The sequence below is a fragment of the Coenobita brevimanus genome, chromosome 108 (genome assembly GCF_032717465.1).
Source record: "Coenobita brevimanus isolate Jiangsu-jjx chromosome 108, ASM3271746v2, whole genome shotgun sequence".
Classification (NCBI taxonomy): domain Eukaryota; kingdom Metazoa; phylum Arthropoda; class Malacostraca; order Decapoda; family Coenobitidae; genus Coenobita; species Coenobita brevimanus.
The window spans coordinates 12,187,996-12,743,538 of record NC_137061.1 but is presented as its reverse complement, the minus strand read 5'-3'; the positions used below and the strand labels follow the sequence as shown (position 1 = coordinate 12,743,538).

General features: G+C 43.0%; 4 protein-coding genes, 1 non-coding gene and 1 pseudogene across 6 annotated transcripts; 4 read left to right on the top strand and 2 right to left on the bottom strand.

The window, feature by feature from the left end:
* Window positions 1–67,290: 67,290 nt before the first annotated feature.
* LOC145417082 (5S ribosomal RNA) lies at window positions 67,291–67,409 on the top strand. The gene has a single exon (XR_013900408.1). It is a non-coding gene; the product is annotated as a 5S ribosomal RNA (ribosomal RNA).
* Window positions 67,410–181,134: 113,725 nt separating this feature from the next.
* On the top strand, window positions 181,135–252,221 carry LOC145416990 (uncharacterized). Its single transcript, XM_080285834.1, has 4 exons — window positions 181,135–181,225; window positions 189,544–189,714; window positions 233,771–233,904; window positions 252,196–252,221. The coding sequence occupies exons 1-3, from the start codon at window positions 181,197–181,199 to the stop codon at window positions 233,883–233,885; spliced, it is 315 nt and encodes a 104-aa protein (XP_080141960.1). The 5' UTR covers window positions 181,135–181,196; the 3' UTR covers window positions 233,886–233,904; window positions 252,196–252,221.
* Window positions 252,222–274,453: 22,232 nt separating this feature from the next.
* Window positions 274,454–285,454, bottom strand: LOC145416989 (BAG family molecular chaperone regulator 1-like). The gene is made up of 5 exons (XM_080285833.1): window positions 285,391–285,454; window positions 279,401–279,527; window positions 276,611–276,787; window positions 275,685–275,876; window positions 274,454–274,660 (listed from the first exon to the last, which is right to left on the bottom strand). Exons 1-5 carry the CDS (start codon window positions 285,402–285,404, stop codon window positions 274,541–274,543), a joined length of 630 nt encoding a protein of 209 aa, XP_080141959.1. The 5' UTR covers window positions 285,405–285,454; the 3' UTR covers window positions 274,454–274,540.
* Window positions 285,455–286,244: 790 nt separating this feature from the next.
* On the top strand, window positions 286,245–356,859 carry mRpL15 (mitochondrial ribosomal protein L15). Of its 2 annotated transcripts, none has more exons than XM_080285832.1 (6): window positions 286,245–286,478; window positions 321,971–322,125; window positions 329,876–330,041; window positions 352,120–352,279; window positions 352,815–352,939; window positions 355,620–356,859. In XM_080285832.1, the coding sequence occupies exons 1-6, from the start codon at window positions 286,380–286,382 to the stop codon at window positions 355,794–355,796; spliced, it is 882 nt and encodes a 293-aa protein (XP_080141958.1). In that variant the 5' UTR covers window positions 286,245–286,379; the 3' UTR covers window positions 355,797–356,859. The 2 variants fall into 2 exon arrangements, with proteins under 2 accessions (XP_080141958.1, XP_080141957.1); XM_080285831.1 differs by having other exon boundaries at window positions 321,950–322,125.
* Window positions 356,860–388,238: 31,379 nt separating this feature from the next.
* Window positions 388,239–388,357, bottom strand: LOC145417061 (5S ribosomal RNA; annotated as a pseudogene).
* Window positions 388,358–392,124: 3,767 nt separating this feature from the next.
* On the top strand, window positions 392,125–544,082 carry LOC145416986 (transmembrane protein 87A). The gene is made up of 14 exons (XM_080285828.1): window positions 392,125–392,256; window positions 423,596–423,751; window positions 448,614–448,751; window positions 477,008–477,182; window positions 494,565–494,768; window positions 495,111–495,248; window positions 514,459–514,621; window positions 518,457–518,574; window positions 519,300–519,493; window positions 520,548–520,677; window positions 521,545–521,694; window positions 542,488–542,540; window positions 542,854–542,881; window positions 543,711–544,082. The coding sequence occupies exons 1-14, from the start codon at window positions 392,164–392,166 to the stop codon at window positions 543,750–543,752; spliced, it is 1,782 nt and encodes a 593-aa protein (XP_080141954.1). The 5' UTR covers window positions 392,125–392,163; the 3' UTR covers window positions 543,753–544,082.
* Window positions 544,083–555,543: the final 11,461 nt, after the last annotated feature.

The window sequence follows — 555,543 nt, the reverse complement described above, 5'->3', positions numbered from 1 at the left end:
CCTCACCGCACCACACCGCACAAGGGTCAACTGGGCAATGCAATCAGTGACATCCGCAGCAGGGCCCGACAGCAGAACTGGTTTACCCCTGCCACATCATAACAGACCCATCCCCTTACCCGCACCTGACTTGACTAGCTGATCAGACCAAATGCGGGAGAATATCCCCTCAGGGCTGCGTCATCACTTATTCATTCACAATTTCTCTCCATTTATTTCTGTCACGCACAGCCACTCTTCCTTGCTCAACAGACATCCCTCTCGCATCCAGCGCTCTCTTCACACTGTCCATCCATCCTATTCGTGGTCTTCCTCTCAGCCTTACACCTCTCACATCAGATCTAGTTATCTTTTTCACCAATCGCTCATTATCCATTCTCTCCATATGTCCAAATAATAATAAAATCCTAAAATATTTCAAACGAATAAATACATAAGGTCATAGACAAAATAAGTCGCCAAGGAAAAGGTGTTACGAAGCCTCTTATCTTTAGTTTCTAGCCAAGCGCCTTAATCCCGGTAACCTGGCCATAAAGGAATCGCCTCCATGTCAACCCTGCCCTTGGTTGTCAGGCTGCCCTTTCTCCAACTCACGCACCGCCTCCCACACAAACACTCTCTTACTCAGTATTTTGGTGCATCTTCTTCTCGATTAAAAAAAAAAAAAAAAAAAAGAGTAGGCTGTCTCATTCATATACCTCTCCACCCCATCCCTTCACCTCATCCTGGGTCTTCCCCTCCCCCTCCCCTCTCCATCTCACCCAAACACACTCTCCTGGTCAGTCTCTAACACCTCCACGTCATGTACCACCAATACCACCCCACTCTGTAAGTATCATACATCACCTTCGATCAGTCTGGCCACCGACCTATCAAGAAAAAATATAAACACAGAGTCAATAGCTCAGTCTGCTGGTGTGGGCATGGCAGCGGGAGTAGGGAATGAATAAATGATGGAGATAAACACCGATAACGCTAACTGGGCCGTCCTCGCAACACACGAGAATAAATACATCAAACTCGCCATATTCCCAGGTCGGAGAGAGACGCCTTCACGCGGTGGCCGTCCAGGAGCCACACTTACTGATGACCTTACGGGGAAAATTGGCGTCCCTAAAACTCCGTCCCGGCTGAGGTTTGGACCCGGGTTCATGTCGCGTCTGTCACTCAAAAATTATCCTGGAATAACCTACAGTGACTCAAATACCTCCCGGGACACAGGTAAAGGAATACACCGGTAGGAATAAACCAGTAAAACCAGTAGAGTAAAAAACCGGTACAGAAATAAACCGGTACAGAACGGGAAGCCTTTCACGCCACCTGGACCGATTTTCTCGTCAGCCTGGAGGGTTTTAATGGCTGGGTTTGTTTTCATCTGACGGAACTGGCCCACTGACACTAAATAATGGTTGCCTGAAATTCCATATGTCTTGGTTATGGGGTGGGAATGAGTCTCCTTGGTTACTAGTCAAATTCACACTGCAGTCTTACTATGCTTGGCGACCAACTTAGCTGAGAAGGATGTGTGGATCTATGTCTGTCTATCTATCTATTGCCAGACGCCTTAATCCCGTAAGGGGTGGCCACAAACAAATCGCCTCCATGTCGCCCTGTCCCCCGCCATTTCACTGTCCCGCTCCCAGCTCACCCCCCCCCTCTCTCAAATACCTATGTCAGGTGGAAATAAACAGACTACAGTGCATATTCTAATTTGGCAGACTCGTAAGCCCTCCTCCGTAGCGATTTATTTTTGGATATGGCTGGGTAGTATCCTTCTGTACATAGTTATGCAGAGGATGGCGAGATTCGAAGGATTTATATAAGACAGAAGAGGAAAACAAGGTGTGATAAACAAAATAAATCGCTTAGGAATAGATGTTAGGGAGTTTTCTCAGCCCACAAGAATACGGGTCTTAAAGGCTGGGTGGGTTAAGGAAGCTCCCAGACACCTCTTCCTAAGTGATTTATTTTGCTTATTACATCTTGCCGTCCTCTTCTGAGTTACTTAAAATATTCTGAAATCACCATACTCCGCCTAAATATCGTACAAAACGATATTAGCCAGCCATATCCAAAAATAAATCGGTAAGGAAGAGATGTTAGGGAGCTTCTTTAACCGACGAGAATATGATTAAGTGTTGCCACACTGGAGGGTTGCTCTGACTATACTCTTTTCACCCTAACTTGGCCTAAAATTTCCGTCTCTCCAACTTGAATGCCGACTTGTAACGCTAGATTAACACTACAATAGGATGCTAATCACGAGGAAGTGCTGTGAAAAGATAGCACTAGAATATGAAGCTAGTCACGAAGAAGTACTAAGAAAACTGTTGTGCCATAGCATTGCCTTCTGCCAGTGAGCTACGTGAAATAAGTTACGAAAGGACGAAAATTTGGGCCAGGTTAAGGTAAAAATAAAATAGTAACCAAGGAGACTGAGCCAGTTCCCTCAGACGATGAAAAATAAACCGTAACACCTCTTCCTTACCACTGCATTCTTGCACAATGTCAATATTCCTTGTGTCCGTATTATAAAGACGTAAGTAACACGGCAAGACGGTGTGATGTGATAGGCATGTGGCGTAGGTGGACTGACTCACATGAGGAGGGGAGGGAGCATTGTGCTGTTGATGTGGATGCGATTCGGCCAATATTATAAGTGGCATGAGGGCTCCGTAGCACCTCTTCCTTTGAACATAAGAACATAAGAAGAGAGGATAACTGCAGTAGGCCGGTTGGCCCCTGCTAGGCAGCTCCTAGAAGAGTAACTAAACAACTAGAATGAGATAAGGATAGCAAAGAAGAAGGCTCTCCCTCGCCCTCCAAACCCTCCAGCCGAAGCCGGCAGGAAAAAGTCAGAAAGAACACCACGCCGTATAGAAAAACTGGCGTGGACATTTTACAGGAAAGTGTGAAAGGAGAATAGAGACTATCATAGTGTAACCTGAAAGGGAAAAATTATGAATTAGTATTGGTTATAAGATTTTCTTTTTCTATATCCACCCCTTATTAGTCATATGCTTATCTAGCCTATGCTTGAAACTCTCAATGGAAGAGGCAGCAACTACTTTACTAGGTAGCTTATTCCATTCGTCTACTACTCTATTACCAAACCAATTTCTACCGATTTCCTTACTGAAACGGAATTTTTCTAGTTTGAAACCATTATTTCTAGTTCTATCCTGTATGCTCACTTTAAGTACCTTGCTAATATCTCCCTTATTTATACCCTTCATCCACTTAAACACCTCAATTAAGTCTCCCCTTACTCTACGCCTCTCTAGCGAATGCAAACTTAGTCTTTTCAGTCTGTCTTCATATGACAGGTTCCGGACGTCATGTATCATTTTAGTCATTCTTCTCTGTACATTTTCTAACGAATTAATATCCATTCTATAGTAAGGACACCAAAATTGTACTGCGTAGTCTAAATGTGGCCTTACTAATGCTAGATAAAGTTTGCAGTATTACTTTTGATGATCTATTGCTCACGCTTCTCGAAATAAATCCTAGGACCCTATTTGCTTTATTTCTCGCATTAATACACTGTTGCCTTGGTCTAAGGTCGTTACTAACCATAACTCCTAGATTCCTCTCGAATTCCGATTTGCAAAATTCTTTGTTATCTAAGCTGTATTTAGTGTCTCCAATGGTCTTGCCTGCGTTAAGTACTTTACATTTTTCAACGTTAAATTCCATTTGCTATTTATTGTGTACGTTACTGTACACTTCAATAACCGCTCATTTGTTACTAATGCATCCTATGTTGATATTAAAGTGACATAATAATATACAAGAGAATGCTGATGTGCAGCAGGGATAATAAATCGTTTATTTTAAAACCATAATCCATGGAGAGACTAGGGACTCTAGGGAAAGTCAGGTTAGTGGATAGGTGGGGGGCAGGAAATGGGAGGGTATGTGCGCCAGGTCACTGGGGAAGGTCAGGTCACAGGCGAGAGACAGGGTATACTGTAGGTGGGAGTGTAATTCAGGTGACGGAGATTAACTCAGGTCCAGTACCAAACATCCGTCCGGCCAGTGAGAAATATGAGTTAGTAAATATAATACACAAAGGCCAAGACAGATATATCTGTTTGAAACCGTTTAGAAAGAATAATTCAGAACCGAGATGGTTAAACAATAGATTAAAATCTCTTATGCCAATGGAAAGGAATATACTGGAAAATAATAAGGGGAGATGAATATTTACGTAACCTGTACGCGATTTTGAATAGTGAAGTAAAGAGAGAGATACGGAGAGCAAAGCGTGGTTATGAAATAAAGGTTGCTCAAGAACGAAGGAAAAACCCAAGGGTACCAAATGTACCGTACGATAAATGAAGGCAGGAAAGGACCTCTCAGAACAGAATCAGGTAACATTATCAGTGAAGATTAGGAAATGTGTGATCTTTCCTAACTACGGTAATTATTTAGTATCAGTATTTACCAAGGAAGATCTAGACCTGCTCCCTCAAGCAACTAATACTTACGATGATCATATGGACAACATCCTGAGTAAAATAACCATTAGTAAGAAGGAATGTTGAAAAAATTAATGTTAAAACCTTAACAATCGCCAGGTCCGGACGATATATACATCATGTGCAAAAATTATAAAGGACACCAAAGAGGAATTACGTCAGCCACTTTTAACGTTATTTGATTATTCTTTCAGTTCAGGAGAAGCTGCACAGGTGTGGAAGACCGCATACTTAGAGTCCATTTTTAAAAAGGGTGATGAAGCAGCTGCGTTGAGTTATCGTCCGATAAGTTTTATATCAATAGTAGGAAAAATGGAAGTCTATTTTGGCAAATACAATTAGAGAACACTTAGAAAGATTTAATCTCACAAATGAAAGTTAGCACGGATTCAGGCAAGGACGATCTTGCCTCACAAACTTGCCATTCTTCTCGAAGGTCTGTGAGGCAGTAGATAGCGATAAAGCTTACGATAATATTTATCTGGACTTTAGTAAAGCTTTTGATAGGCCCCACACGAAAGATTAGACAGGAAGATTCGAGCACACGGTATAGACGGCGATGTCTTAAAACGGATAGAATCCTGGCTGAAAGGACGAAAGCAGAAAGTGTTAATAAACTGTATTTAGTCAGACTGGGGATTAGTAACTAGCTCTGTACCACAGGGTTCAGTACTCTGTCCCCTGTTATTTAATATCTTGTATATATAAATGATCTAGACTTAGGAATCACTAGCAGTATTGGCAAATCTGCCGATGATACAAAAATTGGGCTTATCATTAACTCAACTGACGACTGTGTTAACCTACAAAAAGGCCTCGATATATTGTCCAAATGGTCTAAAGATTGACAAATGGAATTTAACGTTGAAAAATGTAAAGTACTCGTGGGCAAGACCATCGTAAATACTAGATACAACTTAAATAATAAAGGAATGAATAAATCAGAATGCCAGAGACATATAAGTCATGGTTATTAAGACCTCATACATACCAAGGCAACAGTGTATAGCCTAGATACGAGAAATAAAGCAAATATGGTTCTAGGATTTATTTCGCGCAGCGTGAGCAACAGGATAGCTAGAGAAATATTACAACATTGTCTTGCATTAGCAAAGCCGCACCTAGGCTATGCAGTGCAATTTTGGTATCCGTACCATAAAATGGTAACAGAGAAATTAGTTGGAGAAGAACAGGGAGGTTTTAGAAGGGGAAGAAGTTGTGTAGATCAGATTTTCATTCTCAGGTCTTTAGTGGAAAAGTTCCGAGAGAATGGAAAGAAGTTGTATGCGGCCTTCGTGGATTTGGAGACAGCATATGATAGAGTGGATACACGAGCAATGTGGAAAGTACTAAGAATATATGGAGTAAACGAGAAGTTGTTGAATGCTGTGAAGAGTATGTATGAGGGTGCTGAGGCTGCAGTGCTTGTGGATAGTGAACTGAGTGAAGTTTTCTATTTGAAGGTTGGATTGAAACAGGGATGTGTCATGTCTCCATGGTTGTTCAATCTGTACATGGATGGGGTTATAAAAGAGATACAGTACAAGGTAGGGCAGTGGATGTTGGTGCGGTCCTAATAAGAGAAAGGGCAATGTTTGGAAACTCCCTGTACAGTTGTTTGCAGATTATACTGTGTTGTTGAGTGAAGACGAAGGGGAGCTGCAAGGCTTGGTGGATGAGTTTGGGAGAGTGTGTAAGAAACGGAATCTAAAGGTGAATGTAGGGAAGAGTAAAGTGATGGTCTTTGAGAGAGGTGAAGTTAGTGAATGTACAGCGAGGTTGGATGATGAGGAAATGGAAAATGTGAGTACGTTTAAGTACTTGGGTAGTGTGATGAGTAAGGATGGAAGTTTGGAGAGTGAAGTGCTTGAAAGGGTTCAGCAGGGAAGAAAGGTTGCTGGTTCCTTGAAAGCAGTGATAAGAAACCAGGAAATGAGCATGGAAGTGAAAATGTTATTACATGACAGTATTGTGATACCAACTCTGACGTATGGAAGTGAAGCTTGGACGTTGTTGGAGGGACACAAGTCAAGAGTGAGAGCAGTGGAAATAAGTTATTTAAGAGGAGCATGTGGAGTCACATGGGGAGACAGACTGACGAATGAGGATGTGAAGGAGCGTTGTGGTGAGGATGTGGATGTGATAGGAAGCGTTAGGAGAAATACACTGAGGTGGTTTGGCCATATAGAGAGGATGGAGATCGAGAGACTGATGAGGACAGTGTATGTGCGTGTATGAAGGGGGGAGGGAGTGGGAGGTGGACGCCAAGGATTAGATGAAGGGATGGAGTGGAGAGGTATATGAAAGTGGGGGGTGTGAGCTGGGAGCAGGGCAGTGAAATGGCGGAGGACAGGACGACATGGAGGCGATTTGTTTGTAGCCACCTCTTATGGGATTAAGGCGTCTGGCAATAGATTGATAGACCATAGAATGGGTAAAAAATTTGTTAGAAAATGTACAGAGAAGAATGACAAAATTAATACATGATGCTTGGAATCTTTCACATTAAGACAGACTGAAAAATCTGCACTCATTAGAACGGCGTAGAGTAAGGCGAGACTTAACTGAGGTGTTTAAGTGGATGAAATGAATAAATATATAAGGGAGATATTAGGAAAGTACCGTACTTAAAGTAAGTGTACAGGATAAAACTAAAAGTAATGGTTTCAAACTAGATAAATTCCGCTTTAGTATGGAAACAGGTAGAAACTGGTCTGGAAACAGTAGTGGACGAATGGAATAAGCAGCCTAGTGAGGTAGTTGCTGCCCCTTCCACTGAGAGTTTCAAGCATATGTCAGGTAAGCCAATGGCAAGTAAAGGTTGGATATAAAAACATCTATTAACCAGTACTAATTCATTCTTTTTTCCTTTCCAGGTTTCATTACGGTAGTCTCTATTCTCCCTTCACACTTTCCTATAAACTGTCCACGCCAGTCTTTCTGTACTGCGTGGTGTTCCTTCTGACTCTTTCCTGCTGGCTTCAGGTGCAGGGTTTGGAGGGAGGGGGAGAGCCTCCTTCTTCACTATCCTTCTCTCATTCTGGTACATTTGGTCATATATGCTCGTAGGAGCTGCCTAGCATGAGTCAGCTGGCCTACTGCAACTATCCTCTTCTTATGTTCAAAATGAAAGGAGCGGAGAAACCTTCAGTACGACTAACAATACGGCCCATACCCTTGACAGGGTTTGGCCATGTGGAGAGGATGGTGAGAGAGACTGACTAGAAGAGTGTATGGCAGTGAGGTGGAGAGGGAGACCGAGGACGTGATGCAGAGATGGGGGAGAAATATAAGAGGGGACGTGAGTTGGGGAAAGGCCAGCCTGATGGCAAAGAAAAGGGCGACAAGTTGGCGATTTGTTTGTGGCTACCGCTTACAAGCCTAAGACGTCTGGCTGTAGCTGGACAGAATAAGCAGAATAAATCGCCATGGAAGAGATGCCACGAAATCTCCCATAGACTAGTATATTTGAATTCTCTTTTTGTTATATATATGTTCCGTAAATTATATATGTTGAAAATTGAAATACCATAAATAATAGAGAAAAATGTAATTAATCATACGGAAAATAAATCGCCAAAGAAGAGGTACTACGAAGCCTACGATCTGAGTACAGCATGTAAAAATTCTCTTGTATGCTATAATATGTAAACTGGTTCGATGTTAAAATAGCATAAATAACATGGAGTGAAAATTATTGTATCGTATGGACATTAAGTCGCTAAAGAAAAGGTGTTACGAAGTTGCCTAAGCCACCCAAAATAAAGCCCTCTGCCCCAGCCTCTCTCACCTGGCCCGTGGAAATTTGCGTGATACACTAAAGTCAACCTAAAAGGAATTGTATTACTCTATTATACACTTTAAAGCTATAATTTCCACCTTAAAATTTTCCTGTATATAACCGCTCCTAAAATATATGGATGGGGTAAAGAAGGAATATGTTATATACTCAAAGTCTTGATAGTTTTAAATAAAAACATGGAACAACACTCAGGCGTTTGATTACATAGCGAAAATTTGAGAAAACACTTGCGCCTGAGAGACAAGAGTAAGATATTGGGCTGCTCTCACCTTATATTTGGCTGTATGGGCCATAGTTTCTCCTCAAAATCGTCATCAGGATTTTTTTAATGTCCCAGTTACTGATACATTGTCCAAAATTCCAGGCAGACACCACAAGAATCGGTATTTCATGAATGAGCCACCACCACTGTTGTTATTGGACAGACTCGCGCCTGGGCAGAGAGGTTCAATCAATACTGCTAGGCACAAGTTGCTACCTCGCTGTTTTACTCTTGTTTTAATCTATTTTTCCCTATTTTTTACGGGTATCATTTATATTTATTAACTTGTACCGTTTTATTCAAGTACAGGGTTTGGTTAATCAGCTCTGATGTTCCCAAATGAATTACATTTCATTATAGTTCCTTAATGTGACGAGTAAGGTTGGTTTTCTGTGTTTTCTTAACGTTTTCTGTGATAATTTTCTTTGGATGACTAAAGTTTTAGACTTTGACGGAAACAAACAAACAAAAAAAAAAAAAGATAGGGAACATCTGCCCCCAAGCGGGAGATGGCGCCCCTCCAGGGTTACCAGGTCCTCTCACAGGACGCAAGGTTGGGACAGGAAGGCCTATTGCCAGGCAGGAGCTGCATCTGTTTCTCTCCGCCCAGAGCAACGGCGCCCCCTCTTAAAGGTTCCTCTCCAGCGCCTCCTCAAGTACCAGTTTAGATTTGGGTTAGGTGGAACCACATATGACACGTGTGCAATGCCTGTAGAATAGGTCCACACAATAGAACACACATAATGTAGATCTGCACAGCACATGCCAGACCTGCACACAGACACAATATAATAAACATAATGGAGCGCTGCACAGCACATGCCGCACCAAGCCGCAATTGTTGTGAAATATTTTCCCCACAGCTCTGGTGGGGAACGGGCAAACAAAAGAGCCCGTACCAAGCCACAAACACAACATAACACAAAAAATGGAGGACTGCACAGTACATGCCGCACCAAGACGCAAACACAGCAACAGTGTAAGGAACCTATGGATGAAACGACCCCTTACGAGCAGATGCTTTCCTGTGGTCAACGGGTCTGCTAACCCTCGTTATCCCTGTATATGAGGATAGTGTGTTGCATCGAAGGGACAACTTCATCCTGCATTTCACAGGGTTCACATTTAGCCTTGGGCTACAACTGCTATACTCTTTTTTTACGTTCTCTTGGCCTAAAACTGCCATCTTTTCGTCTTAAATGCTGAGTTGCAAAAATAGATTTAACAGTAATAGAATATGATGATAGTCACAAAGATGTGCAATTGGAAACGATGTATAGCCGTAGCATTGTCTTTCCTCTGCCACTGAGTTACGTGAAATAAGCTACAACAGGACAAAGTTCTGGGCCAAGATAAGATGAAACAACTGTAAACCACAACTCAGCTCCGTAGATTAAGATACTGAAATTCAGAAACACTATACCGCTTTTTTTCTAATGTGCCAAAAATCCCTTACTCCTTTTAGCTCAGTTGATGCCCAAGTGTAGTCAGACTTGAGAGCTGATCTGACTAGTAACCAAGGAGATTCATGCCTACCTCATAATTAAGACATCGAATTTTATGCAACCACGACTTAATATTCAAATTTTTCAGAATAGCCCAGTTCTCTCAGATGAAAACAGGCTGAAGGTTGGACACTAGTTAACAAGGGTGCAACGAAGTTCACTCTTAAGAAGCAAACGGAAGTTAAGACAACTAATGCATTCGACGCACTACGGGACGAATGTGAAGGGAAGGCAGAGAGGGAAGTAGAGGGGAAGGAAGGTGAGAGAACTTCCAGTACAGGTAAGTATAATCAGAACAAGAAAGGTAAGAAAAATGTTATTGTTGTTGGAGACTCCCAGGTGAGATATCTGAACAGGGCCATGTATACTCCACTCGCTAAACATGTGTGTCTTCCAGGGGCCAGGGTGGCTAATGTGGTAGAAAAATTTTCAAATATCGTAAAGGAAAGTGGTGACAAACCCACTGTGTGCCTCAGTGTAGGAGGCAATGATATTAGTAGCCGTAAGAGTGAGGTACTGTGGAAAAGGTACAAGTATTGATGTTAGAAAAGGTTAGGGAGAGGGGAGGAACCCCTGTAGTGCTTGGTGTTTTACCAAGATGGCGGGTTGGAAGGGAATGGTTGAGCAGGGCAATAAGGTTTAATTGCCGCCTTGAAAGGTATTGCAAAGATAATGCAATACCTTTCATAGACAGCTGGGACCAGTTTTATGGACGGAGTGCCTTGTATAGTTGGGATGGGACTCATCTTAGTAGGCAGGGAGTTACTGTTTTAGCTGGAATGATAGATAGGGAGTTGGAGGGATTTTTTCGAGATTGAGAAGTAGGTGTACAGGAAGATGCAGCAACTACACTCAGAAATCATTATTACCATGTTTGGATAGATGCATCAATACTTGCAAAATTAAGAACAAAAGTTCAACCAATAGTGTAGATACATCCACTCAGGCACCTCAAATTGAGCAGGCGATGATAGATGATAGAACAAGCGATGATAGAAGGGCGATAAGCGATAGTACAATAATTTTTTATATTAGTAAAGTAAAGAGTTTCCCAGTTAGTAATAAAATAAATAACAGCAAATGCCAAGGTAGAGGCATAACTACTCGTAATAATCTGAAAGTGTACTACACAAACAGCCGGAGTTTACGTAATAAAATGGATGAACTGAGGGCTTTAATTTGTACAGAGAAAATAGACATTGCCGTTATTAGTGAAACTTGGATGAGTACAGACACTCGAGAATTTTTAGCAGAATATCAGATAAAAGGCTATAATATTCTTGTGTCAAACCGTCAGGGAAGAAAGGGGGAGGGGTAGCTATTTATGTAAAGGATTCATTAAACTGTTACAATAAAGCAGACATTAAAGTAAATAGGGACACAGAAAGTGTCTGGGTTGAAATTAGTAACAATAGGGAGAAATTAGTCTTAGGAGCAATTTACAGATCTCCTAAATTAAGTAGAGCTGATAGTAAATACCTTTGGGAGGAAATTAGGAAAGCATCAGAGTCCAGCTTAGTAATAATTGTAGGGGACCTTAATCTGCCAAGGATAGATTGGAGAAATCAGACAGGGGATGCAGAGTCAGAGGAATTTCTAGAGGTAGTACAGGATAATTTCCTTTATCAGTATATCAGGGAGCCCACCAGAGGTAATAATATACTAGATTTGGTTTTAGCTAATAAAGAAAATATCATTACCGATAGAGAGGTTGGTGGACGACTTGGTAATAGCGATCATGAAGAAATTAAGTTCAGATTTATTTGGGATGTCTGTTCCACTGAAAATACCTCCACCGTTCCTAATTTTCGTCTAGGAGATTTCGATGGCTAAAGAGCTTATTTTCGAACGGTATTCCACAGGGAGATTAGCTATTTGAGGGAATGTCAGGTCAGTGGGGAAGCCCAGGTCATAAGTGTGGGGTAGGAAACACCTGGGGATGTCCGTCAGGTGTCTGTTAGGGGGGAGGTGGTAGATAGGAATGTAGTCCAGGTGACGGAAATTAACTCAGCTCCAGTACAAGCAGACGTTCGACCAGTGAGAAGTATAACGAGTTAATAAATATAATACACGGAGGCCAAGATAGATATATTCCTTCAAAACCGTTTAGAACTAATAATTCAGAACCTAGATGGTTAAACAACAGATTAAAATCTCTCATAGGCCAAAGGAAAGGAATATATAGAAAAATAAAACGTGGAGAGGAACACTTACGTTACCGATACACAATTTTAAATAGAGAAGTAAAGAGGGAGATAAGAAAAGCAAAGAGAAGTTATGAAATTAAGGTTGCCAGTGAATCAAAAGAAAACCCCAAGGGTTTTTATCAAATGTACCGTACGAAAAATAAAGATAGGAAAGAACCACTCAGAACAGAATCAGGTGACATTACCAGTGAAGATAAAGAAATGTGCTCCATCCTAAATAATTATTTCATATCAGTATTCACCAAGGAAAATCTAAGCCTGGTCCCTCAAGCAGCAAATATTTACCATGAGAATACGGAAAATATTCTTAGTAAAATAACCATTAGTAAGGAGGAAGTATTGAAAGAAACTAATAAGTTAAAACCTCAAAAATCGCCAGGTCCGGACGATATATATGCAAAAACTATAAAGGAAACCAAAGAAGAATTATGTCAGCCACTTTTAACGTTATTTAATGACTCTTTAAGTTCAGGAGAAGTTCCCGAGGCATGGAAGACCGCAAACGTAGTGCCCATCTTTAAAAAAGGGTGATAAATCAGTCCGATAAGTCTAACGTCAATAGTAGGAAAAATGTTAGAGTCAATTTTGGCAAATAAGATTAGAGAACACTTAAAAAAATTTAATCTTATTAACGAAAGTCAGCACGGATTCAGGCAAGGACGATCCTGCCTCACAAATTTGTTGTCATTCTACTCGGAGGTCTATGAGGCAGTAGATAGCGATAAAGCTTACGATGTTATTTATCTGCACTTTAGTAAAGCTTTTGATAGGGTCCCACACGAAGGGTTAGTTAGAAAGGTTCGAGCACACGGTATAGACGGCGATATCTTAAAATGGATAGAATCCTGGCTGAAAGGACGAAAGCAGAGAGTATTAATAAATGGAACTAGGTCGGACTGCGGATTAGTAACTAGCGGTGTACCACAGGGTTCAGTACTCGGTCCCTTATTTTTTATAATATATATAAATGATCTAGACTTACGAGTCAATAGCAGCATCAGCAAATTTGCCGACGATACAATAGGGCGTATCATTAACTCTACTGACGATTGCCATAACTTACAACAAGACCTCGATAAATTGTCCAAATGGTCTAAAACTTGGCAAATGGAATTTAACGTTGAAAAATGTAAAGTACTTAACGTGAGGCCAGTCAGCTCAGACGTGCTAGAGACCTGTGGTAGTGTTGTGCTAGTGTGCTTTAGTGATCTGTGATAGTGGTTGTGTTAGTGTGTTGTAGTGATCAGCGATAGTGCTGTGCTAGTGATCCGTGAGTGTGTGTGTTGTGGTGACCCGTAGTGACCCGTGATAGTGTGTGCTACCTTGTGTGAACTAGTGCGTAATGGCTTCCTCGGCAGAGAGCTGTGTCCCCACTGCAGGTACTGAAAAGGACTACCTTGAATTAAAGGAGGAACTTCTCGAACTGAAGCGGGAGGTACAAATTCTCAGGCAGGAGAAGGCACAAATGAGGGAATTGTTGGAGGAGATGTTGGAGGAGAAAGAGAAAAAGGCTGAAGGTTGGACACTTGTTAACAAGGGTGCAACGAAGTTCACTCTTAAAAAGCAAACGGAAATTAAGACAACTAATACATTCGACACACTACGGGACGAATGTGAAGGGAAGGCAGAGAGGGAAGTAGAGGAGAAGGACGATGAGAGAACTTCCAGTACAGGTAAGTATAAACAGAACAAGAAAGGTAAGAAAAATGTTGTTGTTGTTGGAGACTCCCAGGTGAGATATCTGAACAGGGCCATGTATACTCCACTCGCTAAACATGTGTGTCTTCCAGGGGCCAGGGTGGCTAATGTGGTAGATAAAATTTCAAATATCGTAAAGGAAAGTGGTGACAAACCCACTGTGTGCCTCAGTGTAGGAGGCAATGATATTAGTAGCCGTAAGAGTGAGGTACTGTGGAAAAGGTACAAGTTGATGTTAGAAAAGGTTAGGGAGAGGGGAGGAACCCCTGTAGTGCTTGGTGTTTTACCAAGGTGGCGGGTTGGAAGGGAATGGTTGAGCAGGGCAATAGGGTTTAATTGCCGCCTTGAAAGGTATTGCAAAGATAATGCAATACCTTTCATAGACAGCTGGGACCGGTTTTATGGACGAAGTGCCTTGTATAGTTGGGATGGGACTCATCTTAGCAGGCAAGGAGTTACTGTTTTAGCTGGAATGATAGATAGGGAGTTGGAGGGATTTTTTCGAGATTGAGAAGTAGGTGTACAGGAAGATGCAGCAACTACAGTCAGAAATCATTATTACCATGTTTGGATAGATGCATCGATACTTGCAAAATTAAGAACAAAAGTTCAACCAATAGTGTAGATACATCCACTCAGGCACCTCAAATTGAGCAGGCGATGATAGATGATAGAACAAGCGATGATAGAAGGGCGATAAGCGATAGTACAAAAAATTGTTATATTAGTAAAGTAAAGAGTTTCCCAGTTAGTAATAAAATAAATAACAGTAAATGCCAAGGTAAAGGCATAACTACTCGTAATAATCTGAAAGTGTACTACACAAACAGCCGGAGTTTACGTAATAAAATGGATGAACTGAGGGCTTTAATTTGTACAGAGAAAATAGACATTGCCGTTATTAGTGAAACTTGGATGAATACAGACACTCGAGAATTTTTAGCAGAATATCAGATAAAAGGCTATAATATTTTTGTGTCAAACCGTCAGGGAAGAAAGGGGGGAGGGGTAGCTATTTATGTAAAGGATTCATTAAACTGTTACAATAAAGCAGACATTAAAGTAAATAGGGACACAGAAAGTGTCTGGGTTGAAATTAGTAGTAATAGGGAGAAATTAGTCTTAGGAGCAATTTACAGATCTCCAAAATTAAGTAGAGCTGATAGTAAATACCTCTGGGAGGAAATTAGGAAAGCATCACAGTCCAGCTTATTAATAATTGTTGGGGACCTTAATCTGCCAAGGATAGATTGGAGAAATCAGACAGGAGATGCAGAGTCAGAGGAATTTCTAGAGGTAGTACAGGATAATTTCCTTTATCAGTATATCAGGGAGCCCACCAGAGGTAATAATATACTAGATTTGGTTTTAGCTAATAAAGAAAATATCATTAGCGATATAGAGGTTGGTGGACGACTTGGTAATAGCGATCATGAAGAAATTAAGTTCAAATTTATTTGGGATGTCTGTTCCACTGAAAATACCTCCACCGTTCCTAATTTTCGTCTAGGAGATTTCGATGGCTTAAGAGCTTATTTTCGAACGGTATTCCACAGGGAGATTAGCTATTTGAGGGAATGTCAGGTTAGTGGGGATCCCCAGGTCATAGGTCAGGCGCAGGAAGCACGTGGGGACGTCCGTCAGGTGTCTGTGAGGGGAGGTGGTAGATAGGAATGTAGTCCAGGTGACGGAAATTAACTCAGCTCCAGTACCAAACAGACGTTCGACCAGTGAGAAGTATAACGAGTTAATAAATATAATATACGGAGGCCAAGATAGATATATTCCTTCAAAACCGTTTAGAACTAACAATTCAGAACCAAGATGGTTAAACAACAGATTAAAATCTCTCATAGGCCAAAGGAAAGGAATATATAGAAAAATAAAACGTGGAGAGGAACACTTACGTAACCGGTACACAATTTTAAATAGAGAAGTAAAGAGGGAGATAAGAAAAGCAAAGAGAAGTTATGAAATTAAGGTTGCAAGTGAATCAAAAGTAAACCCCAAGGGTTTTTATCAAATGTACCGAACGAAAAATAAAGATAGGATAGGACCACTCAGAACAGAATCAGGTGACATTACCAGTGAAGATAAAGAAATGTGCTCCATCCTAAATAATTATTTCATATCAGTATTCACCAAGGAAAATCTAAGCCTGGTCCCTCAAGCAGCAAATATTTACCATGAGAATACGGAAAATATTCTTAGTAAAATAACCATTAGTAAGGAGGACGTATTGAAAGAAATTAACAAGTTAAAACCTCAAAAATCGCCAGGTCCGGACGATATATATGCAAAAATTATAAAAGAAACCAAAGAAGAATTATGTCAGCCACTTTTAACGTTATTTAATGACTCTTTAAGTTCAGGAGAAGTTCCAGAGGCGTGGAAAACCGCAAACGTAGTGCCCATCTTTAAAAAGGGTGATAAATCAGCTGCGTCGAATTATCGTCCGATAAGTCTAACGTCAATAGTAGGAAAAATGTTAGAGTCAATTTTGGCAAATAAGATTAGAGAACACTTAGAAAGATTTAATCTTATAAACGAAAGTCAGCACGGATTCAGGCAAGGACGATCCTGCCTCACAAATTTGTTGTCATTCTACTCGGAGGTCTATGAGGCAGTAGATAGCGATAAAGCTTACGATGTTATTTATCTGGACTTTAGTAAAGCTTTTGATAGAGTCCCACACGAAAGGTTAGTTAGAAAGGTTCGAGCACACGGTATAGACGGCGATATCTTAAAATGGATAGAATCCTGGCTGAAAGGACGAAAGCAGAGAGTATTAATAAATGGAACTAAGTCGGACTGGGGATTAGTAACTAGCGGTGTACCACAGGGTTCAGTACTCGGTCCCTTATTATTTATCATATATATAAATGATCTAGACTTAGGAGTCAATAGCAGAATCAGCAAATTTGCCGACGATACAAAAATAGGGCGTATCATTAACTCGACTGACGATTGCCATTACTTACAAAAAGACCTCGATACATTGTCCAAATGGTCTAAAACTTGGCAAATGGAATTTAACGTTGAAAAATGTAAAGTACTTAACGTAGGCAAGACCATTGGAGATACTAAATACAGCTTAGATAACAAAGAAATTAGCAAATCGGAATGCGAGAGAGATCTAGGAGTTATGATTAGTAACGACCTTAAACCTAGGCAACAGTGCATTAATGCGAGAAATAAAGCAAATAGGGTCCTAGGATTTATTTCGAGAAGCGTGAGCAATAGATCATCTAAAGTAATACTGAAACTTTATCTAGCATTAGTAAGGCCACATTTAGACTACGCAGTACAATTCTGGTGTCCTTACTATAGAATGGATATTAATTCGTTAGAAAATGTACAGAGAAGAATGACTAAAATGATACATGACGTCCGGAACCTGTCATATGAAGACAGACTGAAAAGACTAAATCTGCATTCGCTAGAGAGGCGTAGAGTAAGGGGAGACTTAATTGAGGTTTTTAAGTGGATGAATGGTATAAATAAGGGAGATATTAGCAAGGTACTTAAAGTGAGCATACAGGATAGAACTAGAAATAATGGTTTCAAACTAGAAAAATTCCGTTTCAGAAAGGAAATCGGTAGAAATTGGTTTGGTAATAGAGTAGTAGACGAATGGAATAAGCTACCTAGTAAAGTAGTTGCTGCCTCTTCCATTGAGAGTTTCAAGCATAGGCTAGATAAGCATATGACAAATAAGGGGTGGATATAGAATAAAGAAAATATTATAACCAATACTAATTCAAAAATAAATTTTCTTTTCAGGTTACACTATGATAGTCTCTATTCTCCTTTCACACTTTCCTGTAAAATGTCCACGCCAGTTTTTCTATACGGCGTGGTGTTCTTTCTGACTTTTTCCTGCCGGCTTCGGCTGGAGGGTTTGGAGGGCGGGGAGAGCCTTCTTCTTTGCTATCCTTATCTCATTCTAGTAGTTCAGTTACTCTTCTAGGAGCTGCCTAGCATGGGCCAACCGGCCTACTGCAGTTATCCTCTCTTCTTATGTTCTTATGTTCATTGGAGATACTAAATACAGCTTAGATAACAAAGAAATTAGCAAATCGGAATGCGAGAGAGATCTAGGAGTTATGATTAGTAACGACCTTAAACCAAGGCAACAGCGCATTAATGCGAGAAACAAAGCAAATAGGGTCCTAGGATTTATTTCGAGAAGCGTGAGCAATAGATCATCTAAAGTAAAACTAAAACTTTATCTAACATTAGTAAGGCCACATTTAGACTACGCAGTACAATTCTGGTGTCCTTACTATAGAATGGATATTAATTCGTTAGAAAATGTACAGAGAAGAATGACTAAAATGATACATGACGTCCGGAACCTGTCATATGAAGACAGACTGAAAAGACTAAATCTGCATTCGCTAGAGAGGCGTAGAGTAAGGGGAGACTTAATTGAGGTGTTTAAGTGGATGAATGGTATAAATAAGGGAGATATTAGCAAGGTACTTAAAGTGAGCATACAGGATAGAACTAGAAATAATGGTTTCAAACTAGAAAAATTCCGTTTCAGTAAGGAAATCGGTAGAAATTGGTTTGGTAATAGAGTAGTAGACGAATGGAATAAGCTACCTAGTAAAGTAGTTGCTGCCTCTTCCATTGAGAGTTTCAAGCATAGGCTAGATAAGCATATGACAAATAAGGGGTGGTTATAGAATAAAGAAAATCTTATAACCAATACTAATTCAAAAAAATTTTCTTTTCAGGTTACACTATGATAGTCTCTATTCTCCTTTCACACTTTCCTGTAAAATGTCCACGCCAGTTTTTCTATACGGCGTGGTGTTCTTTCTGACTTTTTCCTGCTGGCTTCGGCTGGAGGGTTTGGAGGGCGGGGGAGAGCCTTCTTCTTTGCTATCCTTATCTCATTCTTGTAGTTCAGTTACTCTTCTATGAGCTGCCTAGCATGGGCCAACCGGCCTACTGCAGTTATCCTCTCTTCTTATGTTCTTATGTTCTTTTCGCCTTAACTTGATCCTATTTTTCGTCCTTTTGCAGATTGTTTCACGAAGCTCAGTGGCAGACTAAGGCACTACTACGACTCTACATCCATGCCACAGCACTTCCTCGTGACCAGCATCGTATTCTAGCGTTAAATTCATTCTTACGACTCACCTATCAAGGGTTATAGCTCTACATCCATGCCATAGCACTTCTTCGTGACTAGCATCATATTCTAGTGTTAATCGCTTGTTAAAACTCAGCAGACAAGATGAAGAAATGGTAATTATAGGTCAGGTTGAATTAAAAAGAGTGTAGAGAATCACATTTACTTTCTACTTACAGGAAAATCAACCAAGAAATATTATATTGGGCAATGACTATCACAAACACCAAATGTGATTCCTGTGTATGTGTTTGTGTATGGCTGTGTGCCTGTGTGTTTGTTAGTATTTATGTATGTGTGTGTGAAAGTACGTTGATGTATGTGTATGTGTTAGTTTATGTGTGGGTGTGTGTTTGTGTTAACATATGTACGTTTGTAGCGTTTGTGTGTGTGTGTGTGTGTGTGTGTGTGTGTGTGTGTGTGTGTGTGTGTGCTTGTGTTTCGGTGTTTGTGTATGCTTATGAGCGAGTGTGTACTTGTGCGCTTGTTTGTATTTGCTCATGTATGCGTATGTGTGTGTGTGTGTGTGTGTGTGTGTGTGTGTGTGTGTGTGTAAGTATGAATGTTTGTGCATATGTGTTTGCAAGTGTTTATATGTGTATGTATATATGCATGTATGTATGTATGTATGTATGTATGTGTGTATGTGGATGCATTTATATATGTTTGAGTGTGTTTACGTCAAGGTGTGTGCTTGCTTGTTTGTGTTAGTATGTGTGTGCATGTATGTCTTTGTAATTACATATCACACTGTGTTATAGTACTGATGTCCCGCGCGCCAAGTCTAAAACTTGGCAAATGGAATTTAACGTTGAAAAATGTAAAGTACTTAACGTAGGCAAGACCATTGGAGATACTAAATACAGCTTAGATAACAAAGAAATTAGCAAATCGGTATGCGAGAGAGATCTAGGAGTTATGATTAGTAACGACCTTAAACCAAGGCAACAGTGCATTAATGCGAGAAACAAAGCAAATAGGGTCCTAGGATTTATTTCGAGAAGCGTGAGCAATAGATCATCTAAGGTAATACTAAAACTTTATCTAGCATTAGTAAGGCCACATTTAGACTACGCAGTACAATTCTGGTGTCCTTACTATAGAATGGATATTAATTCGTTAGAAAATGTACAGAGAAGAATGACTAAAATGATACATGACGTCCGGAACCTGTCATATGAAGACAGACTGAAAAGACTAAGTCTGCATTCGCTAGAGAGGCGTAGAGTAAGGGGAGACTTAATTGAGGTGTTTAAGTGGATGAATGGTATAAATAAGGGAGATATTAGCAAGGTACTTAAAGTGAGCATACAGGATAGAACTAGAAATAATGGTTTCAAACTAGAAAAATTCCGTTTCAGAAAGGAAATCGGTAGAAATTGGTTTGGTAATAGAGTAGTAGACGAATGGAATAAGCTACCTAGTAAAGTAGTTGCTGCCTCTTCCATTGAGAGTTTCAAGCATAGGCTAGATAAGCATATGACAAATAAGGGGTGGATATAGAATAAAGAAAATATTATAACCAATACTAATTCAAAAATAAATTTTCTTTTCAGGTTACACTATGATAGTCTCTATTCTCCTTTCACACTTTCCTGTAAAATGTCCACGCCAGTTTTTCTATACGGCGTGGTGTTCTTTCTGACTTTTTCCTGCCGGCTTCAGCTGGAGGGTTTGGAGGGCGGGGGAGAGCCTTCTTCTTTGCTATCCTTATCTCATTCTAGTAGTTCAGTTACTCTTCTAGGAGCTGCCTAGCATGGGCCAACCGGCCTACTGCAGTTATCCTCTCTTCTTATGTTCTTATGTTCATTGGAGATACTAAATACAGCTTAGATAACAAAGAAATTAGCAAATCGGAATGCGAGAGAGATCTAGGAGTTATGATTAGTAACGACCTTAAACCAAGGCAACAGCGCATTAATGCGAGAAACAAAGCAAATAGGGTCCTAGGATTTATTTCGAGAAGCGTGAGCAATAGATCATCTAAAGTAAAACTAAAACTTTATCTAGCATTAGTAAGGCCACATTTAGACTACGCAGTACAATTCTGGTGTCCTTACTATAGAATGGATATTAATTCGTTAGAAAATGTACAGAGAAGAATGACTAAAATGATACATGACGTCCGGAACCTGTCATATGAAGACAGACTGAAAAGACTAAATCTGCATTCGCTAGAGAGGCGTAGAGTAAGGGGAGACTTAATTGAGGTGTTTAAGTGGATGAATGGTATAAATAAGGGAGATATTAGCAAGGTATTTAAAGTGAGCATACAGGATAGAACTAGAAATAATGGTTTCAAACTAGAAAAATTCCGTTTCAGTAAGGAAATCGGTAGAAATTGGTTTGGTAATAGAGTAGTAGACGAATGGAATAAGCTACCTAGTAAAGTAGTTGCTGCCTCTTCCACTGAGAGTTTCAAGCATAGGCTAGATAAGCATATGACAAATAAGGGGTGGTTATAGAATAAAGAAAATCTTATAACCAATACTAATTCAAAAAAATTTTCTTTTCAGGTTACACTATGATAGTCTCTATTCTCCTTTCACACTTTCCTGTAAAATGTCCACGCCAGTTTTTCTATACGGCGTGGTGTTCTTTCTGACTTTTTCCTGCTGGCTTCGGCTGGAGGGTTTGGAGGGCGGGGGAGAGCCTTCTTCTTTGCTATCCTTATCTTATTCTTGTAGTTCAGTTACTCTTCTATGAGCTGCCTAGCATGGGCCAACCGGCCTACTGCAGTTATCCTCTCTTCTTATGTTCTTATGTTCTTTTCGCCTTAACTTGATCCTATTTTTCGTCCTTTTGCAGATTGTTTCACGAAGCTCAGTGGCAGACTAAGGCACTACTACGACTCTACATCCATGCCACAGCACTTCCTCGTGACCAGCATCGTATTCTAGCGTTAAATTCATTCTTACGACTCACCTATCAAGGGTTATAGCTCTACATCCATGCCATAGCACTTCTTCGTGACTAGCATCATATTCTAGTGTTAATCGCTTGTTAAAACTCAGCAGACAAGATGAAGAAATGGTAATTATAGGTCAGGTTGAATTAAAAAGAGTGTAGAGAATCACATTTACTTTCTACTTACAGGAAAATCAACCAAGAAATATTATATTGGGCAATGACTATCACAAACACCAAATGTGATTCCTGTGTATGTGTTTGTGTATGGCTGTGTGCCTGTGTGTTTGTTAGTATTTATGTATGTGTGTGTGAAAGTACGTTGATGTATGTGTATGTGTTAGTTTATGTGTGGGTGTGTGTTTGTGTTAACATATGTACGTTTGTAGCGTTTGTGTGTGTGTGTGTGTGTGTGTGTGCTTGTGTTTCGGTGTTTGTGTATGCTTATGAGCGAGTGTGTACTTGTGCGCTTGTTTGTATTTGCTCATGTATGCGTATGTGTGTGTGTGTGTGTGTGTGTGTGTGTGTGTGTGTGTAAGTATGAATGTTTGTGCATATGTGTTTGCAAGTGTTTATATGTGTATGTATATATGCATGTATGTATGTATGTATGTATGTATGTGTGTATGTGGATGCATTTATATATGTTTGAGTGTGTTTACGTCAAGGTGTGTGCTTGCTTGTTTGTGTTAGTATGTGTGTGCATGTATGTCTTTGTAATTACATATCACACTGTGTTATAGTACTGATGTCCCGCGCGCCAAGTCTAAAACTTGGCAAATGGAATTTAACGTTGAAAAATGTAAAGTACTTAACGTAGGCAAGACCATTGGAGATACTAAATACAGCTTAGATAACAAAGAAATTAGCAAATCGGTATGCGAGAGAGATCTAGGAGTTATGATTAGTAACGACCTTAAACCAAGGCAACAGTGCATTAATGCGAGAAACAAAGCAAATAGGGTCCTAGGATTTATTTCGAGAAGCGTGAGCAATAGATCATCTAAGGTAATACTAAAACTTTATCTAGCATTAGTAAGGCCACATTTAGACTACGCAGTACAATTCTGGTGTCCTTACTATAGAATGGATATTAATTCGTTAGAAAATGTACAGAGAAGAATGACTAAAATGATACATGACGTCCGGAACCTGTCATATGAAGACAGACTGAAAAGACTAAGTCTGCATTCGCTAGAGAGGCGTAGAGTAAGGGGAGACTTAATTGAGGTGTTTAAGTGGATGAATGGTATAAATAAGGGAGATATTAGCAAGGTACTTAAAGTGAGCATACAGGATAGAACTAGAAATAATGGTTTCAAACTAGAAAAATTCCGTTTCAATAAGGAAATCGGTAGAAATTGGTTTGGTAATAGAATAGTAGACAAATGGAATAAGCTACCTAGTAAAGTAGTTGCTGCCTCTTCCATTGAGAGTTTCAAGCATAGGCTAGATAAGCATATGACAAATAAGGGGTGGACATAGAAAAAAGAAAATAACTACTATACTCGGTTCCAGGGAGTCTGACGCACTGATTTTGCCAGCCGAGGACAGGTGGATCTGGTAACACTGCGCGACGTACTCGGGCGGTGATTGGTGGATTTCCGTTGTGTTTGAACCTGCACCAAATTGACTTTGTATTTCAACCAAGGCCCTTATTCATATGTAACATACCGGATTATACAGATACAGATTAAAGCAATGATATCTTTAATGATAAATTGTGCCCTTTAAATTACTAAAGATAAACCTGAACGACAATGATAACAAAAAGTAAGTAAAGTCGCGACTGGACGCATGCGGACAAGTCAGCGACTGTGGCGGGAATTCAGACGTTGATAGCGAGGTGGTTCCGAGGTCCTGTGAAGGCTGGAATGTTTTTCCCACCACTACTACAGTGTCACAGTCTACAGTGTACACCATGCCCTTCATTACCTCATCTACTAATATACAACCTGACCCTAGATACGCTTAGCTTAGCTTCTAATAATTATGATTTGTGTAAGCGCGCGCGCGCGCGCGCGCACACACACACACACACACACACACACACACACACACACACACACACACACACACACACACACACACACACACACACCTCACTGAGGCCAATACATGCTATTCTATTCTCAATACATATAGTGTACATACATGTTTTCATTACCTTCATAGGTAACAGTACCTTTAAAAATCTGCATTTGTTTGTATTTAGTCAGATTCAGTAGAGTTATTTCTTACATGAACAAGTTTGGTGTTTGATTTTTACTAACATTATCGTATCATAAGAGACAGACATACAGACGGACACCCTATCCCTGGTCACAGTGCATCCTCAAGCATGCATCTCTGCCCCCTCGACAAAGAGCCGGGAAAGTAATGGATTACATCATTGTAGATTGAACCGAATTTTTGTTAATGGTGGAAGAAAGGAAAGTAAGATAAAAGCAAACCCCATGAGAAAATAATAGTTGAAATATGCTGCTATAATAAAACCGCGTGCAGTGTGAACGAAATCAAACATAATGAAATGAATTTAAATCAGTCGCTGACTTGTCCGCATGCGTCCAGTCGCGACTTTACTTACTTTTTGTTATCATTGTCGTTCAGGTTTATCTTTAGTAATTTAAAGGGCACATATTTATCATTAAAGATATCATTGCTTTAATCTGTATCTGTATAATCCGGTATGTTACATATGAATAAGGGCCTTGGTTGAAATACAAAGTCAATTTGGTGCAGGTTCAAACACAACGGAAATCCACCAATCACCGCCCGAGTACGTCGCGCAGTGTTACCAGATCCACCTGTCCTCGGCTGGCAAAATCAGTGCGTCAGACTCCCTGGAACCGAGTATAGTAATAATCTGAAAGTGTACTACACAAACAGCCGGAGTTTACGTAATAAAATGGATGAACTGAGGGCTTTAATTTGTACAGAAAAAATAGACATTGCCGTTATTAGTGAAACTTGGATGAGTACAGACACTCGAGAATTTTTAGCAGAATATCAGATAAAAGGCTATAATATTTTTGTGTCAAACCGTCAGGGAAGAAAGGGGGAGGGGTAGCTATTTATGTAAAGGATTCATTAAACTGTTACAATAAAGCAGACATTAAAGTAAATAGGGACACAGAAAGTGTCTGGGTTGAAATTAGTAACAATAGGGAGAAATTAGTCTTAGGAGCAATTTACAGATCTCCTAAATTAAGTAGAGCTGATAGTAAATACCTTTGGGATGAAATTAAGAAAATATCACAGTCCAGCTTAGTAATAATTGTAGGGGACCTTAATCTACCAGGGATAGATTGGAGAAATCAGACAGGGGATGCAGTCAGAGGAATTTCTAGAGGTAGTACAAGATGATTTCCTTTATCAGTATATCAGGGAGCCCACCAGAGGTAATAATATACTAGATTTGGTTTTAGCTAATAAAGAAAATATCATTACCGATAGAGAGGTTGGTGGACGACTTGGTAATAGCGATCATGAAGAAATTAAGTTCAAATTTATTTGGGATGTCTGTTCCTCTGAAAATACCTCCACCGTTCCTAATTTTCGTCTAGGAGATTTCGATGGCTTAAGAGCTTATTTTCGAACGGTATTCCACAGGGACATTAGCTATTTGAGGGAATCCCAGGTCAGTGGGGAAGCCCAGGTCATAAGTGTGGGGCAGGAAACACCTGGGGATGTCCGTCAGGTGTCTGTGAGGGGGGAGGTGGTAGATAGGAATGTAGTCCAGGTGACGGAAATTAACTCAGCTCCAGTACCAAACAGACGTTCGACCAGTGAGAAGTATAACGAGTTAATAAATATAATATACGGAGGCCAAGATAGATATATTCCTTCAAAACCGTTTAGAACTAACAATTCAGAACCTAGATGGTTAAACAACAGATTAAAATCTCTCATAGGCCAAAGGAAAGGAATATATAGAAAAATAAAACGTGGAGAGGAACACTTACGTAACCGGTACACAATTTTAAATAGAGAAGTAAAGAGGGAGATAAGAAAAGCAAAGAGAAGTTATGAAATTAAGGTTGCAAGTGAATCAAAAGTAAACCCCAAGGGTTTTTATCAAATGTACCGTACGAAAAATAAAGATAGGAAAGAACCACTCAGAACAGAATCAGGTGACATTACCAGTGAAGATAAAGAAATGTGCTCCATCCTAAATAATTATTTCATATCAGTATTCACCAAGGAAAATCTAAGCCTGGTCCCTCAAGCAGCAAATATTTACCATGAGAATACGGAAAATATTCTTAGTAAAATAACCATTAGTAAGGAGGAAGTATTGAAAGAAATTAATAAGTTAAAACCTCAAAAATCGCCAGGTCCGGACGATATATATGCAAAAACTATAAAGGAAACCAAAGAAGAATTATGTCAGCCACTTTTAACGTTATTTAATGACTCTTTAAGTTCAGGAGAAGTTCCCGAGGCATGGAAGACCGCAAACGTAGTGCCCATCTTTAAAAAAGGTGATAAATCAGTCCGATAAGTCTAACGTCAATAGTAGGAAAAATGTTAGAGTCAATTTTGGCAAATAAGATTAGAGAACACTTAAAAAAATTTAATCTTATTAACGAAAGTCAGCACGGATTCAGGCAAGGACGATCCTGCCTCACAAATTTGTTGTCATTCTACTCGGAGGTCTATGAGGCAGTAGATAGCGTTAAAGCTTACGATGTTATTTATCTGGACTTTAGTAAAGCTTTTGATAGGGTCCCACACGAAGGGTTAGTTAGAAAGGTTCGAGCACACGGTATAGACGGCGATATCTTAAAATGGATAGAATCCTGGCTGAAAGGACGAAAGCAGAGAGTATTAATAAATGGAACTAGGTCGGACTGGGGATTAGTAACTAGCGGTGTACCACGGGGTTCAGTACTCGGTCCCTTATTTTTTATAATATATATAAATGATCTAGACTTACGAGTCAATAGCAGCATCAGCAAATTTGCCGACGATACAATAGGGCGTATCATTAACTCTACTGACGATTGCCATAACTTACAACAAGACCTCGATAAATTGTCCAAATGGTCTAAAACTTGGCAAATGGAATTTAACGTTGAAAAATGTAAAGTACTTAACGTGAGGCCAGTCAGCTCAGACGTGCTAGAGACCTGTGGTAGTGTTGTGCTAGTGTGCTTTAGTGATCTGTGATAGTGGTTGTGTTAGTGTGTTGTAGTGATCAGCGATAGTGCTGTGCTAGTGATCCGTGAGTGTGTGTGTTGTGGTGACCCGTAGTGACCCGTGATAGTGTGTGCTACCTTGTGTGAACTAGTGCGTAATGGCTTCCTCGGCAGAGAGCTGTGTCCCCACTGCAGGTACTGAAAAGGACTACCTTGAATTAAAGGAGGAACTTCTCGAACTGAAGCGGGAGGTACAAATTCTCAGGCAGGAGAAGGCACAAATGAGGGAATTGTTGGAGGAGATGTTGGAGGAGAAAGAGAAAAAGGCTGAAGGTTGGACACTTGTTAACAAGGGTGCAACGAAGTTCACTCTTAAAAAGCAAACGGAAATTAAGACAACTAATACATTCGACACACTACGGGACGAATGTGAAGGGAAGGCAGAGAGGGAAGTAGAGGAGAAGGACGATGAGAGAACTTCCAGTACAGGTAAGTATAAACAGAACAAGAAAGGTAAGAAAAATGTTGTTGTTGTTGGAGACTCCCAGGTGAGATATCTGAACAGGGCCATGTATACTCCACTCGCTAAACATGTGTGTCTTCCAGGGGCCAGGGTGGCTAATGTGGTAGATAAAATTTCAAATATCGTAAAGGAAAGTGGTGACAAACCCACTGTGTGCCTCAGTGTAGGAGGCAATGATATTAGTAGCCGTAAGAGTGAGGTACTGTGGAAAAGGTACAAGTTGATGTTAGAAAAGGTTAGGGAGAGGGGAGGAACCCCTGTAGTGCTTGGTGTTTTACCAAGGTGGCGGGTTGGAAGGGAATGGTTGAGCAGGGCAATAGGGTTTAATTGCCGCCTTGAAAGGTATTGCAAAGATAATGCAATACCTTTCATAGACAGCTGGGACCGGTTTTATGGACGAAGTGCCTTGTATAGTTGGGATGGGACTCATCTTAGCAGGCAAGGAGTTACTGTTTTAGCTGGAATGATAGATAGGGAGTTGGAGGGATTTTTTCGAGATTGAGAAGTAGGTGTACAGGAAGATGCAGCAACTACAGTCAGAAATCATTATTACCATGTTTGGATAGATGCATCGATACTTGCAAAATTAAGAAAAAAAGTTCAACCAATAGTGTAGATACATCCACTCAGGCACCTCAAATTGAGCAGGCGATGATAGATGATAGAACAAGCGATGATAGAAGGGCGATAAGCGATAGTACAAAAAATTGTTATATTAGTAAAGTAAAGAGTTTCCCAGTTAGTAATAAAATAAATAACAGTAAATGCCAAGGTAAAGGCATAACTACTCGTAATAATCTGAAAGTGTACTACACAAACAGCCGGAGTTTACGTAATAAAATGGATGAACTGAGGGCTTTAATTTGTACAGAGAAAATAGACATTGCCGTTATTAGTGAAACTTGGATGAATACAGACACTCGAGAATTTTTAGCAGAATATCAGATAAAAGGCTATAATATTTTTGTGTCAAACCGTCAGGGAAGAAAGGGGGGAGGGGTAGCTATTTATGTAAAGGATTCATTAAACTGTTACAATAAAGCAGACATTAAAGTAAATAGGGACACAGAAAGTGTCTGGGTTGAAATTAGTAGTAATAGGGAGAAATTAGTCTTAGGAGCAATTTACAGATCTCCAAAATTAAGTAGAGCTGATAGTAAATACCTCTGGGAGGAAATTAGGAAAGCATCACAGTCCAGCTTATTAATAATTGTTGGGGACCTTAATCTGCCAAGGATAGATTGGAGAAATCAGACAGGAGATGCAGAGTCAGAGGAATTTCTAGAGGTAGTACAGGATAATTTCCTTTATCAGTATATCAGGGAGCCCACCAGAGGTAATAATATACTAGATTTGGTTTTAGCTAATAAAGAAAATATCATTAGCGATATAGAGGTTGGTGGACGACTTGGTAATAGCGATCATGAAGAAATTAAGTTCAAATTTATTTGGGATGTCTGTTCCACTGAAAATACCTCCACCGTTCCTAATTTTCGTCTAGGAGATTTCGATGGCTTAAGAGCTTATTTTCGAACGGTATTCCACAGGGAGATTAGCTATTTGAGGGAATGTCAGGTTAGTGGGGATCCCCAGGTCATAGGTCAGGCGCAGGAAGCACGTGGGGACGTCCGTCAGGTGTCTGTGAGGGGGAGGTGGTAGATAGGAATGTAGTCCAGGTGACGGAAATTAACTCAGCTCCAGTACCAAACAGACGTTCGACCAGTGAGAAGTATAACGAGTTAATAAATATAATATACGGAGGCCAAGATAGATATATTCCTTCAAAACCGTTTAGAACTAACAATTCAGAACCAAGATGGTTAAACAACAGATTAAAATCTCTCATAGGCCAAAGGAAAGGAATATATAGAAAAATAAAACGTGGAGAGGAACACTTACGTAACCGGTACACAATTTTAAATAGAGAAGTAAAGAGGAGATAAGAAAAGCAAAGAGAAGTTATGAAATTAAGGTTGCAAGTGAATCAAAAGTAAACCCCAAGGGTTTTTATCAAATGTACCGAACGAAAAATAAAGATAGGATAGGACCACTCAGAACAGAATCAGGTGACATTACCAGTGAAGATAAAGAAATGTGCTCCATCCTAAATAATTATTTCATATCAGTATTCACCAAGGAAAATCTAAGCCTGGTCCCTCAAGCAGCAAATATTTACCATGAGAATACGGAAAATATTCTTAGTAAAATAACCATTAGTAAGGAGGACGTATTGAAAGAAATTAACAAGTTAAAACCTCAAAAATCGCCAGGTCCGGACGATATATATGCAAAAATTATAAAAGAAACCAAAGAAGAATTATGTCAGCCACTTTTAACGTTATTTAATGACTCTTTAAGTTCAGGAGAAGTTCCAGAGGCGTGGAAAACCGCAAACGTAGTGCCCATCTTTAAAAAGGGTGATAAATCAGCTGCGTCGAATTATCGTCCGATAAGTCTAACGTCAATAGTAGGAAAAATGTTAGAGTCAATTTTGGCAAATAAGATTAGAGAACACTTAGAAAGATTTAATCTTATAAACGAAAGTCAGCACGGATTCAGGCAAGGACGATCCTGCCTCACAAATTTGTTGTCATTCTACTCGGAGGTCTATGAGGCAGTAGATAGCGATAAAGCTTACGATGTTATTTATCTGGACTTTAGTAAAGCTTTTGATAGAGTCCCACACGAAAGGTTAGTTAGAAAGGTTCGAGCACACGGTATAGACGGCGATATCTTAAAATGGATAGAATCCTGGCTGAAAGGACGAAAGCAGAGAGTATTAATAAATGGAACTAAGTCGGACTGGGGATTAGTAACTAGCGGTGTACCACAGGGTTCAGTACTCGGTCCCTTATTATTTATCATATATATAAATGATCTAGACTTAGGAGTCAATAGCAGAATCAGCAAATTTGCCGACGATACAAAAATAGGGCGTATCATTAACTCGACTGACGATTGCCATTACTTACAAAAAGACCTCGATACATTGTCCAAATGGTCTAAAACTTGGCAAATGGAATTTAACGTTGAAAAATGTAAAGTACTTAACGTAGGCAAGACCATTGGAGATACTAAATACAGCTTAGATAACAAAGAAATTAGCAAATCGGAATGCGAGAGAGATCTAGGAGTTATGATTAGTAACGACCTTAAACCTAGGCAACAGTGCATTAATGCGAGAAATAAAGCAAATAGGGTCCTAGGATTTATTTCGAGAAGCGTGAGCAATAGATCATCTAAAGTAATACTGAAACTTTATCTAGCATTAGTAAGGCCACATTTAGACTACGCAGTACAATTTTGGTGTCCTTACTATAGAATGGATATTAATTCGTTAGAAAATGTACAGAGAAGAATGACTAAAATGATACATGACGTCCGGAACCTGTCATATGAAGACAGACTGAAAAGACTAAATCTGCATTCGCTAGAGAGGCGTAGAGTAAGGGGAGACTTAATTGAGGTTTTTAAGTGGATGAATGGTATAAATAAGGGAGATATTAGCAAGGTACTTAAAGTGAGCATACAGGATAGAACTAGAAATAATGGTTTCAAACTAGAAAAATTCCGTTTCAGAAAGGAAATCGGTAGAAATTGGTTTGGTAATAGAGTAGTAGACGAATGGAATAAGCTACCTAGTAAAGTAGTTGCTGCCTCTTCCATTGAGAGTTTCAAGCATAGGCTAGATAAGCATATGACAAATAAGGGGTGGATATAGAATAAAGAAAATATTATAACCAATACTAATTCAAAAATAAATTTTCTTTTCAGGTTACACTATGATAGTCTCTATTCTCCTTTCACACTTTCCTGTAAAATGTCCACGCCAGTTTTTCTATACGGCGTGGTGTTCTTTCTGACTTTTTCCTGCCGGCTTCGGCTGGAGGGTTTGGAGGGCGGGGGAGAGCCTTCTTCTTTGCTATCCTTATCTCATTCTAGTAGTTCAGTTACTCTTCTAGGAGCTGCCTAGCATGGGCCAACCGGCCTACTGCAGTTATCCTCTCTTCTTATGTTCTTATGTTCATTGGAGATACTAAATACAGCTTAGATAACAAAGAAATTAGCAAATCGGAATGCGAGAGAGATCTAGGAGTTATGATTAGTAACGACCTTAAACCAAGGCAACAGCGCATTAATGCGAGAAACAAAGCAAATAGGGTCCTAGGATTTATTTCGAGAAGCGTGAGCAATAGATCATCTAAAGTAAAACTAAAACTTTATCTAGCATTAGTAAGGCCACATTTAGACTACGCAGTACAATTCTGGTGTCCTTACTATAGAATGGATATTAATTCGTTAGAAAATGTACAGAGAAGAATGACTAAAATGATACATGACGTCCGGAACCTGTCATATGAAGACAGACTGAAAAGACTAAATCTGCATTCGCTAGAGAGGCGTAGAGTAAGGGGAGACTTAATTGAGGTGTTTAAGTGGATGAATGGTATAAATAAGGGAGATATTAGCAAGGTATTTAAAGTGAGCATACAGGATAGAACTAGAAATAATGGTTTCAAACTAGAAAAATTCCGTTTCAGTAAGGAAATCGGTAGAAATTGGTTTGGTAATAGAGTAGTAGACGAATGGAATAAGCTACCTAGTAAAGTAGTTGCTGCCTCTTCCACTGAGAGTTTCAAGCATAGGCTAGATAAGCATATGACAAATAAGGGGTGGTTATAGAATAAAGAAAATCTTATAACCAATACTAATTCAAAAAAATTTTCTTTTCAGGTTACACTATGATAGTCTCTATTCTCCTTTCACACTTTCCTGTAAAATGTCCACGCCAGTTTTTCTATACGGCGTGGTGTTCTTTCTGACTTTTTCCTGCTGGCTTCGGCTGGAGGGTTTGGAGGGCGGGGGAGAGCCTTCTTCTTTGCTATCCTTATCTTATTCTTGTAGTTCAGTTACTCTTCTATGAGCTGCCTAGCATGGGCCAACCGGCCTACTGCAGTTATCCTCTCTTCTTATGTTCTTATGTTCTTTTCGCCTTAACTTGATCCTATTTTTCGTCCTTTTGCAGATTGTTTCACGAAGCTCAGTGGCAGACTAAGGCACTACTACGACTCTACATCCATGCCACAGCACTTCCTCGTGACCAGCATCGTATTCTAGCGTTAAATTCATTCTTACGACTCACCTATCAAGGGTTATAGCTCTACATCCATGCCATAGCACTTCTTCGTGACTAGCATCATATTCTAGTGTTAATCGCTTGTTAAAACTCAGCAGACAAGATGAAGAAATGGTAATTATAGGTCAGGTTGAATTAAAAAGAGTGTAGAGAATCACATTTACTTTCTACTTACAGGAAAATCAACCAAGAAATATTATATTGGGCAATGACTATCACAAACACCAAATGTGATTCCTGTGTATGTGTTTGTGTATGGCTGTGTGCCTGTGTGTTTGTTAGTATTTATGTATGTGTGTGTGAAAGTACGTTGATGTATGTGTATGTGTTAGTTTATGTGTGGGTGTGTGTTTGTGTTAACATATGTACGTTTGTAGCGTTTGTGTGTGTGTGTGTGTGTGTGTGTGTGCTTGTGTTTCGGTGTTTGTGTATGCTTATGAGCGAGTGTGTACTTGTGCGCTTGTTTGTATTTGCTCATGTATGCGTATGTGTGTGTGTGTGTGTGTGTGTGTGTGTGTGTGTGTGTGTGTGTGTGTAAGTATGAATGTTTGTGCATATGTGTTTGCAAGTGTTTATATGTGTATGTATATATATGCATGTATGTATGTATGTATGTGTGTATGTGGATGCATTTATATATGTTTGAGTGTGTTTACGTCAAGGTGTGTGCTTGCTTGTTTGTGTTAGTATGTGTGTGCATGTATGTCTTTGTAATTACATATCACACTGTGTTATAGTACTGATGTCCCGCGCGCCAAGTCTAAAACTTGGCAAATGGAATTTAACGTTGAAAAATGTAAAGTACTTAACGTAGGCAAGACCATTGGAGATACTAAATACAGCTTAGATAACAAAGAAATTAGCAAATCGGTATGCGAGAGAGATCTAGGAGTTATGATTAGTAACGACCTTAAACCAAGGCAACAGTGCATTAATGCGAGAAACAAAGCAAATAGGGTCCTAGGATTTATTTCGAGAAGCGTGAGCAATAGATCATCTAAGGTAATACTAAAACTTTATCTAGCATTAGTAAGGCCACATTTAGACTACGCAGTACAATTCTGGTGTCCTTACTATAGAATGGATATTAATTCGTTAGAAAATGTACAGAGAAGAATGACTAAAATGATACATGACGTCCGGAACCTGTCATATGAAGACAGACTGAAAAGACTAAGTCTGCATTCGCTAGAGAGGCGTAGAGTAAGGGGAGACTTAATTGAGGTGTTTAAGTGGATGAATGGTATAAATAAGGGAGATATTAGCAAGGTACTTAAAGTGAGCATACAGGATAGAACTAGAAATAATGGTTTCAAACTAGAAAAATTCCGTTTCAATAAGGAAATCGGTAGAAATTGGTTTGGTAATAGAATAGTAGACAAATGGAATAAGCTACCTAGTAAAGTAGTTGCTGCCTCTTCCATTGAGAGTTTCAAGCATAGGCTAGATAAGCATATGACAAATAAGGGGTGGATATAGAAAAAAGAAAATAACTACTAGTAATAATCTGAAAGTGTACTACACAAACAGCCGGAGTTTACGTAATAAAATGGATGAACTGAGGGCTTTAATTTGTACAGAGAAAATAGACATTGCCGTTATTAGTGAAACTTGGATGAGTACAGACACTCGAGAATTTTTAGCAGAATATCAGATAAAAGGCTATAATATTCTTGTGTCAAACCGTCAGGGAAGAAAGGGGGAGGGGTAGCTATTTATGTAAAGGATTCATTAAACTGTTACAATAAAGCAGACATTAAAGTAAATAGGGACACAGAAAGTGTCTGGGTTGAAATTAGTAACAATAGGGAGAAATTAGTCTTAGGAGCAATTTACAGATCTGCTAAATTAAGTAGAGCTGATAGTAAATACCTTTGGGATGAAATTAAGAAAAAATCACAGTCCAGCTTAGTAATAATTGTAGGGGACCTTAATCTACCAGGGATAGATTGGAGAAATCAGACAGGGGATGCAGAGTCAGAGGAATTTCTAGAGGTAGTACAAGATGATTTCCTTTATCAGTATATCAGGGAGCCCACCAGAGGTAATAATATACTAGATTTGGTTTTAGCTAATAAAGAAAATATCATTACCGATAGAGAGGTTGGTGGACGACTTGGTAATAGCGATCATGAAGAAATTAAGTTCAAATTTATTTGGGATGTCTGTTCCTCTGAAAATACCTCCACCGTTCCTAATTTTCGTCTAGGAGATTTCGATGGCTTAAGAGCTTATTTTCGAACGGTATTCCACAGGGACATTAGCTATTTGAGGGAATGTCAGGTCAGTGGGGAAGCCCAGGTCATAAGTGTGGGGCAGGAAACACCTGGGGATGTCCGTCAGGTGTCTGTGAGGGGGGAGGTGGTAGATAGGAATGTAGTCCAGGTGACGGAAATTAACTCAGCTCCAGTACCAAACAGACGTTCGACCAGTGAGAAGTATAACGAGTTAATAAATATAATATACGGAGGCCAAGATAGATATATTCCTTCAAAACCGTTTAGAACTAACAATTCAGAACCAAGATGGTTAAACAACAGATTAAAATCTCTCATAGGCCAAAGGAAAGGAATATATAGAAAAATAAAACGTGGAGAGGAACACTTACGTAACCGGTACACAATTTTAAATAGAGAAGTAAAGAGGGAGATAAGAAAAGCAAAGAGAAGTTATGAAATTAAGGTTGCAAGTGAATCAAAAGTAAACCCCAAGGGTTTTTATCAAATGTACCGAACGAAAAATAAAGATAGGATAGGACCACTCAGAACAGAATCAGGTGACATTACCAGTGAAGATAAAGAAATGTGCTCCATCCTAAATAATTATTTCATATCAGTATTCACCAAGGAAAATCTAAGCCTGGTCCCTCAAGCAGCAAATATTTACCATGAGAATACGGAAAATATTCTTAGTAAAATAACCATTAGTAAGGAGGAAGTATTGAAAGAAATTAATAAGTTAAAACCTCAAAAATCGCCAGGTCCGGACGATATATATGCAAAAATTATAAAAGAAACCAAAAAAGAATTATGTCAGCCACTTTTAACATTATTTAATGACTCTTTAAGTTCAGGAGAAGTTCCAGAGGCGTGGAAAACCGCAAACGTAGTGCCCATCTTTAAAAAGGGTGATAAATCAGCTGCGTCGAATTATCGTCCGATAAGTCTAACGTCAATAGTAGGAAAAATGTTAGAGTCAATTTTGGCAAATAAGATTAGAGAACACTTAGAAAGATTTAATCTTAAAAATGAAAGTCAGCACGGATTCAGGCAAGGACGATCCTGCCTCACAAATTTGTTGTCATTCTACTCGGAGGTCTATGAGGCAGTAGATAGCGATAAAGCTTACGATGTTATTTATCTTGACTTTAGTAAAGCTTTTGATAGAGTCCCACACGAAAGGTTAGTTAGAAAGGTTCGAGCACACGGTATAGACGGCGATATCTTAAAATGGATAGAATCCTGGCTGAAAGGACGAAAGCAGAGACTATTAATAAATGGAATAAAGTCGGACTGGGGATTAGTAACTAGCGGTGTACCACAGGGTTCAGTACTCGGTCCCTTATTATTTATCATATATATAAATGATCTAGACTTAGGAGTCAATAGCAACATCAGCAAATTTGCCGACGATACAAAAATAGGGCGTATCATTAACTCGACTAACGGTTGCCATAACTTACAAAAAGACCTCGATACATTGTCCAAATGGTCTAAAACTTGGCAAATGGAATTTAACGTTGACAAATGTAAAGTACTTAACGTAGGCAAGACCATTGGAGATACTAAATACAGCTTAGATAACAAAGAAATTAGCAAATCGGAATGCGAGAGAGATCTAGGAGTTATGATTAGTAACGACCTTAAACCAAGACAACAATGTATAAATGCGAGAAATAAAGCAAATAGGGTCCTAGGATTTATTTCGAGAAGCGTGAGCAATAGATCATCTAAAGTAGGCTAATACTGAAACTTTATCTAGCATTAGGAAGGCCAGATTTAGACTACGCAGTACAATTTTGGTGTCCTTACTATAGAATGGATAGTAATTCGTTAGAAAATGTACGGAGAAGAATGACAAAAATGATACATGACGTCCGGAACCTGTCATATGAAGACAGACTGAAAAGACTAAGTCTGCATTCGCTAGAGAGGCGTAGAGTATGGGGAGACTTAATTGAGGTGTTTAAGTGGATGAATGGTATAAATAAGGGAGATATTAGCAAGGTACTTAAAGTGAGCATACAGGATAGAACTAGAAATAATGGTTTCAAACTAGAAAAATTCCGTTTCAGTAAGGAAATCGGTAGAAATTGGTTTGGTAATAGAGTAGTAGACGAATGGAATAAGCTACCTAGTAAAGTAGTTGCTGCCTCTTCCATTTTCAAGCATAGGCTAGATAAGCATATGACTAATAAGGGGTGGATATAGAAAAAAGAAAATCTTATAACCAATACTAATTCATAATTTTTTTCTTTCTCAGGTTACACTATGATAGTCTCTATTCTCCTTTCACACTTTCCTGTAAAATGTCCACGCCAGTTTTTCTATACTGCGTGGTGTTCTTTCTGACTTTTTCCTGCCGGCTTCGGCTGGAGGGTTTGGAGGGCGGGGGAGAGCCTTCTTCTTTGCTATGCTTATCTCTTTCTAGCAGTTCAGTTACTCTTCTAGGAGCTGCCTAGCATGGGCCAACCGGCCTACTGCAGTTATCCTCTCTTCTTATGTTCATCAACTCTAGTGACAAGATATTTCCTTCCTCCACGTTTTTCACGAATAACATCTCGTACACACTAAATTACGTAGTTCACGTACCGTCCTCAGTGACATCATTTCCACTGCTCTTCCTCTTGACTTCATGTTCTTGCTTTACCAAAATCTCACACGCAGACGTTAATATGGCTATGTAAACACACTTTCAGGCAGTCCTCTTCCAGCCTCCACACTCAGACCTCTGTTTAGCACCAAGGCCTTCAAAGCACTAGCCTCACAAGTCGACAGTGAGGTGGCGGAGAGGCTCATCCCACTCCCTTCCCACTGGAATGTCTGTGACTGGTGGATGGTGGGGTGGGAGGTGCTTGAGTGAGGTTAGGAGTCCTTTTGATCAGGACCCATATACATGTATATGTATATGGGTCCTGCTTTTGATGACCAGTACAGGTGTACCGTCTAATTTGGAAAGACATCTTCACCTGTCTGGTGCTACTTCCCCCCCCCCCTCTCTCTCTCTCTCTCTCTCTCTCTCTCTCTCTCTCTCTCTATGTACTGTATGTATGTGCGTTTTTCTTACATTTTGTTGTGGTGTTTCCATTACTTTTTCTAATCACTGTTTTCATGGCACTGAAATACAAAGGACAATATTGTATTTATCATGGTGTACTTATACCAATCAGTATCCCTTTATAAGGCTCATTAACTCGTCCGTAATTCATCGCCGTAGTTAATAACCCTCAATGTACTGCACCAGCCTCCCCCCTTCAACCCATCTCTCTCTCTCTCTCTCTCTCTCTTGAGCGAAAAAAGGAAACATAAGAAGGCTATTGATAAAGGATTTGATGTAGAGATAAGTTTCATAATACATAAGGAAGAGGGAAGTTAAAATGAAAGGCAGCCAAGAGTGTGTGTGACCTGAGGAGGGAGGCTAATTCATAAGGGACGATATAATCTGGTGTGTGTGTGTGTGTGTGTGTGTGTGTGTGTGTCCCTCTCTCTATCATACTCCAGGGCTCGTACACTTTGCACCACGTCAGTAGTCATTACCGGTATATGCAATCCCTCCACGTCCACTGTTCTTCTATCTCTCCATTTTTATTTTCCCTCGGCTTTTTTCTCCATTCAGTGTTTTTTAAACGTAGCGTACATACAGTGCCTCCTTGCTTTCGCCCTGTCCTCTCCCAGAATTCGCCCCTTTCTCTCTCTCTCTCTCTCCCTCGAGAGAGAGAGAGAGAGAGAGAAGAGAATAACCATTCCTGCCCCACACTTCGTTATGATGGTAACAGGTCAAGCCAACGAAATGCCTTTTGACGTATGACGTGTCAGGATGCTGGCTGTCCTCTGGTCAACCCAGGTCAAGGGCAATGCGTCGCCTCTCAGTGCCCCAACCCTAGTACAATAAGTTATACAATAAGCTGTACAATAAGTTGTACAATAAATTATACACTGTCCATGGGGCGTCGTGGGTCCCAGGCATCAGGCCAGACATAAGAACATAAGTACATAAGAAGAGAGGATAACTGCAGTAGGCCGGTTGGCCCATGCTAGGCAGCTCCTAGAAGAGTAACTGAACTACTAGAATGAGATAAGGATAGCAAAGAAGAAGGCTCTCCCCCGCCCTCCAAACCCTCCAGCCGAAGCCAGCAGGAAAAAGTCAGAAAGAACACCAAGCCGTATAGAAAAACTGGCGTGGACATTTTACAGGAAAGTGTGAAAGGAGAATAGAGACTATCACAGTGTAACCTGAGAAAGAAAAAAAATTATGAATTAGTATTGGTTATAAGATTTTCTTTATTCTATATCCACCCCTTATTTGTCATATGCTTATCTAGCCTATGCTTGAAACTCTCAATGGAAGAGGCAGCAGCTACTTTACTAGGTAGCTTATTCCATTCGTCTACTACTCTATTACTCGTACCAAACCAATTTCTACCGATTTCCTTATTGAAACGGAATTTTTCTAGTTTGAAACCATTATTTCTAGTTCTATCCTGTATGCTCACTTTAAGTACCTTGCTAATATCTCCCTTATTTATACCATTCATCCACTTAAACACCTCAATTAAGTCTCCCCTTACTCTACGCCTCTCTAGCGAATGCAGACTTAGTCTTTTCAGTCTGTCTTCATATGACAGGTTCCGGACGTCATGTATCATTTTAGTCATTCTTCTCTGTACATTTTCTAACGAATTAATATCCATTCTATAGTAAGGACACCAAAATTGTACTGCGTAGTCTAATTGTGGCCTTACTAATGCTAGATAAAGTTTTAGTATTACTTTAGATGATCTATTGCTCACGCTTCTCGAAAAAAATCCTAGAAACCTATTTGCTTTATTTCTCGCATTAATACACTGTTGCCTTGGTTTAAGGTCGTTACTAATCATAACTCCTAGATCTCTCTCGCATTCCGATTTGCTAATTTCTTTGTTATCTAAGCTGTATTTAGTATCTCCAATGGTCTTGCCTACGTTAAGTACTTTACATTTTTCAACATTAAATTCCATTTGCCAAGTTTTAGACCATTTGGCCAATGTATCGAGGTCTTTTTGTAAGTTATGGCAATCGTCAGTCGAGTTAATGATACGCCCTATTTTTGTATCGTCTGCAAATTTGCTGATGCTGCTATTGACTCCTAAGTCTAGATCATTTATATATATGATAAATAATAAGGGACCGAGTACTGAACCCTGTGGTACACCGCTAGTTACTAATCCCCAGTCCGACTTAGTTCCATTTATTAATACTCTCTGCTTTCGTCCTTTCATGGGCGACAGTGAAATTAATCCGAAAACAATGGCAGGCTCAGGGAATAACCTAGGCCCAGCTTAGTTTATCCCTGGAGGAAACACCTGGCTTCCTCTCTCTCTCCCTCCCTCCCTCCCTCCCTCTCTCTCTCTCTCTCTCTCTCTCTCTCTCTCTCTCTGTTCTTGACCTCCGCGACAGAGCGCTTCATCACACAGTAATTTAACAACTGAGTTGAATGATCTTGACCAAGCTATTCAATAAGATATGGGTGACGGGGTTACTACCATCAGTTTGGAAGAATGGTGTAATTGTTAAAGTTCCGAAGAAGGGAGACCTGAGTGAATGTGGTAATTGGAGGGGAATCTCTTTGTCACCGATAGCTTTGAAAGTTTTCAGTAGAGTGTTGTTAAATAGGTTGGAGCCAGTGGTTGAGGGTATTCTGAGGGATGAACAGGCTGGTTTTAGAAAGGGACGTGGTTGCAATGATCAGATCTTTATAGTTAGGCATTTGATGCAGCAAGTTAATGAAATGAGAGTGCCGTTCAGTCTTTGTTTTGTTGATTTTGAAAAGGCTTTTGATAGTGTTTCGAGAGAGACTATGGGGAAGATCATGAGACATTATGGAATACCAGAGGAGTTTGTGAGGGTCATTATGAACATGCATGAGGACACATTTTGTAAAGTGATGGTTGATGGTTGTCTGAGTGATTCGTTTGAAGTCAAGTCCGGAGTAATTCAAGGTGGTGTTCTGTCGCCTTTACTATTTATATTGGTCATTGATTACATTATGAAACGCGTTGGAACAGAAACCGGTGCAGGTATACTTTGGGGAGAGAACAGGAAACTTTTGGGTTTAGATTATGCAGATGATATAGTTTTGATTTGTGATGGGCCAGAAGAGATGCAGAGAGTGTTGGACTGTTTGGTGAGTGAAGGTCACAAGGTGGGTTTGGTTATTAATTGTGGAAAAACTGAAATAATCAATATGAATATGGAAAATGCGCAGGAATGTGTAATTGGAGGTATGGTTGTAAAGCAAGTTGATAGGTTTAAATATTTAGGTACTTATTTAGCCAAGGATGGTTCTTTGAACTTTGAATTCGAGGAAAGGTTAAAGAAGGCTAATCAGGCAATGGGAATGCTTAAAAATATTTGGAATAATAACAATTTCTCTGTGCATACAAAAATCAAACTTTATAAGGTAATGGTTAGGAGTATCTTAATTTATGGACACGAGTCTTGGCACAGCACAGTGACTATGGAAAATAAATTCTTGGTGTTTGAAAATAAAGCACTTAGAAGAATATTAGGAGTTAAGTGGTGGGAAAGGATACCAAATAGTAGAATTAGAGAAATAACGGGAGTGCAGCCGATCGATGAATATGTTAGATTCTCACGATGGAAGTGGCTAGGACATGTGTATAGGAGACAGGGAATAGTACGAGGTACACCAGGGTGGGTGGCACTTGGTAGGAGAGGTAGAGGAAGGCCAAAAGAGACGTGGGTGAGGACAATGAGACGGGAAGCTGGAGATGAGTATTGGGGAGATCTTGAGGAGTTAGCACAAGATAGGATGTGGTGGTGTGAGTTCATCGAGGCCCTATGCATCCCCGAGGGTGCCACAGGAAATGATTGATTGATTGATTGAGTTGAAACTGATCGGATGCACTACAAAACCGACGTCCCCTGACATGGCTAGTGCCATGGCCATGAACGAGGGAAGGGAGGCCCCCTTGGGTGACAACGAGGAAGAAATAGGTATGGATACCGGGTTTATGGAGGTTATCAGTAACTAGCGGTGTACCACAGGGTTCAGTACTCGGTCCCTTATTATTTATCATATATATAAATGATCTAGACTTAGGAGTCAGTAGCAGCATCAGCAAATTTGCCGACGATACAAAGATAGGGCGTATCATTAACTCTACTGACGATTGCCATAACTTACAAAAAGACCTCGATACATTGTCCAAATGGTCCAAAACTTGGCAAAAGGAATTTAACGTTGAAAAATGTAAAGTACTTAACGTAGGCAAGACCATTGGAGACACTAAATACAGCTTAGATAACAAAGAAATTAGCAAATCAGAATGCGAGAGAGATCTAGGAGTTATGATTAGTAACGACCTTAAACCAAGGCAACAGTGCATTAATGCGAGAAATAAAGCAAATAGGGTCCTAGGATTAATTTCGAGAAGCGTGAGCAATAGATCATCTAAAGTAATACTAAAACTTTATCTAGCATTAGTAAGGCCACATTTAGACTACGCAGTACAATTCTGGTGTCCTTACTATAGAATGGATATTAATTCGTTAGAAAATGTACAGAGAAGAATGACTAAAATGATACATGACGTCCGGAACCTGTCATATGAAGACAGACTGAAAAGACTAAGTCTGCATTCGCTAGAGAGGCGTAGAGTAAGGGGAGACTTAATTGAGGTGTTTAAGTGGATGAATGGTATAAATAAGGGAGATATTAGCAAGGTACTTAAAGTGAGCATACAGGATAGAACTAGAAATAATGGTTTCAAACTAGAAAAATTCCGTTTCAGTAAGGAAATCGGTAGAAATTGGTTTGGTACGAGTAATAGAGTAGTAGACGAATGGAATAAGCTACCTAGTAAAGTAGTTGCTGCCTCTTCCATTGAGAGTTTCAAGCATAGGCTAGATAAGCATATGACAAATAAGGGGTGGTTATAGAATAAAGAAAATCTTATAACCAATACTAATTCAAAAATATTTTCTTTTCAGGTTACACTATGATAGTCTCTATTCTCCTTTCACACTTTCCTGTAAAATGTCCACGCCAGTTTTTCTATACGGCTTGGTGTTCTTTCTGACTTTTTCCTGCCGGCTTCGGCTGGAGGGTCTGGAGGGCGGGGGAGAGCCTTCTTCTTTGCTATCCTTATCTCATTCTAGCAGTTCAGTTACTCTTCTAGGAGCTGCCTAGCATGGGCCAACCGGCCTACTGCAGTTATCCTCTCTTCTTATGTTCTTAAGAGAGAAGAGAAAGAGGATGATACGCGGCAGCGAGAGGTTAGCGAGTGATGAAGAAGAGGACAGAGACAACAGAAAGGTAAAGAATAAGTCGTGTGGGGTAGAGGTCAGTCAGTCGCTCTCGTGAGGTCAGTCAGTCGCTCTCGTGAGGTCAGTCAGTCGCTCTCGTGAGGTCAGTCTGTTCAGACGTGCTAGAGACCTGTGGTAGTGTTGTGCTAGTGTGTTTTAGTGATCTGTGTTAGTGTGTTGTAGTGATCAGCGATAGTGCTGTGCTAGTAATCCGTGAAAGTGTTGTGCTAGTGTGTTGTGGTGTCCCGTAGTGACCCGTGAGAGTGCTGTGCTACCTTGTGTGAACTAGTGCGTAATGGCTTCCTCGGCAGAGAGCTGTGTCCCCACTGCAGGTATTGAAAAGGACTACCTTGAATTAAAGGAGGAACTTCTCGAACTGAAGCGGGAGGTACAAATTCTCAGGCAGGAGAAGGTACAAATGAGGGAATTGTTGGAGGAGATGTTGGTGGAGAAAGAGAAAAAGGCTGAAGGTTGGACACTAGTTAACAAGGGTGCAACGAAGTTCACTCTTAAGAAGCAAACGGAAGTTAAGACCACTAATGCCTTCGACGCACTACGGGACGAATGTGAAGGGAAGGCAGAGAGGGAAGTAGAGGAGAAGGACGATGAGAGAACTTCCAGTACAGGTAAGTATAATCAGAACAAGAAAGGTAAGAAAAATGTTGTTGTTGTTGGAGACTCCCAAGTGAGATATCTGAACAGGGCTATGTATACTCCACTCGCTAAACATGTGTGTCTTCCAGGGGCCAGGGTGGCTAATGTGGTAGAAAAAATTTCAAATATCGTAAAGGAAGGTGGTGACAAACCCACTGTGTGCCTCAGTGTAGGAGGCAATGATATTAGTAGCCGTAAGAGTGAGGTACTGTGGAAAAGGTACAAGTTGATGTTAGAAAAGGTTAGGGAGAGGGGAGGAACCCCTGTAGTGCTTGGTGTTTTACCAAGGTGGCGGGTTGGAAGGGAATGGTTGAGCAGGGCAATAGGGTTTAATTGCCGCCTTGAAAGGTATTGCAAAGATAATGCAATACCTTTCATAGACAGCTGGGACCGGTTTTATGGACGGAGTGCCTTGTATAGTTGGGATGGGACTCATCTTAGTAGGCAGGGAGTTACTGTTTTAGCTGGAATGATAGATAGGGAGTTGGAGGGATTTTTTCGAGATTGAGAAGTAGGTGTACAGGAAGATGCAGCAACTACACTCAGAAATCATTATTACCATGTTTGGATAGATGCATCAATACTTGCAAAATTAAGAACAAAAGTTCAACCAATAGTGTAGATACATCCACTCAAGTACCTCAAATTGAGCAGGCGATGATAGATGATAGAACAAGCGATGATAGAAGGGCGATAAGCGATAGTACAAAATTTTTTTATATTAGTAAAGTAAAGAGTTTCCCAGTTAGTAATAAAATAAATAACAGCAAATGCCAAGGTAGAGGCATAACTACTCGTAATAATCTGAAAGTTTACTACACAAACAGCCGGAGTTTACGTAATAAAATGGATGAACTGAGGGCTTTAATTTGTACAGAGAAAATAGACATTGCCGTTATTAGTGAAACTTGGATGAATACAGACACTCGAGAATTTTTAGCAGAATATCAGATAAAAGGCTATAATATTCTTGTGTCAAACCGTCAGGGAAGAAAGGGGGGAGGGGTAGCTATTTATGTAAAGGATTCATTAAACTGTTACAATAAAGCAGACAGAAAGTGTCTGGGTTGAAATTAGTAACAATAGGGAGAAATTAGTCTTAGGAGCAATTTACAGATCTCCTAAATTAAGTAGAGCTGATAGTGAATACCTTTGGGAGAAAATTAGGAAAGCATCACAGTCCAGCTTAGTAATAATTGTAGGGGACCTTAATCTGCCAAGGATAGATTGGAGAAATCAGACAGGAGATGCAGAGTCAGAGGAATTTCTAGAGGTAGTACAGGATAATTTCCTTTATCAGTATATCAAGGAGCCCACCAGAGGTAATAATATACTAGATTTGGTTTTAGCTAATAAAGAATATATCATTAGCGATATAAAGGTTGGTGGACGACTTGGTAATAGCGATCATGAAGAAATTAAGTTCAAATTTATTTGGGATGTCTGTTCCTCTGAAAATACCTCCACCGTTCCTAATTTTCGTCTAGGAGATTTCGATGGCTTAAGAGCTTATTTTCGAACGGTATTCCACAGGGAGATTAGCTATTTGAGGGAATGTCAGGTCAGTGGGGAAGCCCAGGTCATAAGTGTGGGGCAGGAAACACCTGGGGATGTCCGTCAGGTGTCTGTGAGGGGGGAGGTGGTAGATAGGAATGTAGTCCAGGTGACGGAAATTAACTCAGCTCCAGTACCAAACAGACGTTCGACCAGTGAGAAGTATAACGAGTTAATAAATATAATACACGGAGGCCAAGATAGATATATTCCTTCAAAACCGTTTAGAACTAATAATTCAGAACCTAGATGGTTAAACAACAGATTAAAATCTCTCATAGGCCAAAGGAAAGGAATATATAGAAAAATAAAACGTGGAAAGGAACACTTACGTAACCGATACACAATTTTAAATAGAGAAGTAAAGAGGGAGATAAGAAAAGCAAAGAGAAGTTATGAAATTAAGGTTGCCAGTGAATCAAAAGAAAACCCCAAGGGTTTTTATCAAATGTACCGTACGAAAAATAAAGACAGGATAGGACCACTCAGAACAGAATCAGGTGACATTACCAGTGAAGATAAAGAAATGTGTTCCATCCTAAATAATTATTTCATATCAGTATTCACCAAGGAAAATCTAAGCCTGGTCCCTCAAGCAGCAAATATTTACCATGAGAATACGGAAAGTATTCTTAGTAAAATAACCATTAGTAAGGAGGAAGTATTGAAAGAAATTAATAAGTTAAAATCTCAAAAATCGCCAGGTCCGGACGATATATATGCAAAAATTATAAAGGAAACCAAAGAAGAATTATGTCAGCCACTTTTAACGTTATTTAATGACTCTTTAAGTTCAGGAGAAGTTCCAGAGGCGTGGAAAACCGCAAACGTAGTGCCCATCTTTAAAAAGGGTGATAAATCAGCTGCGTCGAATTATCGTCCGATAAGTCTAACGTCAATAGTAGGAAAAATGTTAAGAGTCAATTTTGGCAAATAAGATTAGAGAACACTTAGAAAGATTTAATCTTATAAATGAAAGTCAGCACGGATTCAGGCAAGGACGATCCTGCCTCACAAATTTGTTGTCATTCTACTCGAAGGTCTATGAGGCAGTAGATAGCGATAAAGCTTACGATGTTATTTATCTGGACTTTAGTAAAGCTTTTGATAGGGTCCCACACGAAGGGTTAGTTAGAAAGGTTCGAGCACACGGTATAGGCGGCGATATCTTAAAATGGATAGAATCCTGGCTGAAAGGACGAAAGCAGAGAGTATTAATAAATGGAACTAAGTCGGACTGGGGATTAGTAACTAGCGGTGTACCACAGGGTTCAGTACTCGGTCCCTTATTATTTATCATATCTTCCCTGGGGCAGGAGTTCGTTCCCCATTGGATGATCTTAACATGGGCTGGCCAGTCTTCATTCTCTGTCTCCTCTGTTCGGGCCCGGATTTGATTCATCAGGGTGAAGTGGCTCCTTTCACATATCCCGTTGCCCTGCGGCCAATACAGGGAGGAGTGAGATATATGGTAGCCAAATAGATTGGCTAGCTCCTTCCAGATGGCGCTGGTGAATTTGGGGGCATTGTCCGAGTCCCGGGCCTGCAGAATTCCAAAGTAGGGGATGACGTGGCGGACCAGGGCCTCGGCTACGGTGACGGCGTGGTGTTCTTTGGCTGGGCAGGCTATGAGGAACCTGGAGTAGGTGTCCACAAAGGTGATTATGTACCGATAGCCCACTTTGGGTGGTAGGGGCCCCACCACGTCCACGGATAGCAAATGCCATTACTTTTGGGCAGTGATGCTTCCTGAAGGGCCGGATGTGCTGGTGATGTCCTTGCCCAGGGCACATGCTCAGCAGGATTGGGTGGTCTGCTTGGCTAGCTGGGAGGGGATGGGGGTCCAACAGACGTTGTTGAATATCTGCAGGAGCCTTTTCATCCCGAGGTGGATCCTGTTGCTGGAATGAAGATGTTTCATGGCGTCCTGGGCGGCGTCAGGGGCAAGGACGATGTGCCCAGACAGAGTGAAAAGATGGTCGCCCTGTTGCTGCAGCTTGGTGAACAGATGAGGTGGGATCCATGGTGGCCAGTCCTTGCTATGCCATTGCACAAGGAAGTCCAATCCGAGCTGGAGTGCGTGGATGGGGGGACAGTAGAGGGCGTCAGCATTAGTGTGGAGTTTGCCAGGATGGTAGGAGATTCATAGTCGAATTCTTCTAGGGTTTCTCTCCATCTAGTGAGCTGGGCGTTATGCGTGTTTGATTGGCAGAGCCATTGGAGCACCTGGTGGTCAGTGATGATGGTGATGCAGGTGCCCGGAAGTGATCCAAGGACCAGATGACACCCAGGCACTCCCTCTTAGTGGCGGCGTAATTCTGCTCCGTCTGATTTAGGGTGCAGCTGGCACAGGCGATGATGTGTTCCTGCCATTCTTGCTCTTGGGCGAGGACGGCGCTGATGGCTATCAGGGAGACATCTGTGTACAGCCGGAAGGGTAGGGTATAGTCAGGGAAGGTGACAATCAGGGCGTTGGTGAGCTTGCACTTCGTGCCTGAAACGCTTCCTGTTGTTCAGTGGTCCAATTGAAGGGTTCCCCCTTCCAGGTCAAGTCATGGAGAGGCTTGGCGTTATCAGTGAAACCCTTCATGAATCGCTGGTAATAGGAAGCAAGACCCAGGAAGGCCTGAACTTCGTGGACGTCCCGGGGTGGGAATGTCGGCGTTAGTGCGCAACTTGTCTGGGTTTGGTGCAATCTCATCTTGTGAGATCACATACTCCATGAAAGAGACAGTCCGGGCTGCCAGGACGCATTTGGAGGGCTGAAGCTTCAGGCTGGCCTGCCGGATCTGCTGGAATACTCTTCTGAGGCGATGGAGGTGATCGGCCCATGTCTTGCTGAAGGTAATAACATCGTCCAGACATGCCAGATAAATTTCCCAGGTCAGGCCACTGAGGATGGACTCCATCAATCGGAAAAATGTTGCTGGGGCGTTGCAGAGGCCAAAGCGCAGGACACTGAATTCGTAGTGCTTTCCATTGATAGTGGAAAATGCCGTCTTCTGTCTGTCTTCGGGTTGCACAGGGACTTGCCAGTAACCCGATTGAAGGTGTAGTGTGGAGAACCAGGAGGCGCCGTACAGGGAGTCGAGGGAGACGTCTATCTTGGGAAGGGGGGTGGCATCTTTGGTGGTCATGTCGTTAAGGTGGCGGTAGTCGATGCAAAAGTGCATGGTACCGTCTTTCTTTTGGACAAGGACGATGGGGGAGGACCAAGGGCTGGTGGAGGGTGAGATCACGCCAGGATCGAGCATTTTCTGGCCCTGCTGGTCTTCCTCTGCCCGCTGTTTAGGGGTTTTCCGTCTGGATGGTTGGCGGATTGGTGGTCCTGTGGTGTATATTTGGTGCATCAGGTAGGTGGTGTGGCTGATGTCAGAGGGGTCTGACACAAAAAGGTCCTGAAAGTCCAGGAGGAGATGGCGAACTGTGTCGGCTTGGTGGGTAGAAAGGTGATTGGGTATGGGGGGTAAGGGGGTGGGGCGGAGGGGGGCACGGTGGAGCATGGCTCCGCTTCCTCCATCTCTCCCACAACAAGCCCCTTTGGTAGCGTGAGTGGGGTGGTGGAGATGTTTGCAATTCTCACTGCCACGATGTGTGGGGGTAGGAAGGTGGGGGGTAGGAGACAGGCCGAGAGTGTTCCTGGTGGCAGTCCGGGGAAGAAAAGGACGGCTGTTCCGGTGGGCCTGTTCAAGGGGAGCCAAGCTTCGTGATGGGGGGGAATTGTTGTGGTGGAGGCGATAGTAGCAGAAAAGGTGGGGAGGGGGTGGAGGTCGGGAGGTGTGTGGCATGGGGGGGGACAGGGGGGAACAAAGGGGGGGAATAGGGGCAGGGGCAGGGGGGAAAAGAGGGGGGTGGGGGCAGGGATATGGGTGTTGGGGGCAGGGGGCAGGTGCATACTGCTTTCAAGGGTTGGGGGCAGGGGCTGGAGTCTTGCTGAACTGAAGCTGCTGCTTGTGGCAGTCTATTGTGGTACACAATTTTTGCAGGAGATCCAGCCCCAGGTATCCGTCATAGTTGTGGCAGATGGAGTCAAAGATAATAAATTTGTATTGAGTGGAGGTGTGCTGGTGTGTCAGCTCATAGGGCCTGTGTTTCCCCACGGATAGGCAGGGGGCCATCCTCCCCGTCTATGAGTAGAGCAGACGTGGGAAAAAGTGGGCCGAAGGCAGACTTGTGACAGGAGTAGAAGTGGTGGTAGAGACAGGATCTGACCTCTCCCGTGTCGACCAGCAGCCTCGCTTTTACTCTGTTCAGTCTCATTTTTTCATAGACTGGGGGACGATATTTGCAAGAGGTGGCCCCCGCAACCATGGGGAGGTGCAGGGGCGATCCTAAAAATCCAGCTGTTGGAACGTGTCCTCTTCATCTGGCTCCAGTTCCTCTACATCAGTGTTTTCCATGGGTAGGGTGTCATCCCCAGGGTCCTCATCTCCCAGGGAGGATACTTTGCATCGGCCCAGGTTGTTCCTTTTCCGCCAGGCAGCGTTGAGCTGCTCCAGTATGTCATGGAGCAGGCATTGGTGGCTACATGCGGAGCATTCCCAGGGGTTCATCAGTATGAGGTTCTGGTTCTTCCTCTGGCTGGGGCGTTTGCTTGGAGGATAGGCCCTGGGTGGGGGGAGCACCAGTTTGGGGCTGATGTGGGTTGGTGAGGATCGGGGTTTTCCGTGTGGTGCTGGGTTGTTGGTTGGGAACTTGCTAACCACATTAATTTGTTGGAAGGTGGAGCTGGAGGTTAACAGCCATCGTATCAGCCGGACGTCCCTGGTTAGGTCCCCCATTGGGTCGTGATTGTGAAGTGCTCCTTGACCATGCTGGGAAGGACTTTAATCAAGGGATTGAAAGTATGTTGTTCCTGGGTCTCTGTGTTTGCTTCCAGGTATGCAGCAGTGACGAGCCGCCTTGCCTGGATCAGTGTATCGTCCAGGTTCCCGTCGTATGTTAGGTTATCCAATTGTGACAATGCTACGACTTTCCGAGAGAGGGTGTGACTGCTTCTGTCACTATAGTCGTGAAACTGGCCCAGGATAGGCCAGGGACGACTTTGGGGGCAATGCTGGCTGTTGGCTTGCCCAGCAGTGGTAATGTCACAGCAATTTTCTGTCTATCATCCTCAAACCCGATGTTGAGCAGCGGGTTGATGATCAATAAATGTGTGGATATTGTATTGCTTTTGCTCGAATTTGGGTAGCTGAATGTGTGGTTTGGTCGCCATTTTGGTATTTTCCCTGTTTTTATTCCTCCTTTAATCTAACTCAGCCCGGGTCAAGAACCACCAGTGTTATGCTAGGTGTTTTTAGGGCGGCTTCCCATCCTAAGAACGCCTGGCCTAGTATGGAGTTCATGACCATGGCTTTACCACATATGTAGGGGGAACAGGGCATAAAAACTCAAGGCAACACCTTACACGTATGTTCACTAATCTTACAAAAGGGGAATAGGATGTCTGACAATATTTCTGATTCGTCAAATCTTGGGCTGCTGAAAAGGGGTGAGCATATCTCACACGATACATGATAGTCACAGTTCACAATTCAGGGTGGTACAGTTCACAGTTCGGGGTGGTACAGTTCACAATATGAATCTAGTGCCTCGGGGTTATAATTTGTACACAGTCTCTAAGATTAATGGCCCCTGGTCACATGAGAGTTCTTATGTTCAACCTTGTTATGATCACTGGGGGGGGGGTGCACTGACTTGACCTTGTTGTTGGGAACAAAAAAGGGGGGGAGGGGAGAATCTAGGTTAACACAGGTGCAAGGGAAAGGGGGGGTGCTGAGCAATAATATCACCACTTCTGGTACGGGAGCCTTACTTCTATCACATAGCACTTTAAGTCACTGTCTGGACACAGTCACTTAATGAATCCACTTTTGTCACTCTACTATATGTCCACGTACTGATCCACACCTGAGTCGCCCATTCTCCAGGTAGGTTGATGTCGTCGCCCATGGGCGTGATGAAGGGCCCCGGGTGCTGGGGGCTGGAGGCAGAGGTCCAACTGGCGGGGTAGGGGCCAAACAACTCCTCCAGATGGCTTCTGAGCCGGTGGGTGGAGGATCCACGTTGCCTCGGCCGGGGGTGGGGTGGGTCTCGCCCTGGGGAGCTGGGGGTGCCGTCAGGGACCAAGGGGCTGCAGTCCACTCCGGGGTACTTTGCCGTCAGGAGGGGACTGCGGCGTCATTCTGGGGGGGGGTCCATCAGGGACAGGTCCTCCTCAGGGGCCGGCTGCAGGGAAAACAGCCCTGGGGACAGTAAAGGGCCCTGCCACCAGGCTGCCAGTGGTGGACTCCCTGGCTGGGGACTGGTACGATGGCAGGTGGACGCGGGAGGACGACATGTGGGTGTAGAGCGGCTGGAGGCCATCTCTTGTCTGCAGGCGTGGCAGGAGGCCATGGCCTGTGTCATGTCCTCAGGACTGCTACTGACCCTGCGGGTAGCCCAGGTGGAGCGGCTTGAGGCTGTCTCTTTTGGGGAGCGGCTTGAGGCCATCTCTTTTGGGGAGCGGCTTGAGGCCATCTCTTTTGGGAAGCAACTGGAGGCCGTCTGTTGTTGAGCGGCTGGAAGCCATCTCTGTTGTGGAGTGGCTGGAGGCCATCTCTAAACTGGAGCGGCTTGAGGTCATCTCCAAGGGGCTCTATGGAGCATTAGGTTCAGCTCCACCATGATCCTGATGCAGGCCGGGCTGGCAAGAAAGTAGTGTGCCCGGTCTAAGGTGTATGAGTCAGGTCGGTTCCGGGGAGCAGGGGTGCGCAGCTACCCGGGACTTGTGCCCATTGGAAAATGAAAAGGGGGTAGCTTGAAGATGACCCAAAGAAGATGACAGAGATGCTCAGGGCTCAATATGAAAGTGTATTTAGTGCACCCAAGCAAGAGAGTGTAATAGACAACCCAGATGACTTCTTTAACGTCAGCCAGTATGTACCACAACACCTCTTGGCAGATATACAGGTGAACATTGAGGACATCATCTCAGCTATAAATGACATACCACCGAATGCGACAGCTGGACCAGATGGTTTTATGCAAAGTTGTTGACGGAGTCCAAAACAGAACTGGCTGTGCCACTACAACTGCTGTGGAGCAAGTCACTCAGTTCAGGAATTGTCCCTTCAGCATTAAAGGTGGGAATTATATCCCCAATACACAAAGGAGGAAGTAAGGGTCTCACTAAAAACTAAGGACCAGTGACATTAACATCTCGCTTAATAAAAATTATGGAGAGAATTGTAAGGAGTAGACTAGTTGTGCACCTTGAAAAAATATCAGCATGGAACAAGGGTCAGCACGGATTTAGAAAAGGAAGAGCTTGTCTTTCACAGCTACTTCTGCATTATGAATCAAAATGCTGTATAGTATCACCGAGGGCAACCCAACACCCCCAGAAGGAGCCCACAGAGGAGCATATACAGCGCGACTGGACTCCGGGCTACAGGGACATTAGTCCACCTGGCCCACGTGCCCCTATGACCCGGAGCTTGCCTGCTGCCACCATAGCAGGAAAGCGAGACTACCTTCCGGGCGAGTCGATCACTGACAACCACGGCATGAAGCTATTACTCTAGCTCCAGTCAGCACCCATGAGACAGCCAGTAGCCACTCAACCCTCCTACAGGAGACGGCCTGCAGCCACTCTGGAGGTATCGAGATGGCTGGTAGCAATTCCTGCCTTCGTCAGGAGACGGCCAGAAGTTGCTCTGAAGGTGCCCTAGACAAGACAGCCGATAGCCACTGGACCCTCCTACAGGAGACAGCCTGCAGCCGCTCCCGCCTTCGTCAGGAGACGGCCGGTAGCCGCTCTGAAGGTGCCCCTCAAGACACAGCTGGTAGCTGCTCGACCCTCCTAAAGGAGACGGCCTGCAGCCGCTCCGGAGGTAATGAGGAGACAGCCAGTAAGGTCGTACCATTCTAAAGTGGCGGTTTGGGTGGGGCACCAACCTCTGTATAGTGTTGCCACGTTTTCCATACCCGCGATGCCTCTCTCCCTCTCTCTCTCTCTCTCTCTCTCTCTCTCTCTCTCTCTCTCTCTCTCTCTCTCTCTCTCTCCTGGGGATAGATGTGCATCACCCTAGGGAATTTTGTTTCTTTTATGTGTCTTATAAACTTGTGCTTTCATTTCTTTATTTTGTTTTTTATTATATTATTGTTTTACATATGGGGTCAGACGACCTCGGTGTTGAGGCGCCTTGATTTGTTTTCATTGAATCATTCTCGCCCTCCTTCCTTCCCTCCCTTCATCTTTCCCTCAGCTTGACAATGCACTCAACACTGCCCCTTGCCTGCCTTCTCTCTCTCTCTCTCTCTCTCTCTCTCTCTCTCTCTCTCTCTCCTGGGGGAGATGTGCGTCACCTTTGGGAATTTTGTTTCTTTTATGAGTGACTTATAAACTTGTGCTTTCATTTCTTTATTTTGTTTTTATTATATCTAATTATGTTTAAAAATATTATTGTTTTACATATGGCGCCAGATGACCTCGTTGTTGTGGCGCCATGATTTGTTTTCATTCAATCACTCTCTCCCTCCTTCGTTCCCTCCTTTCCTCCATCTCTCACTCAGCTGCACTCAACACTGCCCCTGGTCTGCCTCCCCCCCCCTCTCTCTCTCTCTCTCTCTCTCTCTCGTCTGTGGTATTTTAGGATACTTCTTGGTTATTTTCTTTTACGTTATAATGTACATATTGTAAATTAGACTTTATTTCCAAACCACCCAGGAGGTAAAAGTCTTGTAGATGCGAGTAGTGAGCTGGCTGAGCTGCCATCCTGTCTGAGTCAAGGACACAAAGGAAAGAGATAGAGGAAGCTTTGGCCAGGTCGGGCTGGGTGTGTGTGTGTTGCCGCTCACGAGGGTTTTAATATATATATATATATTTTTACTAAGCAATTGGCATATTTTTTCTTATATTCCTCCACCCCAGAAATACGGTAACAGCCAATAAAAGTGACTACTTTTTTTTAAGCAACACTGTTAAATAATTATGCCACGTTTCTGTATTGACGTGTTATGCTGGTGTTTTTAGGTCGACTTCTCGTCCCAAAAACACCAGCGACTGAAGCGGGGTCCTCTTTCCAGACCGGAAGTAAAGCACCCACAAAGGAACAGGACATAAAAACCAGGTAGTATACCTTAACACATCTCTTGCCTTAATTCTACACCGTTACAATAAAACACAGAGTGGTATTTGAGATACAGGAGACAGGGACACAGAGTTAACCTTCAACACCACAAGATACAGTCACGCTTAGTTCACAATACAATGCACATACATTGATGTCCTGAATTATATATGTTGATACCAGTATGTCACTTTTAGGCAGGATATACATTTAGTCGAAAACAAAGGGAATAAACAAGATTAAAAGTCCATGGGGGAAATACTACTATAAATAAGACAGGGTTCGGATCGCGACACTTGACACAGTCACTTAGTCGCGGCGACACTTACGCACAGGCTTTTGATTTGCCCGCGCACCCTAGTCTCTATTCAGTCACAGAAAGTTCTTTTACTGGGGGACTCATACAATTACGTTAATGTACATTCTCTGTCCTGCCGGGCACTGAGTTCTTTTGGACTAATAGTAACTGTCACTGGTTTTACACTGGTCTTCACTCGGTCACTGTTCACTGTTATTTCCCTTGGTTTGTTCTCGGCACAAGGGACGTCACTATTTACCTGTATCTCCTGGGTAATGTTCACTCCGTAGCAGGGGCGTGAGGGGAGAACCCTAGGGGGACCCGGCCTGCAGAGGGCAATATACTACCTGCAGGGGAGTCACTGCCCGGGTCCCACTCTTCGGTGAGGTGCAGGGAGGCCCTCCTGTCTGGGGGCCTCGGCCTGAGAGGTGGCCCTCGAGTCGGAGTCTCGTCGGTGGGGTGCAGGGAGGCCCTCCTGTCTGGGGCCCTCGACCTGAGAGGTGGCCCTCGGGACTGGGGCCGAACAGCTGGAGGAGTCGGGCCTGTCGTCTCTGGCTCCGTGGGGTGAGGGAGCCTGGGTTGCCCTTGTCAGGAGCCTGTGGGTCTGGCCTGGGGGTCCTGGGACCGCGGGCGCCTATGGGGAGAGGCGCCGACAGGGCTGGGCTGCGGCAACTTCTCCATCGGGTCTCGGGCAGGAATAAGGATCTCCCAGGCGTAGGAGGTAGGTCCGGCATCGGGCCTTGCCACCACTCTAGCGACACCTCCGGGGCAACACTCCCGGGTGGTGACGAAGGGCTCCCACAGGGGGAAGAGGCAGGAGAAGGATTCACGTAGCCCGTGTCCTCTCCAGTACGTCCTTAGGCTGGAGCCTTGGGTTGCCTTACCCTGGTACGTACTTTGGCTGTGGCCGTGAGCCTACCCGTTGTACAAGGAGCAACTGAAGGGCGTACAGTGGCCGCTCCTTCCCCGCCACGTATAGGGGCCGTCGGCGTGGTGTTGCTCCCGTAGTAGGGAAAAGCAGGAGTAGGGGACACAGGGGCCACATTCTCTCCGGTACGTACTGATGCTATCTTCAAGGGCCTCTCTACCCTGGTACGTGCTTTGGCCGTGGCCATAAACCTACCCGCCTTACAAGGAGCAACTGAAGGGCATACAGTGGCCGCTCCTTCCCCGCCATGTATAGGGGCCGTCGGAGCAGTGTTGCTCCCGTAGTAGGGAAAAGCTGGACGTACGATAGCCAAGGGCCTCTCTACCCTGGTACGTACTTTGGTCGTAGCCGGGAGCTGATCTTCCCAATGAGGAGCAACTGAAGGGCGTACAGTGGCCGCTCCTTCCCTGCCATGTACAGCAGCCGTCGGCGCGGTGTTGCTCCCGTAGGATAGAACAGCAGGAGAGGGATGCACAGGGGCAACTCTCTCTCCGGAGTGTACTAAGGCCGTAGCCGAGGGTCTCTCTACCCTGGTACACTCTTTAGGCCGTAGCCTTGGGCCTCCTGCCCTTGGGCCTCCTGCCCTTGAGGGTGTAACAATAGCCGTCAACACGGTGTTACCTGGGACTGAATCTTGTTCAGTCCCACCCCAATTCTGACGATGGTTGTCCTGCCCGCAAGGTAGTTGACTTTCTCCGCTCACCTGGTGTTGGGGCAGTTGCGGGGAACAGGGGCTCAGGACAGTAGTGTCCCGGTGACCCTCTTGACCTGGGTCACTAGCCCCACCGTTGTGTCCTCCTGGGGTGGTGGTGTGGTAGCGGCCCGGTGGTGGGGTGGGGGGTGGCGAGGTGGGAGGTCCGGCGGCGGGCATTTTGTGACGTATAAATATTTTACGCATAATAAGTTTATTGTTCTTTCATATATTTTAATACACACGTTACCATTATATTCTTATTTGTTTATCTTATTGTGATGCCTATTATATATATATATCAGAGCCGTTCAAATAGTGGGTATGGAATACGTGGCAACACTGTACAGAGGTTGGTGCCCCACCCAAACCGCCACTTTAGAATGGTACGACCATAGCCACTCCCGCCTTCATCAGGAGACGGCCAGTAGCAGCTCCGAAGGTGCCCTTGAGTCGGGCTGTAGCTGCTCCCTTCCCCAGGCCACAGCCAGTAGCCAGGCCTTAGCGATGGCCGGTAGCCACACCCCTAGTAGGCCACGGCCAGTACCTGGACCCTACAGCAGGAGACGGCCGGTAGCCACTCGTCTGTCAGGTGCTGACTCCTGCCCACCAACCTACGACCCAGAGGGAGACCCCAGCCCGGAGGAGCATTGGAGAGGCCCCGTTACTACCAACGGGCTCTTCTCACTACAGCTGGTTCCTGAGAGGACCTGCCTGATGGACCCCGATGGAGGCCGACGCCGCAGCCCACACCTGTCAGCGTCCCCAACCGCCAGAGACCGCAGCCCCCGGGACCTCTGGACCGCCCTCAGGACCCCAGGGCAGGACATCCCTTCACCCCGACACCAGAGATCTTTGTCCTCCGTCAGGCGCCTGAGTGAGAAGTTCAGGTAGCTGTTCGGCCCCAGGCCTAAGGGCCAGATTCCCATCCCAAGCCCTGAAAGCACGGGACCCTTCGCCACCAGCAGCCCCTGATGAGAGAGGACGCCCCTACGCGTGATCCCGTGGCCCCTGAATACAGAGGTCCCTGACGGAGCTCAGCCCCGTCAGTAGCGAGGCTGAGCCATTCCCGCCGCCCTTGTACCTGACCGCCAGTAGGCCCAGTACCGAAAATGAGTGAAAGTGAAAGCACAGTGTTTGTGACAGTGAAACAAGGGCAGAACAGTGAGTTATCAGTAGATGGAAAGTCAGTGAGAAAGCATCAGCAATAATATAAAAAAGAAGTGGAATAAGTAAGATAACAGTGAAACAGTGAACATGGCAAGGCAGTGAAATAAGGGTCTGTCTCAAGTGAACACGCTACCATATACAGTGACTCTGCCTCACATTAAGATCATACAGTACAGAGGTCCCAGTGCATCAGTAATAATTAAGGACACGACAGACAAACCAGTTAGCCTTCCAGCAGTGAAATTAACGCCACAAACTCCACCAGCATACAGAACCTAGACTTTCCCAAATATTAGTTGTAATGCTAGGTGTTTTAGGTTCGGCTTCCCGTCCCGTAAACGCCTAGCATATAGCGGGGCCCTCTTGCGAGACCAGGGCTTAGACAAATAAGAGAGAGGCAGGACACAAAAACTCCCGGCAACAACCTTACACGTGTATTGCTTAGTTGGACAGGGGAACGAGTAGATGTTACAGGCACAAGTACACTAGGCAATTACAAACACTTATGTCTAAACATGGTTAGCAGTATCTCACAGGATACTGTTTTGGGTCACAGTGAATAGCACTTGAGACAGAGTGTCCTTCATTAGGGAAGTCCAGGTTTTCTATATGTGTGGAGTTGTTAAGGTTATTTCTCACTGGGAAGTGTCGCTTAAGGCACTGGGGTCTGGTTATGGTCTTAGTTCTATGGGATATTTTCTGATGGTAGCATATTTACCTCGTTACCCTCGACTCGTATTTTGTGTTTAAACTGTTACTGTCACTCACTCCACCACTTTGTTGTTGTTATTTACTCTTATCACAGGGGTAGCTCACTGCTCCATCTCTTATACTCCTTGGTCACATAAACACTGTTCACTGTAGCTATTGTTCACTCCACCACTTTGGTATTATTACTGACTTCCATTAGAGGGTTAGTTCCCTATTCTGCCTTTGCACTATTTGATCACTGACACTACACAATTATTGTCACTCCGGCTGATTCTGGCGTCGTGGAGGTCAGGTGCACGGGTGGAGGGGTGGCACAGCTCTGCTACTGACGGGGCTGGGCACCACCGGGGGCCTCTGTGCCTAGAGGCCACAGGATCACGCGCAGGGGCATCCGTTCTCGTCCAGGGCTGTGGGTGGCAAAGGGTCCCGGGCTCTCAGGGCTGGGGACAGGAGTGCGGCCCTCAGGGCTGAGGCCGAACAATTGCCTGAATCGGTCGTTCAGGCTCCTGACGGAGGATGAGGACCTCCGCCATCGAGGTGTGGGGAGTTTCTGGCCGGGAGTTCTGAGGGAGGTCCAGGGTTCCCAAGGGCTGCGGTCCCTCGGACTGGGCGGCGCTGACAGGAAGGGGCTGCAGCACCAGTCTGTATCGGGGTCCGTCAGATGGGTCTCCTCCAGAGCCAGTTGTAGGGAGCAGAGGCTGGGGGAGACTATGGGGCCTCTCCAATACTCCTCTAGGCCCAAGACTTCCTCTGTGTCAGGGGTCAGGGAACAGGCGTCAGTTCCAGGCGGCGGAGCAGCTACAGGCCGTCTCCTGCCATAGGGCCTGGCTACTGGCCATGGCTTCCTGGGGGCATGGCTACTGGCCATCGCCTGGGAGAGTGGGTGGCTGCCAGCAGACCCAAAGGCACCTTCGGAGTGGCTACAGGCCATCTTTCTCAGGAGAGGTGTTGAGCGGCTACAGGCTGTCTCAGGGGGAACACCTTCAGAGCGGCTACAGGCCATCTCCTGACGAAGGCGGGAGAGACTACAGGCTGTCTCCTGACAAAGGCAGGAGCGGCTACAGGCCATCTCCCCTTTACCCTCAGAGTGGCTACAGGCCATCTCCTCGTTACCCTCAGAGCGGCTACAGGCCGTCTCGTTCAGGAGGGGTGAGCGGCTACAGGCCGTCTCAGGGGGAACACCTTCGGAGCGGCTACAGGCTGTCTCCTGATGAAGGCGGGAGCGGCTACAGGCTGTCTCCTTCAGGAGGGGTGTTGAGCAGCTACAGGCTGTCTCAGGGGGAACATCTTCGGAGCGGCTACAGGCCATCTCCTGACGAAGGCGGGAACAGTTACAGGCTGTCTCCTCATTACCCTAAGAGCGGCTACAGGCCATCTCAGGAAGAACACCTTCAAAGCGGCTATAGGCCATCTCCTGACGAAGGTGGGAGTGGCTACAGGCCATCTCCTGATTACCCTCAGAGTGGCTACAGGCTGTCTCCTTAGCGAGGGGCGAGTGACTACAGGCCGTCTCAAGGAAGACACCTTCAGAGCGACTACAGGCCATCTCCTGACAAATGCAGGAGTGGGTACAGGCCATCTCCTTGAAACCCTCAGAGCGGCTACAGGCCATCTCCTTGAAACCCTCAGAGTGGCTACAGGCCGTCTCCTTAGCGAGGGGTGAGCGGCTACAGGCCGTCTCTGGAGTGCTGGCAGGAGCTGGATAGACAGCTCCACCCCTTAGCTCTTTCTGATTATGATGGGTGAACTGGAACATGCGCAGGCCGCATCATTTGCAGATGACACACGAGTCAAAATGAAGACTGAGACCAAGGAGGATGTGGCCGTTCTGCAACATGATGTGAACAGCATGCTGCAGTGGGCAGACAAAAACATGGCCCTAGATGGGGAGAAGTTTGAAGTTATGCAGTATGGTCAACAGAACGATATCAAGCACTCGGAACTCTCTACCTAGTCCATCAAGGAATAATCACAGCAAAGGAACATGTACGTGACTTGGGAGTATGAGTGATGATGCGAACTTCTCCTATCACATCAACAAAGTTGCAGAGACAGTTAGGAAACTGGAGTGTCTGGGTGGATTCTAAGAACATTTCGCAACAGGGACAGGAGGTGTATGCTAACACAGTGGAATTCTCTTGTTCTACCCAGATTGGAGTACTGCTGTCAGCTATGGTCACCACATAAGACAGGTGACATAATGAAACTAGAATCCATCCAAAGGGCCTTCACAAAGAAAAGTGAAGGTGTTTCCCGCATGAATTACTGAGAGAGACTGCAGGAGTTGCAGCTGTACTCACTGCAGAGGAGGCGAGAGAGATACCTAATAATTTATGTGTGGAAAATTCTGGAGGGAATGGTGCCAAATGTGGGACTACAGGTCAACTTGCACCCAAGAGGAGGAAGATTGTGTTATGTGAGGGGCACAGAAGCCATAACACAACAACTAAAGACTCTTATATTACTGCTTCTCACAAAATGGGGTTCGTCTGTTCAACGCTATGCCAAAGGATATATATATATATATATATATATATATATATATATATATATATATATATATATATATATATATATATATATATATATATATATATATATATATATATATATATATATATATTTAGCCTGTGGAGTCACATGGAGAGACAGGCTGACGAATGAGGATATAAAGGAGCGTTGTGGTGTGGATGTGGATGTGATAGGAAGCGTTATGAGGAACACACTGAGGTGGTTTGGCCATGTGGAGAGCATGGAGGGTGAAAGACTGACGAAGAGAGTGTATGTGAGTGAGGTGGAGGGGGAAAGAGGGAGGGGGAGGCCGAGGATGAGATGGAGGGATGGGGTGGAGAGGTATATGAGAGAGGGGGGTGAGTTGGGAGCAAGGGAGTGAAATGGCGGGGGACAGGGCGACTTGGAGGCGATTTGTTTGTGGCCACCCCAAACGGGATTGAGGCGTCTGGCAATATATATATATATATATATATATATATATATATATATATAAATATATATGTTTATTTTTATTTATATATATATATATAAATGGTAGATTACTAGTGGAGAAGGGAGAAAAAGTGAGCAGATGGAGAGAACACTTTAAGGAATTGTTGAACGTAGAGGATGGAAGTAATGCGAGTATAAGTGACTGGGGAATGGCTGGGAGAAGGAGGGAGGTGAGAAGACAGGAAGAAATCAGTAGGATAGAAGTTGTGGAAGCAATGAAGAAAGTTAAATCGGGGAAAGCCCCAGGAATTGATGGAGTGTGTGGTGAAATGCTGAAGCATGGGAGAGATAGTAGTAGAATGGATGTGGAAGATGTGCAGATTGGCCTGGGAGGAAGGTAGAGTCCCGGAGGATTGGAAGTCAGGTATAATTATTCCCTTGTACAAAGGAAAAGGGGAAAAAGAAGTGTATGGTAATCATAGGGGCATTTGTCTTCTTAGTTCATTCATTCATTCATTGCCAGACGCCATGTATCCCAAACAGGGTGGCCAAGGGCTTAGGGTTAATTGTTTTACAGGGAGGGGCACTAATCCTCCACCAACCCCACTTGACACGTAGGGATGCCAACAGCATCTGGTGTTCCCAGGCGGTCACCCATCCAAGTACTAACCAGACCCAACGTCTTCTTAGTATAATAGGAAAAGTGTATGGTAGGATACTTATAGACAGAGTTAGAGAAAGAACAGAGAAATTAGTTGGAGAAGAACAGGGAGGCTTTAGGAAGGGAAGAGGTTGTGTAGATCAGATATTCATTTTTAGATCTTTGGTGGAAAAGTTTCTAGAGAAGGGAAAGAAGTTGTATGTCGCTTTCATGGATTTGGAGAAAGCATATGACAGGGTGGATAGACAAGGATTGTGGAAAGTGTTAAGAATATATGGAGTAGATGGGAAGTTGTTGAATGCTGTGAAGAGTATGTACGATGGTGCGAAGGCTGCAGTGCGTGTGGATGGTGAACTAAGTGAATTCTTCTCTTTGAAAGTTGGTTTGAAACAGGGATGTGTCATGTCTCCATGGTTGTTCAATCTGTACATGGATGGGGTAATAAAAGAGGTACAAGGTAGGGTTATGGATGTTGGAGTGGCCCTGGTGAGAGAGGATAGTGTTCGGAAACTCCCTGTACTGTTGTTTGCAGATGATACTGTGTTGTTGAGTGAAGACAAAGGAGCTGCAAGGCTTGGTGGATGAGTTTGAGAGAGTGTGTAAGAAACGGAATCTAAAGGTGAATGTAGGGAAGAGTAAAGTGATGGTCTTTGAGAAAGGTGAAGTTAGTGAATGTACAGCGAGGTTGGATGGTGAGGAATTGGAAAATGTGAGTACGTTTAAGTACTTGGGTAGTGTGATGAGTAAGGATGGAGGTTTGGAGGGTCAAGTGCTTGAAAGGGTACAGCAGGGAAGAAAGGTTGCTGGTTCTTTGAAAGCAGTGATAAGAAACAGGGAAGTGAGCATGGAAGTGAAAAAGTTACTACATGACAGTATTGTGATACCAACTCTAACGGACGTAAGTGAAGCTTGGACATTGTTGGAAGGACACAAGTCAAGAGTGAGAGCAGTGGAAATGAGTTATTTAAGAGGAGCCTGTGGAGTCACGTGGAGAGACAAGCTGACGAATGAGGATATAAAGGAGCGTTGTGGTGTGGATGTGGATGTGATAGGAAGCGTTATGGGGAACACACTGAGGTGGTTTGGCCATGTGGAGAGGATGGAGGGTGAAAGACTGACGAAGAGAGTGTATGTGAGTGAGGTGGAGGGGGGAAGAGGGAGGGGGAGGCCGAGGATGAGATGGAGGGATGGGGTGGAGAGGTATATGAGAGAGGGGGGTGTGAGTTGGGAGCAGGGCAGTGAAATGGCGGGGGACAGGGCGACTTGGAGGCGATTTGTTTGTGGCCACCCCAAACGGGATTGAGGGGTCTGGCAAAATATATATATATATATATATATATATATATATATATATATATATATATATATATATATATATATATATATATATATATATATATATATATAATGGTAGATTACTAGTGGAGAAGGGAGAAAAGTGAGCAGATGGAGAGAACACTTTAAGGAATTGTTGAACGTAGAGGATGGAAGTAATGCAGTATAAGTGACTGGGGAATGGCTGGGAGAAGGAGGGAGGTGAGAAGACAGGAAGAAATCAGTAGGATAGAAGTTGTGGAAGCAATGAAGAAAGTTAAATCGGGGAAAGCCCCAGGAATTGATGGAGTGTGTGGTGAAATGCTGAAGCATGGGGGAGAGATAGTAGTAGAATGGATGTGGAAGATGTGCAGATTGGCCTGGGAGGAAGGTAGAGTCCCGGAGGATTGGAAGTCAGGTATAATTATTCCCTTGTACAAAGGAAAAGGGGAAAAAGAAGTGTATGGTAATCATAGGGGCATTTGTCTTCTTAGTTCATTCATTCATTCATTGCCAGACGCCATGTATCCCAAACAGGGTGGCCAAGGGCTTAGGGTTAATTGTTTTACAGGGAGGGGCACTAATCCTCCACCAACCCCACTTGACACGTAGGGATGCCAACAGCATCTGGTGTTCCCAGGCGGTCACCCATCCAAGTACTAACCAGACCCAACGTCTTCTTAGTATAATAGGAAAAGTGTATGGTAGGATACTTATAGACAGAGTTAGAGAAAGAACAGAGAAATTAGTTGGAGAAGAACAGGGAGGCTTTAGGAAGGGAAGAGGTTGTGTAGATCAGATATTTATTTTTAGATCTTTGGTGGAAAAGTTTCTAGAGAAGGGAAAGAAGTTGTATGTCGCTTTCATGGATTTGGAGAAAGCATATGACAGGGTGGATAGACAAGGATTGTGGAAAGTGTTAAGAATATATGGAGTAGATGGGAAGTTGTTGAATGCTGTGAAGAGTATGTACGATGGTGCGAAGGCTGCAGTGCGTGTGGATGGTGAACTAAGTGAATTCTTCTCTTTGAAAGTTGGTTTGAAACAGGGATGTGTCATGTCTCCATGGTTGTTCAATCTGTACATGGATGGGGTAATAAAAGAGGTACAAGGTAGGGTTATGGATGTTGGAGTGGCCCTGGTGAGAGAGGATAGTGTTCGGAAACTCCCTGTACTGTTGTTTGCAGATGATACTGTGTTGTTGAGTGAAGACAAAGGGGAGCTGCAAGGCTTGGTGGATGAGTTTGAGAGAGTGTGTAAGAAACGGAATCTAAAGGTGAATGTAGGGAAGAGTAAAGTGATGGTCTTTGAGAAAGGTGAAGTTAGTGAATGTACAGCGAGGTTGGATGGTGAGGAATTGGAAAATGTGAGTACGTTTAAGTACTTGGGTAGTGTGATGAGTAAGGATGGAGGTTTGGAGGGTCAAGTGCTTGAAAGGGTACAGCAGGGAAGAAAGGTTGCTGGTTCTTTGAAAGCAGTGATAAGAAACAGGGAAGTGAGCATGGAAGTGAAAAAGTTACTACATGACAGTATTGTGATACCAACTCTAACGGACGTAAGTGAAGCTTGGACATTGTTGGAAGGACACAAGTCAAGAGTGAGAGCAGTGGAAATGAGTTATTTAAGAGGAGCCTGTGGAGTCACGTGGAGAGACAAGCTGACGAATGAGGATATAAAGGAGCGTTGTGGTGTGGATGTGGATGTGATAGGAAGCGTTATGAGGAACACACTGAGGTGGTTTGGCCATGTGGAGAGGATGGAGGGTGAAAGACTGACGAAGAGAGTGTATGTGAGTGAGGTGGAGGGGGGGAAGAGGGAGGGGGAGGCCGAGGATGAGATGGAGGGATGGGGTGGAGAGGTATATGAGAGAGCGGGGGGTGAGTTGGGAGCAGGGCAGTGAAATGGCGGGGGACAGGGCGACTTGGAGGCGATTTGTTTGTGGCCACCCCAAACGGGATTGAGGGGTCTGGCAAAATATATATATATATATATATATATATAGATATATATATATATATATATATATATATTTATTGGTAGGGGTAGAGGTTCCCTGGGATATTAAAAATTGTTTCAGGGCTCCTTCAAGGTGTAAAGGTTAGGAATCTCTGCAGTAGAGGATAATTAATGATGGGGAAAAGTCTGAAGGTGAAGAGTCCCTCTTTTGACAACAAACACTTGTCCCGTGTGGCGAACCATGGAGGAAGATATTGAATTTTGCATTAAATTTTGCCCCAGCCGAGTTCTTGGTTAATTATTCTCCTGGCTGTCTGTCAGTTATAGAGGATGGTGCTGGATACAGAGGGGTAAATAGACACTGGATATTGGTTTTGATAATATTCAGCAGAAAGCACAAAAAGAATTCGAATATTTTTAATTGTTTTCTGTATCTATCTCAGCTGCTATAACTTTTCTTCCCTAACACTTCTTACAAATGACCCTTAGGGTATTGATGACTTTTTCTGCATTTGAGTTACGTGGAAGTACCAGGAAAATAAGGTAAATCTGAACCAAGTTAAGGTGAAAAGAGTACCCGTACACCATACTTGACTGGTATTATTTTACAAGTGGACAATATGCAGTTTTGGAAATATAGCACCATTATCGTATAGTATAGTCCCTAAGGATCACAAATACCCCATTCGGAAATTGATTATTACTCCCCTAAGATAGGTTAGGTATGTTGGGTTTGGTTTGGTTAGTTTTATTGTGTTCAGTGAGGGGCATTTCCGACAAAAATAAAGGTCTGAAACATTCAAATTGCATCAAAAACTGCCAGAAAAATATATTGCACTACTTAGGGGGTGTATTGTCTACTAGTAAAAATTTACCACTTGACTAAACAGTGGTGATAGTCACATGACTGTTTCCCTTTTTACTGAAGTAATGGCTGAAGGATGCCAAGATGAGAATCAGACTGTTTTCTGCTTTTGGCGTCTATCAAAATTCTTTATGTAAAGTACTTATTTTTTTTACAGGTGCTTGCCCACAACCAAGGCACCCAGAAGTGCTGTCCCAAATCAGTAATCCTGAGATACATACCGTACTTCTTTCACCCTAACTTGGCCCAGATTTTCATCCTTTTTCATGTAGGCAGGTCACAGAAAGAGACAATATTTAAGCTCTACATCCTTTTTGCATCTGTTCTTTATTACTAATGGTACATCCCTACGTGTCAAGTGGGGTTGGTGGAGGATTAGTGCCCCTCCCTGTAAAACAATTAACTCTAAGCCCTTGGCCACCCCGTCTGGGATACATGGCGTCTGGCAATGAATGAATGAATGAATCAGGGTTCTGTTATCGTTTCAGCCCCTAACAGACTTAAGAGTTTTTTATCCATTTTTTTGGTATTTTAGAAAATTCTAAGACACTTCTTCTGGGACATTTTTGTCACAAATTGTTTTTACTTTACTCCTGAAGGTTAAGTTAGGTTAGGTTATCTTCAAGAGTAAAATAAAAATATTTACAACAAAAGTGTCATAGAAGGAAAGTGTCTTAGACATGTCTAAAATACCAAAAAAAAGGATCAAAACTTGCAGTTCTGTTAGGGGCTGAAACGATAATTTTACTGGTAATCAGTCGCTATAATTCAGCATTCTAAATGGAGAAATGATAGTTTTAGGCCAGGGTATAGTAAAAAAAACCATAGTTATGGTTAGGACTGAATTACACAGGTTAAGGTTAGGTTTATTTGGGTCTGGGAAGGATAATGCCAAAAGTGGATTGTAATACTGGGTATTTCACTCGTGTCCCTGGTTAGGCTTATTAAGATGGTCAGGGAAGTAGTGCCATAAAGTGCAGACTCTCAGATCCAAACCGATTGGTTCCAAAGACTTTTTGAAAAATGATATAGGCTACTGGTAGCTATTATGGAAAGTAGAATTGTCGTAATTATGAGAAATCATATATTATAAAGCCAACGGCCATACCACGTTGAGTACACCGCTTCCCGTCCGATCAGCGAAGTTAAGCAACGTTGGGTCTGGTTAGTACTTGGATGGGTGACTGCCTGGGAACACCAGATGCTGTTGGCATAACGTTCTCCCTACGTGTCAAGTGGGGTTGGTGGAGGATTAGTGCCCCTCTCTGTAAAACAATTAACTCTAAGCCTTGGCCACCCCGTTTGGGATACATAGCGTCTGGCAATGAATGATGAATGAATGAATATATTACAAAAAAAAATAGCCTACAGTACCTATCCCTCTCTCCATCTATTGCCAGACGCCACAATCCCATAAAGGGTGGCACTTGACTTTGAGTTATTTGTTTTACGGGGAGGGGCACTAACCCTCCACCAATCCACTTGTTGACATGCAGGGAGCACGTATGGTTTGGTTATATGGTTACCACCCAGCGTTGTAAATGGTTTCTTGGCTTACAGCAAACCATTTGGCTTGTCACTCAATGTAAAGCCACCTGTAAAGGAAAGAAAAGCAATAAGAAGTGACAGGAAAGATGGGAGAAATAGGAAGAGAGGAGGGCAGGCACAGAAAAAAAATAACAAAGGCTAAGGAAGAAGTAGGCAGCACTACATCAAGTGAGTGGCTGATGGTCACCACCACCTAACACCAAGGATGAATTAATGTAGACATGAACATTAAATGCTGTGAAGTACTGTGCCTCTGAAGACTGATGATATCAACACCTTCCTAGTGCGCAAAATAGTATTCTGGAAAATGGAGGCTGTTGGAAATCAGATTTACTTGTATCATAAAAATTATTTATCATCATCATCATCATCATGCGGATCTTCTTTCCCACCCTAGGGCAGGGTGAGGAGTAGCAATGTGCAGACAGCCCAAATTTGCCCCATCTAATAGGCCACATTTCCATTCACTCATCATTCAAGCCCCAGGAATCCTGGCCCTGTCTGATACACAAAAAACATTAACCATGTTCTGTAGCTGCATATAAACATATCCAGTAGAGTCAGTCCGGACACTGTCACATTAAAAAAGGGTGCCAGATCCCTGATCATGCACTTCTCCTCACAATATTCATCCAGCCAGGTCAATCTCTTGTCAGTTCCCTAATCTCACCAACTTACAAACCTCTCTTTCTCACACACTCATCCACCATATCCCTCCACCTTCTCCTTGGCCTACCTCGCCTCCTCCCGCCTTCAAATTCACTCAGGTATACCTTTTTCACCAGTCTGTTGTTATTTATTCTCTCCACATGACCATACTGTCTTAGTACAGTACACTTTCTTCGATTCTAGTGTCCACAGATTTCCTCACTCCACATCTTTCGTGAACCACATTATTTCATATCCTATCCACCCTCTGTACTCCACATACATTCCTTAGCAGTCCCATCTCCACTGCTCTCACTCTTGACTTTTCATTTTCATGCCACACCATAGTCTCACATCCATATGTTAAAGTTGGCACTAACACTCCTTCATGTAAGCCTCATGCAGCTGCAACACTCAAGCCTCTGTTTCTTATCAAGGCCTACATTGCACCAGATACTTTCCTTCCTTGTGTCACTCTACTTTCCACTTCTTTTGCACATTTTCCTCTCTTCTCTGTCACTGTACCCAGGTATTTGAACCCTCTCACCAATTCCAGTCTCTTTCCATAATCATCACTTTACTCTTTTCTACATTTACTCTCAAGGCACAACGCTCACAGACATCAGCAAAATTCTGCACTAGTCTACCAAATTCTTGTCAAGTATTTGCAAATAGTACTGTATCATCTGCACACAACAAATTTGAGATATTCCATCCACCATCATTCATTACCAACGCCATCCCTCTCTCCAATTTTCGTGTTTTTCTCTCATCACCCCATCCATATATATATTGAACAACCATGGGGAGTTCACACAACCTTGTCGCACACCCACACTGATCATGAACCATTCACTTAGACGCCTATTTACCCTTACACATGCTTCACTACCATCATTAAAAGTCTTGATGGCATCTAGCAACGTACCATCCGTACAAAATGCTCTCAACTCTCTAACTCGAACTCTTCCCGCTCCTTCTGGCACCTTGCCAAAAACCTTTCTAACAACTTTACCTCATCATCCTTCCCTCCTCTTTTCTACTCTGATGTCTTCTACTGATAAAGCAGATCTCTTCGCTCAGACTTTCTCCTCCAACTCCACCTTAGACGATTCTGGTGCTGCTCCTCCCTCACTTCCCCCCCTCTGACTTCCTCATGGCTAACATTAAAATTTCTTCAGCTGATGTATTTTCTGCCATTGCTGGCCTCAGTACTAATAAGGCATATGGGCCTGATGGAGTCCCTCCTGTTGTTCTCAAGAACTGTGCTTCTGTGCTTACTCCCTGCCTAGGCAAACTCTTTCGCTTTTGTCTGTCAACTTGTACCTCTACTTCTTGCTGGAAGTTTGCTCTCATTCAGCCAGTCCCAAAGAAGGGTGACCATTCCCAACCCTCTAACTATCGTCCAATTGCTTTAACATCCTGTATCTCAAAAGTTTTCGAGTCAATTCTTAATAGAAAAATTTTAAAGCATCTTTCCTATCACAACCTTCTTTCTGATTGTCAGTATGGGTTCCGTCAGGGACGCTCCACAGGCGATCTTCTCACCTACCTTTCAGACTCCTGGTCATCCTCCTTTCGGGACTTTGGCGAAAGCTTTACCATTGCACTTGACATCTCAAAGGCTTTCGATCGAGTCTGGCACAAATTTTTAATTTCCAAACTGCCCTCTTACGGTTTCTATCCTTCTATCTGTGCCTTCGTCTCTAGCTTCCTTTCTGGTCGTTCTGTAGCCGCTGTTGTAGACGGCTATCGTTCTTCTCCTAAATCCATTAACAGTGGTGTTCCTCAGGGCTCTGTCCTATCACCAACTCTCTTCCTTTTATTCATCAGTGACCTTCTAAGCTGTACATCTAACCCTATCCACTCATACGCTGATGACTCCACCCTTCACCTTTCCATTCGATTCCCACAACGTCCATCTCAACAGTTACTTCAACAGGCAAGGGATGAGGCTATGGCACACCTAATGTCTGACTTAGCTCGTGTCTCTGACTGGGGTAAAAATAATATGGTTGTTTTTAATGCATCAAAGACTCAGTTTTTGCACCTATCAACCCGACAAAATCTTCCACAGGTATACCCACTTATGTTTAATAATACTCAACTTAATCCTGCATCATCGTTGAACATGCTTGGGGTTTCATTTGCTCGGGACTTGTCTTGGAAAGATCATATTACATCTCTTGTAAAATCTGCTTCCAAACGATTGGGTGTGCTAAGCCGACTCCGTTCCTTCTTTACCCCTGCACAATTGTTGACTCTGTACAGGGGTTTTATCCGCCCCTGTGTGGAGTACAACTCTCATGTATGGGGGGGCTCCCCACATACAGCTCTTCTCAATAGGGTGGAGTCAAAGGCTTTTCGTCTCATTAACTCTCCCCCTCTTACTGACTCCCTTCAACCTCTGTCTTTTCTCTGCAGTGTTGCATCTTTATCTCTTTTCTATCGCTACTTCAATGGTCATTGTTCCTCTGAACTGTCTGCATGCATTCCTCCACTTCTACGACGGGCGCGTAGCACCCGTCTAGCAGCAAACTCTCACCCCTTTTCTGTCCAACTTTCTAATGCAAGAGTTAACCGTTACTCCCAGTCCTTCATTTATGCAACAGGTCAACAATGGAACTGTCTCCCTCTGTCTGTATTTCCTGCTTCCTATGATCTCCAGTCTTTCAAACGCAGTGTGTCCAGGCATCTCAAAATGAATGGATCTTGAATTTGGCTCTCTCTTGTATTTTGTTTTTCTCTTGGAGGGAACAGTATTGCAGGCTCATTGCCTTTGGTTCCTTCTTCCTCACATAAAAAAAAAAAAATAAATAAAATAAACCATACTTGTGCAAGACCTTCCACAATCCTTCTCTGTCTACTTTGTTGCATACTTTTTCCAGATCCATGAATGCCAGAAACTCCTTATAGTCCTTCTCACAAGCCTTCTCCATTATCTGTCTTACTGCAAACATTTGATCCACACATCCTCTGCCACTCTTAAAGCCACCCTGTTCATCACTCACTAGGACTTCTGATATCTCTTTTACATTGTCTATAATAACTCTTCCATATACCCTCCCTGCCACACTCAAACTTATGCCACAATAATCCTTACATTCACTTTGCTCACCTTTATTTTTGTACAGGAGTACAGTCACAGCCTTTTTCCACTCTGCTGGCACAGCTTCACTCACCCATGCCTTCTTACATATCTCCAACAAGCACTTCATTCCACTCTCTCCACTACACATAATCATCTCTGCATACTCCTCGTCAACCTCATCAGTCTGTGTTCTTCAACTGTGCGAGTGTATGTTTCATGGCACTGTATTCCTTCTCTGCACACCCCCAAAACCAATCATGTTTACAGTGGCTCTGCTGTCTCTATTCCCATTCATCAGGCTTTCAAAAAATTCTTTCCATCTGGGCCTTACTTCATCCTCATGGGCTAGTAATATACCACTCACATCCTTCACACTTTAACATTTCTTTCTGCTATCACTTTTACATTTCTGCACTTCTTTGCAGAATAACTTCCTATTTTCAGAGAAGTTTGCATTCATTTTTCTTCCTAGATCATCATTTACCTCCTTCTTTTTCATCTTCATTAGTCTCTTTATGTTCTTCTTGCTCTCAATATATTCAGTTCTTATTACAATTGAACCCCTGTCCCATAATCACTCTAGCCACTTTTTCTTTTCCTCCACCGCTGTCTTAACCTCTTCATCCCGCTTATTTCTTATGAAAATCAATAACATAATCAACTGAACCACACTGGAGCCTACCAGAAAGCCACAGAGTTCATGTCCAAAACCAGTATAGGCATCATGTAAAAATATACCAAGCACTTTGTCAACTCATTCCTCAGCCTGCAACAAAATCATTAAAATTTCTAGGAAATGAATTTATGATATGCTTCCTCACTCTTTGCAATTGATTTTGCATCTGAGGAATTAAGACTGAAATGATGATGATGACCATCATCATGATCATGATGAGCCTCATGCAGTAGGGGGAGAGGGTTCTGATGATGATGCTGAACCTCATGCATCAGTGGGACAGAGGGTTGAAATGGTGATGATGATGATGATGTGGAGGAGGAGGAGGTGGAGGAGGAGGTGGAGGAGGTTGACAATGGTAATGATGATGAACAATATTTGTGGAAAAGAGGATTGGACTAATAATGATGATGTACAAAAGCCATGAAACCCCCACTTTATGAGTGTGAATATGAATGAAGCATTGCACTGTTTGTGAAGAGCATGGAGAATGAGAGACTGATTAGAAGAGTGTGGGTGAGTAAGGTAGAGGGAGGTGGTGGAGGGGGAGATTGAGGATGAGATTGAGGGATGGGATGGAGGGATATATGAGAGAGGGGGGCTTGAGGTGGAGGGAGGACAGCCTAATAGCGAAGGACTGTGATATGGCTGTGACTCGTTTTTGGCACCCCCATTATGAGATTAAGGCATCTGTTGATAGACAGATGGCCTTTTCACTGTGCATGGCATTTAATACTTCTCCAAAACTTTCCTTGTACTGTAGTTATGAAAATTTACATCTTCCCATATGTTAGGTAGAACTTAGGGTTGGGATGATGATGATAACGATAATGATGATGGTGTAAAAGTGCTTGGTAACCCCCATTGTATGAAATTTAATATGAATCAGTCATTATACAGTATTATTTTTTTCCTTTCCTCCATGACAGAGAGAGCTTGCTGGAGGAGTACAGGCTGGCAGTAGAGAGGCAGGCTGCACTACTGAAGCGTCAGCAGGTATGGGTGATTTGTTTTCATCTGATAGAACTAGGCCATCCTCAGAAATCAGATACTAAGTTATGGTTTCGTGGAATTCGGTGAGCCTGAGCCAGTTCTCAGATACTTCATCGTTTCATGGAAGTCGATGAGTATTACTTATGAGGTAGAAATGAGTGTCCTTGATTCCTTCCTAGTCAGATCAGCCCATCCATCTAATTTACATATGATGATCAGCTGAGGTGAAAATGAGGTTAGGGATCTTTTTCAGATTAGAGTAACCTTCTGTAGCACCACAGGCTTATACAGTATCCTAAGAACCGTATTATTAAAACTAAAAGTGCGGAGGTATAGACAGGCCTTTACTTTTAACAATTATTTCTGACGCATGTGATAAGGAAAGAATCTGTCCGGTCTTTCCATATCACTGTTAACCACATTCTGTAATACAGTAGCCACTGGATGCAGGCTAATCACATGAACTAAATACTGGTGTTCAATGAATGGTCATCAGAAATTAGGGGGTTTCCTTACACCTTTGCACACTTGATTTTAATTATACAGCCATAAGTGGATTTGGCTTTGGAGATTTCATTATACATTTTTTATAACTGTTGTTTTGCTGCTTACTCCTTGATATGATATTGGAGAATGGTGCCCTCGTATGGAAGAACCAGTACAACTGAGCACATCTACTGCTTGTTCATGCAGACATCTCTCATTGCCCTCCCTGTCCCCCAAAAGTAGGAGGATGAACTGCAGGAATGGGATATCTTCAGCCTAAAGCCTACTGGGCTTATTTACAGATGAGGCTGAGGCCACAACAACAGTTGTTTGGTTGTACTCTCATTGGCAGTGTAGTCTTTGTAATACTGTAGCTCTTCCATAGCTGTTTTATGCTGCATATTATGATTCAGTATCCTTTTGTATGTTATTGTTGTAAACTGTATCACTGTTAAAGTTATATGAATACCAGGGTGGAAAAAAAAAATCAAAAACCAAAAGCCATTTTTTGTTTTTGTTTTAAATAAACTCCCCCAAAACATTTTTTTTTTGTGTTAATGGTTTCTTTGGTTTTAATGTTTCTTTTTTAATTAATTGCATTCATTTTGCATTATACATACAGTATATATACAATATATATATATATATATATATATATAGAGAGAGAGAGAGAGAGAGAGAGAGAGAGAGAGATTGAGATGGTTTGGACATGTGGAGAGAATGGGGGATGATAATTGGGTGAGGAAGGTGAGAAGTGTTAATATTAGGGGTGGGGTTATGAGGGGTAGACCGAGAAAGACATGGGACGAGGTCATTAAGTGTGACCTCAGGGTTAAGGGACTGAACAGGGAGGCTGCAATGGATCGTGCAGCGTGGAAAGCCGCCATTAGGTGACCAAGGCCAATGCATGCAAGCATGTTGGAACCTTTAAAAATTAAAACTAAATGATATATATATACAGTCGGCGCAATGGAAGTCTGGACCCTCTAATTTGCACCATATATTTGGTAGGGTCCAAGAAATCTATCTATCTATCTATTGCCAGACGCCTCAATCCCGTTTGGGGTGGCCACAAACAAATCGCCTCCAAGTCGCCCTGTCCCCCGCCATTTCACCACCCTGCTCCCAACTCACACCCCCCTCTCTCATATACCTCTCCACCCCATCCCTCCATCTCATCCTCGGTCTCCCCCTCCCTCTTCCACCCTCCACCTCACTCACATACACTCTCTTCGTCAGTCTTTCACCCTCCATCCTCTCCACATGGCCAAACCACCTCAGTGTGTTCCTCACAACGCTCCCTATCACATCCACATCAACACCACAACGCTCCTTTATATCCTCATTCGTCAGCCTGTCTCTCCACGTGACTCCACAAGCTCCTCTTAAATAACTCATTTCCACTGCTCTCACTCTTGACTTGTGTCCTTCCAACAACGTCCAAGCTTCACTTCCGTACGTTAGAGTTGGTATCACAATACTGTCATGTAGTAACTTTTTTACTTCCATGCTCACTTCCCTGTTTCTTATCACTGCTTTCAAGGAATATTGTAGGAAAATTCCTATAGTTGGTGGATTTTTTCTGGTGGCTTCTAGCAACTTTATAGGCTTACCACCACATGCTGTGAGATTATTAGCTACTCTCAGTGCCTGCCTGACTTTGGATGGGAAAGCACTTCAGATTTTCTTGTCCTGCCTGACCCTTGTTAATTTCAAAGCTCTCGTTTTCACACCCTCCTCTGCCCTAGTGAATCATTGGAGATGGGTCCCAAGCCATTAACTGATGTAGAAAAAGCCCGAATTTTAACTATGAGAGAGGAAAATGTAAAAGTTAAGGATATTTGTATTCGAACTGGGCGAGGAAAATCTACCGTTATGGCACTCCTCGCTGCTGCCCGCCACCTGCCAGAAAACACAATTCCCCAACATAAAGACAGGCTAGGACCTAAAAGGAAGACATCACCAACTACAGACAGGTTACTGAAGCAAGCTGTGATAAAAGACCCACGTTTGACTGCTAGACAATTGAAAGATATGTACCCAGAATTCCTGAAAGATGTATCTGAAGAACCATACAGCATTGACTTCAGAAAGACTTCAAGATCCCCAGCCATACTGCTGCACTGAAGCCTCTCTTTAACTTTTACATTTTCCTCTTTCATAGTTAAAATTCGGGCTTTTCCTACATCAGTTAGTGGCTTGGGACCCATCTCCAATGATTCACTAAGGCAAAGGAGGGCGTGAAAACGAGAGCTTTGAAATTAACAAGGGCCAGGCAGGACAAGAAAATCTGACGTGCTCTCCCACCCAAAGTCAGGCAGGCACTGAGCTAATAATCTCACAGCATGTGGTGGTAAGCCTGTAAAGTTGCTAGAAGCCACCAGAAAAAAATCCACCAACTACAGGAATTTTCCTACAATATTTCTTGGACCCTACCAAATATATGGTGCGAATTAGAGGGTCCAGACTTCCATTGCGCCGACTGTATATATATATATATATATATATATATATATATATATATATATATATATGTACACCCAACCCTCTGCTATTGCGAGTAATTGGTACCCTAGGCGACCCGCCATAGCCAAAATCGCGATAGCCATACTTAAGAACTAATGGGAAAAATTCTAATTGGTTCCCTGACCTCCAACTTGACCCCAACCTTACCCTATTTTCACATCTCCTTCACTAAAATACCTGGGATTACAAACCAATGCTGCAAAATAACAACAGTACAGTACATAAAGGTTATAAATAAAACAGAATTAACTGTAATAAGCCATTTTACTTAACGTTTTTGGAGAGGATGAGGGGGCTTGGGTGGGTTGAAGGGGTTCCGAGGCTGGGGTGGAGTATTACTGGCCACCCCTCCGACGTTCTATCTCGTCTAGGAATTGATCAGCTTCATCAGGAGTCTGGAAGGGACCCTCAAAACCTTCAAAGTCGTCAGCTCCATTATCAGAATCCACCTGAGGCTCACGGGATGGTCCTGGCTGTGGGTTGGGCTGAGCCTCGTTGCGACGGCATAGGAAGTCTGTTATCTGGCGTTGTTGTAGATTGTTGATATGGGCATGGTATTGTTGGTGGTAACCTTCCAGTGCCTTCATAATCGCCGAAGAATTTGCCTCACTGTTGGCGCTAACATCTTGCTCGATGAGATGACGTAGCCTTACACCCAAGTCGATGATTTCCTTTATGTTGGCTATGCTGACTCCCACACGACTCCCAGCATCACCACCGATGTTCTCCTCACCACTCTCACTCCTGTCCTCCTCTGCCACATTCTCCTCCTCTAGGATGTCGGCTGCAGTAACAGGGGGTGGCTGAATCATGTCGCGAATGTCGTCCTCCGTTGTGTCAGCAAAGCCAGTCCCAGGAATTTGCCGTGCCTCTTCCACTGCTGCCTGAATCTCCGACTGCACAGACTGTGGCTCACCTGCCACATTCCCACGTCGGTCCTCAGGTAGCCCCTCCAAAATATTTCGCCAAGCGTGATGAATTGTTTTCTGTGTCACATCATCCCAGCATTGCACCATTAAGTCCACAGCTTGCTTAATATTGTACTTTTTCCAGTAAAGAAACACTTTTCTGTCATGTTCACTATCACCTTGCACTTCGTCATCATCATCATCATCACCATCACTGTCCACTAGGTGCTGGATGAGCTGGGCATCCTTGGTAGCTTCCCTCATTATCCTGAATTGCCATCGCGAGTAGGCACACTTGACCACAGATATTACCTCCTGGTCCAGGGGCTGAATCAATGATGTCGTGTTGGGTGGCAAGAATTCAACTTTGACGTTAGGATCTGCATCCCGCAGTAGAGGTGAATGTCCTGGGGCATTATCCAGCAGCAACAGAATGTTGAAGCGGATGTTATTTTGGGCGCAATGCTTCTTGACCTGGGGAATGAACGCCTCCTTCATCCAATCTTGCGACAGCTTTGCCGACATGTACCCCTTCTTTGAAGACATCCAGTGCACATTCAGGTTGCTCATATCCTGTCGCTTGTAGGCCCGTGGACGTTTAGCACAATGAATAACTGTTGGTTAAGGCGGCATGTTCCTGACGCATTCATTGCAAACAAGAGGGTGAACCGTGCCTTCATGGCCTTCCTTCCTCGTACGTGGGCAGAGTTGGCTGTGATGAATGTCCGCCTGGGCATAGTTTTCCAAAAGAAGTTCGTCTCATCCATGTTGAATATTTGGTCAGGTGTATATTGGCCCTCCTCAATCACGTGCTTTAAAAAGTCGGGATACTCCTTAGCCACTGCCATGTCCGCACTTGCTGCCTCACCACTGATTTTCTTGTTCTTGATCCGTTGCCGTTTCATAAATTTATCCACCCATCCCTTGGAGGCCACAAACAATGGTGGTTGTGCAATAGCCAGCTTCCTTGCAACCCCAACATATATCTCCCTGGCTGTGTCCATGACCTCACGCGTCTCCACCGCCTGGTTCTTCCGTGCCTGCCGATCAAGATACCTGGCCAGCAACTGTTCTGTCTTAAGGAGCACCTGATTACGACTCCGCAAGGCGTTGCTGGCTCCCTCTGATGATGCCAATTCCATGTGCTTCCTTATGTGCTCTCGTTTCTGGTAGATTCCTCGGACCGTGGACTCGTTGATACCAAATTTCTTCCCCACGCTGCACTTGCTCTCACCACCGTCAATCAGCCGCACAATTTCCAGAGTCTGAGCATAAGGCAGGTTCTTCCTCTTCCTCACTTGCCGTCCTGGGTTAGCCGCGTTACGTGCACCAATGGTAGGAGGGTTGGATGGGGTATTGGTGGCCATTGTGGTTGAACAATAGGTCTTCACGGCTATAGCTGCTGTCGACTGGTAACGCTGACTCTCTCTGAACCTTGGCGGGAAGGATGGGTAGCTGTAACCATGTCTTGGGCCAATCAGCGCTCGGGTAGCCTGTGACGTCGCGCCAATCACGGCGCGAGTATACGCATGGGCAGAGCCCGCGCGATTTGAATGTTTCTGGCCGACCATCGTCCGCGATAGCAGTATTTGAGGTCGCGATAAAGGTAATCGTGTTGCATTTCACCTATCCGTGATAGCCATGAAACGCGATAGCAAAACCCGTGATAGCCGAGGGTTGACTGTATATATATACAGTGGGCTCGCACAGTGCGCGTCACCGCAGTGCGCAATTCGCCTTGTGCACGAGTTACCAAAAATCATAACCAAAAACCCTTTAATATGCGAGTTTACCACACAGAACGCGAGGCAGAGGCAAGGAGTGGCTCAAAAATGCCATTTTCTACTAGTGAGCGACCACCCCTCACAGAGCGCGTCACGTGTCGTCATGTTGATGCACCAAACAGAGTCAGGTTGAGCAGCCTAGCGTGATGGAAGGCAGGACTGAGCTGTGTATGTCAAACATTAGCAAGATCCTTGCTGCCGTGGATAAGCTCAAGGAAGAGGTGAAGGAACAGGAAGTGAGCAACCTAAGAATGGAGGAACTTCTGGTTGGTATCGACAAACTCTTCCGTTTCTACACAGACAGGCACAGGGAAGAAATAAAGAGGAGAAGACAGACGCTCATAACAAGCTACACACAGCGGTCTCAAGTTGGTGAAATAGCAGAACCATTGACATCGTCTGCTCCTGTTCCTGTTGAGGATGAAGAGGATGCAATGTCAGAAGTGTCAGCATTGGACTTTGAAGGGTTTATGGCCAAAGTGAGTGACTTTGATGCTCCTGGGGAAGGTGATCAAGAGAAGTCTGCGGAGGGAAGTGTTGGTGCGGTGGGGAGTGCGGCGCTGTAAGTGTTGCCGCGCCTCGGAACCCCTGTTATTTAAGGTCATCAGGCCTGTTGTCTACTGTTGTTAAGGTGACTACCCATATTTTTGTTATTGTAGCTATAGCTTTAGTACAATGTCTGAAACATATGACCTTTATTATGCCTCTAAGGGCCAAAAAATGTCCAGGTATGAGGGGGTACCACCCATATGTAATTATTCCCATAAGATTATGTATTCCTAGTACAGTACGCGAATTCCCAGTGCGCGAGCTCGTGCACCGCCCAATCTCTCGCGCACTGTGTGAGCCCACTGTATATATATATATATATATATATATATATATATTCAAACCTCGATGTAAGGGACTAAATGGGGAACCAACTTGTCCCTTAGTTGAAAATGCCCTTTACTTGAAAGTGTCCAATGTTTTACCACATATAAAGACAATCTTACTATGAAATGCAATGATTGTTTCACTTATCTTATTTATATGATTATGAATATTATTTTACAGATACTGTATAAGAAACATATTAATATGTATAGCCTGGACATTACGTATCATTTTTTAATAGTCCTGCCTGTTTGTCAGGTAGAATATGGGGTCCCGATAAATCCTAAATCCCTTAACCCTTTAACCGCGGGCATTGTTTTGCCTCGACTGGCCTCTCCCGCGGGGGTTCCAGCCAAAATGTAAACAAACTTTAAACCTTTATAACTCTGCACAGAATAAATCTAGAGCGAAAAATAAGGTACCATTAAAAAGTACTAACCTTCGGCTTTGCAGTGATGTAGGTTTCATGATTTCGTTGACTATCACTGGATGGGCAGTGCCATTAGAAGTGAGCGATCTAAAATCACTATTTTTTGCTCACACACCATTACCTTCACTCACACACCATTACCAAATGCCAACCTCATTCTGATAATAATACTATAAACATATATGAACACTGCACATACGATAAACACCCACTCTGTGTTCACTGAGGCAGGTAAAAGGCACTGTAATTGCCCGCACTTCACTGCCACATCAGCGGTGTTGTAATCACTATTTTTCGCTCATACACCATTACCAAATGCCAACCTCATTCTGATAATAATACTATAAACATATATGAACACTGCACATACGATAAACACCCACTCTGTGTTCACTGAGGCAGGTAAAAGGCACTGTAATTGCCCGCACTTCACTGCCACATCGGGGGTGTTGTAATCACTATTTTTCGCTCACACACCATTACCAAATGCCAACCTCATTCTGATAATAATACTGTAAACATATATGAACACTGCACATACGATAAACACCCACTCTGTGTTCACTGAGGCAGGTAAAAGGCACTGTAATTGCCCGCACTTCACTGCCACATCAGCAGTGTTGTACAGCTGGACAGATACTGATGCGTGTTTGGTCAGGGGTGGGGTGGGGGGCCCAGGGGGTGGGAGGTGGGGGCCCGGGGGGGGGAGGAGGGAGGTGGGGGTCGGCTGGAGTGAAAGAACTTAATAGCTACTCTCCCTTGAAACAATTAGCGCACGGAAAAAACGCGAGGTATTCAAAATATTCACAAACATTCGAGAATGACACCCGCGGTTTGGTCCAGTTTTTGCAATGTCATTCTGAGATGACACCCACGGTTAAAGGGTTAAATGGAGGTCCCAAAAATTGAGGTTTGAGTGTATATATGACGAGAACACTGAAGTAAAGTGATTGAGTCAATTAATTTTGGCAATGAATACTATTTTTTTAGCTTAATTTTTCGTTTTCGTTTTCGTTTTTAAAGGCTCTAACATGCTTGCATGTGTCGGCCTTGGTCACCTAATGGCGGCTCTCCACGCTGCACGATCCATTGCAGCCTCCCTGTTCAGTCCCTTAACCCTAAGGTCACACTTAATGACCTCGTCCCATGTCTTTCTCGGTCTACCCCTCATAACCCCACCCCCAATATCAACACTTCTCACCTTCCTCACCCAATTATCATCCCCCATCCTCTCCACATGTCCAAACCACCTCAATCTACCTCTCCTCATCACAACACCAATACACTCCAGTCCCATCCTACCTCTCAACTCTTCCATTGTAAACCCAGCCCCTCCAGGCCTTGGACGCAGGGACGCACTGCACATCCACCTAATCATTGTTATTTCTGTACGTCTGAGCCGGCGAATGTCTTCCTCCTTCACTGCCCAGGTCTCACTGCCATACAGCATTACACTCCTAACACACGCTGCATACAAAGACCCCTTAGCACGTAGGGAGAGCCCCCTCAATGTCAGGAGAGGCAAGAGCTCCCTGAACTTCTTCCAACCACTTCTCACCCTAGCCACAGAGCTAGCTCCAGCCCCACCTCCAGCACACAACATGTCTCCTAAATAACAAAACTCTTCCACACACTCAAGAGATTCACCAGCAAGTTCAATCCTTTCACGTCTGACGATCTCCACCTGCTCACCCCGGCACGCTGTACACATAAAATCAGCATTATCTCGCAGTCTACCTCTGATACCACTACATCTCTTATGCACCCATTTATCACACACACCGCACAAGATGGAATTACTTCCCACGCCCTTGTGGCAAACTGCACATGGCCACTCTCCCTCGTCTTTGACAGTACCGCCACCAACCCTAGATATCATCACTTTTGTTTTATCTGCATTTACCCTTAAACCCTTTTGCCCCATACCATCTCTCCACTTCCTAAACCTTTCCTCCGCCTCCCTTTCATTCTCTGTAATCAACACCAAATCATCAGCATACAACAACTCCCACGGGAGTCCGTTTCTAAAGTCACGTGAAAGGGCTTCAAGTACCATGATAAACAACAGGGGACTCAAGACTGACCCCTGATGCACACCAACATTCACGGAAAACTCATCACTCAAATCTCCATTCACTCTCACCTGGGTGTGAGCACCCACATACATGGCCATAACCACCCTAACCAGCCACTCCTCCAAGCCAAGCTTTCTCATTGCCCACTTCACCACCTCTCTAGGGACTCTGTCAAAGGCCTTTTCCAAATCAACAAAAACAAAATAAAGATCGCTTCTCCTACCAATATATTTTTCCTGAAGCTGTCTAACAATGAATGGAGACATATTAATATCAGAAAATGATTTTTGGCATTTTCAGTTAAGTTTGTAAGTTAAGGACTTTTACTGGTTCCACAACTATATGAGGCTTTACTGTTATAATGTGCAAGTAATTGGCAAAAATATTCTTGTTTTAAAGTTTGATGTTTTTCCCCAATTTTGAGATATTGTATCTCTTTTTTTCCATAATTAGATTATGAAGTACAGTAGTGGGTATCAATAGATACTGGTAAGTGACAAGCCAAATGGTTTCCTGTACACCCGACACCATTTACTACGCTGGTTGGTAACTATATAACCAAAGAATGGCACGTGGTGGTTTAGTGGGTAATTTAGGCACTCCAGTCAGATTGAACTGGAGCAGGTTTATATCAACGGGGTGGTTGGGGTTTTTTGCTCACATAATGCCACTCAGGGATGAGTGAGTCTGGTCCCTCTCATTTTAAATGTCTGGGCCAACTTGCCTAGCCCCGGGCTCCTATGCTGTTCATGGGGCAACACTGGATTATTAGATGATGAATGAATGAATGATAGTAATAAAATACAAAATACAGTAGTTATAAGAAAATCAGTTATCCAGCCATCAATCCATCATCCAATCCTATGCCGCCCCATGAGGAGCGTAGGAGCCCAGGGCTACAGTAGGCAAGTTGGTCCTGACATTTAAGACGAGAGTGACCAGCCTCACTCATCCCTAAGTGGCATTATGTGAGCAATAAGCCCCAACCACCCCTTGGATATAAACCTGCACAGGCTCAGTCCAATCGGAGCACCTTAATTACCCACTAAACAACCAGGCGCCATAATTTGGTTATATGGTTACCACTCACCATAGTAAATGGTTTCCTGGTGTATAGGAAACCATTTGGCTTGTCACTCAGTGTAGAGTCACCCATAGGCAGAAGGCAGAATGAAGGAAAGAAACACAGAGAAGGGAGTGTAAAGTCACCCGTAGGCAGAAGGAAGAGGAAAGAATGAAGGAAAGAAAGACAGAGGAGAAAGGAAGGAAGAGAGGACATGGTAGACACCCAAACCAGCACTACATCGAGTGAGTGGATGGTGAGCGCCCCTACCCACAGCCCTTTGCTAAAATGTTAACAAAACTTTCCTTTGTCTAACAGTTCTTGCAGAATTTCACACAATGAATATTATATAACAATAAATATGATGTTATATTACCCAGAAATTCCCTGAATCGTATTCAAAGTTTAAAAATTAAAGACAGGTGAAAAGAGTAAGACAGGGTGGCAGTGAAGTTAGCAGGGGAGTGAAAGATAAAAATGGTAGATTACTAGTGGAGAAGGGAGAAAAAGTGAGCAGATGGAGAGAACACTTTAAGGAATTGTTGAACATAGAGGATGGAAGTAATGCAAGTATAAGTGGCTGGGGAATGGCTGGGAGAAGGAGGGAGGTGAGAAAACAGGAAGAAATCAGTAGGATAGAAGTTGTGTAAGCAATGAAGAAAGTTAAATTGGGGAAAGCTCCAGGAATTGATGGAGTGTGTGGTGAAATGCTGAAGCATGGGGGAGAGATAGTAGTAGAATGGATGTGGAAGATGTGCAGATTGGCCTGGGAGGAAGGTAGAGTCCCGGATGATTGGAAGTCAGGTATAATTATTTCCTTGTACAAAGGAAAAGGGGAAAAAGAAGTGTGTGGTAATCATAGGGGCATTTGTCTTCTTAGTATAATAGGAAAAGTGTATGGTAGGATACTTATTGACAGAGTTAGAGAAATAACAGAGAAATTAGTTGGAGAAGAACAGGGAGGCTTTAGGAAGGGAAGAGGTTGTGTAGATCAGATATTCATTCTTAGATCTTTAGTGGAAAAGTTTCTAGAGAAGGGAAAGAAGTTGTATGCGGCTTTCATGGATTTGGAGAAAGCATATGACAGGGTGGATAGACAAGGATTGTGGAAAGTGTTAAGAATATATGGAGTAGATGGGAAGTTGTTGAATGCTGTGAAGAGTATGTACGATGGTGCGAAGGCTGCAGTGCGTGTGGATGGTGAACTAAGTGAATTTTTCTCTTTGAAAGTTGGGTTGAAACAGGGATGTGTCATGTCTCCATGGTTGTTCAATCTGTACATGGATGGGGTAATAAAAGAGGTACAAGGTAGGGTAGTGGATGTTGGAGTGGCCCTGGTGAGAGAGGATAGTGTTTGGAAACTCCCTGTACTGTTGTTTGCTGATGATACTGTGTTGTTGAGTGAAGACGAAGGGGAGCTGCAAGGCTTGGTGGATGAGTTTGGGAGAGTGTGTAAGAAATGGAATCTAAAGGTGAATGTAGGGAAGAGTAAAGTGATGGTCTTTGAGAGAGGTGAAGTCAGTGAATGTACAGCGAGGTTGGATGGTGAGGAATTGGAAAATGTGAGTACGTTTAAGTACTTGGGTAGTGTGATGAGTAAGGATGGAGGTTTGGAGGGTGAAGTGCTTGAAAGGGTACAGCAGGGAAGAAAGGTTGCTGGTTCTTTGAAAGCAGTGATAAGAAACAGAGAAATGAGCATGGAAGTGAAAAAGTTACTACATGACAGTATTGTGATACCAACTCTAACGTATGGAAGTGAAGCTTGGACGTTGTTGGAAGGACACAAGTCAAGAGTGAGAGCAGTGGAAATGAGTTATTTAACCCCTACACCGCGGGCTTGTTTACCAATGTTTTGCGTGTCCCGCGGGGTTATTCGGGCTCCGTCAGACTCTCAAAAAATATTTGCCAAAAATCAGTTATTAGTCCTAGAATAATAAAATTACATATGCTTGTGGCACATACCTTCAGCTTTCTCCTGGAATGTTTGTTGAGCCTTCGTCGGTTACCGTAGGACTTGTGGAGACCTCTGAAGTCTCCACTTTACACTTCCTGACAACCCGTAATATGATTACCACAGCCAGATACAAACACTATAAACACTATTCTATAATTTTCAAGTAGTTTGGGATCCATACTCCAAAAAAAAAACACTGTGAAAGCAATGGAAATTACGAGCGCGTCTGATTGTCGCACTTGCACTAGTTCACTCTAGGTACTCTGTCATTTATTATTCATAAAACCCCTCACACTTTATATTTCTATTACTATCTCACACTTATATATATATCTGGAGTCTTTCTCCATAAGTTTCCTTCAGTCGTATTAGTTTATTGTCACTGAAGTCATTCAATTTTTCATTCAGTAAAATACGTAGAGAGCCACGGATTCACTTTCACTGTTATAACATAAATTATTTGTACTCATATTCTTATATTACTAATTACTTACATTACTATTTACATTTTCTATTCTATTTTCAATATTTACCCTTCTATTTTACTTACACTATGTTATTCACTGTCACTTTCAGTAAGATAAAACTATAATACACTGTTCAATCATATGAACTGAACATCCATTGCTTTCACCTGCTATTTACACATTATTTACACATTATTTACACATCATTTCCAAATCATTCTGCTTCCACAGTTGCACTGTTAGAACTGCTTCTGGCTGTGGTAATCGAAGAAGCAGGTAACACAGAGGGGAACCTGGCACTCAGCGCACTGCCAAGAGGTGCGTTTATGCTCAGGTGTGCGGCGGGTGGTATGCGCACATACCTGACACCTGCGAATTGCAGCCTTCCTTTTCCCTGTGGCAGGCATAAGCTCAAGTCTGTGCCGATCCATATACGCCCTCTGCTCAAGTCGGTCGGGAAGTGTTACTGGATGGCGCCTTGGAGTTGCTGCTGCCACCCTACCATATCTTTCCAGCAGCTGCTGGACACAAGTCCTGGCGAACAACCTCAGGGAGAAGGACTTGGGTGGCTTGACCTTCATCTTGTACAGGATGAAGGCGTTCAGCATCGTCATATCTATGAGATGCAGAAAAACTTTCGTGTACCACCTAGTATTCTTCCTGAGGCAGTCGATCTCACCAATCTTCATGTCGGACTTGTCCACCAGCCGCATGTTGATATTATAGTCCAACACAGCATCAGGTTTCATCACAGGTTCGCCTGTCCTACGGTCGACCTTCCCACTGTCTCTAATCTCCCCCTTATGTATGGTGGTGAGCATGTGCACGACCCTCTTGTCATGCCACCATATTGCCAGCATCTTCTCAGACTTGCGTAGGTGCACGTCTCCTCGCTGCGAGGTTCCCGCCTCTGGGAATTTGGGGAAGTGGGCACGATTACTTTTCACAGTGCCTCAGGAGCCAATGCTGTGCTCAGAAAAGTATTTGGCAAGTTTCGGTGCTGTATAGTAGTTGTCTGTATACAGCACATGATTCCCACCAAAATACTTTTCTAGGAGCACTTTCACTACACAGCCTGAGAAGCCAAGGGAGTGTGTTTTATCCAGATCGACAGTGCTGGCTGAATATATGACGAAGTCAAGGATGTACCCCGTCTTACAGTCGCACAGTACAAAGAACTTAATTCCAAAGCGATGGCGTTTGCTTGGAATGTACTGAACAAACTGAAGACGTCCTCTGAACAAAACCAAGGATTCGTCAATGACGAATCTCCCGGATCTTCCAGAGTGGGTCGGTTTGGGAAGGTACATCGTTGTCGGCAAAGTGCAGGTTTCCCATGATGTTCCGGAAGCGATCTCTGGCCATGTACTTATTGAAGGTGGGTGAGGGTAGTAAGGGGTCCATGGACCAGTATTCTTGGAGTGTGGCATGAGAAGCATGAGGGCAAAGAACACATACAGCTCCTGCACTCCCAGCATGGACCACTGTTGCATCTTGGCTGCACCTGTACCACTTGCAGCACGTTGTGATTCATACCTGTTAGTCTCATCACATATGTGCTGCATGACTTCGTCATCTAGGAAGGCCAAAAGGTAGTCGACACACTCAGCATTTTCGTCCTTAGTGAAGGCAGGCTGAACTCCTGAGGAGCTCTCATCAAAAACTAGATTTTCTGGCACAAAATCTGACCCTTCCGTCCACGCGAAGGCGTCCAGGATTCCCTGTTGTGGCGGTGTAGGGCGGGTGGTGGTGGTGGTGGTGGAGGTTGGCTGTGAGGGAGGTTTATCTCGGTCAAGGTCACTCGCACTGACCCTAGGTTTCCGTACAGCACTAGCAGCCTTTACCCTACTAGCTACACTACTTTTCACTCTCCTTGATTTACCTCTACCTCTACGGCCTGCCTTCATTGTTGATGCTGGTGGTGACTCCGACGATGAAGACTCCGGAGATAACTCAGCCGACGATGATGAAGAAATGAGTGAAGTGGGGCTTGGGGAACGGGGAGGTGAATGCACTCGTGACTCATGGCGGGCTGGGTCACATGGGGGCATTGTTCTGGGGCTAACACGCCGCCTTTTCACTCCCTTCCCAAATTCCTGTCCTTGCTGCACTAAAGGCTCCTGTGCCTTGGAGCTAGACACTGATTCACACACTGTAGCACTCGTTGTTGCTGTTTCTGGCACAATAACCTCACCCGGCTCATCACAAGATTCACCCGAATCATCATAGTCACTGTCCATCATAATCATGGACAATTCTGCCAGTTCACGTGCCACTGCAGAGTCACTAAGGCCTTTCCTGCTTGCCTCACTACTTTTCTTAGGAGTAGAGGTCACGGGGCCCTTTGCAATGGGCGCAGAAGCGGCAGGAATGGCGGGGCGTGAGTGCGACATCGTTTCTCTACAGCGGAGGACAAGGAACTAAGTGCCGCGGCTTATCTGAGAAGGGAAGGGTTGACAATGACACTTTAGGCTGACTGCTGCTAACTTACAGGCTAATTTTTTATAGGTAGAAAATCTCGGCAATACATAAAGAAATAGGTAGTTCCAGGTGAATGTAAATGTCAATTAGGATTCTCCCTTCCTTTCTGATATATATTTTTATTACAGACATCGATTACAAGGCATAAATCAAAGGGGAAATTACCGTGGTAATGTAGCGAATGAATGCACGTGAGGTTTTGTCAGGTGATAATTAGCCAATTTCTGGTGTATAACACTATCACTTACCTGTTTTTTTTTTTGGTATATATTATTTTGTATAAGTATAGGGCATAGGGCTTATTTCAATGGATGAAATCTGTGGAAAAATCCGGGGGAAATTTGCATAGCGCAGCACGGCGTGGGAGGTGAGAGGACAAAGTAATGGAGGGCAGGTAGGGAAGGGAGTCACGAAGGGGGTAAAATCGCTAAATTGTCAACAGTGGATGGGAGTACAGATGAGATTTGGAGTGCTGACTAGTGTTGGACATTGGCAGTACTGATAGATGATACAAGCCACCACTTGAGAGCCCGGGATAATTCAAAATAACATAGAATCACAAAAGTGACGCCCCGCGGTATGATCCATTGTGGCCGAGCGTCACGAAAGTGACGCCCCGCGGTTAAGGGGTTAAGAGGAGCCTGTGGAGTCACATGGAGAGACAGGCTGACGAATGAGGATATAAAGGAGCGTTGTGGTGTGGATGTGGATGTGATAGGAAGCGTTATGAGGAACACACTAAGGTGGTTTGGCCATGTAGAGAGGACGGAGGGTGAAAGACTGACGAAAAGAGTGTATGTGAGTGAGGTTGAGGGGGGAAGAGGGAGGGGGAGGCCGAGGATGAGATAGAGGGATGGGGTGGAGAGGTATATGAGAGAGGGGGGTGTGAGTTGGGAGCAGGGCAGTGAAATGGCGGGGGACAGGGCGACTTGGAGGCGATTTGTTTGTGGCCACCCCAAACAGGATTGAGGCGTCTGGCAATAGATAGATAGATAGAAAAAATAGGTTTATTTAAAAACCAAACCAAAAAATCATGGTTTAAACCACTTGGTTTAAACCATTGGTTTAAACCAGTCCACCCTGATGAATATCACACAAGAGAATGTTAAAGTGTTACCATATACTGTATACAAAATAGGTATCTGAAGAAAAGGTTATATCTCTTATGCCATCTAGAAAGTAGGCCCTAGTCCTACCACCCAGTGTAAAGTTGCATCAGTAGCTCTTGTGCAGATAATCATCATCATCATCATCGTCATTCATACCTCTTACCTCACCCTATGATGAGGTGAAATTTGGTACAGACGTCTCACTTAAAAGTTGTTTCTTTGTTGAGCTCCTGATGAATTAATCCTCTTTTCTACTTTACTGTTCATCATACGGTTTTGGAAAATGTCCATGACTTATAATGAAGGATGACTATGCAGTATTACTGTACAGTACCACAGTGGTAGCCATCATCCACTCACTTCAGGTAGCACTGCCTACTTCTTGCTGCACCTGAATCATTCTTTTATTGTGGCTGCCCTCCTCTCTTCCTATTTCTCCCGTCCTTCCTGTCTCATTTTATTGCTGTACTCTTCTTTCCATTTCAGATCACTCTACACAGATTGACAAGCCTAACAGTTTCCTGTAACTCGGGAAGCCATTTACAATGCAGGGTAGAAACCATATAACCAAATAACAAGGTGATATGGAGGCTGCTTTGGTGCTCCTGTTAACTGGGTGGAGACGTAAATGCTGCTTCCATCCAGGAACCAGACCTCTACTGTACACTTTTCTCCGCAACTCGCTGCAATGAGATCTACTACAGGGGCAGCCCTGCAGGGGTGATTGCTTGCCATTGTTTTTTTTTTTTTTTTTTTTTTTTTTTTTTTTTCTGACTCTGGGCATAGGCTTCACAGCCTGCTATCAAGGCCCAGTAGTCCTCCTACATGCCATTCACCTCTTCTTGTCACCACTTTGGTGCTAACACCCACCGTCCATATTGAATACATGCTAGGGCTGTCTCATACAGGACTCGTGTATTGGTATTAGTGGGGGTATTTTTACGACATGTCGGCGGGTCTTCTGGTAGATCAATAAAGTCTGATTTTGTGAAATTCAAATCCTTAAACTGTTCCCTGCCCCAGCGGGGATTTGAACCTGGGTCTGGTAGGACTGCTGGCCACCTCTCTACCGATTGAGCCAATGCCATGATAGGTCTGCCTGGCCAGACAGACTGGGGTTACTCAGCAACAGCAATTGTAGTTCAGACATTCATACTCGTATTTGATGCTGGAGAAGGATGCCTTCACATGTTGGAACCAATATGACCACTTGGCTGGTTATATAAATATCATCAACTTCCTATTCTCTGAATGGAGGAGGATAGACTGCAGGAGAAGGGCATCTGCATCCTGCAGTCTATCATGGTTGTGTCTAAAAGAGCTTGAGGCCACAACAACAGCAGGGGTGCCAGTCATATGAAAGTGGTTGTGATATTTTGAAACACATCCCTGCCACACAGCTTGAAAATAATAAGTCGTCCCTTACTTTTCATAGATTTGTAATTGTCAGTTTCAGTTATTCTTGGCTTAGTAAGTCATTTCAGAGTAGTTACTGTATATTAGTTTAAGGTGTACTGTACTTGGGGATGAATTAACACTGTTGTTAAATCATATGAATGTTCACTTTTAAACCAGTACATTCCAATGTTTGGTTAAGTTTTAGGGCACTACAAAGGATATTTAGACAGTCACATGGTTATTTAATGGCTGTTAGAGTCCATTCAGTAAGATTTCATAATTCGTGAATATTTTCTATTTAGGAGTGATTGTGTTCTTTGACTCCCACAAATAATGAGAGATGACTATTTTATCCTTGATTCTTGCAAAGCTTTACCATGTCTTTGCAGGGAACAATTGACAGCCTACAGGATGAGTTGGTAAGACAGGAGGAAGAGAGTGTGGCCAGAAACAGACAACAGCAGACCAAAATGGAGTCCATTGTACAGCAGGCCAGAGCAGTGGCAGCAGAAGAGAGTGCTCATGAACTACATTTGTTGAAACAAGAGAAGGAAATGGCTTTAAAGGTATATACTCACTTAACACACATTCAAGTCCAGTAGTGCTGGGGTTTGAATCCTGGTGCAGGCAGCTGATGGCACTGAACTTAAGTGTGCATCCAGCCTTTGTGGGTTGGTAGGTAAAATCAATACCTAGGGTAACACCTAGGGGAGGTAACTGTGGTAACCTGGTTGAGGCACTGACCTTGTAGCCCAGGACAGTGGCTGAATTACCAGCAATTGGTTCAAAGACCTAAGTTACAAAGATGAGCACCGTGGCTCATTTTTTATATACAGGACTTCTGACTTACCATATGTTTATTACTATTATCATCATCATCAGCAGCAGCAGCAATCAGTTATTATGATCATCATCATCTTTATCGTTTTTTTACATCTTCCTTCCACCTATACTTCTCCATCTCCTCCTCTGCTGCCTCCTCCTCCTCCTCCTCCTCCTCATCATCATCATCATCATCATCATCATCATCAGTAGCAGCAGCAGCAGCCAATATATAATCTATCCCCATCTCTCACCCCCCACAGGAGAAAGAACTAAGCCAAGCTGAGGCACGTCGTCATGCCCAGGAGGTTCAACGACTGCAGACTGCGGCAGTGACAACACCATCAGTGCCTACTACACACCTAGACACCATGGTAGGCGTAACTGAGAGAGAAAGAGATAATGTAATCCAATTTCCTGTAATGTGCTGTAACCTAACGTACCCTAACCTGACTTAATGTAACAACTTGACCCAGCCTTGCCTAACCCACCACACCCACATATTGTGGCATATACTCAGTATCCTGTACTGTAGTTGATTTGTTTTTACCTAAAGAAACTGATCCACATCCACAGCATGAGTATAGAAACTGATCCACATCCACAGCATGAGTATAGAAACTGATCCACATCCACAGCATGAGTATAGAAATTCCTTACCATTAAGATCCTTTTTTGGCATTATGCTATTAAATTCATAGTAAATGCAAAAAATTGGCTATTACATCTTCACTGGTACCCTTAAAGCTGATTTCCCCCAATTTGTTGATACCAAAACCATATTTTTGCAAGAATCATAATTCACATTCAGTTTGGCCAGTTTTGACATCAGTCACAAAAACACTGTGGCCAGAACAGGAAATCAGCTGAATATGTTATTACAGTACCTGTTGTCACTTCATCCTATCACGCTGTGTTAACTCTACTATCCATATCATTTATATTAGACCACTATCCACTGAATTGTTTACTCCACCATAGGAAGTGGTGTGTGTGTTCTTACCTAATTGTTCTTACCTAATTGTATCTTTACAGGAATGAGTCAAGCTCGTACTGTCCCGTGTCTTAAACCATATTTATCGTACATATCCTTAAATTTGTGAATTGTTTTGGCACACACTATTTCATTCGATAGTGCATTCCATTGATCAATTGCTCTGTTTGGGAAACTGAATTTCCTTACGTCTTTATCACCTCTCTTCTTATGCAGTTTTTTGCAGTGTCCTCTTGCTGATGCTTCTCCATATGTTAAGTAATCATTTATGTCTATTTTCTCCTTTCCTGATATGCAGTTATATAGCATTATCATGTCACCTCTTTTCCTTCTCTCCTGTAGTGTTGGTAGATTCAGTTTATTTAGTCTTTCTTCGTAGCTTAGGTCCCTTAAGCTTGGTATCCATCTTGTAGCGGCCCTTTGAACTTTTTCAATCTTGTCTATATGTGTTTTGAGATGAGGACTCCAGACTACTGATGCATATTCCAGGGTTGGTCTAATGAATGATCTTATTATCCTTCTTAGCATGCCTTCATTTATGTATGTGAATGCTATTCTCATATTTGCAAGTAGTGTATACATGTTCCGTACCTTCTCGCTGATGTGGTCAGCCGGAGATAGTCTGTTATTGATAATCACACCTAGGTCTTTCTCTCTTTCTGATGTGTATAGGGTTTTATTTCCTAACTAATAATCCCAATCAGGTCTTTTTCCACTTTTACCAAACTTGATTACATGACACTTGTCCACATTGAATTCCATTTGCCATGTACTACTCCATTCATGAAGTTTATTTAATTCTTCTTGTAGCTCTTTACAAGAGTCTGTGCTAGTAATTCTCCTTTGTATTTTTGCATCATCTGCAAACATATTCAGATAGCTCTCATTTCCAGTGTTACTGTTTTTATCATTTATATACACTAAAAACATGATTGGTGCCAGCACCGAACCCTGTGGTACTCCACTAGTCACTTCTTTCCATGATGAGTAGTTTCCTCTTAGTACTGTCCTCATTTCTCTTTTTATGAGAAAGTCTTGCATCCAACAAAACAGTTTGCCTCAAATTCCTCCTTGATGGTACAGTTTCCATAAAAGTCTTTAGTGTGGTACTGTGTCAAAAGCTTTCCTGAAATCTAAATAGATACTGTCCACCCATCCTTCCCTTTCCTGTATTGTGTTTGTTACTCCGTCATAGTAGCTCAACAGATTAGTAACACATGATTTTCCTTTTCTGAAACCAAACTGTCTTTCTGTTATCATACTGTGTTCTTCTAGATGATTTACCCAAGCTTTTCTTTTAAGTTTTTCTAATACCTTGCTTACAACACTGGTCAGTGATACTGGTCGGTAGTTGAGAGGATTTTGTCTATTTCCTTTCTTGAATAAGGGGACAATATTTGCTTTTTTCCAAATATCAGGTAGTTTACCTTGACTCAAGGATTTCTTGAAAATTAAAAGTAATGGTTTACTTAACTCCTTTGCACATTCTCGTAATACCCAACATGAAATTTCATCAGGACCACTTGCTTTTCCTCTGTCTAATCTACTTAGCTCCTCCTGTATTACTTTTTCTGCTATTTGTATATCTGGTAGTATGTGTGGATATGCGTGTTCCACATAGTCCCTCTCAAAATTTTTTTCTTCTGTAAAAACTAATTGGAAATTCTTATTTAGTGCTTCACAAATATCTTTCTCTTGTGTATAAGTGATTCCCTCGACCGTAATGGATTGTATTATATCTTTTACTTTGGTTTTGCTTCTGATATAGCTGTAAAACAGCTTTGGTTGATCACTACTTTTATTTATTATATCCTCCTCAAACTGTTTTTGGGCTTCCCTCCTTATTCTTGTATAGTCGTTTCTTGCCTGTTTGTAATTATTATACGCCCTTTCACTATTGTGTCTTCTGTATCTATTCCACAACAAATCTCTTCTTTCTTTTGATTTTTTACATTCTGTATTGAACCATTTCTGTATTTTCTCATCTGCTTCTTTGTGCTGTGGGATGTACTTCTGGACTCCTGTTTCATAAAATTCACAAAATTTTTTATATACAGCATTTAAATCTTGTCCTCTAAGCTCATTTTCCCAATCAACTTCTAAGAAATACTTCTTTAGGTCTTGATAATTTCCCTTTTTATAGTTTAGGCTCTATTTGTAACTGTCATTGCTGTTTACTATGTCATATGCTATCCTGAAGTTATAATTTAGTACTGCATGATTGCTTTTGCCGAGTGGAGGGTGATATATTAAACTGTCAGTATCATTTTCTTGCCTAGTAAATATTAGATCTAGCACTGAAGGTACATCAAGTCCTCTTTTTCTGGTGGTTTCCCTCACATGTTGCATTAAGAAAAACTCTTGTACGAGATCCAGGAGCTTTTGGTCCCAACAGCTTTCTTGGCTATTTATATCTAGAGTATTCCAATTTATATTTGTATTGAAGTCCCCAGTTAGTATAATTCTTTCCGATTTCTCTTCCATTTTATGTAGCAATGATCTTATACTCTGAATTGTACTCTCTGCCAGGTCCTCATATTCGTCTCTTTCCCATGTGTTTGATCTGGGTGGCATGTACAAATTGGCTACAATTACTTTACCTTCAGATGTGTCGATCTCTACTGCAATCAGTTCTACTTGTGATGGTATATCTAGTTTTATTTCCTTGACTTTTAGATTTTTCTTAGTTAATATTATAATTCCTCCTCCTTTTTTTAAATTTCTGTCTCTTCTCCATATATTGTATTCCTCTAATTTTAGTATGTCATTGGATATCCTTGGTGTTAATTTTGTTTCAGTTAGGCATATTATTTGTGGTTCATTTTCTCTGACATAATCATTCATCTCTAGTACTTTAGATACCATTCCATCCACATTTGAGTACATCAACTTTATCATCTTGTTTATATACTTGTTATGACATGGTTCTACTACCTTCCTCCTTTTTCTTCCATCCCGTTTGTGTACCACTTTCGTACCTGCAATCCTATTACTTTGTAAAAAAAAATTCTTCTTCTCCTCTTCTGATCTTCCCTCATTTTTTGTTTTTGCTTCCTCCCTTTTCTCTTTCAGTAATTCCAGCTCCTCTTGTGTTAGGCATCTTTTTATCCATACATTTTTGAACTCCTCTTTTTCCATAAGATTCTTTCCATTTTTTAGTATCTCTTCCACAGTGTTTACACTCTGGAAAGTCACCTATAGAGGTCTTGTCTTGCTTTTCTCGTATTTCCCTAACCTTTTGTGTTCCTCTATGTCTTTACTACAGATTTCCTCTGATACTTCTTTCAGTAAGCTCATTACATTTACCATCTCCTTTTTGTCTCTTGTGATCTTGTTTTTAACTTCTTCCTCTTCTATACCAGTGATTACTATGGATTTGTTTATCTCTACTGAATCTCTGACTAATTTTGGATTGTTTTGGATTATTCTTTTCACTTCCTTTTTAATGCATTTTTCCTCCACCCTTGTTTCTAAGTCTTTCTTTACTTTCACCATTTCAGCATACGTGGTTTCTACATCATTTTTGTAGCTTTGCACAGCTTCATTCACCTGTGTTATCTTCTCCTCAATATCACTGCTCTGGTCCATAAGACTGCTTGCTTGCCTAATTGTCTCTGTGTCATTTTTGAACTCTTCCATAACACTCTCGTGATTGACTACTGTACTTGCCATTTCACTCACTCTCTTCCTAAGCGTACTCAATTCCACTGTTAGTTCACTGATGGTTGTGTCTTTCTTATTGGCCTCCCTTCCTAGTTTTTCTATCTCTTCCCTTTGCAAGTGCATTTGCTTCTTTATTTCATCAATTTCATTTTTGAAAGCCATTTCTAGTTTGTGTACACGTTCAACCAGTCTATTGTGAGTCTCCACTTCAACCAGTTCTTGGTAGAAATCATCATTTTGCTTTTTACTTTTATCCCTTTTCTTTTCCAAATTTGTTTTACTGAAGTATGTATCCATTTTGTAATACTAAATGAACAGAGTATGTACTTACAGAGTATGTACACTTTCCCCGTGTTGCTGTAGTCTAAACAAACCCAGCTGACTCAGCGCATTTTTTTTCCTCATGGTTCTTTGTTCTGTTTTAACCAGTCTTGTTTAAACTTATTATTTTTTTTCCCTTTTAATAATGAAAAATCATTTAGTCTAACCCAGTACAGAGCTTGACTCATTCAAAGATACTAATTTAGGTAATGCCACTGGCCGTGTTGGTTTGGTACAGAGCGCCGATGTCGGACGTCTACCTCTGATGACTCCCTCTGTGTTCTTACCTTACCTAATTGTTCTTACCTAATTGTTTCTTTACAGGAATGAGTCAAGCTCGTACTGTCCCGTGTCTTAAACCATATTTATCATACATATCCTTAAATTTGTGAATTGTTTTGGCACACACAATTTCGTTCGGTAGTGCATTCCATTGATCAATTGCTCTGTTTGGAAAACTGAATTTCCTTACGTCTTTATCACCTCTCTTCTTATGCAGTTTTTTGCAGTGTCCTCTTGCTGATGCTTCTCCATATGTTAAGTAATCATTTATGTCTATTTTCTCCTTTCCTGATATGCACTTATATAGCATTATCATGTCACCTCTTTTCCTTCTCTCCTGTAGTGTTGGTAGATTCAGTTTATTTAGTCTTTCTTCGTAGCTTAGGTCCCTTAAGCTTGGTATCCATCTTGTAGTGGCCCTTTGAACTTTTTCAATCTTGTCTATATGCTTTTTGAGATGAGGACTCTAGACTACTGATGCATATTCCAGGGTTGGTCTAATGAATGATGTTATTATCCTTCTTAGCATGTCTTCATTTATGTATGTGAATGCTATTCTCATATTTGCAATCAGTGTATACATGTTCCGTACCTTCTCGCTGATGTGGTCAGCCGGAGATAATCTGTTATTGATAATCACACCTAGGTCTTTCTCTCTTTCTGATGTGTATAAGGTTTTATTTCCTAACTTATAATCCCAATCAGGTCTTTTTCCACTTTTACCAAACTTGATTACATGACACTTGTCCACAATGAATTCCATTTGTCATGTACTACTCCATTCATGAAGTTTATTTAATTCTTCTTGTAGCTCCCTACAAGAGTCTGTGCTAGTAATTCTCTTTTGTATTTTTGCATCATCTGCAAACATATTCAGATAGCTCTCATTTCCAGTGTTACTGTTTATATCATTTATGTACACTAAAAACATGATTGGTGCCAGCACCGAACCCTGTGGTACTCCACTAGTCACTTCTTTCCATGATGAGTAGTTTCCTCTTAGTACTGTTCTCATTTCTCTTTTTATGAGAAAGTCTTGCATCCAACAAAACAGTTTGCCTCAAATTCCTCCTTGATGGTACAGTTTCCATAAAAGTCTTTGGTGTGGTACTGTGTCAAAAGCTTTCTTGAAATCTAAATAGATACTGTCCACCCATCCTTCCCTTTCCTGTATTGTGTTTGTTACTCTGTCATAGTAGCTCAACAGATTAGTAACACATGATTTTCCTTTTCTGAAACCAAACTGTCTTTCTGTTATCATACTGTGTTCTTCTAGATGCTTTACCCAAGCTTTTCTTATAAGTTTTTCTAATACCTTGCTTACAACACTGGTCAGTGATACTGGTCGGTAGTTGAGAGGATTTCCTTTCTTGAATAAGGGGACTATATTTGCTTTTTTCCAAATATCATGTAGTTTCCCTTGACTCAAGGATTTCTTGAAAATTAAAAATAATGGTTTACTTAACTCCTTTGCACATTCTCGTAATACCCAACATGAAATTTCATCAGGACCACTTGCTTTTCCTCTGTCTAATCTACTTAGCTCCTCCTGTATTACTTTTTCTGCTATTTGTATATCTGGTAGTATGTGTGGACATGCATGTTCCACATAGTCCCTCTCAAAATTTTTTTCTTCTGTAAAAACTAATTGGAAATTCTTATTTAGTGCTTCACAAATTTCTTTCTCTTGTGTATAAGTGATTCCTTCGTCCGTAATGGATTGTATTATATCTTTTACTTTGGTTTTGCTTCTGATATAGCTGTAAAACAGCTTTGGTTGATCACTACTTTTATTTATTATATCCTCCTCAAACTGTTTTTGGGCTTCCCTCCTTATTCTTGTATAGTCGTTTCTTGCCTGTTTGTAATTATTATACACCCTTTCACTATTGTGTCTTCTGTATCTGTTGCACAACAAATCTCTTCTTTCTTTTGATTTTTTACATTCTGTATTGAACCATTTCTGTATTTTCTTATCTGTTTCTTTGTGCTGTGGGATGTACTTCTGGACTCCTATTTCATAAAATTCACAAAATTTTTTATATACAGCATTTAAATCTTGTCCTCTAAGCTCATTTTCCCAATCAACTTCTAAGAAATACTTCTTTAGGTCTTGATAATTTCCCTTTTTATAGTTTAGGCTCTTTTTGTAACTGTCATTGCTGTTTACTATGTCATATGCTATCCTGAAGTTATAATTTAGTACTGCATGATCGCTTTTGCTGAGTGGAGGGTGATATATTAAACTGTCAATGTCATTTTCTTGCCTAGTAAATATTAGATCTAGCACTGAAGGTATATCAAGTCCCCTTTTTCTGGTGGTTTCCCTCACATGTTGCGTTAAGAAAAACTCTTGTACGAGATCCAGGAGCTTTTGGTCCCAACAGCTTTCTTGGCTATTTATATCTAGAGTATTCCAATTTATATTTGTATTGAAGTCCCCAGTTAGTATAATTCTTTCCGATTTCTCTTCCATTTTATGTAGCAATGATCTTATACTCTGAATTGTACTCTCTGCCAGGTCCTCATATTCGTCTCTTTCCCATGTGTTTGATCTGGGTGGCATGTATTTACCTATTTGTATTTACCTATTTGTAGTATACAGGAATTGAGCAATGCTCTTGTTGTCCTGTCTCCATATCCACATTTATCAAGTCTACCTTTACACACATGAATGTTTTTCTCATGCACCACCTCTTTGTCTAAGTCGTTCCAAATATTTAAGTATTTACCTAATATACCTAATTGTGATATACACGAAATGTACCATGCTCGTGGGTTTCCGTCGCTGTTTCTCAATAAGTCGAATTTAGCTTTAAACTCGTTTAAGTTTTTAGACTGGACGATCTCTTTGTCCAGGCTATTCCATAAGTCTATACTTCTGTAAGGAAAGTTATATTTCTTGATATCCTTCAAGCAGCTTGACTTTTTCAATTTCATTCCGTGTCCTCTTGTTGCTCTCTTATCCCATACAAACAGATCTTCTTTGTCAATTTTATCTACTCCCACCATGGTCCTGAACACCGTAATCATGTCTCCCCTCTTTCTCCTTTCCTTTAACGAAGGCAAATCCAGTTTTTCCAGCCTCTCTCTGTATGACAGGTCTGTCAGACCGGGGACCATCTTGTTTGCTGTTCTTTGTATTCTCTCAATCTTGTTTATATCTTTCTTTTTGTGTGGGGACCACACTACCGCTGCATATTCTAACCTGGGGCGGATCATAGCCACTATCAATTTTTTCATCATTTCCTCCTCCATATAATGAAATGCTACTCTTATGTTAGTCAAGAATTTATAAGTCTCGCCAACTATCTTTTTAATCTGCTTTTCTGGTGACAAACTATCTTGGACCAGCACTCCCAAATCTTTCTCTTCTCTCCTTTTTGTGATTAATTCATTACCCAAAAAATAATTCAGTGATGGTCTCCTGGTACTTTTACCCATTTCCAATATTTTACATTTCTTTACATTCAATTTCATTTCCCAAGTCCAGCTCCAATTGTGTATCCTATCCAAATCCTTCTGCAGTATTTTACAATCCTCCTCAACCTCTATCTTCCTCAAGATCTTTACATCATCAGCAAACAGACTTGCATAACTGTTCACTCCATCTACCATATCATTTACATAAATCAGGAACATTACTGGTGCCAACACTGAGCCTTGAGGGACTCCACTTGTTACTTCCCTCCATCCAGACATATTTTCCTTTATTACTGTCCTCATTTGTCTGTCTCTCAAAAAGTCTCTCATCCATTCCAGAAGTTTTCCCTTTAGTCCTCATATATATTCTAGTTTCCACATTAGTCTCTTATGAGGTACCTTGTCAAAGGCCTTCTCTAAGTCTAAGTACACACAATCCACCCAACCATCTCTCTCCTGTACCACATCAATCGCTCTTGAGTAAAAGCTCAACAGGCTAGAAACACATGACCTTCCACTTCTGAATCCAAACTGACATTCAGCCAAAATATTCATCTCTTCTGGATATTTTATCCATCTGTCTTTCAGGATTCTCTCACACAATTTTGCGACCATGCTGGTTAGAGACACTGGTCTATAATTCAGGGGTTCTTCCCTGTTTCCTCCCTTGTAAATTGGTACCACATTTGCCCTCTTCCATTCTTTTGGCACTTTCCTCTCTTCCAATGAGCATACGATTAAGCTGTGAATTTTATCCGAAAGTTGTTCTCTGCATTCCTTCAGTACCCAATTAGAAATTCCATCAGGTCCTGGGGCTTTCCTTACATCTTGAGTTTCCAGTAATTTATACACTTCCTGCACCTCCACTTTTATATCTTTCATCACCGGAACATTTCTAATCACTCCCTCCCCTTCCACAAGCTCCTTTTCTTTAGTGAAAACTGACTGGAAACGTTTGTTCATTATTTCTGCTTGCATTGCCGCATCCTTAAAGACCTCTCCATCTACTTTCAGCTTGGTGATTCCTTCCTTTTGTTTCAGTTTGCCATTAACAAATCTATAAAACAGTTTGGGTTCATCCTTGCATTTGTCAATTATACCTTTTTCAATATTCCTTTCTTCTTCTCTACGTATTCTTGTGTATTCATTTCTTGTTCTTTTATATTCTTCCTTTGTTCTGTTGTTACCTCTCTTTCTCCAATTGTTCCACGCCTTATCTCTCTCTTTTTTTGCTATCATACACCTTCTATTAAACCACTCCTTTTTCCTGTTTTCTTTCCCTCTTACTCTTGGTACAAATTTTTCCACTCCCAAATTATAGAGGTCTAGAAATATATCCCACTTCCTCTGTATCTCTCTTGTTTCTCTGAATTTTCTCCAATCTGCATTTTCAAAAAAGTTTCTCAATCCTGTAAAATTTGCTTTCCCAAAGTTGTATCTTCCCTGTCTATGAAGCTCGTCTCTTGGCTCAACGTTTCCTATTAACATCTGGAACTCAGTGACCACGTGATCACTTTTTCCCAAAGGACAGAGATATTCCAATGATTCTATTACATCGGGTTCTTTGGTGAACAGTAAATCTAACCTTGCTTGTGTGTCCTCACCTCAAAACCGTGTCTCTTCTTTGACCCATTGCGTCATCACATTATTCATTATTATATTTAATAACATAATGCCCCACGAATCCTCGCCGCCTCCCGAGTACCATTCCTCCCAGTTCACCTCTTTACAATTAAAGTCACACACCAAAATTATATTATTGCTTTTCTCAATTATTTTTTGCAAGTAGCTAGCCATATCTGACAACATCTCATGGTATTCGTCATCCTTCCATGCTCTCGTCTTTGGGGGAACATACTATCAATCTATCTATTGCCAGACGCCTCAATCCCGTTTGGGATGGCCACAAACAAATCGCCTCCAAGTCGCCCTGTTCCCCGCCATTTCACTGCCCTGCTCCCAACTCACACCCCCCTCTCTCATATACCTCTCCACCCCATCCCTCCATCTCATCCTCGGCCTCCCCCTCCCTCTTCCCCCCTCCACCTCACTCACATACACTCTCTTCGTCAGTCTTTCATCATCCATCCTCTCCACATGGCCAAACCACCTCAGTGTGTTCCTCATAACGCTTCCTATCACATCCACATCAACACCACAACGCTCCTTTATATCTGCATTCGTCAGCCGGTCTCTCCATGTGACTCCACAGGCTCCTCTTAAATAACTCATTTCCACTGCTCTCACTCTTGACTTGTGTCCTTCCAACAACGTCCAAGCTTCACTTCTGTACGTTAGAGTTGGTATCACAATACTGTCATGTAGTAACTTTTTCACTTCCATGCTCACTTCCCTGTTTCTTATCACTGCTTCCAAAGAACCAGCAACCTTTCTTCCCTGCTGTACCCTTTCAAGCACTTCACCCTCCAAACCTCCATCTTTACTCATCACACTACCCAAGTACTTAAACGTACTCACATTTTCCAATTCCTCACCATCCAACCTCGCTATACATTCACTGACTTCACCTCTCTCAAAGACCATCACTTTACTCTTCCCTACATTCACCTTTAGATTCCGTTTCTTACACACTCTCCCAAACTCATCCACCAAGCCTTGCAGCTCCCCTTCGTCTTCACTCAACAACACAGTATCATCTGCAAACAACAGTACAGGGAGTTTCCAAACACTATCCTCTCTCACCAGGGCCACTCCAACATCCACTACCCTACCTTGTACCTCTTTTATTACCCCATCCATGTACAGATTGAACAACCATGGAGACATGACACATCCCTGTTTCAAACCAACTTTCAAAGAGAAAAATTCACTTAGTTCACCATCCACACGCACTGCAGCCTTTGCACCATCGTACATACTCTTCACAGCATTCAACAACTTCCCATCTACTCCATATATTCTTAACACTTTCCACAATCCTAGTCTATCCACCCTGTCATATGCTTTCTCCAAATCCATGAAAGCCGCATACAACTTCTTTCCCTTCTCTAGAAACTTTTCCACTAAAGATCTAAGAATGAATATCTGATCTACACAACCTCTTCCCTTCCTAAAGCCTCCCTGTTCTTCTCCAACTAATTTCTCTGTTCTTTCTCTAACTCTGTCAATAAGTATCCTACCATACACTTTTCCTATTATACTAAGAAGACAAATGCCCCTATGATTACCACACACTTCTTTTTCCCCTTTTCCTTTTGTACAAGGGAATAATTATACCTGACTTCCAATCATCGGGGACTCTACCTTCCTCCCAGGCCAATCTGCACATCTTCCACATCCATTCTACTACTATCTCTCTCCCATGCTTCAGCATTTCACCACACACTCCATCAATTCCTGGGGCTTTCCCCGATTTAACTTTCTTCATTGCTTACACAACTTCTATCCTACTGATTTCTTCCTGTCTTCTCACCTCCCTCCTTCTCCCAGCCATTCCCCAACCACTTATACTCGCATTACTTCCATCCTCTACGTTCAACAATTCCTTAAAGTGTTCTCTCCATCTGCTCACTTTTTCTCCCTTCTCCACTAGTAATCTACCATTTTTATCTTTCACTTCCCTGCTAACTTCACTTCCACCCTGCCTTACTCTTTTCACCTCTTTCCAGAACATTTTCTTACAGTCCCTCCACTTTACACTCAAATTCCTTCCAAATTCCTCATCCACTCTCTTCTTACTCTCTCTGACTAAGCTTTTCACCTCTCTCTTTCTTTCTACATATAACTCTCTCTTCCGCCTCTCAACTTCTTCCACGCCCCTATTTCTCATCCATTCATTGTATGCTTTCTTCTTTTGTGCCACAGCCTGTTTCACCTTTTCAGTCCACCACGCTGTTCCTTGCACCCCCCTCCGTCTTCTCTTCCTTCCACACACCACATCACATGCTGCACATATTTCTTCTGTAAATATCCTTCACACACCTTCCACGTCTCCCATCTGCTCCAATTCATAATTGCCCAATCGTTCCTCCACTTCTCTCTTATACTCTGCCTTTTTCTCATCCTCTTGTAATCTTTCCACTCTCCTTGCAACTACTCCTTCCTCTCGTCTTTCCCTTCTTCTATTCCTCCATCTTACTTGAATTTTAATTCTGGCCACCACCAAGTAGTGGTCAGAAAGTCCACTCCCCCAGCCTCTATAAACTCTTGCATCCATTACACATCTTCGCATCCTTTCATCCACACACACATAATCAATCATTGCCTTCCTTTCATTCATACACTACCGCTATATCTCTCTTAACATTCTCTCCAGTTTCTAATTTCATATATATCACTTCAGCCCTGCCTTCTCCCATTTCCACAGTATCTGCATTTATGTTGTTCTTCACTGCTATCATCACTCCTCCTCCCTTTTTTTCTTTTCTGTCTTTTCTCCACAGTTTGTATTTACCATCTCCCAAATGAACATCAATATCTTCTCTTAATTTGGTCTCTACAAAGCACATGACATCAGGTTCATGTTCTCTCAAGAAATCGTTAATTTCGATCCTTGTCGATATGAAACCATCAACATTAGTATATATCACCTTCAAATTATTTTTGACATTTTTAATACCCTCTTCTCTCCTACTCTCTGTCCGTACCACTTCCTCAACTTCTGATCTTTCACAACCATCCCCCTTAGTTTCCTTCACTTCTATTTCCTTAAATACCATTTCCGTACTTTCATATCCAATACCCTCCAAAAAAAAGTATTACATTCTTCCTCTGTCCTCTTATCATTTTTTTCCTTTCTTCTTCCTTTAATGATTTTAAAACTTCTCTTTCTTCTTCATTCAGATCTTTTCTTATTATAATATTTTCCATCCCCGCCTCTTTGCTTAATTTCCAGGTCACTTTAAGTATCTCATTTATTACACTTTCTGATGTAAACTTGACTCTCATTGGTCTTGTTTCCCCTTTCTTGTAAGGCCCTATCCTCCTTACTTCCTCAATTTCTTTTACCCACTTGTCTCCTTCGGGGTCAATCTTGCCTAATATTCCACTCACATGGTTCGTGTCTCTCTCGAGTCTTACGAACCTAACCTTTTCTTCCTCTTCCCTGTTTCCAAATACTACCACACATCTGTTCCTTTCTACAGTTTCTCTCACAATTTTCTCTTTTTTCTTCAGTATTTTCACTACATTTTCTTCCATTTCTTTCTTGTTCATTTCCCTTTTTTCCTGGATGATCTCTCTTAAGCTGACCACTTCTTTCTGTTCTTCTTCTACGTGTGCCCACTTTGCCTTATGTTCTTCTAATACATTACTCACCTTCTCCATTTTATTAGTACTCTCTTCTAATTTCCTCCTCAGTTCAACATTTTCCCACTTCAAATTCCTAATCTCTTCATTGGCTGTTTCATTGGATTGGATCAGACTCTGTATGGTAGTTTCCGTATTTACTGACACATCCTTTATCACTAGATTCTCTACTTTCTTTTCGAGTTCACTAATCCTCATAATTAATGTTTTAACCAGGTCCATGACATTGGTATTAGCATCAAATCCTTGAAATTCTAGTCCCTCTTTGTTTATATTTTCGGCCATGTTTGATGTTGGTTAAATACCAAAACAGCTGTTGCCGAAAAAAAAACTACAAACATTCATGTACAATCTAGTCAATAAATCTTTACATTTTTGGTAGTCTATTAAGTTTCATTATTTTGAATTTAAGGCAAGACCTTAGGAGACAGGACAGACAAAATTCCTGAAACTACTTAAGGTTAGCAGCGATGGCTGGGACGTCTGCTCTCTCCGGCTGTTCGTGTGTGTGTGTGTGTGTGTGTGTGTGTGTGTGTGTGTGTGTGTGTGTGTTCTTACCTAATTGTTCTTGCCTAATTGTATCTTAACAGGAATGAGTCAAGCTCGTACTGTCTCGTGTATTAAATCACTTTTATCATACATATCCTTAAATTTATGAATTGTTTTGGCACACACTCTTTCATTCAGTAGTGCATTCCACTGATCAGTTGCCCTATTTGGGAAACTGAATTTCCTTATGTCTTTATTACCTCTCATTTTATGCAGTTTATTGCAGTGTCCTATTGCTGATACTTCCCCATAGGTTATATATTCATTTATGTCTATTTTCTCTTTCCCTGAGACACATTTATATAGTATAATCATGTCTTCTCTTTTCCTTCTCTCCTGTAATGTTGGCAGATTCAGTTTTTCTAGTCTTTCTTTGTAGCTTAGATCCCTTAAGCTTGGTACCCGTCTTGTAGTGGCCTTTTGAACATTTTCAATCTTATCTCTGTGTTTCTTGAGATGATCCCAGACTACTGATTCATACTAAAGGGTTGGTCTGATGAATGATGGTATTATCTTTCTCAGCATGTCTTCATTTATGTATGTGAATGCTATTCTCATATTAGCATGCAATGTATACATGTTCCTTACCTTCTCACTGATGTGGTCAGGTGGAGATAGTCTGTTATTGATAATCACTCCTAGGTCCTTCTGTCTTTCTGATATGTGTAAGGTTTTAATTCCTAACTTACGATCCCAACCTGGTCTTTTTCCACTTTTACCAAACTTAATTACATTTCACTTGTCCACATTGAATTCCATTTGCCATTTATCATTCCATTCATGAAGTTTATTTAATTTTTCTTGTAGCTCTCTACAAGACTCTGTGTATGTAATTCTCCTTTGTGTGTGTGTGTGTGTGTGTGTGTGTGTGTGTGTGTGTGTGTGTGTGTGTGTGTGTGTATTTACCTAATTGTGATTTATGGGAAAGGAACTATACTTATACTGTCCCATCTCCATAACTGCCAACGTCCAGCTTGGTTTTGAAATCATGAATATCCTTGGCAGTTATCACCTCTTTATCAATGCCATTCCATGCTTCAATAGTTCCATAAGGGAAGCTGTATATCTTGATGTCTCTCTTGCATGTGGTCTTTTTCAACTTTTTTCCTTGACTCCTCGTTTCTCTTTCATCCCACAAAAACAGGTCCTCCCTGCCAAACTTCTCTATTCCCTTGGATACTCTGTACACATAAATCAGATCTCCCCGTATCCTTCTTTTTTCAAGGGTTGGGAGGTTTAGTCTCAACAGTCTTTCCTTGTACAGTAATTCTCTCAAGCCTGGTACAGTACCATCTTTGTTGCTGCCCTTTGTATTCTCTCAATCCTTCTTATATCCTTCATTTTATGTGGTGACCAGACCACTGGTGCATATTCCAGTCTGGGGAGAATCATTGATACAATCAACTTTTTCATCATCTCTTCATCCAGATAAGTAAATGCAACTCTACATCCATCCATCATCCAATCCTATGTTGTCCCATGAGAAGAGTAGGAGCCCGGGGCTAGGCAGTTGGTCCTAACATTTAAGATGAGAGTGACCAGCCTGACTCATCCCTGAGTGGCATTACGTGAGCAATAAACCCCAACCATCCCTTGGATATAAACCTTCACCGGCTCAATCCGCGTGGAGCACAATAATTACCCACTAAACCGCCAGGCACCAGAATTTGGTTGTATGGTTACCACCCAGCATAGTAAATGGTTTCCTGGTGTACAGGAAACCATTTGGCTTGTCACTCAGTGTAGAGTCACCCACAGGCAGAAGGAAGAGGAAAGAATGAAGGAAAGAAAGATAGAAGAGGGAGTGTAAAGTTACCCATAGGCAGAAGGACAAGGAATGACTGAAGGAAAGAAAGACAGAAAAAGATGGAAGGAAAGATGGATGGAGAGGAGGAAAGGGCAGACACCTGAGAGCAGCACTACATTGAGTGAGTGGATGGTGAGTGCCACCACCTACCACCAAATGCAACTTTTATGTTTCTCAAAAGGTTATATTTATCTCTGGTGATCTTGGTTATGTGCTTTTCTGGCAAAAGATTGTCTGAAAATAGTACCCCTAAGTCTTTCTCTTCTTTAGTTTTACTGATCCATTTGTTCCCTATTCTGTATTTTCCTGTTTGTCTCTTTGAACTCTCCAAATTCCATTACTTCACATTTCTTTGCATTAAACTGCATTTCCCACCTTTGACTCCAGTCAGATATCTTATCAGGGTCCATTTGCAGCTGTTTACAGTCTTCCTTTTTTTTTCAGTTTCCATAATAGCTTAGCATCATCTGCGAATAGACTTATATAACTGTCTGTTCCTTCCACCATATTGTTTACATAAACCAGGAACATGACAGGTGCTAAAACTGACCCTTGAGGTACACCACTAATTACTTTACATCACTCCAACTGCTGGTCCTTTATGACCATTCTCATGTCCCTATCCTCCAAAATATCTTTCATCCACTTAAGTAAAGCTCCTATTAGACCTCCTGTGTGCTCAAGTTTCCACAGCAATCTCCTATGTCATACCTTTTCAAACACTTTCTTTGGGTCCAAAAAGACACAATCAGTCCATCCGTCCCTCTCTTGTGTACTGTCTATCACTCTTGAGTAAAAGCTTAGTAGGTTTGTAGTACATGACCTTACTTTTATGAAGCCAAACTGACTATCTGTTATTGTATTAGTTCCTTCCAGGTATTTGATTCATTGGTCTTTCACTATGATCTCACAAATTTTTGCAACAGCACTGGTTAGTGATACCAGCCCATAATTCAGTGGCTCTTCCTTGTTTTCTCCCTTGTATATGGGAACCACGTTTGCTCTTTTCCAATCCCGAGGGACTTCACTTTTCACTAGTGAGCTCATAATGATGTCATGTATCCTTCTTGCTAGTTCCTTTCTGTACTCTTTTATTATCCAGTTAGACACTCCATCTGGTCCCGATGCATTCCAAACATCTTGTATTTCTATTAATTTCATCATTTGTACTTGTATTTCATCCAGCACTATGTCCTTAGGTCAATCGTTATTTTCACTAAACTCTCTTGTAAAAATGGTTTGAAATCCTTAGGTCTATTGTTATTTTCACTAAACTCTCTCTTTCTTGTAAAAATAGTTTGAAAACATTTGTTCATCATTTCAGTCTGTGTGCCTGAATCCTTGTAAACGACTCCATCTACTTTCAGTCTGTACAGTAAATTCCTTCCTTGTTTTTTAATTTTCCATTTACATATCTGTAGAGGAGCCTTGGTTCATCTCTCCATTTGTCTACTACACTTTTCATAATTTCTTTTTTCTTCTATTCAAATCCCTACATATTCATTCCTTTCCAGTTTATATTTCTCCCATAGATTGTTTCCTCCCTTTCTTTTCCATCCACTCTAAGCCTTTTCCCTCTTCATTCTTGCTTCTTCACATGTCTTGTTAAGCCACTCCTTCTTGTTTCTCTCCTTGATCTTCATCTTAGGTACATATCTCTCAACTCTATCCTTGTATATCTGTAAAAACTCATCCCATTTTTCCTGAGTACCTCTTGCCTTGTTGAAATTTCTTCAGTCAGTTTCAGTGAAGTATTTTTTTTAGCTTGTCAACATCAGCTTTACCGTAAGTGTATCGTTCATTTCTGTATGATTCTGATCTTGCGACCTCTCATCTCGATGAGAACTGTATATCGCCTTATCAGTAATATCTGCCTTTTTTGTTTATAGTAGGTCCAGTTGAGAGGTTCTTCATTTCCTCTGAATCATGTACTCTCTCTAATCCGCTGTGTCATGATGTTACTCATTCCCATACTTAACATTTTGCTTCCCCACGACTCCTCTCCACCTTCTGTGTACCAATGTTCTCAGCAGACTTGCTTTCAGTTAAAATCTCCCATCACTACCATGTCACCACATCCACTTATGTATCTTTCCAAACATTCATTGGTGTCACTAAGCATTTCTTCACGTTCTCCCTTAGTCCAGGCTTTGGTCTTGGGTGAAACACAGGTCACTGCAAGGTCCCTTTTTCCACCATTACTTTTCTTGATCACTATTTTCAGCACCTCTGCCATACCCTCACCCTTTTCAACCTCGTCCACAACCATGTCTTTCCTCACCAGTATCATTGCTCCACCTCCCCTCATTCCAAGTCTGTTTCTATTCCATACATTGTAGTGTGCCACACCATTTCCTATGATGTCTTCTGTGTCATTCAATTTAGTCGCCACCAGTCCCATAATGTCTGGCTTAACCCTCAGGTGATCATTAATTTTCTCAAGTGAAGATATCAACCCATTAACATTTGTGAATGAAATTTTCCACCCTTTTACTTACTTCTTTTAAGCCGATTCTTCCTCCTGCCTGCATACCTGTACCACTTCCTCAGCTTTAGCTCCAAAACTCTCCAGTACAATTTCTTTTTCTTGTGCTCTATTCTCATTGTGTATGTATGTGTGTATTTACCTATTTGTATTTACCTATTTGTAGTATACAGGAATTGAGCGATGCTCGTGTTGTCCTGTCTCCATATCCACATTTATCTAGTCTACCTTTACACACATGAATGTTTTTCTCTTGCACCACCTTTTTATCTAAGTCGTTCCAAATACTTATGTATTTACCCAATATACCTAATTGTGATACACACAAAATATGCTATGCTCATGAGTTCTCATCGCTGTACCTCAGTAAGTCAAATTTAGCTTTAAACGCGTTTAAGTTTTTAGACTGGACGATCTCTTTGTCCAGGCTATTCCATAAGTCTATACTTCTGTGAGGAAAGCTATATTTCTTGATATCCTTCAAGCAGCTTGACTTTTTCAGTTTCATTCCGTGTCCTCATGTTGCTCTCTTATCCTATCAAACAGACCTTCTCGGTCAATTTTATCTACTCCCACCATGGTCCTGAACACTGCAATCATGTCTCCCCTCTTTCTCCCTTCCTCTAAGGAAGGCAAATCCAGCTTTTCCAGCCTCTCTCTGTATGACAGATCTGCCAGACTGGGGACCATCTTGTTTGCTGTTCTTTGTATTCTCTCAATCTTGTTTATATCTTTCTTTTTGTGTGGGGACCACACTACTGCTGCATATTCTGACCTTGGGCAGATCATGGCCACTATCAATTTTTTCATCATCTCCTCATCCATTTAACGAAATGCTACTCTTATGTTAGTCAATAGTTTATAAGTCTCTCTAACTATCTTGTTAATGTGCTTTTCAGGTGACAACCTATCTTGGACCAGCACTCCCAAATCTTTCTCTTCTCTCATTTTTGTGATTAATTCATTACCCAACAAGTAGTTCAGTGATGGCCTCCTGGTACTTTTACCCATTTCCAATATTTTACATTTCTTTACATTAAATTTCATTTTCCACGTCCGGCTCCAATCATGTATCCTATCCAGATCCTTCTGCAGCATTTTACAATCCTCCTCAACCTCTACCTTCCTCAAGATCTTTACATCATCAGCAAACAGACTTGCATAACTGTTCACTCCATCTACCATATCATTTACGTAAATCAGGAACATTACTGGCGCCAACACCGAGCCTTGAGGGACTCCACTTGTTACTACCCTTCATCCAGACATCCTATCCTTTATTACTGTCCTCATTTGTCTGTCTCTCAAGAAGTCTCTCATCCATTCCAGGAGTTTCCCCTTCAGTCCTCCTATATATTCTAGTTTCCACATTAGTCTCTTATGAGGTACCTTGTCAAAGGCCTTCTCTAAGTCTAAGTACACACAGTCCACCCAACCATCTCTCTCCTGTACCACGTCAATCATTCTTGAGTAAAAGCTCAACAAGTTAGAAATACATGACCTTCCACTTCTGAATCCAAACTGATATTCAGCCAAAATATTCATCTCTTCTGGATATTTTATCCATCTGTCTTTCAGGATTCTCCCGCACAATTTTGCGACCATGCTAGTTAGAGACACTGGCCTGTAATTCAGGGGTTCTTCCCTGTTTCCTCCCTTATAAATTGGTACCACATTTGCCCCCTTCCATTCTTGTGGCACTTCCCCTCTTCCAGAGAACACACGATTAAACTGTGAATTTTATCCGAAAGTTGTTCTCTGCATTCCTGCAGTACCCAATTAGAAATTCCATCAGGTCCTGGGGCTTTCCTTATTTCTTGGGTTTCCAGTAATTTATACACATCCTGTACCTCCACTTTTATATCTTTTATCACCGGTACATTTCTAAGTGTTGGATGCAAGGGTGTGGAGAGGGTGGGGGAATGGAGTCTCGGACCATCACTTAGTGATGGCCAAGGTAGAGCTGCAAAGAAAGTGGTTGAGGAGGCGAAGGGGAAGACAGGAGGAAGCAGCTCCTGTGAGAAGAGTGGAGAAATTGCAAGATAGTGAGAAGAGGACAGAGTATAAGAGCATAGTGGAAGAAAGATTGGGAAGGTATGAGCTAGAGCAGATGGAAGGGGTGGAAGACGTATGTAAGATATTCACGGAAGAGATAAGCACAGCGTGTGAGGCGGTTTGTGGAGTGAGGAGGAGATGCAAGGGTGTGCAAGGGACAGCATGGTGGAATGATGAGGTGAAGCGAGCTGTGGAACAAAGGAAGAAGGCATATGGTGAATGGTTGGCGAGTAGAGGTAGGGGAGAAGATGAGAGAGAGAGAAGAGGTATATGTGAGCAGGAGAAGGGAGGTTAAGAGACTGGTGAAGGAGAGTAAGAAGAAAGTGGATGAAGAGTTTGGGAGGAATCTGAGTGTGAAATGGAGGGAGAGTAAGAAATTGTTTTGGAAGGAGGTAAAGAAAATGAGAGCAGTGTGAAAGGGAAATAGTAGGGAGTGAAGATAGGGAATAATAGATTGTTGGTGGAGAAGAGAGAAATTGAGGGAGATGGAAGGAGCACTTTGAGGATTTGTTGAATGTAGTGAGTGAGAGCAGTGTGAGTATAAGTGGTTGGGGAATGGCTGGGAGAAGAAGAGATGAGAGGAGGAGGAAGAGATCAGTAGGTCGGAAGTAGTGGAAGCGATGAAGAAGATTAAGCTGGGAAAGGCCCCAGGAATTGATGGAGTGTGTGGTGAAATGCTTAGGTATGGGGTGAGATTGTTGTGGAGTGGATATGGAAGTTGTGTAGATTGGCTTGGGAAGAGGAAGGGTTCCAGAGGACTGGAAATCAGGTATAATTGTTCCTCTGTACAAAGGAAAAGGGAGAGAGAAGTATGTGGTAACCATAGGGGTATTTGCCTTCTTAGTGTGACTGGTAAAATATATGGTAGAATACTCATTGATAGGGTTAGGCATATGACAGAGGAGCTAGTTGGAGAAGAACAAGAGGGTTTAGGAAGGGAAAAGGGTGTGTAGATCAGATATTTGTTCTAAGATGTTTAGTGGAGAAGTATCTAGAGAAGGGAAGGAAAGTGTACGCTGCCTTCATGGACTTGGAGAAAGCTTATGACAGAATAGATAGGAAAGGTATGTGGAAGGTATTAAGAATATATGGAGTGGAGGGGAAATTGTTGAGTGCTGTGAAGAGTATGTACGAGGGAGCTAGGGCTACGGTGCGAGTTGATGGTGAGCTGAGTGAGTTCTTTGATCTCAATGTGGGACTGAAACAGGGGTGTGTAATGTCTCCTTGGCTGTTTAATATATATATGGATGGGGTCGTAAAGGAGGTACAAGGTAGGGCAGTGGATGTGGGGGTGGCCTTAATGAATGAGGGTGAGATTTGGAAGCTTCCGGTGTTGCTGTTTGCTGATGATACAGTATTGTTGAGTGAAGATGAATGGGAGTTGCAAGGTTTGGTGAATGAATTTGGGACAGTGTGTAGGAGGAGGAAGCTGAAAGTTAATGTAAACAAAAGTAAAGTTATGGTGTTTGGGAGGAATGAAGTCACAGAGTGTGCAGTGAGGTTGGATGGTGAGGATATGGAGAATGTGAGTGCATTCAAGTACTTGGGTAGTGTGATGAGTAAGGATGGAACTTTGGGGGATGAAGTACGTGAAAGGGTACAGCAGGGAAGGAAGGTTGTTGGCACACTGAAAGCAGTGATGAGAAATAGGGAGCTGAGTATGGAAGTTAAGAAGTCACTGCATGATGGTATTGTGATCCCTACCCTGACGTATGGAAGCGAGGCGTGGACCTTGCAGAACAAGTCAAGAGTGAGAGCAGTGGAAATGAGTTACTTGAGAGGAGCATGTGGAGTGACATGGAGGGACAGGTTGTGAATGAAGAAGTGAAGGAACGTTGTGGGGTAGATGTGGATGTGGTTGAAAAGATTAGGAGAAATACACTGAGGTGGTTTGGACATGTGGAGTGGATGGAGAATGAAAGACTGACTAAGAGGGTGTATGTAGGTGAGGTGGAGGGAGGGAGAGGGAGGGGTAGACCGAGGATGAGGTGGAGGGATGGAGCTGAGAGGTATATGAGGGAGGGGGGGGTGAGTTGGGGGGAGGGGAGTCAAATGGTGGGTGACAGAGTGACTTGGAGGCGTTTTGTCTGCGGCCACCCTTTGCGGGATTAGGGCGTCGGGCTATAGATAGATAGATAGATAGAGACATTTCTAATTGAGTTATTTAAGAGGAGCCTGTGGAGTCACATGGAGAGACAGGCTGACGAATGAGGATATAAAGGAACGTTGTGGTGTTGATGTGGATGTGATAGGAAGCGTTATGAGGAACACACTGAGGTGGTTTGGCCATATGGAGAGGACGGAGGGTGAAAGACTGACGAAGAGAGTGTATGTGAGTGAGGTGGAGGGGGAAAGAGGGAAGGGGAGGCCGAGGATGAGATGGAGGGATGGGGTGGAGAGGTATATGAGAGAGGGGGGTGTGAGTTGGGAGCAGGGGAGTGAAATGGCGGGGGACAGGGCGACTTGGAGGCGATTTGTTTGTGGCCACCCCAAATGGGATTGAGGCGTCTGGCAATAGATAGATAGATAGACATTTCTAATCACTCCCTCCCCTTCCACAAACTCTTTTTCATTAGTGAAAACCGATTGGAAACATGTATTCATTATTTCAGCTTGCATTGCTGCATCTTTATAGACCTCTCCTTTTACTTTCAATTTGGTGATTCCTTCCTTTTGTTTCAGATTGCTATTAACAAATCTATAAAACAGTTTGGGTTCATCCTTGCATTTGTCTATTATACCTTTTTCAAAATTCCTTTCTTCTTCTCTACGTATTCTTGTGTATTCATTTCTAGTTCTTTTATATTCTTCCTTTGTTCTGTTGTTACCTCTCTTTCTCCAGTTGTTCCACGCCTTATCTCTCTCTTTTTTTGCAGTCATACACCTTCTATTAAACCACTCCTTTTTCCTGTTTTCTTTCCCTCTTACTCTTGGTACAAATTTTTCCACTCTCAAATTATAGAGGTCTAGAAAAATATCCCACTTCCTTTGTATCTCTCTTGTTTCTCTGAATTTTCTCCAGTCCGCATTTTCAAAAAATTTTCTCAGTCCTGTGAAATTTGCTTTCCTAAAATTATATCTTGCCTGTCTATGAAGCTCGTGTCTTGGCTCGACTTTCCCTATTATCATCTGGAACACAGTGACCATATGATCACTTTTTCCTATAGGATAGAAATATTTCAGTGATTCTCTTACATCGGGTTCTTTGGTACACAGTAAATCTAACCTTGATGGTGTGTCCTCACCTCGGAACCGTGTCTTTTCTCTGACCCATTGTGTCATCTATCTATCTATCTATCTATAGCCCGACGCCCTAATCCCGCAAAGTGTGGCCGCAGACAAAACGCCTCCAAGTCACTCTGTCACCCACCAATTGACTACCCTCCCCCCAACTCACCCCCCCTCCCTCATATACCTCTCAACTCCATCCCTCCACCTCATCCTCGGTCTACCCCTCCCTCTCCCTCCCTCCACCTCACCTACATACACCCTCTTAGTCAGTCTTTCATTCTCCATTCTCTCCACATGTCCAAACCACCTCAGTGTATTTCTCCTAATCTTTTCAACCACATCCACATCTACCCCACAACGTTCCTTCACTTCTTCATTCGTCAACCTGTCCCTCCACGTCACTCCACATGCTCCTCTCAAGTAACTCATTGCCACTGCTCTCACTCTTGACTTGTTCCCCTCTTGCAAGGTCCACGCCTCGCTTCCATACGTCAGGGTAGGGATCACAATACCATCATGCAGTGACTTCTTAACTTCCATACTCACCTCCCTATTTCTCATCACGGCTTTCAGTGTACCAACGACCTTCCTTCCCTGCTGTACCCTTTCACGTACTCCATCCCCCAAAGTTCCATCCTTACTCATCACACTACCCAAGTACTTGAATGCACTCACATTCTCCATATCCTCACCATCCAATCTCACTGCACACTCTGTGACTTCATTCCTCTCAAACACCATAACTTTACTTTTGTTTACATTAACTTTCAGCTTCCTCCTCCTACACACTGTCCCAAATTCATTCACCAAACCTTGCAACTCCCATTCATCTTCACTCAACAATACTGTATCATCAGCAAACAGCAACACCGGAAGCTTCCAAATCTCACCCTCATTCATTAGGGCCAGCCCCACATCCACTGCCCTACCTTGCATCTCCTTTACAACCCCATCCATATATATATTAAACAGCCATGGAGACATCACACACCCCTGTTTCAGTCCCACATTGAGATCAAAGAACTCACTCAGCTCACCATCCACTCGCACCGTAGCCCTAGCTCCCTCGTACATACTCTTCACAGCACTCAACAATTTCCCCTCCACTCCATATATTCTTAATACCTTCCACATACCTTGCCTATCTATTTTGTCATAAGCTTTCTCCAAGTCCATGAAGGCAGCATACAGTTTCCTTCCCTTCTCTAGATACTTCTCCACTAAACATCTTAGAACAAATATCTGATCTACACACCCTTTTCCCTTCCTAAATCCCCCTTGTTCTTCTCCAACTAGCTCCTCTGTCATATGCCTAACCCTATCAGTGACTATTCTACCATATATTTTACCAGTCACACTAAGAAGGCAAATACCCCTATGGTTACCACATACTTCTCTCTCCCCTTTTCCTTTGTACAGAGGAACAATTATACCTGATTTCCAGTCCTCTGGAACCCTTCCCTCTTCCCAAGCCAATCTACACAACTTCCATATCCACTCCACAACAATCTCACCCCCATACCTCAGCATTTCACCACACACTCCATCAATTCCTGGGGCCTTTCCCAGCTTAATCTTCTTCATCGCTTCCTCTACTTCCGACCTACTGATCTCTTCCTCCCTCCTCTCATTTCTTCTTCTCCCAGCCATTCCCCAACCACTTATACTCGCACTGCTCTCACTCTCTACATTCAACAAATTCTCAAAGTGCTCCTTCCATCTCCTCAATTTCTCTCTCTTCTCCACCAACAATCTATTATTCCTATCTTTCACTCCCCTACTATTTCCTCTTTCACACTGCCTTACTTTCTTTACCTCCTTCCAAAACAATTTCTTACTCTCCCTCCATTTCACACTCAGATTCCTCCCAAACTCTTCATCCACTTTCTTCTTACTCTCCTTCACCAGTCTCTTAACCTCCCTTCTCCTGCTCACATATACCTCTCTCTTCTCTCTCTCATCTTCTCCCCTACCTCTACTCGCCAACCATTCACCATATGCTTTCTTCTTTTGTTCCACAGCTCGTTTCACCTCATCATTCCACCATGCTGTCCCTTGCACACCCTTGCATCTCCTCCTCACTCCACAAACCGCCTCACACGCTGCGCCTATCTCTTCCGTGAATATCATCACATTATTCATTATTATATTTAATAATACTGTATAGTGCCCCATGAATCCTCGCTGCCTCCTGAGTCCCATTCCTCCCAGTTCACCTCTTTACAGTTAGTCACCCACCAAAATTATATTGTTGCTTTTCTCAATTATTTTTTGTAAATAACTAGCCACATGTGACAACATCTGTTATTCGTCATCATTCCATGCTCTCGTCTTAGGGGGAACATGCATCACCGCCATATCACTCTTGACATTCTGTCCAGTATGTAATTTCATATCTATCACTTCAGCCCTGCCTTCTCCCATTTCCATGGTATCTACATTTATGTTGTTCTTCACTGCTGTCAACACTCCTCCTCCCATTTTTTCTTTTCTGTCTCTTCTCCACAATTTGTATTTACCATCTCCCAAATTAACATCAGTATCTTCTCTTAATTTGGTCTCTACAAGGCATATGACATCAGGTTCATGTTCTCTCAAGAAATCATTAATTTCAAGCTTTCCCGATATTAAACCATCAACATTAGTGTATATCGCCTTCAAATTAGTTTTGATGTTTTTTATACCCTCTTCTCTCCTTCTCTCTGTCAGTACCACTTCTTCAGTTTCTGATCTTTCATAGCTATCCCCCTTAGTTCCCTTCGCTTCTATTTCCGTACATACCACTTCCTTACTTTCATATCCATCACTCTCCAAAAAAAAGTATTACATTCTTCCTCTGTCCTCTTATCATTTTTTTCCCTTACTTGTTCCTTCAATGATTTTAACACTTCTCTTTCTTCTTCATTCAAGTCTTTTCTTATTCTAATATTTTCCATCCCTGCCTCTTTGCTTAATTTCCAGGTCACTTTAAGTATCTCATTTATTACACTTTCTGATGAAAATTTGACTCTCATTGGTCTTGTTTCCCCTTTCTTATAAGGCCCTATCCTCCTTACTTCCTCAATTTCTTTTACCCACTTGTCTCCTTCGGGGTCAGTCTTGCCTAATATTCTTCTCACCAGGTTCGTGTCTCTCTCGAGTCTCACAGATCTAACCTTTTCTTCCTCCTCCCTGTTTCCAAATATTACCACGCGTCTGTTCCTTTCTGCAGTTTCTCTCACTATTTTCTCTTTTTTCTTCAGTATTTTCACTACATTTTCTTCCATTTTTTTCTTGTTCATTTCCCTTTCATCCTGAATGATTTTTCTTAAGCTAACCACTTCATTCTGTTCTTTTTCTACGTGTGCCCACTTTGCCCTATGCTCTTCTAATACACTACTCACCTTCTCCATTTTATTAGTACTTTCTTCTAGTTTTCTCGTCAATTTGATATTATCCCGCTTCAAATTTCTAATCTCCTCATTCGCTGTCTCATTGGACTGGATCAGACTCTGTATAGTAATCTCCGTATTCTCAGACACATCCTTTAACACTAGATTCTCGACTTTCTTTTCAAGTTCACTAATCCTCATAATCAATGTTTTAACCAGATCCATGATATTAGCATTTCTATCAAATCTTGGAAATTCGAGTCCTTCAGTGTTTACATTTTCGGCCATATTTGAGGTTCGTTACACTACAGCATTACCTAAGATCATCAAAACACCTCAGGAAGAACAATGACTAACCTTCAAGACTGAATTTCAGTTTGAGTTTTGGTGCTTACAAAAGAAGGTATCGCCCTGATAACCAACATGCGGCATCAAGAATGGTAAAAACACAGTAATCCCTCAGTTATCTGACATAATAGAGCCAAAGGCATGTCCGGATACGGAGCATCTGAATAATCAAGTGATTACTGTAGCTTGACTTTCACTCTTAAAAGTGCAGCTCAGCTATGATATAAAAGCTGTGATATTTGAGAACATATCACTCACTTGTAGTGATGACTACTTGTACATGTATGGGACTGAACATAGCCATTTTTCCCATCCACTCACTTGGTGTAGGGCAACCTTCAGGTAACTTTACACTGAGTGACAAGCTAACCTTATAACCAACCAATACGTGTTCCCTACGTGACAGCAGGTGGGTTGGCGGAGGGTTAGTGCCCCTCCCCGGGAAAACTATCTATCTATCTATTGCCAGACGCCTCAATCCCGTTTGGGGTGGCCACAAACAAATCGCCTCCAAGTCGCCCTGTCCCCCGCCATTTCACTGCCCTGCTCCCAACTCACACCCCCCTCTCTCATATACCTCTCCACCCCATCCCTCCATCTCATCCTCGGTCTCCCCCTCCCTCTTCCACCCTCCACCTCACTCACATACACTCTCTTCGTCAATCTTTCACCCTCCATCCTCTCCACATGGCCAAACCACCTCAGTGTGTTCCTCACAACGCTTCCTATCACATCCACATCCACACCACAACGCTCCTTTATATCCTCATTCGTCAGCCTGTCTCTCCACGTGACTCCACAGGCTCCTCTTAAATAACTCATTTCCACTGCTCTCACTCTTGACTTGTGTCCTTCCAACAATGTCCAAGCTTCACTTCCGTACGTTAGAGTTGGTATCACAATACTGTCATGTAGTAACTTTTTTACTTCCATGCTCACTTCCCTGTTTCTTATCACTGCTTTTAAGGAACCAGCAACCTTTCTTCCCTGCTGTACCCTTTCAAGCACTTCACCCTCCAAACCTCCATCCTTACTCATCACACTACCCAAATACTTAAACGTACTCACATTTTCCAATTCCTCACCATCCAACCTCGCTGTACATTCACTGACTTCACCTCTCTCAAAGACCATCACTTTACTCTTCCCTACATTCACCTTTAGGTTCCGTTTCTTACACACTCTCTCAAACTCATCCACCAAGCCTTGCAGCTCCCCTTCGTCTTCACTCAACAACACAGTATCATCTGCAAACAACAGTACAGGGAGTTTCCAAACACTATCCTCTCTCACCAGGGCCACTCCAACATCCACTACCCTACCTTGTACCTCTTTTATTACCCCATCCATGTACAGATTGAACAACCATGGAGACATGACACATCCCTGTTTCAAACCAACTTTCACAGAGAAAAATTCGCTTAGTTCACCATCCACACGCACTGCAGCCTTTGCACCATCGTACATACTCTTCACAGCATTCAGCAACTTCCCATCTACTCCATATATTCTTAACACTTTCCACAATCCTTGTCTATCCACCCTGTCATATGCTTTCTCCAAATCCATGAAAGCCGCATACAACTTCTTTCCCTTCTCTAAAAACTTTTCCACTAAAGATCTAAGAATGAATATCTGATCTACACAACCTCTTCCCTTCCTAAAGCCTCCCTGTTCTTCTCCAACTAATTTCTCTGTTCTTTCTCTAACTCTGTCTATAAGTAACCTACCATACACTTTTCCTATTATACTAAGAAGACAAATGCCCCTATGATTACCACACACTTCTTTTTCCCCTTTTCATTTGTACAAGGGAATAATTATACCTGACTTCCAATCCTCCGGGACTCTACCTTCCTCCCAGGCCAATCTGCACATCTTCCACATCCATTCTACTACTATCTCTCCCCCATGCTTCAGCATTTCACCACACACTCCATCAATTCCTGGGGCTTTCCCCGATTTAACTTTCTTCATTGCTTCCACAACTTCCATCCTACTGATTTCTTCCTGTCTTCTCACCTCCCTCCTTCTCCCAGCCATTCCCCAGCCACTTATACTCGCATTACTTCCATCCTCCATGTTCAACAATTCCTTAAAGTGTTCTCTCCATCTGCTCACTTTTTCTCCCTTCTCCACTAGTAATCTACCATTTTTATCTTTCACTCCCCTGCTAACTTCACTTCCACCCTGTCTTACTCTTTTCACTTCTCTCCAGAACATTTTCTTACAGTCCCTCCACTTTACACTCAAATTCCTTCCAAATTCCTCATCCACTCTCTTCTTACTCTCTCTTACTAATCTTTTCACCTCTCTCTTCCTTTCCACATATAACTCTCTCTTCCGCCTCTCAACTTCTTCCACGCCCCTATTTCTCATCCATTCATTGTATGCTTTCTTCTTTTGTGCCACAGCCTGTTTCACCTCTTCAGTCCACCACGCTGTTCCTTGCACCCCCCTCCATCTTCTCTTCCTTCCACACACCACAGCTAACTAAAAATACGAACAAGAAGCCTCAGACCAGGACTGACCAAAGATGACGACTATGGACCGTACAAAGGACATGATACAGATGGCGACCTGGAATGAAAGGGGTGCAAATGATGAGGTGAAAGAGAGAGAGATTGTCCAGGTGCTTGAGGGTGCGAAAGTGGATGTATGTGGAGTAACTGAAAGAGTGTGAGAGAATGGGAGTATGGATGGGGGATATGTGCAGGAGTAAGTGAGAATGAGAGGACAAAAGAAGGAGTATGTATTGTTGTGAGTAACAAATGGAAGGAGAATATAAGAGAGTACGGATCAGTTGGCTCGAGGATTGTGTGGGTAAGACTGAAAGTTGGACTACAAATGTGGGTGATTGTGTGCGTGTATGTGCCAATGCAAGATCATGCAAGCAGAGTGAGAGACGAGTTCTGGACAAATGTTTAAGTGTGCATGGAAAAGTTTGAAAGAAATGAGAGAGTGTTTTTGATTGGTGATATGAATGGTAAAGTAGGGAATGTGAAGGTGGATGGAGTAGTTCGTGAGTGGGGTGTGCCTGCTGAGATAGATCAGAATGGCAGTGCTTTAGTGGACATTTGTGCTGGGAGGGGGTTGGTGATAGCCAATACCCTCTTCAGGTACAAAATGATCCACAGGTATATATGGCAAGTAATCAGAAGGGTGGATGGTGAATTGAATGAAAGGAAGGCAATGATTGATTATGTATGTGTGGATGAAAGGATGCAAAAATGCATAATGGATGCAAGAGCATACATAGGTTAGGGGAGTGGACTTTCTGACCACCACATGGTAGTGGTCAGAATCCAGGTCCAAGTAAAATGGAGAAATAGAAGAGGAGAAGGAGGGGAGGAAGGAGTAGATGTAAGGAGAGTGGAAAGGTTACAAGAGGATGAGAAAAAGCAGAATATAAGAGAGAAGTGGAGGAACGATTGGGTAAATATGAATTGGAGCAGATGGGGGATGTGGAAGGTGTGTGCAAGATATTCACAGAAGAAATATGTGCAGCATGTGAGGTGGTGTGTGGGGTGAGGAGAGATGAAAGGGGGTGCAAGGAACAGCATGGTGGAATGAAGAGGTGAGACAGGCTGTGGCACAAAACAAGAAAGCATAAAATGAATGGATGAGAAATAGGGGCGTGAAAGAAGTTGAAAGACGGAAGAGAGAGTTATATGTAGAAAGGGAGAGCGAGGTGAAAAGATTAGTAAGAGAGAGTAAGAAGAGAGTGGATGAGGAATATTGGTAGGAATTTGAGTGTAAAGTAGAGAGAATGTAAGAAAATGTACTGGAAAGAGGTAAAGAGAGTCAGACAGGGTGGCAATGAAGTTAATAGGGGAGTGAAAGATAGTAATGGTAGATTACTAGTTGAGAAGGGAGAAAACGTGAGCAGATGGAGAGTACACTTTAAGGAATTGTTGAACATAGAGAATGAAAGTAGTGCGAGTATAAGTGGCTGGGAGAAGGAGGGAGGTGACAAGACAGGAAGGAATCAGTAGGATGGAGGTTGTGGAAGCACTGCAGAATGTCAAAATGGGGAAAGCCCCAGGAATTGATGGAGTGTGTGGTGAAATGCTGAAGCATGGGGGAGAGATAATAGTAGAATGGATGTGGAAGATGTGCAGATTGGCATGGGAGGAAGGTAAAGACCCGGAGGATTAGAAGTCAGGTATAATTATTTCCTTGTACAAAGGGAAAGGGGAAAAAGAAGTGTGTGATAATCATAGGGGCATTTGTCTTCTTAGTGTAATAGGAAAAGTATACGGTAGGATACTTATTGACAGAGTTAGGGAAATAACAGAGGAATTAGTTGGAGAAGAACAGGGAGGCTTTAGGAAGGGAAGAGGTTGTGTAGATCAGATATTCATTCATAGATCTTAGTGGAAAAGTGTCTAGAGAAGGGAGGAAGTTGTATGCGGGCCTTCATGGATTAGGAAAAAGGATATAACAGGGTGGATAGACAAGGATTGTGGAAAGTGTTAAGAATATATAGAGTAGATGGGAAGTTGTTGAATGTTGTGAAGTGTATGTATGAGGGTGCTAAGGCTGCAGTGCGTGTGGATAGTGAACTGAGTGAGTTTTTCTATTTGAAGGTTGGGTTGAAACAGGAATGTGTCATGTCTCCATGGTTGTTCAGTCTGTATATGGATGGGGTTGTAAAAGAGATACAAGGTAGGGCAGTGGATGTTGGAGTGGCCCTAATGAGAGAGGGCAGTGTTTGGAAACTCCCTGTACTGTTGTTTGCAGATGATACTGTGTTGTTAAATGAAGATGAAGGGGAGCTGCAGGGCTTGGTGGAAGAGTTTGGGAGAGTGTGTAAGAAACAGAATTTAAAGGTGAATGTAGGGAAGAGAAAAGTTATGGTCTTTGAGAGAGGTGAAGTCAGTGAATGTACAGTGAGGTTGGATGATGAGGAATGGAAAATGTGAGTATGTTTAAGTACTTGGGAAGTGTGATGAGTAAGGATGGAAGTTTGGAGGGTGAAGTGTTTGAAAGGGTACAACAAGGAAGAAAGTTGCTGGTTCCTTGAAAGCAGTGATAAGAAACAGGGAAGTGAGCATGGAAGTGATAATGTTATTACATGACAATATTGTGATACCAACTTTCACTTATGGAAGTGAAGCTTGGACGTTGTTGGAGGGACACAAGTCAAGAATGAGAGCAGTGGAAATTAGTTATTTAAGAGGAGCCTGTGGAGTCACATGGAGAGACAGACTGAGAAATGAGGATGTGAAGGAGCATTGTGGTGTGGATGTGGATATGATAGAAAGCATTAGGAGAAACACACTAAGGTGGTTTGGCTATGTGGAGAGAATGGAGAGTGAGAGACTGATGAGGAGTGTGAATGTGAGTTAGGTGGAGAGGGAGAGAGGGAGGCGAAGGCCAAGGATGAGATGGAAGGATGGAGTGGAGAGGTATATGAGAGAAGGGAGTGTGAATTGGGAACAGGGCAGTGAAATGGCGGGGGACAGGGTAACGTGAAGGCGATTTGTTTGTGGCCACCCCATATAAGGGATTAAGGCAATAGATAGATAGATAGATAGATAGATAGACAAACTAAATGTTTTCCTGTAGTCCAGGAAATGATTTATTATGTTGGGTGGTAATCCTATGGTATAACCAGATGGATGCCAGTTGGTCTAGTGGGTTAAGATACTTCAACCAGATAAGGCATAAGGGCTACCATATTATCTTAGGGTAGTTAAATGGTAGATGGGGGTGCCCATCATCCACTTACTCGGTGTAGGGATGCCTTATGGTCACTACACTGAGTGACAAATCAAATGGTTTCCTGTATCCAGGAAACCATTTACTGCATTAGGTGGTAACCATATAACTGGGGTTTTTGGCCAGGTGTCCCCCAGATTCCCCTATCCAAAATCAGTTAATCATGGCAGACATTTTGGAGAGCCTCGGAGGGCCCAATACCTGCCCAGGGCCCCAACCAAATGGGCAGATTTGCATGGCCATGTGGAATGTGAGAGGTATGGGTGGAAGTGGTGAATGTGTTCAAGACTGCGAGATATGCCATGATGGCAATGTGTGAAACAAAGATGAAAGGGTGTGAAGTGGAGGAGCGAGAGGATGTGAAATGTGTAAGATCAGACATGAGTGGGAGAGAAGAATGCAAGGAAGGAGCTGCTTTGTTGATGAATGAGGTATCGCAGAGTACAATGAGAGATTACAAATGTGTCAGCTCGAGATGTGTGTATGTCAAGTTCAAGTTTGGGAAGGTGAAATTGAGTGATTGTAGCGTATGCAACGTGTGATGACAGGAGTGAGAAAGACAGGTTTTGGGATGAGCTGGATGAAGTAGAGAAATGCCCAGGAGCTATAAAGTGATCGAAATGGGCAATATGAATGGAAGAGCAGGCACTGGTCCTGAGGATGATATAATGGGTTGTAATGGAGTACCATGAGAAAGTAATACAGTAATGGGAAATGACTGAAGGATGTGTGTCAGGAAAGGAGGTTGTGCATTTGTAACATGTATTTCAAATACGAAGATGCACATAAATATACATGGTATACAGGGAACGGGGAATGTGTAGAAAGGAGCCTGATTGATTACATGCTCACAGAGAGGTCGATGCTGGGAATGGTTGCTGATACGAGGGCCATGAGAGGACGATGTGGAGGTCTGTCAGATCATATGATTGTGGTATGCATGCAAGATCAAGCTGAGAGAAGTGAGGCAAACTAGGAGAGAGAGGAGCAGTCAGTGAGAAAGACTGAAAGTTGAGAAGCTGAGGATCAAAGAAATGGTAGATGAATACAGGACCAAAGTATGGGAGGAGTTGGAATCAGTGAACTGGAATGCAGTGGATCTGGACAGCCTGTGGAATGCATATAGGGATTGCTTAGTTAGGAATGCTAAAGTGGTGTGTGGTGTGGCAAGAGTAGCAACAAAGAAGAAAGGTAGAGCATGGTGGGATGAAGAGGTTAAGAGAGCAGTGGAGGAAAAGAGGAAGAAGTGGCTAGAGTGGTTACAGAACAGAATTTCAATTGAAAAAAGAACTGAATATATTGAGAGCAAGAAGCATGTAAAGATACTAGTGAAGTGGGAAAAGAAGGAGGTAAATGATGATCCAGGAAGAAAAATGAATGCAAACTACTCTGAAAATAGGAAGTTATTCTGCAAAGAAGTGCAGAAATGTAGAAGTGACAGTGGAAAGAAATGTGAAAGTGTGAAGTATGTAAGTTGTAGAATATTGACCCATGGGGATGAAGTAAGGACCAGATGGAAAGCATATTTTGAAAGCCTGTTGAATGGGAATAGAGAGAGTAGAGTGGCTGTAAACATGATTGGTTTGGGGGATATGCAGAGAAGGAGTGCAGTGCCAGGAAACGTGACACTCACACAGGTGAAGAATGTTGTGGAGCGGCTGAAAAATGGGAAAGCAGCTGGGGTTGATGAGGTGTATGCAGAAATGATTAAGTGTAGTGGAGAGAGCTGAATGAAGTGCTTGTTGGAGATATGCAAGAAGGCGTGGATGAGTGAAACTGTGCCAGCAGAGTGGAGAAAGACTGTGATTGTACCCCTGTCCAAAAATAAAGGTAACCAAAGTTAGTGCAAGAATGATCATGGTATAAGTTTATTGAGTGTTGTAGGGGAGATATGGAAGAATTATTACAGAGAAAGTAAGAGAGATATCAGAAGTCCTAGTGAGTGATGAACAGGATGGCATTAGGAGTGGCAGAGGATGTGTGAACCAAATATTTGCAGTGGAACAGATAGTGGAGAAGGCTTGTGAGAAGGACTATAAGCTGTTTATGGCTCTTATGGATCTGGAGAAAGCATACGTCAGAGTAGACATAGAAGGATTGTGAGAGTTTTGTGCATGTACTGTGTAGTTGCTAAGCTGCTAGGTGCCATCAAGAGTTTTTATGAAGGTAATGAGGCATGTGTAAGGGTAAATGGACATCTAAGTGAATGGTTCACAGGTGGTGTGGGCATGCAACAAGGTTGTGTGATGTCCCCATGGTTGTTCAGTATGTACTGTATATGGATGGGATGATGAGAGAAGTCAAACACAAGTAATGGAGAGAGGGATGGCGTTGGTAATGAATGGTGGTGGATGGAATATCTCATATTTGTTGTATGCTGATAATGCAGTGCAACTTGCAAATACCGGACAAGAACTTGGTAGACTAGAGGAGAGTTTTCCTGATGTCTGTGACTGTCGTGCCTTGAGAGTAAATATAGAGAAGAGTAAAGGGATGGTAATTGAGAGAAAAGGTGACTCCCTGTGTGATGGTACAGTGAATGAAGAGAGACTGGAATTGGTGGGAGAGTTCAAATACCTGGGTACAGTGATAGAAGAGAGAGGAAAATGTGCAAAAGAAGTGGAAAGTAGAGTGATGCAAGGAAGGTAGGTAGCTGGTGCTCTAAAGGCCTTGATAAGAAACAGAGGCTTGATTATTCAAGCTGTGTGAGGTTTACATGAAGGAGTGTTAGTGCCAGCTTTAACATAAGGATGTGTATTGTGTGGCATGAAAATTAAAAGTGTATGGAAATGGGACTGCTTAGGAATGTACATTATGTGGAGTACAGAGAGTGGATAGGTTACGAAATAATATGATTCGTGAAAGATGTGGAGTGAGGAAGTCTGTGGACACCAGAATCGAAGAGAGTGTACCAAGATGGTATGGTCATATGGAGAGAATGGTTAACAATAGGGTGGTGAAAAAGGTATGTCTGAGCGAATTTGAAGGCGGGAGGAGGCGAGGGAGGCCAAGGAGAAGGTGGAACGATATGGTGGATGTGTGTGTGAGGAAGAAGTGCATGATCAGGGATTTGGCACCTCTTTTTAACGTGACAGCGTTTGGACTGACTCTGTTGGATATGCCTGTGTGAAGCTAATGAATGTGGTAAAGTTTTTGGCATATCAGATAGACCCAGGATTCTGGGGGCTTGAATGATGATTGAATGGAAGCGTGGCCCGTTGGAGTGGGCAAACTTGGACTGTCTGGACACTGCTTCTCCTCACCCTGCCCTACAGTAGGTTGGGAAAGGGGGTCCAGATGATGATGATGATGATGATGGTTAAATTCATTACTCACATAATGACACTTGACATCTCAAAGGCTTTTGATCGAGTCTGACATAAATCTTTAATTTCCAAACTGCCCCCTTACAGTTTCTATCCTTCTGTCTGTGCCTTCATCTATAGCTTCCTTTCTGGTCACTCTATAGCTGCTGTTGTAGACAGCCACCATTCTTCTCCTAGATCTATCAATAGTGATGTTCCTCAGGGCTCTGTCCTATCACCAACTCTCTTCCTTTTATTCATCAATGACCTTCTTAGCTGTACATCTGATCCTTTCCACCTTTCACCTTTCCATTTGGTTCCCGCAATACCCATCTCAGCAGTTACTTCAACAAACAAGGGATAAAGCTATGGCACACCTCATGTCTGCCTTGGCTCATATTTCTGACTGGCATAAAAATAGTCTTGTTGTTTTTAATGCACCAGAGACTCAGTTCTTAGACCTATTAACCCGACAAAATCTTCCACAGGAGTACCCACTAATGTTTAATAATATCCACCTCAATCCTGCATCATCTTTATACATACTTGGGGTTTCATTCTCTTGGAAAGATCATATTACATCTCTTGTAAAATCTGCTTCCTAAAGATTAGGTGTGCTAAGCCAACTCCGTATCTTCTTTACTCCTACTTAGTTGTTGACTTTATACACGGGTTTTATTCGCCCCTGTGCAGAGTTCAATGCTCATGTGTGGAGAGGCTCCCCACATACAGCTCTTCTCAATAGGGTGGAGTCAAAGGCTTTTTGTCTCATTAACTCTCCTCCTCTTACTGGCTCCTGTCAGCCTGTCTCTTTGCCACACTGTTGCATCTGTCTTTTTGCCACACTGCTGCAACTTTATCTCTTTTCTGTTACTGCTTCAATGGTCACTGCTCTTCTGAACTAACTGCTTGCATCCCTCCTCTATGATGGGCCGGTAGCACCCGTCTAGCAACAAACTTTCATCCCTTTTCTGTTCAGCTCTCTCATGCAAGAGTTAACCATTACTCCCAGTCCTTCATTTATGCAACAGGTCACCTCTATAAATGTCTCCCTCTGTCTGTATTTCCTACTTTCTATAATTTCCAGTCTTTGAAACGCAGTGTGCCCAGGCATCTCGAAATGAACGAATCTTGAATTTAGCTTTCTTTTGTATTGTTTTTGCTTTTTCTTGGAAAGAACGGTTTGCAGTCTCATGGCCTTTGGTTCCTTCTTCCTTGCATCAAAAAAAAAAAATGAGGCAAGGACCTGGTCACCCCCACCTTTCATGTCTAGAGTGAGCTGCTTAGCCCCAGGACTCTATGCTTCAATTGCGGTAGTAAAGGATTGAATAGTGGATAGACAGCTCAGGGTGAGAAGGATTGGGTAAAAGATAGAAAGATAGATAGGAGGCATCATAGCACCTGTCCTTAGGGGTTTATTTTGCATATTATACCTTAACAAACTCTTGTATGTTATTATATAATTTTACCATTGACATAGTTTGCATCAGTAACCAGTGAGGACATTGAGGTGTAATGAACAGAATAAATTGCCAAGAAAGATATGTTACAGAATCTCCAACACCAATTAGAATACGACCATTGATATCACCATTTTTTTTTTTTTTTTTTTTTAATCCAGGTAGAGGGTGAGTATCGTCGAGTGACCCAGGCCTTAGAGGAAGAAGCCAGTAGACTGCGTACTGAGGCAGACCAGGCTGAAGAGGAGAAGGTGGCCACTCTTAAGCTGAACGTACAGCTGAAACGAGAGGTTGGTGGTGACCCTTTCCATCCAGTGAGGCATTTTAACAACTGTGACACACTTTAATCTGACAAAGGTCCCTGACTCCTTTTAGCTCAGTTGATGGTCAAGCATAGCCAGATTGGAGGGTTTATTTGAGTAGTGACCGAGAAGACCCATTCGAACCTCATAACCAAGACTCATCAAAATTCGCACAACCACAGCTTAGTATTCAAGTTATAGCAGTGATCCAGTTCGGTCAGATAGAAATAAACTACCAGATGTAAGAATAAACCAGTGAAATACGTCATCTGATTCAAGGAGTTAAGGGCATAATTTTAAGATATTCCTGCTGTGTTCTGAGTCTGTTAACTTTGGAAAAACCATGTCATTACTGGATTGAAATATTTTTTATTTATTTTTTTTTTTATAATGAATGGAGGAAGGAAAAACAAAAGAAAAAAAAAAAAAGTCCATGTGAGTCCTCCATTCATAAAATACTTATAACAATTGGATTTAAAATTGAGAGGATAAATGTATGTGGGAAGCAACTCCCAGCAAGTGAATTCCAGAGAGTAGTAGTTCTGGGGATAAATGAATTTTGATAAGTAGAGGTTCTGCATTGTGGGGGAGACAGTGTGAGATCATGGTCACTCCCAGCTGCCCTAGTATTCCGGGAGAAAATGTGAAGGGGAGGCACAATTGAAGCCAGTTCGTTAGAGCACTTATGGTAAAAATATCGATAAAATAGTGCTAAAGAATCTACATCTCTACGTACTGATAATGGAGGAAGGTCCTACGTTATGGCAGGATTATTGATTAATCTAATGGCTTTATTTTGAATTTTGTCCAACTGCCTCAGTGCAACCGTTTCACATCCACTCCACAGTGTTGAACAGTATTCAATCTAAGAATGCACATGACTTTTGTATATTGTGGCCATCTGCTCGTCAGTGAAGAACTCACGACTCTGTACATAAGTCCCAGTTTTTTAGAAGCATTTTTAGCAAGGGATTTAACATAAGCTGTCCAGCTTAGGTTGCGGTTTAAAGTAACACCTAGGATATCAATTGTAGTGGATATGGGAATACTGACATCATTTAAAATTATGCGAGAGTCTGAGGGATTCTATCTATTGGAGAGATTAATGTATTTAGTTTTCTGAGCATTAAATGAGACCAGATTTTTTTTGTCCCCATTGATTAATTTTAGAAAGGTCCTGGTTCAGAGAAACTGCTGTGTTTATTTGGGAATTTATAATATCAAATTGTGTAAAGGAGGTGCTAAATGTGAAAGAACTATGAAGGGTCGAGTCATCAGCATAAGAGTGTATTGGGTTGTGCGTGACAGATAGGAGGTCATTTTTAAGTATGAGAAAGAGGGTTGACGCCAAAATTGATCCCTGAGGTACGCCAGCATTTATGGAATGAAACTGAGAATAAATTCCATCTACCATGACCCGTATTTTTCTACTATGAAGGTAAGAAGAAATTAGAGGAACCAGTGATGCAAGGCCATAGTGTGACATCTTAGACAATAGTGTCCATTAACCCCTTCACAACCTCCATTCTCTCTCTAAACTGTATAAAGCATTTGAGGGTATCAAGAATAAGATAATGGTATGCTACTGGACTGAAGAGATAGTGGTGGTGTGTGGGATAAGTTGTTATTGTTGTTGTTCAACCTCTGTCTGGCCGGTCCAGCAGAACCCATCAACTGCAGGCAAACAACTGTTCTTATGGGGTTGTCCCATAGGTCCCCAACACCAGTGATGTTGTGGTTGGGTGTTATTGTGGTATGTGCTGTGCTGCACTCCATTGTGTGTGTTATGTTGTGTCTGTGGTAATGTGGTATGTGCTGTGCTGTGCTCCATTGTGTGTGTTATTTGTGTCTGTGGTAATGTGGTATGTGCTGTGCTGTGGTCCATTATGTTTGTTAATTGTGTCTGTGTGTTGGTGTGGCATGTACTGTGCAGTGCTCTGTTATGGAGGTAATTAGTGTGGGCTATTTCTACACGCTGGGCATGGGTCATTTGTGATTCCACCCAACCCCAATCCAAGCTGGTCACTGAGGAGGTGCTGGGTAATGTTCTGCACTAAGCCTAACTGAGTGAACTCAATCATATCTATTTAAAGATACCTCTGATTTGGATTTTTGTTCTTTCTTTTAATGCAAGGAAGAAGTAACCAGAGGCCAGAAGCATAGAAGATTATTCCCTCCTAGAAAAAACAAGATAACAGAGAGCTAAATCAAGACCCATTCATTTCAAGATGCATGGACATACTGTGTATGAAAGACTGGAGGTCATAAGCAGGAGGAAATACAGACAGAGGAAGACCATGCCAGAGATGACCTGTTGCATATATGAAGGGCTGGGAGTAATGGTTAACTCTTGCATAGAGAGCTGGACAGAAAAGTGACGAGAGTTTGTTGATTATGGGTGCTACGCACTTGCCATAGTGGTGGGGGGATTCAGACATACAGTTCAGAGGATGTGACCATTGAAATAGTGCTAGAAAAGAGATAAAGATGCACAGTATGGCAAAGAGACAGGTTGAAGGGAGTCAGTAAGAGAAGGAGAGTTAATGAGAGGAAAAGCCTTTGACTCCACCTTGTTGAGAAGAACTGTAGGTGAGGAGCCTCCCCACACATGAAAGTTGTACTCTACACTGGGGCAAATAAAACCCGTGTATAAAGTCAGCAACCGTGCAGCTGTAAAGATGGTGCATAGTCAGCATAGCACACCGAATCTCTTGGAAGCAGATTATACAAGAGAGATAGTATGATCATTCCAAAATAAATCCTGAAAGAATGAAACCCCAAGTATGTTTAAAGATGATGCACAATTGAGTTGGATACTCCTGTGGAAGATTTTGTTGGGTTGAAAGATGTAAAAACTGAGTTTCTGATGCATCAAAAACAACAAGATTACTTTTACCCTAATTAGAGATATAAGCCAAGTCAGATATTAGGTGTGCCATAGCCTCATCCCTTGTTTGTCGAAGTTACTGCTGAGATGGACGCTGTTGGGCACGAATGGAAGGTGAAGTGTGGAGTCATCAGTGTATGAGTGGATAGGGTTAGATATACAGCTTAGAAGATCATTGATGAATACAAGGAAGAGGGTTGGTAATATGACAGAGCCCTGAGGAAGACCACTATTGATAGCTTTAGGAGAAGAATTGTGGCCATCTATAACAGCTGTTATAGAATGACCAGAATGGAAGCTCAAGATGAAGGCACAGACAGAAGGACAGAGACTGTAAGAGGGCAGTTTGGAAATTAAAGATTTATGTCAGACTCAACCAAAAGCCTTTGAGATGTCAGGTGCAATGGTAAAGCTTTGGCCAAAGTCCTGAAAGGAGGATGACCAGGAATCTGAAAGGTAGATGAGAAGATCGCCAGTGAAGCTTCCCTGACGGAACCCATACTGACCTGACGATCAGAAAGAAGGTTGTGATAGGAAAGATGCCTTAAAATTTTTTTGTTAAGAGTAGACTCAAAGACTTTTGAAATACAGGATGTTAAAGCTATTGGGCAATAGTTAGAGGGCTAGGAATGGTTACCCTTCTTTGGGACTGGCTAAATGAGAGCAAACTTCCAGCAAGAAGGAAAGGTGCAAGTTGACAGACAAAGGCGAGAGAGTTTCCCTAGGCAAGGTGTAAGAACAGAAGCACAGTTCTTGAGGACAACAGGAGGGACTCCATCCCTTACAGGATTAAGGCATCTGGCAATAGATAGATAGAAATTATTTTTAGCAGAGCGAAGAACAGACTTAACACGATTCCGGGCAGAAACATAAAAGACGTGAGATTCAGGGGTGGGTTGTCTCCAGTGCTTTGTGACCAAGTTTTTTTTTTTTTTTTTTTTTTTTTTTACCCCATTAGTCAGAGGATATGAGAAAGGAAGATATGCTTCCATGCCCAAGAGAATAACCTCCATAATCTGCAAGGCTTACTGAGATGGCTCTTGTCCAAGATAGCAGTAAACATTCCAGGGAGAATAATTGAAGTACTGCCTGAGGGATAAACATGAATTGTTAGCTAAACTCCTTGAAACTAGAGATTTTATTTTTATCGTCTGCCTTTAGCAAGGCAAGGCGATATAGTTTTTGTCTGGGTATGTCTGTGTGTATGTATGTATCTGTTGCCAAAATATCTTGAATTGTGTATGAAGTTTCATTAAACCTTCAGGAAGCGGCAACTATGTGGATGTGTAGAAACCTATTAGTTTTTGTTGAAGATTTGATCAGAGATGACAGAATGCCAACCACCATATATTTTTTTAATATGGACTGGCTTTTTGTGAGACATGGTGACTGCACTCCATAGAGTTTTACAATTTCTTTTCAAATTTGGTTTGAAGGTAGCTTGTACCTCGAATGCATTTGTTTCATATTGATTCATTATTTCACATGGTGTCCTAGAACCCCGCGCTGAGAGTGACACCCATGATGCAAGTGTGGGTTCAGTACCTAAGAGATGACTGTAGCAGTGTAGGTTGTCTAGTCATATAATAGCAAAGGAGAATGAAATTATCTAGTGGCAGGAATTAACAAATTATATATTTATATATATGGCCAGGAATCTTAAAGGTAGATGAGAAGATCGCCAGTGGAGCGTCCCTGGTGGAACCCACACTGACGATCAGAGAGAAGGTTGTGATAGGAAAGGTTCTTTGAAAGTTTTTTGGTAAGAATAGACTTAAAGACTTTTTGAAATACAGGATGTTAAAGCTATTGGGCAATAGTTAGAGGGTTGGGAATGGTTACTCTTCTTTGGGGCAGGCTGAATGAGAGCAAACCTTCAGCAAAAAGGAAAGGTACAAGTTGACAGACAAAGGTGAAAAGGTTTGTATAGGTAAGATGTAAAAACAGAAATACAGTTCTTGAGGACAGTACAGTACTATGTATATACGGTACATACATATATACATACAGTATATATATATATATATATATATATATGTAGTGGTAGGTGGTGGCGCCTGTCATCCACTCACTTGATGTAGTGCTGCCTACTTCTTCCTTAGCCTTTATCATTCTTTTTCTGGGCCTGCCCTCCTCTCTTCCTATTTCTCCCTTCTTTCCTGTTACTTCTTATTCCTTTTCTTTCCTTTACAGGTGGCTTTACATATAGTGACAAGCCAAATGGTTTCCTGTCAGCCAAGAAACCATTTACAGCACTGGATGGTAACCATATAACCAAACCATATGTTCTCCCTACGTGTCAGCAAGTGGGTTGGTGGAGGGTTAGTGCCCCTCCCCATAAAACAAATAACTCAAAGTCAAATGGCCACCCCTTACGGGATTATAGCGTCTGGCAATAGATAGATAGATAGATATACACGGTACAGTCACTATTTTCACGATATATACTCTCGCGAAATTTCGTTTCGCGATAGCAAGGGAATATTTTTTTCCTAGGAGTCTCGCGGTTTTCCTACGATTTTCGTGAGCCCCTGCATCTCCGCAGTCACTTGTTTTGAACCGACCATCGAGGATATGTTGGAAACAGACAAACGAGTCAATGACAACAAAGTTCAGGAACCCTTACCTGTCCCACCAGGTGAGCCAACATCTTGCCAAATCACAGACTTGCTGGCAACCACTGCTCATTTGAAAGAGCAAATTGAGGAATGTGGTGGGAGGCCAGAGATCAGGGACACCTTCCTCCCGATGGTGGATAGACTTCTGGCTAATTACAAGGACCTTTTCAACACCAGAGTTCATGCACATCATCAGACTCTGATAACATCATTCCTGTCCTCTCGCATTTAACAAGTCCAGGCTTTGGAGAACATACAGGCTGGGGGGGACGAGGGTGCTGTAGACGAGGACGTTGACGACACTGGGGAGCCTGATGAGCTCCCACTGGATTTTGAGGGCTCTGATGCTGAAGCATCGGGAAGTGGTGGTGTGAGGGACTCATCATTGGTGGCAGGGAGCAGTAAGGGGGCAGGTGGTAACTAACCACTGCTCTCAGCCTCGGAACTCATCTTCAAGCCCTATCAAGAAGTTCAGCCTAAGTGTCATTGTTAGGTAATTCTTTGTTCAGTATTATATTATATGTCTGATTAACTGTATGTGATTTATAGTAGGGGTATTGTGTCATTAATGGGTAGCTAAGGGGGAATGAGGTGGCTGACCCCGGAACCAATTACCACTTATAACGTGTAAAGTATACGCACGAATTTTGCGAGTTTAAGTTTCGCGCCTCAATTGCGGTACCAATTAGGCGCAAAAACAGTTACTGTACTGTATATATATATATATATACAGATCTCCCTCATTTTACGATTGGTATGCGTTCCTAGAAAGGCAATCGTAAACCGAAATATCATAAAGCAAAATTAAGGTTTAATGGGAAAAATAGGGACGCGTTCCTGGACTCGTGTATAGGGAACCCAAGACCCATACAAGTGATCTAATATGCAATAATAATGATGATGTTTTATGTATTGTGGAGTCGTGCTTGTCTCCCCAGCTTTCTTAATGTTGACAGCATGCTTTATAACAGTCGATACAGTCGACTGTGCAAGACTCATGGAACAAGCGATGGAGTTTGCCCCCTCACCTGCTTCATTCCGCTTCACAATATTAAGCTTAGACTCCAGGGTTAAGGACGTTCTTGCTTTCTTTGGCTTCATATCACCAGCACCAGATGTTGCAGGGCGTTTACAAGACATCATGGTGGTGGCACTAGGGGTGCAAAATATGAAGAACAGGAGAAATAGTAATATCATGGGCACTGATGCACAACAGATGCACACAGGTTGTATGTTGAACAAGCATGCGGGTGAGAATGGCTAAAGTGCGTGGAACTGTGTGGGTGGAGCGGGTATGCCACGCAACACTCAGCTGATCTGCCTGTGAGTATGGGATTTCCACATGCCCAGTCGTAAATGCGAGGGAGTTCAATCATAAAATGAACACTTGGTACTAAAGAAGAAGGATTGTAAATGCGAAATATCGTAAAACGATACGGCGTAAAACGAGGGAGACCTGTATATACACAGTATATATATATACAGTTAAGTCACCTAAGGTGCAGCTAGTTGGTTCTGGGCCAAGCCCTCACTATAGAAAACCATGCCATACAAGTAACTAAGCCTATGGGAAAAATGGAATTTGATTCTGGAGGTTCACCCAAAGTCCCCAACGTTTCCCCATTTTCCCCCACTTCACACAGGCACACAATCAAGCAATCAGTCAATGCATGTATTACACACAAAGTAAACACTAAACAATAAATAATAAAGGGCTATAAGGGCATGCAATACTGAACGTACCTAACTTCCTCGACGATAGTGCTAAAGTGGAAGGGGTAAGGTTGGGGGTTCCAAGGCAAGAGGCACGTGTCAAACCTTGCTGTGCCCCCACGCCATAGGTATTTTATGCACGTGGTTCTTTTTTTCTGGCTCTGGCACCTTGTCGTGTCACAGAAAACCGTGGCATAGAAGTCTGCACCATTGGCGACATGACTGTATATTTATTTATAAAACAAGCTAATTGGTTTCCTGTACACTAGGAAACCATTTACTATGCTGGGTGGTAACCATACTACCAAATTATTTCGCATGATGGTTTAATGGGCTGTTAAGGCGCTCCAATCGGATTGAGCTGGGGAAGGTTTAAATCCAAGGGATGGTTGGGGTTTATTGCTCATGTATTGCCACTCAGGGATGAGTGAGGCTGGTCACTCTCATCTTAAATATCAGGACCAAGTTGCGTAACCCTGGGCTTCTATGCTCCCTATGGGGCAACACTGGCTTAGATGATGAATGAATTAAATATATACAGTACAGTATATCACTGTAATGAAGAAGTTAGGTTGACCTCACACTTGATTCATTCTCCTCAGGTGTCATCACTTAAATCACATCTGGAGGAGGCAAGGCAGGAGGCGAAGGTATTGAGACAAAGAGCGGAAGAGGATGTAAAGGAGGTGAGGGAAGCACAAGCGACCACTGCCTCACTCACAATCAAACTGACGCGGCAGGAAGAGGATACGAAAATACTCCTTGCTCATGTGGAGAATTTAAAGAGGAGTAAGGTGGGTCAGGATTCCAGGAGTTTGAGTGGTGAGTGAATGAGTGTGTGCCCCATTTCACTGAGCATACAGTTTTGATCTAATTCTTTTGTGTGTGTGTGTGTGTAGTTACCTAGTTGTATTTACCTAGTTGTGATATACAGGAAATGAACTACACTTGTGGGGTCCTGTCTCTTTTTCTCGTTGTCATATTTTGCCTTGAACTCGTTTAAGTTTTCAGACTGGACGATCTCTTTGTCCAGGCTGTTCCACAGGTCTGTGCATTTATATGGAAAGCTATATTTCTTGATATCCTTCAAACAACTTGGCTTTTTCAGTTTCATTCTATGTCCTCTTGTTACTCTCCCATCCCATACAAACAGATCATTTTTATAAATTCTGTCTATTCCCATCATTGCCCCTCTCACTCCTTTCCTCTAAGGAAGGCAAAGCCAGCTTTTCCAGCCTCTCTCTGTACGACAGATCTGCCAGGCTGGGTACCATCTTGGTTGCTGTTCTTTGTATTCTCTCAATCTGGCAATAGATAGATAGATAGATTCTTTGTATTATCTCAATCTTGTTTATATCTTTCTTTTTGTGTGGGGACCACACTACTGCTGCAACCTGGGGAGGATCATGGCCACTAACAATTTTTCCATCATCTCCTCATCCATATAATGAAAAGCTACTCTTATGTTAGTCAGGAGTTTATACATCTCTCTAACTGTCTTGTTAATGTGTTTTTCAGGTGACAAACTATCCTGGACCAGCACTCCCAAATCTTTCTCTTCTCTCACTTTTTTGATTGGTTCATTACCCATCATATAATTCAGTGATGGCCTCTTGATACTCTTATCCATTTCCAATATCTTACATTTTTTTGCATTAAATTTCATTTCTCACATCTGGCTCCAACCTTGGATCCTATTCAGGTCTTCCTGCAACAGACTTCCTCGACTTCTACTCTCCTCAAGATCTTTGCATCATCAGCAAACAGACTAGCATAACTGTTCACTCCATCTACCATATCTATCTATCTATCTATAGCCCAACGCCCTAATCCCGCAAAGGGTGGCCGCAGACAAAACGCCTCCAAGTCACTCTGTCACCCACCATTTGACTACCCTCCCCCCAACTCACACCCCCCTCCCTCATATACCTCACAACTCCATCCCTCCACCTCATCCTCGATCTACCCCTCCCTCTCCCTCCCTCCACCTCACCTACATACACCCTCTTAGTCAGTCTTTCATTCTCCATTCTCTCCACATGGCCAAACCACCTCAGTGTATTTCTCCTAATCTTCTCAACCACATCCACGTCTACCCCACAACGTTCCTTCACTTCTTCATTCGTCAACCTGTCCCTCCACGTCACTCCACATGCTCCTCTCAAGTAACTCATTTCCACTGCTCTCACTCTTGACTTGTTCCCCTCTTGCAAGGTCCACGCCTCGCTTCCATACGTCAGGGTAGGGATCACAATACCATCATGCAGTGACTTCTTAACTTCCATACTCACCTCCCTATTTCTCATCACTGCTTTCAGTGTACCAACAACCTTCCTTCCCTGCTGTACCCTTTCACGTACTTCATCCCCCAGAGTTCCATCCTTACTCATCACACTACCCAAGTACAGTAACCCCTCCAATATCCGGATCAATAGAGCCATCGGTAGGTTCGGATATTGGTTTCGTCAGGATATTGGGCCCCAGCTTATGGACTTGTACTTACGGACCCTAACACAGAGAAACACCTATACAACTCCCTCCGGACATGCATAGCACCTATTTAACACCCAAATCACACAATAAGGCACATAAATGACTGAAATAAATGCAATAGAAACATAAAATGTGGGTTTAGAAGTATGTTCATACATTAATAAACATTCTGGTACTTATGGACTCTAACCGAACCTAACCTAACCGAACCTAACCGAACTCTGAAAAACACATTCCTACTGCACATGCATGAGGTAAGTTTAGTATGGAAAGAAGTACAGTATGACACTTTCTGGTAAGTATAGTATGGGAAAAAATACAATATGAAACATTCTGGTAAATATAGTATGGAAAATAGTACAACATGAAACATTCTGGCTACTTACAGCAAGTCCCTGGCCACCTCGATGAATAACCGCCTCCTCTCGGACTCTGACAGTAAGAACGATTTCCTGAAGCATTTGCACTACACTCTTCCTGAAGTCTTGCACTGAACTTAGTCACTAACACACAGAAGTCCGTTCTTTTCACAGTGTTCACTTTAGTCCAAATAATGTTCCATTAAATATCTCCTGTTTCTTCTCCAGAGTCAACACCACTCTCTTCCTTTTCTCAGGAGGCGGGGCCATCATCACACACACTAAGAGTAGGGCAGAGAGCAGCAGGAGGCCTTGCAGCAAGTACGGCACCACCACAAAAGCGAGCACGTGGGCAGCCATGGCGAACAGCGCAGGTCTTGTCGCGGTGAGAGACAGGCGGGAAGTGGGGAGGATGCAGCGGCGCTCTATCGGACGTCGGAGGAATGATGAACCAAAACAATGCTCTCACGCGGCGCGCGCGGCAAGTTCAAATTACGGACGGCAAAAAATCGATTTTTTTTTTCCAATTTTTTTGGATTTTCGGACCATTTTGGGAATGTTTGATCCCAGGACGATAAGGTTCGGTTAGTGGGGATGTTCGGTTATTGGGCGTCCGGATATTAGAGTGATTACTGTACTTGAATGCACTCACATTCTCCATATCCTCGCCATCCAACCTCACTGCACACTCTGTGACTTCATTCCTCTCAAGCACCATAACTTTACTTTTGTTTACTTTAACTTTCAGCTTCCTCCTCGTACACACTGTCCCAAATTCATTCACCAAACCTTGCAACTCCCATTCATCTTCACTCAACAATACTGTATCATCAGCAAACAGCAACACCGGAAGCTTCCAAATCTCACCCTCATTCATTAGGGCCAGCCCCACATCCACTGCCCTACCTTGCACCTCCTTTACAACCCCATCCATATATATATTAAACAGCCATGGAGACATCACACACCCCTGTTTCAGTCCCACATTGAGATCAAAGAACTCACTCAGCTCACCATCCACTCGCACCGTAGCCCTAGCTCCCTCGTACATACTCTTCACAGCACTCAACAATTTCCCCTCCACTCCATATATTCTTAATACCTTCCACATACCTTGCCTATTTATTCTGTCATAAGTTTTCTCCAAGTCCATGAAGGCAGCATACACTTTCCTTCCCTTCTCTAGATACTTCTCCACTAAACATCTTAGAACAAATATTTGATCTAAACACCCTTTTCCCTTCCTAAATCCCCCTTGTTCTTCTCCAAGTAGCTCCTCTGTCATATGCCTAACCCTATCAATGAGTATTCTACCATATATTTTACCAGTCACACTAAGAAGGCAAATACCCCTATGGTTACCACATACTTCTCTCTCTCCTTTTCCTTTGTACAGAGAAACAATTATACCTGATTTCCAGTCCTCTGGAACCCTTCCCTCTTCCCAAGCCAATCTACACAACTTCCATATCCACTCCACAACAATCTCACCCCCATACCTAAGCATTTCACCACACACTCCATCAATTCCTGGGGCCTTTCCCAGCTTAATCTTCTTCATCGCTTCCACTACTTCCGCCCTACTGATCTCTTCCTCCCTCCTCTCATCTCTTCTTCTCCCAGCCATTCCCCAACCACTTATACTCACACTGCTCTCACTCTCTACATTCAACAAATCCTCAAAGTGCTCCTTCCATCTCCTCAATTTCTCTCTCTTCTCCACCAACAATCTATTATTCCCATCTTTCACCCCCCCTATTATTTCCCCTTTCACACTGCCTTACTTTCTTTACCTCCTTCCAAAACAATTTCTTACTCTCCCTCCATTTCACACTCAGATTCCTCCCAAACTCTTCATCCACTTTCTTCTTACTCTCCTTCACCAGTCTCTTAACCTCCCTTCTCCTGCTCACATATACCTCTCTCTTCTCTCTCTCATTTTCTCCCCTACCTCTACTCGCCAACCATTCACTATATGCCTTCTTCTTTTGTTCCACAGCTCATTTCACCTCATCATTCCACCATGCTGTCCCTTGCACACCCTTGCATCTCCTCCTCACTCCACAAACCGCCTCACACGCTGCGCTTATCTCTTCCGTGAATATCTTACATACGTCTTCCACCCCTTCCATCTGCTCTAGCTCATACCTTCCCAATCTTTCTTCCACTATGCTCTTATACTCTGTCATTTTCTCACTATCTTGCAATTTCTCCACTCTTCTCACAGGAGCTGCTTCCTCCTCTCTTCCCCTTCGCCTCCTCAACCACTTTCTTTGCATCTTTACCTTGGCCATCACTAAGTGATGGTCTGAGACTCCATTCCCCCACCCTTTCCACACTCTTGCATCCAACACTTGTCTTCTCATTCGTTCATCCACACACACGTAGTCTATCATTGCCTTTCGTTCAACAAGTTCACCATCCATCCTCCTCATTACTCTCCATGTATACCGGTGGATCATCTTATGACGAAAGTAGGTGTTGGCTATTGCCAACCCCTTACAAGCACAGATGTCCACCAAAGCACAGATGTCCACCAAAGCACTACCATTCCCATCTACTTCAGCTGGCACACCCCACTGACCAACCACTCCATCCACTCGTACATTCCCAACTTTGCCATTCGTGTCTCCAATCAACAGCACTCTCTCGCTCCTCTCAAACTTGTCCATACATGCTTCTACTCTCGCCCAAAACTCATCTTTCACTCTTGCCACTCGATCCTCTGTTGGAGCATACACACATACAATCGCCCATGCTTGTATACCTACTTTCATCCTCACCCATACAATCCTTGCACCCACTGTTCAATACTCTCTTATATTCTCCTTCCACTTCTTGCTTATTATCAGACATACTCCCTCACTTGCCCTATCATTCTCACTGACTTCCGCACATATACCTACACCATATTCCCATTCTCTCACCCTTTCACCTTTCCATTTAGTTTCAGTCAATCCACATATATCCACTTTTGCATCCTCAAGCACCTGAACAATCTCTCTCTTTTTCACTTCATCATTCACTCCTCTCACATTCCATGTTCCCACCCTAAGAATGTCCTTTGTCCGTTCCTTAGTCGTCAACGTATGGTCCGTCCGGGTCCGAGGCGCTTTATTCGCATTTTTAGTTAGTTCTTTTTACGGGGTGGGGCACTAACCCACCACCAACCCTTTTAGTCGCCTCGTACGACAAGCAGGGATACTGGGGGAGTATTCTTGAAACCCCCCTACCCCCAGGGGAACTACCATATCTACCATATCTACCATATCATTTACGTAAATCAGGAACATTACTGGCGCTAACACCGAGCCCTGTGGGACTCCACTTGTTACTTCCCTCCATCCGGACATCTTGTCCTTTATTACTGTCCTCATTCGTCTGTCTCTCAAAAAGTCTCTCATCCACTCCAGGAGGTTTCTCTTTAGTCCTCCCATATGCTCCAGTTTCCACAATAGTCACTTATGGGGTACATTGTCAAAGGCCTTCTCCAAATCTAAATACACACAATCCACTAAACCATCTCTCTCCTGTACCACGTCAATTGCTCTTGAGTAAAAACTCAACAAGTTGGAAACACATGACCTTCTACTTCTGAATCCAAACTGACTTTCAGCCAAAATGTTCATCTCTTCCAGATATTTTTTCCATCTGTCTTTCAGGATTCTCTCACACAATTTTGTGACCATGGTGGTCAGGGACACTGGTCTATATAATTCAGGGTTTCTTCCTTATTTCTTCCCTTATAAATTGGTACCAAGTTTGCCCTCTTCCATTCCCGAGGTACTTTCTCCTCTTCCAGAGAGCACACAATTAAACTGTGAATCTTATCCGCCAGTTGTTCTCTGCATTCCTTCAGTACCCAGTTAGAGATTCCATCTGGTCCTGGGGCTTTCCTTACATCTTGAGTTTCCAATAATTTATACACTTCCTGTACTTCCACTTTTATATCTTTTATCACTACATTTCTGGTCACTCCCTCCCCCTTCACAAAATCCCTTTCATTAGTGAAAACCGATTGGAAACATTTGTATATTATTTCAGCTTGCATTGCTGCATCTTTATAGACCTCTCCTTGTACTTTCAGTTTGGTGATTCCTTCCTTTTGTTTCAGTTTGCCATTGATAGATCTAAAAAACAATTTGGGTTCTTCCTTACATTTGTCAATTATACCTTTTTCAAAGTTCCTTTCTTCCTCTCTACGTATTCTTGTACTGTATATTCATTTCTAGATCTTTTAAATTCTTCCTTATCACCTCTCTCTCTCTCTCTCCAGTTGTTCCACGCTTTTGCAATCGTACGTCTTCTATTAAACCACTCCTTTTTCCTGTTTTCTTTCCCACTTACTCTTGGCATATATTTTTCCACTCCTGAATTATAGAGGTCTAGAAAGATATCCCATTTCCTCTGTATCTCTCTTGTTTCTCTGAATTTTCTCCAATCTGCATTTTTGAAAAATTTTCTCAATCCTGTAAAGTTTGCTTTCCCAAAGTTGTATCTTCCCAGCCTGTAAAGCGCATCTCTTGGCACCATGTTCCCTGTTGTCATCTGGAACTCAATGACCACGTGATCACTTTTTCCTATAGGACACAGATATTTCAAAGTTTCATTTACATCAGGTTCTTTGGTTAGCAGTAAATCTAATCTTGCTGGTGTTTCATCACCTTGGAATTGTGTCTCTTCTTTGACCCACTGTGTCATTACATTATTCTGTCTATCTATCTATCTATTGCCAGACGCCTCAGTCCCGTTTGGGGTGGCCACAAACAAATTGCCTCCACGTCGTCCTGTCCCTCGCCATTTCATTGCCCTGCTCCCAACTCACACCCCCCTCTCTGATATACCTCTTCACTCCATCCCTCCATCTCAACCTCGGCCTCCCCCTCCCTCTTCCTCCCTCCACCTCACTCACATACACTCTCTTCGTCAGTCTTTCACCCTCCATCCTCTCCACATGACTAAACCACCTCAGTGTGTTCCTCATAACACTTCCTATCACATCCACATCCACACCACAATGCTCCTTCATATCCTCATTCGTCAGTCTGTCTCTCCATGTGACTCCACAGGTTCCTCTTAAATAACTCATTTCTACTGCTCTCACTCTTGACTTTGTGTCCTTCCAACAAAGTCCAAGTTTCACTTCCATACGTTAGAGTTGGTATCACAATACTGTCATGTAGTAACTTTTTCACTTCCATGCTCACTTCCCTGTTTCTTAACACTGCTTTCAAAGAACCAGCAACCTTTCTTCCCTGCTGTACCCTTTCAAGCACTTCACCCTCCAAACCTCCATCCTTACTCATCACACTACCCAAGTACTTAAATGTACTCACATTTTCCAATTCTTCACCATCCAACCTCGCTGTACATTCACTGACTTCACCTCTCTCAAAGACCATCACTTTACTCTTCCATACATTCACCTTTAAATTCCGTTTCTTACACACTCTCCCAAACTCATCCACCAAGCCTTGCAGCTCCCCTTCGTCTTCACTCAACAACACAGTATCATCTGCAAACAACAGTACAGGGAGTTTCCAAACACTACCCTCTCCCACCAGGGCCACTCCAACATCCACTACCCTACCTTGTACCTCTTTTATTACCCCATCCATGAACAGATTGAACAACCTTGGAGACATGACACATCCCTGTTTCAACCCAACCTCCAAAGAGAAAAATTCACTTAGTTCACCATCCACATTCACTGCAGCCTTAGCACCATCATACATACTCTTCACAGCATTCAACAACTTCCCATCTACTCCATATATTCTTAATACTTTCCACAATCCTTGTCTATCCACCCTGTCATATGCTTTCTCCAAATCCATGAAAGCCACATACAACTTCTTTCCCTTCTCTAGAAACTTTTCCACTAAAGATCTAAGAATGAATATCTGATCTACACACCCTCTTCCCTTCCTAAAGCCTCCCTCTTCTTTCTCTAACTCTGTCAATAAGTATCCTGCCATACACTTTTCCTATTATACTAAGGAGACAAATGCCCCTATGATTACCACACACTTCTTTTTCCCCTTTTCATTTGTACAAGGGAATAATTATACCTGACTTCCAATCCTCTGGGACTCTACCGTCCTCCCAGGCCAATCTGCACATCTTCCACATCCATTCTATTACCATCTCTCCCCCATGCTTCAGCATTTCACCACACACTTCATCAATTCCTGGGGCTTTCCCCAATTTAACTTTCTTCATTGCTTCCACAACTTCTATCCTACTGATTTCTTCCTGTTTTCTCACCTCCCTCCTTCTCCCAGCCATTCCCCAGCCACTTATACTCACATTACTTCCATCCTGTATGTTCAACAATTCCTTAAAGTGTTCTCTCCATCTGCTCACTTTTTCTCCCTTCTCCACTAGTAATCTACCATTTTTATCTTTCACTCCCCTGCTAACCTCACTTCCACCCTGTCTTACTCACTTCACTTCTTTCCAGAACATTTTCTTACAGTCCCTCCACTTTACACTCAAATTCCTTCCAAATTCCTCATCCACTCTCTTCTTACTCTCTCTTACTAATCTTTTCACCTCTCTCTTTCTTTCTACATATAACTCTCTCTTCCGCCTCTCAACTTCTTCCACGCCCCTATTTCTCATCCATTCATTGTATGCTTTCTTCTTTTGTGCCACAGCCTGTCTCACCTCTTCAGTCCACCACGCTGTTCCTTGCACCCCCCTCCATCTTCTCTTCCTTCCACACACCACATCACATGCTGCACATATTTCTTCTGTAAATATCCTGCACACACCTTCCACGTCCCCCATCTGCTCCAATTCATATTTGCCCAATCGTTCCTCCACTTCTCTCTTATACTCTGCCTTTTTCTCATCCTCTTGTAGCCTTTCAACTCTCCTTGCAGCAACTCCTTCCTCTCGTCTTTCCCTTCTTCTATTCCTCCATCTTACTTGTATCCTAATTCTGGCCACCACCAAGTAGTGGTCAGAAAGTCCACTCCCCCAACCTCTATAAGCTCTTGCATCCATTACACATCTTCGCATCCTTTCATCCACACACACATAATCAATCATTGCTTTCCTTTCATTCAGTTCACCACCCACCCTTCTCATCACTTGCCATGTATATCTGTGGATCATTTTATGCCTGAAGAGGGTATTGGCTATGACCAACCCCCTCCCAGCACAAAGTTGCATTATTCATTGCTATATTTAACATCACTCGTTGCTATATTTAACAGTACAGTGCCCCACAAATCATCGCTGCCTCCTGAGTCCCATTAATTAAAATCACTCATTAGAATTACATTGTTGCTTTTCTCAGTCACATTCTGTAGATAACAAACCATGTCTGACAACATCTCCTGGTATTCATTGTCATTCCATGTTCTTGTCTTGGGGGAACGTATACTACTGCCATATCTGTGTCTTGCCATTTTCTCCAGTTTCTAATTTCATATTTATCACTTCAGTCCTACCATCTCCCCTTTCCACAGTATCCACATTTATGTTGTTCTTGACTGCCATCATCACTCCTCCTCCCATTTTTTCTTTTCTGTCTTTTCTCCACAGTTTGTATTTGCCATCTCCCATATGGATATCAGTTAACTTGGTATCTACAAAGCACATAACATCTGGTTCATGTACTCTCAAGAAGTCGTTGATTTCTAACTGTGCCGATATTAAACACTCAACATTAGTATATGCCACTTTCAAACTTTTTTTGTTGGTTTTTTATACCCTCTTCTCTCCTCTCCATCAGTACCACTTCCTCAATTTCTGATCTATAACTCTCCAATAAAACACTGTCTTCTCTTCCTCCATTCTTTGTTTGTTTTTGCCTTTGCTTCCTTTACTAACTCCTTTATTTTAGCTTTTTCTTCCTCTCTCCGTATCCAGACATTTTTGAACCCCTCTTTGTCAGATAATTTCCATGTTCTGTTGATGATTTCTTTTACCATTACCTGGGACTTAAATTTACCTTAAGTGGCCTCGCCCCTCCTTCCTTGTTATTGCCTAACCTAAACACTTCAGTCTCTTCCTGAGCTTCATTATTACCCTCCATAACTACTGATATTATCTCTTTAACCTTATTTATTTCATCTCTTTCTGTTTCTGATCTTTCTGTCATATATTTTTCTTTTACTCCTGAAATTATTACACATTTTTTTCTTATCTGCTACATCCCTGACTAGAGATTCACTTCACAGTACCCTAACCACTTCCTTCTCCACCTTTTCCTTGCTTTGTTGTTCTATAATCTTTTTAAAATTTACATTTCCTTCCTCCTGAATTTTCTTCCACCCCTTGTGTTGCTCCTTGATTTCCTTAATCTGCTCATCTTGCATCCATGATATTGATTCATTCTCATTTAGTTTACTTTTCATCCTGTCCCTTTCTTCTTTCAATCTCTTATTTTCTGGACATTCCTCTCTGCTGTTTTCTCCACTCCTGCTACTCTTGTTTGGTTCAGCTTAGTACTTCCTTTTCCCATATCTTCGTCGGAAAAGCACAGAAATTCTTCTTCACCAGTTGTAAACAATGAACAGTCCCTTTCCGCCATGATGCAACCATATGGAAACTTTATATTTCCACTGTATCTTGTACTCTTTGTGACCGAACCCTGCGTTTTTTTTTTTTTTTTTTTTTAATGTTGCACGGGACCACCACTCATGCACTCATTCACATAATCACAATAGGCTGGTCTCCTTTTCGCCGCTGATTCAGTGATTATTTCCCCACGATCCAGAAAGAGCTCCGCCTCTTTCGGCAACCTGTGTGTGTGTGTGTGTGTGTGGGTGTGGGTGTGGGTGTGGGTGTGTGTGTTCACCTTACCCCCATCCATGGACGAAGAGGCTGTCATGATGATGATGATAATGATGGTTTTCTCTTGGGGTGCATATGTGGCAGCAAGAATAAAAGGCTGTAGCATGAACAGAAAATAAGAGATTGACTAGGAGAGTGTATATTTAGTGAGGCAGAGGGGGAGGTTGAGAATCAGGATAAGGCGAAGGGATGTGGTGGAGAGGTATATGAATGAGTTGGAGGGAGATAACCCTGATGGCAGAGGACAAGCTGTTGTGGAGGAAATATGTTTGTGTGCACCCATTCTAGGATTAAGATGTCAGGCTGTTGATAAATAAATAGGTAGATCGATATGTAGGTAAGTGGATACGTAGTTAGATAAATAGAGAGATGATTATGATGATTTATTTTTTCACTCAGGATCACCTGGTTGGAGTGCTCAGTGGTGTGAAGAGTAAACTACGTGAAGGACACGTACGAGTGGCTCAGAGTATACGCACCGCTGAAGACGCATTGAGGGAAAAAGATGCTGCACTGCTCAGAGAGAAGCATATAAGAGGTGAGAGGTATTCATTCAGGGACAAAAGTTCATCTACTTTTCTCATGACTTCTGCTTCTCACTTTCTTCTGCTGAGTAATATTCCTGAGGTATTCCTGAGCTGAGAAAGGTTTCTTACATTTTTCTGCCCATAGATAGAAAAGTTTGCATAATATTTCACCACTTGTGCTTCTCATGCTCCTCTGCTGGCTAATCTTACTAATCTTAGAGGGACAGGCTTGGGTAACTCAAACAGATTCACACTGCTGAAGATACACTCAGGGAAAAGGGCTGCTCAGAGAAAACCATCTTAAAGTCCAGTGAAAACAAACTCTCGGTTGAGAAATTGTCTGCTGTGTCATGCTTTGAATTTTGTCAAAGCAGACTTTACTACTCTTCCACAAGACCCAGTGTCATGCCATAAAAGTACCCATACTAATGCCATCACATCAGTCCTGAATGAGTCATCCCTAGCACATATTCACTATGGATGGTGGGTATTGCTACTCAAGAGGCCATGTGTCATAACACCCTCATTAATGCCATCACACCGGTCGTGAATGAGACACCCCTAGCATCTATTCAGTAGGTATTAGAGCCCAAGGTAGGTATTAGTGCCCAAGTGGTGGCATGTCACAAAAACATCCCTGCTAATATCATCACACCAGTCCTTGTATTTATTCAGTAAGGATCGTGGGTGTTAGTGCCTAGATGGTGACATGTGACCGCACTGCCTGTACTGTAGTGTATATGTAACTGATATCAACATTTCCTGGGCTGCACAGAGGAGGTGAGGCGTCTGGAGGCAACGGTGGGCAGTGTGGGTGATGAGGCAGGAAAGAAGGTGCAGGAGGAAGTAACCCGACTCAAGCAACACCACACGGCAGCCATCAGACAGCTCACGCAGGAAGTGGCACAGTTACAAATGGTACTGCATTCTTGACCAGTATTACAGAAGCTACTTCTGTCTTTCTATCTGTCTATTTATCATCCAGTCCTAGGTTGCCCCATGAGGAGCATAGGAGCCCGGGGCTAGGGAAGTTGGTCTTCACATTTATGATGAGAGTGACCAGCCTCACTCAACTCTCAGTGGCATTACCCGAGCAATAAGCCCAACCACCCCTTGGATATAAACTTTCACCGGCTCAGTCCGATTGGTGCGCCTTAATCACCCACTAATCCACCAGGCGCCATAATTTGGTTATATGGTTACCATCCATCCATCCATCATCCAATCCTACATTGCCCCATGAGGAGTGTAGGAGCCCGGGGCTAGGCAGTTGGTCCTGACATTTAAGATGAGAGTGACCAGCTTCACTCATCCCTGAGTGGCATTACATGAGCAATCAACCCCAACCACCCCTTGGATATAAACCTTCATCAGCTGAATCCGATTAGAGTGCAATAATTACCTACTAAGCCACCAGGCACCAAAATTTGATTATACGGTTACCACCCAGTGTAGTAAATGTTTTCCTGGTGTACAGGAAACCATTTGGCTTGTCACTCAGTGCAGAGTCACCCATAGGCAGAAGGAACAGGAAAGAAAGACAAAAGAGGGAGAGTAAAGGCACCTGTAGGCAGAAAGATGAGGAATGAAGTAAAGAATGACAGAAGAGCAAGGAAGGAAAGGAGGGAGGAGAGGGAAGGGCAAACACCCAAGAGCAGCACTATTCTAGATACAGTATTAAAGAAGTGATGTAGAGTCATGAGAGGAAACCAAATAAGTCTTGGAACAAGATCATAGCATGTGACCTTAGGGATAAGGGACTGACTAGAATGGCTGTTAGGGATCAAGCAGCATGGAGAGCCGCCATTAGGTGACCAGGGCCGATGCATGCAAGCATGTTAGAGCCACTATAAGTGAATGAATAAACAAATGCAAGCAGTAGGTTAAGATGATTTGGACATGTGGACTTGAAAGGGGAGGGTGAGTGGCTGAGGAGGGTCACTGTTGTAAATGTAAAGGGAAAAATGCCCAGAGGCACACTGAGAATGACTTAGAATATGGTGCAGTGTGGAGGTCTAGGAGATAGAGTAGGGAAATGGCTCAAGAATGCAACACAAGAGTAATAGTACTGTACTAGTAATAGTAGTATTGTTTGCTACATCAGGCTGAACAAACCCATTGGATAGCAGGCTTAAGTTACCCTTTTTCCACAACCTACTCTCCTTCTTCCTAGGGATATGGAAAGGATTTAGTTACATTAACAAAACTAGGCAGTGGAGATACCTGGTTATACTAGTGCCACCACATGAAGGCCTCTCTCCAGCACTGGCACAAGAACAGGTGCCATCTAGTGAAAAGTCCTACAATACTATGCTGTTTTCACCTTTTCATGGCCCAGATTTCAGTCCATTTTGCAGCTCATTTCATGTAGCTCAATGGGAGACTAAAGTAGTGCTGGCAGAATAAGGTAGTGCTGTGACTCTGCATCCTTTCAATAACAGTTATTCAGGACTAGTAGAGAGATGACAGTTTTTGGCCAGGTTAGAGTGAAAAGTGTATAACATGGTCAAAAGCAGCTGGAGTGTGTTTTCATAAGTGTGCCACTTACATACACTTTCCCATACACAGCTCACTTTAAATAGTCATCAAATTGCCATCTTTTCTTCTTGAGTGCTGAGTTATATGATGAGAGTAACAGGAAAATATGGTATTAGTTATGAAAAAGTGCCATGGAAAGTGTGCAGGGCTGTAGAATTTTTTTTATTCTGCCACTGAGCTGAGGGAAACAGACAACAAAAGGACAATAGTCTCTGCCAGGTTAAAGTGAGTGAACTATAGTCAGTCTTTCAGTCTTCCTGCAAAACAGCAGTTAATTAAGACTATCTATCTATCTATATACCTAGGCTGCTTCCCCCAAGGAAAGGGAGGTAGCCGAGACAGGACGACACACTCCCCATTTACTCATCCATTCAAACACATTCATTCGCATCTTAGCCCCAAAGGGGAGAACGGACAGATCCTCACCGCACCACACTGCACAAGGGTCAACTGCGCAATGCAATCAGTGACATCCGCAGCAGGGCCCAACAACAGAGCTGGTTTACCCCTGCCACATCATAACAGACCCATCCCCTTACCCGGAACTGGCCTGACTAGCTGATCAGACCAAGTGTGGGAGAATATCCCCTCAGGGCTGCGTCATCACTTATTCATTTACAGTTTCTCTCCATTTATTTCTGTCACGCACAGCCACTCTTCCTTGCTCAACAGACATCCCTCTCGCATCCAGCGCTCTCTTCACACTGTCCATCCATCCTATTCGTGGTCTTCCTCTCAGCCTTACACCTCTCACATCAGATCTAGTTATCTTTTTCACCAGTTGCTCATTATCCATTCTCTCCATATGCCCAAACCATCGCAACACCCTCTGCTCAACTCTACCAGCCATCTCCCGAACAACTCCAGTTCTCCTTCGCACTTCATCATTTCGCACTCGATCCATACGTGTCACTCCACACATACTCCTCAGACACCTCACCTCCATTACATTCAAACTTTTCCTCTCTGCTACACCCATATTCCATGTTTCAGCCCCATATAACGCAGTTGGTACCACAACACACTCATACATCCTTCTCTTTACGTCCATTCTAAGCGAACGACATCTAAACACTTTTTTCATTCCTCCCAGCACCTTTCCTACTTCATCCATTCTAAACTTCACTCCTGCATCTATTCTTCCATCCACCGCAACATGTGACCCTAGATATTTAAAACACTCTACCTCCTCAAGCAACTCGCCATTCAAAACTATATTCATCCCCCTACCATCTACTAACCTCGTACACTTCATCACTTTACTCTTATTCTCATTTACTTTCAATTTCCTCCTTTCACACACCCTTCCAAACTCCTCTGCCAACTGTCTCAATCTCTCCTCTGAATCAGCCACCAGTGCAGTATCATCTGCAAACAGCAGCTGCTTCAGATTCCACTCTCCACCATCAACATTCACCAGACTCAGACCTCCACCTAAAACTCTTGCATTCACCTCCCTTACAACACCATCCATGTAAATATTAAACAACCAAGGCAACATCACACATCCCTGTCGCTGCCCCACTCTCGCGGGAAACCAGTCACTCACAGCATTTCCCACTCTTACACACGCTCTACTATTTACATAAAAACTTTTCACCCCTTTTAGTAATCTACCATCAAGTCCATACAATCTTAAAACAGTCCACAAAGCCTCCCTATCAATTCTATCATACGCTTTCTCTAAATCCATGAATGCCCAAAACACATCCTTCCCTTTCACTAAATACTCTTCACACACTTGTCTCACAGCAAACACCTGATCCATGCATCCCCTCCCTATCCTAAAGCCACACTGCTCATCACCAATCACTTCCTCTGTACCCTCTCTGACTCTCATAATTAACACTCTTCCCTAAACCTTACCTACAACACTGAACAGACTTATACCCCTAAAGCTAGTACATTCGTACTTATCACTCTTGCCTTTATACAACGGGACCACACAACCACTTGCCCAGTCAATTGGCACCATACCTTTCACAAAGCACACATTCAACAATCTTACTAATCAGTCAACAATAGTCACTCCACCACCCTTCAGGCATTCCACAGCACACCCATCCATACCTGCAGCTTTCCCTGTTTTCATCTTCTTTACTGCCTTCTCCACTTCCTCCTTCATGATCAAAGAATCATTCAACTCTCCCAACACATCTATTCCTTGCACCCTTCCATCCTCCACAATCTCATCCACTCTTTCCTCCTCTACATTTAACAATCTTTCAAAATACTCTGCCCATCTCTTCCTTACTGCATCCATCTCAGTTAACATCCTTCCATCCTCTGCTTTTACCCGTTCTTCCTTCCGAGACTCTCCCTTTCGCACCCTTTTTACCTCCTTCCAGAACATTTTCTTATTCTGTTGAAAATTCTCCGTCAGTCGCCTACCCCACCTTTCATCTGCTGCCACTTCGGCATCACGCACAGCCCTTCTCGCCCTATTCCTCTTTTCCTTATACTGTTCATATGACATCTCATCCTTCCTCTGCAGCCACACTTCATATGCACGTCTCTTCTCAGCCACAGCCATACTTACTTCCTCGCACCACCATTCACTTCCTTTTCTTACACCACCACCCAAACGTCTCACACCACACACCTCTTTTGCATGCCCCACCACAGCACTCTTAAACAACTGCCATTCCTCCTCCACACTGCCATTTTCCTGATCTTTCACTGCGTTCCACTCATCTTTCAATTTCTCCTGATACTCTATCTTTTTCTCTCTTTTATCTAACTCACTCACTTTCAAAACCTCCCTGCCACATCTAACCCTCCTAGCTCTCACCCATCTCTTACCTACTCTTAACTTTCTCTCCACCAGGTAGTGGTCAGACATACCTCCACCCTCCCCTCTCAGAACTCTCACATCCAACAATCTTCCTATTACATTCCTAGACAACCACATAGTCCATCAAAGCTCTATCAACAACCCTTCCACCCTCCTGTCTCACCCATGTATACTTATAAATATCTTTCTTCTCAAACAGTGTATTGCCAATCACCATCTCTCGCTCAACACACATCGCTGTCATTCGTTCCCCATTTTCATTTCTTCCTGGCACACCATGCATACCAACTACACCTTCAACTGCTACATTTCCCACTCTAGCATTCAGATCTCCCATGATTACCACATTCACATTCGGTCCAAAACTCTGCAGACACTCATCAGCATCATTCCAGAAAGACTCCCTCTCTTCTTCATCCCTTTCACTACCAGGCCCATATGCACTCACAAACACCCACAACTCACGTTCAAATTTCGCTTTCACCCACATCAGTCTCGATGACACCTCCTTCCATTCAATCACACACTGCTGTACTTCCGGACTCACTAACAAGGCCACACCTTCTCTTGCCCTTCCTCTATCAACACCTGACAATCTTCCATTCACACTTCCAAACATAGACTCACCCTTTCCTTTCATCTTCATTTTACTTAAAGCTAACACATCCAACTTTCTTCTCATGAACATTCTCCCAGTCTCCTCCCTTTTAGCCTCAGTCGTACTACATCCATGCACATTCATAGACCCAGTCTTCAGGGTACGGGGATAACTCCATCCCCCATCCCTGTCTCTTTTTAGGAACTAAAAAACAGAGGAGGGGGTCCCTTGTCCCCTCACCCCGCCCCTTTTAGTCGCCTTTTACGACACGCAGGGAATACGGTGGCAGTATTCTTCCTAACACAACCTGGCCGCAGAGTAGTAGTACCACCCCATAGTGCGGCAAGATTGTGAACTGAAAATATTCAGGTAGTAGAATAATGGCTGCCAAGGACCCTGGGAGGTACTTCCATGAGGGTGAAGTGTGGCTACATGCTTGGTCACTAACCACACAGTCATCACTCTTATGCAGGAACTATTCAATCACGGCTACAGTCACTTGGTGCTATTTCTTCTGAGTGACTGCAGAAAGAGTCAAAAGTCCAAGCTGAGACTCTCTGTGTTACAGATCTTAGTACGTTTCATTTTTGTTTTCATATTTAACCCCTTAACCGCGGGGTGTCACTTTCGTGACGCTTGGGAGCAAGAGATCATACTGCGGTGCATCACTTTTGTGATTCTGTGTTAATTTGAATTCACCCGAGCTTCCAAGTGGGGGCTTGTATCATCTATCAGTACTGCCAATGTCCAACACTAGTCAGCACTCCTAATCTCATCTGTACTCCCATCCATTGTTGACAATTTAGCCATTTCTCCTCGTTCTTGACTCCCCTCCCCACCCCCCCCCTCCATTACCCTATCCTCTCGCCTGCCCGGCCGTTCTACGCTAAGTAAATCTTCCCTGGAATTTTTCACTGATTTCATCCATTGAAATAAGCCCTATGCCCTATTCTTATACCAAATAATATATACAAAAAAGAAATAAGGTAAGTGAGAGTGCCATACACCTGGAATTGGCTAATTATCACCTGACAACACCTCATGTGCACTCGTTCGCTGATTTTCGCTGTTTATTTCCTCTTGAAATATGCCGTATAATCTATTTTCGTAATAAATATACATGTAAGGAGGGAAGGGAGAAGCCTAAGTGATTATTACATTCACCTGGAACTACCTAATTTATAAAGTATTGTCTAGATTTCCTGCCAATCATTTCACTGCTATATTTAGCTGTGTCAAGAGGCTAATTTTGGCAGTAATGAATTTCCCTAGGTAGGCCACCACTCTCATCTTCCAAAGTGGAGGTACGTCTGTTCGCTCTTGCTAGCTTCAGGGACTTTTCACCCCCATGCAAAGGGCCCTGTGACCTTTACCCCCTACTAAACCTCGTGTGGAAAGGGGTAAAGGGCTGACAATTGATAAAAGAGTGACTACGATCTTTCTGTTGAGTAAAACAGTGCAAGTGGAATTGTAAATAATGTGTAAATAATGTGTAAACAGCAAGTGAAAGTAATGAATGTAAATATACATGAACAGTGGAGAATAGTTTTATAAGTTACTTCAAGTGACAGTGCATAACACAGTGTAAATAAAATAGAAATGTAAATAACGTAAATAAAATAGAGAACGTAAATAGAAATGTAAATGAGTAGTATTATAAGAATACAAGTATATACCCTAGGAGTAATGAAAGTGAAAGTTTCACTCAAGCATGTCTGAATACTTTGAGTTATGAGAGTGAAGGTGAAAGTGACATTCACTCTCAATGCTAGTATACAGGACGAGAAAGTGAATGCTACGCATTTTACTGAAAGAAATTGAATCCCTGCAGTGACAATAAACTAATACTACTGAAGGAAACTTATGGATAAAGACTGTAGATATATATAAGTATTATATAGTAATAGAAATATAAAGTGTGAGGGGTTTTATGAATAATAAATGACAGAGTACCAAGAGCGAACTAGTGCAAGTGCGACGGTCAGACGCGCTCGTAATTTTCATTGCTTTCACAGTGTTTTTCTTTTTGGAGTATGGATCCCAAACTACTTGAAAATCATAGAGTAGTGTTTATAGTGTTAATATCTGGCTGTGGTTATCATATTACGGGTTGTCGGGAAGTGTAAAGTGGAGACTTCGTTACCCAACTTCAGAGGTCTCCACAAGTCCTACGGTAACCGATGAAGGCTCAACAAACATTCCAGGAGAAAGCTGAAGGTATGTGCCATAAGCATATGTAATTTTAATATTCTAGGACTAATAACTGATTTTTGGCAAATATTTTTTTGAGAGTCTGTCGGAGCCCGAATAACCCCGCGGCACATGCAGAACGTTGGTAAACATGCCCGCGGTGTAGGGGTTAAAGGCTCCAACATGCTTGCATGCATCGGTCTTGGTCTCCTAATGGTGGCTTTCCATGCTGCTCTATCTCTGGCAGCTCCCCTATTTTGTCCCTTAACCTTGAGGTTATGCTCAGTGACCTCGTCCCAGGTCTTTTTCGGTCTACCTCTCACTGCCCTACCCCCAGCATTAACACTTCTCACTTTCTGCACCCAGTTATCATCTCCCATCCTCTCCACGTGCCCAGACCATCTCAGTCTACCTCTCCTCATCACAACACCAATACATTCCAGTCCCATCCTACCTCTCAATTCTTCCATCGTAAACCTAACCTACCCCCCCCACCAGACCTTGCACTCAAGGACGCACTGCACATCCACCTAATCATTGTCATTTCTGTGCGTCTGAGCCAGCGAATATCTGCTTCCTTTACTGCCTAGGCCTCACCACCATACAGCATTACACTCCTAACACATGACATATACAAAGATCTCTTCGCACGGACAGAAAGCCCTCCCAGTGTCAGGAGAGGCAACAGCTTCCTGAACCTCTTCCAACCACTCATCACTCTAGCCACAGGGCTAGCTCCTGCTCCACCTCCAGCACAGAACTTGTCCCCCAAATAACAAAACTCATCCACACACTCAAGAGGCTCACCATCAAGTTCAATCCTTTCACGCCTGGCAGTTTCCACATGCTCTTCCTGACACACTGCACACATGAAATCAGCATTATCTCACAGTCTGCCTCTAATACCACATAGCATATTTCATTTTTCCCAGCAGTTTGCAGCAACAAAAGGGATAAAACTGAGGATGAAGTGGATGGATGGTTGTGGCACTTAGTATAGCTTCCAGTCCAAAGAAAACATTTGCTGTACCAAGGCCAATTCCAGTATCAGAATTAAATAATTAAGAAGAAACATAGCATCATTTTTAGATTAGATTACAGTTGATCATGAATGTGACGTATCTTGCAGGATGTGAATCAGAAGCAGCTGGAGAGTGAACGAGCCATGAGCAACATAAGGCGAGCAGAGATGGAGGTGGAAAGACTGGAGGAGGAGGTGGAGAAAAGCAGTGAGGAGCGGAGGAAAGAGGCAGCCACAGCCCTTCACCGCACCACCACACTGGAGGCAAGAATACATCATCTGGAGGCACAGGTGGAGAGGTGGAGGAAGGAGGCACAGAAGAGTTTGGAGGAGTGAGTACAGTGAGATGTTTAGACTAGTGAGCAAGTACTGCAGTGTGGTAGTGTTTGTATACTTTTTTCATCATAACTTGACCCAAATTTTCATCCTATTTCAGCATATTTCACATAGGTCACTGACAGAAAAAGACAGTGCTGCAGCTCTACATCCTTTCCATAGCATCATATTCTAGTGTTAATCTATTGTTTTAACACAGCATTCAAGATAGAGTGTCTGGTAACTTTGGGCCAAGTAAGAATAAAAAGGGTATAGTATGATAGTGAGCAGAGCTGGGCACCGCAAACGAAAATTCACTTATACAAATGCAAATCCACAAACTCAAATTATTACCTCCCTCAACCGCAAATCCCTGAACTTCTTGAAATTTGCAGTTCCGCAAATGGAAGCGCAGACCATTTGTATCCCTTTTAGTACCACAGCATCAATTTCATGTATTCTGGGTACCATTAGAGGATATTATTAAATTTAGGATGATATTTTTCATAAGGTGTTAAAAATACAGTAATCTCTAGTTCCTCATCCACTACAGTTATACAGTATCTTTATTTACTCTGTTCTGACTAACAGTAGGTGACTTTATGAAGTTTGGAAATTATCTGTAGTACTGAATGGGATATATAAACTTATATTTATAGTAAAGCTAAACTATATATTTTAAATATTATTATATTAGTATATTAGACCATTTTTTACTAAAAAACAAGGGTAAATCATTCACTAATGTAGATAAATGAATTACATTATTACAGTTCACAGCTCAGACTTGACAAGTTGACCTCTAGTCCACCTCTGTTCCTTGGCTTCTACCTCCTCAGTGCTCATAGCTGTCACAGTCAGACTCCTCCAACAACTGAGACAATGCCATCATGAGCAGGTCCATGTTGCCCATCATAAAAAAAAAAAAATAAAATAAAATAAAAAAAAAACAGAGTTCCCAGAGGTTAGGCTGGTCGCAAAACCACAAATTTGCTTAAAATTTGTTGGAATCACAAATCTGCAAACAAAATCACACTTCCACAATTGCAGAATTTGCAGTTTGCAGAAGTGATTGCGGAAGTGCCCAGCTCTGACAGTGAGTATTGTGGTAGTGTGTAGTGTATGGGAGTGGGTACAGTACTAAGCTGTGGTAGTGTAAGTGTAATTGTGTTGGGGTGTACATTGTTAGTGGAGGAAGATAGCTAGCACAGTGGAGAGTGGGTGATAATTGTGCTGTGATGGTGTGTACTTTGTGTTAGTGTGTAATACTTTGTAGAAGCAGGAATCATGGAATTCTGAATGACGACTGTGCATGGTAGTGTGTGGCTTTGAATACTATTTTGCATGTTGTACAGTATTGTATGGTAGTGTGTAAGTAGCAAGTACCGTGCTGTGGTAGTGTAGTTAAGACCACAGCAACAGCACCAGGGACAGATTATGGCTTTGCATTAAGAAGGCACGGTGGTGATGATGATGATGGCAGTAATGATGATGGTGTGGTGGTGTTGGTGGTGGTGATGGTTGATTTACAGAAAGGATGAGACTGAGGATGAGGTGGAGGGATGAAGTGGAGAGATATAAGAATGAGGATGGTGTGAGTTGGAGGAAGGGCAGCTTGATGGTGGAGGACAAGTTCATTTCATTTATAAAGGCTTCAGCATGCTTTCATGCATCAGCCTTGGTCACCTAATGGCGGCTCTCCATGCTGCTTGATCTCTGGCAGCCTCCCTATTCAGTCCTTTATCCCTGAGGTCACACAGTATGACCTCATCCCAGTTCTTTTTCAGTCTTCTTGCAACCCTACCTGCAACATTCACATTCCTCGCTTCCTGCACCCAGTTGTTATCATTCATTTTGTCCACATGCCCAAACCATCTCAGTCTACCCCTCCTCATCACAAAACCAATACACTCCAGCCCCATCCTTCCTCAACTCTTTTGCAGAAACCTGTCCCCCGCCCCCCAGGTCTTGCATTCAAGGACACACCAGACATCCACCTATTCATTGTCATTTCTGAATGTCTGAGCCTATGGATATCCTCCTCCATAACTGCCCAGGTCTCACTACCATACAACATTATATTCCAAACACATGCCTCATACAAAGATCCCATAACACAGAGCGAGAGCCCTCCTGGTGTCAAAAGAAGCAACAGCTCCCTGAACCAATTCCAACCACTCATCATGCTAGCCACAGATCTAGTTCCAGCTCCTCCTCCAGCACATAACATTTCTCCCAAGTAATAAAACTCTTCCACATACTCAAGAGACTCACCAGCCAGATCAATTCTTTCATGCCCATCAATCTGTACATGCTCTCTGCTGCACACTGCACACATGATATCAGCATTATCTCACAGTCCACTTCCAATAACAGTACATCTCTTATGAACCCACTTATCACAGATACTGGGCACTTCTTACACCCTTGTGGCAAACTGGATATGCCACCTTCCCTCTTCTCTAGTAGTATCACCACCAGCCCCAGATATCATCACTTTTGTTTTATCTGCATTTACTCTCAGGTCCTTGTGTCCCATACTGTCTCTCCCTTTCCTAAATCTTTCCTCTGCCTCCCTTTCATTCTCTGCAGTCAACACCAAATCATCTGCATAGATCTTCCATGGGAGTCCATTTCAGAAGTCATTTGAGGGGGCTTCAAGCACCATGTTAATTTCCACTTGAGTGGAAACTCCCACATACACAGCCATAACCACTGTAACCAGACACTGCTTGATTCCAAGCTTTCTCATTGCCCACTTCACCACCTCCCAAGGGACTCTGTCAAAGGCATTCTCCAAATCAACAAAAACAAAGTACAGTTCCCTTTTCTTTCCCATATATTTTTCCTGAAGCTGTCAAGCAATGGCTATGGCATCAGTAATCCCTTTATCTGGCATAAGCCTAAACTGCATCTCATCAGTATTTGCTCTTTCCCTAATTATACCGTCTAGAACTCTCCATTACTTCCATAATCTGGTCCAAAAGTTTTATGCCTCAATAATTTCCTCTTTCCAGGGCATCATCCTTCCCCTTGTACACATTTGCAGTCACAGTTGTTTACCTGTCATATGGGACAGCACACTGATATATAATCATATTTATTAGATCAGTAGCTACCCCACTGCTATATCTCCTGAAGCCTTCAGCATTTCAGCACTCAACCCAGACACATCTGCTGCCTTCCCCACCTGCATCCTGCCTACAGTGCTTGTCAGAAGTATGGAGCGCCCTGCGTCCCTCCTGAGAAACAAACCTTTCAACATTGAAAAAACATATAAATAATGCATTTTATTTACCTTTAGTGCTTCGTAGGGTAGCCTTTACGTTTCTTCATGGACCTGAGACGTCTTGGAAGTGAAAGGGCGAGGCTCCTGAGGTGCTGGAGGGGTATTTTGTCCCAGGAGTCACGAATGACGGCTTCCAGCTTAGGCAGAGAGCTCACGTCCTTCCTTTGGAAACTCTTCTTTACGAGGTACCAGAGGTTTTCAATCGGGTTGAGGTCTGGGCTATTTCCTGGCCAGTCTGTCATGAATGATACCTCGCAGTCACGAAGCCAATTGGTGACCGATTTGGCCTTGTGAGCAGGTGCACCGTCCTGCTGAAACACTCGTGCACCTGTTAGCTCGAAGGAGTCTGGTAAATGATCACACAGAAGCTCCAGGTAAACATCCTGATTCACTCTGAGGTTCTTGGGAAGTACAACAAGCTTCCTCAAACCCTTCCCTGAGAAACAACCCCATACCATGAGTGAATCAGGATGTTTAACTGTGCTTTCTACATACTGTGGGTCAAGTGGGTCACTATCTTTGCGTGCTCCTCTGTTACAGGTAACACTAAATGTTGCCTCATCAGACCACAACACTGACAACCATTGCTCCTCACCCCAGTTTAGATATTTATTAGCAAAGGCAAGCCTACGAATTCTCTGGCTGCTAGAGAGAAGAGGCTTTTTCACAGGCCTGTGACTTGTGTAACCAAGCTCATGCACCCTACGAGACACTGTTCTCACTGACACCTCACCAAACACTTCCGGGTTGCTCTCCTTAATTTTCCTTGCACTCACACGAGGATTAAACTCAACTGCACGTTTTAAAACATTAACAGACCTTGGGGAAGTTTTCCTAGGCCTACCAGACCTCGGTTTCTTTGTGGGAACTTCACCACTGTTTTCCTCCTGAAACCGCGCACACCAATGACGCACTGTCGATCGTGCCACACCAACCAATTCACTAATTTCCTTTGTCTGGTGGCCTGCCTCCTTCAGAGCAATGATCTGGGATATGATTTCACTCGATAGTTCACGGGTAGGTGCCATAACAAAGCTTTAAAGGCCAAAACACTGCGGGACACTCGGTAAAAAATGGCGCAATTTGAGAGGGACACTCGGCGGAGTTCCTCTCTCTCAGGCAGCCCGTGGGCGACTGAGGCGGGAACCAACCAGCGTGTCGGAAGGCCTCAGGCTACCGTGACGTCATGCTCGGAGCTCAAACTTGTGGCTCAATTCTTACCCCCAAAAATGGGTGATTCTTTTTGGGCCATAAGTATTGCGCGCCCGGCGGACAACGCTGAATACTTCTGATGAGTACTGTATTGTCTTGCTCACAGTAGTAGCGTCAGTCAAAGGCCAAGGGCCAAACACTGGATCTGCAGACTCCAAACCTTCCCTGTTCCCGTCAAACTCCACATTCAGCAACCATTATAATACTGTCTCCAAACATCTTTAATATCCTCACTGTTCACCACTACCTTCCCTTCATCTTCAAGGTATCATGGAACTGGGATTTCAGTGTCTGGTTGTGGATTGACATAGGTAGATAGATTGATAGTTAATGATGGTAGTGATTATTTATTTATCCCACATAGTGTAATAACGATGGTAATGGTGATTTATTTATCCCACATAGTGTAATTCTCTGTGTTTGTGTGTGTGTGTGTGTGTGTGTTCTTATCTAATTGTTCTTACCTAATTGTATCTTTACAGGAATGAGTCAAGCTCATACTGTCCCGTGTCTTAAACCATATTTATCGTACATACCCTTAAATTTGTGAATTGTTTTGGCACACACTATTTCATTCGGTAGTGCATTCCATTGATCAATTGCTCTGTTTGGGAAACTAAATTTCCTTACGTCTTTATCACCTCTCTTCTTATGCAGTTTTTTCCAGTGTCCTCTTGCTGATGCTTCTCCATGTGTTAAGTAATCATTTATGTCTATTTTCTCCTTCCCTGATATGCACTTATATAGCATAATCATGTCACCTCTTTTCCTTCTCTCCTGTAGTGTTGGTAGATTCAGTTTATTTAGTCTTCCTTCGTAGCTTAGGTCCCTTAAGCTTGGTATCCATCTTGTAGCGGCCCTTTGAACTTTTTCAATCTTGTCTATGTGTGTTTTGAGATGAGGACTCCAGACTACTGATGCATATTCCAGGGTTGGTCTAATGAATGATGTTATTATCCTTCTTAGCATGTCTTCATTTATGTATGTGAATGCTATTCTCATATTTGCAAGCAGTGTATACATGTTCCGTACCTTCTCGCTGATGTGGTCAGCCGGAGATAGTCTGTTATTGATGATCACACCTAGGTCTTTCTCTCTTTCTGATGTGTATAGGGTTTTATTTCCTACCTTATAATCTCAATCAGGTCTTTTTCCACTTTTACCAAACTTGATTACATGACACTTGTCCACATTGAATTCCATTTGCCATGTACTACACCATTCATGAAGTTTATTTAATTCTTCTTGTAGCTCTTTACAAGAGTCTGTGTTAGTAATTCTAGTTTGTATTTTTGCATCATCTGCAAACATATTCAGATAGCTCTCATTTCCAGTGTTACTGTGTATATCATTTATATACACTAAAAACATGATTGGTGCCAGCACTGAACCCTGTGGTACCCCACTAGTCACTTCTTTCCATGATGAGTAGTTTCCTCTTAGTACTGTTCTCATTTCTCTTTTTATGAGAAAGTCTTGCATCCAACAAAACAGTTTGCCTCGAATTCCTCCTTGATGGTACAGTTTCCATAAAAGTCTTTGGTGTGGTACTGTGTCAAAAGCTTTCTTGAAATCTAAATAGATACTGTCCACCCATCCTTCCCTTTCCTGTATTGTGTTTGTTACTCTGTCATAGTAGCTCAACAGATTAGTAACACATGATTTTCCTTTTCTGAAACCAAACTGTCTTTCTGTTATCATACTGTGTTCTTCTACATGATTTACCCAAGATTTTCTTATAAGCTTTTCTAATATCTTGTTTACAACACTGGTCAGTGATGCTGGTCGGTAGTTGAGTGGATTTTGTCTATTTCCTTTCTTGAATAAGGGGACAATATTTGCTTTTTTCCAAATATCAGGTAGTTTACCTTGACTCAAGGATTTCTTGAAAATTAAAAATAATGGTTTACTTAACTCCTTTGCACATTCTCGTAGTACCCAACATGAAATTTCATCAGGACCACTTGCTTTTCCTCTGTCTAATCTACTTAACTCCACCTCTATTACTTTTTCTGCTATTTGTACATCTGGTAGTATGTGTGGACATGCATGTTCCACATAGTCCCTCTCAAAATTTTTTTCTTCTGTAAAAACTAATTGAAAATTCTTATTTAGTGCTTCACAAATATCCTTCTCTTGTGTATAAGTGATTCCCTCGTCCGTAATTGATTGTATTATATCTTTTACTTTGGTTTTGCTTCTGATATAGCTGTAAAACAGCTTTGGTTGATCACTACTTTTATTTATTATATCCTCCTCAAACTGTTTTTGGGCTTCCCTCCTTATTCTTGTATAATCGTTTCTTGCTCGTTTGTAATTATTATATGCCCTTTCACTATTATGTCTTCTGTATCTATTCCACAACAAATCTCTTCTTTCTTTTGATTTTTTACATTCTGTATTGAACCATTTCTGTATTTTCTTATCTGCTTCTTTGTGCTGTGGGATGTACTTCTGGACTCCTATTTCATAAAATTCACAAAATTTTTTATATCTATCTATCTATCTATCTATAGCCCGACGCCCTAATCCCGCAAAGGGTGGCCGCAGACAAAACGCCTCCAAGTCACTCTGTCACCCACCATTCGACTACCCTCCCCCCAACTCACCCCCCCCTCCCTCATATACCTCTCAACTCCATCCCTCCACCTCATCCTCGGTCTACCCCTCCCTCTCCCTCCCTCCACGTCACCTACATACACCCTCTTAGTCAGTCTTTCATTCTCCATTCTCTCCACATGTCCAAACCACCTCAGTGTATTTCTCCTAATCTTTTCAACCACATCCACATCTACCCCACAACGTTCCTTCACTTCTTCATTCATCAACCTGTCCCTCCACGTCACTCCACATGCTCCTCTCAAGTACCTCATTTCCACTGCTCTCACTCTTGACTTGTTCCCCTCTTGCAAGGTCCACGCCTCGCTTCCATACGTCAGGGTAGGGATCACAATACCATCATGCAGTGACTTTTTAACTTCCATACTCACCTCTCTGTTTCTCATCACTGCTTTCAGTGTACCAACAACCTTTCTTCCCTGCTGTACCCTTTCATGTACTTCATCCCCCAAAGTTCCATCCTTACTCATCACACTACCCAAGTACTTGAATGCACTCACATTCTCCATATCCTCACCATCCAACCTCACTGCACACTCTGTGACTTCATTCCTCTCAAACACCATAACTTTACTTTTGTTTACATTAACTTTCAGCTTCCTCCTCCTACACACTGTCCCAAATTCATTCACCAAACCTTGCAACTCCCATTCATCTTCACTCAACAATACTGTATCATCAGCAAACAGCATTTATATACAGCATTTAAATCTTGTCCTCTAAGCTCATTTTCCCAATCAACTTCTAAGAAATACTTCTTTAGGTCTTGATAATATCCCTTTTTATAGTTTAGGCTCTTTTTGTAACTGTCATTGCTGTTTACTATGTCATATGCTATCCTGAAGTTATAATTTAGTACTGCATGATCGCTTTTGCCGGGTGGAGGGTGATATATTAAACTGTCAATATCATTTGCTTGCCTAGTAAATATTAGATCTAGCACTGAAGGTACATCGTCCTCATTTTCTGGTGGTTTCCCTCACATGTTGCGTTAGGAAGAACTCTAGTACGAGATCCAGGAGCTTTTGGTCCCAACAGCTTTCTTGGCTAATTATATCTAGAGTATTCCAATTTATATTTGTATTGAAATCCCCAGTTAGTATAATTCTTTCTGATTTCTCTTCCATTTTATGTAGTAATGATCTTAAACTCTGAATTGTACTCTCTGCCAGGTCCTCATATTCATCTCTTTCCCATGTGTTTGATCTGGGTGGCATGTACAAATTGGCTACAATTACTTTACCTTCAGGTGTGTTGATCTCTACTGCAATCAGTTCTACTTGTGATGGTATATCTAGTTTTATTTCATTGACTTTTAGATTTTTCTTAGTTAATATTATAATTCCTCCTCCTTTTTTTAAATTTCTGTCTCTTCTCCATATATTGTATTCCTCTAAGTTTAGTATGTCATTGGATATCCTTGGTGTTAATTTTGTTTCAGTTAGGCATATTATTTGTGGTTCATTTTCTCTGACATAATCATTCATCTCTAGTACTTTAGATACCATTCCATCCACATTTGAGTACATCAACTTTATCATCTTGTTTATATACTTGTCATGACATGGTTCTACTACCTTCCTCCTTTTTCTTCCATCCTGTTTGTGTACCACTTTCGTACCTGCAATCCTATTACTTTGTAAAAAAATTTCTTCTTCTCCTCTTCTGATCTTCCCTCATTTTTTGTTTTTGCTTCCTCCCTTTTCTCTTTCAGTAATTCCAGTTCCTCTTGTGTTAGGCATCTTTTTATCCATACATTTTTGAACTCCTCTTTTTCCATAAGATTCTTTGCATTTTTTAATATCTCTTCCACAGTGTTTACACTCTGGAAAGTCACCTTTAGAGGTCTTGTCTTGCTTTTCTCATATTTCCCTAACCTTTTGTGTTCCTCTATGTCTTTACTACAGATTTCCTCTAATACTTCCTTCAGTAAGCTCATTACATTTGCCATCTCCTTTTTGTCTCTTGTGATCTTGTTTTTTACTTCTTCCTCTTCTATACCAGTGATTACTATAGATCTGTTTATATCTACTGAATCTTTGACTAACTTTGGATTGTTTTGGATTATTCTTTTCACTTCCTTTTTAATGCTTTTTTCCTCCACCCTTGTTTCTAAGTCTTTCCTTACTTTCACCATTTCAGCATATGTGGTTTCCACATCATTTTTGTAGCTTTACACAGCTTCATTCACCTGTGTTATCTTCTCCTCAATATCACTGTTCTGGTCAATAAGACTGCTTACTTGCCTAATTGTCTCTGTGTCAGTTTTGAACTCTTCCATAACACTCTCGTGATTGACTACTGTACTTGCCATTTCACTCATTTTCTTCCTAAGTGTACTCAGTTCCACTGTTAGTTCACTGATGGTTGTGTCTTTCTTATTGGCCTCCCTTCCTAGTTTTTCTATTTCTTCCTTTTGCAAGTGCATCTGCTTCTTTATTTCATCAATTTCATTTTTGAAAGCCATTTCTAGTTTGTGTACACATTCAACCAGTCTATTGTGAGTCTCCACTTCAACCAGTTCTTGGTAGAAATCATCATTTTGCTTTTTACTTTTATCCCTTTTCTTTTCCAGATTTGCTTTACTAAAGTATGTATCCATTTTGCAATACTAAAAGTGCAGAGTATGTACTTACAATCCCCGTGTTGTTGTAGTCTAAACAAACCTCAGATGACTCAGCATATTCTTTCGTCTTGTTTTTCTTTCCTGTTTGAACAAGTCTTGTTTAAACTTATTATTTTTTTCCTTTTAATAATGAAAAATCATTTAGTCTAACCTAGTACAAAGCTTGACTCATACAAAGATACTAATTTAGGTAATGCCACTGGCTGTGTTGATTCGGTATGGAGCGCCAATGTCGCATGCATGTGTGTGTGCATTCCTGTATGCGTGCGTGTGTCCTGCAGCCAAAACTAGAAAAAAAATTGTCAGTGAAACTTGGCAGGATGATTGGAATTGGGTCAAAGGTGGGCCTATTTTAATTTCATGTTCATTGAAATTTTCTAAATGGGTGTTTTGACCCCTAGCTGTTCACATTGTTTGAAGGAGCAAGCCATCAAGCTGCAGAGCACTTGCTGTTGCATCACATGATAAGTCATTGGTTTTGAGCAAAGCAAGTTGTGGTCCAGAAGTGGCTCTTATCTGAGCAAATGCTGAGCGACCCAGTTGGGCCATGAAGGGATTATTATTATTATTATTATTATTATTATTAATTGCAGGCAGTGGAAATGAGTTACTTGAGAGGAGCATGTGGAGTGACATGGAGGGACAGGTTGACGAATGAAGAAGTGAAGGAACGTTGTGGGGTAGATGTGGATGTGGTTGAAAAGATTAGGAGAAATACACTGAGGTGGTTTGGACATGTGGAGAGGATGGAGAGTGAAAGACTGACTAAGAGGGTGTATGTGGGTGAGGTGGAGGGAGGGAGAGGGAGGGGTAGACCGAGGATGAGGTGGAGGGATGGAGTTGAGAGGTATATGAGGGCGGGGGGTGAGTTGGGGGAGGGGAGTCAAAGGGTGGGTGACAGAGTGACTTGGAGGCGTTTTGTCTGCGGCCACCCTTTGCGGGATTAGGGCGTCGGGCTATAGATAGATAGATAGATAGATATTATTATTATTATTATTAATTGAAGGCATATTATTATTATTATTATTATTGTTATTATTATCATTAAGCAACGTTGGATCTGGTTAGTACTTGCATGGGTGACCGCCTGGGAACACCAGATGCTGTTGGCTTGTTCTCCCAACGTGTCAAGTGGGGTTGGTGGAGGATTAGTGCCCCTCCCTGTAAAACAATTAACTCTAAGCCCTTGGCCACCCCGTTTGGGATACATGGCGTCTGGCAATGAATGAATGAATGAAAAAATTATTATTACTGTACTATTATTTTCAGTGGTAGGTGAGGGTGCTCACCATTCACTCACTCGATGTAGTGCTGCTCTCAGGTACCTGCCCTTGCCTCTGTTCCTTCCTTCCCTCTTTCCATCCTTCCTCTTCTGTCCTTCTTTCCTTCATTCTTTCCTCTTCCTTCTGTCAACAGGTGATTCTGCACTGCGTGAGAATCCAAATGGTTTCCTGTACACCAGGAACCCATTTACTACGCTGGGTGGTAACCATATAACCAGATTATGGCGCCTGGTGGTTTAGAGGTTAATTAAGGTGTTCCAATCGGACTGAGCCTGTATATGTTTATATCCAAGGGATGGTTGGGGTTTATTGCTCACGTAATGCCACACAAGGATGAGTGAGAGACCAACTTGCCTGGCCCCGGGCTCCTCCACTCCTCTGTGGGACGACATAGGATTGGATGATGGATGGATTATAATATTATTATTATTATTACTGTTATTATTATTATTGATTACATTACAGAAGAGAAGGTGAGCGTGGTGAAGTTGACGCACGAGTACAGGAACTTGAAGCGCGTCTTTCATCTGCCCTAGAGGACTGTGCCATAGCCAAGACAGAGGCACGTCAGGCAAAGCAAACTGCCGATGACTATGCTTCAAAGTTGGTAAAGGCTGAGCAGAGGGCAGCGTCCTGTGAGGAATATTATAAAAGGCAGCTAAGGTGAGTTTGAGGGAGGGCAGCCTGATGGTGGAGGAGAGAGTGACATGGAGGCTATTTGTTTGTAGTCACCCCTCTGGGACTGTCTGGCTATAGATAGAAAGATTGGTAAAGGCAGATAGACAGAAAGGTCGGTAGGTAGGTAGGCAGATAGACAAATAGGTCAGTAGGTACCTAGGTAGGAGGATAGATATCTAAATAGATAGGTAGATAAATAGATAGGCAGGTAAATAGATAGACAGATAGGTAGCTAAGATAAGGCACACAATACTGCTCTACACTACACCACCTAAAAGTTGGTGGAATCAAAGCAAGAGTAAACATTTTGTAAGGAATATTACAAAAGGCAGATCTGGTTAGGCATACTTAACTACACAATTATGAGTTTATTTACACCTGACAGTGCTAGGCCACACCCAGAGCTTGAATACAGCATTGTGGTTGCATGAAAATTGATGAGTCTTAGTTATCAGGTAGATTTTTTTTTTTTTTTTTTTAGCTGCTCTAAGCTGCCTGCCCTTTCCTCTCTTCCTTCCTTCTTTCCTATTCTGTCCATCTTTCTTTCATTCTTTCCCTTTCCTTCTGTCCATGAGTCACTCCATGTGACAAGCCAAGTGGTTTCCTGTACACTAGGAAACCATTTACTGCACTGGGTAGTAACTATATAACCAAATTATGGTGCCTGGTGGTTTAATGGATAATTAAGGCGCTCCATTCAAATTGAGCCAGTGCAGGTTTATGTCCAAGGGTTGGTTGGGGTTTATTGCTCACGTAATGCCACTTAGGAATGAGTGAGGCTGGTCTCTCTCATCTTAAATGTCAGGACCAACTTGCCTAGCCCCGGGCTCCTTTGCTTCTCATGGGGCAATGTAGGATTGGATGATGGATGGATGGATGGATTGTGGTACCCTTGTCTCAGTCCCCTGCATCTCAATGAATGTGGCATGTAAATAGCAGTTAATCCGTGCAGTCCAGTAACATACAGTAAGCTCTTGTCCATTATGTCATTTGCCACAAGGGTTTGGGAAGTAATTCTATTTCGTGCAGTGTTTGTGATAAGTGAGTGCATAAGAGATGTAGTGGTAATAGAGGTAGACTGCAAGATAATGCTGATTTCATGAATGCGGCGTGTCAGGGAGGGCATGTGGAGATTGCCAGGCTTGAAAGGATTGATCTTGCTACTGAGTCTCTTGAGTGTGTGGAAGAGTTTTGTTATTTGGGAGACATGTTATGTGCTGGAAATAGAGCTGGAGCTAGGTCTGTGACAAGAGTGAGGAATGGCTGGAAGAAATTCAGGGAGCTGTTCCTTTTCCTGACGTTTAGAGGGCTCTCCCTCAGTGCTAAGTGATCTTTGTATGTGGCATGTGTTAGGAGTGTAATTCCGTATGGTAGTGAGACCTGGGCAGTAAAGGAAGAGGATATTTGCAGGCTCAGATGTACATAAATGGCAGTGATTAGGTGGATGTACAGTGTGTCCTTGAGTGTGAGGCCTGGAGGGGGCTAAGTTTATGATGGAATAGTTGAGAGATGGGATGAGACTGGAGTGTATTGGTGTTGTGATGAGGAGAGGTAGATAGAAATGGTTTGGACATATGGAGAGCATGGGGGATGAAAGTTGGGTACAGAAAATGAGGAATGTTAATGTTAGGGGTAGGGTTGCAAGAGATACTATACACTGAAAAAAATCTGGGATAAGGTCATAGAGTGTGACTTCAGGGATAAGGGACCAAATAGGGAGGCTGCCAGAGATCAAGCAGCATGGATACTCACCATTAGATGACTAATGTCAATGCATGCAATCATGATGGAGCCATTATAAATGAAACAGAATAAAATAAAAGAGAGATGTGGACGTTGATGAGGCTAGGGACCTGACTAGGGATCAAGCTGGGTGGATGGATCTTGTTTGGTGGAGTATATCACCAGGGTTTTCACCCCTTGTTAACCTGACAGTCTTATAAAGCTATATGTGAAATAAGTTTGGGCATGTCAGGTGGAGCCAGGATTCCAGGAGCTTAAATGGTGAATGAATGGATGCATGTCCCATTTCATTTGGCACGCTGTTGATTAGATTTCCCTTTGTTGTATGCATTTGTTTTCTTTGCTTTCTGTACCCTACCTCACCCCACCTGCAGGTAGGAAAAGAGGCAAGATGATGATGATAATGATCATGATTATGGTGAAAATGTGATGATAATGATTATGATGATGGTGGTGATGATTATGATGATGATAATGATGGTGATTATGATGTTTATGGTGATAATAATGATGATGATGGGTAAGCCATTACAAAATACACTAGTTTAAGGGTATTTTGGAATAATTTAGGACTTTGTCATTAAATTATCTGAAAATGCAATCAAAGTAAATACTGTGTATCGTAATGCGTGGTGATGTTTGAGGGCACTATAAAGAGGTGTGTGGTGTGAGACGAGTGGGTGGTGGTGTAAGAAAAGGAAGTGAATGGTGGTGCGAGGAAGTAAGTATGGCTGTGGCTGAGAAGAGACGTGCATATGAAGTGTGGCTGCAGAGGAAGGATGACATGTCATATGAGAGGTATAAGGAAAAGAGGAATAGGGTGAGAAGGGCTGTCCGTGATGCTAAAGTGGCAGCAGATGAGAGGTGGGGTAGGCGGTTGACTAAGAATTTTCAACAGAATAAGAAAATGTTTTGGAAGGAGGTGAAAAGGGTGCGAAAGGGAGAGTCTGGGAAGGAAGAGCAAGTAAAAGCAGAGGATGGAAGGATGTTAATTGAGATAGATGCAGTAAGGAAGAGGTGGGCAGAGTATTTTGAAAGATTGTTAAATGTAGAGGAGGAAAGGGAGGCTAAGATTGTGGCGGATGGAATGGTTTAAGGAATAAATGTGTTGGGAGAGTTGAATGATTCTTTGAGCACGAAGGAGGAAGTGCAGGACGTAGTAAAGGAGGTGAAAACAGGGAGAGCTGCAGGTATGGATGGGTGTGCTGTGGAATGCCTGAAGGGTGGTGGAGCGAATATTGTTGACTGGTTAGTAAGATTGTTGAATGTGTGCTTTGTGCAAAGAATGGTGCCAATTGACTGGGCAAGTGCATGTGTGGTCCCGTTGTATAAAGGCAAGAGTGATAAGTATGAATGTACGAGCTTTAGGGGTATAAGTCTGTTGAGTGTTTTAGATAAGGTGTATAGTAGAATGTTAATTAAGAGTTAGAGAGGGTACAGAGGGAGTGATTAGTGATGTGCAGTGTGGCTTTAGGAGAGCAAGGGGATGCGTGGATCAGATGTTTGCTATGAGACAAGTGTGTGAAAAGTATTTAGCAAAATCCAAGGATGTGTTTTGGGCGTTCATGGATTTAGAGAAAGCATGTGATAGAATTGATAGGGAAGCTTTGTGGACTGTTTTAAGATTGTATGGACTTGATGGTAGGTTACTAAAAGGGATGAAAAGTTTTGTAAATAGTAGAGCGTGTGTAAGAGTGGGAAATAGTGTGAGTGATTGGTTTTCCGTGAGAGTGGGGCTGCAACAGGGATGTGTGATGTCACCTTGGTTGTTGAATATTTATATGGATGATGTTGTAAGGGAGGTGAATGCAAGTGTGTTAGGTGGAGGTCTGAGTCTTGTGATTGATGATGGTAAAGAGTGGAATCTGAACCAGGTGCTGTTTGCAGTACTGCACTGGTGGCTGATTCAGAGGAGAGCTTGACACAGTTGGTAGAGGAGTTTGGAAGGTTGTGTGAAAGGAGGAAATTGAAAGTAAATGAGAATAAGAGTAAAGTGATGAAGTGTACGAGGATGGTAGATGGTAGGGGGATGAATATAGTTTTGAATGGTGAGTTTCTTGAGGAGGTTGAGTGTTTTAAATATTTAGGGTCACATGTTGCTGTGGATGGAAGAATAGATGCAGAAGTGAAGTTTAGAATGAATGAAGTAGGAAAGGTGCTGGGAGGAATGAAAAAGGTGTTTAGATATCGTTCACTTAGAATGGATGTAAAGAGAAGGCTATATGAGGGTGTTGTGGTACCGACTGCATTATATGGGACTGAAACATGGAATATGGGTGTAGTGGAGAGGAAAAGTTTGAATGTAATAGAGATGAGGTGTCTGAGAAGTATGTGTGGAGTGACATGTATGGATCGAGTGAGAACTGACGAAATGCGAAGGAGAACTGGAGTTCTTCGGGAGATGGCTGATCGAGTTGAGCAGAGGGTGTTGCGATGGTTTGGGCATATGGAGAGAATGGATAATGAGCAATTGGTGAAAAAGATAACTAGATCTGATGTGAAAGGTATAAGGCTGAGAGGAAGACCACGAATAGGATGGATGGAGAGCATGAAGAGAGCGTTGGATGCGAGAGGGATGTCTGTTGAGCAAGGAAAAGTGGTTGTGTGTGATAGAAATGAATGGAGAGAAATTGTGAATGAATAAATGATGACGTAGCCCTGAGGGGATATCATCTCCTTTCACTGATCCACCTGGTGAACAAGCCTACATCTTTTTTATCCATTAAACCTAGAGCAGCTTGTACAGCACCCTACCCGTATCCCTGACTGCCTTGGAGAGAGCTCCAACATACTTGACCCCTTCCTTACAACTAATCCTTCTGCTTACACTGTTAATCTTTTCTCTCCGTTGGGCTCCTCCGATCACAACCTTATCACCTTAACCTGTCCTGTCACTCCGGTACGGCCTGTGGACCCTGCAAAGAAATGTCATCTGTAGCACTTTGGAGCTGCAGATTGGGAGGCCCTCAAGCAGTACTTCTTTGATTTTCCATGGAATGATTATTGCTTCCATGGCCGTGAGGCATCTGAGTGTGCCTTGCACATTACGGAGGTTATTCTCTCGGGCATGGAAGCATACATTCCTTTCTCATATCCTCTGATTATTGCATGAAAGCCTTGGTTTAATCACGCTTGTTCTAATGCTATCCGCAACAAGGAGAGGGCCTATAAAAGGTACCAGAGCCAACCCATCCCCGAATCACATCTTTTATACTTTTCTGCCCGGAATCGTGCTAAGTCTGTTCTTTGCTCTGCTAAAAATAATTTCATCTGTACTAAATGCTCTCAACTCTCTAACTTGAAATCTTCCCGTTCCTTCTGGCACCTTGCCAAAAACCTTTCTAACAACTTTACCTCATCATCCTTCCCTCCACCTATCTATTCTGATGGCTCTGTAGCTATTTCTTCTACTGATAAAGCAGATCTCTTCACTCAGACTTTCTCCTCCAGTTCCACCTTAGATGATTTTGGTGCTGTTCCTCCATCACTTCCCCCCTCTGACTTCCTCATGGCTGACATTAAAATTTCTTCAGGTGATGTATTTTCTGCCATTACAGGCCTCAATACTCATAAGGCATATGGGCCTGATGGAGTCCCTCCTGTTGTTCTCAAGAACTGTGCTTCTGTGCTTACACCCTGCCAAGGTAAACTCTTTTGCCTTTGTCTATCAACTTGTACCTTTCCTTCTTGCTGGAAGTTTGCTCTCATTCAGCCAGTCCCAAAGAAGGGTGACCACTCCCAACCCTCTAACTATCGTCCAGTTGCTTTAACATCCTGTATCTCAAAAGTTTTTGAGTCAATTCTTAATAGAAAAATTTTAAAGTATCTTTCCTATCACAACCTTCTTTCTGATCATCAGTATGGGTTCAGTCAGGGACGCTCCGCTGGCGATCTTCTCACCTACCTTTCAGATTCCTGGTCATCCTCCTTTCAGGACTTTAGAGAAAGCTTTGCCATTGCACTTGACATCTCTAAGGCTTTCGATCAAGTCTGGCATAAATCTTTAATTTCCAAGCGGCCCTCTTATGGTTTCTATCCTTCTATCTGTGTTTCATCTCTAGTTTCCTTTCTGGTCGTTCTGTAGCTGCTGTTGTAGACGGCCATCGTTCTTCTCCTAGATCAGTCAACAGTGGTGTTCCTCAGGGCTCTGTCCTATCACCAGCTCTCTTCCTTTTATTCATCAATGATCTTCTAAGCTGTACATCTAACCCTATCCACTCATACGCTGATGACTCCACCCTTCACCTTTCCATTCGGTTCCCGCAACGCCCATCTCAGCAGTTACCTCAGCAAACAAGGGATGAAGCTATGGCACACCTAATGTCTGACTTGGCTCGTATCTCTGACTGGGGTAAAAATAATATGGTTGTTTTTAATGCATCTAAGACTCAGTTCTTACACCTATCAACCCATCAAAATCTTCCACAGGCATACCCACTAATGTTTAATAATATTCAGCTGAATCCTGCATCATCCTTGAACATGCTTGGGGTTTCATTTACTCGGGACTTATCTTGGAAAGATCATATTACATCTCTTGTAAAATCTGCTTCCAAGAATGGGTGTGCTAAGCCGACTCCGTTCTTTCTTTACCCCTGCACAATTGTTGACTCTATACAGGGGTTTCATCCGCCCCCGTGTGGAGTACAACTCTCATGTGTGGGAAGGCTCCCCACATACAGCTCTTCTCAATAGGGTGGAGTCAAAGGCTTTTCGTCTCATTAACTCTCCTCCTCTTACTGACTCCCTTCAACCTCTATCTCTTCGCCGCACTGTTGTATCTTTATCTCTTTTCTATCGCTTCTTTAATGGTCACTGCTCCTCTAAACTGTCTGCATGCATTCCTCCACCTCTACGATGGGCGCGTAGCACCCGTCTGGCAGCAAACTCTCATCCCTTTTCTGTCCAACTCTCTAATGCAAGAGTTAACTGTTACTCCCAGTCCTTCATTTATGCAACAGGTCATCTCTGGAACTGTTTCCCTCTGTCTGTATTTCCTGCTGCCTATGATCTCCAGTCTTTCAAACGCAGTGTGTCCAGGCTTCTCGAAATGAATGGATCTTGAATTTGGCTTTTTCTTGTATTTTGTTTTTCTCTTGTAGGGAACTGTTTATGCGGGCTCATGGCCTTTAGTTCCTTCTTCCTTGCATTAAGAAAAAAAAAAAAAAAAAAAAGATAGGCCAAGAAGAAGGTGGAGGGATATGGTGGATGAGTGTGTGAAGAAGAAAGATATGGAAGTTGGCAAGGCTAAGGGACTGACAAGAGATCAAGCATGCTGGATGAATTTCGTGTGGAGAAGCGCATGACCAGGGATTTGGCACCTCATTTTAGTGCATCAGCATTCGGATTGACTCAGTCGGATAAAATATGTGTAGATATGTTATTTGGTGAAGCCTTTTGGCCTCTCAGATGGAGCCAGGATTCTGTGGGCTTGAATGACGAGTGAATGAAAGCATGGCCCATTGAACTGGACAAACTTTGACTGTCTGGATGCTACTACTCCACACCCTGCCCTGTGGTGGGAAAGGAGGTCTGGATGATGATGATGATGATGATGATGATGATGATGATGATGATGATGATATGATGATGATGATGATGATGATGATGATGATGATGATGATGATGATGATGATCATCATCATCATCATCATCATCATCATCAATCATCATCATCATCATCATCATCATCATCATCATCATCATCATTTAATCATCCTTATCTAATCATCATCATCATCATCATCATTATTATTATTGTTGTTATTATCATCATCATCCGGACCTCCTTTCCCACCCTAGGGCAGGGTGAGGAATTATTATTATTATCCAAATAAGATGGAGAAATAGAAGAAGGGAAGGACAGGAAGATGGAGTATTTGCAAGGAGAGTGGAAAGGTTACAAGAGGATGAGAAAAAGGCAGAATATCAGAGAGAAGTGGAGGAACGATTGGGCAAATATGAATTGGAGCAGATGGGAGACGTGGAAGGTGTGTGTAGGATATTTACAGAAGAATAATTATGTGCAGCATGTGATGTGGTGTGTGGGATGAAGAGAAGACGGAATGGGGTCCAAGGAACAGCGTGGTGGAATGAAGAGGTGAGACAGGCTGTGGCACAAAAGAAGAAAGCATATAATGAATGGATGAGAAATAGGGGCGTGGAAGAAGTTGAGAGGCAGAAGAGAGAGTTATATGTAGAAAGAAAGAGAGAGGTGAAAAGATTAGTAAGAGAGAGTAAGAAGAGTGTGGCTGAGGAATTTGGAAGGAATTTGAGTGTAAAGTGGAGGGACTGTAAGAAAATGTTCTGGAAAGAGGTGAAGAGAGTAAGACAGGGTGGAAGTGAAGTTAGCTGGGGAGTGAAGTATAAAAATGGTAGATTACTAGTGGAGAAGGGAGAAAAAGTGAGCAGATGGAGAGAACACTTTAAGGAATTGTTGAACATAGAGGATGGAAGTAATGCGAGTATAAGTGGCTGGGGAATGGCTGGGAGAAGGAGGGAGGTGAGAAGACAGGAAGAAATCAGTAGGATAGAAATTGTGGAAGCAAAGAAGTAAGTTAAATTAGGGAAAGCCCCAGGAATTGATGGAGTGTGTGGTGAAATGCTGAAGCATGGGGGAGAGATAGTAGTAGAATGGATGTGGAAGATGTGCAGATTGGCCTGGAAGGATGGCAGAGTCCCAGTGGATTGGAAGTCAGGTATAATTATTCCCTTGTACAAAGGAAAAGGGGAAAAAGAAGTGTGTGGTAATCATAGGGGCAATTGTCTTCTTAGTATAATAGGAAAAGTGTATGGTAGGATACTTATTGACAGAGTTAGAGAAAGAACAGAGGAATTACTTCGAGAAGAATAGGGAGGCTTTAGGAAGGGAAGAGGTTGTGTAGATCAGATATTCATTCATAGATCTTTAGTGGAAAAGTTTCTAGAGAAGGGAAAGAAGTTGTATGTGGCCTTCATGGATTTGGAGAAAGCATATGACAGGGTGGATAGACAAGGATTGTGGAAAGTATTAAGAATATATAGAGTAGATGGTAAGTTGTTGAATGCTGTGAAGAGTATGTATGATGGTGCTAAGGCTTCAGTGCGTGTGGATGGTGAATTGAGTGAATTTTTCTCTTTGAAGGTTTGGTTGAAACAGGGATGTGTCATGTCTCCATGGTTGTTCAGTTGTACATGGATGGGGTAATAAAAGAGATACAAGGTAGGGTAGTGGATGTTGGAGTGGCCCTGGTGAGAGAGGGTAGTATTTGGAAACTCCCTGTACTATTGTTTGCAGATGATACTGTGTTGTTGAGTGAAGACTAAGGGGATCTGCAGGGCTTGGTGGATGAGTTTGGGAGAGTGTATAAGAAACGGAATCTAAAGGTGAATGTAGGGAAGAGTAAAGTGATGGTTTTTGAGAGAGGTGAAGTCAGTGAATGTACAGCGGGGTTGGATGGTGAGGAACTGGAAAATGTGAGTACGTTTAAGTACTTGGGAAGTGTGATGAGTAAGGATGGAGTTTTGGAGGGTGAAGTGCTTGAAAGGGTACAGCAGGGAAGAAAGGTTGCTGGTTCCTTGAAAGCAGTGATAAGAAACGGGGAAGTGAGCATGGAAGTGAAAAAGTTATTACATGACAGTATTGTGAAACCAACTCTAATGTATGGGAGTGAAGCTTGGACATTGTTGGAAGGACACAAGTCAAGAGTGAGAGCAGTGGAAATGAGTTATTTAAGAGGAGCCTGTGGTGTCACATGGAAAAACAGACTGACAAATGAGGATAAAAAGGAGCGTTGTGGTGTGGATGTGGATGTGATCGGAAGTGTTAGGAGGAATACACTGAGGTGGTTTGGCCATGTGGAGAGGAAGGAGGGTGAGAGACTGACGAAGAGAGTGTATGTGAGTGAGATGGAGGGGGAAAGAGGGAGAGGGGGGCTGAGGATGAGATGGAGGGATGGGGTGGAGAGGTATATGAGAGAGGGGGGTGTGAGTTGGGAGCAGGGCAGTGAAATGGCGAGGGACAGGGCGACATGGAGGTGGTTTGTTTGTGGTCACTGCGAATGGGATTGAGGCATCTGGCAATAGATAGATAGATAGATTATTATTATTATTATTATTATTATTATTATTATTATTATTACAGTAAAAGTCCAATTCCCCGGCAAATCTGACATTTCGGCAGTTTTGAGAAATAGTCCCATTTACGAAAATCTCTGATTGTTCAGCAGATTTTCCTATTTTTTTCGTCAGTCTTGAAATTCTCCATGAGGACCCTCTACTGCTGGGGACTTCTTCCAGCAGTAGCAGACTCCAATCAACCCCTTCTATTGTACATATGTAATTAAGGAACCTACTATAAGTTTAGGTAAGTGCATGTGAACTTGTAGGCCTACTGTACCATTACATTTATATACAGTATGTTCACTAATTTCTTTATTTTTCATATTCATGTATAGTACTGTATTCATTACAGTATTGTACAGTATCAAACAGTATACAGTACTCTCTCCAAACACATTTGTAATGATATGAGTGGTGATGATAGTGTACCGAAACATATAAGGTACTGAGTGGGTAGGGTTTTTGATAATTCGGCAATTTTGATATTTCGGCACTTGCCTGGTCCCATAGATGCCGAAAAATAGGACTTCTACTGTATTATCATTATAATTATTTACCATTAGAGTGAAGACAGAGGAGAGTGATGGCTGCATATCATCAGTTAAGGCAAGACTGGATGCTGCAGAGGCTGTACATAAAGATACACTGAAGCAGGTGTATCAGAATATGGCAGCACTACAGGACAGCCATGCCAGGTGAGGCAAATGGAGTATGAACTATTGTACACACTCTCAAATTTGAAGTGCTTGGTTCGTGAGGCTGTGGAAAATGGAATATTTTGGAATATCAAATCATGACAGGTGGTGGCAACTATAATCCATTCACCTGATGTAGTGCTGCCCACTTCTTCCTTCACTTTTATCATTCTTCTTTTGGGCCTGCCCTCCCCTCTTCCTATTCCTCCCATCTTTCCTGTCACTTTTTATTACTCTTCTTTCCTCGTCAAGTGGCTTTACATTGAGTGACACTCCTAATGGTTTCTTGTATGCCAGAAAACCATTTCCAACACTGGTTGGTAACCATATAACTAACCCAGATCTGTTCCCCACATGTCAATAAGTGGGTTGGCTGAGGGTTAGCGCCCCTCCCCACAAAACAATTAACTCATAGTCAAACGGGCACCCTTTACAAGATTATGGTGTCTGGCTATAGATAGATAGAATCACTCTGATAAATAATATCATGTAGTAAGTACCAGTAACCTAAATTTAATTTGTTTTATATTAACTGGTTTGTGGTAGGTGGGGGCCGCACCACCCACTCACTCGATGTAGTGCTGCTTTGGGTGTCTGCCCTTTCCTCTTGTTTTTCCTTCCCCTTCATTCTTTCCTCTTTCTTCTGCCTATGGGTGACTTTACACTCCCTCATCTGTCTTTCTTTCCTTCATTTTTTCACTCTTCCTTCTGCCTATGGGTGACTCTACACACTGATTGACAAGCCAAATGGTTTCCTGTACACCAGGAAACCATTTACTATGCTGGGTGGTGACCATATAACCAAATTATGGCGCCTGGTGGTTTAGTGAGTAATTAAGGCACTCCAGTCAGACTGAGCTAGTGCAGGTTCATATCCAAAGGGTGGTTGAGGTTTATTGCTCATGTAATGCCACTCGGGGATGAGCGAGGCTAGTCACTCTCATCTTAAACATCAGGACCAACTTGCCTAGCCCCGGGCTCCTATGCTCCTTATGAGGCAACGTAGGATTGGATGATGGATGGATTAATTGGTCTTAAACCTGTCCATAACAAAGCTTTGTCATCAAATATGCATTAATTGTATGAGGGCAGGTGATATCAGCATCCACCGTCGCGTGAAAAAACATTTTCGAAAGTGGAGGTTTGAAGAAATGGTATATTAAGGTTCGAGAAGGTGTACTGTATTTGTCTCTATCTATCTGTCTATTGCCAGATGCCTAAATCCCGCACGGGGTGGCCATAAACAAATCGCCTCCATGTCGCCTCATCCCCCACCATTTCACTGCCCTGCTCCCAGCTAACACCCCCCTCCCTCATATACCTCTCCACTCCATCCCTCCATCTCATCCTCGGCCTCCCCCTCCCTCTCCCCCCCTCCGCCTCACACACATACACTCTCCTCATCAGTGTCTCACCCTCCATCCTCTCCTCATGGCCAAACCACCTCAGTGTGTTCCTCCTGTCGCTTCCCATCACATCCACATCCACACCACATCGCTTTTCACATCCTCAATTGTCAGCCTGTCTCTCCATGTGACTCCACAGGCTCCTCTTAAACAACTCATTTCCACTGCTGTCACTCTTGACTTGTGTCCTTCCAACAACGTCCAAGCTTCACTTCCATACGTTAGAGTTGGTACCACAGTATTATCATGTAGTAACTTTTTCACTTCCATGCTCACTTCCCAATTTCTTATTACTGCCTTCAAGGAACCAGCAACTTTTCTTCCTTGTTGTACCCTTTCAAGCACTTCACCCTCCAAACTTCCATCCTTACTCAACACAGTACCCAATTACTGTACTTAAACGTACTCACATTTTCCGTTTCCTCACCACCAACCTCACTGTACTTTCACTGACTTCACCTCTCTCAAAGACCATCACTTTACTCTTCCCTACATTCACCTTTAGATTCCGTTTCTTACACACTCTCTCAAACTCATCCACCAAGACTTGCAGCTCCCCTTCGTCTTCACTTAACAACACAGTAACATCTGCAAATAACACTACAGGGAGTTCCAGGCACTACCCTCTCTCACAAGGGCCCCTCCAACATCCACTGCCCTACCTTGTATCTCTTTTATTACTCCATCCATGTAGAGATTGAACAACCATGGAGACATGACACATCCCTGTTTCAACCCAACATTCAAAGAAAAAAATTCACTCAGTTCACCATCCACACGCACTTCAGCCTTAGCATCATCATACATACTCTTCTCAGCATTCATCAACTTCCCATTTACTCCTTATATTCTTAATACTTTCCACAATCCTTGTGTATCCACCCTGTCATATGCTTTCTCCAAATCCATGAAGGCCGCATACAGCTTCTTTCCCTTCTCTAGAAATTTTTCCACTAAAGATCTAAGAATGAATATCTGCCCTACACAACCTCTTCCCTTCCTAAAGCCTCCCTGTTCTTCTCGAAGTAATTCCTCTGTTATTTCCCTAAGTCTGTCCATAAGTATCCTACCATACACTTTTCCTATTACACTAAGAAGACAAATACCCCTATGATTACCACACACTTCTTTTTCCCTTTTTCCTTTGTACACGGGAATAATTATACCTGACTTCCAATTCTCCAGGACTCTACCTTCCCCCAGACCAATCTGCACATCTTCCACATCCATTCTACTACTATCTCTCCCCCATGCTTCAGCATTTCACCACACACTCCATCAATTCCTGGGGCTTTCCCCAATTTGACTTTCTTCATTGCTTCCACAACTTCTATCCTACTGATTTCTTCCTGTCTTCTCACCTCCCTCCTTCTCCCAGCCATTCCCCAGCCACTTATACGCGCATTATTTCCATTCTCTATGTTTAACAATTCCTTAAAGTGTTCTCTCCATCTGCTCACTTTTTCTCCCTTCTCCACTAGTAATCTACCATTTTTATCTTTCACTCCCCTATTAACTTCACTTCCACCCTTTCTTACTCTCTTCACCGCTTTCCAGAACATTTTCTTACATTCCCTCCACTTTACACTCAAATTCCTTCCACATTCCTCATCCACTCTCTTTTTACTCTCTCTTACCAATCATTTCACCTCTTTCTTCCTTTCTACATATAACTCTCTCTTCTGCCTCTCAACTTCTTCCACGCCCCTATTTCTCATTCATTCAGTGTATGCTTTCTCCTTTTGTGCCACAGCCTGTGTCACCTCCTCATTCCACCATGCTATTCCTTGCACCCCATTCCGTCTTCTCTTCACCTCACACACCACATCACATGCTACACATATTTCTTCTGTGAATATCCTGCACACACCTTCCACATCCCCCATCTGCTCCAGTTCATATTTACCCAATGGTTCCTCTACTTCTCTCTTATATTCTGCCCTTTTTTTCATTCTCTTGTAACCTTTCCATTCTCCTTGCAACCACTCCGTCCTCCCGTTCTTCCCTTCTTCTATTTCTCCATCTTACTTGGATCTTGATTCTGGCCACCACCAAGTAGTGGTCAGAAAGTCCACTCACCCAGCCTCTAAAAGCTCATGCATCCATTACACATCTTCGCATCCTTTCATCCACACACACATAATCAATCATTGCCTTCCTTTCATTCAGTTCACCACCACCCTTCTCATCACTTGCCATGTATACCTGTGGATCATTTTTTGCCTGAAGAGGGTATTGGCTATCACCAACCCCCTCCCAGCACAAACATCCACTAAAGCACTGCCATTCTCATCTATCTCAGCAGGCACACCCCACTCACCAACTATTCCATCCACCTTCACATTCCCTACTTTACCATTCATATCACCAATCAGAAACACTCTCTTCCTTCCAGACTTTTCCATGCACACTTCCACATTTTTCCAGAACTCTTCTCTCACCCTGCTTGCACAATCTTGCATAGGCGCTTACACGCATACAGTCACCCACATTTGTATTCCAACTTTCAATCTTACCCACACAGTCCTTGAGCCAACTGATCCATACTCTCTTATTTTCTTCTTCCATCTTTTACCCTGAACAATACACACTCCTTCTTTTCCCTTCTCATTCTCACCTGCTCGTGCACATTATACCCCATCCATACTTCCCTTCTCTCACACTCTTTATCCCTTTAGTTTCAGTTAATCCACTTACATCCACTTTCACACCCTCAAGCACCTGGACAATCTCTTTTTCACCCCATCATTCGCACCCCTTACATTGCACATATTTGTAATGCAATATAATGATTGTCAAAGGAGTAGACTGTAGCACCAGTCGAGCAGGGCAGTACTCCCAAGGTGGATGGAAAGCTGATTACAGGGAGAGCTGCAGCTCCCGTTTTATCAGCCCTTGTGACTAGTTCGTGACCATCCCCCTTTGCTGAACTTTTTCAGTGTTTCAGTAACACAGAGAGTAGGCCAGCATGCTCTCCAGTACAAGTTTCTCTAACTGTCATCACGAATCTACATGCACAGTACACACTACACTTCCTTTTCAAAATTAAAAAAGAAAAATGGCAAACATTAACCATGCCTCGGAGTTCCCGGGGGGGGAGGGGGACCATAATTGCTCCCACCATCCGCCCCTCTCCCAGTGACGACTCAGCGAACTGCCTGGAACCACTGTCTGACTCACATCTTCTCCATTTCTGCAACATTAGCGGCCTTTCCTCTATCTTTCTCTATGTTGAACACCACCTCTTCCCCTCTAAACCTCACCTTCTCTTCTTAACTGAGACTCAGCTGTCTGAGGCAACTGATGGCAAACCCTTTTCTGTATCCTCCTACTTTCTTTATAGTCATTTCAAAGCCACAGGTGGCTGTTGTGTATAGATACATAACGACCTATCTTGCTCTCGTGTTCCTGAACTTGATTCTTCTGAATTTTCTACTCTCTGGCTTCGGCTTTCTTGTCATTCTCTGACTAAATATATCTGCACCGTTTACCTATCCCCTGATTTTACTGACTATAAAAGATTCTTCGACTGTCTTACTTCTACAATGGAACACATTCTATCCATTTCTCCTCTCTCTGAAATCTCCATTCTAGGGGATTTAAATGTTCATCACTGCCTTTGGCTCTCCTCTCCTTTCACTGGTCCACTTGGTGAACAAGCCTACATCTTTTCTATCCTTAATGACCTGGAGCAGCTTGTACAGCACCCTACCCATATCCCTGACCGCCTTGGAGAGAGCTCCAGCGTACTTAACCTCTTCCTTACAACTAATCCTTCTGCTTACACTGTTAATCTTTTCTCTCTGTTGGGCTCCTCTGATCACAGCATTATTACCTTAACCTGTCATATCGCTCTGGTGCGGCCTGTGGACCCTCCAAAGAAACGTCGTCTGTGGCACTTTTGAGCTGTGGATTGGGAGCCCCTCAGGCAGTACATCTTTGATTTTCCCTGGAATGATTATTGCTTCCATGGCCGGGAGCCATCTGGATGTGCCTTGCGCATTACAGAGGTTATTCTCTCGGGCATGGAAGCATACATTCCTTTCTCATATCCTTTGACTAACGCAAGAAACCCATGGTTTAATCATGTTTGTTCTAATGCTGTCCGCAACAAGGAGAGGGCCTATAAAAGGTACCAGTGCCAACACACCCTTGAATCACATCTTTTTTATGTATCTGCTCAGAATCATGCTAAGTCTGTGCTTTGCTCTGCTAACAATAATTTTCATCCGTACTAAATGCTCTCAACTCTCTAACTCGAATTCATTGTGCTCCTTCTGGCATCTTGCCAGAAACCTTTCTAACAACTTTACCTCTTCATCCTTCCCTCCTCTTTTCTACTCTGATGGCTCTGTAGCTGTTTCTTCTGCTGATAAAGCAGATCTCTTCACTCAGACTTTCTCCTCCAATTCCACCTTAGGCAATTCTGGTGCTGTTCCTCCATCGCTTCCCCCTCTCTGACTTCCTCATGACTGACATTAAAATTTCATCAGCTGATGTACTTTTCTGCCATCACTGGCCTCAATACTAACAAGGCATATGGGCCTGATGGAGTCCATCCTGTTGTTCTCAAGAACTGTGCTTCTTTGCTTACACCCTGCCTAGGTAAACTCTTTCGTCTTTGTCCTTAAACTTATACCTTTCCTTCTTGCTGGAAGTTTGCTCTCATTCAGCCAGTCCCATAGAAGGGTGACCGTTCCCAACCCTCTAACTATCATCCAATTGCTTTAACATCTCATGTCTCAAAAGTTTTTGAGTCTCTTCTTAACAGAAAAAGCATCTTTCCTATGATAACCTTCTTTCTGATCGTCAGTATGGGTTCCGTCAGGGACACTCCACTGGCGATCTTCTCACCTTCCTTTCAGACTCCTGGTCATCCTCTTTTTGGTACTTTGGCGAAAGCTTTGCCATTGCACTTTACATCTCAAAGGCTTTCGATCGAGTCTGGCATTAATCTTTAATTTCCAAACTGCCCTTCTACGGTTTCCGTTCTTCAGTTTGTGCCTTCATCTGTAAAGACTTTTCTTGTCATTCTGTAGCCGCTGTTGTAGATGGCCATTGTTCTTCTCCTAGATCTATCAACAGTGGTGTTCCTCAGGGCTCTGTCCTGTCACCAACTCTCTTCCTTTTATTGATTAATGTTCTGAGCTGTACATCTAACCCTACCCACTCATATGCCGATGATTCCACCCTTCACCTTTCCATTTGGTTCCCACAATGTCCATCTCAGCAGTTACTTCAACAAACAAGGGATGATACTATGGCACACCTAATGGCACGTATCTCTGACTGGGGTAAAAATATTCTTGTTGCTTTTAATGCATCAAAAACTCAGTTTTTCATCTATCAACCCGACAAAATCTTCCACAGGAGTACCCACTAATGTTTAATAATATCCAGCTCAATCCTGCATCATCCTTGAACATGCTTGGGGTTTCATTCACTCGGGATTTTTCATGGAAAAATCATATTGCATCTCTTGTAAAATCTGCTTCCAAGAGATTAGGTGTGCTAAGCTGTCTCTATACCTTCTTTACCCCTGCACAGTTGTTGACTTTATACACAGGTTTTATTCGCCCCCCTGTAGAGTACAACTCTCATGTGTGTGGAGGCTCCCCACATACTGCACTTCTCAATAGGGTGGAGTCAAAGGCTTTTTGTCTCATTAACTCTCCTACTCTTACTGGCTCCTGTCAGCCTCTGTCTCTTCGTTGCACTGTTGCCTCTTTATCTCTTTTCTCTCACTACTTCAATGGTCACTGCTCCTCTGAACTGTCTGCTTGCATCCCTGCACCTCTATGATGGGTGTGTAGCACCCGTCTAGCAACAAAGTCTCATCCCTTTTCTGTCCAGCTCTCCAATGCAAGAGTTAACCGTTACTCCCGGTCCTTCATTTATGCAACAGGTCAACTCTGGAACTGTCTCCCTCTGTCTGTATTTCCTACTTCCTATGATCTCCAGTCTTTCAAACATAGTGTGTCCAGGCATCTCAAAATGAATGGATCCTGAAGTTGGCTCTCTTTTGTTTTTTTTTTGTTTTTTTTTCTTGGAAGGAACAGTTTTACGGGCTCCTCGCCTTTGGTTCCTTCGTCCTCGCATTAAAAAAAAAAAAAAAAATTGTAAGAATGTTACAGGTAGCCATTTTAGTCTAAACATGTTACCACTGCATTCTTTAGTTGTGCAGACTAACCTGGCTTGCTGAACCATGGGTTGTCTATCAAACAACTAATATATCACATATGTATTAAGATACAAAAGCAGTAGTAGATTTAAACATTGTTTGAGATAAATGCTTAAGTGAGCTGTTTGAACTCTTACCTTTCACTTTATGTCTCAGGCACCAAATAATAAACAGTGGAGTGTTGGAGGAAAACTGTTCAGATATTGATGAGTAGCTTTATAGTGAAACATGCATAGTGAAAACATGTTAAATGAAGAATTTTTATATACATTTTTAATTGCTGTATATAGGCTACTATAGGACTGGCAGTTAATTTTTACATCTTATCTGAATTGCATTATGCTTTAGGCATCTGGTGGTCTAGTTCTGTATTTATAATGCTCCAGTCAGAGAGACAGCTTTCTGTAGTTTTGATCCCCAAGAGGTGGCCAGTGTTTTTTTTGATAATGTAATGGCATAGAGGGAAGTAGGATGGTCCTCTATTTTTTGTCATGGTCCAATATGCACTCGGGATGTGAACCTGGTTGAAAGTAGGCTGAAGCTGTCCTTCCCCTGCAGTCCACCATCCTCTCCTTGGAGGAAAGAGAGGGAGTTAAGGGGCTTTATATAAATCACTTGAAGGCTTCTTTGAAATATAGTGAACCAGAGTTATCAAGCCTCAGACCCCCATACCATGCAAGAGGTGAGTGGAACTGACTGTTGCCATCTTTATAACTTCCATCACATTTCAGAATGCAGGATCAGCTGACAGAAGAACGTCAGGAGTGGGAGATACGAGTGTCAGAACTGGTGCGTCAGGTTGAGGTTAGTCGACAGGAGGCACGACAGGCGGTACAGAGACAACGCCAGGCTGAAACTAAACTGCTGATGGCACAGGAGGAGGTTGCACAGTACACAGCCAGGTGTGTGTGTGTGTGTATGTGTGTGTATTTACCTAATTGTGATATACAGGAAATGAGCTATGCTTGTGGGGTCCCATCTCTGTTTCTCAGTAAGTCAAATTTAGCTTTAAACTCATTTAAGTTTTTAGACTGGACGATCTCTTTGTCCAGGCTATTCCACAGGTCTATACATCTATAAGGAAAACTATATTTCTTGATATCTGTCAAGCAACTTGGCTTCTTCAGTTTCATTCCATGTCCTCTTTTTACTCTCTTATCCCATACAAACAGATCTTCTTTGTCAATTTTATCTACTCCCATCATGGTCCTGAACACTGCAATCATGTCTCCTCTCTTTCTCTTGTCTTCTAGGGAAAGCAAATCCAGCTTTTCCAACCTCTCCCTATACGACAGATCTGCCAGACTGGAAACCATCTTGGTTGCTGTTCTTTGTATTATCTCAATCTTGTTTATATCTTTCTCTTTGTGTGGGGACCACACTGCTGCTGCATATTCCAACCTGGGGCGGATCATGGCCACTAACAATTTTTTCATCATCTCCTCATCCATATAATGAAAAGCTACTCTTATGTTAGTCAGGAGTTTATACGTCTCTCTAACTGCCTTGTTAATGTGTTTTTCAGGTGACAAACTGTCCTGGACCAGCACTGCCAAATCTTTCTCTTCTCTCGCTTTTGTAATTGGTTCATTACCCATCAAATAATTCAGTGATGGCCTCATGGTACTTTTACCCATTTCCAGTATTTTACATTTCTTTGCAGTGAATTTCATTTCCCACATCCGACTCCAATCGTGTATCCTATCCAGATCCTCCTGCAGCATTTTACAATCCTCGTCAACCTCTACCTTCCTCAAGATCTTTGCATCATCAGCAAACAGACTAGCATAACTGTTAACTCCATCTACCATATCATTTACGTAAATCAGGAACATTACTGGCGCCAACAATGGTCCCTGTGGGACTCCACTTGTTACTTCCCTCCATCCAGACATCCTGTCTTTTATCACTGTCCTCATTTGTCTGTCTCTCAAAAAGTCTTTCATCCATTCCAGGAGGTTCCCCTTCAGTCCTCTTATATGCTCTAGTTTCCACATTAGTCTCTTATGAGGTACCTTGTTGAAGGCCTTCTCCAAATCTAAATACACACAATCCACCCAACCTTCTCTCTCCTGTAGCACATCAATCGCTCTTGAGTAAAAACTCAACAAGTTAGAAATGCATGACTTCCACTTCTAAATCCAAACTGACTTTCAGCCAAAATATTAATCTCCTCCAGATATTTTATCCATCTATCTTTCAGTATTCTCTCACACAATTTTGCAACCATGCTGGTTAGGGACACTGGTCAGGGGTTCTTCCATGTTTCCTCCCTTATAAATTGGTACCACATTTGCCCTCTTCCATTCTTGAGGCACTTTCCCCTCTTCCAGAGAACACACAATTAAACCGTGAATCTTATCCGCCAGTTAATTTCTGCATTCCTTCAGTACCCAATTAGAGATTCCATCTGGTCCTGAGGCTTTCCTCACATCTCGAGTTTCCAGTAATTTATACACTTCCTGTACTTCCACTTTTATATCTTTTATCACTACATTTCTAGTCACTCCCTCCTTCCACAAACTCACTTTCATTAGTGAAAACTGACTGGAAACGTTTGTTCGTTATTTCTGCTTGCATTGCCGCATCTTTATAGACCTCTCCTTCTACTTTTAGTTTGGTGATTCCTTCCTTTTGTTTCAGTTTGCCATTGACAAATCTATAAAACAGTTTGAGTTCATCCTTACATTTGTCTATTATACCTTTTTCAAAATTCCTTTCTTCCTCTCTACATATTCTTGAATAATCATTTCTAGTTCTTTTATATTCTTCCTTTGTTCTGTTACTACCTCTCTTTCTCCAATTGTTCCATGCCGTGTCTTTCTTTTTTTGCTATCATACACCTTCTCTTAAACCACTCTTTTCTTCTGTATTCTTTCTCCCTTACTCCTGGCACATATTTTTCCACTCCCGAATTATAGAAGGCTAGAAAAAATCCCACTTCCTCTGTATCTCTCTTGTTTCTCTGAATTTCCTCCAGTCTGCATTTTCAAAAAATTTTCTCAATCCTGTAAAGTTTGCTTTCCCAAAGTTGTATCTTCCTTGCCTATAGAGCTCGTCTCTTGGCTCCACGTTCTCTGTTATCATCTGGAACTCAGTGACCACATGATCACTTTTTCCAATAGGACACAGATACTCCAAGGATTCTATTACATCAGGTTCTTTGGTAAACAGTAAGTCTTCTCGTGTGTGTGTGTGTGTGTTTGTGTGTGTGTGTGGGTGTATTTACATAATTGTTTTTATCTGCTCACTTGATGTAGTGCTGCCCTCAGATGACTGCCCTTTCCTGTCTTTCTTTCCATCTTTCCTTCCTTCCTCTTCTGTCTTTCTTTCCTTCTTTCCTTCCATCCTCTTCTGTCTTTCCTTCTTTCTTAATTTCTTTCTATAGGTGACTGTACTAGGGGGCCCTGAGAGGTGTGGGGGAATGTGTATGGTGCTTGAGTACACTTGTACTGACCACAGCCAGCCTTTAGGGAGTATCATACTGTCAAGAGTTACTGAAAACAGTGAAATTATGTGTAAATAGTGTGTAAATAATAGTGAATAAATAAATAGACATAAATTCATTAGAAAATAAGTATCATGCAAAACATAAAATAAGCCAATCGTTATTAGTTACTTTCTTGTGTTTTTTTGCTATTTTAATTGTAATATTGTGTCCATAAGGCATTGTGAATTAGGGAGAGAAACAAATACACACTCAACACTTAGTTTGGCACGAGGTAATCATCCCTCTTCCCTCCATCAATACCACCAACACACCACTGCGACCTTGAACATGCTCAGCCCAGCTGCCACACACCGGCTCCCTCACACCACACCACCACCTCCAAATTGCCAACAGAGAATAAGTACATGCTTTTTATGTATTTTTTGTCGTTTGTGATTGATTTGTAATGAAAAAAAAAATGTTGGGGGGAAAATTGATTTTCCTGAAAATAACCCGGTTCTGGGACATGGGTAAGTCTACCCATGCCCGGTGCCTAGGGGTCAAGGCACTCCAGTCAGATTGAACCGGTGCAGGTTTATATCCAAGGGGTGGTTATGGTTTATTGCTCATGTAATGCCACTCAGGGATGAGTGAGGCTGGTCTTTGTCATCATAAACGTCAGGACCAAATTTCCTAGCCCCGGGCTTCTATGCTCCTCGTGGGGCAACACAGGAGTAGATGATGATGTATTTACCTAATTTTATTATACAGGATTTGAGCTAAGCTCGTGTCGTCTTGTCTCTTTTCCACAAAGATTTATTATCCAATCTAGATTTAAACACATGGATGCTCTCTGCTCACACCACCTCTCCCTCTAAATTATTCCAGTTATCTATAGTTCTGATTGGAAAACTAAATTTCTTTACATCACTGAGGCATTGACTCTTCTTCATCTTGAATTTATGTCCTCTTGTTCTTCCATCATCTTTCGCAAAGAGGCCATCTCTGTCCACACATTCTATTCCTCATGCTCCTTTAAACATTGCAGTCAAATCTCCCCTCTCACTTCCCTCTCTCAGGGTTGGCAATTTCAGCTTTTCCAATCTCTCCTCCAGACAACTCCCTCAAGCTTGGTGTCAATTTTGTGGTTATCCTTTGTATTCATTCAAGTTTTCAAGTGTGATGTCAATATCACTTCTGCATGTTCCAGTCTCGGTCTTATCGTTGTCACTGTTAACTCTCTCAGCATCTCTTCATCCATATAATTAAATATCACTTTCATGTTAATCAGTAGCCCACAGGTTCCTCCAGTAATCCTTTTTATATGTTTCTCAGGCAGTAAGTTATCCTGTATAGTCACACCAAGGTCCTTTTCTTCTTTTGCCTTCCTTATTATTTCATCTCCCATCTTACACACATCCCTTGGTCTCTTACAGTGACTCCCATTTCCAATACATGACATTTATTAGTACTGAATTCCATTTTCCATGTTGACTCCACCTGTGGAGTTTGCCTTAGTATCTAGATCTTTTTGCCATTCCTTCAACAATTCACTTCTTTCTAATGTTTCATAATTTTTGCATCATCAGCAAATAAACATATATAAGTACTCAGCCCTTCAGGCATGTCATTTATATGTATCAAGAACATGACTGGGGCCAACACCAAACCGTGGGGCACTCCACTAGGTACCTTTTTCCACTGGAAAAGCATATCTCTAATTACGGTTCTCATTTGTCTTTCTGTCAAATAATTTTCCATCCATTTCAACAATTTCCCATGAACACCTCCATAGGTTTTCAATTTCCATAATAATCATCTGTGTGGCACTCTATCAAAAGCCTTCTCTAAATCCAGGTAAATACAGTCAACCCATCCTTCCCTTTCTTGAACAATATATATCACTCTTCTGTAGAAACTCAACAAGTTCGTAATACAAGACAACCCTTCTCTAAATCCATATTGCTTGGATGTTACCTTATGCCCATCAAGGAATTTTATCCATCTTTTTCTTATGACATTTTCACACAGTTTGCAGACTATTCTAGTGAGAGAGACCAGTCCGCAGTTAAGTGGTCACCACCTTTATAAACAGGAACTATACTGTATTTGCTCTTTCCATTAAGTAGGTAGCTCCTCATTTTCTGTGGAAAACCTTCTAATATCATAGATAGGCCTCACTAACTGGTCTGCACATTCTTTCAAGATCCAGCCAGCTACTTCATCCAGTCCCATTGCCTTTCTCACATCTGTATCCTTCATCAGCTGAAGTATCTCATTTCTCTCAGTTACTGTTGTTTTCAATTTCAGGGGTTGCATCTCTGTTACAGGTTCTAGGAATTCCACTTCTGTTACAAGGACCAGCCACCGTGTTGTGCAGACCTCTGGCACATCTCTGTCTAACACTGAAATTTGGCTCAGTTATGGAGGAAGATTTTGTGTTTTTCCGTCTTTTGCCACTTCAGGGACTTAGTCTCTGGTGCTGAGGAGAATTTTTTCTGTGTTTCACAGCTTTTTGCTGGGACTCTGTCTCCAAGACAGACGTCTGTCTGACTGTGTGTGCGTGTTTTTTTTGTTTTTTTCCCCGCCGTTAGTGTCTCTCACTGTAGTATGAAGCTGAACCCTGAAGGAGTGCCGTTAGGGCACTTCCATAAAGGGGGGCCATTAGGGCCTGGTTAACCCCTTAACCGCGAGGCGTCACTTTCGTCACGCTTGGGAGCAAGGGATCATACCGTGGGGGGTCACTTTTGTGATTCTGTGTTATTTTGACTTCTCCCGGGCTTTCAAGTAGTGGCTTGTATCATCTATCAGTACTGCCAATGTCCAACACTAGTCAGCACTCCTAATCTCATCTGTACTCCCATCCATTGTTGACAATTTAGCCATTTCTCCCCGTTCTTGACTCCCCTCCCTACCTCCCCTCCATTACCTTCTCCTCTCGCCTGCCCGGCCATGCTGCGCTAAGTAAATCTTTCCCGGCATTTTCCACTGATTTCATCCATTGAAATAAGCCCTATGCCCTATTCTTATACCAAATAATATATACAGAAAAGAAATAAGGTAAGTGATAGTGCCATACATCTGGAATTGGCTAATTATCACCTGACAACACCTCACGTGCACTCGTTCGCTAATTTTCGCTGTTTATTTCCTCTTGAAATATGCCGTATAATCTATTCTCATAATAAAAGTAATCCCTCTAATATCCAAATGCCCAATATCTGAACATCCCCACTAACCGGACATAATCGTTCCGGGATCCAATATTCCCAAAATTATCCGAAAACCGCAAAAAATTCGAAAAAAAAAAAAAAAATTCCCGCCCGTAATTTGAACTTGGCGCGCAGGGCGCGGGACAGCTTTGTTGTGGCACGTCATTCCTCCGATGTCCGATAGAGCGCCTCTGCATCCTCCCGACTTTCCGCCTGTCTCTCGCCTCTTATTAGTGTGTGTGTGATGATGGCCCCGCCGCCTGAGAAGAGGAAGAGAGTGGTGTTGACTCTGGAGAAGAAACGGGAGATATTGGAGAAAGTAGATGCGGGGTGGTCTTCTTCCCGCATCCTTCGCGAGTTCAACCTGGCCCGATCTACTTTGTTTGATATTAAGAGATCCCGAGACAATCTCATGCAGTACACGGATGACTTCTCGTCGAGAAGCAAACGCAACGTGGAGAGGAAGGTGGTGTTTACTCCCAAGTTTGCTGAAGTCGACCGCTCCATGTTGATTTGGTATCGACAACAACGTGCTGCTCGTGTGATGGTACGTGGTATGGAGCTGAAGGCTGCTGCTGAGAAGTTCGCCAGGCTTCACGACGCCCTAGACTTCAAGGCATCCGAGGGTTGGCTCTTCGCGTTCAAGTTACGGCATGGCCTTACCAACCGTAAAGCTCATGGTGAAGCTTTGGACGCTAACGAGGATGGAGTTGATGAGTTTCGGCACAAGGTGAAGGGCTTGATCAACAGGGAGGGCCTCACTCTCGGTCAAGTCTACAATGCTGACGAAACTGGTTTATTCTATTGCTCTTTGCCAACGAACACTCTAGCCGAGGAGACAGAGAAGCGTGTACCTGGCCACAAGCTCTCCAAGCAGTGGATATCTGCTTTGTGTTGTGCCAATGCTAACGGCATGCACCGGCTTAAGCCCGTTACTGTTGGCCGTGCAAAGCAGCCTCGGTGTCTTCGTGGGGTGATGGATGTCCTTCCTGTTGTCTGGTACCATTCTTTGAAGGCATGGTTTACAGCCCAGATCTTCAAAGACTGGTTCCACCACCACTTCGCCAAGGTCATACATTAACAGACGAAAACACTGGGAATCCCGCCCGACCAGGTAAAGGCCCTCCTTTTCCTCGACAATGCACCTGCCCACCCGTGCGACAAGGAGTTGGTGGCTGAGAATGGCCGGATTAGGTGCATGTTTCTGCCACCTAATACTACTGCTCTCATCCAACCAATGGACCAAGGAGTGATCGTGGCAACAAAGCGCCTATACCGAAGGATGTTCCTGGACGAGATGGTGATTGTTGACGAGGACGAGCGCAGGGAGGGACAGGACATGCGAGGCCAGCGGACTTTGGAAAACCTTCGCCGCTACAACATCAAGTCTGCAATCTACAACTGGGCCAGTGCATGGAAGGAAGTCCCTGTCAAGACTCTAGAAAATGGTTGGTCTTGTCTGCTTCTCGGAACGGATGTGGAGTACGATTTCCTAGGTTTTGACGTGGATGACTTCCATGCACGTCTACGTACGCATGGCGACGATGTTGATGTGGACGATGTGCGTGAGTGGTTGGATGACGATGAGGGCGATCCTGGGTATCAGACATTGTCTGATATCAAGATCGCACCTTCAGTTGCAGGTGTCAGTACCCAGCTTGAAGATTCCGACGAGGACGGCGACGATGATGCGGACTCCTCTCAGCATGACACTACTCCAGCCATCCCCAAGCTGAGCACACTCCGGGAACACGTAGAGTTCGTTCTTGACTACCTGGAACACCCGGAGTGCGACAGGGAGATGGGGCCCTTGGGACTTGTGGAGGAAGTGCGTGCTTTCAGGCAGCGCATCATCAATTGTCAGAATCGTCTTTCCTTGCGTCAATCAACGATTGACAGTTTTTTCAGGCCTGTGACCCCCACTGTGCCCAGCCCTGGCTCCACTCCGTTGCCTCCCCAAGATAGGCCCTCATGCTTCGAGCCACAGCCCAGCACATCAGCCACGGTGGAGTCACCGCTCGACGTGAGTTTGCGTCTATCTTCAGAGTCGTGTGCAGTGGGTACGCCATCACCACGACCCAGCGACGCACCCCAAGGTCACCTGCCAGTGATACTCTCGGACTCTGACAGTGATTAAACAGCAAGAACTTCTCCACTAGACCACACAGGAATTTACAGTGTTGTGCAGTGAAAAAACAGTGCGTTGTGTTAAGGATTTACAGTTGTGAGTGAAAAGACAATTTTTGAACTAAATTTAACGTAAATAGACTTGTTTGTTTTTGCTTTAGAAAATGATTAGAAGAGTAGGAAAAGTTAAAGTGCAGAGTGCAACACTTAGTAAATTACAATGGAGCATAAGTTAGACAAGAGTGCGCACTGTGAAGAGAACGGACTTCTGAGTGCGATTGACTAAGTTCAATGCAAGACTTCATGAACAGTGTACTGCAAGTGCTTCAGGAAATCCTTCTTACTGTCAGAGTCCGAGAGGAGGCGGTTATTCATTGAGATGGCCATGGACTTGCTGTAAGTAGGCAGAATGTTTCATGCTGTACTTTTTTCCATACTATACTTACCTCAAACACCTCATTTCACTCTTTAATGTCCTTTATTGGTGTGAATAGGGTGTTAGGAGCTATGCATGTGCAGTAGGAAGGTGTTTTTCTGAGTTAGGCTAGGTTAGGGTCCATAAGTACCAGTCCAGGAGCCAGGGCCTTGTAAGTACCCAGAATGTTGAATATTGTATGAACCTACCTCAAAAACCTCATTTTATGCTTCTTTTGCATTTATTTCAGTCTTTTATGTGCCTTATTGGTGTGATTTGGGTCTTAAATAGGTGCTATGCATGTCCAGAGGGAGTTGTGTAGGTGTTTCTCTGAGCTAGGGTCCATAAGTACAAGTCCATAAGCTGGGGCCCAATGTCCTGACATGACCACTATCCGCACCTGCCTATGGCTCCATTACTTCGGATATTGGAGGGATTGCTGTATATATAAGAAAGGAAGGGAGAAGCCTAAGTGATATTTACATTCACCTGGAACTACCTAATTTATTATGTATTGTCTAGAATTTCTGCCAATCATTTCATAGTGTATAAATTAGCAGCTGTCACCACGCTGACATTGGCAACCCTTCACTGCCCCTAGGCCACAGCATTAAGTTTACTGTTGTCTTTCAAGGTGAAACCACGTCGGATTCGCACCTGTCCAATTCCGCCGATTTTTAGCCCCATGCAAAGGGCCCTGTGACCTCTACTCCAGTACTAAACCTCATGTGGAAAGGGATAAAGGGCTAAGTGACTGCTGTGGAATGTGAACTGGCTAATTTATCAATGAAAATGATGGACAATGACTACGATCTTTCTGGTGACTAAAACAGTGCAAGTGGAAATGTAAATAATGTGTAAATAATGTGTAAACAGCAAGTGAAAGCATTGAATGTAAATATAAGTGAACAGTGGAAAATAGTTTTATAAGTTACTGCATGTGACACTGCATAACACAGCGTAAATAAAATAGAAATGCAAATAATGTAAATAATATAGAGAATATAAAAAAGATGGAAGAAGAGCATAAGACAGTATGGATCAGTTGGGTCAAGGATTGTGTGGGTAAAGTTGAAAGTTGGAATACAAATTTGGGCGATTGTGAGTGTGTATGCGCCAACTCAAGATCGTGCTAGAAGAGTGAGAGAAAAGTTCTGGACAAATGGAGAAGTGTGCATGGAAAAGTTTGGAAGGAATGAGAGAGTGTTTTTGATTGGGGATATGAATGGTAAAGTTGGGAATGTGAAGGTGGATGGAATAGTTGGTGAGTGGAGTGTGCCTGCTGAGATAGATGAGAATGGGAGTGCGTTAGTGGACATTTGTGCTGGGAGGGGGTTGGTGATAGCCAATACCCTCTTCAGGCATAAAATGATCCACAGGTATACATGGCGAGTGATGAGAAGGGTGGGTGGTGAACTGAATGAAAGGAAGGCAATGATTGATTATGTGTGTGTGGATGGATGAAAGGATGCGAAGATGTGTAATGGATGCAAGAGCTTAAAGAGGTTGGGGGAGTGGACTTTCTGACCACTACTTGGTGGTGGCCAGAATTAGGATTCAAGTAAGATGGAGGAATAGAAGAAGGGAAAGACGAGAGGAAGGAGTAGTTGCAAGGAGAGTGGAAAGGTTACAAGAGGATGAGAAAAAGGCAGAGTATAAGAGAGAAGTGGAGGAACGATTGTGCAAATATGAATTGGAGCAGATGGGAGACATGGAAGGTGTGTGTAGGGTATTTACAGAAGAAATATGTGCAGCATGTGATGTGGTGTGTGGAAGGAAGAGAAGACAGACGGGGGGTGCAAGGAACAGTTTGGTGAACTGAAGAGGTGACACAGGCTGTGGCACAAAAGAAGAAAGCATACAATGAATGGATGAGAAATAGGGGCGTGGAAGAAGTTGAGAGGCGGAAGAGAGAGTTATATGTAGAAAGAAAGTGAGAGGTGAAAAGATTAGTAAGAGAGAGTAAGAAGAGAGTGGATGAGGAATTTGGAAGGAATTTGAGTGTAAAGTGGAGGGACTGTAAGAAAATGTTCTGGAAAGAGGTGAAAAGAGTAAGACAGGGTGGAAGTGAAGTTAGCAGGGGAGTGAAAGATAAAAATGGTAGATTACTAGTGGAGAAGGAAGAAAAAGTGAGCAGATGGAGAGAACACTTTAAGGAATTGTTGAACATAGAGGATGGAAGTAATGCGAGTATAAATGGCTGGGAGAAGGAGGGAGGTGAGAAGACAGGAAGAAATCAGTGGGATAGAAGTTGTGGAAGCAATGAAGAAAGTTAAATCAGGGAAAGCCCCAGGAATTGATGGAGTGTGTGGTGAAATGCTGAAGCATGGGGGAGAGATAGTAGTAGAATGGATGTGGAAGACGTGCAGATTGGCCTGGGAGGAAGGTAGAGTCCCGGAGGATTGGAAGTCAGGTATAATTATTCCCTTGTACAAAGGAAAAGGGGAAAAAGAAGTGTGTGGTAATCATAGGGGCATTTGTCTTCTTAGTATAATAGGAAAAGTGTATGGTAGGATACTTATTGACAGAGTTAGAGAAAGAACAGAGAAATTAGTTGGAGAAGAACAGGGAGGCTTTAGGAAGGGAAGAGTTGTGTAGATCAGATATTCATTCTTAGATCTTTAGTGGAAAAGTTTCTAGAGAAGGGAAAGAAGTTGTATGCGGCTTTCATGGATTTGGAGAAAGCATATGACAGGGTGGATAGACAAGGATTGTGGAAAGTGTTAAGAATATATGGAGTAGATGGGACGTTGTTGAATTCTGTGAAGAGTATGTACGATGGTGCGAAGGCTGCAGTGCGTGTGGATGGTGAACTAAGTGAATTTTTCTCTTTGAAAGTTGGGTTGAAACAGGGATGTGTCATGTCTCCATGGTTGTTCAATCTGTACATGGATGGGGTAATAAAAGAGGTACAAGGTAGGGTAGTGGATGTTGGAGTGGCCCTGGTGAGAGAGGGTAGTGTTTGGAAACTCCCTGTCCTGTTGTTTGCAGATGATACTGTGTTGTTGAGTGAAGACGAAGGGGAGCTGCAAGGCTTGGTGGATGAGTTTGGGAGAGTGTGTAAGAAACGGAATCTAAAGGTGAATGAAGGGAAGGGTAAAGTGATGGTCTTTGAGAGAGGTGAAGTCAGTGAATGTACAGCGAGGTTGGATGGTGAGGAATTGGAAAATGTGAGTACGTTTAAGTACTTTGGTAGTGTGATAAGTAAGGATGGAGGTTTGGAAGGTGAAGTGCTTGAAAGGGTACAGCAGGGAAGAAAGGTTGCTGGTTCTTTGAAAGCAGTGATAAGAAACAGGGAAGTGAGCATGGAAGTGAAAAAGTTACTACATGACAGTATTGTGATACCAACTCTAACGTATGGAAGTGAAGCTTGGATGTTGTTGGAAGGACACAAGTCAAGAGTGAGAGCAGTGGAAATGAGTTATTTAAGAGGAGCCTGTGGAGTCACATGGAGAGACAGACTGACGAATGAGGATATAAAGGAGCGTTGTGATGTGGATGTGGATGTGATAGGAAGCGTTATGAGGAACACACTGAGGTGGTTTGGCCATGTGGAGAGGATGGAGGGTGAAAGACTGACGAAGAGAGTGTATGTGAGTGAGGTGGAGGGGGGAAGAGGGAGGGGGAGGCTGAGGATGAGATGGAGGGATGGGGTGGAGAGGTATATGAGAGAGGGGGGTGTGAGTTGGGAGCTGGGCAGTGAAATGGCGGGAGACAGGGCAACTTGGAGGCGATTTGTTTGTGGCCTCCCCAAACGGGATTGAGGTGTCTGGCAATAGAGAGATAGATGGAAAGAGAAATGTAAATGAGTAGTAATATAAGAATACGAGTATATATACTAGGAGTAATGAAAGTTTCACTCTAGCATGTATGAATGCTATGAGTTATGAGAGTGGAAGTGAAAGTGAAAGATTTGCTCTCAACGCTAGTATACAGGACGAGAAAGTGAATGCTACGTATTTTACTGAAAGAGAAATTGAATGCCTACAGTGACAATAAATTACTATTACTGGAGGAAACTTATGGATAAAGACTGCAGTTCAGATATATATAAGTGTTATATAGTAATAGAAATATAAAGTGTGAGTGTTTTTATGGATAATAAATGACAGAACACCAGCAGCGAACGAGCGCAAGTGGGAAGGTCATACGCGCTCGTAATTTTCATTGCTTTCACAGTGTTGTTGTTTTTTTTTGAGTATGGATTCCAAACTATTTGAAAATCATAGAATAGTGTTTATAGTGATAATATCAGGCTGTGGTAATCATATTACGGGTTGTCGGGAAGTGTAAAGTGGAGACTTCGTTACCCAACTTCAGAGGTCTCCACAAGTCCTATGGTACTCGACGAAGGCTCAACAAACATCCCAGGAGAAAGCTGATAGTATGTGCCACATGCATATTTAATTTTAATATTCTAGGACTAATAACTGATTTTTGGCAAATATTTTTAGAGAGTCTGTCGGAGAGCGAATATGCCCGCGGGACACGCAAGTCAAGCCAAAACAACCCCGCGGTTTAGGGGTTAAAGGAGGCAGTGAGGGCGGCTCTGTTAGATTAAGGAAGACCCTCACAGGGCAGTGGCGGGGCCTTCTACGTCGCCCTTTAGAGGGCGGGGAGCATAGGTTGCCTGTCACTGTAGGGACTTTGGCCACTTTTTTTGGTTTATTCTTTTGCTTTGGCTGAGTGTTTTGCGTGTGTGTAGTCTGTGTGTGTGTGTGTGTGTGTGTGTGTGTGTAGCGGGGAATGAAGGGATCCGGTATCCCTAGGCCAGTGGGGCCTGCCCACCCCCCTGCCTCTGCATTGAGGATCACCTCGCCGACACCTTTTGCAGGTGCGAAGCGAGAGCGGAGGCTTTCCTCCAGTAGCTCCCACTCGTCCACACCTGAGGATTCTACTGCTGCTCACCCTGCTCCTCAATCCAGCAGGGCTGTAGTCGGCGCCGCGCTGCTCCAGAGATTTCCTTCTCCTCAGCCCGTTCGGTCAAGGTTGCCCGCCTCCACGAGGCGATGGAGGAGGTGCCTCCTGCTTCCTTTGCTCTGTCCACCACCTCAGCCAACCCAGCCTCCTCTCGTTCTGTGTGTGGTCCTGCCGCCAATACAATGACGCCATGCAGCTCAGCATCGGCTCCCTCCATGACATCACCCTCATCAGCTCGTTCTGGCAAGATTCAGAGCGTTTGCGCTGCTGTGGCACCTCCAATCACTGCTCCTCCTTCCCAGGCTGCCGCTGCTGCAGCCCCTGCTGCCTCTCCTGAGGAAGACGCCTGGATCAGTGTCGCAAAAACACGGCAAGCAACGCAGGGAAACGATCCAGCACCGGTATCCCACCTGGCAGCTCCACTAAGGCCTCCACCTGCTCCACGCCCGTTGTTATCAGTCCAGATACCACCGCTGCACCACTCAGACTTTCCAGCCTTCCATGTCCCTGTACAGTCGGGCTTTGCCACGAGCTGCGATGCAGTTGCAGCCTTAGAAAACCATCTGCTAGGGCTTGCGGTCACAAACCGCTATGGGAGGGATGAGAGCTGTGTCCTCATCCCCTCCACCGAGGATGCTTATCTTCAGCTGAAGGCGGCGGCAGAGGATGAAGCTTCGCTCGTAAAAATCGTGCAGCTGCCTCGGGGTGGCCAGGTCACCCAGGCTGTCGTGATGGGCTACCTGGGATGCATGCCAGTGGGCATACTCCTGCAGCATCAGCTAGTGGAGGAGGCATCGTGATATCAAAATCGCAGAATGAAGGAGGAGACGCAGCAAGTTTGTGTCACCCTTCGTGGACCGCTTGTGCTGTCCCTAGACCTCGGCAACTGGGGTGTGTTCTGGCTGAGGCCTTACACACTGGAACCTCTTCGCTGCTACTGGTGCCAGAGGCTTGGCCACCAGCATGCCAACTGCAACCGCCCGGTAGTCTGCGGCATCTGCAGCGGTGCTCATGATACCGCACACTGCCTCGCCAAGTTCAAGGCGAAGGAGCGCATTACATCACGATGCCCCAGCTGCTCTGGATCACCCACGCATGGCACCCCAGGCGCCCTACGAGGGTAAAGAGGGTAACACAAGGCAGAGAGAGACAGGTTGCCTGGGTGAAGGAGCAGCAGTCCACCTATTCCACTCCAGCTCCTCCAGGCACTTTCGTCTGGGGGCAGAGATGCAGCCCTCCTGTGCCAAATCTGCCTCTTCTCAACGAAGCTGCCTTTCCCCCGCTACCTTCGGTTCTTGTCGAGGGTCAGACGACGGTCGAGGGGCACCACCCACCACAGCCATCACAGGGTCCAGTGACCAGCTCCACCTCCAGTCCTCCCCCCGCCTCCGCCCAGTCGCTTCCGCTCTTCGCTCTGGAGGAGTTGAAGACGTTGGGTACCCAGCTTGCAGTTGCCATGACGCAAGCTCTCACACAGGCCTTAGGGGTGCAGCTTGACACAGCACCCGTTGTCGCCACAGTCGATCAGGTCCTCGACCAGGCTGTGGAGCAGAAGAGGTGCCTCTGTGCCTCTCCTCTTCCTCGCAGGCCAGCTCACCCGACACAGAAGGCAAGGCCTTCTCCTCGCGGGACGGCTCCCCTGGTGCGGAAGGTCAGGCCTTGACACTCTACTGCATCAATTCCAGCCGCACAGGCAACTTGTCCTCCACTCGCCTCCCCACCACCCCAGCTAACACCAGCAGCAGCTTCATCTATGACCAAGGACCCGATTCCCCTGAAGGTCGGACCTTAGACGCCTCCACCTGTTGGCGACCTGATGCTAGCCACCTCAGAATAATTCAGTGGAACTGCTCAGGGGCCAGCAACAAGCTCCCACTGTTACAGGAGGTGGCTATGCGAGACCAGCCACACATCTTCCTGCTCCAGGAGACACTGCTGCCCAGCAATTCCAACTTCAGGCTCCTGGGATATGCCATCTATCTCCTCCCATATAACCGTGGCTCCACATGTGGCTGTGCCATTTTGGTGCAGGAGCACATCTGCTCCGTTTGCAACCCACCTCCTTTCTGTGGCCCTGATGTGGAGTTGCTAGGTGTGGTCCTTTATCTGGATACATCCCCACTTAAGATATACAACGTTTATAGGAACCATAGGGGAACTTTAGACGTGGGGGAAATTTTCTCCGAAGCTGCCACTGGCTTCGTTTTCATTGGGGGCGACTTTAATGCCCATCATGAGATCCTCTCGTCGCCCTCTCAGACCAATGAAGCGGGCCGCCATATCTCCTTCGTTTTGGAGGAGATAGGTGGTGTGTCCTTACTAAATGATACCACGGACCCCACCCACATCAGTGGGGGTCGCCTTGATCTTTCTTTTGTGTCCTCTCCCCTCCCAAGCTCAGCTTCGTGGTCCCTCCACCCGCACCTCAAGAGTGACCACTTTGCCCTGGTGGTTGGTCTCCCCTTAATGCCTCTTCCACCCCCCCCTCTCCCCCCGCCACAATGGGACCTCCACCGGACTGATTGGGCTGCCATTGCTCATGCTTTGGCCACAGGCTTTGAGGCCTCTCCTTCAGCTCCAGACCTCAAGGGTCAGGCAGATCAAGTGGCCCGGGTTTTTTCCCGGGCTGCGGCTCTCGCAAGGTGCTACAGGGACGGCTGGTACTATAGCGACAGGGTGAAGGAACTGAATCACCGGCTAAATGTGGCGCTCAAGCAGTACCGGTGGCGCCGTACATCTCTGCACCGCCGGTACCTTGTTGCTGTTACGTGACATGTCGCTTCTGAGAAACACCGCCTCCAGGAGGAGGCATGGATCAGTGGTGTTGTACCTTGGACTCTCACTCCGCTCTCAGAAAGATGTGGGGTCGACTCCGGTCCATCTCTGATCCACGTCCTCCTTGACCGCCTTTTCATCCTAACCCTGCTGCCGAAGCCAGCCGTCTTGCACAACACTTCGTGGACCATTCTGCGCCCCACAATCTCCCACCGCCCGCCAGAGCCTTGCAGGCACAGCTGTCTGAATCTCGTGTCGCAGCAATTCAGGCTGCCTGTCTTGAGCCTGATCCTGCTGATGGTCCCATCACCAGCCAGGAACTGCACCAAGCGCTGCGTCACAGAAAAGACACTGCGCCGGGGCTCGACGGGCTCACTTATTCCATCCTGTCCCACGCTGGATTTTGTGGTAGCGAGCACCTGCTTGATCAGCTCAACCTCTCGTTTTCTATGGGTCGTCTGCCAAGGTCATAGAAGACAGCTGTCATACACCCGATTGCAATGCCTCGTGATCCTGTCGCCATGCGCCCCATCTCCCTCCTCAGCTGCATCACTGAGAGGATCATTCATGCACTCCTCTCTTGGCGGCTGGGATCATTGCACCCAAGGATCTTTGTTTATCATCCAGGCTGGAGTGCCATTCATTGCCTCGCATCCTTCCTTGGGGTGCTCTGAGGTGGACGGGATATGGGTGTCTTCCTCGACCTTGAAAAAGCCTTTATACTGGCTAACCCAGTTGCTGTTCAGGCAGCCCTTGCAGCCCAGAGTGTGGGAGGTAGGCTTCTGTCGTGGGTCCGTGATTTTTTCACTGGGCGCACCACTGGGGTCAGATTCCAAGGACAACTTTCCCTCTATTATTGGCATCACAGTGGCACTGCCCAGGGTAGTGTCTTGAGTCTCCTGCTATTTAATATCCTGGTGGAGGGCTTACTCTCGGTTAACTATGGTCCTGGCACTATGCTTTGCTACGCCGATGATTTGGCACTTGTTTTTTCGAGAAGGAATTGTTTTGCCCGGGCCCCTGCTGCTCTTTCCTGGTTACATGCTAAATGTAATGAGTTGGGTCTTAAAATCAACTTTGCAAAGACCAAATGTCTGCCGTTTGGACTCCGTCCCACGGACTCCCCGCTGTTGCTTTTTTTTTTTTTTTTTTTTTTTTTTATGCGAGGAAGAAGGAACCAAAGGCCATTAGCCCGCAGTAACAGTTCCCTCCAAGAGAAAAACAATATACAATATAGAGCCAAATTCAAGATCCGATCATTTTGAGATGCCTGGACACACTGCGTTTGAAAGACTGGAGATCATAGGCAGCAGGAAATACAGACAGAGGGAGACAGTTCCAGAGCTGACCTGTTGCATAAATGAAAGACTGGGAGTAACGGTTAACTCTTGCATTAGAGAGTTGGACAGAAAAAGGATGAGAGTTTGCTGCCAGACGGGTGCTACGCGCCCGTCGTAGAGGTGGAGGAATGCAAGCAGACAGTTCAGAGGAGCAGTGACCATTAAAGTAGCGATAGAAAAGAGATAAAGATGCAACAGTGCGGCGAAGAGACAGAGGTTGAAGGGAGTCAGTAAGAGGAGGAGAGTTAATGAGACGAAAAGCCTTTGACTCCACCCTATTGAGAAGAGCTGTATGTGGGGAGCCACCCCACACATGAGAGTTGTACTCCACACAGGGGCGGATAAAACCCCTGTATAGAGTCAACAATTGCGCAGGGGTAAAGAAAGAGCGGAGTCGGCTTAGCACACCCAATCTCTTGGAAGCAGATTTTACAAGAGATGTAATATGATCTTTCCAAGATAAGTCCCGAGTAAATGAAACCCCAAGCAAGTTCAAGGATGATGCAGGATTAAGCTGAATATTATTAAACATTAGTGGGTATACCTGTGGAAGATTTTGTCGGGTTGATAGGTGTAAGAACTGAGTCTTAGATGCATTAAAGACAACCATATTATCTTTACCCCAGTCAGAGATACGAGCCAAGTCAGACATTAGTTGTGCCATAGCCTCATCCCTTGTTTGTTGAAGTAACTGTTGAGATGGGCGTTGCGGGAACCGAATGGAAAGGTGAAGGGTGGAGTCATCAGCGTATGAGTGGATATGGTTAGATGTACAGCTTAGAAGATCATTGATGAATAAAAGGAAGAGAGTTGGCCACCACCTCACCCTCATCACTCTACACCAATATCTGGGAGTTTGGCTTGACAGTGGGCTTACCTTCACCAGGCATATCAAATATTTACGAGAACAGGCTACCTACCGCACTGCTGCACTCAGATTTTTCTCAAAACGCAGCCTAGGTGCGTCCAATAATGTTCTTTGAATATTCTATACCCACGCCATACGCTTTCTGATTGATTATAGTGCTATCTGCCTCACTCGTCTGGCCTCACCATCCATCCGCTCTCTGGAGGTCATGCAGAATGATGCGCTACGCATTATGTTGGGTGCCCCCCGCTGGACCCATCTAGTCAATCTTCGGGCTGAGAGTGGTTTGCCTTCCCTGGAATATCGCATTGCACTGCGTGCTGCAGTTACCACTCTTACACTGCTGCACCGTCAACCTCACCTGCCTGTATCTACTTTGCTCAGGCATTTGTTAAGCAGGCCACTGGACCCCCAACCCCACCAAGATTGGGCTCACGCCACTGCTGCTGCTGTTCACCGTTTGGACGCTGCCCCTGCCATTTGTCGTGATCCTGACTTACCCTGTCCTGAATATTCTGCCCCACCACCATGGAGTCCTCCTTCTTTCACGATTCTCCATCCCTCGGAGGCAAAACCACATTTCTCCGTTCCCGCCATCCTTTGACAGGAGGGCCTCCGTTGAATATCTGCTCTGCACTTTCATGACTCGGCGACTTACTTTACCGATGGCTCTGTCTGCCCCAGTGGTTCTGTGGGCTCGTCTTTGCCTTCGGCATCTATATTGAATCATGGCGACTCTCCCCAGGTGCCTCTGCTTTTCAGGCAGAACTCGTTGCAATACTAGGTGCACTGCGCCACGCCCATCGCCATCAACACAAGCGTGTCGTTATCCATACTGACTCCCTTTCCTCGCCTCAGAGCCTGCAATCTTTCTCTCTCACTGGCAATACGTTTCTCCTAACTGCCATACACACTGTCGCATCTCTCATCACCAACAGTGGTGGCACCATCACACTTCTTTGGCTACCGGGCCACGTGGAATTGCTGGCAATGAGCTTGCCGATGCAGCTGCTCGCGCCACTTGCTCTTTCCCGGAAATCACATTCCACCTCTGCCCCAGTACCCTGCACATTATTCGCATAATGGCCAACACTATTGGTAGACTTTCGCATGACGACCATCAATTCTGCATCTCTGAGGGCTCCAGATCTGCTACCTGGTATGCCACGGCCATGTACTACACTCCACTTTCACCTCCCCCAGGTGTCCCTAATTACTTACTGGTGCGGGTCTGGAGGTTGCGTATGGGATTTCCTTGTTATAAGACGATTGCTGGCTTGGGGCCTGACCTGTGTTCCAATTGCCTCACGAGGTCTGATGAGCTGCTCTTACATTACATCCTTGATTGCCCGGCCACTACTCTGCTCAGGTCCCGGCCAAATTGGAGTTTTGTTCGTTCGGGGGACGATGCTGCGGATGCTGCTGCCGTTACTGGTGGTACACCCCTAAATATTCTTTTAAACACGGTCAGGGTTTACCCTCCCCCTCACCAAATATAGTATGCGTGTGCCCTGCGCAACTCTGACGGGCTCTTTGTTTGCCCGTGTCCCAGTCTAGTTTCGGGATAAATCTAACAACAACAACAACAGCAACATCTGTTACCAATACTAACTGCAATTTATCATTAATTATGTTACACATTTCCTCTTCTTTTTCATATATTACATCACCATCTCTCAGTCTCACTATGCTGTTCTTTGTTCTCATTTTACTATTAGCAGACCTGTAGAACAGCTTGGGTTCTTTCTTGCTTTTATTAACAATATCCTTCTTGTATTTTTGTTCCACCTCCCATCTTACTTTTATATATTCATATCTTACTTCTTTGTACTCTTTCCAAGCTTTTTGAGTATAGCTTTTCCTTACTTTATCCCATGCTCAATTCCTGTTTTCAAGTGCCTCCCTGCCTCTTTTATTAAACCATGTGTAAGGGTAAATGGGCATGTTAATGAGTGTTCACCATTAGTGTAGGCATGCAACAACGATGCATGATGTCTCCATTGTTGTTCAATATATATCTGTATGGATGGGGGAATGAGAGAAGTACTCGTAAAAACATGAGTAATGAAGAGAGGGATGGCATTGGTAATGAAAGGTGATGGATGGAATATCTCAAATTTATTGTGTAATGATGATGCAGTGCTACTTGCAAATGCTTGACAAGAGCTTGGTAGACTAGTGCAGAGTTTTGTAGATGTCTGTGAATGTCATGCCTTGAGAGTAAATGCAGAAAAGAGTAAAGTGATGGTTATTGAGAGAGAAGGTGACTCCCAATGTGATGTTACAGTGAATGGAGAGAGACTGGAATTGGTAAGGGTTCAAATACCTGGGTACAGTGATAAAAAAGAGACAAAAGTACAGAAAAGAAGTGGTAAGTAGAGCAACACAAGGAAGGAGAGTACCTGGTGCTATGAAGCCCTTGATAAGAAACAGAGGCTTGAGTGTTGCAGCTGCACAAGGCTTACATGAAAGAGTGTTAGTGCCAACTTTAACATATGGATGTGAGACTATGATGTGACATGAAAATGAAAAGTCAAGAGTAAGAGCAGTGGAGATGGGACTGCTGAGGAATGTATGTGGAGTACAGAGAGTGGATAGGATACAGAATAATGTGATTCGTGAAAGATGCGGAGTGAGGAAGTCTGAGGACACAGTGATCGAAGAGAGTGTTCTGAGATGGTTTGGTCATGTGGAGAGAATGGTTAACAATAGAGTGGTGAAAAAGGTATATCTGAGTGAATTTAAAGGAAGGAGGAGGTGAGGTAGGCCAAGAAAAAGGTGTAGGAATATGGTGGATGAGTGTGTGAGGAGGAGGTATGCAAGTTGGTAAGGCTAAGTGGCTGACAAAAGACCAAGCTGGATGGATGAATTTTGTGCTGAGAAGCTCATGACCAGGGATTTGGCACTCCTTTTTAACGTGACAGCATTTGGATTGGCTCTATCAGATCGGCGTAAGTGAAACTACAGAACATGGTGAAATTTTTTTGGCCTGTCTCATGGAGTCAGGATTTTGAGGGCTTGATTGATGAATGAATGGAAGTGTGGCCCATTGAATGGGGCCAACGTTGGCTGTCTGGACGTTGTTGCTCCTTGCCCTGCTTTAGGATAGGAAAGAAGGTCTGGATGATGCTGATGCTGATGCTCTTTCTTTCTGTCTTCCTTTTTTGCAGCCACTTTAGCAACATGGTGTCTCATTCCCCCCTCATATATTTTCATGAAGATATCATATTTCTCCTGGATAATATTCCTCCTCTCCATTTCACTCCAGTCCATAGTTCTGAAATATTGTCTTAAGGTGTCAAAATCTGCTCTCCCATAGTTATGTCTAGGAGTACCTAGAATGTTCAAGTAACAAGGAAGGTTATAAGAGGATTGGGGAGAGAATGGAGGAGTTTCAGTCAGTTTTACTTGAGGCCTTGTGAAGTTAGTGTAGCTCTGGAGTTGTGAAGCAGACAGTGTTATCATTTGGAAAATAAAGATAGTGAATATGAGAAGCCTGTGTTATGGGTAGATCTTGTGTACATTGAAAGGCTTACCCTATGTAGAATGATTCACTGGGCAACGTTCATCCTGTACTGAACTACTGCTATTTTTTTTTTTTTTTTCATGCGAGGAAGAAGAAACCAAAGGCCGCGAGCCAGCAATTATTGTTCCTTCCAAGAGAAAAACAAAATACAAGAGAGACCAAATTCAAGATCTGATCATTTCGAGATGCCTGGACACACTGCGTTTGAAAGACTGGAGATCATAGGAAGCAGGAAATACAGACAGAGGGAGACAGTTCCAGAGTTGACCTGTTGCATAAGTGAAGGACTGGAAGTAATGGTTAACTCTTGCATTAGAGAGTTGGACAGAAAAGGGATGAGAGTTTGCTGCTAGATGGGTGCTATGCGCCTGTCGTAGAGGTGGAGGAATGCATGCAGACGGTTCAGAGGAGCAGTGACCAGTATAATAGCGATAGAAAAGAGATAAAGATGCAACAGTGCGACGAAGAGACAGAGGTTGAAGGGAGTCAGTAAGAGGAGGAGAGTTAATGAGACGAAAAGCCTTTGACTCCACCCTATTGAGAAGAGATGTATGTGGGGAGCCTCCCCACACATGACAGTTGTACTCCACACAGGGGCGGATAAAACCCCTGTATAGAGTCAACAATTGTGCAGGGGTAAAGAAGAAATGGAGTCGGCTTAGCACACCTAACCTCTTGGAAGCAGATTTTACAAGAGATGTAATATGATCTTTCCAAGATATGTTCTGAGTAAATGAAACCCCAACCATGTTCAAGGATGATGCAGAATTAAGCTCAGTATTGTTAAACATTAGTGGGTATACCTGTGGAAGATTTTGTCAGGTTGATAGGTGTAAAAACTGAGTCTTTGATGCATTAACCCCTATCCGCCGGCTGATGTGTATGCACGACAGGATTCAGGGTGCGGAGGGCTGCCGGTTGACTTGATATACCGCAGTCACCTTCCCACCACTGTTTGAGCGCGGGACCATTTTCTGTGATACCTACGGGGTAGGTAGGACCCTCAGGTACCCCACTGTTGCGCGGTTCAGTTTATGCTCGGCAGTGGTAGCAAGGGAAGCCATGTCATCTTCCTTGACATCATCCGATTCCATCCCACCGCATGAAGGGCCGATTGCCTCGTCAACCCCCGCCATAATTCAGCCCTTAGTGCCATGTAAAGGGCTTAGTGATAGTGCCATAGGACGTGCCCTTGACGATACTGTCTCCTCTCGTACACTCAGCTAGAGTACATCCTCTGAGGAGAAAAAAAGCTATGACGTGGAGAGTGAGCTCTCTTGCCCTCCAACTCCTACTCGCCCTCCGACGCCAGAGAGGGCTCTCCGACTTCTCCAGGAGGAAGGGACAGTCCACAAGAGTGATGATTTCGGCAATGAGGAGGCGCAAGATGACCCAGGACATCGGGAAAGTGACACGGACCTGGTGGTCATCTGCGGAAAAAAACGCCGCAGAGCCATTTCCCCCACACTCTTGCCGCCTGCTTGCCGACATATCTTCCTCCAGCGCTCTCCCACACCTCAGCCTACCATTTGAAGGGCAGAATCTCCACAATCAGGCCCTTTGGGAGTGGTATGAGTACTGAGCAGGTGTGTGAGGAAGTGTAAATAGTGTACAGCAGTGCAGAAGTTTGTGTATTTTCATAAATGAGTGAAATGTGTGATAGTATAAGTGAATTATAGAAAGTGCTAAGATATAAGTCTTTTATAAGTTCTACAAGTGCAAATAAGTGATTTATAGTAAGTGCAATACAGGAGTTGATACTGTTTATTGGATATTGGTTAGAAAATTATTGGATATACCTTGAGTTTGCCTACCTGTTACTTGAAAGAAAACCACTTGTGAGCGGGCCACAATGAACAATACCTGCTTGGCTATACCTAAGTTATTTCACTCAATACTCAGGGGGACTGAACAGGGAGGCTGCAATGGATCGTGCAGCGTGGAGAGCCGCCATTAAGTGACCAAGGCCGACACATGCAAGCATGTTGGAGCCTTTAAAAACGAAAACGAAAAACGAAAACGATTGTGCCAAATATGAGCATCAGTGTATCTGTGATGTGAAGTACAAATAATGTTAGTTGTGTAAAACATTTATATGATTTTCACTATAACCCTGATTAGTACAAAGCAGTCTGATTTACAGTACAAATAATTACCTCATACTCTACGATCATGCGTGAAAGAGCAACAGCACTTACTTGTCAAAGTGCAATTACCCGTAATCGTGATGTAAAGTGCAGTTCTAAGTGTCTTAGTAAAGGAGAAATATGATTATTTACGGAAGAAGTGAGTACAGAAAAACGACGAGATATTTCCTTTCCCACACACCTACAAGGCATAGTGGCATGGTGGTGTGGGCGGTAAATCCTTGGGTGAGCCACATGAACCGGGTGATGACTCATTTTCACGACGGTGAGTAAGGAGGAGTAGAAAAAACAAGTGGAATATTTCGCATTCCAAGGACGCACGGGCAGTGTTACAATCACCACTCCAGTCAGTGCTGCCAACGCTAGCCGGCCAGGCCAAGGCCATTGCCAGTGGCGCACGCTCGTAGCCGTGCACCAAAACATGAAAAACCACTCGTCTTCAACTCATCCTTACTCATCAAGGGACCACCTAGAGACCACGGGATACCTTCATTGGAAAGAGGAAGAGTTGGTGAGTCTTATGAACTTTCATTGAATTCTCTAGCTATTATAGATTGTCAGATATAAGGGGTTGAAGTAAGGGTATTTTTTCCAAAATCTCAGAAATCGCCCATAGGGAGGAGTGTGCGACTGCCGGGAACCCCCCGGCGGCTAAGGGTTAAAAAAAAAACAGATTATTTTTACCCCAGTCAGAGATACGAGCCAAGTCAGACATTAGGTGTGCCATAGCCTCATCCCTTATTTGTTGAAGGAACTGCTGAGATGGACGTTGCGGGAACCGAATGGAAAGGTGAAGGGTGGAGCCATCAGCATAAGAGTGGATAGGGTTAGATGTACAGCTTAGAAGGTCATTGATGAATAAAAGGAAGAGAGTTGGTGATAGGACAGAGCCCTGAGGAACACCACTGTTGATAGATCTAGGAGAAAAATGATGGCCGTCTACAATAGCGGCTATAGAACGACCAGAAAGGAAGCCGTGGATGAAGGCACAGATAGAAGGATAGAAACCATATGAGAGCAGTTTGGAAATTAAAGATTTATGCCAGACTCGATCGAAAGCCTTTGAGATGTCAAGTACAATGGCAAAGCTTTCGTCAAAGTCCCGAAAGGAGGATGACCAGGAGTCTGAAAGGTAGGTGAGAAGATCGCCAGTGGAGCGTCCCTGACGGAACCCATACTGATGATCAGAAAGAAGGTTGTGACTGGAAAGATGCTTTAAAATTTTTCTATTAAGAATTGACTTAAAAACTTTTGAGGTACAGGATGTTAAAGCAATTGGATGATAGTTAGAGAGTTGGGAATGGTCACCCTTCTTTGGGACTGGCTGAATGAGAGCAAACTTCCAGCAAGAAGGAAAGGGACAAGTTGATAGACAAAGGCGAAAGAGCTTGCTTAGGCAGAGTGTAAGCACAGAAGCACAGATCTTGAAGACAACAGGAGGGACTACATCAGGCCCATATGCCTTATTAGTATTGAGGCCAGCAATGGCAGAAAACACATCAGCTGAAGAAATTTTGATGTCAGCCATGAGGAAGTCAGAGGGGGGAAGTGATGGAGGAACAGCACCGGAATCGTCTAAGGTGGAACTGGAGGAGAAAGTCTGAGTGAAGAGATCTGCTTTATCAGTAGAAGAAATAGCTACAGAGCCATCAGAATAGAAAGGCGGAGGGAAGGATGATGAGGTAAAGTTGTTAGAAAGGTTTTTGGCAAGGTGCCAGAAGGAGCGGGAAGATTTTGAGTTGGAAAGTTGAGAGCATTTAGTACGGATGAAATTATTTTTACCAGAGCGAAGAACAGACTTAGCACGATTCTGGGCAGAAATTTATAAAAGATGTGATTCAGGGGTGGGTTGGCTCCGGTACCTTTTATAGGCCCTCTTCTTGTTGCAGACAGCATTAGAACAAGCGTGATTAAACTAAGGCTTTCTTGCATTAGTCAGAGGATATGAGAAAAGAATGTATGATTCCATGCGCGAGAGAATAACCTCCATAATGCCCAAGGCACACACAGATAGCTTCCGGCTATGGAAGCAATAATCATTCCAGGGAAAATCAAAGAATTACTGCCTGATGGCCTCCCAATCCACAGCTCCAAAGTGCCACAGACGACGTTTCTTTGGAGGGTCCACAGGCCATACCGGAGCAATAAACAGATTAAGGTGATAAGGTTGTGATCGGAGGAGCCCAACGGAGAGAAAAGATTAACAGTGTAAGCAGAAGGATTAGTAGTAAGGAAGAGGTCAAGTATGTTGGAGCTCTCTCCAAGGTGGTCAGGGATAGAAAAGGTGCAGGCTAGTTCACCAGCCTGTGGCAGTATGGGACGAGGACATAACAAGTGGTGTCTGGAGTTGGGATAGAAAATTGCAGCAGTGAGCAAGATCTTCGACATGGAGCTGGAAGGTGTACAGACATTAAGCCAAACTAGGCAGGAGGAGGCATCTCTGGCTGCAGTCATTTAGCTTCTACAAGCACAAAGTGAAGGACAGAAAGAGTTCAAGAAAGAACTCAGTGAACAACTGCAAGCACAAAGTGAAGGACAGAAAGAACTCAGAGAAGAACTACAAGCACAGAGTGAACAACTATTGTACAAGCACAAAGTGAAGAACAGAAAGAATTATATGAATGGCTCTGAGACATTACAGGAGCAACAGAAGGAGTTGCAACTGAGGATGCAGGGCAGCTAGACACATTCATGGGGGAAATGAAGGAAGAACAACAGCAGTTGAAGGAGAAAGTATATGCTGAGTTACTGCAGCGAAGCATGAGGTGAGCAGTATTGTGATAGAGTGCAGACAGCATGTAGATGACCAGTTGAAGATAATTAGAGAGAGAATTGAGGCTGTAGAGAAGTCTTGCACTGCTGAGCCTCAGATTAGTGTACAGGGAGCATATGAAACAAACGAACAGTGTATGGTGAATCTTGAATCCCAAGCATCTAAAGGTAGCTTTACAGGGCTGAATAATCAGAGTGTAGAAGTTTTAAGGCCTGGACTTAGTTATGATGCCCCAGTTTTTATGCCCCAAACCAGTGAAGTGCTTGGCTATAGTGGGGGTTCAATTAACCCCTTAACCGCGGGGCGTCACTTTCGTGACGCTTGGGAGCAAGGGATCATACCGCGGGGCGTCGCTTTTGTGATTCTGTGTTATTTTGAATTCACCCGGGCTTCCAAGTGGGGGCTTGTATCATCTATCAGTACTGCCGATGTCCAACACTAGTCAGCACTCCTAATCTCATCTGTACTCCCATCCATTGTTGACAATTTAGCCATTTCTCCCCGTTCTTGACTCCCCTCCCTACCCCCCCTCCATTACCCTATCCTCTCGCCTGCCCGGCCATGCTACGCTAAGTAAATCTTCCCTGGAATTTTTCACTGATTTCATCCATTGAAATAAGCCCTATGTCGTATTCTTATATCAAATAATATATACAAGCAAGAAATAAGGTAAGTGAGAGTGCCATACACCTGGAATTGGCTAATTATCACCTGACAACACCTCACGTGCACTCGTTCGCTAATTTTCGCTGTTTTTTTCCCCTTGAAATATGCCGTATAATCTATTTTCGTAATAAATATACATGTAAGGAGGGAAGGGAGAAGCCTAAGTGATATTTACATTCACCTGGAACTACCTAATTTATAATGTATTGTCTAGATTTCCTGCCAATCATATCAGTGCTACACAAAGCTGTTTCAAGATTTAACATTGGTAGCTCTGATTCTATATCTCCTAAGTAGGCCTCTAATCTATTTTTGTAATAAATATACATGTAAGGAGGGAAGGGAGAAGCCTAAGTGATATTTACATTCACCTGGAACTACCAAATTTATAATGTATTGTCTAGATTTCCTGCCAATCATATCAGTGCTAGGCTTAGCTGTTTCAAGAGCTACGTTGGTAGTGCTGAATAACCCTCAAGTAGGCCTCTCAACCCGGGCCGGCCCTCCTAGCAGTTCTCTCTCAGATTCCAAAGAGGAGGTACGGCTCATCCTCTTGCTGACTTCAGGGCCTTTTTTCACCCCCATGCAAGGGCCCTGTGACCTTTACCCCCTACTAAACCTCGTGTGGAAAGAGGTAAAGGGCTGACAATTGATAAAAGAGTGACTACGATCTTTCTATTGAGTAAAACAGTGCAAGTGGAATTGTAAATAATGTGTAAATAATGTGTAAACAGCAAGTGAAAGTAATGAATGTAAATATATGTGAACAGTGGAAAATAGTTTTATAAGTTACTTCAAGTGACAGTGCATAACACAGTGTAAATAAAATAGAAATGTAAATAACGTAAATAAAATAGAGAACGTAAATAGAAATGTAAATGAGTAGTATTATAAGAATACGAGTATATACCCTAGGAGTAATGAAAGTGAAAGTTTCACTATAGCATGTCTGAATACTATGAGTTATGAGAGTGAAGATGAAAGTGACATTCACTCTCAATGCCAGTATACAGGACGAGAAAGTGAATGCTACGTATTTTACTGAAAGAAATGGAATCCCTACAGTGGCAATAAACTAATACTACTGAAGGAAACTTATGGATAAAGACTGTAGATATATATAAGTGTTATGTAGTTATAGAAATATAAAGTGTGAGGGGTTTTATGAATAATAAATGACAGAGTACCTAGAGCGAACTAGCGGAAGTGCGGCGGTCAGACGCGCTCATAATTTTCATTGCTTTTACAGTGGTTTTTTTTTTTGGAGTATGGATCCCAAACTACTTGAAAATCATAGAGTAGTATTTATAGTGTTTATATCTGGCTGTGGTAATCATATTACGGGTTGTCTGGAACTGTAAAGTGGAGACTTCGTTACCCAACTTCAGAGGTCTCCACAAGTCCTACGGTAACTGACGAAGGCTCAACAAACATTCCAGGAGAAAGCTGAAGGTATGTGGCATAAGCATATATAATTTTAATATTCTAGGACTAATAACTGATTTTTGGCAAATATTTTTTGAGAGTCTGTCGGAGCCTGAATAACCCCGCGGCACACGCAAAACATCGGTAAACATGCCCGCGGTGTAGGGGTTAAAAAGAAACCTCAGGAATTTAACGGTGGTGTCTTGAAGCTTGCTGTGTGCAGTTTGAGTTACATGTTGATTGGGATGATAGGCAGAGGGTAGTGCAGCTTGCTGCAGGCCTCAAGGATGCCACAGTGGAGATTCTTGGCCAGATGTCAGTGGAGGAGAGGAACAGTTAGCAGTCCCTAGTGGAAGTGCTGAAGCACAGATATGGGACCATGTACCAGACTGAGATTTACAGTGCAAGATTCCGGACCTTTGTACGGGCTCGAAGCGAATCCCTTCAGCAACTTGCTCGTAATCCTGAGAGTATGGCACACAAGGTGTACCCTGGAGCAGCACCTAACCTGTTGGCTATTTCTCTGAGGGACAAGTTCATTGATGCTCTTGATATTGCAGAGATGAAAGTGCAAATGAAACAGGCAGAACCAAGAAGCATGCAAGAAGCACTCACCAGGACTCTGGAATTTGACTCCTATGTCAGGTCCAGTACATCCAGTTTGCAGGCAGGACATAGTACAGGATTTTAGGCCAGAAAGGGACAGATACGTGAAGTGGAGAAATTTGAAGGAAGTTGCTGGTATTGTGAGAAGCCAGGGCATAGGAAAGAGGGTTGCTACAAGTGGAAGTGGGAACAGGAGAAGATTAGAGGAGGTTGCTGGTTCTGTGAGAAGCCAGAGCACAGAAAGGAATATTGTTACAAATGGAAGGAGCAAAAGCAGAACAGTGCAAGGAAATCTATGATTTCTACAAAAGGGTGTTTGACATGTGGTGAAGTGGGACACTTCAGTTCTGATTGTCCAAAGAACTGCAGAGGACAAGAAAAAAGTGGAAAACTAGTAACGGCTGGTGTTAAGGTGCAAGAACCAGCCAGTTTTTCCCAAGTAGCCCCACCATCAAGAAAATGCAAGAGAACTTCAATTGACAGTGTGTGTGTAGACAAAAGAATAGATGGCATGAAGTGTTCCCTGGTGATTGGGTTAGCCTCAGGGCAGACTTTTTTAGAGGTCTGGTGTGTTACATTATCGGTATCTGCTTGAGTCATCAAAACAATTGTGTGGCATAACTGAGCACCACGCAGAACTGACGGAACCCTTGGATGTATGCCTTGAAGTGGCAGGGCAAGAGGCCATGCTTGCAGTCTAGGTAGGTGAGATAGAGGATCCTTGCCTTCTTGGTCTGGACTATCTGCCATCCATGGGATGTGAGCTGGACTTCTGCTCCGTGAAGCTCAAGGTTCGAGGAAAGTCGGTTCCTGTCATGACACTGAGACAAACCAGTTCTGGTGGTGAGGTGTGGGTGTTGTGCACTACAGTGATACCCCCAAGATTAAAACAACTGCACCAGTGCAAGGTGAGTGGCTCTTTTGACAGCCGTCCAGGGGTGGTGGAGCCTGATGGACAGTGCAAATCAAAGGCTGGAGTGATGGTGGGGAGGACTTTGGTGGAAGCAGGTGCAGGAAGTGCCAGTTGTGGTAGCCAACTTCTCCCATGAGGCACAGAAGATCAGCATGGGAGAAATAATGGGACTGTGCTAGGCAGTGGACCCTGAATGACATGTGTGGAAGGCCTGTAAAAGGAGTGTAGTCAAAGAAAATGGGATTCAGTCAGACCACTTACAAGACCAGTTTTCAAGGAGTTGCCAGTGCCTGGGTGACTCACAAGTGCTGCAGTTAATGCAACTGTTAGTGAGGTTTGTTGATGTCTTTTCCACTGAAGACCTAGACCTGGGATGCACAGATCTGAAAGAACATTGTATCAACACCAGGGATCACCGCCCAATTAAACTGCCAGCTCGGAGGATGGCACTGGCTTAACAGCAAGAAATGGAGAGGGTGATGGAGAATCTCCAAAGTCAAGGGGTAATAGAAATATCCAGCATTCCTTGGGCATCAGCAGTTGTTCTGGCAAGGAAGAAGAATGGCTCAGTAAGGTGTTGTGTAGATTATCAAGCCCTAAATGAAGCGTCAGTGAAGGATGCGTACCCCTTGCCAAGAACTGATGACACACTGGAAGCTGTGTCAGGTGCCAAGAGGTACTTCACCCTAGACATGAAAGCAGGATCTCACCAGGTCAAAGTCACAGAAAATGACAAAGAGAAAACATCCTTTTCATACGGGTGGGGTTTATGGCAATTCAGAGTGATGCCATTTGGCCTATGTAACGCCCTGGCTACTTTTGATCGCCTCATGGATCAAGTACTGGAAGGCCTGCACTGGCAGACAGCTCTCGTCTATATTGATAATGTGATTGTGTTTAGATGGACTTTCAGCCAGGAATTGGAGAGGCTGTCAGAGGTGTTCAGCAGGATCCAAGCAGTGCACCTCAAGCTGAACCCCAAGAAGCACTACTTGATCCAGAAGGAAGTAAAGTACCTGGGACACATTGTAGGCGAGGGTGGCATCCACACTGATCCGAAGAAGGTGGCAGCTGTGAAAAACTAGCCGGTTCAAACTTGTGCGAAGGAGCTGCAGAGTTTGTGTACCTACTACTGGCGTTTTGCCAAGGACTTTGCGACGATATATATATATTTTTTTTTAATGCAAGGAAGAGCAACCAAAAGCCAGGAGCCCATAAATTTTTCCCTCCAAGAAAAAGAAAAATATAACAGTGAGGCAAATTTAAGATCTGTTCATTTTGACATGTCTAGACACACTGCATTTGAAAGACTGGAGATTATAGGCAGTAGGAAATACAAACAGAGGGAAACAGTTCCAGAGTTGACCTGTTGCGTAAATGAAGGACTGGAAGTAACAGTTAACTCTTGCATTAGAGAGCTGGACAGAAAAGGGATGAGAGTTTGTTGCTAGCTGGGTGCTATGTGCCTGCTCTAGTGGTGGAGGAATGCAAGCAGACAGTTCAGAGGAGCAGTGACCATTGAAGTGACAATGGAAAAGAGATAAAGATTCAGCAGTGCAGTGAAGAGACAGCAGTTGAAGGGAGCCAGTAAGAGGAGGAGAGTTAGAGATGAAAAGCCTTTGACTCCACCTTGTTGAGAAGAGCTTTATGTGGGGAGCCTCCCCACACATGAGAGTTGTACTCTACACAAGGGAAAATAAAACCTGTGTATAAAATCTACAACTGTGCAGGGGTAAAGAAGGCACAGTGTCGGCTTAGCACCCCTAATCTCTTGGAAATAGATTTTACGGGAGAGGCAATATGTTCTTCCCCAGATAAAACCAGAGAGAATGAAACCCCAAGTATGTTAAAGATGATGCAGGATTGAGCTGGATGTTGTTAAACCTTAGAGGGTACTCCTGCAAAAGATTTGGTTGGGTTGATAGATGTAAGAACTGAGTTTTTGATGCATTAAAAACAACAAGATTACTTTTACCCCAATCAGAGATATGAGCCAAGTCAGACATTCATTATTCCATAACTCATCCCTTGTTTGTTGAAGTAACCGCTGAGATGGATGCTGCAGGAAGCGAATGGAAAGGTGGTGGGAGGAGTCATCAGGGTATGAATCGACAGGGTTAGATGTACAGCTCAGAAGATTGTTGATGAATAGAAGGAAGAGAGTTGGTGATAGGGCAGAGCCCCTGAGGATCACCACTAATGATAGCTCTAGGAGAAGAACGGTCACCGTTTACGACAGCAGCTATAGAATGACCAGAAAGGAAGCTAGAGATGATGGCACAGATAGATGGATAGAAACCATAAGAGGGCAGTTTGGAAGTTAAAGATTGATGCCAGATTCAATCAAAAGTCTTTGAGATGTCAAGTGCAATGACAAAGCTTTCGCCAAAGTTGCAAAAGGAGGATGACCAGGAATCTGAAAGGTAGGTGAGAAGATCACCAGTGGAGCGTCCCTGACAAAACCCATACTGACGATCAGAAAGAAGGGTGTGATAGGAAAGATGCTGTAAAATTTTTTGTTAATAGACTCAAAGACTTTTGAAACTCAGGATGTTAATGCAATTGGGTGATAGTTAGAGGGATGGGAATCATCACCCCTCTTTTGGACAGGCTGAATGAAAGCAAATTTCCAACAAGAAGGAAAGGTACAAGTTGATAGACAAAGACTAAAGAGTTCACCTAGGCAGGGTGTAAGCACAGATGCACAGTTCTTGAGGCCAACAGGAGGGACCCTATCAGGCCCGAATGCCTTGTTAGTACTGAGGCCAGTGATGGCAGAAAATATGTAAATTGAAGAAATTTTTATGTCAGCCATGAGGAAGTCAGAGGGGGGAAGTGATAGAGGAATAGCACTGGTATTATCTAAGGTGGAATTGGAGGAGAAAGTCTGAGTGAAGAGATCTGCTTTGTCAGTAGAAGAAATAGCTACAGAGCCATCAGAGTGGAAATGAGGAGGGAATGATGATGAAGTAAAGTAGTTAGAAAGGTTTTTGGCAAGGTGCCAGAAGGAGCAGGGAGAATTTGAGTTGGAGAGTTGAGAGCATTTAGTATGAATGAAATTATTTTTAGCAGAGTGAAGAACAGACTTAGCACAATTCCGGGCAGAAACATAAAAGCAGTGGGAATCGGGTGGGTTGGCTCTGGTACCTTTTGTAGGCATTCTCCTTGTTGTGACATTAGAACAGGCGTGATTAAACCAGGGTTTTTTTTTGCATTAGTTGTACGATATAAGAAAGGAATGTATGCTTGCATGCCTGAGAAAACAACATCTGTAATGCACAAGGCCACACAGATGGCTCTCGGCCATGGAAGCAATAATCATTCCAGGGAAAATCAAAGAATTACTGGCTGAGGGCCTCCCAAGCTCCAAAGTGCTACAACCGATGCTTCTTTGGAGGGTCCACTGGCCTTACTGGAGCATTGGGACAGGTTAATGTGAAAAGGTTGTGATCGGAGGAGTCCTACAGAGAGGAAAGATTAACAGCGTAAGCAGAAGGATTAGTTGTAAGGAAAGGTCAAGTATGTTGGAGCTCTCTCCAAGGCCGTCAGGGATACAGGTAGGGTGCTGTACAAGCTGCTGTTGGTCATTAAGGATAGAAAAGATATAAGCTTGTTTACCAGGTGGATCAGTGAAAGGAGAGGAGAGCCAAAGGTAGTGGTAAACATTGAAATCTCCTAGAATGGAGATTTCAGAGAAAGGAGACATTGATAGGATGTGTTTCATTTTAGAAGTACTGTAAGTTAGTTGAAGAATTTTTCACAGTCAGTAGAATTAGGGGATAAATAAATGGCACAGATACATTTAGTCAGAGAATGACAGGAAAGCCAAAGCCAGAGAGTTGAGTATTCAGAAGATTAGTCCAGGAACACGAAAGCAAGATACGGTGTTGCGTACATGTACACAACAGCCATCTTTGGCTTTTAACTGAGTATAGAGAAAGTAGGAAGATACAGAGAAGGGTTTGCTATCAGTCGCCTCAGACAGGTGAGTCTCAGTGAGGAAGAGAAGGTAAGGTTGAGAGGAGGAGAGGTGATGTTTAACAAAGAGAAATTTAGAGGAAAGGCTATGAATGTTGCAGAAACGAAGAAGTGAGTCGGACAGTGGTTCCAGGCGTATCACTTGGTCCTCACCGGGAGAGGAGCAGATGGTGGAGGCTTTGATGGTCCCCCATCTCCCCCTGGGGATTCCGAGACTTGATTATGAGACGCCATTTTGAGGGGCTGCACCTCTACACAAGTTGTTGGGACAGAGATCAGAGTTTATGTGGACTGCAGTGACTCAGAAGGCCTTCAATGAGCTCAAGCATGCATTGGCAAGCTCTCCAGTGTTGCCATCCCCAAATCAGGGTCAACCATTCATCCTGGACTGTGATGCTAGTGACCATGGCATTGGTGGAGTCCTGTCGCAGAAGAAGGATGACAAAGAGAATGTGGTGGCGTAATACAGCAAGAAGCTGAGCCCACTGGAGCAGAACTACTGTGTGACCCATAAGGAGCTCTTGGCAGAGATGAAGGGCCCTGAGTTCTTCCATCCCTACTTGTATGGGTCCCACTTCATCATCAGGACATACCATGCAGCACTCAAGTGACTGAAGACATTGAAGAATCCAGAAGGACAACTGGCATTCTGGCTCAGGAAGCTGGACCAGCACACCTGAACACCATTCTGGGTGGGTATGTGGCAATTCTGACAGCTGGAGTTGTAGACCTTGTAACCAAGTTTGCAAGCAGTGTAGTAGGAATGAAGATCTTAGCAAGAAATGCAGTCATACTGCAGTGACAGGGCCAATGTCAGCTGAAGAAGACTGATGAGGATGCAGTTGGAGGATACAGATTTACTACCAGTGCCAGAGTGGATGCAGTGGAGTACAGTGCAACTAGCTTGGGAAGGGGTTTCCAGGTTCAGGCCTGCAACTAAGAGCTACTGGAGTCAGCGGGACCTTCCTTGTTTGAACAACAGACTACTGGAGTGTCAGTAGGGGACACTCGATGGCCTCAGCAAGCATTGGCAACTGGTGGTTCCTAAGAAAATAAGGCCTGAGGTTTTAGAAGTGTCTTATAACAGGATCACTAGTCTGCATCTGGGAGTGAAGAAAACTCTAAGTCAGCTGCAAGAGAGGTTCTAATGGATTTGCATGCTTCAGGATGTGGAAGAGTGGTGTTGGGCCTGTGATGTATGCTGTGACAAGACCCAAGAAACATGGTTGCCCCCTTCTTCAGCTGTACCAAGTGGGTGCACCTGTGGAAAGAGTTGCAGTGGACATTTCTGGGCCCCTGATACTTACTGAAAGAGGAAAGCAATATATATATATGTTGCCATGAACTGTTTCACAAAATGGCCAGAAGCCTATGCCATCCTTGATCAGGAGGTTGCAACTGTTGCTCAGGTATTGGTTGACCAATTCTTATGTTGTTTTGAGATCCCCCAAGAGCTGTATTCAGACCAAGGTAAAAACTTCGAGTCTGCTGTGTTCCATGAGTGCTGCAAGTTATTGGGGATCAAGTCCACTAAGGCCATAGTCAGATGGGATGGTGGAGAAATTCAACTGGACCCTGGGACAAGAACTGGCCAAGTACTGTGTAAAGGGACAAATGGAATCGTTTCATTTTTAACGGCTCCAACATGCTTGCATGTGTCAGCCTTGGTCACCTAATGGCGGCTCTCCATGCTGCATGATCCATTGCAGCCTCCCTGTTCAGTCCCTTAACCCTAAGGTCACACTTAATGACCTCGTCCCATGTCTTTCTCGTTCTACCCCTCATAATCCCACCCCCAATATTAACACTTCTCACCTTCCTCATGCAATTATCATCCCCCATTCTCTCCACATGTCCAAACCATCTCAATCTGCCCCTCCTCATCACAACACCAATACACTCCAGTCCCATCCTACCTCTCAACTCTTCCATCATAAACCCATCCCCCCCAGACCTTGCACGCAGGGACACACTACACATCCACCTTATCATTGTCATTTCTGTACGCCTGAGCCGGCGAATATCCTCCTCCTTCACTGCCCAGGTCTCACTACCATACAGCATTACACTCCTAACACATGCTGCTTACAAAGACCCTTTAGCACGTAGGGAGAGTCCCTTCAATGTCAGGAGAGGCAAGAGCTCTGTGCCAGAAATTACATGCGTTGCTGATGGCATATTGGTCTGCATCCCATGAGTCTACCGGCTGCACCCCTGTAAAACTGATGTTGGGCCACAAGTCACGATTGCCAGTTGATCTGTTTATGAGAAGACCACCTGGTGAAGAGCTGCCTACAGAACCTCCAGTTATGTGAAGCATCTTCATGAAAGACTGGCTGAGGTACATCATCAAGTTCGAGGAGCTCTGAAAATTTCAGGTGAAGTGATGTAGTGCAAGTATGATGCCAGGACAAGTGAGAAGAGCTTCAAAGATGGTCACAAAGTTTGGCTGTACAATCCTCAGCAGAAGAAGGGACAGTCACTGAAGCTGCAGTGCCTAGGGGGATGGGCCCTACAGTGTGATGGACCACCTATCAGATGTAACGTACCGGATTTGGGGAGGCAGGAAGTCTTACCCAAAGGTGGTACATGTGAATCATCTGTGGCAGTACCGTGGGCCAGGACAGTACAGCTGGAACGTCTTCGAGGAATCATGCACACCCACAGCTGATGAGGTTGAGGTGGACCAAGGAGCTGAAGCGCAAGAGGATGGTGACAGTTTCCATGGGGAAGAAGTGAATCAGGATGAGGACCAAGTCATTCCAGGAGGAGTGGACTGTGTGGAGGAACAAGGACGTCATCGGAAGCGGCATAGGAAAAGACATGATAAGTTGAAGGACTGTTTTGTGTATGATTAAATGTTTTCCAGTTCCTTCTGCCTGTGGGTGACTTTACACTTAGTGACAAGCTGAATGGTTTGCTGTACACCAGGAAACCATTTACTACATTGGGTGGTAACCATATAACCAAATTATGGTGCCTGGTGGTTCAGTGGGTAATTGCAGCACTCCAGTCGGATGTACGTTTATATTCAAGGAGTGGTTGGGGTTATTGCTCACGTAATGCCACTCATGGATGAGTGAGGCAGGTCACTCTCATCTTAAATATCAGGACCAATTTGCCTAGCCCTAGGCTTTTATGCTTCTCATGGGGCAACGTAGGGTTGGAAAATGGATGGATTAAATGTTTTGTTAGGATTAAGGATTATGTTTGTAAATACAGTATAGTGATCCCTCAATTATCCTAATGGCCACTGTCCAGACCATCCATTATCCACATGCTTTGAACTGGCTGTTCAAAACCAGTATTCATAAATTTTTCCAATTTATCCGGACAAAATGCTTGCATCCGGGTGGAAATTGTGGCCGGCGAACATTTTAACCCGGCTGGCCCCCCCCCCTTTTTTTTTTTATAGGGCCGTGGTGATTGCTCACCTGTGATTGATGGGTCTGGTTGACCATAATTATTGCTTGGCTGTGGTTTATAGGTCTGCTTGACCAGATAGAGTGGTGTGAAATACCAGGAATATGTGTTGTACAATGTACTGTAGTGGCCCTTTACAATGGCATTCAAAGTTGGGGTATGTACAGAGGGGGGGCAGGGGAGACGTCCACTATCTGAATATCCAGACAGAGCCACTACCTGGACAGAGCCACTATCCGGACATACCTTTGGCTCTATTGCATCGGATAATCGAGGGGTTACTTTATTGTGTAGTTTTGTCGGGACAACAAAAGGACTAGGGAAGGGGTAGTGTTAAGAAGCAGGAGAGCTAGTTGGGTGGTGCTGGAAAATTCCCAATGGTTTGTGCATTTTCACTGCCTAGTCAGAGTTGCCAGATAGCCTGCAGTTGTAAGCAGAGGTATTTTGTAAAGTTCTGCATTGATTTTTATTCTTTTTCTCTCTATAATGTTTTATTTGGATGATTGTTAACCTGTACAGTCCCGCCGTCGGCATGGTGCCAACAGTACAAAACATCTTGAGTAATCCCAGCGACGTGATGGTGCCGACAGCTTAATTCGAGCACTGTAGCACGTCTCTGACTGCTTCAATGTAGCTAATTTTTTGCTAAGGGGTAGCTTAATATATTGGCAACATTGTTAACAAGCACTTGTGGCACTGAGTTTGGTTCTGCATGGCTGGATAACATCAGTGTGCCACTGTCAACACAGCGTTAGAATGTCGCAGAAGTCACGCCATTTTTCCGTCTCATTGGGCTGGAGGAGGTGGTTGACACTGTCACATGGACCCTCTGTCCCTTCATTTAGCGATTCTATAGAAGAGGAAGACCTGGACGACTCTTCTGGGGAGGAATATAAGCCAGTGGAGAAGGATATTGAGAACGGGATATCCCCTATTCTCCTCCCCGGGTCTCTCTCATCCTGCCCAGCTGGGTGGGAAGACGTAGCTCACAGCTTGGGAAACTGGGCTAGAAACACGATGGATGGCCATCCTGGTCTTATTTCACCTATAAGGAGTACTTTTTTTTGCTTTTCCTTGATATATATATCCTTCTGGATTGTTTTATGCAATAAAAATTTTTCCGTTTTTGGTCCGGGATTGGGTGGGTATAAAATTGCAAAAATGCCTGGGACGGTACGGGTTAAATAATGTAATAATTTAGTGATAGGTGGGGGCGCTCGCCATCCACTCACTCGATGTAGTGCTGCTCTTGGATGACTGCCCTTTCCTCTCTTCTCTCTTTCTTTCCTTCCTTCCTCTTCTGTCTTTCATTCCTTCATTCTTTTCTTTTCCTTCTGCCTGTAGGTGACTTTACTCTGAGTGACAAGCGAAATGTTTTCTTGTACACCAGGAAACTATACAGTAACCAAATTATGGTGCCTGGTGGTTTAGTGGGTAATTAAGGCATTCCAATCAGATTGAGCCAGTGCAGGTTTATATCCAACGGGTGGTTGGCGTTTATAGCTGATGTAATGCCACTCAGGGATGAGTGAGGCTGGACACTCTAGTCTTAAATATCAGGACCATCTTGCCTAGCCCCGGGCTCCTACACTTCTCATGGGGCAACACAGGATCAGATTGAAGAGAGAACCTGTATTTTTTTTCACAGGAAGAATCATCAGAGAAATTACCAATATGCCTGGAAACGAACCCGGGACTCTCAGATGAGAGCCAGGCAGCATACCACTACACCACGACCAGGTAAAAGTTAACTCACGTTGTCACAATCTTGTAACCAACGTCCCTCCGCCCCCACTGTGGGCATCAAGAGGATGAGTTAACCCCCTGGCACTCGGGCAAGTAGATGCTTTTAATCTATCCCAAACATGATTCCCGGCATATTGGTAATTTCTCTGATGATTTTTCCTGTGAAAAAAATACAGGTTCTCTCTTCATTCTGACTTGCCGTAAGTGTTTGGGATAGATTAAAAGCATCTACTTGCCTGAGTGCCAGGGGGTTAACTCATCCTCTTCATGCCCACAGTGGGGGCAGAGGGACGTTGGTTACAAGATTGTGACAACGTGAGTTAACTTTTACCTGGTCGTGGTGTAGTGGTATGCTGCCTGGCTCTCATCTGAGAGTCCCTGGTTCGATTCCCGGCATATTGGTAATTTCTCTGACAGGATCAGATGATGAATGCACGAATGAATGTAATACTGTATTCAGATTTAATTTCAGTTTGTGCGCTAAAGCATTTAGTTCTACATAATGTAAGAAAGCTCTGGAATATTTTGGATGCCTTCAACTTGGAACTGTTACCACTAGGAGTACCTAGAATATTCAGGTAACAAGGAAGGTTATAAGAGGATTGGGGAGAGAATAAAGGAATTTCAGTCAGTTTTACTTGTGGCCTTGTGAAGTTAGTGTAGTTCTGGAGTTGTGAAGCAGACATTGTAATTACTTCGAAAATATAGACAACGATCGTGAGAAGCCTGAATTATTACGACACTTGAGTTGATCTTGTGTACATTGAAAGGCTGACCCTATGAAGAACGATTCACTTGGCAACGTCCCTCCTATACAGTACTGACCTACTGTTGTTGGAGCCTATGACAGTGTGGGACGAGGACATAACAGTACTCTTGAGGAGATGGGCCGATACTGTTTCTGGTCGTATTTCCAAACTGAGTCCAGTGGTATACTCCCATTTTTCATTTTCAGAGTGCAGTCACTTGAAATCCATGCCATTTCCTTCTCTTCATCTAATGTTGGAGTTAAACAATTAGAATTTGCAAAGGAATCTCTAATCCAGTCAAATTTTTCTGTAGACAACAATGGGAAGTACTGGTCAGTCTTTTCTACCAGTGTAGTAGTAGCAGTAGTTGTTCTCTAAGCAGTCTGGCTGAACAGCCACGCATCACTAAGGAAGGCCACGGCTGAGACTGGGCTTTCCCACGGAACTCTCAAGGAGTGTATGTTGTGTTGTTGGTGCAGGCGATTGTGTGCAATGCAGTCTTCCATAATGTGCTTAATAGTATGGGTTGCTGTGTTGCACCTTGGACAGGCATCAGCGACGGAGTCAGCCAGCCTCTTCTGATAACTCAAGAGGCCTGGATGATGCCCACGTCTCAGCCTGGACAGGTGAACCCTGTCCTTGAGGGAGGTAGGATTCAGAAGGGTGGGTATCAGGTTGCCATACATGCAGCTGTGTGTTGTCTTTCAAGTGACTGAATGAAGCGGCAAGTGATTTGAGTATGGATATGCTTCTGGAAGCTGGTTTGAAGCAGGTGAGGGGGAGAGATGACAGTATTTGTGTATGAAATCGTATGCTGGGTGTTGTTTTGATGTTCCTTGGTGTGTGTGAATGTGCTGCCATGTAGTGTAGTGGATGGTGTGGGTTTGTGGAGGCTGCAGCAAGAATATGTGTGCATCTCATGCCTACTGTAGATGATCCTTGACTTTAAGGTAGGGTTGCCAAGGTCGCAGTTTTCCCGCCAAATTGGGCTCGTTTTGAAGCTCTTCCGCGGGCAGATTTTACCGGTCGTGGGTTGCGGTTTTTTGGGCTGGTTTGAAAACTGTCGCGGTTTTTTGGGCTAGTATGGAGTTAAACCACATCACGACAATATACTGAGAGAGAGAGAGAGAGTGTTTAAACATATGGCGGAGAGAGACCCCCTAATACTCCCACAGGGACCAGTGGATGCAGCCAGTGCGGAGACTCCGGAGAGAGTTTTGTTTTATCCCAATTATCGTTGCCAGCAAGCACTGCTGCAGTAGAGAGGATTTTCTCTCAGTATAATTTAGTGAAAAGTAAATGAAGAAACAGACAGCAACATGAAACAGTTGAAAACACTCATGTTAGAGCAATATGCAGACATAAAATGTGTTGTAATGATTTCACAAACAAAATTATGTTAGCAAATTTCACATATGACGTACACAGCATCGAAACACAGTGATGATGATCATATAGATTTTTTAATAATATAAGTGTGATGGAAAGTTGACTCAGAGGGAGAGAAAATACCTTCACTTGCATGTTGTATTACCTAGTGTAATGATAAGTATATTTCAACAGAATCATTGTTGTTTTATGGGCAATAGTGTATTTATGGCAAATAGAGAAAGTTTAAGTGAATCAAGTGATCATTTCAGGCATTAATAGGGACCTATATATGAATTATTAATATAAAACACTAATTTCACATAATAAGAGGATTTTTAAAATAATTATTGGTGTTGGGCTACTTTTGGGCTGGTTTTCAGTTGGGTTTCCGCGGGCAGAGCAGGGTGCGACTTGGCAACCCTGCTTTGAGGACTCTACCAGTGTTGTAAGATGTTCTTGTAAGATGTCATACAATTCTTGCTCGTTTTAAAACTTTTTACTAGTAGGATTATTTTGAGGTTATGTTGCACTGTTCTGAGCCAGAGCTGAAGCTTTTTTTTTTTTTTTTTTTTTTTTTTTTTTAAAGTCATGAGGATATTGACATGCAAAATAACACACCATAATATTTAAGACTGCACCCAACACCAAGGGAGGTGGCACATTTTCACCATTTGATAAATAAATCACTAATCTTACGTTAATTTAATCACTATTTCACTGTACTAATCATAATGTTGTACTTGATACTACGTTAATTATCTTAAAACTCCTTATGTTTATCTATCTGTCTATAGCCCGACACCCTAATCCCACAAAAGGTGGCCACAGACAAAACACCTCCAAGTCACTCTGTCACCCACCCTTTGACTGCCCTCCCCACAGCTCACTCCCCCCTCCCTCAGCCTCACTTACATACTGTACACCCTCTTAGTCAGTCTTTCATTCTCCATTCTCTCCACATGTCCAAACTACCTCAGTGTATTTCTCCTAATTTTCTCAGTCACATCCACATCTACCCCACAACGTTCTCTCACTTCTTTCTTCGTCAACCTGTCCCTCCATGTCACTCCGCGTGCTCCTCTCAGGTAACTCATATCCACTGCTCTCACTCTTGACTTGTTCCCCTCTAGCAAGGTCCACGCCACGCTTCCTTATGTGCAGTATAATTTTAACATATTCATGAAATGTCTTGTGGTAGGTGGGGGCACTCACCATCCACTCACTCAGTGTTGTGCTGCTCTTGGGAGTCTGCCCTTTCCTCTCCTCCATCCTCCTCTGTCTTTCTTTCCTTCAGTCTTTCCTTGTCCTTCTGCCTACAGGTGACTTTACACTCCCTTTTCCATCTTTCTTTCCTTCATTCTTTCCTCATCCTTCTGCCTGTGGGTGATTCTACACTGAGTGACAAACCAAATGGTTTCCTGTACACCAGGAAACCATTTACTATGCTGGGTGGTAACCATATAACCAAATTTTGGCACCTGGTGGTTTAGTGGGTAATTGTTGCGCTCCAATCGGATTGAGCCGGTGAAGGTTTATATCCAAGGGGTGGTTGGGGTTTATTGCTCATGTAATGCCACTCAGGGATGAGTGAGGCTGGTCACTCTCATCTTAAATGTCAGGACCAACTGCCTAGCCCTGGGCTCCTACGCTCCTCATGGGGCAACGTAGGATTGCATGATGGATGGATGGATGGATGTAGATATTTTTATAAAAGATTGGTGAATTCCTTTTTTAAGTAGAAACACATTTTAAACAGTGTACTTATAATTTACATTATTTTTTTACTATTTAATATTAAGATTTATTTAATGATGTAGAAACTTCTGGAAACTTTATGGGTTTCTTTACATATATTTACCATATTGTAACACATGTGAGGAAATAAATTTAAAAAAAAGCATGGAAGGGAAAAAGTCACTACATGACAGTATTGTAATACCAACTCTAACGTATGGAAGTGAAGCTTGGACCTTGTTGGAGGGACGGAAGTCAAGAGTGAGAGCAGTGGCAATGAGTTATTTGAGAGGAGCATGTGGAGTCACATGGAGTGACAGATTGGCAACTGAGGAAGAGAAGGATCGTTGTGGTGTGGATGTGGATGTGATAGGAAGTGTTAGGAAAAACATATTGAGGTGGTTTGACCATGTGGAGAGGATGGAGAGTGAGAGACTAATGAGGAGAGTATATGTGAGTGAGGTGGAGGAGGGGAGAAGGAGGGGGAGGTCAAGGATGAGATGGAGGGATGGAGTGGAGAGGTATATGAGAGAGGGGGGTGTAAGCTGGGAGCAGAGCAGTGAAATGGCGGGGGACAGGGCGACATTGAGGTGATTTGTTTGTGGCCATCCCTTGTGGGATTAAGGCATCTGGCAATAGACAGATAGATAGACCGTCATATTTGTTTTTGACTCATGCATTACTTGAAAATGTCTCCAAATCTTTAATTTTCTTTGAATCCTCCTGCCACAGCTGTCATCCTTTTGCACTACACCAGTGTGGCACACCACACCATTTGAGAACACTAATTTAATCTTATCCACCCTTGTCACAGGACTGAAGAGGTGGAGGACCGATTAAGGGCGGCTGAAAGAAGATTTGCCTCAGCGCAGTTTGATGTGACTGTTAACCGAGGCATTGGCAGAAAGAACAGCACTGAAGAGAGATAGCATCACACCTGCCATAATGGTGACTATATTGAGTTTGTTCTGTCCTTATTATCATCACCATCATCAACACCTCTTTTTCCCACTCTTGCCTGGGGGTGAAGTAGGGGTCCAGAGAGAGAAGCTAGCCAAAGTCTGCTCAGTTGAATAGGCAACACACACATTCCCTCACCATTCAAGCCCCTGGAATCGTGCCTCCAACCCGCAGGCATAAACATCCACTCTTAAAGGCATCATACCAGAGTTTGTAACGTGATGAAGATTCATAACCCCTTTCAACTCAGCTGATGGCTAGTTATAGGCAGACTGGAGGGTCACTTGGATGAGAACCCAAGGACACTTATCTCTACCTTATAGCCAGGGTTCACCAAGTTTCATGTAGCCACAACTTAGTATTCAAGTTGTGGGAGTGACTTATACTCAGTTTTTTTTATCGAGGCAAAGATGCACTTGATAGGTTGGTGATGATTGGCTGAATCCAACATATATCGGAGGGAGAAATTTGAGTAAGTAAATAAGTTTCGATTCACATTCCCTGATATCTTGTTTGAAATACAGTGATGCTATTCGAACATGTTGCATTCAGCCGATCATCACCAACCTGTCAAGTGCATCTTCGCTTTGATAAAAGAAACTGAGTGTAATTTGTTTAGGTGTAGACAAACTAGCAAAAAGTGCAATGTTACATATTATGCTTCATTGTAGGTGGGGGCACTCACCATCTGCTCACTCAGTGTAGTGCTGCTTTGAGTGTCTGCCCTTTCCTCTCTTCCTTCCTTCCTCTTCTGTCATTCTTTCCTTCATTCTTTCCTCCTCCTTCTGCCTACGGGTGACTTTACACTCCCTCATCTGTCTTTCTTTCCTTCATTCTTTTCTCTTCCTTCTGCCTGTGGGTGACTACACAGAGTGACAAACCAAATGGTTTCCTGTACACCAGGAAACCATTTACCACACTGGGTGGTAACCATATAACCAAATGATGGTGCTTGGTGGTTTAGTGGGTAATTAAGGTGCACCAGTTGCATTGAACCAATGTATGTTTATATTCAAAGGGTGGTTGGGGTTTATTGCCCACATAGTGCCAGTCAGGGAAGAGTAAGGCAGGTCACTCTCATCTTAAATGTCAGGACCAACTTGCCTGGCCCTGGGCTCTTATACTCCTCATGGAGTGACAGAGGATTGGATGATGGATTGTCTTTATAAGAAGTGCATAAAGAGGCAGTGAAAATACAAGTATTAGCAGTTGTAACCCCAGGTTCATCTGAAACATGAACCCCGTGGATAGAGTTGGGCAGTATTTAAATACATTTGCATTTAAATACGTACTTAAATACATTTGTGTATACAGTATGTGGTAGGTGGGGGCACTCACCATCCACTCACTTGATGTAGTGCTGCTCTCGGGTGTCTGCCCTTTCCTTTCCTCCATCCTTCTTTCCTTCCACCCTCTTCTGTCATTCTTTTCTTCATTCATTCCTTGTCCTTCTGCCTACAGGTGACTTTACACTCCCTCTTCTGTCTTTCATTCTTTCATGCCCTTCATTGTTTCTTCTTCCTTCTGCTTGTGGGTGACTCTACCAAATGGTTTCCTGTACACCAGGAAACCATTTACTACCCTGGGTTGTAACCATATAACCAAATTTTGGTGGCTGGTGGCTTAGTGAGTAATTACAGCGCTCCAGTCAAATTGAGACGGTGAAGGTTTATATCCAAGGGGTGGTTGAAGTTTATTGCTCACATAATGCCATTCAGGGATGAGTGAGGCTGTTCCCTCTCATCTTAAATGTAAAGACCAACTTGCCTAGCCCCGGGCTCCTATACTCCTCATGGGGCAATGTAGAATTGGATGATGAATGAAATGAAATGAGAACTGTATTAATAATACATTGGTTTTCATGTATTTGAATATTTTAATGAGTATTTAAATACAATGTGTTTAAATTCTCAAAATATAAAAATGTAAATATTTTTTACCAATTAATTTGGCCATAAACCCATCCAATTATCTGGCAACCCCGGACAATGAACACGGTGTGAGTCAGGAGTTCAGTTCCATCAGACAGTGTTGCCAGGTCTGGCATAATTATGCCAATTTGGCTTATTTTGGGAGCAGTTGGCATGAAAATGTCTATTCCATGTGCCAGGTGCCAGCATATATATATATATATATATATATATATACAGTAAGTCCTTGTATTTGGATGCATTTTACTTCGACACCTTGTTTTTCACGCAAGAAAAAAGTTTCCGAGTTGTCTCACAGTTTGCGAATTTCCCCACTATTCAATGCTCCCAGCCGGCAGCCGACGACACATACCAATGCTCATTTGTTGGCAGCCATCTTGCGACCACCCTGCCCTCTGCCGATACAGCAGCGTTACTACAGACCCACACACCATTGCTTGTTTTTGTGCTGTGCTCACCTCGGGTTCGTGGCTTCCCAACCCACACCTGGACGAGTGCTCTTCGACGTTTGAGAAGGAGCGCGCCCATGAGGCACAGCGTGCAGAGCAACGAGCTGAGGGGGATGGTGCAAGGCCATCGCAGCGGCCTAAGGAAAAATGCATGTACAGGGTTGGCCAGAAACACCGCCGGTATTCAGCAGTCGACAAAGGAAGGATTTTGCAGCACCTTGAAGAGGGGTTGACAGCCCCTGAAATACGTTGCCTGACAAGGGCTCCTGAAAGCATTATAAGGACCCTCAGGAAGAACATGGAAACTCTAGAAAAGCAGATGAGTGCACATTAAATAATAATAAAGTAAATACTGTATGTCTGCATTGTTTTTGGTCAACTGTTATTTCTGCCACTATTTTTTACTGTACCAGTATTCCCCTAATAGGAAAGTTTTTAGAGGTAGCCAACATTAACCAACCAAGTCTTAGTTAGAACAGTTCAGGGACGGAATATACAGTCAGTCAATAAATCAGTCATTTCCTGTGGCACCCCCACACGATGCATAGAGCCTCAGTGAACTCTCTCCACCAATATTTGTCTCTTGCCATCTCCTTCAGGTCCCACCAACACTCAAAACAGATTTCAACATTCTAACAGCTTGCGAAACCTGTCTAAGCCTCTCCTCAGTTTCATTGTTTAATGATCCATTAGATGATACAATCGTTCCCAGATATTTATAATTTTCTACTTTCTTCACCTCATTAATCCCAATTACACAATCGATTTTGTTCACATTGACATTAATAATATACGGTACTGTACTATACTGTAATGGAAATAGTTAACATTGGTTACTGTACTTATAAAGTTACTGTACATTATACCCTTAAGGGTGTACTGTTTAAGTGTTGCCTCATAAAAAATTAAACATCAAATTATTTCTTCTGTCTACAGTTAATTTTTGGGTGCTGTTATGCATGTGTGTTTATACCAATAATTGTCCAAAAGTTACGATCCGGACCAAGTTCTTCCTGTCCAACAAGACAGTGATTGTGGGGTCGTCTGTGGTAAGAAGTGTCATGACCATAACAGAAGGATACCTTGTCCGCTGGGTCGACAGCCAGAGCCAGGCGGGTGTGAGCATCTCTACCAGGGCCATCAAGGATGAGGCACTAAGGATATACACCACAGTTTGCAGGAAGAAGAATATAAACCTGCCACCCACGTTCAGAGCTTCGTCAGGGTGGCTCTTGAGGTTTAAGAAAAGTTGTGAAGTGAGGTGCATCGCTTATCATGGTGAGGTGGCCTCTGCTGACCTAGGTGCGGCTGCTACCTTTCCAGAGGAGGCACGCAAGATAATTGAGGAGGGCGGGTATCAATGGGACCGGGTCTATAATTGTGATGAAACCGGCATCTGGAAGCGATCGGCAAGATACATGTACCTGACAAAGGGACAGATGCAGGCAGTCAGCACGAAGATGAATAAAGAGTGGCTGAGCGTCTTACTCACCTGCAACGCTTCTGGCTCACACAAGATGAAGCCACTAATTATCCACAAATTCCATAAACCTCTGCCCTACAGACACTGCAACATGAAAAATCTCAATGTTTACTGGGAGATCACACCGTGGGGCTACATGGTCGAGAGTCTGTTTCACAAGTGGTTTGACCGGTATTTCGTCCCTGACGCACATGATGACTGCAGGAAAATGAATCTGGCATTTAAGGTTGTCCTTTTTATGGATAATGCAAGAGCACATGCCAAATATCTTGTCGACCGTCACCCTGACGTCCACGTTGTATTCTTACCACCCAACACAACTTCAAAACTCCAACCCCTAGACCAAGAGATCATCGCCAATCTTAAGAACTTGTTCAACTCTACGGTGCATGACAGACTTAGGAAAGAGACATATGACAACACAATTCTGTGCCAGATTCAGGAACAAGAGGAAGATTCTGACGGCGGTGACGACCCACACAACACACCCGCAGCCACACCGGAGTCTCAGGAACCTTCCCAGCAGTCCACAGGCTACACCAGCAGCAATGTCTTTCAGGCCAGAACAGTCACAAACTAGTTCAGAGGAGTCCAGACCGGGCTCATCCTCAAGGCCAGACCGGGCTCCTAGCGCATCCACATCCCTGCCACGACCTGCCGAATCTCAACCTGCCAAGACAACAAGTTAGCTCTGGAAGGAATTCAACATAAAAAATGCAGTGGATACCATGGTTGACAGCTGGAACAAAATTACCCCAGTCACTATAGCACACAGGTGAAAGAAACTTTTCCCTCACCTGACTGAGGAAGGTGAGTGGCAGAGGGAAGAAGACACTTTGGCAGCCGCTGTGGAAGCTATCGGATACACAAGCCAAGATGCAGCAGCGGTGGACGAAACGGCTGTAAGACAACACTTGACACACTACAACCTGGACTCAGGTGTGATAGACATAACAGAAGAAGAGATGAACTCCAGTGAAGAGGAGAATGAAAGGCCAGAGCACACTGCAAAGGGCAAGATGAGCATGCAGAATTTTGTCCCACACCCTGCCCACCATAACCAGCATGGCAACCGCCTTCAATGCATACACCAGGACTATGCCTGAGGCTACCAACATCCTATCGACCTTGAGTGATCTGAAGTCTCAAGTGATGGCCGTCTACAACAGAAACGTGAAGGAGCAGAGACAAGCCCGGATCACACGATATTTTCATGAGAGACAGAATGTGTCTGCTATTCTGCAAGACTTGGACGTGCCAGCAGGGGTGGATGAAGGAGGAGAAGTGGACAGAGAGGAAATGGAGGTGCTGGAGCCTGAGTTCTACTTCGAGGGCTTTGACATAGGTGATGGGGCTTCCAAGAGAGGCCTATGTCACCTAGTACATAGCCCATCTACCCTCAACACACCTTCACCTGCCACTCAGCCAGTCTTCACTTTATTTGTGGTAAAGGAACTCTCATCTTAAATGTCGGGACCAACTGCCTAGCCCCGGGCTCCTATGCTCCTCATGGGGCAATGTAGGATTGGATGATGGATGATGATAGATGGATTTTTGGTGTTGCAGCTCTTTATAACAGCTTTAATGTCTTTTCAGGTACATGTTTTTTGTGTTCTGCTGTTTTAGCACTAGTAAACACTCTTCATTTAATTTTGGGTAGGGCCTGTTTGGTGTTATAGTACTTTCTGATAGGGTAGGTACATGTCCCACCAGAACACTCCTCTATTTTTCCCATTGATTCTTAACTTCACAATTTGACGTTTCACATTTTGCGCAGTTTTGGCAGAACATCCACGCCATAAAAAACAAGGATTTACTATATATATATATATATATATATATATATATATATATATATATATATATATATATATATAAGTAATCCCTCTAATATCCGAACGCCCAATATCTGAACATCCCCACTAACCAGACATAATCGTCCTGGGATCCAATATTCCCAAAATGGTCCGAAAACCGCAAAAAATTCGAAAAAAAGCAGAATTTTTCCCGCCCGTAATTTGAACTTGCCGCGCGCGGCGCGGGACAGCTTTGTTGTGGCGCGTCATTCCTCCGATGTCCGATAAAGTGCCCCTGCATCCTCCCCACTTTCTGCCTGTCTCTCGCCGCGAGTGCACACTCGTCGTCATGGCTGCCCACGTGCTCGCTTTTGTGGTGGTTCCTTACCTGCTGCAAGCACTCCTGCTGCTTTCGTGCCTCTTATTAGTGTGTGTGATGATGGCCCTGCCGCCTGAGAAGAGGAAGAGAGTGGTGTTGACTCTGGAGAAGAAATGGGAGATATTGGAGAAAGTAGATGCGGGGTGGTCTTCTTCCCGCATCCTCCGCAAGTTCAACCTGGCCCGATCTACTTTGTTCGATATCAGGAGATCCCAAGACAAACTCATGCAGTACCCGGCTGCCTTCTCATCGAGAAGCAAATGCAACGTGGAGAGGAAGGTGATGTTTACTCCCAAGTTTGCTGAAGTCGACTGCTCCATGTTGATTTGGTATCAACAGCAACGTGCTGCTCGTGTGATGGTACGTGGTATGGAGCTGAAGGCTGCTGCTGAGAAGTTCGCCAGGCTTCACGACGCCCTAGACTTCAAGGCATCCGAGGGTTGGCTCTTCGCGTTCAAGTTACTGCATGGCCTTACCAACCGAAAAGCTCATGGTGAAGCTTTGGACGCTAACGAGGATGGAGTTGACGAGTTTCCGCACAAGGTGAAGGGCTTGATCGACAGGGAGGGCCTCACTCTCGGTCAAGTCTACAATGCTGACGAAACTGGTTTATTCTATTGCTCTTTGTCAACGAACACTCTAGCCAAGGAGACGGAGAAGCGTGTACCTGGCTGCAAGCTCTCCAAGCAATGGATATCTGCTTTGTGTTGTGCCAATGCTAACGGCATGCATCGGCTCAAGCCCGTTATTGTTGGCCGTGCAAAGCAGCCTCGGTGCCTTTGTGGGGTGATGGATGTCCTTCCTGTCGTCTGGTACCGTTCTTTGAAGGCATGGTTTACAGCCCAGATCTTCAAAGACTGGTTCCACCATTACTTCGTCAAGGAGGTCATACATTACCAGATGAAAACACTGGGAATCCCGCCCGACCAGGTAAAAGCCCTCCTTCTCCTCGACAATGCACCTGCCCACCCGTGCAACAAGGAGTTGGTGGCTGAGAATGGCCGGATTAGATGCATGTTTCTGCCACCTAATACGACTGCTCTCATCCAACCAATGGACCAAGGAGTGATCGTGGCAACAAAGAGCCTATACCGAAGGAAGTTCCTGGACGAGGTGATGGTTGTTCTCGAGGACGAGGACGAGGACGAGCGCAGGGAGGGACAGAACATGCGAGGCCACCGGACTTTGGAAAACCTTCGCCGCTACATCAAGTCTGCAATCTACAACTGGGCCAGTGCATGGAAGGAAGTCCCTGTCAAGACTCTAGAAAATGGTTGGTCTCGTCTGCTTCTTGGAACGGATGTGGAGTACGATTTCCTAGGTTTTGACGTGGATGACTTCCATGCATGGCTACGTACGCATGGCGACGATGTTGATGTGGACGATGTGATGAGTGGTTGGATGATGACAAGGGCGATCCTGGGTATCAGACATTGTCTGATATCAAGATCGCATCTTCAGTTGCAGGTGTCAGTACCCAGCTTGAAGATTCCGACGAGGACGGCGACGATGATGCGGACTCCTCTCAGCATGACACTACTCCAGCCATCCCCAAGCTGAGCGCACTCTGGGAACACATAGAGTTCGTTCTTGACTACCTGGAACACCCGGAGTGCGACAGGGAGATGGGGCCCTTGGGACATGTGGAGGAAGTCCGTGCTTTCAGGCAGCGCATCATCAATCGTCAGAATCGTCGTTCCTTACGTCAATCAACGATTGACAGTTTTTTCAGGCCTGTGACCCCCGCTGTGCCCAGCCCTGGCTCCACTCCGTTGCCTCTCCAAGACAGGCCCTCATGCTCCGAGCCACAGCCCAGCACATCAGCCACGGTGGTCACCGTTCGACGTGAGTTTGTGTCTATCTTCAGAGTCGTCTGCAGTGGGTACGCCATCACCATGACCCAGCGACACACCCGTAGGTCACCTGCCACTGATACTCTCGGACTCTGACAGTGATTAAACAGCAAGAACTTCTCCACTAGACCACACAGGAATTTACAGTGTTGTGCTGTGAAAAAAACAGTGCGTTGTGTTTAGGATTTACAGTTGTGAGTGAGAAGACAATTTTTGAACTAAATTTAACGTAAATAGACTTGTTTGTTTTTGCTTTAGAAAATGGTTAGAAGAGTAGGAAAAGTTAAAGTGCAGAGTGCAACACTTAGTAAATTACAATGGAGCATAAGTTAGACAAGAGTGCGCACTGTGAAGAGAACGGACTTCTGAGTGCGATTGACTAAGTTCAGTGCAAGACTTCTTGAACAGTGTACTGCAAGTGCTTCAGGAAATCCTTCCTACTGTCAGAGTCTGAGAGGAGGCAGTTATTCATTGAGATGGCCATGGACTTGCTGTAAGTAGGCAGAATGTTTCATACTGTACTTTTTTCCATACTATACTTACCTCAAACACCTCATTTCACTCTTTAATGTCCTTTATTGGTGTGAATAGGGTGTTAGGAGCTATGCATGTGCAGTAGGAAGGTGTTTTTCTGAGTTAGGCTAGGTTAGGGTCCATAAGTACCAGTCCAGGAGCCAGTAACCAGAATGTTGAATATTGTATGAACCTTCCTCAAAACCTCATTTTATGCTTCTTTTGCATTTATTTCAGTCTTTTATGTGCCTTATTGGTGTGATTTGGGTCTTAAATAGGTGCTATGCATGTCCAGAGGGAGTTGTATTGGTGTTTTTCTGAGTTAGGGTCCATAAGTACAAGTCCATAAGCTGGGGCCCAATATCTGGACAGGACCACTATCCGGACCTGCCTATGGCTCTATTACGTCAGATATTGGAGGGATTACTGTATATATACAGTATATATATATATATATATATATATATATATATATACATACACAATATATATACACACCCACCGCAAATTGACTTAGGACCTACACACAGCACTGCTATGGGAGAGTTGTCTGTCTTTGCTCTGTGTTTCCACCTCTACAAAGTGAAGTTTTTGGGCAGGAAGTAACTAGCAATTCCTCTGGTGTTGGTGGGAGGTGGTGAAACATTCAGCACGTCAGTGCTTGCCCAGAAGCTAAAGGTGGGAGTATGTGTTCCTGTTGCTCTAATCCTGCACCTCCTTCTTTTTTCGTATGCATTACTGTTTGCTCTGTTATTTTCCTAGAGTTGAGTTGTCATGTCTGGAAAGTACTGCTCAAGGGATGTGAGGATCTGTATCATTGCATGGAGGCAGGATAATGTCCCTATCAACACGATTTGTGAACATACTGGACGCGCAAAGTCGACCGTCATGAAGATTCTTGCTGCAGCGTGCGGCCTGCCACCTGATGTCATACCAGAGCACAAGCATGGCAGTGGAAAGAAGAGGACGACCTCCAGAGGTACAGATATGCTTCTGAAGGGGGACGTAATCAAGAATCCTCGACTGACAGCAGCAGAATTGAAGAGAATGCATCCCCAGCTGTTACGTCTCAATTCGAACTATCCAACACCGCTTGCAGAAGGAGCTGGGTTTGTCAAGCCGCACCGCAGCCAAGAAACTGCTTCTCACTGACCGTGTGAAGAAGCAGCACATTCAGTTTGCCAAGAAGTATGCACACTGGACATTGGATGAGTGGAGAAAAGTTATGTTTTCCGATGAAAGCACATTTCAAGTGTTCCATGTGCATTCTGCCAAGGTTTGTCACCCTGCCTCCCTTAGTTAGATATGACCCTGCTTACATGGTGCCGACTGTTAAGCACCCACAATTAGTAATGGTATGGGGGTGTTTCTCAGGTGAAATGGGAAAGGGAGGCCTCTACTTTCTTCTTAAGAACTTGATGATGAATGGTGGCCGGTACATTCAAGTTCTGAAAGATCATTTGTTAAAACTTTTTTGCTATTCAGGGGTGCGACTTTTTCATGCATGATTCAGCTCCATGTCACAAGTCAAGAAAGGTGGCAAAATGGCCTCAGGATAATCGAATTGAGGTCCTCGACTGGCCTGGTAACAGTCCGGATCAAAATCCGATAGAAAACTGCTGGGCAAAGATGAGGAAAATCATGGCAGAGAAGAAGACACCCAATCTGGACAACCTCAAGACTGAACTGACAAATGTTTGGTGCAAAGAAATGTCCTTAGATTACTTTAGAGACCTAAGTGATTCCATGCCAAAATGCATCCAATTGGTCCTGAAAAACAAGGGAAACATGATTTCATATTAATGAATGGCATTTCATGAACAAACATTATGATATACTATGATTTCTGTGTTTTTTAATACCTTGTGGGGGGAGGTCCTAAGTCAATTTCTGGTAGCTGTATATACTGTATATATATACGGTATATATGTACTGTATATATATATATATATATATATTGATGCAGTAAAAGCTTGATTAACCGCAATGCATGGGGATTCTTCCATTCCGGATATAGAATTTTTTGGATAATCGAATGTTTCTCATAGAAATGTTCTGGGAAGTCAAACAAATGAAATAGTACGAAACTTGGGACTTTATTTCATAAAGTCCATTATTCAGTATTAGATACAGTACAGGTAAGATACAGTACAGGTACACTCACGCTCACTAATATCTGCCCAGGGGTGCCCCCTTCTTACCTCAGAATACCCAGGGAAGAGAGGTGGGGGGAACGAAACGAGCTCCACCCACCACTGCCCCAGCTCCCGACCATCCCCCATACCCCTACCCAGCCCCCCACCCCACCTGTCATTCATAACTTGCAGTTACATCTCAGGCTGATCTGATGCTTAACACTCTTGGTCCCACTACTAGTACAAACAAAGAACATTAGGATATGTTAAAATAAAATAACTATCAACATGTTGCAGCAAGAAATTAATGCATTATGACGTTGACAGTAAAACGGGAACGCTAACAACGGCCACCTCAGGCTTCCTGTGTTGGGTGCACTGCTTTGCAAACACACACACACACACACACACACACACACACACACACACACACACACACACAAACACACACACACACACACACACACACACACACACACACACACACTAAAAAACACAGACATAAACACACCCAAACACGCAGGCACAGACACGGACTCATGCAAACACCCAATGCATGAGGCCTGGGATGGCCGTTGTTAACGTTTTTGTTTTATTGTCAACGTTATAATGCACTAATTTCTTGCTGCAACATGTTCATAGTCATACTGTATATTTTTTACATATCCTAGTGTTTTATATTTGTGTATTAATAATGTGACTATGAGTGTAAAGTATGACGTTAGCTTGAGATGTAACTGCCAGTTAAGAATGACGAGTGGGGGGCTGGGAGGGGTAGGGGTATGGGGGAGGGTTGGAAGCTGGGGTAAAGGTGGGTGGAGCTCATTTCGTCCCCCCTCCCGTCTTCCCTGGGTATATGGGGGTACGAAGGGGGCACCGCTGAGCGGATATTAGTGATCCTGAGTATACACTACAATACGCACAAAAAGACAGCAAGAGAAGTTGTACAGGACTGAACACAAACCAGCAAACATTACCAAAAGTTATTTAAAGAAAAATTATTTAAAGAAAAATTTAGCGTAAGTTACAGGCCAAAATAATTTTGAAAACTTAGAAGCGTACACTACTTTATCCTGTACTGTACAGAACTAATCAAGAACTATAGGGGGACGACCGGTATGTGGAATATTTTAGACCCCATGCCGGATCAAATCTGCGTTCCAGTTATACGGATGTGCTGATGCATCGGATGCCGGTTAATCGAGCTTTTACTGTACAGGTAACTCGCACGGAACACGTGGGTTTTGTTCCTACCGTTCCGTGTTAGGTGCGAAATCGCGTATATTTAAACTACTCCGTATTTGGCTCCCTAGACCCCCCAAATGTGTTGTTTTGCTGTTATCTGTCACTGGTAATCACTAGAAAGCACTTTAAGTGGTTAGAAGGTTTATTTAATGTTATAACTCACAAATACAGTACTCCAGAGCAAAACATCAACACACAAATACTGTACGTAAACACAAGGAAACATTCTGACGCCGATCATTGGTAATCATATAAATCAGGTTAACTGGTACCAGTGCTTTAACTTACAAGTACATACCAGAACAGTACATATTTAACTTAGCAATGCAGTACTGTGATATCGAATGATTTCAGTGCATAATCTGTTAGGAATGGCTGGAAAACAAAAATGTTATGAATATATTTTCACCTTTTTGATATATGTTTATGGTAGTTTCGAGTTGTTTTTTACGTTATCGTTGTGCCCATGCTTGGAAAAGGGAGCGAAAGAGTTGAATTTTCAGTCCTAAATGAGAAAACTGCACGTCCTCCAAGGCTAGACTCGGCCACGGAAGAATAAAGTGGAGGGTCAGTCCGATTAGCAATAAGGAAGTTGTGTCACAACTTCCAGCTCCCACACCACGAGAATGGCTAAAAATAGAATCGTAATGCAGTTTCAGAACTAACAATTAGTCTAATTATTACGAATACAGATACAAAGCAGAAATAAATACGTTTACAGACAGGGAAAACGTACTTCTTCCGTCATAACATGTTCATCTTTCTCTATCATTTTACGTTCATCTTGATCATTTTACCTTGTTATTATCGCAATATATATTGCTGTCTCGTAAACAAGGTGGTTGTTTGTGTTTTGCAAGGGAGGAAAAAGATTGTATTTTTTGTCTGGGTCGAGATAATGGGTGTAACTATGTGTGGTTAGGCATGGCCACGAGCGAAAAAATCGTACATCCACTCATCACGATAGCAGGTGGTGAACTGACAGATGATACATGAGAGGGTGAAGTCAAGGTCAGTCTCATGTCCCAGATTTTCGTTCACTTCCCGACAGTTTTCACAGTTTTCTACAGTTGCAATGCATCAAATGATCCAAACCATTACAGCAAACCTGAGCAAATAGGTAAAGATACCAAGACAAAAATGTATTTTTCTCTTATTATAAGTCTTTAACGAACAAACAAAAAAGGCAATATTCCGATGCCGATCATGGGTAATCATATAAATCAGGTTAACTGGTTACAAGGCTTTATTTAATGCTTTAATTGCTTACAAGTACATACCAGAACAGTAAATATTTAACTTACAAATACAGTACTGTAGAAAAGCGGTACAGTAAGAGTTTAACGAACAAACAAAAAAGGCAATATTCCGACGCTGATCATGGGTAATCATATAATTCGGGTTAACTGGTTACAAGGCTTTATTTAATGATTTAACTTTATTTAAGTGCTTACAAGTACAGTACATACGAGAACAGTAAATATTTAACTTACAAATACTGTACAGTACTGTGGAAAAAACGAACAAATAAAAAAGGCAATATTCTGACGCCTATCATGTAAACTGGTTATAAGACTTTATTTCTTGCTTTAACGTTATTTAATAGTACTTTAAGTTGCACATAAACTTACCAGAACAGTACAGTACTGTAAATATTTAACTTACAAATACTGTGCTACTGTACTCAGGAATGTCTCACTCACTGAATAATTTCCCGCCTAGATCGTCACGTAATCAAAACAAACCGCGCACTGTGGTGACGTTCGAGGATTTGATCTTTTAAAGGCCTCTCCTGCGTTAATTTGTAGTTTTCATAATGGTTTTTTAATCTTACGTTGTCTTATATGCATCCCAGCCCTTACCGTGTATAATTGCGAGCGCGTTCCGTGAGATCGTGTTCCGTGCGAGTTACCTGTATATATATATATATATATATATATATATATATATATATATATATACAGTAAAACCTCAATATAATGGACTTCAGTAGACCGGAATTCGTTTTTATCAGACTCGAGGAACTACCGGACTAAATTCCTATATATCGGAAAAAGTCCGATAAAGCCAGAAGTAGTCTGGACTTCCTGACCACTTCAGCTGTGTTCACTACAATAAGGTAAGTAAAAGACATTTTCATCAGTATACAGTAGAGTATTATTATATAAATTATGCCATTTGATTAATGTAGTGAAGTTATAACACAGTACAGTACCATAATAATAGTCAAAACAGTTTAAAAACCGTTCGTGTGATTCGGACTAATGTCTGATATATTGGAAAAAGTCCTAGTTAACAGGAGAAAGTCTGAATGTTGCTTTTATTGGAATTTTGCATTTTTCAGAATGGCTTGAGCCCCAATTAGTCTGTTATAGTGAGGTCTTACTGTATATATGTATCCTGTATGTATATTCCATCATCCATCATCCAATCCTATGTTGCCTCATGAGCGGTGTAGGAGCCTGGGGCTAGTCAAGTTGGTCCTGACATTTAAGATGAGAGTGATCAGCCTCACTCATCCCTGAGTGGCATTATGTAAGCAATAAACTCCATCCACCCCTTGAATATAAACCTGCACAGGCTCAATCTGATTGGAGCACCTTGATTACCCACTAAACCACCAGGCGCCATAATTTGGTTATGCAGTTACCACCCAAGGCAGTAAATGGATTCCTGGTGTAGAGGAAACCATTTGGCTTGTCACTCAGTGTAGAGTCACCCATAGACAGAAGGAAGAGGAAAGAGTGAAGCAAAGAAAGACAGAAGAGGGAGTGTAAAGTCACCTGTAGGCAGAAGGAAGAGGAAGGAATGAAGGAAAGAAAGACAAAAGAGGAAGGAAGGAAGAGAGGAAAGGCCAGACACCCAAAGCGGCACTACATTGAGTGATTGGATGGCGAGAGCCCCCACCTGTAACACTACTACTTTGTAAAACAAATTTACTCCTTTTCTCCTCTGATCTTTCCTTATTTTTTTGTTTTTTCTTCTTCCCTCTTTTCCTTTAGTAATCCCATTCCTTCAGAATTAGTCATCTTTTTTTCCATGCTTCTTTTAATTCCTCTTTATCCATGAATTTGTTAGCATTTTTTAATATTTCCTCAACAGTGTTCACACTTTGAAAGGTTACTTTCAGGAGCATTGACATATTTCATATTTCCATAGCCTTTTGTTTTCCTCTGTATCTTTTATCACAAATATAACCTAATTTTCCTTCAGTAAGCGTGTGAGGTGGTTTGTGGAGTGAGGAGGAGATGCAAGGGTGTGCAAGGGACAGCATGGTGGAATGATGAGGTGAAACGAGCTGTGGAACAAAAGAAGAAGGCATATAGTGAATGGTTAGCGAGTAGAGGTAGGGGAGAAGATGAGAGAGAGAAGAGAGAGGTATATGTGAGCAGGAGAAGGGAGGTTAAGAGACTGGTGAAGGAGAGTAAAAAGAAAGTGGATGAAGAGTTTGGGAGGAATCTGAGTGTGAAATGGCGGGAGAGTAAGAAATTGTTTTGGAAGGAGGTAAAGAAAGTAAGGCAGTGTGAAAAGGGAAATAGTAGGGGAGTGAAAGATAGGAATAATAGATTGTTGGTGGAGAAGAGAGGGAAACTGAGGAGATGGAAGGAGCACTTTGAGGATTTGTTGAATGTAGAGAGTGAGAGCAGTGCGAGTATAAGTGGTTGGGGAATGGCTGGGAGAAGAAGAGATGAGAGGAGGGAGGAAGAGATCAGTAGGGCGGAAGTAGTGGAAGCGATGAAGAATATTAAGTTGGGAAAGGCCCCAGGAATTGATGGAGTGTGTGGTGAAATGCTGAGGTATGGGGGTGAGATTGTTGAGGAGTGGATATGGAAGTTGTGTAGATTGGCTTGGGAAGAGGGAAGGGTTCCAGAGGACTGGAAATCAGGTATAATTGTTCCTTTATACAAAGGAAAAGGAGAGAGAGAAGTATGTGGTAACCATAGGGGTATTTGCCTACTTAGTGTGACTGGTAAAATATATGGTAGAATACTCATTGATAGGGTTAGGCATATGACAGAGGAGCTAGTTGGAGAAGAACAATGGGGATTTAGGAAGGGAAAAGGGTGTGTAGATCAGATATTTGTTCTAAGATGTTTAGTGGAGAAGTATCTAGAGAAGGGAAGGAAAGTGTATGCTGCCTTCATGGACTTGGAGAAAGCTTATGACAGAATAGATAGGCAAGGTATGTGGAAGGTATTAAGAATATATGGAGTGGAGGGGAAATTGCTGAGTGCTGTGAAGAGTATGTACGAGGGAGCTAGGGCTACGGTGCGAGTGGATGGTGAGCTGAGTGAGTTCTTTGATCTCAATGTGGGACTGAAACAGGGTTGTGTGATGTCTCCATGGCTGTTTAATATATACATGGATGGGGTTGTAAAGGAGGTGCAGGGTAGGGCAGTGGATGTGGGGATGGCTCTAATGAATGAGGGTGAGATTTGGAAGCTTCCGGTGTTGCTGTTTGCTGATGATACACTACTGTTGAGTGAAGATGAATGGGAGTTGCAAGGTTTGGTGAATGAATTTGGGACAGTGTGTAGGAGGAGGAATCTGAAAGTTAATGTAAACAAAAGTAAAGTTATGGTGTTTGAGAGGAATGAAGTCACAGAGTGTGCAGTGAGGTTGGATGGTGAGGATATGGAGAATGTGAGTGCATTCAAGTACTTGGATAGTGTGATGAGTAAGGATGGAACTTTGGGGGATGAAGTGCATGAAAGGGTACAGCAGGGAAGGAAGGTTGTTGGTACACTGAAAGCAGTGATGAGAAATAGGGAGGTGAGTATGGAAGTTAAGATGTCACTGAATGATAGTATTGTGATACCTACCCTGACGTATGGAAGCGAGGCATGGACCTTGCAAGAGGGGAACAAGTCAAGAGTGAGAGCAGTGGAAATGAGTTACTTGAGAGGAGCATGTGGAGTGACGTGGAGGGACAGGTTGACAAATGAAGAAGTGAAGGAACGTTGTGGGGTGGATGTGGATGTGGTTGAGAAGATTAGGAGAAATACACTGAGGTGGTTTGGACATGTGAAGAGATTGGAGAATGAAAGACTGACTAAGAGGGTGTATGTAGGTGAGGTGGAGGGAGGGAGAGGGAGGGGTAGACCGAGGATGAGGTGGAGGGATGGAGTTGAGAGGTATATGAGGGAGGGGGAGATAAATTGGGGGGAGGGTAGTCAAATGGTGGGTGACAGAGCGACTTGGAGGCATTTTGTCTGCGGCCACCCTTTGTGGGATTAGGGCGTCGGGCTATAGATAGATAGATGTTTATTATATTTACCATCTCTTTTTTGTCTCTCGAGATTCTGTTTCTTATTTCTTCCTCATCTGTACTAGTGACTGTAGATTTATTAATCTCAGCTGATACCTTGACCAATTTTGGGCTGTTTTTTTATTATTTCTTTCAGTTCCTTTTTTATGCTTTTTTCTTTGACTTTTGTTTCTAAATCTTTCTTTACTTTCACCCTTTCAGCATATGTACTTTGTACTTCATCTTTGCAATTTCTCATCATTTCATTCACCTGGGCTATCTTCTCTCCAGTAGCACTGCTTTGGTCTGTCAAACTGCTTGCTTGCCTAATTGTCTCTGTATCATTTCTGGATTTCTCCTTAATTCTCCTATGTTTGACAACTGTACTCCCCATTTCACTAGTCTTCTTTCTCAGTGAATCTACCTTGACTGACAGCTCATCTATTGTTGTATTTTCTGTTTAATTCCTTTAATAATTCTTCATTTTGTTCCCTGTGCATGCATAGTTCCATTTTAATTTCCTCTATTTTTATTTGAAAATTTTTCTCCAGTTTATACACTTTGTGTGCTAATTTATTATAAGTTTCCATTTCAACCAGGTCTTTTAGAAATCATCATCCTGTTTTCTACTTTTATCCCTTCTCTTACCTTCTTCCATAGCCACTATCTCTATCTATCTATCTATTGCCAGACGCCTCAATCCCGTTTGGGGTGCCACAAACAAATCGCCTCCATGTCATCCATAGCCACTGTTCTAAGTAATTCATCTTGCAGAAAGATAACTTTTACTTACAAATAGGCATCTGTCTGCTACCAACCTGGTGATGTGACGATACCCCAGCTGATGTTTGCGTTGTATCAGCGAATTCCTTGAAGTTGATGTATTTTTTCACTTGAACAACACATTTTTGCATATACTGTATTTTCTCTGCTATATTAGAACATCACTTATTTTAGCCTAGTATCAAGTTTGACTCATATAAAGATACTGTTAGGTGTGGCCAGTAGTGTCCAGTAGCAGAGTGAAGCAATGAGTGTCAGTCTTCTCTCGCTGCTCTGTGTGTGTGGGGGGGGGGGGGAGAGGAGAAAGGCAGAGAGAGAAGAAAAAAAGAGATGAGAGGTTTACGATGTTTAAGGTGCAATAATAAATAACAATCATAGATGAAGATTTTTATTTGTTAACACCAAGCATCATTGCCATCTGTGCCTGTGTGCTCTTGTAAACATTGTTATGTTTTCTTTTTCAGATATTCAACAACAGTCAGTACAATATGAACATTCAGTAAATATAGAGTGTATAGTACTTTTAATATCCCTGACTGACACGAGGTTACTTGCACAAAAAAAAAAAAAAAAAAAAAAAAAAAAAAAACGTTAATCATAGTCTACAGTAAACTTACACAGTACAGTGTTTGTCACAAAATTGAATCAGCTTACTGCACCTCAGCTAAAATTAAACAAATGTTCACTCAGTCAAAAAAGTATCAGTGCAAAGTCCCTGTGAAATAATCTGACACTACAGATGATGGATACAGCAAAATGCTCATTGGTTCCATTTTGTTTAGCTCAACTTACTTTCACCAAGACACATTACACTATATCACTTACACAGTTGGTTTGTTTTCATCAAGTGAAAATCCCTAACCCCATTCAGCTCAGCTGATGGCTAAGGGTAATCAGGTTAGAGGACTGATTTGACTAGTAACCACAGAGACCCATTCCTGTCTCATAACTGAGGTTCATGGAATTACATGCGACCATAACTTTGTACTCAAGTAGTGAGAGTGGACCAGTTTCATCGGATGAAAACAAACCAGTTACAGTGACAGTTTCTGTTTTATTCACAGTAAGTGCTGTTATTTAACAATAATTCACAAGACAACTGATCAATCATCTTGGGACATCACAACCTTAACAGATCATTTAGTATATCACTGAATCCCTTATGCATGATACTTTTTTGCTGTGTGTAGCTATTATCAAATATTACAAGCTTGGCCAGTGTAAATCTGGTTAAGCCCAGCTAGGAGGAGTGTATAATACTATCAGTTTAGTGTACAAGCAAAACCCTTGTATAAAAAAAAAAAATATACAGTCTCACATAGCCTCTTGCAAGTGTTCAGTGGGTCAGTTACCACTACCACTTCACGACTCCTAATTATTAACAAGCACTCAATTTCAAGATCAGCGCTGATGTGCATTAATTCCCTTCCCAGTCTTCCTACATGATGCAAGATTATGGTGATGCAATGCCATAAGAGTTAACATATTATATTCCAAGCTGGTGTTACATAAGATGACTATTAACACACCTATAGTCTGTCTGTTTTCATCTGACAAAGAACTTTAATCCTTTTCTGCTCAGTTGATGGCCAAGTGCTGTCAGATTGGAGGGTAAATCTGATTAGTAACCAAGGAGACTCATTCTTGCCTCATAACTAAGACTTGATCAAATTATGTGCTCCCACAACTTAGTATTTGAGCTGTGGTGGTAGTCTAGTTCTATCAGGTGAAAACAAACTGACTCGTTATATTTATGACAGCATATGGTAACTTACTTGACTAGCATGGCATCAGCAATGTATCAAAAGCTTCATGTTACCTAAGATGTCTGAGTATACACTACAGTATCTTTATGAATGTAACCTATATATATAACAGATACTGTAAATTTGTATCATGTACAAGCAGTAGGGTTTATAGAAAAATAAATGAGCTATAGCAGAAAACCTCTCTTTATACATATATGTGAGCATAGACACATTTACCCAAACTTTTGTGATCATCAAGACGAAAGGAGGCAGAGGGTTTCATCCAAGGTTTATATAGTTCATTCAGATTTTATTTTTCCCTTTTGCAGCATTTTTCCTTTAGTTCAGCATCAGGATAAGATAATACTAAGACATTACATTCATTTCATAGCACTCCTTCATGACTAACAAAATATTCTGGGATTAATTTGTACAGTTGTTACAGCTCAGCACACAAGAGAGGAAGATGGCAATTTTATACCGAAGATGGCAATGTTATACCTGGTTAAAGTTCCAAGGAGAGTACTTGTACTGTACAGCAAGATCATCTCATACTTAATTTCATTTTGGTACAGCAACACCAACTCATACTTCATTTCATTTTGTTAATCACATGTTTTGGGCAAGTACGTCCATGCCTTTCAGTAGGTGGGTAGGAACAGAAACAGATTACGATGGTCATGGCACTAATATAGTACTTTGGTTTGGGTCAGCTGTGGCTATGACGGATTCAGAATCAGGCAGTCCTCGTTATAACAGCTGGTGGCTACTCTAAGTGGTACAGGAGGCTTGCACCTCTTCCTTAGCAAATTATTTTTCATATTACACCATAATATTTTTATGTATGTTATTTATCTCATTTTAATACTGATATACTATAGTACTGAGTTCTTAAGGACCATCTCTTGAGAGTTATCGATTCACTGTGTGGATACACAAGGGGCTTCACAAGACACAAGGTAACATGGTGGTGGGATTAGGGTGTAGCAGCTGCCGTTAAGGAGAAAAAAAGGTTTTCTGGAAATGGAAAAGGCATGGTAACAGAAAGGAATACTTAGCTACCAAGCACAGGACTAGAAAAGAGGTATACAGGGTAAAATCTGAGTCTCAGAGACTTTTATTGGATAATCTGAATAGCTGAAAGAAAGAATATGATATTTAAGGTGGAAAAAATGAGACAAAGAAGGAAAACAGGGATATAATAGGTGAGCAGTGTGTGAAGAATGATGAAGAAAATGCGATGGTGAACTGTGAGGACCTTAAAGACACCTGGAGAGAACATTATAACTGGCTGCTGGACAAGAAGTTTGACTGAAACAGGGAAGGTTTGGTGTCAGTGGATCTTGTGTTTGGCTCTTGGCCTTTGATTGACGCTCCTACTGTGAGCAGGGCAATAAGCAGGATGCAATTGGGGAAGGCAGCAGGTGAATCTGAGTTGACTGCTGAAGGCCTCAGGAGATACAGGAGTGGATTTAGTTACTGATTTGATATATATATGACTATATATGAGTGTGTTGTCCCAGATGATTGGAAGAGTGTGACTGTAAATGTGTACAAGGGGAAGGGTGTTTCTCTAGAAAGAGGAAATTCTATCTATCTATCTATTGCCAGACGCCTCAATCCTGTTTGGGGTGGCCACAAACAAATCGCCTCCACATCGCCCTGTCCCCTGCCATTTCACTGCCCTGCACCCAACTCTCACACCCCCTCTCTCATATACCTCTCCACTCCATCCCTCCATCTCATCCTCGGCCTCCCCCTCCCTCTCCCCCCCTCCACCTCACTCATATACAATCTGCACGTCAGTCTCTTACTCTCCATCCTCTCCACATGGCCAAACCACCTCAGTGTGTTCCTCCTAACGCTTCTTATCACATCCACATCCACACCACAACACTCTTTTATATCCTCATTTGTCAGTCTGTCTCTCCATGTGACTCCACAGGCTCCTCTTAAATAACTCATTTCCACTGCTCTCACTCTTGTGTCCTTCCAACAACGTCCAAGCTTCACTTCCATACGTTAGAGTTGGTATCACAATACTGTCATGTAGTAACTTTTTCACTTCCATGCTCACTTACCTGTTTCTTATCACTACTTTCAAGGAACCAGCAACCTTTCTTCCCTGTTGTACTCTTTCAAGCACTTCACCCTCCAAACCTCCATCCTTACTCATCACACTCCCCAAGTACTTAAACGCACTCACATATTCCATTTCCTCACCATCCAACCTCACTGTACATTCACTGACTTCACCTCTCTCAAAGACCATCACTTTACTCTTCCCTACATTCACCTTTAGATTCCGTTTCTTACACTCTCTCCCAAACTCATCCACCAAGCTTTGCAGCTCCCCTTCGTCTTCACTTAACAACACAGTATCATCTGCGAATAACACTACAGGGAGTTTCCAAACACTACCCTCTCTCACTAGGGTCACTACAACATCCACTGTCCTACCTTGTATCTCTTTTATTACCCCATCCATGTACAGACTGAACAACCATGGAGACATGACACATCCCTGTTTCAACCCAACCTTCAAAAAAATTCATTCAGTTCACCATCCACACGCACTGCAGCCTTAGCACCATCATACATACTCTTTGCAGCATTCAACAACTTCCCATCTACTCCATATGTTCTTAAGAGGAAATTACAGGGGCAAAAAGTTTTTGGACCAGATAATGAAGGTAATGATGGGAGTTCTAGATGGTATGATTAAAGAAAGAGCAAATATTGATGAGATGCAGTTTGGGTTTATACCAAGCAAAGGGATCGCTGATTCCATATTCATTGTTGAACAGCTGCAGAAAAATTATATGGGAAAGAAAAGAGCTCTGTCCTTTGTTTTTGTTGATTTGGAGAAGGCCTTTGACGGAGTCCCTTAGAGAGGTGGTGAAGTGGGCAATTAGAAAGCCTGGGATCAAGAAGTGACAGGTTAGAGTTGTTATGGCCATGTATGTGAGTGCTCAAACCCAGATGAGACTGAACTATTGAGTGATGAGTTTTCCATGAATGTTGGTGTGCATCAGGGGTCAGTCTTGAGCCCCTTGTTGTTTATCATGGTGCTTGAAGCCCTCTCACATGACTTCAGAAATAGACTCCCATGGGAGATGTTGTATGCCACTGATTTGGTATTTATTGCAGAGAATGAAAGGGTGGAGGAAATATTTAGGAAGTGGAAAGATGGTATGGGGCACGAGGGCTTGAAGGTGAATGCAGATAAAACAAAGGTGATGGTATCTAGGGTTGTTGACAGTACTGTCAAACAAGAGGGAGATGGTCATGTGTGGTTTGCCACAAGGACATGGGAAGTAATTCCATCTTGTCCAGTATTTGCAATAAGTGGGTGCACAAGAGATATAGTGGTATTTGAGGCAGACTGCGAGATAATGCTGATTTCACGTATGCGGTGTGTTGGGGAGAGCATGTGGAGATTGTCAGGCATGAAAGAGTTGATCTTACTGGTGAGTCTCTTGAGTGTGTGGAGGAGTTTTGTTACTTAGGAGACATGTTATGTGCTGGAGGTGGGGCTGGAGCAAGTAGCTGTGTGGCTAGAGTGAGGAGAGATCCGAAAAAGTTCAGGAAGCTGTTGCCTCTCCTGACATTGAGAGGGCTCTCCCTCCATGCTAAGGGATCTTTGTGTGCGGCATGTGTCAGGAGTGTAATGCTATATGATACTGAGACCTGGGCAGTAAAGGAAGAGGATATTCACAGGCTCAAATGTATATAAATGATGATAATTAGGTGGAAGTGCAGTGTGTCCTTGAATGTAAGGCCTGGGAGTGCTAGGCTTACGATGTAAGAATTGAGAGGAAGGATGGGACAGGAGTGTATTGGTGTGGTGATGAGGAGGGGTAGATTGAGATGGTTTGGGCATGTGGAGAGGATGGGGATTGACAAATGAATGCTGAAAGTGAGAAGTGTGTCAAATGAATGCATGCAAACGAAACAATAGTTTACAACAGTGACATACAAGAGGCCACTGAGGTGTTAAGGACAGCTTAAATCACCAAGAAATAAGTGTCACAGAATCTCACAAGCAAACTACATATAGTTAATTCACCCTCACTTGGCTGAGATATTCATCCATTTATAGCTTATTTCCCATTGTGTAATGACAAAATACAACTATACTATGACTCTACATCCATTCCATTGCACCTCCTCCTGATTAGTATTGTAACATATTGTAGTGCTAATCTCTTGCTTCAAGATGGATATACTGAAAATTTATGCCTAGTTAAATATGAACAGAGTAAATAAATATGGTTCTCAGATGCAAACAGTCATCACCGTAGGTTAAATATGTATTTTAAATTATCTCACCTTTTTTTCTTACAAATGGTTTTGTAACTTTGGGGCAATTTTATTGGTATAATCCTTTAATAATAACTTTTTCTAACACTGCCATCACTCCATCATCAAGGCTCAGTTGTAACAGCAGATAAACACTAGAAAATGATGTTTGTCACAAAGAAGTGCTATAGAAGAAATGTAAAGCCACAGATTTATCTTATTGTGCAATTGAGCTAAATGGAATATGCTGCAAGAGGATGAAAGCCTGGGCCAACTTAAGGTAAAAGAATTGCAGTATACTAATATAACTTGGTCAATTTTTCTATGATACAAGGAGTCCCAAGAAATGTGTCAGACACTCCAGAAGATTATTCTTGGGGAAATTTTTAATAAATAATGCTTTACCAGCATGGATCCAATTCTCAGCTGCTCCAGGACTACAGTCACTGTTGACCTTCTGGGTGAGTTATGAAGATCATTTTCATCCATAAAGTCATCAGTATTTGTAGCTCTGTAACAGCTGAGAATTAGACCCAGGTTGATGCAGCACTTGTTGCCCAAAATTTCCCTGTGAATAACCTCGTGAGTTTGGCACATTACTTGGCACAACCCGTATACAGTACTGCATACTTAACCCCTTCAGTATAATGATAACTTGTTCACTATAATCAGACTACCACCAGGTGTTTTTATTATTACTGGGAAGGACAATGTGGAGAGGACAGAGAAGAAAGAAACTGATCTGAAGAGTGTATTTGAGTGAGGTGGAGAGGGAGAAGTGGGGGAGACCAAGGATGAGATGGGGGGTAGGAGAGGAGAGATTTATGAAAGCGACGGGTGTGAGTTGGAGGAAGGGTAGATAAACAGCAGAGGACAGGGCAACATGGAGGGATCCATTTGTGGCCACCCCTTACATGATTAAGGTGTCTGGCAATAGATGGATATATAAATAAATATGACGTTAATAGTGGTTATATCCAACTCTTCCAGTTTGAGAAGTTGCTCCTGGGCTGAATCATATCACCTAGGTGTGGCACGGATATTACTGTATAAAGAAAACATTCTCGTTGTGATGGGGTTAACAAAAAACAAGACTGTCAAGAAAGGCAGCTTAAGGACCAGAAATTTCATATGGTATTCCAATGGGGTTAGGTGTCATGCGTTAACATCCTGAATCCCAGTGACATATTTTTTGCTTCATTCCTGCTATGTCCTGATCATTTTAAATAGCCTAGAATAGATATTCCAACCTGAGGGGTTAAATACAGCCTCCATTAACCCTCTGGCCAAATGCTTGCTGTCACAGGCAGGTGTTTTGTATGCTGTAGTAATAGTAGTAGTAGTAGTAGTTGCAACCCCAGGCTCATCTGGCTGTGAACCAAGTGAACTACAGGCTGAAGTTATCTTTCCTGTAGACCACCATCCTCCTGGAGAATAAGAAGAGAACTTAGGGCTATTTGTATAACCAGGCAGCAGCTCCACCTGGTTATACTGGTGTCACCACACAGTCATCCCTCTGCATCACTGTAACCCATACAAGCGGCCCCAGTGGACACAACCCACCATACCAGCCACCATCTGGTGTGGATGCCATCTTTCACTATGATGAGAATTTCCTAACCTGAATAAAACTGTCTAGAGGTTGCAAGAATAAATTTTAAAATACATCACTGGATTCCAGAAGTGGATATCCGTTAATAAATTATGCAAACCATGTCAGTGATCAAAAAGACAAATTACATGCAAGATAATAACAGGTGAAATATGCAACAATAAATCAGGCCTAACACATGTAGGATTGTGTTTTAAGTGAACCAGGAAGCTTCATTTTATTCCTTAGCAGTTATTTTGCATATTACACCCAACACTGTCTTGTATGCCATCATCATCATCATTATCACCACCATCATTATCATCATCATCATTATCACCACCATCATCATCATCATCATCCCACCTAATTTTTCCACCTATAAGTGGGGTGATGTGGGTTCAGAAAGCTAAAGAAAAAAAAAAAGAGATAGGAAAGGATAGGAAAGAAAAAATATATATATGGTAATGGAAGAAATGATCAAATTACAGTACACTCTCAATTATCTGGCATAATTTAGCCAACCCCTACACCAAAACATGTGAAACACCGGACACTGCATAGTATCCCGCATCAGCTCAATATCTGGCACAGGGCCGGATACAGCAATATTATCCATCTTGACCCTCTATCCTAAAAACTTTCCCATGAGTAAAAGATGAAAATTAGGCATTAAATGCAATAAAGTACAGTACTGTAATGATACAATACAGTAACACAACGCCCGCTATCTAACATTTACGAGCTGGTTGAGATGCCTCAACACCGGATATTGCATAGAATTGCCGCTTACGTCCCATTGCGGTGCCGGACATTGCATAATTTCACAGGATATTGCTTAAATAGAGCCGAGGCAGCAGCGCCGGATACTGCTTTAGGCCTGATATTGCAATGACGGATATGTGAAGATACAGAATGTGGTGAAATTTTTTTGGCCTATCTGACAGAGCCAGGATTCTGTGGGCTTGAATGATGAGTGAATGGAAGCATGGCCTACTGAACTGGGCAAACTTAACTTGTCTTGATGTTGCTACTCCTCACCCTGCCCTAGGGTGAGAAAGGAGGTCCATGATGATGACGATACTGTATATGACTACTTGAAGTACAGTATGTTATTTATATCATTTTAATATCAACATAGTATGTATCCATAACCTACAAATGGTATGCTGAGGTGCAATGTGCAAAATACATGGCTAGGGAAGAGGTGTTACAAAATCTTCAGTCATTTATAATCAGACCCTTACAATCAATGCTTTTTCACCATGCAATTCTAGTTTGATTTGTACAACAGAGTTCTTTGATTTCTGGAAAATATACTGTAATGTCATTCAAAACCAAAATTTATTATTATATTTAGGTCAGAGTTCAGTATAGTGACCCAATTCATTACCAATACAATTCCAGTTTGATTTGATATTGTGGATAATACATTAATACTGTACTGCAATAAATACAACTAGTAAACAGAATTGAGAATAATGATAACAGGAACTTGCAGTATTTTATCATGTAAATATATGTGAGGTACTGAAATATACAGATCAATAAATACATGTTCATCAATGTAGTATTACAACCAGATTACAAGAATCTCAAAAATTGTACAGGGATTACAGTTTAACAATAAATGCAATGGAAACATCAAATACAGTACAGAACAAGGTCTAACAATTGTTACTCTCTTTATATAGCATTTAGCTGCAAAAATTATCTTCTTAAGCCTATAGACCACAAATATATGGCAAGGGTTATTGTTGCCCCGGACTAATCTCCATATGAACCTAATGGACTGAAAGCTGAAGCTGGTCTTGCAGACCATCCATCCTCCTTTCAGGATATAAGGAGGGAGCTGAGGGATGTAAGCATTACACGACAGCAGAGTTGTCCAGATAAATTATATGATAAATTATATATATAAATTATATGTGCCACCGTAAGAAGGGGTCCCTCTCCAGCATGTACAGGAAGGGCAGGATCCAAAAATAGATGCAGGATACAATCAACAGAGTGCCCACTATAAAATTAATGAGACATACATTCATTCAAGCCTTTGAAACTGATAAGAAAATGGGTGCAGGGCACATATCACTGGACACAGTTGACAGTTCCCTTAATATTATAGTGCCATTATCATGATCCAAACTGCCCCACCTGTCAGAAGGAAAAGAGGTTAAGGTGATGAAAAGGATAAGTAGTACATATAATTAATGACTTAAAGGCCTGCATGTTTAAAGAAAGTACGGTGTGTCCACAAAATCCTGCTGCGTTTTCAAATATTTACTGCATGTACAGGTAAAATACTGTACATATATATATATATATATACATACAAGTATATATATATATTAATCCTGCTGCGTTTTCAAATATTTACTGCATGTACAGGTAAAATACTGTATACATACATATATATATATATATATATATATATATATATATATATATATATATATATATATATATATATATATATATATATATATATATATATATATATATATATATATATATACAGGTATATATATATTAATCCTGCTGCATTTTCAAATATTTACTGCATGTACAGGTAAATACTGTATAAATACATATATATATATATATATATATATATATATATATATATATATATATATATATACAGATAGAGTGTGGTAGGTGGGGGCGCTCGCCATCCACACACTCGATGAAGTGCTACTTTGGGTGTCTGCCCTTTCCTCTCTTCCTTCCTCTTGTCTTTCTTTCCTTCATTCTTTCCTCTTCCTTCTACCTACAGGTGACTTTACACTCCCACTTCTGATTTTCTTTCCTTCACTCTTTCCTCTTCCTTCTGCCTATGGGTGACTCTACACTCAGTGACATGCCAAATGTTTTCCTCTACACCAGGAACAATTTACTATGCTGGGTAGTAACCATTTAACCAGATTACGGCACCTGGTGGTTTAGCGAATAATGAAGGCAATCCTATTGGACTGAGCCTGTGTAGTGTATATCCAAGGGGTGGTTGGGGTTTATTAGTCAAGTAATGCCACTCAGGGATGAGTGCAGTTGGTCACTCTCATCTTAAATGACAGGATCAACTTGCCTAGCTCCAGACTCCTACACTCCTCACAGGGCGGCATAGGATTGGATGATGGATGGATGTATTACTGTATATAGATAGATAGATAGATACATAGATTTATACAGTCACTGCTCGCATAACACACGATCCCACAGCGCAAACCTCGCACAACACAGGAAGTGCCATTTTGTGTCCCAAAAATGTCACAATGCAGAAAAAAATAGGTATAATGGGGTTGGAGGAGGCTGCTCAGTTTTTACAGCACCTGACTACCCGGTGACAATGGACATAACACGGAGGGAGGCCCCAGTTTGTTTCAAAAGTCATAAAACGCAACCAATGATAGACAGAATGCAGCGAGAGGCATAAAATAATGGTTGGAAATCACACATTGCAGCAAGTGATAGAGCGCAGATTGCATCAGCCCATGATGTATTGCTATCACGTGTCTGCATGGGGTGGCATCAGAGTCCACTGAGCATTCCTGCCCCAGTTGAGCCTAACCTCTCCCCGTGCTGTGGCTGCACACGTGTTTTGAGTGATCTTTTTTTTTGGGGGGGGGGGGGCACCTGACCCAGCCCAACCATGCAGGAGGATGCAGTGAGAATGTGACAAACTGTTCCTGGTTGAGAAAAGGTACAAGAACAGGGTTTGGTGGAGGTAGTTGAGGATAAGGAAGATAGAGCAGAGGCACCAACCACCACACCAATTATGTTGATGGCTCATATCAACAACATCTTGGCTGCTGCAAGTGCCCGAGGTAGCCATCCTGGCATATGAAGTTGATGAGGTATGCAAGGCTGGAACCCTGGCCACTTGTGTTGCCCGCAATGCGAGCCTATGAAGACCTCCGGCAGAGAGAAAATTTGCCAACGCCATCAGACACTCCTCACCTGCTACTTTCCTCGTCGTCGGATTCCAGAGTAACAACAACCGGAGGAAGATGCTATGTCTGATGTTTCTGTTGACTCTGAGGGGTTTGAGCAGGAAGCACATGAGTGGCAGCAGAGGAATCAGGACATACAGGACTCATCTTCTTCCTCGAAAGAGGACCTTATGGAACCGGCACGGCGGGACGATTGTGCTGGGGACCAGTAGGAGTCCTGTCCTGCCTCGGAACCCCACGCCATCTCCCCCCCAGCAAGCCCACAACCTCTTCCATTCAAGGTGAGGAATTCTCCAGTATTTGTATGTAATGACATCATTATTAGGTAGGTAAATGTCCTGGGAAAAAAAAAAAAGAAAATTGCCCCAAAAGGTGAACTCAGGGCTGGCTTAGGTACAGTAAAACCTCGATTTAACGGCACCCTAGGGGGCCCTAAGCATGCCGAAAAAATGAAATTCCATGAGATTGGGGCTTACACCTATCAATACCCCTGGAACTCACGCTAACACATTTTAACACATTTTTAAGCATATAAACAGACATAAAAAAATCAATAAAAAATTTTATATTTAAAACAAAAGAAAGCAGGTAGGTGTGGTGTTGTATTGTAGTAAAGTACTGTTCAGTAATCCAGGTATGTACAGTACAGTAATCCAGTAAGTTAAAGGGGTATCACACGGTACCTCGTATCAGGAACGGCCGAGGAAGGTTTAAGTTGAACAAAACTTGGACGCTATCACACACGTTCCTCATATCCTCGGCAAAGGACATGTTTCTCACACTGTTGCCAGAGCCCCGTCTCGCAACTGTAGAAAGTGATCGCTGTCGCTGACTCAGTAGAGAATAAGAAGAAGCAACTTTGTTTACAAATAGGTACACATGCCGATGAGATGTATACAACACATCACATTATCCAGGAGTTGTTGTTGTGATGTTTTCAGGTGGCAACTGGTAGCAGTACGTCTAGCTGCAGTGGAGTCCTCAGTTGTAAACACATGATTATTTTATCTACATCACAGTTTCCTAGGTATAGGAAATATTAACTCTTTATAAGGGTTTCAAAATGACTGATATTTATTCTAAAATATTAATAAGTATTCAGTGTTAGGCTAAATGTTCAATGCTGTAGTATGATATATTCTCTGTCGAGTCGCCTGGGTTTTGGTCACACTGTTTTGCCCGTCGTATCCTCGGCAGGAATCCATCCAGATGAATTCCAAATGCCCGTGGTATCATTGACAATTTTACCACATTACCGTTCCGATTTACCATCGTATCCTCGGCAAACCTCGTATGAAGTGCCGTGTGATTTTTTTACTTTGGGGTCAGGCTAGGCGGGAGGAAGACTGGGTGAGCATATACATACCCAGTTGGCGGGAAACTGCAAACAGACGATCGAGATGCACACGGCGCCTGCCACATTTGAATTTCTTTCTAATTTTTACCCATTTGGGGGGAATTTTTTACATTTTTTTGCATAAATATTCCTCGGGAGATTTGTGCCGTTAGTTTGGGGTTGCCATTAGAATGAATGCCATTAAATCAAGGTTTTACTGTACCATGAAACCCTTAAACATGTAAACAAATGGCCCTATAACACGGAAATCTCATAAAGCAGGAGCTTCAGGGTACAATATTCCCGCATTATGTGAGTGGTCACACACACACACACACACACACACACACACACACATATATATATATATATATATATATATATATATACACACACACACACACACACACACATATATATATATATATATATATATATATATATATATGTATGTATATCCAGTAAAAGTCCATTAATCCAAACACGGATAATCCGAAAATCCCAATAATCTGAATTTTTGAAGATGGCTGACAAAAACTCCAAAAGTGAAAAAAAAATCAAAATTAAAAAATTCAAACTGGGCGCCAAATGCGCCGAAGTGCCAAGCGGTGTGGTCATGGATCAGGTAATGCATGGACTGGCAACTCCTCTTAAACAACCGACCACTTTTGGATCTGAGAAGATGAACTGAGTGATGATGACATAATGAAAAGTGTCATTAACCCAGACAAGCCAAAGGATAAAAAAGATGAGGAGGAGGAAGAAGTAGAAGAGGCAGTGAAAGTTTCATGGAAGGAAGCTTCTGTATACTTAGATAAACTGGTGCATTTCGTTGAACAAAATAATCATTACAATGGGGCTGAGGTGATCAATTTCCATATCTTGCGAAACGAGTTCTATAAGAAATGTGCGCAGGCTGTCAGGCAGGCTGATATCCATGACTGGCTGAAGTGCATAAGCAACCAGGCAGGTAAATCCACTGATGACGACCCAAGAACAGCTTCCCACACTCTAAAGAAGGCACCTCGAGGAACCCTAGAAGAAGCAAGTAGTCCTGAGCCAATGCTCAAGGACGATGAGTGAAAGTGACAAACAAAGTGAAATACAGTAAACTGTACCGTAGGTTTAAGGAATTTTCCACAGTAATACATATTAAGTTTTTGTGCTTTTACAATACGTGCATATTATTATTAACCCTGGACTTACTCTCTCTAATTGGATTTACCTGCCTACAACTGCTGTCTTCAACACTACGCATTACTGGTGAGTTAAACAACCCATAACATCTCTTAATTTACCGATTACAGTTCGTGTCTTCAGTAATACATTATTAAGTAAAAAATTTGTGTAATACATAAAGTAATGTTAATATGTGCCATACTGTTTTATGAATGAATGAAAAGTTATCCATTCAGTAAAATTTCAGTTTAAACCTGAAATTAAGTGTCTTAGGGGTCCCACCCCAAAATCCAAAAAATCTGATAATCCAAATGATTCTTGGTCCACTGCCATTTGGATTAATGGACTTTTACTGTATATTTATAAATATATATATATATACAGTAAGACCTCACTATAACGGACTAATTGGGGCCCAAACCATTCCAAAAAATGTGAAATTCCGATAAAAGCGACACCCAGACTTCCCTCTGCTAATCCGGACTTTTTCCAATATATCAGACATTAGTACGGATTGCATGAACAGTTTTTAAACTGTTTTGACCACCATTGTGGTACTGTACTGTTATAACTTCACTACGTTAATCAGATGGTATAATATATAATACTGTACTGTACACTGATAAACATGTCTTGTATTTACCTTATTGTGGTGAACATTGATGAAGTGGTCAGGCAGTCTGGACTGCTTCTGGCTTTATTGGACTTTTTCCGATATATAGGAATTTAGTCCGATAGTTCCTCATGTCCGATAAAAGCAAATTCCGGTCTACTGATGTCCGTTCTATCGAGGTTTTACTGTATATAACGTATATATGTACATACAGTTTATAAGGGAGGAAACAGGGAAGAACCCCTGAATTATAAACCAGTGTCCCTAACCAGCATGGTCGCAAAATTGTGCAAGAGAATTCTGAAAGACAGATGGATAAAATATCTGGAGGAGATGAATATTCTGGCTGATAGTCAGTTTGGATTCAGAAGTGGAAGGTCATGCATTTCTAACTTGTTGAATTTTTACTCAAGAGCGATTGATGTGCTACAGGAGAGAGATGGTTGGGTGGATTGTGTGTACAGTATTTAGATTTGGATAAGGCCTTCAACAAGGTGCCCCATAAGAGACTAATGTGGAAACTAGAACATATAGGAGGACTGAAGGGGAACCTCCTGGAATGGATGAAAGACTTTTTGAGAGACAGACAAATGAGGACAGTAATAAAAGATTGGATGTCTGGATGGAGGGAAGTAACAAGTGGAGTCCCACAGGGACCATTGTCGGCACCAGTAATGTTCCTGATTCACGTAAATGATATGGTAGATGGAGTTAACAGTTATGCTAGTCTGTTTGCTGATGATGCAAAGATCTTGAGGAAGGTAGAAGTTGACGAGGATTGTAAAATGCTGCAGGAGGCTCTGGATAGGACACACGATTGGAGTCGGATGTGGGAAATGAAATTCACTGCAAAGAAATGTAAAATATTGGAAATGGGTAAAAGTACCAAAAGACCATCACTGAATCATTTGATGGGTACTGAACCTATCACAAAAGCGAGAGAAGAGAAAGATTTGGGAGTGCTGGTCCAGGACAGTTTGTCACCTGAAAAACACATTAACAAGGCAGTTAGAAAGACGTATAAACTCCTGACTAACATAAGAGTAGCTTTTCATTATATGGATGAGGAGATGATGAAAAAATTGTTAGTGGCCATGATCCGCCCCAGGTTGGAATATGTAGCAGCAGTGTGGTCCCCACACAAAAAGAAAGATATAAACAAGATTGAGATAATACAAAGAACAGCAACCAAAATGGTCCCCAGTCTGACAGATCTGTCATACAGGGAGAGGCTGGAAAAACTGGATTTGCCTTCCTCAGAGGAAAGGAGAAAGAGAGGCGACACGACTGCAGTGTTCAGGACCATGATGGGAGTAGATAAAATTGGCAAAGAAGATCTGTTTGTACGGGATAAGAGAGTAACAAGAGGACACGGAATGAAACTGAAGAAGCCAAGTTGCTTGAAAGATATCAAGAAATATAGTTTGCCTTATAGATGTATAGACCTGTGGGACAGCCTAGACAAAGAGATCGTCCAGTTAAAAAACTTAACAAGTTAAAGCTAAATTTGACTTATTGAGAGAGACGGGACCCCACGAGCGTAGCTCATTTCCTGTATATCACAATTAGGTAAATACAATTAGGTAAATACAGTGTTTTAGGTATATCCCTTCAGTTTAACGATGTCTTCTTTATTTTAATCATGCTATTTCTAGGCATTTGTATTCAGCTTCAAAAAGCCCTCTCATACTGATGGGGAGCAAGAAAGCTAAATCTACCTCTTTCATTTAACAGTGTCTCCTGACCTGACAAACTATCCTATTTTTACTCTAACTTCGCCTAGATTTTTGTCCCTTTGCAGCTTGTTTCATGCATGACATTTGGAGAAAAAGACAGTATTTTGGCTCTACATTCTCTCCATAGCACTTCTTCATGACTGACCTTGTATTCTAATGTGGTGGCGCTCACCATCCACTCACTCAATGTGGTGCTACTCTCGGGTGTCTGCCATGTCCTCTCCTCCATCCTTCTTTCCTTCCATCTTCTTCTTTCTTTCTTTCCTTCATTCTTTCCTCCTGCAGGTGACTTTACACTCCCTCTTCTGTCTTTCATTCCTTCATTCTTTCCTCTTCCTTCTGCCCGTGGGTGACTCTACACTGAGTTCCAACCCAAATGGTTTCCTGTACACCAGGAAACCATTTACTACGCTAAGTGGTAACCATATAACCAAATTTTGGCGCCTGGTGGTTTAGTGGGTAATTATTGTGCTCCAATCGGATTGAGCCGGTGAAGGTTTATATCTAAGGGGTGGTTGGGGTTTATTGCTCACGTAATGCCACTCAGGGATGAGTGAGGCTGGTCACTCTCATCTTAAATGTCAGGACCAACTGCCTAGCCTCAGGATCCTACGCTCCTCACTGGGCAACATAGGATTGGATGATGGATGGATGGATATAACACAGCATTCAAGATAGAGAGATGGGAAATTTTAGACCAATTTAGAGTAAAAACAGTACAGTTGGGATGTAGCAAGAATAAAAGAAAATACGGCACTGCACTGAAAAGGTAAACTTAACATGTAATACTGTATCTCAGTGCCTAGCCATTTACATGCACTACAGTTTTGTACACCCACCAGGACCTTATGTACACCCTGTACAGCTGCCTCTATCACACCTCCATACTCCAAGTTTTGTTTGAGGATTATTTGTGATTGGCAAAACAATATTATTGTATACTTGTCCTAACTTGACAAAAATCTGTAACCTCTTTTAGTTCAGTTAATGACCAAGTGTAGTCAGATCAGAGGTTTTTGACTAGTAACTAAGGAGACTCATTCCTACCTTACTGCTAAGGCTCACTGAACTTCATGCACCCACCATTTAGTACTCATGTTCTTGCACCTTAACTTGGCCAAGACTGTTGTCCATTTTTCAGCTTATTTAGCATCTCAGTGAGAGAATAAGATCATGTTATGGCTCTACATCCTTTCCATAGCACATCTTTGTGACTAGCATCATATTCTAGTGCTAATCTACTGTTATAAGTGAGCAATGATGATGGACAGATGGCAGTTTTTGGCCAAATTAAAGTAAAAAAATTACAGACTACTAAACAACGTTATTAAGCTATGATTAGACATCCCCTGCTTTCAGGGGTTAACAATACAAAACTCTATCTCTACTTATTCTGGTAATGCATATGGCTGGAGAGTAATATCAGGCATGTGCTATACAGCTGCAGATAGAAATACTGATTCTCTTGACGGTAATAACTAGCAACACAGTGATGCAATCTTTGGTACTCAGTGTGTATGAGTTTCACAACTGTGTGGCTGTAAAGCAGACCAGTATTTTTGTCCACAACTTACAGCCACAGTTCAAAGAAACATTACCTCCCTGGGCCAGTGTCATAAACAGCTGCAGCAGTTAGTGAAGGCTAGAGCATAGAGTCATCAACGTTACCCTTCCATTAGTTTACCATCTTCCATTGGTTTGTGCTGGTGAGAGACAAATTCACTTGGTGGCACTGATATGACCAGGCAGTGGAGCTGCTTCGTTATACAAACATCCCTCAGTCCCCCATGAGGAGGATGGTGAAGTAAAAGTTTAGGACAACTTCAGCTTGCAGTCCACCAGGTTCACATTTGAGATCACACTGGGGCTGCCACTACTATTACTACTGTCGGCATGTGTACCATCACTTTTTTTTTTTTAAATGCTATTTATCTATCTAACTATAGTCAGATACCTTAATCCCATAAGAAGTGGCTACAAACAAAGTGCCTCAATGTCGCACTGTCCTCTGCCTGCCACCGGACTGTCTTTCCTCCGACACACACACCCAGCCCTCATACAGTATATCTCCCCATCCCAACCCTCCATCTCATCCTCAATCTCCTTCTATCCCCTTCCCCCAGTACTGCCAATGTGAATACTGTGGTACTGTAAAATGGGGTGCTTGAGAGGGACACCTTCACACAGTGGCATTAATATAGCCAGGATGCTCCACTGTCCTATGATACAGATGTCCCTGGGCCCCCTGTCCTTTGAATGTAGGGAGGTGGACTGCAAGAAACTTCAGCCTGCAATCCACTGGGTTCAGGTTTGGATGAGCCTGGGACCACCACAACAGGTACCATCTTTACCAACCCCTGTGGCAGTAACTACAGCACACCCTTATTATACAACTGCTTGGGATATGATCATTTGCTTATATAATTACTAAAACTTTAGAACCATTTTTCATTTTATGACATTTTTTTGCTCATCTGATCACTGCTCATTTCTTTGTATAAGATTTTCTCTCCCTTATATAATCACTACAATGCAAAGTTTATTATTGTATATGATTATTTTTCAAACATGCATCTCGGTCATAAAACGAGGGTGAGCTATATATGGCTGAATCCAGCCACAGATATTAATGCTCCTTTGGACTGTGACTGTACTGTACTGCACTGGGTTCTGATCCACCAAAACCCACTTATTCTTAAAGAGAAAAATCACAAAAGCACTTGTTACATACAGGCAGCCCTTACTTAATGCCTACCATGTGTGTTGGCAAAATAATACTTAAAGTGAAATGTTTTTGAACAGTAATCTTGCAGGCATAGCAGACTTTGCACCACTTTAACAGTTTATTTTGCTTATTATACCTTACTAATGTGTGTTATTCATATCTCTTAAAAATTGAAACAGTTTCCATTAGCAAGATATTAAAATGTTTGTTATATCTTCAAGCAAAAAATAGGGAGATTACCCATTATCAAATTAAACCACTTTAAACAAGGATGGACAGGATGGGACTTACAAACTTATAAGCAACTTTCTGACTCATTTATTTTCACAAGTGGTAGGTGGGGGCACTCATCATCCACTCACTCGATATAGTGTTGCTTTGGATGTCTGCCCTTTCTTCTCTTCCTTCCTTCCTCTTTTGGCTTTCTTTCCTTCATTCTTTCCTCTTCCTTCTGTGTATGAGCAACTCTACGATGAGTGACAAGCCAAATGGTTTCCTGTACACCAGGAAACCATTTACTATGCTGGGTGGTAACCATATAACCATGTTATGGCACCTGGTGGTTTAGCGAGTAATTAAGGTGCTCCAATCGGACTAAGCCGGTGCAGGTGTATATCCAAGGGATGGTTGGGGCTTACTGCTCATGTAATGCCACTCGGGGATGAGTGAGGCTGGTCACTCTCATCTTAAATGTCAGGACCAACTTGCCTAGCCCTGGGCTCCTATGCTCCTCATGGGACAACATAGGATTGGATGATAGATGGATGGAGAACATAAGATTTGGAAGGATTTAGCATCTCTGCCTTGTCCTTTCCATAAAACAAGATCTATCTATTTATCTAACTACAGCCAAACACCTTAACCACACAAGGGGTGGTCACAAACAAACTGCCTCCATATTGCTCTCTCCTCTACCATTTGGCTCATACCCTTTTCTCGTAAGCTGAGTACTATTTGTTTGGGGAAGATCAAGAGACAGATGGAGATTCCATACTCTCAATGACCTTCATGCCAAAAGAAATCTGAATAATGAGAAGCAATTGATCGAACATTTGTTTGAAAGTCCCAGCCCTGTACTGAAGATCACTTTGTCATACACGCTTCACTCACTGTACTGAAAAAGATCACTTTGCCATACACACCTGAATCAATGCAAAGATGACGTCTGTGTGTGACAATTGTACATTTAGATTTATTCTGAATTATATATGCACATTAACCCTTTCACTACAATGGTGCCTTGGTCTATTTTTCCTATCACCATACAATTCTATTCACCTTATGAGAAACAGGCTCATAATGAAGTTGCTGACATTTGTATTAATATTAAAATGTGTGACTTATGCTCCAAAAAGCATTATACATATGCACATCATAAGTTAGTTGCCTAGTATTTTGTCAGTTTCATTCCACACTGCACACATACACACATACACTCAGCTCTAATGATGCCATCTTTCCATTAAGGAATCCCCATATTGAGACTGGCCATGGTACAGCTGATATTATCTATGGACTGGAAGCTAAACCCAGTGCCAAAACCAGCTCATTATTTCCTATCAGTTGCCAGAAACTGTTGATTAAAAAAAGGAATATAAGATGTATAATAAAATCCACAGCAATAAGAGGGTCTCAGATTGGACAATGTGTACTTGTGGTTGAATGTTTGCTGCCTACATGCATGGCTGGTGTTGGAGAGGGACACCTTCACATGGTGACACCGACATAACATGTTTGTTCCACTGTCCAGTTATACAAGTGTCCCTCAATGCCCTCCCTATACCCCAAAGTGAGGCTGGTGGACTGGAGAAGGACAGCTTCTGGCTGCAGGCCGCTGAGTACACATTTCAGATGAACCTGGGGCTACAACTCTATTATCATTCACAGACAAAGAAAAAATTAACACGGCATCCATACGAGGGCTGTCTTCTAAGCGACTCTGGAGGTTTCACAACACCTCTTCCTTAACAATTTATTCTGCACATTACACCTTAGTATCTACCTATATATTACTGACGGACTCTATGCTGGTTTTAAAATAATACATATAGCATACATGACAATGCTGAGATGCAATATGCAAAATAAATCATAAAGACACAGGTGCCACAAAGTCTTCAGTGTCACTTAGGATATGGCAATAAGACTTAAATAAAAAGGCATTAGTTCATCACAGCAAAGGTGAAGAAGAGATGATTAATGTCTGCATTACAAAAAACGAGAGTGAAGTATGTGGCAAAACCACTAACGTTTTGCCAGTCAGTTGAGTAATGCCAGTAATTGTTAGATGTCATGGACAGGTGCTGAAGAGGGACACCTCCATGCAGTGGCACTGATTTATTTGGGCAGTGAAGCTGCTCAGTTACATACACGTCCTTCAGCTCCCCCGATCCCCGTAAAGGAGGATGGTGGATTGCAAGAGAAGGGCAACTTCAGCCTGCAGTTCACTGAGTTAACATTTCAGATGAACCTGAGGCTACTACTGCTACTACTAATATACTACTACTACAACTACTACATGTTATCAGCCTGCATCCCACATTACAAAGTGTTAGATGAGTTATATGACTGTACAAAACGTAGGGTTTATCTAAACTTTCATACATTGTTTTAAGAATACAGCAGGAAAAGAGCCATATTCTCATGAGCCTCAGAGATGCTCCAGCACCTCTTCCTCACTGAGTTAATGTATGGACAAGAGCAAAAATCAGTAAGTTATTCCCTTCAGCAAACAAAACCGCGGGCAAGAGCTGTCCGTCACCTTCCATGGTCTTTCAAAAGCTCTTTCATCTTAACTTGGCCAAATTTACATCCTTTTGCAGCTTATTTTATGTAGCTCAGTAGCTGAAAGACAATGCTATAGCTGTACATCCTTTCCATAGAATTATTTTGTGACTAGCCCCTTACTCTAGTGTTAATTTGCTGTTACAACACAGCAGTCACGAGTGAGATTGTAATTTTGTGCCAAGACAAGTAAAAGGAATATAATAATCTCACTGTGAACTCAACCTCAGTCTCACACACTCTAGACATTCCTGCCTTAAAGTGCATGTGGCATTCACTGGCCCTGGCTTTGTAAACTGGAGGGAATACCATTATGCTAAGTCTTCATTATGTCAGGGATGTTTGCCAAAAATAACAACTTTTTCATAAGACAACAACAGCAAATCAGGAAATTGGTAGTAGAAGTGGCAGCAGTAATAGCAACAGTAGAAGCTGTGACCCCAGGTTTATCAGAATGAAAACCTAGTAAACCACAGGCCAAAGTTACCCCTGTGCTGCAGTCCACCGTCCTCCTTCCAGGGAGGAACATTTCTATAGCCAGACAGCAGAGCTGCCTGGCAATATCACTGCTGCCACATGAACATACCCCTCTTCAACACCAGGTAAAATTAGCACATCATCTCAATGGATACCAATGAAACTTTAATGGCAAGTCATTTTCTAATCTGGGTAAAATGCAAAAAAGGACTTAAAAAAAGGCAACACATAATGACAGCTTACTGAATTGCTTTTAAATATACATACTTATTAGCTGACACCACATTAGCTCATTCTCTTTGTTCATTCTCTTCTAAGTTAATGCTACCTGCCTTATAAACACTTACTAATGACAGGACAAGGGTATACTAGGAATATCTGAGACTTAGTTGACTGATGTGCTCCTGAACTTGATCCGATTCTTCCATTAACATTTGAATTCTCTTCACCACTGATTTCCTCTTCTGTCGTGCCTGCAGCTGAGTCTCCTGTAATGGATAAGGACAAAAGGGATGTGAAGTCAGTGCTGATACCTGAGAATTTATTGCTCACATGATTCCCTCTTAGGTAATCAACTGGTCATATTCACCTTAAATGTCTGGACTGAGTTGCCTGGTCCCTGACTGCCATATGCTAAGTTGCTGCACACCACATTATTTAACCCTTAAACAACAGGCAGAACAAGGATTCCGGGGGACTTCAATGAAGAGTGAACTGGAGTGTGGCCCTTTTAACTGGGCAAATTTTGGTTAGTTTCTTATTCTATACATCATCATCATCATCATTGCCAGACGCCATATATCCCAGACAGGGTGGCCAATGGCTTAGAGTTAATTGTTTTACAGGGAGGGGCACTAATCCTCCACCAACCCCACCTGACACGTACAATTATATATATATTTTTCTAGCTCTCTGATTCCTACCTCAGCCCATCCCAGGGTAGGAATTGAGGTGTGGAGGATGGGTTCACTTTTTTTTTCTTCCCCACCCTACTGTTATTTCCATTTTCTTCAACCCATCAATATATGGCAGCTCTTCTGTTATTATGGCCAGTGTTGGTTGTACCAAAGAACACTATGGCTGGTTTGTTCTGTCTGTTAGGTATCAGAGACCCTCTGGTCCCCCTAAATCTACTACTCTTTGCCATAAAGTATCCTAAAAGTTAATATACAGTAGTGTAGTTTTATTGTTCCTCAGACTGCAGTCAATTCAGTTGTTCTATAAGCCTCATAAACTGTTTATTATGCCCCATGAGACTCTAGCACAGATGGCCCAAAGCTTCCCCCCACACTGCCTCCTGTTCACTGCCTTCAGCAATGCCTTTATTTTGAGCCATTTCCTTATTCAATCTCCTGACCCAGATGTTTCCACATGAGACATCATCCAAAGTTTTACTCAGTTAACCACTGGCCATTCTTCCCTCTACATTCATACTTGTGACCCTTCTTAACCAGTCACTCTCCCCCTCTTCTCAGCATGTCAAAACCAGCAGCTAGTGTGGGATTACTGTACCTCAAACTGCAGTCCATCCAGCTGTTCTAAAAGCCTCATAAATTGTTCATTAACCCCCAGTAGACTCTTTCGCAGACGGCCCAGAGCCTCCCCACACTGCCTCCCATCCACTGAGCCTCCCGCAATACTCTCAACCTCTGGCACAACTCCACGATGTAGTGTCTCTTCCACATGACTGACTGACTGGTCAATCTGTAGATGAGGTAAATTGGTAAACCAAATTTATCATCATCATAACATTTTCCCACACAAAGATGGGGTGAGTTAGCGTTCAGAAAGTGAGGAAAATGCAACAGAGGAAGAACTAGTCAATAGTATGTCAATAACACACACCCACACATCTGTAGTATAGCTATAATAAAGGTTTTCCATGAAATATATGCCATGTACTTTTTTGTACATTATTAATCCATATCTGAATCCCCTGTCAACTTCCTAGCCTCATCAGTTTTCACACCTTGCACTCTCACACATTCCTTCTGCTACCATATTCAGCAACAATCACACAATGCTGCACATACAGTTGTTGTGGACCCAGGTTCATGCTAAAGTTGCCCTTCTCCTACAGTCCACCATCCACCTTTCCAGGGAAAGGGATGGAGAGACATTTGTATAGCCAGTCACTGTAGCAGCCTTCCCATATACTGTTTATATCAGTACTGCCACCTGAAAATGTCCCTCTACAGCACCAACACATAAAGTGATTACCATCCTGACCTCTTTTTCCTACTTAAGGATGGGGTAAAATAAGAGTCCAAAAAAAAAAAAAAAATGTAAGTAGAGAACAAATCAACAGCATGCCCAACTAATTGGACCACAGACTCATTTACACACCATTCAAGCTCTCAGATTCTTCACTCTCACAAGGATAACCAACCATACTTATATGCCTCATATTACCTTTACATTATAAAAGTAAAACTCACCTTAGCCACAGCCTGGTATCCCGTGTCTTCCAGTGGGTCAAATTTTTTGCCCAAGATCATTAGCTTGGCACCACAGCCCACTGAGAGTGAGGACAGAGTTGCATCGCGATCCGTAAGGTTACGACCCTTGAACAGTATCTTCTGGCTGGTGTGTGGCACGTGTGTCACGCCCTCTACCTGTTGACACGAAACTGTTTATGTATGGTCTTCACCATAATCATTATCATAAACACCAACATAATGATCATCATCAACATCGCCATCATCATCAAAATCACGGTCATCATCATATCCTCATTATCATATTCAGTCAAGGCAGTTTTCACATACAGACTAGGCAAAAAATTAGTTACTGGTAAGTAGCACAAGTTTAAGTGATCAACATTCTTTTGGCTCATGACTGAGGGGTTGTAAGCCCAAAATGTTGCAGTAGAGGGATGCCTCTATACAGACATCCCAGGTTACACAGACATCCCTCAACTCACTCCCTATCCCCCAAGAGGATGATAGTGAAGTACTGGAGAAGAGAAGCCTGCACTTTTCTGGGTTCACATTAAGATGAACCTGTGGCTGCAACTGCTACTAGTGCTATCATGCAGGATCACCTCTGATAACAGTGACCTCATATGTGATTTATTTAGGTGTGTGTGTGTGTGTGTGTGTGTGTGTGTGTGTGTGTGTGTGTGTGTGTGTGTGTGTGTGTGTGTGTGTGTGTGTGTGTGTGTGTGTGTGTGTGTGTGTGTGTGTGTGTGTGTGTGTGTGTGTGTGTGTGTGTGTGTGTGTGTGTGTGTGTGTGTGTGTGTGTGTGTGTGTGTGTGTGTGTGTGTGTGTGTGTGTGTGTGTGTGTGTGGAGGTATATTCCTCAGGATACTGTGGGGGCACTCTCCATCCACTCACTTGATGTAGTGCTGCTCTCAGGTGACTGCCTTTTCCCCTCTTCCTTCCTTCTTTCCTTCCATCCTCTTCTGTCTTTCTTTCCTTCATTCTTTTCTCTTCCTTATGCCTATGGATGACTCTACACACCCTCTTCTGTCTGTTTTTCCTTCATTCTTTCCCCTCCCTTCTGCCCATGGGTGACCCTACACTGAATAACAAGTCAAATGGTTTCCTGTACACCAGGAAACCATTTACTACACTGGGTGATACCCATATACTGTAACTAGATTATGGCGTCCAGTGGTTTAGTGGGTAATAAAGGCACTCCTATCGGACTGAGCCTGTGCAAGTTTATGTCCAAGGGATGGTTGGGGTCTACTGCTCATGTAATGCCACTCAAGGATGAATGAGGCTGGTCACTCTCATCTTAAATGTCAGGACCAACTTGCCTGGCCTGGGGCTCCTATGCTTCTCACGGGGCATCACAGGACTAGATGATGATGATAATGATGATATTCCTTTACCACTGTGATGATGTCAGTGCACATATGACATAGTTGTGGTACTATGCAAGTGTATGAATGAATACATACTGTACACTACTGTATGGCTGTCTGCATGTTTCACACAGTGTGTGTTTGTGTATGTATTTATTCTAGAACTGTAATGATGCCACAGGTTCAGTCAAATACAAATGCCACTCCTGCCTCTTACTCACTACTGGACTTACAGATGCTTCAATGAAACATAGTGGACAAAGTGCATATTATCACTCAAAGAAATGGCACTGATTAGGTGGATGTGCAGTGTGTCCCTAAGGGCGAGGCATAGGGGGGGCTTGGTTTACAATGGAAGAGTTGAGAGGTAGGATGAGACTGGAGTGTATTGGTGTTGTGATGAGGAGAGGAAGATTGAGCTGGTCTGGGCATGTGGAGCAGGTGGGGGACGATAACTGGGTGCAGCAAATGAGAAATGATAATGTTGGGGGTAGGGAAGCTAGAGGGAGACTAAAAAAGACCTAGGACGAGGTCACTGCGTGTGACCTCAGGGATAAGGGACTAAATAGGGAAGCTGCCAGAGATTGAGCAGCATGGGAGAGCCACTATTAAATGACCAAGACCGACGCATGTGAGCATGTTGGAACCTTCACAAATAGACAAAACAAAGAAAAACAAAACGAAAGATGAATGAAAATACGTACCTCACGGCAATACATCAAACTCAAGTGTCTATGAATCCAGCAATGATAAAATAGCAGAAGAGCTGAACAGATTTTAGTACCAATTTTGACTACACAAACACTGTGGGAAGGAAAGGGATACTCTTGAGGCAAGTTTTTTTTTTTTTTTTTTTTTTTTTTTATAAATAACTGAACGGAGGAAGGAAAAACAAATGGGTAAAAAAAAATAATCCATACACCAGATTACTGGTGTCCTCTGTTCATAAAATATCTGTAACAGTTAGACTTGAACAGTTGTAGGTTGAAATATGGAGGAAAACAACTCTGGGGAAGCGAGTTCCAGAGAGATGCAGTTCGGAGAATGAAAGAATTCTGATAGGCAGAAGTTCTGCAATATGGTTGAGTGACATTCCGGTCATGAGCGCTACCAGATGCCCGTGTAGCACGAGGGAAGGCATGGAGAGGTGGCACCATGAACGCAACTTCGTCTGAGCATTTGCCAAAAAAATATCTGTAAAATAATGCAAGGGAGGCAACATTCCTTCTTACTTGCAGGGGAGGTAGTTTATATGTAATGGCAGGGTTGTTAATGATTCTAACAGCTTTATTCTGAATTTTGTCTAGTTGTCTTAATGCAACCTCTCCACAACCATTCCACAAGGGTGAGCAATATTCAAGCTGAGAGCACACATGACTCTTATAAATTATAGCTAACTGCAATATAAAGTACTAACCTTGACCATAAAATCATGTAAGGTCATCTCCGGCGACACAGTGACTTCATGCTTGGCTTGGCCGTGACACAGGATCACTGGGTATTCTCCATCACCCATCTTCCTGCTATTGGACCGGAACAGCCTCCTGATACAAACACACACGCACACCATTACAATACATCATTACAGAAAGGCCTATATCCTCGTTAAATAAGGAACCTCCGTAATACCTTCTCCTTAGTGATTTATTTTCCGCACTACATTTTACTGATCCCTTGTATGTTCTTCAAGTCTTTTGAGCACAAACATGGGATGCATAAATAAAACATAAAAGAATCTTAATAACATGTATACAAAAACAGACTAGTATGGATGAGGTTCTCCTTAACTACTGAAATACAATGAATGGTGCCATAATACCCATGACCAGGTGTCAGGACCCAGGCCTGGCCACCACCAGTATATATACCGGTTCCACAACAAACTGAATACAACTGTTTGCCAGCAGTATAAAATAAAAAGATGCCATAACACTAAAAGCATTCAAACTAATGCATTTAGTTCTCCAAACAAAGTACAGTATGGTATTGTACTCCTAGTTGGATGCAGTGACCCATGGCCAGGCCACAACAGTACAAATCAATTAAGCAGGGATGGTGGTTAACATCAGCTTATTCACAAATGGCATGTTATTAGTACCACTACATTACTCAGTAGAATCTGGTAGGCCTTGTGAACTCACACAGATGGCTAGTAAATATTATGGATATTTTTGTATTAAGAAAAAAGGAAAGAACAAGAAAAGAAAAAAAAGAAAGCTCATAATACCCCCTTCGGAACATAGAGGACCTGAGCCTGGGTTGCTGCCATCCAGAAGTTAATCCTTATATTACAGGTGAAATGCTGGTGTATACTGTATTCTCATGCTTGTACCACAGGTGGTTATGGGTGGAGTACATGTAACATTATTCTCTCTCTCTCTCTCTCTCTCTCCTAAATCTTGTGGTAAGTGAATATCTCCATATCAGATGTGCCTTTAAAACCTCCAAAACTGAGGAGTTAAGGATATGAAGCTGACCTACACCCAAACTACATTTTAAATGATAAAGAATCATTTGGCAACAACAATTATTCAAACTGAAATGCATAAATTATATCCCTTTCCAACTCAAGAGTTTTGCAATAGGAACTATCATCTGTCTATCTATAACCAGATGCCCTAATCCAATAAGGAATGGCCACAAACAAATCGCTTCCATGTCGCCCTGTCCTCTGCCATTCTGACGCTCTCCCTCCGACTTACACCCACCCCTCTCACATTCTTCCCCACTCCATCCCTCCATTTCATCCTCGATCTCCCCCTCCCTCCTCCCCCTCCACCTCACTAACATTCGCCTCGTTAGTCTCTCACTCTCCATCCTTTCCACATGCCCAAACCACCTCAGTGTACTTCTCCTAATGCTTTCTGTCACATCCACATCCATTTGTCAGACTGTCTCTCCACATAAGCTAACTCCACATTCTTCTCTCAAATAACTCATTTCCACTGCTCTCACTCTTGACTTGTGTCCTTCCAACAAGGTCCGAGCTTAGCTTCGATACATAAAGTTGGTATCACAATACTGTACTATCACGCAGTGATGTTTTTACTTCCATGCTCACTTTCCTATTTCTTATCACTGCTTTCAATGAACCAGTAGCCTTCCTTCCCTGTTGTATGGTACCCTTTCAAGCATTTTATCCTCCGAACTTCCATCCTTAAACACTACCCAAGTACAGTATTTAAATGCACTCACATTTTCCATTTCCTCAACATCCAGCCTCACTGTGCATTCAGTGACTTTATTTCTCTCAAAGACCACAACTGCACTCTTCCCTACAGTCACCTTTAGATTCTGTTTCTTGCTTACTCTCCCAAACTCATTCACCAAGCTTTGCAGTTTCCCTTCATCGTCACTTAACAATACAGTATCATCTGCAAACAACGGAACAGTAAGATTCCAAACACAGTCCTCTCTCATTAGGACCACTCCAACATCCACTGTCCTACCTTGTGTCTCTTATATAACTCCATCCACATACAAACTGAACAACCATGCAGAAATAATAATTTAGAAATGACATGATAATTTGGAAATAGTAATGTGGAGTGTCATGTGCATGAGGTGTGAATGGGGATGAGCAAGAGGAGAATGAGGATGAGAGGCATGGGGAGGAGGGATATACAAGAGGGGGGTGTGCACTGGAAGAAAGGCAGTTGTTTTTCAACTACCGGTACGCATTCTGTATATGCATCATTCCAAGTACTATATTATTTTTGTTTAATTTGCACATGAGAATTAAATAATGTTGCCATGGATGTGCTAGAAAGTATTAATGAGAAATACCCACTCTGAGAAGGCTTAGCCATGTGGAAAGAATGGAGACTGAGAGACTGACCAGGAGAATGTGAGTCAGGTGTTGGAGAGGGAGAGGGAGAGGGGGAGGGAGAGGAAGAGACAGAAGATGAGATGGAGAGGTACTGTACAGTAGCTATATGAGAAAGGGGAGTAAGTTGAAGAAAGGGGAGCCTGACAGCAGAGGACAGGGTAATATGAAGACCATTTATGGCCACCCCTTTGGGATTAAAGTACAGTATATGACAAGAGAAAAATCTTTCATTCATATTAGCTTTTTTAAAATAAAACAGAGGAATGGTATATACACTATGGTACTAGTTCCAATACTGGTATCTTACAAACTTTAACCTGTTACACCGGTAAAACTTCTAACTACAGGTACATAAAAGAGCGGTAAAGGCCAAATTCACGTAAAACACACACACACACACACACACACACACACACACACACACACACACACACACATACACACACACACGCATACACATATTCAAAGACTAGTCTGAATATTAACTGTTACATTTCCACAAGTGTTGGGTTAAGAAAAATTTTGGGGTGTGAGGCTTTCAAGCATTTCCTACTACATTAAAAAAAATTAACATCATTGCCCAGTTACATGGAGTATGCAGAAAGCAAAGATTAATGCATTATCATAAAAGAAATTGCCAGCAATTGTCCTAAAAGTTATGATTTTGAAAATATTTCCAAAAGCTAAGGCATTATTTTACTTTCATACAGCTATTAAATTCTGGGAATTAAGGATTGCTGTATAGATTCAATCACTCTAAGAAATCTTCCTTGTAGATACTTTCACTAAAAGAAGGGTGCAATGAAATACCGAATCAGTGGTCATTCACCGAATCAGCAATTTTAATTGGAAAATATCATTTTTTTCACCAAACAGTTGACGCACACCTGATTATTTGAAATCTGGTTAAAATTTTGTGTTTAATTTAACTGTTAATGAAATATCAGGAATCAGAACAAAAATTTGCTAAAAGTAGTGGAAGTGTTTTGCCTTTAGCTCAACAACTCGCCTTCGCAGACTTCTAGTTTGTATAAATATTGATTTCTATCTATCTATCTATCTATAGCCCGACGCCCTAATCCCGCAAAGGGTGGCCGCAGACAAAACGCCTCCAAGTCACTCTGTCACCCACCATTCGACTACCCTCCCCCCAACTAACCCCCCCCTCCCTCATATACCTCTCAACTCCATCCCTCCACCTCATCCTCGGTCTACCCCTCCCTCCACCTCACCTACATACACCCTGTTAGTCAGTCTTTCATTCTCCATTCTCTCCACATGTCCAAACCACCTCAGTGTGTTTCTCCTAATCTTTTCAACCACATCCACATCTACCCCACAACGTTCCTTCACTTCTTCATTCGTCAACCTGTCCCTCCACGTCACTCCACATGCTCCTCTCAAGTAACTCATTTCCACTGCCCTCACTCTTGACTTGTTCCCCTCTTGCAAGGTCCACGCCTCGCTTCCATAGGTCAGGGTAGGGATCACAATACCATCATGCAGTGACTTCTTAACTTCCATACTCACCTCCCAATTTCTCATCACTGCTTTCAGTGTACCAACAACCTTTCTTACCTGCTGTACCCTTTCACGTACTTCATCCCCCAAAGTTCCATCCTCACTCATCACACTACCCAAGTACTTGAATGCACTCACATTCTCCATATCCTCACCATCCAACCTCACTGCACACTCTGTGACTTCATTCCTCTCAAACACCATAACTTTACTTTTGTTTACATTAACTTTCAGATTCCTCCTCCTACACACTGTCCCAAATTCATTCACCAAACCTTGCAACTCCCATTCATCTTCACTCAACAATACTGTATCATCAGCAAACAGCAACACCGGAAGCTTCCAAATCTCACCCTCATTCATTAGGGCCACCCCCACATCCACCGCCCTACCTTGCACCTCCTTTACAACCCCATCCATATATATATTAAACAGCCATGGAGACATCACACACCCCTGTTTCAGTCCCACATTGAGATAAAAGAACTCACTCAGCTCACCATCCACTCGCACCGTAGCCCTAGCTCCCTTGTACATACTCTTCACAGCACTCAACAACTTCCCCTCCACTCCATATATTCTTAATACCTTCCACATACCTTGCCTATCTATTCTGTCATAAGCTTTCTCCAAGTCCATGAAGGCAGCATACACTTTCCTTCCCTTCTCTAGGTACTTCTCCACTAAACATCTTAGAACAAATATCTGATCTACACACCCTTTTCCCTTCCTAAATCCCCCTTGTTCTTCTCCAACTAGCTCCTCTGTCATATGCCTAACCCTATCAATGAGTATTCTACCATATATTTTACCAGTCACATTAAGAAGGCAAATACCCCTATGGTTATCACATACTTCTCTCTTCCCTTTTCCTTTATATAAAGGAACAATTATACCTGATTTCCAGTCCTCTGGAACCCTTCCCTCTTCCCAAACCAATCTACACAACTTCCATATCCACTCCATAACAATCTCACCCCCATACCTCAGCATTTCACCACACACTCCATCAATTCCTGGGGCCTTTCCCAACTTAATATTCTTCATTGCTTCCACTACTTCCGACCTACTGATCTCTTCCTCCCTCCTCTCATCTCTTCTTCTCCCAGCCATTCCCCAACCACTTATACTCACACTGCTCTCACTCTCTACATTCAACAAATCCTCAAAGTGCTCCTTCCATCTCCTTACAGGAAAATATATTTACCACACTTGCACTGTAAATCAATATTAACGCAAAATAGAAGTCTATCAAGGTGTATTGGCGATCTAAAGGGAAAATACCTGCTACCATTAGTATGTTTTCACTCTGAATCCTGATTTTTAATTAACAGTTATATTAAAAACATTTTTCTGACGATTTCTGATAATTAGGTGTGTATGAACCTGTACAATGATAGAAATTATAATGTTTTTCTATTAAAAGTGCCAATTCAGTGAATGACCCCCAATTCGATATTTTGTCGCACTGGTAAAAGAATACCATAAATTTCATCCACCTGTCACTTGTGCTGGTGGTCAGATTATATTTCACGCAATCACAAAGTGGTACTGTATGGTGTTTGAAGGTGTGTTCAGATCAATTTCACAATAGCTAGATCTGAAGACGGCCAGATTATGATGATTTAGTTAGAATGCTGTTAGATCAGTCTGGGTTGAAGTTATATTCTCTCAACTATATTTACTGCAGGTGGCATGACCCACCACCATTGGTCCTATATACACTCTCTATACTTTTACAATAAACATTTCAATCAGTCTGTCAGTATCTTTGTGTACTGTACTGAGCGATTTTGACTATAGTATCTGTAAGGCTTCTTGCAACACCGTGAGGGTATACTGCAAACTGTTTTATTTCTGACTGAAATGATGGTCGGGATGGCACAAGGCGTCTCTAAAACACTGGGGCAAATACTGTATATTGAGCCTCAAATGTTGTGGCTGTACGAAAGTAAAATTGTACCAAAGCTCTACCTTCCTCTAACACCACTGGAAACTGTGGCCACTGATACAGTTCACTCTCAAGTTGAAAGACGAAAGTAGAAAAGGCCATTTACCCAAACAACCACATACAGGAAGTTATTTTGTAATCCGCAGTTGCAAGACTTCAAGGAGCAGTCGAGGTTACTGGCAATGATGATCCTAGGCCAGGGCTTATCAAATTATCTTTAAAGAAACCCCAATCTTCTTTCAATGATGTAATCTTTCCTTGTGTAAATGAGATACTGTCAAGGTTTTATGCAAAGGAGTCACGTTGATTAGAAAGAGAGGAAGATATTGCACCTCTCATTATGGAAAGATTGTTCTTATTACATCATAACAGACGAAGGCTAATCTTGTCATCTCTCCGTAAAAAGATTCATAGTAAAAAATTAGATTTATTTTAGGTTTAGGTTAGAAAAAGTATTTAGCATCATTACTCATATAGTACCTATGTAATACTCAAGGATGTAATCAAAGGCAAGATATATCGAGGGAGCGAGATTGTACCTACCAGTGTATATGGTTAACAGTGATGCCAAGTTGCAGAAAACAGGACAATGTTGCCAATACTGAGAACATTAATGGAAATGTTTATTGGTGTAAACGGTACACAGTGCTAATACAACACGAGAAAGTGGTGGGTCTTGCCATACACCTTCTTCAGCCACAGTTCTTGGACATTCGCGGCTGTGGCCACACCAGGGTTTTTTTTGGCGTATTTTGGGAACATTGAAATAAATATTAATAAAAAATCAGTTTATTGATGATTTTGTACCCTTAGTGCAAAAGTAACTTCAGTGGTGTTTAGTAAATGCCATTGGTGGGCAGCGGCCTGGCCTGGCCTGGCCTGGCCTGGCAGTACCCTCAGGGCAGATATTTCCCGAACCCGCGGGGGGAGGTGGGGGGAACCCCGGGTGGTGTTTAGAATTGCTAATGTCCGGCGAGGAAGGGTACTACAGCTGAGTTCATTATATAGCAATATCTGCGTCAGCTTGTAATTACAAGCCATATAGTGTAAGGTCAAGAAGGAAAGCAGAAGGAAGTTTATGTTCTGTTGGTGTAAATGGCGTCAAGTGGTACAGAAAAGGCGTTATGCATGTTAAGGCGCCTACCACGAGTTTGTCTGAATAACCTGCAACCAAACCCTGGGGCCAAGAAACAGGTAATTTATTCCTTATATACAGATATGTGGTATTATTGTACAAGTTGCCAATATGCAGTTCAGGGATTCTACCACCATAAATGCATAGTATATCACCTAACAATGTTAATGAACCCCCATAACCCCATTTACAAATCGACATTTACAGGGATAATGGGCACTTTATTCGCTTTTTTAGTTGGTTCTTTTTACGGGGTGGGGCACTAACCCACCACCAACCCTTTTAGTCGCCTCGTATGACAAGTAGGGGTACTGGGGGAGTATTCTTGAAACCCCCCTACCCCCAGGGGGGACCATGAATTTCATTAAAATTTCCACAAAGAACATACTTTGGATCTTCATTTGGCCAGTTTGTGTAAAAAATGCGTGTTTTCGTACGTGTTTATCCTTTCGTTGACTGCACATGCGTCTGCTGGGTCTGTTTTAGCCACTCGTAGGCATCCTTTAAGTCACGGCATGGTATTCTACCAGTTTGAAGCGCAGTCTTTGATTCCTTCTGGGTGGAAAATTCAAATCCTTCTCGTTCTGCTTCCAACAAGGTAGGATATAATCTGAGCATCGAGGTAATATTAATTATTCCCGTGTTATTAAGTGTTTCCACTCGGAACTGGAGGAAGCCTCTGAGTTGTTGAGAAAACACGGTGTATTTTTTCTGGAGTTTTTGATGACTTTTGACTGATTTTGAGGTATTAACTTTATTGCCATTTTTTTTTAGTGGGCAATCTTACCATGCCTAGTGGATTTGTGCTGTCATATAGTGTATGCCTGTATGTGTTTTTTTTGTGTGCAAATGAATATTTCTGTTTTTTATGAATATTTTAAATTTCAGCTCTCACCCGACCGACATCACTCAGCCGCCCAATCACAGGGCAATATTTAATTTTAAAATTGTGCTTCAACTCCACAGCCACCACCAAGATGCCGTGTGCAGGCTGCTCATTTAATTACCAAGAAATTGGAAAAAATTCTTTTGAAAATAACAAGGCCAGCCTTAAATTTTTCCGAGACCATGGCATTCTACCCAGCAAAGTAAGAAGACAGGAAGAAATCAGTAGGATAGAAGTTGTGGAAGCAATGAAGAAAGTTAAATTGGGGAAAGCCCCAGGAATTGATGGAGTGTGTGGTGAAATGCTGAAGCATGGGGGAGAGATAGTAGTAGAATGGATGTGGAAGATGAGCAGATTGGTCTGGGAGGAAGGTAGAGTCCCAGAGGATTGGAAGTCAGGTATAACTATTCCCTTGTACAAAGGAAAAGGGGAAAAAGAAGTATGAGGCAATCATAGGGGCATTTGTCTTCATAGTATAATAGGGAAAGTGTATGGTAGGATACTTATTGACAGAGTTAGAGAAGGAACAGAGGAATTAGTTGGAGAAGAACAGGGAGGCTTTAGGAAAGGAAGAGGTTGTGTCGATTAGATATTCATTCTTAGATCTTTAGTAGAAAAGTTTCTAGAGAAGGGAAAAAAGTTGTGTGCGGCTTTCATGGATTTGGAGAAAGCATATGACAGGGTGGATAGACAAGGATTGTGGAAAGTATTAAGAATATATGGAGTAGACGGGAAGTTGTTGAATGCTGTGAAGAGTATGTACGATGGTGCTAAGGCTGCAGTGCGTGTGGATGGTGAACTAAGTGAATTTTTCTCTTTGGAGGTTGGGTTGAAACAGGGATGTGTTATGTCTCCATGGTTGTTCAATCTGTACATGAATGGGGTAATAAAAGAGGTACAAGGTAGGGTAGTGGATGTTGGAGTGGCCCTGGTGAGAGAGGGTAGTGTTTGGAAACTCCCTGTACTGTTGTTTGCAGATGATACTGTGCTGTTGAGTGAAGACGAAGGGGAGCTGCAAGGCTTGGTGGATGAGTTTGGGAGAGTGTGTAAGAAACGGAAGCTAAAGGTGAATGTAGGGAAGAGTAAAGTGATGGTCTTTGAGAGAGGTGAAGTCAGTGAATGTACAGCGAGGTTGGATGGTGAGGAATTGGAAAATGTGAGTGCGTTTAAGTACTTGGGTAGTGTGATGAGTAAGGATGGAGGTTTGGAGGGTGAAGTGCTTGAAAGGGTACAGCAGGGAAGAAAGGTTGCTGGTTCTTTGAAAGCAGCGATAAGAAACAGGGAAGTGAGCATGGAAGTGAAAAAGTTACTACATGACAGTATTTTGATAGCAACTCTAACGTATAGAAGTGAAGCTTGGACGTTGCTGGAAGGACACAAGTCAAGAGTGAGAGCAGTGGAAATGAGTTATTTAAGAGGAGCCTGTGGAGTCACATGGAGAGACAGGCTGACAAATGAGAATAAAAAGGAGCGTTGTGGTGTGGATGTGGATGTGATATGAAACGTTATGAGGAATACACTGAGGTGGTTTGGCCATGTGGAGAGGATGGAGGGTGAAAGGCTGATGAAGAGAGTGTATGTGAATGAGGTGGAGGGGGGAAGAGGGAGGGGGAGGCCGAGGATGAGATGAAGGGATGGGGTGGAGAGGTATATGAGAGAGGGGGGTGTGAGTTGGGAGTAGGGCAGTGAAATGGCGGGGGACAGAGCGACGTGGAGACAAATTGTTTGTGACCACCCCGAACGGGATTAAGGCGTCTGGCAATAGATAGATAGATAGATAGAAGTTGAGATAGCTTAGCTTAGCTTGTCAGGTGAGCCAAAAAGGACCATCAGCATAAATTAGGTTACTTTAGTTATTTTAGGTTAGTTTAGGTTAAATTAGGTTTGGTTAGATTAGCTTAGGTTAAGTTTAGTTAGGTTAGGGTGTTATGTTAGGTTTGGTTATTTTTGTAAGGTTAGGTTAGGTTTGGTTATTTTTGTTAGGTTAGGTTAGGTTAGGCGGCAATCAAGAGCTCCCGCAGGGTTAGGAGGTAACGAAGATTGTCATAGTCATATTATGGTTATTATTCATTTGTAAAACAAATGAGGCCTCAAAACACTCAAATGAACTAAGAAACTATCAAATTGAACAAAAAAAACACCAAAAAGAAGAAATGGTAATAAAGTAATTATTCACCGATTTTGACCCTCATTTTTATCGGAAATACAGTAATCCCTCCAGTATCCGACGTAATAAAGCCAAAGGCATGTCCAGATAGTGATCCTGTCTGGATATTGGGCCCCAGCCTCCTGGACTTGTACTTATGGACCCTAACTCAGAAAAACATCTATACAACTCCCTCTGGACATGCATTACACCTATTTAAGACCCAAATCACACCAATAAGGAACATAAAAGACTGAAATAAATGCAAAACAACCATAAAATGAGGTTTTAGAGGTGAGTTTATACAATATTAAACATTCTGGGTACTTACAAGTCCCTGGCTCCAGGACTGGTTTGAACCGCCAGTTTGCAGTCCACAGTTAATCTTCTGCACTCTTAATTCTAATTTCTTAACCCTGCACAACACTGCAAATTCCTGTGTGTTCTAGTGGCAAGGTATTGCAGTTTATTCACTGTTTATTCACAAAAAACAAGCACCTGTGGCTTGCACTGCTATGAGCATCTCTCGATCGGAGTTTGGCTGTGACTGTTGATGATGGCGGGGTAACAGAGTTGCCAGATCGCAATAGCCACATTACCAATCTCCTCAACTTTCATTACCAAATTTAACTTTTCATTACAAAATTCGTAAAGCTAGCATTTATTCTTCACTAATTATATATACAAGTGGAAATACATGTAATCACTCTTCTTATAATTAACACCGTGTTGATTATTTTCACGCTATGTAGGGTAGCAGATTAATCAGAGAGAGCAAACATCCACCATCTCCATCCTGTGTATCCTCAGTCATGTGAAAAATTCATTTGGTAATGCATTATTCTGAGTCATTACCAAACTAATTTTTCATTACCAAATTGGCCCACACTTGGTAATGAAAAATACCAAATGGCAACCCTGACAGGGGAGGGGGGAGGGGAAGGAAGGAAGGGGGTGAGGTACCATGCTGTAACAGCTGTTCGGCGCCACGTGGCAATTTCAAATTACGGGAGGGAAAAAAGTCAGATTTTTTTCGATTTTTTTGCGGTTTTTGGCCCATTTTGGGAATATTGGATCCCAGGACGATTATGTCCGGTTAGTGGGGATGTTCGGATATTAGAGGGATTACTTTCAGTTTGCCGCTTTCCAAATCATTAACTTTAGATGAGGAGGTGAAATGAATCATTTTCAACTGAAAATGAAGGCAAAAGTCACTGAAATCACATCAAAAACCACCAGAAAAATATGCTGCACAACATGAACCATCATGTCTCTAAGGTAAGCATTCCGCTGCAGCATGTTAGGTTAGGTTAGGTTTGGTTATTTTAGGTCTGTTTGGTTAGGTTAACCGATTGTGCAGTATATATTTCCGATGGTTTTTTATGTGATTTCAGTGATTTTCTCCTTCGTTTTCTGTCCGTTAGGTTAGTGTAGGTCTGTTTGGTTAGGTTAACTGTTTGTGCAGTATATTTTTCTGGTGGTTTTTGATGCTATCTATCTATCTATTGCCAGATGCCTCAATCCCGTTTGGGGTGGCCACAAACAAATTGCCTCCACGTCGCCCTGTCCCCCGCCATTTCACTGCCCTGCTCCCAATTCACCCCCCCATCTCTCATATACCTCTCCACCCCATCCCTCCATCTCATCCTCGGCCTCCCCCTCCCTCTTCCCCCCTCCACCTCACTCACATACACTCTCTTCGTCAGTCTTTCACCCTCCATCCTCTCCACATGGCCAAACCACCTCAGTGTGTTCCTCATAACGCTTCCTATCACATCCACATCCACACCACAACGCTCCTTTATATCCTCATTTGTCAGCCTGTCTCTCCATGTGACTCCACAGGCTCCTCTTAAATAACTCATTTCCACTGCTCTCACTCTTGATTTGTGTCCTTCCAGCAACGTCCAAGCTTCACTTCCATATGTTAGAGTTGGTATCACAATACTGTCATGCAGCAACTTTTTCACTTCCATGCTCACTTCCCTGCTTCTTATCACTGCTTTCAAAGAACCAGCAACCTTTCTTCCCTGCTGCACCCTTTCAAGCACTTCACCCTCCAAACCTCCATCCTTACTCATCACACTACCCAAGTACTTAAACGTACTCACATTTTCCAATTCTTCACCATCCAACCTCGCTATACATTCACTGATTTCACCTCTCTCAAAGACCATCACATTACTCTTCCCTACATTCACCTTTAGATTTCGTTTCTTACACACTCTCCCAAACTCATCCACCAAGCCTTGCAGCTCTCCTTCGTCTTCACTCAACAACACAGTATCATCTGCAAACAACAGTACAGGGAGTTTCCAAACACTGTCCTCTCTCACCAGGGCCACTCCAACATCCACTACCCTACCTTGTACCTCGTTTATTACCCCATCCATGTACATCTTGAACAACCATGGAGACATGACACACCCCTGTTTCAACCCAACCTCCAAAGAGAAAAATTCACTTAGTTCACCATCCACACGCACTGCAGCCTTAGCACCATCATACATACTCTTCACAGCATTCAACAACTTTCCATCTACTCCATATATTCTTAATACTTTCCACAATCCTTGTCTATCCACCCTGTCATATGCTTTCTCCAAATCCATGAATGCCGCATACAACTTCTTTCCCTTCTGTAGAAACTTTTCCAATAAAGATGTAAGAATGAATATCTGATCTACACAACCTCTTCCCTTCCTAAAGCCTCCCTGGAGTTATTTTGCTTTTGTTTTCTGTTGGTTAGGTTAGGTTAGGTCTGTTTGGATAGGTTAACTGGTTGTGCAGTATATTTTTCTGGTGATTTTTTATGCGATTTGAGTGATTTTTGCCTTTATTTTCTGTTGATAATGCTGCATTTCACCTCCTCATCCAGTCTCATGATTGGAAAAGAGGCAAAATGAAGCATTTCCGACAAATAGAAGGTCAAAATCACTCAGATCTCATCACAAACTACCAAAAAAAATACTGCACATCCTGGGGGGTGTATTGGCAACTTTTAAATATTTACCCAAGTATGCTACATTATTAATCTAATACTGTATTCTGCAGGCATGGATTTTGGGGCTTGGGGGTCTACCGCCCAGTTTTTTAGACTTATGACAATTTTTATTATTAATGACATTTACCAAAATGTATCATTACTCTCTTCCAAAAATTATTTAAATGTGGCAACAGCCATGCGGTATTTCCAAGTTTCCCATCAGAATGAGTTTTGAGAGGAACCTATGGTATTGGGGGGGGTAAATTTTCGGAATTACACGCAACTAGCTGAGACTGAAATTAATATGCTCATTGCTGAATTTAAGCAGTTCTAAGCACTTTCTCTTGTACTGTATACGGTATGCATCCATCACAAATGCCTTTTTTGTACATAAGAAAAGGAGAAGGGGAATGGGAGTTTCTAGCTCCCATCTCCATCTTTCATTGCATCAAACTTAACCTAACTTAACCAGATTTAATTTAGTCTGAACGTAGATTTGATAACAAATGGAGCTACGAGCTGAACAACCCTCACTCCCATTTCTTATCCACTTAGGCTATTACAGTGAAATTTCGAATTTTGATGGACATGCTCACTGAAAAATCGCATCAAAATTCAAATCATGGAAATTTAAATTGAACTTCTTATGGGAAAAATTAGTTTGGGTCCGGGGCCTCCGAACCTCGTTACATAAAATCATGATTTTTTGCCCATACCCCCTGTAAACTTTATGAACGATAATTGTGGTTAAGAAACTGTAGTTCTGTATTGCATTCCCATACTATAGTGCCGAATACAGATTTTTGCCTTGTCAGGAAGGGTATACTTGGTGTATTTCTGCCCCTTCCTGTATTCCCTTTTCTTCTTTGGCTGCGAAGATTTACAGGTGCCAGGCTGCTCTCGTCCAGTACCACTGTTAAATGAAAAACCACTCCTGCTTGCCACCTTGAAACAGGTAAGTTGCAACAAAAATACATACAATGAAATCGCAGCGAAATGCACGTCCACACGTGGAAGGTACGGGCTGAAATTGCGGTGTGTGGCAGTTGTTGTTGGCACCAACTCCCATCCGGGAGTTCTTGTCTTTAAACAAGATGGCTCTTTTTTTCTCTCTCTCTCTCTCAGTCTCTGTTGTTCATTTTTATGTTGTTCCTTATATTCCTAAACTCCCTACGTGTCAAGTGGGGTTGGTGGAGGATTAGTGCCCCTCCCTGTAAAACAATTAACTCTAATCCCTTGGCCACCCCGTTTGGGATACATGGCGTCTGGCAATGAATGAATGAATGAAACTTCTCTTTGTTTCAGTATTATATATCTATCTATCTATTGCCAGATGCCTCAATCCCGTTCGGGGTGGCCACAAACAAATCGCCTCCACGTCGCTCTGTCCCCCGCCATTGCACTGCCCCGCTCCCAACTCGCCGCCTTTCTCATATAGGCTACCTCTACACTGCATCCCTCCATCTCATCCTTGGCCTCCCCCTCCCTCTTCCCCCCTCCACCTCACTCACATACACTCTCTTCGTCAGTCTTTCACCCTCCATCCTCTCCACATGGCCAAACCACCTTAGTTTATTCCTCCTAACGTGTCCTATCACATCCACACCACAATGCTCCTTTATATCTTCATTTGTCAGCCTGTCTCCATGTGTCTCCACAGGCTCCTCTTAAATAACTCTTTTCCACTGCTCTCACTCTTGACTTGTGTCCTTCCAGCAGCATCCAAGCTTCACTTCCATTCATTAGAGTTGGTATCACAATACTGTCATGTAGTAACTTTTTGACTTCTATGCTCACTTCCCTGGTACTTATCACTGCTTTCAAAGAACCAGCAACCATTCTTCCCTGCTGTACCCTTTCAAGCACTTCACCCTCCAAACCTCCATCCTTACTCATCACACTACCCAAGTACTTAAACGTACTCACGTTTTCCAATTCCTCACCATCCAGTCTCGCTGTATATTCACTGACTTCACCTCTCTCAAAGACCATCACTTCACTCTTCCCTACATTCACCGTTAGATTCCGTTTCTTACACACTCTCCCAAACTCATCCACCAAGCCTTGCAGCTCTCCTTCGTCTTCACCCAACAACACAGTATCATCTGCCAAGAACAGTACAGGGAGTTGCCAAACACTACCCTCTCTCACAAGGGCCACTCCAACATCCACTACCCTACCTTGTACCTCTTTTATTACCCCATTCATGTACAGATTGAACAACCATGGAGACATGACACATCCCTGTTTCAACCCAACCTTCAAAGAGAAAAATTCACTCAGTTCACCATCCACACGCACTGCAGCCTTAGCACTATCATGCATACTCCTCACAGCATTCAACAGCTTCCCATCTACTCCATATATTCTTAATAATTTCCACAATCCTTGTCTATCCACCCTGTCATATGCTTTCTCCAAATCCATGAAGGCCGCATACAACTTCTTTCCCTTCTGTAGAAACTTTTCCACTAAAGATCTAAGAATGAATATCTGATCTACACAACCTCTTCCCTTCCTAAAGCCTCCCTGTTCTTCTCCAACTAATTTCTCCGTTCTTTCTCTAACTCTGTCAATAAGTATCCTACCATACACTTTTCCTATTATACTAAGAAAACAGATGACCCGATGATTACCACACACTTCTTTTTTCCCTTTTCTTTTGTACAAGGGAATAATTATACTTGACTTCCAATCGTCCGGGACTCTACCTTCCTCCCAGGCCAATCTGCACATCTTCCACATCCGTTCTACTACTATCTCTCCCCCATACTTCAGCATTTCACCACACATTCCATAAATTCCAAGGGCTTTCCCCAATATAACTTTCTTCATTGCTTCCACAACTTCTATCCTACTAATTTCCTCCTGTCTTCTCACCGCCCTCCTTCTCCCAGCCATTCCCCAGCCACATATACAGTACTCGCATTACTTCCATCCTCTATGTTCAACAATTCCTTAAAGTGTTCTCTCCATCTGGTCACTTTTTCTCTCTTCTCCACTAGTAATCTACCATTTTTATTTTTCACTCCCCAGCTAACTTCACTTCCATCTTGTCTTACTCTTTTCACCTCTTTCCAGAACTTTTTCTTACAGTTCAGTATTATGCCCACTGTATTTGCTGCCACCTGTAATTCATTTTGTTTCAATATTTCTGTTAGCCTATTGATTCTTTTCCCTTAATTTCTCTTGGTATATCTTCATATGCTTCTTATATGGATAAATGATGTTAATTTTCATTCTCTTCTTGACATGTCATGTATTAGGTTAGGCTCATAGGGTACTTTTTCTTATAATTTTCCTTCACTTCTAGCATTTCAGTTTGCATAAAAAATATTATCTGTGCACATTCAAACTCTCGTTTCTCTAAGTATCTCTGTAGGCCTATTTCTTGTTCCATTGATTCCTTTGTCTTACTCCCATTTCTCATGTCTTCACAAATTTCTTCTTTATTTTTTGTCATTATTTTTTCTTTTATTTCCCTTTTTGCTACTATGTAGAGGGCAGGACAGTCGCAAGATGGCTGCCGACAATAGAACATCGTCTTGTGCATGGCTTGTTTTGGCTGGAGTCGGGCCCTAGAGCATCGAAAAATGTGATTTTGGCATCGAGAAGTGAGCTAGGTGGACCACTCGAAAATGCATTGAAATTTGAATAATCGAAATCTAAACCATCGAAATTCAATATTTCACTGTACTGAAAAGTGCATTTGTGACAGATGTATATAGAAGAAACACTGATTAACCCCTCCATGGCTGTGGGTCTGGAATTTTACGTGCACCCCAGGCTGATGTGGGGGCCATTTTCTGAAGTTCAGAAATTGATTTTTCTTCCTTGCCATATTGAAGAGAGAGTTCAGACGCACCTAACAGTGCAAATCCCAGCTTCCTAGACCCATTCTGTGGCTTGCAGTGGAGCGCCAAAGTTGCAGTAATATCAGCTGCCAATATCTGACGCTCAGAGGTCCTGCCACAGTGCAATTTCACAGGTGCTTTTTTTTTTTCCCCCCAAAACAATGTGAATGGTGCTGAAATGTTGTGCATATATGAGATACGATGATATCAAATTATTTCAGTACATAATATGTTAGTAATGGCTGGAAAAAAAGTTATTATTATTTTTTCACCTTTTTGATATCAAATATGTTTGTGGTAGTCTTGAGTTATTTTTTATGGTATCATTCTGCCCATGCTTGGAAAAGGGAGTGAAAGGGTAAAATTTTCAGTCCTAAATGAGAAAATTGCCCATCCTCCGATGCTAGGCTCTCACACGGGGGATGAAAGTGGAGGGTCAGATCCGATTAGCAATATGGAAGATGAGTTGCAACTTCCAGCCCCCACATCACATGCATGGCTAAAAATAGAATCGTAGTGCAGTTTCAACCTTGTTATTTTCGCAGTATATGCTGCTGTCTCGTAAACAGGGTGGTTGTGTGTGTTTGGAAGGGAGAAAAAATATTATATTTTCTGTTTGGGTCGAGATAATGGGTGTAACTATGTGTGTTTAGGCACGGCCACGAGCATAAAAATCATACATCCAATTGTCATGGCAGCAGGTGGTGAACTGACAGATGATATGTGAGAGGGTGAAGTCAAGGTCAGTCTCATGTCCTAGATGTTCGTTCTCTTCCCGAAAGTTTTAAGTTTTCTACAAGTCGCACTGCATCAAATTATTCAAACCTGAGCAAAGAGGTAAAGATACCAAGACAAAAATGTATGTTTCACTTATTATCATGTCTTTTTTGTTTGTGCCTGTATTGATTCATAATCATAAACAGGTGGTTGTGTGTGTTTTGCAAGAAAGGACAAAGATGATATTTTCTGCCTGGGTCGAGATAATGGGTGTAGTTGTGCTTGTTTAGGCATGGCCAGGAACAAAAAAATAAATAATCCACGCATCACAGCAGCAGGCTCTGAGCTGCTTGATGGGTTGTCTGGGAATGTAGTGTAGGTCAGTCTGAAGGCGTTCAGAACATTCATATGACGCCTGCAGCCATTTATCGGCTAAACATCATTCGATGCCAGCTCCCACAGAGGGGTTAAAACTGCATAAACTAGATGATGAACACATTGCAGTAAGATCTCACTGTAACGGACAAATTTGGACCAAAGCCATTCTGAAAAAGTGACATGCCTATAAAAGCGACATCCGGACTTCCTCCTGCTAACCCAGACTCTTTCTGATATACAGTACATCAGACATTACTCTGGATCACACCAACGATTTTTAAACTGTTTTCACTCCCACTACAGCACTGTACTGTATTATACCTTCACTACAATAATCAAATGGTATAATATATATATTGTCAGACGAGGCTATTTTGGACTACCATGGCTATTTTGGACAGATGGCCAGTGGTCGCTATGTTTTCTTCTTTACTTCTATCTGTCTGTCTATTGCCAGACGCCATAATCCCATATGGGGTGGCCATTTGACTTTGAGTTATTTGTTTTTATGGGGAGGGGTGCTGACCTTCCACCAACCCTCTTGTTGACACGTAGGGAGCACGTATGGTTTGGTTATGTGGTTACCACCCAGAGTTGTAAATGGTTTCTTGTCTTACAGGAAACCATTTGGCTTGTCACTCAATGTAAAGCCACCTGTAAAGGAAAGAAAAGTAATAAGAAGTGACAGGAAAGATGGGAAAAATAGGAAGAGAGGAGGGCAGGCACAGGAAAAGAATAATAAGGATTAAGGAAAAAGTAGGCAGCACTACATCAAGTGAGTGGATGCTGGTTGCCTCACTTGATGTAGTGCTGCCTACTTCTTCCTTAGCCTTTGTCTTGAAAAATATTCACTCAGCTTATGTGTTCAATTTTTTTTTTTTTTTTTTTCCAGAGATGCTGTATGCTGTGTACTTTAATTCACTGGAGTTGTTATGTTTCTACTCTTTATTTTAGTCCTTCTTTTTTTTTTTTATGGCACTGCTTTTCCTGCAGAATAGGTGAGGAAATATTAAGGTGCAGATACCAGGCTTAACCCCTGGATTGCCAGCCACGGCTCAGGCTGGGAAGTGCTGCGTTGCCAGCCACGGCTCAGGCTGGGAAGTGCTGCGTTGCCAGCCACAGCTCAGGCTGGGAAGTGCTGTGTTGCAAGCCACGGCTCAGGCTGGGAAGTGCTGCGTTGCAAGCCACAGCTCAGGCTGGGAAGTGCTGCATTGCAAGCCACGGCTCAGGCTGGGAAGTGCTGCGTTGCAAGCCACAGCTCAGGCTGGGAAGTGCTGCGTTGCAAGCCACGGCTCAGGCTGGGAAGTGCTGCGTTGCCAGCCACAGCTCAGGCTGGGAAGTGCTGTGTTGCAAGCCACGGCTCAGGCTGGGAAGTGCTGCATTGCAAGCCACAGCTCAGGCTGGGAAGTGCTGCGTTGCCAGCCACGGCTCAGGCTGGGAAGTGCTGCATTGCAAGCCACAGCTCAGGCTGGGAAGTGCTGCGTTGCCAGCCACGGCTCAGGCTGGGAAGTGCTGCATTGCAAGCCACAGCTCAGGCTGGGAAGTGCTGTGTTGCAAGCCACAGCTCAGGCTGGGAAGTGCTGCGTTGCCAGCCACAGCTCAGGCTGGGAAGTGCTGCGTTGCCAGCCACAGCTCAGGCTGGGAAGTGCTGCGTTGCAAGCCACAGCTCAGGCTGGGAAGTGCTGCGTTGCCAGCCACAGCTCAGGCTGGGAAGTGCTGCGTTGCCAGCCACAGCTCAGGCTGGGAAGTGCTGCGTTGCAAGCCACAGCTCAGGCTGTGCCATCCTTCTAGTGGCCATGCATCACTGCTCAGTACTCTACTTCTTCGCAAACTGACACATGGTGTTACGCAAAGATGTCGAGCGATTTTTTTTTTTTTTTTTTTTACCAGATGATGCCCAGGATGTTTATCATCAAGTTTATAGTAAACAAAAACTTTTTAAAAAAATTTACTTTTTCATTTTTCACCACTCCATCCCTGCGCAAACTTATGCATGACGCTGTGCATAGATGGAGAGAGAGAGAGAGAGAGAGAGAGAGAGAGAGAGAGATTTTTTATTTTTCGCCAGATGATGTCCTGGATGATTACCTTCAAGTTTATAATAAAAACTATTTTATTTTTTATTTTTTTTATTTTTTTTTTTGCACACCATGGGGTGAGATAAAAAAAGGTAATTGTGCAATCCACAGGTAGACACCCAACAACAACCAGTTTTTTGGTGGTTTGTTAAGGTTTGTGTACCCAGTATTTTATTAAATTTGATCAATAATTACCCTCTGAAAAAAAAAAAATGCATAAAAGTCCGTGTTATGTCGGACAGTAACACAGTTGCTGAAGCATTTTCAGTTAATTCAATCTTGTTCCTCCTTGGAACTTACAAGGCCCTTTTTTTCACATTTATCTGTCTACTGATTGTAAGAAATTACAAGAAGAGATCCATGGAGAGGGCTGCCAAGTTTAACCCGTGGATTGCACAGTTACCTTTTTTTATACCACCCTGTGCTGTGCAAAAAATTATTTTTTGTTTTTGTTTTTGTTTATCATGAACTTTAAAATAAACATCCAGGTCATCATCTGGTAAAAAAAATCTCTCTCTCTCTCTCTCCATCTTTGCGTAGCACCATGCGTAAGTTTGCATAGGGGTGTAGTGAAAGAATGACAAAAAAAGAAAAAAAAATGTTTATTATAAACTCGAAGATAAACATCCAGGGCATCATTTGGTGAAAAAGAACAAAATCTCTCTCTCCCCGTCTTTGTGTAAGTTTGCGCAGGGGTGGAGTAGCTGGCGGTGATGCATGTCCGCTGGAAGGTTAGCACAGCCTGAGCTGTGGCTCGCAATGCGACGCTACCCAGCCTGAGCTGTGGCTCGCAATACGACGCCACCCAGCCTGAGCTGTGGCTCGCAATCCTTGGGTTAAGAATTACCCTCATGAGAACCTTAATGCAGCTGTTTAAGCTGTTCACGATGGATGGATGACTGTTCACAAAGCTGCCATCAAGTTTAATGTGCCCTGCAGCACAGTCTTAGACAGAAAGAAGGCCATAACTGAAAGGTTGCACATTCGTCAACCAGGACATCCAACCTCACTATCAAGGGAAGAGGAAGAAGCTATTGCCTAAAATGTAGCAACTCTTGGGGACTATGGCCTGGCATATGACTCCAAGGACCTAAGGAATTTCATCAAAGTACATCTGGACAGAACAGCCAGGATGTTTGTGCCTTTCAGCAACAACCTACCAGGGGAGGACTGGGTTGCTGGGTTTTATAAGAGGAATTGCCATATTCTCACCAGAAGACACTGTCAGAACATCAGTCGAAACGTGCCACCGTCACCAAAGAGCAAATTGAAGACTACTTCTCCCACCTAGAAGACTCCTTGTCTGGCATTCCTCCATGAAACATCGTAAATTACAATGAGACAAACCTACAGGATAATCCCAAATCGAAAATGCAGTTCATCAGTAGGGGAATCAAGTATGCAGAGAGGGTTATGAACACGTGCAAGACTAGTATCTCCATCATGTTCGCCGGCACTGCGGCCTGGCAAATGCTTCCCCCTTACGTTGTCTACAAGGCTGAGCATCTCATGGATACATGGACTACAGGAAGTCCAAGCAACTGTCACTATAGCTGCATTCTAAAACTAAACTTCTGTCTATCTATCTATTGCCAGATGCCTCAATCCCGTTCGGGGTGGCCACAAACAAATCGCCTCCACATGGCCCTGTCCCTCGCCAGTTCACTGCCCTGCTCCCAACTCACACACCCCTCTCTCATATACCTCTCCACCCCATCCCTCCATCTCATCCTCGGCATCCCCCTCCCTCTCCCCCCCTCCACCTCACTCACATACACTCTCTTCGTCAGTCTTTCACCCTCCATCCTCTCCACATGGCCAAACCACAACAGTGTATTCCTCCTAAAGCTTCCTATCACATCCACATCCACACCACAATGCTCCTTTATATCCTCATTTGTCAGCCTGTCTCTCCATGTGACTCCACAGGCTCCTCTTAAATAACTCATTTCCACTGCTCTCACTCTTGACTTGTGTCCTTCCAACAACGTCCATGCTTCACTTCCATACATTAGAGTTGGTATCACAATACTGTCATGTATTAACTTTTTCACTTCCATGATCACTTCCCTGTTTCTTATCACTGCTTTCAAAGAACCAGCAACCTTTCTTCCCTGCTGTACCCTTTCAAGCACTTCACCTTCCAAATCTCCATCCTTACTCATCACACTACCCAAGTACTTAAACGTACTCACATTTTCCAATTCCTCGCCATCCAACTTGTTTTGTTAATTTAAAAAAAAAACTAAACACTATTGGGTAGGTTTTATAGAATATTTTATTTTGTTTCATTTCGTTTTTAAAGGCTCCAACATGCTTGCATGGGACGGTCTTGGTCACCTAATGGTGGTTCTCCATGCTGCATGATCTCTTGCAGCCTCCGTGTTCAGTCCTTTAACGCTGAGGTCACACTTAATGACCTCGTCCCATGTATTTCTTGGTCTGCCCCTCATAACTCCACCCCCAATATTAACACTTCTCACCTTCCTCACCCAATTATCATCCCCCATCCTCCCTACATGCCCAAACCATCTCAATCTACCTCTCCTCATCACAACACCAATACACTCTAGTCCCGTCCTATCTCTCAACTCTTCCTTCGTAAACCCAGCCCCCCCAGACCTTGGACGCAGGGACGCACTACACATCCACCTAATCATTGTCATTTCTGTACGTCTGAACCTGCGAATATCCTCCTCCTTTACTGCCCAGGTTTCACTACCATACAGCATTACACTCCTAACACATGCTGCATACAAAGACCCCTTAGCACATAAGGAGAGTCCTCTCAGAGTCAGGAGAGGCAAGAGCTTGCTGAACTTCTTCCAATCACTTCTCACCCTAGCCACAGAGCTAGGTCCAGCCCCACCTCCAGCACACGACATGTCTCCCAAATAACAAAACTCTTCCACACACTTGAGAGATACACCACCAAGTTCAATCCTTTGACTCCTGACAATCTCCACCTGCTCTCCCTTGCACGCCGTGTACATAAAATCAGCATTATCTCGCAGTCTACCTCTGAAACCACTACATCTTTTGTGCGCCCATTTATCACAAACACCACACAAGATGGAATTACTTCCCACACCCTTGTGGCAAACTGCACATGGCCACTCTCCCTCGTCTTTGACAGTACCGCTACCAACCCTAGATATCATCACTTTTGTTTTATCTGCATTTACCCTTAAGTCCTTGTCCCCCATATCATCTCTCCACTTCCTAAACCTTTCCTCCGCCTCCCTCTCGTTCTCTGCAGTCAACACCAAATCATCAGCATACAACATCTCCCACGGGAGTCCGTTTCTGAAGTCACGTGAGAGGGCTTCCAGTACCATGATAAACAATATGGGACTCAACACTGACCCCTGATGCACAGCAAAGTTCACGGAAAACTCATCATTCAAATCTCCATTCACTCTTACCTGGGTGCGAGCAGTCACATACGTAGCCATAACCACCCTAACCAGCCACTCCTCCAAGCCAAGCGTTCTCATTGCCCACATTACCACCTCTCTAGGGACTATGTCAAAGACCTTTTCCAAATCAACAAAAACAAAATACAAATCCCTTTTCTTACCAATATATTTTTCCTGAAGCTGTCGAACAATGAATATAGCATCAGTGGTCTCCCTACCTGGCATAAACCCAAACTGCATCTCATCAATACTCACTCTTTCTCTAATCATACCTTCTAGAACTCTCTCCATTACCTTCATTATCTGATCTGAAAGCTTTATACCTCTATAATTTCCACTTTCCAGGGCATCACCCTTCCCTTTATGCACATTTACAATTACACTCTTCAGGCAATCATCTGGGACACCACACTCATTAATAATCATATTTATCAGGTCAGTGACTAACCTCACCCCTATATCTCCGGAGGCCTTCAACATTTCGACAGTCAACCCAGACACACCTGCTGCCTTCCCCACCTTCATCCTGCCTATTGCATCATTCACAGTAGCAGCATCAATCAAAAGCCAAAGGCCAAACACTGGATCTGCTGGCTCCAAACCTTCCCTGTCCCAGTCAAATTCCTCATTCAACAACCGGTTATAATGCTCTCTCCTTGCATCTTTAATATCCTCACTGTTCACCACTACCCTTCCTTCATCATTCTTCACACACTGCTCACCTATTATATCCCAATTATCCCTCTTCATCTGATTTGCCACCTTAAATATCATATTTTTCCTTTCCCCATGATTTAGGTTATCAAGTAAAAGTTCCTGTGACTCAGACTTTGCCCTGTATACCTCTCTTCCAGCCCTACGCTTGGCAGCCAAGTATTCCTCCTTGCTACCACCCTTCTTCCATTCCCAGAAAAGCCTTCTTTTCTCCTTAACTGCAGCTTCTACACCCTCATGCCACCACCAAGTAACTTTATGTCTTGGTGGTCCTCTTGTCCAGCCGCATGTTACATCAGTAACTCTCAAGAGATTGTTCCTGAGGGCTCTGTACTGTTCATTAACACCTCTGTCTATGGCTCCCTTTTCAGCCACCATTCTCCTCATCTCGCTATAGAAGGCATCCCTTACTACTTGGTTTTTCAGCTTCCATATTTTCCTCTTAGGTACATAAGTCCTCTTTTTCATCACCCATTCTTTAAGCACCACATTACAAATCAGTAGAGCACACACTCCTCACTTCCTATAACTTTATTATCCTTCACTAACCTCCTATCAGCCCTGCTAACCAGAAAATAATCTATCTGATTGCTATTTCCCCCCAGACTCATACGTAATTAACCTACTCTCTCTTTTCCAAAAATACGTGTTACATACACTCACATCTGTTGCCTCCCGAAACTCGAGTATCCTTTCCTCTTCCACATTCCTTATACTGTATGCACATCCCCCATGTACTCCATCATAACCTTGTGCTGCCTCACCTACATGACCATTTAAGTCCCCTCCCAAAACCACTATCTCATCATCCTGTATACCACCTACTACATCCCAAAATCTATCATTCTATATTTATTTCTATAAAAGAATTTAATTCAGTAAGTTTTCCGAAAATTTCATCTTAATTTTTTTTCAGTACATTTACACTTGATTTAAATATTTTATAACATTAGTGTTTGTAGAAATAGTTATTATTTGGCTAAAGGGCATTTTTATTGAAAATTTAAGGTATTGTCCAAAATAGCCCCGGAGCCAAGCTTTTTTTTTTTTTAAATGCGAGGAAGAAGGAACCAAAGGCCATGAGCCCGCAGTAACAGTTCCCTCCAAGAGAAAAACAAAATACAAAAAAATTTTATGTTTTATCGTAGAACATTTTTCTATGCACCCTTTTATTCTCAAAACATTGTTTTAGATCCATGGAATAAATGAGGATCCTATGTTAATTAGCTTTCTCACACCATCCCGTCACATTCCTCTGCACCTCCTCTGAAGTCACTGAACAACTGGTACTGCAACTAGTTACACCTCACATTCCCCTAGCCCCATCACAACATGGCTTTAAGCCACTACACTCCACAAACATTCTTCTTACAGACCTTACACAGAGAGTTTTTGATGGCATGAATTTAGCTAGGCCACCACACAGAACACTCCTGGTCACACTAGACATTAGTAAAGCGCTTGATGCCATCCCCCGCCACAACGTCACAAACAAAATATTCAACACAAACATGCACAATAGCACAAAAAGATGGCTGGCAAAGTACGTACAGGCAGATGTGCATCGTTTCATTTTTAAAGGCTCCAACATGCTTGCATGCGTCAGCCTTGGTCACCTAATGGCGGCTTTCCATGCTGCACGATCCATTGCAGCCTCCCTTTTCAGTCCCTTAACCCTGAGGTCACACTTAATGACCTCGTCCCAAGTCATTCTTGGTCTACCCCTCATAACCCCTCCCCCAATATTAACACTTCTCACCTTCCTCACCCAATTATCATCCCCCATCCTCTCCACATATCCAAACCATCTCAATCCACCTCTCCTCATCACAACACCAGTACACTCCAGTCCCATCCTACCTCTCAACTCTTCCATCATAAACCCATCCCCCCCAGACCTTGCACGCAGGGACGCACTACTCATCCACCTAATCATTGTCATTTCTGTACGTCTGAGCCGGCGAATATCCTCCACCTTTACTGCCCAGGTCTCACTACCATACAGCACTAGACCCCAAACTCATGCTGCATACAAAGACCCCTTAGCACGTAGGGAGAGCCCTCTCATTGTCAGGAGAGGCAAGAGCTTCCTGAACTTCTTCCAACCACTTCTCACCCTAGCCACAGAGCTAGCTCCAGCCCCACCTCCAGCACACAACTTGTCTCCCAAATAACAAAACTCTTCCACACACTCAAGAGATTCACCAGCAAGCTCAATCCTTTCACACCTGACAATCTCCACCTGCTCTCCCCGATACACAGTACAGTAATCCCTCCAATATCCGACGTAATAGAGCCATAGGCAGGTCCGGATAGTGGTCCTGTCTGGATATTGGGCCCCAGCTTATGGACTTGTACTTATGGACCCTAACTCTGAAAAACACCTATACAACTCCCTCTGGACATGCATTGCACCTATTTAAGACCCAAATCACACCAATAAGGGACATAAAAGACTGAAATAAATGCAAAAGAACCATAAAATAAGGTTTTAGAGGTGAGTTTATACAATATTAAACATTCTGGGTACTTACAAGTCCCTTGCTCCTGGACTGGTTTCAACTGCCAGTTTGCAGTCCACAGTTAATCCTCTGCACTCTAAATTCTAATTTCTTAACACTGCACAACACTGTAAATTCCTGTGTGTTCTAGTGGCAAGGTATTGCAGTTTATTCACTGTTTATTCACAAAAAACAAGCACCTGTGGCTTGCACTGTTATGAGTATCTGCTCTCCATCGGAGTTAAGCTGTGACTGTTGACGTTGGTGGGGTAACAGAGTTGCCAGATCGCAACAGCCACATTACCAATCTCCTCAACTTTCATTGTCAAATATAACTTTTCAATTACCAAATTTGTAAAGCTAGCATATATTCTTCACTAATTATATATATAAGTGGAAATACATGTAATCACTCTCCTTATAACTAACACCATGTTGATTATTTTCACACTATGTAGGGTAGCAGATTAATCAGAGAGAGCAAACAATCCACCATCTCCATCCTGTGTATCCTCATACATGTGAAAAATCCATTTGGTAATGCATTATTCTAATTCATTACCAAACGAATTTTTCATTACCAAATTGGCCCACACTTGGTAATGAAAAATACCAAATGGCAACCTGACAGGGGAGGGGGGAGGGGGAGGAAGGAAGGGGTGAAGGGACCATGGTGTAACAGCTGTTCGGCGCCAGGCGGGAATTTCAAATTATGGGAGGGAAAAAAGTCAGATTTTTTTCGAATTTTTTGCGGTTTTTGGCCCATTTTGGGAATATTGGATCCCAGGAGGATTATGTCCGGTTAGTGGGGATGTTCGGATATTGGGCGTTCGGATATTAGAGGGATTACTGTACACATAAAATCAACATTATCTCGCAGTCTACCTCTGATACCACTACATCTCTTGTGCACCCATTTATCACACACACCACACAAGATAGAATTACTTTCCATGGCCTTGTGGCAAACTGCACATGGCCACTCTCCCTCGTCTTTGACAGTACCGCCACCAACCCTAGATATCATCACTTTTGTTTTATCTGCATTTACCCTTAAGCCCTTGTGCCCCATACCATCTCTCCACTTCCTAAACCTTTCCTCCGCCTCCCTTTCGTTCTCTGCAATCAACACCAAATCATCAGCATACAACATCTCCCACGGGAATTCGTTTCAGAAGTCACGTGAGAGGGCTTCCGGTACCATGATAAACAAAATGGGACTCAAAACTGACCTCTGATGCACAGCAAAGTTCACGGAAAACTCATCATTCAAATCTCCATTCATTCTTACCTGGGTGCAAGCACCCACGTACATAGCCATAACCATCCTAAGCAGCCACTCCTCCAAGCCAAGCTTTCTTATTGCCCACATCACCACCTCTCTAGGGACTCTGTCAAAGGCCTTTTCCAAATCAGCAAAAACAAAATACAGATCCCTTCTCCTACCAGTATATTTTTCCTGAAGCTGTCGAACAATGAATATAGCATCAGTGGTCCCCCTACCTGGCATAAACCCAAACTGCATCTCATCAATATTCATTCTTTCTCTAATCATACCTTCCAAAACTCTCTCCATTACCTTCATTATCTGATCTAAAAGCTTTATACCTCTATAATTTTCTCTTTTCAGGGCATCACCCTTCCCTTTATACATATTTACAATTACACTCTTCAGGCAATCATCTGGGACAACACACTCATAAATAATCCTATTTATCAGGTCAGTGACTAATCTCACCCCTATATCTCCGGAGGCCTTCAACATTTCGGCAGTCAACCCAGACACACCTGCTGCCTTCCCCACTTTCATCCTGCCTATTGCCTCACTCACAGTAGCAGCATCAATCAAAGGCCAAGGGCCAAACACTGGATCTGCTGGCTCCAAGCCTTCCCTGTCCCAGTCAAACTCCTCACTCAACAACCGGTTATAATGCTCTCTCCATGCATCTTTAATATCCTCACTGTTCACCACTACCCTTCGTTCATCATTCTTCACACACTGCTCACCTATAATATCCCGATTATCCCTCTTCATCTGAAGAGGGATAACCTTAAATATCATATTTTTCCTTTCCCCATGATGTAGGTTATCAAGTGAAAGTTCCTGTGACTCAGACTTTGCCCTGTATACCTCTCTTCCAGCCCTATGTTTGGCAGCCAAGTATTCCTCCTTGCTACCACCCTTCTTCCATTCCCGGAAAAGCCTTCTTTTCTCCTTAACTGCAGCTTCTACACCCTCATCCCACCACCAAGTTACTTTATGTCTTGGTGGTCCTCTTGTCCAGCTGCATGTTACATCAGTAACTCTCAAGAGATTGTTCCTGAGGGCTCTGTACTGTTCATTAACGCCTCTGTCTATGGCTCCCTTTTCAGCCACCATTCTCCTCATCTCGCTATAGAAGGCATCCCTTACTACTGTACTTGGTTTTTCAGCTTCCATATTTTCCTCCTAGGTACATAAGTCCTCTTTTTCATCACTCATTCTTTAAGCACCACATCACAAATCAGTAGTTTGTGCTACTACACACACTCCTCACTTGCTATAACTTTAACATCCTTCACTAACCTCCTATCAGCCCTCCTAACCAAAAAATAATTTATCTGACTGCTATTTCCCCCAGACTCATTCGTAAAGAACGTACTCTCTCTTTTCCTAAAATATGTGTTGCACACAATCATGTCCGTTGCCTCCCCAAACTCGAGTATTCTTTCCCCTTCCGCATTCCTTATACCATATGCACAGCCCCCATGTACTCCTTCATAACCTTGTGCTGCTTCACCTACATGACCATTTAAGTTCCCTCCCAAAATCACTATCTCATCATCCCGCATACCACCTACTACATGTATTAAATCATCCCAAAATCTATCTTTCTCCTCTTCATCCAATCCTGCCTGTGGAGCGTATGCCGATATAACTGCAGCTATCTTTCTACCGAATAGAATTTTCACTACCAATATCCTATCGCTAACTCTTATAACTATCTATCTATCTATTGCCAGATGCCTCAATCCTGTTTGGGTTGGCCACAAACAAATCGCTTCCACGTCGCCCTGTCCCCTGCCATTTCACTGCCCTGCTCCCAACTCACACCCCCCTCTCTCATATACCTCTCCACCCCATCCCTCCATCTCATCCTCGGCCTCCCCTTCCCTCTTCCCCCCTCCACCTCAATCACATACACTCTCTTCGTCAGTCTCTCACCCTCCATCCTCTCCACATGGGCAAACCACCTCAGTGTGTTCCTCATAACGCTTCCTATCACATCCACATCCACACCACAACAGTCCTTTATATCCTCATTCGTCAGCGTGTCTCTCCATGTGACTCCACAGGCTCCTCTTAAATAACTCGTTTCCACTGCTCTCACTCTTGACTTGTGTCCTTCCAACAACGTCCAAGCTTCACTTTCATACGTTAGAGTTGGTAACACAATACTGTCATGTAGTAACTTTTTCACTTCCATGCTCACTTCCCTGCTTCTTATCACTGCTTTCAAAGAACCAGCAGCCTTTTTTCCCTGCTGTACCCTTTCAAGCACTTCACCCTCCAAACCTCCATCCTTACTCGTCATACTACCCAAGTACTTAAACATACCCACATTTTCCAATTCCTCACCATCCAACCTTGCTGTACATTCGGTGACTTCACCTCTCTCAAAGACCATCACTTTACTCTTCCCTACATTCACCTTTAGCTTCCATTTCTTACACACTCTCCCAAACTCATCCACCAAGCCTTGCAGCTCCCCTTCGTCTTCACTCAACAACATAGTATCATCTGCAAAGAACAGTACAGGGAGTTTCCAAACACTATCCTTTCTCACCAGGGCCACTCCAACATCCACTACCCTACCTTGTACCTCTTCTATTACCCCATCCATGTACAGTTTGAACAACCATGGAGACTTGACACATCCCTGTTTCAACCCAACCTTCAAAGAGAAAAATTCACATAGGTCACCATCCACACGCACTGCAGCCTTAGCACCATCGTACATACTCTTCACAGCATTCAACAACTTCCCATCTACTCCATATATTCTTAATACTTTCCACAATCCTTGTCTATCCATCCTGTCATATGCTTTCTCCAAATCCATGAAAGCCGCATACAACTTCTTTCCCTTCTGTAGAAATTTTTCCACTAAAGATCTAAGAATGAATATCTGATCTACACAACCTCTTCCCTTCCTAAAGCCTCTCTGTTCTTCTCCAACTAATTCCTCTGTTCTTTCTCTAACTCTGTCAATAAGTATCCTGCCATACACTTTTCCTATTATACTAAGAAGACAAATGCCCCTATGATTACCTCACACTTCTTTTTCCCCTTTTCCTTTGTACAAGGGAATAATTATACCCGACTTCCAATCCTCCAGGACTCTACCTTCCTCCCAGGCCAATCTGCACATCTTCCACATCCATTTTACTACTATCTCTCCCCCAAGCTTCAGCATTTCACCACACACTCCATCAATTCCTGGGGCTTTCCCCAATTTAACTTTCTTCATTGCTTCCACAACTTCTATCCTACTGATTTCTTCCTGTCTTCTCACCTCCCTCCTTCTCCCAGCCATTCCCCAGCCACTTATAAATATATATATATATATATATATATATATATACAGGTAACTCGCACGGAACACGTGGGTTTCGTTCTTACCGTGCCGTGTTAGGTGCGAAATCGCGTATATTTAAACTACTCCATATTTTGCTCCCTAGACCCCCCAAATGTGTTGTTTTGCTGTTATCTGTCACTGGTAATCACTAGAAAGCACTTTAAGTGTTAGAAGGTTTATTTAATGTTATAACTCACAAATACAGTACTCCATAGCAAAACTTCAACACACAAATACTGTATTTAAACACAAAGAAACATTCCGACGCCGATCATAGGTAATCATATAAATCAGGTTAGCTGGTACCAGTGCTTTAACTTACAAGCACATACCAGAACAGTACATATTTAATTTAGAAATGCAGTGCTGTGATGTCGAATGATATCAGTACATAATCTGTTAGGAATGGCTGGAAAAAAAAAATGTTATGAATACGTTTTCACGTTTTTGATATATGTTTATGGTAGTTTCGAGTTATTTTTTACGTTATTTGTTGTGCCCATGCTTGGAAAAGGGAGCGAAAGAGTTGATTTTTCAGTCCTAAATGAGAAAACTGCACGTCCTCCAAGGCTAGACTCTGCCACGGAAGAATAAAGTGGAGGGTCAGTCCGATTAGCAATAAGGAAGTTGTGTCACAACTTCCAGCTCCCACACCACGAGTATGGCTAAAAATAGAATCGTAATGCAGTTTCAGAACTAACAATAAGTCTAATTATTACGAATACAGATACAAAGCAGAAATAAATACGTTTACAGACAGGGAAAACGTACTTCTTCCGTCATAACATGTTCATCTTTCTCTATCATTTTACGTTCATCTTGATCATTTTACCTTGTTATTTTCGCAATATATATTGCTGTCTCGTAAACAGGGTGGTTGTTTGTGTTTTGCAAGGGAGGAAAAAGATTGTATTTTCTGTCTGGGTCGAGATAATGGGTGTAACCATGTGTGGTTAGGCATGGCCACGAGCGAAAAAATCGTACATCTACTCATCACGATATCAGGTGGTGAACTGACAGATGACACACGAGAGGGTGAAGTCAAGGTCAGTCTCATGTCCCAGATTTTCGTTCACTTCCCGAAAGTTTTCACAGTTTTCTACAATTTGCATTGCATCAAATGATCCAAACCATTACAGCAAACCTGAGCAAATAGGTAAAGATACCAAGACAAAAATGTATTTTTCTCTTATTATAAGTCTTTAACGAACAAACTAAAAAGGCAATATTCCGACGCCGATCATGGGTAATCATATAAATCAGGTTAACTGGTTACAAGGCTTTATTCAGTGCTTTAATTGCTTACAAGTACATACCAGAACAGTAAATATTTAACTTACAAATACAGTACTGTAGAAAAGCAGTACAGTAAGAGTTTAACGAACAAACAAAAAAGGCAATATTCTGACGCCGATCATGGGTAATCATATAATTCAGGTTAACTGGTTACAAGGCTTTATTTAATGATTTAACTTTATTTAAGTGCTTACAAGTACAGTACATACGAGAACAGTAAATATTTAACTTACAAATACTGTACAGTACTGTGGAAAAAACGAACAAATAAAAAAGGCAATATTCTGACGCCTATCAGGTAAACTGGTTATAAGACTTTATTTCTTGCTTTAACGTTATTTAATAGTACTTTAAGTTGCACATAAACTTACCAGAACAGTACAGTACTCTAAATATTTAACTTACAAATACTGTGCTACTGTACTCGGGAATGTCTCACTCACTGAATAATTTCCCGCCTAGATCGTCACATAATCAAAACAAATCGCGCGCTGCGGTGACGTTCGAAGATTTGATCTTTTAAAGGCCTCTCCTGCGTTAATTTGTAGTTTTCATAATGGTTTTTTAATCTTACGTAGTCTTATATGTATCCCAGCCCTTACCGTGTATAATTGCGAGCGGTGACGTTCGAGGATTTGATCTTTCAAAGGCCTCTCTTGCGTTAATTTGTAGTTTTCATGATGGTTTTTTAATCTTACGTTGTCTTATATGTATCCCAGCCCTTACCGTGTATAATTGTGAGCGCGTTCCGTGAGATCGTGTTCCGTGCGAGTTACCTGTATACAGTATATAGATAGATAGATATACATTAAGACCTCACTATAACGGACTAATTGGGGCCCAAACCATTCTGAAAAATGCGAAATTCCGACGAAAGCGACATCCGGCCTTCCCCCTGCTAATCCAGACTTTTTCCAATATATTAGACATTAGTCTGGGTTGCAGGAACAGTTTTTAAACTGTTTTGACTACCATTGTGGTACTGTACTGTGTTATAGCTTCACTACATTAATCAAATGGTACAGTACATATAATAATACAGTAAAATCTCAAATTTCGATGGACATATGTACCAAAAACCGCATCTAAATTCAAAACATCGAAATTTAAACTGAACTTCTTATGGGAAATATCAATTTGGGTCCAGGGCCTCCCAACTTCACTTCGTAAAATCATGATTTTTTGCCCACACTCCCTGTAAACTGTATGAACTATAAATGTGGTTAAGTAACTGTAGTTCTGCACTGTATTCCCATACTGTACTGTAGTGTAGAATACAGCAAAATTTGTTACAGTTTGTCAACATCATCACAGTTTTTATTACAGTAGTTACAGCACACTGTACAGTACAGTACTAACCTTAGGTTATGGAATATCATCACTTGGCTGGCTGGTGTTGGTGGTGTGTGGCAGGGGTGGACCACTTAGTTGAAGTAGCCTCCTCTGTGAAGGTATCCAACCCAAATTCCTCAACATGAGAATCATCCTTGAGTATCTGGACATCTGCAGTGTCAACATCTTCCTCCTCACCCTCTTGGATGGTTGCATCTTGCAACATCCTAGTAATTGGCCTGAAGAAGGTGATGATCTTTGACTGTTTCTGCTTATGAAGCCCGTGACAGCATCGAAATTCGCGATTTTGCATCGAAAAGTGAGGTAGGCAGACCACTCCAAAATGCATCGAAATTCAAATAATCATATTCTAAACTGTCAGAATTTGATTTTACTGTACTTTACTGTATGTTGATAAAGATGTCTTTTATTTACCTTATTGTGGTGAACATAGCTGAAGAGGTCAGGCAGTCTGGACTGCTTCTGACTTTATCGGACTTTTTCCAATACAGGAATTTAGTCCGATAGCTGCTTGAGTCCGATAAAAGCGAAATCCGGTCTATTGAAGTCCGTTATATCAAGGTTTTACTGTATGTTGTGTATGTATGCAGTATATATATATATATATATATATATATATATATATATATATATATTATCATTGTAATATATATATATATATATATATTATTTAAGAGGAGTCTGTGGAGTCACATGGAGAGATAGGCTGATGAATGAGGATATAAAGGAACGTTGTGGTGTGGATGTGGATGTGATAGGAAGCGTTAGGAGGAACACACTGAGGTGGTTTGGCCATGTGGAGAGGATGGAGGATGAAAGACTGATGAAGAGAGTGTATGTGAGTGAGGTGGAGGGGGGAAGAGGGAGGGGGAGGCCGAGGATGAGATGGAGGGATGGGGTGGAGAGGTATACGAGAGAGAGGGGTGTGAGTTGGGAGCAGGGTAGTGAAATGGCGGGGGACAGGGCGACTTGGAGGCGATTTGTTTGTGTCCACCCCAAACGGGATTGAGGCGTCTGGCAATAGATAGATAGATAGATAGATCATTGTAATTTGTATGCTGTGAGGTACAGTACAGTAGCCTGTGATCATTGGGGGTCTGGGGGATGAAGCCTCCAGTTAGGGTTTGATGCCTCTTCTGTTAGGCTTTCACTGCTATTTATGGTTTTTATATTTTGTACATTTAACTTTGTTTGGTGTACTGATGTTGTTCCAGTCGTCGGGATCAGCAGCAAACATGCTGTCGGGCATTCAGGTGGTTTATAGGTATATTTTGTTTATCTTCATTATTTTTTTGTTCAAAAATCAAATGTTGATCCGTGATGTATCTAGTTCTAAGATTATTTTCCTAAAGAGAACGGATTATAAGAAAACAGGTTGAATTTCTGTGTAACTCTCATCTTGTAGTACCCATAAATGTTATGGGTTGTTGATTTTTACAAAGTCATGACATCTGAGTCTGGAGATAAAATTATGATATAATGACATTAAATTAACTCCTTAAAACCCAATCGCATCAATTGATCCGATTTGAGTTTTATGCCAAAATGCCTGATCGCATCAGTTGAGCGGGGCCTGTAAAAAACTGTGGAGTGCTTCCTCCGCCCCGATTATGATGTACATGGCTTCAGGCCAATGAGAACTCACCACTGAGGTGGCGTGAAGGGGGGATCGGACCAACCCGGGTGGTGGGGGGGCACCCCCCGTCTGGGCCACCTCCATGCCACCTTCTATTCCACTCCCTCACTCCCTGCTTGTCCCCCATCACCCTCCCACCCCTCCACACACCTGCATCTCTCCTCCCACCATCACCTGTGTCCCTTCCTACCCACTTTCGCCCCTCCTTCGACTGTGCTAGCCTTGTGTTCCACCGAACCCCACCCCATCACTCCCTCCTTGTCCCTCACTACCCTCCCACCCCCTACAGACCCCCGAAAGGTATCAGGTTCTTGCCGAAATTGTAATGGTAAGTGTGATAAAGTGTAATGATAATGTGATAATTGTAATGATGAGTGTGATAAATGTGTAATGATGAGTGTGATAAATAAATGTAATGATAAGTTAGGATAGTAAAAGGAGAAATCGGAAACGAATTATTGATTTCTTTTTTTTCCCTTTCATATGCATGCATCTATAGCATTAATTAGGAGGAGTAGACTGTAGCACCAGTTGAGCAGGGCAGTACTCCCAAGGTGGATGGAAAGCTGATGACAGGGAGAGCTGGAGCTCCCGTTTCATCAGCCCTCAGGACTAGTTCCTAACCATCCCCCTTTGCTGAACTTTTTCAGTGTTTTAGTAACACAGAGAGTAGGCCAGCATGCTCTCCAATACAAGTTTCTCTAACTGTCAACACCAGTCTACATGCACAGTACACACTACACTACCTTTTTCAAAATTAAGTAAGTAAAATGGCAACAACTAATCATGCCTCAGAGTCCCCGGGGGGGGGGAGGGGGACCATAAATGCCCCCACCATCCACCCCTCTCCGGGTGATGACTGTACATGCGTGGAACCACTGTCTGACTCACTTCTTCATTTCTGCAACATTCGCAGTCTTTCCTCTAACTTTAACTCTGTTGAACATCACCTCTCCTCCTCTAAACCTCACCTTCTCTTCTTAACAAAGACTCAGCTGTCTGAGGCAACTGACAGCAAACCCATTTCTTTATCCTCCTACTTTCTCTATATTCATTTCAAAGCCAAAGGTGGCTGTTGTGTATACATGCACAACGACCTATCTTGCTCATGTTCCTGAACTTGATTCTTCTGAATTCTCTACTCTCTGGCTTCAGCTGTCCTGTCATTCTCTGACTAACTATATCTGCACTGTTTACTTATCTCCTAATTCTACTGACAAAATTTCTTCGACTATCGTACTTCTACGATGGAACACATTCTATCCATTTCTCCTTTCTCTGAAATCTCCATTCTAGGAGATTTCAATGTTCACCATCAACTTTGGCTCTCCTCTCTTTTCACTGATCCACCTGGTGAACAAGCCTACATCTTTTCTATTCTTAATGACCTAGAGCAGCTTGTACAGCACTTGACCTGTATCCCTGACTGCCTTGGAGAGAGCTCCAACATACTTGACCTCTTCCCTACAACTAATCCTTCTGCCTACACTGTTAACCTTTTCTCTCTGTTTGGCTCCTCCGATCATAACCTTATTACCTTAACCTGTTCTATTGCCTCGGTACGGCCTGTGGACCCTCCAAGGAAACGTCGTCTGTGGCACTTTGGAGCTGTGGACTGGGAGGCCCGCAGGCAGTACTTCTTTGATTTTCCCTGGAATGATTATTGCATCCATGGCCGGGAGCCATCTGAGTGTGCCTTGCACATTATGGAGGGTATTCTCTCAGGCTGGGAAGCATACATTCCTTTCTGATATCCTTTGACTAATGCAAGGTATAATTATTCCTTTGTACAAAGGAAAAGGGGAAAAAGAAGTGTGTGGTAATCATAGGGGAATTTGTCTTCTTAGTATAATAGGAAAAGTGTATGGTAGGATACTTATTGACAGAGTTAGAGGAAGAACAGAGGAATTAGTTGGAGAAGAACAGGGAGGCTTTAGGAAGGGAGGAGGTTGTGTAGATCAGATATTCATTCTTAGATCTTTAGTGGAAAAGTTTCTAGAGAAGGGAAAGAAGTTGTATGCAGCTTTCATGGATTTGGAGAAAGCATATGACTGGGTGGATAGACAAGGATTGTGGAAAGTATTAAGAATATATGGAGTAGATGGGAAGTTGTTGAATGCTGTGAAGAGTATGTATGATGGTGCAAAGGCTGCAGTGCGTGTGGATGGTGAACTGAGTGAATTTTTCTCTTTGAAGGTTGGGTTGAAACAGGGATGTGTCATGTCTCCATGGTTGTTCAAACTGTACATGGATGGGGTAATAGAAGAGGTACAAGGTAGGGTAGTGGATGTTGGAGTGGCCCTGGTGAGAGAGGACAGTGTTTGGAAACTCCCTGTACTGTTGTTTGCAGATGATACTGTGTTGTTGAGTGAAGACAAAGGGGAGCTGCAAGGCTTGGTGGATGAGTTTGGGAGAGTGTGTAAGAAACGGAATCTAAAGGTGAATGTAGGGAAGAGTAAAGTGATGGTCTTTGAGAGAGATGAAGTCAGTGAATGTACAGAGAGGTTGGATGGTGAGGAATTGGAAAATGTGAGTACGTTTATGTACTTGGGTAGTGTGATGAGTAAGGATGGAGATTTGGAGGGTGAAGTGCTTGAAAGGGTACAGCAGGGAAGAAAGGTTGCTGGTTCTTTGAAAGCAGTGATAAGAAACAGGGAAGTGAGCATGGAAGTGAAAAAGTTACTACATGACAGTATTGTGATACCAACTCTAACATATGGAAGTGAAGCTTGGACATTGTTGGAAGGACACAAGTCAAGAGTAAGAGCAGTGGAAATGAGTTATTTTAGAGGAGCCTGTGAAATCACATGGAGAGACAGGCTAACGAATGAGTATATAAAGGATTGTTGTGGTGTGGATATGGATGTGATAGGAAGCGTTATGAGGAATACACTGAGGTGGTTTGGCCATGTGGAGAGGATGGAGGGTGAGAGACTGACGAATAGAGTGTATGTGAGTGAGGTGGAGGGGGGAAGAGTGAGGGGGAGGCCGAGGATGAGATGGAGGGATGGGGGGGAGAGGTATATGAGAGAGGGGGGTGTGAGTTGGGAGCAGGGCAGTGAAATGGCGGGGGACAGGGCGACGTGGAGGCGATTTGTTTGTGGCCACCCCAAATGGGATTGAGGCATCTGGCAATAGATAGATAGATAGAAGAAAGCCTTGGTTTAATCACGCTTTTTCTAATGCTGTCCACAACAAGTAGAGGGCCTATAAAAGGTACCGGAGCCAACCCACCCCTGATTCACATCTTTTTTATGTTTCTACCCTGAATCGTGCTAAGGCTGTTCTTCGCCCTGCTAAAAATAATTTCATCCGTACAAAATGCTCTCAACTCTCCAACTCGAATTCTTCCTGCTCCTTCTGGCACGTTGCCGAAAACCTTTCTAACAACTTTACCTCATCATCCTTCCTTCCTCATTTCTACTCTGATGGCTCTGTAGCAATTTCTTCTACTGATAAAGCAGATTTCTTTGTTCAGACTTTCTCCTCCAGTTCCACCTTAGACGATTCTGGTGCTGGTCCTTCATCACTGCTCCCCTCTGACTTCCTCATGGCTGACATTAAAATTTCTTCAGCTGATGTATTTTCTGCCATCACTGGCCTCAATACTAACAAGGCATATAGGCTTGATGGAGTCCCTCCTGTTGTCCTCAAGAACTGTGGTTTTGTAATTAAACTCTGCCTAGGTAAACTCTTTTGCCTTTGTCATTCAACTGGTACCTTTCCCTCTTGCTGGAAGTTTGCTCTCATTCAGCCAGTCCCAAAGAAGGGTGACCATTCATTCGCAACCCTTTAACTATCGTCCAATTACGTTAACATCCTGTATGTCAAAAGTTTTCGAGTCTGTTCTTAACTGAAAATTTTTTAAGCATCTTTCCTATCACAACCTTCTTTCTGATCATCAGTATGGGATCCGTAAGGGACGCTTCACTGGCGATCTTCTCACCTACCTTTCAGACTCCTGGTCATCTTCCTTTTGGGACTTTGGCGAAAGCTTTGCCATTGCACTTAACATTTCAAAGGCTTTCGATCGAGTCAGGCATAAATCTTTAATTTCCAAACTGCCCTCTTACGGTTTCTATCCTTCTATCTGTGCTTTCATCTGTAGCTTCCTTTCTGGTCATTCTATAGCCACTGTTGTAGACAGCCATCGTTCTTCTTCTAAATCTATTAACAGTGTTGTTCCTCAGGGCTCTGTCCTATCACCGATTCTCTTTCTTTTGTTCATCAGTGACCTTCTAAGCTGTACATCTAACCCTATCCACTCGTATGCTGATGATTCCATCCTTCACCTTTCCATTCGGTTTCTGCAACGTCCATCTCAGCAGTTACTTCACCAAACAAGGGATAAGGCTATGGCACACCTAATGTCTGACTTGGCTCTTATCTCTGACTGGGGTAAAAATAATCTGGTTGTATTTAATGTATCAGAGACTCAGTTTTTACACCTATCAACATGACAAAATCTTCCACAGGAGTACCCACTAAAGTTTAATAATATTCAGCTTAATCTAGCATCATCCTTGAACATGCTTGGGGTTTCATTGACTCGGGACTTATCTTGGAAAGATCATATTGCATCTCTTGTAAAATCTGCTTCCAAGAGATTGGGTGTGCTAAGCCGACTCCATGCCTTCTTTACCTCTGCTCAGTTGTTGACTTTATACACGGGTTTTATTCACCCCTGTTTAAAGTACAACTCTCATGTGTGGGGAGGCTCCCCACATACAGCTCTTCTCAATAGGGTGGAGTCAAAGGCTTTTTCTCATCAACTCTCCTCCTACTGGCTCCCTTCAACCTCTGTCTCTTCGCCACACTGTTGCCTCTTTATCTCTTTTCTGTTGCTGTTTCAATGGTCACTGCTCCTCTGAACTGTCTGCTTGCATCCCTCCACCTCTACTACGAGTGCGTAGCACCCGTCTAGCAACAAACTTTCACCCCTTTTCTGTCCAACTCTCTAATCCAAGAGTTGACTGTTACTCCCAGTCCTTCATTTATGCAACAGGTCAACTCTGGAACTGTCTCCCTCTGTGTGTATTTTCTACTTCCTATGATCTCCAGTCTTTCAGAATCAGTGTGTCCAGGCATCTAGAAATGAATGTATCTTGATTTTTTTTTTTTTTTTTAAGGAAGTGTTTGTGGGCTCAGCCTTTGGTTCCTTCTTCCTTGCATGAAAAAGAATAATCAACTTTATTTTGATGTCCTTGATGGTTATAAACATTTATATATGTCAGTGTTAGTTTTTGAATGACTATGAGACCTTGTAGGGCTACTCCCCACACCTGTTTTATCTTCCCATACCTACATACACACCTGCTTTTATGGCTGGTATGACAAATCCCATTGAATTGGAGGGTTTATACAAGAGAATTTGGTTGTTGCCAAAATTTTTCTCCCCAATTACCACCAAGGCCATGTGGGCCTACTCCCCACACTAGTTATCTCCCCACACCTACATACAGCTGTTTTCATGGTAGATGTTGCAGAACACACTGAGATGCTTTCTTTTCATGCGAAAAACTGGTTATTTCCAACCTCTGTACCTACAGGTCTACTCTCCACAGTCTACTTTATCTCCCCACAGTCTAGTAATCTCCCCACACCTACATACATCTGTTTTCATGGTTGGTGTGACAAAACACTTTGAAATGACCTGTTTCAATAAGAAAAATAGGTAGTTATCAAAATTTTCACATTTTCGATTGTTTTCGAGGGGTAACTATGATAAACTTTTTTTTAACTTTGACGTGTGATTGTGTGGTAACCATTAGGCCTACGGAGGCGCGGATTGCGATCAGGTGTATTAATTCTTCCTCTTTAGCCAGAACACAATCACTTTGCCCTTGGTGAAAGTCACCAAAACACCCCCGAATTGCAGTTGTGGAAGGTACCCTACCTGAAATAATTGCAGTCTTAAGGAGTTACAGCCATATTAGGCATTATCCTATCCATACACCATGTAACATAACCAAGACCCACATAATTTGAGCGTGAGACCAATTCCCAACCTTGTTTAGTCATCTGCAAGAGGTTTTATGACTTTGTAAAAAAAAAAAAGAAAAAAAAATCAATGGAGAGATTTAACAATAAATGTTATTAATTTGGTAATGATTCAGCATAAAGTCAAACTTTTGTCATTGTAATTTGTCTAGAAATCATTTCTCCCCTCCCAGTGTTCTAAGTGCTAACCTTTTTCTGTGTTACTATTGGCCAAATGTGGGGAGGTAATGAAAAAATGGATTAACTGACTAAAATGTTTATAACTGTAAAAGTAGCTATACAGAGTACATACACAGTACCAGTACCATGTAACATATTTTTATTTTATTTATTTATTTATTTATTTATTTTTTACGTTTTTTTTTTTTTTTTTTTACATATGGGCAAATGCAGTGTATGGTGTTTTATATCTCTTCTGTGAGCTCTCTCTCTCTGTTTTTTTTTTTTTTTTTTTTTTTTTTTGGAGGGGCAAATGCAGTGTATGGTGTATTATATCTTTTCTGTGAGCACTTTTGATGAATTACATTTCTCAGGGATGAGTGAGGCTGGTCACTCTCATCTTAAATGTCAGGACCAACTTGCCTGGCCCCGGGCTTCTACACTCCTTATGGGACAATGTAGGTTTGGATAATGGATGGATGGATGGATGGCATTTCTTGCAGAAATTAATAATGGTGGGGCAAAACCTTACCGGCTAGGCTAGTTAAGCTAGATGAGGTTATGTTCAGTTTAGTTTGGTTAGGTGAAGTTTGAATATTGCTTTAATAGCTAATGTTAGTTTATTTGTCTCTGGTTTTGGCACTAAATTGACATTATTAAAGCATTAATCAAACCTTATCTAACCAAGTCAGACCATGTAGCTTCATCTAGCCTAACTAGCAGAGTGAAAGATCCTCATTGTTATTAATTTCTGCAGGTTAGGTAAGTCACTTCTCCATAGTGGCCAGTATTCTCTTTTACATTGGCAGAAAACCCGAGGTCGTGGGATATACGGGGGTAAGACTCACGGATGTGGGCAGAAAGGGTCGGGTCAGCGGCAGAACTTCATGAGGCTGGGCTATGAGACTGGCAACAACCCATTCTACCTACGATTCCCTTACCAAAATTACTACAAGGGACACCAGTAAGTTATATTACCAGTAATTAATGTACAGTGCACTAGCATAACTCAAGCACTACTAACTTGCGAATTATCTAACTCACGGTGTCATTATCTAAGTCACCATTGTCACCAAACTCACGGAAAATGCTCTAACTCGCATTTTTCCACTAGAAAATTACATTTCCGAGGAGATGTTTAACTCACGGTATTGTAGCTGCGACTGGAAGCCAATCATATTTAAGCACACAGTCCTTGTGATCGTGCAGCCAATCAAAACAATGCTTTCTCCACCCACACCACCTACACCTAGTGGACAGTACTGCAACTAGGCCTACCAAGTGGGGTTTTTAGTTTACACGTGTACACCAACCTGCGAACTTCTTTCTTGCCTTTTTATGCTTTCCTGCTTTTTTTTGTGCTTCACCATGGCTGAAAACAATCAAGCAAAGAGTTCTTCATCCAGGAAAGGACTGAAGCAGAAGCCACCACTGAGCTGCACTGGAAAAATAGAGCTAATTCAGAGGACAGACAATGGCAAGAGGAAGTCCAAGAATGCCAAGGAGCTGTGTCTGAACGAATCCACAGTTTGCACTATCTACAAAAGTAAGGACAAGATCATGAAGTGTGTAAAAGCTTATGGATCTGGGAAAGTGGATGGGTGCTGCTGCTGTCCACATGATGCCCTTATCTGGATGGAGATATGCCTTGATGTGTTCATCCACTGCCAGGCTAGGCTGAACATACCAGTGGATGGACCATTACTTCGTGCGAAAACCAAAACCTTCCACACTGTAGTCTGCAGACACCTTGGTGTTGTAGACAAGCAGTTTCAAGCTAGTCCAGGTTGGTTTTGCAGTTTTTTGAAAAGGAAAGGCTTCAGGAATATCCATGCAGCTGGGGAGAGGGCATCAGCAGACACAGCAGCAGCTGTGGAATTCCCCACAGAACTTAAGGCAGTGATGGAAGATGCGGCTACACTCCATTAAGTCTTTAACATGGATGAGACTGGCCTACAATGGAAACTCTTGCCGTGCTCTGCATACATTGGCAAGCAGCAGAAGAAGGCCCTGGGTCGGAAGCCAGACAAGTCTAGGTATACATTCATCCACTGCACTAATGCTGAAGGCTCATTCAAGATGAAGCCTTATGTCGTTCATAAAGCTAAGAAGCCATATGCTTTTAGGAACCTCCAGGACATGAGTGAGAGTGACATGTACTGGCATCAGCAGGCCAAAGCATGGGCAACAAGCAACATTGTGATTGATTGGTATGACCAGTTTGTCAAGGATGCACGTGCCTTCTGCAGGAGCGAGGGCATCCCCGTAATGGAAGTTGTTAACGATCAGCAACAAGAGGCCACGGAGGCAGTGATCATTGATATCATCCAAGATAATGAGAATGTGGCTAGGCTAGAAAATGAAAGGCAAGCAAATGTGGAAAATGTGGTTGAAACTCTTGATCCACCCATGAAAGTGTTAAGTGAAGTGCTTGCTTTTGTGGATATGGCCAAAGAAAAGATCAAGGCAGATGACAGAAATGAAACAAGGTGTAATGAAATTGTTTTAAATCTTGATAAGCTGTTGCCTGTTATAAGAAAATGCTGTTTAAATCAGTGTCACCAGCAGTTGATCACACGCTACTTATACCGCCAAAAACAGCCTGATCCACAGCCTGAGCCACAGCCTGGCCCTTCCCACGCAGATGATGATGACGGCAACACAGCATCCATTATCTCTGCGGCTGATTTTGAGGACTTCATGAGTGAGGTTGCTGAAGAAGCATTAATGCAGCAACAGCATGAGGCACCATAGGCTAGTGTGCCAAAACCGCCACCCATCTCTCATCGATGTAAGCATTGTCATCAGTAGGATTAAGGTAAATGCTTTTCAGTATTGTTTATTATCATACTAGGATATGTAATGTCTTCTAATATTGTGTATTATCATTATAAGATATGCAGTACATACTTCTGAGACAGAATGTTAGTGTTCCTTGGTGTTAAGAGGTCTTCCGGTAATGTTATACTAGGCTACCCGACACCATGGCAGACTCAAATATATTTTTCCCCATAAGATGTGTTTTTTTAACTCACATTTTTCCAGCTCGTGGCTTGAGTTCAGAAGGAAATTACCATGAGTTGGGCGAGTGCAGTATATTTATTGGCTTTGTTAATCTCTTCTTTTTTTCTGGATCCTGTTTCTACTCTTTCCTTCATAGTTTTCTCTTTCTTTGTTTCTTTAAGAGTGTTTACTTTCCTGTAAGTACAGAGACAGTACAATATTATTATTTCAGCAGTATCACATGAGATGTTAGACATGAGTCACCTTCAGCTGCTTGTGAACACATTATCGTTATTCATTTTCGTTTTTGAAGGCTCCAGTGTGCTTGCATGCATCGGCCTTGGTCACCTAACGGCAGCTGTCCATGCTGCTTGATCTTTGGCAGCTTCCCTACTTAGTCCCTTAAACCTGAGGTCACATTCAGTGACCTTGTCCAAGGTCTTTTTCGGTCTGCTTCTCACTACCTACCCCCAGTATTAACACTTCTCACTTTCTGCATCCATTTATATTCCCTCATTCTCTCCACATGCCCAAACCATCTCCATCTACCTCCCCTTATCACAACACCAATACACTACAGTCCCATCCTACCTCTCAACTCTTATCGTAAACCTAGCCCCCCCCCCCCCAGGCCTTGCGCTTAAGGACGCACTGCACATCCACCTAATCATTGCCATTTCTGTATGTTTGAGCCGGTGAATATCCTCTTCCTGTACTGCCCAGGTCTCACTGCCATACAGCATTACACTTCTAACACATGCCACATACAAAGATCCCATACCACGGACAGAGAGCCCTCTCAATGTCAGGAGAGGCAACAGCTCCCTTAACTTCTTCCAACCACTCCTCACTCTACTCTAGCCACAGAGCTAGCTTCTGCCCCATCTTCAGTGTATAACATGTATCCCAAATAACAAAACTCTTCCGCACATTCAAGAGACTCACCAGAAAGTTCAGTCCATTCATGCCTGGCAGTATCCACATGCCCTCCCCGACACACCGCACACACGAAATCAACATTACACATGAAATCAACATTGTCTTGCAGTCTACCTCTAATACCACTTCATTTCTTATGCACCCACTTATCACAAACACTGCACAGGGTGGAATTACTTCCCGCACCCTTGTGACAAATTGCACGTGGCCACTCTCCCTCTTCTTGATAGTACCACCACCTGCCCTAGATACCATCACTTTTCTTTTATCTGCATTTACTCTTAAGCCCTTGTGCACCATACCATCTCTTCACATCATAAATCTTTCCTCTGCCACCCTTTCATTCTCTGCAGTGAACACAAAATCATCAGCATACAACATCACCTGTGGGAGTTCATTTCTGAAGTAACGTGAGAGGGCTTCATGTACCATGATAAACAACAAGGGGCTCAAGACAGACCCCTGATGCACACCAACATTCACGGAAAACTCATCAAATTTCCATTTACCCGTGCCTGGGTCTGAGCACCCACATACTGTGGATGGCCATAACAATCCTACCCAACCACTCCTTGATCCCAGGCTTTCACATTGCCCACCTCACTGTTTCTCTAAGGACTCTGTCAAAGGCCTTCTCCAAATCAACAAAAACAAAGTATGGTTTCCTTTTCGTTCCCATATATTTTTCCTGAAGCTGTCAAACAGTGAATATGGCGTCAGTGGTCCCATTGTCTGGCATAAACCCAAACTGTATCTCATCTGTATTCACTCTTTCTCTAATCATACCTTCTAGAACTCTCTCCATTACCTTCTTTATCTGGTCTGAAAGCTTTATCCATCTATAATATCCTCTTTCCAGAACAACACCCTTCCCCTTGTTCACATATACAATTACTGTACACTCTTCAGCCAATCATCTGGGACAGCACACTTATATATAATCATATTTCTCATGTCAGTGACTAACCTCACTCCTACATCTCCTGAGGCTTTCATCATTTCAGCAGTCAACCCAGACACATCTGCTTCCTGTCTCATCTGCATTCAGTCCATTGCCGTGCTCACAGTAGCAGCATCTATCAAAGGCTGAGGGCCAAACATTGGATCTGCTGGCTCCAAAACTTCCCTGTCCCAGTCAAACTCCTCATTCAGCAACTGGCTGTAATGCTCTCTCCATCCATCTTTAATATCCCCACTGTTCAATACAACCCTTCCTTCATCATTCTTCACACACTGCTCACCTATGATATCCGTGTTCTCCCTCTTTATCTGATTTGTCACCCTAAAAATCATATTCTTCCCTTCCACATGATACAGGTTATCAAGTAAAAGTCTCTGTGACTCGGATTTCGCCCTGTAAACTTCTCTACCCGTACACTTGGCAGCCAGGTATTCCTCTTTGTTACCACCCTTCTTCCATTCCCAGAAAAGCTTTCTTTTCTCTTTAACTGCAGCTTCTATACCCTCCTCCCACAACCATGTCATTTTATGTCTTGGTGGGCCTCTTGTCCATCCACATAGTGAATCAGTAGCTCTCAAGAGGTTGCTCTTGAGGGCCGTGTACTGTTTAGTAACACTTCCATCCAACACTTCCTGTTCAGCCACCACTCTCCTCATCTCGTTATAGAAGGCATCCCTAACTGCTTGGTTTTCCAACTTCCTTATTTTCCTAGGTGCATAGGTCTTCTTTTCATCACCCGCTCCTTAAACACCATGTCACAAATCAATAACTTATGTTGCTGCACACACTCCTCACTTCCTATAACTTACCATCTCTCACTAACCTCCTATCAACCCTCCTGACCAGGAAATAGTCTATCTGGCTGTTATTTCCCCTTGACTCGTATATAATCAACCTACTCTTTTCCTAAAATGTGTGTTGCACACAATCATGTTCATTACCTCCCTAAACTCGAAAATCCTTTCCCCTTCCTCATTTCATGTACCAGATGCATATCCCCCATGTACTCCTTCATATCCTTGAGCTGCTTCACCTACATGGCCATTTAAATCCCCCCGTAATACTACAGTTTCATCATCCCCCACACCATTTAGTACACGTATTAAGTCATCCCAAAACCTCTCCTTCTGTACCTCATCCAGGCCTGCCTATGGAGCATACGCCGATAATAAGACATATGGGCCTGATGGAATCCCTCCTGTTGTTCTCAAGACCTGTGCTTCTGTGCTTACACCCTGCCTAGGCTAACACTTTTGCCTTTGTCTATCAACTTGTACCTTTCCTTCTTGCTGGAAGTTTGCTCTCATTCAGCCAGTCCCAAAGAAGGGTGACCATTCCCAACCCTTTAACTATCGTCCAATTGCTTTAACATCCTGTATTTCAAAAGTTTTCAAATCAATTCTTAATAGAAAATTTTAAAGCATCTTTCCTATCACAACCTTCTTTCTGATCGTCAGTATGGATTCCGTCAGGGCCGCGCCACTGACGATCTTCTCACCTACCTTTCAGACTCGTGGTCATCCTCCTTTCGGGACTTTGGCCAGAGCTTTTGCCATTGCACTTGACATCTCAAAGGCTTTCAATCGAGTCTGGCATTAATCTTTAATTTCCAAACTGCCCTCTTACGGTTTCTATCCTTCTATCTGTGCCTTCATCGCTAGCTTCCTTTCTGCTCGTTCTATAGCCACTGTTGTAGACAGCCATCATTCTTCTCCTAGATCTGTCAACAGTGTTGTTCCTCAGGGCTCTGTCCTATCACCAACTCTCTTCCTTTTATTCATCAATGACCTTCTAAGCTGTACATCTAACCCTATCCACTCATACGCTGATGACTCCACCCTTCATCTTTCCATTCGGTTCCCACAACGTCCATCTCAACAGTTACTTCATCAGGCAAGGGATGAGGCTATGGCACACCTAATGTCTGACTTTGCTCGGATCTCTGCCTGGGGTAAAAATAATCTGGTTGTTTTTAATGTATCTAAGACTCAGTGTTTACACCTATCAACCTGACAAAATCTTCCACAGGTATACCCACTAATGTTTAATGATATTCAGCTTAATCCTGCATCATCCTTGAACATGCTTGGAGTTTCATTTACTCAGGACTTATCTTGGAAAGATCATATTACATCTTTTGTAAAATCTGCTCCCAAGCGATTAGGTGTGCTAAGCCGACTCTGTTCCTTCTTTACCCCTGCACAATTGTTGACTCTATACAGGGGTTTTATCAGCCCCTGTTTAGAGTACAACTGTCATGTGTGGGGAGGCTCTCCACATACAGCTCTTCTCAATAGGGTGGAGTCAAAGGCTTTTCGTCTCATTAACTCTTCTCTTCTTACTGACTCCCTTCAACCTCTGTCTCTTCATCGCACTGTTGCATCATTATCTCTTTTCTGTCGCTGCTTTAATGGTCACTGCTCCTCTGAACTGTCTGCATGCATTTCTCCATCTCTATGAAGGGTGCGTAGCACCTGTCTAGCAGCAAACTCTCATCCCTTTTCTGTCCAACTCTCTAACACAAGAGTTAACTGTTACTCCCAGTCCTTCATTTATGCAACAGGTCAACTCTGGAACTATCTCCCTCTGTCTGTGTTTCCAGCTTCCTATGATCTCCAGTGTTTCAAATGCGTGTGTCCAGGCATCTCGAAATGATCGGATCGTGAATTTGGCTCTCTCTTGTATTTTGTTTTTCTCTCGGAAGGAACAATATTTGCGGGCTTGTGGCCTTTAGTGTCTTCTTCGTGTATAAAAAAAAAAAACAATTCCAAACACCATCCCATTGAACAAAATTTTCACTGCTCTTGTCCTATCACTTACACTCATAACATTTGTGACATATTCCAACCATTTCTCCCTAACCAGCACACCCCCATATCCATCTGTCATTATTATTAGTAGTAGTAATACTGTATCTGTATTAGTTTTTTTTTTTTTTTTCCAATGCAGTGAAGAAAGAACCAAAGGCCAGGAGCCTACAAGATTCTTCCCTCCAGGGAAAAACAAAAACAAGATAACAGAGAGGCAAATTCAAGATCCGTTCAATTTGAGAGGCCTGATCATACTGTGTTTGAAAGACTGGACATCATCGGCAGTAGGAAATACAGACAGAGAGAGACAGTTCCAGAGTTGACCCATTGCATACATAAAGGACTGGGAGTAAGAGTTAACTCTTGCATTAGAGAGTTGGACAGAAAAGGGATGAGAGTTTGTTGCTAGACGGATGCTATCTGCCCGGCGTAGTGTTAGAGGGATGCACGTAGACAGTTCAGAGGAGCAGCGGCCATTGAAGTAGCAATAGTAAAGATATAAAGATGCAACAGTGTGACAAAGAGACAGAGGTTGAAGAGGAGGAGAGTTAGTGAGGCAAAAAGCCTTCAACTCCACCCTGTTGAGAAGAACTGTGTGTGGGGAGCCTCCCCACATGTGAGAGTTGTACTCTACACAGTGGCGAATAATTCCCATGTATAAAGTCAACAATTGTGTGGGGGTAAGGAAGGCACAGATTCGGCATGGCACACCTAATCTCTTGGAAGAAGATTTTACAAGAGAGTAATATGATCTAAGATAAATCCCAAGAGACTGAAGCCCCAAGTATGTTTAAAGATGGTGCAGGATTGAGTTAGATATTGTTAAGAATTAGAAAGTATTACTACCTAATTCTCCTTCTGTCTTATTTTTCTCTTTCATTAGTTTCTGTACCTTGCTTTACCCCATCATTAGGTGGGAATAAAAGGGATGGGGATGCTAATGATGATAATGGTGTTTTATAGTAATATTTATCGTCATCATAATTATTTCCATGTTTCAGCTTGAGGTTATCGTACGAGCCTTTGTGTATGGGAAAGCTGCAGTTATTGGTGGACACATGTCGAATTCGTACAGATGTGCCAGTGGACGTAACCCGGTTGGCCGGGACTGGACTTTTTGCCATCAAGCCATTGGAGAAGGAGGGTGGCTTTATGCTGGAGGATGATGTGAGTTGAAGGCAGTTATAGTCAGTTTGTTCCACTTGATGGAACTTGATGGCTAACTGATATTGGATAAGTGTAACTTATGAGGTAGGAATGAGTCATGAAGTCAGTTTATATCACTTGATGGAACCAGGCCAGTCTCATAGCTAGAATACTCGGCTGTGGTTGTATAAAATTGGATTGGAGTAAATAGTGAGGTAGAAATGAGTCTCCTTATATAGATGATATGTTTTCACTTGATGGAACCGGGCCAGTCCTACAGTGTGAACACTTAGTTATGGTTGCATGAAATCTGATGAACCTAGTAAGGATTGAGTGTCCTTGGTTACTAGTAAGTTCAGTCCTCCAGTCTGATGGCACTTCACCATCAGCTCTGAGCTGAAACTTGTGAGAGGATTTTGTCAGGTTAGAACAAATGCAGTAGGTATTGAGTGTCCTTGGTTACTAGTCAGTTCAACCCTCCAATCTGAAAACACTTGGCTGTCAACTGAGTTGAAACTGATTAGGGATTTATGTCAGGTCTGAACAGACCCTCTATTGTGATTCAAATGCCCCATTTGGAGTGCTGGCCTTCCTTAGATTCATTCTCCAAAAGGTGATGAGGTGTATTGATAATGAAATGCTACCAAGAGAAGTTGGCTGGGCATCTACCCTTACATGTACTGGACTACAGTAGCCTAGCCTCGGGTTTCTACGTGTAGAAGGAGATAAGAGGGGATTGTCTGTTACCATTTTATATTGTGAGAGTGGTGATGCTTTCTTATGCTTATTCTTGTGATTTCCAGATGATTTTATTCAGCTGTTGGGAGAAAAGGCATTTGTTAGGAGTGTATTGCTGTATGGCAGTGAGACTGGTTAGTAAAGGAAAAGAATATTCAAAGGCTCAAACATACAGAAACGACAATGATAGATCGATGTGTAGTGCATCCTTGAATGCAAGGCCGGGAGAACTAGGTGTGTGTTTGAAGAGTTGAGAGGAGGGATGGGAGACATTTTGTGGAGAAGTAGTCTAAAACAGTCTCTATGAACCCCTCCACACACTCATGAGTCACTTGTTTAAAAAACTAAATAGTCATATCATTTATAAATGCTCAAACATGCTTGCATGCGTCAGCCTTGGTCACCTAATGGCACCTCTCCATGCTGCACAATCACTGGCATCCTGGCTATGTAGTCTCTTATCCCTGAGGTCACACTCCGTGGCCTCGTCCCAGGTCTTATAATGTTCACACTTCCCTCTTTCCACACCCAGTTGTCATCCTCCATGTTCTCCACATCCCAGACCATCTCCGTCTACCCCTCTTCATCACAAAACCAATACATTCCAGTCCCATCCTTACTCTCAACTCTTCAGTCGTAATCCCAGGCCCCCTGGTCCCACATTAAAGGACACACCACATATCCATGTATCATTGTCATTTTGTACATTTGAGCCTACAAAATGTTCTGGAAAGAGGTGAAGAGAGTAAGACAGGGTGGAAGTGAAGTTAGCAGGGGAGTGAAGTTAGCAGGGGAGTGAAAGATAAAAATGGTAAATTACTAGTGGAGAAGGGAGAAAAAGTGAGCAGATGGAGAGAACACTTTAAGGAATTGTTGAAAGTAGAGGATGGAAGTAATGCGAGTATAAGTGGCTGGGGAATGGCTGGGAGAAGGAGGGAGGTGAGAAGACAGGAAGAAATCAGTAGGATAGAAGTTGTGGAAGCAATGAAGAAAGTTAAATTGGGGAAAGCTCCAGGAATTGATGGAGTGTGTGGTGAAATGCTGAAGCATGGGGGAGAGATAGTAGTAGAATGGATGTGGAAGATGTGCAGATTGGCCTGGGAGGAAGGTAGAGTCTCGGAGGATTGGAAGTCAGGTATAATTATTCCCTTGTACAAAGGAAAAGGGGAAAAAGAAGTGTGTGGTAATCATAGGGGCATTTGTCTTCTTAGTACAGTATACTGTAATAGGAAAAGTGTATGGTAGGATACTTATTGACAGAGTTAGAGAAAGAACAGAGGAACTAGTTGGAGAAGAACAGGGAGGCTTTAGGAAGGGAAGAGGTTGTGTAGATCAGATATTCATTCTTAGATCTTTAGTGGAAAAGTCTCTAGAGAAGGGAAAGAAGTTGTATGCGGCTTTCGTGGATTTGGAGAAAGCATATGACAGGGTGGATAGACAAGGATTGTGGAAAGTATTACTAATATATGGAGTAGATGGGAAGTTGTTGAATGCTGTGAAGAGTATGTATGATGGTGCTAAGGCTGCAGTGCATGTGGATGGTGAACTGAGTGAATTTTTCTCTTTGAAGGTTGGGTACAGGGATGTGTCATGTCTCCATGGTTGTTCAATCTGTACATGGATGGGGTAATAAAAGAGGTACAAGGCAGGGTAGTGGATGTTGGAGTGGCCCTGGTAAGAGAGGATAGTGTTTGGAAACTCCCTGTACTGTTGTTTGCAGATGATACTGTGTTGTTGAGTGAAAACAAAGGGGAGCTGCAAGGCTTGGTGGATGAGTTTGGGAGAGTGTGTAAGAAATGGAATCTAAAGGTGAATGTAGGGAAGAGTAAACTAATGGTCTTTGAGAGAGGTGAAGTCAGTGAATGTACAGCAAGGTTGGATGGTGAGGAATTGGAAAATGTGAGTACATTCAAGTACTTGGAAAGTGTGATGAGTAATGATGGAAGTTTGGAGGGTGAAGTGCTTGAAAGGGTACAGCAGGGAAGAAAGGTTGCTGGTTCTTTGAAAGCAGTGTTAAGAAACAGGGAAGTGAGCATGGAAGTGAAAAAGTTACAACATGATAGTATTGTGATATCACCTCTAATGTATGGAAGTGAAGCTTGGCTGTTGGTGGAAGGACACAAGTCAAGAATGAGAGCAGTGGAAATGAGTTATTTAAGAGGAGCCTGTGGAGTCACATGGAGAGATAGGCTGACAAATGAGGATATAAAGAAGCATTGTGGTGTGGATGTGGATGTGATAGGAAGCGTTAGGAGGAATACACTGAGGTGGTTTGGCCATGTAGAGAGGATGGAGGGTGAAAGACTGATGAAGAAAGTGTATGTGAGTGAGGTGGTGGGGGGGAGAGGGAGGGGGAGGCCGAGGATGAGATGAAGGGATGGGGGTGGAGAGGTATATAAGAGAGGGGGTGTGTGAATTGGGAGCAGGGCAATGAAATGGTGGAGGACAGGGGAACGTGGAGGCGATTTGTTTGTGGCCACCCCAAACGGGATTGAGGTGTCTGGTAATAGATAGATAGAGCCTACAATTATTGTCTTCCTTTCCTACCCAGGTCTCAGTGCCATACGGCATTGCTCTCCTAACACATGCTGCATACAAAGATCTCTTAGCATGGAGGGAGAGCCCTCCCACTGCCAGGAGAGGCAGCAGCACCCTGTACTTCTGCAACCACTTCTTAACCTCACCATAGAGCTAGGTCCAACCCCACCTCCACCACGTAACATGTATCCCAAATAACAAAGCTCTTCCACACACTCAAGAGACTTGCCAGTAGGATTAATACTTTCACGCCTGATGGTCTCTACATGCCCTCCATGACACACTGCACACACACACAAAAGTGGCATTATCTCACACTGTGCCTGCAATACCAGTACATCTCTTACTCATCCACTTATCACAAATAATGCACAAGATGATTTTTTTTTTTTTTTTTTTTTTTTTTTTAATAACAGAACAGTTGAAGGAAAAACAAATGAATAAAAAGAGATAATCCATGCATCAGATTACTGGTGTTCTCCATTCATAAAATATCTGTATCAGTTGGACTTGAACAGTTGTAGGTTGAAGTTTGGGGGGGGGAAACAACTCCAGGGAAGCGAGTTCCAGAGCATTGCAGTTCGGGGAATAAAAGAATTCTGATAGGCAGAAGTTCTGCAATGTGGCTGTGTGACATTCCAGTCATGAGTGCTACCAGATGCCTGTGTAGCACGAGGGAAGGCATGGAGAGGTGACACAATGGACGCAACTTTGTCTGAGCACATGCCATAAAAATATCTGTAAAGTAATTCAAGGGAGGCAACATTCCTTCTTACTTGTAGGGGAGGTAGTTTATTTATAATAGCAGGATTATTAATATTTCCAGCAGCTTTGTTCTGAATTTTGGCTAGTTGTTTTAATGCAACCTCTCCACATCCATTCTTCCCACACCCTTGAAATCGTAATGAATAAGCACATAGTTAAACATCTTGAATCTATCTATCTGTCTATTGCCAGACGCCTCAGTCCCGTTTGGGGTGGCCACAAACAAATCGCCTCCAAGTCGCCCTGTCCCCCGCCATTTCACTGCCCTGCTCCCAACTCACACCCCCCTCTCTCATATACCTCCAATTACTTAATTAGTGATCAACTGTATGGTTTATCCCACAAAAGATCCACCATTGATATGCTTAATTTGACTCATACCATCCATCAGTCAATTGACCAACATGGAGAAGCTCATGCAGTAGCACTTGATATTTCTAAAGCTTTGACAGTGGGGCACTGTTCCCTGCTGTCCAAACTCCCTTGCTATGGAGTATGTCTTTTGTTCCTCTGCTTTCCTCATATCTCAGTGACAGAAAGATAAAAGTAGATGATGTATATTCCAGTTTCCTCTCAGTTAAAGCTGGCAAGCCACAGGGGTCAGTTCTGGCTCCAACCCTGTTCCTAATTCATATTAATGGTCTCTTATCTGTCACCCATAATCCCATCCATTCGTATGCAGATGACTCAACACTTCACAGTTCATTCACACTTAAACACCCATTCACAAAGTAACCCATAACTTAGTTCAGCCATCTCCATAAATCAAGACTCATCCAGGATTACTGAATGGAGACAAAATAACCTTGTCTCATTTAATGCAAGTCTATCTATCTATCTATCTATAGCCCGACGCCCTAATCCCGCAAAGGGTGGCCGCAGACAAAATGCCTCCAAGTCGCTCTGTCACCCACCATTTGATTACTCTCCCCCCAACTCACCCCCCCCCCTCCCTCATATACCTCTCAACTCCATCCCTTCATCTCATCCTCGGTCTACCCCTTCCTCTCCCTCCCTCTGCCTCACCTACATACACCCTCTTAGTCAGTCTTTCATTCTCCATTCTCTCCACATGTCCAAACCACCTCAGTGTATTTCTCTTAATCTTCTCAACCAATCCACAACTACCCCACAACGTTCCTTCACTTCTTTATTCGTCAACCTGTCCCTCCATGTCACTCCACATGCTCCTTTCAAGTAACTCATTTCCACTGCTCTCACTCTTGACTTGTTCCCCTCTTGCAAGGTCCATGCCTCGCTTCCATACGTCAAGGTAGGGATCACAATACTATCATGCAGTGACTTCTTAACTTCCACACTCACCTCCCTATTTCTCATCACTGCTTTCAGTGTACCAACAACCTTCCTTCCCTGCTGTACCCTTTCACACACTTCATCCCCCAAAGTTCCATCCTTACTTATCACACTACCCAAGTACTTGAATGCACTCACATTCTCCAAATCCTCACCATCCAACCTCACTGCACACTCTGTGACTTCATTCCTCTCAAACACAATAACTTTACTTTTCGTTTTTGTTTCGTTTTCGTTTTTAAAGGCTCCAACATGCTTGCATGTGTTGGCCTTGGTCGCCTAATGGCGGCTCTTCATGCTGCACGATCCATTGCAGCCTCCCTGTTCAGTCCCTTAACCCTAAGGTCACACTTAATGACCTAGTCCCATGTCTTTCTCGGTCTACCCCTCATAACCCCACCCCCAATATTAACACTTTTCACCTTCCTCACCCAATTATCATCCCCCATCCTCTCCACGTGTCCAAACCACCTCAATCTACCTCTCCTCATCACAACACCAATACACTCCAGTCCCATCCTACCTCTCAACTCTTACATCGTAAACCCAGCCCCTCCAGGCATTGGACACAGGGATGCACTGCACATCCACCTAATCATTGTCATTTCTGTACGTCTGAGCCGGCGAACATCTTCCTCCTTCACTGCCCAGGTCTCACTACCATACAGCATTACACTCCTAACACATGCTGCATACAAAGATCCCTTAGCACGCAGGGAGAGCCCTCTCAATGTCAGAAGAGGCAAGAGCTCCCTGAACTTTTTCCAACCACATCTCACCCTAGCCACAGAGCTAGCTCCAGCCCCACCTCCAGCACACAACATGTCTCCCAAATAACAAAACTCTTCCACACACTCAAGAGCTTCACCAGCAAGTTCAATCCTTTCACGTCTGACAATCTCCACCTGCTCACCCCGGCACGCCGTACACATAAAGTCAGCATTATCTCGCAGTCTACCTCTGATACCACTACATCTCTTATGCACCCATTTATCACACACCCCACACAAGATGGAATTACTTCCCACGCCCTTGTGGCAAACTGCACATGGCCACTCTCCCTCGTCTTTGACAGTACCGCCACCAACCCTAGATATCATCACTTTTGTTTTATCTGCATTTACCCTTAAACCCTTTTGCCCCATACCATCTCTCCACTTCCCAAACCTTTCCTCCGCCTCCCTTTCGTTCTCTGCAATCAACACCAAATCATTAGCATACAACAACTCCCACGGGAGTCCGTTTCTAAAGTCACGTGAAAGGGCTTCAAGTACCTTGATAAACAACAAGGGACTCAAGACTGACCCCTGATGCACACCAACATTCACGGAAAACTGGGTGTGAGCACCCACATACATGGCCATAACCACCCTAACCAGCCACTCCTCCAAGCCAAGCTTTCTCATTGCCCACTTCACCACCTCTCTAGGGACTCTGTCAAAGGTCTTTTCCAAATCAACAAAAACATAATAAAGATCCCCTCTCCTACCAATATATTTTTCCTGAAGCTGTCGAACAATGAATATGTCATCAGTGGTCCCCCTACCTGGCATAAACCCAAACTGCATCTCATCAATATTCACTCTTTCTCTAATCATACCTTCTAAAACTCTTTCCATTACCTTCATTATCTGATCTAAAAGCTTTATACCTCTATAATTTCCTCTTTCCAGGACATTACCCTTCTCTTTATACACATTTACAATTACATTCTTCAGCCAATCATCTGGGACAACACACTCATAAATAATCCTATTTATCAGGTCAGTGACCAAACTCACCCCTATATCGCCTGAGGCCTTCAACATTTCAGCAGTCAACCCAGACACACCTGCTGCCTTCCCCACCCTCATCCTGCCTATTGCCTCACTCACAGTAGCAGTATCAATCAGAGGCCAAGGGCCAGACACTGGATCTGCTGGCTCCAAACCTTCCCTGTCCCAGTCAAACTCCTCATTCAGCAACCAGTTATAATGCTCTCTCCATGCATCTTTAATATCCTCACTGTTCACCACTACCCTTCCTTCATCATTCTTCACACAGTGCTCACCTATAATATCCCTATTATCCCTCTTCACATGACCTGCCACCCTAAATATATTTTTCCTTTCCCCATGATTTAGGTTATCAAGTAATTGTCTCTGTGACTCAGACTTTGCCCTATATACCTCTCTTCTAGCCCTATTCTTGGCAGCCAGATATTCCTCTTTGCTACGACCCTTCTTCCATTCCCAGAAAAGCCTTCTTTTTTCCTTAACTGCAGCTTCTACACCCTCATCCCACCACCAAGTTACTTTATGTCTTGGTGGTCCTTTTGTCCAACCGCATGTTACATCAGTAACTCTCTAGAAATTGTTCTTGAGGGCTCTGTACTGTTCATTAACGCCTCTGTCTAAAGCTCCCTGTTCAGCCACCACTCTCCTCAACTCGCTATAGAAGGCATCCCTTACTACTTGGTTTTTCAGCTTCCATATTTTCCTCCTAGGTACATAAGTCCTCTTTTTCATCACTTGTTCTTTAAGCACCATATCACAAATCAATAGTTTGTGCTGCTGCACACACTCCTCACTTCCTATAACTTTAACATCCCTCACTAACCTCCTATCGGCCCTCCTAACCAGAAAATAATTTATCTGACTGCTATTTCCCCCAGACTCATACGTAAAGAACGTACTCTCTCTTTTCCTAAAATATGTGTTGCACACAATCATGTCCGTTGCCTCCCGAAACTCGAGTATCCTTACCCCTTCTGCATTCCTTAGACCATACGCACATCCCCCATGCACTCCTTCATAACCTTGTGCTGCTTCACCTACATGACCATTTAAGTTCCCTCCCAAAATCACTATCTCATCATCCCGCATACCACCCACTACACGTATTAAATCATCCCAAAATCTATCTTTCTCTGATTCATCCAATCCTGCCTGTGGAGCATATCCCGAGATAATCGCAGCTATCTTGCTTCCCAACAGAATTTTCACTACCAATATCCTATCGCATACTCTCAAAACATTCATAACATATTCCACCCATTTCTCCGCAACCATCATACCAACACCTCCATATCCGTCTGTCCCCCCCTGCCAAAACAACTTATAGCAACAGTCCCTTCCAACAGTCGTTCTGGCTGATCCACCCCTGTACCGGACTTCCTGCAAACACGCCACATCCACCCACCTCCTACTGAATGCCTCGAGGACTTCCCCTGCTCTTCCCCTCAAACTTCCCACATTCCATGAACCCACCATCATCCCCATGGGTGATTTACTGTCCTCAGGCTTGCTTTGAAACTTATTTTGTTTTGTCATCTTCAATATTAATAAAGGGGGACAGACACAGCACAGGTCCCACTCACTGCACAGTCCCAGGTCCAGGCAATGGATCTGGGACCCCTAGCCCACCAGCTTACCAGTGGCTGTGGTAGTGGCCTCGGGGCACCCTGCCAGGACAGCTGCAGGGACACCCTCCAAGCGCGTCTTGGCACTGCAACTATCCCGCCATTATACACCCACTGATAGGGCAGCCTCCTGGGGCGCTACTCCCAGGTTCGGGCCCCTCTCTATTGGGCGGAAGCGGCAGCCTGGGAACCGCAATGCCCTGTACCCTCTAGCACAGGCCCGAGTCCCATCTCGCCCTGGACCAATGATCTATGCCGGCGGAACCCCCACCACGCCTCCCCCCAGAAGTCCGCCACTAGGTAACGGGGGCAAAGTTTTCTGGCCACATGCCCTTCCTGACGCCAACCCCCGTAACGTAGTGGGATACGTTGTGTGAAATATAAAGTGCATGTGGTGTAGTGCATAGATAGTTAGAGGAAATGTTTGGGGGAGTATGCTGGTCTACTCTCCATGTTACTGTCACACTGAAAAGGTCAGCAAAGGGGGATGGTTAGATAGCTAACCATTAACTTTCAAATTCCTCCTCCTACACACTGTCCCAAATTCATTCACCAAACCTTGCAACTCCCATTCATCTTCACTCAACAATACTGTATCATCAGCAAACAGCAACACCAGAAGCCTCCAAATCTCACCCTCATTCATTAGGGCCAGCCCCACATCCACTGCCCTACCTTGCACCTCCTTTACAACCCCATCCATGTATATATTAAACAGCCAAGGAGACATCACACAACCCTGTTTCAGTCCCACATTGAGATCAAAGAACTCACTCAGCTCACCATCCACTCGCACCGTAGCCCTAGCTCCCTCGTACGTACTCTTCACAGCACTCAGCAATTTCCCATCCACTCCATATATTCTTAATACCTTCCACATACCTTGCCTATCTATTCTGTCATAAGCTTTCTCCAAGTCCATGAAGGCAGCATACACTTTCCTTCCCTTCTCTAGATACTTCTCCACTAAACATCTTAGAACAAATATCTGATCTACACACCCTTTTCCCTTCCTAAATCCCCCTTGTTCTTCTCCAACTAGCTTCTCTGTCATATGCCTAACCCTATCAATGAGTATTCTACCATATATTTTACCAGTCACACTAAGGCAAATACCCCTATGGTTACCACATACTTCTCTCTCCCCCTTTCCTTTGTATAAAGTAACAATTATACCTGATTTCCAGTCCTCTGGAACCCTTCCCTCTTCCCAAGTCAATCTACACAACTTCCATAGCCACTCCACAACAATCTCACCCCCATACCTAAGCATTTCACCACACACTCCATGAATTCCTGGGGCCTTTCCCAACTTAATCTTCTTCATCGCTTCCACTACTTCCGCCCTACTGATCTCTTCCTCCCTCCTCTCATCTCTTCTTCTCCCAGCCATTCCCCAACCACTTATACTCACACTGCTATCACTCTCTACATTCAACAAATCCTCAAAGTGCTCCTTCCATCTTCTCAATTTCTTTCTCTTCTCCACCAACAATCTGTTATTCTTATCTTTCACTCCCCTACTATTTCCCCTTTCACACTGCCTTACTTTCTTAACTCCTTCCAAAACAATTTCTTACTCTCCCTCCATTTCACACTCAGATTCCTCCCAATCTCTTCATCCACTTTCTTCTTACTCTCATTCACCAGTCTCTTAACCTCCCTTCTCTTGCTCACATATACCTCTCTCTTCTCTCTCTCATCTTCTCCCCTACCTCTACTCACCAAGCATTCACTATATGCCTTCTTCTTTTGTTCCACAGCTCGTTTCACCTCATCATTCCACCATTCTGTCCTTGCACACCCTTGCATCTCCTCCTCATTCCACAAACCGCCTCACACGCTGCGCCTATCTCTTCCGTGAATATCTTACATACGTCTTCCATCCCTTCCATCTGCTCTAGCTCATACCTTCCCAATCTTTCTTCCACTGTGCTCTTATACTTTGTCATTTTCTCACTATCTTGCAATTTCTCCACTCTTCTCACAGGAGCTGCTACCTCCTGTCTTCCCCTTCGTCTCCTCAACCACTTTCTTTGCATCTCTACCTTGGCCATCACTAAGTGATGGTCCGAGACTCCATTCCCCCACCCTCTCCACACTCTTGCATCCAACACTTGTCTTCTCATTCGCTCATCCACACACACTTAGTCTATCATTGCCTTTCGTTCAACAAGTTCACCATCAATCCTCCTCATTACTCTCCATGTATACCGGTGGATCATCTTATGACGAAAGTAGGTGTTGGCTATTGCCAACCCCTTACAAGCACAAATGTCCACCAAAGCACTACCATTCCCATCTACGTCAGCTGGCACACCCCACTGACCAACCACTCCATCCACTCGTACATTCCCAACTTTGCCATTCATGTCTCCAATCAACAGCACTCTCTCGCTCCTCTCAAACTTATCCATACATGCTTCTACTCTCGCCCAAAACTCATCTTTCACTGTTGCCAAGTAAAACCAAATAATTACAGTTTATTAATAGACAGATATTGCCAGATTCCTATAGTGCCTTCAGTGTTACTAATTTTCCTGTCTCCAAAAGTATTGAAATTCTTGATATTTCACTTAACAGTTACCTCAGCTGGTCCATTCGTGTCAGATCACTTACTAAGACCACCTGAAAGAAACCTGGATTATTGTACAGAGTTTGTAGCTTCTTCACTGACGAGCAGCTGGCTATAGTTTATAAGAGTCATGTGCGCTCTCACTGGAATATTGCTCACCCTTGTGGAGTGGATGTTGGGAGGTTGCACTAAAACAGCTAGACAAAATTCAGAAGAAAGCTTTTAGAATTATTAATAACTATGCTACTACAAATAAACTAACTCCCCAACAGGTAACAAGAAATGTTGCCCCCCTTGCATTATTTTACAGATACTTTATGGCAAATGCTCAGGCAAAGTAGCACCCATTCTCCCACCTCTCCATGCCTTCCCCTGTGCCACACAGGCATCTGGTAGCACCCATGACTGGAATGTCATACAGCCATATTGCAGAACTTCTGCTTATCAGAAATCTTTAGTTCCCCGAACTGCGTCTTTTTTGGAACTTGCTTCCCCATAGTTGTTTCCACCTAAACTTCAACCTACAGTTGTTCAAGTCCAACTGTTACAGATTTTTTATGAATGGAGGACACCAGTAATCTGGTGTATGGATTATTTTTTTTTTTTTTTCCTTCCTCTGTTCTATTATTTAAAAAAAAAAATAAAATAAACACACACATTTGGCCATTCTCCCTCTGCTTTGACAGTACTGTTCCCAGCCCAGTACAGTATACAGTATCATCACCTTTGTTTTATCTGCATCTGCTCTCAAATGCTTGTGCCCCATTCTGTCTGTCCTCTTCCTAAATCATTCCTCTGCCTCCTTTGTATTGTCTGCAATCAAGAACAAGTCAATACCATACAGCATCTCCCATGGGAGTCCGTCTCTGAAGTCACTTGAGAGAATTTCAAGCACCCTGACAATAAAGGGCACAAGACTGACCCCTGATGCATGCCATCATTCATGGAAAAATTACTCAAATCTCCATTCACTCTCACCTGTGTGTCAGGACCCATGTACATAGCTATAACCACTCTAACCAACCACTCCCTGCCAAAACCTTTTCCAAATAAACTAAAACAAAGTGCAACTCCCTTTTCTTTCCTATGTATTTTTCCTTAATCATTTGGACCATGAATATGGCATCAGTGGTCCCTTTGCCTGAGCTAAACCCAATCTGCATCTCATAAATATTCACTCTTTCCCTAATTATACATTCTAGGACTCTCTCCATTACCTTTATTTTCTTGTCCAAGAGTTTTATGCCTCTATAATTACCTCTTTCAAGGGCATTGTCCTTCCCCTTGTACACATTTACATTCACACTGTTAAGCCAGTCATCTAGGACAACGCATTCATATATAATCATATCAAATCAGTAACTAATCCCTCTTCTATTTCTCGTAAGGCCTTCAGCACTTCATTAGTCAACCCAGACACACCTGCTCCTTTCCCCACCTGCTTTCTGCCTATTGCCCTGCTCGCATTAGCAGCATCAGTTAAAGGCCAAGAGCCAAACACAGGATCCACTGACTCCAAACTTTCGCTGTTCCAGTCAGTGTCCTTATTCAGCAACTGGTTATAATGCTTTCTCCAGGCATCTTCAGTTTCCTCACTGTTCATTACAGTACTACCTTTCCTTCATCATTCTTCACACAATGCTCACCTATGATGTCCCTGTTTTCCCTCTTCATTTAATGTGCCACCTTAAATATCATATTCTTCCTTTCAACACTAGGTTATCGAGTAAAAGTCTCTGAGACTCAGATTTTTCCCTATATACTCCTTTCCTCACCTACTATTGGCAGCCAGGCATTCCTCTTTGTTACGGCCCCTTTCCTATTCCCGAAAAAACCTTCCTTTCTCCTCATCTGCAGCTTCTACACCCTCATCCCACCACCATGTTACCTTAAGTCTTGTGGGGCAAGGAGACCTTGTCCATCCATATACTGAATCAGGAACTCTCAGGAGATTGTTCTTGAGAGCTCTGTACTGTTGATTAACACGTGTCAACAGCTCCCTGTTCAGTCACCACTCTTCTCCTCTCTCTGTAGAAGGCATCCCTTACTGCTTGGTTTTTCAACTTCATATTTTCCTCCTAGGTGCATAAGTCTTCTTCTTCACCACTTGCTCGTTAAGCACCATGTCACATATCAATAACTTATATTGCTGCACACACGCATCTCTCCCTATAACTTTAACATCTCTCACCAACCTCATATCAGCCCTTCTGACCAGAAAGTAGCTTGCTTGACTGACTACTATGGGCCAGTGCACTGAGTGGTCCTGCCATATGGTGGGAGTCTATGAACTTCTCCCAGATGCATTATTTGCAGGTGTGAGGGTTACAGTTACCAATATTTGATGTTAATCTACTCAAAGCCAGCAAAAACTGGGTGTTGTTATATTGAACATCAGGTTTACACAACAAAACTAAGGGTTCTGCAATATTCATGGCCTTGTAAAGAAGATGGGTTGGGAAAAAAAATAGTATTCAAACATATGCTCTACTCTGTCTGTCAGGTGATTTCTAGGGATGTATTAACCTGTTAACTGCATATGGCATTTTTTTGGAGGTGTCCATGGTGCGCAGACATAGGGGTAAAAATGAAATTTCCCAAAGGCCAAATTTTGGCTTAGGAATTGAGAGAACACATGCCAAAGTATATAGTAACAAAGGAATTGAGAGAACACATGCCAAAGTATATAGTAGCAAAATATTTGCTCAGTATTTACCTTGGTAAAGCCATGGATGAACATTGAAGTGTCTGATTCTCTATTGGAATGTACGGTTTTCATTTTCTTTTTCGGTTTTGGTTTCGGTTTCGGTTTTGAAGGCTCAAACATCCTTGCATGGGTCGGCCTTGGTCACCATGGCACCATATACGAAATTTACCTGCATAGCCAGGGCTGTATTGAGCGGTTGCACTTGGAACAGCCCGTACTGTATAGAGCAGTTAACGGGTTAAAGAGGGTTTATGTGGAAATATTGCCTTCATGTATGTATAAAGATGGTAAATAATTCAAATAAGGGTAATAAGATTTCCATTTCTTAAAAACAGTGATGAAAGATGTGGATAACTTCGCCATGTGACATTTCCAAATGGTACTCGGCTCTGATACTGTGTTGTTAAGTGAAGACGAAGGGGAGCTACAAGGCTTGGTGGAGGAGTTTGGGAGAGTGTGTAAGAAACGGAATCTAAAGGTGAATGTAGGGAAGAGCAAAGTTATTATCTTCGAGAGAAGTGAAGTGAGAGTATGTACAGTGAGGCTAGATGAGGAGGAAATGGAAAATGTGAGTGCATTTAAGTACTTGGGTAGTGTGATGGTATGGATGGAAGTTTAGAGGGTGAAGTGCTTGAAAGGGTACAGCAGGGAAGAAAGGTTGCTGGTTCTTTGAAAGCAGTGATAAGAAACAGAGAAATGAACATGGAAGTGAAAAAGCTACTACATGACAGTATTGTGATACCAACTCTAATGTATGGAAGTGAAGCTTGGACCTTGTTGGAGGGACAGAAGTCAAGAGTGAGAGCAGTGGAAATGAGTTATTTAAGAGGAGCCTGTGGAGTCACATGGAGAGACAGACTGACGAATGAGGAAGTGAAGGAGCATTGTGATGTGGATGTGGATGTGATAAAAAGCGTTAGGAGAAAAATGCTGAGGTGGTTTGGACATGTGGAGAGGATGGAGAGTGTATGTGACGAGGAGAGTGTATGTGAGTGAGGTGGAGGGGGGGAGAGGGAGGGGGAGGCTGAGGATGAGATGGAGGGATGGAATGGAGAGGTATATGAGAGAGGAGTGTGTGAGGTGGGAGCAGGGCAATGAAATGGCAGGGGACAGGGTGACATGGAAGTGATTTGTTTGTGGCCACCCCTTATGGGATTAAGGCATCAGGCAATAAATAGATAGATAATAGACTCGCCTCTGTCACACGTATGACAGTAAACAAACGAGACTGGCGAGGTGCGTCTGTGATAGGGATCACTTGGTTGCGTGACACTAACAGTAAGAACAGTTAGCAAAACGACGAACTTTGTTTGCGCCATGGCTGACTGCAAATCAGATTCAACTTTCAATGCAGACCAGCACCCATTCATAAAACAAGTGAAAGGACAGGCCAGGTTTCCATCAAAGATGGACATCAAACGTCATAGCTTGTGGGAGACACGGTGTAGAAGAGGTGTTGAGTGGATAGCAACCAGGAAAACATGTCTTACTTTGCTCCGGCAGCGAATTTTAAAATACGGCAAAATTTGTGCATGAAAACATTTCTCCATTTATTTGCCATGTTATAGTCTTACACCAATTATAAGGGATGTTTATTGAATAGCAGATTGTATGTAGAAGTTAATTCCCTGGAGGTGATATTCCTGTTTTACGATTTTTTTTTTTCTTCTTCTTCTAATGCCACTTACACACAAAGGCATTTGAAAAATTTTGTGATTTGAGGAAACTACATGAAAGTGCATAGAAACATTTATCTTTGAAACCCACGGAACACATTTCAGGGAGATGTTCACAGACTCCTACCAGATGGCAGGAGCACTCAGTGCACTGGCCCATTTGCCACCAGACTTGTATGTAATCAACCTATTCTCTCTTTGCCTAAAATATATGTTGCACACAGTCATGTTCATTGCCTCCCCAAACTCGAGTATCCTTTCCCCTTCCACGTTCCTCATACCATATGTGCGTCCCAATGTACCCCTTCATATGTTTGAGCTGCTTCACCTACATGATCATTTAACTCCCCTCCCCAAACTACAGCTTCATCCCCCATACCACTTATCACACTGTAGCACCAGTCGAGCAGAGCAGTACTCCCAAGGTGGATGGAAAGCTGATGACAGAGCTGGAGCTCCCGTGTCATCAGCCCTCAGGACTAGCTCCTGACCATCCCCCCTTTGCTGAACGTTTTCAGTCTTTCAGTAACACAGAGAGTAGGCCAGCATGCTCTCCAGTACAAGTTCCTCTTACTGTCAGCACCAGTCTGCATGCATGTTACACACTACACTTCCTATTCAAAATTAGCAAAATGGCATCTCAGCAACAAGCCTCGGAGTCCTTAGGGGGTGGGGGGACCATAAACGCCCCCATCTTCCGCCCCTCTCCCAGTGACAACCCAGCGAGATGCCTGGAACCACTGTCTGTCTCACATCTTCTTCATTTCAGCAACATTCATGGCCTTTCCTCCAAATTTGTCGTTGTTGAGTACCACCTCTCTAAACCTCACCTTCTCTTCCTAACGGAGACTCAGCTGTCTGAGGCGACTGATAGCAAGCCCTTCTCTGTATCCTCCTACTTTCTTTATACTGTACTCATTTTAAAGTCAAAGGTGACTGTTGTGCATATGTATGCAACGAAATATCTTGCTCTCATGTTCCTGAACTTGAATCTTCCAGTTTCTCTACTCTCTGGCTTCGGCTTTCCTGTCATTCTCTGACTAAATGTATCTGCACTGTTTACTTATCCCCTGATTCTACTGACTATGAAAAATTCTTCATCCATCTTACTTCTAAGATGGAACACATTGTATCCATTTCTCGTTTCTCTTAAGTCTCCATTCTGGGAGATTTCAATGTTTACCACCACCTTTGGCTCAACTCTCCTTTCACTGATCCACCTGGTGAGCAAGCCTACATCTTTTCTATCCTCAGTGACCTAGAGCAACTTGTACAGCACCGTACCCATATGCTGGGACTTGGAGAATTCCAGCATAATTGACCTCTTCCTTACAACTAATCCTTCTGCTTATGCTGTTATTTTCTCGCCATTGGGCTCCTTTGATCACAACTGTATCACCTTAACCTGTCCTATCGCTCCAGTACAGCCTGTGGATCCTCCAAAGAAACATCGGTTGTGGCACTTTGGAGCTGCGGATTGGGAGACCTTTAGGCAGTACTTCTTTGAATTTCCATTGAATGATTATTGCTTCCATGGCCGGGAGCCATCTGTATGTCCCTTGCACATGGAAGCTATTCTCTCGGGCATGGAAGCATACATTCCTTTCTTACATCCTTTGACTAATGCAAACAAACCTTGGTTTAATCACGCTTGTTCTAATGCTGTCCACAACAAGGAGAGGGCCTACAAAAGGTACCGGAGCCAACCCACCCCTGAATCGCATCTTTTTGATGTTTCTGCCCGGAATCGTGTTAAGTCTTTTCTTCGCTGTGCAAAAAGTAATTTCATCCATACTATTGCTCTGAACTCTCCAACTCGAATTCTTCCCACTTCTGACACCTTGCCAAAAACCTCATCATCCTTTCCTCCTCTTTTCCATCCTCATGGCTCTATAGCTATTTCTTCTACTGATAAAGTAGAACTCTTTGCTCAGACTTTCTCCTCCATTTCCACCCTAGACGATTCTGATGCTGTCCCTCCATCACTTCCCCCCTCGGACTTCCTCATGCTGACATTGAAATTTCTTCAGTTGATGTATTTTCTGCCATCACTGGCCTCAGTACTAAGAAGGCATATGGGACTGATGGGGTCCTTCTTGTTGTCCTCAAGAACTGTGCTTCTGTGCTTACACCCTGCCTAGGTAAACTCTTTCGCCTTTGTGTGTCAACTTGTACCTTTTCTTCTTGCTGGAAGTTTGCTCTCATTCAGCCAGTCCCAAAGAAGGGTGACCATTCCCTACCCTCTAACTATCGTCCAATTGCTTTAACATCCTATATTTCAAGAGTTTTTAAGTCTATTCTTAGCAGAAAATTTTTAAGTCATCTTTCCTGTCACAACCTTCTTTCTGATCATCAGTATGAGTTCTGCCAGGGATGATCCACTGGCGATCTTCTCATCTACCATTCAGACTCCTGGTCATCCTCCTTTTGGGACTTTGGCGAAAGCTTTGCCACTGCACTTGATATCTCAAAAGGCTTTCAATCGAGTCTGGCGTAAATCTCTAATTTCCATATTGCCTTCTTACAGTTTCTGTCCTTCATATATAGCTTCCTTTGTGATCATTCTGTAGCTGCAGTTGTAGACGGCCACTGTTCTTCTAGAGCTATCAATATTGGTGTTCCTCAGGGCTCTGTCCTATCACTAACTGTCTTTCTTTTGTTCATCAATGGCCTTCTAAGCCGTACATCTAACCCTTTCCACTCATACGCTGATGACTCCATCCTTCATCTTTCCATTCACTTCCCACAGCGTCCATCTCAGCAGTTACTTCAGCAAACAAGGAATGAGGCTATGGCACACTTAAAATCTGACCTGGCTTATATATCTAATTGGGGTAAAAGCAATCTTGTTTTTAATGCATCAAAAAACTAAATTCTTATATGTATCAGTGTGACAAAATCTTTCACAGGAGTACCCTCTAATTTTCAACAATATCCAGCTTAATGCTGCACCATCTTTAAACATACTTGGGTTTCATTCACTTTGTTTTTGTCTTGGAAAGAACATACAGTATTACCCCTCTTGTAAAATCTGCTTCCAAGAGATTAGGTGTGCTAAACCGACTCCACGCCTTCTTTACTCCTGCACAGTTGTTGACTTTATTTACGTGTTTTATTCGCCCTTGTGTAGAGTACAACTCTCATTAAAATTTCTTCAGTTGATGTATTTTCTGCCATCACTGGCCTCAGTACTAACAAGGCATATGGGCCTGATGGAGTCCCTCCTGTTGTTCTCAAGAACTGTGCTTCTGTGCTTACACCTTGCCTAGGCAAACTCTTTTGCCTTTGTCTGTCAACATGTACCTTTCCTTCTTGCTGGAAGTTTGCTCTCATTCAGCCAGTCCCAAAGAAGGGTGACCACTCCCAACCCTCCAACTATCGTCCAATTGCTTTAACGTCCTGTATTTCAAAAGTTTTCGAGTCAATTCTCAATAGAAAAATTTTAAGGCATCTTTCCTATCACAACCTTCTTTCCGATTGTCAGTACGGGTTCCGTCAGGGACGCTCCACTGGCAATCTTCTCACCTACCTTTCAGACTCCTGGTCATCCTCCTTTCGGGACTTTGGCGAAAGCTTTGCCATTGCACTTGACATCTCAAAGGCTTTCGATCGAGTCTGGCATAAATCTTTAATTTCCAAACTGCCCTCTTACGGTTTCTATCCTTCTATCTGTGCCTTCATCGCTAGCTTCCTTTCTGGTCGTTCTATAGCCGCTGTTGTAGACGGCCATCATTCTTCTCCTAGGTCTATCAACAGTGGTGTTCCTCAGGGCTCTGTCCTATCACCGACTCTCTTCCTTTTATTCATCAATGATCTTCTAAGCTGTACATCTAACCCTATCCACTCATACGCCGATGACTCCACCCTTCACCTTTCCATTTGGTTCCCACAACGCCCATCTCAACAGTTACTTCAACAAACAAGGGATAAGGCTATGGCACACCTAATGTCTGACTTTGCTCGTATCTCTGACTGGGGTAAAAATAATCTGGTTGTTTTTAATGCATCTAAGACTCAGTTCTTACACCTATCAACCCGACAGAATCTTCCACAGGTATACCCACTAATGTTTAATAATATTCAGCTTAATCCTGCATCATCCTTGAACATGTTTGGGGTTTCATTTACTCGGGACTTATCTTGGAAAGATCATATTACATCTCTTGTAAAATCTTCTTCCAAGAGATTAGGTGTGCTAAGCCGACTCCATTCTTTCTTTACCCCTGCACAATTGTTGACTCTATACAGGGGTTTTATCCACCCCTGTGTGGAGTACAACTCTCATGTGTGGAGAGGCTCCCCACATACAGCTCTTCTCAATAGGGTGGAGTCAAAGGCTTTTCGTCTCATTAACTCTCCTCCTCTTACTGACTCCCTTCAACCTCTGTCTCTTTGCCGCACTGTTGCATCTTTATCTCTTTTCTATTGCTACTTTAATGGTCACTGCTCCTCTGAACTGTCTGCTTGCATTCCTCCACCTCTACGACGGACGCGTAGCACCTGTCTGGCAGCAAACTCTCATCCCTTTTCTGTCCAACTCTCTAATGTAAGAGTTAACCGTTACTCCCAGTCTTTCATTTATGCAACAGGTCAGCTCTGGAACTGTCTCCCTCTGTCTGTATTTCCTGCTGCCTATGATCTCCAGTCTTTCAAACGCAGTGTGTCCAGGCATCTCAAAATGATCGGATCTTGAATTTGGCTCTCTATTGTATTTTGTTTTTCTCTTGTAGGGAACTGTTACTGCGGGCTCATGGCCTTTGGTTCCTTCTTCCTTGCATTAAAAAAGAAAAAAAAAAATGTGGGGAGGTACCCCACATACAGCTCTTCTCAACAAGGTGGAGTCAAAAGCTTTTCATGTCATCAGCTCTCCTCTTACTAGCTCCCTTCAACGTCTGTATCTTCGCCGTACTGTTGCATCATTATCTCTTTTCTGTCGCTACTTCAGTGGTCACTGCTCATCTGAACTGTGTGCCTGCATCCCTTCTCTACTATGGTGGGTGCATAGCACCCATCTAGCAACAAATTTTCATCCTTTTTCTGTCCATCTCAAAATAAAGAGTTAACCATTACTCCCAGTCCTTAATATGTGCAATAAGTCAACTCAGGAACTGTCGCCCTCTGCCTGTATTTCTTACTGCCTATGATCTCCAGTCTTTCAAACGCAGTGTGTCCAGGCATCTTGAAATGAACAGTTCTGAATTTATTTTTTTTTTTTTTTTTTTTTTTTTGGAACAATAGGCAGGTTCCTGGCCTTTGTTTCCTTCTTCCTTGCATTAAAAAAAAAAAAAAAAAAAAAAAAAAAAAAAAAAAAAGTCTTCCCAGTGTGTGTCCTTTTCTACATCATCCAAGCCAGCCTGTGGAGCATACACAGATGTACAGTAAATGAAGTAGCCAGCCTAGTGAACAAAATTTTCACTAATGTAATCCTTTGTATCACTCTCATTACATTCAGGATGTATTGCACCCATTTTCCCTAACCAGCATACCCACACCACCATATCCATCTGCCCTTCCCTGCCAAAATGTCTTGTACCAACAATCTCTCCCAGCAAAGATTCCGGCTGATCCTTCCCTGTACCTAACCTTCAGTACACAGCCAACACCCACCCACCTCCTACTCAGTGCCTCAGTCACTTCCCCCACTCTACCCTTCAAACTGTTCACATTCCAGGATGCCATTCTGATCCTCTTGGGTGATTTAGTATCATCAGGTATCTGCTTTTTCTCATTTTAATAATAAAAGTAAATTGTAGGCTTCATAGCACCTTTATAGTGAATGGAGCAGTTTAACTTATAGCAAGGTGTTAATTCATCAGCAGCTCAGTAGTGAAACAACTTTTAAGTGAAATGTCAAATGAGGACTACTTGACTGTAGAGCATTAAGTTTGCATTAATATTTAGAGACCATTGACTATGCTACAGTTTACTCTGTTTATTCCAACTTGGCCTACGGTTTATCATTTGCAACTTATTTCAAGCAGGTCATTGGGAGAGAAAGACATTGCTATGGTTCTGCATCCATTTCATAGAACTTTTTCACAAGTAACACCACATTTACTATTAATTTACCCGGTATTGTTATAGTTCAGATTTCAAGATGAAGAGATTAACAGTTCTAGGCCAAGTTAACACAAAAACAGTATAGCATGTGTAGATCCTGTTATGGTAGTGTCATACCAAGTTTGATTGAAATGGCAGTTTGTGGACTGTATATCTTTACTGCTGCTCTGTATCATGCATTGAACTTCCTGTCATAGTAAATGGTTTCCAAAACAACAAGAAACCATTTGGCCTGTCACTCTGTGTAGAATCACCTGAAGGCAGCATTGTATTAAGTGGTTGTATGTATGTAGTAAGTAACTAAGCTGTGTCTTTTCTGTATGCAGGGTATGGATCACTTCTGCACACCGTTAAATCTGGAGGTGCAGTGGGCCAGTGAGGCAAGCATTGCAGCAGTGGAGCGTCACGGAGGTGTTATTACAACTGCATACTATGACCCATTTGCTCTTATGGCTGCAATTGATCCCATTCTTCATTTCAAGAAAGGTGAACTCTTCTTCATAACTTCCTCAGTTTGTTGATATATTTTATTGTTTGATGTCCCTGATGATAATGGTAGGTGGGGGTGCATACCATCCACTCACTTAGTGTAGGGTTACCTTCAGTTGATTCTACAGCAATAAGCCAAATGGTGTTTTGTGGCCCAGAAACTCATTTTCTGTGCCATGGTGGGTGACCGTATATCATAAGCCATCAGTATGGATATGTGGCCCTGTAGCTGCTGTGTTAATAATGCCTGGTGGCAGTGCCTGGTGTGGGGAGGAAGTGGAGTCCCTCTTTCACTGTGGGACATTGGCAGGGCTGAGCAATGTGGGATTGCATTAATTCTGCCCAGCTAATGGAGGCTGATACCAAGGAAAAAGAGCTTGAAGTGCACTGAGTCCATGCCCAAATAAGTTGAGGCTCACAGCAACAACAGCATATTGGTGAGGAGAGACTTTTCAAACCAGAGAGGTTAGATAAAGTCCTGTAACCCCTCATGGATTTGTAGGTAGTAATAGTCTCTTTATTTTTACCACAGGACAGCCCATCCCTCGCCGCATGCTGCCGCCACAGCACCTGATTGAATACTATTCTGATCCTAAGAACAGGGGCTACCTTGCTGACCCTCAAGAAGTGGCAAAGGAAAGGTTTAAATTGGCACAGGTACGTACTCATCATATTGGGACTAGTTGGTGAATCAGGATACATTTAACCCTTTGGTTGCAGAGTACTGTACCAAATTTACAATTCACGCTAAAAAGTGGGTTTACTATGCTCTTCGGCACCAAAAAATGCTACTAAACTGTCACATAGAACATTTTAGCCGAGGGTAGAAAGAACTTCATCTTGTGTTCTAGGATATAATGGGCAATATTAGTCAGCTAATGGGAAGTTCACTGCAGCCAAAGGGCTTAGTAATAGGAATTTTTATTTTTGGAACCCAGGGTGATAGTGTCACGTATTACTAATCATTACGCATTATTGATTTGTTTTCCCCAATTGTTTGCAGCAGCTGCAGTACAGGTAATCCTCATGTTGTTAATTTGGCCCCAGGCTCATCTGGATGTAAATCCCATGGACTGCAAGCTGAAGTTCCTTCTCTCCTGCAGCCTTCCAACCTCCTTTCAGGGTGAAGAAAGGGAGTTCAGGGACATTTGTATGACCAGGCAGTGGATATGTCTGGTCATTTTGATGCCACCACATGAAGGCATCCATCTCCAGCAGCAGTCCTTGTTATAATTTGGAGATTTTTTTTTTTTTTTTTTTTTTTTTTTTTTTTTTTTAAATAAATACAACTGATACTGTACTGTTAGTCAGGGAAACTAGGAGGTCACCCTTACATGTAACAAAGGTGGGTTTAACAGGCAATATTTGTATAATTTACTGTGGACGTACAAACAAAAAGGATGTCAAAAAGGCTACCTGTACTTTTAAAGAGGACTTGCAGAGAATGAAAGGGAGACAGAGGAAAGATTTAGGAAGTGGAGAGATGGTATGTGGCAGAAGGACTTTAGAGTAAATGCACATATAACAAAAGTGATGGTATCTAGGGTTGTTGGCTGCACTGTCAAAGAAGAGGGAAAGTGGCCATGTGTGATTTGCCACAAGGGCGTGGGAAGTAATTGCATCTTGTGCAGTGTCAGTGATGAGTGGGTGCATAAGAGTTGTAGTGGTATCAGAGGTTGACTGTGAGATAATGCTGATTTCGTGTGTTCCGTGTGTCGGGGAGAGCAGGTGGAGATTGTCAGGCGTGAAAGTATTAAACTTGCTGGTGAGCCTCTTGATTGTGTGGAAGTTTTGTTATTTGGGAGACATGTTATGTGCTGGAGGTTGGGCTGGAGCTAGCTCAGTGGCTAGAGTGAGAGTGGTTGGAAGAAGTTCAGGGAGCTTTTGCCTCACCTGACATTGAGAGGACTCTGCCTCCGTGGTAAGGGATCTTTGTATGCAGCATGTGTTAGGAGTGTAATGTTGTATGGTAATGAGACCTGGGCAGTAAAGGAAGAAGATATTCACAGGTTCAAATGTACAGAAATGGCAATGATCAGCTGGATGTGCAGTGCGTCCCGTAGTGTGAGGCTTGGAGGGGCTAGGTTTACGATGGAAGAGTTGAGAGGTAGGATGGGACTGGAGTGTATTGGTGTTGCAATTAGGAGAGGTAGATTGAGATGGTTTGGGCATGTGGAGAGAATGGGGGTTGATAATTGGGTGCAGAAAGTGAGAAGTGTTAATGTTAGGGTTGCAAGAGGTAGACCGAAAACGACCTTGGATGAGGTAATTGATTGTGACGTCAGGGATAAGGGACTGAATAGGGAAGCTGCCAGAGATTGAGCAGCATGGAGAGCTGCCATTAAGTGACCAAATCCAACACATGCAAGCATGTTGGAGCCTTAAAAAACAAACGAACGAGCGAACTTATCATACAGTACTATATTATGTCCATTTAACTAGGAGTGAAATTACTACCTCTCTATCTTGAATGTTGAGTTATAATTAGGGGTTAATACAAGAATATGGTCCTAGTCATGAAGTTCTTTGGAGAGGATAGTGAGCCATAGTATTGGATATACTGTATATTCTGCCATTGACATACGGGAAATAAACTACAGCAGAATGAAAATCTCTGCCAGTTTAAATGAAATGCTGTGAAGGGAATAATTATGAGGCATGGCTCTAAGCTCTCAGCCAATAGAAATCCTTCAACTATGCCATCACCACCGCATTGTGGATGTTCGTTAACACCATGTCTTCTGTGATGTGTTTTCTTATGTTTTACTGCCTCCAGACAATTTTATGCAACTTAGTAGAGATCTCTTATAGTGAATGTGTTAATGTAGCCTGAAGATGAAGTTGGTAATGATGCTTCATTCATTCATCATCCAATCCTGTGTTGCCCCATGAGGAGCATAGGAGCCCTGGGCTAGGCAAGTTGGTCCTGACATTTAAGGTGAGAGTGACCAGCCACACTCATCCCTGAGTGGCATTACATGAGCAATAAACTCCAACTATCCTTCGGATTTAAACCTGCATCAGCTCAGTCTGATTGGAGTGCCTTAATTACCCACTAAACCACCAGGCGCCATAGTTTGGTTATATGGTTACCACCCAGTGTAGTAAATGGTTTCCTGGTGTACAGGAAACTGTTTGGCTTGTCACTCAGTGTAGAGTCAGCAGTAGACAGAAGGAAGAGGAAAGAATGAAGGAAAGAAAGACAGAAGAGGAAGGAAGAGAGGAAAGGGCAGTCACCTAAGATCAACACTACATCGAGTGAGTGGATGGTGCTGTATACTGTAGGTAAGAATAATAATTATGATAATAGATTTAACCCTTTCTTTTTTTTTTCCAGAAATATGGATATGAGTTGCCTGACTTAAGCCAGCTGCCAGAGAATGACATCCGAAGGGAACGCAAGGATCCACGACAGATATTCTATGGTCTGGAGCCAGGATGGGTGGTAAATTTGCAGGAAAAAATCATACTCAAACCCACAGATCCAGAACTGAAGGAATATTATGCTGCTTAAACCTGGTCTAGTGAGTTAAGGCTTTCCAGTTGGATGTGGCTCTTAAGGGTTTAAATCTGAGCTATGGTTGGAGTCAGTATGGGTGGTGAGCTAAAACAGGCAAGGGTATTAGCTCATTTGAGCCATACTTGTGTACACCCAGGTTGACAGTGTGGAGAACAAAGTCATACTCAAGCCTGAGGGCATAAATATATATTACTTCTTGTTGCTAGTAGATTATTCTATTTGCTTATGAAAAATTAGGTACAATACTATGTATACTATATAGGTTTCACTGAACCCTTCACTACAAAAGGTCTCCCCTAAGTCGACTAAAATCATATGCAGAGCAAGAACAATCTCAGTAATTTCTCACCTGATTCATGAGGTTCAGTATTTCCAGTAGTCATGAGCAACATCATGAAATTGTATATACAAGATGCAGAGTAATAAAGTTCCTTACAAATCTTTGAATAGCCTATATGTGTTTTCTCTCATGTACCACTGTGGTAGCCGAGTGGATAGAATTATTAGCTGTAAAGCTGTCAGCTTCATAGTACCAGGGTTTGAATTCTGGTGCGGGCAGGTAATACCACTGGACTTGGGTGTGCAACCAGCTTTTTTTGTTGACAGGTAAAATGAGTACCTAGGGTAACACCAAGGGAAGGTAACTATGATTCTGGATAGTGATTAACTTGCCACAGGCTGAAAGGCCCAAGTTACTAATTAGAGTTTACAGTATTTTTCCCCCCTCACTACAAGACTAGTATACAGTATTTCCACACTTTATCTTAGTTACAGAAGGTGCTGTCAGTAACTGAAAGTAATAGTGTGTCCTATGTACAATATGTTTGAGTCTACTGTATATGTATGGTGGATGAGAATGATGCAGCGGCCTTGTATCACAGGAGTGATTGAATAAACCACCACAGACTCAAAGGCCTAGGTTACAGGGATGAGCACCATAGCTAGGCACCTCTTGGCATATCTTCACCTTGACCTTTTTCCTCAGTTTATTTACTTACTGTAGGTACCATTAAGTGGGTACATTTCTGAATAAGAACCCTGTGTATGGGCCAGAATAAGAAAGGAAGAACATCTCTCATGTGACTTTTCATCTACCTATTTTATTTCTCGTAAAATGTGCGGGACAGGAACGTGTTTCACGCTCTCGCGTGAAGTAGGTCGAATTTTGCAATATCACTGCATCATTCATCATCAAATAACACAGCATCATATATACATATATACACATATACCCCAGTTTAACAATGCAATTGGTTAGGTAGTAGTAGTAGTAGTTGTTCCGTAGGCAGTCTGGCCAAACAGCTCCGGGCCCCTTAGGAAGGCCATGGCCGAGACCGGGCTTTCCCACAGAGCTCTCAAAGAGTGTTTGTTGTGTTGTTGGCATAGATGATTGTGTGCAATGCAGTCTTCCATAATGTATGGGGTGCTGGGTTACATCCTGGACAGGCATCAGCAATGGAGTCATCCAGCCTCTTCTGGTAGCTTAAGAGGGCTGGATGGTGCCCATATCTCAGCCTGGCCAGGTGGACCCTGTCCTCATGAGGGAGATTGTCACAAACTAATTCGCGACATTGTATTAGTATTGTATAAGGGAACGTCTGAATCTCATTGAAATGCGTAAAGTTTCGCTGAGACCATTAACAGCCTCGCTTTTGTACTCAGATCATATTGAGTTTCATAACCCCTGTCATTGTTTCATAAGTGACTGTCTTGCTGTATAGACAGTGCGTTTCACTGAGCGAAAATTTTTGTGTAGTTGTCGTTTTCACATTACCTCTCGACTGTTGGGCCGTGCTTAGCTGTTTACATGAGTCAGTCGGTGTCGAGCAGCCATGGGAGGGGGTTCTTTGTGCGAGAGCTGAGAGAGGAGGTCTTCTAGCGCCTAGTCTCCAGAGTTCAACAATTCCCCGTATTTCCCTGCCAAGTTTGGTGAGCGGTTGCAGTGAGCAGAGCCGATGAGCAGCAGCCGCCCTAGCAGAACCACCCAGTCTTGTGTAGCTTCAGCTCCGTTCCCTCCACTGACCAGTACTGTACTCTATTTTCGTTAGTTTTCTTAGCCTTAAGTCTGATTAGCTTTTGAATGAGTGAGTGAGTGTATTTCCTTTGTTATTTGAATTCAAGAGTCCCCCTGTGACTGTGAATTCCCGTTTTGAATTCATTTTGAGATTCATGTAACGTAAATTTATTCTATTGTAATTAATATATTTACAGTTCTTTTCTTTGAGCTCATTTAACTGTGTTAATGGTGTTTAATTTCTTCCTATTGAACTTAATTACTTTGCTACTCCCAGTTAGCACAAACTTCTTACATTAATCACAACTGGTATTTAGTCCAGTTCATTTGTATCAAAACTCAAATCCGTTGTGCCAGTTAGGAGTTAAGCCTCAGCAAGAACTTGTTCATTATTATTATTAATTATTGATTGTCAGGGGGTAAAGATCACACTTTCTCAGAGGCTAACAGTACTAATGATACAGTATTCGTGAGCAGATAGTCTCTGCTGTGTACTGTTGAGAAAGTTTATGAAATTCTCGTCTTTAGAGAATTAGCGAAGTAAGCCAGCATAAAGTAAAACTTACTACTTGATTTCACAAGTCAACTCTTTGAGTTTACCTTTGATTAATATCAGATTTTATTCTTAAATTCACATCCCCCCATGACAGAGATAGGATTCAGAAGGGTGGATGTCAGGAGGCTGTGCATGCAGCTGTGTTGTCTTTAATGGAGCGGTGAGTGATTTGAGCGTGGATGTGCTTCTGGAAGCTGGTCTGAGGTGGGCGAGGGGGGAGAGATGACAGTATTTGTGTATGATATCATGTGCTGGGTGTTGTTTTGATGTTCCTTGGTGTGTGTGGATGTGCTGCCATGTAATGTTGTGGATGTTGTGGGTTTGTGGAGGCTGCAGCAAGAATCTGGGTGCCTCTTATGTCTAGGTGATCCTAGACTTTGAGGACTTTGGTTTCTTGACGTAGGTGGTCTGTGGGTGTAGTGGCTGTGCAGCTTGTAATTATTTTTAGGGCTTTGTTCTGTATGGTCTGTAGAGTGTTATAGTGTGTTTTGGTGAGGTTAGGAGCCCAAGCAGGGCTTGCATAATTCATCACTGAACGTATGTATTGTTTGTATACTGTGGTGGTGGTTTCTTTGTTGTGTCCAAATGTTGTATGGGCAAGTGACATCAAGGCATCGAGTTGTGGTGTTATTTTATTTTTAATGTTTGTGATGTGTTGTTTAAATGACATTGATGTATTGCATGTTATACCAAGGATTTTGTGTGTGTGTGTGTGGTAGGGGAGTGTTGTTTGTGGTGAGGTGTGGCATGTGACTGTGTTCTGCTGTCCAGTTTGTGAGAAGGGTCACTGTAGATTTGGCTGAGGCTAATTTGAGCCTGTTTGTGGTGAACCATTCATGTAGTGTGTTGAGGTAAGGTTAGAGGATGTGTGCAGCTGTGTCTGCATTTTGGTGTGTACTCATACATGTAAGTGTTATAGCATCTGCATAGGAAGCTATGTGTATCTGTGGGGTGTGGGTATGTCATGCATGTATAGGTTAAAGAGTGCAGGGGACAAAACAGATCCTTGGGGGACGCCATTTGTGAAGATTCTGATGCTAGAAGACTGACCGGCAAATGTTACGTGTGCACATCTGCCTGCTAAGTAGTTTGCCAGCCATCTTTTCGTGTGGTTGTGCATGTTTGTGTTGAGTATTTTGTTTGTGAGGTTGTGGCGGGGGATAGCATCAAAAGCTTTGCTGATGTCTAGTGTGACTAGGAGTGTTCTGTGTGGTGGCCTAGCTGAATTCATGCCATCGAAAACTCTCTGTGTAAGGTCTGTAAGAAGGGTGTTTGTGGAGTGTAGTGGCCTAAAGCCATGTTGTGATTGGGCTAGGGGAATGTGAGGTGTGACTAATTGTAGTACCAGTCGTTCAGTGACTTTAGACGGGGTGCAGAGGAGTGTGGTGGGGTGGGGTGAGGAGGGTAATGTGGGGTCTTTGTTGGGTTTAGGGATAGTGATGATATTGCCATGCTTCCAGATGTTGGGTATTATGTTGTGTGAGTAGCTGTAGTTTGATATGTTGGTGAGTGCTTGTATGCCTTGTGGTCCAAGGTGTTTAAGGTCTGTCTATATATCTATAGCCCGACGCCCTAATCCCGCAAAGGGTGGCCGCAGACAAAACGCCTCCAAGTCGCTCTGTCACCCACCATTTGACTACCCTCCCCCCAACTCACCCCCCCCTCCCTCATATACCTCTCAACTCCATCCCTCCACCTCATCCTCGGTCTACCCCTCCCTCTCCCTCCCTCCACCTCACCTACATACACCCTCTTAGTCAGTCTTTCATTCTCCATTCTCTCCACATGTCCAAACCACCTCAGTGTATTTCTCCTAATCTTCTCAACCACATCCACATCCACCCCACAGCGTTCCTTCACTTCTTCATTCGTCAACCTGTCCCTCCATGTCACTCCACATGCTCCTCTCAAGTAACTCATTTCCACTGCTCTCACTCTTGACTTGTTCCCCTCTTGCAAGGTCCATGCCTCGCTTCCATACGTCAGGGTAGGGATCACAATACTGTCATGCAATGACATCTTAACTTCCATACTCACCTCCTTATTTCTCATCACTGCTTTCAGTGAACCAACAACCTTCCTTCTCTGCTGTACCCTTTCACGCACTTCATCCCCCAAAGTTCCCTCCTTACTTATCACACTACCCAAGTACTTGAATGCACTCACACTCTCCATATCCTCACCATCCAACCTCACTGTACTTTCTGTGACTTCATTCCCCTCAGACACCATAACTTTACTTTTGTTTACATTAACTTTCAGCTTCCTCCTCCTACACACTGTCCCAAATTCATTCACCAAACCTTGCAACTCCCATTCATCTTCACTCAACAATACTGTATCATCAGCAAACAGCAACACCGGAATCTTCCAAATCTCACCGTCATTCATTAGAGCCACCCCCACATCCACTGCCCTACCCTGCACCTCCTTTACAACCCCGTCCATGTATATATTAAACAGCCATGGAGACATCACACAACCCTGTTTCAGTCCCACATTGAGATCAAAGAACTCACTCAGCTCACCATCCACTCGCACCGTAGCCCTAGCTCCTTCGTACATACTCTTCACAGCATTCAACAATTTCCCATCCACTCCATATATTCTTAATACCTTCCATATACCTTGCCTATCTATTCTGTCATAAGCTTTCTCCAAGTCCATGAAGGCAGCATACACTTTCCTTCCCTTCTCTAGATACTTCTCCACTAAACATCTTAGAACAAATATCTGATCTACACACCTTTTTTCCTTCGTAAATCCCCGTTGTTCTTCTTCAACTAGCTCCTCTGTCATATGCCTAACCCTATCAATGAGTATTCTACCATATATTTTACCAGTCACATTAAGAAGGCAAATACCCCTATGGTTACTACATACTTCTCTCTCCCCTTTTCCTTTATATAAAGTAACAATTATACCTGATTTCCAGTCCTCTGGAACCCTTCCCTCTTCCCAAGCCAATCTACACAACTTCCATATCCACTCCATAACAATCTCACCCCCATACCTCAGCATTTCACCACACACTCCATCAATTCCTGGGGCCTTTCCCAACTTGATCTTCTTCATTGCTTCCACTACTTCCGTCCTACTGATCTCTTCCTCCCTCCTCTCATCTCTTCTTCTCCCAGCCATTCCCCAGCCACTTATACTCGCACTGCTGTCACTCTCTACATTCAACAAATCCTCAAAGTGCTCCTTCCATCTCCTCAATTTCTCTCTCTTCTCCACAAACAATCTGTTATTCCTATCTTTCACTCCCTTACTATTTCCCCTTTCACACTGCCTTACTTTCTTTACCTTCTTCCAAAACAATTTCTAAGGTGAGTGTTGCTTATGTTGTCTGGTCCACAGGCAGATGAGTGCTTAAGGTTGCTAGTGATGTGCTTCTTCTGGTTGTAAGTGAAAGGTGCATAGTCTGGGTCTGTGGGGAACTGTCTCTTATGTCTTCGGGATGGGGGTTTAGATGGCTGACTTGCAAAAAGTGATTGATGAGAGTGTTAGCTTGTTGTTTGTTTGAAGGTATGGTGTCTGTTGTTGTGATGGCGGCATGTGAGTGAGTAGTGTTGCTGTTGGAGAGTGTGATTCTGTTTAGTGTTTTGTAGAGTTTACTGGTGTTTGTTTTGTGGTCAAGTGTTTGGAGATAATTATTCCAGTTTAGTGTTTGCTGTTCTGATATTTTATTGTTTATCTGTGCATTGAGTTTTTGTATTTGTTGTATGGTGTCTTGTGTATGGGGTGTTGGGGAGTGTCGCAGTGTGTCCCGTTGACTAATGAGGCCTTGAATTTCTGGTGTGAAGTTGGGGTTGTGTCTCTTTCTGTTGCCTGTAGGGATGTGTCTTTTGTCTGCATTTTGTATAATTGTATTGAAAGTGTGCACAGCAGTGTTGATGTTTGTGATGGGTGTACTGTTTAGTGTTTCAAAATGTTCTGTTTCAGTTGCAAAGGCCTCCCAGTTGCCTCTCTTATAATTGGTGTATGTGTGTCTGTGGCCAGCTGGGGCAATTCTGGTTTTGGTTGTGATGATGACTGGGAGGTGATCAGATCCAAAGGTTTCGACCACTCTCCAGGATGTAGTGGAGGTGAGGTTTGGGGAGCAAAAGGTGATGTCTGGGGATGATGGGAGGAAGAGGGCTTGGTGTGGGATATGGGTATGTTGATCTAGATTGGTCAGTATGAAAAGATGATCTGTCTGGGACTGTAGTACTAGCCCTCTGTCTGTGTCAGGATTGTTGACATGCCAGGCCGACAACTTGGCGTTGAAATCACCACCCAGGATGGTGTTGGGTATGTTAGTGATGTGGTGTATCTGTGGAGAGTAATTGTGTGGTACTGTGGGGGATGACTTGGGGGGAATGTATGTTTTTTTTTTTTTTTTTTTTTTTTTTTTTTTTTTTTAATGTGTCCGACTCTGGGCATAGGCTTCACAGCCTGCTATCAAGGCCCAGCAGTCCTCCTACGTATCATACACCTCTGCATGTCACCACTTCGGCACTAACACCCACCGTCCATATTGAATACATGCTAGGGCTGTCTCATACAGGACTGGTGTATTGGTATTAGCGGGGGTATTTTTACGACATGTCGGCGGGTCTTCTGGTAGATCAGTAAAGCCTGATTTTTTAATGAATCAAATCCTTAAACTGTTCCCTGCTCCAGCGGGGATTTGAACCTGGGTCCGTTAGAACGGCAGGCCACCTCTCTGCCGATTGAGCCACCTCCCTACCGATTGAGCAATTATGTGTGATTTGTTACCAGTGCATATTTTAATTGATTGTATTTCTGTTGTGGTGTCATGTGGGGGGAGAAGTGACTTTGTGTGTGCACAGGTGTCTGCAAAGTTGATGGATTTGTGTACCAGGGTGATGAGTCCACCGCCACCGACGTCGGCCCGGTGTTGTCGAATGGTGGTGAAGTTATGAAATGTTGGTGTTTTCTGTGCTATGTGTAGTTTTGTTTCTTGTAAGATGGCAATGTGTATGTACTGTTGTTTGATGAATTGTGTGAGTTCTTGTTTTTTGGTGTTTATGCCATTTATGTTTAACTGAAGGATGTTTATGTTGTGTGTGCGATGTGTGTTGGCTGCTTCAGCATGGGGGGGGGGGGAGGTGGTGATGTGGGTGGAGGGGAAAGGGTAGGAGGAGGTTGTGATGGAGGTAAGGGTAGATTAGGATGGGTTGGAATGGGAGGAGTTGGGGGATTGGATGGTGTGGGAAGAATCGGTGGGTTTGGCTGTGGAGGTGTGAAGGAAGTAGGAGTAGGGTTGGTGGGGGGGTTAGTGGGTGGGGGGAAGGAGCATAAGGAGCAGGTCCAGGTGTTTGTATAATGTTTTCTGGATGCAAGTGTTGTGCAGGTGTAATGGGTCCAGTTCTTGCAAGAATTGCACTGAACTGAACCCTTTGTCTGTCGGCTCGACGTGATTGGTTTTGAGCTTTTTGGATAAATGTATTTGTTGGTGGGTCCTGGATTGCTCTCAGTGTCCCCCGCTAGAAGAAGTTGTCAAGAAATGACTGCCAGGGAGTCATTTCTCAGTGTAGAAAAACAGTGTTGTTGTGTGTGTTGTGTTGGGTGATTTGGTATTTGCCCGGGCGACTGAAGCCACTCCCAGGTACTCGGGCCCCGTGAGAGGCCGGAGGGGTTTTCGGTGGTTTGGCCACCATGTTGTCCACCTCTTCTCTTTGACACCCTCTGGGGTGTAGACCCATGGCGAAGATGCCACCACTCCAGGTCTGTTGGTTAGGTAAAAACCCATCATTAGGCGGGGTATCGCATATCGGGATAGATTTAACGTGTAAAGTAATGGGATGCATTTTTCAGCCTTGGGTTTCCCCCCCAATCAAGTCCAAAACCCACCAAAATGAGTCCAAAAACAGCTTTAAAGCCAATCTAAATGGCCTAGCAACTGTAGAAGAAGCAAACTTAAGTGTAACACCTGTAAATAACTCACTAAAACCAACAAATTTTATCTGAAAATCATTAAATATAAGTCTGGAAAAAATCAAACTTAGTAAACTGTACCCAAAATGACAATGTTCACCTCATCAGTGGCTAAAACACATTAATCTAAGTCTAAAAACAGTTTATAAATCAACCAAAACACACAATTTGTCTAAAATATCAAAATTGGTAAAAAAAAAAAAAAATCGTTAAACCGGGGTTTGGCCATCGTTAGGCGGGGTTTGATGGTATTTCTACCCCCATCATTAAGCTGGGGTATTGCATCTAGGGGTATCGTATGTCAAGGTATACCTGTATTTAGCATCAGCTGATCAGGGTGGTGCAAGACTCGCAAGAGGAATGGGAATACTGGTGGTAAGGAGTGCAGGAGCTCCTGTTTCATTAGCTACCTAACCATTGCCCTCTCCTGACCTTTTCTGTGTGACACTAATATGAAGAGTTGACCAGCATACTCCCTCAAACACTTCCTCTAACTATCTCATACGCTACACCACATGTGCTTTACGTATCACACAACACGCCCCACTACATCACAGAGGTTGATGCCAGCAAGTGCATGCGGCCAGAAAACTTTACCCCCACTACCTAGTGGCGGACCTTTTGAGGGGAGGCGTGACAAGGGCTCTGCCAGCATAGATCTGGGGCCGGGTTGAGATGGGACTTCAACCTGTGCTAGAGGGTACAGGGCATTGCGGTTCCGAGGCTGCCACTTCTGCCCAACAAAGAGGGGCCTAAGCTGGGAGTAGTGTCCCAGGAAGCTGCCCTATCTATAGGTGTATAATGCCAGGGGAGTTACAGGGCCAAGGTGTGCTTGGAGGGTGTCCCTGTAGCTGTCCTAGCAGGGTGCCCTGAGGCCACTACCACAGCCACTGGTCAAAGCTGGTGGACTAGAGGTCCAAGATCCATTGCCTGGACCTGGAACTGTGCAGTGGGTGGGGCCTGTGGCATGTCTCTTCCCTCTATTATTTTACTTTTATTTACAAGTTAAAGAATGAAATTCAAAGCAAGCCTGAGGACCCTAAATCACCCAGGAGGATCAGAGTGGCTTCATGGAATGTGGGAGGTTTGAAGTGTAGAGCGGGGGAAGTGGTTGAGGCATTGAGTAGGAGGTGGGTGGATGTGGGATGTGTGCAGAAAGTTCGGTACAGGGTGGATCAGCCAGTAAGATTGTTGGGAGGGATTGTTATAATAAGTTGTTTTGGCAGGGGGGGACAGATGGAGATGGTGGTGTGGGTATGTTGGTTGGGGAGAAATGGGTGGAATATGTCATGAATGTTATGAGAGTAAGTGGTAGGATAATAGTAATGAAATTTTTGTTCAGTAGGATTATGTTTGCATTTATATCGACGTATGCCCCATGGGCAGGCATGGATGAGGTACAGAAGGATAGATTTTGGGATGACTTACTATGTGTCGTAAGTGATATGGGGGATGATGAGATTGTAGTTTTGGGAGGGGACTTCAGTGGTCATGTAGGTGAAGCAGCTCAAGGATATGAAGGAATACTTGGGAGATGTGCATATGGTACAAGGTATGAGGAAGGGGAAAGGATATTCAATTTTGGGGAGGCAATGAACATGATTGTGTGCAACACTAATTTTAGGAAAATAGAGAATAGGTTGATTACATATGAGTCAGGGGGAAATAGCAGCCAGATAGACTATTTCCTGGTCAGGAGGGCTGATAGGAGGTTGGTGAGGGATGTTAAAGTTATAGGAAGCAAGGAGTGTGTGCAGCAACACAAGTTATCGATATGTGACATGGTTGGTTAGTTGGTATAGATTCGCCTCCCCAGCTAGGGAGGACATGGGCAAACAAAACCCATCAGAGGAACTTGGCTCATCTTTTTTTTTTTTTTTTTTTTTTTTTTTTTAATGCGAGGAAGAAGGAACCAAAGGCCATGAGCCCGCAGTAACAGTTCCCTCCAAGAGAAAAACAAAATACAATAGAGAGCCAAATTCAAAATCCGAACATTTTGAGATGCCTGGACACACTGCGTTTGAAAGACTGGAGATCATAGGCAGCAGGAAATACAGACAGAGGGAGACAGTTCCAGAGCTGACCTGTTGCATAAATGAAAGACTGGGAGTAACGGTTAACTCTTGCATTAGAGAGTTGGACAGAAAAGGGATGAGAGTTTGCTGCCAGACGGGTGCTACGCGCCCGTCGTAGAGGTGGAGGAATGCAAGCAGACAGTTCAGAGGAGCAGTGACCATTAAAGTAGCAATAGAAAAGAGATAAAGATGCAACAGTGCGGCAAAGAGACAGAGGTTGAAGGGAGTCAGTAAGAGGAGGAGAGTTAATGACACGAAAAGCCTTTGACTCCACCCTATTGAGAAGAGCTGTATGTGGGGAGCCTCCCCACACGTGGGAGTTGTACTCCACACAGGGGCGGATAAAACCCCTGTATGGAGTCAACAATTGTGCAGGGGTAAAGAAAGAGCGGGGTCGGCTTAGCACATCCAACCTCTTGGAAGCAGAGTTTACAAAAGATGTAATATGATCTTTCCAAGATAAGTCCTGAGTAAATGAAACCCCAAGCATGTTCAAGGATGATGCAGGATTAAGCTGAATATTATTAAACATTAGTGGGTATACCTGTGGAAGATTTTGTCGGGTTGATAGGTGTAGGAACTGAGTCTTAGATGCATTAAAAACAACCATATTATTTTTACCCCAGTCAGAGATACGAGCCAAGTCAGACATTAGGTGTGCCATAGCCTCATCCCTTGTTTGTTGAAGCAACTGTTGAGATGGGCGTTGCGGGAACCGAATATTTCCACACGACAAAATACATATATCTCATACATGACAATACACATATATCTCATACAGTAAATCAGATGTGTCCTGTTCCCATATGTATAACACTCCCAATATAGTTCATTTCAATATACACAGCACGTGACAGACCCGGAAGTATATTCCCATTCCAATACATATTCGCCTGACATAGACAGCACCTTATGTTTGTTATAACACATGCATGGGACATAGACGAGATCTAAGCTACCTTATGTTACGTCCGCGTGATATGGGACGGCAGAATATACCGCTTATTACTTACTCGCGTGACAGGGACGGAGGGGACTCTTGTTGCATAGTATCTCTACATAGGCCAGTCACCGAGAGTATACCCTGAGTGTGTGCACTCGGTGTGTATGGAGTAAGACTACAAAGGGGGGAGGGGGAGAGGAGGATATACGGTAATTACAGGGGTGGGGGCACAACACTGATACTGAGAGGGAGTTCGTCGTGTACTGCACTGGGAGGAGGTCACACTGGGGAATGGCTTAGGCCTCTCACCTTGTATCAATACTAGCAGTCAACGTGGGTTTCCCCTGAGGTAGCTATTTCATTTTATGAGCAAAAAGGTGGGGGGGATAGCACTGGGGACAGTGGTGAGGGTATGTTTCAGATGGGATCGTACCTTTACATTACCAGGGGACAAAACAACAATTCATGAGTACAGGCAGAGAGGGGCGCTAGGGTGCACCGGGGAAAAGGCCCCTATACTGGCAACCACAGGTGGCAGCCGGGCCTAGGGGGCGGGCCGTTAGGAATGTACTCTCGGTGTAGGTCGTGGTCGGGATCACCATGGGTCCTACAGGAGCCGATGGGCGGGGTGGGGTGCGGCCCTTTCTTTGTAGAGGCCCTGGGGAAAGTGGGACCCTCAGGACTGGGGCCGAATAGGGTCAGAAGGCGTGCAGCATGGCGCCACCCCTTCGTTGTGGTAGGAGTCCTGGGGGCGGACTTGGCTATAGGCCCGGGCCGAGGGTTGGCTGCAGGTCAGGCTGCGCCCTTGAGGGGCTGCGGTCCTATCCAGCAGGGGCGGCTGTCAGGGGCTGGCTGTGCCCACCTATGCCGGGAGAGGTCCAGCGGCTACAGTGGGCGGAGGAGGTGTTCTGTCTGCTCCGGGGACTGCGGCCTCGCCTGGGGGAGGAGGCCGTCAGGGGTGGTCTGCAGCTGCTCTCTCTGGGGGAGTCTGACAGCGCCCATCGGTGGTGAGAGTGGAGCTGCAGCAACAGGACACCTGACCTCGGGATCGTCTCACCCTGGCTGGTCTCTGGCGGGGTACCTGCGGAGGAGCAGTTCCCACTCTCCTGGAGAGAGGGGTGGGGAGAGGGGCGCCTCACTCCGCCACAGGAGGGGCGGGTTGTGCAAGGGGCGTCACCCTCAGTAGAAACTCAGAGGGGGAGCGACCAGTGGTCTGCTCCCCAGCTTGGTGGGCCTGATGGTCCCTGCTGGAACTCTGGACCAGGACATGAGAGGGAGACCCGGTGGGTGCTCCTTCGGCCAGACAGACCCGGTGGGCACTGCCTGAGTTCCTACTCAGGACAGAGGTGGAAGGAGGTCCAGGGTACGCTCCTTCGGGTGCCGCTAGGCCTGAGGACATCAGGAAGTGGAGGCCCGGTGGGCTCTCCTGGCTACTGCCGCAGCTCCGGTGGAGTCTGTCCTTCTGCTGTCGGGACTGGGGCATCTGTCCCGAGGACGATGCGAGGGGGAGGCCCAGTGGGCCCTCCCGGCTAATGCCACAGCTCTGGTGGAGTCTGTCCTCCTGCTGTCATGGCTGGGGCAGCTTGGGAGATGACCAGTGGTCTGTCCCGCATAGACAGCCTCTTTCCTGGTAAGATCCAGCGAAGGTCATCTGTGAGACGTGCCAACATGCTGGCTTCCGAAGGTGGGTGGCAGAAGGTGAAGAACCGGTGGTCACTCCACCCACAGTAGATCCAGGGGACACTACTGTGTCGCTGCTCCCCTGGGGTATAGCAAGACTGGAGGCTCCAGTGGAGTCCTCTTGTGAGCGCCGGTCCGGTGGACACAGGGTCTGGGGGCTTGCTTGGGACTTGGTTGTTGAAAGTCCCACCCCGATTCTGGTGAGTGCTTCCTCTACCAGAGTGTAGTGCACTCAAACTGCATACTGCCCGGTGGTCCGGCTGCGGGGAAGAGGGGCATCGGGCCACGGGGGAGAAATGTCATTCCCGCCTGGAAGGCTTGGAAGACGAAAAAGCCTCCCCATCGTCTCCTTGTGGGGTGGGGGTCACCTTCCTGTACCCTCCTCCTGGGGTGGTGGTGTCAGGCTTACTCTGCCACGCAGGTATTTCACCTCCTAATTCTACTGACTATGAAAAATTCTTCGACTATCTTATTTCAATGATGGAACACTTTCTTTCTGTTTCTCCTCTCTCTGAAATCTCCATTCTAGGAGATTTCAATGTTCACAACCACCTTTGGCTCTCCTCTCCTTTCACTAATCCACCTGGTGAACAAGACTACATCTTTTCTATTCTTAATGACCTAGAGCAGCTTGTACAGCACCCTACCCGTATCCCTGACCGCCTTGGTGAGAGCTCCAACATACTTGGCCTCTTCCTTACAACTAATCCTTCTGCTTACGCTGTTAATCTTCTCTCTCTGTTGGGCTCCTCCAGTCACAACCTTATTTCCTTGACCTGTCCTATCGTTCCGGTAAGGCCTGCGGACCCCCAAAGAAACTTTGACTGTGGCACTTTGGACCTGCGGATTGGAAGGCCCTCAGGCAGTACTTCTTTGATTTTCCCAAGAATGATTATTGCTTCTGTTATGCTAGGTGTTTATGGGTCAGCTTCCCGTCCCTTGAAAGCCTATACTGCAGCTGGGTTCCCTTTCTAAACTGGAGCTTAGTAAACTAAGAGAGACACAGGGCACAAAAACTCAGGGCAACAACCTTACACATATATTGGTAAATTCTAAATGTGGAACAGGTAGATGTCACAAACAGGAATCTAGGCAATCATATAACATGTACTAAGATCGGCAGTAGCAGTATCTCGCAGGATACTGTTGAGACAATAGTTCAGGATAAAAGTGCATAGTACAATGAAAAGCACTTAAAGTGTTGGACAGGGAAATCAGTCACTGTTGCTTTGAGGGGAATTTACACTGTGGCTGGAATAGGTAGCATGGCTATAGGTCATGGTGTCAAGGAAGTATTGCATTACTAGGGCCGAATTGCACGTTCACCTAAGTCACCGTAATTACTGCTCAGTTTGCCCGGTCACTGTTTCACTGTTGGTTTTCACTTCCGGTCCTGTGACATTGATAGCATTTTGGCTTAGTTTCCCTCCAGTATTCTAACACACGGCCTGATGTTTAGGTCACTGTTTCACTGTTAGTTTATACTTCCGGTACTGTAATACTGAAAGAATTTGGGCTTAGTTTCCTTCTAGTATTCTAACACACTGCCCGATGTCTATGTCACTGTTTCACTGTCACTGCACGTCCACTGTCACTCACTGTCGGGATTGGGTTGGTTGGCAGAGAGCAGCGGGAGAGCTCACAGCCCGGCTCCTGAAGGGGGCTGAGCTCCGCTAGGGGCCTCCATATCCTGCGGCCACGGGATCACTCGTAGGGGCGTCCTCTCTCATCTGGGTCTGTGTGCGGCGAAAGGCCCCATACTGTTGGGGCTGGGAACTGGGGTCCAACCCTCAGGACTGAGGCCGAAGAGTTTCCTGAAGTGCTCACTCAGGCGCCTGACAGAGGACGAGTGTCGTCTGCATCGGGACGGGGAGAGGTCTTGCCTGAGGGTCCTGGGGACAGCCTTGGGGGCCCGTCGTCTGCGGTCTCCTGCTGTCAGGGACGCCGTCAGGAGTGGGCTGCGGCGTCAGCCTCCGTCGGAGTCCGTCAGGTAGGGTCCCTCTGGAGCCAGCTGGTCCCTCTGGAGCCGGCTGTGTGAAGAATAGCCCTGAGATAGCACAGGGCCTCTCCACGGATCCTTGAGGCTGAGGCCTTTCTCCTGAAGGTTGCCTCGCTGGTGGTGGACAATAAGGTCATTTGCTCCCCCGCTGGTTGGCGGGTCTGATTGCAGAACGTCCTCTTCTAGTGGAGTCACAGGGGGCGGGGGGCTTTGGTGCTCCTCCCCGCATGGTTGCTGGCTGTCGCTGGGTTCCTGTGGGCAACAAAACGAGGGCGGCTACCAGCCATCCCTTCGTCGTAGGTGTGGCTACCAGCCGTCACCTGGGCCCAACTCCCTGACGGGGATGAAGGTGAAGTGTGGCTACCGGCCATCACCTGAGCCCCATATAGAGGACAACATGCTGATGAGGAGCGGCTGCAGGTCATCTCCTGTCGACGAGCGCAGCTACCGGCCATCGCTTGTGTCATGTCCTCTGAGGCAACTACAGGAGGAGAGGGGACATACCCTTCTCTCCCCAGCACAGCTACCAGCCATCGCTGGTTCCTGTAGGGGGGTATAGCAGCACCTGAAGGGGGAGCAGCCACCAGCCGTCTCCTGCTGTGTGGCTCGGCTACAGGCTCTGGCCTTTTAAGGGCGCGGCTACCAGCCGTCGCCTGAGCCTGGCGACAGGCCTTGCCTCTTAAGGGGGAGCGGCTACTGGCCATCTCCTGCAGGCCAGAGCGGCTGCAGGCCGTCTCTGGGAAGCCTTCCGAGCAGCTACTGGCCATCTCACAAAGGTTGCCGGCCATTGCTGGGGTGCTGCTTGGATCTAAGGAACTAGCTCCACCCCGATCCTGTTGAGGGTCTGCTCGCCTGCAAGGTAGTCTCTGTTTCCTGTTATGGTGGCGGCGGGCGAGTTCCGGGTCACTGAGGCACGCGGCCCGAGCAGACTTGTGTCCCTGTCGCCCGGGGTCGGGTCGCGCTCTGTCTGCCCCATCGTAGGCTCCTCCCAGGGGTGTTGTGTTGCCCTCAGTACCTATTCCCGGCATTTTAGCTTCCATGACTGGGAGCCATCTGAGTGTGCTTTGTGAATTACGGAGGTTATTCTATTGGGCATGGAAGCATACATTCCCTTTCCATATCTTTTGACTAATGCAAGAAAGCCTTGGTTTAATCACGCTTGGTCTAATGCTGTCCACAACAAGGAGAAGGCCAATAAAAGGCATCAGAGCCAACCCACCCCTGAAGCACATCTTGTTTATGTTTCTGCCCGGAATCGTGCTAAGTCTGTTCTTCGCTCTGCTAAAAATAATTTCATTCATACTAAATGCTCTCAACTCTCCAACTCGAATTCTTCCCGCTCCTTCTGGCACCTTGCCAAAAGCCTTTCTAACAACTTTACCTCATCATCCTTCCCTCCTCTTTTCTACTCTGATGACTCTGTAGTTATTTCTTCTACTGATAAAGCAGATCTCTTTGCTCAGACTTTCTCCTCCAATTCCACCTTTGACGATTCCGGTGCTGTTCCACCATCACTTCCCCCCTTTGACTTCCTCATGGCTGACATTGAAATTTCTTCAGGTGATGTATTTTCTGCCATCACTGGTCTTAATACTAATAAGGCATATGGGCCTGTCGAGTCTCTCCTATTGTCCTCAAGAACTGTGCTTCTGTACTTACACCCTGCCTAGGTAAACACTTTTGCCTTTGTCTTTCAACTTGTACTTCACCTTCTTGCTAGAAGTTTGCTCTCATTCAGCCAGTCCCAAAGAAGGGTGACCATTCTCAACCCTCTAACTATCGTCCAATTGCTTTAACTTCCTGTGTCTCAAAAGTTTTCTAGTCTATTCTTAACACACACACACACACACACACACACACACACACACACACACACACACACAAATTAAAGCATCTTTCCTATCACAACTTTCTGATCGTCAGTATGGGTTCCGTCAGGGACGCTCCACTGGCGACCTTCTCACCTACGTTTCAGACTCCTGGTCATCCTCCTTTCGGGACTTTGGCAAAAGCTTTGCCATTGCTCTTGACATCTCAAAGGCTTTCGATCGAGTCTGGCATTAATCTTTAATTTCCAAACTGCCCTTTTACGGTTTCCATCTTTCTATCTGTGCCTTCATCTATAGCTTCCTTTCTGGTCGTTCTATAGCCGCTGTTGTAGACAGCCATCACTCTTCTAGATCTATCAACAGTTTTGTTCCTCAGGGCTCTGTCCTATCACCAACTCTCTTCCTTTTAATCATCAGTGACCTAAGCTGTACATTTAACCCCATCCACTCGTACGCTGATGATTCCACCCTTCACCTTTCCATTCGGTTCTCGCAACGTCCATCTCAGCAGTTACTTGAACAAACAAGGGATGACGCTATGGCACACCTAATATCTAACTGGGGTAAAAAAGTTTTTACACCTATCAACCTGACTCAGTCTTCCACAGGAGTACCGACTAATGTTTAATAATATCCAGCTCAATCCTGCATCAGCGTTGAACGTGATTGGGGTTTCATTCACTCGGGACTTATCTTGGAAGGATCATATTGCATCTCTTGTAAAATCTGCTTCCAAGCGTTTGGGTGCGCTAAGCCGACTCCGTATCTTCTTTACCCCTGCACAATTGTTGACTTTATACACGGGTTTTATTCCCCCCTGTGTAGAGTACAACTCTCATGTGTGGGGAGGCTCCCCACATACAGCTCTTCTCAATAGGGTGGAGTCAAAGGCTTTTATTAACTCTTCTCCTCTTACTGACTTCCTTCAACCTCTGTCTCTTAGCTGCACTGTTGCCTCTTTATCTCTTTTCTGTCGCTATTTCAATGGTCACTGTTCCTCTGAACTGTCTGCTTGCATCCCTTCACCTCTGCAACGGGTGCGTAACACCCATCTAGCAACAAACTCTCATCCCTTTTCTGTCCAACTCTCTCATGCAAGAGCTAACCTTTACTCCCAGTCTTTCATGTATGCAACAGGTCAACTCTGGAACTGTCTCTCTCTGTCTGTATTTCCTACTTCCTATGATCTCCAGTCTTTCAAACGCAGTGTGTTCAGGCATCTCAAAATGGACGGATCTTGAATTTGGCTCTCTTTTGTAATGTTTTTTTTTTTTTTTTTCTTGGAAGGAACGATTTGCAGGCCCCTGGCCTTTGGTTCCTTCTTTCTTGCATTAAAAAAAAAAAAAAAACGAAAGCTGGGGTGCCATGCGTGGTGTGGGCCAGAGTTGTTGGGACAGTGGGAGGCAATTCCCTCCTTTGCCTTGAATTTGAACCAGACAGTGCTCCGTCTCGTGTGGGCTGCTGCACACCCTGCAAATGATAGGCCGGCTGCAGGTAGCTCTGTGGTGCCCATATCTCTAAACCCTATAGCAGCAGAGTGGTTTGGGTGTGTAGAGGCGAATAAAATAAATGCCTTAGTTCCCCAGGTCTAGGGATGGCAGTAGAGAACCTCAGTGGGTGAGGATAACCTGTATTATCCCTTCTCTGGTGCAGGCTCTCTGGCAGTGAGTAGCCTCTTCAACCTGGGGGTGGCACAAAAGGAAGTCGACCGGCATCCTAAGGGGATACCTCATCAGGATTGCCTTGGTCGTCCTCTGCACCGGTGCCAGTTCTATAATCTTGACGCAAGAGGCCTAGTCCAGAGCCACTGCTGTGCTTTGGTCATAGAAGACTTCGTCTTTGGGCACCAAGATGAAGCTCCCGTCTATGCCGATGATGTAGGAGATTTGCAGCTCTGGCAATTGTTGCTCCAGAGCAGCTACAACGTCATAGCTGGTCTTGTGCCTGTCCTGGAGCAAGGAGTTCCAGAGCGTGGTGCCAGAGTAGGACCGTTTCCCTGCTCACAACACCTTGATCTCTTATTAATGACAATGTGAAGCCCTCGTCATCAGAAGGAGCAGGAGCAGCAGTGACGAGGCAAGTAGGGTGACAGGAGCATCAGACCCCACAGCCATCCGCCTGTGGACACGAGTGAACTTAACAGGCTGAGATATGGAAGTGGGGGCGCAGGCATCAAGGCAGGAGGAAGGACCAGGAACAGGAACCATAGAGGTTGGCAAGGGGGTGAAGGCATCACCAACAGCAGAGGAGCAGGAACTGGAAGTGTGACAGGTGCCGCTCTCTCTTGCAGCCCAAGAAACCAGAGGTAGGAACAGGATGGAGTGATTATTGCTTCCATGGCCGGGAGCCATCTGGATGTGCCTTGCGCATTACGGAGGTTATTCTCTAGGGCATGGAACCATACATTCCTCTCTCATATCCTTTGACTAATGCACGAAAGCCTTGGTTTAATCACGCTTGTTCTAATGCTATCCGCAACAAGGAGAGGGCCTATAGAAGGTACCGGAGCCAACCCACCCCCGAATCACATCTTTTATACGTTTCTGCCCGGAATCATGCTAAGTCTGTTCTTCGCTCTGCTAAAAATAATTTCATCCGTACTAAATGATCTCAACTCTCTAACTCGAATTCTTCCCGCTCCTTCTGGCACCTTGCCAAAAACCTTTCTAACAACTTTACCTCATCATCCTTCCCTCCTCTTTTCTACTCTGATGGCTCTGTACCTATTTCTTCTACTGATAAAGCAGATCTCTTTGCTCAGACTTTCTCTTCCAATTCCACCTTAGACGATTCCGGTGCTGTTTCCCCATCACTGCTCCCCTCTGACTTCCTCATGGCTGACATTAGAATTTCTTCAGTTGATGTATTTTCTGCCAGCACAGGCCTCAATACTAATTAGGCATATGGGCCTGATGGAGTCCCTCCTGTTGTTCTCAAGACCTGTGCTTCTGTGCTTACACCCTGCCTAGGCAACTCTTTCGCCTTTGTGTATCAACTTGTACCTTTCCTTCTTGCTGGAAATTTGCTCTCATTCAGCCAGTCCCAAAGAAGGGTGACCATTCCCAACCCTCTAACTATCGTCCAATTGCTTTAACATCCTTTGTCTCAAAAGTTTTCTAGTCAATGCTTAATAGAAAATTTTTAAAGCGTCTTTCCTATCACAACCTTCTTTCTAATCGTCAGTATGGGTTCCGTCAGGGACGATCCACTGGCGATCTTCTCACCTACCTTTCAGACTCCTGGTCATCCTCCTTTCGGAACATTGGCGAAAGCTTTGCCATTGTACTTGACATCTCAAAGGCTTTCGATCGAGTCTGGCATTAATCTTTAATTTCCAAACTCCCCTCTCCTACGGTTTCTATCCTTCTATCTGTGCCTTCATCTCTAGCTTCCTTTCTGGTCGTTCTATTGCCGCTGTTGTAGACGGCCATCATTCTTCTCCTAGATCTATTAACAGTGGTGTTCCTCAGGGCTCTGTCCTATCACCAACTCTCTTCCTTTTATTCATCAATGATCTTCTAAGATGTACATCTAACCCTATACACTCATACGCTGATGACTCCACCCTTCACCTTTCTATTCGGTTCCCGCAACGTCCATCTCAGCAGTTACTTCAAACAAGGGATGAGGCTATAGCACACCTAATGTCTGACTTGGCTCGTATCTCTGACTGGGGTAAGAATAATCTGGTTGTTTTTAATGCATCAAAGACTCAGTTTTTACATCTATCAACCCGACAAAATCTTCCACAGGTATACCCACTAATGTTTAATAATATTCAGCTTAATCCAGCATCATCCTTGACCATGCTTGGGGTTTCATTTACTCGGAAATTATCTTGGAAAGATCATATTACATCTCTTGTAAAATCTGCTTCCAAGAGATTAGGTGTGCTAAGCCGACTCCGTTCCTTCTTTACCCCTGAACAATTGTTGACTCTATACAGGGGTTTTATCCGCCCCTGTGTGGAGTACAACTCTCATGTGTGGGGAGGCTCCCCACATACAGCTCTTCTCAATAGGGTGGAGCCAAAGGCTTTTCGTCTCATTAACTCTCCTCCTCTTACTGACTCCCTTCAACCTCTGTCTCTTAACCGCCTGTTGCATCTTTATCTCTTTTCTATCGTTACTTCAATGGTCACTTCTCCTCTGAACTGTCTGCATGCATTCCTCCACCTCTATGACGGGCGTTTAGCACCCGTCTACTCGTAGTAGCAAACTCTCATCCCTTTTCTGTCCAATTCTTTAATGCAAGAGTTAACCGTTACTCTCAGTCCTTCATTTATGCAACAGGTCAGCTCTGGAACTGTCTCCCTCTGCCTGTATTTCCTGCTTCCTATGATCTCCAGTCTTTCAAACACATTGTGTCCAGGCATCTCGAAATGATCGGATCTTGAATTTGGCTCTCTCTTGTATTTTGTTTTTCTCTTGGAAGGAGCAATTTTGCGGGCTCGTGGCCCTTGGTTCCTAATTTCTCACATAAAAAAAAAAAAAAAAACGAGATTGGGGAATGCAGGAGGACCCCGAAGGCCAAGGGATGCTGGGGACCTGCATAACGCAATCTGCAGCAGACAAACCGCATGTGCGGAAACATCTCAATCTCTACGTATAATCCTAATCATAACCCTTAAAAAAAAAAAAAATGGGGGGGGGCTAACCTCCCCACCCTCCATAGGGTGTCGCAGGAGACCCCATCACTGCCCTGTGAGGGACTCCCCTACCGTAACAGTCCCTACCCTTGCTGCCTCCTATAACCAGGCCTCTAAGGCTCCCCTTCATGGAAGTATCCTAATGGTACCTCTTCAGCGTTCGGCGTCATACTACGACAGGGACTCAAGTGGCAGGCCAGAAAGACAAGCAAACACAGTCAAAGTCTATCAAAGGTAAAGGCGAAAGTTGTTAACAGCATCTGGTGTTCCCGAACGGTCACCCTTCCAAGTACTAACCAGACCCAATGATATGGTACTCGATCTACCGTCGAGCAGAGTGGCGACTGGCAGGCCAAGCGGCAGAGCAAAAGTGGTGACATGGTGCTTAAAGAGAGGGTGACGAAAATGAGGACCAATGCACCTAGGAGGAAAATAGGGAAGCTGAAAAACCAAGCAGTAAGGGATGCCTTCTATAGCGAGATGAGGAGAGTGTTGGCTGAACAGAGAAGTGTTGACAGAAATGTTAATGAGCAGTACAGAGCCCTCAAGAGCAACCTCGAGATTTACTGATTCAGTATGTGGATGGACAAGGGACCCCCCAAGACATAAAGTAACATGGTGGTGGGATGAGGGTGTAGAAGCTGCAGTTAAGGAGAAAAGAAAGCTTTTCTGGGAATGGAAGAAAGGAGGTAGCAAAGAAGAATACTTGGCTACTGAACGCAGGGCTAAAAAAAGAGTTTTACAGGGCGTTGTCCGAGTCACAGAGACTTTTACTTGAAAACCTAAATTGTGTGGAAAGGAAGAATATGATATTTAAGATAGCATATGTGATGAAGAGGGAGAATAGGGACATCAAAGATGAGCAATGTGTGAAAAATGACGAAGGAAGAGTGGTGGTGAGCAGTGGGGATATAAAAGACGCATGGAGAGAATATTACAGCCGGTTGTTGAATGAGGAGTTTGACTGAGACAGGGAAGGTTCGGAGCCAGCAGATCCTGTGTTTGGCTCTTGGCCTTTGATTGACGCTGCCACTGTGAACAGGGCAATAGGCAAGATGCACGTGGGGAAGGCAGCAGTTGTGTCTGGGTTAACTATTGAAATGTTGAAAGCTTCAGGAGATATAGGAGTGGGGTTAGTCACTGACTTGATAAATACGATTACACCGTATATGAGTGTGTTGTCCTAGATGATTGGCTGAAGAGTGTAATTGTTAATGTGTGCAAGGAGAAGGGTGATGCCCTGGAAAGAGGAAATTATAGAGGCATTAAGTTTTTAGATCGGATAAGGAAGGTAATGGAAAGAATTCTAGAAGACATGATTAGAGAAAGAGTGAATATTGATGAGGTGCAGTATGGGTTTACGCCAGGCAAAGGGTGCACCGATATGCCATATTCATTGTTCGACAGCTTCAGGAAAAATATTTAGGAGAGAAAATGGAACTGTACTTTGTTTTTGTTGATTTGAAGAATACCTTTGACAGAGTCCCTGGAGAGGTGATGAGGTGGACAATGAGAAAGTTTGAGATCAAGGAGTGGCTGGTTAGGGTGGTTATGGTTATGTATGTGGGTGCTTACACCCCCAGGAGGACACACCGTTGAGTTTAGTGACCCCATTCAAGAGGGTCATCAGGACTTTACGGTCCTGGGCCCTTGTTCCCCGCAATTGTCTCAACCCCAGGTGATCAGGGAAAGTAGACTACATTGTGGGCGGAGCAATGGTCGCCAGAATAGGGGTGGAACTGAACCAGATTCAGTCCCAAGTAACACCGTATTGACGGCAATTGTTACACCCTCTAGGGCAGGAGGCCCAAGGGCAGGAGGCCCAAGGCTACGGCCTAATAAAGTATACGAGGGTAAGGCGACCCAAGGCTCCGGCCTTAGTACATCCCACACAGAGAGTTGCCCCAGTGCATCTCTCTCCTGCTGTTCTCCCCTACAGGAGCAACACCGCGCCAACGGTCTCTATACGTGGCGGGGAAGGAGCGGCCTTGTACACCCTTCAGTTGCTTCTGGTCGGAAAGATCAGCTCCCGGCTACGGCCAGAGTACGTACCAGGGTAAAGAGCCCCTGCTATCGTACGTGTAGCTTTTCCCTACTACGGGAGCAACACCGCGTCGATGGTCTCTATACGTGGCGGGGAAGGAGCGGCCTTGTACGCCCTTCAGTTGCTCTCTGTAAGACGGGTAGGCACCTGGCTTCGGCCGTGGCACGTACCAGGGTAGAGAAGCCCCTGAAGGTAGCCTCAGTACGTACTGGAGAGAGTGTGGCCTCTGTGCCCCTCACTCCGGCTTGTCCCCTACTATGGAAGCAACACCACAGCGACGGTCTCTATGCGTGGCGGGGAAGGAGCGGCCTTGTACGCCCTTCAGTTGCTCCTTGTACACCGGGTAAGCTCACCGCCACAGCCAACGTATGTACCAGGGTAAGGCGACCCAAGGCTCCGGCCTCAGGACGTACCAGAGAGGACACGAGTGACGTGAGTCCTTCTCCAGCCTCTTCCCCCTGTGGGAGCCCTTCGTCACCACCCAGGAATATAGCCCCGGAGGTGACACTAGAGTGGTGGCAAGGCCTGATATCAGACCTACCTCCCACGCCTGGGAGATCCTTGTTCCTGCCCGAGTCCTGAAGGAGAAGCTGCCACAGCCCAGCCCTGTCGGCGCCTCTGCCCCTAGGAGCCCACAGTCCCAGGACACCCATGGAAGAGTTGAGGGATAGGATGGGACCACTGAGCTCAGTAGTATGAAGGGGCTATCTCCGCAGCGACTGTGTGACTTTGGCCACCACATTGAAACACTGGCACTTGTTGCCTCCACCTTGGTCGCTGTTTCTGTTTTGCTGTTACATAAGCTGAACAGTGGGCTATAGCACTATATTTTAGCTGTCAGTAGACCATGACACTATATTGTCTGAAGTCATCGGCTGATTTCAAAAGGCGCGGGTGTCGGGTGTAATGCATAAACATCATCGGCGCCGCCCTGTGCCCCTGGTGACGGCCACACAAACTACGTCTACACTGGTGCTACCCATGTGTGGCCTAATAGTCTCCAATGTTCATATTATATTGGTTACTGCCTGGATGGGGCTGGATGAGATGTTTTGGGCGTGTGGAGAGGATAGGGGATGATGACTGGGTGCAGAAAATGTTAGGGTTAGGTTGCGAGAGGTAAACCGGAAAAGACCTGGGATGAGGTCATTGAGTGTAACCTCAGGGGTAAGGGACTGAATAGGGAAGCTACCAGAGAGTCCTGAGCAGCATGGAGAGCCGCCGTCAGGTGACCAAGGCCGACGCAAAATGCAAGTATGTTGGAGCCTTCAAAAACGAAACGAAATATATGGTGGGGAGAGAGAGAGAGAGAGAGAGAGAGAGAGAGAGTGTTAAGTATTTAGGGTCACATGTTGCTGTGGATGGAAGTATAGAAGCATGAAATACCCACGGTGGCAAACCACCACCAAGACGTCGCGATCCCCACCCCAGGAGGAAACCACGGAGGGCTTGGTAAGGAGTGCGGGTCATCCCAGCTAGAGGGACATACGTTCCCTACAGTCCCGCGCCCGTATTGCCTGCAACAGACCCAGCGGGAAGATTTCAGTCCAGGGGCACTACCTCTCAAGCGGACTAGCCCTCAACAGGTTCAGGGTGGGAATACAGCTCTAGTCCCAAGCAACACCCCTGTGACAGCCTCCAGCCGCACAGAAAAGGAGATGGCCTCAGCCGCTCACTAAAGAGAGACAGCCTCTGCCACACACCAAAAGAAGAGATGGCCGCAGCCGCTCATGAATGGATATGGCTGCAGCCACTCACTAAATGGAGATGGCTTCAGCCGCTCCCAAACCGAGACGGCTCCAGCCACTCGGGTGCTGCTCTGTCTCCCTCCCCTCCTACAGGAACCAGCAATGGCCTCCAGCCACGTCTGGGGAGAGAAGAGTACGTCCCCTCTCCTCCTGTAGCTGCCCACGGGAGTTCGACACTGGAGATGGCCTCCAGCCGCACGGGCAGGCAGGTGACGGCTTCCGCCTGCACCTTGACTGCACGTCACTTCCCCTGCAGGGCACCGGCGACAGCCCCCAGCCGCAATGCAGAAGAGGGACAGCCTCTAGCTGCCCTCCTCCTGCTCTTCTTCCCTGATGCAGCCTCTAGAAGGATCCCCTTGGCCTGAAGACAGTGTGGCATGACCCTGTGCTGCCCTTGGGAGTGTGTGCTATCCAGCTGGCACCAGTGGGAGGCGACCACCTGACGGACTCCTCCCCAAGGTGATGCCGCAGCCGTACCCTGATGGGGGCCCAGGGGAGCAAAGGGACCCTCTCCATGCCCGACCACAGCCCCCGACCGATGACATCACCATTGAGGGTCGTCCCGTGGCCCTTGAGAGGAGGGACACCTGACGGGAACCCTCCTACACCTGACCAACACCTGGGGCTCACCCGGTTCCCATAGTATAACCGGAGCCCCTCGCCCTACCAAGTGCAATAGTGACTGCTCAGGCAAAAGAAATTACAGTGCCTATATATAACTCCCACGCAGTGCAGATAACCCAACATACTCTTGTCCCCAGATGTAAGACAGTGTTGTGTTAGTGCCTGTAGCATGGCGTAATAACTAATAAGGCACTCAGATTGGTGTGTTAAGTCACCATTTTGTACCATACAGTGTCCATCCAGTATCCTGCGTGATACTCATTAACCAGTCGGGACCCTGTAGTCCACCCAGCCCAAGTGATCAGAAATAGCGTATTGCGTGCAATCGTGCAATCCGTATTGTATTGTATAGAGGTTGTGATTTGGTTAATATACGTGTAAGGTTGTTGCCTAGAGTTTTTGTGTCCTGTTCCTCTCGTTGTGTATTCTAGCTCCAGTCTCGAAAAGAGGACCCCTTTTTAATTGCCAGGTGATTTAGGGACGAGAAGTCGACCCTAAAACACCTAGCATAACAAAGCAGAAGTGAGGTTTAGAATGAATGAAGCAGGAAAGGTGCTGGGAGGAATGAAAAAAGTGTTTAGATGTCGTCCGCTTAGAATGGATGTAAAGAGAAGGCTGTGTGAGGGTGTTTTGGTACCGACTGCATTATATGGGGCTGAAACATGGAATATGGGTGTAGCAGAGAGGAAAAGTTTGAATGTAATGGAGATGAGGTGTCTGAGAAGCATGCATGTAGTGATGAGTATGGACTGAGTGAGAAATGATGAAGTGTGAAGGAGAACTGGAGTTGTGCGGGAGATGACTGACTGAGTTGAGCAGAGGGTGTTGCGATGGTTTGGGCATATGATAATGGACGATGAGCAATTGGTGAAAAAGATATCTGGATCGGATGTGAGAAGTGTAAGGCTGAGAGGAAGACCACGAATAGGATGGATGGACAGTGTGAAGAGTGTGTTGGATTCGAGAGGGATGTCTGTTGAGCAAGGAAGAGTGGCTGTGTGGGATAGGAATGACTGAAGAGAAATTGTGAAGGAATAAATGATGATACGACCCTGAGTGGATATTCTTCCACATTTGGTTTGATCAGCTGCTCAGGTCAGGTGCGGGTAAGGGATCAGTTCTGGCGCCAACCCTATTTCTGGTTCATATTAATGATCTCTTACCTGTCACCCACAATCCCGTTCACTCATATGCAGATGACTCAACACTACATAGTTCATTCACACTCAGACATCCATTTACAAAGTCTAATATCTCTACCTCTCAACTCAGTACAGCCATCTCCATAAATCAAGATCTAGCTACAATCAGTGAATGGGGACAAAACAACCTTGTCTCTGTTAATGCTAGTAAAACTAAATATATACAGTTTACTAATAGACAGATATTGCCAGATTCGTACATTACCTTCAGTGCTACTAATATTCCCATCTCCAAAAGTATTGAAATTCTTGGTGTCTCACTTAACAGTGCCCTCAGCTGGACCTCTCATGTCAGGTCACTTGCTAAAACCACCTCAAAGAAACTTGGATTATTGTATAGAGTCCGTAACTTCTTCGCTGATGAGCGGTTAGCTATAATTTATAAGAGTCATGTGCGCTCTCAGCTTGAATATTGCTCACCCTTGTGGAATGGTTGTGGAGAGGTTGCATTAAGACAACTAGACAAAATTCAGAACAAAGCTGTTAGAATCATTAACAACCCTGCCATTAAATATAAACTACCTCCCCTGCAAGTAAGAAGGAATGTTGCCTCCCTTGCATTATTTTACAGATATTTTTTTGGCAAATGCTCAGACGAAGTTGCGTCCATGGTGCCACCTCTCCATGCCTTCCCTCGTGCTACACGGGCATCTGGTAGCGCTCATGACTGGAATGTCACTCAACCATATTGCAGAACTTCTGCCTATCAGAATTCTTTCATTCCCCGAACTGCATCTCTCTGGAACTCGCTTCCCCAGAGTTGTTTTCCTCCAAATTTCAACCCACAACTGTTCAAGTCTAACTGTTACAGATATTTTATGAATAGAGGACACCAGTAATCTGGTGTATGGATTTTTTTTTTCCCCATTTGTTTTTCCTTCCTCCGTTCTGTTATTTAAAAAAAAAAAAAAAATTATGATGTGGCAGGGGTAATTCAGCTCTGCTGTTGGGCCCTGCTGCGGATCATTGACTACACTGCGCAGTTGACCCTCGTGCAGTGGTGTGGTGCGGTGAGGATCTGTCGATTCTCCCCTTGGGGCTAAGATGCGAATGAATGTGTGTGTGGATGAGTAAATTGGGAGTGTGTCGTCCTGTCTCGGCTACTTCCCTTTCTTTTTTTTTTTTTTTTTTTTTTTTTATGCGAGGAAGAAGGAACCAAAGGCCATGAGCCCGCAGTAACAGTTCCCTCCAAGAGAAAAACAAAATACAATAGAGAGCCAAATTCAAGATCCGATCATTTTGAGATGCCTGGACACACTGCGTTTGAAAGACTGGAGATCATAGGCAGCAGGAAATACAGACAGAGGGAGACAGTTCCAGAGCTGACCTGTTGCATAAATGAAAGACTGGGAGTAACGGTTAACTCTTGCATTAGAGAGTTGGACAGAAAAAGGATGAGAGTTTGCTGCCAGACGGGTGCTACACGCCCGTCGTAGAGGTGGAGGAATGCAAGCAGACAGTTCAGAGGAGCAGTGACCATTAAAGTAGCGATAGAAAAGAGATAAAGATGCAACAGTGCGGCAAAGAGACAGAGGTTGAAGGGAGTCAGTAAGAGGAGGAGAGTTAATGAGACGAAAAGCCTTTGACTCCACCCTATTGAGAAGAGCTGTATGTGGGGAGCCTCCCCACACATGAGAGTTGCACTCCACACAGGGGCGGATAAAACCCCTGTATAGAGTCAACAATTGCGCAGGGGTAAAGAAAGAGCGGAGTCGGCTTAGCACACCCAATCTCTTGGAAGCAGATTTTACAAGAGATGTAATATGATCTTTCCAAGATAAGTCCCGAGTAAATGAAACCCCAAGCATGTTCAAGGATGATGCAGGATTAAGCTGAATATTATTAAACATTAGTGGGTATACCTGTGGAAGATTTTGTCGGGTTGATAGGTGTAAGAACTGAGTCTTAGATGCATTAAAGACAACTATATTATTTTTACCCCAGTCAGAGATACGAGCCAAGTCAGACATTAGGTGTGCCATAGCCTCATCCCTTGTTTGTTGAAGTAACTGTTGAGATGGGCGTTGCGGGAACCGAATGGAAAGGTGAAGGGTGGAGTCATCAGCGTATGAGTGGATATGGTTAGATGTACAGCTTAGAAGATCATTGATGAATAAAAGGAAGAGAGTTGGTGATAGGACAGAGCCCTGAGGAACACCACTGTTGATAGATCTAGGAGAAGAACGATGGCCGTCTACAACAGCGGCTATAGAACGACCAGAAAGGAAGCTAGCGATGAAGGCACAGATAGAAGGATAGAAACCGTAGGAGGGCAGTTTGGAAATTAAAGATTTATGCCAGACTCGATCGAAAGCCTTTGAGATGTCAAGTGCAATGGCAAAGCTTTCGCCAAAGTCCCGAAAGGAGGATGACCAGGAGTCTGAAAGGTAGGTGAGAAGATCGCCAGTGGAGCGTCCCTGACGGAACCCATACTGACGATCGGAAAGAAGGTTGTGATAGGAAAGATGCCGCAAAATTTTTCTATTAAGAATTGACTCGAAAACTTTTGAAATACAGGACGTTAAAGCAATTAGACGATAGTTGGAGGGTTGGGAGTGGTCACCCTTCTTTGGGACTGGCTGAATGAGAGCAAACTTCCAGAAAGAAGGAAAGGTACAAGTTGACAGACAAAGACGAAAGAGTTTGCCTAGGCAGGGTGTAAGCACAGAAGCACAGTTCTTGAGAACAACAGGAGGGACCCCATCAGGCCCATATGCCTTGTTAGTACTGAGGCCAGTGATGGCAGAAAATACATCAACTGAAGAAATTTTAATGTCAGCCATGAGGAAGTCAGAGGGAGGAAGTGATGGAGGAACAGCACCGGAATCGTCTAAGGTAGAATTGGAGGAGAAAGTCTGTGCGAAGAGATCTGCTTTATCAGTAGAAGAAATAGCTACAGAACCATCAGAGTAGAAAAGAGGAGGGAAGGATGATGAGGTAAAGTTGTTAGAAAGATTTTTGGCAAGATGCCAGAAGGAGCGGGAAGAATTCGAGTTGGAGAGTTGAGAGCATTTAGTATGGATGAAATTATTTTTAGTAGAGCGAAGAACAGACTTAGCACGATTCCGGGCAGAAACGTAAAGATGATGTGATTCAGGGGTGGGTTGGCTCCGGTACCTTTTGTAGGCCCTTTCCTTGTTGCGGACAACATTAGAATAAGCGTGATTAAACCAAGGCTTTCTTGCGTTAGTCAAAGGATATGAGAAAGGAATGTATGCTTCCATGCCCGAGAGAATAACCTCCGTAATGCGCAAGGCACACTCAGATGGCTCACGGCCATGAAAGCAATAATCATTCCAGGGAAAATCAAAGAAGTACTGCCTGAGGGCCTCCCAGTCTGCGGCTCCAAAATGCCACAGACGACGTTTCCCTGGAGGGTCCACAGGCCGTACCGGAGTGATAGGACAGGTTAAGGTAATAAGGTTGTGATCGGAGGAGCCCAACGGAGAGAAAAGATTAACAGAGTAAGCAGAAGGATTAGTTGTGAGGAAGAGGTCAAGTATGTTGGAGCTCTCTCCAAGGCGGTCAGGGATACGGGTAGGGTGCTGTACAAGCTGCTCTAGGTCATTAAGGATAGAAAAGATGTAGGCTTGTTCACCAGGTGGATCCGTGAAAGGAGAGGAGAGCCAAAGGTGGTGGTGAACATTGAAATCTCCAAGAATGGAGATTTCAGAGAAAGGAGAAATGGATAGAATGTGTTCCATCGTAGAAGTAAGATAGTCGAAGAACTTTTGATAGTCAGTAGAATTAGGGGATAAGTAAACAGCACAGATATATTTAGTCAGAGAATGACAGGAAAGTCGAAGCCAGAGTGTGGAGAATGCAGAAGAATCAAGTTCAGGAACACGAGAGCAAGATAAGTCGTTGCGTATATATACACAACAGCCACCTTTGGCTTTGAAATGACTATAGAGAAAGTAGGAGGATACAGAAAAGGGTTTGCTGTCAGTTGCCTCAGACAGCTGAGTCTCCGTTAGAAAAAGAAGGTGAGGTTTAGAGGAGGAGAGGTGGTGCTCAACAGTGCGAAAGTTAGAGGAAAGGCCGCGAATGTTGCAGAAATGAAGAAGAAGTCAGACAGTGGTTCCAGGCACCTTGATTCGTCACCGGGAGAGGGGCAGATGGTGAGGGCATTTATGGTCCCCCCCCCCTGGGGACTCCGAGGCTTGATATAACGACGCCATTTTAGGTAAATTTTGAATAGGAAGTGTAGTGTGTACTGTGCATGTAGTTTGGTGAAGATAGTTAGAGAAATTTGTACTGGAGAGCATGCTGGCCTACTCTCTGTGTAACTGAGACACTGAAAAAGTTCAGCAAAGGGGGATGGTCAGGAACTAGTCCTGAGGGCTGATGAAACGGGAGCTCCAGCACTCCCTGTCATCAGCTTTCCATCCACCTCGGGAGTACTGCCCTGCTCGACTGCCCTGCTCGACTGGTGCCTAGGTATATGGATAGATAGATAGATAGATAGACAAATGTTATGCCAGGAGTTTTTAGGTCGGCTTCTCGCCCTAAGAATGCCTAGGGTGCAGCTGGGTTCCCTTTCTAGACCGGAGCTTAGACACAGTATGAGAGGAACAGGGCATAAAAACACAGGGCAACAACCTTACACGTATATTACCAAATTCTCTGCTACAGAACGGGAAGACAATTCACACGATATGCTAAACAAAGGATATGCTAAACAGGTTGGGAGATGGGTTTCGAATATCATGCAGGATACTAGATAGGCAATGGTCTTAGTCTGGGTAAGGAGGCAATACACAGATTTCACAGTCCTTGCACGGGAGGCCTGTCTCCCAGTGAGAAGGCAAAATATGGGTTTTACTGTGCACGAGGTAGTTCAAGAGTCTTTATTCTGACACTGACTATATTTCCCGATTTAAGATAGTTATATATTGTTACTGGCTCATACAGGGTGGATATGCACTGTCACGGAGTGATGATAATGACACTGAGTTTGCCTCTCGTTTCGCACAGGGTGGATATGCACTGTTGCAAGCATCTTTTCTCATCATTCATTCATTCATTGCCAGATGCCATGTATCCCAAATGGGGTGGCCAAGGGCTTAGAGTTAACTGTTTTACAGGGAGGGGCACTAATCCTCCACCAACCCCACTTGACACATAGGGATGCCAACAGCATCTGGTGTTCCCAGGCGGTCACCCATCCAAGTACTAACCAGACCCAACGTTGCTTAACTTCGCTGATCGGACAGGAAGTGGTGTACTCAATGTGGTATGGCCCTTTTCTCACTTCACTGAATTTCACTATTCACTTGCACTGCACAGTCTTTGCCTCTTACTCAATGTCTATGGGAACCATGTATCACAGTCACTTATCAGGCAAAGGGGAAGGGGGAAGGCCTGGGGACTCACAATTGTCGGCCTGGGATAGGCGGAGTCCGTGCAGGAGTCACGTTGTCCCGAGGCCATGAGACAACTCGCAGAGGCATCATCTCTCGTGGAGGGCTCATACTGGGCGTGGTGAAGGGCCCCCTCACTGTTGGGGCTGGGGACTGGAGTCTGGTCCTCAGTGCTAGGGCTAAACAGGTTCTGAAGGCGCTCCCTCAAGCGCCTGGTGGAGGAAGGACATTGCATTTGTCAGGGAGGGGAGAGGTCTTGCCCTGGAGTCCTATGGGTGCCCTCGGAGGTCCATCGGCTACGGTCTCCTTCCCACTGTGTTGCCATCAGGGTGGGACTGTGGTGTCACCCCTGGCAGGAGTCTGTCAGGTGGGGGTCCTCCTCAGGGGCCAACTGGATGGAAAATAGTCCCAGGGATAACACCGGGCCTCTCCACCAGTCCTCGGGGCAGAAGTCCTCCCCCTGGAGGTTGCCTTGGCCTGGATGGACAGAGAAGCAGCCTGCACTCCCGCCGGTATGCAGGGCTGATCGCAGGTCACCCTCACGTTGCGGAGTCACAGGGGACAAGGGACTTTGGCGTCCCTCCCCGGTGCAGCTACCGGCCATCTCCAAGTTCCTTTGGGCAACAGACAGAGGGCGGCCAGAGGCTGTCCCTTCCCTGTCAGTGCAGTTTCCGGGGCCCGACTCCCCGTTGGGACCGCAGTCAAAGCACAGCTACAGGCCGTTGCTTGACTGCAGGCGCGGCTACAGGCCATCGCTGAAGTCCCGTATAGAGGGTGATGTGTAGACAAGGAGCGGCTACAGGCCGCCTCCTGCTTACTCGTGCAGCTACAGGCCATCACCGGTATCATGCCCTCCAAGGCAATTGCAGAAGAAGAGGGGGCGTACCTTTCTCTCCCCACGTGCAGCTTCCAGCCATCACAGGTTCTGCACTTGTTGGAGCACATACAGGCCGCCTCCATTTTTGGGGCCCAGCTACAGGTTGTGGCTTTTTTTGTGTGCAGCTACCGGCCGTAACAAGGGCACAGCTACAGGCCGTTGCCTTTTTATTGGAGTGGCCACAGGCCATCTCCTGGTTTTTAGAGCAGCTACAGGCCATCTCTAGGGTTGCGCAGCTACCAGCCGTCACTGGGATGCTGCTTGGAGCTGATTGTTCAGCTCCACCCCAATCCTGGTGAGGGCTAGCTTGCCCGAAAGGTAATGCACTCAGACTGGGGTGGTCAAGTCGGGTGCACTCCGGGGAATAGGGGAGCACAGCCCGGGGGGACTTAAGTCCGTACTGACTGGACACAGCGCGTGCACTATCTACCCCTCCATAGTCTCCTCCTGGGGGCGTGGTGGTGCCCTGAGTTGCCACGGCCGGTATTTCATTAGATATATTGAAAAAAACCCTAAAGATGAGTTATTTAGGATATAAATATGAACAACTTTGTGCCTGGCAATGAAACATTACTTGAATTAAAATGCAGTATAATGCTCCCAGAAGCACCCAGACACCCCCACAAGGAGCCCACAGAGGAGCAACGACAGCACGCCGGGACTCGGAGTGACAACGGCATAAGTCCGCCCGGGCCGCGCGCCCCTATGACCCCTAACTCACCTGCCGCCACCATAGAAGGAATACTAGACTAACTTCTGGGCAAGCCTTCCCCAACCAGCTTCGGGGTGGAGCTGTTTCTCCAGCTCCTGCCAGCACACCTGAGATGGCCTCTAGCCGCTCACCCCTCAATAAGGAGACAGCCTGTAGCCGCTCTGAGGGTAATAAGGAGACAGCCTGTAGCCGCTCTGAGGGTAATAAGGAGACAGCCTGTAGCTGCTCCCGCCTTCGTCAGAAGATGGCCTGTAGCCGCTCTGAAGGTGTCCTTCTTGAGACGGCCTATAACTGCTCACCCCTCAATAAGGGGACAGCCTGTAGCCGCTCTGAGGGTAATTAGGAGAGCCTGTAGCCGCTCCTGCCTTCGTCAGGAGATGGCCTGTAGCCGCTCTGAAGGTGTCCTTCTTGAGACGGCATGTAGCCCCTCGATAAGGAGACAGCCTGTAGCCACTCTAAGGGTAATAAGGATACTGCCTGTAGCCGTTCCCACCTTCGCCAGGAGATGGCCTGTAGCCACTCTGAAGGTGTCACTCAAGACGGCCTGTAGCTGCTCCTGCCTTCATCAGGAGACGGCCTGTAGCCATCCCGAAGGTGCCCTTGGGTCTGCTGGTAGCTGTTCCCTCCCACAGGCCACAGCCAGTAGATGGGCCTTGATGACGGCCGGTAGCTGCGCCCCCAGAAGGCCACGGTCAGTAGCCGGGTCCTATGGCAGGAGATGGTCTGTAGCCGCTCCTCCGTCTGAAGCTGACGCCTGTTCCCCGACTCTTGACCCAGAGTGACCCAGAGGGAGTCTCGGCCTCGACGCTGGAGATCTTCGTCCCCCGTCAGCAGCCTGAACGAAAGGTTCAGGTAGTTATTCGGCCCCAACCCTGGGGGCCGTACTCCCGCCCCCAGCCCCGAGATCGCGGGGCCCTTCGCTGCCCACAGCCCCGGACGAGAGAGGACGTCCCTGCGCGTGATCCCGTGGCCTCTGGATATAGAGGCCCCCAGCGGAACACAGCCCCGTCAGTAGCGGAGCTGTGACACCTCCGCCCTTGTACCTGACCGCCACGACGCCCGGACCCGAAAGGAGTGACAGTGATAGTAGTGTCCGTGACCTAGTACCATATTGGCAGAACAGTGAACTAATCCTCTAATGGAAGTCAGTGATAATACCAAAGTGGTGGAATGAGTAAGTGACTGTGTAACCGCGAATATGGCCACCCAGTGAGAGTCGGGTCTATCAGAGTGAATACGCTACCACCAGAAAATTCCTCCTGATACTAAGACCATATCCAGACCCCAGTGCCAATGAAACACTTACCAGCAAGGAACACTATTAGCAACTCCACAAATACATAAAACCCGAACTTCCCATAATTAATAATACTCTGCCTTAAGTGCTATTCACTGTGATCCGAGCAGTATCCTGCACGATACTGATAACCCATATCTAGACGTAAGAGTTGTAATTGTCCAGTGTATCTGTATCAGTGACACCTACTCTTTCCTCTGTCCAACTTAGTAATACACGTGTAAGGTTGTTGCCTTGAGTTTTTGTGTCCTACCTCTCTCCTATTTCTCTAAGCTCCGGTCTACAGAGCCCCGCTACACACTAGGCATTTACGGGACGGGAAGCCGGACACTAAAGCACCTAGCATTACATGAATATTTATGAGGAATAAGCGATGTGAAAATTCAACGTCACAAGTCAGGAAGGAATAGAATTCCAAACGATATAAGTTACGATGTGGATGAACTGGACATCGACTAATAAAGCAACAAACGTCACGTCATAAAGGAGTAAAACATTTGAAACTCTATAGGGTAGAGAAGTGGATTGAGAAGGTGTTGTAACCTAAGAAGAAGGTTTTTAATGATATCGAAAGGATCGAGTAACTTAAAAGTCCAATAAGAGAATGAACACTATGAAACGATATAAGGTAAAGAAGTTAATAATTGAAATATTGGAACCTAAAGAAAGGGAATTTGATGTTAATACAAATGATCCAATAGGTTATAAGGTAAAAAGAGTTATTCAATTGTTTGTTGTTGACGTCTGCTGCACAATTGCCAAGATAATGACACACTGAGCACCAACACATCAGACGAATTTGAAATAATGGCAATTCGAGTGATATTATTATTGTTATGGTGGGGTGTGCTGGTGGCCGGCGCACCAGAGCAGGGCCTGTGGCATCTCCACACAACAGAGGTAACGTAAATGTTTTTCGTGATGTTTTCCAATATGGTAATACGTGTCCGATATACGTTTCCTGCATTGATAACCCTTTGGAGTGGTTTGGCTTATTGCTCACATAATGTAACTTAGGGGCGAATAACTGGTTATTCATGTCATAGATGTCTTGGCATGGTTAGCATGACCTCATGCCTCTGCGCATCTGATGGTGCAACAAATGCATCACGTGAAGAAGCAACGTTGTACAGTTGTCACGTAGACTTACAAATAAAATTCAAAGGCTTTACGATAAATTATTACAAAACCATGACACTGGTTCCCAACGAAATCAATATAATCCATATGTTTCACTGGTCTACAGTTAGTCAACTTTCTTCTACATTTCTTCTGCAAATAAAAAATAAGTGGGATGTTGATGGTTCTTTAACCTGTACAACCCTGCTGTTGGCATGGTGCCAACAGTACAAAAGTCTCGATTAATCCCAGTGATGTAATGGTGCCGACAGCAAAATTCGAGCACTGTAGTGTGTCTCAAACTGCTTCAATCTAGCATATTTTTTTCCTAAGGAGTAGTTTAATGTATTGGCAACACTGTGTCCAAGCAGTTGTAGCACTGAGTTTGGTTCTGCATGGCGGGATAACATCAGTTTGCCACTGTCCGTTGTAGTGTCAGCATGTTGCGAAAATCACGTAATTTTTCCGCCTCATTGGGCTGGAGGAGGCTGTTGAAACTGTCACATGGACCCTTCTATCCCTTCATTTAGTGATTCATCAGAAAAGGAAGACCTGGATGACTTCTGGGGAGGAATATGAGCCAGTGGAGAAGGATATTGAGAACGGGGAATCCCCTATTCTCCTCCCCGGTTCTCTCTCATCCCTCCCAGCTGGGTAGGAAAACGTAGCTCATGACTTGGGAAACTGGGCTAGAAACACGATGGATGGCCATCCTGCTCTTATTTCTCCTATAAGGAGTACTTTTTTTTTTTGCTTTTCCTTGATATATATGTCCTTCTGGATTGTTTTATGCAATAAAAATTTTTTCCATTTTTGGTCGGGGATTGGGTGGGTATAATACTGTATTGCAAAAATGCCTGGGATGATACGGGTTAATGTGGTGTTATGGTATTATAAACATGTACCTCAACCCAAATTAGGGTAAAATTTCACAAGTACACAGTACACCCTATTATTGGACAACTATTTTTTTTCTGATGTGTTTTGCATGACTTTGACATTCATTTTGTCAGAAATTCTTCCTTGTGCCCTTTCCCCCCCCTCCCCCCTCAAATGTAGCAAATCCGACAAAACTGAAGGTAAAATCATCCAAAACAAAGCAAAACACACCAGAAAAAGTTGTTGCTCAAGAAGTGGTCTTTATTTACTTTATTGCCGTGCCGTTTCTTTAGTTGGCAGTTGTACCATACCCAGTGGATTTGTGCTGTCATATGGTGTATGTGTTTTTGTGTACAAATGAGTATTTCTATTTTTTATGACTTTTTAATTTTCATACCTTGGAGTGTAAAGTGGAGGGACTGTAAGAAAATGTTCTGGAAAGAGGCAAAGAGAGTAAGACAGGGTGGAAGTGAGGTTAACAGGGGAGTGAAAGATAAAAATGGTAGATTACTAGTGGAGAAGGGTGAAAAAGTGAGCAGATGGAGAGAACACTTTAAGGAATTGTTGAACATAGAGGATGGAAGTAATGCGAGTATAAGTGGCTGGGGAATGGCTGGGAGAAAGAGGGAGGTGAGAAGACAGGAAGAAATCAGTAGGATAGAAGTTCTGGAAGCAATGAAGAAAGTTAAATTGGGGAAAGCCTCAGGAATTGATGGAGTGTGTGGTGAAATGCTGAAGCATGGGGGAGAGATAGTAGTAGAATGGATGTGGAAGATGTCCAGATTGGTCTGGGAGGAAGGTAGAGTCCCAGAGGATTGGAAGTCAGGTATAATTATTCCCTTGTACAAAGGGAAAGGGGAAAAAGAAGTGTGTGGTAATCATAGGGGCATTTGTCTTCTTAGTATTATAGGAAAAGTGTATGGTAGGATACTTATTGACAGAGTTAGAGAAAGAACAGAGAAATTAGTTGGAGAAGAACAGGGAGGCTTTAGGAAGGGAAGAGGTTGTGTAGATCAGATATTCTTAGATCTTTAGTGGAAAAGTTTCTAGAGAAGGGAAAGAAGTTGTATGCGGCTTTCTTGGATTTGAAGAAAGCATTTATTATTCTTTTTCTGTGCCTGTCCTCCTCTCTTCCTATTTCTCCCATCTTTCCTGTCACTTCTTATTGCTTTTCTTTCCTTCACAAGTGGCTTTACATTGAGTGACAAGCCAGATGGTTTCCTGTAAGCCAAGAAACCATTTACAACGCTGGATGGTAACCATATAACCAAACCATATGTGCTTCCAATGTGTCAAGTGGGTTGGTGGAGGGTTAGTGCCCCTCCCCGTAAAACAAATTACTCAAGAGTCAAATGGCCACCCTGTACGGGATTATGGCTTCTGGCAATAGGTAGATAGATAGATAGATATGGCAGGGTGGATAGACAAGGACTGTGGAAAGTATTAAGAATATATGGAGTAGATGGGAAGTTGTTGAATGCTGTGAAGAGTATGTATGATGGTGCTAAGGCTGCAGTGTGTGTGGATGGTGAACTAAGTAAATTTTTCTCTTTGAAGGTTGGGTTGAAACAGGGATGTGTCATGTCTGCATGGTTGTTCAATCTGTACATGGATGGGGTAATAAAAGAGGTACAAGGTAGGGTAGTGGATGTTGGAGTGGCCCTGGTGAGAGAGGGTAGTGTTTGGAAACTCCCTGTACTGTTGTTTGCAGATGATACTGTGTTGTTGAATGAAGATGAAGGGGAGCTGCAAGGCTTGGTGGATGAGTTTGGGAGAGTGTGTAAGAAATGGAATCTAAAGCTGAATGTAGGGAAGAGTATAGTGATGGTTGCCAATTTTATCCTTAGTCATTGAATCTGATTTCAACTTTGAAAACATGAGAAACCCACATTTGACTCCCTGATTGGCTGAATCAGGACCATAACACACCAGCGTAAATAAAAGCATACCACCTGTGATCCGTTGCCTTCTGTAGAGAGAGTTGTGACAAGTGTGTTCCAACCTGCGTGGGTCCTGTGACCCGCAGGCACCTTGTTGCCTTCCTGTAGTGTAGGCAGCAGGGACAGGCAGATTGAATGTCCAGCACGCATTTTGCCGTTAACTGTGATTAATTGGATTTCTTCATCAAATATGCCTCACAGCATAGCTTGGGGATGTTCTACCCAACCTGAACAAAGGAAAATTATGCATAGCTCTCCCAGAAATCCTCAGGGAAGAAAGGAATGGGAAATAAATACGGTATTCAGTTGGACAATTGGAGAGCAAATGCTGTTATTTGTTCACTTAGTTTAACCCGCGCTGTCCTGGCGACGTGAATTAATGCGGCAACATTGCAAGGTCCCTAAATTGCACAATTTTCAATTTTCGCGAGTGATTTTTGGCACGTATACACGGGACATCTTCCTCTATTCCTCTACAAGATGCCAAGCAGGAACAGTGCCTTACACCGCATAACCTCTCCCCTCCCCCCTGCACGCCATTGTCTCGGCAATTCACCAGGTACCAGTGACCTGGCCAATAAAGACATTCAGGGCCAGAGTGATTCCCCAATCGATGACAATGTGGAGGACAAAGTTTACATAGTATTAGAGGAAGAAACAGTCAGAAATGATGATCAGGTAATGTGGGAAAAAAAAGGTCATGAATGGTGACGAGTTAGTGAGTGAAACAATGCTTATAATGCCTATATTACTGTTTGAAAACCAATATACTCTTGTACTACATCTAAATTCCTACCAAGTAAATAAATAAATACTGTTTATGAGTGGATAAAATAGTTACCCTCCCATAGAACTCGTTTTCTTTGGTGCCAGCCTGTTAGAAAACCCAGTCAGGTAAGGAAGTACTCGTACCTAAATCTGGTATTTTAAACCTCAGGTGAGCGATTTCTCTATGAATTTTCGATGTTTCTCACCAAAAGCGGATGTTTGAGCCAAAAAAAAAAAAGGTCCAAAAACGTCGGGATGGGGCGGGTTAACCCGCCCCGTCCCGGAGACGTGAATTCACGTCCTCACATGATGTGCACTCATATCCCAGAGACGTAAATTAACGCGGCAACATTGCAAGGTCCCTAATTTGCACAATTTTCAATTTTTGCGAGTGATTTTTGGCACGTATACACTGGACACCTTCCTCTACAAGATGCCAGGCAGGGACAATGCCTTACCCAGCAAGACCTCCTCCCCCCCCCCACATAACCTTTTCTCAGCAATTCACCTGTTATCAGTGACCTGGCCAGTAAAGCCATGTCATGCCACGGTACGAAATTCAGGGCCAGAGTGATTACCCAATCGATGACAATGTGGAGGACAAACATTAGAGGAAGAAACAGTCAGAAATGATGATCAGATAATGTGGCAAAAAAAGGTCAGGAATGGTGATGAGTTAGTGAGTGAAACAATGCTTATAATGCCTATATTACCGTGCGAAAACCAATATACTCTTGTACTACATATAAATTCATACCAAACAAATAAATAAATACCGTTTATGAGTGGTGTAGAATAGTTATCCTCCCATAGAGCTCATTTTCTTTGCAGCCAGCCTGATAGAAAACCCTGTAAGGTAAGGAGATACTCCTACCTGGATCAAGTATTTTAAACCTCAGGTGAGCGATTTCTCTATGAATTTTCGATGTTTCTCACCAAAAGCGGATGTTTGAGCCAAAAAAAAAAAAAAAAAGGTCCAAAAATGTCAGGACTGGGGCGTACCACTGCCCAGAAAACGTCGGGATAGGGCGGGTTAAATACTGTACAGTATGAATTTTATAAAAGATATTGCTTGTAATACTGTCATTTGATCCCTGAAACACTTCTTTATCATCCAAATTAAATAAACTTGAGATTATCCCCAGCAATCTTGTAACTTATTATATGTTAAAACAAAATGTATCATGCCACAGCTGCAGAATTCACCATTGTGATGCAAGATGTGACTGGCAAGCTTAATGATTCAATAACAGCTGCTGTATAATTGAGCCGTAATTCACATTATTTGTGTTTTTGAAACTGTCAGGAACTTGTGTGCAGTTCGTATGTTACCTCAGTACAGTAATGGTATTAAAAAATCACAACTAACAACTCATTTCACAAAAGAGTTGTTAGTTGTAAACATCTGAATGAAGATTTTTTTTCAAATCAAATTATTAGGTTTTGAAAGTAAAAAATGATGGAAATATATGCAGGTGACAGCATGGTGGTTCAGCATAAGTTGTGAGTGGGGTTGGGAGGCAACATGGTGCCTTGTCTCCAGTTGTCGTAACATTGTATAGAAGGCGCTGATGACCATAATGCACCACCAAGAAACAAAAACACATTTCATTTAATAGAGGAGATGTTAACAGACTACCAACACAGGCACACATTAGACCCCTCAGTATCTAACTTATTTTTAATTTGTGGAAGAAACATCAGAGAATAAAGTTGACCAAAAATGTGCAACATACTGGTTCCTATTTGTATTTCTTAGGGATCTGGTTTTATGGTTTTGTAAACATTATCCAGATTTGGTAATGGTCTTTATGACTCCTGTTTCCAGTCTTCGGTTATGTATGCAGTGTAGATTTGTTACATGTTCCCTTGAACACATTTACAGAAGTAGCACTCAGATTTTCTGGCAGTTTGTTTGAATCATAATTTTGCACAGTGGAGCCCCCCGATTAGCATCATCATCATTTGCGGTTTCATGGTTGGCGGTGGCCTACACATATTCCCAGACACCAGGTTTCGCGTGAAAAACCCTCTGTTTGCAACAAGAAAAATGTAAACAAACCCTACGCTTGGATAGTGATTGTCATTTGTGGAGGTGCCAGAGGTGGTGGGGCTCAGTAGCCTCACCACCTGCCTCAGAAATTATACCCCATCCCTTCCATTAAGCACCTCACTCCAGCCTTCCAAGTGCGTTTCCATGGCTATTACTGGATGTACTTTGTATTAATATTCATTTCTTTTCAGGAGTGATCAGTAAATTTTACATTGCATAAATGGGTTTTAGGGGAAGTTGGTATGGATCTGGAACCAGTTTGCTTAGCTATCCTTTTTCCCATAGGATCAGTGCTTCAATTTTAGCGACTTCATAGCTTGCGGTACTTTTCACAGAACCAAATAGGTGCGAAATGTGGAGCCCCACTGTACATAAAAGGGCTTTACATTTGTTTTTTTATTTTACCAGTACCTTATTCTGAACAGCTAACAATACACCTCTAACCCAGTGTCCTCCAGTGTTATCACATGTTCTAATTTAAGTTCTTTGTGGAACAACTAAGACTGGTTTGTTATTGAGCTGCGTGACAAGTCCACTTTGCCCAACACTGTCAAAATCATTCCATCATCACTCGATCATGCTTAGTGCTCATATCATCTTTCATAGTTTTTCCAAAGTTCATTTTCTTTTTTGAATCACTGTCTGCATAGAAATTCAATATTTCTCCATTCTTTCTTAATTTCATAAACAGTTGATGAACCAGTAGCATATTTGTCATGCAACTTCTGCATGGGAACATCACAGTCCAGTATTTTTTTAATTGTTTTAGGTTTTAGCATAATAAAAATGTGTTACTGAATAACACCACAAACAGACCAAATAATGAAGATAATTGAGAGAGTTCTAGAAGGTATGATTTGACAAAGAATGAATATTGATGGGATGCAGTTTGGGTTTATGCCAAGCAAAGGAACCATTGATACCATATTCATTGTTCGACAGCATTGGGAAAAATACTGTCTACCTGTCTGTTGCCAGACGCCTTAATCCCTTGTACGGGGTGGCCACAAACAAATCGCCTCAACGTCACCCTGTCCCCCACCATTTCACTGCCCGGCTCCCAATTCACAACCCCCTCTCTCATATACCTCTCCACTCCATCCCTCCATCTCATCCTTGGCTTTTCCCTCCCTCTCTTCCCCTCCATCTCACTCACATACACTCTCCATCCTCTCCACATGGCCAAACCACCTCAGTGTGTTTCTCCTAACGCTTCCTATCACATCCACATCCACACCACAACACTCCTTCACATCCTCATTTGTCACTCTCTCTCTCCATGTGACTTCACATGCTCTTCTCAAATAACTCATTTCCACTGCTCTCACTCTTGACTTGTGTCCTTCCAACAACGTCCAAGCTTCACTTCCACACGTCAGAGTTGGTATCACAATACTGTCATGCAGCAACTTTTTCACTTCCATGCTCACTTCCTCATTTCTTATCACTGCCTTCAAGGAACCAGCAACCTTTCTTCCTTGTTGTACCCTTTCAAGCACTTCACCCTCCAAACTTCCATCCTTACTCATCACACCCAAGTACAGTACTTAAATCTACTCACATTTTCCATCTTCTTATCATCCAACCTCTTTGTACAATCACTGACTTCACCTCTCTCAAAGACCATAACTTTACCCTTCCCTACATTCACCTTTAAATTCTGTTTCTTACACACTCTTCCAAACTCATCCACCAAGACTTGCAGCTCCCCTTCGACTTCACTTAACAACACAGTATCATCAACAAACAACAGTACAGGGAGTTTCCAAACACTACCCTCTCTCATTAGGGCCACTCCAACATCTACTGCCCTACCTTGTATCTCTTTTATAACCCCATCCATATACAGATTGAACACCAAGGAGACATGACACATCCCTGTTTCAACCCAACCGTCAAATAGAAAAACTCACTCAGTTCACTGTCCACACGCACTGCAGCCTTACCACCATCATACATACTCTTCACAGCATTCAACAACTTCCTGTCTACTCCATATACTGTATTCTTAATACTTTCCACAATCCTTGTCTGTCCACCCTGTCATATGCTTTCTCCAGATCCATGAAGGCCACATACAACTTCTTTCCCTTCTCTAGACACTTTTCCTCTAAGGATCTAAGAATGAATATCTGATCTACACAACCTCTTCCCTTCCTAAAGCCTCCCTGTTCTTCTCCAACTAATTCCTCTGTTATTTCCCTAACTCTGTCAGTAAGTATCCTACCGTATACTTTTCCTGTTACACTAAGAAGACAAATGCCCCTATGATTACCACACACTTCATTTTCCCCTTTCCCTTTGTACCTGACTTCCAATCCTCCGGGACTTTACCTTCCTCTCAGGCCAATCTGCACATCTTTCACATCCATGCTATTGCTATCTCTCCCCCATGCTTCAGGATTTCACCACACACTCCATCAATTCCTGGGGCTTTCCCTATTTTGACTTTCTTCATTGCTTCCACAACTTCCATCCTACCGATTTCTTCCTGTCTTCTCACCTCCCTTCTTCTCCCAGCCATTCCCCAGCCACTTATACTAGCATTACTTTCATACTTTTTGTTCAACAATTCATTAAAGTTTTCTCTCCATCTTGCCACTTGTTCTCCCTTCTCCACTAGTAGTCTACCATTTTTATCTTTCACTCCCATACTGACTTCTTTGCCACCCTGTCTGACTCTCGTCACCTCTTTCCAGAACATTTTCCTACATTCCCTCCAGTTGACACTCATATACATAGGAAAGAAAAGGGATCTGTACTTTGTTTGTTGATTTGGAGAAGGCCTTTGACAGAGGCACTTGGTGGGTGGTTAATTGAGCAGTGAGAAAACTTGGGATAGAGTAGTTGCTGGTTAAAGTGGTTATGGCCATTTACTGATTGGGGGTACTTGCACCAAGGTGAAAGTGAATGGAAAGTTGTGTGGTGAGTTTTCTGTGAATGCTGGTGTGTATCAGGGGTCAGTTTTGAGTTCCTTGTTGGTTATCATTATGCCTGAAGCCCTCTCATATGAATTCAGAAGTGGAATCCCATGGGAGATGTTGTATGTTGATGATTTGGTATTTATTGCAGAGAATGAAAGGGAAAAGGAGGACAGATTTAGGGAGTGGAGAGATAGTATGGGGCACAAGAGCTTGAGAGTAAATGCAGATAAAACAAAAATGACAGTATCAAGGGGTGGTGGCGGTACTGTCAGAGAAGAGGGATAGTGGCCGTGTGCGCTTTTGTCACAAGAGTGTAGGAAGTATTTGTAATTACATCTTGCACAATATCTGTAAATAGGTGCATAAGAGATGCAGTGGTATTTGAGGTAGACTGCGAGATAATGCTAATTTCACGTGTGGTGTGTCAGGGAGAGCTTGTAGAGATTGTCAGGTATGAAGGGATTGATCTTGCTGGTGAGTCTCTTGAGTGTGTAAAAGAGTTTTGTTACTTAGGAGACAATTACGTGCTAGAGATGGCCTGAGTTAGGAGTGGCTGGAAGAAATTCAGGGAGCTGTTGCCTCACCTTACGTTGAGAGGGCTTTCCCTCCGTGCTAAAGGATTGTGTATGACATAAGAGTGTAGTGCTGTATGGTAGTGAGACCTGGGCAGTAAAGGAAGAAGATAGGCTGAAATGTATAGAAGTGACAATGATTAGGTGGATTTTTTTTTTTTTTTTTTTTTATAGATAATGAATGGAAGAAGGAAAGACAAAGGAAAAAAAAAAAGGTCCATGTGCCTAAAGGCATCGTCCATTCATAAAATATTTATAAAAACTGGATTTAAATTGAAGTGGATTAAATATTTGTGGGAAGCAACTCCCAGGAAGTGAATTCCAGAGAGTAGTAGTTCTGGGGATAAATGAATTGTGATAAGAAGAGGTTTTGCATTGTGGGGGAGAGTGAGTGAGTCATGGGCGCTTCCAGCTGCCTGAGTATGTCTGGAGAAAATGTGAAGGGGAGGCACAATTGAGGCCAGTTTATCAGAGCATGTACAGTAAAAATATCAATAATATAGTGCTAAAGAAGCAACACATCTACATACTTATAATGGAGGAAGGTCCTGCGTAATGGCAGGATTATTGATTAATCTAATGGCTTTATTTTGATTTTTGTCCAACTGCCTCAATTCAGCCACTCCACAGTAGTGAACAGTATTTGATCTGAGAACGCACATGACTTTTGTATATTGTGGCCATCTGCTCGTCAGTGAAGAACTCACGAACTCTGTACATAAGTCCCCATTTTTTAGAAGCATTTTTAACAAGGGATTTAACATTAGCTGTCCGGCTTAGGTTAATGCAGTGCATCCTTGAATGTGAGGCCTCAGGAACTAGGTTTACAATGGAAGATATGAGAGGAAAGATGGGACTGTAGTGTATTGATGTTTTGATGAGGAGGGGTAGATTGAGATGAATTGGGCATGTGGAGAGGATGGAAGATGACAGTTGGGTGCCGAAAGTGAAAAGTGTGAGCATTTGGGGTAGGGTTGCAAGAGGCAGACCGAAAAAAAAAAAACCTGGGACGAAGTCACAGGGCTCTTGTTTGGAGAGCCACTGCTTGCAAATGCGAGCATTTTTTCCTTTGGCAAACAAATTTTACATGCAAGTCGCCTTTTGACGAGGAGAAAATACATCCACTTCAGAACCCAGTAAACTACAAAATAAGTAAATCTCACTTAAATAAACAAAAAAGCATATTGTGATTGATTATTCAGGCTTTCCTTGTCATCATTGTGAATGTTTAAAAATGGATAATGTGTAAATAAATAAATATATTTATTGCTCGTAAAATATTTTGGTTCGTAGTCAGTTTGGCTACTAAAAATTTATTTGGCTCATAAATCTGAAACCTTAGGAGCCAAATGGCTCACAACCATCGGCAGTTAGCAAGAACCCTGAGTCATAGATTGTGACCTTAGGGATGAGGGAGTGAATAGGGAGACTGCCAGAGATCGAGCAGCTGGAGAGCCACCATTAGGTGACCAAGGCTGACTCATGCAAGCATGTTGTAGTCTTCAAAAATGAAAAGAAATGAAATGAAATAGCTGTTAAAACACCATTGTGACCAGACAGGTGAGTGGAAATACTGTATAGTAATCACTCAATTATTTGGACGCTCCATATCCGGACATGCTCTGTATCTGAATGTTAGGCCTTGGCTCTGTTATTTTCGTATTCAGATTTCTTTGTCTGTATCGGAGCATAAAATTTCTAACCGCTGGTTGGGCAGCCTACAAATTTTAAATATTGGCTGGGTGGCCGGCCAGCCTGTCTGACCACGCATGGGTAATAGACCACAACCCACCATCTGAGCAAAAATGGCTGTCCGCCTTCTCACTGAACGATTAAAGTCCCCCAGCCGCCCGCATCACTCGGACGCTCGTGGACACGCTTGGCTGTCTGCTTCCCTATTGACTGGTCAAGGTCGCCTGGCCAGCTTGATTATTCAGACGCTTCCTGAGGCCATGATGTACAGGAATTCAATGTTGCTGCCACTTGGCAACAGTTGCCTGGCCGAGCGAAAATGACCCTTGCACTTTTTACTTGTGTGCTCGTAGCCAAGTGTAGGTAGAGACATGGCAGCACTGTGTTCATGTGGCGGTACTGCTCCTCAGTTCCCGTCTTTGTCTCTCGAGTGTGGACGTTCTTGGGCGAGTTGTAACCATGGCAGCTTCCATTGTCGCATTTGTGGTGGATCCCCGCTGTCTTCAGGCCTTGATTTTTCTCTGTGGCATTCTCTTGTATGTGATGATGGTCCCACCACCACCTGAGAAACAAAAGAGGAAGGCTTTGACTGTGGACAAGAAGCACGAGATATTGAGCAAGGCTGACGAGGGCTGGACTACTTCACGCAGTGTGCGGGAATATGATCTGGCCCATTCAACCTTGCTTGATATCAAGAAGTCACGGGTCAAGGTGACTCAGTACGGACATGTCTGTGACGATGCCACTCGAATGGGCGACAAGAAGGTGATGCCTTAGCACTGCCACATTGCCATCAATCAGTCCTATTTAGTCTAGTTCTGCCAACAACAGGGTGCCAGCATGCTTGTACATGAGACCTAGTTCAAGGTGGCAGCTGAGAAGTTTGCATGCCTACACAATGTGCACGGCTTCAAGGCATCTGAAAGTTGGCTCTTCCAATTCAAACCAGTGTGGACTTACTGGCCATAAGACATGTGGCGAGGCGTTGGACGCGACATCGGAGGATGTTGAGCCATTTAACCAGAAAGTGCAGCGCCTGATCGAGGTGGAGGGCCTTGCTCTTGGTTAAGTGTACAGTGCTGACAAAACTGGCATTTGCTACATGCACCGCCTCATACCCATTGTTGTGGAACATGCAAAACAGCCACGTTGTCTCTGTGGCTTGATGGATAGCCTGCCTGTATTGTGGTACCATTCTGTGAAGGCCTGGTTTACCTGTAAGATCTTCAGTGATTGGTTCCACGGACACTTTGTCAAGGAGATTATCTGTTATCAAACAGAGGAACTTGGTATCCCTTGCAACCAGGTGAAGGCCCTTCTGATCCTTGACAACGCCCCTGCGCATCCATCTGAGAAGGAATTGGTTGCTGATAACGGTCATATCGGGTGCATGTTTCTGCCACTTAATATGAATGCTCTCATTCAACCAATGGACCAAGGTGTTACTGTGACAGTGAAGAGACTGTACTGTCAGAGGTTCCCCGATGTGGTGGTGATGGTGTTTGAGGAAGAGGAAGGGGTCAACAGATGTGGGGAGTGGACCTTGGAAAATCTTTGCCATTACAATATGAAGTCTGTGGTGTTCAGCTGGGTGAATGGTTGAAAGGAAGTCTCCATCAAAACCCTCAAAAGTGGTTGGTCTCGTCTCCTTCAGGGATGTGAGGCCTTGCACGACTTTGAAAGATTTGACGTAAACAATTTCCACCTTTGTCTGTCTTCGGTAGACGAGGATGTGGACGTCAACGATGTGAAGGATTGGTTGGACGATGACGGTGGCAGTCCCGGTTATCAGGCATTGTCTGATGCGGAGATCGCTGCTGGTGTCTCTGCGGGGCCAACAGAGGACATCGACAAGGACAAGGACCCTGACTCTGAGTACCCTTCCACTCCATCACTCCGTCATCTTGGTTTCCTACTTGCTGGCATAGAGCAGACACTCAAATATGCCTAGCACCCGCACTGTGACAGGGAGTTACTGCACCTGAAGTTGGTGATGGATCTTTGGACAGCCAAGGACTCTGTCATCCTCCATCAGAATCATTGCATCTATCGTCAGACCAAGATTGGCTCCTTTATCAAGCCCCCCCCCCCCCACTGCATGCGAGCACGTTCTCCCCACCACCACCACCTTGTCCCCAGTCTTCACTCTCGGACCCACAACCGAGCACACTGACAACAGTTGAGTCGCCGTTAGACGTGAGCTTGAGGCTGTCTTCAGAGTCTTCTGAGGTGGGTAGGCTGCCATCACCTCATCACATGTCCCCTCTCATCTCCCAGCTCCAGTGTATGGAAGAGGAGGTGTTTGACATTTGTTAAGTGATGTTGTTAGCCACTAGACTGCATGGGATTGCGGTACCCCAGCTGGAGGCTTGAGGGTTACAACGCCTGTCTGCCGTTTACGGGGTGGTAAGTAAAGTACTGTGGATTTTTATGGATTTTTATTGTTCATGCATTGTTTTCCTAGTGTGTAACACTAAATTGGATATTCCCATGTGTGTTTTGATGTCTAAATAACTGAAAGACCAAAGGACACTGCCACAATTAGGAGGGGTACTGCACATATAGGTTGGGTATAGATAGAATATAGGTAAATAGGATATTGCTCACTATCCAGATTTCGTCCGTATCCAGACGTACTAATGGCTCTGTTACATCGGATAATTAAGGGATTACTGTACAGTATATATGAAGATACAGGCGGTCACTGCAGTAAGTCACTGGGCAGTTATGTTTCAATTACTGTGGTAATGATGTTCCTCATGGTGACCCATGTCCGCACACAAACAGCCACGAAACATAACACTTTATGCACTCCACACTCACTTATGAAGTCTCTTGGTAGATACTAGAGTTGGAAATAAGCCTTTGATTTCACTGTAGTAGTAATTAAGAATAAACTGAAGTGGTGATAAAGTAGTTAAGGGTAAAGTTAACTGAAGGAATGAGATATGAGAAGTGTTGTATTCACAAGAAGAGTAACTGATGGTTAGGAATGGTTAATTTTGAAAATTCCATATTCACAGACAAAATACATTAACGACAATGCTGACTCACATAGATAGTAAGGAGAAATATGAGAGAATAGAGTAATTTGATTCATGATTGAGAGTAGCAGAATCAGTGTAAATATTGCAGTTCCATTCCCTCCAGTCATATTAGGGGTCATTATTCAAGTATTAGGCAGAAAAGTGAGTGTAAACATTTGGGTCCTGAACCAATTAACATTAACTCCCATTTGTTGCTTTACTGTATTTGGTTTTGAGGGAGTCTCATTATTACTGTAGTTTGGCAGATGAATTAACCAAAATCAGGGAAGTTTGAAAGTGGAATAGGTTGGTGTTTCTGCTTGACAGCACCACTGACACTTGAAACCTAGAACCTGTAGGTAGGCCAGAAGAGGCTGGATGACTCCATCGCTGATGCCTGTCCAGGATGTAACACAGCACCCCATACTATTAAGCACATTATGGAAGACTGCATTGCACACAGTCACCTACGCCAGCTACACAACATACACTCTTTGAGAGCTCTGTGGGAAAGCCCAGTCTCAGCCATGGCCTTCCTAAGGGACTCGGGGCTGTTCGGCGAGACTGCCTAGGGAACAACTACTACTAGTAGGGTTAAGTGTAAGTAAAATAAGCTAAGAATCAGACAGGGATGACCATCAAGACATTTAATGTAAGTAATCCAGGTGAGTACATGTTACACTTAACCCCAGCTTTGGCTGCCCAGTAAACTAGTCTGGTGGTCACAGGAATTTCAAGTGCCCTGTTGTAATTTTTTATGGAGATGCCGGACTGTCCAGCGCCAGAAAATTGGCGGTGTACCTGTACTATACAGTTGCAGTCAGAAATAATTTGCTGTTTCTATGGTGCTCCCCACGTTGATTTTTCATATTTTTAGTATTGTGTAATGCATTCATCAAATAGATTTAGTAAGATCACCACCTTTTTATTTTAGCATATACACTTCTCTTACAAGTTAATTTGATTCCTCTGGAATTATTGATATTTATATACATTGCTGATGGCATCTCACACAGAGGAGGTTGCCATTGTGATGTTATTGTCATACCAGTGGCCCTTTTATAGCCACTAGGTTGAAATAGGTAAGTTGCTAGACTTTTTTTAAGGGCATAAGCTAGAACAGCTAGGCTGCCCTGTCTGGATGAGGTTAAGTTGGGCCATTAATTCAAAAACAAATCGGTTGTAAAAGAAGTACCGTATTTCGCGGCATATAAGACGCACTTTTTTGTCTCAAAGTTACCTTAAAATATCCCCATGCGTCCTGCACGTTAGACTAAGGCAGGTTAGTTAGGCTTCACTGAGAAGAAACTCTTATAAAGATGATCATCTCAATGCTTAGCAACCACAGGTGTTTTCTACAGTATACAGACTTGATTTTATTTTTAAAAATAATATACACTAGTGTGTATATGCAGCAGATTTAAGAAACACCCGAGATCAGAAACACATAAAACTTTCGCGGGTTTGTTTACAGCTCAACTGGCTAACATCGTGAAGATATTTAGCGGTTTAGCAATTTAACAGTTTAGCATCCGCACTATTCCAGCAAGCTAACGTGCTCACTGGTGAACTGTCTGCTAACCTTCTGAAAGGCAATCATGACCACTTTGCTTGCCATCCATTCACTAACTAGCAAAGCAATCATGCTGGAGAGATACTGGCTAGTGAAACTGTCAAGTCATCAAAACAGACTTTCGTCACATATGGAAATTCAGTAACCCTAATTAGGTCAGTTACTTTTGTGATATTTTGTGAGTGTATATATGCAGCAGATATTAAAACATGGAAGTTCAAGAACATAAAGCATTCACGGGATTGTTTTCAGCTCAACTGGCCAATACCGTCAAGGGGTTTAGCGGTTTAGCAACTTAGCAGTTTAGTGTCTAGCGTACACCCTACTCTAGCAAGCTAACGAAGTTACAGCTTCACTTTTTCAGCTAAGTGAAGTACTTTAGCAATGTCTATGCAACTCAGGGCACACCCAATTACAGTATTTTGTTATGAAAATAGGATAAAATTCACTGAGTAGCATAACTGATGCAATATCTGAAATAGCAGTGCCTGACGGGCATTCATATCAGCGTCCGCCATTTCTCCTGTATTCTTAGCAGATGAAGCGATCAGAATGATTGACAACGTTCACTCTCTGCATCTCTGCTGCCTAAGCAAAGCTCTCATGATCGGCAATGGGGATCATTTAGGCCGTAACGTCCAAATTTGTTAGGTTAGGTTAGGTTGTAAAATCGTTTGCCATTTTGGACGTTACGGCCGAAACGACCAGAATCCTAAGGTGTAGATGAGAGTTTGGTGTGGGTGTAGTTAAGTAGAAGTGGGAAGAGTCAGGCTAGGGAACTGATAATCCGCTTATTATAATCCCTTCAGCCCAGCAATGTATTTTATAGGGCAGTTTATTCATGCTCACCATATGATTTTATTCAGTTCAGGAAACATGTACTGAGGAGGTTAATGTGGACTGTATCAAATGCCCCAAGTCTGAATATCGCAAGTGCTCAGTTAAAACGACTGCCAAGTTAAAATCGTATGAAGTGTGGTATAAGCAATTCAATGGATGGTACTGAGGACCATTTATTGTATGAAAGTGACAGTGAAACAGTGATGATGACTGAGGTGATGACTTCCAGTGATGCTTCAGGACTCGGGGGAAGTAGTGATGAATTCTCAGGATTTGAAGACGAGTGAAATTTTCACCATGTCAGTAATATGAAGTGAATATAGGTTTTAGGTGATCATGACAGATGCAACCATGGAAAATTTAGGATCAATGGTGCTGTACACCTTTAGTCTTGCACTGACGATGTTTGGATGAATAAATTGTTTGAAATGTTTCATGTCCTTAAGTGATGATATTTATATTGAACAACCAAATACATTTTGATGTTTTTGGCATATAATAAAGCCACTGGGTACTCCAAAACGGACTGATGTAAATGTTTCAGAGGCGAGCGAATGTTGCATGTGGTGTGTACATGTGTGCGTGTGTGTGTGTGTGTACCATAGCGACTAGGAGGCAGCAGTGTTAAGACCAAAAATGGATGTTTTCACAGTACTCGAATGTTTTGAGATGGATGTCTGTTTTTAGCAAATTCTGGTAAGAGAAATATGCATTTTTAATTGTTGATGCTGCAAGGAAAACAGCTGACAGTAAGGGAGTGATACTGGGAGAAGAGGGTTGAGCCAGTTGTCTAGCGCTTGGGATGCAGCAGTGTTGCTAAGAGATAGTTTCACCATTCTCGACATGTTTTGAGATGAATGTCTGTTTTTAGTAAATTGTGATCAGTGAAGAACGTATTTTTAACTGTTGATGCTGCAAGGGAAACATCGCTGACAGTGAGGAAGTGATACTGAGAGGAAGGGGTAGAGACTGCTGTCTAGCGACTGGGAGGCAGCAGTATTACGAAGGTGTAACAATGGATGTTTTCACCATAGTATGTTTTGAAATGAATGTTTATAGTAAATTATGATCAGTGATGCATACATTTTTAATTGTTGATGCTGCAAGGCAAACATAGCTGACAGTGAAGGAGTGATACTGAGAGAAGAGAGTAAAAACAGCTGTCTATCCTGTTCCCAAGCAGCCTTGCTATATTGAACTTTGGTTGTAAAACATTGTAATTTGTGTATTTACAAGTGCTACCTTTTTATATTATTTGTGGAGGTAATTACAGGTTAGTTAGAGTGCATGATTAATGATGGTAGTCGTCTGATATTGTGCTTGAGTCAAGGCAATGTGAGGAAATTCCGTAACAGGTGTGGAATATGACGGGGTTCTTTTAGGATAAATGAACTGATGTGAACATTCATTGTATTTTATGTTTTCGTCAGTGAATGAAAGAATAGAGTTTATTGACTTCATTTGTGGTTTTAAATTCATAAAATATTAAAAACAGTGTTTAGATCAGTTTACTGATACATTTTTATCAACAAAGTTGAGATGGCCTCGTGGTTTGAAGTCACGTTTTGTTAAGATGGGGTTTTGTTTTCTCTTTTCCTGTATCATTCTTTGTACATAAAAGAAGAAACTAAAGGATGATGAGCAGTACTGAATAGATTCTGAAAGGTGAGTGTTGTATCTAAGTGATAGTGGCTCATATCAGTCACGTTTTGTCAAGAAGGGGCATTGTTTTCTTTTCCTGTACCATTCTTTGTATATAAAAAAAGAAACCAAAGGCTGATGATCAGTAATGAATAGATTCTGAAAGGTGAGTGTGTATCTGTGTGGTAATGGCTCTTATCAAGAAAACTTACTGCAGTCTTGGTTGGGGCAAACTTTTTTTTCACAGAACTGCCCTGCCAGAATTAGGGTGCGTCTTTCACAATGCTGCGTCTTACATGCCGCGAAATACGGTAACTATCAAAATCAAATTAGTCACACCGTAAACTAGGAAAGCCTAGCTTTGATGTGTGTGAAACTGTAATTTGACCATCTCAGCCAGCAGTCTACCCCATCAGTTTTGAAGTGTTCTATGATTACCTGTAGATTTCCCTTGTAGGAACGACTTTCACTTAGGCTCTGTGATGTGAAGTTGTAGTCAGTTTGTTTTAACTTGAGAGAACTGGGCTATTTGCACAACTTGAATACAGTAATCTCTCGATTATCTGGATGGCCATTAACTGGACCATCCATTACCCGGATGCTGTGATCTGGCTGTTCCAAACCATTATTCTTACATCTTTTCCCCCCACTGTGGACAAAATGCTTGCGTCTGTTTTGAAATTATGGTCGTGTGAAAAATTTCCGCCTGAACAGGTGAGAATAACCAGGTGGCGCCGCCTTGTTGGACAGGTTTGTTTACCCTACATCCACCAGAGGCCTTTGTTGCTCGCTTTCATTTCTCACGTGTTGCTTGTGTTGTGAGCAGTTCTTCCTGGACTGTTGTTATGGCAGCACACACAGTGGTTTTTGTGGTGGTTCCCCACCTGCTTCAGTCCTTGCTATTCCTTGCATACCTCCTCCCAGGGTGCATGATGATGGCCCCTCCACCAGGGAAAAGGAAGAGGATTGTGTTAACTCTGGAGAAGAAGCATGAGATCCTGAGTAAGATTGATGCGGGATGGTCCGCTTCCCACATCCTTAAGGAGTACGACCTGGCCTGCACAACCCAGTACAATATCAGGAAAGCCTGTGACAAACTCGCCCAGCACACGGCAGACTTTGGCCAGAACAGACGCAGTATCAAACAGAACACTATGAGTTTGCCCTGGCTTGCTGAAGTCAACCATTCGACATTGATCTGGTACCGGCAACGACAAGCTGTAGGCATGCTAGTGAGAGGCACCAAGTTGAAGGTTGCTGCTGCCACCATGACAACATCCCAGACTTCCAGGCATCTGAAGATTGGTTGTTCAGGTTCAAGTTTCAACATGGCCTTACTAATTGCTTTATATATAAATATACAATGTATATATATATATATATATATATATATACACACACACACACACACACACACACACACACACACACACACACACAGTACCCTCCTGTCCAGTATACGTTTGTCCAGTACTATTCTCGTCCAGTACGGTAGGCAAAAAAATAAAATAATTCATTACTGTAGTATGGATTTGTTGGGATAGTACGGATCGGCCGCACAAAGTGGGCCAAATCCGAAGAGTTCTTCTCTAGTACTTATGTTCTGCGTCCAGTCCTATTACCCACCCGGGCATGGGAAGATGGCAAACACTGAGGAACGTTTCCCTAGTACTGCTGCGCTAGTCCAGTACACCTTCCTTGTGACTCGTGTCGTGTGCCAGGCACATTGTAGTATTGCACTTTCCCCTGATGACGAAGACGACGATGTCAGTGTGTGACTATGAGGGATTTATGAGGGAGGTTGAGGCAGAGAGGCCTCCTCAGGATCCTGAAGGCCCTCCTTCAAGGGGTCAGTAGGACCTCCTACAGCCTCGGATACCCCTCCCCCTTCCTCCCTAAGCCCATCACCACTCACCCTTAACCCCGGGGCATCACTTTTGTGACGCTCAGGTGCAATGGATCATACCGCGGGGCGTCACTTTTGTGATTCTGTGTTACTTTGAATTCTCCCAGGCTTACAAGTGGTGGCTTGTATCATCTATCAGTACTGCCAATGTCCAACACTAGTCAGCACTCCTAATCTCATCTGTACTCCCATCCATTGTTGACAATTTAGCCATTTTTCCCCGTTCTTGACTCCCCTCCCTACCTCCCCTCCATTACCCTCACCTCTCGCCTGCCTGGCCACGCTGCGCTAAGCAAATATTCCCTGGAATTTTCCACTGATTTCATCCATTGAAATAAGCCCTATGCCCTATTCTTATACAAAATAATTTATAAAAAAAAAAAAAAAATAAGGTAAGTGATAGTGCCATACACCTGGAATTGGCTAATTATCACTTGACAACACCTGACGTGCACTTGTTCACTAATTTCCCCCGATAATTTCCCCTTGAAATATGCTGTACAGGTATAATCTATTCTCGTAAGAAAAATATATATAAGAAAGGAAGGGAGAAGCCTAAGTGATATTTACATTCACCTGGACCTACCTATTTTTTTATGTATTGTCGAGATTTCCTACCAGTCATTTCATAGCATGTAAATTAGCAGCTGTCACCCTATTCACATTGTCAACCCTTGGCTGCCCATATACGCCGCGTCATTCAGTTCGCAACGTGCTGCAAGTGGTGCAGGTGCAGTGAAGATGCAACAGTGGACCATGCTGGGAGTGCAGCTGTATGTGTTCTTCGCCCTCATGCTTCTCATGCCACACTCAAATAAGCATGAGTTGGAAGAATACTGGTCCATGGACCCCTTACTACCCTCACCCACCTTCAGTAAGTACATGGCCAGAGTTCGCTTCCGGAACATCATGGGAAACCTGCACTTCGCCAACAATGATGTACCTTCCCAGACCGACCCACTCTGGAAGATCCGGGAGATTCTGAGCAGAATGAAGGATAAGTTTGTCATTCTTCCACTCCTTTCAGAAGGTTGTCATAGACGAATCCTTGGTTTTGTTCAGAGGACGTCTTAGGTTTGTACAGTACATTCCAAGCAAACGCCATCGCTTTGAAATCAAGTTCTTTGTACTGTGCAACTGTAAGACGGGATACATCCTTGATTTCGTCATCTGTTCAGCCAGCACTGTTGATATGGACAAAACACGTCCCCTTGGTTTTTCAGGCTGTGTAGTGAAAGTGCTCCTTTAAAGGTATTTTGGTGGGAATCATGTGCTGTATACTGACAACTATTATACAGCACCGAAGCTTGCTAAATACCTTTCAGAGCACGGCATCGGCTCCTGCGACACTGTGAAGAGCAATCATGCCCTCTTCCCCAAATTCCCAGAGGCAGGAAACTTGCAGCGAGGAGACGTGCACCTACGCAGGTCTGAGAAGATGCTGGCAATACGGTGGCATGACAAGAGGGTCGTGCACATGCTCACCACTGTACGCAAGGGGGAACTGAAAGACAACGGGAAGGTCTACCGTAGGACAGGCGAACCTGTGAGGAAACCTGATGCTGTCATAGACTATAATATCAACATGCTGCTGGTGGACAAGTCCGACATGATGATTGGAGAGATCGACTGCCTCAGGAAGAATACTAGGTGGTACAGGAAAGTTTTTCTGCATCTCATTGACATGACAATGCTGAATGCCTTCATCCTGTACAAGATGAAGGTAAAGCCACCGAAGTCCTTCTCCCTGAGGTTGTTTGTCAGGACTTGTGTTCAGCAGCTGCTTGAGAGATATGGTAGGGTGACAGCAGCAGCTCCAAGGCGCCTTGCTGTAAAACTTCCCGACAGACTTGAGCAGAGGGTGTACATGGATCGGCACAGACTGGTGCAAATGCCTGCCACAACCAAGAGGAAGGCTGCGATCCGCAGGTGCCAGGTGTGCGCACATACCACCCGACGCACACCTGAGCACAAAAGCACCTCTTGGCAGTGCACTGAGTGCCAGGTTCCCCTCTGCGTTACCTGCTTTTTTTATTACCACAGCCCGAAGCAGTTCTGAAAGTGCAAGTGGAAAATGTTAATAATGTGTAAATAATGTGTAAATAGCAAGTGAAAGCAGTGGATATAAGTATGATGGAACAGTGTAATATAGTTTTAAAGTTACTGCAAGTTTTTTTTTTTTTTTTTTTTTTTTTTTTTTGTCCGACTCTGGGCATAGGCTTCACAGCCTGCTGTCAGGGCCCAGTAGTCCTCCTACATACCATACACCTCTCTACATGTCACCTCTTCGGCGCTAACACCCACTGTCCATACTGAATACATGCTAGGGCTGTCTCACACAGGACTGGTGTACTGGTATTAGGGGGGTTACTTTTATGACATGTCGGCGGGTCATCTGGTAGATCAGGAAAGTCTGCTTTTATGAAATTCAAATCCTTAAACTGTTCCCTGCCCCAGCCGGGATTCGAACCTGGGTCCATCAGGACTGCAGGCCGCTTCTCTACCGATTCAGCCACCGCTGACAGTGCATAACATAGTATAAGTAAAATAGAAGTGTAAATATTTAAAATACAATAGAAATGTAAATAATTAGTAATATAGGAATATGAGTACAAATACTTGAAGTTATGACAGTGAAAGTGAAACCCTGGCTCTCTACGTATTTTACTGGAAGAGAAATTGAATGCCTACAGTGACAATAAACTACTATTACTGAAGGAAACTTGTGGATAAAGACTGCAGATATATATAAGTGTTATATATTAATAGGAATATAAAGTGTGAGTGTTTTTATGAATATTAAATGACAGAATACCAGCGGGGAATGAGTGCAAGTGGGAAGCTTGTACGCGCTCGTAATTTTCATTGCTTTCACAGTGTTTTTTTTTTTCGGAGTATGGATTCCAAACTAATTGAAAATCATAGGATGGTGTTTCTAGTGATAATATCAGACTGTGGTAATCATATTACGGGATGTCAGGAAGTGTAAAGTGGAGACTTCGTTACCCAACTTCAGAAGTCTCCACAAGTCCTACAGTACTTGACGAAGGCTCAACAAACATCCCAGGAGAAAGCTGAAGGTATGTGCTATATGCATATGTAATTATAATATTCTAGGACTAATAACTGATTTATGGCAAATATTTTTACAAAGTCTGTCGGAAAGCGAATATCCTAGCGGTACACGCAAGGAGTGCCAAAACAACCCCGCGGTTTAGAGGTTAAAGATTGGTAAAATCTTAGTTGTGTCAAAACATAGGTAAGTTGAATTCAAGGGGGACTTTTCAAGGCTTGTCTGACATTATTCATTTTTCCCATAAGGTCTGTTGTTTTTCCAGTACGGATTTAGTCCAGTACGGCAGTACTGTTTGACAAAAATACCATACTGGACAATATATATATATATATATATATATATATATATATATATATATATATATTTTAAATAACAGAACAGAGAAAGAAAAAACAAATGAATAAAAAAAAAAAAAATCCATGCACCAGATTACTGGTGTCTGCTGTTCATAAAATATCTGTAACAGTTAGACTTGAACAGCAGTAGGTTGAAGTCTGGAGGGAAACAACTCTGGGGAAGCGAGTTCCAGAGAGATGCAGTTCGGGGAATGAAAGAATTCTGATAGGCAGAAGTTCTGCAGTATGGCTGAGTGACATTCCAGTCAGGAGCACTGCCAGCTCCCCATGTAGCACGAGGGAAGGCATGGAGAGGTGGCACCATGGATGCAACTTCGACTGAGCATTTACTGTAGAAATATCTGTAAAATAATGCAAGGGAGGCAACATTTCTTCTTATTTGTAGGGGAGGTAGTTTATTAGTAATAGCAGGGTTATTAATAATTCTAACAACCTTGTTCTGAATTTTGTCTGCTTGTTTTAATGCAACCTCTCCACATCCACTCCACAAGGGTGAGCAGTATTCAAGCTGAGAGCGCACATGACTTATAAATGATAACTAACTGCTCGTCAGTGAAGAAGTTACGGACTCTGTACAATAATGCAAGTTTCTTTGAGGCGGTTTTAGCAAGTGATCTGACATGAGAGGTCCAGCTGAGGGCATTGTTAAGCAAGATGCCGAGAATTTCAGTACTTTTGGAAATGGGAATATTTGTAGCATTGAAGGTAACATACGATTCTGGCAATACCTGCCTATTAGTAAATTGTATATATTTAGTTTTACTAGCATTGAATGAGACAAGGTTGTTTTGTCCCCATTCACTGATCATGATAAGTCTTGATTTAAAGAGATAGCTGTACTGAGGTGAGAATTAGAGATATCGGACTTTGCAAATGAATGTCTGAGTGTGAATGAACTATGAAGTGTTGAGTCATCTGCATATGAATGGATGGGATTGTGGGTGACAGATAAAAGATCATTAATATGAACGAGGAACAGGGTTGGTGCCAGAACTGATCCCTGCGGCACGCCGGCGATAACTGAGTGGAAAGTGGAATATACATCATCTGCTTTTACTCTTATTTTTCTATTGCTGAGATATGAGGAAATCAAAGGAACAAAAGAGTTTAGTCCATAGCAATACAGTGGAATCTCAAGTTTCGACTGTTTAGAATTCGATTAATCAAATTTCGATGCATATTGGAGTGGTCGATGCAAAGTCTTGTATTTTGATGCTGTCAGGCCAGACTCCAACCAAAACAAACAAAGATAATATTTTTGATGTGAACCAAAATGCTAGAAGTGAAGGAAAATTATAAGAAAAAGTATGAACCTAACCTAATATCATATGTGACATGCGCTCTTAGAGCTAAACTCCAATCAAAACAAGCAAAGATAATATTTTTGATGTGAACCAAAATTCTAGAAGTGAAGGAAAATTATAAGAAAAAGTATGAGCCTAAGCTAATATCGTGTGACATGTGTCAAGAAGAGAATGAAAATCAACATCATTTATTCATACAGTACATGAAGCATGCGATGATATGGTTTCGAGACAATTCACCGTCAAGTCAATTCGCCCGTCAGATGATTCCCTGTCAAAACATGGACGATTTCCCGTCAGGACAATATGCACCCTGGACGATTCCCCGTCATTCTATAAATATACTTGTTATTAATTAATCAGTACTTTAATAACTCAAAGATATAACAAGAGAAATTAGAGGAAGAGAATCAATAGCAGAAATACTAAAACAAAATGAATTACAGGTGGTAGCAAATACCGTACAGTAGGCAGAATACTGAATATCTGTATAGATATATATATCTATATCTATCTATCTATCTATATATGTATATGTATATCTATCTATCTATCTTATATATATATATATATATATATATATATATATATATATATATATATTTTTATGTATATGTATGGATATTTGTATATACTATATATACATAAAACAATAAAAAAAAATGATAATAATTTGGTTTTATGCCTGGTATTAAGCAACGTTGGGTCTGGTTAGTACTTGGATGGGTGACCGCCTGGGAACACCAGATGCTGTTGGCATCCCTACGTGTCAAGTGGGGTTGGTGGAGGATTAGTGCCCCTCCCTGTAAAACAATTAACTCTAAGCCGTTGGCCACCCCGTTTGGGATACATGGCGTCTGGCAATGAATGAATGAATGAATGAATCCTTGAAGGGCTAAGGCGTTGCCCCTGAATAGAGGACTTTTGGACTGGAGTTTGTAGAATTTTATGACCGGATGCCCTTCCTGATGTCTACCAATGACCCTGACCCTTGGGTGGATTCGATCCTCCGACCCTTCGGTCATAGTGGAGCACTCTAACCCACTGAGCCATGGCTGCTACGTATATACTATATATATATATATATATATATATATATATATATATACACACACACAGTGAAAGGTTGATTAACCGCAGTGCATGGGGATTCTTCCATTCCGGATATAGAATTTTTTGGATAATCGAATGTTTCTCTTAGAAATGTTCTGGGAAGTCAAACAAATGAAATAGTACCAAACTTGGGACTTTATTTCATAAAGTCCATTATTCAGTATTAGATACAGTACAGGTAAGATACAGTACAGGTACACTCACGCTCACTAATATCTGCCCAGGGGTGCTCCCTTCTTACCTCAGAATACCCAGGGAAGAGAGGAGGGGGGAACGAAACGAGCTCCACCTGCCACTGCCCCAGCTCCCGACCATCCCCCATACCCCTACCCAGCCCCCCACCCCACCTGTCATTCTTAACTTGCAGTTACATCTCAGGCTGATCTCATGCTTAACACTCTTGGTCCCACTACTGGTACAAACAAAAAACATTAGGATATGTTAAAATAAAATAACTATCAACATGTTGCAGCAAGAAATTAATGCATTATGACGTTGACAGTAAAACGGGAACGCTAACAACGGCCACCTCAGGCTTCCTGTGTTGGGTGCACTGCTTTGCAAACAGACACACACACACACACACACACACACACACACACACACACACACACACACACACACACACAGACATAAACACACCCAAACACGCAGGCACAGACATGGACTCATGCAAACACCCAATGCATGAGGCCTGGGATGGCCGTTGTTAACGTTTTTGTTTTATTGTCAATGTTATAATGCACTAATTTCTTGCTGCAACATGTTCATAGTCATACTGTATATTTTTTACATATCCTAGTGTTTTATATTTGTGTATTAATAATGTGACTGTGAGTGTAAAGTATGAGGTTAGCTTGAGATGTAACTGCCAGTTAAGAATGACGAGTGGGAGGCTGGGAGGGGTAGGGGTATGGGGGATGGTTGGAAGCTGGGGTAGAGGCGGGTGGAGCTCGTTTCGTCCCCCCCTCCCGTCTTCCCTGGGTATATGGGGGTACGAAGGGGGCACCCCTGAGCGGATATTAGTGATCCTGAGTATACACTACAATACACACATAGAGACAGCAAGAGAAGTTGTACAGGACTGAACACAAACCAGCAAACATTACCAAAAGTTATTTAAAGAAAAATTTAGCATAAGTTACTGGCCAAAATAATTTTGAAAACTTAGAAGCGTACACTACTTTATCCTGTACTGTACAGAACTAATCAAGAACTATAGGGGGACGACCGGTATGTGGAATATTTTAGACCCCATGCCAGATCAAATCTGCGTTCCAGTTATACGGATGTGCTGATGCATCGGATGCCGGTTAATCGAGCTTTTACTGTATATACAGTATATATATATATATATATATATATATATATATATATATATATATACACACACACACACACAGGTATACCTTGGTTTAACGATGCAGTTGGTTAGGTAAAAACCCATCATTAGGTGGGGCATTGTATACTGGGGTAGTTTTAACTTAAAAAGTAATGGGATGCGTTTTTTCAATCTTCGGTTTCCCCAACCATATCCAAAACCCACCCAAATGAGCCCAAAAACAAGTTTAAAGTCAATCTAAATGGCCTAACAGCCGTAAAAGAAGCTAACCTAAGCCTAACACCTATAAATAACTCACTAAAACCAACAAATAAAATCTGAAAATCGTCAAATATGTCTGGAAAAAATCAGACTTAGTATAATGTACCCCAAAATGACAGTGTTTACTGCACCTATGGCTAAAACATATTAATCTAAGTCTAAAAACTGTTTATTAATTAACCTAAGCTCACAACTTTAGTCTAAATATCATCAAAATTGGTAAAAAAAAAAAATCAAAACTCATCATTAAACCAGGGTTTGGCCATTGTTAGGGGGAGTATGGTGGTATTTCTACCCTCCATCGTTAAGCTGGGGTATCCCACCCAGGGGTATTGTATATCGGGGTATTACTGTATATAGTGTGTCTGACTCTGGGCATACAGTAGGCTTCACAGCCAGGTCCCGAAGCCCAGTAGTCCTCTTGCATACCATACACCTCTGCATGTCACCACTTCAGCACTAATACCCACCATCCATATTGAATACTTTCTAGGGCTGTCTCATACAGGACTGGTGTTTTGGTATTAGCGGGGGTATTAGCGCCAAAGTGGTGACATGTAGAGGTGTATGGTATGTAGGACTACTGGGCCTTGGAAGCAGGCTGTGAAGTCTATGCCCAGAGTTGGACATATAAGAAAAAAAATTCGTAAGACCCATACTGAAACTTTGGACGCTTGTGAGGAGGGCTTGGAGAAGTTTTAGCAGAATTTGTTAGGCTTAATTGAGAAGGAGGGCCTTGCTCTTGGTCAAGTCTGTAATGCTGACGAAACAGGCATCTCCTACAGCTGTGCCTGCGAACACTTTGGTAGGTGAGAAGGAGAAGCATGTGCCTGACCACAAGTTGTCTAAGCAACGGGTATCTGTTTTGTGCTGTGCTAATGCTAATGGATCTCACCGGCTGAAACCCATTACTGTTGGGGCTACAAAACAGCCCCATTGCCTTCGTGGGCTAATGGATTTCCTTCCTGTTGTGTGGTACCATTCTGTGAAGGCCTGTTTTTTTTTTTTTTTTTTTTTTTTTTTTGTCCGACTCTGGGCATAGGCTTCACAGCCTGCACTCAAGGCCCAGTAATCCTCCTACATACCATACACCTCTATACATGTCACCACTTCGGCGCTAACACCCACCGTCCATGTTGAATACATGCTAGGGCTGTCTCATACAGGACTGGTGTATTGGTATTAGCGGTGGTATTTATATGACATGTCGGCGGGTCATCTGGTAGATCAGGAAAGTCTAGTTTTATGAAATTCAAATCCTTAAACTGTTCCCTACCCCAGCTGGGATTCGAGCCTGGGTCCAACAGGACTGCAGGCCGCCTCTCTACTGATTCAGCCACCGCCTCCCCCATGCAAGATCTTCACAGATTGGTTCCACAGGTATTTCTTCAAGGAGGTCATCCGTTATCAAACAGAGGAACTTGGAATCCCTCGTGACCAGGTAAAGGCTCTTCTTCTCCTGGACAATACCCCCACTATTCCCTCAAGAAAGAATTGGTTGCAGGTGACGGTTGCATTAGGCACATGTTTTTTGCCACCTAATACCACTGCTCTGATCCAGCCAATGGACCAGGATGTGATCATGGCCACGAAGAGGCTGTACCGACTGAGGTTCCTTGACGAGGTAATGGTTGTTCTCGAGGACGAGGATGAGCAGAGTCGGGGGCTGGACATGCGAGGGCAGAGGACACTGGAAAACCTGCGGCACTACAACCTTAAGTCTACAGTGTACAACTGGGCGAGTGCATGGAAGGAAGTCTCCTTGAAAACCCTTGAGAGTGGTTGGTCTCGTCTCCTTCAGGAACACAAGGGCAGACACGACTTTCTGGGCATTGATGTGGACGACTTCCACACTTGTCTTCATAACGCAGGCAAGGCCATGGATATCGATGACGTGTGGGAGTGGTTAGACGACAATGAGGGCGATCTCAGCTATCAGGTTGTGTCGGACTTTGTAATTGCCACTTCTGTTGCTGCTGCCTGACCAGAAGAGAGTGTCGAGGATGACCTGGAGAAGTGCAGTATTCCAGTCTTCCCATGCCAGAGCACATTCCGGGCACATCTTGAGCAGGTGCTTGAGTATGCCAAGCACCGGGAATGTTACAGAGAGATGGTGCGTCTTCCCCTTGTGGAAGATCTGCGATCTGTGCTGGAGAGTGTCATCTGATGCCTAAGTTGTCATTCTTATCGCCAGTCCAAGATCAACTCCTTTTTCAGGTCTCTGACCCCCACACCATCCACCTCTACTTTGCCACCACCATAGCATCAAACCACATCTTCAGCGATGGAGCCTTAACCTGTCACGTCGTCAGCCATTGTGTCTTCCGTGGACGTGAGTTTGCGGCTGTCTTCAGAGTCACTTGAAGTAGGCAGTCCATCACCATGTCTCACATCCGCTTCCCTGGGCTGACTGCCTCAGGCCTTCCTTGACTCTGAGTCGGACTAAGCTCTTCAGCCTGCTCCATTAGACCACATGGGATGTACTGTGCAGTGCAACAGCTAAACCATCCACAGTACAATAGTCCGAGTCAAGGAGGTAGTGGGTTATTCAGCACGATGCCTATCCAGGAATTGTGAGTGTTTACGTTGATTTTATTCTAGCTTACTGTACTGTACCATGATTTAATTGTATTTTTACCCTGATTTTATTCTATTTTACCATTGTGTTGTGTGTGCCTACTGCATTTTTCTTGGGTAGATGGTTTTCTCATATTTTTTCATGCCACTGCGGGGTATGGCCCTGCAGTGGTGATTGCTTGAGTGTGTTTGATGGCTCTGCTTTACCATGGTAATTGCTTGGCTTTAGTTTATAGGTTTGCATGACCCTCTTCTGTCTTTCTTTCCTTCATTCTTTCCTCTTCCTTGTGCCTACGGGTGACTTTACACTTTCTCTTCTGTCTTTCTTTCCTTCATTCTTTCCTCTTCCTTCTGCCTACAGGTGACTTTTCACTCCCTCTTCTGTCTATCTTTCCTTCATTCTTTCCTCTTTGTTTTGCCTGTGGGTGACTCTACACTGAGTGACAAGCCAAATGGTTTCCTGTACACCAGGAAACCACTTACTACGCTGGGTGGTAATCATATAACCAAATTTTGTCGCCTGGTGGTCTAATGGGTAATTATTGCACTCCAGTTGGATTGAGCCGGTGAAGGTTTATATCCAAGGGGTGGTTGGGGTTTATTGCTCACGTAATGTCACTCAGGGATGAGTGAGGCTGGTCACTCTCATCATAAATGTCAGGACCAACTTGCCTAGCCCCGGGGTCCTACGCTTCTCATGGGGCAACGTAGGTTTGGATGATGGATGGATGGATGACCAGATGTGTCAAACAACAGGAACAAGTGTTGAATGTTGTACTGTTGTAGCATTTTGAGAGTGAACATTAAGGTTATGTACAGGAGTGGGCTACTTCCATCAGGTGTAAACAAACCCATTGTACAAACCTTTCTCTGGACAGGACTACAAGTACATTTGGCGTAAGGAAAAGCGTGGCCAATAATCCTAGGGAGACGTCATTGAATTTCATGCACCTGCAGCTTAGTACTGTATATTATTAAGTTATGGGAGTGGCCTTCAGGTAAAACTAATGTGACTAATAAAATTATCTTTTGATAAGATCACGAGTGCATAGGAGTAAACGAGACCTTGTTCAAGAATAGTTTGGTGAACATTACTGTGATATGAGAGACTCATTTATGGCAGATGAAAACAAACCACTGTAGTAAGCAGGGAGACTCATTCCTGCATCATAACTAAGGCTGATCAAATTATATGCAACCAAGACTTAGTACAGTATCTATTCAAGTTGCAGAAGTGGCCCAGAAATCAAACTAACATCAAAGATCTCTCCCAACAGGATCACGAATACATAGGAGTAAAGAAGAGCATGTTCAAGAATACTCGGGTGAACATCAAGGTCATGTGTTCTCCAGCTGACCCAGCCTCTCCACTCAGCATCAGCATATCGTGGATACTGTGGAGGATGCCATGCTTCCGTGACCTGTATGACAAGGTTAGTGAGAGAGAGGGAGAGAGATGGTTAGTGGAAGAGAGAGAGAGAGAGAGAGAGAGAGATGGGTAGTGGAAGAGAGAGAGAGAATGAGTGGGTGGGGGACACTTGCAATGCAAAGTTGGTTAGTGGAAAAGAGAGAGTGAGTTGGTTAGTGGAAGAGAGGTAGAGAGACAAAGAGAGGAGGAGAGAGAGAGAGTTGTTGTTCTTGTGTCCTTAGGCTCATTTGGACACGAATCTGTTGGACTGCAGGCTGAAGTTGCCCTCTCCTGCAGTCCACCATCCTCTTATGAGGGGATAAGGATGAAGCTGAGGAATGTTTGTAGCAGCCAGGCAGTGGAACCATCCATTTAGAGCAGTGTCATCGTTTGAAGGCAGCCCTCTCCAGCACTAAAAGGACTGATGAAAAAAATTAATTGAAGTATTTATGAAGGTTGTGGTAGGTGGGGGTGCTCACCATCCACTCACCCGATGTAGTGCTGCTTTGGATGTCTGCCCTTTCCTTTCTTCTTTCCCTTCTCCTCTATCTTTCTTTCCTTCATTCTTTCTTGTTTTCTTCTACCAGTGGTGATTTTACACTCCCTCTTGTGTCTTTCTTTCCTGCTTTCTTTCCTCTTCCTTTTGCCAATGGTTGACTGCACTGAGTGACAAGCCAAATGGTTTCCTGTACACCAGGAAACCATTTACTGTGCTGGGAGGTAATCATATAACCAAATTATGGCACCTGGTGGTTTAGTGGGTAATTAAGTGCTCCAATCGGATTGAGCCTGTGTAGGTTTATATCCAAGGGGTGGCTGGGGTTTATTGCTCACATAATGCCACTCAGAGATGAGTGAGGCTGGTTACTCTCATCCTAAATGTTAGGACCAGCTTGCCTAGCCCTGGGCTTCTTCGCTCCTCATGGGGTGACATAAGATTGGATGATGGATGTATTGTATTGTTTATAAAGGCTCCAGTATGTTTGTATGTGTCAGCATTGGTCACCTAATGGCAGCTCTCCACACTGCTCAGTCTCTGGCAGCCTCCCTATTCAGTTTCTTATCTCTGAAGGTCAGACTCTGTGACCTCATCCCAGGTCATTTTTGGTCTGTCTCACAGCCGAATCCCCGGCATTCACACTTCTCATCCTTCACACGCAATTGTCGTCCTCCATCCTCTCAACATGCCCAAACTATTACAATCAACCTCTCCTCATCACAGCAACAATACATTCTGATCCCTTTCCTCTCAATTCTACAGTCGCAATTTTAGCACTCCCTGGCCTCATATTCAAGGATGCACCACACATCCATCTAATCATTGTCTTTTGCTTACTTTTGAGCCTGCAAATGTTCTCTTCCTTTACTGCCCAGGTCTCACTGCTGTACAGCTTTACATTTGTCACACATGCTGCATACAAAGATCCTTTTGCATGGTGCGAGAGCACACCCAATGTTAGATGAAGCAACAGCTCCCTGAACTTCTTCCAACCACATCATACCCTAGCCACAAAGCTAGTTCAAGTCCCACCTCCAGCATTTAACATGTTCCAAAATAACAAAACTCCTTCACACACAGGATGCGGCCATCATCCTCTCACTTGGATGTAGTGCTGCCTACTTCTTCCTTCACCTTTATCATTCATTTTCTTTGTCTGCTCTCAGGTGACTGTCCTTTCCTCTCGTCCTTATTTTTTCTTCCCTCCCTCTTCTGTCTTTCTTTCTTTTATTCCTCTTCTGTGTATGGGTGACTCTACACTGAGTGAGCAGCCAATTGGTTTCCTGTACACCAGGAAACCATTTACTTTACTGGACGGTAACCATATAACCAAACTATGGCACCTGCTGGTTTAATGGGCATTTAGGGTGCTCCAGCCGGATTGAGCCTGTGTAGGTTTATATCCAAGGGATGGTTGGGGTTTATTGCTCACGTAATGCCACTCAGGGATGAGTGAGACTGGTCATTCTCATCTTAAATATTAGAGCTAACTTGCCCAGCCTCGGGGTACTACGCTCCTCATGGGGCAACACAGGATTAGATGATGATTATTTGTCTGCCCTCCTCTCTTCTTGTATCTTTCATCTTTTCTGTAGCATTTTACTACACTTCTTTCCTTTTCAGGTGGCTTTACATTGAGTTTGAGTTACCAGTCTAATGGTTTTTTGTAAGCCAGGAAACTATTTACAGTGCTGGGTGGTAACCATGTAGCCAACCTATACCTGTTCCCCACATGTCAGCATGTGGGTTGGCGGAGGGTTTGTGCCCCTCTCCATTAAAACAACTACAGTGGAATCTCCTAAATTGCAGCTTCATGAAACTAAGCACATGCCATGATTTGAGAATTCCACACGTTAGAAATTACTAATCTTATGGGGAAAATTACCTACTTGTCTATCATCTTGGAAAAGTTGCCCCCCGCACCGCCAAACCTATGTCAAACTGGTCACCAGCGAACACTAACAACCTGGAAGAGAACTTAGTAAAGCATATTTATTGGGAAGGGAGAGTTCTGTAAGATTCTTACCTGGATGTGACTGACAAAATTGCTTGAATGGATGAGGGAGGGGGGGAAGGGTTCCGAGGCGTGAGGCAGACTACAGCCTCTCAGCACATGACGAGTGTGCTGCTGCCTCTGTATCACTTCATCCTCATCAGCCTCTCTTAGGAACCCCCCAAGTCCAGTGTGGAGACAACGGAAACGTTGTCGTCGTTGCCCTCAACTCCCTCCATGTGGTCGTAAGAGTCATCGATTTTTGTGAAATTAATTCTTTACCCGACAGGTGCTGCCTTTCCATATTTTCCATAGTAATGAGTCTTTCATTGGTTACCTGTTATTATTCCTGGATTACCACAGCTATTGGGCATTTACCTCTGAAAAGCTACTGGGCATTTACCCCTGAAAGCTACTGTATAAATGAGGATTTAGAGTGCATGATATGCTGATGCGTCCAGCTGGAGTGGTAGTTGGTAAGCAACGCGGCCAGTTTGAGAGGTTGTTGGTAAACACTGCCATGGGTGACTTGCGTGCTTTCTTAAATACCCCAAAATAGGTATACTATAATCCTTCAGTTCTGACATAATAGAGCCATCAGTACGTTCGGATACGGACAAAGTCTGGATACCGAGCCATATCCTACTTTTTTTTTTTTTTTTTTTTTTTTTTTTTTTTTTTAAATGTGAGGAAGAAGGAACCAAAGGCAACAAGCCTGCAAAACTGTTCCTTCCAAGAGAAAAACAAAATACAAGAGAGAGCCAAATTCAAGATCCATTCATTTCGAGATGCCTGGACACACTGCGTTTGAAAGACTGGAGATCATAGGAAGCAGGAAATACAGACAGAGGGAGACAGTTCCAGAGTTGACCTGTTGCATAAATGAAGGACTGGGAGTAACGGTTAACTCTTGCATTAGAGAGTTGGACAGGAAAGGGGTGAGAGTTTGCTGCTTGATGGGTGCTACGCGCCCGTCGTAGAGGTGGAGGAATGCATGCAGACAGTTCGGAGGAGCAGTGACCATTAAAGTAGCGATAGAAAAGAGATAAAGATGCAACAGTGCGGCGAAGAGACAGAGGTTGAAGGGAGTCAGTAAGAGGGGGAGAGTTAATGAGACGAAAAGCCTTTGACTCCACCCTATACTTTACCTATACCCAGCCTATACGTACACTTGCCCAAACAAGTGATGACTCGATTTCTTTAAGTTTCGGACAAACTCCCTGGATCTGGCAAAGTTTACTTGATTGGGAGTTAGGAGACGGAAACAGTCTTTGCCTGCCCTGCAAACATTATTTATGGTGTAAAAGTAAACTAATCTTGTAAAAATATTAGTTAAGTTTTACGTTTATTTGTTTTAGGTTAATAACAAAGTGAAAAGCGACATCTGGCATGTTTACACTCATCACGATTCATGCTAGCAATGTTACCAATGTAGCATTTTTCCTGCTAAATTTAGCGGTTTTGAAGCTACCTATTTGGTAAAAATTTAAATATTTTCTGTACATCTGGCGTTCTTTTAAAGTCCTGTTTAGTGTTTTTTCCTTAATTTCCCCCAGTCTGGCAGATTTTTTCCATTATTGAGACCATCTGGTGGATTTCTGTAACTTTCTTCGGCAACACTGCACGCCAGCCAGGCGTTACGTCAGTCATTATCACGCAGTGGACGGGAGTAGATATCTCGGCCCGTGTCATGATTTTTTCCCCTCCTACTCCATCTTTTTTTTTTTTTTTTTTTTTTTTTTTTTTTTTTTTAATAAATAAATTCTCTTCATTGTCGCCCTCTTGCTTTTGACTCATCCTCTCCCCCGTTAGTTCTTTCATGGAACTGCCCCACACATTTTGTTACAAGCTAGTATTTTATCGTGCGAATAAAAAATGACCAATTATCCCCCAGCAATTGCACTGGTTTCACTAATTTCACTGAATGTCAGCAGATTAATTTGCTTCTTAATAGCAACACAAGTGGTTAGGGGCTGTTCTTGGGCACGTGCAATAATTTGTCGTTTTAGTCTTGTGCTACGAGGGACTCCATTTGGCATATTTTCTGTTCTACCTCTCTGTATCGCATATCTATCCGTTAACTGTCATCTTGATGTTAAGGTGCTGGGGTATCTGTCTCACTGGAATATTTGCTAGATAAAAAGCAATAATCTTGCACCGACAAGCAGTAGTTTTGTGTTTACGATCCGTCTGGCTTAGCGGCTGGCGCTCATGGGTTTTCCTGCATAAATTCATCCCACATAGAGAATTAAATGTGGATTGTAATATGTGTTTAAATGTTTATTTTTCTTATTTGATGGCACTCATGATTTGAACATTACCATTATCTGTGGGTTTTATTTTATGGGACATTTTGTCTTCAGTGTTGATAATTTAAGATGTAAAATAAGTGTTACGAGAGTTTCTCCGCATTTTAACTCTGAAACCATTGAGTGATATGGCGTGCGTTTCACATTCTTTCATACATCTAAGCCTTAGCTTAATTATATTATGATTTCCTCTTCTGTAATGCAAGGTATACACGGTAAAACTCTTATATATATTGCTTTTTGGAGCTGTTTACCTAAATACTACTTTTTCCGCTGCGCATTATTCAAAATATAAACTAGGTTGTGGCAGTTGCCAGATACCACTTTCTGAGCGAAAGGTACTGTACTGGGAATCGAGTCATCACTTCTTTGGGCATGTGTACAGTACCCCTTCTAATTGTGGCAGGGTTCTTCAATCTTTCAGCTACTGTATTTGGACTCAAAACACACATGGGAATATCCAATATAATGCTAGACACTAAGAAAACAATGCATAAACAATAAAAATCCACAAAAATCCAAAGTACTTACCACCCATTGAATGGAGGACACTCATCGTAACCCGCTGTCTTCCAGTTGGTGTACAGTAATCCTATGTGGTCTACTGGTTAACAGAATTACTCAACAGACATTAAGCATCTCCTCCTCCATCCACTGGAGCTGGGTGATGAGTGGGGACGTGCCATGAGGTGATGGAGGCCTACCTACCTCAGGAGACCCTGAAGACAGCTGCAAGCTCACATCTAACGTCTGCTCAATGGCTGTCGATGTGCTCAGTTGTCGGTCCAAGAATGACAACTTAGGACGAGGTGGTGGTGGTGAGGAGAACAGGCTCGCACACGTGGGAGTGGCAGACTTGAAGAAAGAGTTGATCTTGGTCTGACGATAGGTGCGACAGTTCTGATGTAGGGTGACAATGTCCCTGACTGCCCACAGATCCATTGCCAGATTCAGTAACATTTACTCCCTGTCGCAGTGCGGGTGCTTGGCAAATTCGAGCACCTGCTGCATGCTGGCGCATAGTGCGCCAAGACGAGGGAGTGATGGAATGGTGGGGTGCTCAGAATCAGGGCCCTCGTCACTGTCCTCTGTTGGCCCCGCAGAAAACAGCAGTGGCAATTTCCTCATCAGACAGTGTCTGATAACCAGGATTGCTGCAGTCATCGTCCAACCACTCCCTCACATCGTCAACATTCACATCCTCGACTGCCAAACACAGATGAAGGTGGAAATCGTCCACGTCCAGTCCTTCAAAGTCGTGCGAAGCCTCGTGTCCCTGAAGGAGACGAGACCAACCACTCTTGGGGGGTTCTGAATGAGACTTCCTTCCAAGCATTCACCAAGTTGAATGACGCAGTCTTGATGTAATGGCAAAGATTTTCCAAGGTCCGCTCCCCACATCTGTTGACCTGTTGCTTGTCCTCTAGCACCACTATTACCTTGTTTAGGAACCTTCAATGGTACAGTCTCTTCACTGCCACGATAACAGTGTGGTTCATTGGTTGAATGAGAGCTATCGTATTAGGAGGCAAAAACATGCATCTGATATGATCATTATGAGCAAACAATTACTTCTTGGACAGGTGTGGAGGTACATTGTCGAGGATTAGGAGTGCCTTCACCTGGTCACTAGGGATTCCAGGTTCCTCTGTTTGATAATGGATAACCTCCTTGACAAAGTGTGGTGGAACCGATCTCTGAAGATCTTGCAGGTAAACCAGGCCTCCGCAGAATGGTACCACACAAAAGGCAGGCTATCCATCAAGGCATAGGGACAATGTGGCTGTCTTGCACGTCCAACAATAACAGGTATGAGGTATTGCATCCTGTTAGCTTTGGCGCAGCACAAACCAAGACACGCTGTTTGGACAACTTCAGACCATACACAGTCTTTTCCCTATCTTCTGCCAGGTTGTTGTTGGGTATGGAGCAGTAGAAAAGTCAGTTTTGTCAGCACAGTATAGTTGACCGAGAGCAAGGCCCTCAACCTCAATCAGGTGCTGCACTTTCTAGCAAAATAGCTCAACATCCTCCACTGTCACATCCCAAGCCTCGCCGTGTATCTTATGGCCAGTAATTCCATGTCGAAGTTTGCTCCGGAAGAGCCAATCTTCAGATGTCTTGAAGTCATGCACATTGTGTAGGCGTGCAAACTTCTCGGCTGCTGCCTTCAACTCGGTCCCCTGTACAAGCAAGCCAGCACCCCTTTGTTGGCGGAACCAGACCAAAGTTGACTGGTTGATGGTGGCGTGGCGGGGCTAAGACATCACCTTCTTGTTGCCCTTCCAAATGGCATTGCTGTAACCATGTCTGTACTGAGTCAGCTTGGCCTGTGTCTTCTTGATGTCAATCAAGGTTGAACGGGCCAGATCATATTCCCGCAGAATGTGTGAAGTTTTCCAGCCCTCGTCAACCGTGCTCAGTATCTCATGCTTCTTTTCCAGAGTCCAAGCCATCCTCTTTCGTTTCTTGGGTGGTGGTGGAGCCATCGTCACACACATGAGAATGCTGCAGAGGAAAATCTAGGCCTGAAGAAGGTAGGGAACCACCACAAATGCGACAGTGGAAGCTGCCATGGTTATAACTCGGCCTTGCACATCCACACTCGAGAGAGAAAAAGGTGGGAACTGAGATGCAGTACTGCCGTGGGAATACAGTACTGCCGTGTCTCTTTCCACGCTTGGCTCTGAGCACACAAGTAAAAAGTGCCCCACTGACCTACATATGCAAAGGTCTTTTGCTTGGCCAGGCAAATGTTACCACTCGGTGGCAACACTGGATCCCTGTACATCGTGGCCTCAGGGAGCGTCTGAGCAATCTGGCCAGCCAGGCTACTTTGACCATTCGGTAGGGATGCGGACTGCTACTCGTTCCTGGGAGCTTGCGAGTGATCCATGAAGCGGAGGAACTTTGACCATTCGGTGAGGAGGTGGACTGACATTTTTACTCAGTTTGTGGGGTAGGGTTTGTATTACTCGCGTGCAGCCAGTAGCGTCTGAGTGATCCAGGCAGGTGGGGAACTTTGACTGTTTAGTGAGGAAGCAGATGGCCATTTTTACTCAGCTGGTAGGTTAGGGTCTGTATAACTCGCATGCAACCGGTTGTTTCTGAGTGATCCAGGTGGCCAGGGGACTTTGTTCAGTGAGGAGGTACACAGCCATTTTTGCTCAACTAGTGGGTTGGTGTCTGTATTACTCGCATGTGGCGAAGAGCGTCCGAGTGATCCAGGTGGCCGGGGGACTTTGGTTAGGGAAATACGAGAAAAGCAGGACAAGACCTCTGAAGGTGACTTTCCAGAGTGTAAACACTGTGGAAGAGATACTAAAAAATGCAAAGAATCTTAAGGAAAAAGAGGAGTTCAAAAATGTATGGATAAAAAGATGCCTAACACAAGAGGAACTGGAATTACTGAAAGAGAAAAGGGAGGAAGCAAAAACAAAAAATGAGGGAAGATCAGAAGAGGAGAAGAAGAAATTTTTTTACAAAGTAATAGGATTGCAGGTACGAAAGTGGTACACAAACAGGTTGGAATAAAAAGGAGGAAGGTAGTAAAACCATGTCATGACAAGTATATAAACAAGATGATAAAGTTGATGTACTCAAATGTGGATGGAATGGTATCTAAATTACTAGAGATGAATGATTATTTCAGAGAAAATGAACCACAAATAATATGCCTAACTGAAACAGAATTAACACCAAGGATATCCAATGACATACTAAACTTAGAGGACTACAATATATGGAGAAGAGACAGAAATGAAAAAAAAGGAGGAGGAATTATAATATTAACTAAGAAAAATCTAAAAGTCAATGAAATAAAACTAGATATACCATCACAAGTAGAACTAATTGCAGTAGAGATCAACACATCGGAAGGGAAAGTAATTGTAGCCAATTTGTATATGCCACCCAGATCAAACACATGGGAAAGAGACGAATATGAGGACCTGGCAGAGAGTACAATTCAGAGTTTAAGATCATTACTACATAAAATGGAAGAGAAATCGGAAAGAATTATACTAACTGGAGATTTTAATACAAATATAAATTAGAATACTCTAGATATAATTAGCCAAGAAAGCTGTTGGTACCGAAAGCTCCTGGATCTCATACAAGAGTTCTTCTTAACGCAACATGTGAGGGAAACCACCAGAAATAGAGGACTCAATGTACCTTCAGTGCTAGATCTAATATTTACTAGGCAAGAAAATTATATTGACAGTTTAATATATCACCCTCCACTCGGCAAAAGCGATCATGCAGTACTAAATTACAACTTCAGGATAGCATATGACATAGTAAACAGCAATGAAAGTTATAAAAAGAGCCTAAACTATAAAAAGGGAAATTATCAAGACCTAAAGAAGTATTTCTTAGAAGTTGATTGGGAAAATGAGCTTAGAGGACAAGATTTAAATGCTGTATATAAAAAATTCTGTGAATTTTATGAAATAGGAGTCCAGAAGTACATTCCACAGCACAAAGAAGCAGATAAGAAAATACAGAAATGGTTCAATACAGAATGTAAAAAATCAAAAGAAAGAAGAGATTTGTTGTGGAATAGATACAAAAGACACAGTAGTGGTAGGGCGTATAATAATTACAATCAGGCAAAAGGAAGAGAGAAACCTGTACTGTACACAGGAAAAATCATCTGGTAAATTACCAATATGCTGGGAATCGAACCAGGGACTCTCAGGTGAGAGCCAGGCAGCATACCACTACACCACGACCAGGTAAAAGTTAACTCACGTTGTCACAATCTTGTAACCAACGTCCCTCCGCCCCCACTGTGGGCATCAAGAGGATGAGTTAACCCCCTGGCACTCGGGCAAGTAGATGCTTTTAATCTATCCCAAGCACTTACGGCAAGTCAGAATGACAGTACAGGTTTCTCTCTTCATTCTGACTTGCCGTAAGTGCTTGGGATAGATTAAAAGCATCTACTTGCCCGAGTGCCAGGGGGTTAACTCATCCTCTTGATGCCCACAGTGGGGGCGGAGGGACGTTGGTTACAAGATTGTGACAACGTGAGTTAACTTTTACCTGGTCGTGGTGTAGTGGTATGCTGCCTGGCTCTCACCTGAGAGTCCCTGGTTCGATTCCCAGCATATTGGTAATTTACCAGACAAACAGGCAAGAAACGATTATACAAGAATAAGGAGGGAAGCCCAAAAACAGTTTGAGGAGGATATAATATATAAAAGTAGAGATCAACCAAAACTGTTTTACAGCTATATCAGAAGCAAAACCAAAGTAAAAGATATAATACAATCCATTACGGACGAGGGAATCACTTATACACAAGAGAAAGATATTTGTGAAGCACTAAATAAGAATTTCCAATTAGTTTTTACAGAAGAAAAAAATTTTGAGAGGGGCTATGTGGAACATGCATGTCCACACATACTACCAGATATACAAATAGCAGAGAAAGTAATACAGGAGGAGTTAAGTAAATTAGACAGAGGAAAAGCAAGTGGTCCTGATGAAATTTCATGTTGGGTACTATGAGAATGTGCAAAGGAGTTAAGTAAACCATTATTTTTAATTTTCAAGAAATCCTTGAGTCAGGTAAACTACCTGATATTTGGAAAAAAGCAAATATTGTCCCCTTATTCAAGAAAGGAAATAGACAAAATCCACTCAACTACCGACCAGTATCACTGACCAGTGTTGTAAGCAAGGTATTAGAAAAGCTTATAAGAAAAGCTTGGGTAAATCATCTAGAAGAACACAATATGATAACAGAAAGACAGTTTGGTTTCAGAAAAGGAAAATCATGTGTTACTAATCTGTTGAGCTACTATGACAGAGTAACAAACACAATACAGGAAAGAGAAGGATGGGTGGACAGTATCTATTTAGATTTCAAGAAAGCTTTTGACACAGTACCACACCAAAGACTTTTATGGAAACTGTACCATCAAGGAGGAATTTGAGGCAAACTGTTTTGTTGGATGCAAGATTTTCTCATAAAAGAGAAATGAGAACAGTACTAAGAGGAAACTACTCATCATGGAAAGAAGTGACTAGTGGAGTACCACAGGGTTCAGTGCTGGCACCAATCATGTTTTTAGTGTATATAAATGATATAAACAGTAACACTGGAAATGAGAGCTATCTGAATATGTTTGCAGATGATGCAAAAATACAAAGGAGAATTACTAACACAGACTCTTGTAAAGAGCTACAAGAAGAATTAAATAAACTTCATGAATGGAGTAGTACATGGCAAATGGAATTCAATGTGGACAAGTGTCATGTAATCAAGTTTGGTAAAAGTGGAAAAAGACCTGATTGGGATTATAAGTTAGGAAATAAAACCCTATACACATCAGAAAGAGAGAAGGACCTAGGTGTGATTATCAATAACAGACTATCTCCGGCTGACTACATCAGCGAGAAGGTATGGAACATGTATACACTGCTTGCAAATATGAGAATAGCATTCACATACATAAATGAAGACATGCTAAGAAGGATAATAACATCATTCATTAGACCAACCCTGGAATATGCATCAGTAGTCTGGAGTCCTCATCTCAAAAAACACATAGACAAGATTGAAAAAGTTCCAAGGGCCGCTACAAGATGAATACCAAGCTTAAGGGACCTAAGCTACGAAGAAAGACTAAATAAACTGAATCTACCAACACTACAGGAGAGAAGGAAAAGAGGTGACATGATAATGCTATATAATTGCATATCAGGGAAGGAGAAAATAGACATAAATGATTACTTAACATATGGAGAAGCATCAGCAAGAGGACACTGCAAAAAACTGCATAAGAAGAGAGGTGATAAAGACGTAAGGAAATTCAGTTTCCCAAACAGAGCAATTGATCAATGGAATGCACTACCGAATGAAATAGTGTGTGCCAAAACGATTCACAAATTTAAGGATATGTACGATAAATATGGTTTAAGACACGGGACAGTACGAGCTTGACTCATTCCTGTAAAGATACAATTAGGTAAGAACAATTAGGTAAGAACACACACACACACACACACACACACACACACACACACGAACAGCCGGAGAGAGCGGACGTCCAAGGCATCGCTCCTAACCTTGAGTAGTTTGAGGAATTTTGTCTGTCCTGTCTCCTAGGGTCTTTCTTTAAATTTAAAATAATGAAAGTCAGTAAACTACCAAAAATGTAAAGATTTGTTGGCAATAATATACATGAATGTTTGTGGCTTATTCGGTAACAGCTGTTTAGGTACTTTACATTAAACATGGCCGAAAACGTAAACAATGAGGGAATGGAATTTCAAGGTTTTGATGCTAATACTAATGTCATGGACCTGGTGAAAACATTAATTATGAGGATTAGTGAACTCGAAAAAAAAGTAGAGAATCTAGTGATAAAGGATGTATCAGGAAATACGGAAACCACCATACAGAGTCTAATCCAGTCCAACGAAACAGCCAGTGAAGAGATTAGGAATTTGAAGAGGGAAAATGTTGAACTGAGGAGGAAACTTGAAGAGAGTACTAATAAAACGGAGAAGGTGAGTAATGTATTAGAAAAACATAAGGCAAAGTGGGCACACGTAGAAGAAGAACAGAAAGAAGTGGTCAGCTTAAGAGAGATCATCCAGGAAGAAAGGGAAATGAACAAGAAAGAAATGGAAGAAAATGTAGTGAAAATACTGAAGAAAAAAGAGAAAATAGTGAGAGAAACTGTAGAAAGGAATAGATGTGTGGTAGTATTTGGAAACAGGGAAGAGGAAGAAAAGGTTAGGTTCGCAAGACTCGAGACAGACACGAACATGGTGAGAGGAATATTAGGCAAGATTGACCCCGAAGGAGACAAGTGGGTAAAAGAAATTGAGGAAGCAAGGAGGATAGGGCCTTATAAGAAAGGGGAAACAAGACCAATGAGAGTCAAGTTTACATCAGAAAGTGTAATAAATGAGATACTTAAAGTAACCTGGAAATTAAGCAAAGAGGCGGGGATGGAAAATATTATAATAAGAAAAGATCTGAATGAAGAAGAAAGAGAAGTTTTAAAATCATTAAAGGAAGAAGTAAAGGAAAAAAATGATAAGAGGACAGAGGAAGAACGTAATACTTTTTTTTGGAGAGTATTGGATATGAAAGCAAGGAAATGGTATTTAAGGAAATAGAAGTGAAGGAAACTAGGGGGGATGGTTGTGAAAGATCAGAAGTTGAGGAAGTGGTACGGACAGAGAGTAGGAGAGAAGAGGGTACTAATAATGTCAAAAATAATTTGAAGGTGATATATACTAATGTTGATGGTTTCATATCGACAAGGATCGAAATTAATGATTTCTTGAGAGAACATGAACCTGATGTCATGTGCTTTGTAGAGACCAAATTAAGAGAAGATATTGATGTTCATTTGGGAGATGGTAAATACAAACTGTGGAGAAAAGACAGAAAAGAAAAAAAGGGAGGAGGAGTGATGATAGCAGTGAAGAACAACATAAATGTAGATACTGTGGAAATGGGAGAAGGCAGGGCTGAAGTGATATATATGAAATTAGAAACTGGAGAGAATGTTAAGAGTGATATGGCGGTAGTGTATGTTCCCCCAAAGACGAGAGCATGGAAGGATGACGAATACCACGAGTGTTGTCAGATATGGCTAGCTACTTGGAAAAAATAATTGAGAAAAGCAATAATATAATTTTGGTGAGTGACTTTAATTGTAAAGAGAACTGGGAGGAATGGTACTCGGGAGGCTGCGAGGATTCGTGGGGCACTATGTTATTAAATATAATAATGAATAATGTGATGACGCAGTGGGTCAAAGAAGAGACACGGTTTCGAGGTGAGGACACACCAGCAAGGTTAGATTTACTGTTCACCAAAGAACCCGATGTAATAGAATCATTGGAATATCTCTGTCCTTTGGGAAAAAGTGATCACGTGGTCATTGAGTTCCAGATGTTAATAGGAAACGTCGAGCCAAGAGACGAGCTTCATAGACAGGGAAGATACAACTTTGGCAAAGCAAATTTTACAGGCTTGAGAAACTTTTTTGAAAATGCGGATTGGAGAAAATTCAGAGAAACAAGAGAGATACAGAGGAAGTGGGATATCTTTCTAGACCTCTATAATTTGGGAGTGGAAAAATTTGTACCAAGAGTAAGAGGGAAAGAAAACAGGGAAAAGGAGTGGTTTAATAGAAGGTGTATGATAGCCAAAAAAGAGAGAGATAAGGCGTGGAACAATTGGAGAAAGAGAGGTAACGACAGAACAAAGGAAGAATATAAAAGAACAAGAAACGAATACACAAGAATACGTAGGGAAGAAGAAAGGAATTTTGAAAAAGGTATAATTGACAAATGCAAGGGTGAACCCAAATTGTTTTATAGATTTGTTAATGGTAAACTGAAACAAAAGGAAGGAATCACCAAGCTGAAAGTAGATGGAGAGGTCTTTAAGGATGCGGCAATGTAAGCAGAAATAATGAACAAACGTTTCCAGTCAGTTTTCACTAAAGAAAAGGAGCTTGTGGAAGGGGAGGGAGTGATTAGAAATGTTCCGGTGATGAAAGATATAAAAGTGGAGGTGCAGGAAGTGTATAAATTACTGGAAACTCAAGATGTAAGGAAAGCCCCAGGACCTGATGGAATTTCTAATTGGGTACTGAAGGAATGCAGAGAACAACTGGCGGATAAAATTCACAGCTTAATTGTATGCTCACTGGAAGAGGGGAAAGTGCCAAAAGAATGGAAGTGGGCAAATGTGGTACCAATTTACAAGGGAGGAAACAGGGAAGAACCCCTGAATTATAGACCAGTGTCTCTAACCAGCATGGTCGCAAAATTGTGTGAGAGAATCCTGAAAGACAGATGGATAAAATATCTGGAAGAGATGAATATTTTGGCTGAATGTCAGTTTGGATTCAGAAGTGGAAGGTCATGTGTTTCAAACTTGTTGAGCTTTTACTCAAGAGCGATTGATGTGGTACAGGAGAGAGATGGTTGGGTGGATTGTGTGTACTTAGACTTAGAGAAGGCCTTTGACAAGGTACCTCATAAGAGACTAATGTGGAAACTAGAATATATAGGAGGACTAAAGGGGAAACTTCTGGAATGGATGAGAGACTTTTTGAGAGACAGACAAATGAGGACAGTAATAAAGGAAAAGATGTCTGGATGGAGGGAAGTAACAAGTGGAGTCCCTCAAGGCTCAGTGTTGGCGCCAGTAATGTTCCTGATTTACGTAAATGATATGGTAGATGGAGTGAACAGTTATGCGAGTCTGTTTGCTGATGATGTAAAGATCTTGAGGAAGATAGAGGTTGAGGAGGATTGTAAAATACTGCAGGAGGATTTGGATAGGATACACAATTGGAGCCGGACGTGGGAAATGAAATTTAATGTAAAGAAATGTAAAATATTGGAAATGGGTAAAAGTACCAGGAGACCATCACTGAATTATTTTTTGGGTAATGAATTAATCACAAAAAGGAGAGAAGAGAAAGATTTGGGAGTGCTGGTCCAAGATAGTTTGTCACCAGAAAAGCACATTAACAAGATAGTTGGAGAGACTTATAAGCTCTTGACTAACATAAGAGTAGCATTTCATTATATGGATGAGGAAATGATGAAAAAATTGATAGTGGCCATGATCCGCCCCAGGTTAGAATATGCAGCGGTAGTGTGGTGCCCACACAAAAAGAAAGATATAAACAAGATTGAGAGAATACAAAGAACAGCAACCAAGATGGTCCCCAGTCTGACAGACCTGTCATACAGAGAGAGGCTGGAAAAACTGGACTTGCCTTCGTTAGAGGAAAGGAGAAAGAGGGGAGACATGATTGCGGTGTTCAGGACCATGGTGGGAGTAGATAAAATTGACAAAGAAGATCTGTTTGTATGGGATAAGAGAGCAACAAGAGGACATGGAATGAAATTGAAAAAGTCAAGCTGCTTGAAGGATATCAAGAAATATAGCTTTCCTTACAGAAGTATAGACTTATGGAATAGCCTGGACAAAGAGATCGTCCAGTCTAAAAACTTAAACGAGTTTAAAGTTAAATTCGACTTATTGAGAAACAGCGACGGAAACCCACGAGCATAGTACATTCCGTGTATATCACAATTAGGTATATTCTTAAATATTTGAAACGACTTAGACAAAGAGGTGGTGCATGAGAAAAACATTCATGTGTGTAAAGGTAGACTTGATAAATGTGGACATGGAGACAGGACAACACGAGCATTGCTCAATTCCTGTATACTACAAATAGGTAAATACACACACACACACACACACACACACACACACACACACACACACACACACACAAAGGCGACTTGATCACAGTGTTTAGAAATGTCAGACAACTGGAAAGGATGGATAGAGGGGATCTTTTTGTGTTGGATGATGGAAGAACAAGAAGTCATGGCATCAGGTTGAGGAAAAGTAAATGTCTTATTGATCTTAAAAGGTTCAGTTTCCCGAATAGAAGCATAAGTATTTGGAATGACTTTGACAAAGAGGTGGTGCAGGCAAAAACATTCATGTGTTTAAAACAAGACTGGATTAATGTAGATATGACAACACGAGCTTAGCTCAATTCTTGTACTGTATACTACAAAGAGGTAAAAAGAAATAGGTAAATACACACACACACACACACACACACACACACACACACACACACACACACACACACACACACACACACACACACACACACACACACACACACACACACACACACACACACGAGAGTGAGAAGACGTGCCTCGCATCGCTCCACACTGCACCGGGTCAAACTTGGCCCTCAAATGGCTATACCTAAAAGGTATCTTTATATGAGTCAAGCTCTGTACTAGGTCCAACAAAATATTGTTCAAATTTAAAAAAAGGAAGTTTAAGTAACAGTGTTGTTCCAACAACACAATACAATGAAGTAGGCAGCAGTGCCGAACAAGCAAATCAGCTGATTCAGCGTTGACTGTTTTGTCTCCGACACAGAGGAATGCAAAACTGTAAGTAGAAGCTTTCTGTTATTACCAGAAGATGGCCACAATCTTTAGCAAATCACCTTTGGAAGGAGGTAAGAAAAGGGACAAAGGTAGAAAGCAGGATAATGATTTCAACCCGGAACTTGTGGAAATGGACTGCATAATAAGCTGGTTGAATGAGTGCACAGATTAGAGAAGGCTTTTCAAAGTGAAATAGATGAAATAAAAAAACAGTTGCATATGCAGAAGGAAGAAAATGAAAATTTAGTAAAGGAGATTAATAAGAAAGACAAAACAATTGATGAATTATCATATGAGGTAGGTACACTTAGAAGGAAGATTAGTGAAATGGCAAGCACAGTTGTCAACCACGAGAGTTTTAGGGAAGAGTTCAGAAATGATACAGAGACAGTAAGGCAGGCAAGCACTCTGATAGATCATAGTAGTGATATTGAGGAGAAGATAACGCAGGTAAATGAAGCGGTGCAAAGCTACAAAAATGATGTGGAAACCACATATGCTGAAATGGTGAAAGTAAAGAAAGACTTAGAAACAAGAGTTGAAGAAAAGAGCAATAAAAAGGAAGTGAAGAAAATAATCCAAAACAATCCAAAATTGGTCAAAGATTCAGCAGACATCAACAAATCTATAGTAATCACTGGTGTAGAGAAGGAAGAAATAAGAAACAAGATTTCGAGAGACAAAAAGGAGATGGCAAATGTAATGAATATACTGAAGGAAGTGTCAGAGGAGATCTGTAGTAAAGACATAGAAGAACACAAAAGGCTAGGGAAATATGAGAATAACAAATCAGGGCCCCTGAAAGTAACCTTCCAGAGTGTAAACACTGTGGAGTAAATACTGAAAAATGCAAACAAACTTATGGAAAAAGAGGACATCAAAAATGTATGGATAAAGAGATGCCTAACTCAAGAGGAACTTGGATTACTAAAAGAGAAGAGAGGGAGGAGGCAAAAACAAAGAATGCGGGAAGATCAGAGGAAGAGAAGAACACATTTTTTTACAAAGTAATTGGACTGCAGGTTCGAAAGTGGTACATAAACAGGAGGGAATAAAAAGGACAAAGGTAGTAGGCCCAAGTCATGACAAGTATGTAAACAAGATGATTAAGTTCATGTACTCAAATGTAGATGGAATAGTATCTAAATTACTAGAGATGAACGATTATATCAGAGAAAAGGAACCACATATTGTTTGCCTAACTGAAACAAAATTAACACCAAGGATATCAAACAGTACACTAAATGTAGAGGAATACAATATATGGAGAAGAGATAGGAACTTAAAAAAAGGAGGAGGAATTATAATATTAACAAAGAAAAATCTGCAAGTCAGGGAAATAGAACTAAATGTACCATCACAGGTAGAACTGATCACAGTAGAGATTAGTACGTCTGAAGGGAAAGTAATTGTGGCAAATTTATACATGTCGCCCAAATCAAACATTTGGGAAAAAGGAGAGTATGAAGACCTGGCAGAGAAAACAATTCAAAGTTTAAGAGCATTACTACATAGAATGGAGGAGAAATCTGAAAGAATTATACTAACTGGTGATTTCAATACAAATATAAACTGGAATACTCTAGATATAAAAAGCCAAGAAAGCTGTTGGGAACTAAAGCTCCTGGACCTTGTGCAGGAGTTTTTCCTAACACAGCATGTAAAAGAAAGCACCAGAAAAAGAGGACTTGACATACCATCAGCACTAGATCTTATATTTACAAGGCAAGAAAATGATGTTGACAATATAGCATATCACCCTCCATTTGGCAAAAGTGACCCCGCGGTATTAAGTTACAACTTCAGGATCTCATATGGCATAGTTAATAGTAATGAAAGTTACAAAAAGAGCCTTAACTACAAAAAGGGTAACTATCATGACCTAGAGAAATATTTCTTAGAAATAGATTGGGAAAAAGAGCTTAGAGGACAAGATTTAAATGTTATATATGGAAAATTCTGTGAACTTTATGAAATAGGAGTCCAGAAGTACATCCCACAACATAAAGAGGCAGAAAAGAAAATAAAGAAATGGTTTAATACAGAATGTAAAAAATCAAATTAAAAAAGTGGAATAGATACAGAAGACACAGTAATGAAAGGGCATATAACAACTATAAACAGTCAAGAAATGATTACACAGTACAAGAATAAGGAGGGAAGCCCAAAAACAGTTTGAGTAGGACAACGTAAATAAAAGTCCAGTAATCCCTCCACTTTCTGATGTAATAGAGCCAAAAGCATGTCCGGATAGTGATCCCGTCCGGATAGTGGGCCCCAGCCTCCTGGACTTGTACTTATGGACCCTGACGTACCCTGACTCAGAAAAACACCTGTACAACTCCCTCTGGACATGCATAGCACCTATTTAAGACCCAAATCACACCAATAAGGGACATAAAAGTCTGAAATAAATGCAAAAGAACCAGAGAATTAGGTTTTAGAGGTGTTTATACAATATTAAACATTCTGGGTACTTATAACAAGTCCCTGGCTCCTGGACTGGTACTTATGGACCCTAACCTAGCCTAACTCAGAAAAACACCTCCCTACTGCACATGCATAGCACCTAAGACACTATTCACACCAATAAGGGACATTAAAGAGTGAAATGAGGTTTTAGAGGTAAGTATGGAACATACAGTACAATATGAAACATTCTGGGTACTTACAACAAGTCCCTGGCTGTCTCAATGAATAACCCGCCTCCTGTCAGACGCTGACAGTAAAAAGGAGTACCTGAAGCACCTGCAGTACACTGTACATGAAGTCATACACTGAACTTAGTCATTTGCACTCAGCATTCCATTCTCTTAACACTGCTCACTGTAGTCTTGTGCTCCATTGCACCTTAATGAAATAAGTGTTGCACTCTGCACTTAAGTCTTTGCACTCATAAATCCATTTTCTTAACATTACACACTTTAGTCTGATTTGCGCTCCATTGAACGTCAATAAAATCAGTGTTGCACTGTGCACTTTAGTCTTTGCACTCAGCATTCCATTCTCTTAACACTGCTCACTGTAGTCTTGTGCTCCATTGCACCTTAATGAAATAAGTGTTGCACTCTGCACTTAAGTCTTTGCACTCATAAATCCATTTTCTTAACACATTACACACTTTAGTCTGATTTGCGCTCCATTGAACGTCAATAAAATCAGTGTTGCACTGTGCACTTTAGTCTTTGCACTCACAATTCTAATTTCTTAACACTACGCACTGTTTTTTTCACTGCACAACACTGTAAACTCCCGTGTGGTCTAGAGGCGAGTGCTTGCTGTTTATTCACTATCAGAGTCTGAGAGTAGCTGATGCATGTTGCCTAGGGGTGCATTGCTGGATCGTGGTGATGGAGTTCCCACTGCAGACGACTCTGAAGAGAGGCACAAACTCATGTCAAGTGGTGACTCCACCGTGCCTGATGTGCTGGGCTGTGGCTTGGAGGATGAGGGCCTGTCTTGGGGAGGCAACGAAGTGGAGCCAGGGCTGGGCACAGTGGGGGTCACGGGTCTGAAAAAGCTGTCAGTGGTTGACTGACGCAATAAACAACAATTTTGGCGATTAATGATGCGTTGCCTGAAAGCGCACACTTCCTCCACAAGTCCCAAGGGCCCCATCTCCCTGTCGCACTCCGAGTGTTCCAGGTAGTCAAAAACGAACTCTGCGTGTTCCTGGAGTGCGCTCAGCTTGGGGATGGCTGGAGTAGTGTCACGCTGAGAGGAGTACGCATCATCGTTGCCGTCCTCATTGGAATCTTCAAGCTGGGTACTGACACCTGCAACTGAAGATGCGATCTTGATATCAGACATGGTCTGATACTCAGTATTGCCCTCGTTGTCATCCAACCACTCACGCACTTCGTCCACATCAACATTGTCGCCATTCGCACGTAGACGTGCATGGAAGTCATCCACGTCAAAACCTAGGAAATCGTGCTCCACATCCGTTCTGAGAAGCAGACAAGACCAACCATTTTCTAGAGTCTTGACAGGGACCTCCTTCCATGCACTGGCCCAGTTGTAAATGGCAGACTTGATGTTGTAGCGGCAAAGATTTTCCAAAGTCTGTTGGCCTCGCATGTCCCGTCCCTCCCTGCGCTCGTCCTTGTCCTCGAGAATAACCATCACCTCGTCCAGGAACTTCCATCGGTACAGCCTCTTCGTTGCCACGATCACTCCTTGGTGCATTGGTTGGATCAGTATTAGGTGGCAGAAACATGCACCTAATGCAGCCATTCTCAGCCACCAAGTCCTTGTCGCACGGGTGAGCAGGTGCATTGTCGAGGAGAAGGAGGGCCTTTACCTGGTCGCATGGGATTCCCAGTGTCTTTTTCTGGTAATGGATGACCTCCTTGACGAAATGGCGGTGGAACCAGTCTTTGAAGATCTGGGCAGTGAACCATGCCTTCAAAGAATGGTACCAAACGACAGGAAGGACATCCATCACCCCACGAAGACACTGAGGCTGCTTTGCACGGCCAACAATAACAGGCTTGAGCCGGTGCATGCTGTTAGCATTGGCACAATACAAAGCAGATATCCGTTGCCTGGAGAGCTTGCTGTCAGGTACACGCTTCTCCGTCTCCTTGGCTAGAGTGTTCGTTGGCAAAGAATGACAGAATAAACCAGTTTCGTCAGCATTGTAAACTTGACCAAGAGTGAGGCCTCCCCTGTCGATCAAGTGCTTCACCTTGTGCCGAAACTTCTCTACTCCATCCTCGTTGGCGTCCAAAGCTTCGCCATGAGCCTTATGGTTGGTAAGGCCATGCCGTAACTTGAACGTGAAGAGCCAACCCTCGGATGCCTTGAAGTCTGGGGCGTCGTGAAGCCTTGCGAGCTTCTCAGCAGCAGCCTTTAACTCCGTGCCACGCACCAGCACACCAGCTGCACGTTGCTATCGATACCAAATCAACGTGGAGCGGTCGACTTCATCATACCGGGGAGTAAACATCATCTTCCTCTCCACGTTGCGTTTGCTCTTCGACGAGAAGTTAGCCGTGTACTGCATGAGTTTGTCTCGGGATCTCTTGATATCAAACAAAGTAGATCGAGCCAGGTTGAATTCACGGTGGATGCGTGAGGTTGACCATCCCACATCCACCTTGCCCAATATCCCCCTCTTCTTCTCCAGAGTCAAAACCACTCTCCTCCTCTTTTCAGGCAGCAGGGCCATCATCATACACTCTAACAAGAGGCAGGAGAGCAGCAGCAAAGCCTGCAGCAGGTAAGGCACCACCATAAAAGCGAGCACGTGGGCGGGCATGATGACGAGTGTGCACTCACAACAAGAGGCGGGCGGTGAGTGGGGAGGATGCAGGGGTGTTCTAGCTGACGGCGGCGGAACTATGCACCAAAATACAGCTGGTCTGCGCTGCGCATGCCCAGTTCAAATTACGTTGGGGAAAAAGTCGGATTTAAAAAAAAATGTTTGCGATTTTTGGCCCATTTTGGGAATACTGGATCCCGGGACCAAAATATCCGATAAGTGGGGATGTCCGGTAAGTGGGCGTCCGGATAGTACGGGGATTACTGTAGTGGTCAACTGAAGCTATTTGACAGCTACATCCGAAGCAAAACCAAAGTAAAAGATAAAATACACTCCATTATGGATGAGGGGATCACCTACTCACAAGAGAAGGATATTTGTGAAGCACTAAGTAAGAATCTCCAATCAGTTTTTACAGAAGAAAAAAATTTTGAGAGGGATTATATAGATCATGCATGCCCACACATTCTACCAGATATACAAATATCAGAAAAAGAAATACAGGAGGAGCTAAGTAAATTAGACAAGGGAAAAGCAAATAGTCCTGATGAAATTTCACGTTGGGTGCTACATGAATGCGCAAAGGAGGTAAGTAAACCATTATTTTTAATTTTCAAGGAATCCTTGGAACAAGGTAAACTACCTGATATTTGGAAAAAAGCAAACATTGTTCCCTTATTCAAGAAAGGAATAAACAAAATCCACTCAACTACCGACCAGTATTACTGACCAGTGTTGTAAGCAAGGTATTAGAAAAGCTTATAAGAAAAGCTTGGGTAAATCATCTAGAAGAACACAATATGATAACGGAAAGACAGTTTGGTTTCAGAAAGGGAAAATCATGTGTTACTAAGCTGTTGAGCTACTATGATAGAGTAACAAACATAATACAGGAAAGGGAAGGATGGGTGGACAGTATCTATTTAGATTTCAAGAAAGTATTTGACAGAGTACTGCACCAAAGACTTTTATGGAAACTGTACCATCAAGGAGGAATCCAAGGCAAACTGTATTGTTGGATGCAAGATTTTCTCAAGAAAAGGGAAATGAGAACAGTACTAAGAGGAAATTACTCATCATGGAGAGAAGTGACTAACGGAGTTCCACAGGGCTCAGTGCTGGCACCAATTATGCTTTTAGTGTATATAAATGATGTAGACAGAAACATTGGAAAGGAAAGCTATCAAAATATGTTTGCTGATGATGCAAAAATTCAAAGGAGGATTACTAACACAAACTTCATGAATGGAGCAATACATGGCAAATGGAATTCAATCTGGACAAGTGTCATGTAATCAAGTTTGATGAAAGTGGAAAAGACCTGATTTCGATTACAGTGAAACCTCGATATAATGGACTTCAATAGACCAGAATTCGCTTTTATCGGACTCGAGGAGCTACCGGACTAAATTCCTTTATATCAGAAAATGTCCGGTAAAGTCATAAGCAGTCCGGACTGCCTGACCACTTCAGCTGTGTTCACCACAATAAAGTAAATAAAAGACATGTTTGTCAGTGTACAGTACTTTATTATTATATATTTTATACCATTTGATTAATGTAGTAAAGGTATACCACAGTACAGTACTGCAGTGGTAGTGAAAACAGTTTAAAAACCGTTGGTGCCATCCGGACTAATGTCTGATATATCGGAAAAAGTCCGGAGTAGCAGGGGGAAGTCCGGATGTCGCTTTTATCGGAACTTCTGTTTTTTCAGAATGGCTTGGGCCCCAATTAGTCAGTTATAGTGAGGTCTTACTGTATAAGTTAGGAAGCAAAACCCTACACACATCAGAGAAAGAGAAGGACCTAGGTGTGATTATCAGTAACGGACTACTGTATCTACATATGATCACATCAGTAAGAAGGTACGAAACATGTATACAACGCTTGCAAATATGAGAATAGCATTCACACACAAAAATGAAGACATGCTAAGAAAGATAATAACATCATTCATCAGACCAACCCTGGATTATGCATCAGTAGTCTGGAGTCCTCATCTCAAAACACACATAGATAAGATTGAAAAAGTTCAAAGGGCTGCTACAAGATGGGTACCAAGCTTTAGGGATCTAAGCTGCGAAGAAAGACTAGAAAAACTGAGTCTACCTACACTACAGGAGAGCAGGAAAAGGGGAGACATGATTACGCTATGCAAATGCATATCAGGGAAGGAGAAAGTAGATATAAATGATTACATAGCCTACGGGGATGCATCAGCAAGAGGACACTGCAAAAAACTGCATAAAAAGAGAGGCAATAAAGACGTAAGGAAATTTAGTTTCCCAAATAGGGCAGTTGATCAGTGGAATGCACTACCGAATGAAATAGTGTACCAAAACAATTCATAAATTCAAGGATTTGTACGAGAAATATGGTTTAAGACATGGAACAGTACGAACTTGACTCATTCCTGTAAAGATACAATTAGATAAGAACTCACACACATTCCTGTTTTTTTTTTTTTTTTGTTTTTTTTTTTTTTTAATGGCAGTCAGTAACAAGCTTTACCCCACAGATGCTGCAAGATAAAATTAATCTTATAAAACTTGTGGAGCTCTCAGGAGTCCGGGTGCTTGAATGATATGTGAATATGTATCTGGCCTGTTTCAGCTGGTATGCTGTTTATAGGTCTCCCATAATTTACAATATCTCCTTGTTTTATGAACCCTACCCCACCCCATTCATAGCTGATGATAAAAGGTCAGGGTGATGATGATGATGATGTTGATGATAATGATGATGATGATGGCGAACTTCAATGGTGGAATAATGATGGCAGTATTGATGAAAATGATGATGATAATGACTAAACGAACAACCTTTTTCCAGGCAAATGAGGAGGAATTCATGAATCTGTACTACAACAACCCTATGACGATACTTGGAAGGTTTAATGAAACTCAGGCTGATCGTTTGTTCTTTGCCAGTCAGCCAGCAACCTTTCCCTGTGATCATAATATAATTCTGGTAAGTGTCGTATATTCTTTTACTTTAATGTAGCAGCGGTAGGTTGTGGTGATCATCATCCACTTACTTGATGTGGTGCCACCTACTTCTTCCTTCACCTTTATCATTTTCTGTCTGCCGTCCTTTCTTCCTACCGCTTGCTTACTTTCTTGTTACATTTTATTACTTTTCTTTCCCCTTGTGGTGGTTCTACACTGAGTAACAAACCTAATGGTTTTCTGTAACCCAGGAAACCATTTACATTCCTCAGTGGTAACCATACAACCTGATCATGGAGTGAAGTGGAATGTACTTTGGTGCCCCTGTTACTATGGTGGAGAGACACCAATGCGGCATCCACACAGGAATCAAACCTTCACCTTTTTCTCCACATCTTGCTGTGGTGAGGCACTGGCGGCAGCAGGGGAACTTCAGTCCACTGCACGGGACGGTCCTGCTGACATGCCTGCATGCCTTTGATTGATGGATCCGCTCACCCAGACAACGACAACTTTAACTTAGCCAAAAATTGCCATCTTTCTTCTCTAGTGATCCCAATTCTACCCAGTCCCACATTTGTGACTTAATACTAGCTGGTATGGATTTATTCATACCAAATCAACAATTCACTAAAAGATCAAACTCTCCAAAATGGCTTGATGGCAATTGTGCCAGAGCAACAGCCCAAAAGTCATTAGCATATAACTCTTACTTAAAATCAAAAACATCTGAATCACTCTCCCAATTTAAAATTGCTAGAAATCATGCAAAAGCTGTATTAAATCTATCTAAATCAAACTTTTTTCAAAAGTAAGCATCAAAACTACTTAACAACCCTAATGACAATAGAATATTCTGGTCAACTCTTAATTCTTTCAATAATAACTTTAACAAGTCATCATCCATTCCCCCAGTAAAATCTTCTGATGGCAATATTACAAATGACCCACGTGGGAAAGCAGATATCTTTGCTAGTACCTTTGCAAGAAACTCCACCATAGATGACACCAGCCAGAATGTCTCAGTACTGGAACTTGATTCTCCCGAAATTGCCACACTTAAAATACAGACTAGATACATAAAATCCATCCTAGACAATTTACCTACCAACAAAGCTCCAGGCCCAGATGGAATTCCGCCAATTGTTTGAAAAAGTGTTCCCCTGAACTTGCCTCTGTCCTAGCTAAATTATTCAGACTATGCATACGTACTTCTTTATTCCAAAATTCATGGAAAGAAGCCAATATCCACCCAGTTCCGAAGAAAGGATGTTCGTCTGACCCCTCCAATTACAGACCAATAGCTGTCACATCTTCTCTTGGTAAGGTATTTCTATCTATCTATCTATAGCCCGACGCCCTAATCCCGCAAAGGGTGACCGCAGACAAAACGCCTCCAAGTCACTCTGTCACCCACCATTTGACTCCCCTCCCCCCAACTCACCCCCCCCTCCCTCATATACCTCTCAACTCCATCCCTCCACCTCATCCTCGGTCTACCCCTCCCTCTCCCTCCCTCCACCTCACCTACATACACCCTCTTAGTCAGTCTTTCATTCTCCATTCTCTCCACATGTCCAAAGGTATTTGAAACTTAAATTAATAAGCATATTGTTAAACATCTTGAATCCAACAACTTAATTAGTGATAGACAATACGGTTTTCGCCACGAAAGATCCACTATTGAAATACTCAATCTCTTAACTCATACCATCCATCAATCAATTGATCTTTTTGGAGAAACTCATGCAGTAGCTCTTGATATCTCTAAAGCTTTCGACAGAGTATGGCACTGTTCCCTGCTGTCCAAACTCCCTTGCTATGGACTAACGTCTTTTGTTCCTTTGATTTCTTCTTATCTTAGTGACAGGAAAATAAGAGTAAAAGTAGATGATGTATATTCGAATTTCCACTCAATTAACGCCGGCGTGCCGCAGGGATCAGTTCTGGCGCCAACCCTATTTCTGGTTCATATTAATGATCTCTTATCTGTCACTCACAATCCCATTCACTCATATGCAGATGACTCAACACTACACAGTTCATTCACACTCAGACATCCATTTACAAAGTCTAATATCTCTACCTCTCAACTCAGTACAGCCATCTCCATAAATGAAGATCTATCTACAATCAGTGAATGAGGACAAAACAACCTTGTCTCTTTTAATGCTAGTAAAACTAAATATATACAGTTTACTAATAGGCAGATATTGCCAGATTCGTACATTACCTTCAGTGCTACTAATATTCCCATCTCCAAAAGTATTGAAATTCTTGGTGTCTCACTTAACAGTGCCCTCAGCTGGACCTCTCATGTCAGATCACTTGCTAAAACCGCCTCAAAGAAACTTGGATTATTGTACAGAGTCCGTAACTTCATCGCCGATGAGCAGTTAGCTATAATTTATAAGAGTCATGTGCGCTCTCAGCTTGAATATTGCTCACCCTTGTGGAATGGTTGTGGAGAGGTTGCATTAAGACAACTAGACAAAATTCAGAATAAAGCTGTTAGAATCATTAACTACCCTGCCATTACATATAAACTACCTCCCCTGCAAGTAAGAAGGAATGTTGCCTCCCTTGCATTATTTATAGATTTTTTTTGGCAAATGCTCAGATGAAGTTGCGTCCATGGTGCCACCTCTCCATGCCTTCCCTCGTGCTACACGGGCATCTGGTAGCGCTCATGACTGGAATGTCACTTAACCATATTGCAGAACTTCTGCCTATCAGAATTCTTTCATTCCCCGAACTGCATCTCTCTGGAACTCGCTTCCCCAGAGTTGTTTTCCTCCAAATTTCAACCCACAACTGTTCAAGTCTAACTGTTACAGATATTTTATAAACAGAGGACACCAGTAATCTGGTGTATGGATTATTTTTTGTCCCCATTTGTTTTTCCTTCCTCCGTTCTGTTATTAAAAAAAAAAAAAAAAAAAAGTCTCTTCTTCTGGAATGTTCAGTTGCAATAGTAGATTAACACTAGAATATGATCTAGTCATAAAAAAATGCTGTGGAAAGAATGTAGAGCTGTAACAGTGCCTCTTTGTGCCACTGAGCTATTTGAAAAGCTTGTAAAGAACAAAGAACTGGGTCAAGTTAAGATGAAAGGACTTAGTATCCATTTTTATAGGTTGATTGTGGTAGGTGGGGGGCACTCGCCATCCACTCACTCGATGTAGTGCAGCTCTCGGGTGTCTACCCTTTCCTATCCTCCATCCTTCATTCCATCCATCCTCTTCTGTCTTTCTTTCCTTCATTCTTTCCCTGTCCTTCTGCCTACGGGTGACTTTATACTCCCTTTTGTGTCTTTCTTTCCTTCTTTCATTCCTCTTCCTTCTGCCTGTGAGAGACTCTACACTGAGTGACAAGCTAAATGGTTTCCTGTACACCAGGAAACCTTTTACTACACTGGGTGGTAACCATATACCGGTAACCAAATTTTGGCGCCTGGTGGTTTAGTGGGTAATTATTGCGCTCCAATTGGATTGAGCTGGTGAAGGTTTATATCCAAGGAGTGGTTGGAGTTGATTGCTCATGTAATGCCACTCAGGGATGAGTGAGGCTGGTCACACTCATCTTAAATGTCGGGACCAGCTGCCTAGCTCCGGCCTCCTACGCTCCTCATGGGACAATGTAGGATTGGATAATGGATGGATGGATGGATATACTGATGTATATATATATATATATATATATTTATATATATATATATATATATATAAATATATATATATAAACACACACACACACACACACACACACCGAGAGATTGTAAGCATAGCAGGAAAAAGGCCAGACAGGAGGTGGAACGATGAGATAGAGAAATTTGCAGGGAAAAATGTGGCAAAGATTGGCTCAGTCAATGAATTCGTGGAAAAGGTTTGGGGAGGCCTTTGTTCAGCAGTGGACTTGTAATGGCTTATAATTTTATATATATATATATATATATATACAGTACCCTCACGTCCAGCATGGTAATATTGTCATGCATGGGTCACATGTTGGACCAAAAACGTGTTGGACTAACAATAGAGCTTATGGGGAAAAATGAATTATGTCAGCAACCCTCGGAAAAGTCACCCTAAATACCTACCGTATACCTATACATATATTGGTACTATTGTAATTATAATCAATGGTACTGTGCTATGAATGATAACTAACCTTTTAGGATAGTGTTGGTGGGCTTGCTGGGAATGGAAGGTGGTATCCAAGGCTGAAGGTAGTCCTACTGGGTCCCCGGAGGATGGCTGCTGGCGTCACTAGCGGGTAATGGCTGTTGCTCCTCCTCAACCTCCCTCATAAATCCTTCGAAATCACACTCAGAATCACTATCTTCGTCCACAGCCATGGAAGGTCCTGCTTCTGCCTGTCCTAGCCCTGTAATCCTCGGCAAAGTGCATGCTTCTCACACTGTTGCCACAGCCCCGTCTCGTGACTGTGGAAAGTGATCGCTGTCGCTGACTCGATAGAGAATAAGGAGAAGCAACTTTGTTTATAAACTGGTACGCACGCCGATGAGAAGGGTTTCAAAACGATTGATATTTATTCTAAAATATTAATATGTATTCAGTGTCAGGCTAAATGTTCAATGCTGTAGTACGATACATTCTCTGTTGAGTCGCCTGGGTTTTGGTCACACTGTTTTCAACGTCGTATGCTCAGCAGGAATCCATCCAGATGAATTCCAATTGCCCGTGATATCGTTGGCAATTTTACCACGTTACCGTTCCGATTTACCATCGTATCCTCGGCAAACCTGGTATGAAGTGCCGTGTGATAGCCTTCAGCTGCTAGGATCTTGTCTTAAGTTTTTTATTATGATCACGTTGGCTTCATTCATGCCGTAGGCCTTGGCAGTGTCAACTTTCCTCTCCCCTTCCTTCTTCCTCTAGATGCTTTCTTGCTTGGTGGCCTGAGGGAGGTACCGACGCTTCTTGGGGTTCTCAGAAGGCTTCCTAGGCATTGTGAGCAGGGTAAAATGCAGTAACAAGGGCAGAAAATGCAGCAAGAAAAAAGCACCTTCCAATGCAATTATGCGACTGAGTGGCTCTGTGGCAGGAGAAATGTAAACAAAACATCACGTGACACCAGAAGCGTTTTTAATTGGGCGGCATCACGATCACGTCACGATAGTGGGCGGGTAAGGCTACTTGATCAGAAGTTTTTCATTGGCTATCATCATCATAGGAATGTCCAGTATGACCGTGTTGGACCGGGGGTGATCGTGCTAGAGTGAACTCTGCGTATTTCGCCCACTTCTCGGAGCTCTATGCGTGGTATGCTAACACACTCGTGTTGCAGTAATTAAATCGTATTAAATAATACTAATTAATTGCTCTCCGTGCTGGACCCGAATCGTGCTGGACTAACGCGTGTTGGATGCGAGGGTACTGTATATATATATATATATATATATATATATATATATATGTATATATACATACAGTATGTATCATCTCATGTCATCAGCCATTTGAGTTTCCACTGCAACCAGCCTATCCCGACCGAAGTAGGGACGATACAGCCAATGTATTTCTACCAGGTGGCTTAGGCTGTCTGGTAAAGATTGTATGTAGGGTGAGAAGTGCTTGTACGGAAAGGTGCAATTGTCATTTTGGAGTGGCTTTGGATGTGTGTGTAGTCTGTGAACCAAGTGTAATCGCCCCGCGCAAGTCGACTTGGTGCAAGCATACTTTATAATATGCGACCCTGGTTCAACCACAGCACCCCTTATGTCCACCAAAGCAGTATATGGCTGGAAGAACGCTCCCAAAGTTTATAACCCTGGTGGCCGCGAACCCTCGTTCTTCCAGGTATGAAAACGCACACTTACCACTGTGCCACAGAGGCTCCATATATATATATATATATATATATATATATATATATATATATACATATATATATACAGTAACCTCTTAAATAACGTGAGGGTTAGGTTCCTGGTGAGGTCACGTTAGTTAAAAACGCGTTATTTAAACATAATTTTCCCATAAGAAACAGTGGTAATATTGGAGGTTATGTTCCTGGACTCTGGGAAAGTCTACCCATTTGGGGAGTTATGCTACTCTAAACTTAAAAGCAACAATATTAATTTGAAAGAAAATCCACGTAAAAAACAAAAACAGTATATTTGGGGAGAAATAAACAACATTTGAGCCCTAGTTGAGCCAAAGCATTGTTTACTTCTCCCCAAATACATACTGTTTTTGTTGTTTACGTGGATTTTCTTTCAATTCTGCTTCATTCACGGCATTGTGAAATTTCCTCATCATTATTAATGCATTAGTAGGTCATAAAAACACTACAGTAAAAGCAACATCCTCATTACAGTAAGTAGGTCACAAACAATAACGACACACAGGCTCACTTCATCTGTGAATCACTCGTCGTCTGCTGCTGTCCCTCCTTACCCTGCTCCCCCACCTCCCACCGCTCCCCATCCTAAATTTGTTGTCCCTCCTCGCTCTGCTGTCCTTCCTCTTCCTCTGACTCCCGTGCTACTGGTGATGAAGATAACTCCCTTAAGTTTTCTGTCTTCTTCATAAAGAACTGCTCTATCTTGGTCTGGGTGGTTTTCTTCTTTCTGTTCTGCATCATCAAGTTGTAACAGTTTAGATGTGCCATCACTTTCCTGGCCAAATTTTGTTTGAAAATGAGCCAGATTGCTCAGAATGGGGCCAAACTTCATTTTCAAATATTATAATTTGAATAAAACCAGTTTAAGCAAGAGGCAAGTAAAAAATTGTGTTTATGCATAAACTGCCACACACGGTCTATCAGCTCGGGACTGTCCAAGGCACGTGCGGCTAATTTGAAACCATCACGTATGTGTAAAGTCACATTAAATAGAGAAACCCTTGTTAGTTAAACATATCTCCTTAAATATTTGCTTGTGTTAAAACGAAAACGCGTTTTTTTTAAACCTGCGTTAGTTGAGAGGTTACTGTATATATATATATATATATATATATATATATATATATGTATGTATATACAGTAATCACTCCAATATCCGGATCAATAGAGCCATCGGTAGGTTCGGATATTGGTTTTGTCCGGATATTGGGCCCCAGCTTATGGACTTGTACTTACGGACCCTAACACAGAGAAACACCTATACAACTCCCTCCGGACATGCATAGCACCTATTTAACACCCAAATCACACCAATAAGGCACATAAATGACTGAAATAAATGCAATAGACACATAAAATGTGGGTTTAGAAGTATGTTCATACATTAATAAACATTCTGGTACTTATGGACTCTAACCGAACCTAACCTAACCGAACCTAACCGAACTCTGAAAAACACATTCCTACTGCACATGCATGAGGTAAGTTTAGTATGGAAAGAAGTACAGTATGACACTTTCTGGTAAGTATAGTATGGGAAAAAATACAATATGAAACATTCTGGTAAATATAGTATGGAAAATAGTACAACATGAAACATTTTGGCTACTTACAGCAAGTCCCTGGCCACCTCAATGAATAACCGCCTCCTCTCGGACTCTGACAGTAAGAACGATTTCCTGAAGCACTTGCACTACACTCTTCCTGAATTCTTGCACTGAACTTAGTCACTAACACACAGAAGTCCGTTCTTTTCACAGTGTTCACTTTAGTCCAAATAATGTTCCATTAAATTTAAGTGTTGCACATTAACTTTTCCCAAGTTTTTTTAAGTTTCCAAAGCCAAAACAAAGAAGGTTAGTTACGTTAAATTTCTTTTCTACTTAGTCTTTTCTCCCAACTTGAAAACCTTAACACAACACACCGTTTTTTTCACTGCACAACACTCAAAATTCCCGTGTGGTCTAGTGGAGAAGTTCTTGCTGTTTATTCACTGTCAGAGCCCGAGAGTATCACTGGCAGGCGTCCAAGGGGTGCATCGGTGGGTAGTGGTGATGGCGTACCGACTACAGAAGACTCTGAAGACAGCCGCAAACTCACGTCGAGCGGTGACTCCACTGTAGCTGATGTGCTGGGCTGTGGCTCGGAGCATGAGGGCCTGTCTTGGGGAGGCAACGGAGTGGAACCAGGGCTTGGCACAGCGGGGGTCACGGGCCTGAAAAAACTGTCAATCGTTGACTGACGCAAGGACCGACGATTCTGGCGATTGATGATGCGCTGCCGGAAAGCACGCACTTCCTCCACGAGTCCCAAGGGCCCCATCTCCCTGTCGCAGTCCGGGTGTTCCAGGTAGTCTAGGACGAACTCTAGATGTTCCCGGAGTGCGCTCAGCTTGGGGATGGCTGGAGTAGTGTCCTGCTGGGCGGAGTCTGCATCATCATCGCCTTCGTCGTCGGAATCTTCAAGTTCGGGACTGACACCAGCAACCGAAGACGCGATCTCGATATCAGGTAACGTCTGATACCCAGGATCGCCCTCGTCGTCGTCCAACCACTCACGAACATCGTCCACATCAACATTGTCGCCGTGCGTACGTAGCCGTGCATGGAAGTCATCCACGTCAAACCCTAGGAAATCGTACTCCACATCTGTTCCGAGAAGCAGACGAGACCAACCATTTTCAAGAGTTTTCACAGGGACTTCCTTCCATGCACTAGCCCAGTTGTACAGCGCAGACTTGATGTTGTAGCGGCGAAGGTTTTCCAAAGTCCGCTTGCCTTGAGTGTCACGTCCTTCCCTGCGCTCGTCCTCGTCCTCGAGAACCACCATCACCTCGTCCAGGAACTTCCGACGGTACAGGCGCTTTGTTGCCACGATCACTCCTTGGTCCATGGGTTGAATGAGAGCAGTCGTATTAGGTGGCAGAAACATGCACCTAATACGGCCATTCTCAGCAACCAAGTCCTTGTCGCACGGGTGGGCAGGTGCATTGTCGAGGAGAAGGAGAGCCTTTACCTGGTCGCGAGGAATTCCCAGTGTCTTCGTCTGGTAATGTATGACCTCCTTGACGAAATGATGGTGAAACCAGTCTTTGAAAATCACAGCTGTGAACCATGCTTTCAAAGAATGGTACCATACGACAGGAAGGACATCCATCACCCCACGAAGGCACCGAGGCTGCTTTGCACGGCCAACAACAACGGGCTTAAGCCGGTGCATGCCGTTAGCATTGGCACAACACAAAGCAGATATCCGTTCCTTAGAAAGCTTGCGGCCAGGTACACGCTTCTCCGTCTCATCGGCGAGAGTGTTCGTTGGCACCAAGCGATAGAATAGGCCAGTTTCGTCAGCGTTATAGACTTGACCGAGAGTGAGGCCCTCCCTGTCGATCAAGCCTTTCACCTTGTGCCGAAACTCGTCCACTCCATCCTCGTTAGCGTCCAATGCTTCGCCATGTGCTTTACGGTTAGTAAGGCCATGTCGCAACTTGAACGCGAAGAGCCAACCCTCGGATGCCTTGAAGTCTAGGGCGTCGTGAAGCCTTGCAAACTTCTCAGCAGCAGCCTTCAGCTCCGTTCCACGTACCATCACACCAGCTGCACGTTGCTGTCGATACCAAATCAACGTGGAGCGGTCGATCTCTGCATACTTGGGGGTAAACATAACCTTCCTCTCCACGTTGCGTTTGCTTCTCGACGAGAAGTCAGCCGTGTATTGCATGAGCTTGTCTCGGGAACGCTTGATATCAAACAAAGTCGACCGGGCCAGGTTGAACTCGCGGAGAATGCGAGAGGAAGACCAACCCGCATCAACCTTCTCCAATATCTCCCGTTTCTTCTCCAGAGTCAACACCACTCTCTTCCTTTTCTCAGGAGGCGGGGCCATCATCACACACACTAAGAGTAGGGCAGAGAGCAGCAGGAGGCCTTGCAGCAAGTACGGCACCACCACAAAAGCGAGCACGTGGGCAGCCATGGCGAAGAGCGTAGGTCTTGTCGCGGTGAGAGACAGGCGGGAAGTGGGGAGGATGCAGCGGCGCTCTATCGGACGTCGGAGGAATGATGAACCAAAACAATGCTCTCACGCGGCGCGCGCGGCAAGTTCAAATTACAGACGGCAAAAAATCGATTTTTTTTCCAATTTTTTTGGATTTTCGGACCATTTTGGGAATGTTTGATCCCAGGACGATAAGGTTCGGTTAGTGGGGATGTTCGGTTATTGGGCGTCCGGATATTAGAGGGATTACTGTATATAAATCCCCCGCAAATTTACTTAGGACCTACACACACAGAATTGCTATGGGAGAGTTGTCTATCTTTGCTTTGTGTTTCCACCTCTACCAAATGAATTTTTGGGGCAAGAAGTAACTGGCAACTCCTCTTGTGTTGGCAGGAGGTGGTGAAATACTCAGCACGTCAGTGCTTGCTCGGGAGTGAGAGTGGGAGTATATGAGGCCCCTATTCACAGAGTTGGTCAAGCACCACTTTTCTCAAAATTGAGTTAAATACATCATGACCAAGTGACACCATCCTAGTATCCTGTGGAACACAGTTTGACTGAATATGCAGCCAGTAGAAGGTCGAAAATAGCATTTCTATAAAGTTAGTGAAGGTCCGTATCGCGACCTCACCCCCATTTTTTTCTGCACGCTTGGCTACCGTCGCCCAGTGAATGGCATGGTTGCTAAACCATTCAGCAGGCAGTCTCCATCATCGAGACAGAAGGCTGGACTAACTATGCTTATGGTCATAAGGTCGAAAATCCAATACAGGCACCTTTTCTAGTGTCATTACTGCCTCGCCACTCCCCAGCGTTACGACTGTTGGCCACAGAATTGGCTAACCGCCTCAACATCAGCGGCTGCCGTGACTGGCTGAGCGAGCCAGTGGCGTGCCGCATTGTGTACCGTGTAGGCTGCTCTCAGTCAATCACAAACTGCATGAGATGGCACGCTCTTCAGTTCCCTGTTTACACTCGGCCCTGGATGTACTCACAGCTTCGCTAACGTGATTTTGAGTGATATTTTCGTTGGAATTCGGCATTCCCCGTTATTGTGGCAGATATGACTATAATGACATTAAAGTACATGCATAAACTTACAAAAAAAAAAAAAAATCACTGAGATATCGTTGCTGATTACTGAGATATGGCATTTTGAAAGTCGTGAAACTTTGATTGTGATTTTCTCCATTTTTTATTTTCAGCACTTGCCCACCTCTGTTAACCCTGGAACACGGTCGTGGGAGTTTTTACTACTAACACGGTTCTGGGGTGTATTGTACCCCTTTTTGAAAAAAAAAAAAAAAAGTTGTAATCAAAATTTAATAAATCTGTAAACATTACAAGAAAATATAACATCTGTACTTCCAGAATCCGTTATATTGTACTTAATAATGAGGTGTATTAGGTTCCTTAGGGGCTACTCAAAAAAAATGCCAAAAATCCTTAATTTTTTTTTTTGTTTACATTTTTTTACATTTTTTTTTTTTTACTGTAAATGAACGATAATTTTGACTGAAATAAAAGATAATATATATATTTGCTCTAAAAACAGGTTTTACTGTTATTTGCCATTGTAACTTACGTTACTTATTCATTCTTTGGTTATTCTTCTTGGGTACAATTTACCTACCCCCCCCCCTACACCACACCACGCGCGAGGAAGCACCGTGACACTACCTTCCCCTACTAGAGCACACTGAGACATGAAGCTACTGAGAGACCCACGGAACTGCTCCCTATCACCATGCACTGGTAACGTGATGAAAGTGGTGACGGAATCTCACACCCCACGACCGTGTTCCAGGGTTAATAAGGGCCTCATATGTTCCCGTCACACCGAGCTTGCACCTCCCTCTTTTTTCGTATGCATTATTGTTTGTCCTGTTATTTTCCTAGAGTCGAGTTGTCATGCCTGGAAAGTACTGCTCAAGGGATGAGAGGGTCTGTCATTGCATGGAGGCAGGATAATGTCCCTGTCAACATGATTTGTGAACGTACTTGATGCACAAAGGCGACCGTCATGAAGATTCTTGCTGCAGCGTTCGGCCTGCCACCTGATGTCATACCAAAATACAAGCATGGCGGTGGAAAGAAGAGGACGACTTCCAGATGTATAGATACACTTCTGAAGAGGGACGTAATCAAGAATCCTCGACTGACAGCAGCAGAATTGAAGAGAATGCATCCCCAGCTGTTACGTCTCAATTCGAACTATCCAACACCGCTTACAGAAGGAGCTGGGTTTGCCAAATCGCACCACAGCCAAGAAACCACTTCTCACTGACCGCATGAAGAAGCAGTGCATTCAGTTTGCCAAGAAGTATGCACACTGGACATCTGATGAGTGGAGAAAAGTTATGTTTTCCGATGAAAGCAGATTTCAAGTGTTCCAGGTGCGTCTGCCAAGGTTCATCGCCCTGCCTCCCATAGTTGATATCCCTGCTTACATGGTGCCAACTGTTAAGCACCCATAATTAGTAATGGTATGGGGGTGTTTCTCAGGTGAAATGGGAAGGGGAGGCCTCTACTTTCTTCCTAAGAACTTGATGAATGATGGTCAGTACATTCAAGTTCTGAAAGATCATTCGTTAAATTTTTTTGCTATTCATGTCTCCGACTTTTTCATGCATGATTCAGCTCCATGTCACAAGTCAAGAAAGGTGACAAAATGGCTTCAGGATAATCGAATTGAGGTCCTCGACTGGCCTGGCAACAGTCCGGATCAAAATCCGATAGAAAACTGCTAGACAAAGTTGAAGATAATCATGGCAGAGAAGAAGACACCCAATCTGGACAACCTCTATCTGTCCCTTCATCGCTAGCTTCCTTTCTGGTCGTTCTATAGCCGCTGTTGTAGACGGCCATCGTTCTTCTCCTAGATCTATCAACAGTGGTGTTCCTCAGGGCTTTGTCCTATCACCAACTCTCTTCCTTTTATTTATCAATGATCTTCTGAGCTGTACATCTAACCTTATCCACTCATACGCTGATGACTCCACCCTTCACCTTTCCATTCGGTTCTCGCAATGCCCATCTCAACAGTTACTTCAACAAACACGGGATGAGGCTATGACACACCTAATGTCTGATTTGGCTCGTATCTTTGACTGGGGTAAAAATGATATGGTTGTTTTTAATGCATCTAAGACTCAGTTCTTACACCTATCAACCCATCAAAATCTTCCACAGGTATACCCACTACTGTTTAATAATATTCAGCTTAATCCTGCATCATCCTTGAACATGCTTGGGGTTTCATTTACTCGAGACTTATCTTGGAAAGATCATATTATATCTCTTGTAAAATCTGCTTCCAAGAGATTGGGTGTGCTAAGCCGACTCCGCTCTTTCTTTACCCCTACAAAATTGTTGACTCTATACAGGGGTTTTATCCGCCCCTGTGTGGAGTACAACTGTCATGTGTGGGGAGGCTCCCCACATACAGCTCTTCTCAATAGGGTGGAGTCAAAGGCTTTTCGTCTTATTAACTCACCTCCTCTTACTGACTCCCTTCAACCTCTGTCTCTTTGCCGCACTGTTGCATCTTTATCTCTTTTCTATCGCTACTTTAATGGTCACTGCTCCTCTGAACTGTCTGCTTGCATTCCTCCACCTCTACGACGGGCGCGTAGCACCCGTCTGGCAGCAAACTCTCATCCCTTTTCTGTCCAACTCTCTAATGCAAGAGTTAACCGTTACTCCTAGTCTTTCATTTATGTAACAGGTCAACTCTGGAACTGTCTCCCTTTGTCTGTATTTCCTGCTGCCTAAGATCTCCAGTCTTTCAAACGCAGTGTGTCCAGGCATCTCAAAATCATCGGATCTTGAATTTGGCTCTCTATTGTATTTTGTTTTTCTCTTGGAGGGAACTGTTACTGCAGGCTCATGGTCTTTGGTTCCTTCTTCCTCACATTAACCCCTTAACCGCGGGGCGTCACTTTCGTGACGCTTGGGAGCAAGGGATCATACCGCGGGGCGTCGCTTTTGTGATTCTGTGTTATTTTGAATTCACCCAGGCTTCCAAGTGGGGGCTTGTATCATCTATCAGTACTGCCAATGTCCAACACTAGTCAGCACTCCTAATCTCATCTGTACTCCCATCCATTGTTGACAATTTAGCCATTTCTCCCCGTTCTTGACTTCCCTCCCTACCCCCCCTCCATTACCCTATCCTCTCGCCTGCCCGGCCGTGCTACGCTAAGTAAATCTTCCCTGGAATTTTTCACTGATTTCATCCATTGAAATAAGCCCTATGTCCTATTCTTATACCAAATAATATATACAAGAAAGAAATAAGGTAAGTGAGAGTGCCAAACACCTGGAATTGGCTAATTATCACCTGACAACACCTCACTTGCACTCGTTCGCTAATTTTCGCTGTTTTTTTCCCCTTGAAATATGCCCTATAATCTATTTTCGTAATAAATATACATGTAAGGAGGGAAGGGAGAAGCCTAAGTGATATTTACATTCACCTGGAACTACCTAATTTATAATGTATTGTCTAGATTTCCTGCCAATCATATCAGTGCTAAACAAAGATGTTTCAAGATCTAACATTGGTAGCTCTGAAAATATATCTCCTAAGTAGGCCTCTAATCTATTTTCGAAATAAATATACATGTAAGGAGGGAAGGGAGAAGCCTAAGTGATATTTACATTCACCTGGAACTACCAAATTTATAATGTATTGTCTAGATTTCCTGCCAATCATATCAGTGCTAGACTTAGCTGTTTCAAGAAGTAATATTGGTAACCCTGAATAACCCCTTAGCAGGCCTCCACGCTAGCCCTCCGTTATCAGGTTACTCTCAACTTCCGAAGTGAGAGTACGTATGTTTCTTCTTGCTGACTTCAAGGCCTTTTTTCACCCCCATGCAAATGGCCCTGTGACCTTTACCCCCTACTAAACCTCGTGTGGAAAGAGGTAAAGGGCTGACAATTGATAAAAGAGTGACTACGATCTTTCTATTGAGTAAAACAGTGCAAGTGGAATTGTAAATAATGTGTAAACAGCAAGTGAAAGTAATGAATGTAAATATACGTGAACAATGGAAAACAGTTTTATAAGTTATTTCAAGTGACAGTGCACAACACAGTGTAAATAAAATTGAAATGTAAATAACGTAAATAAAATAGAGAAAGTAAATAGAAATGTAAATGAGTAGTATTATAAGAATACGAGTATATACCCTAGGAGTAATGAAAGTGAAAGTTTCACTCAAGCATGTCTGAATGCTATGAGTTATGAGAGTGAAGATGAAAGTGACATTCACTCTCAATGCCAGTATACAGGACGAGAAAGTGAATGCTACGTATTTTACTGAAAGAAATTGAATCCCTACAGTGACAATAAACTAATACTACTGAAGGAAACTTATGAATAAAGACTGTAGATGTATATAAGTGTTATATAGTAATAGAAATATAAAGTGTGAGGGGTTTTATGAATAATAAATGACAGACTACTAAGAGCGAACTAGTGCCAGTGCGACGATCAGACGCGCTCGTAATTTCCATTGCTTTCACAGTGTTTTTTTTTTTTTTTAGTATGGATCCCAAACTACTTGAAAATTGTAGAATAGTCTTTATAGTGTTTGTATCTGGCTGTGGTAATCATATTACTGGTTGTCGGGAAGTGTAAAGTGGAGACTTCGTTACCCTACTTCAGAGGTCTCCACAAGTCCTACGGTAACTGACGAAGGCTCAACAATCATTCCAGGAGAAAGCTGAAGGTATGTGCCATAAGCATATGTAATTTTATTATTCTAGGACTAATAACTGATTTTTGGCAAATATTTTTTGAGAGTCTGTCGGAGCCCAAATAACCCCGCGGCACACGCAAATCATTGGTAAACAAGCCCGCGGTGTAGGGGTTAAAAAAAAAAAAAAAAAAAAGAGAGAGAGAGAGAGAGAGAGAGAGAGAGAGAGAGACTAAACTGACAAATGTTTGGTGCAAAGAAATGTCCTTAGATTACTTTGGAGACCTAAGTGATTCCATGCCAAAACACATCCAACTGGTCCTGAAAAACAAGGGAAACATGATTTCTTATTAATGAATGGCATTTCATGATCAAACATTGTGATATACAATGATTTCTTTGTTTTTTAATACCTTGTGGGGGGAGATCCTAAGTCAATTTGCGGTAGCTGTAGATGTATGCTCGTGTACATATATATATATATATATATATATATATATATATATATATATATATTTATCTATCTATCTATCTATCTATCTCTATCTATCTATCTATCTATCTATATATATATATATATATATATATATATGTTTTTCAGATGATACTGTGTTGTTGAGTGAAGACGAAGGGGAGCTGCAAGGGTTGGTGGATGAGTTTGGGAGAGTGTGTAAGAAACGGAATCTAAAGGTGAATGTAGGGAAGAGTAAAGTGATGGTCTTTGAGAGAGGTGAAGTCAGTGAATGTACAGCGAGGTTGGATGGTGAGGAATTGGAAAATGTGAGTACGTTTAAGTACTTGGGTAGTGTGATGAGTAAGGATGGAGGTGTGGAGGGTGAAGTGCTTGAAAGGGTAGAGCAGAGAAGAAAGGTTGCTGGTTCTTTGAAAGCAGTGATAAGAAACAGGGAAGTGAGCATGGAAGTGAAAAAGTTACTACATGACAGTATTGTGATACCAGCTCTAACGTATGGAAGTGAAGCTTGGACGTTGTTGGAAGGACACAAGTCAAGAGTGAGAGCAGTGGAAATGAGTTATTTAAGAGGAGCCTGTGGAGTCACATGGAGAGACAGACTGACGAATGAGAATATAAAGGAGCGTTGTGGTGTTGATGTGGATGTGATAGGAAGCGTTATGAGGAACACACTGAGGTGGTTTGGCCATGTGGAGAGGATGGAGGATGAAAGACTGACAAAGAGAGTGTATGTGAGTGAGGTGGAGGGGGGAAGAGGGAGGGGGAGGCCAAGGATGAGATGGAGGGATGGGGTGGAGAGGTATATGAGAGAGGGGGGTGTGAGTTGGGAGCAGGGCAGTGAAATGGCGGGGGACAGGGCGACTTGGAGGCGATTTGTTTGCGGCCACCCCAAACAGGATTGAGGTGTCTGGCAGTATATATATATATATATATATATATATATATATATATATATATATATATATATATATATATATATATATATATATATATATATATATATATATATAATATATAATATATACAGTAATCATCATCATCATCATCATCAATCAGCCAAAACAAGTCCACTGCTGAACAAAGGCCTCCCCCAACCTTTTCCATGACTTCCTTGACCGAGCCAATCTTTGTCACGTTTTACCTGCAAATTTCTCTATCTCATCTCTCCATCTCCTGTCTGGCCTTTTTCTGCTACGCTTACAATCTCTTGGTGTCCAGTAAGTCAGCCTCTTGCTCCATCACTTATCCCTTATTCTTGCTATATGGCCTGCCCACCTCCATTTTTGTTCTTTTATAACTTCTATCATATCTTTGACTTTAGTCTGCTCTCTCACCCAAGTTGATCTTTTCCTGTCTCATAATGATATTCCCAACACTGACCTTTCCATTGCTCTCTCAGAACGGATTAATTTATTTTCCATTGACTTTGTCAGTTTCCAAGTCTCACAACCATACGTCATAGCTGGAATTATACATTCGTTATATATTTTTCGTTTCAAACAAACTGGCAAGCTACTTTTCATAATGTCTTTATGCTTACCGAATTGTAATGCGTCTTTTTATTTCACCATCATGATCTTTTGTTAATTTTAGTATTTGTCCCAAGTAGTTGTACTCCTCAACTTCTTCAATATGAATTAAATACGAATTAAAAATGCACAACCTCCTCTCCTGACACATATCCTTTAGTCTCTTCCCATTATCATTTTCTCCTGTTATGGAGTACCATGAGAAAATAATAATGGGAAAAGACTAAAGGATATGTGTCAGAAGAGGAGGTTGTGCATATGTATCGTATTTCAAAAACAGATGCACATAAATATACATGGTATAGAGGAAATTGAGATCGTGTTGAAAGAAGCCTGACTGATAACATGCTTGTAGAGAGGTCGATGATGGGAATGGTTGCTGATACGAGGGCTGTGAGAGGATGATGTGGAGGTCTGTCAGATCATATGATTGTGGCATGCAAGATGAAGCTGAGAGGAGTGAGGTGGATCAAGAGAGAGAGGAGCAGTCAAGGAGAAAGACTGAAAGTTGAGAAGCTGAGGATCAAAGAAATGGCAGATGATCATAGGACGAAAGTAAAAGACGAGTTAGAATCACTGAACTGGAATGAATTGGATCTGGACAGCCTGTGGTATGCATATAGGGACTGCTTAGTTAGGAAAGCTAAAGTGGTGTGGTGTGGGAAAAGTATCAACAAAACAGAAGGGTACGGCATGGTGGGATGAAGTGGTTAAGACAGCGGTGAAGGAAAAGAGGAAGAAGTGGCTAAAGTGGTTACAGGATAAGGGTTCAGTTGAAATATGAACTGAGTATATCGAGAGTTAGAAACATGCAAAAAGACTAGTGAAGAGGAAAAAGGAGGAGGTAAATGATGATCTGGGAAGAAAAATGAATGTGAACTACTCTGAAAATTGGAAGTTATTCTGGAAGGAGATGCAGAAATGTAGAAGTAAAAGCAGAAAGAAATGTGATGGTATGAAGGATGCAGGTGGTAGGTTACTAACCCATCGAGATGAAGTAAGGACCAGATGGAAAGACTATTTTGAAAGCCTGATGAATGGGAATAGAAAGAGCAGAGCAGCTGTAAACATGATAGGTTTTCAGGGTGCGCAGAGAAGGAATGCAGTGCCAGGAGACACGACACTTGCACAAGTGAAGAGTGCTGAGAAGTGGCTGAAAAATGAGAAAGCAGCTGGGGTTCATGAGGTGTATGCAGACATGCTTAAGTGTAGTGGAAAGAGTGGAATGAAATGCTTGTTGGAGATATGTAAGAAGGCATGGATGAGTGAAACTGTGCCTACAGTGTGGAAAAAGGCTGTGACTGTACCCCTGGACAAAAATAAAGGTGAACGAAGTGAGTCCAAGAATTATCGTGGCAGAAGTTTACTGAGTGTTGCAGGGAAGATATATGGAAGAATTATTATAGAGAAAGTAAGACAGATATCAGAAGTCCTAGTGAGTGATGAATAAGGTGGCTTTAGGGGTGGCAGAGGATGTGTGGATCAAATATTTGCAGTGAGACAGCAGAGAAAGCTTGTGAGAAGGACCATAAGGTGTTTATGACATTCATGGATCTGGAAAACGCATACGACAGAGTAGACTGAGAGGGACTGTGGAAAGTTTTGTGCCTGTATGATGTAGATTGGAAGCTGCTAGGTGCTGTCAAGATTTTTTATGACAGTAGCAAAGAATGTGTAAGGGTTAATGGGCATCTAAGTGAATGGTTCACGATCGGTGTGGGCGTGCGACAAGGTTGTGTGATGTCCCCATGGTTGTTCAATATATATATATGGAAGGGGTGATGAGAGAAGTAAAAACACGAGTAATGGAGAGAGGGATGGCATTGGTAATGAATGGTGATAGATGGAATACCTCAAATTTGTTGTATGCTGATGAAGCAGTACTGCTTGCAAGTACTGGACAAGAATTTGGTTGGCTAGTGCAGAGTTTTGCTGATGTCTGTGGGCATCGTGCCTTGAGAGTAAATGTAGAGAAGAGTAAAGTGATGGTTATTGAGAGAGAAGGTGACTTCCAGTGTGATGTCACTGTGAATGGAGAGAGACTGGAATTGGTGAGAGAGTTCAAATACTTAGGAACAGTGATAGAAAAGAGAGGAAAATGTGCAAAAGAACTGGAAAGTACAGTGACAAAAGGAAGAAAAGTAGCTGGTGCAATGAAGTCCTTGATAAGAAACAGAGGCTTGAGTATTGCAGCTGCACGAGGTTTACATGAGGGAGTGTTAGTGCCAACTTTAACATATGGGTGTGAGACTATGGTGTGGCATGAAAATGAAAAGTCAGGAGTAAGAGCAGTGATGGGACTGCTGAGGAATGTATGTGGAGTACAGAGAGCGGATAGGATACGAAATACAGTAATGTGATTCGTGAAAGGTGTGGAGTGAGGAAGCCGGTGGACACCAGAATCGAATAGAGTGTCCTTAGATGGTATGGTCTTGTGGAAAGAATGGATAACAATAAAGTGGTGAAAAAGGTATACCTGGGCGAGTTTGAAGGAGGGAGTAGGCGAGGTAGGCCAAGGAGAAGGTGGAGAGATATGGTGGATGAGTGTGTGAGGAAGAGAGGTTTGGAAGTCGGCGAGGCTAGGGGACTGACAAGAGATTGAGCTGGCTGGATGAAGATTGTGAGGAGAAGTGATGATCAGGGATGTGGCACCCCTTTTAATGTGGCAGCGTCCGGATTGACTCTGTCTTATACATTTATGTGAAGTTAATGAACGTTGTGAATGTTTTTGATGTATCTGATAGAGCCAGGATTCCGGTAGCTTGAATGATGAGTGAATGGAAGCATGGCCCATTGGATTGGGCAAATTTTTGGGCTATCTGGACATTGCTACTCCTCACCTTGCCCTAGGGTGGGAAAGGAGGTTCGGATGATGATGATGATGATCCATCCATCCATCATCCATTTCTGCATTGCCCCATGAGGAGCGTAGGAGCCCGGGGCCTGGCAGTTGGCCCCGACATTTAAGATGAGAGTGAATGATGATGATGATGTCAAAAATAAGTCTGGAAAAATCAGACAGTAAATGTACTAAAAAATGACTGTTCACCCCAGCCATGGCTAAAACACATTAATCTAAGTCTAAAAATAGTTTATGAATCAACCTAAACACAAAAGTTAAGTCTAAAATATCGTCAGAATTAGTAAAAAAAAAAAAAAAAAATCAGATAACTAGAGACTGGTCATTGATAGGTGGGGAAGGGTGTTAATTTTTTTTTACATGGCAAAGGCGGGGCATCGCGTAGAGTGGGGTTGTATAGTGGGGTATTATTGTATTGTATTTTACACTTTGTTTTCATCTTTTGCTCAGGGGAAAGTTTTTAGGATAGAGGGTCAAGACGGATATAACACAATATTGCACTCGAGGCTGAATCTTGAGCCAGTGAAGGAGGGTATTGTACTATGCAATATCCAACATTTTGCTTTGACTGGCATTAGGCTTGGGTGAACTACAATGGATAATTGAAAGTTTACTGTAGTTGTGTCTCTTCCTTTTCCTGTTCACTTTATATATTTTCTGACAGCAGCAGAAATACAGTGATATGCACCCACAGATTAATAAAGACATTCCTTTATTTATTTATTCAACACCATACATATGCACATACAGTAATCCCGCATTTTTTGCGGATTTTTTGTCTACGGTTTTGCCCTCTCGCGGATTTTCTTAGCATTAATAAGTTCAACTAAAATATCCTTGAATATAGAGACAACAAAAAATTTGAAATTCCCACAGCTTCCAATTGTAGCGCGGTAAACTCACGCCACCCTCTGTCCCTTTCCCACGGCCCCTCTGCCAGTGTTACCATATGTAGCATAATTTAATTCTTTTAGCATAATTTTGATCAAATTTTCGAGTCTGGAATATTTTTTAGCATAGAAGTTTTAGCATCATTCTAGCATAATTTAGAATGGAATGGAATATTTTTGGAATAATTTTATAAAAGCTACAAATGAGAGAGAGAGGGAGAGAGAGAGAGATAAGGTAAGAAGATGTTTGAATAGTTGGTTACTTTCAGTTTGGGCTTGGTTGGGTTGGATTAGGTTAGGTTAGGTTAGGTTAGGTTTTAGGTTAGGTTAGGTTTTAGGTTAAGTTAGGTTCGGTTTGGTTCGGTTAGGTTAGGTTAGGATAAGTTTGAGCTTTGTATTTTACCCATGAAACCTAGGTTTTTCCGATGGATTTTGGTATGAGTCATTCGAGTTTCAGCTTCATTTCAGTCGGAAATGACCATTTTCTGTGTTTCCCCCCCTCTCTATAACCGCCGATTCCCCAAAGATCCCCCATTATTGCAGGGGGATGGGGGGGGTCATATATCAAAATCTGGTTATTTCCGACGGAAATGATGCTCAAAATCGAATGAATCACATCAAAATCCATCAGAAAAACGTAAGTTTCGTGGGAAAAAGCAGTATGGGCAGAAAACCGATATTTATCCTCTTACTGTATGTAGGTTAATTCATTTTAATATTTTCATAGTAAACAATACATAATTAATATGTAGCACGAATATGTATAGAATTTTATCATTTAGCTTCAAGTTAGCATAATTCATTTTATACTTGGAACAAATTTGCTCAATCTAGCATAATTTTTTCATTGCCCTAGCATAATTTCGTTGTTTGGGTATGGCAACACTGCTCCCTGCCCCGCATAATCCTCAGTCCACGCCTGACTGCCTGACGTGTATGTTGTTCTTGTAAACGCACTATGATATGAGCCTCTTGCCTCCCACTTGCTTTCCACATGGCCCCAGGACGTAAGCCAGCCTCACCAAAGGCTAATAATACAATTAGAAAGAACTCCAAAGTGACAAAACGATCAAGAAAAGTTATGACCTTAGCAGAGAAAATTGTGTTATTGGACAAGCTAAGAAACGACCGTGCGAGTGTGTGCTATCACCAGTTAATGCATCTTTTTATTTTGTACTGTTTTGTGAATAAATGTGTAGATAAATGTGTAGATAACTGTGTATTACAGTACGGTGTTTACGTTTTTCCTTCATAATGGAGTATGTGCTTTCGATCTTGTAAGAAGGTATTTCGGGATGAGTATGGAGGTTTCGGGACAATTCGCAGTCACAACAAACACAAAACAATTAGCCTTCATTAATGAAGATAGCTATGGGTGATGCTAGAATATAATTCAAAGGCAACTACAGCAAGGAAGAAACAAGTTAATTATTGACTAAAGGAGCAACTAATAAATAATATCCAGAACCTACGCTACTGAACACGGACTTTGCTGGATCCCTTGAAATATAGTTATTAAACTATTGATTAATTAATAAGTATATTGATAAAAGTATTGATTAGTATATTTATAGAATGGCGGGGAATCGTCCAGGGTGCGAATTGTTCTGAAGGGGAATCGTCTATGTTTTGACGGGGAATTGTCTGACGGCGAATTGTCTCGCAATCAGTATGGACATGGACTGTGTGATGGGCAGCATGGTGGACACAAGTGTAAGATTCAATTGTTAATAGAGTATTCGCGGAATTGAATTTTCGCGGGGGTTACAAGAACGTAACTACCGCGAAATATGCGGGATTACTGTATTGTACAAACATACATACATAAATACATACTGGTACATGCAATAAAGTTGAACTGTAAGGTATCTGTCGTTGCAGTATCCTGCCCAACACAATATCCGGTGTGGTTGGCTTGGCTCCATTAACCCATTCACTGTGTCAGTGTTTGTTTACATGTACATCCCGTGTGCAGCAGTTTTCAAATATTTAGAAAATAATATTAGAAAAAAATAATATTGTCAAAAGATAGAGAAAAAAATCCCGAGTTCAATGGTATATAACACAATATAGCAAACAAAAAAATTACCCCTGAGACAGGTCCGTGAAGTAATAAATATTCCTATGCAGTGGTGCCAGGCGAACAATGTGTTATGGTTGCACTGTGTCGTCAGTGTCAATCTTGCGATCAGATAAGGTGTAAATCAGCATCTGAACCGTCACTGTCATCATCTAAGAGTGTATCACTATCATCACTACACTCATCCAGAGATATCATCCAATATTTGCTTGGACTACTGCTAGCGGCGGGTATGGAGAAGATTTCATACCATTACCTTTGGCATTTTGTAGGTAATTGAGCTGAGCTCTGCTCCTCTTAATAATCCATAATCTATGTATGGCAATATTCTATGGGGTGCCATGAGTTGCTGGCTGATTTTTTTCGTACCATTTCTGATGGCGGAATTTTTGATAGCAGGAAATCATATATGATACAGCCGCAGTCAGAGCCATTTGGACTCAGATATCAAATATGATACAGCCGCAGTCAATGGGTTAAAGCACTTTCCGGCAAAATTATGCAACATCCGGTGCCGAAATGGGAAGCAACCAACGGTTCTATGCAATATCGGGATGCGAGGCATAGTAACCACTTCTACACGGTAGTCATCGAGTGCCCGGAAAAACCCTGCAACACATTAGCCAAGCAGAATTCGTTACAGGAGCAGACCCCATGCATGCCGAGCCTTTGCTTTCTGTCTCTCATGGATCTCATTTAGTGGAGATGTATCTTTGCACTCTGCTCCTGTGACCATGTGGTGGCAAAACCCTGGTGCTGAGACTTACTCTGTGGCCTGCCATGCCTTGCTTGTTGTTGCAGAGCTTGTGGCCTCTCAGTGCCTTGTGTCCTGGTGCTCAGTTGTGATTCTGAAATGATTGTATATGTAATGATTTCCATAAGACTACACGGGATTAAGAGCGCTGAACTGTACTGCTTGGTGTAGAGTAACCTCCGTTGATGCCAACACTAGGTGAGTAGTACAGTACAGTACAGTACATAGTGTACTATGTGCTCAGAGTACATAGTACACTTTGTACTGTACTGTATTACTGTACTGTATCAGTACTGTACAGTATTGCATTTCGTTTAATTTCCATCTTTTATTCAAGGGAAAGTATTGAGGATAGAGGGTCAAGAAAAGCAAGACAGATAGATCCATTGAAATAAAGGTATGCTCTTCATTGGCGAAAATTTGTGTGGTATCCATACAGTTTTGTACCTGACGAACTGACTCTAACTACCAACGACCATGCAATATCTTATAATATCTTGGCAAGTCCATTCTGTTAAATGTTACTCATAAGAATGTGGAAAAATAAAGAAATAAATCATGTGCATTTATTAGTGAACTGATGATTTGGAAAGTAGTGTTGTACAGTTGAATTATTGCAACTCTCATCCTCACAGCTGTGGCCCACCAATTTATTCCATACCTGACTGCCATCACTCCACCCCTTACTTGCCACTCATGTGTTTTGCAGATAATACAGTAAATACATATGAATTGTATGAGAAAATAGACATCATCATCATCATCATCATCCAGACCTTCTTTCCCACCCTAGGCCAGGGTCAGGAGCAGCAATATCCAGAAAGCCTGAGTTTGCCCAGTTCAGTGGGCCATTCTTCCATTCACTTGAAGAGAGAACCTGTATTTTTTTCACAGGAAAATTTCCATTCACTTATCATTGAAGCCCATGGAATCCTGGCTCCATAAAAAAAAAAAAAAAAAAAATCTGTAGCTTCACATAGACGTATCTGATAGAGTCAATCCGAATGCTGTCACATTGAAAAGGGGTGGCTTATGAACATCTCCGCACAAAATTCATCCATCCAGCTTGGTCTCTTGTCAGTCCCTTAGCTTGACCAACTTCCATACCTCTTTTCCTCACACATTCATCCACCATATCCCTCCACTTTCTTGGCCTGCCTCACCTCCTCCCCCCTTCAAATTAGCTCAGATATACCTTTTTCATCACTCTCTTGTTATCTATTCTCTCCACATGACCAAGCCATCTCAGTACACTCTGTTATATTCTGGTGTCCACAGATATCCTCACTCCACATCTTTTACAATCACATTATTCTGTTGGATGGGTGGGAAGGCAGGGAGGGAGACAGGAAAGCCAAACTGCCCTTACTACCCCATCACACCCAGCCTCACTCTCGCTGACTCTCTCACTCACTGGCACTGACTCACTCTCTCACTCACTGGCACTGACTCACTCTCTCATTCACTCTTACTGACTCAGTCTCACTCTCACTCGCTCACTGACTCACACTCACCCTCACTCTCACTCATTCACTCGCTCACTTGCTCACTCCTCTCTCTCTCTCTCTCTCTCTCTCTCTCTCTCTCTCTCCACGCACACACACACACACACACACACACACACACACACACACACACACACACACACACTTGGGAGACAAGCTGGGGTGGGGGAGGGTGGGAGGACAGATAGTTAGACAACCAGGGGTTGGGGAGGGCAGGGGGATCGAGGAGACACACCTGGCAGTGGTGAGCGTGGTGAGGGATGGAGGGGGGATGGGGGAGAAGAGAGGGAATAGAGGAAGGACAGGGAGAGCCATGTGCACCACCGCACCCCGTTCAGACATGCTTGTTTCAAACCCAGGGAGGGGTGGAGTGTTTGGACCAGCGAATCAATGGTTGTTCGGATTGTGGGAATGTTCCCCCATTTCTTTTGTTCAGTCTTATGAATCATTGGTTATCGATGCATCAGAAGTCAGGGTATGGGTGTACAGTATTACTGTACTGTATCAATACTGTATTGTATTTCATGCTTAGCTCTCATCTTTTACTAATGGGAAAGGTTTTAGGATAGAGGGTCGAGACTGATAGTAACACTATATCCCACTTGATGCTGAATGTTGAGCCAATGGGAAGGGGGGTACTATGCAGTATCCAGCATTTTGCTTTAAGCAGCGTAGGGCTTGGCTAAATTACAACAGATGTTGAATTGAATTGAAATATTTTTTGTTGTAAAAGGTTTGAGAGTTTACTGTACATACATATGTACATCTATACTGATACACGAATATGTAGTCAAAGACAAAAGTCGCGTCGTGAAATTTGGTGAAAATATCGGCTGAAAGACTACAGTTTTGGAGCGGTCTGCATTGTGTTGAATGATCAGTTGTTAGCACTGACTTGAGTTGCCATTTGCTCCGGGTGACTGGGCTGCGGATGCCAGCATATAATTTTTTTGTAACATAATGAAACTAATCTACATAATTATTAAATCTTTCTGGCTGCTGTTTTTATTTAGTATTTATGAAGCGTTTCTCATCTTTTATTTTTTATTACCACATTTGCATCGTTACAGTTCAGTGAGCTAAATAGGTCTTCGGAAGTCAGTTCTCCATCTTATTAACTGTAAATTAGCTGATTAAGGTGATGATTATGACCTGGGACATTATTTAACAGTGTTGTAAAACAAGATTCACTATAATATTCAACACATGAGAACAGAGTTTTTCTGTTATGATAATTGATTTTTTTCGTTTAGAGTGGCTGGCAAACTGAATTCCACAGACAAGTTCGAACACATAAACCAGACGACCGAAGTCTACGCACAGCTGTCCATGTGCTTCATTCTAGGTTCACTTCATTTCTTATGGCATAAGCATTGCATGTGGGTGCTGCTTCCATCGTTGTGATTATTTCCTGGTCCTATAGTGGTGTGGTAAGACGAGGACAACCTGAATGATGACAGTTCTTCGTTGTGCCATCTCTCCTGAAATCATAACCATCTTTCAGTGGTTATGCTTATACCAAATGTTTGAGCTCTCTGTTCAGGCTTCGCTTCCAGTAAATAAAGGAAGCTCGTGCCACCTCTCATGTTACTATTAGTTGGATGCATGTTGCTTGACCTCTCTATACCATGGTATAGTAGGTCTACTTGACATTCTCTGGTAAGATGTAAGATGAAATGTCAGGTGATCATCGCCTAACCGTTGGCATTTTGTCTCGCATACGAAGTTCGGGCTCAGCAATTCTTGCGAGTCGATGTTAAGGCTTCGGAATTTCAAGGGTTTATTCATACTGTCATCCCATCAGCAGCAGATATGAAGCTTAAGGAAGTCAGGCTAGCCAACCACGAACGTGTAACTGTGGTAGAGATTTCATAATGTTTCAAGTGCTGCACTTAATCTTCGGACAAAACTGTGACACGGCTTTTGTCTTTGACTGTACAGTATACACAGTACATAAAACTAATGCCACATTTCCTGTTATGGGATTATCCATGGTACAGCTGATGTTTTTTATGTACTGGAAGGTAAACCAAATGCCAGAAGCAACTAATTACTGTGTAATAAAATTTGTAACAATGTGTGAGTTGCATCTTGGACAGTGACCATTTACTTGTGGCTGAGTTACCTGCTGTAGAGTGATAGTTGTGTGCAAAGTCATTCTGTTCATTAGCTATTTTAGTCCTTCTCTTTCTCTACTATCTCGGAGCAGTGTCAAGACATAACAGATGCTGATGGCAAAGAACTCAGAGAAGCCGTACACAGAGTCAAGGAGGGCTTGATAGTGTTAATACAGTACCATTAGTTTGTAATTCAGAGCAGGAGGAAGTAGATGGAGAGCCTGAGAGTGTTAATTCTTTCTTATTCTTTTCAACCCAGAACAGGACAAATAGTGTAGATAGAGAGCCTGAGTGTTAATTCTTTCTCATTCTTTCCCAACTCAGAACAGTGTCAGAGTGGAACAGCTGCTGATGGGAAGAACTCAGATGAACCACACGCACAGATAAGGAACCCAATGAAAGAGTATGAGAAGGGGGAGATGAAGGGAGTAGGTGGAGAGTGTGAGTGTTGTAGTACAGTCTCAGAGTATTAAAACCTTCTTTTTCCTTGCCATCCCAGAGCAGTGTTAAGCCAGAACGGATCTTGGTGGCAGAGAAGCCAGGTGAGCCACATGCGCAGACAAGGAGAGCAGTGGAAGAGGAGGAGGAGGAGGCGGCAGGAGGGACAAAGTCAGCAGATGGACAGACTCAGGAGGGAGAGATGACACTTCCACCCGAGGGAGATGTGACGGAAGGTGAGGTGCTTATCTGACGGAACCAGGCTGCTCACACAACAGCAATAGTTACTTGCACTTGGTTTTATGAAAACTGATGAGCCTTAGTGATGATGATGATGAGGAAGAGGAGGAGGAGGAGGAGGAGGAGGAGGAGGAGGAGGAGGTGGGCAGATGGAGAAGGGAGAGATGACAGTTGTGCCAGAGAGAGGTGTGACAGATGGTATGGTGGTATTGTAATGCTGTATATTCTTTTTTACTCCAGCATGGAGGTGCTAGAGAGGAATGACTCCAGGTTACAGTGAGAGAACTATAGTGAAGTAACCCCTTCAGTTGGACAATATACTTTTAGTCCAATTAATGATTCTCTGCAAAACAAATTCCATTCCTAGATGTCACCCAGATATCTCCTTTTTACATCATCAGCATCATTACCCATATATCTTTGTCCATCCATACATTCATCTGTTTTGTAGGCCAACATTACCAATATCTATATATATATCTCCATGGCGCCTGGTGGTTTAGTGGGCAATTAAAGTGCTCCAATCAAAGTGAGCCAGTGCAGGTTTATATCCAAGGGGTGGTTGGAGTTTATTGCTCATGTAATGCCACTCAGGGATGAGTGAGGCTGGTCACTTTCATCTTAAATATCAGGACCAACTTGCCTAGCCCCGGGCCCTTACGCTCTTCATAGGGCAACACAGGATTAACCCTTACCTGCGGGGATGTTGGAGCCGCTCCTTGCGTGTCCCGCAGGGATATTCCCGCTCTGACTGACTTTTAAAAAATATTTGCCAAAAATCAGTTATTAGTCCTAGAATATTATAATTACATATGCCTATGGCACATAACTTCAGCTTTCTCCTGGGATGTTTGTTGAGCCTTTGTCGACAACCGTAGAACTTGTGGAGACTTCTGAAGTTGGGTAACGAAGTCTCCACTTTACACTTCCCAACACCCCGTAATATGATTACCACAGCCTGATATTATCACTAGACACACTATTCTATGATTTTCAAGTACAGTAGTCCCTCCAATATCCGATGTAATAGAGCCAACGGCATGTCCGGATAGTGATCCCATCCGGATATTGGGCCCCAGCCTTCTGGACTTGTGCTTATGGACCCTAACTCAGAAAAACACCTATACAACTCCCTCTGGACATGCATAGCACCTATTTAAGACCCAAATCACACCAATAAGGGACATAAAAGAGTGAAATAAATGAAAAAGAACCATAAAATGAGGTTTTTGAAGTAGGTTTATACAATATTAAACATTCTGGGTACTTACAACAAGTCCCTGGCTCCTGGACTGGTAGTTATGGACCCTAACCTAGCCTAACTCGGAAAAACACCTCCCTACTGCACATGCATAGCACCTAAGACACTATTCACACCAGTAAGGGACATAAAAGAGTGAAATGAGGTGTTAGAGGTAAGTATGGAAAAAACAGTACAATACAATATGAAACATTCTGGGTACTTACAGCAAATCCCTGGCCATCTCGATGAATAACCTGCCTCCTCTCAGACACTGACAGTAAGAAGGAGTTCCTGAAGCTCTTGCAGTGCACTGTTCATGAAGTTTTGCACAGAACTTAGTCATTAGCACTCAGAATTCCATTCTCTTAACACTGCTCACTCTTGTCTTACTTGCGTTCCATTGTTCCTTAATGAAATAAGTGTTGTACTCTGCACTTTAAGTCTTTCCACTCATAAAACCATTTTCTAAACAAAACACACTCAAGTTAATTTACGTTACATTTACAGTCCATTAAATTTTTGTCTTCTCACTCAGAACTCTAATTCCTTAACACTATGCACTGTTTTTTTCACTGCACAACACTGTAAATTCCCATGTGGTCTAGTGGAGAAGTTCTTGGCATCTAATCACTGTCAGAGTCTGAGAGTAGCACATGCAGGTGACCTAGGGGTGCGTTGCTGGGTCGTGGTGATGGCGTACCCACTGCAGACGACTCTGAAGAGAGGCACGAACTCACGTTGAGTGGTGACTTCACCGTGCCTGATGTGCTGGGCTGTGGCTCGGAGCATGAGGGCCTGTCTTGGGGAGGGAATGGAGTGAAGCCAGGGCTGGGCATAGCGGGGGTCACGGGCCTGAAAAAGCTGTCAGTCGTTGATTGACGCAAGGAACAACAATTTTTACTATTAATGATGTGCTGCCTGAAAGCACGCACTTCCTCCACATGTCCCAAGGGCCCCATCTCCCTGTCGCAGTCCGGGTGCTCCAGGTAGTCCAGAACGAACTCTAGGTGATCCCAGAGTGGCTCAGCTTGGGGATTGCTGGAGTACTGTCACGCTGAGAGGAGTCCACATCATCGTCGCCGTCCTCATCGGAATCTTCATGCTGGGTACTGACACCTGCAACTGAAGATGCGATCTCGATATCAGACATGGTCTGATACTCAGGATCGCCCTCGTCGTCATCCAACCACTCACACTCTTCGTCCACATCAACATCGTTGCCATGCACACGTAGACATGCATGGAAGTCATCCACATCAAAACCTAGGAAATCGTGCTCCACATCCGTTCCGAGAAGCAGACGAGACCAACCATTTTCTAGAGTCTTGACAGGGATTTCCTTCCATGCACTGGCCCAGTTGTATATGGCAGACTTGATTTTGTAACGGCGAATGTTTTCCAAAGTCTGCTGGCCTCGCATGTCCTGTCCCTCCCTGCGCTCGTCCTTGTCCTCGAAGACAACCATCACCTTTTCCAGGAACTTATGCCAGTACAGCCTCTTCGTTGCCACTGTCACTCCTTGGTCCATTGGTTGGATGAGAGCAGTAGTATTAGGTGGCAGAAACATGTACCTAAAGCGCCCATTCTCAGCCACCAACTCCTTGTCGCACGGGTGGGCAGGTGCATTGTCGAGGAGAAGGAGGGCCTTTACCTGGTCGCGTGGGATTCCCAGTTTCTCCGTCTGGTAATGGATGACCTCCTTGACGAAATGGCGGTGGAACCAGTCTTTGAAGATCTGGGCTGTGAACCATGCCTTCAAGGAATGGTACCAGACGACAGGAAGGACATCCATCACCCCACAAAGACACCGAGGCTGCTTTGCACAGCCAACAATAACGGGCTTGAGCCGGTGCATGCTGTTAGCATTGGCACAACACAAAGCAGATATCCGTTGCTTGCAGAGCTTGTGGCCAGGTACACTCTTCTCCGTCTCCTCGGCTAGAGTGTTCATAGGCAAAGAGCGATAGAATAAGCCAGTTTTGTCAGCGTTGTAGACTTGACCGAGAGTTAGGCCCTCCCTGTTGATCAAGCCCTTCACCTTGTGCCAAAACTCGTCAACTCCATCCTTGTTGGTGTCCAAAGCTTCGCCATGAGACTTACGGTTGGTAAGGCCATGTCGTAACTTGAACGAGAAGAGCCAACCTTCGGATGCCTTGAAGTCTAGGGGGTCGTGAAGCCTTGCGAACTTCTCAAGAGCAGCCTTCAGCTCCGTGCCACGCACCATCACACCAGCAGCACGTTGCTGTCGATACCAGATCAACGTAGAGCGGTCGACTTCTGCGTACTTGGGAGTATACATCACCTTCCTCTCCACGTTTCGTTTGCTTTTCGACGAGAAGTCAGCCGTGTACTGCATGAGTTTGTCTCGGGATCTCTTGATATCAAACAAAGTAGACCGAGCCAGGTTGAATTCACGGAGGATACGTGAGGTAGTCTATCCCGCATCCACCTTGTCCAATATCTCCCTCTTCTTCTCCAGAGTCAAAACCACTCTCTTCCTCTTCTCAGGCAGCAGGGCCATCATCACACACATGAAGGAGAGGCAAGACAGCAGCAGGAGAGCCTGCAGCAGGTAAGGCACCACCACAAAAGCGAGCACGTGGGCGGCCATGACGACGAGTGTACACACACAACAAGAGACGGGCGGTAAGTGGGGAGGATGCAGGGGTGCTCTAGTGGATGTCGGCGGAACAACGCACCAAAACATAGCTCGCCCGCACCACGCGCGCCAACTTCCAATTACGGGCGGGAAAAAGTCGGATTTTTTTTGGAATTTTTTGCGGTTTTTGGCCCATTTTAGGAATATGGATCCCGGGGCAAAATTGTCCGGTTGTTGGGGATGTCCAGAAAATGTGCGTCGGGATATTGGAGGGATTACTGTTGTTTGGAATCCATACGCCAAAAAAAACCCACTGTGAAAGCAGTGTAAATTACGAGCGCATATGAACTTCCCACCCGTGATCGTTCCCTGCTGGTATTCTGTCATTTATTGTTCATAAACACACACACACTTTATATTCCTGTTACTTTATTGCACTTATATATATCTACAGTATTTATCCATAAGTTTCCTTCAGTAATAGTAGTTTATTTTCACTCCAGGCATTCATTTTCTTGTTCAGTAAACTACGTAATGTATTTTCAATATTTACCTTTCTATTTTATTTACATTATGTTATGCACTGTCACTTACTGTACAGTAACTTATAAAACTATTTTCCGCTGTTCAATCATATTTACATCCATTGCTTTCACTTGCTATTTACACATTATTTACATTTCCACTTGTACTGTTTTAGAGTCACCAGAAAGATCGTAGTCACTGTCCATCATTATCATTTATATTAGCCAGTTCACATTCCACAGCAGAGTCATTTAGCCCTTTACCCCTTCCCACACGAGGGTTAGTTGGGGTAGAGGTCACAGGGGCCTTTGCATGGGGCTAAAAAGCGGCGGAATTTGACAGATGCGAATCCGAGTTGGAAGCAGGGCAGTGAAATGGCGGGGGACAGGGCGACTTGGAGGTGATTTGTTTGTGGCCACCCCAAACGGGATTGAGGCGTCTGGCAATAGATAGATAGATAGATAGAATTCGACGTGGTTTCACCTTGAAAGACAACAGTAAACTGAATGCTGTGGCCTAGGGTCAGTGAAGGGTTGCCAATGTCAGCATGGTGACAGCTGCTAATTTATATGTTATGAAATGTTTGGCAGGAAATCTAGGCATTACATAATAAACTAGGTAGTTCCAGGTGAATGTAAATATCACTTAGGTTTCTCCCTTCCTTTCTTTTATATATTTTTATTATGAGAACAGGTCATACGACATATTTCAAGGGTAAATAAACAGGGAAAATTAGCGAACGAGTGCACGTGGGGTGTTGCCAGGTGATAATTAGCCCATTCCAGATGTATGGCAGTATCAATTACCTTTTCCCTTTCTTTTATATATTATTATGCGTAAGAATATGGCACAGGGCACATTTCAAATGGATAAAATGAGTGTAAAAATCCGTCCAGAATTTGTGTAGCGCAGCGCAGCTGGGCAGGCGCGAGGTGAGGGTAATGGAGGGGAGATAAGGAGGGGAGTCAAGGACAGTGGAAAAATGGCTAAATTGTCAACAGTGGATGGGAGTACAGATGACATTTGCAGAACAGAGTATAGCTGGACACTGGTAGTACTGACAGATGATACAAGCCACCGTTTAAAAGCCCGGGCAGATTCAAAATAACACAGAATCACAAAAGTGACGCCCCGCGGTATAACCCCTTGCTGCCGAGCATCACAAAAGTGATGCCCTGCGGTTAAGGGGTTAAATGATGAGTGAATGAATGATTACATATATACAGTATCTATATCTACACTCATTCCTTGTAAATCACATGTTCATAAAGCATGGATTCGTAAATCGCAACTAAGTGGCTGTCAGACTGCCGGCAACCTTAAATCACTGTTAAGTCATGAAAATTGCGGACCTAGGCACCCATTTTTTTTTTTTTCTTTTTTTATGCGAGGAAGAAGGAACCAAAGGCTAGGAGCCTGCAAAACAGTTCCCTCCAAGAAAGAAAACAAAAAACAAAAGAGAGCTAAAGTCAAGATCTGTTCATTTTGAGATGCCTGGATGCATTGCATTTGAAAGACTGGAGATCATAGGAAGTAGGAAATACACACAGAGGGAGATAGTTCCAGAGTCGACCTGTTGCATAAATGAAGGACTGGGAGTAATGTTTATCCCTTGCATTAGAGAGTTGGACAGAAAAGGTATGAGAGTTTATTGCTAGACGGGTGCTACGCACCCGTTGTGGAGGTGGAGGAATGCAAACAGACAGTTCAGAAGAGCAATTACCATGGAAGTAGCGATAGAAAAAAGATAAAGAGGCAACAGTGCGGCGAAGAGACTGAGATTGAAGGGAGCCAGTGAGAGGACCAGAGTTAATGAGACAAAATGCCTTTGACTCCACCCTATTAAGAAGAGCTGTATGTGGGGAGCCTCCCCACACGTGAGAGTTGTACTCCATACAGGGGCGAATAAATCCCGTGTATAAAGTGAACAACTTGTGCAGGGGTAAAGAAGGCACTGAGTCGGCTTAGCACACTTAATCTCGTGGAAGCAGATTTTACCAGAGATGTAATATGATCATTCCAGGATAAATCCCGAGTGAATGAAACCCCAAGCATGTTCAAGGATGATGCTGGATTGAGCTGGATATTATTAAACTTTAGTGGGTACTCCTGTAGAAGATTTTGTCGGGTTGATAGGTGTAAAAACTGAGTCTTTGATGCATTAAAAACCACAAGATTATTTTTACCCCAGTTAGAGATACAAGCCAAGTCAGACATTAGGAGTGCCATAGCCTCATCCCTTGTTTGTTGAAGTAACTGTTGAGATGGACATTGCGGGAAGCGAATGGAAAGGTGAAAGGTGGAATCATCAGCATACGAGTGGATAGGGTTAGATGTACAGCTTAGAAGATCATTGATGAATAAAAGGAAGAGAGTTGGTGATACGACAGAGCCCTGAGGAACACCACTGTTGATAGACCTAGCAGAAGAATGGTGACCGTCTACAACAGCAGCTATAGAATGACCAGAAAGGAAGCTAGTGATGAAGGCACAGATAGAAGGATAGAAACCGTAAGAGGGCAGTTTGGAAATTAAAGATTTATGCCAGACTCGATCAAAAGCCTTTGAGATGTCAAGTGCAATGGCAAAGCTTTCTCTAAAGTCCCAAAAGGAGGATGACCAGGAGTCTGAAAGGTAGGTGAGAAGATCGCCAGTGGAGCGTCCCTGACGGAACTTGTACTGACGATCAGAAAGAAGGTTGTGTTAGTAAAGATGTTTTAAAAATTTTTCTGTTAGGAATAAACTCAAAAACTTTTGAGATACAGGATGTTAATGCAATTGGACGGTAGTTAGAGGGTTGGGAACGGTCACCCTTCTTTGGGACTGGCTCAATGAGAGCAAACTTCCAGCAAGAAGGAAAGGTATAAATTGAAAGACAAAGGCGAAAGTGTTTACCTAGGGAGGGTGTAAGCACAGAAGCACAGTTCTTGAGAACAACAGGAGGGACTCCATCAGACCCATATGCCTTGTTAGTACTGAGGCCAGTGATGGCAGAAAATACATCAACTGAAGATATTTTAATATCAGCCATGGGGAAGTCAGAGGGGGAAGTGATGGAGGAACAGCACAGGAATTGTCTAAGGTGGAATTGGAGGAGAAAGTCAGAGCGAAGAGATCTGCTATATCAGTAGAAGAAATAACTACAGAGCCATCAGAGTAGAAAAGAGGAGGGAAGGATGATGAGGTAAAGTTGTTAGAAAGGTTTTTGGCATGGTGCCAGATGGAGCAGGAAGAATTCATGTTGGAGAGTTGAGAGCATTTAGTATGGATGAAATTATTTTTATCAGAGCGAAAGCAGACTCAGCATGATTCCGGGCAGAAACATAAAAAAGATGTGATTCGGGGGTGGGTTGGCTCTGGTACCTTCTATAGACCCTCTTCTTCTTGCGGACAGCATTAGAACAAGCGCGATTAAACCAAGGCTTTCTTGCATTAGACAAAGGATAAAAGAAAGGAATGTATCCATGCCCGAGAGAATAACCTCCATAATGCACAGGGCACACCTAGATGGTTCCCGGCCATGGAAGCAATAATCATTCCAGGGAAAATCAAAGATGTACTGCCTGAGGGCCTCCCAATCTGCAGCTCCAAAGTGCCACAGTCGCTGTTTCTTTGGAGGGTCCACAGGCCATATCAGAGTGATAGGACAGATTTAGGTAATAAGGTTGTGATCGGAGGAGCCTAACGGAGAGAAAAGATTAACAGTGTAAGCAGAAAAATTAGTAGTAAGGAAAAGGTCAGGTATGTTGGTGCTCTCTCCAAGGCAGTCAGGGATATGGGTAGGGTGCTGTACAAGCTGCTCCAGGTCATTAAGGATAGAAAAGATGTTGGCTTGTTCACCAGGTGAATTAGTGAAAGGTGAGGAGAGCCAAAGGTGGTGGTGAGCATTGAAATCTCCTGGAATGAAGATTTCAGAGAAAGGAGAAATAGCTAGAATGTGTTCCATCGTAGAAGTAAGATAGTTGAAGAATTTTTGATAGTCAGTAGAAGTAGGGGATAAGTAAACAGCGCAGATATATTTAGTCAGAGAATGACAGGAGAGCCAAAGCCAGAGAGTACAGAATTCAGAAGAATCAAGTTCAGGAACATGAGAGCAAGATAAGTCGTTGTGTATATAGACACAACAGCCACCTTTGGCTTAGAAATGAGTATAGAGGAAGTAGGAGGATACAGAAAAGGGTTTGCTTTCAGTTGCCCAGGACAGCTGAGTCTCGGTTAAAAAGAGAAGGTGAGGTTTAGAGGAGGAGAGGTGATGTTCAGCAGAGAGAAAGTTAGAGGAAGGGCTGCAAATGTTGCAGAAATGAAGAAGTAGTGAGTCGAACAGTGGTTCCAGGCAACTCATAGAGTCGGCACTGGGAGAGTGGGCCTTTTCCAAGGAGAACCATAAACCGCGGCATTGAAACTGAAAATCGCGACACAACAACCAATCACCACGTGTCCCTGGTGGCAAGTGTGCATACTAATGCCGCCATGTTGTTGTTGTTCTTGTCCCACCAGTGCGCATGCTACGGAGTACAAGAGTTACCTGCCTTTTTTGTGCAACTTCCCCCCGCCTCCTACCTGCCATGGCCCCTCCCGACCTCCCAACAAAGCACTCTAAGCAGTATGGCGTCAAGAAGCTGCTGCTGTTGTCGTACAGTCAACGTTTGGAGCTCATTCGTTGTGTTAAGAAGGGGGAGAAGTTTTCAAAGCTGGCAAAAGAGTTTGGGAAGAACGATTGCTGAGAGATTCTAAGTTCTTCCCAACACCACCCCACTCCATTCACTTGAGCAGTTTTGTCATAGGATTAAGGTGAGATCCCTTAACATTGCTTATTTCTATTTAATACATGCACTGACTATTCCTAAATTAGTATGTTTGTGTTTGATGGTGCCTAGATAGGTGTAGGTAGGGTGCTGTGGGGGCAGGTTGGCCAAAGTTCAGACCCAAATTACTTTTTCACATAAGAGTTATTATTCATAAGTCACGGAATTCATAAATCACGGCGGTGGTCCAGACCCAAATTGCCGCGCTTTACGAGGATTGAGTGTATTGATATAATATATACACAGCCAGCTCTCACTTAACATGCAATCAGAGTGCGTGAACCTCACTTAACATGAAAGGCAAAATTTTGAGGCCAGGAAATGGTCATAACACAAAAATGACATATAACCCGGGGTGAAAAAAATCTGCCCATTTTTTCGAGAAGTTTACTATGCTGTGATGATAGGGATTACACGGCCTGAGGCTACAAATTATGGTTTAAACAGTCATTACATGAAAAAATTTGTCATAATGTGGTGGGAACAGACATAACGCGAGCAACGATAGTCATAGCGTGGGTTGCATCAGCCAATGACGTATGGCTCTTATGTGTCTACTCGGGGTATTGTCACGGTCCTCTGAGCATTCCTGCCCCACTTGAGTCTACCCTGTTCCCGCGCTCTGGCTCCACACGCGCTGCGTGTTATCTTTGCCCTTTTTTTTTTTTTTTTGTGGCCGCCTGACCCAGCCCAACAGTGCCGTTGCACTGTGTCCCAGCGAGACGTTGAAAGAGTCCGACCCAGGAACAGAAGCTTGATATCATCAAGTGGAAGGAGAGAGGAGAACATGATTGTGCCATCGCCAAGGTGTATCAGGTAAACGAGTCAACTATTCGTACGATCCTGGGGAAGAAGGACGCCATTATGAAGACCGTGTGGGCCTACGGGTGCTCTCCCATGGACCAGAGGATTCGAGTGTCTGATCCAGCGCTTGTTATGATGGAGAAGTTCCTGGTCATGTACTTGAACCAAAAGGAGAGGGAAGGAGTTCCAGTTGACTACATTAACATAAGGAGGACGGCCTGCCACCTGTATGCTGTAGCTTGCCGTAAGTTGTCCCAACCCCAGGCAGATTTAAGGCGTCGAGTGGTTGGTTTGTTAAGTTTAGGAAAAGGAAAGATTTGAAGAGTACAGGTGACAGGGGGACGAGTGTCAGCAGATGCTGGAGCAGCTGAGATGTTCATGGATATCCTAAAGGGAATCATCAGGGATAGGGATTACACTGCTGAGCAGATTTATAATATACGTATGACTTGGCCCACTTGTCTTTGAGACGGACAATGATGGCACTTATTTCTGTGATGTAACAGGCTGTTGGCTCTATGCCATGTTTCTCAAGGAACATCATAATATTCTGCACTGTTGCAGGTTCTACACCACCAGTCTCAAGTATGTGCTCAAATACTACTTTTCTGGACTTTGTTGCAGTAATATATCACCACATGCCCAAACTGTTGAAGAGTCACAAAGCATGGTTAAACATATTGATTATAAAATCTGAATATTATGATAATCACACAAGTCATTCAGCATAATGATACCAAGAAATAACGTTGGATATGCCAAAGCTATCAATATAATTAGTATCTGTTGAGAAATATAGATGGCGCTGTTTAGAACATAGTAATTATCATCTATCTATCTATCTGTTGCCGGACGCCACAATCCCGTAAGGGGTGGCCATTTGACTTGAGTTATTTGTTTTATGGGGAGGGGCACTAATCCTCCACCAACCCACTTGTTGACACGTAGGGAGCACGTATGGTTTGGTTATATGGTCACCACCCAGCATAGTAAATGGTTTCTTGGCCTACAGGAAACCATTTGGCTTGTCACTTAATGTAAAGCCACCTGTAAAGGAAAGAAAAGCAATAAGAAGTGGCAGGAAAGATGGGAGAAATATGAAGAGAGGAGGGCAGACATAGAAAAAGAATGATAAAGGCTAAGGAAGAAGTAGGCAGCTCTACATCAAGTGAGTGGATGATGGTCGTCACCACCTACCACACAGAGTGAATTTATTCATATGTGTGTAGATATGAGCACCAGCATACAACTGGGACTTGTAGTCAAAACATATATCCACAATATGTAACCATAACTATCATGTAGATCATAGTAGATTTTTAAAAAATCCTTTATATGTTTGCCGATGTATAATATTTGCATCGCTAGTTACCTCACAGCATTAATTAGTTTATAGTAAGTTGTTTACTTAATCTAATTGCTTGATTCTACGACTAATCCATTCCTCACAACCTTAGCTATTCAGTGATGTCAAATACCATTGTTTATGAGCACCTGAAGAAGAATGTGAGTGCTCAGAACGTCGTTTTCGTCATTTTCTTTTTTGAAGGCTTCAACATGCTTGCATCCGGTGGCCTTGGTCACCTAATGACAGCTCTCCATGCTGCACGGTCTATTGCAGCCTTCCTGTTCAGTCCCTTAACCCTGAGGTCACACCTAATGACCTCGTCCCATGTTTTTCTTGGTCTACCCCTCATAACCCCACCCCCAGTATTAACACTTCTAACCTTCTGCACCCAGTTATCATCCCCTATCCTCTCCACATGCCCAAACCATCTCAATCTACCTCTCATCACAACACCAATACACTCCAGTCCCATCCTACCTCTCAACTCTTCCATCGTAAACCCAGCCCCCTCAGACCTTGCATGCAGGAACGCACTGCACATCCATCTAATCATTGTAATTTCTGTACGTCTGAGCCTGCGAATATCCTCCTCCTTTACTGCCCAGGTCTCACTACCATACAGCATTACACTCCTAACACATGCTGCATACAAAGACCCCTTAGCATGTAGGGAGAGTCCTCTCAATGTCAGGAGAGGCAACAGCTCCCTGAACTTCTTCCAACCTCTTCTCACCTAACCCATGTCCAGCCCCACCTCCAGCACACAACATGTCTCCCAAATAACAAAATTCTTCCACACCTCTGGAGACACACCAGCAAGTTCAATCCTTTCACGCCTGACAGTCTCCACCTGCTCTCCCCGACACACCGTACACATAAAATCAGCATTATCTTGCAGTCTACCTCTGATACCATTACATCTCTTGTGCACCCATTTATTACAAACACTGCACAAGATGGAATTACTTCCCACACCCTTGTGGCAGACTGCACATGGCCACTCTCCCTTGTCTTTGACAGTACCACCACCAATCCTAGATATCATCGCTTTTGTTTTATCTGCTTTTACCCTTAAGCCCTTGTGCCCCATACCATCTTTCCACTTCCTAAATCTTTCCTCCGCCTCCCTTTTGTTCTCTGCAATCAACACAAAATCATCAGCATACAACATCTCCCGCGGGAGTCCATTTCTAAAGTCACGTGAGAGGGCTTCAAGTACCATGATAAACAACCTGGTACTCAAAACTGACCCCTGATGCACACCAACATTCACAGAAAACTCGTCACTCAAATCTCCATTCACTCTTACCTGGGTGCGAGCACCCACATACATAGCCATAACCACCCTAACCAGCCACTCCTCCAAGCCAAGCTTTCTCATTGCCCACTTCACCACCTCTCTAGCGACTCTGTCAAAGACCTTTTCCAAATCAACAAAAACAATATACAGATCTCTTTTCTTCCCAGTATGTTTTTCCTGAAGCTATCGAACAATGAGTACGGCATCAGTGGTCCCCCTACCTGGCATAAACCCAAACTGCATCTCATCAATATTCACTCTTTCTCTAATCGTACCTTCTGGAATTCTTTCCATTACCTTCATTATCTGATCTAAAAGCTTTATGCCTCTATAATTTCCTCTTTCCAGGGCATCACCCTTCCCTTTATACACATTTACAATTGCACTCTTCATCCAATCATCTGGGACAACACACTCATAAATAATCCTATTTATCAGGTCAGTGACCAACCTGACCCCTATATCTCCTGAGGCCTTCAACATTTTGGCAGTCAACCCAGAAACATCTGTTGTCTCCTCCACCTTCATCCTGCCTATTGCCTCACTCACAGTAGCAGTCAAAGGCCAAGGGCCAAACACTGGATCTGCTGGCTCCAAACCTTCCCTGTCCCAGTCAAACTCCTCATTCAACAACCGGCTATAACAGTCTCTCCATGCATCTTTAATATCCCCACTGTTCACCACTAACCTTGCTTCATCATTCTTCACACACTGCTCATCTATAATCTTCCGATTATCCCTCTTCATCTGATTTGCCACCTTAAATACAATATTTTTTCTTTCCCCATGATTTAGGTTATCAAGTAAAAGTCTCTGTGACTCAGACTTCACCCTGTATACCTCTCTTCTAGCCGTACGCTTGGCAGCCAGGTATTCCTCTTTGTTACCACCCTTCTTCCATTCCTGGAAAAGTCCTTTTCTCTTCAACTGCAGCTTCTACACCCTCATCCCACCACCAAGTTACTGAGTCAGATTGTAACCATTTACAACATTGCGAATGAACTTGCAACAATAGTATGTTTATGTGTCATTTATGCACACAGGTACCAGTATAGCAAAGATAAATTATTGTTATTAAATGCTGCGAGCATATTCGAGACGATCTGTGGTAACACTACCCAGTTTTAATAAAGTTGAAAATTCTAATAAGTGGCACTTTTAAAACTGATCTGGCCCACTGTGCTTGGGTGGAAAAGGGGGTCTGGATGATGATGATGATGATATACAGGTACAGCTCGGTTTAACGATGCAATTGGTTAAGTAAAAACCCATCGTTAGCGGGCTATCATATCTTGGGGTAGATTTAACATATAAGGTATGGAGATGTGTTTTAGAGCTTTGGGTTTCCCCCCAACCAAGTCCTAAACCAACCCGCATGAGTCCAAAAACAAGTTTAAAGCCATTCTAAATGGCCTAACAGCTGTAAAAGAATCTAACCAAAACCTAACACCTGTAAGTAACTCACTCTAACCAACAAATAAAATCTGAAAATCATCAAACATATGTCTGGAAAAAATCAAGCTTAGTAACTGTACTCCAAACATTATTAAGTAACTCACTAAACCCAACAAATAAAATCTGAAACTCGTCAAATATATGTCTGGAAAAAATCAGTCTTAGTAACTGTACCCCAAACTGATAATGTTCACTCCATCTATGGCTAAATCACATTAATCTAAGTCTAAAAACAGTTTATAAATCAACCATAACACACAATTTTAGTCTGTAATATCAAAATCAGTTTTAAAAAATCAAAACCCATCGTTAAACCGGGTTTAGACAACGTTAAGTGGGGTATGTTGATATTTCTACCCACATCGGTAAGCTGAGGTATCGCATCTAGAAGTACCATATATTGAAGTATACTTGTACAGTTGCCCCAAGAAGTGATGGCAGAGTTTCAGATTGCTTCGGTCACTCTGCACTGCCGTACGTTCAATGAAAACAGTGAATATGAAGTAAACATGCAATGCCTTCATCAGGTCATATCAAATTAATTATATATTATATTGTGCTAAGAATGACGTAAAATGAATAACAGGAGGCAGTGATATTAGAAGTTAACACTTAGTTACCTTTCCCGATTTGAATGAATGTGAAATGGATTACTCCTTGCGCGGTGGGCATTAGGCCTATAACTCCGTGTTCCTGATTTAAATGTTTCCCAGGATTTCAAATACAGTTGCTTTAGTTTTGAAGACCAGTTAAGGAAAGTTATAGTGACTGCAATACACTGCCTTATTTTCAAATGCTATGGTGATGATCCAGCAACAATAAGGATGCCATAACAATGAAATTATTCTTCATAATGATGTCCTACCTTCTGTAGCAGCAAGACCATACTGCCTTTTATTCCGTCTTCCTCTCCCCAATAATAATTATATTTAGCAACTTTACTCCCAGTTGATGGAAAATTATTATTAGCTGTAAGGAGGTATGACAGATTCTGCCTTTTTCTCTTACACTAAACAATAAACAGGACCAAAACATGAGTTCATAAACTCTTGCAGTGCAAAACCACGCACTCTTTACTCCATTTTTTAATCTTAATATGTGCCTTTTGCAATAAACTGTAATGTCCTGCTGAACAGAAAATGCTGATTTGGAAGTTTTGAACTCAGTTATTTGTTTATGAACCGCTGCATTTTACTACTCTTGCTAATCAATTATGCTCAGAGGATATCAGACTATGACAGAAGTTAGCATTCTGCAAGGAGCTCCGACTCTAGGCAAACATCGAGGTTCTTTTTTTATACTTCTTTCACCGACAGCCCTCTGGTTTATATTAAACAATCCAGAGATTTTTCTTAATGGAAAACTGGCCAAAGGCAGTGCAATAACTGCATGTCTTTGAGTAATTGTTATCTCTTTTCGTGCATGGTGATCGAAACATTTAAAATAGCTTACTGGCTTACGCTGTCTTCCCGCTTTCTGTCGTCGTCCATGGAGACATTGGGAATGGAAATAAATGAATTTAAATTATTCCCTGGCATTGTAACGGAAATTATTTTATAGGTAATAATTACTAATTTTTATTGTTTATTGAAACTCCCTTTTGTTCAGTCTTACGCAACTAAAAAATTATTGCGTGTTACCATACTAGACTTGAACTCCGCATATTATTCCTGACTGTCCCTGAGCGATAGTTGTGAAATTTCAATTAGTTCCGTTTAGGATCTCCTATTATCGTAACTAACGAACTGCTTCCTACAATTTTGAAACATACAGGTACTTGGGCATTGCTTTATTGTTTTTTGTAACAGTTTTATGTATTAGGTTTCACCTCGAAGAGATATAAGGAAGAGTATGTGCACTGTCACTGACCGAGAATTTCTGGATACTCCGCCGTCACTTCTTAGGCCGACTGTACATTATGTATATATATATACAGTACATATACAGTATGTATATATATATATATATATATATATATATATAGGCATACATACATATACAGTAATCCCTATACTCTTCGGACGCCCACTTTCCGGACACCCCACTTAACGGACATTGTGGACCTGGACCTTCAGAACCCCCCCCACCCCACCCCCCCAAAAAAAAAAAAATTTCCCTCCCGTTATTTGAAATTGCCGCACGGCGCCTAACAGCTGTTTACACCATGGCCCCTTTACCCCTTCCTTCCTCCCCCCTCCTCTGTCCAGGTTGCCATTTGGTAATTTTCATCACCAAATGTGGCCCAATTTGATAATGAAAAATTCATTTGGTAATGAATCAGAATAATGCATTACCAAATGGATTTTTCACATGTATGAGGATACACGGGATGGAGATGATGGATTGTCTGCTCTCTCAGATTAATGTGCTGGCCTACATAGCGTGAAAATAATCAACATGCTGTTAATTATAAAGAGAGTAATTACATGTATTTCCACATGTATATATAATTAGTGAAGAATAAATGCTAGCTTTACGAATTTGGTAATGAAAAGTTAAATTCGGTAATGAAAATGTAGGAGTTTGATAATGTGTCTGTTGCGATCTGGCATCTCCGTTTCCCCGTCACCAACACTCCAACAGTTATGCTTAATTTCGATCACGAGTGGATGCTTATCGCAATGGATGCCACACGTGCTCATTTTTTTGTGAATAAACTGTGAATAAACTGCAATACCTCGCTAGTAGACCACACGGGAATTTACAGTGTTGTGTAGTGTTAAGAAATTAGAATTTAGAGTGCAAAGGATTAACTGTGGAGTGCAAACTGGCAGTTGAAACTGGTGGTAGAAACTGGCATGGTGCAATTAACAATGTGCAGTGTTAAACAATTATAACTCACAGTGCAAAGAATTACTGTAAGTGTAGCACAATGCTGGATTACTGTACGTGCTTCAAGAGCATTTTCACCACTGCCAAAGCCTTAAGAAGGCGGCCACAGATGTTCTGTAAGTACCCTGGCTGAGGTACAGTCGCTTCTATTTCCTCATTCTTTGGTTCCTTTTTTTTTTTCATGCTTTGTGTCCATTATTGGTGTGAATAGGGTCTTAAATAGGTTTAAATAGGTGCTATGCATGTCCGGTAGGGAGTTATTTAGATGGCTTTCAAATTTAGGCTGGTTTAGGGACCTTAAGTACCAGTCCAGCAGGCAGGTGCCCACTTTCTGGACATGCCTTTGGCTCTATTACATCGGATAGTGGAGGGACTACTGTATTTTCTTCCCATACTCAGGTGGGTCAGGATGATGATGATGATGATGATGATGAGATGATGATGATGATGATGATATTTGTGGTCAGCAGAGGCACATGCACCAGCGCCGCTGGAAGTTGGTCCAGAGGGTCCCCGTACGAACCACCCTGTTGCTGTTGTACCCAAGGATGGCATGTACCTGCTGGTTGTTCACACTACTACAGGAGTCACACCACTGAATGTCAATCACTCCTACACTGCACACATCACTATTGAAATGAAGAGTGACTATGGCTATCTGTCTGCTGTGGGTGAGTCTACTTGTGTATGTACAGATACTGTATTTGCTTTTTTGTAGTAACTTATGTTGGTAGCTAACAATACTGGATATAGGCTATGCTTTTACTGTACTGCAACCAAAGTTACTGTAATCCATTTTGTTTAATATTCCTATTTGATAAATTATACATCCTTACATCTCTGCTACATAGGAAAAGTCACCCGGCAGATTAGGAGAGAAGAATTTTCTGTGGACCATCCCATTTATTGCCTTCATTAATTCCTTCACTTCTAGATGTGTGTTGTAAGATATATATGTCTTGATTTAGGAAGATTAAAGTGAGGAATATATCATTGGATTGTTTTCCCATCAGATTGGCCTCTGCTGGGTTTCTACGGTGCAATGTGTGGAGTGTATCTCCTGTATGGACTGGCCTGGCTTATCATGTCTGCACTGCGGTGGCAAGAGCTGCTCAGAATACAGTACTGGATTGGTGCCGTTATATTCTTAGGTCAGTTTCAGTGTGGCTGCAGTTATAATGGAAATAGGTACATACTGTTAATAGATAACACACACACACACACACACACACACACACACACACACACACACACACACACACACACACACACACACACACACACACACACACGTCATGACAGGTATATAAACAAGATGATAAAGTTGATGTACTCAAATGTGGATGGAATGGTATCTAAATTACTAGAGATGAATGATTATGTCAGAGAAAATGAACCACAAATAATATGCCTAACTGAGACAAAATTAACACCAAGGATATCCAATGACATACTAAACTTAGAGGAATACAATATATGGAGAAGAGACAGAAATTTAAAAAAAGGAGGAGGAATTATAATATTAACTAAGAAAAATCTAAAAGTCAAGGAAATAAACCTAGATATACCATCACAAGTAGAACTGATTGCAGTAGAGATCGACACATCTGAAGGTAAAGTAATTGTAGCCAATTTGTATATGCCACCCAGATCAAACACATGGGAAAGAGACGAATATGAGGACCTGGCAGAGAGTACAATTCAGAGTATAAGATCCTTGCTACATAAAATGGAAGAGAAATCGGAAAGAATTATACTAACTGGGGATTTCAATACAAATATAAATTGGAATACTCTAGATATAAATAGCCAAGAAAGCTGTTGGGACCAAAAGCTCCTGGATCTCGTACAAGAGTTTTTCTTAACGCAACATGTGAGGGAAACCACTAGAAAAAGAGGACTTGATGTACCTTCAGTGCTAGATCTAATATTTACTAGGCAAGAAAATGACATTGACAGTTTAATATATCACCCTCCACTCGGCAAAAGCGATCATGCAGTACTAAATTATAACTTCAGGATAGCATATGACATAGTAAACAGCAATGACAGTTACAAAAAGAGACTAAACTATAAAAAGGGAAATTATCAAGACCTAAAGAAGTATTTCTTAGAAGTTGATTGGGAAAATGAGCTTAGAGGACAAGATTTAAATGCTGTATATAAAAAATTTTGTGAATTTTATGAAATAGGAGTCCAGAAGTACATCCCACAGCATAAAGAAGCAGATAAGAAAATACAGAAATGGTTCAGTACAGAATGTAAAAAATCAAAAGAAAGAAGAGATTTGTTGTGGAATAGATACAGAAGACACAATAGTGAAAGGGCGTATAATAATTACAAACAGGCAAGAAACGGCTATACAAGAATAAGGAGGGAAGCCCAAAAACAGTTTGAGGAGGATATGATAAATAAAAGTAGTGATCAACCAAAGCTGTTTTACAGCTATATCAGAAGCAAAACCAAAGTAAAAGATATAATACAATCCATCACGGACGAGGGAATCACTTATACACAAGAGAAAGATATTTGTGAAGCACTAAATAAGAATTTCCAATTAGTTTTTACAGAAGAAAAAAATTTTGAGAGGGAATATGTGGAACACGCATGTCCACACATACTACCAGATATACAAATAGCAGAAAAAGTAATACAGGAGGAGTTAAGTTATTTGTGAAGCACTAAATAAGAATTTCCAATTAGTTTTTACAGAAGAAAAAAATTTTGAGAGGGAATATGTGGAACACGCATGTCCACACATACTACCAGATATACAAATAGCAGAAAAAGTAATACAGGAGGAGTTAAGTAGATTAGACAGAGGAAAAGCAAGTGGTCCTGATGAAATTTCATGTTGGGTGTTACAAGAATGTGCAAAGGAGTTAAGTAAACCATTATTTTTAATTTTCAAGAAATCCTTGAGTCAAGGGAAACTGCCTGATATTTGGAAAAAAGCAAATATAGTCCCCTTATTCAAGAAAGGAAATAGACAAAATTCTCTCAACTACCGACCAGTATCACTGACCAGTGTTGTAAGCAAGGTATTAGAAAAACTTATAAGAAAAGCTTGGGTAAATCATCTAGAAGAACACAGTATGATAACAGAAAGACAGTTTGGCTTCAGAAAAGGAAAATCATGTGTTACTAATCTGTTGAGCTACTATGACAGAGTAACAAACACAGTACAGGAAAGGGAATGATGGGTGGACAGTATCTATTTAGATTTCAAGAAAGCTTTTGACACAGTACCACACCAAAGACTTTTATGGAAGCTGTACCATCAAGGAGGAATTTGAGGCAAACTGTTTTGTTGGATACAAGACTTTCTCATAAAAAGAGAAATGAGGACAGTACTAAGAGGAAACTACTCATCATGGAAAGAAGTGACTAGTGGAGTACCACAGGGTTCGGTGCTGGCACCAATCATGTTTCTAGTGTACATAAATGATATAAACAGTAACACTGGAAATGAGAGCTATCTGAATATGTTTGCAGATGATGCAAAAATACAAAGGAGAATTACTAGCACAGACTCTTGTAGGGAGCTACAAGAAGAATTAAATAAATTTCATGAATGGAGTAGTACTTGGCAAATGGAATTCAATGTGGACAAGTGTCATGTAATCAAGTTTGGTAAAAGTGGAAAAAGACCTGATTGGGATTATAAGTTAGGAAATAAAACCCTATACACATCAGAAAGAGAGAAAGACCTAGGTGTGATTATCAATAACAGACTATCTCCGGCTGACCACATCAGCGAGAAGGTACGGAACATGTATACACTGCTTGCAAATATGAGAATAGCATTCACATACATAAATGAAGACATGCTAAGAAGGATAATAACATCATTCATTAGACCAACCCTGGAATATGCATCAATAGTCTGGAGTCCTCATCTCAAAAAGCATATAGACAAGATTGAAAAAGTTCAAAGGGCCGCTACAAGATGGATACCAAGCTTAAGGGACCTAAGCTACGAAGAAAGACTAAATAAACTGAATCTACCAACACTACAGGAGAGAAGGAAAAAAGGTGACATGATAATGCTATATAAGTGCATATCAGGAAAGGAGAAAATAGACATAAATGATTACTTAACATATGGAGAAGCATCAGCAAGAGGACACTGCAAAAAACTGCGTAAGAAGAGAGGTGATAAAGACGTAAGGAAATTCAGTTTCCCAAACAGAGCAATTGATCAGTGGAATGCACTACCGAATGAAATAGTGTGTGCCAAAACAATTCACAAATTTAAGGATATGTACAATAAATATGGTCTAAGACACGGGACAGTACGAGCTTGACTCATTCCTGTAAAGATACAATTAGGTAAGAACAATTAGGTAAGAACACACACACACACACACACACACACACACACACACACACACACACACACACACACACACACACACACACACACACACACACAAAGGAGCTTAGAGGACAAGAATTAAATATTATATATAGAAAATTCTGTGATCTTTATGAAATAGGAGTCCAGAATTACATCCCTCAGCACAGAGAAAAAGATATGAAAATAAATGGTTTAATACAGAGCATAAAAAATCAAAAGAAAAAAAGAGACTTGCTGTGGAATAAATACAGAAAACACACTAGTGAAAGGGCATATAACAACTATAAACAATCAAGAAATTATTATACAGAGATAAGGGGGGAGGCTCAGAACAGTTTGAGGAGGACATTGTAAATAAAAGTAATGATCAACCTAAGCTTTTTTACAGCTGCATCTGAAGCAAAACCAAAGTTAAAGATAAAATACAGTCCATTACGGATGAGGGGATCATCTATACACAAGAAAAAGATATTTGTGAAGCACTAAATAAAAACTTTCAATCAGTATGTACAAAAGAAAATAATTTTGAAAGAGATGACATGGAACATGCATGCCCTCAAGTATTACCAGATATACATATATCAGAAAAAGAAGTACAGGAAGAGTTAAGTAAATTACACAGAGGAAAAGCAAATGGTCCTGACCAAATTTCAGGTTGGGTGCTACATGAGTGTGCAGAAGAGTTCTATCTATCTATCTGTCTATTGCCAGACGCCTCAATCCCGTTTGGGGTGGCCACAAACAAATCGCCTCCAAGTCACCCTGTCCCCCGCCATTTCACTGCCCTGCTCCCAACTCACACTCCCCTCTCTCATATACCTCTCCACCCCATCCCTCCTTCTCATCCTCGGCCTCCCCCTCCATCTCATCCTCGGCCTCCCCCTCCCTCTTTCCCCCTCCACCTCACTCACATACGCTCTCTTCGTCAGTCTTTCACCCTCCATCCTCTCCACATGGCCAAACCACCTCAGTGTGTTCCTCATAACGCTTCCTATCACATCCACATCAGCACCACAACGCTCCTTCATATCCTCATTCGTCAGCCTGTCTCTCCATGTGACTCCACAGGCTTCTCTTAAATAACTCATTTCCACTGCTCTCACTCTTGACTTGTGTCCTTCCAACAACGTCCAAGCTTCACGTCCGTACGTTAGAGTTGGTATCACAATACTGTCATGTAGTAACTTTTTCACTTCCATGCTCACTTCCCTGTTTCTTATCACTGCATTCAAAGAACCAGCAACCTTTCTTCCCTGCTGTACCCTTTCAAGCACTTCACCCTCCAAACCTCCATCCTTACTCATCACACTACCCAAGTACTTAAACGTACTTACATTTTCCAGTTCCTCACCATCCAACCTCGCTGTACATTCACTGACTTCACGTGAACTCTGTCAAAGACCATCACTTTACTCTTCCCTACATTCACCTTTAGATTCCATTTCTTACACACTCTCTCAAACTCATCCACCAAGCCTTGCAGCTCCCCTTCGTCTTCACTCAGCAACACAGTATCATCTGCAAACAATAGGAAAGGGAGTTTCCAAACACTATCCTCTTTCACCAGGGCCACTCCAACATCCACTACCCTACATTGTGCCTTTTTTATTACCCCATCCATGTACAGATTGAACAACCATGGAGACATGACGCATCCCTGTTTCAACCCAACCTTGAAAGAGAAAATTCACTTAGTTCACCATCCACACGCACTGCAGCCTTCGCACCATCGTACATACTCTTCACAACATTCAACAACTTCTCATCTACTCCATATATTCTTAACACTTTCCACAGTCCTTGTCTATCCACCCTGTCATATGCTTTCTCCAAATCCATGAAAGCCGCATACAACTTCTTTCCCTTCTCTAAAAACTTTTCCACTAAAGATCTAAGAATGAATATCTGATCTACACAACCTCTTCCCTTCCTAAAGCCTCCCTGTTCTTCTCCAACTAATTTCTCTGTTCTTTCTCTAACTCTCTTAATAAGTAGCCTACCATACACTTTTCCTATTACAGTAATCACTCTAATATCCAGACGCCCAATAACCAAACATCCCCACTACCCAGACATGATCATCCTGGGATCCAACATTCCCAAAATGGTACGGGACCCCCCCCCAAAAAAAAAAAAAATAAATAAATAAATAAATAAATAAATATAAAAAAAAACAATTTTTTCTCGTTCATAATTTGAACTTAACGCGCGCGCCGCGGGAGAGCATTGTTTTGGCGCGTCATTCCTCCGACGTCCGATAGAGCGCCACTGCATCCTCCCCACTTCCCGCCTGTCTCTCACCGCAAGTGCACACTCGTCGTAATGGCTGCCCACGTGATCGCTTTTGTGGTGATGCCTTACCTGCTGCAGGGCCTCCTGCTGCTCTCGGGCCTCCTCTTAGTGTGCATGATGATGGCCCTGCCACCTGAGAAAAGGAAGAGAGTGGTATTGACTCTGGAGAAGAAGAGGGAGATACTGGATAAAGTTGATGCGGGTTGGTCTTCTTCCCGCATTCTCCGCGAGTACAACCTGGCCCAGTCGACTTTGGTTTGATATCAAACGTTCCCGAGACAAACTCATGCAGTACACGGCTGACTTCTCGTCGAGAAGCAAACGCAACGTGGAAAGGAAGGTTATGTTTACCCCCAAGTTTGCAGAAATCGACCGATCCACGTTGATTTGGTATCGACAACAACGTGCTGCTGGTGTGATGGTACGTGGAACAGAGCTGAAGGCTGCTGCTGAGAAGTTCGCCAGGCTTCACGACACCCTAGACTTCAAGGCATCCGAGGGTTGGCTCTTCGCGTTCAAGTTGCACATGGCCTTACCAACCGTAAAACACATGGTGAAGCATTGGACGCTAACAAGGATGGAGTTGACGAATTTCGGCACAAGGTGAAAGGCTTGATCGACAGGGAGGGCCTAACTCTCGGTCAAGTCTACAACGCTGACGAAATTGGCCTATTCTATCGCTTGCTGCCAACGAACACTCTAGCCGAGGAGACGGAGAAGCGTGTACCTGGCCTCAAGCTTTCCAAGGAACGGATATCTGCTTTGTGTTGTGCCAGTGCTAACGGCATGCACTGGCTTATTAAGCCCGTTGTTGTTGGCCGCGCAAGGCAGCCTCGGTGCCTTCGTGGGGTGATGGATGTCCTTCCTGTCGTCTGGTACCATTCTTTGAAGGCATGGTTCACAGCTGTGATCTTCAAAGACTGGTTTCACCTTCACTTCGTCAAGGAGGTCATCCATTACCAGAAGAAGACACTGGGAATCCCGCGTGACCAGGTAAAGACTCTCCTTCTACTCGACAATGCACCTGCCCACCCGTGCGACAAGGACTTGGTTGCTGAGAATGGCCGTATTAGGTGCATGTTTCTGCCACCTAATACGACTGCTCTCATTCAACCAATGGACCAAGGAGTGATCGTGGCAACAAAGCGCCTATACCGTCGGAAGTTCCTGGACGAGGTGATGGTTGTTCTGGAGGACGAGGATGAGCGCAGGGAGGGACGGGACACACGAGGCAAGCGGACTTTGGAAAACCTTCGCCGCTACAACATCAAGTCTGCGCTGTACAACTGGGCTAGTGCATGGAAGGAAGTCCCTGTGAAAACTCTTGAAAATGGTTGGTCTCGTCTGCTTCTCGGAATGGATGTGGAGTACGATTTTCTGGGGTTTGACGTGGATGACTTCCATGCACGGCTACGTACGCACGGCGACGATGTAGATGTGGACGATGTTCGTGAGTGGTTGGATGACGACGAGGGCGATCCTGGGTATCAGACGTTGTCTGATATCGAGATCGCGTCTTCGGTTGCAGGTGTCAGTACCGAACTTGAAGATTCCGACGCTGAAGGCGACGATGATGCGGACTCCTCTCAGCAGGACACTACTCCAGCCATCCCCAAGCTGAGCGCACTCCGGGAACATCTAGAGTTCGTCCTAGACTACCTGGAACACCCGGACTGCGACAGGGAGATGGGACCCTTGGGACTCGTGGAGGAATTGCGTGCTTTCAGGCAGCGCATCATCAATCGTCAGAATCGTCGGTCATTGCGTCAATCAACCATTGACAGTTTTTTTCAGGCCCGTGACCCCCGCTGTGCCCAGCCCTGGCTCCACTCCGTTGCCTCCCCAAGACAGGCCCTCATGCTCTGAGCCACAGCCCAACACATCAGCCACGGTGGTGTCACCGCTCGACGTGAGTTTGCGGCTGTCTTCAGAGTCCTCTGCAATGGGTACGCCATCACCACGACCCAGCGATGCACCGCTAGGTCGCCTGCCAGTGATACTCTCGGACTCTGACAGTGAATAAACAGCAAGAACTTCTCCACTAGACCACATGGGAATTTTGAGTGTTGTGCAGTGAAAAAAACAGTGTGTTGTGTTAAGGATTTAAAGTTGTTAGAGAAAAGACTAGAAGAAAAATGTAACGTAAATAGACTTGTTTGTTTTGGCTTTGGAAAATTAAAAAAAAATGGGAAAAGTTAAAGTGCAACACTAAGTTACAATAAAGCATTATTTAGACAAAAGTGCGCACTGTGAAGAGAACGGACTTCTGTGTGTTATTGACTAAGTTCAGTGCAAGACTTCAGGAAGAGTGTACTGCAAGTGCTTCAGGAAATCGTTCTTACTGTCAGAGTCGGAGAGGAGGCGGTTATTCATCGAGGTGGCGAGGGACTTTCTGTAAGTAGCCAGAATGTTTCATACTGTACTTTTTTCCCTACTATACTTACCTCATTTCACTCTTTAATGTCCTTTATTGGTGTGAATAGGGTGTTAGTAGCTATGCATGTGCAGAAGGAATGTGTTTTTCTGAGTTAGGCTAGGTTAGGGTCCATAAGTACCAGAATGTTTATTAATGTATGAACATACTTCTAAACCCTCATTTTATGTTTCTTTTGCATTTATTTTAGTCATTTATGTGCCTTATTGGTGTGATTTGGGTCTTAAATAGGTGCTATGCATGTCCAGAGGGAGTTGTATAGGTGTTTCTCTGAGTTAGGGTCCATAAGTACAAGTCCATAAGCTGGGGCCCAATATCCGGACAAAACCAATAACTGGACCTACCTATGGCTCTATTGCGTCGGATATTGGAGTGATTACTGTTTAATAAGAAGACAAATGCCCCTATGATTACCACACACTTCTTTTTCCCCTTTTCCTTTGTACAAGGGAATAATTATACCTTATTTCCAATCCTCCGGGACTCTACCTTCCTCCCAGGCCAATCTGCACATCTTCCACATCCATTCTACTACTATCTCTCCCCTATGCTTCAGCATTTCACCACACACTCCATCAATTCCTGGGCCTTTCCCTGATTTAACTTTCTTCATTGCTTCCACAACTTCTATCCTACTGATTTCTTCCTGTCTTCTCACCTCCCTCCTTCTCCCAGCCATTCCCTAGCCACTTATACTCGCATTACTTCCATCCTCTACGTTCAACAATTTCTTAAAGTGTTCTCTCCATCTGCTCACTTTTTCTCTCTTCTCCACTAGTAATCTACCATTTTTATCTTTCACTCCCCTGCTAACTTCACTTCCACCCTGTCTTACTCGTTTCACCTCTCTCCAGAACGTTTTCTTACAGTCCCTCCACTTTACACTCAAATTCCTTCCAAATTCCTCATCCACTCTCTTCTTACTCTCTCTTACTAATCTTTTCACCTCTCTCTTTCTTTCTACATATAACTCTCTCTTCCGCCTCTCAACCTCTTCCACGCCCCTATTTCTCATCCATTCATTGTATGCTTTCTTTTGTGCCACAGCCTGTTTCACCTCTTCAGTCCACCACACTGTTCCTTGCACCCCCCTCCGTCTTCTCTTTCATCCACACACCACATCACATGCTGCACATATTTCTTCTGTAAATATTCTACACACACCTTCCACGTCTCCCATCTGCTCCAATTCATATTTGCCCAATCATTCCTCCACTTCTCTCTTATACTCTACCTTTTTCTCATCCTCTTGTAACCTTTCCACTCTCCTTGCAACTACTCCTTCCTCTCGTCTTTCCCTTCTTCTATTCCTCCATCTTACTTGAACTCTAATTCTGGCCACCACCAAGTAGTGGTCAGAAAGTCCACTCCCCCAACCTCTATAAACTCTTGCATCCATTACACATCTTTGCGTCCTTTCATCCACACACACATAATCAATCATTGCCTTCCTTTCATTCAGTTCACCACCCACCCTTTTCATCACTCGCCATGTATACCTGTGGATCATTTTATGCCTGAAGAGGGTATTGGCTGTCACCAACCCCCTCCCAGCACAAATGTCTACTAATGCACTCCCATTCTCATCTATCTCAGCAGGCACACCCCACTCACCAACTATTCCATCCACCTTCACATTCCCAACTTAACCATTCATATCACCAATCAAAAACACTCTCTCATTCCTTCCAAACTTTTCCATGCACACTTCTACATTTGTCCAGAACTCTTCTCTCACTCTTCTAGCACGATCTTGCGTTGGCGCATACACACACACAATCGCCCACATTTGTATTCCAACTTTCAACTTTACCCACACAATCCTTGACCCAACTGATCCATACTGTCTTAAGCTCCTCTTCCATCTTTTACTCACAACTATACATACTCCTTCCTTTGCCCTCTCATTCTCACCTACTCCTGCACATATACCCCATCCATACTCCCATTCTCTCACACTTTCTCCTCTCCATTTTGTTTCAGTTATTCCACATACATCCACTTTCGCTTCCTCAAGCACCTGGACAATCTCTCTCTCTTTCACCTCATCATTCGCTTCCCTTACATTCCAAGTTCCAATTACAATGTCCTTTGTCCTGTCCTTGGTCGTCATCATTTGGTCAGTCCTTGTCCGAGGCTTATTGTTTGTTTTTTTAGTTACAGTAGTTGTTTTCTGGGGAGGGGCACTAACCCTCCGCCAACCCTTTTAGTCGCCTTTTACGACAAGCAGGGATACTAGGGGAGTATTCTTGAAAAACCCCCCTACCCCCAGACCATTGTATTTAACCCTTTGAGATTCAAATGACTTTCGATCGTCATTTCAAATCCAACCTCAGAGATTCGGATGATGCTTTTAATCGTCATTTTAGGAATCTTTTGTAAAATATTCACCATAAATCGCATTTACGCATCATAACAAAGAGGCTCGAGCATGTTGTCACAGAATGGGTACTTTATGTGTAGGGGTACTGCACAGCTGGTCTGACTCATAGTTTTGTTTCTTTATAACTTCATTCTTGGTGAATATTTTTCTACAGCAAGGTATAAAATTTTTGATTTTTGCCTAACTTCAACTTGTCACTTTGACTTTTTATTTTCTTTGTTTTCCTTTTATGAACATACTGCGATAAAGTACAACTGTTCAGCTTCAGAATAACACCACAACCAGCATCCTATCATAAAAAGTGTATTTACACTGACCGATCAAAAAAAACATCGCGAAGTGAATATGCGGTCGAGACTAAAATAAATTTGTGCATCTCTTTCCTTTTGCTTTACTGCACAATGAAATGCAAAAATTACCATAATCTATATATCATTGTAAAGGTAATTTATTGTATTTTTGCATGGTTTAAACCAAATTTACATATCTTTACTTGTTATTTTTTGCCGAATATTTTTCTACGACAAGATATAAAATTTTTGCTTTTCGCCTAACTTCAACTCATCATTTTGACATTTTATTTCCTTTGTTCTCCATTTTTGAACATACCACGATAAAGTACAGCTATTCAGCTTTAAAATGACACCAAAAACAACATTCTATCTTGAAAAGTGTATTTGCACAGAGCGATCAAAGTAAAGTATCGGTCCGCATAGATGTGGGTCAGCGTGAGTGGCTGACTTTGACACAGACATAATCTGCCCGGCCCAAAAACCTGATAGGGTTAATATTCAAAGAATCCTTAGGTCAAGGCAAACTACCTGATATTTGGAAGAAAACATTGTTCCCCTATTCAAGAAAGGGAATAGGCAGAATCCACTCAGCTACTGACCGGTATCACTAATCAATGTTGTAAGTAAGATTCAAGAAAAGCTGATGAAAAAAATTTGGATAAAACATCTAGAAGAACACAGAATGATAACAGGAAGGCAGTTCAGATTTAGAAATGGAAAATCATGTGTTACTAATCTGTTAAGCTACTATGATTGAGGTACAGAAACATTACAGAAAAGAGAAGGATGGGTGGACAGTATCTATTTAGATTTTAAGAAGGCATTTGACAGAGTACCGCACCAAAGCCTTTTATGGAAACTGTACCATCAAGGAGGTATCCAAGCCAATCTGTACTGTTGGATGCAAAATTTTCTCAGAAAAGGGGAAATAAGAACAGTATTAAGAGGAAATTACTCATTATGGAGGGAAGTGACTAGCAGAGTTCCACAGGACTCAGTGCTGGTGCCAACTGTGTTTTTAGTATATATAAATGACATAGACAGTAACATTGGAAATGAAAGCTATCTAAATATGTTGGTGGATGATGCAAAAATATGAAGGAAAATTACTAACATAGATTCTTGCAAAGAGCTGCAAGGAATTAAATAAGCTTCATGAATGGAGCAATAAATGGCAAATGGAATTTAATGTGGACAAGTGTCTTGTAATTAAATTTGGTAAAAGTGAGAAAAGACCAAATTGGGATTATAAGTTTGGAAGATCAACCCTATACATATCATAAAGGGAGAAAGACCTAGGAGTGATTATCAGTAACTGACTAGGCTGTCTCCAGGTGACCACATCAGTGAGAATGTAGATAACATGTATACATTGCTTGCTAATGTGATAATAGCATTCATATATATTAATGAAGACATGCTGAGAGAGAGAATAACATCATTCATGAGACTAACCCTGGAGTATGCATCAGTATTCTGGAATCCTTATCTCAAAAAACACATAGATAAGATTGAAAAAAGTACAAAGGGCAGCTACAAGATGGGTTCCAAGCTTAGGGGATCTAATCTACGAAGAAAGACTAGAAAATTTGAATCTACCAACACTACAGGAGAAAGAAAAGAGGAGACATGATTATGCTATATAAATGCATCTCATTGAAAGAGAAAATAGACATAAATGAATATATAACGTATGGGGAAGTATCAGCAAGAGGACACTGCAAAATACTACGTAAAAAGAGAGGTGATAAAGACGTAAGGAAACTCAGTTTCCCAATTAGGTCAATTGATCAGTGGAATGCATTACCAAATGAAGTAGTGTGTACCAAAACTATTCACAAATTTAAGGATATGTATGATAAAAATGGTTTAATGCATGGGACAGTACAAACTTGACTCATTCCTGTAAAGATACCGTTAGGCAAGAACACACACACACACACACACACACACACACACACACACACACACACACACACACACACACACACACACACCTGATGTCATGTGCTTTGTAGAGACCAAATTAAGAGAAGATATTGATGTTCATTTGGGAGATGGTAAATACAAACTGTGGAGAAAAGACAGAAAAGAAAAAAAGGGAGGAGGAGTGATGATAGCAGTGAAGAACAACATAAATGTAGGTAGTGTGGAAATGGGAGAAGGCAGGGCTGAAGTGATATATATGAAATTAGAAACTGGAGAGAATGTTAAGAGAGATATGGCGGTAGTGTGTGTTCCCCCAAAGACGAGAGCATGGAAGGATGACGAATACCATGAGATGTTGTCAGATATGGCTAGCTACTTGGAAAAAATAATTGAGAAAAGCAATAATATAATTTTGGTGGGTGACTTTAATTGTAAAGAGGTGAACTGGGAGGAATGGTACTCGGGAGGCGGCGAGGATTCGTGGGGCACTATGTTATTAAATATAATAATGAATAATGTGATGATGCAATGGGTCAAAGAAGAGACACGGTTTCGAGGTGAGGACACACCAGCAAGGTTAGATTTACTGTTCACTAAAGAACCCGATGTAATAGAATCATTGGAATATCTCTGTCCTTTGGGAAAAAGTGATCACGTGGTCATTGAGTTCCAGATGTTAATAGGAAACGTCGAGCCAAGAGACGAGCTTCATAGACAGGGAAGATACAACTTTGGGAAAGCAAATTTTACAGGATTGAGAAACTTCTTTGAAAATGCAGATGGGAGAAAATTCAGAGAAACAAGAGAGATACAGAGGAAGTGGTGAAAATGCAGATGGGAGAAAATTCAGAGAAACAAGAGAGATACAGAGGAAGTGGGATATCTTTCTAGACCTCTATAATTTGGGAGTGGAAAAATTTGTACCAAGAGTAAGAGGGAAAGAAAACAGGAAAAAGGAGTGGTTTAATAGAAGGTGTATGATAGCAAAAAAAGAGAGAGATAAGGCGTGGAACAATTGGAGAAAGAGAGGTAACGACAGAACAAAGGAAGAATATAAAAAAACAAGAAATGAATACACAAGAATACGTAGAGAAGAAGAAAGGAATTTTGAAAAAGGTATAATTGACAAATGCAAGGATGAACCCAAACTGTTTTAAAGATTTGTTAATGGCAAACTGAAACAAAAGGAAGGAATCACCAAGCTGAAAGTGGAAGGAGAGGTCTTTAAGGATGCGGCAATGCAAGCAGAAATAATGAACAAACGTTTCCAGTCAGTTTTCACTAAAGAAAAGGAGCTTGTGGAAGGGGAGGGAGTGATTAGAAATGTTCCGGTGATGAAAGATATAAAAGTGGAGGTACAGGAAGTGTATAAATTACTGGAAACTCAAGATGTAAGGAAAGCCCCAGGACCTGATGGAATTTCTAATTGGGTACTGAAGGAATGCAGAGAACAACTGGCGGATAAAATTCACAGCTTAATTGTATGCTCACTGGAAGAGGGGAAAGTGCCAAAAGAATGGAAGAGGGCAAATGTGGTACCAATTTACAAGGGAGGAAACAGGGAAGAACCCCTGAATTATAGACCAGTGTCTCTAACCAGCATGGTCGCAAAATTGTGTGAGAGAATCCTGAAAGACAGATGGATAAAATATCTGGAAGAGATGAATATTTTGGCTGAATGTCAGTTTGGATTCAGAAGTGGAAGGTCATGTGTTTCAAACTTGTTGAGCTTTTACTCAAGAGCGATTGATGTGGTACAGGAGAGAGATGGTTGGGTGGATTGTGTGTACTTAGACTTAGAGAAGGCCTTTGACAAGGTGCCTCATAAGAGACTAATGTGGAAACTAGAATATATAGGAGGACTAAAAGGGAGACTTCTGGAATGGATGAGAGACTTTTTGAGAGACAGACAAATGAGGACAGTAATAAAGGAAAAGATGTCTGGATGGAGGGAAGTAACAAGTGGAGTCCCTCAAGGCTCAGTGTTGGCACCAGTAATGTTCCTGATTTACGTAAATGATATGGTAGATGGAGTGAACAGTTATGCAAGTCTGTTTGCTGATGATGTAAAGATCTTGAGGAAGATAGAGGTTGAGGAGGATTGTAAAATACTGCAGGAGGATTTGGATAGGATACACAATTGGAGCCGGACGTGAGAAATGAAATTTAATGCAAAGAAATCTAAAATATTGGAAATGGGTAAAAGTACCAGGAGACCATCACTGAATTATTTTTTGGGTAATGAATTAATCACAAAAAGGAGAGAAGAGAAAGATTTGGGAGTGCTGGTCCAAGATAGTTTGTCACCAGAAAAGCACATTAACAAGATAGTTGGAGAGACTTATAAACTCTTGACTAACATAAGAGTAGCATTTCATTATATGGATGAGGAAATGATGAAAAAATTGATAGTGGCCATGATCCGCCCCAGGTTAGAATATGCAGCGGTAGTGTGGTCCCCACACAAAAAGAAAGATATAAACAAGATTGAGAGAATACAAAGAACAGCAACCAAGATGGTCCCCAGTCTGACAGACCTGTCATAAAGAGAGAGGCTGGAAAAACTGGATTTGCCTTCGTTAGAGGAAAGGAGAAAGAGGGGAGACATGATTGCGGTGTTCAGGACCATGGTGGGAGTAGATAAAATTGACAAAGAAGATCTGTTTGTATGGGATAAGAGAGCAACAAGAGGACATGGAATGAAATTGAAAAAGTCAAGCTGCTTGAAGGATATCAAGAAATATAGCTTTCCTTACAGAAGTATAGACTTATGGAATAGTCTGGACAAAGAGATCGTCCAGTCTAAAAACTTAAACGAGTTTAAAGTTAAATTCGACTTACTGAGAAACAGCGACGGAAATTCACGAGCTTAGTACATTCCGTGTATATCACAATTAGGTATATTAGGTAAATACTTAAATATTTGGAACGACTTAGACATAGAGGTGGTGCATGAGAAAAACATTCATGTGTGTAAATGTAGACTTGATAAATGTGCTGGTTCTTTGAAAGCAGTGATAAGAAACAGGGAAGTGAGCATGGAAGTGAAAAAGTTACTACATGACAGTATTGTGATACCAACTCTAACGTACGGAAGTGAAGCTTGGACGTTGTTGGAAGGACACAAGTCAAGAGTGAGAGCCGTGGAAATGAGTTATTTAAGAGGAGCCTGTGGAGTCACATGGAGAGACTGGCTGACGAATGAGGATATAAAGGAGCGTTGTGGTGTTGATGTGGATGTGATAGGAAGCGTTATGAGGAACACACTGAGGTGGTTTGGCCATGTGGAGAGGATGGAGGGTCAAAGACTGATGAAGAGAGTGTATGTGAGTGAGGTGAAGGGGGAAAGAGGGAGGGGGAGGCCGAGGATGAGATGGAGAGATGGGGTGGAGAGGTATATGAGAGAGGGGGGTGTGAGTTGGGAGCAGGGGAGTGAAATGGCGGGGGACAGGGCGACTTGGAGGCGATTTGTTTGTGGCCACCCCAAACGGGATTGAGGCGTCTGGCAATAGATAGATAGATAGATAAATGTGGATATGGAGACAGGACAACACGAGCATTGCTCAATTCCTGTATACTACAAATAGGTAAATACACACACACACACACACACACACACACACACACACACACACACACACACACACACACACACACACACACTTATAATTAGGACCCATTCTTCTTGAAAGTACAGTACATACCCCTAGTATGCGTTTGTATGGATGACAGAGGACTTCACGTACTAAGAATTCGTGTACTGTGAATACATAAACTAATGGGAAAAATTACATATGGGCGGAACCCCTCTTCACGGGCAACCCTTGAGATGCCTTTCAGACCTAAGTATTGTACTATACAGGGAAACTGTCTAAGACATATTATCTAAGATAAAGTAAACCAACAAGATTATGGCTTTGCTAGGTAAATCAACAAGGATATGGCTTAACTAAACCAACAAGAATATGGCTGCTCACCTTTACCCGTTATCGCTTCTTGGGGGGGGGGGGACAATGTCGTGTACTCGGGGAAACCGCAGATTTGGGCCACTCTTCGCTGCCCGTCTCTCTTGCAAGGAGCTCAGTTCGCGTACTAATAAAAAATACACTAAAATAAAAAAAATAGGTCCTCGCATACAAGGGGGATCGCATACTCGGAACTCGCGTACTGTGGGGATGTACTCTATTATGATGGTGATGGTGATGAATACTAAAATTTGTATAATGCTATAGAGTCAAAGTCTAAGCCAAGACTCACACATTGTTACACATCTTATATAACATTTTTTTTTTCCAAAGGGTCAAAGCCCAAGCCAAGACTCGCACATTTTTACACATCTTATAGCTACAGTAATCTCTCCAGTATCCAATGTAATACAGCCAAAGGCATATCTGGAAAGTGGGTTTGTCCAGATACTGGGAAAATGCCTCCTGGATGGGTACTTACTGACCCTAACCCAGTCTAATTCAGAAAACCACCTACATAACTCCCTACCGGACATGCACAGCACCTATTTAAGACCCTATTCACACAAATAAGGGACAGAAAGCATGAAATAAGAGGAACTAGAGAACAAGGAATTAAATATTTACCAGTGTACAGGGTACGTACAACATGTCCATGGCCGTTACAAAGATTAACCTGCCTCCTCTAAGGCTCTGGCAGTGGTGAAAATGTTCTTGAAGCACGTACTGTAATCCAGTGTTGTGCTGCACTTAATCCCTTGCACTGTGCATTATAATTGTTTAACACTGCACATTCTGTTCTTGCACCACGCCAGTTGCAACTGCCAGTTTGCACTCAGCACATAGTCCTTTGCACTCTGAATTTTAGTTTCATAATACTGCACGACACTGTAAATTCCCATGTGGTCTAGTGGCGAGGTATTGCAGTTTATTCACTGTTTATTTACAAAAACGAGCAAGTGTGGCATCCATTGCGATCAGCGTCTAGTCACGATGGTAGTTAGGTGGTAACTAGGGAGGGGAAGAAACTAGGGGCTGCGCGTAAACACAGCTGTTCGGCGCTGCGTGCCAAGTTCAAATTAAGGGTGATAAAAATGTCTGATTTTTTTTGGCTTTTTTATGTTTTTTGGCCATTTTTGGGTTCCGAAGGTCAGGGCCAAAAATGTCCGGACATTGGAGTGTCCGGTTACTGGACGTCCGGACATTACAGGGATTACTGTATAACATTTTTTTCCCCAACACTAAAGAAGTGTGTGGTAATCATAGGGGCATTTGTCTTCTTAGTATAATAGGAAAAGTGTCTGGTAGGATACTTATTGACAGAGTTAGAGAAAGAACAGAGGAATTAGTTGGAGAAGAACAGGGAGGCTTTAGGAAGGGAAGAGGTTGTGTAGATCAGATATTCATTCTTAGATCTTTAGTGGAAAAGTTTCTGGAAAAGGGAAAGAAGTTGTATGCGCCTTTCATGGATTTGGAGAAAGCATACGACAGGGTGGATAGACAAGGGTTGTGGAAAGTATTAAGAATATATGGAGTAGATGGGAAGTTGTTGAATGCTGTGAAGAGTATGTATGATGGTGCTAAGGCTGCAGTGCATGTGGATGGTGAACTAAGTGAATTTTTCTCTTTGAAAGTTGGGTTGAAACAGGGATGTGTCATGTCTCCATGGTTGTTCAATCTGTACATGGATGGGGTAATAAAAGAGGTACAAGGTAGGGTAGTGGATGTTGGAGTGGCCATGGTGAGAGAGGATAGTGTTTGGAAACTCCCTGTACTGTTGTTTGCAGATGATACTGTGTTGTTGAGTGAAGACGAAGGAGAGCTGCAAGACATGGTGGATGAGTTTGGGAGAGTGTGTAAGAAACGGAATCTAAAGTGAATGTAGGGAAGAGTAAAGTTATGGTCTTTGAGAGAGGTGAAGTCAGTGAATGTACAGCGAGGTTGGATGGTGAGGAATTGGAAAATGTAAGTACGTTTAAGTACTTGGGTAGTGTGATGAGTAAGGATGGAGGTTTGGAGGGTGAAGTGCTTGAAAGGGTACAGCAGGGAAGAAAGGTTGCTGGTTCTTTGAAAGCAGTGATAAGAAACTGGGAAGTGAACATAGAAGTGAAAAAGTTACTACATGACAGTATTGTGATACCAACTCTAACGTATGGAAGTGAAGCATGGACGTTGTTGGAAGGACACAAGTCAAGAGTGAGAGCAGTGGAAATGAGTTATTTAAGAGGAGCCTGTGGAGTCACATGGAGAGACAGGCTGATGAATGAGGATATAAAGGAGCATTGTGGTGTGGATGTGGATGTGATACGAAGCGTTATGAGGAACACATTGAGGTGGTTTGGCCATGTGGAGAGGATGGAGGGTGAGAGACTGACGAAGAGAGTGTATGTGAGTGAGATGGAGGGGGGAAGAGTGAGGGGGAGGCCGAGGATGAGATGGAGGGATGAGGTGGAGAGGTATATGAGAGAGGGGGGTGTGAGTTGGAAGCAGGGCAGTGAAATGGCGGGGGACAGGGCGACTTGGAGGCGATTTGTTTGTGGCCACCCCAAACGGGATTGAGGCGTCTGGCAATAGATAGATAGATAGATAGATGCTAGGTTCAGCTTCCAGTCCATAGAAAACATCAGCTGGCCAACCTCAGCATAGGGATTAGCTACTTGTGATTAAGCATGACTTCATTTTTATGTACATTATGTATGTTACAGGAATGCTGGAGAAAGCAGTATTTACAGCAGAGTACAGCAGTGTGAACCAGAGGGGATATAGTGTTCCTGGTCTCATCATATTCGCAGAGCTGGTGTCATGTGCTAAGAGAACACTGGCACGCATGTTGGTTATCATTGTATCGCTCGGCTTTGGTATTGTCAAGTAAGTAGTAGTACAGTAGGGAGTTTGTACAGCACAAGACAGGTAATGTAGAACCTCATGCTAAAATATGACATATACAGTATTTACATGTAAAATAAGTGGTTAGGTTCTGGAAACCCTATATTTTTTCTAAAAAATATATATATAAAGAAACTCAGTTCTGTCTGTCTATCTATTGCCAGACACCTCAGTGCTGTAAGGGGTAGCCACAAACAAATCTCCTCCATGTTGCCCTGTCCCCAGCCATTTCACTGCCCTCCCCTCCAGGTCACCCCTCCTTTCTCATATACTTCTCCACTCCATCTCTCCATCTCATCCTCGGCCTCCCCCACCCACCTCCTCCCTCCACCTTACTCACATACACTCGCCTCGTTAGTCTCTTGTCTCTCCCTCTCCATCCTCTCCACATTGCAACACCCCGTCAGTGTATTTCTCCTGATGCTTTCTATCACATCCAAATCCATACCCCAGTGCATCTTCGCTTCTTCATTTGTCAGTCTGTCTCTCAGTGTAACTCTGCATGCTCCTCTCATATAACTCATTTCCATTGCTCTCATTCTTGACTTGTGTCCTTCCAACAAGGTCCAAGCTTCACTTCCATACGTTAGAGTTGTAATCACAGTACTGTCATGCAGCAACTTCTTTTATTCCATGCTCACCTCCCAGTTTCTTAAAGAACCAGCATCATTTTTTCCTTGTTGCACCCTTTCAAGCACTTCATCCTCCAAATTTCCATCCTCACTCATCGCACTACCCAAGTACTTAAATGGACCCACATTTTCCATTTCCTCATCATCCAGCCTCACTGTGCATTCAATGACTTCATTTCTCTCAAAGACCATAACTTTACTCTTCCCTACATTCACCTTTAGATTCTCTTTCTTACACACAATCCCAAACTCATTCACTAAGCCTTATAGTTCCCCTTCGTCATCATTTAACAATACAGCATCATCTACAAACAACAGTACAGGAAGTTTCCACATGCAGCCCTCTCTCATTAGGGCAGCTCCAAAATCCACTGCCCTGCCATGTACTTCATTTATAACTCCATCCATATACTTATTGAACAACCATGGAGATATGACACATCCTTGCATCAATCCAACATTCAGGTAGAAAAATTCACTCAGTTCACCATCCACACACACTGCAGCCTCGGCACCCTCATACATACTCTTCACGGCATTCAGCAACTTCCTATTAACTCTATACATTCTTAATATTTTGCATATTCCTTGTGTATCCACTCTGTCATATGCATTCTCCATATCCATGAAGGCCTCATACTTCTTTCCCTTCTCAAGAAACTTTTCCACCAAAGACCCATGGATGAATATCTGATCTACACAACCTCTTCCCCTCCTAAAACCTCCCTGTACTTTTCCTACAAAATCCTCTGTTATTCTCTAAACTTTGTCAATAAGTATCCAACCATATACTGTACTTTTCCTGTTATACTAAGAAGACAAATGCTGCTATGATTACCACACACTACCTCTTCCCCATTTCCTTTGTACAAGGGAATAATTATGCCTGACTTCCAATTCTCTGGGACTCTACCTCCCCCCCAAGGCCAAACTGCACATTTACTATATCCATTCTACTACCATCTCTCCCCCATGCTTCGCTTCAACATTTCACCACACACTCCATCAGTTCCTGGGGCATTCTTCATTTTTGACTTTCTTCATTGCTTCCACTACTTCCATCCTACCCTATTGATCTCTTCCTCCCTACTTGCCTCCCTCCATTCCCCAGCCACTTATACTTGCATTACTTTCATTCTCCATGTTCAACAGTTCCTTAAAGTGTTCTCTCCATCTGCTCACTTTTTCTTTCTCCTCCAGCAATCGACCATTTTTATCTTTCACTCCCCTACTAACTTCTCATTCACTCTAAGCTCAGGTATTATCAGTATTTCTGCCTTAGATGCATGCTGTAGTACGTTTACATAGAATCTCACTGACTGATATGTCAGTGCATTGTAACCTAACCCAACTGAAAAATTTTCCCCCCTTCCATAATATTAACCACCTAAAACTGCTACATAACCTAAGCTTGAAAGCCTCCAATACCAACTAGGCAAAAGTTTCAAATACTCAACCTGTGATTAGATGATTAACGAATGAATGAACGAAATATCGCCACCTAGCATCATGCGTATTTCGCCGAGAATTACTTTCAGCACAGTAAGTATATAAAAAAAAAAGCAGTGTGAAACAACTTTTGAATGTATCATTTGTCATCAACAATAAAGGAAAAATACAATGAAATCATCAGCATGGAATGTCAGCGTACTACCTCTGTGGTAAACACAAATATCTGTACAATAATCCTCCATGATAAACTAGGCAGTCAAGCAGTATAATATGTATGAGAGTATAATTCAGAAGAACTGAACTCACATAATTGTCTTGCCAAACTTCTTGCGTCAACACTTAGTCTGCACATACTGTAAGAGCCAAAGTTTTCTGTCCCCAAATCTGTTGATTCATTAAAAAAAAATGAGTCATAAAGTCATTTTCACACCCGTTGCACTGTCTGTGAAAACGTGTATTTGACTACTCCCTCATCATTAACATCTTTAGTTTGTAATCACTCTCTGACAAAGGGACTATCTACATCGTAAACACCCGACACATTTTATCGTTTTGTCCCACCTTGTTCTTTCCAAATGTTACTCTCGTTTGCATTAAGCTCTCGCACTACATGCCACTTCATCCAATAATTTTACATCTTCCATGGTAATTAATGCTTTTCTTGTTCTTAGCACTTCCAGGTTGCTTAAAAATTGTAATTAAAGTTAGTTTAGAACCGTGTGCTCAGAGTTCTGAGATGAAATGAGCAGCAGAGAAAAAAAAAAAATAAATGTTTTTGATACAATAACAGTCTAACACTGAGACTGAGGCAGGCAGTGGCAGGTTTCAGATGTGGGTCACATGGGTCGGCTTGAGTCAAGGAGCCCCAGCACTGACCAACAAAATCACAATGTTTGAATTGTAAACAAACACAGCCATCTGGAACCCCAGTACCTAAATGCACCCACTTCCCACTTAGTTTCTCCTGTACAGTTGAGTGATATTATTGTGTTATTGAATAATAGAGAGAGAAATTAAATGCTTGTGTTATTGTAAGATTGTTGCTGCCCTTTATCTTAAATTGCACCTCTACTGTAGTAGTAGTGGTAGTAGTAGTAGTAGTGGTAATAGCAATAGTAGTTGGTGTCCTGTGCTGAGAGGACACCAGCATGCATGTTGGTTTTTATCACTGTATCATTCCGCTTTGGTGGTGTTAAGTAAACTACCTGCAGGTTCTGGAGAGGGATGCCTTCATGTAGTGGCACCATTATAGTAGGGTGGCTCCCCTTCCTAGTTATATAAATGATACTCATCTCCCTCTTTACCACCTGAAAGGAGAATGGTGTGTTGCAGGAGGACAGCAACTTCATCCTGCAGTCCATTGGGTTTATATTCGGATAAGCCTGGGGCCTCAACAATAAGTTCTCATTGTAAGTTAGGGATATATCTTAAAATATCTCAGTATTTTCTGTGCAGTTGAGATTGTAAATTCAGGGGATTGGTGGTTGTTGTTGTTATGGCCTGAGGGTTACCTGAATGCTAACTCATTAGACTTCAGACAGAACTTTCCCTTCTTCTCTAGTCCACCATCCTCCATTCAGGGGACAGGGAGGGGGGTAGAGGGAAAACTATATAGTCAGACATTGGAGCCACCTGATTATCTCACTCCTACCACATGAAGGGGTCTCTTTCTGATTGATGATGATGACAGTCATAATGACAGTGTTGATGATAATCTTTCTGCCTCATTCCAGGCCTCGTTTAGGGATCGTGCTACACAGAGTTGTTGGTGTGGGGTTGCTATATTTCATCCTGGCCAGTGTTGAGAGCTGTACGCGTGCCTTGCAGTCACGTGCTGAGCCTCAGAGACAGGTAAACAGGAGCTGAAGGACTGTATTTAACCTTTGTGTGCCAGTGAGAAAAGAGGATGCAAGTAAAAATGTCTGTGGAGAAATGAGAATGCTGAGATGGGTGAGTAGGGCATCACTGGAGGACAAAATCAAGATTAGTGGATTGCAAAAAAGTTTTGGCTTGAGGGATATTAGAGAAGCGCTATAGACCGGTATGTTGCATTGATTTTGAACTTGTTGAGAGGCAGGGATTAAGTCATTGACTGAGGAGGGTCGGAGACATGAATGTGGAAGGAAGAATTCCCAGAGGCAGACTGAGGAAAAGGTGGGATGTGGTCCTACATGGAGACTGCCAAGAAATAAGACTGATTAGGGAAGCTGATCAAGATAGAGACATATGGAGAACTGCCACCAGGTTGTCTCTAAACCTAAACCTAAACATAATTGTATGATGTAGTTGTTTCTTGCATCTGCTAATGGTGGGCGGTAACCATAACCAAAAAACACCAGGTGGTCTAGTGGGTTAAGGCATTCCAACCAAATTGAGCCTGTATGGGTTTTCATCTGAGGGATGGTTTGAGTTTATTGTTAAAATAATACCACTCAGGGACTAGTAAGGCTGGCTGCCTATATCTTAAATGTCAGGACTGCGTAGTCCAGCCCTGGCCCTGTATGCTCCTGATGAATCAAGAAAGGATTGAATGATGATGTTTCTTGCATCTACTGATACCTCATATCCATCCTCAGCGTTTGATGGCGGGTATATCGCTGGCATTGCTGGAGTCAGCCATCTGTCTGTGGATCTTCACAGCTCTTGTCCAGACCACACGTATCCTTAGACTGCGACACAACCTGGTCAAGTTGTCGCTCTATCGACATTTCACCAACACACTCGCCTTTGCTCTCCTTGCATCTGTCATCTCGATGCTGTGGTCTATTAAGTGAGTAGAGTTTAACCATAACTTTCTTTACTATACATCTCTTGGCTAAACTGGGCCCTGACTTTTTTCGTTATGCAGTTTACTTTATGTGTCATAGGGTGAGATACGAGGTCCGGGTGATAATGATGATGATGAACTCAGATATGTTAAAGGTAAATGCTGCAGCTTTGCATCCTTTCCAAAACACTTTTTCATGACTAACATCATATTTGTGTTAATCTTTTACAGTTCAGAATTCAAGGTGGAGAGGTGGCAATATTAGGCCAAGTTAAAGTAGTATTAGTAGTAGAAGATATTGCCTCAAGTTCATCTGAAATGTGAACCCGGTAGACTGCAGGCTTATTATGCTCTACTGCAGTTCACCATCCTCCTTTGGGGGAAATAGGAAAGTTGTGGAAGGATGTTTATATGTCCAGGCAGTTTAGTGACCTGGTATTATTGGTACCACCACATGAAGGCATCTCTTTTAGCAACAGGTTATTTTAAAATAGGCATTTATTGTCTCTCTGGCTTCGTATGCCGACCGGAATACGGTCCTCAATGCCATTGACAAAGTGTTTAGCATCGTCACACACATATGTAACTAACATGGGAAGGATCCAACAAATATTCCTCCACACTGTGATATATTGTACACCTGTACCATTACAAACCCAGGTCCATATTTTAATTTGATTAGGGGAAAACAGACTAACTATGTCTTTGTTTCTTTGTAAGGTATCATCAGTTGGAAAGATACCTATTGGGCTGGAGAGACTTGTAGGTGGATTATGGTCTATATTTTTTTGTAAACTGCAGTCAGCTTAGCAAAAAAGAACACAAAATAAGTGACATGTATCAATGAATTTCGTAACCATCTGACGAGTATAATATCCTTACTCTCTTTATTTTGTTTTCTGCTTTATCATGTTGTCTATATGTCAGGTACTGAAAAAAATATAGATAAATAAAAAATAAGACAACATGCAACAAAGACTTCCTTCACTGTCTCTAATATCCATACTATATTATCTTGACCATACCAGCTTACAGTATCATGTTGTGTGTTTGTCAGGTACCATCAGATGGAGACCTGCCTAAAGGACTGGAAGGAGTTGTGGGTGGATGATGCATATTGGCATGTACTGTTTGCCATCCTGCTGCTTGTTATTATGATCCTGTGGCGACCTTCAAATAATAATCAGGTTTGTCTGTCTATCTACCCATCAGTCTGTTTGTCTGCCCATCTTTGTTTCTGTCTATTGACTGTATCTATCTGTGTGTATTTATCTGTATGATATTGTTGCGGCCTTCAGATAATAATCAGGTTAACGTACAGACAGATAGTTTCGTGTACCCTGGCAATAGTTTACCGTGTTAGGTAGTATACCATATTTGTTCTAACCTAGTGAAGATCTATAACTCCCTTCAGCTCAGTTGACTGCCAGGTGTAATAAGATTAGAGGGTTGATTTGACTAGTAACCAAGGACACTCATTCCTACCTCATAACTAAGGGTCAATAAATTTCATGCAACCATGATTTAATATTCAAGTTATGGTAGTGGCCCTGTTTTGTCAGATGACAGCAGACTGAGTGTAATTACCAAGCTTTTTTCCACATATCATTCTTAGGCTGTATCCACACCAAATGCTTGCTGGCATAGGTAGGTTCAGGTGATAGTTTAGCATCACTGTAACCCATACATGTGGTCCTGCAGGATACATGTGGCTGTAGGTGAGAACTTGTATGGTTTGCGGTCAGAAAAAACTCCCACACACACCACCGAACACTTGGTGTGGATGTGGCTTTATGGTAGTATCCATCTGGAACAGTTGTGAAATTACTTGTGAATCAAACTCCTAGGGCCAGATTTGCCCATGCGTTTACTGTCACAGTGTTGGTAAAGTTGGTGGTAACCGCTTCTTTCCATACCATGATATTCACTTTGACAATATCAGAACAAAATTATTAACATGATTGTAAGGCAGTAGAATAATATTTTGATGAATCTGAGCCCTGGCACTTACTTTTTACCATTATCAGGCTCTAATACTATGAGTTCCCACCCAGAGGTTTGCCTTCACACCCTTACTGGATGAAGGGTCTGATGCTGATGATGAGGAAGAGACAGAGAACTTAATGCCCGATGCATCTGAAACCATGAAGCATCGAAACACACGTGGATCTTCATCATCTTCACCACGAGGCTCCAGATCTGTGGTGAGTTTTTAGCATGCTAGGATGGCTGAAGCAAGAGGTGAAGAGTGACAGAGAGAAAGAGAGAGAGAGAGAGTGAGTGAGTTTGGAGGTGGTCTTGTCATAGTGAAGTGACGACTGGAAAGTTGCCACTTTGTTAAAAAAAAAAAAAATTTGATCCATGTATATGTGTATATATTAATGACAGATTGTAATAAATTGTACCATAAAGCACCCTTATTTCTGTGGGGCTCAAATCCACCTTGTCTTTGCAGGTCGAAAAGATGTGTGACCATCACATAATTATGACTTTTCTTTCCATATTCACTCTCCCCCGTCTATTGCAGTGTGGGTGGTAGTGAATATAAGCTCAACCATTGTGACCGGAAGAGGTTTAATTCACCACTGTACCAGGCACACAGCCCTTGTGAAAGGAATCACATAAATTCTTTAACACCCATACTGCAGTAGGTTGAGGGGTGTGAATCTGAAAAGAAAATCATCATTGCTATGCGACAGCCACAACCCTTTTAGACCTACAGTGGCGAGGTGGGTTTGAGTCCCGTACAGACGAGGGTGCTTTATTGTAAGGTGTTATTAGAAGACTTCATTTAAGCTAGGAACACCGATCTCTGCCATACGGAGTGTATGTGCAGTACAGCCATCCTTTGTTTTTAATGGGAGTTTCCTTACAAGGACACACATTTCTTTGCACAATGAAGTGCTTGAGAAAGGACTCCCATAGCCATAATTACCTCTGCCAGTTAAGTTGGGCAGAGGTGATGCTTTCATCCATGTCTGTTTGTTGGTTTGTCTGTTTGTATACCATACAAGGTATCTGAAAAAGTTACTGGATTTCAGTGTAATATGATGGAAAGGTACGCAGTGGGTCAAAGAAGAGTTGATTAGATTTTGAGGTGGACCCAGATTCAAATGCAGGAATACCTCACAAATGATACTGGCATTGGCAAAGGTATGCACTCTCTGAGACTGTGTAGGAGGGTAGACTAAGACTGTAGAATTAATTGTTGACTGTGATATAGGAAGGGAGCTGTAGTACCAGCCAGTCAGGGCAATACTTCCAATAAGGATAGGAAAGCTGGTGAGGGGAGAGCTGGAGCTTTCATTTCACTAGCATTCTGGACTAACTCCTGACCATCCCCCTTTGTTGACTTTTTTAATTGTGTCATTAACACAAAGAGTAGGCCAGCATACTCTCACAAATAGTGTTGTCTGTTTTCAGTACAGTACACAGCACACACTTTGTGCACCACACACCATATCCTAATATGCTGCAGGGGTTGACATCAGCCATGGCATACAGCTGGAAACCTCGTCCCCACCATCTAGTGACAAATACGAGGGGAGGCATAGGGCAGGCACCATCAGTGCAATTTAGGGCCAGGGCTCAAATCTGTGTCAGAGGGTACAGGACATTGCAGTTCCTATCCTGCTGCCTCCACCCAGTAGAGAGAGGCCTGAACCTGGGAGTAGCACCCAAGGAGGCTGTTGTATCATTGGGCACATAATGACGGGGCAGTCACAGTGCTGAGGGGTACTTGTAGCTGCCCTTGCAAAGTGCCCAAGGTCACTTTCACAGCCACTGGCCACAGCTAGTGAGCTATGGGTCGCTGTTCCCCAGGGTTCATAGCTGTGCAGGCGGGGGCATGTGGTATGTCTCCTCCCTTTTTTTTGGTCCTGACCTTGATGAGATCTTACTTTGTTACTTCAGGGATGAGGGACTGATAGAGAGGCTGCAAGGGATTGAACATTGTGGAGAGCCGCCATTAGGTGACCAAGGCTGATGCATGCAAGCGTGTTGGCACCTTTATAAATGAAAGAAAGTAAAACATGAGTATAAAATATTCTGGTAGGAAAGAGGATTTACAGAAGAAACTCATAAATTTTATTGGCTTTGGTGGAGGTATGTGCTCTCCGAGTGCTTTCTAGTTTATCTCTATAATGGTGTAAAAAACCCTTTTAGTGCCCCAAAGCATCACCAGATATTAGAATCTACTTGATTAAAATGTATTTTGAGATGAATTCATGACCAATTTTGTTAAATTATCCCAGGATACACCCAGAACTAGTATATTTTGTGGTGTTTCACTCATCTGTGAAAAAGTGGAGCTGCCAAAGTCAAGATGGGATGACTGTGCAGTATTACATGTAGATGGGTTCCCATGAAGGGGACTGACCATTAGATGTATCATCGTATTACTGTATATCATTTACAGAGGCCCCAGCATTCTTGCATGTGTCAGTCTTGGTCACCTAATGGTGGCTGTCCGCAGTGCTCAGTCTGGCACCTCCCTATTCAGTCCCATATCCCCGAGGTCACATTCTATGACCTCATCTCAAGTCTTTCTTTGGTCTGCCTCTCACAACCCTACCCTTGACGTTCACGTCTCTCAACTTCTGCACCTGGTTGTCATCCTCCATTCTCTCAGCATGCCCAGACCATTTCAGTCTACCTCTCCTCATTACAACACCAATATATTCAAGTCCCATCCTTATTTTCAACTCTTCAGCTGCAATCCTAGGTCCCCTAGGCTTCACATTCAAGGACACACTACACATCCATTTAATCATGAATGTCCGCTTTCTTTACTGTCCAGATCTCACTACCATACAACATTACACTATGCCTCATACAAAGATCCCATAACATGAAGAGAGAGCCCTCCCAGTGTCAGGAGAGGCAGCAGCCCCATAAACTTCCCCCAACTACTCCTTAACCTAGCTACAGGGTGCGGCAAAAATACCTCCCACATTTTAACACTTGACAGAAAGACAAAGGTAACTGCTATTAAAAAATTTAATCCATTATCATTAAAGTGAAGGGATACAGTTTGTTTTTATTTGGTTTTGAAAATGACATCCTCCAAATGGTGGCCTCTATTTGCAATACACTGTTGTAGTCGCTTTCTGAAGTTTTCCATCACCCGACGAGTCATTTCCAGCGGTATTTCTGTCACTGTTTGGCATATAGCAGCCTTCAGTTCGTCAATGGTTGCTGGTCGATGTTTGTAGACCTGAGCTTTCACGTAACCCCAGAGAAAATAATCACAGGGGGCGAGATCGGGCAAGCGTTCAGGCCATCCAATGTCACCGCGTAAGGAAATCAAGTGTCCTGGAAACATCTCTCTCAAAGCTTCCAATGGTCTTCTCGCTGTGTGTGCAGTGGCTCCATCCTGTTGAAACCACACATTCCCAGAGTCTGTGAGTTTTGGCTCCAGAAAGTTCTGCAGCATCTCCACATACCGGTCAGATGTTACTGTAACCGTTTGGCCTCCCTCCTCAAAGAAGTAAGGGCCCCAAACACCAGATTTCACAACTGCGCACCACACAGTCACTCATTCGCAGTGTAGAGGCCTTTCATGAAGCTGTCTAGGGTTGGTTTCTGCCCAGTAGTGAAAATTCTGCTCATTGACGCGGCCGGACAGATGAAAGTGAGCTTTGTCAGTTGTGAGAACAGCATTTGCAGGAACATATTGAAGGATATCCTCACTGCATGCCATGTGGTTTTCCCAGTCACATTCATGCAGTTCCTGAACAAGCATCAGTTTGTATGGATGGAACTTGGAATCGGTGTGTAAAATTCTCCTGACGGTTCGATCAGACAGCTCCAAAGCAGAAGCATGTTTACGGGCTGAATGTCTAGGAGATTGCAAAACAGACTGTTTCACAGCCTGGACATTTTCCGGAGTTCGAACGCTCTGAGGTCTTCCAGGTGGCTTTCTTTTTAGTGATGAACCTGTGGCTCTGAAATTTCTAACCCATAGCAGTATGGATTTTCGATCTGGAACAGCATCATTCCGACGTAACCTGAAGTGAGTACGAAAAGCTCTCTGCGTCGCAGTTACAGATTCACCATTCTTGATAAATGTTTCAACAGCAAACGCACGGTGTGCACCGGTCCAAGCCATGATGGGGACTGAAAAGAAAACGGTAAGCCATTAGCTACATGAAGACACCGTTACCACCTGCCTAACTTCACTAGCACCACACCAGTGACCGTGTAAAATATGGGAGGTTTTACTGCCGCACCCTGTACATAGCTAGCTCCACCCCCACAAACCTTTAGATGTGATGTTCATTAAAAAGCTAGCACTTGACTGCAAAAATTTGTGGGCCTTTCTTTCACAAAAAGTTTGCATTGTTTCCATACTGATATTGAGCCCACAGTGACCATTTCTGTCCCCCTCCTCCCCCCAAAAAAATTTGCATATTTTTGCAAGTTGTGATTTCCAACAACTTCGCACCGTCACATCATGCATGATTGTCTGAATTTTTGTTTGGAATTTTGCTGACATTCCCGGGTCCTACCGTGACAAGAATTAGGTCGATATCTATTACCAGTCTCATGAAAGAAACAAAGAAAGGCACACACACACACACACACACACACACACGTATCACCTCACTCCGAGTTGACCACTCTTGGATACAACTGGCTATACCTAAGTAGTATCTTTATATGAGTCAGGCTCTGTACAAGAGTTATCTAAATGGTATTATAAAATATTAGAGCAAGTTTAAGCAAAATGTCACCCAAATAACAGAACACAGCTAATTAGTGCAAGAATGTGTTGATCAAGTCCCAGCTTTTTCGACTACGGCACCACAGGCGAGTTAAGATGCACAATTGTAAGTAAAAACTTTTCTTTCTTATTATTAACGCAAAAGGACCACCATATTAAGTGAAGTGAATATGGAATGAGCTGGGAAGAGGGAAAGGGTTAGAAACAGGATGATTTCTGCCAGGAACTGGTCAAAATGGAAACATTCAACAAATTAGTAGAAAGGATGAGCAGATTGGAAAGGGCATTTCAGAGTGAAATGGATGGAATTAAGAAGCAACTGTGCATGCAGAAGGAGGAAAATGAAAAATTAGTCCATCCATCTACCCATGAGGAGCGTAGGAGCCCGGGGCTAGGAAAGTTGGTCCTGGCATTTAAGATGAGAGTGACCAGCCTCACTCATCCCTGAGTGGCATTACGTGAGCAGTAAACCCCAACCACCCCTTGGATATAAACCTTCACTGGCACAATCCGATTGAAGCACCTTTATTACCCACTAAACCACCAGGAGCCATAATTTGGTTATATGGTTACCACCCAGCGTAGTAAATGGTTTCCTAGTGTGCAGGAAACCATTTGGCTTGTCACTCAGTGTAGAGTCACCCACAGGCAGAAGGAAGAGGAAAGAATGAAGGAAAGAAAGACACAAGTAAAACAGGAAAGAGACAACAATAGATGCACTGACAGTTGAGGAATAGACTGTAGCACCAGTTGAGCAGGGCAGTACTCCCAAGGTGGGTGGAAAGCTGATGACAGGGAGAACTGGAGCTCCCATTTCATCAGCCCTTGGGACTAGTTCCTGACCATCCCCCTTTGCTGAACTTTTTCAGTATCTCAGTAACACAGAGAGTAGGCCAGCATGCTCTCTAATACATGTTTCTCTAACTGTCAGCACCAGTCTACATGCACAGTACACACCACACTTCCTTTTCAAAATTGCAAAACTAAAAATGGCTCATGCTACTGTTGCCTCGGAGTCCTGGGGGGGGGGGGCATAAGTGCCCCCACCATCCGCGTCTTTCCCAGTAACGACTCTAAGAGCTGCTCGGAACCACTGTCTGACTTACGTCTTCTTCATTTCTGCAACATTCGCGGCCTTTCCTCAAACCCTCTTTCTGTTGAACATCACCTCTCCTCCTCCTCTAAACCTCACCTTCTCTTCCTTACCGAGACTCAGCTGTCTGAGGCAACTGACAGCAAACCCTTTTCTGTATCCTCCTACTTTCTCTATACTCATTTCAAAGCCAAAGGTGGCTGTTGCATATATGTATGCAACGACTTATCTTGCTCTCGTATTCATGAACTTGATTCTTCTGAATTCTGTACTCTTTGGCTTCGGCTCTCCTGTCATTCTCTGACTAAATATATCTGCGCTGTTTACTTATCTCCTAATTCTACTAACTGTCAAAAATTCTTTGACTCTCTTACTTCTACGATGGAACACATTCTATCCATTTCTCCTTTCTCTGAAATCTCCATTTTAGGAGATTTCAATGTTCACCACCACCTTTGGCTCTCCTCTCCTTTCACTGATCCACCTGGTGAACAAGCCTTCATCTTTTCTATCCTTGATGACCTAGAGCAGCTTGTACAGCACCCTACCCGTATCCCTGACTGCCTTGCGGGGAGCTCCAACATACATGACCTCTTCCTTACAACTAATCCTTCTGCTTATGCTGTTAATCTTTCCTCTCCGTTGGGCTCCTCTCATCACAACCTTATTACCTTAACCTGTTCTATTGCTCCAGTACAGCCTGCAGACCCTCCAGAGAAACGTTGAATGTGGCACTTTGGAGCTACGGATTGACCGAGAGCCGTCTGAGTGTGCCTTGCGCATTATAGAAGTTATTCTCTCGGGCATGAAAGCATACATTCCTTTCTCATATCCTTTGACTAATGCAAGAAAGCCTTGGTTTAATCACGCTTGTTCTAATGCTATCCGCAACAAGGAGAGGGCCTATAAAAGGTACCAGAACCAACCCACCCCTGAATTGCATCTTTTTTATGTTTCTGACCAGAATCATGCAAAGTTCGTTCTTTGCTGTGCTAAAAATAATTTCATCCGTACCAAATGCTCTCAACTCTCTGACTCAAATTCATCCCGTTCATTATGGCATCTTGCCAAAAACCTTTCTAACAACTTTATCTCATCATCCTTCCCTCCTCTTTTCTACTTTGATGGCTCTGTAGCTATTTCTTCTACTGATAAAGCAGATCTCTTCGCACAGATTTTCTCCTCCAATTCCACCTTAGACGATTCTGGTCCTGTTCCTCCATCACTTCCTCCCTCAGACTTCCTCATGACTGGCATTAAAATTTCTTCAGTTGATGTATTTTCTGCCATCACTGGCCTCAATACTAACAAGGCATATGGGCCTGATGGAGTCCCTCCTGTTGTCCTCAAGAACTGTGCTTCTGTGTTTACACCCTGCGTAGGTAAACTCTTTCTCCTTTGTCTTTCAACTTGTACCTTTCCTTCTTGCTAGAAGTTTGCTCTCATTCAGCCAGTCCTAAAGAAGGGTAACCATTCCCAACCCTCTAACTATCGTCCAATTGCTTTAACATCCTGTGCCTCAAAATTTTTGAGTCTATTCTTAACAAAAAAAATTTTAAGCATCTTTCCTATTACAACCTCCTTTCTGATCGTCAGTATGGGTTCCGTCAGGGACGCTCCACTGGCGATCTTCTCACCTACCTTTCAGACTCCTGGTCATCCTCCTTTCGGGACTTTGGCGAAAGCTTTGCCATCGCACTTGACATCTCAAAGGCTTTCGATCGAGTCTGGCATAAATCTTTAATTTCCAAACTGCCCTCTTACGGTTTCTATTCTTCTATCTGTGCCTTCATCTACAGCTTCCTTTCTGGTCATTCTATAGCTGCTGTTGTAGACGGCCACCATTCTTCTGCTAGATCTATCAACAGTGGTGTTCCTCAGGGCTCAGTCCTATCACCAACTCTCTTCCTTTTATTCATCAGTGATCTTCTTAGCTGTACATCTAACCCTATGCACTCGTACGCTGATGATTCCACCCTTCACCTTTCCATTCGGTTCCTGCAACGTCCATCGCAGCAGTTACTTCAGCAAACAAGGGATGAGGCTATGGCACACCTAGTGTCTGACTTGGTTCTTATCTGACTGGGGTAAAAATAATTTGTTGTTTTTAATGCATCAAAGACTCAGTTTTTATACCTATCAACCGGACAGAATCTTCCACAAGAGTACCCACTAAAGTTTGATAATATCCAGCTCAATCCTGCATCATCCTTGAACATGCTTGGGGTTTCATTCACTCGGGATTTATCTTGGAATTATCTTGGAAAGATCATATAACATCTCTTGTAAAATCAGCTTCCAAGAGATTAGGTGTGCCAAGCTGACTCCGTACCTTCTTTACCCCTGCACCGTTGTTGACTTTGTACACCGGTTTTATTCGCCTCTATGTAGAGTACAACTCTCATGTGTGGGGAGGCTCCCCACATACAGCTCTTCTCAATAGGGTGGAGTCAAAGGCTTTTCGTCTCATTAACTCTCCTCCTCTTACTGGCTTCCTTCATCCTCTTTCTCTTCACCACACTGTTGCATCTTTATCTCTTTTCTATGGCTGCTTCCATAGTCACTGCTCCGCTGAACTGTCTGCTTGCATCCCTCCACCTCTACGACGGGCGCATAGCACCCGTCTAGCAACAAACTCTCATCCCTTTTCTGTCCAACTCTCTAATGCAGGAATTAACCGTTACTTCCAGTCCTTCATTTATGCAATGTGTCAACTCTCTAACTGTCTCCCTCTGTCTGTATTTCCTTCTTCCTGTGATCTCCAGTCTTTCAAACGCAATGTGTCCAGGCATCTCGAAATGAACAGATCTTGAATTTGGCTCACTTTTTTTTTTTTTTTTTTTTTTTTTTTTTTAAAGGATTGGTTTGTGGGCTCCTGGCCTTTGGTTCCTTCTTCTTTGCATAAAAAAAAAAAAATGTTGAGGTAGGTTCACTTAAAAGGAAGATCAGTTAAATGGCAAGTACGGTTGTCAACCAGGAGAGTATTAAGGAGGAATTAAAAAATGATACAGAGACGGTTAGGCAAGCAAGTAGTCTGATAGACCAAAATAATGATACTGAAGAGAAGATAACCCAGTTATAAAGATGATTTGGAAACTACATATGCAGAATTGATGAAAGTTAGGAAAGAATTAGAAACAAGAGTCAAAGAGAAAAGCATTAGAAAGGAAGTGAAAAAAACAATCCAAAACAACCCAAAATTGGTCAAAGATTCAGCAGATATCAATAAATCTGTAGTTATCACCGGTATAGAGGAGGAAGAAATAAAAAACAAAATTTCAAGAGACAAAAAGGAGATGGTAAATATAATGAGCATATTGAAGGAAGTATCAGAGGAAATCTGCAATATAGACATCGAGGAACACAAAAGGCTAGGGAGATATGAGAAAAATAAGTCCAGACCCCTGGAAGTAACCTTCCAGAGGGTGAACACTGTGAAGGGAATACTAAAAAATGCAAATAAACTCATGGAAAAAGAGGAATTTTAAAATAGTATGGATAAAACGATGCCTAACTCGAGAGGAATTGGGAATACTAAAAGAGAAGAGGGAGGAGGCAAAAACAAAGAACGAGGGAAGATCAAAAGAAGAGAAGAGTACTTTTTTTTTTTTTTTTTTTTACAAAGTAATTGGACTGCAGGTAAGATTGTGGTACATAACCAACAGGGAACAGAAAGGAGGAAGGCAGTAGACTTAAGTCATGGCAAGTATGTAGACAAGATGGTTAGGTTGATGTACTCAAATGTAGATGGAATGGTGTCTAAATTATTAGAGATAGAAGACTATATCAAAGAAAAGGAACCACATGTTATCTGCCTAACTGAAACAAAATTAACCCCAAAAATATCAAACAATACCCTAAACTTAGAGGAATACAATATATAGAGAAGAGACAGAAGTTTAAGAAAGGGAGGAGGAACTATGTTCTTAACAAAGAAAAATCTGCAAGTCAAAGAAATAAAACTAGATATACCCTCACAAGTAGAACTGATTGTATTGGAAATTAACACATGAAGGGAAATTGATTGTGGTAAATTTATACATGCCACCTAAAACAAACACCTGGGAAAAAGGCGAATATGAAGACCTGGCAGAAAGTACGATTCAGAGTTTAAGAACATTATTACATAGAATGGAAGAGAAATCTGATAGAATTGTACTAACTGGAAACTTCAGTTCAGATATAAATTGGAATACTCTAGATGTAAAAAGCCATGAAAGCAGTTGGGATCAAAAACTCTTAGATATTGTGCAGGAGTTCTTCCTAACACAGCATGTAAAGGAAAACACCAGAAAAAGAAGACTTGATGATCCATCCCTACTGGATCTTATATTTACCAGGCAAGAAAATGAAATTGACAGTATAATATATCACCCCCTATTCGGCAAAAGCGACCATGGGGGGAGGCGGTGGCTGAATCGGTAGAGAGGCGGCCTGCAGTCCTGATGGACCCAGGTTCGAATCCCGGCTGGTGCAGGGAACAGTTTGAGGATTTGAATTTCATAAAAACAGACTTTCCTGATCTACCAGATGACCCGCCGACATGTCGTAAAAACACCCCCGCTAATACCAATACACCAATCCTGTATGAGACAGCCCTAGCATGTATTCAATATGGACGGTGGGTGTTAGTGCCGAAGTGGTGACGTGTGGAGGTGTAGGAGGACTACTGGGCCTTGGGATAGGCTACTGCCCCCGAGATATAGGCCCTAAGCCTTTGCCCAGAGTCGGACACAAAAAAAAAAAAAAAAAAAAAAAAAAAAAAAAAAAAAAAAAATGTAGTATTAAATTGTGCCTTCTGGATTGCATATGACGTTACCAGCAATGAGATTTACAAAAAGGGTCTAAATTACAAAAAGGGCAATTATCATGACCTGAAGAAGTACTTCTTAGAAATAGATTGGAAAAAGGAATTTAGAGTACAAGATTTAAATATTATGTATAGAAAATTTTGTGACCATTATGGAACAAGGGTCCAAAATTACATCCCACAGCACAAAGCAACAGAAGTGAAAATAAAGAAATGGTTTCATACAGAGTGTAAAAAAGAAAAAGAAAAAAGAGACTTGCTGTGGAATAATTACAGAAGACACAATAGTGAGAGGGCATATAACAACTATAAACAATCAAGAAATTATTATACAGAGATAAGGAGGGAGGCTCAGAACAGTTTGAGGAGGACATTGTAAATAAAAGTAGTGATCAACCTAAGCTTTTTTACAGCTACATCCGAAGTAAAACCAAAGTTAAAGATAAAATACAGTCCATTACGGATGAGGGGATCATTTATACGCAAGAAAAAGATATTTGTGAAGTACTAAATAAAAACTTTCAATCAGGTTTTACAATAGAAGGAAATTTTGAGAGAGATGATATGGAATATGAATGCCCACAAGTATTACCAGATATACAAATATCAGAAAATGAAGTACAGGAAGAGTTACATAAATTGGACAAAGGAAAAGCAAATGGTCCTGACGGAATTTCAGGTTGGGTGTTACATGAATGAGCAGAGGAGCTAAGCAGACCATTGTATTTAATATTTAAAGAATCCTTAGGTCAAGGTAAACTACCTGACGTTTGGAAGAAAGCAAACATTGTTCTCCTATTCAAGAAAGGGAATAGACAGGATCCACTCAACTACCGACCAGTATCACTGACCAGTGTTGTAAGATACTAGAAAAGCTGGTAAGGGAAGTTTGGTTAAAACATCTAGAAGAACATGGTATGATAACAGAGAGGCAGTTCAGTTTTAGAAAGGGAAAATCATGTGTTACTAATCTGTTAAGCTACTATGATGGAGTTACAGAAACATTACAGAAAAGAGAAGGATGGGTGGACAGTATCTATTTAGCTTTTAAAAAAGCATTTGACAAGTACTGCACCAAAGACTTTTATGGAAACTGTACCATCGAGGAGGTATCCAAGGCAATCTCCATTGTTGGATGGAGGATTCTCTCAGAAAATGGGAAATGAGAACAATATTAAGGGGAAATTACTCATCATGGAGGGAGGTTACCAGCGTAGTGCCACAGGGCTCAGTGCTGGCACCAGTTATGTTTTTAGTATAGAGTAATCCCTCCAATATCCAACGTAATAGGGGCATAGGCAGGTCCGGATAGTGGTCCTGTCCGGATATTGGGCCCCAGCCTCCTGGACTTGCACTTATGGACCCTAACTCAGAGAAACACCTATACAACTCCCTTTGGACATGCATAGCACCTATTAAAGACCCAAATCACACCAATAAGGGACATAAAAGACTGAAATAAATGCAAAAGAACCATAAAATGAGGTTTTAGAGGTGAGTTTATACAATATTAAACATTCTGGGTACTTACAAGTCCCTGGCTCCTGGACTGGTTTGAACCGCCAGTTTGCAGTCCACAGATAATCCTCTGCACTCTAAAGTCTAATTTCTTAACATTGTAAATTCCTGTGTGTTCTAGTGACGAGGTATTGCAGTTTATTCACTGTTTATTAAAAAAAACAAGCACCTGTGGCTTGCACTGCTATGAGCATCTGCTCTCGATCGGAGTTAAGCTGTGACTGTTGATGATGGCGGGGTAACAGAGTTGCCAGATCACAACGGCCACATTACCAATCTCCTCAACTTTCATTACCAAATTTAACTTTTCATTACCAAATTCATAAAGCTAGCATTTATTCTTCACTAATTATATATAAAAGTGGAAATACATGTAATCACTCTCCTTATAATTAACACCATGTTGATTATTTTCACGCTATGTAGGGTAGCAGATTAATCAGAGAGAGCAAACAATCCACCATCTCCATCCCGTGTATCCTCATACATGTGAAAAATCCAATTGGTAATGCATTATTCTGATTCATTACCAAACAAATTTTTCATTACCAAATTGGCCCACACTTGGTAATGAAAAATACCAAATGGCAACCCTGACAGGGGAGGGGGGAGGGGGAGGAAGGAAGGGGTGAAGGGACCATGGTGTAACAGCTGTTCGGCGCCAGGCGGCAATTTCAAATTACGGGTGGGAAAAAAGTCAGATTTTTTTTCTAATTTTTTGCGGTTTTTGGCCCATTTTGGGAATATTGGATCCCAGGACGATTATGTCCGGTTAGTGGGGATGTTCGGATATTGGGCGTTCGGATATTAGAGGGATTACTGATATACAGTATATATATATATATAATGTATATATATATATATATGTATATTTATATAACTTTTTTTAATTTTATTTTTCGGCCCTCCTTCTCCTAAGTTTCACAACACACATGATATACTTCCTCACATATATATATATATATATATATATATACACACACACACACACACAGACATATTTTCCCCTCCTTCCCCAAACGTTCCCCCAACACATGATACGATATTTTCCACGAAGACTCGTGGCACGTATCACAAACATTTTAGAAGAGAATCATAAATTTCAACAATTGTTTTAGAAAGGTATAGTACCTGTCCACTGACGTCCGTGGTTGCCCGGCATTGCAAGGTACAGTACCTGTCCACTGACGTCCCTCGTTCCTTGGCATCGTTACCTTTCACAGCACACCTGTCGCTAAAGTACTGCTCACCTACACTATGCACCTAAACAAACACTCGGGGCACAGTTCACTTATATTTTACATAAAGTATAATTTATCACTAAATGTCAGACCAAGGTACAGTACCAGTTCAATGACGTTCCTCATTCCTTGGCATCGTCACCTTTCACAGCATACCTGCCGCTAAAGTATTGCTTACCTATGCTATGCACCGAACTGAACACTCGGGGCACAGTTCATGTATATTTTACATAAAGTATAATTTATCACTAAATGTCAGACCATGGTATAGTACCAGTTCGATGACGTCCCTCGTTCCTTGGCATCGTCACCTTGCACAGCACACATGCCGCTAAGGTATTGCTAACCTACGGTACGCACCATAATTTATGCCGTCACGAGGATACGTGGCACATTTCACATACACTTCACACTATATCATACACAAATACATGACTACCACAATGATTCCATGCTAACCTCCGCAATTATTCCCTTCCTTACTACGGTTCAACATGACTGTGATATAGCATCCTTCGCCGGGAGAGTACGATGCAACTTTATTGTATTGGCACACGCCACACTCCTTCACGAACACCTGCAGCATGTTTGACGCATATTTCACACAATTCCATATGCATTTTCACTATCAGAATCACAATAATTCCATCCCTAAACACCTCTAATTCTCCCTTCCTGACTATAGAAACTGTACGTGATGCCTGCCCCATTCCACGCTATGGTTCATGGCATCCATAATGCTAACTAGTTCCATAATTTCACCAAGCCAGCCACAATAACTTTCACACAAAATACGGTTTAGGCATTGGCTTCATTATATACGCATTTGTAATCACACCATAGGGCCTTGGGGAGGGCAAGAGGCGAAACTCCGCAACAGTGAACACGCATATCGCCTCTGAGCCTAACAATTGATGACAGACACAATTCCTTTTTGTGACATATGTCTATATTCCATCGACAATATCACATACAAATATCCTCACAAATATTGGATTATCGTACTGAGTCCATATGGGCTTCGGCTCAGGCAGGAGGGGGAGAATTAGTAGGAGTTTAAAGGGACAGTACACGTGACGCAACCTCACCGCCTGGCTGCTTGGAAGAGACTGAGGTTTATCGCTACGTGCTAGGTCCCGTGAGGCAGCTCAGTGTTGCCAATGCCTTACCATTGGAAAGCGCTGCACTCGCTACGACGCGTCAGAATTTGACGCAAATCCGCCAGAAACTTAATTTTTGGCGAATTTTTTTGTGCTTAGAAACGCGAATCACGTGAGTGACCCTGAGATGGTTAATGGAATTGGTGATGGAAAACATGTTAACCCAATTAATTAAAGAAAATACAAGAGTTAGGGGTGACGATGAACCATCAAGGGTTGACTTAGTATTCACTGAGGACCCAAATGATGTGAAGAACATGACCTACCAATGCCCCTTTGGTAAAAGCGATCATCTGGTAATTGAGATGGAAGTGGTGGGAGTACGGGAAGGAGAAAGAGATGAAAAAAGAACAGAGAAAGTAGATACAATTATGGGAAGGCAGACTTTGCTTCCCTGGGGAACTTTTTCCAGAATGTAGACTGGAGTAAAATGGATACGATCACAAATGTTGATGAGAAATATGAGTTTTTGATAGAAGTGTATAAAACAGGAGTTACGGTAGTAAATATGCCCCCAAATTTTCTGCAGCTATGGAAAGGAAGTAAGAATGGTTTAACAACAGATGTAGAATGGCTCATGAGGGAAGAAAATAAGCATGGAATGAGGTGCAGATGTAGAATGGCTCATGAGGCAAGAAAAAGAGCATGGAATAAAGTGAGAAAAAGGTATAGTGAAAGGGCTTTGCAGGGGTACAAGCAGGTAAGAAATAAATATGTAAGGATGTGGAGAGATGATGAAGGAAATATGAAAAAGATCTATCTATCTATTGCCAGACGCCTCAATCCCGTTTGGGGTGGCCACAAACAAATCGCCTCCAAGTCGCCCTGTCCCCCGCCATCTCACTGCCCTGCTCCCAACTCACACCCCCGTCTCTCATATACCTCTCCACCCCATCCCTCCATCTCATCCTCAGCCTCCCCCTCCCTCTTCCCCCCTCCACCTCACTCACATACACTCTCTTCGTCAGTCTCTCACCCTCCATCCTCTCCACATGGCCAAACCACCTAAGTGTGTTCCTCATAACACTTCCTATCACATCCACATCCACACCACAACGCTCCTTTATATCCTCATTCGTCAGCCTGTCTCTCCATGTGACTCCACAGGCTCCTCTTAAATAACTCATTTCCACTGCTCTCACTCTTGACTTGTGTCCTTCCAACAACGTCCAAGCTTCACATCCGTATGTTAGAGTTGGTATCACAATACTGTAATGTAGTAACTTTTTCACTTCCATGCTCACTTCCCTGTTTCTTATCACTGCTTTCAAAGAACCAGCAACCTTTCTTCCCTGCTGTACCCTTTCACGCACTTCACCCTCCAAACCTCCATCCTTACTCATCACACTACCCAAGTACTTAAAAGTACTCACATTTTCCAATTCCTCACCATCCAACCTCGCTGTACATTCACTGACTTCACCTCTCTCAAAGACCATCACTTTACTCTTCCCTACATTCATCTTTAGATTCCGTTTCTTACACACTCTCCCAGACTCATCCACCAAGCCTTGCAGCTCCCCTTCGTCTTCACTCAGCAACACAGTATCATCTGCAAACAACAGTACAGGGAGTTTCCAAACACTATCCTCTCTCACCAGGGTCACTCCAACATCCACTACCCTACCTTGTACAGTACCTCTTTTATTAGCCCATCCATGTACAGATTGAACAAGCATGGAGACATGACACATCCCTGTTTCAACCCAACTTTCAAAGAGAAAAATTCACTTAGTTCACCATCCACATGCACTGCAGCCTTAGCACCATCGTACATACTCTTCACAGCATTCAACAACTTCCCATCTACTCCATATATTTTTAACACTTTCCACAATCCTTGTCTATCCACCCTGTCATATGCTTTCTCCAAATCCATGAAAGCCGCATACAACTTCTTTCCCTTTTCTAGAAACTTTTCCACTAAAGATCTAAGAATGAATATCTGATCTACACAACCTCTTCCCTTCCTAAAGCCTCCCTGTTCTTCTCCAACTAATTTCTGTGTTCTTTCTCTAACTCTGTCAATAAGTATCCTACCATACACTTTTCCTATTATACTAAGAAGACAAATGCCCCTATGATTACCACACATTTCTTTTTCCCCTTTTCCTTTGTACAAGGGAATAATTATACCTGACTTCCAATCCTCCGGGACTCTACCTTCCTCCCAGGCCAACCTGCACATCTTCCACATCTATTCTACTACTATCTTTCCCCCATGCTTCAGCATTTCACCACACACTCCCTCAATTCCTGGGGCTTTCCCCAATTTAACTTTCTTCATTGCTTCCACAACTTCTATCCTACTGATTTCTTCCTGTCTTCTCACCTCTCTCCTTCTCCCAGCCATTCCCCAGCCACTTATACTCGCATTACCTCCATCCTCTATGTTCAACAATTCCTTAAAGTGTTCTCTCCATCTGCTCACTTTTTCTCCCTTCTCCACTAGTAATCTACCATTTTTATCATTCACTCCCCTGCTAACTTCGCTTCCACCCTGTCTTACTCTTTTCACCTCTTTCCAGAACATTTTCTTACAGTCCCTCCACTTTATACTCAAATTCCTTCCAAATTCCTCATCCACTCTCTTCTTACTCTCTCTTACTAATCTTTTCACCTCTCTCTTTCTTTCTACATATAACTCTCTCTTCTGCCTCTCAACTTCTTCCATGCCCCTATTTCTCATGCATTCATTGTATGCCTTCTTCTTTCGTGCCACAGCCTGTCTCACCTCTTCAGTCCACCACGCTGTTCCTTGCACCCCCCTCCGTCTTCTCTTCCTTCCACACACCACATCACATGCTGCGCATATTTCTTCTGTAAAAATCCTACACACACCTTCCACGTCTCCCGTCTGCTCCAGTTCATATTTACCCAATCGTTCCTCCACTTCTCTCTTATACTCTGCCTTTTTCTCATCCTCTTGTAACCTTTCCACTCTCCTTGCAACTACTCCTTCCTCTCGTCTTTCCCTTCTTCTATTCCTCCATCTTACTTGAATTCTAATTCTGGCCACCACCAAGTAGTGGTCAGAAAGTCCACTCCTCCAAACTCTATAAACTCTTGCATCCATTACACATCTTCGCATCCTTTCATCCACACACACATAATCAATCATTGCCTTCCTTTCATTCAGTTCACCACCCACCCTTCTCATCACTCGCCATGTATACCTGTGGATCATTTTATGCCTGAAGAGGGTATTGGCTATCACCAACCCCCTCCCAGCACAAATGTCCACTAATGCACTCCCATTCTTATCTATCTCAGCAGGCACACCTCAGTCACCAACTATTCCATCCACCTTCACATTCCCAACTTTACCATTCATATCGCCAAGCAAAAACACTCTCTCATTCCTTCCAAACTTTTCCATGCACACTTCTACATTTGTCCAGAACTCTTCTCTCACTCTTCTAACAAGATCTTGCATTGGCGCATACACACACACAATCGCCCACATTTGTATTCCAACTTTCAACTTTACCCACACAATCCTTGACCCAACTGATCCATACTGTCTTATGCTCTTCTTCCATATTTTACTCACAACTATACATACTCCTTCCTTTGCCCTCTCATTCTCACCTACTCCTGCACATATACCCCATCCATACTCCCATTCTCTGACACTTTCTCCTCTCCATTTTGTTTCAGTTATTCCACATACATCCACTTTCGCACCCTGAAGCACCTGGACAATCTCTCTCTCTTTCACCTCATCATTCGCTTCCCTTACATTCCACGTTCCGATAACCATGTCCTTTGTCCGGTCCTTGGTCGTTATCGTTTGGTCAGTCCTTGTCCGAGGCTTATTGTTTGTTTTTTTAGTTAGTTGTTTTCCGGGGAGGGGCACTAACCCTCCGCCAACCCTTTTAGTCGCCTTTTACAACAAGCTGGGATACTGGGGGAGTATTCTTGAAAAACCCCCCCTACCCCCAGGGGTATGAAAAAGATATTGTAACTAAATGCTAAAAAGAGCCAAAACTATTTAATAGGTTTGTAAATGGTAAAATGAAAGTTAAGGACATTATAATACGATTGAGGGATGAAGACTAAACTTACGAAAGCGAAGAAGAATTTTGTGAAATAATGAACAACAAGCTGCAGTCAGTTTATGTGTTGGAAGAGGAATTTAGGGAACCTTAAATGGAACCCAAGATGACAAGAATGGCATAAATTACAGTTGACGTGAATGAGGTGCTGCAGCTGATGAGGGATTTGGATGTGAGAAAAGCACTGGGACCAGATGGTGTGGCTGGATGGATCCTGAAGGAATGTGCAGACCAGTTAGTGTGGCCTGTTTATCTCATCATCAAGACCTCACTGGAAAATGGATAGTTACCTAAACATTGGAAAAGAGCAAGTATTGTGCCAACCTTCAAGGAGATAGGGAAGATCCACTCAGTTACAGACCTGTATCACCATCCATCCATCATCCAATCCTACATTGCCCCATGAGGAGCACAGGAGCCTGGGGCTAGGCAGTTGGTCCCGACATTTAAGATGAGAGTGACCAGCCTCACTCATCCCTGAATGGCAGTACATGAGCAATCTTCCCCAACCATCCCTTGGATATAAACCTTCACCGGCTCAATTCGATTGGAGCGCAATAATTACCCACTAAACCACCAGGCGCCAAATTTGGTTACACTGTATATGGTTACCGTCCAGCGTAGTAAATGGTTTCCTGGTGTACAGGAAACCATTTGGCTTGTCACTCAGTGTAGAGTCACCAGCAGGCAGAAAGAAGAGGAAAGAATGAAGGAAAGAAAGACAGAAGAGGGAGTGTAAAGTCACCTGTAGGCAGAAGGACAAGGAAAGAATGAAGGAAAGAAAGACAGAAGAGGATGGAAGGAAAGAATGATGGAGGAGAGGAAAGGGCAGACACCGACAGGAGCACTACATTGAGTGAGTGGATGGTGAGTGCCCCCACCTACCTACCACTACTTACTAGTATTGTTTGTAAAATCTGCAAGAAAATTATTAGGAAAAGATGCATAAAGCATTTAGAAGAAAATGAAGTGATAACACCAAGATAATTTGGTTTTAGGGAAGGAAGATCATGTATTACTAACCTGCTGTATTAAAAGTCTACAGTAGGGTAATAGATGTCATACAAGAGAGAGAGAGAGATGAGCAGATTGTGTCTATCTCGATCTCACGAAGCATTTGACAGGGTGCCCAATAGGAGACTGCAGTGGAAGTTGAAGACCTTTGGAGGGGTGCATGGGGAACTATTAGAGTGGATGGGAGATTATTTGATAGGAAGGCAGATGAGAACAGTCATAAAGAGACAAGGTGTTACAATGGAGAAACGTGACTAGTGGAGTACCCCACGGCTCTGTCTTAGCCCCAATAATGTTTCTGATATACCCAGTATGTAAATGATTTGCCAGAGGGTTTGAATAGTTACATGAGTATGTTCACAGATGACGGTAAAATCATGAAACATATTAAAGGTATTGATAGTTATAAAAAACTTCAAGAGGATTTGGACAAACTCCACATCTGGAGCCAGACTTGGAAAATGGATTTTAATGCCAAGAAGTGTCATGTATTGGAAATGGGAATGAGTGAAAGAAGACTGCACTGGACATGTAAAGTGGGCAATGAGATAATTAGTAAAAGAAAAGATGAGAAAGATTTGGGAGTGATCATTCAGGATGACTTGTCACCGGAAAAGCATATAAACAAAATCATTGGAGGAACTTATGGATTACTGACCAGCATGAGAGTGGCTTTTAATTATATGGACGAGGAAATGCTGAGGGAGTTGATAGCAACCATGATAAGAACAAGACTGGAGTATGCAGCTGTGGTATGGTCACCTCATTTGAAGAAGCATATTGATAAACTAGAGACGGTTCAACGGATAGCAACGAGGATGATACCATGCTTAAGGGAACTCACCTAGCCTATGAGGAGAGATTGGAAAAACTGAAGTTACCAACACTGCACGAGAGAAGGGAAAGAGGTTACTTGATCACGATATTTAGAAATGTAAGAGAATTGGAAAGGGTGGATAGAGAGGATCCTTTTGTGTTAGATGATGGAAGAACAAGAGGTCATGACTTCAAGTTGAGGAAAAGTAAATGTCTTAATGATCTTAAAAGGTTCAGTTTCCCGAATAGAAGCATAAGTATATGGAACGACTTAGACAAAGAGGTGGTGCAGGCAAAAAACATTCATGTGTATAGAACTAGACTAGATAAATGTAGATATGGAGACAGGACAACACGAGCTTAGCTCAATTCCTGTATACTAGAAGTAGGTAAATACAAATAGGTAAATACACACACAGATTGACTTTATTACTTAGATAATGGACCGAGGAAATGCAAATACTTCTGTTGGGTGCCTTCAGAAATCTTTTATTGAGGCTGTGGTGTGGCTGCTGATGTTGATGATGGTGATATTCACACGTACTGTACTCTCTTTGTTACAGGAAGATGACTTGAAGTGGGTTGAAGAGAATATCCCCTCGTCTTTGGCTGATCAGTAAGTGTTCCACTTTTTTGGTCTTGTTGTTGTTGTGGCCTCAGGTTCATTTGGCCATAGCCCATTGGAATGCATTCCACCATCCTCCCTTTGGGGGTTAGGGAGGGAACTGAGAGATGTTTGTTTAACCAGACAGTGCAGCTGCATGGTTATATTTGTGTCACTGTGTGAAGGTGTTCCTCTCCACCACCATGATGATGACGATGATGATCATAGTGAAGATAAGTAATGATGTTTGATTTAATTATGATGATGATGACATAGTGGGTAATGGGATATGGTACTATCATTAATATATGTTATTTTTCCACAGTGCACTTCCCATCCTGGATTCTGATGAGGTAAGAGTTTTCAAGTGAAACTGTAAGTACTGTATCATGAAAACAAAATATGTACTGGGATACAACAGTACGGATGATAAAATCTCTCTTGACTGTGTTTATAAGGGGGTGAGTAGGCTGTATAAACTATACTCCGTTTTTTTAATTGAGGCGAAGATGCACTTGACAGGTTGGTGATGATTGGCTGAATGCAACATGTCCAAAAAATATTTACTAACCCAAATATCCCCCTCAGATTTTTGTTGTCAGTTAATAATGCTAGATTATGAAGTAATGTTACATTCAGCTAATAATTACCAATCCGTCAAGTGCATCTTCGCCTTGATATAAAAAACTGAGTGTAGGTTGGATTGACTGTTTACAAGGGGATGGGTAAGTTATTTAGACTAGGTTGGCTTAACTGTTTATAAAGGGATGGGTAGGCTACCGTATATAAACTCGGCTGGCTTGAGACTTTATAAGGGGATGGGTAAGCTATATCATCTAGATTGGTTTGACTGTTTATAAGGGGGTGAGTAGGCTATACATTATAAACTAGGTAGGCTTAAATGTTTATAAGGGGATGGGTAGGCCATACAGGATAAACTAGGTAGGCTTGAGTGTTTATAAGGGGATGGGTAGGCTATATAAACTAGGGTGGCTAAGGGGTGGCCAAGACTGATATTGGGGTGGTCCAAGGAGAAGCCTTTTGGAGTGGTCACTGGAGGGTTGTGTTATTCTCTTTTTTTCCTCCTCCTCTCCATCATCCAGTCCATTTTTGTTCCATCAGGAGTTTAGGATTTTTTTTTTTTTTTTCTTCAGTTCTAAGTAGTCAATAAAACTTTTTCAGGAGATCGTGACAACCAAGTTTGAGGTGTCCAAGATGCAGTAGTGTATTGGATGCAGTGTCAGCAACCAGCCATTCCAATACAACAGCCAAGGTGGTGTCAGTGCTTGTAGACCCTGTGGGTCAGTTAACCTCCCCTGAGGTTGGTAGTAAGAATGAAGTAAGAAATGATTCAAGTGAAAATGTGATGAATTACTCGTCAGATTATGGGATTATGTATTTATATAATGTTTCACTTCTGCAATCCTCATGGTTTAACTGGTGGTATAATACCATGAATCAGATGACATACATGAAGGTTGTGGAGGAACTCGTCTGTCTCTGTCTATAGTCAAACAGCCAAATCCTGTAAGGAGTGGCCATAAACAAATTGCCTCCATGTCACCATATCCTTTGCTATTTGGTTACCATCCCTCAGCGTACACCCAACCCCCCCAACTCTCATATCTCTCCTGTCGATCCCTCCATCACATCCTCAGTCTCCCATCCTGAATGTGCCAAAATCTAAGTAGAGAAGACAGATGCTAGAATATGGAATCTTGTATAACCTCCATTTTCTCGGCTTTTCAAATTTTGCATGTTCAGAGTTACTCCACAGAACTCCTCATATTTTGCTGGTTTATTGTTATTATATCCAGATGTTTTTATTCAGCTGTGGGGAGACCTTATGATGTGCAGGGGTCACACCAAGCTATGTACAATACCCAGTTTACTCTTTACACTGACTTGACCTAAAATTGTCATCTCTTCATCTTGAATGCTAAGTTGTTACAATAGATTAACACTAGAATACAGTGCTAACCATGAAGAAGTGCTGTGGAAAGGATGTAGAACTGTAGCAGTCTTTTTATGGCATTGAACTATGGGAAATACCCGGTAATAGTACAAAAGGACACAAATCTGTGCCAGGTGAAGGTGAAAAAGGTATACAGTAGTTTGAAAAGTCTCTCCTAACCTGAATATGGTCATTTAGAGTTATCAGGAATGAAATAAATAGATGTGCTCTAGCAGATGGGAAGGAGAGGGATATAAGTGAGGAGGGTGAGTTGGAGAGAGGGCAACCTAATGGTAGATGGTAGAATAACACGGAGGTGATTTGTCTTCAGTCACCTTGTCTGGGATGAAGGCATATGGCTAAGGGTAGATCCCAGCAGAATGGTTTAGAGTTGCACTCTTTGTAATCTACCTTTGCCTAAAATTGCCACATCTCCATTTTAAATGCTGAGTTATAAAAGTACATTATAATACATTACAGTATTATACTAGTCATGAAGAAATGCTATGGAAAGGATGGAGAGCCACATTATTGCCTTTTTTCTACCACTGACATATCTAAAATAAACTGCAAAAGGATGAACATCTGGACCAATATTAGGTAAAAAGGTACAGAATGATGGTAATGTGATACAGCCAAGTTCATATCCCCATGGGGTGGGTGGATGCATTTTTCCAGTCATATAATGCCAGAAGGGGTGTAAGCTGGTCATCTTCCTAAAAATTTAATCTGTCCATTAGCTTTCAACACCTCAAAAGTGATGCTGACGAGTAGCCTACATATGGTGGCACTGTGCACCCTGGATGGAGCAGCTGCCTTGTCCAACCAGAGGCCAAATCTATCCATATTTCCCTGTACCTTGCTCTGGGAAGGACCCTGGTGAGGCGTTGTCTACCATAAGGGGGCACTGGATCACTACACTTATTGCACCTGTAGGATGGACCCACAGAAGCTGTTGCTTACCTGTGGTAGACACTTCTTGGCCAGATGGACCAGGGCCAAGCAACAAAAACACCTCAAAAGTGGTATCATGGAACTAGCAGTTAATTACTTTTATATCTATCTTTAATAGATTTAGTAAGTTGAATGTTTGTACAGTTGAGAGTTGAATTTTTGTATATTCATAATGTAAATTTTAGCTGCTGCTTTCCATATGGCCTTCAGTGTAGTTGAACAGGTTTGTTATAGTGCATTTATTTTCATCTGAGGAAACTGGGCCACTCATGTAGCTTGAATACTGAGTCATGGTTATGTGAACTTTGATGAGCTGGAGGTCTGAGGTGAGAATGAGTCTGCTTGGCTACTAGTGAAACTATCCTTCAATCAGACTACATTTAGCCATCAACCAGGATGAAAAAGGTTATGGATTTCTGTCAGGTGGAAACAAGCCAGCTATACTGTAGTTGGTATGAACTGGAAGTAACTTGAAGCCTGGTGGACTAGCAGTCTAAGACTTCCTGTTAGGGTGACAGTCTTGTACTCCCGTATACACTTGGCTTGCCATACTTCTTTAATGTAATGACTTGTTTATAATATTTTTGTAGCTGTGTATACAGTGTTTTATTTAGCATGGCATAGTATTAGTAGTAGCCTTAACCCCCAAGTTCATCTGAAATATGATCCCAGTAGACTGAAGGCTTCATTGCCCTTCCTTATTAGCCATCCACCCACCTTTTACAGGGATAGGGATGGAATTGAGAGGCATTTGTATAACTGGGCAGCAGAGCCACCTAGTTATGTCAGTGCCACCACATGAAGGCATCTCCTGCACCCAGCTGAGGGTGAAGTTTGCAGACCGGAATTTAAGATATAGCCTTCATTGGCCTCATTGCTATCAGAGATGAATGAGGCTTGTGAGGGACACCTTTATATGGTGGCACTGACATGACTAGGTGGTGGAGCTGCGTGGCTACACAAACATCCCTTAACCCATTATCTATCCCCCAACAGTAAGATTGTGTACTGTGGAAGAAGGGAAGCTTCAGCCTGCAGTCCATCAGGTTCATGTTCAGATGAGCCTGAGGTTGCTGCTGCTGTTGCTGCTGCTGTTGCTGCTATTACCAGAGTTGCTTCCAAGGTTGAATAAAATTGTTTGATGGTGGACTGATTAAAATGAAAACATGCATCATTAGGTTTAAGGGGTGAAGTATCTCCACTGTTTATGCAGACCTTGAAGCCAACCTCACCACTACAGGTCCATTGTCTGTATTATTAAAATACATTATTACTAAAACTTCATAAGGGAGGGTCTAAGCAAGCCCTTAATTTATGGCCATCATTTGTGGAAAACCTGTCATTTATTGGATATGATTAGCCTTCATCCCATATCACAGAGTGTAGTCAGCAACAGTGGAGAAAGGTCTGGCATGTTCTGTCAGAATTACATACTTTAGAATTTATTATCAAATACTGGAAGTCGTCTCCACACCTTCTGTTCTTTGTCTGTCTGTCTATTGCCGGACGCCTTAATCCTGTAAGGGGTGGCCACAAACAGATCGCCTCCATGTTTCCCTGTTCCCCGCCATTTCATTGGCCCCCCCCCCCCCAGCTTATACACCCCTCTCTCATATACCTCTCCACTTCTCCCCTCCACCTCATTCTCGGCTTCCCCCTCCCTCTCTTCTCCTCCACCTCACTCACATACACTCTCCTCCTTAGTCTCATGCTCTCCATCCCCTCCACATGGCCAAAGCACCTCAGTGTGTTTCTCCTAATGCTTTCTATCAGATCCACATCCACACCACATTGCTCCTTCACTTCTTCATTTCTCAGTCTGTCTCTCCATGTAACTCCATATTCTCCTTTCAGGCAACTCATTTCCACTGTTCACATTCTTGACTTGTGTCCTTCCAACAAGGTCCGACCTTCACTTCCATAGGTTAGTAATATCATGCAGCGGCCTTTTTACCTCCATGCTCACTTCCGTGCTTCTTATCACTGCTTTCAAGGAACCAGCAACCTTTCTTCCCTGTTGTACAGCTTCAAGCCCCTCATCCTCCAAACTTCCATCCTTACTCATCACACTACCCAAGTACTTAAGTGCACTCACATTTTCCATTTCCACATTATCCAACTTCACTGTACATTCGGTGACTACATTTCTCTCAAAGACCATAACTTTACTCTCAGTTTTAATAATTTGGTTTTGAAACAGAGATTTCCACCTTCCAGTCTATTGCAGTGGGAAGAAAAACAAACCCATGAATTAAAGAAGCTCAGAAGCAAGATTTGGTCATCAGGAGAAAGTGAAGAATGAGAGCTTGACTTAAGAAATACATATAAATGAGTCTGGTGAAGGGGGAGAGGGAAGGAGCAGACTAAAGATGAGGTGGAGGAATAGGGTGGAGAGGTGTATGAGTGATGATTGTGCGAGTTGCAGAGTGGGCAGTGTGATGGCGGAGGACTGACTGACATTGAGACAGTTTGGTTATGGTTACCTCCTCCAAGATTAGGTGTCTGGTTCTAGGTAGTTAAAGAGATGAACAGAATCAATATGTGTTGTGCTGTGTTGGGTTTTACATTGTTTTACTTGTATGATGTTATTTAGGAATTATCCAGACCAGGCTTACAGGTTATCAAGAAAGGCATGTGGTTGCAAATTTTTTTTTGGTGTAATGGTAGTTGTAGTGTAGTGTACTACATAGTGTTTAATTTGTTTTATAAAATAGTAGGTAGAAAAATTGTCTTCATCATCATCATCATCATCTCTGTCATTGCAGTGATCATCATCAGTCATCTCTGTCATTGTAGTGATCATCATAATTGTCATCATCATCAGTATGAGCATCATCCAGTTTCCCTTATAAAGTAGGACTGAGGAAATCAGAGTTGGCCTTTTAATCTGTGGCTGGCAGGTAGCAGAAGGCTTAAGATGTAATAATGTATGCTTATCCTCATTTAGTGTATGAGTATTATTAGCCATTGTTTGTTTTTCATGATCTTAGGGAACATACACTTCCATAAATAATGAATATCCACAGGTAATGAAAGTGAAACCCGTCCACTTTGTGAGGTCTCCCCTAAGCTGAATAAAAATGTCTCGAGATTACAAGAAAAGAAATGAAAGATACTTCACCAGATGAAAAGAGTTAAAATATACCCAAGTACTCTTTGCTGAAGTATGCTTGGCATGTGACTGGATAATGATACATCAGTGGGCAGGGCATGTCATTCCTCCAAATGTGAATGAATACAGTGTCAGTTTGTGTTCACCTGACAGAATTGGGCCACTCCCATACCCTAAGTCATGATTGTGCAAAATTTAGTGAACCTTAGTTATGAAATGGGAATGAGCCTCCTTGGTTATCTGTACTAAAGATGGTTTGTTTGTTTCACTTAATAGAACTGGGTCACTCGCACCTTGAATAGTGTGTTGTGGTTGTGTGAAATTTATTGAGCCATAGTTTTGAGGTAAGAATGAATCTTAATGGATACCTGTCTATTCAACCCACCATCAGCTGGGCTGAAAGGGATTAGTTTTCTTTGTCAGTTTAGGAAAAAACATCGTACACCTGTGGCAGTTTCATTTGCGATTGGTGTTGGTCCAACCCTAGTCTGTCTGGCCATGCAGACTCAGTCAACTACAGGCAAGCTATTGTCCATGCGGCGCTGTCCTTGCAGAGAGCCAGTGTTCCTGTGTTGCTGACAGTGCTTTGCCACAGTGAGGTGTTGGGGAAAGTAAGGTGGTTTGGTTCCTGAGTCAGTGCTGCATTTGCATCTCTCTACCCAGGTAACAGGGGTACCATAGTATTCTCTATTTCACCCCATAATTTGGTTATATGGTTACCACCCTGCATGTAATTGGTTTCATGGGTTACAGGAAACCATTAGGCGTGTCACTAAGTGTAGAGCCACCTGAAACTGAAAGAGGATTAATATAAGGTGACATGAAAGAAAAGGAGGAATAGGAAGAGAGGAGACAGAATGAGAAAGGGGAAGGAAGAAGTGAGCAGCATCACATAAAGTGAGTGAATGATGGTTGCCACCATCTACAATCATTACTTTATGTATACTGTACTGGTATTAACTTTTTTGTTTGATATTTTTGTATCAGATGATGGTAGTGATGATACAGTAAATTGGAAGAATATTGTTTGGAGGACTGTATGACAAGGGTTTGTCACCCCTTTTCTTTGTGGTGAAGCGATAGTTGTTTAATTGACTCCGGCCGATAGGTGGTATAAAGTACGTAGAAGTGGATGCTTATGCCTGTGACGTGGAGTCGCATTTCCAGGGGCTTGATTGGTGTGGGAATGAGTGAGAGACGTGTTTAATTAAGAGCCCTCGCAAACTCCTGAAAGTTGCCAGTGTTCGGATCACTAAATAGTGTGGGGTCACTACTTGGTCAGAGCTGGTGTATCTTCTTTTAAAAAATTCCTGTCGGGATTATTACTCATGCATAAACCATTATACCAGTATTATATTCATCTTAGATATTTTACTGATGCTCTAAACGAGATTTGCACTGAAAAGTTCCCCATTGAGTTTACTAAAAACCACAAAAGCTTATTGTGTGTTTGCATTCAGCACATTTTTACCAAGTGTTATGAATCTCAGTTGTTGGAAAAATTTATCATAACAGTTTCCAAAGATCATAATCTTTCATTTGGCAAATCCTGACATGATTCTATCGATTATACACTTAATAATAGGAAGAACTGTGCAGCCGAAATCATACTGGGCCGCAACCCAAATTTTTATCGGCATGATGTTCCTCTTGCCTTGAGAAAACGTCTCAGTTCTGCTATAGTCTAATTTTCCACATACAGTATATTTTAGCTGCGCAGTCGACCACGGCACTATATTTTCCAGAATCATTGGCTGATTTCAAAAGGTGCAGGCATCAGGTGTGGCGTTTACACATCATCAGCGCCGCCCTGGGCCCCTGGTGGCAGACACACAAACTATGACACGCTACCCTTGAGAAAGCGCCTCCATAAGAGCTCAGTGGGTTCATACAATCTTCGATTGTTTAAGTACCACATTTCCTCTATTTGTTATGTAAGATACAATTTTGTTATACCCATTTAACATTTTTTTCTTACATATATACATTCACCACCTAAAAACATGACAGTGATCAATACTCAGGCAACATAATAATCGCATGTAGTCTGTCAAACTGAGATGGACGCAACCTTCCATTTCTATTATATTTTCATAAAGAAACCATTTTTTTCTCCAGCATTATCTGTAGATAAATCAGTAAATATCCTATTTTTGGTAAAGTTACACAAAAATTGTATAACGAAGGATAATTCAAGTTGACCCCACTTTTGCATTTTACATTATCTGGCGAGCGGTGGCATCTTTTTCCAGTTTGTGGGGGCTCCAATGGGGCAGACTTTTGATCATTCTTCTGCTGTCAGGTTTTTTCTTTTTCTCTGATCCCTACCACACATCATCCTTAGCTGGAAGAAGATATGATGATATACTTTGATGAGGTGGTACTTAGTCTGTGGCATCCCTGGCGGGATGTACGAGTATTGTACTCTAACATGGAGGCCTTGTATGTTGTTTTGTGTTTGAGAGAGAGAGAGTACAGTTGTGTGAATTTTGCACTATTCATTGTGTTTTGAGCGTTTTTATGTGCATATTTACTTAATAGTATTTACCTGTACTTTGTTTTGTGTGTGTGTGTGTGTGTGTGTGTGTGTGTGTGTGTGTGCGTGTGCGCGTGCGCGTGCGTGCATGCTGTTTACCATCTGCACTCTTCATTGTGTTTGAAACAATTGTGTTTTTTAATGCAGACAATGATGTGTTTGATCACTAAGTTAATCACAGCTGTAAATAGATTATTATTTTTTTTTCTTATTTGGATGTAGATATATGTTTGGCCACTGTTTCATTGCAGTGATGTGTAGGGGCCTGAGGCTAGGCTAAGCTATTGTATCCCAGTATATTTAAGGGTAGATGGCCATCCAGTAACCCTTGATGGCATTAGTGGATTGAAAAATACACTCATCTCAGTGCATAATTCTTCCAACCAACTATAATAATTTTGTTTTCACCTGACAGAACCAGCCCATGCCCATGGCTTGAATACAAAGTCAAAGTTGCCTGAAATATAAGCCTTGGTTAGGAGGTAGGACTAAGTGTCTTTGGTTGCTGGTCAAATCAACCTCCAATTTGGCTACACCTCGCTGTCAGCTGAGCTGAAAGGGGTTAGGGATCTCCGTCAGGTTAAAATACACACACTTTTACCTCTTACTCCACTCTCTTCGGTATATCTGTAGGTTGTCATCATCATTATCATTATCATCATCATCATCCATACCTCATTTTTTCCATCCAATGACGAAGTCCATATTGAGAGACAGATAGAGATAGAGCTGACCAGTTTAATGGGTCACCTACTCATTCACTCACCATTGTAGTCTCTGGGATCCTGACTTCACCTCACATGCATAAACATCCACACTTACACACTCAAGGCCTTCCCTGCATACTATTGCCAGTCTGCCTTATATGGCAGAGATTGTCTATCCATTTACTTGTCTGTGTGTCTGCATGTCTGTCTGTCTGTCTGTTGCCAGGTGCCTTGATCCCTTAAGGGGTGGGCACAAACTAATCATCTACTAGTCACCTTGTTGTCTGTAATCTGGCTGCCCTCCATCCATCTCACACCACCTTCTCTCCTGTGTCTCGCCACTCCATCTCTCCATCTCATCCTTGGTTTCCCCTTCTCCCCTCGGACTCACACCCCTTGTCATTTATCTCCATCTTATCCTTAGTGCCCCCCTTCCCCTCCCCCTCACCATGCATAATTATCCTCTCTCTCAACTCTCCATTTTAGTCTTTATCAGATCCTTCGCCTTCCCCTCCTGCTTCCAAGATGTGTTCCAAATTATCATACTTTTCCCATACAGATTAGAAGGACTTGCCTTCAAACATAGGCATGCTTTACCAGTATAGTCCATAAGCATGAATATTCCACGACAAATTGCGTCACAGGTTACAAGATTTGAGTCGTTCACTTCAGGTTTTGTTATCATCATCATCACTGTAATTTTCCTCATCATCATCATTGTAATTTTCATCACCATCGTCATCATCATTATAACCTTTTTTCTCACCTAAGGATGAGGTGAGGTAAGGTCTAGGAGGTAAGGATAGAAAACAGAATACAGTAGAAGGATAACTAACCATTGAGTAGCATGCCACATGGAATGGTTCATTCACCATTCATTCCTCCACAGTTCGGAGTCTTCCTCACATGCCAACTCATGTACTCACTTGTGAGGGTATTTTTTCTTCATATATGCACTTCACATTTCATACTAGATTGTCAGTGCAATTACTAGTGTGTCATTAAAAAAAGGGTGTGCTATATCTGTCATGTACTCCTCCATACACAATCTTCCAAGCAACTGAATCTACTGTTGGTTACCTGGCCTCATCAGCTCCTACATCTCACTTTCTTGGATACTCATATACCATAACCATCCATCTTGGTTTTTAGATTTGTGTTTTAAAGCAAGTTTGAGATAGCCTGGGTTTCAGAACCATGAGTCTGCAAGGTCACATCTCGAGTTATCATTGCAGCTGGAAAATTTGATGCAAAAAACATCAGGAAGCCTGAGAAGGATAAGACCAAGAAGTGGGTGGTATCATATCATACCATCTGGGGAATGGGCAAGGCTCCTGCCCTTAACCCATTCAGTCTGATTATGTATTTTCTGTTTTATTCTTGTTTCCACCAGACCAACTTATTCAACTCGGGACAGACCTCTCATAGTAAAGGGGTTAATGAAGGCTATCCAGGTATCTAATTCCTCCTTTGACAAGGCCCTCCAAAATTGAATAAAACTGTCTGCTGATGGCAAGAATAAATTTACGTCATCAGACTGAAGTATGGCAGTTAAATGTTGTGGTGATTGGTATCCAGCTTTGGGTCGAATACCTTGAAGGGGGTAATATGGGATTGCATATTACTGTTTTCTGTGTAAACAGTGAGAAGTTGCAAGAGTGTTTCATTATTTGAGGGTTTATGAGTAAGTGACACCTGGTGGTCTAGTGGTTAGAATGCCCCGGTTCGAGTGACAACTTTGCATTGGTTTGAACTCCAAGAGTTTTTTTTTAATGTAATGCTTGGAAGGGATGTAAGCTGGTCATCTGCCCGTAAATATACAGCATTGTGGTAGCCTAGCTTTTGGCCCCTACACCTCAGAGGGGGTAATATGGGAATGTATGTTACTGTTTTTATATTTAGAGAGAGAACAGTTCCAAGAATGTTTATTATAGTGTGAGTGTTTAAGATGATGCCAGTGTGTACATAGACAGATGCTCCCCTACTTACAAACTTGAGTTACAGACCTTTTGAGGTATCCAATTATTTGAGAAGCATTTATTAATATAATTTTTTCAATTATGTCAGCATAATAGTGTATACAGTATTTACGAAGACGATGGTGTTAACCATTAAACTTACTTGGAGCAGGTGGTACTACGGTGGCATTTCAGTTTCTGCTTGTGTATATAGGGTGTCCCAGGGGGAAAGGACATAACTTGGAGAAATAATAGATGAGGAAATTCTACATAAAAAATGCCGTATCAACTTACGCCCAAATCTCAGTCATTACAGAGCTACAGTTACTAATTACCTTATGGGCCACTGTGATTATAAGGGAGGACATTTTCGCCCATTAGGTCATCAGTAACAGTAGCTCCATAACAGTTGAGGTTTAGGCCGCAGCTATTATGACACTGTTTTACAGGGAATTCCATTTGTCGTTTCCCAAAGTTATTCCATTTTATCCGAGGCCACCCTGTATATTCACCAATGATTGGTATGCTCTATATTTGGTTTCAAGTATTGGAGTTGGTTTGTTTACACCTGATGAAGATCCATAACCCCTTTCAGCTCAGTTGCAGGCCAGGTGTAGTCAGATTGCAGGATAAATATGACTAGTATTTAAAGAAACCCATTTTTTCCTCATAACTAAGGTTCACCAAATTTAACCTCAACTTAATTTTCTAGTTGTGAGAGTGGCCCAGTTTTTTCAGGTGGAAACAAGCCAACTACAGTGAATTTCATCGTACAGACAGTTTGATGTATGAACCAACTCCTGGTGCCAATTAAAAGTGTAGGTAAGGGAGCAACTGCACCCTTGTAATGTGTAGTATATCTAAACTAAATTGTGGAAGTGAATAATAGGAAACTTTTTGTAATGCAATATCCTAAAACCTCTTGAAATACATTGTTGAGGCGATTGGATATTTGTTGATGTAGGCATGATTTTCTCATCTGGTATTATGGTCATTTTTTTAGCTTTATAAACAGATGCACAAATTACTATGATTTTTGGATAGTGTATACACCACAGTAAATGAATACAGTAGTATAGTTTGTTTATTGTATATTGGTGTATTTGAGCCCTGCTTTGTACATGAATGCTGATCTGTGATTGCATAGACTTGGAGGGGCTGCAGGCATAGAAGTTATATATATATATATATATATATATATATATATATATATATATATATTTTTTTTTTAGTGGTTACAGTGCCCCAGTCAGAGTGACAACCTTGCTAGGCTTGATCCTCAAGAGGTGGCAGGAGACTTTTCAGTCATGTAATGCCACCAAGGGGAACAGGCTGGTCATCTACCCTTAAATTTACTTGACCACTTTTGCTTGGAATGGGACCTGAATGGGTCGTGAACAATATGGAATTTTATTTATTTATTTATTATTTTTTTAAATACATCAGTGTACTGTATTCAGCAACTAAACTTTTGCAGTATCCCAGGACTCAAGATGTGAAATTTACGGTTATACAGATGGCTGAGTATAATGAAATGCAATTAGAATAAGGAGGAGGTGTAGCATTACCATTTAAGCTATTACATAAGCCAGTCAGATGCAAGGGAAGGGCAGGGTATCTTTACCAGCAATGATAGGATGGTCCCTAAATTGCACTCTGCCACCTTGTGTTTGTGGGGATGGCTCAGTCTGCTGCTGTGTGGAGCTGGCACGTTTAGGCTGCTTCATTTTATTACCAGTGAACAATGCAGTCAGTTGATATAAAAGACACCATAAAGAATGATAAGGATTATGG

Excerpts from the sequence above, each read along its gene's own strand:
- LOC145416990 (XM_080285834.1), top strand. The coding sequence starts at position 181,197 with ATGGCAGCACTACAGGACAGCCATGCCAG. Across the intron at positions 181,226-189,543 it reads CTACAGGACAGCCATGCCAG|AATGCAGGATCAGCTGACAG; the intron begins GTGAGGCAAATG and ends ATCACATTTCAG. Across the intron at positions 189,715-233,770 it reads GTTGCACAGTACACAGCCAG|GACTGAAGAGGTGGAGGACC; the intron begins GTGTGTGTGTGT and ends CCCTTGTCACAG.
- LOC145416989 (XM_080285833.1), bottom strand. Across the intron at positions 275,877-276,610 it reads GATACCAGGCTGTGGCTAAG|ATTGACCAGTCAGTCAGTCA; the intron begins GTGAGTTTTACT and ends CCTCATCTACAG. Across the intron at positions 274,661-275,684 it reads TGGATGGACTGCAGTTTGAG|GAGACTCAGCTGCAGGCACG; the intron begins GTACAGTAATCC and ends TATCCATTACAG.
- mRpL15 (XM_080285831.1), top strand. The coding sequence starts at position 286,380 with ATGGCGTCAAGTGGTACAGAAAAGGCGTTATGCATGTTAAGGCGCCTA. Across the intron at positions 286,479-321,949 it reads ACCCTGGGGCCAAGAAACAG|TATTCTCTTTTACATTGGCA; the intron begins GTAATTTATTCC and ends CATAGTGGCCAG. Across the intron at positions 322,126-329,875 it reads AATTACTACAAGGGACACCA|CTTGAGGTTATCGTACGAGC; the intron begins GTAAGTTATATT and ends TCCATGTTTCAG.
- LOC145416986 (XM_080285828.1), top strand. The coding sequence starts at position 392,164 with ATGGCAATTCGAGTGATATTATTATTGTTATGGTGGGGTGTGCTGGTG. Across the intron at positions 448,752-477,007 it reads GTGATCATAATATAATTCTG|AGCAGTGTTAAGCCAGAACG; the intron begins GTAAGTGTCGTA and ends TTGCCATCCCAG. Across the intron at positions 519,494-520,547 it reads TCGATGCTGTGGTCTATTAA|GTACCATCAGATGGAGACCT; the intron begins GTGAGTAGAGTT and ends TGTGTTTGTCAG.